Below are 497,709 nucleotides of genomic sequence, written 5' to 3'. Positions count from 1 at the left end.
GAATCCGAACGTAAAATAGTATTATTCATATTCTAAAGTGTGCATTGCTGTTTTTAATTGTAATTTACTTTTATTCCTACCTAGTTCCGTATTATGGATCCCTGAACTTGAATAAAATGATTTTCATTTATATTTAAATTACCTCCCTGCGCTCAGGGAGACCAAACTATTGCACCGATCTGCCTGACAATTAAAAAAATAAACATTCACAGATAAAATCTCACATCGTTTCCAAATGAAATATATTATACACCTATCATATTAAAATTATAACCTATAATTTAATTTTCATAACGGCATACAAAAAACACTGGAGGTTGGGCGCTGGCGGGTGAAAAAAAAAACATGAAAAAAAGTCTGGTCGCACATCCATTTGTTTTTTTTTAATTCGTGAAGTTAACCCACGTTATAGTTTAGTGGTTCGGAATAGATAAATGAATCGTGTTCCGAGAAACTATGTCATATTTTATAGGTTCTACTACAGTTATAGAAGTAGCAACGTCAAGCAACTTTAATATATTCCCATAGTTAATGTAATGTATTAATTTATGGTTACATCAATGTCATATTGAATGTGTCATATCGTGTATGTTTATTGCTTTTATAAATAAGGCTTCATTAGTGTCAAATGTAAGTTTATCTATGATTGTCGTTGATTGGACCATCGACATTCTTGGTAGACATTACTGCCTTACTGTCCTGTAGTTAGGCTATGTGGCTTCGTATCATGAGGTCCTGAGTTAGGCTGCCAGTCCACCGAAGCGAGGCGAGGCAGCGGAGCAGAGAAACGGAGCAATATTAACCAATAGGAATGCACAAAATCTCTGCTCATCTTAAGCGGACAGGGGCTTGCGAGCTAGTTTAAAAAATCATATATTACCGCTAAGCGGAGCGGGGAAACGGAAACGAGGTTAATTAAATTTAATCTAACATTTATTAATTTAACATAGTCTGCACCTCCACTCCGCTCCGGTGGACAGGCATCGTACGCTACTCCGCTTCGCTTTTGTCCGTTTTTCCGCTACGCTTCCTCGCTTTGCTCTGGACGGGCAGCCTAATAGTACCTTAAAACGAACTACTAGCTGACGTCGCGCGGTTTCGCCCGCGTGATTCCCGTTCCAGAAGAAATACGGGGATAGTATATAGCCTATAGCCTTCCTCGACAAATGGGCTATCCAACACTGAAAGAGTTTTTCAAATCGGACGGAATTCTTGAGATTAGCGCGTTCAACCAAACAAACAAACTCTTCAGCTTTAAAATATTAGTATAGATGTATTATTGAGATATTTCTTCCGAGTAATTTTCAGTAAAAATTCGCAACCCGGAGTTGTGGAGTTGATTGCGTTACACCTCCGTGATACGCTGAGCACATTGAGCTTCAGGTTCCAGTCATTATGATTTAAATCGATTCATTCATAGTGATCGTTACAAAGTGTTTGACGGCCTCCGTGGCGCAGTGGTATACGGGGTGGATTTACAAGTCGGAGTTCCTGGGTTCGATCCGCGCCTGGGTCTTAAATGGTCCAGGTCTGGCTGGTGGGATGCTTCGGCTGTGGCTAGTTACCACCCTACCGGCAAAGACGTACCGCCAAGCAATTTAGCGTTCCGGTACAATGCCGTGTAGAAACCGAAAGGAGTGTGGAATATCATCCTCCTCCTAACAAGTTAGCAAGCTTCCATCTTAGATTGCATCATCACTTACCATCAGGTGAGATTGTAGTCAAGGGCTAACTTGTAAAGAATAAAAAAAAGACAAACAGCCAGCCAACTATGCTTTGAAGTAGCGTACTTGTTTATACTGCTGATGAAACCTACGTCCTAAACTATTCACATTTTTTTCAACGTGCTATATAATTTATGCATGTGTTGTTCAAGGATACTTTGGCTATATTCCCACGAGCTGCTATGACGGATGACTGGTATGACAGGCCGGTACGCACGGATTGATCCTAGCTCGTCGGCTCGCAGGTAAATCGAAGGAAATATCAATAACCTTACAATGTGTCCAATAACACATAACTAAGTCTTGCTAGTGAATAATCATGCCCACAGAACAGAAAAACGCAATTACTATACAGCCCGCCAAATATTTTGCTACTTAAACCGCCTTGTGGCTATGTATTATGTGCTTGTGGTAAGTTGAATTAACTATTTTGTTCCGATAGTCGCTTCAATCAATGGCAATGAAGACAAAAGCTTCAACCAACACCCATGCATGTCAGACATAGAAAGAATCCTTGAAATATTAGCTTCCTCACCGGAGAAACGAATTCTTTTAAATAAAGGTATTGTAATTTTTAATAAACATTGATAAAAATTCAATTTACACTAACGAGATAAATTGTTAATACTATAAAGTTATTAAATAATTTGATTGTTCACTGTTCACTGTTAAGTATATCCTTTATGTTCAGTGGTTAGGAACGATTTAGTAAGTACTTGTCGAACATAATGTAGATTATTTTTTATGCTTGCTTTCTGTAAAAAAAATGTAAGACTATCTAGATCTGTAACATATTAGGTTAGGAAAAGCTAGAATTTGTGAAGATAGAAACAAATCACGTGGTCTACACTAGCATCAAATCAATCTCGTAACCTTTATTGGATAATCTTAACAAATATAGGCATATCAATGCCGACTGATACTGAAATTTTAGCTGAAATTATTAATTTGAATGTGTCGGCATCTAGAGAGGCCATTTGATCTTCTTCGTCAATTAAAAAGCAGTCATTGGGATATATATTCGTAATCTATTTCGTCGCTCTATTAAATTCAATCAAAACCGTTATTTCCATTAACAGGTGGTGAAGTTTTTGAACTCAACAAAAGCATAGAGGTCCATCTTCAACAATAGCGAGATCGATCCACAAGTCGGCGCAACAGATGCAACAATAAGGCCTGGGATGATTAATTGTATGAAACTACAAACGTTTTACATTGAAAAAAAAAACTATACATATAGCTACATAGCATTACAAAATGAAACAAAACATTTTTGCCCTTTGTTTATTACGACGACGCGCCAACTTGTCTGCACCGGAGCGATTCGAATTTCGAACGAATCATTAATTATATTTTGTCTTACTCACGCATTCCATTTTCAAAGTCGATATGATCTATAGATCCGATCTATGGGTCTATCGATCACGTGCTTTGGAATCTAAATTTTATTCATTTAGTCGCATGTTTTTGCGGGCCATCTTTGTTGGTGCCTAGGGACTTTATAATTAATGACTTACTTTTGTATTGTACCATTGGTTATTATTGTTTTGTGTATTTTAATTGATTATATTAATTGCACAAAATCTTTAGTATCTACTGCGTTATAATATCGATTAAAACAACATACATAAATTTGTTATAAAAATATTAGAATCCACATCTGTCATACGTCTGTCGAGTATACTAGACGTTAAAAAGTTGCTTAGCTCAAATCTAGTTCTTGGTTTATTTAGGTTGGAAGAGTCGTCGAACTAGAAAATTAAGAAGATGAAAGTTTTCCGTGTCAAGCATCAGTTACATAGCAGGTAAGTAAATAAGGCGTAAATCTAAGCAAAGTTATAGAAAAGTCTTTATCAAAGGTAAGTAATTATCTGTAAACAATATTTCATCTTCCAAGAGACGGCGCGAGACAAAAAACGAACGCAGGGTCGAAATGACCGCGCCAAAACCAAAACGCTCTGTCCAAAACAAATAAAAGCTAAACAAAAAATGAAGTCTGTTAATAAGCTGGATGACATTTGGGAATTTAAAAAATGTACCCTAAGCATTATTAATAGCGCTCTCGGAATGGGCTTATTAAAATGAGAAGACAATTACTTACCTACCCTAAGACTAAAATCCATCAATTAACCCTACGACCTGTTTGGGGTATCTACCTACGTGTATGTTTTATTGTTTTATTGCTCGGACATGACGTTTTATAAACGTTATTCGTCGAGTGGGTCTTGTTTCGTTCCAAAGATTGCTTCTTCGTAACAAGGCCCGGATGGCGTGATAGCAAATAATTTTATAAGGCCCTTTAACAATATGTCAAGTCCGTTCGTATCCACTTTTTTCTCGCTTACAATAAATAATACGTTCGGTCATAAGTTTACATTGTTCGATTTCAAGCCAGTCGCAGCTCTGAGACGATATTTTTCAAAAACTTTATTTTCGTACAAAAAAAAGTTACAAAGCGGATTCTTTATGCATTTCGTGGATGCATTTGTTATTATGGGAGAATGATAATGTGATTATTGTTTTGCGAGCTTTAGAATGATTGATAGCCGATTGTCACGGATAATGAAGTATTTTGAGGTCTTTAAATTTTATGCCTTTGAGTTCTACAAAATGAGGGATCGATTAGTTTATATTTTATTGATTGATTGTATACTTGGCAATCTAATACGATTTTGTACATTTGATGCTAAAATTTATAATATACATGCCTAATAGTTTTTAGATGCGATGTTTTCTCAACTTATCTAGAACTTTTTTTGATTCGTCCATAGACTTTTGGTAGTACTTGGTAATAACTTGGCTAGATGTCACTATTCCTTAGATCTGAAAGTAATTATGTTCCCTAGTAGTTAGTAAGGAAAACGAGGGTTTCTTCTATGAACTGATTTTATTCCCAAACATAAAATGGTACACAAAACAACAGTGTTAGTCTTAGTAAACCTTGTGTGGCTGGTCCACCACAGACTATAGGTACAGCATGGGTACCTGACAAGGATACAGTGAAACCGATCCTTACCTTACCCTTACCTTATCAGCCGATAGACGTCCACTGCTGGACATAGGCCTCTTACATGGACCTCCAAGCACAACGATCTCGAGCCGCCAGCATCCAGCGGCTGCCTGCAACCCGCTTGATATCCTCGGTCAATCTAGTAGGGGGTCGACCAACACTGCCCTTTCCGGTGCGGGGTAGGACCCCAACGTCCATCGGCTCTTTGAACTATGTGGCCTGCCCGTTGCCACTTCAGCTTCGCGACTCGCTGAGTTATATCAGTGACTTTGGAAACTGATCACCGCACTCAATAATTTAATAGCCAAAGAATGCAGAGTCTCTTCACTTGCAAGAGGAAACAAAAGAAATGCAGTAGATCTTTCTTTTTTCGGTCCTTTATGACTGAAAACGGTGGTCACACCCTTAGCCAGTACCTAATCTTTCAATACCCACTGTTCTTCCAATGTATGTTCCCTGGCCATTTGGACGTCACTGTAAAACACCACCTGTTCCTATAAATCATCGCGATGGAAAAAAATGAGTTTTAATTTGAAGTTTTAAAATAATTGTTGCATTTGTGCGTAATTAGTCACTTTCAGCACTTCTCGAACGCATCAAAGTACTTCGTCTCTACCTACACAGTAAATACATGGAGGACCTGATTCGCAATTAGGTAGATAATTAATAGTGAGAAATCAAACTGCTAAATCATGGATTAAAACGTATGATGTCATAACATGTCACAAACAACGTAACAATCCACAAAGCGGTACCGCTACGTAACCTTTAGATGACCACACAGCTATTAACCCGATAACATCTATTCCATTCTGTACATAGCTATCGGACAATGCCGGACAAATTAATAATCCACGCCTATAAAGCTACACGTAATTTTAATTTGGTCTATTGGTGCGTTCGACACGCTCTCTCATCAGAATGCCGATTTTTTTCTGTTTATAATATCATTGTTGTTGCTCGTGTCGATCTTTCCGATTGTGGCCAGCGGCGATCGCGCGATATAGAACGAAGGTCTGCGATACCCAGACCTTTTCGACGACTGCTCTGGCGCAGTTGGTAGTGTTGTGGTAATCAACAAAAAGGTTCTAGGTTCGATTACCAGCTCGGGTCAGTTTAGGATTTATAATTTCTAAATTATATCAAGTCTGGTAGCCAATCTTCGCTACCCTTAAAGTTTGATCTATAGGTAATAGAGGTTTTTCGAAGGATCGCCGTTGGGATGGCGACTGTTTACGTGATTCCTCATATTAAAAAAAATACGCTTTGAAAAATAATAATACTTGATCTGATGAGGGTCTGGAAACCTATTACCTTCCAAAACCACCAACATGGAATGTACATAATGTTGGTTACGGCTATTTTACGCATTATTAAAATTATCGTTACATTTTTTTTATTTTTGTAGAAGAGAAAGATTTTTTAGTCAAAATTGCCGCCACCTAAAATCTGCCGCCCTAAGCTCCTACTTAGGCTACTGGTTAATTCACCACTGGCCTCACGAAAAATAAAGAAGAATTTACGAGGCTGGTCGGAGAGGCACTCGAAGAAGACATCACGCATGTCTAGCTATCACAGGCTCCAATAGGTAAACTTGATTACTCGTTCCAATAACATTTATGTATGCGGAACTTCCTATACGCAATACAAATTCGAATTTTGCATTTTAAACTCTAAGTACGTTGTTTTAAGATCTAATACGTCAAATTTATGTTAACCATGTAATTTTGAATCTGATCTGACATAGTATTTGGGCTAATTTTTGATAAGGTTGCGACCTTCGACCCCGTTCACTTTATCACATTGTCTTCGCGTGTAATGAAAATGTTACAAAATGTCTTTTATTTACATGTATTTGTTTCAGGAGATTACGACTAACAAACTATCACAGAAAATAGTATTTTCGCTTCTCAATCTTGAAAATTTATTGCACGGAGGTAAAAGTGCGAAATTTAGATGTTATCATTTAGCCTATAAAAATTGAATAGTTTATTCATAAATTGAATAATTCAATTTAATTTTTAAATAAATAAACTATTCATTATTACTATTATATTTATGTATTTAAATGTAATCGTATAGGTTTAGTTAATGGTTTATTTTAGCACATTTTACAACCTACTACCATTAGATAGGCACAACAACTAATGTTCTATGTATGAACTAGTAAAACTTTATTAATTTCTTATGAACGGGAAAAAATCATGTAAGTATTTGTTATTCTGTAGCTCAGGTTTAACATGTTCGTAGAAATTGGGACTGAAAAATATTATAGAAAAGAAATTCCTTTTTTTGCCATCATTCTTTGGAGAAAAAATGTTTATTTATTTTAGAAATTGCATAAATTCTTCATAAATAATAATTAGCAGTTGGAATGTTTGTTCAGACTAATAAAAAGCGATCCTTTTTTGGAAAAAATAAAAGGACTCCAATATTGGTAGGCGTGCCAGCCCCTCCCTGGTCGACCAACCCGCCTATTATCCACTTAACCGAATCACTTCTGTATCAGAAGTATAATTTATTTGAAATGGCCTCAAGTGTATATATTATTTTTAGAAACCCCTGTTTAATTAAATTAACAAACATTAATTAACTGTGAAGAATTTATTGCCGACATTGTTTATTTACCAGGATTTTCTATCTATTACCAAAAATTAACATTATTTTTAGGGATAATCACCATCATCATTAACAACCCATATTCAGCTCACTGTTGAGCACGAGTCTCCTTTCAGAATAATAGAGGTTAATAGTCCTGTGTCCACCACGCTGGCCCAATGCGGGTTGGTAGGGATAATATTGAATCAAAATATAACGAATGCAAACTACTCGTAGTTGATGTCAGAGAGAAGTAAAAGAAATAAGTATATGGATCTTTATATTAAACTATAAAACGCCTGCGACTTAGTCAATACTGACTATTTAACAGTTTCATACAAAGTTCTCCCTCCCATTTCCCTTATAGTAAGACTTTCTAGAAATCCTTTATCAATAAGTCTATACGTCTACAAAAGGAAACTTTTTACGCTACAATTTTCAGATTGCCTATTGTCTCTAGCTACACAGAGTCTACACATTTTTTCCGTTGGGACATTGATATGTTATGGTTTCATGACACGTCCAATATAGACGTGTCATGAATTACGGCCAGTTTCTTCATCGTAAGTAACAGTCAAAGTAAGTCATAAAGCAAATGTGACGGTCTTAACCACGGAAAAATAAAGTCTTCTTTACTACTTATACTACTTTTACTGTTACTTTAGCTTTACATGAAGAAACTGGCTGTAATGTATTACATACGTCATTGATTATGAAGGAGTATATTAAATAAGGTAAATAATTAAATTGAATTAATAATGAATAACCTATTAACCACAGTCAAATATTTAACTATATTATTTATTATCAAATAAAATTACTTATTCCTACAACAAAATATCAACTTATCTAAATTCTCATTCAATTTATTATGTTTTATGTCTGGTTAGGGACAATGAAATTAGAGCCCTATAGAAGGGTACGCGTTAAGAGACTCCTCAGGGAGATATTCGTACAATTTCATTAGGGGATGTTATTGAATATCCGCAACCACTTTAATACTGCGGCTGTGGGAACTAGGTATATGTAAGAGTTAAACACAACATTAGGTGAAGTACAACACAACTGTTGTGTGTGGGTATCACTTTAAACTCATTACGAAAATGGAGAAATCCCAACACCATAACTACATCATCACTTATTATACCAACAACCATATAGCAACACAAAAAAAAATCTGTTTATTTCAGGCCATTGACCCATATACTGTTAGTAATTATTAGCTTATTATCTGTGTTAGTGCGAAATACAAAATACTTAATAGGTACTTTACTAAATACTGATACTAAAGCTAAAATTAAAATTAACACAACAGCAGTTGAAAACACGAACAATATGACCTCTTAACTTTTAAATATATAGTTGCCTTAATACTTTTTAATAATTGCCTGGTTTAGTTCATATTCACAAGTTTCGAAAAATCTCCTTTTTCTTAAATTCTATGGCATCTAAAGTAGCCTCAATGACTTCATATCGAGGGATTGGTGCTCTTCAGTGAGCCTATTAAGGGTGGTTGATGATGATGATGATGAATATATATTAGGTACTAGCGGACGTCCGCGACTTCGTTCTCGTGAAATTTAGTTTTTCACAAATCCCGCGGGCACCATAGAGTTTTCTAGAATGAAAAGTAACCTAGTATGTGTTAATCCAGAAAAAAATCTATTTCTATTCCAAATTTCAGCCAAATCGCTTCATTTACACACAAACTTTCTAATATTAGTGTAATAATATTTAAACCCGTCAAAATGCTTTGAGTTTTAGCAATACTGACGATCAACAACTCATTTTTAACCGACTTCCAAAAAGGAGGAGGTTTTTAACATAATAATCATGTAAGTATCTATAAACTCCAACTTTATATTAAAATTTATTCTTTTTTTATATTAAAATAATAATAATATTCCTTCCAAAATGAATTTAATTATTTCTAAAATGACGCATTGTTTACCGAGCATTACTGACTGGGGTCACGTTATTGGTTTCCACAGGCGCTCCTAAGCAGAAAATAATCAACTTTTTTATTCAACAGTAAATCTTCCAGCTAATAAAGTCACCCATTCACCCTTGCTGTAATCAATGTCTAATTCCGTATTCGCAGCTTACGATAATGATAAACGACAAACTTTATTAATTCGATCTGCTCGGATTAGACAATGCCGCGGAGGGTAGGTGGAAAAAACAAACGAATTTTGCAAGGGATCCAGCGGCGGGGGATCTTTTAAAGCCCTCTAGGGTTTTCAGTTGTGAGAATACGTGATTTATAAATACCAACGATCAACTTTAATTGTTTATTTAGTATTTTATGAATATTTCCAGGTTAGTACACCAACGATTATAATTAGTAACGACTCAACGATTTAGAAAGTATTTTTAGAGTCGTTGTTGTCCAGGATGCTTACCAGGATCCACGATTATTAAAACTAAAACACTCGAGGAACCTAGTCAACGTGCTCAGATGAAAAAATAATAAGTAAAAAAAGTAAAATAGTTTAATTTCGATATTAAGAAATATAATCTAGCAAGTTCGCTGATAACACTCCCATGATATGCGGGCTACAGGGGGAAAGACTGCGCGGGTATGAAATCGTGCGTGCCGGGAAGTGACGTGCATCAGTCGTGGGTTTTTAATCATCATCATCGTTACACGCCCCCCGGCCCGCGCGGAACATCGGGAGTGTTATGAACTCAGTTGCCAAGCTATAATGATGACGATGACAATTTAGCGTTTTCTTTGTCATTCTATTGTGTTGGAAAAAGTTTCCATAATTAAATAAAATTAAAAATGTTTTTACATAAAATTAAATAATATACATATAGGTAAGTTCCCAGGTAATTTATTAATAGTAACCAAAGTAAAATAACGAATAGAATAAACATGGTAGGTAATTAAAAAAAAAATCAACCATAAAGAGACAACCCTAGCATATCAAATCTCTATGTCAACACACAGGGGCTTTGTTGTGCATCTAGGGAAGTAAGCACTCGTTTTCAATAAACGTAAGCAGGAGTAGATACCTACCTACTAGTCACTACGTAAATTTCAGTTTATGTACATAAACACTCTTCTATGTCTACGTATAGATGTATACGATCTGAGATCCGGCATTAGAAATATATACCCTCATCTGATATTCATTAGTGCTATAAAATAAATGACAGTTAAAATAAAATTGATAATTTTTAAGGTCATGAAATTATAAATTACACTCTCGTTATTGTCACCAATATTATCTCTCAGTCGCATTCATATCAGAATATTTGCACTCGAGTGCACCCCCACAAGAGTAGGTATATTTGCAGATATTCGGTTATTCTTCGCACTTTCACCCCCCAAAACTTTTAAACGGCTCAAACGATTTTCATCAAACATATTTAAGAACACTCGCACATAAGTCACCTTTCATACAAAACAAATTAAATTTAAATAGCTTCATCCTTTCGGAAGTTATAGTGCCTTTAACCACAGATAGACTGACAGATAGACTAACAGACAGGCAAACAGACACGACAAACTTATAACACCCCTATTTTTGCGTCGAGGATAAATAATGTTCACAGTGAATTGCAAATAGGTTGCCTAGTTAAATTGCGGCAAACACATTTTTCATACAAAATCTTCGGTCAAAACGATCGGCATGTCATGCACATCGCGATCAACACATCAGTTTTATTGCATGTCAAACCGATAGCGCTGCACGCATGTAGGCTTATTGATAGTGGCTAGCATAATCGAGTTGCAATCTAAACTGCTATTTATTAATCTCTTACCTAAACCTCAAGGCTTACAGCGACGCTAGAGTATTCATCGATACAGTCGAGTAAGTAGGTACAGACATGTTTTCTGTGATACAGATAAATATATGAAGTATAACAAGTCGTATGATTATCACGATACACGTGCTTTTGATTTTTGTATCTTATCCGTTGCCTAAACACGTCACACGGGAATCACACGTTTCATTGCTGATTATGTATACCTATCTATGTAGATCCATCCTATATCAATTTCTGAAGATCTTCGTCTTCTTTTCTTATACGCACGGCTAGAGTTTGGAATAGTGGCGTAGCATGCTATAGAGGGGCATTGTATTAAGATTAGTTAGGGGAAAATTTAGAGTAAATATTTCTCACTTATGAAACACAAATGCTAGCTAGTTATTACTTTCTTCTTGATACGTATATTCAGTTAGTAGCAGATCAAAATAAATATACCCTATCTTGACTTTATTTTCAACAAATTAAATCATCTAAAGTTGTGAAAAGAAGGCGATTAAAATTTTTCTAAAACTTCTTATAGGCAATAATGACAAGTCTGATATCCGTACCTGTACTGTCGAAATCCTTAGGGCCTCTGTATTCCGGGAGCCCCGTATCATTGACACAGTTGATACGCCGGTAGCTAAGCCCCTGGTATACCCAAGTCTCTGTTTCCTGAGTCTTATAACTTGGGTATCTTTAAAATAAGAGTGAATAGGCAACTTCTAGGCAAGCGTTTCCCATCTTAGACTGTATCTACATCTATGATGTTAGATCATGGTCAAACGCGAGCTTATTTGCATAAAAAAACTTTCCCAAGGGACTAGCTTGACCATGGTAAGGTGGCATGGTAAAGTTATACAGCCTACAGTTAACTGTAGGCTGTATTGAAGAAATAATTCACAAGACGGAGGTCCTGGGGTCGAACCCCGGCTGAGCCGATTGAGGTTTTCATTGGCAGAAAATTGAGAAAATTCTTAGATATGCAGGTTTCCTTACGAAGTGTTTCCTTCACAGTTTGAGACACGTGATATTCAATTTCTTAAAATGCACATAACTGAAAAGTTATCAGCCATTTTAAGATGAGGGGCATGTCCTGGACCGGTTTCGAACCTACACTCTCAGAATCGACGGCAGAGGTCATATCCACTGGGCTATCACGGCTTTCATACTCGTATTTATATGGTTTTTTTTTTATTCTTTACTCTCTCTCTAGTCAAGGGCTAACTTCCCTTGACTACAATTACGCCTGATGGTAAGTGATGATCCAGTCTAAGATGGAAGCGGGCTAACTTGTTAGGAGGAGGATGACAATCCACACCCTTTCCGGTTTCTTCGCGGCATCGTACCGGAACGCTTAATCGCTTGGCGGTACGTTTTTGTCGGTAGGGTGGTAACTAGCCACGGCCAGAGCCTCCCACCAGCCAGACCTGGACCAATTAAGAAAACCTCAATCGGCCCAGCCGGGGATCGAACCCAGGACCTCCGTCTTGTAAATCCACCGCGCATACCACTGCGCCACGGAGGCCGTCAAAATATGGTATAGAATGGTACTCGTATAACGTACTACTAGTAGCTAATATTTTCTAATCAAAAACTCGGTACTCTAGTTGATACCTACGTGAGAATACTTCGATACTTATCTGTCATGCACCACTCAACTATCCATCCTTATCAGTATGCTGTAAGTACAGTCAATAAAGAAATTACAATTTAAATAAAAATGTCATTGAACTCTTTGTAACAAAAAAAAGTAAAAGATAATTAATTAAACAAAACAACGACATGTACTCGTACCTACAAACTAACAATAATAAATAAAACTAATTATAGTTAACTGTATAAAAAATAGTTTTTATCCAATTTCTTTCCATTCTTACCTTTTTAGTGTTTTCTATTTCCGTAATTGCCTAATCAAGTTACAGGTTTTCAAATTTTTTACTTACTGTTAAAATGTTAACTAGGTTTAAAGATAGCCGTTGTTGATCACGATCAGTGTAGGTGTAAAATGAATTATTAGAATACCAGTAAAATGAGGCCATGGAATTTTTCAAAATGTCTAATAGTTTCGACCTAAAATACTACCTCGTGGCACACTAAGCTGAGATGTCAAGTTTAATGCGAGAGTAAGAGATAATAATTAGATTTGACAACATTATATTTTATTATACCTACTTCAAAATGAGATTTGTTCCAAAAAAAGTTAAACCTAATATAATTTTAGCCTTAATAGAATTAAATAACCATATAACCTACTATATTCAAAAAAGATGTAATTTATGGATAAACTAGATGCCTAATTACCTGCTTCATACGATAAAAATATTCAATGTTAAGAACCGGAAAATATCGACGTAAGTATTGCAGTGATTTCCTCGTGCCTCTTGATAGTTACTTCCTTTTCATTTGGACATAAGTATTGTTGTCTATCAGAGGGTTTTATTCACGTCAAAGTAGTAAAGATTGAAATAATTTCATTAACAATTTACTTCTTGGCTGTAACTGTTACATGTGGACAGGTTTTTAAATGTCAAGAGTTCGTGAATCTTTATTTCTCTAAAGTTACGATACACAGTGCTTGTGTTCAAATCGGTAAGTTATTATTTACTTAGTTTATATTCGTTTTTTTTTATTGGATTTCAAGTAAGTTACTAGACTTAAATAATCGCATTAACACCGCTGTATTGAATAGTAATGACGTACTAAAATCATTAAACATGAATTAAAGAGAAAGTGTTTTACATAGATATGTAGGTAGCACATCATTTATGCTAAGTTTTATGTAATTATCTGTTAACTTACGATCTCTTTGTTATCATTACGTTATCCGTTTGTTAGTACTTTACTTAATATAATAAACATATTATTGTGTCAGCTTAAATACTAAGTGTTACAGTTTTGTTCACTCAGATAATATTCTTTGACTACATAATTACAAAGTACTTCATGCAATTACCTACTTTAAAGTTACTAGACGGCTAGAAAACGTGATCGTAACATCTTCAAGGATTTCTATTTAAATAAAAATAGTTTTTAAGCATACCTAATGCTTTACATAAAATCATTTATTGTTTCGAGTGAGTAGAGCGTAAAATAATTCTAGTTATGAATATTCAGGTACGTTCTATTTTACACAGAAACCGATTTATGTTATTTAAGTTAAGCAAATAATCATTTTCCTATTTTAAATTGCAGATCAACACAAAAATGTTGAGTTTTGCTGGTGTTTTGGCGCTTCTGGCAATTGGAATATTGGCAATAGTGGTTGCAACTCCGGCAAAATCGACAACTGGAAAGTCTCAATCAAACGACCGTGGTCCTGATTCGTGTTCCCCTGTCATTATAGCGCACCGAGGCGCAAGCGGCTATGCACCGGAACACACACTTGGTTCTTACGCATTAGCAATCACGATGGGCGCTGATTACGTTGAACCTGACCTTGTGATGACTAAGGACGGACAGCTGATATCAAGACACGACAATGAATTGGGATTGACAACAGACGTCGCTAATCGCACAGAGTTTGCAGACCGTTACCGGACACAAACAATTGACAGTAACGCAGTGAGTGGTTGGTTTACTGAAGATTTTACCTTAGCGGAAATCAAATCTTTGAGAGCAATCGAACGGATCCCAGATACAAGACCAGGTAATGCACGAATGGACGGTGCGTTTCAAGTGTTAACATTTCAGGAAATCATTGATCTGGTAAAAAGTTTACAAATCAGCCAACGGAGAACTATCGGTATTTATCCCGAGATCAAACATAGTAGCCATTTCAAAACGTTAGGATTACCAATGGAAGAGCTAGTTGTTAACACTTTTCATCAGAATGGATACCGTGATTCTGATGCTCCAGTTTATATTCAATCATTTGAAATAAATAATTTAAAAGAACTTAAGAGAATTACAAATCTCAGACTGTTGCAGCTATATGACAGCAAATCTCTACAACCTGCTGACCAAGTTTTGCTTGGCGCTGATATTACTTATGGCAACATGTCCACACCAGAAGGACTAGCAGAAGTTGCAAAATACGCATCTGCAGTAGGACCTGACAAAAGCTATATTATTCCCCGCAATGAAGATAACAGCTTAGGAGACCCAACAAGCTTTGTCGCTGATGCTCATGCCGTTGGGCTAAAAGTGCACCCTTATACATTTCGTGCTGAAAACACGTTCCTTCCTAAAGAATTCCAAAGCGACAACCCTTTGAAAGAAGCCAGAGGAGATTTGACAGGGGAGCTGCAAAAGTTTGTTGAAGCTGGAATCGATGGTCTTTTTTCAGATCAACCTGATATAGCATTGCGTTTTCGCGGACCTTGTTTGTGATAATGATAAATGATAAGAGCTAGTGGTATTGCAGATGTAGTATAATACAGATAAAAGTCCACCTATTGAAATATAAGAGAATATAAACCACCTAATGAAATTAAAAATTTGTTACAAAATATTTGAAACTTTAACATTGGAACAAACTTTTATCAATGAATAATTATTTATAACCTATTTTCAACTACAGAATAGTGTAATCAGACATTCAGTAAGTTGTGAGATAAGAACTAAGATAAAAATAACAAATCATGTTTTTAGGAAATTTTGTAATTAGGATTTGAAAGTTATAATTAATTATTTATAATAAGATAACATAGCTTATTTGATAGCAAATATTTTTCATAATTAATAACTAAAAATGATGGACGGACGCTTGTTTGTAATATGTGTGTGTTTTATTTTAAATGTGTCAAATGTGTATGCTACCAAACAAACCACAAAATCAAACAGACGCGGAGCTGATGACTGCAATCCAACCGTAGTTGCTCATCGAGGAGCTAGCGGCTATGTGTCCGAACACACCCTCGGCTCTTACGCTTTAGCCATAGATATGGGAGCAGATTACGTTGAGCCAGACCTAGTTGTAACACGTGATGGATATATAATCGCAAGGCATGAAAACCAACTAGGAGTCTCGACTGATGTAGCTCAACGTCCAGAATTTGCGTCACGACGACGAACACAAAGAGTTAGCGGAAATCTTGTGAATGGATGGTTTTCAGAAGACTTTACACTTGCAGAAATAAAATCTCTGAGAAGCACAGAGCCTATACCACATATACGAAAGCATAACGCTCGAATGGATGGATCCCTAGATATACCAACTTTTCAAGAAATTATTGATTTGGTCAAAGCTCTGGAAACAGTTAAGAATCGCACTATCGGTATTTACCCCGAATTGAAATATAGTAGTCATTTTCAACGCCTGGGACTGCCGATGGAAAGGAAAGTGGTTGACATATTTCATAAAAACGGTTACATCGGAAAGGGAGCACCAGCATTCATTCAGTCTTTTGAAGTAGATAATTTGAAGATGTTGAAAAAAATTACTGATCTAAGATTAGTTCAATTATTTGACGAAAGATCTAAAATACCATACGATCAGTCGTTACTAGGTAATAATATAACTTATGGACAAATGGCAACTCCGAATGGGCTTGCAAATGTAGCCAAGTATGCGTCTGCTGTAGGACCTTCCAAAAGTTACATCATTCCTCGGGATCTCTTTAACAATTTAGGGCAACCAACAAGTTTCGTTCGTGATGCGCACGCAGTAGGTTTGCTAGTGACACCGTGGACATTCCGAGCTGAGAATTTGTATTTGCCCAGAAGATTTCAGAGAGGTAATAACCCTAATGATTTTGGAAATCTGGAAGGCGAAATTAGGGCTTTCATCAACGCCGGTATTGACGGTTTTTTTATCGATCACCCTGAAGTATTAGTTCGCATTAGAGGACCCTGTTGAGTTCTTGTGCACATTGCCAAGTGTTAACTTATTAACTTAAGTAATTCTGTACAATAAACTGTTTTGTGTATCGAATTATTATTATCTACCTACTACTGGACACCCGCACCTTTGTCTGGGTGGATTTTCATCCACGTTTATCCAGAAATATTTAGTAAATATTCCGTTACTGTTTTTTTTAATTTCCTTGTAACCTATTATTTATAGACTTACCTGACTACATTTTTGAATACTTTCTTTTCTCTTAAATCAATGAAGCAATAATACTTTTATAAAAAACTGGTACATCCTACAAATATAGTATCTATCTCCTTCCTATCGTCATGGGACTGAGAGAAATAAAACAATTGTTCCTATTCATATCAAAGCTTAAAAAATGTTACTTAATTTAAAATATCACTCAATTTATTACTATTACTATTGATTATTATTATCTAATTGAGTGACAACTATTTAGTATCACTCAATTAGATAATGATTAAATTTTTGATGACTCTTTCTTCTTTTAAATTAGTTTTTAATATATTTAACTACCTCTGTAATAGACTATTGGACGCCCGCAATTCCGTTTGATTGAAATTCTATTTTTCATAAATCACGCGGGTTTAATTATTTTATTAATTTATTTAATTTTTTACCATGGATTTAAAAGTAAAACTTTTTCCACATGCTTGACTTGAGAAGTAAGCTAATTAATGCGTTACGAAAAGTGTTCGGCGAGGCGAACGAACGTTGAGAGGGAGAGCTAAAGAAGTTTTACTTCAGTCGTGTCGTCCGTAAAACTCACACTCGTCTATGTCCATTCCAAACTTTAGTCGGTTCAGCAGTTGCGAAGGAGTACCAGTACATAAACACACAAGCGTTTACACACAAACTTTGGCCTTTAAAATAATAATTATTATTATCTGACCATTAGTGTGATGTTTTTTTTATTATTTTTATGGTAGGTAGGTGATGATGCAATCTTAGATGGAAGCAGGCTAACTTGTTAGGAGGAGGATGAAAATCTGCACCTCTTTCTGTTTCTACACATCGTACTTACCGGAACGCTAAATCGCTTGGCGGTACGTATTTGTCGGTAGGGTGGTAACTAGCTACGGCCAAAGCCTCCCACCAGCCACCAGCCAGACCTGGACCAATTAAGAAAATCTCATTCGGCCCAGTCGAGGATCGAACCCAGTAAGTACCTCTGTATTCAATGTTAAATTCTTTTTGCAGACGCAGCTCGCAACTCAATAAAAATCAAATTAAAAAAATACGCATTTCACAGACAAGAACGCTGCATTTCGATTCAATTTCAAATTTTTATCAAACATGGGCCTTAATGTACTCGTAAGACCAATAATGATTCTATTTATGAATAAAACCTTCTTTGTTTTAGAGACTTTTTAGAGATAATTATTTTTATATGTGACACTGTTACATGTGCATATATTTACCCAAGATTTACCCACTTTTGTCTTCATTTGTCGTCTGTGCTTTTTTTTTTTTTATTGAGAAAGAATACAATATGGAACTTAAGCTAACTTATCCTAATAACTATACAAATCATGCCCACGTGGAATGGTGGCAAGAATACTGGCTGCATTTCCGCGCTGGACAGCCAGGCTGATCCTTTGCGCAAAAAATTACTAACCTCTTTCCCACATGGACATTTGTGCTCTAAGCACAATGGTGTACCCAATCTGAGTCCTAGAGCCACACGAAAACTTTCATTGTCTAATAAAGTGCCAAGATTTTTCGATGGCAAGGCATGGAGCCAATACCCAGATTCCTTTTCGGATAATGCTAGAAGCCTGGCTCTATCTACAGCACTTGTAAGATTTTAAACTAAATTTTCATGTGTCAGCTGAACCAATGGAACATCCCAAAGTTTTTGTGTAGTACGTTCCTTTGGGATGTCAACGTTGGGACATCTGACCTTCCAACTCTCTAGAGCCTCTGTGGCATAGGTTATGCAAACTGAATTGGAATTAAGAATACGAGAACTTAGCTCTTTTATACTATGCACAGAAGAAAGAAAAGCCGGAAGAGCAACACTAGAAATTTTTCGCACGCCGATGCCACCGTATTTGACCGGTAAAGTAGCTTGGTTCCAAGACTGATCATCAAAATGCAAATTTAGAATTTTTCATTTTTTTTTTCTGTGCTAGAATAAATATTTTTTTTGGAGCTGGTTGTCAATTGTCATAATCTGTGACAAGGCCCCTATTGGCGTAGCCGTAGCATAGACAACCAAATGGGCGCTATTGGTGAACAAGCTGTCATTGTCAAAGTCAATGTCGCTATGACTTTGGATTATTATATATTTGTCAAAATTTAAGATCAATCAAAACCAAAAGTCGAAACGAAAATTGAGAAAATTTTACGAAAATTTATTCTTGTGACAATATTTCGAAAATCTATTTTATTTTTATTAATATATCTGCCTATAATAAAATTATAGTTTGCTCGAGTGATAGGCAATAAATTCAATTATATTAACTGTCTATGACCTGAAATATGAGCCAGCACAATACATAAATTATCCTTTTCAGAGATGATAAGGCAATCATTAAAATTCCGTAAAACAGTTACTATAGTTTGTGTTTTATCATTAAGTAAGTGCTTAAAATAACTTGTTCAAGTGCCTTCGAGCTGTTAAACCATGAATACAATTACACAGATGTTTACTAAACTACTTGCTTAGTGGCTACATATTGCAAAAAAATCCCCAAGTGCAGGTACATAATATTGTTGTTATTTTGCAGTTATCTTTATATTTCTTATTCTTAGGCGAGACAAATTGAATAATATTGATATTGAGGGACACCAAAGACTAGATAATACACAGAACATCGGGTATCGAGATTTTAATAGAATGCCAAAGAAAGACGACAACAGACAAGAAGCCGCCGAAATGGAAATAAATAATGATGAAGCTAAACAAGAGCTGCAAGAAGCCAAGGCTCGACTGGCACAATTAGAGAAAAAAATAGCCATATTAGAGGGTAGAATACCTCAGAAGTATCCTGATGTGAAATATCTTGGGTACAAGGAAAGAAAAAGAATATTGGTAAGAGATGTTTTTATTAAATATCTTATAAATCTTAGGTCCATAAATTATTTGTTACTTGTTGAGCTATGTCAGTGACTTTGGTTCTTCTGCGGATCTCCTCATTTCTGATTTGATCGCCCGCTGTGTGACTCTGAGCCTTCTTTTGAGGCCCATAGTTAGCGATCAAGTCTCGGAACTCTGCGTTAAACTTGATGTAAACTTTCAAGTCTAGGTCAAGTTAGTGATTGAGTCAACTATAAATAGACAGTCATAGGTCAAGAGTCTATTGGCCAAGATATTAGGGTGAATAAGAAGTTGCTTCTTCTATTTTTTGGCTAGACCCCTAACTTCATCCTTTGTTTGTGCATTGGAAGAGTAGTTCCTCATTCGTGATAATCCACAGCGAGTTGGAAATAGTACACAGGATTTTATTTTGCAAGTCTTATCTTTTGGTACATTTTTTTTTTGTAAGTGTAAGTGTAAGTTTAACCATGTCATGGAATAGTTGTTACAAATTATAATACAAATGTATCTATTCGATCTACTACTTATAGTGCTTCAAAATATCATAAAAATCCTTTTGCAGGTAACAGGGGGCGCAGGATTTGTTGGTTCTCACCTTGTAGATGTTCTGATGACCCAAGGCCATGAAGTGATTGTGGTTGACAACTTCTTTACTGGCAGGAAAAGAAATGTTGAACATTGGTTTGGGCACAGGAATTTTGAAATGATACACCATGATATTGTAAACCCATTATATGTAGAGGTAATTAATAATTAAGTTCTCTATATATATAAAATATGTTTCTAATTTAATGATATAAAAATGTTTAGGTTTATATTTAGTAGTATATACACATACCATTCTTATAGTGGCTTGACCAATAATTAGGATATTTGATTTGTATTGTTGCACTAATTCTTGCAAGGCTGTTATAAAAAAGTAAATAGAAAATACCCCAAAACACTAATTCTTGGAAGGCTGATATAAAAAAGTAAATAGAGAAAACAAAAAAAAAAAAACAGTTTAAAAAATTTAAATCAGCTTTTTAAATCTTATAAACTGAAGATTGTGTGTGGAAACCTCTGCCTCAGAGTTCTGTTTTGTCTACTAAGTAATATATTATATGCTGGCTCATATAATATAGCATATATGGCTGGCCCACAGTTTCACCTACAATTACATAAATCCGAAAAGTAGCCTTATCATCATCAGTTAACTGTCTCTTTTTGAAGTCCCAACTAATTGGGTCAGCTGTTTCAGAGATTAGCCAGAAGAGTTAGACAAAATAATTGACTTTTTAAATGTATAGATACTTTCATACAAGTTGAGGGAAATGTTAATTTTACTCTCAGTTTTTGCTGAATTAATACAACCAAATCATCAATTATTATCTATAAATCACCTCCCTCCCAAATTTTTGTACATCAAGATGTTATTATATGTTGTGATAAGTGATGATCTTTCACTTTTATATAAATATAGGTAGATAGTCATCAATTGATTATATTTATATGATTAAAAGCAATTAAAACTACAAACTGTTTAGACCTATATCAGTATATTGTATCAGACATTGATTTACTATCTTAAGTAAACACGTAACAAAGCTTCTACTGCTGTAATTACAGCAGTGTTGTGACAATTAAAATTAATGCATTGTCATATTATAAGTATCTTGTAATGTAACTGTCCAAAACGCAGTTAATATTTATAATAATGTTTTGATTTTATTTATATTTGCACCAAGTTATGCTTCCTGTATGCAAATCAACGAGTAATTGCCGTTAGCAAGATGAGAACACCCAGACACAATATGATTGAATTCCCAGGGTGATGACACTCTCAACAAATGTCTAGAATGCCATCATTTATTATATGTTTCCTGTATTCCTGTTTTCCTTCTTCTATATTGTTGTGTTTTCTAATCATTGCTATTGTTTAATTTTCAGGCAGATGAAATATACCACTTAGCTAGTCCGGCAAGCCCACCTCACTACATGCAGAATCCTGTTAAAACAATCAAAACAAACACATTGGGGACAATCAATATGCTTGGTAAATATGATTTTTTAAAGGGACACACTTTAATTACTTGAGGTTTGCAGGATGGCATCACTGAGCAGAAACTCACCAATTCTCATGAGAACAACTTGAAATTGGGAGCTCGATAAATGTCACACAATGTTTTCACTAACTGCCTTGTTAACTGCTACTCAGGCTATAGAATATTAAGATTTTTTTTCTTGGTGGTGAATATTTTCCTCCCAAAAACAGTTTAAAATGGCAAAAACTAATATAAAAATGTCTCGCAAGTAAGTAGTTAATGGGTGCCCCCTTATGGCAGGAGTCCACAGATCCGCATGGTACGTATCCGGCGAATAAAATCAAATGGATTTTAGTATTCTATTTATAGAAAGTCATACAAGTGCGTCCACTGATCCGCATCGAATGGATTTTATCTACCTTAAAATTAAAAATGCTTTTGATGCGATACGTCCGATACGTACGATGCGGATGTGTGGGCGCCTGCCATTAACAGATTACGATTTTAATGATTTACGAGATCAACAACATCGATGTTTATCACAAATGGAATGCTGATTAATCGATTTTTAAACCTAGTAACCAATCCATTAGGTATAAAATTGATTAAAATTGTATGACTCATTAGAAATTTATAAAACACGGTTCATTGTAGTAATACATGACATTCCGTTCACATTATACGCGTGTATCGTTAAGTGGACGACGATAAAATCAGCAGTAGTTTGGCAAACGTTAATGTTTTAATGGTTCTTCTCTTTGATTACAAGATTACACATTTATAATATCACTAGCTGACGCCACGCGGTTTCATTCAAGTGGTTCCCGTTCCTGTAGGAATACGGGGATAATATATAGCCTATAGAATTCTTCGATAAATGGGCTATCTAACTTTGAAAGAATTTTTCTAATCGGACCACTTGTTCCTGAGATTAGCGCGTTCAAGCAAACAAACAAACAAACAAACCAACAAATAAACTATTATAATTTTAGGAAAGATTATTGATTATATTAATTCTGTCTGTCAGTAAATCTAACAGACAGACTTAATATCCTTAACTTTTTGAAGGCTATACTGCTGAACCAATTTTGATGAGTTTTGGGAGATAAGGAAGACATTGAAAACAATATAGGCTCTTACTTGTAGCAAAAACTAAAATAGAAGGGGTGCAATAGCGGTTGAAAGTCCTTCATTTTCAAGTTATATTTATGACATTCATCAATAATAAAAATGTTTTTATTTATAAATCGGCTGTCTTCTACTCCAATTTTAACAATATGACATTGTATCTTGAAAATTGATAAATTTAGGTCTGGCGAGAAGAGTTGGAGCCAAGATTTTAATAGCAAGCACTTCAGAAGTGTATGGAGACCCTATGGTGCACCCACAGCCTGAATCCTATTGGGGACACGTGAATCCTATAGGTAAAGTAGAAAAAATTATGTTATTAAAAATGTTATATATATTGCACCAACACTAACATCACTTAAAGGTTGATATGGTCCATGACGAAATCCAAAAAACAGGGGAGAATAGAGAAGCACCCTAATGATCTGGCTATAGCACTTAAAACAATATCCTACAAGAGACGCCTAAAAAGAAATGATATACTTTAATAGCGTCGCCGAAAAAACCTTCCGGGTTAACTAAAATATATAAAAAGAAAGGAGTAGATGGTTTGCTGGAATCACGCTCCAACTGCCAACATCACGTGTGATTCAAGTTGCAAAACTGATTGCAGATTAAACTGGAACAAAAAAAAATGTTGCATCAACATAATATAGTTTTAATATAGTTTTTAGCTGTATGTTGACAATAGAGGGTTCAAAAACCCATGAAACAAGTAAAAGTTTCATTTAGAATTACTACATAAATAGATGAAATGCAACAAGAAATATTATCTATCAGAATATTTCTGCTAAACTAACGTGTATTCCGCGATTTCACCTGCGTATTTTCCATTTCCATGGGAAAATGCGCGTAACTTATAGTCATGACACTCATAAATGGGTTTCTATTGGTAAAATCGGTTTAGTAAATGCAGAGATTATACCCTACAACATCACAAATCTACTTTATCTCTTTATAATATTAGTGTAGAATATTGATCATAAATACGTCAAAGTAAGATCAGACATTCTCTATTGTTATTTTTATAAAAAAAAAACAATAATTCGTTTATTAATTCCAGGGCCAAGAGCGTGTTACGATGAAGGCAAGAGAGTGGCAGAGACTCTAGCGTACTCCTACGCTAAACAGGAGAAGGTAGATGTGAGGGTAGCTAGAATATTCAACACATACGGACCAAGAATGCACGTCTCAGATGGACGAGTTGTATCCAACTTCATTATGCAAGCGATACAAAATCTAACTATAACCGTAAGTTACAACTTGTATTTTCTAATAATTACTGTGAGTTAGCATAATTACACATAAATTTGTATAAACTGTATGTTTGCATAAATTCTAATTTAACTACAGATACAAATTACAACTTCTTTTCTTTAAACAAAAATCCCTGGCCTTTTTACTAATCCCGATATTTTAAGATCAGAGACGAAATATTATTAGCATTCCATGGATTCACCGTCCAGATGCCGGGTCCATCGCGTGGTAGAGAGAAAAACTCCGACGGCCGCGTGGCGCAGTGGGTAGTGACCCTGCTTTCTGCATCCACGGCCGTGGGTTCGATTCCCACAACTGGAAAATATTCGTGTGATGAACATGGGTTTTTCCAGTGTCTGTGTGTATTTATACATTATATAAGTATTTATATGTGGTATATAAATATTATATTATATGAATATTATAATATCAACTATCTTAGTACCCATAACACAAGCTACTCTGTATGCTTACTTTGGGGCTAGATAGTGATGTGTATTGTTTAAGTATATTTATTTATTTATTATTATTATTATTTATTATTAACTCTGAACAAAGTCCAGGACTTGTGACTACTGGATGTAGGGTTTAGGAATTCCTTGACAATCAATAACAATCTCCTCCTTCGCTTCTTTCTCATTCCTTCCCTTAGATTCTAATATAGAACTTGCTGCAGTTCTAGAGAAGCCAAGGTCTTTAAACAAGCTATAGAGATTTTGCTGGTAATCCTCCCGCACCTACTTCGACGGGGTACAGACCAACTACATAGCATATATATTTTTTGATTTAAATAATCCTTTCTTTAAAAATTCTTTTGAAAACAACATAATGCAGCTTTATTTTGTACGGTTTGCATCTTATAATTTGAATATCAGTACCTTAACAATTTTTGTATGAAAAAATATTCCTTTAATTTTTTTTTAATATAACTTTACTTACTACTACTTTACTAGTAATCTTATGTTTTGCAGGTGTATGGCAACGGGAAACAGACCCGATCATTTTGCTATGTATCAGATCTGGTGGACGGCCTCCTAGCTTTGATGGCGTCCAGTTATATATTACCTGTCAATATTGGAAATCCTGTAGAACATACGATAGAAGGTAATATCTTTATACAACTACATTACTATTTGAGATTGTCATGCCTCCCTACTTTTTTTATTCTTTACAACCCTTGATCACAATTTTATCAGATGGTAAGTGATGATGCAATCTTAGATGGAAGCCGATTGTTAGAACAGTAGCATACGTCAAAGTTAGTGAATTGGTCATCAGTAGGTGAATATGCCTGTAATATACCTAATATAAACTGCCTCATTGGTCCCGTAGTTAGCTAGTTCGGCTATGGACATTGACATTCAGGGTTGGAGTCCTGGGTCAGGCCAACAAAAAAAAAATGTTATTGGGATTTTTTTTACCAGAAATATCTTAATAGCAGCCTGTAGTTGGGAAGTTAGCGGTGTGGGTACATCCCCGTGCCTCGCAGAGCACGTAAAGTCGTCGGTCCTGCGCCTGATCTTTCAACGGTTGTGTCGGTCTGTCCCATCAGACTATGAGAGTGAGGGAATAGAGAGTGCACCTGTGCTTGTGCACACACTTGTTCATTATAATATCTCCGGCGTACATGGTTAATTTCAACATGCGAAATCGGACGCCGTGGCTGAATAAAGAAATTCGGTTGGGAACATATTTTCAAAATCAAAAAATCAAAATCAAAAATCATTTATTTCAAGTAGGCTCAGTTTACAAGCACTTTTGACACGTCAGTTGACTATTTGTAAAGATTCTACCACCGGTTCGGAAGGCAGGTTCTGCTGAGAAGATACCGGCAACAAACTCAACAGTTGCTCTTTTGAAAAAGTCATACAGTATTATAATTTACAATTAATAACAATTACTGTTTACATTTTTTATAGTTTAACTTTCTGTGTGAAGGTGGAAGCTGATCCAACGGCCTCCAAGCATCTTTATCATTAAGGAACTCATCAATGTTGTAGTACCCTCGACTAAGTAAATGTTTTTTAACACATTGCTTAAAGCTATGCATTGGCAGGTCCATCACAGTCTTGGGGATCTTATTATAGAAGAGTACACCCAAACCTACAAAAGATTTTTTTACTCTTTGGAGACGATATGCAGAAATAACTAACTTATGCCCGTGTCTAGTGTTTTATCATCATTATCAACCCATATTCGGCTTACTGTTGAGCTTGATTCTCCTCTCAGAATGAGAGTGGTTAGGCCAATAGTCCACCACGCTGGCCCAATGCGGATTGGCAGACTTCACACACGCAGAGAATTAAGAAAATTCTCTGGTATACAGGTTTCCTCACGATGTTTTTCCTTCATCGTTTAAGATAAGTGATATTTAATTTCTTAGAATGCACACAACTGAAAAGTTGGAAGTGCATGCCCCGGATCCGAGCTATCGGCGCACCTACTCACACAAAACAAAGGGATTTTATTTGAAGCTTAGACCATCTACACTTCTTCTTTCTCCTGGGCCGTTTCCGCACTTGGCCGTTTGATTGGCCGTTGTGCGTGGGTCCCTCGGTGTAGGTTCCCGTTGGATTTCACTCCATCCACCCGAGCTCGCTCCAGAAGCTTAGCAGGCTGTCCAGGTTGCCACCATCTACACTTTTTGTGTGCCATTATGCTGCTGATAAACCTAATAAATGTTTGTTTACTTTCCAGAGTTCGCAGTAATAATAAAGAACCTAGTCCCGGGCTGCCGCAGCACGGTGTCGACGGGCGCGGCGGTGGAGGACGACCCGCAGCGGCGCCGCCCCGACATCACGCTCGCGCACACGCATCTGCACTGGAAGCCTAAAGTGAGCTTTAACCTTTTATTTCAAACAGCCTTTGGTATACATAATAGTTGGGGAACTGAAGAGAGGATTTTTGCAGTTACTCGAGCGCGGCAGATGAACAAGGGAGTATACCTTGCACGTTGTTTAGTACCTTCACCAGGTATGAACCATTAATATTGGTCTGTACGTTTAGGGCAACCAAAAAAAATCCAAGTTCAGAAATACTCAACCAGCATGTCAGATTAAGATAACTAAAAAGTGTGCATTACGAAAATCTGACGAATCAAGCTTAACATACATAACCAAAGTTATAAAATAAAACCCTTATATTTCTGTTATCGAGCCACGAGTGCGGTTAATTTTTTACTTATTTTTAATAAAATAATCTCATGTTTTCTGATTATTTCAGTAAGCCAAAGTAATAAAAAAGTCTGTAGCTTTTTTCCTCACCGCTGAAAGCGAAAAAAGTATATAACCATTTATTCTTTCTATCATCTAATCTACCAAATGTAATCGATTCCCATGACGCTTTACTAACTGCATATTTTAGCATCCCGGGCTCCCCTAGTATAAGTAGCAAGTTTGATAAGTTTATAGTATGTCTCCATCTTTGTAGTGACCTGACATAGGGCTCCTCCCACCACTTCCATTGCATCCTCTCGGCCGCAACTCTGGTCCAGCAAGGCCCTAGGTTTAGTCGAATGTCGTCTTCCCACCTTCTTGTTGGACGTCCACGTTGTCTGGTACCATCTCTTGGGTACCAGAGTGTTTACTTGCTTGCTCCATTTATCGGTTGCAGCGTTAACGTGTGACCCGTCCAAGTTTAAAGTGAGCTTTAAACATTTTAAAATCATAGTCAACGACCAAGTCTCGAATCCGTAGGTCATCACTGGCAACACGCACTATTCGAAGACTTTCGTCTTCATTCTCTGAGGAATTTCGTAAAATAAGAATTTTCGAGAATTATTTCTCGCGGGATTTGTGATAAACTGAAATTGCAAACAAAGTCGCGGGCATCCGCTAGTTATAAGTATTACCTATAGATATTTGTGGATATTTATATTTACATCTGACGTGACGTGATAACCTCTGCTTTCGATTCGGAGGGCGTAGGTTAGAATACGATCTGGAGACCTGTACCTCCAACTTATCAGTTAAGCGCATTTTAAGAAAAAAAAATATCCCGTGTCTCCAACGGTGTAGCAAAAACATCGTGAGGAAACCTGCATACCTGAGAATTTTCTTAATTCTCTACGTGTGTGAAGTCTGCCAATCCATTACACATTTGGCTAACTTGGTGGACTAAGGCCCAACCCCCTCTCATTCTGAGAGGAGATTCGTTCTCAGCAGTTGATGATGATGATGCTCCGTCTCTTTCAACCGCAGGTATCCTTACAAGACGGATTACAGAGAACAATCGACTACTTCAAAGAAGAGCTATCAAGAACAACGTTCTACAACAACCAGACGTACATGGATGTGAAAGTGAAAGCGCCTCACTGAGTGCGGCACGCAAGTAATGTGAATCCTCTATCATTGTGATATTAGCATTAGGACGCTAAATGACTGTTTGAAATGTTGTGACTGACAGATGTATTTGTGTATTTTAGTACAGTATAGTAGTAGGCTGACAAGGTGAGACAAAACACATAAACAAATTTACTCTTATAAACATGTAGAAAATTTCACTTAAAAAGTGTCCAATTTTGCTTTGACAGTTTTAGAATTATTGGTAAAGAAAAAAATATACCAAAACGCCTTTAAATATAGTTCAATATTCAATAAAATCCCAAATACAGAGCAAATTCATCCTTAAGTATTTAGTTTAAGGTTAAATTTGCAAATGCGATTACTTGAATTGAGTGCCAAGAATTTGTGTTTGGGACTCATTGAGTGAGGACGTTTTTTGGTCACTGATTGTGCATCCACTTTTTAATAGGAGATCGATGACCCCAATACACCGAATCAAAAGCCTCAAATATACTACTCGTTATGTATGTCTTTTGCCCGAATCAAAAGCCTCAAATATACTACTCGTTTTTTGTTAGTGTGTACATTATCTTATTTGTTTAACTTCAATCAACTTCGCGTGTACTGTATGGGGGTTGAAAGGACTTGAAGCGATCCGAGGTTCAAACACTAAAGGTACTCTACTAGCTTCAGGACTTTGTCAAAGCGAGTACTGTATTTGAGGCTTGATTTGATTGTGAAAGCGTATTATCTGTCCTTGTCCATTGTATAGGCCATGTTTATGTTTTGATTGCTGTAAGTTGTAACAAAACTCTGACTTCCTCTGATTAAGGATGGATAAGTAGGATTAGATTCACGTCACGGCATATCTCTTGAAGACAAAATAGCGTATTGTCGACCAATAGCGCCGAAACGGAAATATCGCTATCTCTTTCGTTGCGATAGGATGAAAGAGAGCGATATTTTCGTATCAGCCGCTATTTTTGACTGTGTTTTCCCTTCACGATATATATCGTGGCGCGCATCGTACACAAGGCACTATTACAGCTACACACATCTTTGGGTATACAGTTCGTAATACAGGAAAGCTGCCAATGCAGAAGATATCAACTTTCGTTGATTGAACAAATATAACGAATATTGTTTACATTTTTTATCTCGCCTTGTTAGCCTTATCATAGTTTACAAAAACACCACGCATAACTAGTTGCCCCCATCCAATGAATTCATTGACTTCGGATGGTATAGTTACGTCACTGTCTCGGTGTCATACCAAAACTCCTCTCGCCTCGCACAAATTCCAGAAGCCAACAAGTTACGCGCGGTCTATAGACGATGGCCCACCTACAAGTGCCAGAACGAAACTTAAGTCGCGCAGAAGTCAAAAGTAAGGTATCATATATATCAAGGGGGTAGAGTCTCTAGAGCAGCGTTTCCTAACCTTTTTCAGCCACGGACCCCTAGGAAATCAAGCACAGTTTTGCACGAGCCCGAGCACTGTAGGTAGTAACTGCCACAAACTTCTTACAAGTAATATCATGAGTGGAATAAAGTTGTAGAATACTTCAAATATTGCTTCACCTGTAGTGTGCGAAGGCAGAGGTAAACAAAATAAATGAAAAAACATATGCAAGCTAGTTTGGATAATTTTTAATATCTGTGTTAGTCTCCCATCTGAAAAGAAAAAAATCTGCTCGCTTTAAATAAAAGAGTAGCGATTACGAGATATTAACATTTATGTAATGGTCCAGAGACGACACCGCGGACCCCCATACACATACTCGCGGACCCCTAGGGGTCCACGGACCACACTTTGGGAAACGATGCTCTAGAGACTCCAGTCTTATTCCGTACCCCGCATTGATACACGCCGCGCACTTTCAGTGTATTGCGTGTGGACAATACCGATGCAGAAAGCCCCTCGTGCGTTTCGTTCAGCGTTAGATTAGCCCTCATTCACACGACAGTTTTTTTAACGGACGTTAAAAAGGCGTTCAAGTATAGTGTCAAGTTAAATGAAGGTCTATTTCCAATGCCCAAAATTGAAAATGCAACACTACTCGAAAAAAAGCATCGTGTGAACAAATACTTGGGAATGCATTTGTTGTATTTAAATGCATTTTGGCATCCGTTAAAAAAGCTCTCGTGCGAAAGTTTTTATGTTCAGCAAGTATACAGTCTTTTAAAAACCTGACTCTTTTTTCCGAGGGAGTGTTGCATTTTCAATTTTGAGCGTTGAAAATGGACCTTCATTTAACTTCATACAATATCAGAACGCTTTTTAACGTCCGTTGAAAAAGCTCTCATGCGAATAAGGGCTTAAACTTACACGCCGGTAGCTGTCATTTGAGCGAAGCAACCTTCGCTTATAGTCCTCACTGTTTATGCACAATAGGAACTTTCCATGTGGCATAGGTTGTCCGCAAAACCTTTAAAACAGCACATCAATGTTATTTGTCACCTTGTAGTAGACTATATAGTGAATTCTGAATCCTAAAGCATTAAACAGTGGAGATGTTCATTAAATGGGTAAATAGAATAATAAGGGTTTACTTGGTTATAGTTTTTCCATTGCACAACATGTGAACTGAAAAATAAAATAGGTATATTTGCAGAATGTTTTAACTTGGCACATAAACACACACACCGTGTTTATGTGTGTCTATAAATTAACGCAAGATGTAATTTACAGAGTGGCATGTGTTTAATGTGCCTTGTCAAAATAATCTGGACAAAATAATGTGTTTTTTTATTTATTTAGTTAGGTGTTAAAGTTATTGTTATATGCTATTGTAACGAATTGAATAACTTAATTTCGATTATATTTTTCACAAAGAAAGTAACTTTTGCCACTAAGTTGTATTTTGGAACTTGATTTATTGTAACTTGTGCAACACATTAAACAGATTTGCACCATATTTAATACCCTGAAATACTTACTATCTCTATACTTCTGATTCTGTACAAAATGTTTAATTATTTAAATGCAGGTGGTGTCCCTAACTAATTGATTAATCAAATCTGTAGTTATAAGTTAAGAGCAAAATGAATCAAACATTACGAATAAAAATACAAATGAGTAATATACATTGACCTCTTATAATAAAAGGACGCACAATCATGTAGAAAAATTCACGCAAAAACTGGCCTATTTTGCTTTGACAGTTTTAAAATTATTGGTAAAGAAAATTATACCTAAAGACTTTTTAAATATAGCCCAAATTTCAATAAAATTTTAAATTCAGAGCAAATTCAACCTTAAGTATTAATTTAAGGTTGAATTTGCAAATGCGACTACTCGAATTGAGTGCTAAAAAGTTGTGTTTGGCACTCATTGAGTGGGAACGTTTATTAGTCGCTGATTGTGCTTCCACTTTTTAATAGGAGATCGATGGTAATATATGATTAAATTTGGTATGATTAATAAACTAGACACAATATTTTAAAAATTTGTGGAAAGAGACTTCCTTTGTAAAAAGTATTGCTTTTATAGTCGTGTAATTTTTAGTTGACATTTTTTTGTTTATGTATGTTTTGACTTATAAAAATTCATGATCTTTTTTGCTCGTTTATAGGATTAGATAGTAATTTTTTTGCAGGTTGCAAGGGTTTTTAAAAACATTATTTTTTTTGAAAGCGAAAGAATTGTTAAATTTGAGTGTTTAAAATAATAAAGCCCTGCGTTAATATTTTCAATTATTAAACACGGTACAAACTTTTAACTACATACTTAGTTTGTTTTTTCATTTGTTGTTAGTTTGACTGTATATTTATATTAATACATTTATTTATTAATTCAACTGAAAAATGACTCAGAGAATCATTTTTATACAGTAAAAAAACTTGTATCTGTCGATGAACCTATACTTAAAAGCGTGTAGTGTGGTTCTATTGGATAACACATATCTACACGTTTAATATCCGAATCACTGAGGATATACAACGCAAGTTTTGTATTGCAAATTCAGACATGAAAATTTTAAATTTCAATGTTTTCTATCAATTTATAATCTTTGTGATTTTGTCCTTTTAGAACTAACTTACGACTTCAATGTAACTTACGACATGGTTAAACTTTGTTTTGTGACTGTTTACACTGGAAAATAATAAGTCAATTTCTGTTATTAAATTGTTTTATTAATTTTCTTCTATCCTCAACATGATAAATAAATTAAATACAGTATATTGGAAATTATGACATAAAAATATCAACACATTCCAAGCATGAATGAGGAACTCATAATAATGATATGTTGTAAAAAATAGGGCCAACAAGGCTCTAAAGCCCTTTTTTAAATATAAAACAATACCGATTTGTAGTTCAGACATGTAATCTCAGCCACTGATAATCAAGTATCGTGTGTTGGTCGCGATGTGCATGACATCATACTCATTGCGACCAACACACAATCAGTTTTATCGGACATCAAGTCGTTAGCGCTGCAGGCATGTGAGATTAGTTGATCCTCAGTGGCTGTCATAATAGACAATCCGCTGCAAAGTGCAAGCCCTTAAGTTTCAACTGGTCATTCCTTAGATTAGCACTAGAAGTTTCGAACAAACACTTAAGCTTGCTTCACACTACAGGCTCAGATTTCTTTTTACAGCACGCACTCGGCAAGACATTCCAGTTGTAGTTATAAAATTTTCTTAAAACATAATCAGTCTTACACAGTTTAGTTCCGTGCGAACTAACCAACGTTGTGTACATGTGGAACATGTCGCTGGGCGTCTGTTTATGTCGCACCAGCATACTGTCGTCGCAGCCGCGCGATACCCACTCTGTGTCGAATCTTGTGTCGTGAACTCTATTGATGGCGTCGAGAGCAGCGGTCCATACACCCATTGACACATCTTCAGAGTTGTAGACACTAAAATTTTAAACAATGATATAAATGAGAGAGATGACACAAAAGATCCTCAATAGCTTAACGGTAGGAGCGGTCGGACTCGTCACCGATACAGTCTTTCGCAAGTAGTTGAAGGGGAAGGTTAGGTTAGGTTACGCGCGCCACGGAGGCCGTCAAAATATCCGATAGTCCGAATATTAGTGGCGCAGTGGTATGCGCGGTGGATTTACAAGACGGAGGTCCTGGGTTCGATGCCCAGCTGGGCCGATTGAGATTTTCTTAATTGGGCCAGGTCTGGCTGGTGGAAGGCTTCGGCTGTGGCAAGTCACTACCCTACCGACAAAGACGTATCGCCAAGCGTTTTAGCGTTCCGGTACGATGCCGTGTAGAAACCGAAAGGAATGTGGATTTTCATCACATCCTAACAAGTTAGTCCGCTTCCATCTTAGACTGCATCATCACTTACCATCAGGTGAGATTGTAGTCAAGGGCTAACTTGTCATGAATAAAAAAAAAGAATAAAAAACTTTGTACAATAGAACATACCGCATACTTTGGGGCAAGATATCAATGTGTGTATTGTCCAAATATAATTATTTATTAAACACCAATTAAGTACTATAATATAGATAGTATATTTAAAAAATATAGTTAAGGCCAGAACTAATATATTTCAAACCTTTGATTCTAGAGAAGACAAATAATTATTTAATTTACATACCTTAAGAAATCAGAGTTTCTAGCAACATAGTCAACAATGCTGCGGGAGATCACATATCCACCACCCAGTGCATATGGTAGGTAAGTGTCACAAAGAAACCAGGCTGCCTCCTGCCATTTGCCTGACTTAAATACTGGCGCTCGTCCATTGAAATATCCCCAATACAGTCCTTTATATTGGGGCAGACTTTCCTACAACAACCAATTCATTTAGTATTTAAACTTTTTTTTTTTATTGAGAAAGAATACAATAAGGAACTTAAGCTAACTTATCCTAATAACTATACAAATCATGCCCGCATGGAATGGTAGCAAGAATACTGGCTGGATTTCCGCACTGGACAGCCAGGCTGATCCTTTGCGCAAAAAATGAGCCAGCCCTTCTGTCACCAGTTGAGGCAACTAGCCGCAGTGAAATGTTTCGGTATTTAAACTTATAAATAATCATTTGACTTGAGAGATATTATTTGTTTTTAATAATTTTACCCTCTTTCAAACCATCCCAAGACTAATGGAACACTAAACTAAGGCGGCCCTGCGACACAGTCCCATGATTTGTTTTTAAATCAAATCAAATCAAAAATCATTTATTTCAAGTAGGCTCAGTTTACAAGCACTTTTGACACGTCAGTTGACTATTTGTAAAGATTCTACCACCGGTTCGGAAGACAGGTTCTGCTGAGAAGATACCGGCAAGAAACTCAACAGTTGCTCTCTTGAAAGTCATACAGTATTATAATTTACAATTGATAACAATTACTGTTTACATTTCTTATAGTTTTACTTCCTGTGTGAAGGTGGAAGCTGATCCAACGGCCTCCAAGCATCTTTATCATTAAGGAACTCATCAATGTTGTAGTACTCTCGACTAAGTAAATGTTTTTTAACACATTGCTTACTGCTGTTTAGTGCTCATTATAAATTCATATTAAGCATTGTGTTGTGTGACCCGGTTGCGGTTCCTAAGAACAGAATGCTACCTTTACTCTTACACAAAAATAGTCTTTTACTTTTCATATAAGTCAATCCAGAAGTTTGCTGACAAATACACATACTGATGAATTAAGGTAAGTACAGTAGGCAACTATAGTTTGGGTCATATTAGTTTTAGGAGGCAGCAGGTAACAAAGTTAAAGTAAAATTTTTAAATTTCTTACTCTTAATCATATAGAATGGTCGAGACCAAGTTTAATATGTGTATAGTGAGTCTTAAACACAAGTTATTAACCTAAATAATGATTTTCAAAAGAAAGTTCTCAAGACTAAAATTTTAGGGGTTCTATCAATGACAATTTTATACAATTGATTGGTTATGCCACTACAAAAATCACCACTGAGCACACACATGCACAATTTCATCTTTAATTCCATCATATTTTATGTATATATATAGTTTTTACACTTCCTGAACACACAACTTGAAATTGTACAACTTGACTATATTTAGGTATTATTTGTTTAATTAACGTTCATTGTTTAATAAGCGACTAAATAAAATCAGGTCAACTTTCCACATTTCTTTGCCTCAGTTTTGATGCGCCAGTTCCCCATCTCTAGTGTAATATCATTGAGTTCTATTTAATGAAATATACCTTACGGGTGATAAAATTGTTGATAGCTTTCCCACTCATATCTGGAGCATAGGCTTCAAGATCTCTAACAATTAGATCAATTCTCACAAACGAGTCATCATCACATTTTATTACATACTTCATATTCTTTAAATTCTTACTTAGCCACTCCAAAGAATGGATCATCTTGGAAGACAACTTTTTATATCCATCTTCAAAATTATCTAAAAGTAACATGTCTTTGCTCCTACTGTCCTCTAAATGTAGTTTCATTAGCTTCTTCTTGTCTAGATTTTTAGTTCCTATAGCAAAGTAAGGTTGTATAATGCCAAGTTTTAAACTTTTTCCTGCCCAAGTGTAGTTCCATCTGTACAACTTTTCACCGTTCTCAACAAATATATTGTTTATAAAACTAGCCCATGTTGTGCGTATAGCATCTCTCTTCATCTCATTATCAGGACTGCTTAGTATGAGCACTGCATATTCAATTTTGTCCAAAGAGTCATCAGATCTTTTCTCAAAAGTAACAGGATTTGTTGCACAATCTATTTTGACCAAACTCAAGGTAATTCCACAACCAATATAGAAGAATAATATACTGAATAGTATCATGCCTTGGTACCGTCTCAGGTAATCAAAATTCATTTTAAAAGTATTGTATAGTGCATTTTTACATTAGAACTTTTAGACTTCATCATTTCATAGAATCATCACTTTAAATGATTTTAATAAAGTACTGAGTATGAATTTACGGTACAATGCTTATTATACTTCTAATATTAATTTGAAATTATCTATCCTAATTAATTAATTTATTTTTTGTAAATAATACAATTTTAGTTTTTTTATTTTTTAGCGATACATTTAATAAGACGTTGACACGACATTGACATTTGACAGCTAACTGCATAGAGTACATTGAATATAGGGTAACTGCTAAGCAATTAACAAATATGCCACAGATTACATTTTATTTACAACAAACAAACATTAGTCTAAGTGGTCTAAACCTAAAGTCCGCTTCAGATTCTTGTGCGTATTCACCTCACGGTACGCATCACGCTGCGAATCCCGTGTCGTTACTTGCTACATGAGATTCACGGCGTGATGCGTAATGCGCTTAGACTAATTAACTTGGACTCGCACTATCACATGGATTTGCTGGTTGCAGTTGGCTCAGTATCGTGATGTTTGGAAGTCCCTACAAAAGGCCTATGTCCTGCAGTGGACGTCCATCGGCTGATATGATGATAATGATGATGTGTCGCACTCAAACTCACCAACAAAATTGTCTGTCGTTTTTTGAGAGGGACGACACAAAGTAACACATCGACACACCACCAGTAAAATATCCTGTGTCCTTAAACTGCACACAACTATAAATTTTAAATCGTTATACACACACATGTAATTTTAATACAATGAAACATACAGAAATTTTACAATGTTGAGAAAACTCGTGGGGTCAGTTCAGTCAGTTCGGCCGTGACTAGTTACCACCCTACCGGCAAAGACGTATCGCCTAGCGACTTAGAGTTCCGGCACGATGTCGTGTAGAAACCGAAAGGGGTATGGATTTTCATCCAACTCCTAACAACTTAGCCCGCTTCCATCTCAGATTGCATCGTCACTTACTCATCAGATGAGATTGTAGTCAAGGGCTAATTTGTAAATAAAAAAAAATAAAAAAATTAGCATATTTGGTTTTGAATCACGAGATCGTAAGTTCGAGTCAGTATGAGATAGGTACTAATAGATATTTTCTTTCTTCTAGAAAATTAGGTCAATGAAGTTTTCAAGCTGAAGTTGAGAAGTTTGTGGTGTTACACCTCCGTGCATCGGAAATGACGATAAGCCGTCGATCCCGGTTGAAAAATTGCCCACCAACTCGTATTGGAGTAGCGTGGTGGGTCTATGCTCCATATACCCTCTCCTTTAAGGAGATAAGCCTGCTTCTGTGGTGGGTCTTTAAAATAATGGGCTTACATTAATAATGTATGTATTGCCGAAATAAATTAAATTCTTTTTCTTCATCTTTATTGCGAGCAATAAACTTGGCACAGCTAACGCATCAACATCCGACTGGTGCCATGGCATCGTATCGACTGAGGTGGAGTAGGCACTAGGCGGGGCTCATATAAACTGATGCAAAACTTAATAACATAACTTATACTGTGACGTCTGCCGTTTGCGTGGCAAGATATGAAGATAGTGAGATTACTTGATGGTCAATAGCTGACAATAGACGCAGTTTGTATGAACACGTTTGATCATGATCAAATAGTTTTGACAGAGGAGTAACCTCTAGCAAGGCAAGTCCTATTGAAGGTAATTGCTAATTGGTCTGAGGTAAAGCGACAAAAACTGTAGTTTTTTCTTTCCATATTTTCCAATTTTTGTGGGTTCAAAGTTGTTGGGAAAAAAGCGCAAACTCAACGTCAACCTGTGAAGTCCAACGTATACGTAAAACGTTATGTATTCTAAACTCATGCGTGTTCTCGAAGTCGCGCACAATTCGCACGAGATTGTGGAGCGAGTATTTAAGAATACCAGATGTCAAAATCTGACAAAGACAATTTGTCTAATTGTCTTTGATATGTCAAGTGTATGTCAATTGTCAAGTCAAGTCAAGTCAAGTGTTAAATTAAAATTTGTCAGTAAAAATTTTGCAAAGAGAGGTTAAACACGAATAGACAATAATTTTATTAATTTTAAAAGTAATTGTTTAAATTATAATGTATGAATCAATTTATTAAAATTGGATGTATAGAGAAATTCGTGTGTTTTCGTTTTTATTGAAACGCCAAAAATACTGTATCCTTCGTGATTTATCGTTACAAGAAAGGTAGAAATAAAATAAATTGGCACGGAATTGTTCTCTACCTCAAGCAATTTGTGTGAAGTAATGCCATGCATTTTCTGTGTTATTCCTAAATTACAAGTGATTTAGACATAAAAATAAGTAGGTACTTAATAGGTGAGTTGCTGTTATTTTTAAATTCTTTTTTGACTGCTGGACTGGACTTTTCAAAATGATGTATCAGTTTCTAAAAAGTAGGTAGTTGGTGATCGAAAAGTTCGAAAATGCCTCTTCATACTTTTTTTGTGGCATGGTTTTTTCGATATATTAAGTGTATTCCATTGGGTGGCTATACATTTCCTTCGCCTATCTATTTGAGAACATATAAAACTGCATATTATTTGAGAAGATGTAAAGTTTATTACACAAAAATAAACTTAAAATAAAACAATTACGAAGAAAATTCTTACCTTCACCTACAACCAAAAAAACTACCTTCAACTACATTTTTAATTTACATAAAAGTGATTTCAGTTTTCTACTTGTATGTATACACATACAAGTATGTATGTGTGTATGTTTTTTCAAAAACTACTAAGTAATCGTTTTTTGATGTGACTGTTTATTTATCAGGAGAAGCTCTTACATACTTGAATTAAATGCAGTCTTTTTATATAATCATTATTTTAAGTACTAAATCACAGTCAGATGTAAATATCTCTAATTTCCATTGATAGTGATGAAGGTTTCTTTTTTAGTTATAATTCATAATGGAGGCGACAAAAAGAAGACGTCAGCCGGAACACCCACGAGCTAAAGCTAACCCTCTATCAGCACTAACATTTGGGTAAGTAATTAAGTATTTTGGTAAAGTATGCACCCAACTTCTAATCCACTCTGACACACAAACAACACACTAAACTTCAACACACCAAACTTCAACTTTTAGATCCCAGCTGGGACATATTTGTGTGACTTGAAGTTTGGCACATTTTATCTCTTTCATGTAATACTAGCAGACGCCCACAACTTCTTCCATGTGGAATTCAGTTTTTCACAATTCCTGCGGAAACCATAGATTTTTCTGGGATGAAAAGTAGCCTATGTGTTAATCCAGAGTAAAATCTATTTACATTCCAAATTTCAGCCAAATCACTTCAGTAGCCGCAGAGTAAAGGAGAAACAAACATACTTACACACTTTCACACACACAAACTTTTGTCTTTATAATATTAGTGTGATGTGAAGTGAAGATATATAAAATAAACAGACAGAAAGAGATTAAATTAGTTTAGGCCAGGTGATGGGAAAAGAAAATGTGATTATATGTATATTTTAAACTTTCATAACAACTTGTAACTTTTTGCTGAAGAAAAAGGATATTTCTAAAATATTTATAATTTATAATTTGTATAGAATATTATTATTATTATTTTAGTAATGTTTCCTGTATTTTTAATACTTACTTGAGGTCAGTATTGATGTTAAATATAATAAATACATTTCAAAATAAATAACATTACAAGGATATAAGGACATTTAATTGAAATAGTCAAATATTTTATAGGATTTAGAAATAATCACATGTTATTTATTAAGTTCATAATATTTGATTGCATACAATACATTTTTAATATTTTTTATTGTCTAGATAAGAAATGCAAGATGCTTAGGCTATAGTTTGGCAACGTCTTTCGTAACACTTCCGATGGCCCGCGCGGCCCGAGATACGTGTAGCGATGAATGAAAACCCGACCACTGATGCACCTCACTTCCCCACTCGCACGATTTCCCACCCGCGCAGTCTTTCCCCTCGTCGCCCGCATATCATGGAAGTGTCATCAACGAACTTGCCAGACTATAATATGCAGCTGGGTGTTTGTTGCTCAAGACAGTAATGTATGGAAGTTCTTACTGGCATATGTCCAGCAGTGGACAGCATCAGCCATCAGTTTTACTGCCTCGTAGCACAGTGGTATGCACTGATTTACAAGATGGATGACCTGGGTTCAATCTTTGGCTGGTCCGATTGAGGTTTCCTTAATTGGCCCAGGTCTGGTAGGTGGTACCTACCTGGACCTGGTAATCTAACGTGGATTAGATTTAGCGTTTCTGTATGTCATGTAGAAACCGAAAGGGGTATGGATTTCATCCCCCTCCTAACAAATTAGCCCGCTTTCATCTTTGGTTGCATCATCACTTATCATTAGATGAGATTGTAGTCAAGGGCTAACTTGTAAAGAATAAAAAAAGCTATTAATGTTTTATTTATGTTGCAATTAGTCTACCAATGAACTTTTTTCAGATGGACCTTGCCAATATTTTGGGGTGGCTTACAAAAAGAAATGGAAGAGGAGGATTTGTTTGAGCCACTTGAAGAACACGCTTCAGGTAACTTGTTATATTATTTGAGTTTTTATACAGTTCTAGCAGATCTTCACGGTTTCACCCTATGAGTTCACTAAATATAAGATTATCGGGATAAAATATAGCCTATGTTATTCCACAATATTGTAGCTTTTTGGTGGAAGAATTTTAAAATTGGTCTATTTGTTTTGGAAACTAATTGTAACAAACAAACAAACAAAAAATCTCCATTTTTATAATATTCCTCCTCAGCATTGCGTCATATTCTTCAATATTAAAAAGGGTTGTGACCCCTTATAATATATTACACATATTCCGATTACAATTCAATATTTGTAGTTCAGTTTTCTATAGTGCACTTTATATAAAAATTTTATAGTACTTGTTTTATACATAAGAATATGTACCTAATATTCTATTTTTTACATAAAACTTGAAGATGAATGTATGATGAGCTGTGCTTTGTTACGCTACACTGACCCATGGTTGCCTTTGTACTAATATGTTCTTTTGGGTTTCTGCATGATAATTTTATTGTATCGTTTTTCCTATATGCTAAGGTTATTTTCATGTCTCTAATAAACATGGTATATTGGGATATTTTATTGAAATAATGTATGTAGTAGCAACTCGTTGTTAGTTCAGTAGTTAGCTTAAGTGTTAGCTCAAGGGTTGGTCTATTTGAGATATTGAGTAATTGTTTCTTCTAAGAAATTTTCAGTTAAAATTCTCAGCTTGGAGTTGGGAAGTACAAGTGGGGTGTTACACCCGTGTGCCGGAGAGCATGTTAACCCATCGGTCATTATCAAAACGCATTGGAGCAGTGTAGTGGGTCTAAGCTCCATATCATAAAGAGGAAGAAGGCCTGGCTCTCTACTGAGCCGTTAAAATAGGCTGATAATTAAATGGTTTAGTAAAATTTTTTCTTGTATGAATTATTAATATGATTAGGTATATTAAAAATAGGTATAGTAAGAAGAACTACCATTTAATTGTGCGTTAGGTTTAAATTCAAAGCTAACCTCGACCTAAAATATGATGATGGTTTATGTAGGAGATACGTAAATAAATATTTAATTAGTGGAGGCATTGTATTTATATTACACAAAGGTACATTAATCAGAAAAATAGTTTTAACCTAACTATAAATATTTAATAATATTGCTTGATTTTTTTTTAAATTCTGCCTACCTAAATTTGTGGCCTTGAATCTGGGTCGGCCTATGATCAACTGAGCATTTCTGTCTTTCTTTCTATCTTTATTCTAACTTCCAGTAAAATTCTCAGCCCGAAGTAGGGAACTTGGTGGTTAACCTATATTACCTAACACCTTGCCTCGGAGGGCACTTTGCCGTCGGTAGGTTTAACTCTGTTAACATCTGATAATGAGCGTTAAAGAGTTAAAAAATGGATACCTTCTAGCCACGAGGACGTACAACTGACTGACTGGCCACGGGTTTTTTTTCTTATGAACAGGGGCGTAGCTACCGCCGTATCAGTCGTATCAATGATAAGGGGCCACTTAAGTGTGAAAGCAAAAATTAGTAAAATTCAATCCACAATCTCTCTTAATTTGGAGCTTCCCGGAGAAAAAAACATAAAAAACTGCTAAGAGATTTTCAGGATTTGTCACATCTATTGGGCTTCCAACTAATTTTGATATAGGGCCCCTCCAAGGCAAGTTCCGCCACTGCTTAACCAAGCCTTGACTTAGTCAAGATTCGAACACATGATGTCATTATTACATCCAAGCGTAGGTAACCTACTCGTATAACTGCGCTACATGACTAATATATTATCACCCTTTGTTTTTGTGGGGAAATCGTCATGGATACTTTCTCGGCGCGGAGAGACATGAAGATTATGTCGGACTTCAACCGACTAAAACCCCTCGGTGTTTCGACTCGTCCTGAGGACTGAGCCACGGGAACATATCGTAAACTACCGCAACCCAGACAGCATATACTATCCAAAGCCAATCCGCATTGGACCAGTTTGATGGTTGTAAACTCCGTGAGAGCCGTGATATGACCTCTGCCTCCGATTCCGGAAGGCTTAGGTTCGAATACGGTACGGGGCATGCACCACCAACTTTTCAGTTGTGTGCATTTTAAGAAATTAAATATCACGTGTCTCAAACGGTGAAAAAACATCGTGAGGACACCTGCACACCGGAGAATTTTCTTAGTTCTCTGCGTGTGTGAAGTCTGCCAATCCGCATTGGGCCAGCGTGGTGGAGTAGTGGCCTAACCCCTCTCATTCAGAGAGGAGACTCGAGCTCAGCAATGAGCCGAATATGGGTTGAAATGATGAAACTCCGTAACCCTTCTCTTATATAGAGGGAGGTCTTGCCCTTTATTGGGCCGTTAAATTAACCCGTTAATGATAATGATAATGTTCGAATTTATTCCCATGGTAATGAATTTGATCTGTGACAATGATCCCATAAATCAACTACGAGGTACCTATATTGTATACCTAGGTATACAAATGATTGATTTCTCGTGTTGTGACGTATCTATAGGACTGAGCACGTTTTAAATTGGATTGAATCCAATGTTGATGACGTAGGCACTTCCGTAGATATTATCTCCACAACGCGATTCGTGTAGAATGGCAAAGAGTAAATATCGGTCATGTAAACATCGTCTTTAAAGATATCCATGCTAATATTATAAATTACAAAGATGTTATCTTAATAATCTTAAAAATATTAGATATCCAAAAGTCTGTCTGTCTGTAACCTTTTCACGTCTAAACTGCAGATCCGATTTTAATGAATTTACGTACTGTGATAAATGGAACCTGGGAGCAGCACTAAGGTTTACTCTCTACTGCTTATCTCGTAAACATCCCTGATGCCTGCGGAATTTGTGAAAAATAGAATTTCACGCGAACGCATCCGCTATAGCTTGGAAAATTCGTTCGTAAACTCCCGATGGTCCACGCGGGCCGGGAGGGGGGTAGCGATGCCCCGCGCGCTACATTTCATACCCGCGCAGTCCTTCCTTCTGCCCCGCTCGCCAGACATCACACCCGTGCAGTCCTTTCCCCCCGACGCCCGCATATCATGGGAGTGTCATCAACGAACTGGTCTAGCTGTAGTAACTGTCAGCATTTATATAATTACGATAGTCTGGCCATACAGGACTTTTATTTTCGATTTTCTACTAAAATTACCACAAAATTTAAAGAAGACTCAAAAATCCACAGTCTATTAAATATGTGTAAAATATGCAAATAATTTAAATAATGCATGGACTAAAAAAATAATTAAATGCTAGACTCGTAACTACTTACCTAAAATGTGTGTATTTTTTTCTTCAATCCTTTATAATAACGTATTCAAATTAGTTCAGATAAAATATTATTGGAATGACTGAGTTTTGCTGATTATTCAGTAATTTTACGTAATTGTAATACATATTTTACAATTTACATATTTACCTATTACCTACCCAGATATCTAAATCATGGTAATTCCAACAGAACGAATTACATTATACGGAAGAGACAAAATCTTCAGTCCATGGATTAACTTGAACAATACGTTTAAACTTTAAAATTTTATTCATTAGCTATTGCGACGTCTCTGACTTACTTGTCTTGTAATCTATCTATCCTTGCATTTTAAAATACGTTAAACTTGGCTACATCGTAATTATAAGGATGCGTATTATGGGACACATTTCAAGATGTATTTACAAAAGAAATATTATTTACTCCTAAAAGATTAATGTTCACATGTTCTTTAAACATATTTAATTAATTTTCGGTAAAGAAAGATAACCCCTGAGTTATGGGAAATACGCGCAGTGTTAGCCGACACTCCGCCCCCCCCCCCCCCCCCCCCTCGCCTTAAGCATACATAGTAAAGTTATAACTTACTTATTTTCAAACACCACAGGTCCATTGGGCGACAAGTTTGCCCGTCTATGGGAAGAGGAGGTTGCGCGCGCGGGCAGCAAACGCTCCCCGAGCCTCCTTCGAGTCATCCTTAGAGCGTACGCCGCACGATGCATGCTCTATGGATTTGTTTTGTTTTTTATGGAATGCATAATTCGGTAAGTACTCTGAACTTGTATAAAAATAAAAAATATTTATTTTAGCAGATTTACATTTTTATGTAGGTACAACTAGCTGACTCGGCAAAGGTTGATAGCCCTTAGAATTTTGGGTTCACCCATATCATTTAAGGATATGAATAATAGATGTTAGCCGATTGTCAGACCTACCTGAACACAAAATTTTATAAAAAAAGGTCCAGCAGTTTCGAAAGAGTTTGGTAACAAACACGAGAGTTTTATTTATTATCAGACTAGCTGACGCCGCGCGGTTTCACCCGCTTGGTTCCCGTTCCCGTAGAAATGCTGGAATAATATATAGCCTATAGCCTTTCTCGATAAATGGGGTATCTAACACTGAAAAAAAATTTCAAATCGGACCAGTAGTTCCCGAGATTAGCGCGTTCAAACAAACAAACTCTTCAGCTTTATAATATTAGTATAGATGACAAATTATCACGTTCAAAACTTATAAAGCGCACTCTACACTATGGTTCCATTTCAGGCCGTTGCGCCTAGCATCTCACGTAATCACAATGAAAATTAATAGCCACATTGCCTACAATTTTCGTTGTGAGTGTAAAAGTATTTAGGTTTGCACATCACATCTGACATTTTTTTAGGTCCCTATAAGATCACTTTATATGTACATCTGTATTTGTGTCAAGACCATTCCGGGTATGCGACGAGGTGTCAAGTTGAAATTGAAACCGTATACTGAGCGTCATGTTTTCATGTGAAGTTCATGGGAACGTCTACGGTCTTAAATCTTACAAAAAAGGGGTTTGAAATTAGGTAAAAGCTCGGCAAAAACTGCGCAATTCGATTACTGAACCTCCTTCATGATTCCACGTACGGAATCCTCGGTGGGCGAATCCGACTCGCACTTTTCCGGTTTTTTAATTTCCGAACAAAAATAAAAAAAATGTGATTGACAAATCTAAATGCAATAAATAAGAGCTTTCATAATCACACGACGTTACGATAAGGTGCGACACACAACAAGTGTATTTATCTGTTAAAGTGCCTGGAAAAATTATTTATGTAATTTAAAATAGTTATTTATGCCACTTGAGTGTTTTTGGTGCAATGAGGCGAAGCGGAATAAACAGTACGAGTGCTACAATCGCTAATTGCGTGCAGTGGCATACAATACTTTTTCGACGTTGATAAAAAATAGAAGAAAAAAGATGCAAATAGCATGTCATACTATGTAATACCTTAACTATATAATGTACGTGCTAAGAAAGCCTTGAGTATTGAGATACGATGACGCGGGATGACACTGAGGCGTATCCTCGGTTATTCTACTAGACAAATGTATCGTTTAGACTTACAAAGTACCATACATTGAGTGCCAACATTTGCCATTGATTTGTTCGTTGATGATTTTCTCTCAGTTACAATATAAGGGACCTTGACGTATCTATTTTCGTGGGCAAAACAACTCGCATTCCATGTAAACTTTATGAAAAACTAGCAGAACTTCGCGGTTTCGAGCGCATAGTTTCCGTTCCCGTAGGAATAAGGTGATAAAATATAGCCTATAGCACTCTGGGATAGTGTAGCTTCCATACAGTGAAAGAGTTTTTCAAATCGGTTTAGTAGTTTTGGACCCTATTCAGTGCAAACAAACAACCAAATCTTTCCATTAGTATAGATAGGATACTTGAACTTTTTGACGGCCTCCGTAGACCAGTGGTATGCGCAGTGGATTTACAACACGGAGGTCCTGGGTTCTTTGAGGCCGATTGAGGTTTCTTAATTGGTCCAGATATGTCTGGTGCGGCTGTTGCTAGTTACCACCCAACCGGCAAAGACGTACCGCCAAGCGATTTAGCGTTCCGTTACGATTTTAGGAAACCGAAAGGTGTGTGGATTATCATCCTTCCTCCTAAGTTTGGCCGCTTCCATCTTAGATTGCATCATCACTTACCATCAGTTGCCCTATTGGCATATATGGCACACCGAGATACATTCTCGGTGTGCCATTCAAATAATAAGTCACTACATCGTTTTTCGTCGTATTTTCTTTTTTGTGCCTAATCTAACATACTTATTTCAACGAAATGACCTAGACACGCCGCACACACGTGGCAGTGATCTTTTGTTTTTACGATCATCTAACATGATTAATTCAACGAAATTACGTTTCTTTAATATAATTAATTACGTAATTATTTTTTTGTTGTAATAATCTTACTACTTGCTACTAACATTACTACTAATGCCACTTTACGTTAAATCACAATATTAGATGATAGTAGTGACTGATTATTTCTAATGGTACACCGAGATACATAATAACTGTGCAGGTGAGATTGTAGTCCATGGCTTTCTTGTAAAGAAAACTGTAGAAACTGATATGATATAGTATAAATTATTCAATTTACATAACATCTGTAGTCGTAGAATATAATCTCAATGAATAATGTTTTTCCTTGCCATTAGGTTGTACCTATTGTTATCAGTTATTAATATAAAACAATCACTTGATGTTAGAAAACACTCGAGGGTTGAAAATCGATACATTTATCTAATCTCTGCTTTGTTTAATCAGTTCGATCCAAAAATCTGTCTCCCACCAAAATATTACATTTGGTACATATTTGGTCAAAGCCTTTCTCACGCAACAATTCATTCATTCATAATCAGGGGTGCGATTCTACTATTTAAGATTCGTCAACGAATTTTTCGCCTATGACACGTCTTATTCGAATTTGAGCTGCCAAAACTAAAATGTCACTAACAACGACGTTGACATGGAAATGAACGATATCACAAGCACTGTAATTTTACATAATGCAGGGGCAGCTTATTTTAACGGCCTACTTATGGGCCAGGCCTACCTGCTTATAACTAGGAGAGTATATGGAGCTTAGACACACCACGCACCTCCAATGCGGGTTGGCGAACTTAATACGATAATTAATTCTAAAGATTATCGGATGTTATTTATAATGACCGGGATCGACGGCTTGACTTTCTGATGCACAAGGTTTGTAACATCACCTACTACCTAACTCCGGGCTGAGAATATTTTTACTGAAAACTATCAGTATTCGAAGTCAGTTGAATTTGTAGGAGTTGTATTTGCATAGTTCAACTGCGTATTAAATTAAACTACTGAGAGTAAGGTTGAATGGCGCTAACATGCGACCAACGAGATATTCTGGCAAAGAGAATAGACAAAATTCAACCAATGGCGGAGCAACCGGAAATCTTTTTCATTGCGTTGGTACAAAAGAGACTGGGACAACTCCGCCGCCATTGGACTAACTATTTTGTCTATTTCTTTTCACTTGGTCACATGTTAGCATCACTCTAATACCATCTCTGTCGTACCAACGCACACAACTTGGTCAAATATCAATTAAATAATACATTTACTTGAAAACTATGTGACCCGCGAATGCCTCTTAGACTTAAGGGTAAAATACACAAAACGGTTGTAAGACCTGTCGTGCTGTATGGATCAGAATGTTGGGCGGTGAAAGGGACGGATAGTAAACGAATGCATGTGAACGAAATGCGTGTGTTGAGATGGATGTGTGGTATGACAAGAATATATAAAATAAGTAATGAGTATATAAGAGATAGTCTGAAGGTGGCGCCAGTGACAGAAAAATTGAGGAGTAGAAGGTTAGCTTGGTATGGACATGTAATGCGTAGGGAGGAAAGTCATATTACTAGAAAAATGTTGAATGTGCAAATGGAAGGACATAAGAGGAGAAGAAGGCCAAAGAAGAGATGGTTGGATTGTGTGAAAGAGGACATGAGTGTAAAAGAAGTGGATGATGAGTTGACGAGTAATAGAGACGAATGGAAAAGATTGACATATTTTTCCGACCCCACTTTAGTGGTATAAGGGTAAGGAGATGATGAAGATTTACTTGAAAACTTATTATTGTTGCATCTCAAGTGATTCGTTACAAAAGTTTCATTGGTTCTTTCGTTTTGCAGGGTTATTGGCATATATGCTCGTCGAACGCAAAGGTGACTGTGAGCACGTTGTAGATATTATTTTATATTACCCTACTTTAGGTAACTAATTGCAAACGTTTTGTGATATTACTCAATTTGACTCAAAACAAATCAATTACGAAGTTCGTTAGCTTGACGCTTCGACTGACCTTTACAATCTTTCTTGTCACTGCTATTACATTTTAATACTTTATATTATTGATTTAGGGGTTTTAATTTGTAGTGGTCCACTTACAGAGTCTTATTAGAGAAAATCTGTGATATCCGGACATAAACATACCTACATCTTAATCTTAATGTATAAAGGCGAAAGGTCATTCATCACGAGATTTAAAAAAACCGCTTCACGTACAAACGTGAAATTTGGCATGGAGGTAGTCTATAGTTAGGTAGGTATCCGCTAAGAACGGATTTTGCGATAGGGCCGGATTAAGGAGGTCTAAGGGCGGGCGAAGTCGCGGGTGTCCGCTAGTACACAATAACCCCCATTACAGACGTTCACTGCACGGGCACAGAAAACATATGTACAAGGCACGGGTAACAAATACTAATATTATAAGGAGTAAAGATTTGTTTGTCTGTGTGTAGTTGATAGGCTCCGAATATTCGATTGATTTTAAAAATTCTTTCACATATATAATGTTATTTATTCCCACGGGAACGACTACTAAATGAGAGGAACCGCGTATTTTTAAAACGCGTAAAGGCAATTGCTCCTGCCATACATACATACATAGAGATACTCGTACGTTACGAAAGTTTGAACCATGATGGCTTGCATGTAGCATGCTTCATAGGGCCAAGAATAATCTTCTATGTATAGTGTATTTGTTTTACATTTTCTTCGAGATAATGTGAGAAATCATGCCCTCTTTCACCAAACACTTTGGCAACTTTTCCCCAAACAGGTGAAGGTTGCCACGACAACAGACACCTTTAAATCTTGGACAAGAATTTTAAATGTATCTCAAATATCAAGGCGAAACACTTTTCCTTAAAAAAAACATTTTTCACTACATTGGAGTGATTTTAAATTTCCTACATTTATTAGCAACATCGTGTATGCATTTAGTATTGGTATATAGTAGTCTCAAATGAGTCGGAACAATAAAGATTGTTTTTTCTTCATAATAAAGTCAACAGGATATTCATCTGATTGTCTCACCGCAGACAATTAACAACTGTACTCCAGATAATACGTAACTGCGAGCGCCTTTGAGTGGGTATACATATAACAGAAAACCACAAACCGTAGATCGATTACCCCTAACTTGAAAAAAATAGAAAATGAAGAACCATGTTGCGGGAAAAAAAAAGAAACTAATTTTACCCGTTGTTCCTACTGTGTCGTTGATCCAGTTATTGGTTGTTTTTTCCGTCGAGGAAGAAAAAAACACCTCTTTTTCCCTCGATAGGCAGAAGAGACTCTAATGGTGTCTCCTCTATGCCTATTGGCATAGAGGAGACACCATTAGAGAGTCGTTCCGCCCATCTACTCTGCACTTGCCTTCGGACCCCATCATACGATGCTTCTATGCTCGTCTAAACCCCCCGGTGACGCCCCTGAGGTCAAATTAAGGAGCCTACGGCACTTACACAATCAAAAAATCAACTAACCACGGCGAAGCCTCCCACCAGCCAAAATGTAATGCTGATATTTTCTTTATTCTAAGACATTTTCAATAAAAAATCTCAGCCCAGAGTTTGGGAGTTGGTGTTACACCCCGTGCCTAGGAGAGCACGTTTAGCCGCCGGCACCGTCATAGTCGGGAGAGATCTTTTTACGTTTCCGAACATCGTACGTTAAGCTCTGCAATACAAGATTTTAGGTGTCCCCCGATACGCAGAGGCGCGGTGGCAGGGCATCACTCCCTCCTTGATTTGTGTATGACCTGCAGGCTAATTCACTATCTTTGACATACCTATGCTAGTTAACATATACGAAAAAGAGATTTTATGTGACAAATGTCATCCGGTGCCAAATGGTGGATATCATGCGGTAGCTCAATTAATTTGATGTTTATTTCAATAGGTTGATAATAACCATTCGCTGCCCGCGAGTATTTTATCAGCGCGTGCGTTGAAGAAGCCGACAGTTAGGGAATGTGGTTTTAATCTACCATTGTGAGCCATTTAAAAAATCTTTATATTCCTCTATCGCGCGGAGCATGATACTGTGCTCGCCTATTGCCCTTAGTGGTAGTTATATTTTTTTACATGTCACTTAACGGATACGATGGACGACCGGTCGTCCATTTAGGAGTCAAAAGTGAATAGGCCGCGTTGGCTCATCCGCGCCTTATTTCCGAGACGTCATTAAGATTGCATCCGACTATAGTTATAGTTAAAGTGTCCAATTACAGATTATTATCCGATTTTCGTCTTCCTAGGTGTCTTCGACTTTCATTATCGGGTCTAAACCAAATCGCCAGCTCAATATTTGGTACTTTTCGAATTACTGTCAACCAGTTGAACAGTTGATAAATTCTGACTTAAAAATAAGCATAAAATTACAGTTCAGGACAGTCTTTATCCAAATAACCGGCATAAATTGCTTATCTGACCATGTTATGAATAACACAAAGAGATGCATTACAACAGGAGTAATGTAAAGACCATAAAAGAAAAGTAAATATCTATTTAAATATTAGCCATAAGATTATGTCTGTTCTCATATTTTGTTTAGATAACACAGTTTTGCATAGATAACAAAACTATAATGTGTCAGTTTGCTTAAAGTATGCATGACCTTGACATAGAAATAGTTTTTGGCATAAATTATTATTATTATTATCTATACTTTGTAATAATATGTATTTATATTTAAACGTAAAGCAAAAACTTAATAAGTAATCCTTAATAAAACACTTAATAATACAATAAGCAAAAACTTAATAAGTACGTAGTAATATGAGGTACGTAAGCGGCAGCGCGTCGCGCAGCCGCTTCGCAGTTTGGATCGTGCCGCGATGCAAGAACCAGCTCATGACTAAGGGCCCCGTATGGGTTCGAAACTAGTCGGGCATACTCATACGTAATATCACGTGAGTTTTAGCCGTGTTTCATAATCAATTAATATGAATAACACTCACGATAGTTTAAATTCTAAAATATATGGTACAATTACATTTTATATAGAGAAGTTTATTTACTTACTTTCGCATTTAATAATTTAAGTATGGATATATTTGTGATGTTTAGTGTCTAGTGTTACTTTATGTTAATGGACGATATTCTTTTTGGGCATTTTAAACAAATGTATTGTTGGCATTAATTGTTACGACAAATCATTATCATCATAAAACTTAATCAATAGTAAACAAAAACATACATACAGCCGAACGTAGAACCTCCTCCTTTTTGGAAGTCGGTTAAAAAATAACCGAAGTGTATCAGTGACAAATTAGGAAGCCAAGGTCGTGCTAACATTGTTACCTTATCCCCTGACGTGCGAAAGAGATTAAAATAAATCCAAATGTCGTCGTCTGTACTTACATTACCTACTCATGTGTCATTTTGTTGTCGAAAATACTCACGAGTTATACGTGTTATGCTCTGACACTCTCTGTGGCTGGTGGGAGGCTTCGGCCGTGGCTAGTTACCACCCAGAGGGATTTACATCCTCCTCCTAACAGGTTAGACCGCTTCCAACTTAGACAGCATCATCACTTACCATCAGGTGAGATTGTAGTCAAAAGCTAACTTGTAAACAATAAAAAAAAATGCCCGAGACTTCGTCAGCGAGTATCTGGGATATTTACTGTACCTACCTCTGGAACTAAAAATTATGAAAAATCTAAATTTTTGAAATTGTATGGTAAACAGTACACATCGTGTGAGACGCGGCGCTAATGTCTTAATGACGCTCATTGTCATTTGGTAATGGCGGTCTTATTGTCATTTGTGTAAGGCGCTGTCAATTTTAGTTCAGGTTCAGGTTATGGTTATGGTTCAGGTCAGGTTCAGGTTATTATAGTTAGCCGTGGGACTTCTTTCGTGGCGCGGAGTCTAGTTTTCATACTTTGGTGCTCGTTGTCCTTTCAGCGCAAATATGTAGTTTATTCTTTACAAGGTATTCTTTAAAATTAACATAATCTCTTCAAGCTGTATATTTCTTTTATCGTGGATATTACATGTACAAATGGGAAAAAGCATATTAAAGTGTTGTTTCTATGATGAAGTTTGTGATGTAATGTTACGTCACAGGATGCGATGCGATGTTTTTACGTTGGAAATTTTTGCTTAACACTATGTTTTTTATAGGATAAATTAAATGAAATATCTATATAATCTTGCAATCGTTTTAAAGAGCCAGTTATTAAGTCCGATCGTTAAGTAATACGTTTCTAATCCGATAAATTGTGGACTGATCTTCCGCCATCTATATTTCCACTTTTCTATAAATTAAACACCTTCAAGGCTCTTGCCTATATATATAAGTAAATCTATGCATAGTATATAGACATCACAGAAGCAAGAGCTTCATGGACTATCTAAAGTTATATCTATTTAAAGTTATATTATAAACAAAGATTTGATTGTTTGCGCAATTTGACTCAAAAACTACTGGACCGATTAAAAAAATCGTTTGAGTGAGAGTGGCCACCGAGGGGGTTTTAGTGGTAAGTCCCACATAACCCGTCTTCTCCCCGTGACAAAAAAATCAAAGTTACATTATCAGCGAGTAACATAATTTGTATCGTATTTCCATGGGAACGGGTACTACGCAGGTGAAAGGGCGTGGCGTAGCTAGTCTAGAAAACAAATATCATACTGTATTTGGTTTCTTATGCCATATAGATTTAAATTCCTCTTTCCTAGCATCCAACAGCCACGTATGCTTGGTATATTCATCGGCTACTTCAGACAAGAAGACCAACTGTTCTTGCACGATAGGATCCTGGACCTGCGTGATAAAGTTATTCAAGCATCACGAAACGATTCACTAGACAAGTGAGCGAATGTTATCGAAACAGTGTACTGTTATAGAATTGTATAATAAATTGTTTAGTATCTTAGTTACCTACTGTCAAAATACCTGGGTCTGTAGCCACGTGGCACGTCAATTCTCTATCTACAAATGCTAACGCTTCGACAACTAGAAAGTGTATGGGAATGATCCAATCTTTCGTTACCGTACATTTTTGTAGTTTTAGTAAGAGAATCGACGTGCGATATGGCCCTGGCCAGGAATTGCATATTCATCATCATCATTATTGTCAGTCAATGGACGTCCACTGCTGGACGATGTTTTTTAAGCATTTCCAAACACCACGGTTTTAAGCCCCAGCATCCAGCGAATCCCTGTAACCTGCGTGATGTGGTTTGTCCAATGAAAATAATTATTCTATTGCGTTTAAAGTATCTCTACGTCTGTTTTCATTCAGAAAGTTATAGATTCAAATAATTTCATAAGGTTCATCTCGATACATCTAATCAATACTCACTTATAGTATGTATCATTGTATTTGTACATATTTTTTCTGGGAGATATTTTGACGCGATCATATGATCAATAAGAATTCGATTTCATTGTAAATAAATTCATTCGACTCCTGAATAAGTTTAAGAAACGTATCAATAGTTAAACGCATTTGTTGATGTGTTAGTTGTACCCGTATTGTAAGTGGTTAAGCTTAACCCACATCTGTGTGCGGTTGGCATGCGACGTTCTAGTAAATCTCAGTAAGCCAATAGTTTCGTTCTTAACGCATGTATGGTTGTATGTTACTCGTAAATAGTAAAAATAAAAAAGTATGTTAATATTATCTAAGTATTCATTATGCTAGGTAACAGTTGTAAACATCCATTTCAGCAATTTCCAAGCCCCGAGATCTTACCGGGATTTCAATACAAAAAATGATCTGGGATCTCGGGAAGATTATTCCTAATAACTTGAAACCCTAGATGTAATCCGCATGCGTTATTTTCTTTTCTTTTGGTCCGATCCAAAGATCCAATTTGGTCCGAATCCAAGGGTCCAATATTAATAGTTTATCAATTGAATTTTTAATTCTGAATAACTGAGCCGTGATTAACAAGTCCTGGAACGGCGACCCCGCACCGGAAAACGCAGTATTGGTCGACCCTCCACTAGGTGGACCGAAGACATCAAGCAGGTTGCAGTGAGCCGCTGGATGCTAGCGGCTCGATACCGATTTTGGAAGTCCATGCAAGAGCCCTATGTCCAGCAGTGGACGTCCATCGGCTGATAATGATGATGCCGCCGTGATCCCATAAATGTCATAGACAGAGAAAGGTTTCATAGCCCGGCGACTCATTTGATAACGAACGTGCTAATAATCTTATAGCATGACGACCTCTCTGGCGCAGTTTATAGTGCTGTGGTTCTCAACATAGAAGTACTGGGTTCGATTCCTAGGTCGGATCTGTTTAGGATTTTATATTATCTATAGTGGCTCAGGTCTGGTTTGTTAGGCGCGTGCAAACGATTTAGCGTACCGGTACGATGCCACAAAGGTTCGAGTAGAACATATTATCCCTTTCGCCCGCTTCCTGGACTGCATCTTCACCTAACATCAGGTGAGATCGCATCCAAGGGCTAACTTATCATATTGGTCTAATTGAAACTTCCTCTGTTTAGTATAGCGCAACCGGTATTCCTGGGGAAACTGGTGGAATTCTACAGCCCCAACCAGAAAACAGTGAAGCCGAGCGAGGCGTACCTGTACGCGGGGGCGGTGGTCCTTTGCTCCGCGCTCAATGTCTTCTTCGTGCATCCGTACATGATGGCCATTTTACACATGGGAATGAAGTTCAGGGTCGCTTGCTGCTCGCTTATATATCGAAAGGTAAGGCGGAGTTCTGCAGCCCCAACCAGAAAACAGTGAAGCCGAGCGAGGCGTACCTGTACGCCAGGGCAGTGATTCTTTGCTCCGCGCTCAATGTCTACGATCGCTAACGCTTCGAAAACTAGAATGACAGATCTTGATCACGTGAACTGTCGATAGCAAATGTCACTCCCTTACATCTTTCTAGTTTTCGAAGCGTTAGCGATCGTAGAAAGAGAATCGACGTGCCACTTGGCTAGGAGGGCAGGGTCGCTAGCTGCTCGCTTATATATCGAAAGGTAAGGCGGAGTTCTACAGCCCCAACTAGAACACAGTAACGCCGAGCGAGGTGTACCGGAAAATCAACAAAATATTGTACCATACTAATGGTAGAATAATACTGTTATCAGTTATTCATTTGTCGCGCCTTCTTCCGTGTGGAATATTGTTGTTAATTCAAAGCAATACAAACTATTTAACACACTACACTTCATAGAAATGTGTATCATTATGGCTATTCCATTGGGGTTTTCACCATTTTTGTTTGCTTTAAACCACAACCTGAGGACAAAGACTCGTATATATCAATTGATTTTTATATACTTAATGTGAAACCTAACTTATAATATAAATGGGAATGTGAATTGTTTGTTACGCTTTAACTAACCGATTTTAAAAGTTCTTTCACTATTAAAATCTACATTATCAGCAGGCTTTGTTGTATCTTCATATTCCAAGGGGAATGCAAGTATAATACGAGTATAAAGCATAGCTAAGCGCTAACTACTTGTTATGCAACAGCAATCTAAGTTATTTAAATAAAGCAAAAAATCATTGAAAAATCTGTTTCAAACACTGTAGATGTTAATTGGTAGATAAACAATGGAAAACGGCACGTTCTCGGTGACCAGATATATTAGCACAGCAAATTCCGTTGCTAGGTAGGTACGTACCTAAATACAACCACAATTCTATCCTATTCGTATTTTACTAATATTATAAACGCGAAAGTTTGTATGGTTGTTACTTTTTAAAGCCGCGACCACTGAACTGATTTGACTGAAATTCAAAACATACCTAAGGAGGTACATTATAAATTTCACCAAAAAAATATACGTCTACTTAGGTATATTATATCCTGAATGAATACAAACGGTTAACGGTTTCACTTCGATAGATAACATACCGGAAAATAACACGTTAAATTGTAATCAGCGTGTTCAGTTCACAATATATCGACAGATTATAATATCGCGAGTGAGATTATAAACTAACGTAATTTACGATTTAACGGTGACATTTATAAATGTGAAAGTACATCTGTCTTGTCATCTTTTCACAGTTAAACCGATTATGGTGAATTTTTGGTAGATAATTAGGACGACCTGGAAGTAGAAATAGGCTACTTTTAATCCCGGATAAATCCATAGTTCCTGTGGCATTTGTGAAAAACAGCGTTTTACACGCGCGAAGTCGTGGGTTTCCGTTATATTGTATTGACCTTACAACGTAATAATCTATATCTATACTAATACTAGCGGACGCCCGCGACTTCGTCCGCTTGAAACTCGATGTAAACTTTTAACTACCCCAACCCTACCCTACCCAACCCCTACCCTACCTCTAACCTACCCTACCCCTACCCTAATTTTTGTAATAATAACAGTTGTGGGATTCGATTTCATGAAAATAATCCGATAATACTAATCGTTTTATTTTAATTATGCATGTCTTTTATCCACTTGCTCATTATTTCTTTTTCCCCTGTAACTAAGCTTGTGCTAGGAGGTTGCAGAAAAAACACCAACGGTTAGATATCGAACCTTGGACATCTGTCTTGACTCCGAACTTGACGGAGGAAAATATGAAGGCTTTATTCTTTACAATTTTCACTTATCTTTTACTGATCTTCAATGGCACAACTGATGAACGTAAGCCGTGTGACCTAAATTTGGGTAAGGTTAAATGGATTTTGTTGGTATAGGATTTATCTTAATACTCATATGTATTATACGCCTATAGTGTATGACATACTCCACTCGACGCGAGTGTGTCAGCTTGAAAAATGTGTGTAACCACGTGTGACGTCACAGACATCTGGTACTATGCGATCGTCGGTCGATTATGTAACTCTAGGTTTACCTACTCGATCAATTGTACTAGTCTGATGATGCCATGTTCAAAGCCACATACATACATACATAAGAATTGGAATTTTAACTGCATTTTGCAGTGTAAGAAAATCAATTTAAGTAAAAATTTACGGCCTCCGTGGAGCAGTGGATTGGATGGATGCGCGGTGGATTTACAAGCCGGAGGTTCTGGGTTCGATCCCCAGCTGGGCCGATTGAGGTTTTTTGATTGGTCCAGGACTGACTGGTGGGAAGCTTCGGCCGTGGCTGGTTACCACCCTGCCGACAAAGACGTACCGCCAAGTGATTTAACGTTCCGGTACGATGTCGTGTAGAAACCGATAGGAGTGTGGATTTTATCCTACTTCTAGCGAGTAAGCCCGCTTCCATTTCGGATAGCATCATCACTTACCATCAGGTGAGATCGTAGTTCAAAGTTCAGTAGAAGAGTGCTCAACAGGTATCCCGAAATATTAGAGGGAGAGAGTATAACCTGCGAAGGCGGGAGATACAGCATTATAGAGCAAACGGTAACCGTCCTGGCCTCCGAGCAGAAAGTAACCAAAACAAATAAAGTCGTTGTTTTTTTCTACGACTCTACCAAACAAGATGGAAGGACACAACGTGACTTTTATAAGCTATGCGAAGAAATGAAAAACATTGGAACGAAGTATGACATGAAGGAAATCTCAGTTGTCAAACCGCAGGGAGTGACAACGGATGCAATGAAAAAAATTCTGCAAACTATATTTCATAATACAGAGACCACGATATTTATGAGAACACAAAAGAATAAAACTTTAAAAGAAAGTAGTAAACATACTAACAAGAAAAAAGAAGAAATAATAGTTATTAAAGGAGATTCAGACTCATATGCCAATGTGTTAAAGAAATTAAAACTTGGTTTAAAAGGGAGCGAGGTTTTAGATCAAATAAAAGGGGTTAGAAAAACAAATAAAGGTGACATTATAGTAAAAGTAGATGAAAATGCAGAGGAAGTGTCTAAAACTATTAAAGATATAGTACAAGATACAAAAATAAAGGCATTCTCTAGCACCAAGAAATATGTACTACATGTCAAGGATATCGATAGCATCGCAGACAAAGAAGAAATAAAAATAGCAATTCAAAATACGAATCTGGTTCTGTCACCAGAAAAAATGGAAATTAAATCTTTAAGACCAATGAAGAACGGCAACCAAATTGCTACAATAGTGCTTGATAAAAAAGACGCAGAAAGAATTATGGAAGCTAACAAAATTAGGATAGGATTAAGCATATGCTACATCCAACAAAGAATTGAAGTTCCAAAGTGTTACCGCTGCTGGGCTCATGATCACATAGCACCGAAATGCAAGAATGTCGACAGAAGTAAAAAATGCCACTCCTGTGCTCAAGATGGACATCTAGCTAAGGACTGCACTAATGAAGCTTACTGCCCTTTATGTAAAACAGAAGGCCACTCATCGGGCAGTGGTAGATGTAAGTACTTCCAACAAGCTCTGGCCACTGCCAGAAACAATATTAAGAGACAAAAAGACATGATGTTAAATAAACAATCACATTCAGAGTCCTACAGTTAAACGCGAACAGGAGTTTAAGTGCCCACGATATGGCCTTAGTAGTAGCCTCAGAGAAGAAATGTGATTTTATAGCTCTAAGTGAACCTAACCTTTCGAAGTGCAAAACCAATAATAAACACTATTATGTCAGTGAAGACCAAAGTGCCATGATAATTAACTACAGCAAAGTATACGACGTAATAAAATACCGCTCAGTGGGCTGCTTTATCTGCGTTGAGACGGAAGATGTTTCATTATACAGTACATATATAAGTCCCAACAAATGCACTCCTGAATAGTTCCGCAATATCCTAGGAAACATACAACAAGATCTAAAAACATCACCCTCAAACAAACTTATCGTAACGGGAGACTTTAATTCTAAGCATGTATGCTGGGGTGGAAATACAACAACGAGAAAGGGCATTGAATTACTCGAATGGGTACAGTCTCTAGAACTGAACATACTTAACGATGGTAAGGTGCCTACTTGTGTTCGTCATAACGGGAAATCCTATATCGATATGACCTTTGTAAGTGATAACGTGCTTACAAAAACAGTTGAATGGAGAGTTCTAGAAGAAGATGTCTCTATGAGTGACCACAGGATCATATTAACAAATATTTTAAATAAGGTAAAAGACAGGCCAAAGTATACTTATGGACAAACTGACAGTGATTTATTTATTTTGACATTTAAAGAAATAGTAAAGGGCAAAGAAATTAACCAAGAAGAATGTGACAAAGCACTAATAGCGGCTTATAAGAAAAGTACACCACGAATAAGATGCGATGACAACTTCAAGTTACCCTATTGGTGGACACAAAATATACAAAAGAAAATAAGGGATGTCAGAACTATGAGGCGAAAATTTCAAAGGTGCAAAAACAAGGAGAGAAAGGAAGAACTAATACTTGAATACAAGACACTTAAAAACGAACTCAAGAGAGAAATTATATCGGCAAAGGCATCTATGTGGAGAAATCTTTGCAACAACCTAGAGATTGATGTCTTTGGGGATGCTTACAAAATAGTCAAAAATCAACTGCAGCTCCCTAACCCCAAAAGAACTTTACCCCTGGACGAAAAACTTAAAGTCTCTAAGGAGTTATTTATAACGTCTGAACCCAAAGAACTGAAGAGAGTGGTCCGCAACAAAGAAACGAACGATCTAGATGAGCAAAAGATAACTGTAGATGAAATTAGAAAAGTCGCGAAGACAATTAAAAAAGGGAAAGCCCCAGGCCCAGACTCATTACCATCGGAAGTCGTGCAACACGCCATATTAGGATATCCACTGTATTTTGTAGAGCTTTTCAACGGGCTGCTAGAAATGGAAAAATTCCCAGAGCAGTGGAAAGTGTCGAAGCTAATCCTACTTGATAAGCCCAAAAAGTGCCCAAACGAACCAAGTAAATATAGACCGATCTGCCTGATCAACATCCTAGCCAAAGTATATGAGACACTTTTGAACACTAGGCTCATACATGAGGTCGAAAAAAATGGAGGTCTACATGAAAACCAATACGGCTTCAGAAAAGGAAGGACTACGATTGACGCATTAAAGGAAGTGATAAGATTAGCAAGACAGGCACAAAAGAATAATCATTGGAACAGCCTAGTACTGGTAGATGTTCGTAACGCATTTAACACGGCATCCTGGCCGAAAATAGTATATAAACTTAAAAAACGGCAAATTAGTAGTTACATAACAAACACCATAATGGACTATCTAGAGCATAGATATATACAAATTAAAAAGGGAGTCCAAGTCAAGATCGGTGGGGGCGTACCGCAAGGGTCCGTACTCGGTCCAACTCTCTGGAACATAATGTACAATGACGTAATGTCAGTGGAAGTGCCGGAGGGTGTCAAGTTAATATGCTATGCGGATGACTTAGCAATTTCAGTGACTGCTAAAAATGCTGAAGACCTAATTAGAAAAGGTAACGAGACCCTTTACAACATAATGCTCTGGATGGAGTACAATGAGTTAGAGATAGCACCCGAAAAGACCGTGGCTATTATTTTTAATAGAAGGCTGAATAGGGACAACGTCTTTAAATGTGGAACTACAGAGGTAATACCAGCCCCTAACATCACTTACCTGGGAGTGATTCTTGACACAAGTCTTAACTTTGGTAAACACATAAATAAAGCGTGTAAGAAAGCCCAAAAAACCACAAGGGCCCTCAGCACGATTTTACCAAACACTCGCGGGCCCAGCTCAGGGAAACGAAGGACACTGGCTCTGGCAATGCAGTCTACAATAATGTATGCAGCACCAGTATGGGCAACAGCATTGGATAAAGAAATCTATAAAAGGACAGTGCTGAGTGCCCAAAGAATAATGGCTTTAAGAACGTGTTGTGCATACAAAACCATCGCCACCGATGCTGCCCTCGTTTTAGCGAATCTCATACCAGCTCACCTGCTGGCTCACGAACGGACATCCACGTACGGACAACTGCCAGAGGAAAGAAATAAAGCTAGGGACACTACACTACAGAAGTGGCAAAATGAGTGGGACCAGTCAACAAGTGGGCGCTGGACTCACAGACTGATTTACGACATACAGGGGTGGGTGAATAGAAAGCATGGACACCTAACATTCTGGATGACACAGTGCTTCACAGGGCACGGAGTCTTTATGCAGTACCTGAAACGCATAAAAAAAAGAGATTCCGCTGAATGCATGTACTGCCCAGGGGAAGATGATGCGGAACACGCTATATTTCACTGCCCAAATTTTGAACAACAGAGAGAAATAGTAAAACGTCAAGTTGGGAGCAAAATAGAAGTTGGAAATCTAACCAGCATAATGCTGGAGACGAAGGAGAAATGGGAAGCTATAAGTTTTTATCTGGAAGGAATTATAAAGTGTAAAGAGAAGGACGAAAGAGAAAGAAATAGAGCTCGGTGATACATAGACAGGGGTGTTGGTGGTAGGTCGAATTGGCAGGAACACCAACGCCTTGGGGTCAGGAGGGGCTTTTTTAGCCGGTAGGAGTCCGGCACTATCCGGTTCAGGATGTCCATGAGGATTTTTTTCCTCCTGAAAAAAAAAAAAAAAAGGTGAGATCGTAGTAGTTTTATTTGTTCAAATACTCATGGTTGTAGTTTATAGGTATGTATTTTAGAGAATGCCCGCTATTTCGTCCACGTGTCAGTTCTTCACAAATCCCGCCGGAACCATGAATTTTACAGGGGTAAAAGTGTTCTATACAGGGTGCTCAGGAGTATTTCCCGTAACTGTAGGGTTAAACTTATATTCTTTAACAATAATGAATTCAAAATGTTCAAGGAACATGTGTCATAAAATGAATATTTTTTCTAATAATATATGTATTTTCTTTTGTATACTATACGCATCCTTATATGACGTATTTATAAAATACGACCCCCCCCCCCCCCCTCCAGCCCGCGCGGACCATCGGGAGTGTTACGAATGAATTTGCCAATCTATAGTAGGAATAGGTACGATTATTATTTATCCCAAATTGGCTTGCTGGATAGGAAAATAACAATTATTTGCTAATTGGCAGTAAAAAACGATAGCATTTTCCCGGATGAGTTCGTTACGTCATAACTTACCACCATAACAGTAGTAAATAACAGTGATCAACTGTTCACGCACATTAAGAGGAAACCTGCGTGCAAGTCATCATTACGTATGTCATTGTTTGCATTACTCAATAGGCAGTGCCTTGAGAAAACCCGTGTCGAGACGACTTTACACTAAATAACCGTGAATTAAATTTCAATGCTGCTTCCTAATTAATAAATTGGTATATTGTAACGTTATCTTAACATTGAAATTGTGACAATTGTTTTACATCTGTGACATCTGTTGTTACAGTTAATTTCATTTATCAACCCATATTCGGCTCACTGCTTAGCTCGAGCCTCCTCTCAGGATGATGCGGATTGGCAAACTTCACACGCAGAGAATTAAGAAAATTCTCTGGTATGCAGGTTTACTCACGATGTTTTTCCTTCTCCGTTTGAAACACGTGATATTTAATTTTTTCAAATGTAGGTAGGTACATAACTGAAAAGTTGGAGGTGCATGCTCCGGACCGGATTCGAACCCACACCCTCCGTAATCGGAGGCAGAAGTCATATCTACTGGGCTATTATTAGTGTTATCAGATAGCATGGGTGATGCTGACAGTCGCCTGTATGACGTTCATAATACGCACTATTTCTTCAAGAGTGAAACGAACGCAAACTTTCAAGAGTGAAACGAACTGTAGAATTTCAACTATTTGTATGGGATGCCAACAATAAAATGTCACTAACAACGAAGTTGCCCTGGAAATGAGCGATGTCACATCGCTGTAACTTAACAAAATGCTGGGGGTAATCTCTTTACTAGATGTGCCATGGTTTCACCTTAAAATGAATGATGTATTTCTATTTTTACGTGCGAGAATTCGAGGATTTGGAAGAAAACACCTGATGATTCTTATGAAACTTTAATCTTCAACTTTAAACTGGATCTTAATGTTCACTTTCAAACGCAAGTAAAATGTTTTCGGAAATGGTAGCCGAAATAACTAATATAACTTAACTAGCGGACGCCCGCGACTTTGTTTATGTGCAATTTAGTTTTTCACAAATCACTCGGCTACTACAGAGTTGTTAGAGACTTTTTAATGTTGGCATCCTATATAAAAAAAGTTCAAGTTCAGAATAAGACGTGTTATAGTGAAAACATCGTCGACGACTGTAAAATAACGGAATCGCACCCCTAAGAGCCAAACCTGTGACCTCGTGAATGGAAATACACTAATGCCAACAAAAAACAAAGCAGCGCAACCGAAAATGTCGCTATCTCTTTCGATGGTTTCAGACGAAAGAGATGGGACTATTTATCATTATGTCGATGGTCGAATGCTAGGAGCACTGATGGTAACATGCAAATATCGTTTTTTTTTTCTTTGTTTTGTTCAGTCTCTGCGGCTATCAAAGACAGCCCTGGGCGAGACCACGGTGGGGCAGGTTGTCAACCTCCTCTCGAACGACGTCAACCGCTTCGATGTGGCGATCATCTTCTTGCACTACCTGTGGATCGGCCCGTTGGCTACGGTCATCGTCACGTACCTCATGTGGCTGGAGATCAGCTGGGCGGCCGTCGTGGGTGTGGGGTTCATGTTGGCGTTTATACCCTTACAAGGTATGACTAAATATTATTTTTATTTTCTTTTAGTAGCTGACGTCGCGTTTCGCCAGAGCGGTTCCCGTTCCCGTAGGAATACGGGGATAAAACATAGCCTTTAGCGCTCGGGGATAAAATATAGCCTATAGCACTCGGGAATAGTGTAGCTTCCCAACAGTGTAGTTTCAGAGCCTATTCATTGCAAACAAACAAACGAATTTTCAGTTGAATTTTGGAGTTGGTGTTGTTAAGGCGACAGTCCCGATCATTATCATTACCATCTGATAGAGGTTGTTAATTAATTTAATATTACCTAAACCTAAGCCCGCCAGGGTTGGCGATGGCAGGCTTGGCACGCACTGGAGCAGCGTGGTGGGTCTAAGTTCTGATTGTGTAAGTGCCATAGGCTCCTCAGCGGCGTCACCGGGGGGTTTGGGTGAGAGCAGAAGCATTGCCTGATGGGGCCCGAAGGCAGAAGCAGAGTAGATGGGCGGAACGACTCTCTAAGGGCGTCTCCTCTGAGACTCGGACCTCGGCTTAGAGGGCCGTTCGGGAAGGGTGTATCAGTCCAGACGCCCCCGAGATCGTGTGTTAAAAAGCCCACGTCTGGGTGACGTCAGATATCGGGGACCTCGTCTTCGCCGGCGAAGACGCTGTGTAGCTTGTGGTTTGTGTTGCCTGGGAAGTATTGTCGTTCGTTATGTCATCGTCAGGATCGTAAAGGACTAGTTGGTTGGGGTGGGTGGCGGCTCTCTCAAAATAAGAAGAAGGATGTATGGCCCTAGATTTCTTCCTGTAATATCGGTATATAGCAGTACCATATCCATATGTAAACAAATTAAAATAAATAAAAAAATTAAAATACCTGTAGCTACAAATTCTTTAAACTGGGTTAAAACAAAATACTTAGCACTTAAGATAAAAATTGGTTATTTTTGTATCGTTAGTGGATCCATTTCCTATACTATCACCATGAAAAGCGACATTCATTCTTTTGAATAAATAAATTGTAAAATGAATGGGCAATACCTTCGTGTCAGTAAACGCCTAACGGTTTCACTCGCGTAGTTCCCATTCCTCTGAGAATACTGGGATAAAATATGTTCAGTAGATCAAAAGATTACCCCCCCACAAAATCAAAGTCAAAATTCATATATTTCAATTAGGCTTAGTTTAAAAGCACTTTCGAAACGTCAGGTAATAATATTATTAGATAATGGTGATAATAAAAGATAATAGTTATGGTGAGCTGCGAAAGCCCAGTGGATACGACCTTCCGGAGGGTGTGGGTTCGAATCCGGTCGGGGGCATGCACCTCCAACTTTTTCAGTTGCGTGCATTTTAAGAAATTAAATATCACGTGTCTCAAAACGGTGAAGGAAAAACATCGTGAGGAAATCTGCATACCAGAGAGTTTTCATAATTCTCTGCGTTTGTGAAGTCTGCCAAGCCGCATTGGGCCAGCGTGGTGGACTATTGGCCTAACCCCTCTCATTCTGAGAGGAGACTCGAGGTCAGCAGCACTTAAAATTAAAATTACGATGGTGTCATACGTGCCTTGGTCCGAGAAGAACCTAAAACACAAACACACACTACCTCTTTATATTATTAGTATAGAGAAGCATGACGGTAGTACTACCCCAGGCGGGCTTTATCAAAAGCAAGCTCAACTACTATTCAAAACGTTGTCTCTATCGAATAACATAGGCCAATAACCGACAACAATAACTACGCATCAATTGATATTTGTTAAAAGGGCGACCTTGTTTATTTTCAATATAGATCAATGCTCCGTTCGACCGGCCCTTATCGCAGTTGCAATAATTAAGCTATAAAGTTTTACTTATTTTTGTTATATCCAATAATCCAGTTGCGTAAATAAATAATAAGTAGACAGAATGTTGTACGCTGTTGTTGGCGTATGTTGACGCCCGCGACTTCGTCGGCGTGGAATTCAGTTATCACAAATCCCACGGGAACCATAGATTTTTCCGGGATGAAAAGTACCAAGTATAGTACTTAATAAATCTATTTCCATTCCAAACTTCTGCCGAATCGGTTCAGTAGTAGCGGCGTTATAGAGTAACAAACATCCAATCAAACATCCATACAAACTTTCGCGTTTATAATATTAGTAGGAAGTAGGACATTTTACCATTTTACATTATCAGGAGGAAATATAGGCTACATTTTTCCCAGTATTCTCACTGGAACGAGAACTACGCGGATGAAACCGCAGGGCGTCCGCAACTTTATTGATAAATGCCTCTTTAATTAATTAATGATTCAGTATAAGGTGTTTCTATTGAAACAGCAAATCTGACCTTTGCGACTCACTTAAGGTAAACTACATAAGCAGGTCAGATAAATGTGGAGTAATTAACAGTGTAATAGTAGTGCAGAACAAGAAAATGCATTTGTAACGATCATCGCTAACAGCCCCTGCATCTTTGACACCTATATATATATGTATCTAAGCCCTGCATTCTGTATAGTTACAGCGATGGGACATCGTTCGTTTCCATGGCAACGTCATTGATATTGACATTTTATTTTTGGCATCCATCGACGAGTATAAAGAAGAAGAATCGATCTCCAGGATGTCAATAATCATGACAGAAACCAACCGCTTAATGTGTTTTTTGGGCACGGGGTGGACACCCTACCAAAATTTGGTATAAGTAGATTACGGAGAATATTGAAAATCAATTGTACTGATGTGTGCCAAAAACGTTGGCGCATTCGCCTAATGTGACCCGTATTTTCAAAATCTTCACACATGCGTATAAAACAACCAGAAATAAAAACTCTAGTAAAGGCTACATACAGTAACATTAAGGAAATAGGCCTGGGCCTGTAGCTATGTGGCACGTCTATTCTCTTTCTACAAACGCTAACGCTTCTAAAAGTAAAAAATGCATGGGAATGACAGATCCGATCGATCACCTGTCGATTAGCAAATGTTAGTCCAATAAATTATCGAAGCGTTTGCGATTGTAAAAAGAGAATGGATGTGCCACATGGCTATAGGCCCTGAACAGAGAATTGTAGAGACCCACTTGGCGAATATTGGTAGATGGCGACCATCATAGGACGGAAAACCGAATATTGTTAATTTTTCGTAAACACATCTGAAGTTCACATCATTATTTTAGTGTGCTCCGCCAATCTCAATATTACACATTGGCCTTAATAATTATAGAATCTCAATGTAAGAGGTTCCTCACACATTTTTACTAATGCAGAATATATTTTTCTCAACACGCTGGGTTAGCATTTTAACTCTATACAAATAATCAATCCTGACGTTTAAAAATTGCTGTAAACTAGGCCTACTTCAAACGAACGAATTTTGATTTGAGTAATTAGCTCAACTTTTCTCAGCAACATTTAATTGTTAGATTTTTGCCTTCCGAACCGGCGGTAGAGTCAAAAGTTTACATGAAAAAAAATTTTGATTCTTGATTTTGCTTTCATAGCATATCTTGGCAAGCGAACGTCAGTGCTGCGGTTGAAGACGGCGCTGCGGACAGACGAGCGAGTTCGGCTGATGAACGAGATCCTGTCAGGCATTCAGGTCATCAAGATGTACACCTGGGAGAAACCCTTCGCGGACCTGGTCGCTAAGGCGAGGAAGTGAGTGCACATATTCCCTTCTTAATAAGGGCGTCAGCGTAGTCATTCATTGTTCACGTTAAGCTAGTAGTACAATCTTTTTTTTATTAGAACTTAGCCTTTGACTACAATCTCACCTGATGGTATGTGATGATGCAACCTAAGATGGAAGCGGGCTAACTTGTTAGGAGGAGGATGAAAAATCCACACCCCATTTGGTTTCTACACGACATTGTACCGGAACGCTAAATTGGTTGGCGGTACGTCTGTCGGTAGGGTGGTAACTAGCCACAGCCGAAAGCCTCCCACCAACCAGACCTGGACTAATTAAGATAATCTCAATCGGCCCAGGCGGGGATCGAACCCAGGACCTCCGTCTTGTAAATCCACCGCGCATACCACTGCGCCCCGGAGGCCGTCAAGGAAAAAATCATTTGGTAGTAACCAAATTTTTTAGCACCAAATGACTGTACTATAGATTTTATATGTTTTTTAAACACGTTTTTACAATACTTAATACGTTCTATGCGGTGGAAGCATTGAAACTGTTTAGTGTGGCTATCGGTTGCATTAGAATTATCTCATCTTTGAAAAATCATTGTTTTCGATGTCTTTTATGTAAATACAAAATACATGATCGCTTGGCGGCTTGCTTGACGGCCTCTATGGCGCAGTGGTATGCGCGGTGGATTTAAAAATGGTGGTCCTGGGTTCGATCCCCGGCTGGGCAGCTGGGCAGATTGAGATTTTCTTAATTTGTCCAGGTCTGGCTGGTGGGAGGCTTCAGCTGTGGCTAGTTACCACCCTTCTGGCAAAGACGTACCGCCAAGCGATTTAGCGTTCCGGTACGATGCCGTGTAGAAAACGAAAGGGGTGTGGATTTTCATCCTCCTCCTAACAAGTTAGCCCGCTTCCATGTTAGACTGCATCATCACTTACCATCAGGTGAGATTGTAGCCAAGGGCTAACTTGAAAAAAAAAAACATGATCTTGTGTCTGTATGTATGTATATGTAGAATGCAGGCAGAATAAAGAAAACACTCTCGTAGAACATGGACACAGAAAATTAATTATTTACTTTTCCTTGTCAATCAGCAGATTTTTATGTTTTTTGTCGAGCAATCTACATTAATTAACTGTAAAGATACCTACTGTAAATTTCCCCAACCAACCAACCAACGAAGGTCGTTTCTTGAACAAATTACAATAGGGTTAATAAAAACTGATCATCAACAACGATTGTCTACTTAGTGAACTGGTTCAGTGGTTAGCGTAGGTGGCTTCGGATCATGAGGAACTGGGTTCCAGTCCTGGATCAGGATAAAAAACCAACATTTCCTTTCATCTAAAAAAAATGGGAATTTGGGTCCGGGTCTTTTTAACATGTGATAATGATCGTTAATAAAATTTAACAGGAATTTGACTGATGATGACTGTATACTTAGTCCATTTCAATTTAACAATAGATTTACGAGGCTATTTGAGGTACAAGTAGGTATTAATATGTTCCCTGTCCAATGACTCCAAAGGAAGTCACGTTTGTACCAAGGTCATCAGTCCATGGCTCTGGTTGCAGTCATAGTTCACAAGTAAATTTGATGTTTTTCATTTCACTGGACTACTACTTCTATGAATAGAAGTAGAAAAATTATCATGGACTTATGGTTAAATATCAAGCCTACTTAATTAAAAATAAAATTTAAATAAATGGAAACACTTATATAATCACTAGCGGACGCTCGCGACTTCGTCCGCGTGGAATTTAGTTTTTCACAAATCCCGCGGGAACCATGGATTTTTCCTGGATGAAAAGTAGCCTATGTATTAATCCAGAGTATAATCTATTTCATTCCAAATTTCACCCAAATCGCTTCAGTAGCCGCAGCGTAAAAGAGGAACAAACATACACACTTACACACAAACTTTCGCCTTTATTATATTAGTGTGATAGTATCACAAAATTGTAGATGGACGTACGAATACATTTTTACCTTTTTTTCTGGGACAGGGACCATAAACTGAGGTCTCAATAGCTCAACAGTAAATAGACTCATCACCGAGAAGTCTTCGACTAGTTGGAAGGGAATGAAAATAATGGTCTCAATTTAAAGATATTGCAAATATTAAAAAAAAACATTTGTTTTTTATTCTAGGCAAGAAATCAAGCAAATTCGTGCCACTTCCTACATTCGCGGTGTGCTGACATCGTTCATAATGTTCACTACACGTATATGTCTGTTCTTCTCCATCCTCGCCTTCGTGTTGGAGAACAATGTGATAAGCGCCAAACAAGTGTTCGTAGTCACCAGCTTCTATAACATCTTGAGGCAGACTATGACAGTTTTCTTCCCACAAGGTATGATGATTTTTTTATTAAATTAGTTTTCCACAAATACCGTAGAAATCCTTGATTTTTCCGGAATAAAAAATAGTCTATATGTAGCTCGATAACCTTCTCTATCTTCTAGTGAAAGTCCCATTCAAATTGGTCCAGCCATTCCAAAGATGAATTGCCATTTAATATATAAAAATCCCGTGTCATGATCACACTGCTCCGATTTTATTGTATGCATTGTATGTTTTCGCAACATTGACAAAATTAAAATAATTATCGTGTGGTATACGGTACGGTACGGTATAAATGACTTGTTGTTTGGTTTATTTACCGGCTCTAGTATTAAAATCGGAAAAAGAAAAACGTAATTTGCACCATTCTATATTAAACAAACTGTAATAGGGTAGTTAACGCATAACAATATTAATATTAATTACTAAAACTTAAGGATTTCTTAATTTAAAAATCATGTATTTTTCAAATTTTCGAAAAAATGTCAAAAACTATGTCGTCAATTTTGTGACGTCATTATGTTACTAACTGATGTACTAAACGTCAAACTAATTGTTAACTAATATTTTTGTCAAACGCTCCGTTTCGTATAGGATTTGTTAACGTGACGTCACGAGACAGTTAAAATATAGACCACCATGGCCGATCGCGTTTTGGCTAGTATTGCCAAAACAATATTTAAAAATTAACATTTTCATGTAATCAATATTATTTTCAATCTAGTTGAATGATAAAAAACAATATAGGACCATTTAAAAAAGTGGCAACTATAGTGTTTTTCAGATAGCATGGGTACGGTGACAGTCTGTTTTACTCTTGAAAATTTGCTGCTATTCACGATATTAGTACGTATTATGAACCTCATAAGGCAACTGTTACTCTACCCATGCTATCTGAAAAACACTTTAGTCTTGTATTAAAATTGTCTAAACTAAGAAGGAAAACCTTTTAAAAAAGTCGTTTACTTTGAGTTAACCCGTAACACACAAACAAAACAAATCTTTCTTCTTAATATAATATTTATTCTACTGTTTTATTAATATTGCTCATGTATTCACAGGTATAGCGCAAGTGGCCGAGGCGACAATATCAATAAAACGCCTACAAAGCTTCATGCTTTACGAGGACACCAGCAAGCCAGTGCCAGGTCTAGCAGAGATACAGACGTCTACCAAAAAGGCAAAGGAAGCCAAAGAAGCAGCGAGACAGTCTGTTGCTTCGAAAGAAACGCCTGATGCTGAAGCAACAAAACCTATCCTGGAACCTGAAACTATCTTGAAGACGGAGGATAATGCTAAAGGAAATGGTAAAAAGATTAATTTACTAGTTGTGCCCTAGGGTTTTACTCGCGTTGTTCTTTGTCTTAAAAATATAGGGGATAAAAAGATGCAAAAAAGCATGCTATTCCAGATTATAAAATTTTATCGAGACGAATTTCTTAGCATTCCATGGATTGTAAACCATAATATAATAAAGTTTAGCTTACAGCAGTGATTTGATAATAAACCAAACTAATGAAGAAATATTGAGTTCTCTACAAGTAATTCTCTTTAGTCCGAATATAGAAAATCGGTGGAGGTAGTATAGCAGAACATGATAACCTATCAGTATTCAGTTCTTGTTGTAAATAAAGACCAAATTGGTGAATAAGTTCACTAAATTGGTCTTTATTAACAACCTATTAAAATAAACATCAAATCAACTGATAAATGTCATTTACTTATTGTATGATATCCACGACGGGTTGTCAGTAGGCACTGGATGACATTTATTACAAGGAATCTCAATTTCGTATATGTCAACAAATATACGTCAAAGTTACTGAATAGCCTGTTGTTTTTTTATATACATCAGATAGTGACAGTTACAGAATTAAATATTATCACCAAATTCATATTTAATTAGGTAAAGCCAGTGCACCACTCGAGTCAGGGGAAGAAGATGACGAGGAGTTGGCGACGAAAGTGGAGGAGGACGCTCGCGGAGTGCGGCTCAAACACGCCACAGCCAAGTGGATCGTGTCGCACTCGGAGAACACGCTCACCGATATGTCACTCACTATCAAACCTGGAAAGTAAGTTGTTGATCGAAGAACCGATGGACGTTGGGATCCCAAAGTGCTGGAATGGCTACCCTGCACTAGAAAGCGTAGCGTTGGTCAACCACCTACCAGATGGACTGACGACATTAAGCGAGTCGCAGGGATGCGCTAAATGGAGGCTCAGGATCGTGATGTTTGGAAGTCCCTACAAAAGGCCTATGACTTGCATGGACGCCCATCGGCTGATATGATGATGATGATGATGAAGTTGATCTAATAGAACAAATATTAACTTCCCGTCTGACATGGGAAAACGAATTTATGGGTTGTGAATAACACTCCATAAATTTGTTATAACATTTATTAATACTCGTATTATGAAGTTGAAAAGTTTGTTAGTTTGTATGGTTAAACGCGCTAATTTTAGGAACTACTGGTTCGAATGAAAAAAATATTCGATAGTCCATTTATCGCAATAGGCTTCATACAACAACTAACTCAATACGAGCGACCCATCAGCTAAAAACGGGAAAAATTGTCCTCATGAGAGCTTTTGTTCTGTGTGCTGTGATTAAAGTTACGCAAAATGATGTAAGACTAAATTGTTCCTAGCATTAGCACTCAGCCCCTTTCTCTATATAACAGTTGTTTACTTAAACAATTGTATAAAATTAAAAAAAAAAGCGTTTTCCAGATTAATAGCAGTAATAGGACCAGTCGGCGCGGGCAAGTCATCGCTACTGCACGTGCTGTTGAGGGAGCTGCCGCTGCAGTCGGGCAGCGTGCACATCGGCGGCACCGTGTCGTACGCGAGCCAGGAGCCGTGGCTCTTTGCAGGTTATTTTTTTTTAAATACTAACGGATTATTAGTAGTCCTGGTTTAGAATACAGACTATTGAGTTTTCCTTTCTTCCAGTGAATTCTTCAGTAGAAGTCCAATGACATTTTGCTAATAGACACTTAATACACTAACATTATTGCACTGAGAAAGGAAGATTGCCATGCCTGCGTAAAATATATCTAGACAAACATGTTAGATAGAGAGAAAGAAATTACAAAATGAAAGTTGCCATATGCCTTTTACTAGAAAGAAATGAATATAGATTACTTAACTGGCACATAACCAAGTAAAAATAGTAATAACCAATTGCCCTTTTTTAATGCCAAAAAGAAGTGCTAGTAAGTACGTAAGTACCCGCAAAAACATCATGATCTCAACAACAATGTATGACAACAACACTTATCGAGAAGCTTGTCATGATGTAAAGCAAAGTTGTTAAAATCACGGTACAGTTTCGTTTCTTGCAAGATTATTATCCCGTTATCATTTTATTTAATAACCCACAAGTTTCTTTTCGTAGGAAGCGTCCGACAAAACATCCTATTCGGCCAACCGATGGATCGGCCGCGATACAACGCGGTGGTGAGAAGATGTGCTCTCGACCGCGACTTCACCCTGCTGCCGCACGGAGACAAGACTGTCGTCGGAGAGAGAGGAGTCAGTCTCAGTGGAGGTGTGATACTTTTATTTTTATTATGGTTACTTAAGAACGATCTTATTTGACACTAGCGGACATTTTTCCTCCTTTACCTCTTTAATCCAGGAGTATCGCTGTAAAAATGGAGTAACTTCTCCCGTTTTCCCAATATTTCCCTTCACTGCTCTGCTCTATTGATCGTAGCGCGATGAAAAGTATACTATAACCTGCGCAGGAGTATGAAGAACAATTGTACCAAGTTTCGTTAAAATCCGTCGTGTTGTTTTTGTTTCTATAACAAACAAACAGACAGACAGACAAAAATTTTACTATTTGCATTTTTGGCATCAGTATCGTTCACTAATCACCCCATGATTTTGGAAATAAATGTTCATGTTCAGAATTGACCTCTTAACAGATTTATTAGTATAGATATAGGTGTAGTCTTAGATGGTAGCGCGCTCCTTTGCACAATGTATGTGAAATTAAAACGGAATTTTTCAATTTGACATTTTGAGAATCTTCTTTTGTTTGCCGAAATACGCAAGTTTCAGACCCTTCGAGTTAGTTTCTCTCGATGCGAAGCGAAGTAAGATCGGTGTGAAATGTGCGATTAAATGTGATAACTAATGACCGTGACCTCAGGCCTCAACTACCATTTTAGAGTACGGTTATTATCTAAGCACAGAAAGTGTACATTTTGAACTTGTGGCCAAAGGTTTATTATTTATTTATCTTTTGAAGGGGGAATACTGTGGCCATATAACTCGTATTATGGAGTACATTAAAGTCTATCGTGTGTACAGGTCAACGCGCACGCATCTCGCTCGCGCGCGCGGTGTACAAACGCGCCGACATCTACCTGCTGGACGACCCGCTGTCGGCCGTTGACGCGCACGTGGGCCGCCACCTGTTCGAGTCGTGCGTGGTGGGCTACCTGCGCAACACCACGCGCGTGCTCGTCACCCACCAGCTGCAGTTCTTGAGGGACGTCGAGCAGGTCGGTGTTACACTGAGTATGCACAGGGCCATTATTGCTAAGTTCACAAAACACTACACTTTTTCAAGGTTACAAATAACACTACACATTGTCAAAGGTACAAAACTACGATTTGACAATCTTAGCAAACACTACATTTTGTCAAGGTTACATAACAATACTATTTGTCAAGGTTACAAAACACTACATTTTGTCAATATCACAAAACACTAGACTTTGTCAAGGTTAAAAAACAACTACATTTTGTCAAGGTTACAAAACACTACGCTTTGTCAATCTTATCAAACACTACATTTTGTCAAGGTTACATAACACTACACTTTATCAAGGTAAGGTCACAAAACAGGAAATACTACACTTCTTCTTTACAAAACACTACATTTTGTCAATGTTGGATAACACTACACTTTGTCAAGGTTACAAAACACTACATTTTGTCAAGGTTACAAAGCACTACACTTTGTCATGGCTATAAAACAGGAAACACTAGAGTATTTCAAGGTTACTAAACACTAAACGTTGTCAATGTTACAAAACACTACTTTTTGTCAAGGTCACAAAACACTACCCTTTGTCACGGCTAGTTTTTTGTTTCCGAGATACTTATTATAGGAACTTCTATACTCGATCAATAACTAGCTAGCATTAGCTTCTATATTATAGTAATGCAAAAACAAATATGTTAGCAATTCTTTTTATACCACAGATAATCATATTAAAGAACGGCACAATAGCCGCAGCGGGTGACTTTGAAACCCTCAGCGCGTCTGGTCTTGACTTCGCGACTTTGCTGGCGAGGGACGAGGCAGAAGAGGAGAAGCCGGCTACCGAGGACAAGGCAAATTTGGACAACGAGGAGTCAGTACTCCAGGGGAGCTTTAGGAAAAGGCAGATGAGTATACACTCTGTAAGTGGCATTTTGTATTTTGTCCCCATTACGTAATTGTCAGTACAAATCCAAGACATGATTGTTCAAGTTGTTCGGTATTTAGCTATATGTAACATGAGTTATTTACTAAAGTATACTCGTTTTTTTATTATTATTTGGTAATTAACATCGATCTTATTAAAAAGTGGATGCGCAATCAGCGACCAAAAAACTTCCCTATTCAATGATGGAAAAACACAACTTAGCACTCAATTCAAGTAATCGCATTTGCAAATACCTTGCAACCTTAATCTCAATCCTTAAGGTGAGAAAGAATACAATAAGGAACTTAAGCTAACTCATCCTAATAACTATACAAATCATGCCCTTGTGGAATGGTGGCAGGAATCCTTAAGGTTGAATTTTCTCTGATTTTATTGAATATTGGACCATATTAAAAGGTCTTTAAGTATAATTTTCTTTACCAATAATTCTAAAAATGTCAAAGCAAAATTGGGCAGTTTTTTACTACATGATTGTGCGTCCTTTTATTATAAGAGGTCATAAATAATAAAAAAGGGTATGCTTTCCACGCACCACCCCACTGAAGTAAAACTTATTTCAAAAATAATAAAAACAAAGCGCCATCAGTGAGCCTCAGGTATAACTGCATCGCAACAGAATTTTGAAGTGTACAAAATGGGAGTGTTTCCAGGTTTTCTACGAACGCCATCTACTGGAAAAATCACAACACTTTTCCTTATTACATAATTATTGCATTGTAGGTGAGTTCAGTGGACAATCTAACAGCAACAGCGCCCCCTGAAGGTGGTAGGGAGGAAGCGGAGATGCGCTCGGCGGGCGCTGTGTCGGGCAAGGTGTACGGAGCATATCTGGGGGCGAGTGGTCACCCCCTCGTGGTAGCACTGATGGTTATGGTGGCTGTGCTGGCGCAGCTGCTGGGATCTGGCTCAGATTGGTGGACCAGCTTTTGGTGAGATTATTTGCAATGTTTTCTTAATTAATGAAGAAGTAATTGCTCATCATCACTTGAGCACGAGTCTCCCATCAAAATGAAAACACTTAGGCTAATAGTCCACTACGCTGGCCCAATTTGGAACATAGAGAATTAAGAAAATTCTCAGGTTTCCTCACGATGTTTTTCCTTCAAACGGTGAAGTATCGTGAGTATGTTTGTGACTTCTGCCTCTAATTCCGGAAGGTGCGGGTTCGAATCCGGTCAGGGGTATACACCACCAACTTTTCAGTTGTGTGCATTTTAAGAAATTAAATATCACATGTCTCAAACGGTGAAGGAAAACATCGTGAGTAAACCTGCATAACAGAGAATTTTCTTAATTCTCTGTGTGTGTGAAGTCTGCCAATCCGCATTGGGCCAGCGTGGTGTACTACTGGCCCAAACCCTCTCATTCTGAGAGGAGGTTCGTGCTCAGCAGTGAACTTCAATTTAATTTATATGTACCTATTGATTAATAGGGTAAACGAGGAGGAAGACCTTCCCCGCTCGACAATGCTGAACCTGGATAAACAGAATGTGTCAAATACGCTGATGTACTCGTCTAACTTGACGCAAGCTCTTCTAGAAAATGCACAATTCAAATCTGGATTGACTCGATACCAGTGCATCTACATTTACACTGGTGAGTTTTTTTATTATTCTACTAGCAGATAACAAATTTGGCTTTTTCAGATGTTTTTTTTTCTATATGATAGATCTTATTAATAAGAAACTGGAGGGATAGTTTATGCGACAACCTGTATAGCATCGCAGCAAATTACATAATTAATCACACATTAATTATGTAATTTGTTTTACTACCCGCTAATGATTTTTTTTCTCTTTTGTTTGTTTTTTAGTTTTTAATATTGTATAAACGGAGACGCGTGACGATTGTTGTTCCCTGTGTATGCTTAAATCTTTAAAACTGCTCAGCGGATTTTCATGCGGTTTTAATAGATAGACTGATTGAAGAGGAAGGTTTATATTATGTATAATAACATCCATTCTTTGACAGCTGTAGGTATGTATAATAACATCCGTTCTGACAGCTGCAGGTCATTTAATAGTTGTTATTGACAGTGACTGCCCACGACTGATGCACTTAACTTCTGCCCCCTAACCCGCGCGCACAATTTCCCACCCCCGCAGTCATACCTTAGGAGTCATCATTGTCAACCCATATTCGGCTTACTGCTGAGCTCGAGTCTCCTCTCAAAATGAGAGGGGTTAGGCCAATAGTCCACCACGCTAGCCCAATGCGGGTTGACAGAATTAAGAAAAAAATCTTGTATGCAGGTTTCCTCACGATGTTTTCCTTCACCGTTTGAGACACGTGATATTTAATTTCTTGAAATGCACACAACTGAAAAGTTGGAGCTTTCCAGAATCGGAGGCAGAGGTCACATCAACTGGTTTATCACGGTTTTGTTGACACCTTAGGAGTGTCATGAACGAACTTGTCAAGCTGTAGCTGATAATGCTGAATTACCTGTCAGGTATGGTGGTGGCGCTAGTAGTGGTGTCCCTGCTCCGTTCGTTCATGTTCTTCTCGATGGCGATGCGCGCGTCGACCCGCCTGCACAACAACATGTTCGCGTCCATCACGCGCGCGCCCATGCGCTTCTTCCACACCAACCCGTCCGGCAGGATACTGAACCGGTTCTCCAAGGACATGGGCGCTGTTGATGAAGTGCTGCCCTCTGCCCTGCTGGATGTGCTGCAGGTTAGTTTTGTCCTTTGAAGCCGCAGTATGGTAAGGTGTATTTATGTATGTACATAGCTGGGCATTAACTCGTTATTCTGTTAATCGTTAATTAACGAAGTTAAAGTTTTGATTAACGGATTAACTTTTAAAAATGTTAACGGACACGTTAACTTCGTTATATATTAATAGTTAGTTGTAACGCAGGGTATAGCAGTAGTCGAAATGTTTTTTTTTTTTTTTCAATTGTTAAAAGAAAAATAACGAGTGCGTGTGACACCACACCACACACCACATAACGGAAGTAAAACTTCTTTCCAAAAAAAAACCGCCATCTATGAGCCTCAGACATAACTGCATCGCAACAGCTTCAAAAGTATACAAGATGGGTTTATTTCAAAGTTCTCTAAGAATGCCATCTACTGGTAGATTAAAATAACAAACACTGTATCACTATTGTAGATGTCAACATGATTACACTTTTTGTAACGCATTCACCAACTTACTCGCCCAAGCCAAGCGTGACAAAAATTAAAGCACAGCTCAGTCGCATATTAGAACTTTTATTAATCATAATTCCAGATCGGACTATCACTGATCGGTATCGTGGTGGTGGTGGCAATGGTGAACTACTGGCTGCTGGTGCCGACGGTCGCCATCGGGCTGGTGTTCTACGGGCTGCGCATCTTCTACCTGGCGACCAGCCGCAGCATCAAGCGCCTCGAGGGTGTGAGTGAGTCATCTCTGAGGCTGACTGCCTTTTAGTGCCCCTTGCTATTTACAACCCTATTTAAAAAAAATATAATGTTGGAACAACTAATCCAATGAAGCCTCAATAAGTTCACAGCTAGGCTCAAAACTCATAATAACGCCTCGGACATGAACCGACTCCTCGACATATCGCCTCTAGACGTTCAACCACCTTATGGCCAACCCGACTTGGCAGTCATAAGGCCTGAATCAGTAGGAGGGCTGGTACTTGCTATTCGCGTGTTCCTGGGCCGCCTTCTTGACTACAATCAAATTCTTTACTCTTTGTCATTGTCCCTATTTATGCTTTCTCCTCCTTCTGAGGCAGTAACACCATCTAACGTAAGTATTCCATCCTCTCCCATCGTCTCCCGTGGACCCGTCACTGGCACCAATTCGATGAACGTTTGTCTCTGAGGAAACGAGGTTCATGTAGTAAACAGGCCCCGTCTCCGCGCGCTCGATTCCGTCCAGAGATCTGTCTGGAGAGTAGTGGGGATATTTCTTTTTATAAAAAATAATCTTTGATGCAATATGTTTAAAGCCGGCCGGAGCCATCATGATGGAGAGGAAACATCATGATGGCGAACCCTACCTGACTGATACCTAAGTGAGCGCCGATGTCCTTGCACAGAAAACTTTTTAATAGCTCAAAATATCCTCATACTGACTACAACAAAAAAAATCCATTGGTGAGGGTGCCTTTTGTACCTTTAAAAAGTTACCTACAAAAGTACATAGGCGAAGCTTATACAAGTGAATAATGACTTAACTCACGTAATTTTTTTCGGAGTATACTCATTTTGAACTTAACTATCGTAGCCATGTGTATTGGTAGTTGTTCAATGTTCATGATTAAGAACTCAGAAAACTAGTTCCTCTAGAAAACTAGAGTGCGCACACGATAACTTTGCGCGTGGCCAAAATCAAAAACTAATCAAATGCCGCCATCTGGTCGTCTATCTCTATCTATCTCTAGGCGGCTAAAAGAGAGCGCAATAAAGCTGGCATCAAGAGCGCCACTAATCGCGTGCAGACTTATCTTGCGCGCACTCTAGTAGGCTCCTATGCACGCAAGTGTGATCGCGCTCGCACCTCAGTACACGTAATTACGACGACTTAGTATGATGAGTAGTATAGTATAGCTATAAATATGCATTTTGATGCAATGGAATTTTTATTAAATATTTTTTTTTATTCTAATAGAAGCATGTCAATCATGCATGCATGTAATTTTTTATGAGTTTTCACTCAAAATAAATAAGTTTAAATTTTTCCAACCTCATCTCCTTTTCTCATCTTATAAACAAATTATTCGCCAGAAAAAACTGGTTATATTCTGATGTCATGGGTGTCCTTTTATTTTTAGTTATTTGAATGGGATTTTTTTCTTGATTATGCAAAAGTATGTTATAATATAAAATTTTAGATTTCTATACAAAAGTATTAGTTTATTTACGACTGAGTGAAGCAATGCTGGAAATAAACAAATCAATGCGGCCGAGTGGGACGCCCATACAAATCTAACGATATCTTCAAGCGATGACGTCATTCCTCCGTGCAATTTATAATTGAATTAATATAAATATAAATTATCTATCATATATTATGTATGGAGCGTTTTTTGAGTAGCAGATTCCGTGGCTTTACCGCAAATATGACTCTTTAAATTCCTGTAGCTCCAAAGGTAATGATCGCAGATACTCTGTTATTTCTACAAAATTCCTTTAATATTAGCATACTTTCAATTTTTGTACAATAAAAAAAAACTGTCATTATTTAATCGCAATATAAAGGTACAAGTTATAAGGGTGTCTTTGTCGGCAGCACGTAGTCCCGTATTCTCTCATCTCAACGCGTCTCTGCAAGGAATCACCACTATACGAGCTTTCGGTGCTCAGGAGGCTCTCATAAGGGAATTCGATAACCATCAGGATCTACACAGCTCTGCTTGGTAAGTAGACATTTGCATTTCAATTTATTGGTATTTAAGTTGTGATAGACGTACAATCATATTTTTCTATAGTATTTGTTACTGTATTTTTTATTTCAAATAAGCCAATGGTATTACGGCCTTTTAGAGTTATTGTCTGCATAAATGCTATAATAAATCTTTAACAGATAAGGAATCCGAAATCCGAATCCTTAATCCTGTAAAATATATTGAAATTCTCAGTTCCATTTACAAGTATCTATTTTTATATTATTGTATATAAAGTAATAACTTCTTATGGAAGTGTAAACTGCTTCGTAACGTAACGCGTTACGGCGCCACTCTGTCTGGCTTTCTCTCACGTATATAGGCAGCAGGTTTAAGTTATAACTTATGTCGAGTGTCCCAAGACGTACACGTTTCCTTATTTTTTTGTTGTAGGTACTTATTCATTGCGAGTTCCCGAGCTTTCGGGTTTTGGTTGGACCTGGTATGCGTTATCTACATCGCCGTGGTAACGCTGAGTTTCCTCGTCTTCAAAAGCGGTATGATACAAAAATATTTAAAACTATACATGATCAGTACAATCAACGATATTTTATACTATAGACAACAAAATCACCACAAAAAGTTATCCGAATTTAGCTACTCCACTGAGCGCGCATATGCGCAATTTTCCTGAACACACAACTTGACAGTGTAGACAATTTGTTCAAATAACTTTTGTTGTTTACTATGCGCCAAAATGAAATTAAGACAAATAGACACCTCTGTTCGTGACACATCTAATAGTATAATAATAGTTAAAAAAACACGGTTTTAGCACACACTTAAAATTAATCCTGACAGCAAAATCTTTCATTTGATATCCATATCATGGAGGTGGATTTCAAACAACCAGGCCGCCGCCATATTTGATTTGTAATGACGTTTCTTAGCTAGTCATGTATTGTCATCGAAACTCAGAGCGTGTGCAAAATTTCATCCTAATCGAAGACCGGAAAGTGGATCAAATTAAGATTCCAAGATTTTCTTACATAGTTAAAAGTGAAGCAAGCTAATAAAATCGTGTTAAAAAGGAGTACACTGAATTAATATAAACAAGTGTGTGTAACTTGTATTTGGGTTTTACTTGTAATCAGAAACCATGACATCTCCAGAAGCCACTTATATGTCTTAAGTATGTCCATGTCTATTATGTCTATAGTACATAATATAGTGTGTTTAATGAGTTATGCGGGCTATCATCAACCATTGACCGTCTTTGGCTAAAATTCACTGGCGTAGCGTGTCTTGAAAGGGCCCTGTATTTATCTATCTGGGGGCCCAAATGAAGGGTAGAAATTTCCCATAAAAGACAAAAAGGCTTGCTTAAAATAAATAGGACAGTGACTAACCTATACCAAAAATTTTCTTAGAAGTCTTATCACCAAAACAAACCCGTCTTGTCACTAAAATCACATATTTCACTTACGTTATACGTAATTTCTAAAGAACAAAGTGTCTTAATCCTTTATTATACGCATACAGTACGAATTACACCAAAAACTACACCGAATTTACGATTTATTCACATTTATTTTCTGAAAAACAAAATCACAACAAGATTAATTTGCACAGCTTAACTACGATTACGGCAATTTGACATTTCGTAACGCTAGATTGTCTATGAAAAGCAAGGATGGGTAAATAACATCGAGTGTTAACTTATCGATAAATGATAATGAATGATTCTTTAATAATTGATATGTTGTTAGTTTAAAGATGGGAAAATGAAATATTTTATAATCATTTTATTTTAAAAAATAGTTTTTTAATAAAAATGTTATACAATACATATGCTCACGTTATTCTATAGCGTAAAAGATATCTTACGAATAGTAGCATTATTCAAACACTGGTATGGATAACATTATCTCAATACGATTTTTAATAAAAATCGTCAAATCAAGATTTTAACAAAAACTAGCAATGTAAATTTAATTTGCAAAATGCGCGCGATCAGCTGTTTTCCAAGAGGTCAAATAGGCAGGTCACGACTAATAGGTGTCTATCTATACAAAGTCACAAACAAACTGCGCGACGTTGTATTGCCGACCGCCGCCGGTGCCGAGGAAAATAATTGCTATCTCTCTCTAACCTAAGCCGCGCGGCGCGGTTAATAGGTATTTTCAAAATATTGAAACTTTAGGTCCTTTCGCTAGACGCTACGCTATTTTTTCTTTAGTTCGTGTTCGGCGGTCTGTTGACAAACAAACCAAAATTCAAAAACCTTTGTGTATGTTCTATGTTATGTTAGTAGTGATTTTCTGTAACGAATACTCATACAATTGTGTCGTTTGTATTGTGTGTGTTTGTGTGTGTTGACTGAGAAGTCTTGAAATGCTTAGATCAAATCAATTCAGTACTCATGAATATTGTACCTACTATGACGACAGAACGTCTCGTAAACGAGAAACAACCTGAAGTAAGTTAATTACCTGTACCTAGTTAAAAACTTGTAAAGTGTAAAAAATAGGTATTAGATAGGTAAGTGTAGCCAGCCGATTTGCTGTCGATGCGTACGTACCTACTCGTACGTACACAGTAGATTGCGGAGCGTTGTTATCGCATTGTTAGCTGTACATTGCGTGCTCAAAATTTTCAAAATCTGAATTTTCTCATTTCCCACGTAATTGTTATTTAAAATATCGTTGTGGAAACTAAATTTAACCTCTTCACGCAGTTTTCGGTATCATGTCCCTTACACCCAGTATGTACGTGGATACGTGCACACTTTTTTGAAGTATAAGCAAATCTTGGACGTTAGTACGTCCCCAAAAGATTAAAGAAAGAGACGGCCGCGTGGCGCAGTGGGTAGTGACCCTGCTTTTTGCATCCACGGCTGTGGGTTCGATTCCCACAACTGGAAAATATTTGTGTGATGAGCATGAGTGTATATAAGTGTTTATATGTAGTATATAATTGTATATTAATACTATAATATCAACTATCTTAGCACCCATAACACAAGCTACTCTGTATGCTTACTTTGGTGCTAGATAGTGATGTGTATTGTTTAAGTATATTTATAATAATAATAAAAAAAGATTACCCCATTTCTTAACCACGCGTACCCATAGGCATAAACCGTGCACCGTTCACCGTTTGTGACACGTGATATTTAATTTCTTAAAATGCACACAACCGACAAACGTTACTATACGTTCCCTTTTAAGATAACGTAGTATAGTAACGGATGTTTTAGTTTAGGTATTTCAGTTATAACGATACCTACTTGATATCGTTCCGATGCCCGCCGTTAACTTCTCAACCCTACTGATTGTCTTTGATTCATAGTCGGCCATTATTGTTGTGTAAAAAAGTCATCTAAGTAAATTTCGAGTATATGTAGGATGTTTACAACTTTTGGGCGCACGTTTCTTAAAGGAAACTCTATGAACAGTTTTTGTGCTTTTTTCCGGTAATCACCAGATTCAGTGAGATTGTGGATGACACTTTGATAATTTTTGCTTTTACACGTAAGGGGCTCCTGCAATCCGGGGGTCCCTTACCATTGATATGGCTGATAACCCGGTAGGCCCCTGCTAAAATTCTTATACATTTTCAGAGGAATACGGCGGCAACGTGGGTTTGGCCATAACACAAGCGATGGGATTAACTGGCATGTTCCAGTGGGGAATGAGACAGTCCACTGAGTTAGAGAATCAGATGACGAGTGTTGAGAGGTAACATTCAATATATTTCTTAAAACACACAAAGAATTCGTGATAGCCCAGTGGATATAACCTTTACCGTAGATATACTATGATCGAGGGCGTGCATCTCCAGCTTTTAAGTTACGTGTATTAAAAAAAAATAATTATCACGTGTCTCAACGGTGAAAGAAAACATCGTGAGAAAACCTGCATACCAGAGAATTTTCTTAATTCTCTGCGTGCGTGAAGTCTGCTAATCCGCATTGGCGGCAAGATCGACCTTAGCTTCGGCTTCGTTAGACTTGTTTTCTTACGATGTAATCACGTAAAATGATCATCCTTAAACCGTCTTTACATGCAACCATCTTTTTTATTTCAAATAAACCATTATTTTATAGAATACAGGAGTATTCGACCATAGAATCCGAACCTCCGTTGGAGTCGGAACCGAAGAAGAAACCGCCACCCTCGTGGCCCGAGACCGGCAAGCTGGCATTCAACCACGTGTTCCTGTACTACGCGCCCGGCGAGCCGCCTGTGCTCAAGGACCTCACTCTGGAGATACTGCCCAAGGAGAAGGTTGGCATTGTGGGCAGAACTGGCGCTGGCAAATCTTCACTTATAAACGCACTGTTCAGGTAAAGTTAAGTTTCTACTACATTTTATATGTCCATTTGTTACTATCAGGCGCCTACTACTTACTTTTGGGGGCAGCTAGGGGGTTGAAGAATGCAAACGCGTGTGATTTGTTACGAAATTGGGCACTAAGATTAAAAGATATATACCTAAGGTATGAATCAAAATCGGCGGTTGATCTGAATTGACAAATTACACCTAACCTATACTAAATGACTACCGATCGACTATGGACCAAGTAATGATCATCGCTAGGTCCTAACTTAAGAGGAAACCGTGGTTGACATCAGTCAATGTAGGCCGATGTTGATTTTGCGCCTCGAACTATGTGCGAGATTTGTAGACCAGTCTTATCCGGCAGTTAGTTCTAGACTTAACATGCTGGTTCACATTTGTTTATTTATTTAAAAAAAAAGTCCTATATCAATGCTAAATGTAGGCTTGAACAATTATCACAATTCCACTACGTTGACACTGCTGTGACTGAGAGCCACAAATAGGGGCACTTTTTATACAATAATTTGATTTTTTTTTTCAAATGACATTTGTTTTTCTAGTAGACCTAAGATGCATGTCAAGAGAAAATGTACATATCGCTTTCTTCTACGTCCCATTGTAAAGAAAAAGTGAATGATATTTATGCTATATATTTTGTTGTAATGAGGCGAATGAAAGATATATAAGCAAAACGCGATAAGATAAGCTAACCTTGATCTCTTGATGCCCATATTGGGCCTTCTCCAATCAGGATGAATGGCGAAGCCAATGCCTTTTCTTCTACTTTTTATTCAGGGACATAATATTTATTTCAGATTAGCAACAATCGAGGGGGAGATCATAATAGACGGTCGCGAGACGTCGACGCTGGGGCTGCACGAGCTGCGCAGCCAGATCTCCATCATCCCGCAGGAGCCGGTGCTGTTCTCCGGCACCATGCGCCACAACCTCGACCCCTTCGACGAGTACCCCGACCAGGTGCTGTGGAGAGCGCTTGAAGAGGTACCCACATACATAATATTATAAACGTCTATATATTATAGTATAAGGATAAAACAAGGCCTCCGTATACAGTGTTAATATTAGTCTTTCCGATGCGGAGTTACCATACCTTGGGACCCTAACTTCCATCGGCTCCTAGAACTATGTGACCTGCTCATTGTCACTTCAGCTTTGCAACTTGTTGAGCTATGTTTTTGACTTTGGTTCTTCCGCGGATCTCCTCATTTCTGATTCGATCACGCAGCAAACTCCAAGCATAACTCGCTTCATCGCCTGCTGAGTGCCTTTGATCTATCTAATGAGGCTCATAGTTAGCGACCATGTTTGATTCTATTATGAAATAAATGAGTTTTAGCAGACTCAAAAATGATGATTCACAACATTTGTCAGGACAACTTAATTAACAAATGTACAAACTGTAACCAAAATAAGACCCTAGAATGGCAGAGAATGACCTTGAGTGGAGTCACGCACTTGTGAATGATGTGTGTAGGGTTAAAGGATCCTTTGACTGTTAACAAACACTCCCTTTTCCCACTCAAGCCACTCTCCCCGCCTATCCCAAGTAGACTACAAAAAGAATTACACAACAAGAAATGTGGACGGCTCGAACGCCACGAGCTGTCCGTACCGCAAGTCGTTGCAACTCGGCGATAACATGAGTTATTTTGATCATGTAGTTGAAGTGATGTAACATAGATGGTCTTATACCAGGTGGAGCTGAAGGAAGCGGTGATGGAGCTTCCGGCGGGGCTGAGCTCCCGCATGTCGGAGGGCGGCGGCAACTTCAGCGTGGGGCAGCGGCAGCTGGTGTGCCTGGCGCGCGCCATCGTGCGCCGCAACCGCCTGCTGGTGCTGGACGAGGCCACCGCCAACGTCGACCCGCAGTGAGTGAGCTGGAGGGAGCAGCAAGTCCAGACCTCCTTAATCTGGCCCTCACGCAAAATTTTAACGGACGTCTACCAGATATGAACTACCTCCCTGCCGAATTTCATCTTTGTATGCCAATTGGTTTTCGAGATATCATAATGAGTGATTCTTCGTTTGTATATGTTTAGGTCAGTGGTCCCTAAACTTGATTGATTGACACCTAACATAAACGGACTATGTAGGGAACGACCTCTAAGCAATCCTAATAAAGCATTGAAATATTCTTAACGCTCAGATTACCTATTCTTTTTGGCCAGGGAAATATTATTTGCCTACGTGAATTCTCACGACGTGGTCCGACTGGGAGTTTTCATAGTTCCTATGTTTTTTCATTTGTCATCATCATAGATAACCATTTATTGTTGTTTGTTAACTTTAGGTATAGTCAATCTGTGGCTGTCTAACTGTTAGCCTGATCGGTCTGGTTACCTTATGTTTCAAAGCCCACTCATTATTTATTCGCAACCCAATGGTGGGTCGCGACCCTTACTTTGAGCTATTTTGATTGATTTGTCTTCGAGATATCTTAATGAGTGTCTCTTCGCTTTTATATATTTAGATCAACTAGATCTGAACAACTCACTCATTTATTGTTGTTTTTTGCAGAACTGATGCCTTGATCCAAACTACGATAAGAAACAAATTCGCCGACTGCACCGTCCTCACTATAGCGCACAGACTACACACTGTCATGGACTCCGATAAGGTAACCTATTCGTATCATTAATCGTTGCGTTGAATATTCACGACAGCAGTTGTATATGCGTTGCTTTATTTGTGTGATATCCTTGGTCATCATCATCATCATTATCAACCCATATTCGGCTCACTGCTGAGCTCGAGTCTCTTCTCAGAATGAAAGGGGTTAGGCAAATAGTCCACCACGCTGGCCTCACCCAATGTGGATTGCCAGACTTTCCGTTCCGTTCCGTTTTCCATTACCGTGTGAGACACGTGGTATTTAATTTCATTTCATTTCCCTCTAAAACTGAAGCTGAAGAACAGGACTTTCCACATCCCACACATTCCACTCACCAACTATTCACAATGTAAACTCATTTGCTGCAGGTGTTGGTGATGGACGCCGGTCAGATGGTGGAGTTCGAGCACCCGCACATCCTGCTGAAGAAGGAAGGTGGTATACTGCGCGGCATGGTGGACCAGACCGGCCGCGCCATGGCGGAAACCTTGGCCAGAGTCGCCTTGCAGGTTAGTTTATCTTTTTTTTTTTATTCTTCTTTACAACAATCTCACCTGACAGATGGTAAGTGATGATGCAATCTAAGATGGAAGCGGGCTAACTTGTTAGGAGGAGGATGAAAATCCACACTCATTTCGGTTTCTACTCGGCATCGTACCGGAACGCTAAATCGCTTGGCGGTACGTCTTTGCCGGTAGGGTGGTAACTAGCCACGGCCAAAGCCGTCTCAATCTCAATCGGCCCAGCCGGTAATCGAACCCAGGACCTCCGTCTTGTAAATTTACCGCGCATACCACTGCGCCACAGAGGCCGTCAAACAGATAACTATCTCTAAACAGATAACTTAAAATTACTAACTACTACTAATGGCTATTATGAGAACATCCAAGTTTTTACAACTGTTACATCACAGAATTATTATTTATGACTAACTATAATAATAATAATAATAATAATAATAATCGTTTATTCTCTATAAAACCGTAACATAAAAGGTAAAAATAGCTTAACACTATAATTAATGGATGAGTAACAGGTATCTAAACTAAGAAAGAACTTGTATTATAGACACCTGTTCTCTTCCCTGCTTAGATGTAACAATCTTATGTCACGTACAAAACATAGCACACGTATTGCAACCATAAGTCCTGGTACGTAACTGTTTTTCTATCTACAATGTTTTTTTGTATCGAATTAGTAATTTATGATTGTACATCTTTCATTTATTATTTCGTTTCTGTTATTCACAATAGGCTTGAAGATTACCTCGCAGAGAGAGTTGAAACGTTGCCATAAAAAACCATTTATAATTATGTATATTTAATTTTCCTTGCAAACAAAATCTCAACACACACGTTCCAATTGGTTAAAAATCTTTTGAAGTTAGATACAATTAATTTAGTATTGTGGAACGCAACGCTTGGATATTCTTTCTATATATTGTTAGTAATTGTAGCGAATGTAACTTTTATGGATGTATATTTTTTTCTTTTCAGGCATATAACAAAAAGTACTCTCAAAATGGAGAAGAATCAGAGAATACAGATCTGTAATACGTATTTCGACATTTCGAATATAGTGATCTAACATGGAATCTGTGAGATTATTTCCTCAGACAAAGTATGTTTTATATTTTACACAACTAGCTAAGTCCATCCACAAACAAGATTAACTTACATTTAATTATGATTTAAAAAGAAAATAGATCTAATTGACTAGGAGTTACTTGTTATTTATTGTTGTTTCGTTTGATATAAAATGTTACTATTACTTTATCTATAAAATCTCCTGAATTATGATAAGGTATTGGATCTTTTATTGTTAAGAATAGTTTTAATTTGTAACGAAACACGCGTAGATATGATTTTTACATGGACATGGACAAGTGATGATAGTGTACTAGAAGGATATGGTGTGATTGTTGTTATTGAAAATTACGTACGCTGGCACTTTTGGCATTTGTTTATTCATAGACTAGAGACGAGAAATTATACACTGCCATCTATCTTAAATTGAGGTCCTTTAGACATTATTTTTTATTATAAATTACTTATGTATTATGGATATTACCAGGTTTTTTCACCAAATCCATGTTCTTCATCAAAGGATGGTTTCCATATTTATACAGATAATAATCATAAGAGGTTCCTTGTCTTGTCTATTCTTCTTCATTGTCTTTTATCTATGGTAAGAAATTTTTAAAAACCTGTATTACATAAGACGCACACGTTGTGTTCTCACCTGATTGCTGTATCAATCGGCTCGACATTAACTTAGTGATTAGCATTTATATAGGACAATAATCGTGTAATCGCTGAAACTAGAAAAGCTGAAGAAAACCATTTTGTAAGGAGTCTCAAAAGTATTAACATAAATATTTTTTATATTCTAATTATTAATTACAAGAACATTGACTAATAACATTTGACAATAATTTTTTCTAACTAATTAATAAGCAGCGCTAATGAAGTGTCTAAAAGTGCTACCGTACGGTGTTGCCAGCGTAGGTGACAAGTTATTTTAATTAGATGTTTGTGCCGTTCCACACAATTTGCTATGATTTTGAGGCTATACCGCTCAAAAGTCCGAAAAAAATGTTCCTAAAAATTAACGAATACATAACATGTTTGTAAGAGTCTAAATGAAGGCTGATTTGGCGTTAATGATTATATGTGAATCTCGAACTATATTTATATTTCAAAAATAATATGAATATAATTAATAATTATTATACTATCTATTAATCACAAAGTATTTTTAACAATAGACCAAAATTGTTTTAATAATTTCGTATTAAAACTGTTTAAAATCGTTTATCCTTGATATAGCACAATGAATGTTCCTAGAAATAGCTGATTTTTTGGGTTAGGGAACTTCCTTGTTTAACAATCTATCAGAGTATGGAATAAGAACTAAATACAATTTGTGGGACCAGTGAACTTTTCGAATGAGACTTCTTAAATGCATTGCTTCTTGCTAGCGCCAAGTGAGCATTCATTTTAAATCTTAAGGTGCTAGTACCAAGTACTTAATTTTAAGTAGAAAAATTCAATTTTTGATTTTAATTGATAATACTTTCGATTTAAACACTCAATCATAGTTATTTTTACTTGTATGATAATACTTAGTGTTAAATGAAATGTGAAATTTTTTTGTGATCTTATTGGTTACCTATTTATGTATGAATTGATTGTAAATTTGATAAGACTTTACATTGATGGTAAAGTGATTGAATATTGATGATGCGGAGGCGTGGTATAGTGAATTTAATGTACTTAGTGCCTGAATGCTTATTTAGTGAGAATTTGTTACTTATTACAATATTAAATACAATTTTTATATTTGCAATGAGTTTGGTTTTATTTTATTTCAGGGAAAAATGTATTTATGAGGCTCTGCCTATAATAATAATAATATGCTCCCGACCGACTTTCCGGTCACGGCGGCTTATCTCATGGTAAGATTAACCATGTACGCAGGAGATATTATAGTGCACAAGTGTATGCGCAGGACCGACGGCTTTACGTGCTCTTCGAGGCACGGGGTGTGCTAACACCGCCAACTTCCCAACTCCAGGCTGTTATTAAGATTTTTCTTGTATGAAAAATCACAATAACCTATTTTTTTTATTGGCCTGATGATTTAGTGGGCAAGGGACTTACTCCGCTATGCCTTTGCGAAGAGAATAGGCTAGTTGACACTTTTTTAAATAGGTCTTAAATAATTGTTCATTAGCGTTCTACTAGATTGAAAAAAAAACTTTTTTTTAGGCATGAATACACAAACAATTCAATTTTAAGTAGTTTTTTTAATTTGGCAATACAAGCCAAAACTCTGTCGGCCATGATGGTTTTTATTTGAACTTTTTCTTTACATCACGTTAACACTAAACCTTAAACAAACTGAGTTTGACAAAATATTAATTAATAATTTATTAGTTTGTCATTTATTCCTTTAGTGCCAGTAACATCGTGACGTCACAAAATGTACGACAGCGTCTTTGACGTGTGGAAAAATTGATTAATACATAATTTTTTAACTAAGTTTTCTATGAAATCCTCACCTTTTATTAATTAATATCGATATATATACACGAAATTAATATTGTTTATATTAAATTTGATATGAGTCAATTACCCGATTGGTGCAATCCTATAGTAATTGATTGGTAAAAAAAACTAAGATCGTTGGCGAGATTTTTTTTATTCTTTACAACTTAGCCCTTGACTACAATCTCAGCTGATGGTAAGTGATGATGCAGTCTAAGATGGAAGCGGGCTAATTTGTAAGGAGGATGAAAATCCACACCCCTTTATGGTTTCTAAACGGCATCGTAGCGGAACGCTAAATCGCTTGGCGGTACGTCTTTGCCGGTAGGGTGGTAACTAACCACGGCCGAAGCCTCCCACCAGCCAGACCTGGACTAATTAAGAAAATCTCAATCTGCCCAGCCGGGGATCGAACCCAGGACCTCTGTTTTGTAAATCCACCGCGCATACCACTTCGCCACGGAGGACGTCAAAATATATAAGGAGTTGCATGGAAGACTATAAGGCACCCGATGTAGATAAAATAACATTTGTATCCTAGTCTTATCGATTTTGAGATGTTTTATTTTTTATATTCTGTACAAGCCTGGCCCTTGAGCACAATCACGGTGGTGAGTGATGATGAATCTGAGATGGAAACGAGCTAACTTGTTAGGAGTAGGATGAAAATCCACACCCCTTTCCGTCTCTACACTTCTTGGGAACACTAAATCGCTTGGCGGTACGTCTTTGTACGTACGGCAAAGACGTATTACCATTATATACCAATTGCGAAAACAATCGGCAGGGCCTCTGTCTTGCGCCACGGTAGCCGTCAAATGTTGCAGCAATAGACTTGGCTGGAGAATACATTAATTACGAAAAAAATAAACAGCAGTACATCTTTTAACTGATTTATTTTTCTGTATTATACTTCTTTTTACAATAACTTCAACTTAATGCTAACATCGTACAGAAAAAATTTGGAATGTAATGAGTAATATCATATACACATGATCAAAAGTATACTTCTTCATTTATTTATATATGTGTCTATACTATAGTTACAAAGTACAATACAGTGAAGAGGCATGTAACAATTGGATATTGTCATAGAAATTTCAATAACAAGGCAATATAAATGGAGTCACTTTATAGAGTTGTTATCACCCCTGACGAGAGACATAGTCGAAGATACTAGACTCTATACTACAGCCTTTCTTGATGAATACTGTTTACCAACAAACAAATTAAAAATGAGGGTATAAATCACAAATCATTTCACACCTAATAATAATTTTAATTAACTTGTTCTTAAATAAATGAAAATAAGTTTGATTAATAAGCTTAGAACAATTAGATATGGTTAATCTATTTTATATAACATTCTATAAACAAACAATACATAATTTAAAATAAAAAAGTTATGAAATGTCAATTTCTAATTTCTTTGTTGGTAAACAGTACTTCAGTATAGAGTGTGGTGTAGAACTAATAAGTGTGAGACATATGTTGCTGTTTAAACAACAGCATACTCCTGTTGGCCTATTCACTAATTTGGTCTATATTAACAACCTACTGTGAGATATCCACGAAGGGTTGTCAGTAGGCACCGGAAGACATTAGTTACATAGAATCTCAATTTCGTATATGTCAACTAACAATGTCGAAGTATGAGACATAAGACGCAATGTAGAATAGAAACAAAATAAGTCTTTTGGTATGTTCCCTTCGTGGCGACTTCGATTGCCTTGTTATTATTTCTATTCATATTAAAGTCTGACCAGAACAATAAAAACCCTCACCATGCTGCGGAAAAAAAATAAACTATTTTTTTTTGTTGAATTGGTTTTACAGTTCTGAGTTCTAAACATTTTGAGCCTTAATTTTGTCTATTAGCAATTAGCATACAACTGCTCCGTACTGGCGGTGCTATCAAAATAGGTATTTTTGTTTTTCTGGTCAGGCTGTACAATTCTTTTAACATTAAGCTAAAAATTAACAATTATTATAAGTTATAAAAACATTTTACACAGATAACTTTATTAGTATTGTGACGTAACGCCACTTGCCTTGTATATTTACAGTGTTGTCAGAATACAGGAATAGAGATTCCCTTGCAAAACAAACTTAACTCATACATTTTTTGCAATTTTAAATTAACCTTAACATTTTTGTAATAGCTACAAGATTTAGGATAAGATGTGAAAATAAATCAAAATTATATATCTTCTTATATAATATTTATTTATGGTAGAATACTAATCACATACCTACATGAACAACAGTTGGTATAACCATTTATCAAAAAAGGAATAATAAGTTCAAATCTGACCACTAGTTTTTATATTAGTACTAGTAAATACAAAACTATTAACTCTATTTTAGTTACAATTTAGTTTACATAATGAAGTATATATTTCAGTTTTTTTAAATAACAGTCTGATTTACTAGTGTAATACTTTATTTACATCACTATTTTCTTCTTATAAGTTATTTATTTATTCATACACTTAATAAAAAATTAAATAGCCAAGATGCAATAGTGTGCATGTTAATTCGGTATTATTTGCTCATAATGCACTTTACACACTGGTGTCAATTATTCCCAACACACATTACAGCTTTATCACAGACCTGTAAACCTTCTCGTTTGTTGTAATTCAGTTTATAAAGTAAGAAAATAAAGATAGGACTAACAGAAAAGGACAGAGAAAACTTAAGAATAATACTTTTAATACTCATTTATTACCATAGCTCACATTTTTTTTTTTAATATAAATAAAATAAATACAACCAAACCAAACATTTTAAATATTAATTGTCATGTTCGCAAATTTCCCTTTGGCACAAGAAAGAGAAACAGAAAGAGGACGCATTTACGTAAGTAGCTTCAGAATGCCAAAATACTGAAATATTCAGAAGACTGTATACAGAATTCGGGTTTACTTACGTCTGTCTTTTCAAACATGAAGCCTCCTTTGGGAGATTGGTTACTTAATAACACAATACAACATACATTCAAAATTGATTAACACAATTCGAATATGCCATGTAAAACAATCAAATCTAACAAATCATATTTTGGTATTGTTTTAAAGTTATTCATATGTTATTTATCGCCTGAACAGAAAAATAAAAAAAAAAACTCGCCATAAAAAATCCTATTTTTTTTTATTAGCAAACTAAGCACGGACGGTTAAATAATACATATGGCGCATCCAATTTAGAATTTTATCTATTCAGACTATATAACTTCCATTTAATTTTGAAAGAAAAAACATAGTTAATCAACACTCAATTTCTGTCCATAATCGTCTATAACTCATATTTGGAAAAGACAAATGCGTTTTTGACCAAAACATTTTTTTTAAACAATGAAATATTTACACACTAAATCTCACGTGATTATTTTTTAATCCAACTAGTTTCATGCCATAAAAAGATATGTCCTTGTTCATGCTCGTCGTAGCTACTCATAGATATTCAGATGAATAACCACATGAGTTTCAGTCGGTTATATTTCGTCGAATAACACTCATTCACAGATTCTAATACACTTTTTGTAATATCTAGTCAGTGTTCACACGCGGGGTGGGGGAGGGTCACTGTCCGTACACTCACCGGTCGCCGCACAGCTGCGCAAATGTCAGTGTTGCCAGAGCTCAGGCGCCGTGTCTCACACGAGCGCTGTCATACTCCCCGAGCGGGAGCTTTTGTTCTCTTCCGTCTCGACTGTGCTTAATTTATCCTGTAACAGAAGTATAATATATAGTTATTTTTAAGCTATTGATCTCATCCCTTCCCCGTCATTAAGATGTAAATACAGTGTATCCAAATTACTTCACACGAATTCCGTGATTTTATATTTGTTACATTCTGTCATTTTTGAGTGACTACCCCGCCTTACCGTGTGACGTAATTAGTAGATGGCCCCAAAATAGTTTTCAGTTCAAATTAAAAAAGAATATCAGCGTAAGAGTTTCTGTCTTCTCCTGATCATATTCTAATTTATTAACATTTCACAAAAAAAATTATTTCCCAAGTTTCGTTTAAAAATGCCACACAACTAGGGTAAACTATATTTATAAAAATAAAATTATACTTGAATGAGAAACTTAAAAATCAATAACGATAAGTAGCGCCATCTCTCGTGTTAGACTTGCTTTACTTCACAAGCTTCTACTAGTTAGTTGACAATTATGCCGCTAAAAGACTAAATGGAATGGCTTGCTTGTGTTGTGTTGTAGTTTAGCACTCTTATTACAGATGGCGCTTTTAAAACTTAACGGTATGTCATTTCGATTGCACTTTTCGTAGCAGCTTACTCCACAAGTCAAGCGTGCGTAAAGTAGTTTTACTTCAAATTTTTTTTTCTTCTAATTGTGTAAATGCCGTAGGCTTCTTAATGGGACCTCAGCGGTGTCGCTGGGAGTTTCGGGCGAGCACAGAAGCATCGCCGGAGACCGAAGTCACTAAGCAGATTATGTAATCTGAATTACTCTCTAAGGGCGACTCCTCTGAGACTAGGATCTCGGCTTAGAAGACCATTCTGAAGGGGTGTTTTGCCCTGACTGAAAAGAGAGCACAGTCCAGGTGCCCCCGAGATCGTGGATAAAAAAAAATCCACATCCGTGTGATTGATTCAGATATTCCCCGATATGTGAATCACACGGACGTGGAATTTTTTTTGGAGCCTCACAGCGTCCTCGCCAGCCAAGCCAAGGCTAGTGTTTGTGTAGCCTGGGTCGCGGTCTGGGAAGCATTGCTGGTCGTTATGTCATCGTAGATGTACAATCGGCGTTGTGATGGGGGGTGCGTACCTGTTTGGGCGCGTGGTGCGGCGGCGGCGGCGGCAGCGGCAGCGCGAGGCGCAGCGCGGTCCAGAAGGCGCGCTCGTGCACGTGGCGCCACGCCACCAGCCGCGTGCGCCGCAGCAGCCCCAGCAGCCGCCCGCCCGCGTCCTTCGCCTCGCGCTTCAGCTTCGGCAGGTCCTGCGCGTCACATCACACATTACATATAATTCTACACCATTTCTATGTCGCTGATTATGAGCCGCAAGGCGTGTCACTCAGAGGACAATAGTGCGAGCTAAGCTTGAATCCGAAGTAGGATCGTATCAGCGTGTCGTAACTATTAGGCGAATTGATGATGAACTTAACAGTAGAAAAAGTGAATAGTAGTAAAACTTGACGATAAAGAGCAAATTAGTCTGATGAGTTTCAAATTGTAGGTAGAATTTCATGCTAACAACAATTTTAACATCTTTGCGTCCCATATTAGACCGCATTGTTTTTAATGCGTTGTTGCACGCAAGCGTAGTCTACTAGCTGACGCCGCGCAGTTTTACCCGCGTGGTTCCCGTTCCAGTAGGAATACGAGGATAATATATAGCCTATAGCCTTCCTCGATAAAGGGGCTATCTAACACTGAAAGAATTTTTCAAATCGGACCAGTAGTTACTGAAATTAGCGCGTTCAAACAAACAAACTCTTCAGCATTATAATATTAGTATAGACATAATTATTCTGCTTCCACACAGCATTAACGTGTTCTCCTCTAAGGATGGTTGGTTGGGAAAACGATGCTAAATAAAAATTAGCATCATAGCAGTATTTGTATGTCATATCTGCATAGGTCATAGGGCCAAGCTTGATGTGGCAACACATTGATCTTGGTCTATAACCGGTGGCATTCTGGTTGTCAAAGCACAACAGTCTCAAAGTTGCTTCATTAATACCCATCGGAAGCACTTGTTCCACTTGCCTGCAGTGAGACCTTAACGGAAACAGTTATTCTACTTGCCTGCAGTAAGACGACGACGGGCGGCACGGAGAGCGCGCCGAGCTGGCGCAGCGCGGTGAGCAGCTGCGGCGGCGAGTACTGCGCCGGCGACAGCACCGCTACCACCGAGCGGCAGCGCGACACCTCGCCCACCAGCTCGCCGTACCCTGCGCAATACATACACCCTCCTCATTAACTGTACACCAACAAACTCTTAGGAGTGCGCACATTTTTATACTTTGTCATCACATCATCATATTGGGCTGCTGAGCTCGAGTCTCCTCTAAGAATGAGAGGGGTAAGGCCAATAGTCCACCACGCTATCCCAATGCGGATTGGCAGACTTCACGCAGAGAATTAAGATAATTCTCCGTATGCAGGTTTCCTCACGATATTTTTTCTTCACCGTTGGAGACATGTGATATTTATTTTTTTAAATGCAGGTGCATTCCCCGGACAGGATTCAAACCCACACCCTCCGAAATCGGAGGCAGTCATACATACTTACTTTTATACTTTATACTTTATACTTAAAACGAAATTTAACTAAGTATTTTTTCTTTTTTTGTCATTAACAAAAAATACTAATGTTCATCGGAGAAAAGTTTTGTTAAACGGATTTTAGGGTCACTTGTAGATACATAGAAAGACACACTGTAAGGTCAACGTGTCCATTATTTTGTTATTTACGGATTACAAAAAAATACATTTCATAAAAAGCACACACTGTTACTGAAAATACATTCTATTAACCATTCAAAAGCACCAAAAGAAATGTTTGCGCACTTCAAAAAGTATATCACTGTATACTAAGTGTCGCCGGACACGGGCCACATGCGATAGTCAAAAACGCTGCCACAAGAAGCAAGAAGGGGCCACAAAAGTAGATGAAGCGCGCGACAGTCACTTGTGGCCGGTGGTCGACATTTGCGGTCGGTGGCTGCTACTTTTTGAATCCCAAATTGCAGGACGGGATTTAAATAATTCTTTACCTAACCACATTTATTTAAAGGAACCTAGACTACGTGCGTCGTTGCCGTTGAATCTAACAGGTTTACTGAGGTAGAGGAGAGAGGGGTGCAGAATCGCGCGACTGGCGTGTGGCAGCATTTTGTGCCAGCGTTTAGTGGCCAGTGCGGGCCACAAGAAGCGATCAACGACGATTGTAGCGTGTGGCGGCCACCGGCGCCAGCCGTGTGCGGCGAGTCCATATGTATGGAATGTCCAGGAAGTATTCCGGTAGCTGAGTTTTGTGGTTGTGGCCGGTGACCCGTGTGCGGGAGTCCTCATCAAGCACAACCAAATACAATACACGTAGCGAAGCTTACAGTTGTCGGGCTGCGTGGAGAGCGCGACGGAGTGCACGCGGTACTTGTACTTGAGCGCGAGCGTGGGCAGCAGCGCGCCGCGCACCAGCTCGCCGTCCACCGCCGTCCAGCACACCAGCACGTCGAACTCCTTCTCCAGCACTGGAACGATAACACATACTTTAGTTTCATCATCATTCATCATTATCAACCCATATTCGGCTCATTGCTGAGCTCGAGTCTCCTCTCAGAATGAGAGGGGTTAGGCCAATAGTCCACAATGCTGGTCCAATGCGGATTGGCAAACTTCACACACGCAGAGAATTAAGAAAATTCTCTGGTATGCAGGTTTTCTCACTATGTTTTTCCAGCACCGTTTGAGACACGTGATATTTAATTTCTTAAAATGCACACAACTGTAAAGTTGGAGGTGCATGATGTCCCAGACCGGATTTGAACCCATGCACTACGGGATCGGAGGCAGAGGACATATCCACTGGGCTATCACTGCTCAGTTTAGTTTACATCTTTAGTTATTAACAAATCATCATCATCATTAACAGCCGAAGACGATTATTAACACTGCTGGACATAGGCCTTTTGCATGGACTACCAAACAAAATGGTCTCGAGCCGCCAGCATCCAGCAGCTCCCTGCAACCCGCTTATGTCATCAGTCCACCTAGTGGAGGGTCTACCAACAATGCGCTTTCCGGTGCGAGGTCTTCGACTCTTCGAACTATCTATGTGCCCTGCCCATTGGCACTCACTGAGCTATGTCAGTGACTTTGGTTCTTCTGCTTCTGTTCATTTCAGATTTGATCACACAGAGAAACTCCAAGCATCGCTTGCTGAGTGACTTTGAGTTTTTTTACGAGGACCACCGATAGCGACAAATTGTTCAGAAATTAGTAAGAAATAATTATATTAGTTTAATATGTAAAACTTCTTTACGCACTCTTAACTTGCAAGAGCAAGTTAAGATTCGTGCTGCCATCTACGGGCACAGTGAAACAGTGTTTGTTAATTTAAACTACCAGTAGATGGCGTTTGGCTACAACTTTGAAACAATCCCATTTTGGATTGTTCAAGAACCAGTTGCAATGCAGTTATGCCGGAGGCTCATAGACAGCGCTTTAATATTTATTTTTGATAGGAGCATCAGTTGTTTTTTTATTAATTTATTACTTTAAAGCATCCAAAACACCAACATTTTAGCACGATGTTAACAGACGATATACGTCTGTTAACTTTTCACGGCCAAGCCGCTGGGCTAATTTAGATGAATTTAGGTACTAATTTTGATAAATGAGCTACTTTTATTAAAATCCATGATTTCTACGGTATTTGTGAAAAACTGAATTAATAAAGTCACAGTACCTCTCGCTCTGTGAGCGGCGGTGGCGGCGCGCGCGCGCGCGTGTCGTGCGGCCAGCAGCAGGCGAGGCGTGCACTGGCGGTGCAGCACCACCAGCGACAGCAGCAGCAGCGCGCCCGCCGCGCCGCCCAGCGCCAGCGCGCGCCACGGCACCGCGCCGCCCGCGCACCACGCGCCCGCACCCGCGCCGTCGTTCGCTGTAACAAGCAATACACGAATAAAGTGGAATCACACACTTGTGAACGTTGTGTGTAGGGTTAAATTCTCCTTTGATAGTCGACTAACACTCCCCTTTTCCACTGAAGTCACTCTCCCCGCCTATCCCAAGTAACCCATAAAGAATTACACAACAAGGAATGTGCACGGCTCGAACACCACGAGCACACTGAAGCCGATCGTACGACGAGCGCCATATATCGCTAGACGTTCCCGCCAACCGATCTATACCCATCTCTAACTCTCTATTCTTTACGGAAACAAGTCGAGCTACCTAGCGAGCCAACACGAGATCGAGCGACGTCATATCCGTCTCAGACTACTATATCCCACACTAATTAATTTACATAATGTCATTTGGTTATTGTTTATCTATTATATATGTGTGAGACACTTACACTTGTAGTGCACGGTGACGTAGTTGCGCAACACGACGTCGTTGCTGTGCACGACGCACACGTACGTGCTGTAGTCCTGCGCCGACACGCTCTTTATGCTCAGGTACGAACCTATTATGTCCTTGATGTCGTCCCTGCGAAATCGTTATTCTAATAAAGCATGCAATTTATACTATATTTTTATTTTTCCTATTACAATCCTTCTTTGTCTTTACGCATTGGACTTGGATTGAAAATTGTAATTGGGCGCTTTTAAGATGAGTGCTGACAGGCAAAGTGAAACATTTTTTATTATTTTAAACTACCAATAGATGGCGCGCTTAGAGAACTTTGAAACAAACTCTTTTATAAGCTTCAAGAACCTGTTGCGATGCCTGAGTCTCATAGATGGCGCTGTTTTAATATTTTTTTTCGAAATAAGTTTTACTTCAGTCGTGTGGTCTAAAGCACACTCGTTTTTCATCTTTGGACCTTTTAGATAATATACAAATTCATATCTCGGTTTATCTCCATATAGTAATCCAGATAATTAGAAGTAACAGAACCCAGGAAACTAGTATCGGTAACGTCTGCTGCCAAGCAACATTGATGTGTTCCGATATGGCTTGCGATTCCGCTGTTTTACACTCGTCGATGAACTTTTCGTCTATAACACGTCTTAATCGAATTTGAACTTCGTTCAATGGTTATTCACTAGCTTAGGTAACATCCACATCAACCGAAAAAAGTAGGTATTATTAGCTGTTGTCATTATAACCTTTTACTTTTTTCCTTCCTCTTACCTTAGGAAAGCTACACCTACGAACAAAACCTTGAGCGTCCGCTAGTGTATTAATACAGTAAAGATCAACTGAGCCAGTAAGCCGTAATTCAACCCGACCATTTGCCCACAACTCTAATACGCGGAAAACCTATTTTCGACTTAGCAGAAGCGAATTGAAGCGGGGGCAATTTGGTTAATGGATACAAGGCATAATAACCTTTAATCAAGATGACATTATACACGAACTTCGCCGGAAATTTCATGCGATCCATTACGACAAAAGCGATTTAATTGCTCGTTTCCTGATGGAACTGATTATTAACTGACATTCTGTCTATACTAATATTATAGAGGTAACGTTAGGTATTGTACGAGGTAATCTCTGGATCTACTGAACCGATTTAGAAAATTCTTTTACCACTAGAAAGCCACGTTATTCTGTGAGTGTAATAGGCTATATTTTATATCTGTATTCTCACGGAAACAGGAACTACGAGGGTGAAACTGTGGGGTGTCTGCTAGTACATAATATTTGCAAGAAATTCCTAGTGGCAGTTTGTAGTTGAATTATTCCTGTGCCTTGTAGTGGTTGCCTTCAATGTATAAAATATGACAGCCCGAGATTGCCTTCCTTCCCTTATGGCCACATCTCCAGAAATTAAGGTTATTTTTATGATTGTGGTGGAGAGCCAAATAGAAGGGACGTTAGACCAATTTAGTCAAGGCAGCAACACTCATCCATGATAGAGTTCCAAAAATGCAGCCAATCGGCAAAAGCATTGTACAGAAAGCATGCAAACCACGATCACTCTAAGAAGAGCGCAGATTAAGAAGTCTGTTGGCTGGATCACTCTTTGACTACAATATAAATTCTGAAACTGAGCCGAAAAACAAACTGATGAGCTCTTGGTTTATAATAAACTACGCCAAAGACATCGTCGAAACATACGAGTTATTCGCGCTACTCGTAAATTGCTTCGCTACTATTCTCATAATGGACGTATAATATGAAATTATTGGAATAGAGGATGGAACGTAATTATTATTGGAACGTGAATAGGAAATGTACATCGGAATCATGGAAATAGCTATAATATTGGCAAGAATTACTTAATATTAGGTATTATTAGCGGATGCCCGTGATTTCGTATGTTTGAAATTCGGGTTTGTTTTAAGTTATTTTTTTTACGAGTAATTGCAATGAATCGAAAATCGTGTCGCTTTAAACTTATGAAAAATTAAATTTAGTTATTTTGGAGATTAATGAGAACAAACAGACCTGATCCTTTAGTTATCTATTAAATTTTGGATGTTAATAATAATTACAAAAAAGCGAAAGGTATTCGAATACTCATCTCGAAAAGAACGGATTTTGTGAGGGGCGACTAATGGAGGTACAGTATAGGTATATAAGCACCAAACTCGGTTTTTTCATCCATAATTTTCCTCAAATGCCTGCCGCTATGGAAAATAAAGTCCATAGTTGGGAAGTTGTTGGTGTTACAACTTACACCACCTCTTCATAGAGCACGTTAAGATCTGAGATTCAAACATCCCAAACCACCTCTGAGCAGTATGGCAGTTTACTCTCCTACATAAGGAGAGGAGGCCATGAGCTTGCAGTGGGTCATTGAAAATAGATTGCTTTCACCAAAGAAAACAAAAGATGTCAAAACTCACCTAGTTTTTAAGGAAAAGATCTTGTTTGTCTACAGCTCAAAAACAACATATTCACGCTATCTAAAAGTACCTATGAAATTACTTAAACTGGCATATACTCTGACCTGTACTTCAACTAACATTTATATGCAACAAGGTAAGACTCACCTTATAGTTTTAGTCTCGATCAACAAGATAAGACTCACCTTATAGTTTTAGTCTCGATCAACAAGGTAAGACTCACCTTATAGTTTTAGTCTCGATCTGTGTCGGCAATAGGTCACCGTCGGTACCGTTGGGCCACACCCTCCACCAGCGCAGATCACTTCTAGCGTCCGCTAAGTACAATCGACCTGATGAACAAAAAATAAATTAAGGCCATAGACATTTCTCAACGTGTGAGCCTAAAAATGAACATGAGTAAGACGAAGATCATGTCTAATGCTCATGTACCGCTCCACCCCGCTGTTGTTGAGGACTCGAAATTGTAGACAGTTAGAAACACTGACGGGAAACTGCGACGTCTTTACGTCCAAAATTCCTCAGTGCCTGAAGACGAAAGTCTTCGAACGGTGCCTCTTGCTAGTGATGACCTATGGATCAAAGTCACCTAGCGGGATGGATGGAGCGAGTTATGTTTGGGGTTTCTCTACGTGATCATATCAGAATGAGGAGATCCGCAGATTAACCAAAGTCACTGACGTAGCTCAGCGACTCGCGAAACTGAAGCTGGCAATGGGCAGGCCACATAGTTCAAAGACCCAATGGACGTTGGGGTCGCAAGGTGCTGGAATGGCGACCACGCACTGGTAAGCGCAGTGTTGGTCGATCGAGGACATCAAGAGGGTTGCAGGGAGCCGCTGGATGATGGTGGCTCGAGACTGTTTTGTTTTAAAGTCCATGCAAGAAGCCCATCTCCAGCGGTAAACGTCCATCGGCTGATGATGATAATGATTATGATTATGATGATTATGATGATGAAATAGTTAAACTTGACTTTTCAAAAGTGCTTGTATAAGTTTGTTTGAAAGTAACTAACAGACATAAGCGTATTATAGGGGGGGCCGGGTAGGGCGTGCCCACCCTAGAATGGACCCTAGGATTCTGGCCTACCGATATGGAATTCTATTATGATACTAATAACAGAAATGTGGGGGCCAGGCCCACCCTAGGAAATAATCCTAGAGACGCTAATGTTTACAGATATTTGCAGGTAAAAGTAATTACTTAACATGAACGAATTTTGAAGTTGTAAGAAGGTGCAAATATGTGTGAAACTGAAAAAATGTCAGGAAAGCAGAGTCATACTTAAAAACTATCATATCATGTCTGTGAGTGGATATGCAAAATTTATTAAATTAATAACATAAATTAAATAAAGCTGCAATACAAAAGATAATATTAATAAAGCTAATTGTTCAGAAACCACAGTTACAAATTACAATACAACATTCGAGTAAGTTTCATCAACAATGGTCACCATACAATGTTGCGGGAGAACATTGATATTTAATTTCGGTAATTGCAGTTATTCGTATGAAAGCACCACTCACCAATTAGCGCTTCGCAGAACAGTCGCAGCTCGCTTCCCTCCTCAACCCACTGATCCTTCGAAATGAACATTGTTTTCGGTGCATCCGTTGGCTTTTCTGTGAAACAATTTTATATCTATGTTTATAAAAGCCAAAGGTCAATCATCCCGAAATACCGAAAACCGTTTGGTCGTACAAAAATGAAATTTGACAGAGATCGTTACTAAAAATAGATTTTGCGAAAAGGTCGGATTAAGGGGGTTTAAGGGCGGATGAAGTTTACTCCATACTAACCTATTATAAAGAGGTAAAGTTTGTGGTGAGGTTAATCTCTGGACCTACTGAACCGATTTTGAAAATTCTTTTACCACTAGGAAGCCACGGTAATTGTGAGTGACATAGTCTATATTTATCCCCGTATTCTCATGGGTACGGGAACTACGCGGGTAAAACCGCGGGGCCCTTATAGTGTCTAAATTACTCAAGAAATATGTATTCGATTTATTTGGGAAATTGATTTATCTACGCTTCAAAGTTACATAGATCAATTTCCTTAGAAATTAATTTATGCAATACATTTTTGTTGTACCTATCTACTCGTGTCAGCTTCGCGCTTAGCTGAGGAATAGGTATTAATGAAATGGTATAAAACACTTGGAAAAAAATCTTAAGAAACCCAAACCGCAAGTGGACATTTTGTGAATAACGAATAAAACAACATCTTAGTCACAAAAAGTAGGTACATCTTCTACATTCAAGAAAAGCTCATTATGTAAAAAAAAATAACGACTGAAAGGGGAATGTCCACCAGCCCATACAACTTTGGCCCAAGAAACCCAGTTACGCCCCCCCATAAAAGTATATGGAGATGATAATATGATGTATAAATAAGGATTTGGTTAAATAATTTTTTTAATAAAAGTTTGCTAGACATAAAAAAAAAATATTTTATTTTATCACTCTCACTGCTCAAAAAGTACACCGGAGATGAAGTAACATTAAAGCTGTACATGAATAGATTTATTGTTTTATGTAACCAACAAGCTTAACAAATAAATCAATAAATGAAACAACCAACCAACCAGGCAGTGGCGTGCATATGGTTGTCGGTCAGGGTATGCACTAGTAATAAAATTAAGCAAAGTGGAAAAATCTGTATTTACTAATGAAGACAACTCTTAGGATATGCAGTACTTTAATGCATGTATGAAGTGCACACCACTACTTGGAGGCCATTGGATCAGCTTCTACTAGAAGAAATTATTGTAATGATGTTAACAATTGTAAATTATAATATTGTACTACTTTTCTAAAAAAGAGTGACTGTTGAGTTTCTTGCTGACACTCCTCAGCAGAACTTGTCTTCCTATCTGATGATGAGGTCTGTCTGTCTGTCTGGAGATGGACAAATAGTCAACCTTATTATTTCAAAAGTGCTTGTTTGCAAAACCAAGGCTTAGTTTACAAGCACTGTAAATAAATGAATTTACAAATGTATTACAGCGAGGAAAACAATATTGATTTGGAGTGTTTGTTGCTATTACATAATTATTTTCCGTTCTTCAGTTGAGCAAGATGCTGCTTTATCAGTCGTTTTCCAGCAATTTTGACAAACTTGGGATGACTCTGGATAACTGAAATAGTAACAAAATATGAAAATCCAGCAAATAATTTAATCAGAGTTTTAAAATTGGTTTACTTAGTGGATTTAATAATGTTATGTTATTCCACAATTTATTCGTCGTCATCATCAACCCATATTCGGCTCACTACTGAGCTTGAGTCTCCTCTCAGAATGATAGGGGTTAGGCCAATAGTCCACCACACTGGCCCAATGCGGATTGGCAGACTTCACACACGCAGAGAATTAAGATAATTCTCTAGTATGCACAATTTATTACTGTTTTAAAATTGGTTTAGGGTGTGAAAATGTAGCAAACTGACATACAAACTCACAGTTCACATTTAATATTAATCAGGAAAGTAGGATAAATATACTATAATACTTCTATGCACTAAATATTGCTTGAACAAACCATCAACAATGCAAGAAAACCTATGTGCTGTCCTACATCTGACTAGATGTTATGCCTTCTACGCCAGTAATTACACAGTAAATGTACTTTTTAATACAGCAATATTGGTTAGTCATAAAAATACACTGAGCGACACTTCAACACTTATATGGGAAACTACACTCTGTTGTGACTTGACACAATAACATGACAAAAATTATTAAAGTTATACATATTATTTCTTATGAATAATAATCGTTTTTCACATTAAAAATGGATCAAACATTATTTATGCTGCCTGCACCTGCTGTGTACTTGTTTACGAGCATGTTTCAAACAGAATGTATTCGTATTTTCGTGACATTTTATTGACAATTGATGCCAACTATAATAATTTTAATATTGATATTAACATTGATTAATGCAGCGTAAATGTCCTCTTGTATTTACATCTGAGAGCTGAAATAAACTTGTAATTTTTCCGGTTCAGGGTCAACATTATTCGAATTTCGAATTTAACTTCGTGCAAGTTTTATTTATATTATAGCTGTGGTTTGAAAAATTATAATTCGGTTCAAAAAATACTGAAGGTAAACAGAAAACAGACAAAATCAGTAAATTAATTCAATGACATTATCTAATTATTAAAATGAGAATGACATTGACAATTATTGACATCAACAGATTATCTGTCCAAATCCAAAAGTCAAATTGATGTTGCCATACGAAACACGAAAAATCGAATAACTTCGTATCGATTTCTAATTGAATAATTTTATTACTAGAATAACACGTCATTGTTTTCACCATCTTTTACACGACGCAATGGTTTTTATTGGTTTTCAGTAATAAATAAAGTGATTCAAGAAGAAGGTTTATACAAGTAGTTTGTCATGATATTGCGTTTTCACCCGGACAAAATTGCAATTTTATGTCAATGTATTATGTAAACATAATATATTATCTACAATATGTATACTATGTATACATCCATAGAAATATATAGAATTCGATTTAGTTAGATCGGATGAAAGGATAAAGTTATCGGAAGAAAGGGATTGAATATCAACTATTAAGACCACTTTGACCACTTATTTATATCAGCTTAGTATAGCTGTAGCTTGCGCGTTGGCCGATCGTGTAGCTAGCTTATATAGAGTATGGAAAAATTGTATAAAAAGAACCGCCGCGCCGAAGTTACGGGCTTGCGCTACTACTCATATTATATATTATACTAGCTGACGCCGCGCGGTTTACCCGCGTGGTTCCCGTTCCCGTAGGAATGCGGAGATAATATATAGCTTATAGCCTTCCTCGATAAATGGGTTATCTAACACTGAAAGAATTTTTCAAATCGGACCAGTAGTGCCTGAGATTAAAAAACAAACAAACAAACTCTCCAGCTTTATAATATTAGTATAGATAGTATTTAAATGGCGTAGTTGGTAATGTTTCTACGCAGTGATCCTAGGTTCTTAATGTTATGCTCGATTATTATTATTATCCATTTAAATATCGATTAAACTAAAAAAATCAGATGAGTTCTTAGTGGTTGATTATTGCGAAAAATATAATAGGTACTTTGATATCAAGAAACGTTTTATAATGTCGACTATGCAATGGTTTTTAAAGAGTGAGGCAGATATTATAATCAAAAACATTATAATCTATTACAACTTTTGCTTTTCCAGGTGATTTTGTTGTAGAAAAAGATCGATTATTATTATTCGGTTAAAATATTGATTAAACCAAATAAATCACTTAGCTGGCAACACTGTTCATGTTCGTGTCTTCAAAAATGTCATACAACAACTATCATATTGTCAAATATCGTTGTGAAACTTATTTTTTGGGGAAAGTTATAGCAAACCGCTATGGATAAAGTAATTTATTCATTATTAAACAAAAAATATCAAGTATTTTTTAGTTTTATGTAAAGTGGGGGGCGGGGACGAAAGGTCTGGGCCGGGAATGGACATTCCCCTCTAGAAGAATTAAAGTTTGTGGTATCGTAAGGGGTAATCTTTAAATCTACTGAATCGATTTTGAAAATTCTTTTACCACTCAAAAGCCAAGTTATTTGTGAATTTAATAGGCTATATTTTATCCCCGTATCACCAATGAATGATAAATAATATAACATGAAATATGAGTAAAACGGTACCTTAAAAGCTTAATTACATTTTCCTCTCTAATTAACTGTAATATTCGAGAACTGTAAATTTCATCATCGAAAATGTCCACGACCGACAGGTAACATCCCGGTAAATTCACAATTTACCTGTCAGACGTCTGCCAGTTCCGTTTGCCATATGTTGTTACAAAATACATGAAAATCGTCACTCCGTTCATTTCTTCGAAGAGAAAGTTGCAATTTAAAACGAAACTTTCTTTTGTAATTTTATATCGGACCGCGGATAATAGACACGTCTCGAGACGCGACTGAAGCTAAAATGAAAGACGTGACCGCTTTGACTCCAAGCCATGATCCCTTGAAAGAGACAAATAATGTTTTTTTATTATAATAAACTTAACGTTATAGGAAAATATACCAACTCGTACAAGATACTCGAATATAATTTAGATATAATATGACGAAAGTATTGTGAAATTCTAAACCTATATTTAATTTCAATTTATTAATTTATACTGAGAGTGTTCAATATACATTGATGATGGTGGAGAATACATTAAGCAGTATTTAACAACCGTCTCGTTGGCTCCAGTGTCGAATCGAGAGGTTCACGAAGTTCGAGTCCTGTTATATTGAGAATTCTCAAGCTTTACACCCCCGTGCCTCATAGAGCACATTAAGCTGTCAGTCCCAATAATTATCTGGCAGTGTCACATTAAGGGACACAACCCGTCTGGTACATACCTAGTATGTCGAGCTTGACAGTGCGCGTCTCGTTGCTGAGTCGGCACGTATGTATAGTTGCCGTAATGGATGTGCGCCGCCCGCCGCGTGTACAGCGTCTGGTTGAAGATGAACATACCTAATATGTCGAGCCTGACAGTGTGCGTCTCGCTGTGCGTCTCGTTGCTGAGCCGAGACGTGTAGTTGCCGGAGTCGCTGTGCGCCGCGCGCCGCGTGTACAGCGTCTGGTTGAAGATGAACATACCTAATATGTCGAGCCTGACAGTGTGCGTCTCGCTGTGCGTCTCGTTGCTGAGCCGAGACGTGTAGTTGCCGGAGTCGCTGTGCGCCGCGCGCCGCGTGTACAGCGTCTGGTTGAAGATGAACATACCTAATATGTCGAGCCTGACAGTGTGCGTCTCGCTGTGCGTCTCGTTGCTGAGCCGACACGTGTAGTTGCCGGAGTCGCTGTGCGCCGCGCGCCGCGTGTACAGCGTCTGGTTGAAGATGAACATACCTAATATGTCGAGCCTGACAGTGTGCGTCTCGCTGTGCGTCTCGTTGCTGAGCCGGCACGTGTAGTTGCCGGAGTCGCTGTGCGCCGCGCGCCGCGTGTACAGCGTCTGGTTGGCCGCCTCTGGGTACAGGATCAGGTTGGACACGCCCGCTGACCACGGATACGCGATGCCTTCCTTGAACCTGAAATATATTGACTGTTAAGCGTGGACATCAAATACTTAACACGTTCGCTGCGGCACGAGGTCAATTGACCTCGTACACCTAGCGTCTTCAAGAGTTACGAGATCGATCGACCTCGTACCCTACCTCGTACCACACTACAAAGTTTTAATATGAGATCAAAAAACCTCGTACCGCACTAGAGGAAAGTACTGAAAAATCAGTGCCGCAGCGAACGTGTTAAGTCGAAAAATTGGATTTTAGATATGGGCTTGCTTGCGCATAACAATCACGTCTTCACACGAATTTTCAGCTTTTATGACTTCAGGAAGACACTTTATGACATTCTAGCTATAGCGTACTGAAGTAACCGTTTTGATGATCATCAGTCAGCAAACAAATCAGTCGAAAAATGTTAAATGCCAGTCAAAATTTCGATCATTAGTCAGCCAGTGACGGAAACAGTGATTTTAGTCCAAGTCAAAATTGAAACATTTTCCCCTACAGTCATGGATTTATCTAGAATACCGACATTTACCCGTGTCATAACTTCTTTGCATTATACTTAATAAAAAAAAACGTTGATATCTTCGGGTTAGTTTGTCGATCTTCATCGTACCTATATACGAACCATCCCAATCAAGTCAACTTTCAAACAAAAACATAAGAGTACAAATATACTACGGTCCTAACGGACTTACTAAATAGAGTACAGTTAAGTTCAATAAATGTCATGAAAAACTAATTTATGAAGTTTCGTTCCTGAAAAGGAATAAACGGAATCCTTATAAGATTACTTATCTGTAGACTACATGTCTGACTGTCTATCTGTCTGTCGAGACCGTTTTTTCTCAAGTTCAAACTGAAATCAATATTACACACTCGAGGTCTACAAATCTTCTATATCAAACAACCAACAGATAAAGCCAATTATGCCGCATATTTTACATATACATACATGCAAGTAAATCGCGACTTAAATGAATACCTACTAATTTTATGTATATTAAGCAGCGGTATCTGCTAATAGATTAGTTTTAAGAACTGATTCACAATGAAACAGATAATTATCGCGGAGATTACAGATAACAATATGCAATGCAATAATAATGATTCACCGAAATGAGATAGCGTGCGTACTTAGATGTTTGCAATTGCGATAAGTACTGTTATTCAAAGGCGGTGAAAACAAGTTAGCGACGAAGTAATGGAGCCCGAGGTTAGTTTAGTGCGAATTATAAAGTTCGATGTCACTAACGGCCTTTGTAACCAAAGACTGCGCGGGTGTGAAATCGTGCGTGCGGGGAAGTGACGTGCATTAGTCGTTGGTTTTTCATTCATCGCTACACGCCCCCCGGCCCGCGGACCTTCGGAAGTGTGGAACGAACTTGTCAAGCAATAAAGCTAACGCTTTTGTAACCCATCAAAATATCAGTAGGTATCTATGATTATGGTTTCTATTAGTAGCAGAACTTTGTAACAGAGATATGGATTAGATAGGTTGTTCATTTAGGTTCAATTACAAACACGACCAATAGGCTAGTTGACACTTTTTAAAGGGTTATCCCTTAATTCCTCAATGCTACCCAAAGCTATCTAGGTCTGGGTAATAATCTCACCCGGACCTAGATTCGAAAAAAACTCCATTTTCACTCTGAATCCTATAAATCGTGTTTACTGACCTAACTCCATCTAAAGATAGGGCAGTAAGAGATTGAAAAAATATTTGGAACAGATTGAAGTCGAATAGGAAGCGTTTAATATTTTAACGAATTGGAGTCTAGGTTAGGTTGCCATGCAACAGTAATAATGGTGTCTCTAAAATGTTTTTTGAATTGTCCCTTTCAATACGTGTACCTTTCATGCCACCTCTCCCCTAATTAGATAGATTTTAATTTTTAATCTTGTCAACATAACATTGTTTTTCGTGTAATATTATTCGTCACAGCTAACAATAAAGAAAGTCAAATAAATTAAACACAATTCAACATAACAACAACATGTAGTAAAAGCTAACCTATCAAATCAAACTTAAACAGTATTAACTTGTTGATACTCAGTCTATTACGACTTCCTACTTAATGATGCAGAGTTTGAATGCAACTTAATGGTGCATTATTCTTGGAGTCGTCAGCCCACCGGTGCTAGTGGCGTAACACATTCGCAGCTGCCAATGACAAAAGTTCCACGAAACGGGGATTACATTATTAATCTCTGGCGAGCTAAGACCAATTATAGAAGGACCTGTATCGCACCCATAGTCACGAACAAAATTGTCTGTCAATTTCTGAAGAAAACGAGCTTAGATTTGGTATATATCTTATACTAAAGTAGAAGTTTTTGCCCGTTTTTTACACAATTCAATTACACAAAAAGGTATTTTTACGGAGCTCTATAACCGACGAACACGATTAGAACTATTTAACATCGATACTATAGAGACAGTTTCTATAATCGCATTAGATCGTTGATCATATACTTTGACAGAAAAGGAACGTCTAGCGAGGCAGGTCCTATACAATAATTGGTCTGAGCTGGCGAGGAAATAGTAACAATTGTTAATGGAATTACGGAGAGAATCACTCTGTGATAAAGCTTAAAATATTGAAACCCACCCATCCACCTGGTACGTGATATTTTGTTATTACATTTATTTCCTATTGGCTATAATGCATACTTAGCAGAAGTAAAAAGAATTCAACAACCATTGGCCATCATTGTTACGAGATAAATCACCAATCGCAATTAACAGATGATATTCGACGATATCATTCATTCATAAATAATATTATATACCTAGTAGGTACACTAATATTATAAAGATGAAAGATTTGTATGTAACAATTAAACTATACTATATTAACTGAAGAGATTTGAAAAATTATATCAATAAAAAGGTACATTATCAGAGAGTAACATGGGCTATACATTATTTCCGTATTTCCACATGGAATGGAAATTATACGCGGGAAAAATCGCGAGAGAATTCTGCTAGTCATAAATAATGTTGCGCCCATAGTACGGTTTTGTGGTTTAGGAACAAATAACTATTAACGTATCGTCATTGTATAATGAATTGAAAGGACGAATTAATGAGTCTCCGAGACTGTCGAAAGAAAAACGCCAAATTTGGACGTAAAACTCGACTGTCTCAACCATCCCGTTATTTAAATGGGTCTGTCGCCGCCACCCTCTGACGTCACAGATGACCCTCTGACGCCATGACGTCCCATTAGGGTATTAACCTATCAACGGCTCCAATAAAAACTAGTACTTGGCTAAATATTTAGATTCCCATAATTCGGTGAGAGGCCGCACCACTCCCGGCAGCTGTAAATCGTTCAGGGAACGAAGCTTGCGCAAACAAATCGTGACGTGATGGCAACGATTCCCGGGAACAGTAAAGTTTTGCGGTAGCCGTTTTTGAATCGTTTGAAAGTTAAACAAACTTCGCACGATGTTTCATCGCAAGGCCGCGCGGGGATTGTTTCCGAGAAACTTCGGCCAACCGCGACCTGGTGAGTATCCATTCGGCAGATACACCGGCAATAGTCGCTCACTTGCAGATATATGCTTATAACTGTACTCGATATTGTGTTGCTCTTCCGAGCTAATGGAACTTTCGAATCGCGCACATCGTTACGTTCCTACGTACCGTAGTTCAATATTAAATTCTCGGAAAGAATATTTCAAAAGTATTTCGTATGTTTACGGTATTCGCGTCCCTGGGAGAGCGTTGCTAATGCTTCTATATGTGTTATGAAGCAGTGACTCACGCTGTATGGATGCTCGGATTCAATATACATTTTTATATTTCAATCGCAACAGGTTTTGTGAACATAGCGGTAGATGAGAAAAAGTCCCGCAAAAACTGAAAAGAATCAAATTCGTTTTACAATCCTTCAATTATTAATAGTTTCCGCGACTTTAACCAACCGCATTGAATTCACGTTGCCTGCACAAAAGGTATATAAAAAGTAGGTATTCTTTGTGTAGATCTAGGACGTGGTCTGTGCTAAATTTCGCTGAAATTCGATATTAAGGTGTAAACTTTCACACTTAGGTACTATACTAGTGCAAGATGTATAATATATTTCATCACAAAATGTATAGGTAAACTATACTTTTATATAATTGCGTTTTTACTTTTTACTTTTATATAATTTTAAGAAATTAAAAATCACGTGTCTCAAACCGTGAAGGAAAACATAGTGAGGAAACCTGCATACCAGAGAATTTTCATAATTCTCTTCGTGTGTAAAGTCTGCCAATCTGCATTGGGCCAGCGTGGTGGACTATTGGCCTAACCCCTCTCATTCTAAGAGGAGGCTCGAGCTCAGCAGAGAGCCGAATATGGGTTGATAATGATATAATTGCGTAAGTACTGTATTTTCCTACGACTTTCAACGTCTTCATAAACACACTCTTAAGTCGTAAAGATGTATCTAAGAATACCACATTATGACTCGGTTTCGCTTGGTATTCGCGTTTGACGAATACATATTTTCCTCTGACCGATTTTATTATATTACGCGAAATCGAGGCACTGTAAGTCCTATTCAGACTCAACAGTGTGTCATTGTTCGTTATTTTTCCGCAACAATGAAGATTCGAAGAAAAATTATTGAAACGAGTTGCGGTACACGCACGCGGTTTTGCCGACGGAAATCCACAACAACGTGGACGATAAAACGAAAGCCTGCGACAGCCAGACATACCACTTTTTATAAAAACTTAATGTTTGTTAACCCATTCTCCTACCATAGGTCTCAGACCAATTACGAGTACCTACCTTCTATTCGACTTGTATCGCATCCAAATTCACCAACAAAATTGTCTGTCGTTTTTGAAGGAGACGAGGTAAACTCACACATTGAAAATATTTAACATCAATAAATATATCCTGTACACTACACACAACCATAAATTTTAAATCGTAATAGACACTCGTATAATTTTAACACAATGTAACATCGATTCTATAGACGCAATTTGTATGACACGTTTGATCATGATCATATATTTTTGACAGGGGGTAATCTCTAGCGAGGCAACGCGAGGCGAGGATCCATAGAAGGTAGGATTGGTCTGAGACCATAGGTAAATACCATACCAGACCATAGGTAGCCATTTGGACCGTCGTGGCTTTGAAAAGGTGGAAAACCTCTTTGTCCAAGTATTAAACTAAAATGTTTGATATTTTCTAGGGAATATCATGAGGAATCATGTATTCAGTCGCCAGCTTACTTACAACCTTTCTATAGAGACTTAAAGTTTCACCTTTAACTATGCCATCGAAGGGTTGCCGCGACGCTGAGTGGCAGGCGACTGGGGACATGATTCTCATATTATGCCGAGAAAAATAAAGAAATACGATTTCTGCCTACTTGGTAGGTTGTGGGTCTGGATAGCACTCGCTTTCTTTCACTTTCTTTCTTAATAAAATGTAGTACGTGTGGCTGTCACAGGCGCAAACGACTGCACGAGTAAATGGAAAAAGGTATAAAAAAAGCCGAATGCAGACAGAGTGCGGTGCACTTTGTAGTCTCCGCTCGGAAGTTTTTTGCTCCTCGGTGCAAAACTGCAAATGTTCATGACGTGAGACGACTCCAGCGACTTGAGGGCAATTATTTTGAGATTAGTCTGTCTCTGACAGTATATTATTTTCTTTCAACGATTCTTGTGCGAAAGGAAGTTTATTATGTGAGAGCTTTACGAAATTACAATGCAAAGGCTTACATACATACGAGTCGACGCCCGCGGCGGTGGACGACTGTATCATCATCATTGACAGCCAAAACGCAACCGCGATATGTGGTTACACGTTGTATTGTAAAAAGAACTAATTGTGACGTGAAGGGTAGCAACGACAATGATTGTACCATTATTTTGTGGCAGAGGAAGCACCTCGAGCAGGTCCCAGGACTTGTGACCTTGGGAGTAGATTTAAGGGATACCTTTAGAATGCATCACCTTCCCTGCTCGACATGTTCTCCATGCCCACACTAAACAGTTTATGATAAACAATAATTACAACACAAAACATTATTGCACAAAGTTAACGCGACTGGCAGCGTAACGGTGTCTACGCTGCCTAACAAACAACTGAGCTCAAGTCATCAAATATTCTTTTATTTATACCTAAACTGATACCTCCCCTCCACAATAATATAAATAATGAATGTTAATACCACCTGTAGGTAATCGAGGAGCTTGTAACATAATTCAGTTTGGTTCCCAAATGGAATTATGCAAGACAAAGCAACTTAGCTAGCAAAATGAAAGGTGTGTGGATTTTCATCCTACTCCTAACAAGTTAGCCCGATTTCATCCTAGATTGCATCATCACACACCTACAGGTGAGATTGTAGGTAAGGGGTAACGTGTAAAAAAAATACATGGCTACAGCCCGTGTGCTTTATCTTCACTTCGCCGGCAACGATATAAATTAGATCAAAACATTAATGCTAGTTAGCAGCAGCATCTCACTACCCGTACCCTCTTTACAAAGAGTCTTACTAAATGAAATTATAACAACTATACTGAAGCAAATCAGCCTCTTAGGAAACATAAAAGTTTTGATAAACGAAACAAAAGTTAAAGACGGGACTATAACAAAAAGACTACCACGATGAGGTCATTCTGCCCGTCCGCAGTCCGCCGGCCCCACCGGCCGTGCATCTTGCGAATTTCCGAAAGGCGAACCGGTCTTTGACCCGACCGCTGCAGCCAGGATCCAGCCACAAATCACTGGCGTGCATCCGACACCGCAATCTGCTCGACTTACACATACATAACTTACATTATGGCCAAATAACCTTTGTTTAAAAAAAAAACTTCAACCCTTGTATTTGATCTCAATAAGTGTTTACAGCGGATAGTCATTGGTCATGCGATTTTGAAGTATTATTATCTCTGGCGTGCATTCGACAGCTTATTTCATTATGGCTAAATAACCTTTGATTCTAGAAAAAAAAACTTCGTAGTAAATCTGAAATATCAGATGTAACCCTTGTATTACTTATTAGTGACTGGCAACTTTAACAAAAATTGTTTCTTACTTTCCAGTTTTGATCTCAATAAGTGTTTAACGGATAGTCCTTGGCCCTGCGAATTTCACCATTAAGTTTAATTATGGCTAAAGAACCTTTGTTTTTTTTTAATACTTCAACCCTAGTGACGGGTAACATAAACAAAAAAAAAATCTTACTTCCCACGTTTTGATTTCAATAAGTATTTAATGGATAGTCATTCCAATTTCATAATTAAGTTAGGTTAAAGCTTTATTACTGGCGTGCATTCGACACCGCAATGTGCTCAACTTGCACACACATAGCTTATTTCATTATGGCCAAATAACCTTTGTTTAAAAAAAAAAAATTCAACCCTTGTATTTGATCTCAATAAGTGTTTACAGCGGATAGTCATTGGTCATGCGATTTTGAAGTATTATTATCTCTGGCGTGCATTCGACAGCTTATTTCATTATGGCTAAATAATCTTTGTTTCTTAAAAAAAAACTTCGTAGTAAATCTGAAATATCAGATGTAACCCTTGTATTACTTATTAGTGAGTTGCAACTTTAACAAAAACTGTTTCCTACTTTCCAGTTTTGATCTCAAGTGTTTAACGGATAGTCCTTGGCCATGCGAATTTCATCAATAAGTTTAATTATGGCTAAAGAACCTTTGATTTTTTTTTCAACCCTTGTATTAGCAACTTAACCTAAATTGTTTTCTACTTCCCACGTTTTGATTTCAATAAGTATTTAACGGATAGTCATTCGAATTTCACAATTAAGTTTAAGTTAAAGCTTTATTACTGGCATGCATTCGACACCGCAATGTGCTCGAATTACACATACATAGCTTACTTAAGTAATTATGGCTAAATAACTTTAGTTTCTTAAAAAAAAAAGAAATCTACAATATCATGTAAGTGTAACCCAATGTAGTGACAGAAAACTTGAAACAAAAATTATTTCTTATTTTCCCGTTATGATCACAAAAAACATTTAATGCATTTTTTTTAAGTTGGCAGAAAATACTATTAGGAAATTTTGGTCGAAAATTTGAAATTAACCTTTTTTAGGCTCCCACGTCATATTCAAAATTCAGCTTGTTCCATTAATTTGCAAATTTTCCTACCTATCGACTGTGGTACCTAGCTTTTATGCGAAAAATGCTAAATCACTAAAAACTGCAGCACGTACGTCTACGAGTACTTCAGTAAGCCTAACATGTGACCACACGACATTTTTTATATCTTGTTTATCTCTCTTCACGAGATATTATGTCGTTGGGCGCATGCTAGGCGTACAGGTGTTACTGATAATGACCGCTATGTTATTACTTGATGATGTAAGCGTCGGAATAAAGCGATACACGATTACACAGACGCATGTCTCCCGCGAAACATGACACCTACACATGAGGACAAGCGTCATTCACTGACTTCCCCAGCGTTGACCCGTGCCCAAGGTCGACCGCTTCTATCAGCCCAGATCTTGTAACAAGGTAGAGATCGACTGACAAAGTAGATCCACTGTACCATGCCTACACTACATTAAACTGTGTTGAGAATATCATATTTTTCTTGGAATTATTTCTTCCTACACATTGTAATAGTCCGTGCTCATAACTATTGAGAGTGTCTTTTCCTTAATGTCTATTTATCAATTCATCATTATCAACCCATACTGCATCGGCTTACTGCTGAGCTCGAGTCTCCTCTCAGAATGAGAGGGGTTAGGGTAAGGCCAATAGTCCACCACGCTGGCCCAATGCAGATTGGCAGACTTCACAAATTTGGTTTTGTGAAAAACTAAATTTCAAGCGAACGAAGTCGCGGGCGTCCGCTAGTAAAGTACACTAACGTAAGTAATTATAAATCGTTTAGAATTTGAAATGCTCCCTTAAGCTACTAAACTTTCACTTAATGTCAGTTATCTATTACCTACTTATACGATTTCATTTTTGAGGTTTATCTCAAAAATGAAATCGTATAATCGTCACCTATAAAAATTGAGATTTCAAAAAAAAACTTGCATGAACTGGTAAATAATAAAGTACGTAATTCTTTTAATTGAAGCGTCACCGTCATTTGTTACGCAACTGGTTTCAAACGCCGATAATAATTATCCTATGAACCGGATTTGGAAAATCCCAAGGAAAGAGCCAATGGTTTTACTACAACATAGTGTAGAAACCAAATTTAGTTTAATTTATGAGGATAAGGTAAAAAATATTGCATAATAATTTAACATATAGTTTTTGGTTTTGTTGTTACTAAATTTCATGTAACAATGCCGACGATACGAAATAAATATCGTACTTATGAACCATGCATAAGCAGAAAAACATTAAAATTCCGATAAATAGTTTAGGGACACATAGTAGAGAAGCATACAAAACATTTTTTTCTTTAGAACACTTTGTTTAGATTAATGTAAGTAATTTTACTAAATTGTGCTATAATCCCTCATTCGAGAGTTTTTTTAACGGACGTTCAAATATAGTGTGAAGATGAATGGAGGTCTATTTCCAACGCCCAAAATTGAAAATGCAACACTAATTTCAAATAATAAAAATGTATTCACAAGACAGCGTTTTTAAAACATGACGCCTTTTTAAAACTTCATACTATTTATTTAAACGCTTTTTTAACGTCCTTTAAAAAAGCTCTCGTGCGAATGAGGCCTAAGACTTAAGTAATATGAAGCCTTATGAATATGAAGATTAATAGCTTCATCCATAACCAGACTCAAAGTCTAGAGCTCTACTTGAGTTCGATCTCCGGCACTCAAGACGTTTGTAGTAACCGGGCTTTTTTCCTATTTGGTGTGAAAATTCCTATTAAAGCTAGATGATCTCTTTTTACAGACCATCGTAATAATATGTAATGTGTCTGCTGTGATATGCTGAGTTGGATATTCATTAATTTTCGTAAATGAAATGGTTGAGTAAATACAATGGAGTTGGATTTATATTCATTAATTTACGTAAATGAAATAGTTGAGTAAATACAATCTGATGGTTGAGTATTTACTCAACTATCTGATGGTTGAGTAAATACTCAACCATCAGAGAGACTGGTGAATATGTAACAAAATATCGATATCGGAACTCTACATCGCTTGGCAATACGTTTTGCCGCTAGGATGACCATAACCGATGCCAAATCAGCAAGCCTACTCGCTAATTTGGTCTTCATTAACAACCTATAACAACTAACCTAAGAGCCGTAGTAGCCCAGTGGATATTACTTCTGCCTCCGATTCCGAAGGGTGTGGGTTCGAATCCGGTCTGGGGCATCATGCACCTCCAACTTTTCAGTTTTGTGCATTTCAGAAATTAAATATCACGTGTCTCAAACGGTGAAAAACATCGTGATGAAACATGTACACCTGAGAATTTTCTTAATTCTCTACGTGTGTGAAATCTGCCAATCCGCATTGGGCCAGCGTGGTGGACTAAGGCCTAACCCCTTTTATTCTGAGAGGAGCTCAATAGTGAGCCGAATATGAGTTGATAATGACAACCTATAAAATAATATGTTGAGATTTTAACATGTTTCGTTTCGTTTACTGCCAGTTGACATTGTGATTTTTGTTAGCAATGGGCTTGTTAACAAAAATCACAATGTCAACTGATTAATGTCATCTACCTACTCTATGATATCCACGAAGGGTTGTCAGTAGGCACCGGAGGATTTTTTACCTGTAGTCCCAATCTTTATTATTTAGCATCAAATAAATGAATACGAAATCACGTGACTTTAACTAGTTGGTAAATTTCGTCCATGTCCACTATAGTGTTTGCACACAGTCTCTGGATGATTGGTTGATCGCTCGGCTTATCACATCCAGTTGGATGAACTGTATCTACTTAGTACCTCATGGTACGTACTGCTGTAGCACCAAAGTGCAACTGCCCCCTCTTGTCCGAGGCTTGTATTTATAGACTATAGACTCATCTATTGACAGTGTAGGCTGTTGACATATACTACATCCACTATCATACGAGTACGTCAATGTTAGTGAATTGGCCTGCTGGGCAACTCAATTAGAACAGGAAATTGTGAATTATTAAACTGACCACATCAAGGAACAGAGACGAAGCAACAAGTACACAAATGCAGTAGAGATTGTAAAACTGGCCACTCAACCGTTGACGCAAACCGCAACTTCCCCTCGTATTCATACGTTGATGGCTTCTCCGAAACTGAGGCAATTAGGTGCTTCTTGCGAGCGATTGTCACACGCGGCCAATCGTGGCACATCGCCCTTCCATTACCCGTAATCACATGTTGGTCCGTCACGCACTGATGACACTACAAATACCATCTCTACGTTTTATATAACAGGATATTTAAATTTTAAAAAAAATGTAGGTCGGTGAAAGCTTTCTACATCTGCAATAAAAACAAATGAAACCATCTTGAAAGTTGAAACTGATTGTGCAAAAACCAAACTCGTAAAAGAAGGCATGCAATTCTCGGTCGAGAATTTATCTGTGTCTAGGTTTTTAGCTTTTTAATGAGATCCATGACTTTATAGCGAGATCCATGAGTATCTGTATATCAAAATGGTGAAAGAGGAAATCCAACAGCGTAGCAGGAGCTTATAAACAGCGATTGGAACACCATCCCAATCCACTGGCAGCTCAGCTCACTATACCAGACTATCTTAAACGCCTGAAAAGAAAAAGAATCTTGGAGCTGGGTGTGTGAATAGTCCAGTTTTAACAACATTATGAATGTCTCCAGTGGGGGATACTCATGTCACTACTAACATTCAACCTAAAAATTACCTGCTCATAGTCTTTTTGACTGATTGCACGGAACAAAAAAAGGATATTAACTCGGAAAACTTAAAGTTACAAAAACATACATGTGTATGTCTAAGTATATCCTACGAAAATGCAATTGTTGGTGACCTCAGACGACAATAAAGCCACAATAAACAGAACAGTGGGAAATTGAAAATAAACAACGAGCCCCAATCGTTACCATAACAATGTTGGATATTGCGATTGTTAGCGGTTCTATATGAAAGCTGGTGAATGGTTAGAAATATAAACTGATGTTTCAATTTATCATAGAATTCAATTTAATTGAAATTTATCATATAGAGATATCTATTTTATTCAATAAATAGTCAGATTGTGATGCATTGAATAGGGATGATGACAGTTTTTTAAATTGTATATAAATTAAGAGTACGCTAATAGTAAAGCAATTTTGTAAAAGTAACAGAGTATCTGCGATCATTACTTTCGGAGCTACAGGGATTTAAAGGGTCAGATCGCGGTGGTCGCGGCGGTCGCGGCGCTGCCGCGGATCCATGAAAAACGCCCCATACAAAATGGTACGAGCTTATGACGTCCTAGGGAATTAATGATCGTTAGATCTGTATGGGCGTTTAAACAAAATTACTAATATCTTTGTTATTTCTGCGTTTATGTTTATAGTTCGAATATTAAAAAATGTCACATTTAATGTAAGGAAACTAAAACTGAAATAAGAAATTTGATACAATAAGTGTTCTTTTCGAAGAACTGAATAAAAGGCTAAATATAGAAAAACACAATTCATACACCCACGTGCCAACAAAAGGAACTAGAAACCGATTGCGTAAAGTGTCCAATTCCTAGAAAGCTTATTCGTTATCAAGGTAAAATATAAACAGTGCAATACGAAACACGTAGATACAGATGTGCGCTAAATAGGCAAACTTATAATTACATGTTTTTTAGCGATACGATTTCGAGAAATACGAAACGGTCGGCGATTCCTCACTTTCTGTAACGGTGTCATCGCTACCAAGCAACGGTAGGTGTCCACTGATCCGCATCGTACGTATCGGACGCATCGCATCAAAAGGGATTTTTAATTTTGCGGTTGACAAAATCCGTTCGATGCGATTCGCACGATGGGGATCAGTGGACGCATTTGTATGACTTTCTATAAAAAAAAACACTAAAATCCGTTTGATGCGATGCGTCCGATGCGGATCTGTGGACGCCTGCCGTTAACAAGCAGAAAAATAACGCGTCAATGAGCGGATATATACGGATATTTGCGGACGCCTCACGCAACGCTTCTCACCGCGCCATATACAATTCACGATAACTTTTTGATTTATAGAGTTCTCTTATTTAATTTATACACGCTGAGGTCTGAGCATTACTACTAGCGGACGACCACGATTTCGTCCGCGTGGAATTCAGTTTTTCACAAATCCAGCGGGAACCATGGATTTTTCCGGGATGAAAAGTAGCCTATGTGTTAATCCAGAGTAAAACCTATTTCCGTTCCAAATTTCAAAACGTTCCAAAGTTCGTCCCACGCATCTCTTCTGCTCCTGCCTTAAGACTAGATCAGGCGATGCTTCTGCGTTCGCCCAACACCCCGATGATGCTCCGGACCTCTTAAGAAGTCTACGGCACTTACACAATCAGAATAAAAATATTAGCGTGATTTGCAAATCGATGTCCTATTTGCAACACATAAACAAGTAAGTCATCAAAATGAAACTACAACATGTTTTTATAGGAAGACTCCAGGAATTAAAACACACTTGAAAGTAGCCGACGAGCTGCCACTGACAACAAAGGCGGCGAGAGTAATTATCAAGAAGCAAAGAATGTCCAACTACATGAAGGCATTTCAATTAATAACTGAGAAACAGAAATAATATGGACAGTGCACGGGTAAGAGCGGTCTTACAGTAACGAGTATAGCAATTTCTTACAGTTAGCGGGAGAGATGTGCGTCGGCAATGGGAAGAGCAGAAAAACACCTAACGACTGGGTGTAGAGCAAAAACATATGATACAGGCGAATGAGCAACTGAGCCGTACAATACACACTTTTTATATTAGCCAATAACCCTACGCACATTATACGTTGTGCGTAACACTTGGAAAATGGAAATATCAAGACAGTAAAAATGTTAATATGAATGCCCTATTAAAAGCGTAATTTAAATTAGTCCTAATTATTAATGGTATGTTTGAAAAATGAGCAAATTAGCAATATGCTGTTATAAAGTAAAAATTTAACAAAACCTTGTAAACATAACTGCTTCGACCCGAATCGCTCCAATGTCCTTTAGGAAACGCATCGAATTCCTAAATGTGTCATACTCTGACTATCACGTAGTATTACGTGAAGGATTTGCAAGAATCCGCAAAATAGAGGTCACGGTTTGAACTACCAAAACTTTCCTCAACTCACTTTGATTGCAAACGTTCTACAACTACTCTGCTTGCTTGTAAAAGCTAATTTAACATTTATCTTATAGTTTTCTAGCCAGTCGATCCTTATACGAGTTTTGTAATGTGTCTATACTAAACAAAAAGGTAAAGGCAGGTTACATAAGCTGATCCGACGTAAACGTGAGCCGTGTTCAGCGGACGGAACCTCGCAGGAAACGCGATGAAAAACTGCCAAGAGGAAGAGGACACTTTGTGATTACTGCGTTGGTGTCCAGGGAATGTATTCTAGAGGTACGTAATGACACGTCCCGGAACAGACAGGTGGCTCGCGCCTGCGTATGGGCAAGGAATGCCGCTGGGCCCCGCCTGGGAACACGACGCCGGGCAGCTCGCACTGATCGCTAATCTATAGATACATCTGTAAAACTCGATTCATGTACGTGATAACGGCTTTCTTCGTTTTATTAGTGTCATTGTTCAGATTGTGATTTGTCTTTCACAAACTGTAGATTTTTTTAATTCTATGACATGTTAACTCTCAACTGCGATCTCACGTTGTAGTCTAAGATGGAAGCGGCCTTACTTGAAAGTACGTTTATTCTACCAATACCTCTGATGATTTCTACGCGGCATCGCACCGGAGCGCTAAATCGTATGGTGGTATGTCTTTGTCCATACAATCAAAGTCTAACACCAGACCAGATCTAAGATAATTTAAAGAATATTAAATCATAAACTGACCGTTGCTGGGAATCGAACCTTTCAAGGCAGAGGGACCTTTCTGTAGAACAGGACCTATCTGTCTGTCCTTTCTTTCCTATCACAACGCCAATTCTAGAGAGGTCGTCAAAACCGGCCAGGTACCAGAAAAGTTATATCTAAGTAATTGAGGCATCTGATTGATTAAGTTTTCACTTTATTGAACAGAACACATTTGAACGGACGTAGCCATAAGTGCGCTGGAGCGCTACCGGTATTGAAACAAAGCCTTTGTATTTAAATGAAGTGAATGTAGTCGGAAACAGGAACCATTCACCTATCAAGTTTTTGGTGATAAACATGGCATAATAAATAAAGGATGTACATCATATCAAGCACTGGTGGCATAAAATTTTGCATTGGAACACAAGTTTAAAAAAGGCGAATAGGTAACTCAAGATTGATGATAAACATCGAACAATGGGCGTTTAACATTCGGTAGCCGATCGCGGTTTCTTGGCACTACGTGAAACTGCAAGTGCACAGGAATTTATTATTGCTATAAGTCACGCGACGAATGCTAAATAGGCGGGCACCCGCAGTGTCGTCCGCGCCTGGTCGCTGCTCCGGCGTCAGGCGCTCGGTTGTGCAAATTATAAAATATTAAATTCCGCGAAATGGCCGGAAATGGTTGTTTCATTATGCGCGGCCAATGCTTTAAATTATCGATTTGGATGACGAGGACACCGGCGCCGACGATCTTCTTCAAATTCATTGATAACATCGTTCTTAGAGGCGCTACATGGGACCATCGGTTTTATGTGATCGTAAAATGGTTTATTTTAGGTTTACACAGTTTAGGAAATATGCGTGACTGAGTTCGTTTAAACGCGTAGAATTTATTGACCACGTCCAAAATATAGATCTACAATAGAAGAGCCACAAATGCGACGAGGCAATGTATACGGACTTAAAATCGAGAAGTCTTAGATGCTTATCCCTGTCCCCCTTCGGACTATAATCACAAACACATTCTTCAGAAATAATTGTGGAGAAATGGGAATATTGGCAATGTTTACAAAAATATGACTAATATTGTATATGTGAAAAAATTGTGTACCAGAACTTTGCAAATGAGCGCGGTGTAGACACATGTTAATAGATCTACTATTAGAAATCTGAAGAAATATCTCAATTTTGAAAATCGTGGATCACGTTAACGTTATTACTTAAGAGGAGTTACATAAATTACTATTCCTGTGTGTACGTGCGGCGTAATGTATGGCGGCCACCGCAGTAGATGGGGACGGCTCGCGGTACACGGTGACAGCATAATAAAGGCTCCATGAAAGCTCCAAGGCAAGATGCGCGTGCGATAAAGAGGGATTCATTAGAATTTTTGATTCACATTCACATGGCTGTTTGACGACGTTATATTGAAATAATGGACGTTCTTCTGAACATATCGACGACTGAAATTATAATAGTTCAATAAATTACAACGAATGCACATTTAATAATGCACTCTGTTCTACTTGGCGCAATGCCATTTATTTGGGAAATGGGGTTGTAAAGTTTCTCCTAAACCTATCTTTGATGTACCTATTGCGTCGCCATAAATAATACCTATTTGTAAGTGTCCTGCATTGTTAAATAATTATTATTAGTGTTCAAATTACCTATAATACCTACGAAATGTATTTTGAGTTGTAAATTTTATAACATTATCCGAATTTCTAGTAACTATACCATTCTCTCCTTTTATTTCGGTTCATTGTAATAATAATTATTCTATTCGTACTTATACGATATGGCTATATTTAAGTTACTTGATATTTTGATTTGTATATTTTGACCAAATTCTTAATGTTCATTTGAACTGGAACTAAACCATTTTTTTAGGAAATAATGTTTTATTCAATCAAAACTGTTTGTGGAAACGGAGTTACCCCACACTCTATCAAATAAACAATCATTTATACATAAAAAGATGTATTCAACTACTAAGTTCATAAAACAATAACCTTGTATTTTTTTGGAATCGGATCATTAAAACAGAAAAAAAAAACATACATACAGCCGAACGTAGAACCTCCTCCTTTTTAAAAGTCGGTTAAAAATTCAAGCCTGTCTTAAATACATATTAGAAAATTGCATCCGCACTAGTTACCTTATCTAATCTAATGCGTAAAATGTATCATAAGTAATAAGCAATTGTAAAGATTCAGCCCGCCTAAAACACAAAGACCTAAGTTACGCTGCGGGCCATATGTTTGCATAGAAATTGACAAGTGCTAGAATTCTTCAGTTTACACGTGATCGCGTGTTGGGGTCACAGCCGTAGGGCCTATGGGCGGCGGATCTTAGGAACACGCAAAGATCTTCCAGCTAATCGCTCGACGTATCGCCGGACTCAAGCAATTAGTCTTCTCGGTAGCAAACCGTACTAATGTATTGAAAGATGCTAATTGCATCGTTATTAGAGACATTCATCCGATTAGAATTACTTTTTGGTGAGTTACGCTAAGATGGAATCCTTATGAAGACATTGGTATGTAATTGCAGGCAAATCGGTATGTGAAAGTTTTCTTCGAACATTTTAATTTAAGAATACTTAACACTAAATTCAATTTAACAAGTGCTTAATCAACTATGTTACATGACTATATTAATAAAGTGTAGCAGTAGTAGTAAGCATTAATATATGCTCTAGACATGGAATGTTGATGAAGCCTGAAAGGGGAATTCAGAACAACACAACATTATAACTACAGATTTACTAGCATTGAGAATTTAATAAATGGCCGAAGAAAATTTTAATGCATTTGGCTACTGGCTATAAAACATCGTCTGTAATAAAATACATTTAGTTCATTTTACACTGTTCAGAAGATAAGATCGGTGAAAATTAGGTCGTGAATGGAAGAAGATCGTAGTGTATATGGAATTTTCTATACAAAATTAAAAGTTACAAAAGGACTTTTCAACACAATCTGTTGTTAAGTGCTATATTACAGATAGAGAAAAGAACATTGCATGTGGCCTTGAATTAGGATATTTCCCACGTAATGGTGGACTGGTTTATGTAGACTTACAACTCATTGCCAGCAAAAAGTGTAAGTATGCAAATCGCTAGTAGGTAAGACTGAGACGTAATTACTAAGAGGTAGACTCTGAGGTTGAAGATTTGTTATACCTACATAAGAATTGAGGTTAAGACATCAATAAAAGCTTCATTTTAATATCGTGGAGACCAGAATTTAAAGGTACAAGCATTACAAAATACTTGAAGAATTATTGACAGCTTCGTACCAGATTTTGAAAAGAAAACATTTAAGTTAAACTAAAATGCACTCAGCTTAACTAAAATAAGTATGAGAAAAGGAAAAGGTCGAAATGAGACGGCACTTTTAAACAGACCGCTACTTGGAAGCAGGGCGGGGTCAACCTTGTAGTGTCATTAAATTATTTAACACACTTACTCGTAGCATGTAATAACTAAAGAATAAAAAAACCAAAGAAATAACAAGTGCAAGATCCCAAATACTAGTACTTAAATTTGTCATTGCCAAATAAGTAAATACGTAAATTTTCAAGATGTGCGAAAAGGAATGTATGTACCTTATTCGTACATTTTTACTGTCCATCAAAATAAAGCTAAATATTTTTACTCGGGTGTCTTTTTCCTTTAGTCTTAGTATTGTACTTAGACAAAACCCCCTCGATGTGGTATTTTTAGCAACTAAGTCCTAAAGGAACTGCCACAGCCAGTAGGTATCATGAATAAATTTGCGAATTTAGTCAGATTATATATTACTACCCATTCTTTAACCTATTGTTAATCAAACACACCCACGTCTATACCTTTAGTTAAAACGTCAATACTACGTACATATTCGTATATACATACCTAATATGTATTTGTTTTAGAAATATCTGCTCGAATGTCGTCGCAATTCCTGGAATTGTGATAATTGAATTTAATGTTGCACCAAGGTAATCGTCACTACATCGCATTAGCTCACCAGTTTCTGCTTACTGCATAGCTAGAAACTCCATACACTGTAAGTAATGCTTAAATACAAACTTTGTTCTTCAAAGTACGGAATCAGTAACAAGAAAATCCAGTAATATTAATTCTGAAAATTTATGGCGCGATTTTTAATCTCGGTTATCTATTCAAAGTGATGCAGATATTGCTAAACTGCTCTCATATTTTGCACAAAAATCTTCTTGAAAAAGTTCTAACTTTTCTCAACTTCTTTCAAGTTTTTAATGAAGAAATGTTAATATAGTTGTAACGATGCTTGGTGAAATAAAGTACAAAGTATCTGCTTTCATCTTCTAACGAACAAAGTTATAGGAAAACATGTACGGGACAAAGATCTAAAGAACAAGAAGCAAATGCAAAGCATCGCGTCACAATTGCTAGTGTTTAAATAAAATTGGACAAAATCAATTGACCCATGACGACACCTCAACTTTTTTTGATAAACTACAAATATAATTACCTACCAATACTGAGAATACAAACTTTGGCGGAGGTCTAGAGTAAAGTTCAATATTTACACAAGAGGTGGGCTGAAGCGAACACGACAAGGGTGAGGGGGCAGTGTCGCCCCGACGAGATGCAGACCGAATGTTAATTTTCACCATGAAGCCATTTGTCGGACGTGAACGGACAGCTAACGAGCTGGCAGTACATTTCTCAAAACCGATACTATACGAGTATGCAATGCCTATTGTTGCATGAATTATTATTCGAAAATTAGTATTTCAGATATCGTGCTCCGCTTCGAAGGGTACGCTATTGATGAGTTCACCGTGTAGGCAGACATCAGTGGGAGTTTCCAGTACGTGCCTAAGTTTGTATTGTTCATCTGACAGCGCGGAATACAAATAACTCAACGAGCTTTTAGTGGCAAAGTTTCTTGCTTTATAATACTCGTGCACGCTACAACCCATTATGCTGATATCCAATATCATAAAGGGTGAGATAAAATATTAGAAAATGAAATATAATTATGTAGATAGATAGATATACTTTATTTGCACACCACAAAGACAAATACAAGTGAAATAAAAACAAATTAGGAAGAGATCAGCATACAAAATAAATATAATTATGTAAATAATAGGCCAACTTCAAAAAAAGAGGTTTCATTATTTGACCAGTATTTAAGTATCCACTAGCGACTTTGCCCGACCTTAGACCTCCTTAATCCGACCGTGTCGCAAAATTCGTTCTTAGCGGTTCTAACTATTAAATATTTAATTCAGGTTATTCTCGTAGCATTTATGTTTAGATGAAACTCAATCTCTCAAACCAAACAGTTACCGACACTACATGACCACAGCATAGCTTAAAATCCAAGCTTTGTGGTTATTCGGCGCACGTCGATCAGAATTAATTAATATCTAATTACGTGTTACGATATCTTATATGAGTATTACCTGATAACGTGGGTATAAGATGACATGCGTGATGCCATTCATGGTTGTTTCGAGCGGTGTCGAGTTTCCCATACATTCCTCGCTGGCGAACACGGTGGTCCGGACAATACTTATCATTACGGATTTATGACAATGCAATTTACATGTCTACAATAAGAGACGTGATTGTACTTTTTGTTATTTATTTTTTTTTGTGACGAAGATTTGAAAAGTAATCGCATTTAGACAACGGATATCCTATTATTATAATAGCATTTTTTTTTAATCGCAGACTAAAAACATTTGCATATATCCTCGTGTTAAGAAAATAACAATGTAAAATTACATAAAACACGTCTAAGGTCAAATTTCCCATAGCCGTCCATGGCCTACCACCCAGCAATTTACTTAAAATACCTATCTAAAAATAACTTCTTTCTACTTTAACAATGAAAAAATTACTTTATGAAAAAAGTTTTAATTCATATTTAATTTGTCTCCCACGGGCAAAGATCGTTAACCATACAGCCTGAGTTTTACAATATTTTTTGAAGACTTACGAGTATGGTAGGTTTGCTTGTTCGCTTGTGCTTGTTATAAATAAATAATGTAGCCATTGCCCTTTGAAACTATGAAACATTCCTTCCTTATATCGTGTTTATACTAAGTATACGTATATTTTTGACCACTGGGTTATAACAAGAAATAATAAAATGCTCTATTTACTATCATTGGTCTATTAGAAGAGCGGTCCGCTAGGTGAACGGTCACTATGTCAACATTGGCTTGTTTGTAAAGTTATGTACACTACAGTCTACAATAGAATCACCACGCTGCTTTCAAAATGTCCCAGTTTCCAAGCGCAATCATCTTTATTATAAAACTGATGGAAGGCTTTTGAACTTCGGTCGTGGCTAGTTACCACCCACCGATAAAGACGTACCGCCAAGCGATTTAGCGTTCCGGTACGATATCGTGTAGAAACAGAAAGGTGTATGGATTTTCATCCTTCTCCTAACAAGTTAACCCGCTTCCATCTTAGATTGCATCATCACTTACCATGAGGTGAGATTGTAGTCAAGGGCTAACTTGTAAAAAAAAAGCCGCATGTGAAATAGAATCAATGTAGGATAATATCGAAGTATCAAATAACATAACGTTGTCATCCTACTCTAGTGCATGGTAGCGAAAGGCAATCGTGTGAACTGGGGAGGCTGAGGTGCAGCGCATCCGTCTGCAAACTGACATTTCCGTTTGAAATCGTCGCCTCACTCGCTAGACCAGGCGCTGTGAGGAATTGAGTGTACATAACATGAGGGCCGCATTCAATTAACAGTTTTGATCTCACGAAAGCGTGCAGATTATGAAAGGAGATTTGTTGCTCCGTTATTTATATACTATCAATATCAAATAAATGGACTGAACATAATATGCTTTGCAACAATTACTTTGCTTGTTTTATTAACATTATCCTAGTCTTTTGATTAAATACACTAATAGCTAATCAATTAGAAAAACACAAAAAAGTTAATAACTCTAAACTGTAAACAGAAAGCATCCTATTACGCACACTCAGCACCTCACAGTGCCTGGTCTACAACTCTCATCAACTTGCGCAACGTTTACTTTGAATGAAAAACACTAGCCGTCTGTATGCAGTGCACTCATTTAATTTGAAAGAGACGTACAGACATTAAATAGTTGGAAACTCTAACAACTAACAAGAATGGCTGTTATTAAATGTTTATTAGCAAATTAAAAACGTACTTTTAACTCGGAATATGTTCGTATTTACAAAGTAAGACAATATGACAGGCTGAAGATACTTCGTGGAAGTTTAAAATTGAAACTTTTCATAGCAAAGTTATAAATTTTAATAATGTAGATTTATTTTTTTCAGTGTGTTTCTATTATGTTTTGTGTGTATGTACCTAATATGTTTTTCAGGGGTATCGCCTGATGGGGCGCGTAGGACTGAAGCCGATGTGATAAGCGGTACAACACTCTTCGGAGATTAGCTTTTGCGAAGGATGTTTGTCCTTCTTCTTCTATTATTGATGTGTCAGTCTTTCCCAGTGACAGTGGATGGAGCCTAAATCCGGATGATGTTAAAATCAGGGATACTATTAATCATGCTGGCGAGCTACGAATAAACCCCGATGTCGTCCTAAAGCGCTGACGTTGTAAAGAGGCCCCTTAACCCTACTGGAATAAGTTGCAAGTCCGAGATCCGCTTGTGGCTGACCCCTTGCAACATTGTGATCGCAGACGTGAGAACCAACCATATCAAAAAATGCCCAAGATTGGGCAAAATGGGCCAGCACATACCGGAAAGCGGACCATACCTAAGAAAACAAACAAATATAACAAAATCGACCGACATAAATTCGATCTAGAAAAGTGTAAATATATAAATATTGCGGGTAAAATAAAACATTACGCCATCATAGTACCAGTAACAAAAACTTGCTCAAGTCCTTTGTTTCACAATTCCCGCCCAATATTATCAGCAATATTTATAAAACACTCGAGTGTGTCTATTTGTTCCGAGAATATAATACCGGAGATCAGATTACACACTTTAATAAGGGTCATCGTTCTATTAAAATAAAAACCGATGATTTAATCGGATACACATTGCGAAATATGATGATATGGTTTAGATAAGGCATCGACTCCTCAGAAAAGGTCACAATGGGTGCTAGCAATCGATCCTTAACTGACTAGATGAGTCATTTTTGATTATTTTTTACGATAATTAGAATATATTTCGGGTTTGCTAAAGTCGATTCGCGAAATAAATTTCAGACTAATTCTCAGAATTGAATATTTTGAAATAAACAAAAGAATATGTGACACAATAGGTGTTAGCAATACATCGTTATCTGACTATATAAAATGACATTTATGATTACTTTATGCGGTAATTAGAATATTTTTCGGGTTTACTAAAGTTGATTCGCTAAAATATCCAAAATCTTAATATACATATAAATGCGAAAGGTCATTTATCACGATATATCGAAAACCGTTTGACGTATAAAGTTGAAATTTTGCAGGGAGATAGTTATTAGTACACGTCCACTAAGAACAGATTTTGCGAAAGGGCCGGATTAAGGATGTCTGAGCGCGGACGAAGTCGCGAGTGTTCGCTAGTATTTAAAAAAAATTATAGACTAGTTTGTCTGAACAGAATAATTTGAAATAAATATACCATATCTTGATGCGTTCATTTTATGTTTTTGGACATTGGGAGGAAAACGAATGATGAACTTATCTTGTATTAGGGATTGCAATTGCTGGATCCAGCATACAGCAGTCCAGCTGGATCCAGCGCCTTTTTAAACATGCTGGATCCAGCATACATCTTGATCCAGCGATGCGGATCCGCAAACGTATCAATTTCTATTGTTTAGTTTTGAATTAACTGCCGACACAACCCTGAAATTTGTCTTAGACAAGCTAAATAACCAGGGCACTTCCCTAAGCGCCTAGCTAGCTGAAGCACTACGCAACAGAATCGCAGAACTACGCCTCTCCGAAGTTACTGGTACGTTAGTGTACTTGAAAAATCCAAAAAAGTATGAAGAAGCAGTAAAAAAACCTGGCTATTTTCCATTGCCAAAAAAGAATGCGATGCGGCAGGAGATAAAAACACTGTTAAAACGAGTAAATAAACAATATATTGTAGAGCCGGTGCAAGAAGATACCATGGAGATAGAAGAAGATCGTGTAGATGATGACGCAGAACCCGTTAAAATGACTTTAGAGCTAGAGCTTGAGATAGAACTTAAAAGAGAGAAGGAGAACTTTAGACAACAAAAGCCAAGTGGTCAATTAGATTACGAAAAGATCCTGAAAAAAGAAATGAGCGTTTATGAGAGCGAAGGAGTGCGAGGTGAACATTTATCAATGGTTTATGAGTATTTAATGACCTTAAAACCGACCAGTATAGAGGCCGAAAGGGCATTCTCAGCAGCCGGGTACATATGCAGTTCTGTGCGAAGCAGGTTGGGAGTTAAGACTATAGATAAAATTTGTTTTCTAAGATCTTACTTTCAGAGAATTCAAAAAAAGAAGTAGTCTCTTATCGTCAGACTTTAAACTGCTTAATTATTAAGGATTAACGAGAGGAGAGAAGATTATTTTAAAGCTTTTTTTGTTTGATACAAAAATACTATTGAAAGTTAATTTTAAAAGAATTTGTGAGACTGATTGCTACTGATTAGCCGTAAACATAAGCGTAATTAATAAGATAGTGCTTACTTAGAAACATTATCTTAAATGTTATATGAATATAAAGTTATATGTTTGTTATTTAATTTTATGTTGATTATTTTGATCTCAAATTATTAAAAAACCAAAGCAAATTAATATAAGATATCACCAAATGAGTGGAAGATTTCAAAGATTATCGTAAGAAGTGCAAATTAATAAAAAAAGTCTTAAAAATGTCGTCTTTTTATTTTCGTTCCATGTTTTGCTGGATCCGCGCTGGATCCAGCTGGATTCAGGTCAATCCAGCAAAAATTCCGCTGGATTGAAAACGCCGCTGGATTGCAATCCCTATCTTGTATTAATTAGTTTATGTTATTAACACCAAATAAATTACTATTACCTGCGATTTCGTTCGCGTAAAGAAGAGAAAAATACTTTTTTCTGTACAAAAGTTTTTATGTGTCCACTATAAACATGTTTTTGTATATTAGGAGGAAAACGAATGATACTCTTATCTTGTACCTACAGTTTTAATTAGTTAATGTTATTACCACCAAATAAAATAAAAATTAGTAAATTAATCCGGTTTCGCACGCGTATACAAGTTTTTATTTCCAATCGACTGGGAAGAACACTTTTATCTGTACGAAATGTAGATACATGTATGTATCTTTAACCTAATCACAACTTAATGATGCAAGCGTGAAAGCCTCGCATCAAACAAACTCACATACATTTTTTTTTATTCTCTACAAGTTAGCCCTTGACTACAATCTCACCTTATGGTAAGTGATGGTGCAATCTAAGATGGAAGCGGGCTTGTTAGGAGTAGGATGAAATCCACACTCTTTTCGGTTTCTACACGACATCGTGCCGGAATGCTAAATCGCTTGGCGGTACGTCTTTGTCGGTAGGGTGGTAACTAGCCACGGCCGAGGCCTCCCACCAGCCAGACCTGGACCAATTAAGAAAACCTCAATCGGCCCAGCCGGGGATCGAACCCAGGACCTCCGTCTTGTAAAACCACAGCGCACACCACTGCGCCACGGAGGCCGTCAAAATACATTTATATTATCAGTATGAATTCGTAGGTTCGATCAGGCAGGTAGACGGACATGTGATCCAATTTGTAAGATATTCAGAAGGCGTCCCGGAATCCGAATAGATACCTACAAGTCTACAACCTCGGGCTATATTTGACGAGCCGGCCGCCATGAATGGAAATAATACTGCTATTCGTATGTGTTCGCACGAAAGGTCCGAACGACATAGACTCCAGAGCCTAGAGTAACTGGCATACACAGTCTCAATGGATTCGCTGACGCCAAAGTTTGGTATTTGGTGCTTGCATACAAATAGGCAACGCGAAAATGTATTATACAAAGTACACTCTTTCGTCTCTATAAATACGTATACCACTTGCTTTGGTTAGTTTCTTTTTTTTATTTGGAGAATCTTATTTTACAAGCTAGAGGTTCATAATTTGAAACACAATTTTGTAATGTGTTTTTGTCCATGTACAACTATTTTCTTTCTTTTTAATTTTATTTTCAGTTTAACACATTTTTCTTTATTAACGACCATGAGGTTTAAAACAGTAGGTATCATCTCTTTTTACAACTGTTTCCTGCGAGTTTCTTTTTTTCGTGGACGTTTTATACAAGCCAGTCTTTTAAACTACATTGATTAATTGGTCACGTGTAATTTTTACAATAAGATGCATTCGAAGGTGAATTTAAATGAAAATTTAAAAAAACATTTTCATTTAAATTCATAATGACTTATTTTATTTATAACAATGAACAACTAGATATTATATCACCAACCTTGTGTTAGAAAAACGAAAGCAGTAGCTGGAAATTTATGTTGCTGACTCAATTCAACAGAACGCGCGAAATATGATTCAGACTTGAATGACATTTAAAATTAAACAGATAAATGGAATGTGCCTCCATTATGTTGTTATATAACTAATACAATCCAGGTATATATTATATATATATTATTATTTTATACCTACATAGGCAAAGATTTTATAATAGAGATATGTCACTAGCGCGTCAAAACTGAAGCAAACAAAAGCGGCTAATTGTCTTAACTTCATTGAGTCGCATAGTAAACAACGAAAGAGAGAGTAGAGAGTTATAAACTACTAGACACGGGCATAAATTAGTTATTTCTGCGTATCGTCTCCAAAGAGTTAAAAAATCTTTTGTAGGTTTAGGTGTACTCTTCTATAACAAGATCCCCAAGACTGTGATGGACTTGCCAATGCACAACTTTAAGCAATGTGTTAAAAAACATTTACTTAGTCGAGGTAACTACACTATTGTTGAGTTCCTTAACGATAAAGGTGCTTGGAGGCCATTGGATAAGCTTCCACCTTCGCACAGGAAGTAAAACTATAAGAAATTGTAATTGTTATCAATTGCAAAACTGTATGCCTTTTTCATTTGAAAAGAGCAACTGTTGAGTTTCTTGCCGGTATCTTCTCAGCAGAACCTGCCTTCCGAACCGGTGGTAGAATCTTTACAAATAGTCAACTGACGTGTCAAAAGTGCTTACAAGCACTTTGAGCCTACTTGAAATAAATGAATTTTTGATTTGATTTTGATTTAAAAACATCGTTACAGAATAGCCCAGCTGTAGTGAACCGATAAAATAAATAGATAATGATGATTAATAAAAATAATTAAAATTTCATGTATATATTATAGGTCATATTATTTACTAGCAGACGCCGCTCGGTTTTACCCGTATGGTTCCCGTTCCCATAGGAAAACAAGAAACAATTTTTCAAATCGGGTCAGTAGTTTCAGAGCTCATTCAATGCAAACAAACAAACAATCAAATCTACAGATAACCTATAATAATAATAATGTCTTATATTGAACTATACGAGTCCATACATATGGACTTTATAATAAAGCTTTTATAATTGAGTGCTTTTCAGACACTAAACAACCTTTTGTCCCGCGGCAACAATATTGAATTTATGGACAAAAAATATTGGATGCCATTGTATTCACAGTTCAAATCGAGAAAAGAATAGTAAGCTGCCAAAGATTATACGGGAGATATGGGGAGCTATTGTGAAAGCTGCATCTGTAGATGTCAACCGTTTTCGACCCCACTTAAAAAGTATTATAGAATAATGTAAAAATTAAAAAAAAAAATGGATACACCAAGTAACCGTTACTTTTCATAGTAGACTTGTCAAATTCTTTCCTTGGTAAAATAAACTATATTTTTGTTAAGCACAGAGTGTGTGATTATTTTTGTTTAAAAAAAAAAACTGTTAAACTTCTCCATACTATTCTCGTGGTCGGGGGGCCTTTTGGGGCCAGGGGGCCTTTTGGAGTCAGGCCTGTGTGTCTGTGGCCTGTGTGTGTGTGTGTGTGGCCTTGTGTCCCTGGAGCTCACCAGCCGTCTTCAGGTCACGTTTTACAACTAATGCAAAAACATTACCCTCCTTCTTACGCAGTCGGGAAAAAAGTGTCGTTACAACTTTTTGGTCTTAATTTTCCCGTCTAGCCTCCTTTCGCAACGCGCTTTAAGGAACTTCGTTCCAAAAAAAAAGCAACAAATCAATGAACATGTAAAATAATGTGACCCTACTTGTAACACAAACGGTAAGCGGTCGCTTGTAAAAGCGGGCTTTAAAAATAATCGGTCCAACAAATCCGACTCGTTTTAACATGTCAGGACAAGCGCTCGTTTTTTTGTTTGCGCGTTAGAGGACTCCGTGGGACGCCTATTGGATGTTTTGTATATTTTATGGCCACTTCATTAGGCGCATTGAATTTAAAACGACCACTTGAAACACCTTTATTGACACGTCAGAGATTAGCGAGAACGGGCAGTGTTACTGATAAAATATCATTGTTTCTTTTAATCAACGCAACAAAACGAACATGTCCAAACATTGTCAATTATATTGTATCGCCATATGTTTTCTGTGGTATCGCCCAAAGCTGTAATAAACTACGGATGTCATCGACTAACGGCAGGCATCCACAGATCCGCGTCGTACGCATCGCATCAAACGTATCTTATAGTAGGGGAGCCCGGGATGCTAAATTTCCAGTTACTACAATTTGCAGTTACGTCATTGGAATCGGTTAGATTTGGTAGATTAGATGATAGAAAGAATAAATAGGTTATATACTTTTTTCGCTTTCAGCGGTGGGGAAAAAAACTACAGACTTTAAAGACAATTTTTTTTTAGTTGCTCTAATCGCACTCACCAATATTAAGGCCTCATATTTGGTGAAGGTACTCAACAACGTGCAAGGTATAGTCCCTTATATAAGTATTCTTTGTATAGAAAATCATACAAGTGCGTCCACTGATACGCATCGTACGGATCGCATCGAACGCATTTTATGTATAAATAAAATTAAAAGTTAAAAATCCGTTTGATGCGGTGCGTCCGATACGTACGATGTTTTATTTGAAACTAATTTACGCCAGTGACTTCATCTGCATCGAAACTATAAATCACGACATTTTATATAATACGATAAGAAGTAACACAAAGATTAGCCAGAACAGACAAACAGATGGACAGACAAAAGTCTTCAAAAACTTTCTTCAATCTCACTTCATTTGTATTTATACGGATTGATGTATGTCAGTTATATTCCATCAAAAACAGTCACGCAAGTTTTTAGATGCTTTAATAATAATAACATTATCGACTTCCATTACCCAGCCGTTACTAACATTACGATAACAGGTGTGCGATTAATAACGATTTCTATTGAGGTGTAATTTAATACGTGAGAATAAATAGCATTGGGCGCTTAATAACAGTGTAGAAAGCAGTGTGGTGGAAGGTTCACAGGAAAGTCGGAACAGGTTGGAAAGTTCAACATGTCCTTTTTATTGTAATAATTAATAATAATAATAATTGGCGGGAAACAAAAGCATTGGACCCACTTGATGTTGGGTGTGGAAATCTTCGCCTATAACAGATCATTAATTCACAATGCATTCCAGGAACGCGTCGTCACGTACTAGGTAGATATGTGCTGTTCTGCCTCCGTCAACGTGAGTCATAAGTGTCGCCGCACACGGGCCACACGACAGTCACAAACGCCGCTACAAGAAGCAAGAAGGAGCCACAAAAGTAGCTGAAGCGCGCGACAGCCACTTGGGGTCGGTGCCTGCTACTTTTTAAATCAATGAAGTATCCAAATTGCGCGAGTGGCATGTTGCGGCGTTATGTGTCGGCGTTTAGTGGCCGGTGCGGGCCACAAGAAGCGAGCAGCGACGATTGTAGCGTGTGGCGGCCACCGGCGTCAACCGTGTGCGGCGTTTTGTGGTTGTGGCCGGTGGCCCGTGTGTGGGCCTCCTAAGAGTTAAGCTTAATATCTGCCTATCTAACCGAATCACAGTATTGCTCTCTGGATACTGAAAGAAATATGTTCCTACTGCCACATGGTGGTTTTTACCAAGGTCGTCAAGGAAACGCTTCCTTGACTATCTCTTGCACAAACAACTGCATTGCTACTAAAACTATATCAAAGTGAAAGTAATCAAAATGTAAGCTTAGCAATAAGCTTTTTTTTAATTCTGATACAGGTCAAGTAGGTATCTACTTAATAAGGTCATTTCATTTTATCTCATTTAAAAAATCATGTAAGTGTCATGAATCAAGATTTTGAGAAAGTGATGACCTACGAATAAAGCCTCATGTCAGGGGTATTCAATTTAACACCTGGTAACCCTAGCAGCCAGGCCGATGCAGACCAACACGGCGAAAAAGGGAGCGAGGACTGAGGGCAGAGCGGGCGGGGGACGCGGCTCTCAACAAAGAGCCTTCCCGGAACCGCCACAATACAGGTTTGCGGCGACGTGCGATACCTTCGCAGATACGAGCGACCGGCCAGGTAGGTACTCGACTACTCGCCGAGCCCTTTTGTCAACCAAATAACGACACAACGGTACACGACAAACGAGTTCCATACTTATTGGGAATTCAGTGAGCCAATCGTCCGCCGCGTACGTGCAAAAACCATTTTGATAGATTAGAAAATTGATAACACCGCGCAAAAAGTGTTTTGAATTTTAACACGGAACGTGATGGCATCATCGACTGAATTCGACGAAGCTTCATTCAAATTAGAAGTCAAGGGTCACAGAAAAGGAATGGACATGACATGTTTAAATAATTTTAATGTAATTAACACTCCTTTAAATAAAATCCGACCGTTATCAACTTTGTTTGTTGTATGTGTAACTTTACTGACACCTTTAATGAAAAGCGTTCAGAAATAATTTTGGAGCATTATTTGAACTAAAACCACAGCTAAAACTAACTTTTATTTTGTTATAGCGATGTAATTTACGTTTGAAATTTTGATAAACTCTCTAATTTGCAATTTTAATACGTTTGCAATTTTATTACTCTTCATCTAAGATAAAAATATCGGACCTCCGCACGATGTTATTGTATTTATTTTATTTATTAATTATCTAAAATAGTACTTTTTATATCAATAGCGTTCAAAAACCATTCACGCCCTCTAGTAGGTTTTGAGGTACATATTCTACGAAATCCCTAATCTATGCCTTCTTGTAGTACCTCTATGATTTAAGAATTAACATTTATTGTACACACAATAAATATTAATATATTTTCTTCTTAGTCTTAGTTATTTGAAGACAAAATCTTATAAGCGTATTTAAAAAGCAAACTTTTAAGTTTTAATCAACAATTCCTTTAATTGATCAAAAAATATCAGTATCCAAGAATTGTGCATTTCTATATGAACAAACACACAGTAAATGTTAAGTAACTGATTTTTAATTTTATTCAACACGCTACACCATGTCAAAACTATTAAAACTCAAACAGAAATAAGCTTTAACTTTAAAACCTGTCACGAAGCTTTACGTGAATTTAAGTAACATTATGATTAACTTTAATGATTAAAAAAAAATCTAAAACATAGCAGGACCTATATAATTTAGTAAGGTTGGTCCAAGAAAGTAAGAGTGGGTAATAAAACGAATTCCTGGGTGAAGCGACGTCAGCAACCCGTTCAAGCGGCTCAGAGAAACGCAGGCCTTTAGATTTATGAGGACTCAGATTATTTGGAATCTCACTACTCAGTACTCACTTGTTTTTAACCGCATTAAAAAAGGAGGAGGTTCTCAATTCTAGTCTATCAATTAAGGCGGTGCTATACCGGTGTCGTGTTTATTCAAGCCGTTTCTGAAAGAACACTATCTGAAAACCTAAATCTTTATGTGATACTTTACATGGCTTGAATTAATACATTGGGTTAGCCTTCAAATTGATCAGCAGGTAATCAACAGTAAAGCAGCGTGAACATAATATGATGTTATTTTTCGATTTTTAGTTTAGTCGGTATATTTTATGTTTATGAAGTCGATTGATTTTTTTCATTATAGTATTCATTTGACGTACATGGAATAGTCCGACTTATTGAATTAAAATTTTTAAAACTTTAAGAATTTGTATCAACAAACCTGCTATATTCTATTTAAACGACTTCAAAACAAGGAGCATCTGGCTTGGCACCACCTTCAAAATGCTCAGAAGGTAGCACGTACGATGTTATTTTTCGCTTTTTAGTTTATTTTCTAATTTTGAAGTCGGTTCAATTTTTTATGATTTTTTTTTATTTAATATGCAAAATTTCATGTTGTGCACACTAATCCTCTTATTCATATAACAATAAGTATAGTATCTTATGATGAAGGTTTACAAACAGGTGCATTTGTTTTTCATCATTAAATCATCATTAAGTTACCATCTGCCATTGAGAGGTTACTAAGCACAAAAAAAAAATTGTAAACAAAATTCAGATGTCATATGCCTTGTATTATTCTAATCATTTATATACGTTTTTGCTTCGCTGGCGCTCCTTCAGTTAAACACCTGTCACCTTATTAGTACAATCCTGTGATTGGCATTCCAAACCTTCATAATAAAATCGAATATCTTCGCCATATTTTATTAGAAAAACAAAACGACAAACCGCGAGCGCGGTTCAGTTGGTTACGAGATCTACGATGCCTTTGTCTATACAATTATATATTTATTTGTCTATTGATATATTATGAACTTGATTGTACAAACAAAAGGAACTACCTAGTGTGCAGTTGCAACAATGCTGCGTATAAATCATTGTGAAGCATACTCGTACATAACTCATACGTACTCATCGATGTAGGCTACGGTCATTACCATTTTAACCGACTTCTAAAAAAAGGAGGAGGTTCTCATTTCGACGCGTATGTGTTTTTATTTAATATCATAACTTCGTCATTTATAAACCAGTTTTGAAAATTCTTTTTTGTTTGAAAGAAATTCCAGATTCGTCCCATTTCATTTTCATGAAAATCGGTTTAGTAATTTTGTGTTAAAATCCAAATAACTGAAATAGGTCTTTGAAGTCGGTTAAATTTTTCTGTTTTCACAAATCCCTCAGGAACCATGGATTTTTTCAGGATGAAAAGTAGCCTATGTGTTAATCCAAAGTAAAATCTATTTCCATTCCAAATTTCAGCCACATCGGTTCAGTAGTTGCGGCATTACAGAGTAATAAACATTCAAACATCCATACAAAATTTCGCGTTTATAATTAGTAGGATAGTAGGATTAACTCCAAATGTATACAACCTACTCGAAGTCGTGGGCGTCCACTAGTCATTAATAAAAAATAATCGGTATTCCCATTTAAACCAGATCTAAGTTATCCAAGTTTTCCTCCTTAACAGCAAAAGAAACTGCGCGACAGTTGAACGCGACATCACGATAAAAAAAAATTGGACAAATTGACGGATTAGATAAGGGATTCGATTAGACAGAAACGTTTAACAAGACATAGCCGGCGATTCTGGGAACTGCTGCCGGTAAATAAGCGAACACGTGTGTTTTAGCGTGATACTAGTCATGTGTATAGTGGATAATGACGTTATGCGACACTGTAGAGCTGGCCTATTCATTATTTTGCTACTAGCTGACGTCACGCGGTTTCACTCGTGTGGTTCCCGTCCCCGTAGAAATACAGGAATAATATGTAGCCTATAGCCTTTCTCGATAAATGGGCTATCTAACACTAACAGAATTTTTCAAATCGGACCAGTAGTTCCTGAGATTAGTGCGTTCAAACAGACAAACTCTTCAGCTTTATAATATTAATATAGATTTATTATCAACCTATTAAAATAAACATCAAATGATTAGGGTAGTTGACTGAGATCAAATTTAAGATATCTAAACAATAATTAAATTCGTGTTTTTTTTTTTTATTTTCTAGCTTTTTTTTTTTTTGCTTTTAATACATACTTATTTATACTTTTTAATCTTATTGTTGTTTTTTTATTTAGTACATGGAATATGGGTCCGAAATATAATATATTAACTAATAATAGATAGGGATTTCTATACAAGTTAATTTAAAAATCATGTGTTTTTAAAATTTTCAACCGTCATTTTGTGTCGACCATTTTATGACGTCACCCAAACACACGTTAGTTATATCGATATTAACGAATAACAGATAGGGATTTCTATACAAATTGATTTAAAAATCATGTATTTTTAAAATTTTCCAAACGTCATTTTGTGTCGACCATTTTATGACGTCACACAAACACACGTTAGTACTTGATGTACTAAACGTCAAAGTAATTTCATTGTATTGTGCATTTTTACCAACATTTATATACAAAAGGCTTATTACTTGATAGCCTTGTAATGATAAAAACCTGGTTCTGAATTACGGTCGGTCCATTTAACCTACGAAAACGCAATGTAAACTATATAATTAGACAGTTTTTAAGAAAATCGCGAACATATAGACATGTCTATAGAACCTCCTTTTTGAAAGTCGGTAAAATAGGGAACAACAACAAACAGATATTCTTATCTATGAGTAAATTTACATAGAAATACAAGAACCCAATATACGTTAACCTTCCTGAGTCGAGTTTTTTGATGAAATTGATATCATAATGGTCACTGTATACATATACCTATAAAAAAACACACACGTACATATATTTTGGTTTCTGTTTGTTTATAAATTAGAAGCTATTTAAATTTAACATTTTTAAACAATACACCAAATTATAATGGTATAAATAATCAGGGTCTAACTATATTTTAAGCTACAACCTTAAATCATATACATAAAAATATACGTTACGTTATCAACCCATACTTGGCTCACTGCTGAGCTCGAGTCTCCTCTGAGAATGAGAGGGGTTAGGCCTTAGTGCACCACGCTAGCCCAATGCGGATTGGCAGACTGCACACACGCAGAGAATTAAGAAAATTCTCTGGTATGTAGGTTTCCTCACGATGTTTTCCTTCACCGTTTGAGACACGTGATAGTTAATTTCTTAAAATGCACACAACTGAAAAGTTACACAATACATCAAAATATACTTATTAAAAAAAAAAAAAACAAGAAATTAAAGAACTTCGAAACGAGTAAATAAACGTAAAACTACTCGTGAAACCATAAAGTTTTGTTTACAAAACTGAAACATATTATTTGATAAATATATGTGTACTTGATAAAACTTCCACTGTAGAAATAAACCAACTATTTCTACGAGCCATCGACTTGTGTGCTGACGACCCCGGAACCAAATTTAAATAAAAAACTCCCGGTCCGCAGAACACTTGGTTCCAAGAAGTTTCTATTGTGCATGATGATTTTATATCTTGCAATTTACTAGTGATGTGGTGTGTTTTCTTGATTCAAAAACTAGACTAGACAAAGGTCTATGATAAGTTTCAAAATAGATTATAAAAATATGTTTATTTTCAATAATATAATTAACTAGCTGATGCCGCGCGGTTTCACCCGCGTGGTTCCCGTTCCAGTAGAAATATGGGGATAATATATAGCCTATAGCCTTCGTCGATAAATGAACTATCTAACACTGAAATAATTTTTCAAATCGGACCAGTAGTTTCTGAGATTAGCGCGTTCAATCAAACAAACAAACTCTTCAGCTTTATAATATTAGTATAGATTTTTCAAATAATTAATTCATCGCATTACAGGGTAAACAAAGAAAATTTTGAAAAAGAACCTGAATATGTTTTATATCAAATGTAAGCTAAACTAATAGAAACTAAGCGAATTTTACGATATCGTTTATTCAAAATATGTATTTAAATATTTCAAATAATAGAATTGAATACTGACGTGTTATTACATTACAGAACTATCGAGTATTTGTTTAGAATCAATACTCAAATGTACTCGCAAGTGTTTCGTCCAACGTGATTCCCTATTAAATCAAGTACTTGTCCATCACTTTAATTCAGCTGGTTCAAGCAAGTGGATAATGACATAATACATTGGCCCGCCGGCCTAGAGTTTCATATACCAAGTGTTATGAGTCACGCAAATAAATTTATTACATTGGAATTATTACTTATACAGATAAATTTGATGACTTTTATCTTGAGGAAGATGAATTCTCTAAAATTCAGCTATCGTTATAAAGTACCTACGGGAGATTTCCTCATCGAAAAAGGAAACAACACTAGTTTCAGTTTACTATCTCGACCCAGTTTTAATTATATTTTTTAATTCAATAAAGACTACTTGCATCACTAGTCATTTCGCACCTAATAACAATTATAATTAACTTGTTCTTAAATAAATGAAAATAAATTTGATTAATAAGCTTATAACAATTAGATATTGTTAATATATTTTATATAACATTTTATAAACAAACCATACATAATTGAATATAAATAAGTTATGAAATGTCATACATTTTCTAACTTCATTTCTAATTTATTTAAAAGTAAACATAAACAGTACTCATCAAAAAAAGGCTGTAGTATTGAGAATACATTCAAGCGTTGTCGAAGTAGCCGGCTTTTAAAAAGCTTTAAAATGTTTAATTTCTCTATTCCTACCTTTTTTCTTTTCTTTCAGAAAAGTAGATTTATGCTCAGTATTGGAAAACACATTGGTAGAAATTAAAACATTTATAAAAAAGGTTTGTTAAATATGAACAACTTTACTTTGGTCGCACCCTTTTTTTTTTAATTAAATGTATTAGAGATCGTCCATAGTGGTGCAATTAAAAGAGGCGCTATTTCACATAAATCATTGAAATTATCAGCTCTTAATTTATTGTCTGCAACTGAAAAATTTACACTTCTTTCAAAAATGAGATGCGTTAAGTAAGTAACCTTCTTCGTTTGACTAGGACAGTTCCGATTTACATAACAATTCTTTAACCAGTAACGTATTCTTTTGTACCTCATGCAGTAACATTACCAGAGATCATTTAGTAGATGTATATTGTATACATAGAAAAAGGTGTGGGCGAGGATTCGAGCTCTGTCGAGTGGAGCAGTAATCAGTGCTTCTGGGAATCTCGCTTGTTTTTGCACAGGTGCATTCAAATCATGTTTTATAATAACCCTGCGATGACAAAGCGACGCAATTTTAAAAGTTTTCTATACCAGTGAGACATTAACGTAATATGTTTTATAATAGACTTGCCGACGCCCAGCGGTTTCACCTGCTTATAGTTTCTGTTCCCGTGAGAATAGAATAAAATATAACCTATGACACTCACAAATAACGTGGCTTTCTAGATCCAGAGATTACCCCCTACAATACCACAAACTTTCCCAGTTTAAAATATTAGTACGGTTCGTCAAACGTCGAAAAGTATTAAATACTACAATTTTACGAAGGTAAAAATAAACAGTACAGTAATGTATAAATTTGCAGTAAATATTCAATGTAAGTATACAGTTTAAAGGAAGAAAATGCCTGCAATATACTCAACTATGTGTTGTCAAGTTTTATTTTCTTTTATCTTCAAAAATCAGCCTCAATAATTTCGCTGATTAACTAAATGGGAAATTTTGAACCCTGAAAATACAGTGCCGATTGACTAATACAAAATAAACAAAGTAGTTTAAAGGATTTACGCACGTATATCGTCAGGGTCAAAAGTAAATGGAACCTAAGTGGGTATATTATCTAGTGCATTCCACATGGTGTCGACGGGTGGGCATAAGAAAATATATGTTAATATTGACAATAAATTAACTCTGAATATTAATTAAGACTTTACTACTACGTACCTACTCGTATTTGCTATATTATACTGGCACTATACATACATAATTGCTATTTAAAAACTGGTTGCAGTTACATGACTATTTGTAGACTTATTCCAGGAAACAATTGCCTGCTGAATAGGAAAAGTATTATACATCGCGTATTACGAAATATTGTCTTTTGAGGTGGAATTCAATTACCTACATTTCGTAATTTTAGCAATCGAATGGCATTAACCTAAAATTAAAAATCGCTCGTTTGAATTTTATAAGAAAACGCAGAAAATTTTTAAATTAATATTAGTATTCGTTCACTGTTATGAAAATAGAAGAAGTAGCTATTGTGATTATATATTACAAGATAAAAATAATTACATATATTGATATACTCGTATTATAACAACAACATTAACTAAGCCGTTTTAAAAATACGCTTACCAAAAATATCCTAATATAATCTCTTTGAGTTTTGCACATTCTACATTCACACAATTTATACGACTAAGTTTGGTTTATTTAATGAAACTAAAAAAAAAGTGCTTTTTAGAGCCGATTTATGCAAAATATATAAAATTGATATTTAAGATCAAGTGGTATACTTGTTGGACTGGCTACTTGGTTGATTGGAGAAGGCAAATTTCTTCACTGCACTGAAATCTGAAAGATGACCATCCAGCATGGATCACAATTTTATCAGAATAGCTGTGAATATAATAAAGTTGTGCAACATAGTCATGAAATATATGAAATAACTAGCGGACGCCCGCGATTTTGTCCACGTGAAATTTAGTTTTCACAAATCCCTCGGGAACCATGAATTTTTCCGGAATGAAAAGTAGCCTATGTGTTAATCCAGAGTAAAATCTATTTCCATTCCAAAATTCAGTCAAGGTTCAGTAGTTGCGGCGTTAAAGAGTAACCAACATACAAACTTTCGCGTTTATAATATTAGTAACATATATTTCATTTTGGGGCCCATGGATTTTAAATTTTATTTAAATAATAATTGAATAAATATCAATATAAGTAATTCTAGATTAGCATTGTTTGTAGAAAATGTAAATCAAATACAGACGTAGGCATCTAACGATTTCTCTATCCTCGAAAAGCGAAAGAGCTGTATTAAGTCTGAAGCCTTAAAGGAATTACGTAATATTTAAAAGATCAATGAAGAAAATTATTGTAATCTAGGCATTACAGAGGTCAGACAGCAAATCGCCGCTTAAAAACTGGTAGCCTGTACAATCTAGGTTGCCATAATAAACGGACCGTAGTTAAATATAGAGAAAACGTTAGATGATTAGGCTAATAAACAACCGCAATGCTGTTCCCAGAACTTGCGAGTTAATTGAAAAACAATAAGTGAAGGAAATAATTTTCTTTCTTGATGGTATCGCGGAAGTGGGAGGGCCAGCGGTCGTGCGGAATTGCAGTTTTAATGAAAAAAAAAAAATTAAACGTTACACATTAATTACAATAAATAATTCAAAACCTTTTTACTTGCAATTCCGACTGAAAAACATTTAGTAATCAATGTATAAACTCCGGCACATTATCTAATTACCATCCTACTAATATTATAAACGCGAAAGTTTGTATGTATGTTTGGATGTTTGTTACTCTATAACGCCGCTACTACTGAAGCGATTTAGCTAAAATTTAGAATGGAAATAGATTTTACTCCGGATTAAAATTTAGAATGGAAATAGATTTTACTCCGGTTTCCCGAGATTTGCGAAAACTGATGATTTTAATGATATGAATGTTTTTTACTCTTTCACGCCTCAAGTACTGAACCGAATTAGGTGAAAATTAGTATTTTTTTTAAAGCCTGGATTAACACATAGACTACTTTTTATCCCATAAAAATCCATGGTTCCCGAGGGATTTGTGAAAAACTAAATTCCACGCGGACCAAGTCGCGAACGTCCGCTAGTTTATTCATATATTTTATTCATAGCTAGCCAAAAGTGCTAGATTTCAAGTAAAGCATTATTTTGTCAAGATACCACTAATTGCCTTTTCCGTCATACGCTTGATTTCATCCCCTCCAATATTGGGAGAGAAATCGTAAAGCAAACCTACCTAATAGCAAATAGTTTAGACATTTGCGTAAGACACGACTAAATCTGGTCTTATTTTTTGCGACTGTGCAGATTAAGTGAACAAAAAATTAGCACAACCGTTTCTTATGTAATTACTTGGAAGCGTTTCCACATCAGGACATAGTCGAGGCATATAGAAAGGAATTTGAATAATCATAGTATAAGTACTCGCAAAGCTTAACTGGCGACGCGACGTTGACTCAGTGAAGGCAATTATAATTTTATTCTCGAATACAATGGACAAAAATTTCCAGGAGATTTTTTTATGCTGGACGGGCAACGCACCTGTGCATTGTTCATCGAAGATTATTACCATGGCAATCACATTCGCCGTGAGCGAAATTACGATGAGGAGTAAGTATGGCGTGTATTGGAAGATACTCGACAAAAGTACGTAGACTAAAGTTATGATAGTAATCTATACTTCTATAATAATACTAGCTGTCTAACTAGTTTCACCTGCGTGGTTCTCGTTCCCGTATGAATGCGGGAATAATATATTGCCTTCCTCGATAAATGGGCTATCTAACACAGAAATCGGACCAGTAGTTCCTGAGATTAGCGCGTTCAACCAAACAAACTCTTCAGCGTTATAATCTACTATATGTATATAAAATAAGTCGGGTTTTCCTTCCTGACGCTATAACTCCAGAACGCACGCACCGATTTCCACGGTTTTGCATTCGTTGGAAAGGTCTCGGGCTCCGTTTATAGCAAAGAAAATTCAGAAAAAATTTCAACAGAAAAGCGGGAAAATCTTTTTTCACATACAGTGCCATCTCTGATACATAGCATGTACTACAAACCAATATTGTAGGGGTAGTTGAAAGTTTACATCGAGTATAAGTTATAATAAGTTTACATCTAGTATTAGTATAGATTATAAAGAAAAAATATTTGATTGTTTGTTTGCATTGATAGGCTCCGAAACTACTAAACCGATTAGACAGATTCTTTCACTGTTGGGAAGCTACACTAACCCCAGGCGCTATTGGCTTTATTTTTTACCCTATTCCTACGGGAACGGACAGTACGTGGGTGAAACCGCGTGGTGTCTGCTTAGTGTAATAATGTCATACGAATTTGGACAATCGCGGTCAATCTCATGTTGATTTTAGCCATTTTGAAGAAGCTATAGTGCACAAGAGTGTGCACAAAAAACGGTGCTCTCTGTATTATCTCACTATCATAGATTTGTGGGATGGCAGAGCGTTACGATCGACAGGTGTAGAGCCCACTATATTACATGCTCGTCGAGACACAGGAATGTACCAACTCCAGGCTTTGTGTGCTATGAGATTTTACTTGAAAGAGGAAACTTATTAATATATTTTTTGTTCACCCGAACCCATGACCTTATTTCTTATTTGTAGTTCAAATAGTATAATCTACCGAAAGAATGAAGAAATTAGAAAAAAAATAAAGTGCACACACTTGGCTATAAATATAATAACGTGGTGCGCCATACTCTTTGCCGTAAGCCCCTCTACTGATATTACTTAATATCGTCTCTTTCAACCTCTTTATGAACGAAGTTTCTGCCTCTTAAAAAGCTTCTACTGTAGTTCATTTTACCTACCTAATATATTTTAATTCCTTTCCTGCCATGTATATTTATTGTAAGTTGAATTTTCTTGATATCTAAAAGGTGAAGTGTCGTAAGCCGATTTGTCTGGCGCAGCATTGCTACTTTTGATCTAAAGTAATATTGATAACATACAGAACCCCGCGGTTTCACCCGCGGAATTCCAAGTCATTTTCACGCAGCATTGCTACTTTTGATCTAAAGTAATATTGATAACATACAGAACCCCGCGGTTTCACCCGCGGAATTCCAAGTCCGTAGGAATACAGGGATACATTCACATATAAAGTGACTTTATATTGATGAAAAAAAATTAAATCTGTCGAGTAGTTTCTCAGCCTACTCAATGCAAACAGAGAAACAAGCAATCTTACCTCTTTATCTACACTATTAATATAATAAAAGAGGAAAGTTTGTTTTTTGTATATAACGAATAAACTCAAAAACTACTTGACCGATTTGAAAATTTCTTTCGCCAATGGAAAGCCACATTATCAAAGAATAACGTAGACTATAGTTTATCCAACAAGTGAAACTGCGGAGTTCTGCAAATTATATTATAAACATAGATAGGTACTCACCATTCTATACTCCTGTATCCTCTGACGCAGCAGTGAATGCTCTTGAACTTGTCCTGAAACCCGTATTCGTATGAGATCGGCTCCTTGCTGAAGTGCATCCAGGAGGTGTTGGTGGGGAACAGGTTGGTGGAGCAGTAGCTGGCGGTGAGCGCCCGGGAGGCGCTCGACACCACGCCCAACGCCACTAGCAACCACATGGCGTCACATCCTAGAAAAATATATCAGTTAAATTCCCACCATGGAGTTTGGGAAGTTGGTGGTGTTATACCCACGTGGCTCGCAGAGCACGTTGTGCTGTCGGTCCCAGTCACTATTATTAACATCTGATCATCATTAACAACTCATATTGGGCTCACTGTTGAGCATGAGTTTCCTCTCAAAATAAGAAGGGTTAGACTAATAGTCCACATCACTGGCCTAAAACGGTTTGGCATACTTCACACAGGTAGTGAATTTAGGGTAAGAAAATACTCAGGTATTCAGATTTTTCCATGACTTTTTTCCTTCAGTGTTTGAGACAAGCGATATTTAATTTCTTAATACGCACATAATTGAAAAGTTAGAGGTCCATTTCCCAGATTCGAACCTACACCCTCCGAATCGAATATCCACTGGGCTATGACGGCTTCATGTACGATGTATGTACTACTTTGTAGCGTCATATACGATGCAAAAAGTCCACCCCTACAGCCCTATCTAACAGTTATTAATAACCAACAAAAACAAAATCTATTGTCAGTCTGTCTATATTCTAATAGGACAATAGAACAATTGATACGCTATTGATATCTAAGCTATTTTGTAGGCATTGTAAAGTGACGAACGACCTATCGTGACTAGTCTAGCTCAAGCAGTAAGGTAGGCGCAGTCTTTGGCTCCTTAAACCTGGGGCCCTACCACAAACCCTTGGATCCATAGCGATTCCATAATGTTTCGATATTTCGTACCCTGTGAGCCATTAAGCTTGTCGTAGAATTCTTTCGTATAGCGATTTTGGACGTCATTGACCATTTCAATCAATCTCTATAATTCGTTTTCGTACCACTTACAGAAGTAACATTACTTATGACTTTAAATAAGATGGACGGATATCATAACGGTATTACAAAAGATTATGGTGAACACGCTGACATAAAATATCACACAACAATCCACAAATTGTGGCTATAGCGCTAAATTTTGAAACATTTAAGGACATTTTTTGTAAGACTGTTTGGCTTTGGTTATAACAGTAATGTAATAGTGGTGCGTTCGTGTGTGGAACTAACCAGCTAAAGAAGCGTTAGCAAGATAGAACAACATATTTTACAAATTGTAATGTCTGTAAGTGGTTGCTAAGCAGGTTCTTTAGCTAAATAGCTGCCTAAAACTATAGAATTAATAGTACTTGTACCGACTCGTAAATCTATGCCTAAAACACACAAACTGATACGAGTACCCGTACCATTGACGTGGCAAAGAAAACTAACCAAACCAAAAGGTTAGTATTTTTGCTCGAATACAGTATAAATAAATATTATTCCACGAAAAATAGAGAACCACGGTAGAACTGAATGTTTACTGTGTGCAAGACCTAAATTCAATTCCCGCAGATCGCATTTAGTCATTTGTTTATGATGTTTGCTAGGGACATTACCTTTTAGCCAAGCGCCTTGATAGGTTTAGCGCTAGAGCATTGCGGGATTCTCGGGTGAATAATGCAAAGCAAGTGCTTTTAATGATCGATCTTTGCCGAAAGATTACTAACCTATAAATATGGTAGATAACTATGAAAATTGGCTTTGATAGGTAGCAGGTAACAAAGATCTAAACATTAAATCGTCCACATAATGTGGCAACTCTTCGTTAGAAAGAAAGACATGATCTCTCAGCTCTTACAAAATCAAAAAGGTCTAGCTATCATGGACATTTAGAGCATTGTTTTAAAATTCGAACAGTGAAGTGTGCACGGTCAGTTACACAAGGGACAATCATTTGTTTCACTTTTACCTAGAATCCCAAACAGGTTGTCAGACAAGGGGAAAACAATTGTGATGACGAATAACAAAGCTACTGTATTGTAGGATTATGATAATAGGTAAGAAGTTACCGGCTGTGTAATAATGACAGTTCCTAGAACAACACAGTAGTGATGAGACGATTATCACTATTACGATTATTTCGATTTATAAACTACGATTAAAATTACTATTACTTACTTATTTCTGTTTGATAAACTGAATATTAATAAAGCCTTTATTAACAATCTTACAATTTACATTTTATCTTAATCTAACATCTAACACGTGAAATATATAAACAGGTTTATGTAAGTTAATGCAATTTTTTTTAGACACCGGTTTTTGGATTGTCTTGCTTTCCAGCATAGACCTCCCCAAGTATTCTCCACAAATATCTGTCCCGTGCTTTCCGCGTCCAAGTTATTCCTGCTATCTTTTCGATGTCGTCTTCCAAACGACGATGCGGCCTTCCTTTACTTCTTTTTTTGTATCTAGGACACCATTCTGTCACTTCTTTAAATAATACTTAATTTTTAATAAACTGAATACTTAATTAATTCTTAATTAATTAATACTTAATTAATACTTAATTAAATAGTATAAAATATATCAGAGAATTTAAAGTATTTGCGCAAAAATCATTTCCGGCTCCCCAGTTATCTAGGACCAAAGTGGACGGGGATAGTTTTATTAATTATTAGTATTGTTATATTACGTAAGTAGTTGTGTTTTATTTTGCTTAATTAAGTAAGTATATTTACAAATTAGAATTCATATGAAAATTAGGATTCTAAACTATCGGTATATTCATATAACATAGGTAAGTACTTACAATTATAATAATCGTACTATTAATTGTTTCGTCACTTCACTACAATAGCGACCGGTTCATTAAGTAATTTTAATTTATGATCCGTGTATTAAGCTTGTATTAGGTATGAAACTTCTTGTATAGGGACTTGTGGCTGGCTATACAAGTTTTATCTTTGCTTCTAGCCACCTTCTGTGCAATTAAAAGTACCGGATTTCCTTGTATTGGTTAATTAATTTATTATTGGTTGGTAAGTTTATTTCTTATCGATAACAAGATACATAGATAATTAATATGATAAAAGATTAGAGAGCTATTACAAATTATATTTATGTTATTCGGACACACCTTTAGTTTACACTCATGCGTTAATGCGGTAATTTTACTCTACCTTCATCAGCACAACCCATATTCGGATTACTGCTGAGCTCGAGTCTCCTCTTACAATTAGAAGGGTTAGACCCAATACGGATTGGCAGACTTCACACACGCATATAATTAAGAAAATTCTCAGCTTTCCTCACGACGTTTTTCCTTAACCGTTTGAGATACCCGATTATTTAATGTCTTAAAATGAACATAACTGAAAAGTTGAAAGTGCATCTCCCGGACCGGATTCGAACCTTCACCCTCCGGAATCGCAGGCAGGAGTCATATCCTCTGGGCTATCACGTATTTCACTACCTTACTACAACTAAAGCGAAAACGGAATAAGTATAAATTAAGCCCTATTGTATCTCTGCGTGATCGAATCAGAAATGAAGAGATCCGCAGAAGAACCAAAGTCACCGACATAACTCAACGAGTCGCGAAGCTGAAGTGGCAATGGGCGGGGCAGTTCGAAGAGTCGATGGACGTTGGGGTGCCAAAGTGCTGGAATGGCAACCCCGCACTAGTAAGCGCAGTGTTGGTCGACCTCCCACCAGGAGGACTGACGACATCGAGTCGCAGGGATTCGCTGGATGCAGGTGGCTCAGTATCGTGATATTTGGAGGTCCCTACAAAAGGCCTATGTCCTGCAGTGGACGTCCATCGGCTGACATGATTGTGATGATGATGATGAAGCCCTATTGTTAGTCGCAGCCAAAGTTACTTCCATCCAGATATAAATACAAAGACAAATGTCAGGCTCAATGAAATTACATTAAATTATCATATTCGATGAACATAATTTTGTGATTGAATAAAGGCAACAAAAGTGAAAAAGCTACAATGCTGGAAAAAAACGTCGTTTTAAAAACGCTGTCGTGTGAACATATACTTGAGAATGCGTTTGTTGCATTTGAACTCTTTTTTTATGTCCGTTAAAAAAACTCTCGTGCGAATAAGGGCTGAAAGAGTATATAGTACCATGTTTACATGAAGTAGAAGGTATTAATTGACATATTATACCTATGAAGTCCAACAAGCGAAGAAGAATGTGCATATAGCAGATAGCATGGGTACGTTCAGAATACGTACTATTATCGTGAAACTTGCAAGAGTAAAACGAAATGTCACCCGCACCATCCTACATGAAACGAACTGTAGTCCACCCTTTAACCATGTAGCTCACAGATAAAAAAATAGAGCACAGCTTAAGCGCTTTAAGTTCTGTGGTGTAGCTATTGACATTTAAATTGGCACCTACTGAAAAAGGTTTCAAAATTCTCTTTCACCATTAAGACTGGTTAGTGGTTACTAAATAGGGTACTTAGTATTTATTACACTTAATAATAATTTAAATAAAAACCAAATTGTCCATTTTATAGTACTGTGTTATTTAAATAGTAACACAGTTAAAATATTTATAGCCATAAATGGAAACGAGTATTTCCTACCGCGGGCAAGAAATGCGATGAATTTTAAATCGTATTTGGCACTTACCCAAGGAATTGTAAAAACGCATTCAATTCGTTTTGCATGCCTTTTATGTCAGTATTGATTTAATCTATTCCTAGTAGGAATGACTATAAGCTGAAGAGGTTTTTTATCAAGCTAATCTCTGGAACTACAAGTCAGATAAGAAAATTATTTTTAACAGATTAATCATTTAAGCTGTGATAGCCCAGTGGATATGACCTCTGCCTTCGATTCCGAAGGGTGTGGGTTCGGAACCGGTGTGGCGTGCACCTCCAACTTTTCAGTTGTGTGCATTTTTAGAAATTAAATATCACGTGTCTCAAACGGTGAAGGAAAACATCGAGAGGAAACCTACATACCTGAGATTTTTCTTAATTCTCTGCGTGTGTGAAGTCTGCCAATCCACATTGGGCCAGCGTAGTAGACCATTGGCCTAACCCCTTTCATTATGAGAGGAGACTCGAGCTTAGCAGTGAGCCGAATATGGGTTGATGATGATGATGATGAATTATTTAAAACTATTCATTAAGTAATAACACTACATATAAATGGGAGTATAATGATTTACGTCTAAGGCTAGGATTGCCAGTTCATAAAACCGAATAAAAGCCATTATTTATTATTGAAGGTTTTCTGTTTTATAGTATTAGAAAGTAAGATATTTTGGTCAGATAAAACTTAAAGCTAAAACAACAACTAATAACTGAAAAAAGCACTGCCCTAATAAAATTCTCTTAATTATCATAAAGTCACAGCTAGCTGCAGCGCAGATTTTCAGTAAGGGCAACAAAAAATAATATCTACACAAATTACTGATTAATTAGAAATACTTTCGAGAGACGTTCTTTTATTCGACTTAAATGTAAAAAGCTCAACTGCATTAACCTTTATCTGGACGCCTTTTCTAAGAATATTTTCTGCCGAGTACTTAATAGTTTCCATGAGTCTATTTTATTTATTTCATTTATTTTTATGAAAAAAATAAAATAGACTATATTATTATATTAGGGCCATGACAAACATAAATAATAGACTATAGAATATATTATTATTTATGTTTGTCATGGCCCTAACAATTTTATTGCAGACTAAATGACGCCGCGCGGTTTTACCCGCGTGGTTCCGGTTCGTTCAGGAATACAGGGATAATATATAGCCTATAGATTTCCTCGATAAATGGGCTATCTAACACAGAAATAATTTTTCAAATCGGACCAGTAGTAACTGAGATTAGCGCGTTCAAACAATCAAACAAGCAAACTCTTCAGCTTTATAATATTAGTATAGATACAAAATACGAAAAGAATATCTAACTTCACACGCATAGTGAAAGGTTTAGTACTTACCTAAACCACCATATTATTAGGTAATTTACGTAAAACCTAGTAGGTATACTAGGTTTTATGCAAGACCCTAAGAATTCTAAAACTCACCGACCGCAATACTTTAGCTCCACTAACGCCCGGCGCACAAAAAAGTGTAACGCAAAAACGGGCACTGTAAAAGGCTTTAATGAACAGGATATAATAACCTAGATGCTTGGACAAAATACTTTTCTCGCCGAATCGAATGGGCCGACAGCCTGCAATAGTCAGATATTCCTTATTTTAGAAAGGCTGCACGTAAGCCTGGGCTGCTACCAAAGATAAGCTCACTAATGATCACGAGTCTCCTCTCAGAATGAGAGGCTGGTTGACAGTATATTTAATTATCATTCTATTAGATCGTAAAAAAATTTTGCGACTTAAGTAAACACTCTCAAATTTTAATTTTAAATTATACACTTTTGATTAAACATCTGAAAACGCAGTCCGCCATGATGATCTATCAATTATGAGCGTTTTGTTTACTATTTTTCGCCATTCAGTGTTTTTTATTAAAAAACTATTACTTTTAACATTTACATCGAGAGTTATTACCATTATTGTATTTAACGAGATTCCAGGAAAACTGCAAATTAAAGCATTTATATCGGTTTATATCAAAATATCGGACATCCTTCAGTTTGACGTGTACATGTTTGTGTAACACTATGACGTCATGAAATGGCCGACATTGTTTTTGAAGTTTGGAAAAATAGATAAAATACGTAATTTTCAACTTAAATTACTATTAATCTTATACTGTTTACTCTTTTAATAAAACTGGTATATTTCGAACCCTTATTACAAGTAGTACGTAGGTACTATACGAAATGAATATTGTTTATATCCGATATAGTCAATCCGATATGAGTCAAGTACCCTAATATGAAGTTTGTGCTGTGGCGCCTTTGGAAGATTTCAAGGGATTTCTTTAGGAGTTTTTTTTTATTCTCTACAAGTTAGCCCTTGACTACAATCTCACCTGATGGTAAGTGATGATGCAATCTAAGATGGAAGCTGGCTAACTTGTTAGGAGTAGGATGAAATCCACACTCCTTTCGGTTTCTACACGACATCGTGCCGGAAGGGGGGTGCTAACTAGCCACGGCCAAAGCCTCCCACCAGAACAATTAAAAAATAATAAAACTTTAATCGGCCCACCCAGGGATATAACCCAGGACCTCTGTCTTGTAAATCCACCTGCGCCACGGAGGCCGTCAAAAGTTAGTCTGACTACCGCAGGCTCACGGTTTAGAATAACTGTAGTCATTCGTGGAACGGTTCATTTTAACCAATGAGTTAATAGCCAAAGATATTTTATACTAGAGATAGAGCAATAGAGCATCAAAACTGAGGCAAACAAATGTGCATAATTGTCTTGATTTCATTTAGTCGCTTAGGAAACAACGAAAGTACATACTTATACATGTACATACACATAATACCTACCTAAATATTGTCTACAATATAGAGTTGTGTGTTCAGGAAGTGTAAAAACTATATAATATACTTACTTAAATATATAATGTAAGTAAACACACAATTTGTGCATGTGTGCGCTCAGTGGAGTAGCTAAATTAGGATCACTTTTTGCGGTGAGTTTGTACGGATATCTATAATATAAAATATCGTTGTCAGTAGCTGGAAACACTAATGGTTGCTTGTATCACAAGAACACGGCACTTTTTTAGCCAAGCCAAATTAGAATTGTAACAAATTACATTTTTTACTTGTAAGCTACCCCACATCCGGTTTTGCTATTAATAATAGTTTTTATAACGGGTTTTATTTCAATTTCAAAATTTAATTGTAACGTAAGTACTCACTTACCTACTTGGGTTTAAAAGGAAAACATACAAAACGGTTTTATGGAATACACTAACACAATTTTTTTGACATAAAGTTATAAGGAACCTTACCCAATCATTTACAAGCTATTACTGTAATCGTAATAAAGAGCAAGCTATCCCAACCAAATACCGAAATATTTGTATGATAGCGGTACACATAGAAGCAGATTAACCATGAAAAACGCAGGGAACATTTCAATCTGTACTTCTATACTAATACCAGCTGACGCCGCGCGGTATCAACCGCGTGGTTCCCGTTCCCGTAGGAATACGGGGATAACATATAGCCTTCCTCGATAAATATGCTACCTACTCGTAACACTGAAAGAATTTTTCTAATCGGATCAGTAGTTCCTGAGATTAGCGCGTTCAAGCAAACAAACTCTTTGGGCTTTATAACATTTGTATAGATAATAAAAAAGAGGAAAGAATTTGATTGTTTGTTTGTATGTTTAATATGCTCTGGAACTACTGAGCCGATTTGAAAAACGCGTTAATTGATTTCACCGGCTTTAGTATGTTGCTTGTTACTCACTCTGGTTACTCTGTGGCTTGAAATGAATGAAGTATCTACTTAAAATTACCTACCTACCTACTTAAAGTTACTCGTCACTAAACTTATTCGCAAACTTACCGTGACCTATTGATCAGTGTATGGTAAAAACCGTTTTCCACCAAGAAAATTTGGCCCTCAATCCATATTTATCTTTCTATTAAATTTTTGGTGCACTGTCACAGTTTACGTAACTCGGTACTTGTTTGTTTCTTTACACGGAACCCTTAAAGAGCGTCGCAACACGCGCTTGTTTTTTTTTTTTTATTTAAAAATTAACTTTCCATTAAGTAGTAGAGTTGTATCAACAATGTCGGCGGTCGACTCACGACTTGTAAATCTTGTAATACAAGGAGGAGCACAAGCTTGGAGCTCGTGATTTGTGCAATTACCGACGGGCGGCACATATCTGTCGGCAATTTGCCCCCTCCGCAAGCTCTGCTGATCGCCTTCTCGGAAACGCAGTTGCAGCGAGCGCTAGGGCGATTAACGCACTAATTACCACGCACATTGTCGTTGCCGCTGTATATCACGGATCGCAAAAACACTGCTAGTTTCTCTACGTAAGTAAATATGGGAGCCCGGCGCGGACTTGTTTCTTTGGTTTGATGTACTACAACCTGATTACAACTTAATACGTGAAGTCGATTTATGTTGAAATTTAAAATTACGCACTGGTTTTGTTTCGCCAGTATTATTTATAGGAAAAATGACGAATAACTACTATTGATAAACAATGAAAATTTATTTGCCGCTAGGCACTTTATAGGTCTGAGTGGTTCAGATTCTTTGTTGGTTTTTAGAGAGTTTTTTTATGCAATATAGGTTCGCGCCAATTAGCGCCGGCCCGAAGCAAATTTTGAACTGGAGCGAGATCCAATTATGGCGCCTCTCCTGTTTGCTCCTAATAGTCGATATGAGACATATACCTGTCATCATCATCATCATCATCATGTCAGCCGATGGACGTCCACTGCAGGACATAGGCCTTTTGTAGGGACTTCCAAACATCACGATAGATAAAAATGAAACGCGAAGATCTCAATCATACTCTGGGGTGACCAATCTCGAACCTACTCTGGGGTGACCAATTAAAAAACAGTCGCAGCATCGTCTACGGTTGACTAGGATTTCATCTATCTTTAGGATCATTTAGATGCTCTCTAGGATTTGGCGCTTTGAAAACTACAAAAGTAATGTAATGAAATTCATTTCTATTCATTATTCTATGAAATAGGCTTTTGTTTAACCACCATCTCACCTTATAGTAAGTATAATGGTGTGCACTTCATAGATGCAAAAATAGACTGCCTACCCTGAGGATGAGGACTCATTATTATACCTGAATTGGAGAAAGAATTTCCCAAGTTTTGCATGCTACTGTAGTGTAGGCAATCATAATTCATTGTATGACTAATTGCAATTGAAATCAATTAAGCTTAGTTTACAAGCACTTCTGAACCGTCAAGTTATGTCATGATTTAATGGTGATAAATTAAAGTCGAAAACTTAAAATTAAAGTTACGAACGTGCCTTGGTCTGACAAGAACATAGTGGTTAGCATCTCAATAGATTTCAAAAAAAATAATAATATTTGTATTTATTTTCCTAATTTACAAATAAAAACCAAAGCTTCTATGCATTCTTAAACCATTTCATATCATTTCATTTCATATTACCAATCCAATTAGGATAGAACTTTTTACACAATATAGTATGCAATATGTTGTTCACTTAACATGTGCTTCACATCTTTGTTTTTTTTTTCATAGGTTTTTGTAAGTAAATCTTTGATTAGATCCAGGGCTATAAACAAATATGTTGTGCTTATCATAGTCTTGTTGATCCTCATTAGGAGTTGGTGCACATTTGGTTGTCTTGGCTTCAAACGTTCAGGTTGCATAAGCCGTCATTCGTATGAGCGTTTTTTTAATGAAGTTTTTGCGAGCAGTGTTGCATTTTCAATTTTGGGCGTTGGAAATAGATTTTCATTTAACTTCATACTATATTTGAATGTCACTTTAACGTCTTTCTACTTTACTATGTACATTTGTAAACTGTGGTGGAGTTCTCTGTTGTAATAAAGTAATTCAATTCTATAAATGAGCGATCAACATTTAAAAGTCATTTTTTTATTGATCATAAGCACTTATTAAGTATATTATAATAATAATAACAGCCATTATTTAGAACTTGCCTGATTGTCTTTTACAACAAAGGAAACTCCTCCAAGCCTTTCCACAATTCTCAATCCCTTGCAGATTTTGCCTTGCCATCTGTCTTATTTTACCCGGCCTTCCTCTTCTCCTTTGCATAGATGACTTGTATCGCATATACGTGACGGCCTTTGTGGTGCAGCGAAGTGGATTTACAAGACGAATGTCCTGGATTTGATCCCCGGCTGGGCCGATTGAGATTTTCTTAATCGGCCCAGATCTAGCTGGTGGGAGGCTTCGGCTAGTTACTACCCTAATGACAGAGACGAACTATATTGTGTAGAATCCGAAAGGAGTGTGGATTTCATCCAACTCCTAACAAGTTAGCTTCCATCTTGGACTGCATCATCACTTATCATCAGGTGAGATTGTAGTCAGGAGCTAACTTGTAAAGAATAAAAAAAAAACATGCACCAATGTTTTTTTTTTATTCTTTACTGCCTACTTCCACTTGAGTTTTAAAGTGGAGCTTGTAACACCATTTGAACTTCATAAGGGGTAAGTAAATGGATCTGGACAAAGGTGGGCACAGAGACATATAATAGAGGCACATCTAGAAATATCTAGTAGTGGGATCTACACTGATATACACAGCACAGAACACCTTTATTTAAGTTAAGCTATCTCTAGTATTTTAAAAATGAGTACCAGGGTGCAAAATTTAAGTGAGTAAGTACCTACCTGAGTAAATGGTTATTTAACAAATGTCAAAATAAGTTAGGTTTAAATACCTTAATTTTAGGTCGTAAACAAAACAGTTATCTAAACATATACTTAAAAACACTTTGCTGCCTAAACATTAAAAAATAGTTAATTTTAATTCTATTTATTTACTTGTATTACAAGAATTATTACACAATAAATAAAAAAATATAATAATGCCTCAACATTGGTTCTATATGGATGTTCTACAAACAACAGGCATTTTTTTAACATACTTCAATCTCTCGTTACTTGAATTTTTTAAAGTAGGTAGTAGATACTTACTATAACAAATGTTAAGTGTATAACTTGGTCTTGTTTTATGTCCTAAATTTCTAGTCATTTCAACAGTCTACCTACTAAAAGTAAAGTACTTCCGATCTCTTAGTAATTAAGGTTACAAAAAAGACACTCGAAGCATATAAAAAGATTAGTTACTCACCAATTCTAAAGATGATAAATCCAAAATTCCCAGAACTTGTGCAAAACTTTCTTCTAAAAACTATTACGACACAGTTTACCCACAACACATTTTATTAGTAATTATTAAATTAAAAGTGTTTATAAATAATGAATGTTTTCTGTAATAAACAAAACTATCGACTATATTTATTTTAAATTACAGTCTTAACGTTACGACCACATGTCACCGGTATCGGGGCTAATTTTCAACTGGTTCTGAATCTGACATGACATCCGTTAGTCAGTCCGTCAAATTCAATTGACAGTTATTTGACAAGCACGTTGCTTTTGACATTGACAGCAGGGTTTTTTTTTTAAATTGGCTTTATGACTTCAGAATATGACATTTTTAAGCACCGTCTTTTCATCCACTACCACTCAGACGAATTATTGATCTGACTTTAATATGCCGTAGCCTTAGATTCAAAGGCCGTAGCAAAAAAGATCTTGACATGTGAGAGTGACGCCTTTCGTAAAGACTACGTTCCACTTAAGGATCCTAACGATCACCCTCACCACAGTAGTTAACATTTCACCCATTTCATTTGCTTGCAAGCAAGTCAAGTGGAATGAAATATGGAATAAGGAGCGTTTTGTGCTTTGGGCGTTAAGTCGTTAACCCTATTATTTTCACTGAGTATAATACCGGTAGTCGCCATAGTGTTTAAATTAACAGTAGATATATTTAAAGATTGCTTGCTTTTGCATTTAAAATATTGCTGGAAATTAAAATTTTAGTAAGGAATGCAGAGGTCGTATTATTGTTATTATAATCGTCCTATTTGCGTTGATTTAGCAGATATGATAAGATACAACTCTACAGGTTTCAAGTCTCAAAGATGGTACACGAACATCTTTGTTTTACAATAAATTCCATTTTCTCGAAGCGAGGTTCAGTGTATTTTTAATTACCTACTTAGTATGATCGATAAGATCCACAAATGAAACGCATTCTCTACAGTCTTTCTACGATGGGTAAGAGAATATTATTACACCATTGCAAAACTCCACCAATCACAAACTGTGACACAATGACGTCACTGCTTGTGATTGGTGTTTGCGGTGACGTAATTTATAGGTTTAAAAAAATTGTTTCATGAAAATATTAAAATGAGGTGATTTTATAAATAAAAATGTGATTTGATTTTTAGGCAACGAAACTGCCTTTAGGCAAAAAAATCTTCATGTTTTATTGCTGCATGTGTAACTCGTGTGCATTAACTTGGCACCTGGCTCGAATGATGTTTGTACAGTGTTTGTTTTGTAGCCAAGTTACTCAGCACGAACTGTAAATATTATAATAAAAATTTATAATATAATAAAAATTGCGCCGCCCAGCCGGTGGGTCCCTGCAATTACCCTTATTAAAATATAATATTGTAACTGCTGTTTGGAGTCACTTTTGGATTTGTAAGTGAGTAAAAGAGAATTTTGAGATGATCAAGAATATTATTATAATTATATAAGTAGGTGAAAACATTATTTTAAGTATTATTTAGGGCTTTATTTCTTCTTTGTCTTCGCTCCAGGCTTCTTAATGTTCCGCAGATGGCGGTAAACTCCCAGTCCCCGTCGCACCATCACGCCTCTCCACCACGCTTGTATGCGCGTGGCCGCCGTACGCAGCTTTGCTTCACGAGCGAGGCGTGCCGCGCGTTCTTTCTTGAACGTCAACCAGGCGCGCATCTCGCCTTCGTGTGCATTGTACTGTAATTAAACGTTTAAATAAAATATTAAAGTTAATAGACGTCCGCTAAGAACGGATTTCGCAAGAGGTGTAAAGGCGGACGAAGGCGCGGGCGTCCGCTAGTTATGTAAAATGGTAGACACGATTTTGTGTTACGCACTGAAGACCTTTACATTTTTATGTTCTGTATTTATGGTGATATTATAATTATATATTTGTTGTTTAGGAGGAAGAATACAATAAGAAACTTAAGCTAACTTATCCTAATAACTATACAAATCACCTACGTGGAATGGTAGCAAGAATACTGGCTGCATTTCCGCGCTGGACAGCCAGGCTGATCCTTTGCGCAAAAAATGAGCTAGCCCTTCTGTCACCAGACGAGGCAACTAGCCGCGGTGAAATCATTCGGTAAAATTTTTTGGCACTGCGACTCCATGGCCCAAGGGATCGGTCTTGCTCTGTTGTATATTTAACTGTTGTTTTCACGGGTTTCACAGGCAGAATTTCGAATTTTTAACATTTTCTTATTGTTAGTTTATTAAACCAAATTTAACCATCGACGTTTAATAAAGGGTATATAATTATGAGTTTCGCATGCCTAATTGCCTACATACAGATTTACAGAGATGCACATATTTTGTGTATCTCTGTATGTATGTCTATCTGTGAAATCGTTGTTTCTATACGAATGAACCGATTATTTTTAAATTCAAGACTCAAGTTTTGAATAATAATGAAAGCAGATTCATTATCAATCCATATTCGGCACACTGCTGATCTCTAGTCTCCTCTCAGGACGAGAAGGGTTAGGCCAATAGTCCACGCTGGCCCAATGCGGTTTCAATTAAGAAAATGCAGGTATGCCGGTTTCCTCACGATGTTTTCCTTCACCGTTTGAGACACGTGATATTCAATTTCTTAAAATGCACACAACTGAAACCTTGAAGGGAGGCAGAGGTCATATCCACTGGCCTGGGACTTTCATTTAATATAAAAAATATCTATTAAAATCGGTCTTTGAAAATCACTGTAAAATGAACCGAAATGAAATTTACTACGTACGGATTTGGCCCCCAGATTTTATAGTTACGCTACTGTATCGCCTTTTTCAGTGTAAACGGCGGGACAGGACATTTTGGGATTTGTAGTCGTTTCCAGGCCGATGAGTTGATCTGGCATAAGTACGGTACAAAAAGCCAAAAGGTGTAAATAGTTACCAATTTTTCCATTTCTTCGCGACGAGCCACAGTGACGCGTACTTTCTCATATTTATCCCTCAATTTGACGTCGATGTCGGCCGTGTCAGTCGCGTAGCGCGTTTTCCAGTACTGAAGCAGGTCTTCTCTTTCCTGGAATATTATCAACTGTTACAGATTTTTTTTATTCCTAGTAGTCACATGTCGGTTACGTGCGAAGGCTTTCACAGTCTCTAAGCAATGAATCAGAATATTGCGAGGTTTTGGTCAATATTAGTCCGACACAATTTACGGCAAGGTTTTACCATCAGGTAAAAAGGTAAAGGAAGCGTGCACATCATACAACTATGGAATGGCTGGCGTAATTAGTGGCGTAACTACATTATCCATTGTAATTAAGCTATGGGTACGCAGGTTTATGAATAGCGCCCAAAAGTGCTTATGTATAAAGCAAGATATCCCTAACCAAATGTTTATTAGCAGTAGGTACTGGATGCTCGTGCGTGTTGTGACCGCTTAAACAATTATGCATGACCAACAGAGGATGTCCATTGGCCGACATTATGGTTATGATGATCGGATAAAGTTTGAATTACACATTTGGCCAAGATCGAGCTTATGGCTACCACACTGCAATGGCAGTGAAGTAGTTCTTGATTGGATACCTAAATGGTTTTCCTCTTCTACATCTACATCATCAACATCTACGTCGCTAAAAAACGTGGACGATACCGATGGCATAATGTGTACATTAATCTATAATAATATCCTATTTTTAAATGCCAATTCTTTTTTTTAAATGTTCGTTGAAATTCTAGGATGGTTTTTACGGCGAGAAAATTTTAAAAAGACTAAAAAAAAATTTATACTCCCATACAAACGATTCGTAATAATTTGAATTTTAATATGTATAGGGTAGGGGTAAGGTAGGGGTAGGGTAGTAGTAATGTAGGAGTAGGGTAGGGGTAGGGTAGGTAAGGGTATGGAAGAAGTGCACAAAAGTCAAAGTGAAGCATGACCGCTAGTTTATAATAATTATGTATGTAGTGAAACTTTATTAATAACCTTAATTTGCAAGTTATAAGCACGCAACAGCTCATTATGCACGCAGTGCTCGTGGTCGGGCTGCGGCGCCGGCGCGACAGGTCGCACTTGATACTGCAGGTCCACTGACTCGGCGCGCGCGCAGAGCCATCTCTCGGCGTAGTCGAACTGAATGCGCGCGTTGAATAGCGTGTCCTTTTTCGGTAACGTATAAAAATATATTAAATAAAATTCATTTACAGCACGTGCGGATTAACTTGACACCTGGCTCGAATGATGTTTGTATAGATGTGTTTGACAGCCAGGTGTTAAGTTAATACGCACGGGTTATAAGTACTTCTTTCAAGTATCCTTAGTCTATTAACACTTTGGAAACGTCAGATAAGTATGTCCGTTTATACTGACTCTACTACCTCCAGTTCAGAAAGGAGGATTTGCTGGGAAGAGCCGGCAATAAACTCAACAGTTGGTATTTTGAAAAAAACTTACATACCTAATTTACTATTATTAAAATCATTACAATTTCTTTTACTTCTACTTTCTGTGTGAAGGTGGAAGCTGATCTAATGGTCAAGCATCTTTATTATTAAGCAATTAGGTATTATTGATATTAATATCTGGTAATGACATAATATTTATTATTATACCTGTAGGTAGATAATACGAAAGATCTAATTCAGAAGGGAAAAGCTTAAGTACTTACCTTTATACTATCGCGAAGAGAAGCTACTTTTAGATCACAACTGCGTAGTTCTAGTGCTCGTTTTTGGCAAGTCTGTTGTAATTCCTTTTTATTGGTATCCAATGACCTAAAAAATTTTCAAATAAATAATATTCTGTTATCGCCGCGTTTTCGCTTTTAAATTTACATGTTTTTAATAAATAGTGTAGGAAATAGTAGTCTGTGACGGATATGACGTCGCTCGATCTCGTGTTGGCTTCAGTGTGCTGGTGGCGTTTGAGCCGTCCACATCTCTTGTTGTGTAATTCTTTATGGATTACTTGGGATAGGCGGGGAGAGTAACTTGAGTGGAAAAGGGGAGTGTTTGATATCAGTCGAAGGATCCTTTAACCCACACACATCGTTCACAAGTGCGTGACTCCACTCAAGGTCATTCTCTGCCATTCTAGGGTCTTATTTTGGTTACAGTTTGATTTGTTAATTAGGTTGTCCTGACAAATGTTGTAAATCATAACCTTTGTTCTACATTGGTTTTCTTATTTTTGTAATCACTTTTGAGTCCTATAATAATTCTATGTAGGTACGTGACTGAAATGGCACTGGGAGCCAGTGAATAGATTATTTTAACTTTTATTACGTAGGTATCTATAGCAGACGGCCCATGATAGTAACCGTTCCCGTAGGATTACGGCCTACAGGGGATAAAATGTAGCTTAAAATAAATGGTGAATTTACGGTGCAAATGGATCTTTCTAGTTATGAAGGAATTTTTAAAATCGATCGAGTAGTTTGTGATTTAAATCGTAACAAACAACAAATACACAAAAATAAAATGTAATCTCTTTATATTCATAAGTTTAGACTTTAGGGTTAGGTGTATAATCGAAGGTACAGACGAACTATTAGGTACCAGTATGTGTATGTATGCCTATTACTAAATTGTAAGCTACAAATTATAAACTAAACGGAAATATGTACTACAACCCTAAATAATTATATCTAAAATCTGTTCGATGAAAATTTTAGCACAGTATGTAAATACGTAGTGCTCAAGGTAAGTACCGGGTGGTACCGGCCTAATTCCTCTATGGTACCGGCAGCTTATCAGTAGGTATAGTTTTTAGAAGACTTACATTTTTAGTTTTTGATTTTGTGTTGTGAGTGATATCACCGAGGCAGCATTATTTTCCAGCATGGCAACTACTTGCTTCAGAGTATACCACTCCCCGCCTTCAGCTAACTCTACCAGAGTTCTTGTCATGACTTCCTTTAAAAAAATCCTGAAAATAGGTAGGCATTAGGTATACCTAGGCTATGCGCCGCAACGAGTAGGTATTATCTGCATAATACATATTGGATAGGTATAATATAAGATACTTAAATATAAATTGGTTATCAGTAGATATTAACTAAAAATTACCAAGAGCTGATACGTAATTTTTGTTAACACATTGAAACTGTAATTAATACATTTAGCGCCATCTCTGAAAACTACTGTACAACTCACCGGTCCTTAGAAAGCTTTTCCCGTACTTGCTTTTCCCGTTTGCTTTCCTGTTTGCTTTCAGAAATCCTCCGCTCAGCGCTTGTTTCTACAGATGTTTCAAGCAGACACAAGATGGCGTTAGTATAGTATAGCTTTGGTATAGTTCAATTTATGAATGTTCAAGAAATGGTTCAAAACGTTAAACAATATACCTATTTTTTTAAAGAAGAATTGGTTGGATGACCCTCAATCCAGACCTATCTCTACTCTCAGTCTCGAGTCTTTTTACTTATCTGTCTAGTCCGATAAATATTGTATATGTAGGTACTGTGGTAGGTACAGATATTAGTGTACTACTTAGACCATTAATAAGTTATTAATGGTCTAAGGTGTACTATTGCATTATGTAGAAGTAGCAAGTTATGAAGTTTCATACTTACCTATAATTTTCATTTGTAGCAACATGACTTCTAAAATGATGGCCAATAGGAGAGCATCCGGAGCACCAATACTGTAGGAATCAAATTAAAAAATCGACAGTCTAGCTTAGTTCAGAAACTGCTTAGTGTTTAATAAAAATATTCTTCTATTTTAATTCTTTTCCTTTACAGGTGGTTCGTGGACTTTGCTAGCTAGCTACCCCCTACTAGCATGAAACTCGGCCAAGTGATTTAGCTACCATTACCGTACGATACTGCGTAGAGACCAGTCATGGGTTATTGGCTGGCCTTGACTGGTTTGGTTTTTTTTTTGTTCCTGGGAAATCTATGGTGCTTTTATTGGACACGCTAGCTGAGAAGCAGCCAGAATACTCTCCAAAGCGACGTAGGTGTGGTTACCGTACCTATAATATCCATACTATACTAGGTAATATTATAAATGTGTTAGAGTGTGTGTCTGTCTGTTTGTTAGTTGTGCCGTCATTCACGGCAAAACGGAGCGACGGATTGACGTGATTTTTAAGTGAAGATGGTTGAAAGAATGGAGAGTCACATAGGCTACTTTTTGTGTCCTTCTAACTCCCCCACTTCTCTAAAATGGGAGGAGGAAGTTTCTATGGAGCATTCCGCAATTTTCAAAGTAGAAAGCTAAAAATTGGGTACTCGTATGCAGACTATTTGTGATTAAAAAAAGCCGTGCATCATTTGTTTTTGAATATCCGCCCCCAACACCTTAAAAGAATAAGTGAAAATTTACATGGGAATTTTCTCAATTTTCAAGGTATGATTAAGGGTAGGGTAAGACTGTAGGAGAAGGGTAGGGTAGGAGTAGGGTAGGGATAGGTAGTGCACATAATTAAGTCAAAGTGAAGCTTGACCCGGTCCACTAGTGTTTATATAGTTATACATAATTAATATCTACAGAGAAATAACACAAATAACACCAATTTATGCACCTACCTAATTAAAATTACATAATAAGGTCAAAAATACAATTTAATTTAATAATATTATATATATTTTTTAACCGACTTCCAAAAAGGAGGAGGTTCTACGTTCGGCTGTATGTATGTTTTTTTTTTTTTTTTATGTATGTCCAGCGATAATTCCGTCAATTATGGACCGATTTTGAAAATTCTTTGTTTGTTTTGAAGGGTTTACTTCCAGGGTGGTCCCATTTTTTTCATGTCAGGATCTGATGATGGCATCCTGGAGAAATTGAGGGGAACTTTCGAAAGTTGTAGAGACGGCTAGTGCGTTTGTTAGTGTTTCCATAAGGTATTTTAAACCACTACAACTTTATGAAGGTTTGGAGTTGGTCTGATGATGGAGCCGAAACAGACGATGGAACTCGTCAAGGATTTACAGCAGTCACCTTTTGTTTGGGCTTGATTAATTTGTATTGATGAGTACTTTGCACCTATATGTGTTGTGACTGTATTAAGGGTCTGGTGATGAAGACGAGGGACAGTGAAGAGAACTCCTCGACGGTTCACAGTAGCTACCTTGTGTTTGGACTTGATAAATTTGTATTGATGAAAACTTTCCACCTAGATGGATTGTGACTGTATTAAGGGTCTGGTGATGAAGACGAGGGACAGTGAAGAGAACTCCTCGACGGTTCACAGTAACTACCTTCTGTTTGGACTTGATAAATTTGTATTGATGAGAACTTTGCACCTATATGTGTTGTGACTGTATTAAGGGTCTGGTGATGAAGACGAGGGACAGTGAAGAGAACTCCTCGACGGTTCACAGTAGCTACCTTGTGTTTGGACTTGATAAATTTGTATTGATGAGAACTTTCCACTTAGACAGGTTGTGACTGTACACACGCAGTAGGTATGCTAACACTAAAAATAAAAAAATAAAAATTTTAATAAAAAAAATTCAACCGACTTCCAACTCTAAAAATAACTTTAACTAAAAAGCAAAAAGTAACATCCTATGTGCTACCTTCTGATCAGTTTGAAGGCGGTGCCAAGCCAGTGTCGTGTTTTAATTAAAGCTGTTTCTTAAAGAACCACATAAATTTTGTAGTTTAAACGTGTTTAATTAAAACATCACTGGCTTGGCACCGGGTTCAAACTGATCAGAAGGTAGCACATAGGATGTTACTTTTTGCTTTTTAGTTAAAGTTATTTTTAGAGTTGGAAGTCGGTTGAATTTTTTTTATTAAAATTTTTATTTAAGGTTTGGATAGGAGTGATGTACCCATGATTGACTCTAAGATACTTTACCAAACATTTTATCTTCAACTGTCTCGCCTACCCCAATCACAATAAACCGATTGATACAACGTGTCGAAGTGAACTAGTGAAGGTAGATATTTGTTTAGATTACCATACAGCCAATTGAGAAAAAGGAAAAAAGGTTTTCTAAAATTCGTTTTTCCCATTCCAATCCTGTTTGATAATAGCAGAGTCTTTGCTCGCTTTATTAACACAAAATAATAAAATTCTATGACCACTTGGTTTTTAGGAACATGATAACAGAGGTTAAAAAAGTTTCTATGATAGTATTTCCACAGTTTTACATTATACTTAAATGCAAAATATAAATTTTTTTAAAAGAATATTTTTAAATATAACTGATATGCCGATTCTTTCATTTTATGCCCATATCGTAAATTCGTGTTTCAAAGTCACACACACTAACTAATATGTACGCATATGTACTTTTAGTCCATATATTTATTTATAACAGAAACAAACATAGCATTCTTTTGAGCTACCGTTGAGTTTCTTGTGGCTCTTCTGAGCAAACCCTACCTACCCAACTAGTCACTACACACACCTGACGTTTCAAAATAGTAAACTAAGCCAAGTGATTTGAATTTACTCACCTCTTATTTGCTTCCATGATGTTGTTTCAAAAGCCGGTGACTTGTAAATTGGGTACGATTTTGTTGTTTCCATATAGATCGACCACATCAGATGTAGTCAGATGATGAAGCCATCGCTAAGCAACGTAACTATTTGATCAATCATCTGCTGAATTTCGTTTAACGATGCGTAAAGTGTAACAATCTATCCACTCCTTATCTCTGGGTTAATTGTGATTTTCAGCGGAATCAACGATAATGAGCCGAACTTTTGTAAAGCACAACTTGACAGTTGTGAAAAACCCTTCCGATACTGAGCCACCTGCATCCAACGAATCCCTGCGATTCGCTAGATGCAGGTGGCTCAGTATCGTGATGTTTGGAAGTCTCTACAACCTATGTCCTGCAGTGGACTATGATGATTATCAACCCATATTCAGCCCACTGCTGAGCTCGAGTCTCCTCTCAAAATGAGAGAGGTTAGGCCAATAGTCCACCACGCTGGCCCAATGCGGATTGGCAGACTTGAGAAAATTCTCTGGTATTCTTATTTATTATGAGTAACTCTGTTCAGTGATATGCAGGTCCGCCCGAGGCCCACCATAGGAAATAATCCTAGCTAGATACGCCAATGGCTGTAGTGTAGGTAGTTAATATACAATAACAATTTCAATATTATATGTAAATTTAAACAAATAAAACTTTTAACGTCTAAAATCTTTATAGGTAGGTATTAAAACAAATAACATTCACTTATTTACCCAAATAGAACTTAAAAAGCGCTAAGAATTCCTTATTACTTTCCCAGTCTCTATTAAACTGTAATTACAAATGGAAGTAAATAAATAAAAACTCATAATACGCCGGTATCAGCGCAACGCAAAGATAATAATGAAACTTCCCGATGTAAGAAATTCAGTTGTACAAAGTCGCCCTTTCACATCAATGAGAAAAGTTTCATAAAGCGAGCTGGAGCTTATAAAAAAAGGTTCAACGCAATGTTTTTAAATGTTCATGTTTTTTGATTAATTTTGTTACCATTGCATAATCAAGAAACATAGATAATACCTGTGTCTTTGTCCGCGTGGAATTCATGGAAACCTATGTGAGGCTATGTGTTAATGCAGAGAAAATCTATTACCATTCCAAATTTCAGCCAAATCGCTTCAGTAGCCGAAGCGCAAAGTAGGAACTAAAATACACTAACACATACACACAAACTTTCGCCTTTATAATATTAGTGTCATTATACTTATGTTTCAATTTGTGTTTCCTCTAAATTCATCATAATAATCACCAACTTTTACGGCGCCCTTCCAGGCCAGTCCTACTTTCATATATGGAGCTTAAACTCACCACACCCAATAGGTACGTGCCAACGACAATAGACAATATTGTTTGTATAGACACCCCGAGGTTTCACTCACGTAGTAGATACTCTGGGTAACGTAGTACTTAGGTATACATAACCTAAATACTACGTTACTTGTGGATAATGCAACTTTGCAGTAGTGAGACTTTAAAATCGGATTAGTAGTGTAGGCAATGATAATTTTACACTATACGGTTACGTCAGAGCATGAGCAGTGATAGCCCAGTGGATATGACCTCTGCCTCCGATTCCGGAGGGTGTGGGTTCGAATCCGGTTCGGGGCATGCACCTCCAACTTTTCAGTTGTGTGCATTTTAAGAAATTAAATATCACGTGTCTCAATCGGTGAAGGAAAACATCGTGAGGAAACCTGCATACCAGAGAATTATCTTCATTCTCTGCGTGTGTGAAGTCTGCCAATCCGCATTGGGCCAGCGTGGTGTACTATTGGCCTAACCCCTCTCATTCTGAGGTCAGCAGTGAGCCGAATATGGGTTGATGACGACGACGACGATAGGTTACGTCCCCACAAAATCACCGCAAAAAGTGATCCGAATTTAGCTACATCACTGAACGTAAATATATTAAATTTTTAAATTTTGTCTCTAATTCCATTATTTAATTATGTATGTATAGTTTTTGCACTTCCTAAACACAACTTGACATTATAGACGATATCTAAGAATTATTAGTTTAAATAACGTTCGTTGTTTAATAAGCGACTAAATGAAATTAAGTCAATTTTCCACATTCGTCCACCTCAGTTTTGACGCGCTAGTGTCCCATCTTTAGTATAAAATATCATTGAGTGTAGGCTTGAAAGCGTAACAAATAAACAAACTGACATTTGCGTTCATTATTGTGTATCAGTTAAGATAGTAAAGTTAAGGTAATAAAGATGTAGAGTTGGAAACAATATTGCAATAACAATTGCCGATTTGTATTGAAATTGCTCCATGTTGCTAAGCAATTTATAGCCGTGTATAGTTAGTACTTCGTTGACAATTATACAGGTATCCTGGCTAAATGTTCGGACAACTGAAGTATCGTCCACAATAAAACCTACCTACGAGTATATTACTTACGTGTTCAAATTAAATGGGGTCGAGTAAATGGGTCGGGTCAGCTTTGTCACAAGATGTGATGTAGTGGGGATCTCTTCATTTTCATATTTCGGCGGTCACCTATGACGTATTTAGATTTGCTAATTGTTTGAGTTATGTCTTACTTGTTGTTGCTTAGGATTTCATTGATCTTAGTTTTCTTTTACGTCATACTTTATCTAATGAAGCAAAAATTAGGTATCATCATCTTTATCAACGGGTCACTGCTGAGCTCGAGTCTTCTCTCAGTACGAGAGGGGTTAGGCCAATAGTCCACCACGCTGGCCCAATGCGGATTGGCAGACTTCACACGCGCAGAGAATTAAGAAAATTCTCTGGTATGCAGGTTTCCTCACGATGTTTTTCCTTCACCGTTTGAGACACATGTTATTTAATTTCTTAAAATGTACACAACTGAAAAGTTGGAGGTGCATGCCCCAGACCGGATTCGAACCCACACCCTCCGGAATCGGAGGTCGTATCCACTGGGCTCAAAGCTTAGGTATACCTAGATATGTTGTACCAAATATTAAATTATACATAAAATACCTGTGAAAACCATGTGAAAATTTTGGATTTTCGGAGATTAAGGTGAACAGGCAGACAGAAAGGTGAGATTGTAGTCAACGGCTAAATGTAAAGAATTAAAAATAGACCAAATAAATAAGCTAAGTACCTACTAATAATAACATGAATAGTTTAACAAACTAAAAACCATGCTTGATACCCTATTATAGTGGTGTATTTCAAATAGCCTGACCGCCAGCTTGAACGTCCGCCATATTGAATTTGTAATGATTTTTCTTAGCTAGTCATCTATTGTCATCAGAACTCAGAGCGTGTGCAAGATTTCATCCTAATCGAAGACTGAAAAGTGGGTCAAATTAAGATTCCAAGAGTTTCTAACATACATATGCGAAGCAAATATACGCGTGTTAAAAAAGTAACGGTCAACACATCAGGTGTCAATAGTTATCACTCGCTTTATGTAAAGGACGCTTAATTGTCGAAAACGTGTCGAGAAGATGTTAATGAAATCATGTGGCTCCCGAAGCGCCGCGCCAAATTAAATCACCTTTAATTATTGCCCCTACAGGTAAAACGAGCCTTCTAACGGAGCATTAGCTTATGCCTTGTGATACTATGTCGCAATGTATTTAACTTGTACGCTTTAATATTCATGTACTTCAATACTTACGTTATAATGTCACATCAATTTCAGTTAAGCGTCTCATAGACCATTCAATATAATAGCGCATTATTGAAGATTGCACAATACAATTTGATGTGTGGATCCACTTAAGAGTGTGCAACATGTAATTTGGTGCTTACAAATGGTTCTGGATCTCAGATTCTGGAAAAGTTAGGAGCCTGATATTAGGGTAAATGATATTTCAAAGTGTTAGCTTCGTTATGACTATACAAAATACATAATTTGTAAAACTTTTTTGCTTTCAATCTCAGGAAAAACAAACTTATTTTCTTAAATTTTTGTTTTGTATAGAAATTTAGGTATATATCTTGAACATGACCATTTTGTTTTTCGTTATGTTGTTTAATTTACTTGCAATTAGGTAAAAATGGTTTTGGCGCTCACGTCATAAAATTTGCGTCGCGCGTCAATCGCTCCGTGCTTTTCACTCACGTGAAAGTCATAATTCGGCGTCTCGTTTGCGCTTCGAATTTTATCCATATCGTTCCGACGCGCTGCGCGCTCTTAAATACTCGTATATTAACCCCTGTACGTTTTTATAAGCGAGGCATTCTTCGAAACCAAGTTTGTATTTTGAATTGCAGGGACAGCACGTCGCTCCATTAGAAAGAAAGATCTTAATTTTTATGTTGTGTTTGATGGCATTACCCATGAAACACATCACATTATCCATTGAATTATAAAATAAGTATATGGCGTCCTCATTTACACGAGAGCACACGAAAAGCGCTCGTGCGAGAATGGGGACGCCATATATTTTGCTCACATTTAACGCTTTTTTAACGTATGTCAAATATAATATGAAGTTAAATGAAGGTCTATTTCCAACGCCCAAAATTGAAAATGCAACAATGCTCGAAAAAAGCGTAGTGTTTTAAAAACGCTGTAGTGTGAGCATAGACTTGAGAATGCATTTGTTGTATTTGAACGATTTTTTATCGTCCATTAAAAAACTCTCGTGCGTATTAGGGTTAACTGTCCACTCAAACAGTAGAGCAGCAGAAGAATGACCTGCGATGTGTGGCATAACTTACACAAAGCTCAGCATTTTGCTACATACCTACTTCCTTTAAAAATGTATGTAGGACCCAATTCGATAGGATTTCCCCACGATAAAATGGCAGGTTAGGCTTAGCAGGTTTTAATCAAAAATCCACCATACCGATCAAAAATACTGCCTAGGGAATTAACCAGATAAATTGAATACCCTGATATTCCTCCTAAATCAGGTCTTTATATTTTACCGGATATTAAACAACCAAGATATGTAAACAAGACGGGCTTTATTTATTTTCTGTACAAAACAAACGTCAAAAATTCTATATATAACAATTTGAATAGGCCTAAATCCCTTATCAAAAAGATTTGCCCAATTGGCGTTACTCAAGATTACACGAACATACATTCGTGAAAATTCCGCTCATGAAAATTGCTTTTCCACTCACAGCCATTTCACTTTTATCACACAAATGACCGAAAGGCGAAATAAATTACGCGTTCAATGAAAATACCGAAAATACTCCAAATTGAGCATCCTTTAATTGGAAGTAACTTACTTAGTAACCCTTTAGGTAAACACAAAATTTAAACATTAAATTGAGTAATGAACTTTACTGTCGATACTTAAGATTTAAGCATCGAGCTTCACGTAAAGTTTAAACACAAGAAAATATAGGTAGCTGTTCCAATGTACGAATTGGTTCGATTTATGTTCGAATTGGTTCGACTATAACATAACTGGAAAACCCATCTCTGTACCTAGTTCAATTTTCCTTTACAAACGAGTTAATAAAACCCGTCACTTCGAATTTTACCGGATGAAGTGTAGGCGAGCGGGTCCTGGGTCGCTTCAGTGTGCAGGAGCTCCGAAAAAGCTAATTACATACCGACAAAGAGAATACTCGATTCGAAAGTTGATTGAGTTCTTTATTACAGCATCCCAATTTGGTGATGACGTCAGGGAACATTGTAGAGCCTCTGTTTAATCGACGACTTGAGCTCGGCGAGTGATAGCGATTGCAAATGACAGCAATTGTAGATTTTATTAACATTCTTCTCCGTTTTCCGTTCTGACGAGTATATCGTTGCGTTGGCTTGAAATTTAAATGTCGCATTTCAATAAACGGTGATTTATGATTGTTAAATTACTGTACGAATGAGGTGTACTTTATCGACTTTATATTCAAATTTTACTTGATATTAACAGCCGCGAGGCGCATTGGGTACTGGGTAGTGACCCTGCTCTCGACATCGACATTCCTCGGCTGTGGTCTCTATCCCACAACTAGAAAATATTTATGTGATAAGCAGTGTTTTCCTGTGTCTGTCTGTCTGTATGATAAAAGTATGTAGGTACCTGCCCATAATGCTGTACGGTTACTTTGGTGTAAGATAATATATAGTGATGTGTGTATTGTATATGTATATTTATTTATTACAAATTCTGGGGAACAGTATGTACCGAAGCCACTTTATGACTCAAATCCTAAGCTTCAAGGTTCGATATCGCCCGTTTGTCTATTGCATACAAACTCATAGCACAATCTTTTCGCTTAGTATACTGGTAATGTCTAAAATAATGGTAAATATTTTTTTTAAAAAAGCTTTATAATACTAGACGAATCCTACTTTTGTTCTCCAGATTCGCCACTGCATTTTGGGTGTTTTTATTGCGTTTGTGGCATGTGGACGTGGATTAGCGTAGGATTAGGTGTGACGGTGTGTACATACGAGTACAAGCTATTGTATTGTTTGATAATTCTGCATGTGAAAATTTAAAAAATATACCACAAGTACAATTGTACAACATACTGGAATTTAGAACAGTGTGTGAAACTTGAGCCGTGATAGCCCAGTGGATATGACCTCTGCCTCCGATTTTGGAGGGTGTGGGTTCGAATCCGATCTGGGGCATGCACCTCCAACTTTTCAGTTGTGTGCATTTTAAGAAATTAAATATCACGTGTCTAAATCGGTGAAGGAAAACATCGTGAGGAAACCTGCATATCAGAGAATTTCTTAATTCTCTGCGTGTGTGAAGTCTGCCAATCCGCATTGGGCCAGTGTGGTGGACTATTGGCCTAACCCCTCTCATTCTGACTGAGGAGACTCGAGCTCAGCAGTGAGTGATATTAAAAGGTTGATTGTTCTTGAAATACGTATATACGAGTGTATCGTAGTTCTCAGAGTAAATAGGTATTCTACTACATAAAGTAATTTCTACATCAGAAATTAATTTGATTTACAGAGACACTTGCTCTTTGTCGCGAACTGAAATAGAGCAAACTTAGTTATTTGTGTTAAAGAGAACCAGTAGGTAGTACCTACATTATCAAAGATACATAAGATCACATAGGCCTCCGTCATTTATGCTAACACAATGGTATACCTACGTCATGAATATTCGTCATGGCATTGTTTGATTAAAGGTTAAAGCTCATATTTATTTAGAGTATTAACATGGAACGGTAAAAAGTTCTTAATATCAAAAAAATAACAGAGGTTAATTTAGAAACCGTAAGTTGACAAATTATTTGTAAATAGCTTAACAAAATTACTGATTTTCAAACCAAATTTTCAAATTGCGTTACATAAGTTACCTTTTTTAAACTTTCAGATGATTTTCACAGATAGGTATATATATGTACGTAGCTTTAAGGCCAATTAAAAACTTCACAGTCACAAATTCATCATACTTTTTTCCAATGACCTATATTGTCCTTTTCTACGTTAATATTATAAAGAGGAAAAGCTCGTGAGGTTGTAAGGGGTAATCTTTGGATTTACTAATTTTTTTCAATAATTCTTTTACCAATTTAAAACCACGTTATTTGTAAGTGTCATATGCTATTTTATTCTTCTCGGACCAAGAAGCGTTTGTAACCCTCGTAACTTTAATTTTAAGTTTTCGACTATTATTACCACCATTGGATTAAATGAATCCTGACCTTTCTTATGTGCTTGTAAACTAAGCCTAATTGAAATAAATGAATTTTGAATTTTATCTTTGTATTCCCACACAGAGTCAGGAACTACGTGGGTGAAACCGCGGGGCATCTGTTAGCATTAAATACATTCTGTATTGCCACTAAATATTGGTGATATGTTGGTACCTTTTGGTAGGTAAGTATATACTCGTAATGTGTCTCGTGTTTAGGGTTGCCAACATTTTTCCAGAAAAATGTAGAATTTTTCAGATTTAGTTTAAAAAAAATATAGTACGCTCAAATAAAATATAGTATTTTATGGAATAAGTTAAAAATCAACATTCATTTTTATAAAACTATGTTTGTAAATAAACATAGTTTTATAAAAATGAATGTTGATTTTCTCGTTGCATTTTCAAGATTTATATTGTTCCTTACCCATTAATCAGTGTTAAAAATATAGTATTTTTGCGTAGTATAATACTTCAACCGTACGTAGACCCGAAATATAGTACAATACTTTATATTATAGTACGGTTGGCAACCCTACTCGTTTTGAACTTTCCTGAAAGGACTCAAAATAAAAATGCTATATAATAATTTAACGTTTTTATTGAACGTAATTCATATTTTAATAATATAGACTATTACAGTTGCCTACTTTAAAAGCTAATAGAGATCATTATATTAACACAATAGTTTACATGTATCAGCTATTCTGTACATATCTATAAGTAACACATAACTGAACATTGTAGGAAGAGCATAGTGAATTTCTTTAGACATATAGGTTAAGTATTTAAAATACAATAGAACTTCTTAACGGTATTAGTTACATTACTTTAGTCATTTGGCACAAATAATATACATTTAACTACTTTAACATTGACCACTCTGAAAAAAATGTATATAGGCCTTTATAAGTGAATACTGAGCTGGTAGTATTCACTTTTTTTTTAATATGGAATTCAAAATGATCATAATTTATGGCAAGTAAGAGGCACAAACTTTAATAAATAAGGTAAATTATAGTCAACCTAAAATATTAACTAATGAAAATGCTATTAATTTACGTACTGAAAGAAGTTTCATCAAATCCTACGATAGTTCCAATTGTTTTATATAGTTAATAGTTTCCAATTGTTTTGTCAAAATTTAAAATTAAAAAAGTATTAAAAATTTTATATTACGAGAAAATAATACTTAAGTGAGCTGGTACCTACATAGTATTATTTTCTTCCAATATAATGTTAAAACTGATTATATTCTGTGACAAGTAAAAGACACAGACCATAAATGAATACTGAGCTGGAAGTATTCACTACTTTTTTTTTAATTAAAATTAAAAAAGATCATGGTGGTACTAGATTTTTAATGAGTAAAAAGGAGGACGGCGAATTTAATTTAATTTATTTAGTACATATTTGAAAAGGTGTCTTGTGGTAAAAATGTAAAGAAAACGTAGTTTTCGCCGATTCTTCCTGCATTCTAGATACTACGAAGTTCATTAAAATTTAGCTAAGCGACAAATTTTGACTACTTGTGTGTTCATGACTGTAAATTAGGGGAGCAAATTATACTGAAATTGGGTACAATGGCGCAATTTTTTGCTGTTTATTTTTTTTTAATTTTGGTTTGGTTTGGTTGTCGCTACGTCTTGCGGTTGATGTCGAGACGAGTTGCGGAGATACAAAACAAAACTTTCTCTTCACTCCTTAGTTGTCGTAGCGGGATGAGACTGGGTTTTCCCAAAAACCTGCACGAACGAATTGGTGATTAATACTAAAGTATTCTGCGTGAATAGAAAAATAAATATAATCCTACTAGTGAGACAGAAAAATGAATTCAACTCAATGATTAAATTAAAAAAAAAACGGAGTGTTCTCCCTTATGAAAATTGTTTTAGCTCTAATGTTTGTACTCGTAACGTAAGGTACCTACAGTACCTCCTACCAAGAATGTTAGTCCTATTTACCTTAACATCTCATCTGAATTAATATTTAAGCCTGGAGGTTTAAATGTTAATTTTAAAAGTACCTTTTATTATTCAATATTAAAGTATCTCGATGACCAAGCTTTGCTCAGTATTTTTTTTGATAAAATTCCCGAAAGTGAAACCTAGTTAATAATACCTAGTAATTCCCAGCTTATTAAATTTCATGCGAGTCGCAAAGCTGAAGTGGCAATGGGCAGGCCACGTAGTTCGAAGAGCCGATGGACGTTGGGGTCCCAAGGTGCTGGAATGGCGACCCCGCACCGGAAAGCGGAGTGTTGGTCGACCCTCCACTAGGTGGGCCGAGGACATCAAGCGGATTGCAAGAAGCTGCTGGATGCTGGCGGCTCGAGACCGTTGTGCTTGGAGGTCCATGCAAGAGGCCTATGTCCAGCAGTATACGTCCATCGGCTGATGAATGATGATGATGTTCATAAAAATCGATTATTCTTCCGAGATTCAGTATTAAATACGTATAAAGAATTGCTCGACTAAAGATATAGGACACGAGTATTTATAAAATAAATAAACAAATTTAAAAAAAAAAAACAAACGCACAAAGCCGAATACTTCACAAACCTCGTTTGCCAACGTTCTGCAAGAAGACCCTGTTGGCGACAGCCTGCCGCTGGCTCGCCTCGCGCATTTGCTTGCGGGCCACCTCCAGCAGCAGTCGTTGGCGGAGCACCTCCATCGGGTTGTTGATGGACAGCGATGGCATCTTGCGCTTCGGTCTCGCGCGCCCTTCGTGGATTTCTCCGTATCTCTGCAATATAATATCATCATCATCATCCATCATTATCATCAACATCATCAGACTATTTTAACAGCTCACTACTAAACTTCGCCTCCTTCTTTATAGAAAAGAGCTTAGACACGGTGCTCTAATGATTGGTGAGCTCAGGGTGATAATTTAAAACCCTACGACCACTGATATTGACCAGGGAAAGCTTAACGTGGGAGAACACTCCCCACCTCCAGGGTGAGAATTTTTACTGAAAAATTCTTGAAAGAATTTAAAGCTCAGTATACACAGCCTGAATCTAAAGTCACATAGGCGGATCACTAGACCAATTAGGCAGTTGGTTAGACTGTCGCTATAATACGGAATTCAGAAATCATCTTCCAATAACGATAATGTTTCTATAATGGCCATCTTCTAACGTCTAACGTTGCAACTGTTACTAAAACCAAAAGGAAGAGATAATTCAAACTAAATCAAAGTTTGTTATTTGTAAACTAATTACCAAGGCTTAGTTTACAAACACTTAAAAAACTATATTTGTCTGTTCACTATCACGAAAAGTAGATAGATGATGTTAATGGATGATATTTATATTTTGGAACTATGAATGTTAAGTTCGATCGACCGTACAGCGCGAAACAGTATGTTTACTTTAATATAGAAAAATAAAACTATAAGTGTGTAACTAGAATAGTAAAAAAAATGCGTTGCATACGTTTCAAATATATCTGTATTCCCTTCTATACTTCTGTATTCTTGTTGAGCACGTCCCATCTTTTATTACACCAATAGGTATTAGATAACGTAAGCATGGAAAATAATACTATTGCAAAATATATTAGCAGGTTTACTTTAGTTATTATTGGATAGACCATTTAAATTATTCTACAGCACGTAGCCAGGTTCATTAACTGGTTGCTAACAAAACGCAAATCTTTGTCTGTCTCACTATACAATGTTTGCTTAGTTACAGTATTCCACCGTGCATGATATTTGCACTGTCCCAGTGTATCTAACCAATTTCAAATTCCTCTTTTACCACCGACATAAAAACACTTCGCTAAACTCAAATATGTTAATGCGATTCATATATAACTAGAATGTTAATTTTATTTGGTGTAAACCGCATATTAGAGGTTTGAGAGCGTCCGTATAATTGGCTTTTGGAATCGATATAGCTAATTAAGTGAAGATTGTGGAGTGGGTGTGTTTTATATTACGTATAAGGGTTACCGTTTGGAAGCCTAACAGGAGCAAAACGGTATTTCGGAAAATTAATCACGCAAAATAATCCCGTCAGAAATAGTATGTCCCGAAAAAATAATCTTATATTTTCTCTTGTTATTTCACACACATTTTATAAAGTGTATAATTTTTTTTAATATTGTAAAATTGGCTTATCGATGGCAACATTTCATGGAAATAGTAGATCCGTTAATTAGTAAATATTATGATGATTGTTTATTAAATTACGTTGACTTTCACGCTAAACACCTCGAGCTAATTAATTGAAAACGGTTTGTTTGTTCTTCACAAAGTTGTACGTATTCAAATATGCTACGTATGAATATAATACCACATTCAAATATATTTTAATACTAACATATATTTTGTTTAATATAACTCGATATACATCGTAAAGTATGATTCTTTAGAATTTTTGCATTAAGAATATTGAATGGGTATAATCAAAATTTTCATAATTCAATTTGTCAACATCAAACAGAAATATATCACTGATAAGTCATTCATTCAAACTTCAGGAGATAAAACATTCAATACTGGGATTAAACTTATTAATTTATTTTATTCAGTTTAAATGAGAGTTTTATTCATTAATTAATATTGATAGGATAATGGGAACTTACGTAAATGAAACTAAATTTAAATTTAAAACATTTATTGAGATATCGAAAAGCTTATAATGACTTATAATTTGGTAAATAAAAAAATAATAACAATGAAATAGTAAAACCTGATTCTACATTATAAGTAACAATAATAACTATACTACGATCAACTAGTCTACATCTTATACTAGATTAAAGTTAGACTACAAGAAAACATCGAAAAATATTGAGTTGCTCTTGAGTTTAAAGGGCCACTTGACAACGATAAGAGGCAAAAATAAATTGGGTATACAAGTACAAAATAACATAACAAGTTTTCGAATTATTATACATATCGACGATCTACATTCGCTTGAAGAATATTAGCATTTAGAAGACATACTCGTATCAGAGGATAACGAAATATTGGTTTCAGTACCTAACCACGTCGACGCTCGGACTCCAGGCAGAACCTGCAATTTATTGAAAATGTGTTATTTGTCATATTCGTAATTTTGACTGTTGATTAAGAGACTGCATATCAAAAAAGTACATTTAATGTCGCCGCACACGGGCCACACACGACAGCCAATAACGCCGCTACAAGAAGCAAGAATGGGCCACAAAAATATCTGAAGCGCGCGACAGCCACTAGTGGTCGGTTGTCGACACTTGTGGTCGGTGGCTGCTACTTTTTGTGTCAGCGTTTAGTGGCCGGTGCAGGCCACAAGAACCGAGTAGCGACGATTATAGCGTGTGGCGGCCACCGGCGTCAACCATGTGCGGCGAGTCTGTATAAAATGTATGAAAACTACAGAAAATATGCCGATAGCGGCGTTTTGTGGCTTAGGCCGGTGGCCCGTGCGCGGGAGCCCTAAGGCCCGGCCGCTCAGAGATTGCGTTTCTTACCACTAGCGTTATGTATTTTAAAATGCAAGGATAGATAAACGCGTGTGTTACATGGATAGTCGGAATTATTTGAATTATATAATAAGTTTTTTTAGTTAAAAAAATTAGTTATGCAGTTCGGCTCCTTAAAGTGGACTTGTCAACACCTTGAAGTTATGGGAGCAGCCTGTATTCACTGATGGTTGGGACGGAGTGGTTACATATCAAAAAGTATTTGATACAGCTAGAGACATGTACTGTGTCGTTGGTCATAGTAACATGTTTCGGATCACCGGGTCCTGGGCTCAACTCCTGGGTCACAATTTTGAGAATTACTTTTGAAATCTAAGCTCTGTTTAATGTATAAGTATTTTATTATAATTTTGATGCAAAATTCATATAATTAAATTGATTATGAGTGACGGCCCGCATTCCCTTTGAATAAAGGTCAGGCCCATCAAGATTAACATATTATATGATATATATACACAATTGTGACAATATTCAGCGATAAAACTTTCTATTAAGTCTTCAAACATTTGTATATTTCAGTGTTTGTCTTTGTACATTTTTATTTTAATCATTATCTCTTCACTTGATTTACATTTTACAATTTATTGAAATTCAAGATTAATCGATCGTGCAAACCCTTTAAATCACCAAATTTGAAGAGCTTTGAAGAGGCATATTTTGGTGCTTAATTCTATGTACCTAATGAATTTAATGAGGCTTTCACATTTGGATTTGCCAGATATTTTAATATTGAAAGTGTGTCTCTATATGAGTTTGTTTGTTGATAAACATTCCACATCGAGCTTAGATTCATTAAAGCTAGTTTTAAATACGTGCGTCATGCAATTTTTAAACGACTTCAAAATAGGAGGAGGTTCTCAATTCCAGGCGTTTTTTTTATGTTTGTTACCTCATAACTTCGTCCTATATTAAACCAATTTTAAAAATTCTTTTTTTGTGTGTAAGAGTATACTTCCATGTAGGTCCTATCTAATTTTCGAACGAAAATCGGTTGAGTAATATTGTATTAAAATCAAAATAACTGAAATACATCTCTGAAGTCGGTTCCATTTTTAACTTCAAAAAAGGAGGAGGTTCTCAATTCGAGTCTAGGTTTTTTTTAATGTTAAATTCTTATGTACGCACCTCTTTTACCAATGTCGTTCAGGTAGTTTCTGTTAGCCGCCGCGCGGAAGGCCTGCATCTTTCGCTCGTTCTCTAGACTCAGCTTCTGTCGCAGCACAGACATCGGCATGTCGATGGACAGGGAGGGCATGCGCCGCTTGAAGCGCTCATCCTTCGTCCCATACATTCACCGGTTAGTTATGTATACACGTATGTTAGCAATGGCGTAGCTATCCAGGGCCCTCAAGCTCAGGTGCCCCTCGAATCAATACCAATACACGTATGTTAGCAATGGCGTAGCTATCCAGGGGCTAGGCGGTGCAAGGCCCAAAACCCTCAAGCTCAGGGTTCCCTTGAATCCCTACCAGAAGATCGCGATCGAACTGTACTTCGAAAACGAAAAAGAGCTGATGATAAAGTAACTTAGCATTTATATGTATTTGTATATATTTAATATTTTTACTTGATAAGAACCTAACCTAACCTAACCAATGTAGATAGTGTGGGTTTTTCATTTGCACCATGGCCCTTGGTTACCTAGGTACGCCTATGTATGTTAGCCACAAGTTTAATTACAAAAAACGTGAGTGTCTCGGGACGCTTGACAGAAGTGATAACTTAAACCTGCTGCCGTATGCATGAGAGAAAAGGAAGCTAGACAGAGTAACGCCGTTACGTTACGAAAAGGTTTACCGTTACATAATTTGTTCCCAAACAATGTTTGCCATATCGGTTTTTTAATATGAAATGCAAATGCAATTAACCTTTTTATATTTGCTATACATCTTAAATTTGCTATATATTCCCGTTCCTTTCCAATTAGTCGGAAAGACTGTGTCAGGAGTCAGGAGTGGTTATCAGGCTACCAGTGGCGAAGGATGGAATTTAAATGAAGGTAAGCCATCCCATAGAAAAGGCGTTCACATTGCGTGATACAAACTTTGGTTTATCATATATTTAGATACAGTACAACAATGAATATGCATGAATTTTTTAAAGGTATCGTCCCCGTCGGGCATCGGCTTGCATGAACTCTTCGCCGCTGGTATCGACAGCAATAGCTCAGCGAGAATCACCCTTCCGCTTTACACCAAAGCTTATAAGAGGTTTTATAATAATGATATTTATTTCCAGGTAAAAAAAAGTATAAAACATACAAAAAAATATTCGAAACAAGTTATCTCGATTATTTCATATTGCAATTAAGATATCATCTGTTTTGGTGAAAACAAATAATGTTTTATCTTTCTTTGTTAACTATATTTTTGAACATACAATATTTGTATTTTCCTTCAACTAAGCGGATAGCTGGACGACAGTAATCCGACAAGCAAGGGAATGGAACTTACTCTTTTGAGTTTATCGTTAAATCATTATTTGTATTATATACTTGATAAATATTACATAAATTTATTTAATGAATATGTGATGAAATCTCTTGTTAAAAATTTAGTTGTAGAAGAATTTGATTGGTAAGATACTATTGCAAAAATGAAATTAATAAAACAATGTCATTTAATTTTAAATGGTTTTATTTTAAATATTCAAAACTTTGTTTCGTACAAGATTAAATACAATTAATATAACATGATAATTAGTCAATAATTAACAATAACAATATTAATAGATTTACTAAAATAATTATAATTTATTAATCAATTGCAGGACGGTAAAGATTGGTTCATTTCAACGTTAAAGATTAGTTCTTGAATATGCATTGTTCACTGCTCCAAGGATCTACGAAAAGAAACATTACATTAATCTCTAACTCCATATATGGCGTTTTATAAAACAATAAGTACGGATCTTGAATGAAACTATCTACTGTTTATTATTGTCCATAATTGCAACCCTCACAGCGTATGGTTTTTAAACTAGAGAAAATGCAAGATGTAAGTATATAATGTAGAAAGGATCACACTTTCACACAAGCGCATATTTTTTATTTAATGGCAAATTAGCCATTGACTGCGATCACACCTGCCATTTGATGAATGTCAATTAACGAGATGTTTACATGTTTGTTTACAAGTTTATTATAACCATAGGTATCTATATACTACCTATGACGGTTTCTATAATGGTTCGAAGAGTCCTGGGAGAATTGCAATCATGTATTCGATTTAAGAAACTTATTTAAATAGCAATATGACATTCTCAGCTCTATTAGGTATAGAGAACCCGCAAGAGCCAGACATACTTCATATTTTTATAAACGCTGTGAGATTTACAGCGCGTCATCATTAACAAACAATATTCGGCTCATTATTGAGCACGAGTCTCTCAGAATGCGAGGGGTTAGGCCTTTGTCCACCACGCTAGCCAAAAGCGGATTGGCAGACTTCAAACACGTAGAGAATTTTAAAATTCTCAGGTATGCAGGTTTCCTCACGATGTTTTTCCTTCACCGTTTGAAACATTAATATTTAATTAATTAATTAATTTAATTAATATTTAATTTCTTAAAATGCACAAAACTAAAAAGTCGCCGGTGGATGCCCCGGACCGGATTCGAACCTACGCCCTCCGAATCGAAGGCAGAGGCTATCACGTCTGACGTTACAGCGCATGCTACCTTCCAAGGCCACCACAGTTCAAACATATGGAAGAGGCAAAGCTCGAAAATTTTCAGCCTTCATTAAAATTAAAAATTTTGAAAACCCCCGATGGCTATATAATGAACTACAATAACGACTATAAGCCAGAATTATGAAAACTGGATCAAAAAAAAATTATTTACTAACTATAATATCGTTTTTAAGTTAAGTTGTTGCAATAGATGTTTTTTTCGCACTGTATTTTAAAGACATTCGGGTACTCGTCCCTCTTTCACACCCCCCATAACTTTTTAACGGCTCAACCGATTTTCATCAAATATGTCTAAGATCACTTGCACATAAGTCACCCTTAATGCAAAAAAATACTAGATTAAAATTGCTTCACCCGTTCGTGAGTTATGATGCCACAGATAGACACGTCAAACTTATAACACCCCTCTTTTTGCGTCGGTTAATAAAATGAAGTATGTCTGACTATTACGGGCCTCCTCCTCCTCCTAGTCTCCTAGTCCATAATGTTAAAAGTACGATATAATAGCATAATGCTCCAGAGACACGTATTTGTTAATAGAAAAAGTTATATAATGTTCGTTCACGTTTTATGCATATTGTATTCAACAACAAAATGTATTCAGATAAGTTGCATCTACCACGTGAAATATTGAGATAAAGTTTGTCCAACTTTGTCAGACAGAGAGAGTGCGACAGAGTTTAAAATGAGCTCGCAATGTAGATGCATATTAGGTAAAACCAGTGGCGGATTTACCCAAAGGCCCAGGCCCGGGCTTAGGGCGACCGGATGTTAGGTCATTCGTGACAAAAAAGTGGGAATAAGTAATGAAAATAACCAAATTTCACCAATTACAATAATTTTAAATGTTTTATTCAAATGAGCAATTATCCCCAAAATCTCGGAAAACATTATATAATCGGATAATTTTGATAAAAATCATAAAATAAAATCTTTGACTAGTCATTGCGTGTGCAACACAATTGTATTATATATGATAGATGCTGAAAGAGCTGGTATTTTGAGGCCTAGGGCAGCCAAGTTCACAAACCCGCCGCTGGGTAAAACAAAACTATCTTGTTAATTGTAAAATATATTCTCAATACGCACCGATTAAGTAAATATACTAACTATTTTGTAACTATCTTAAAAGAACTAACTAAATATGCTGTGTAACTTATGGTCCTCGAGCCAGGAACAGTCGGATCACCGACTGTTACTAAGATTTGACTCGGAAGGGAATGATCCATTCCGAGTCAAACCTTGTGAAATGCTTTAAAAACAGTTCACATCTTCGTGTGACTAGCTGACGGTCGCGCCCACCATTCTACAATCAGCTGACAATTGATTTTTAGTGGTGGTGGGTAAACAGATTTTAATTGTTATAACATAAAAGATTTATGACAGCTTTTCTATCAAGAAGAAATCATTTTATGTATTTTTTACATCATCGTGTGTTCCACCATTCTACAGTCAGCTGATTTAACAGATTTTCAATTAGGCGCAAATTGCGGAAAAAAAATTAATATCGAAATTGCAGCTAAATATTATCTATACTAATATTATAAAGAGGAAAGATTTGATTGTATGTTTCTTTGCATTAAATAGGCTTCGAAGCTATTGAAACTATTTGAAATATTATTTCACTGTTGAGGAGCTACACTATCCCCGGATTCTATAGGCGATATTTTATCCTCGTATCCCTAGGGAAACGGAAACTACGTGGGTGAAACCACGCGGCGTCTGCTAGTAGCTAAAGATAAAAATAGCTTTTAGACTGTATTGTCATTGAACAACTTTTGAAAATCTCTTTGTGGCTCGGGGACCATTTACTAACTAACTTTAACTAAACTTTAACTAACGTTAACTAGCTTAAATCTAACAATTGAAGTTCGCTACTAATAACATATTCAAACCTCGTTTTCCAATGCAGTTGAGGAAATCCCGATTGGCGTGGGCAACTCTTTCTAGGAAGTGATTGTATGCGTCACGCTGAAGAACTTCCACGGCGGGGTTCACAGTTAAAGACATGGTGCGCCGAGATCGAACCATTTTCTTGTTGGTCGCAACCTTTGTACATATTATACGACATGTTAAGTGGCGCGCACTTTACACATACTAAATTGCATTGCCTACCTTTCCCTTTGCACAGCACTGACATGATGAAGAAAGAAAAAAAAGCAGATCACACGAACCCGCAATAGAAAGCGCAGTGTTGGTCTATCCCTAACCAGGTGGACGGACGACATCAAGCGAGTCGCAGGATTCATGTGCCTGCGTAATTATACCGGCAACCATATCCTTCAGATTGTAACAGCAATGCTGTTTGGTGGTAGCCCCGGATGAGCTCAGTCACAGGCTAGCTATGCTAGGCTATGGTCCAACTGCAGGGCTATTTGGTAACGATGTTCTATTCGATGATGTATGACTCGCAAATGCGAGTTTTGAATTCATCTATTACTCTCTCTGTCGAACACGATTGTATAGAAAGAGAATGAGATGAATTCGAAACTTGTAGTAGCGAGTTATTTAAATACAGTCATACAGAATAGCCCTCCTGGTAGTAAATGGAAAACCATCGCGTGCATTTATTAAAATGTATATCAAAATGTTGTATTTTGCAAGTATTAGTAGTATGATTAAAATACAAAAAGGTACACGTCCAAGTGTAAATTGCACATGCAGCATCCAGGAAATGTAAGCTTTTCAAAAGGATTTGAAATGTGATTTCTCATTTTGTGTTAGAGATTTTCAGTTAAAATGAAGCGTCCAGTACGTAATTTATAATTTATGTGTGACAAAATTTTGGCATGATATTCATACTAATTTTAACACAGAAAATAGACAAAGTGCTCTTATTTCTGTATATTTAAATGTGAAACCCACAGAGATTATTCAGTTCTTAGAAATGACTTCGCCACAAAATAAAAATATAAATATTAAAAAGTGATTTCTACGGACCATTTCCTACTTCGTCATGAGTCGTCATCATGTTTGATTTTACATACTTGTTTAAAACCATGCTTATACTAAAATGATAAATTCGTTATTAATTTCACAAAATTAGCATACCAATTTTATGAAATGTATAACGAATTTATTTGATATTTTCTCGGAAACGAATAAGTTTTTCTCAAATCGTCGAGTTTAAAACGCTCTAAAATCATAATGAAACGATATTCGAGAGTTGAAAAAAAATCTTATTATCTACTATCTATGTTAACAAATAAGTATATACTATAATTAAGTTTATAATACTTACCTATGATAAAATATAATCCAACCGATTTTTGTAAGAACTTTTATAGGATAATCTCGTTTAGATTTCTTAAGACGGTTTGTCTTGTCATGTACAGTTGGTTGGTTGTAATTGCAACGTGGATAAAACGTTAATTTATAAAAAGGAGGGTCAGCAAAGCAGAAATATATTCATAAATTTTCTGTGAGGGGTTGCTAAACAACGTTTTATTTTGATTAACGAGTTTCGCTGTAACAAGGCCTGACTTAAAAAAATAACAATAAGTTTCTGCTGTACTGTCGTTACTTTTGTTTATAACACACAAAAGCGCACGTACCATCTTTTGCCAAACAGTTTTTACAACTTAAACGGTTGTAAGATACTATAATGTTGAAGTTCTGGGAAATATCTGCCGAATTTAAACCGCAAATCTGACAATGTGAATACAGCAGCAGCTGTCCAATCATTGGTGTAATGGACTTAATTAAGACATCCTTTTTACGTTGACAACGTTAATTGCAAAAATACAAAGAGTTGGACCTGTACATTTTAATAAGAAGAAGCCAAGCCCGGTCGGTTGAATAATATTAAACTTGAATAATGCAGCGAATTAGTACTTATAGTACATAATTATTATTTTTATCATAGCAATTTGGATATTTCAAGTGAAGTAATTGCCGGAAATAGTTTACTTATCGACTACATATTTGTGCTAATCCATACGACAATGGCTAGATATTTAAATGACACAAATACTTACTCGTACCCAGGAAAAGATTCAGGTGAAAAGGCAAACACAGACAAGGTTACATACATACATATATGTATATATGCAGGTGGAAATACTTATTCATTATACAGAAATTAATAATTATTTATTAATGAACTATTAAATTAACTTTATCGCCCTTTTATATTTACAAAAACACAACTGCCTAAATGTGGGATCCTTTATGTTTTAACGTAAAGAAATGCCTAAATAAATCAACCCAATAGCCTGTTTACATTACCTGGGAATCACGAGGAACTTCGGTGAGGAGATATAGCCAAGGCGAGCTGCCTGCGTAGTTCCTGCCTGCCATGGACGATGCAGCATATCCAAGACTTTCCTGGAAATTATACCGTATTTAGTACCTGCTAAGCTATTCTGTAACGATAATGCTATATATAACTCGCAAGTGCGAGTTTTGAATTCACCTTTATCTCTCTCTGTTTAACACGATACTTTAGAATGACACAGATAGTTATACAAAACATCGTTAGAGAATAGCCGTGCTGTAAAGTTACGAAAAGAGTCTGAAAAATATCGAATAGGTTAAAACCTGTATTACTAGGTGGGTATGGATACAGAACACTTTTTATGACGCTGGGAAATGCATTTACGTATTCAGGTCGAAAGCAACGCACACTAATTTAATACTATCAATTACAGAGACTCTATAGCTCAACGGTAAAGCGGTCGGGCTCATCACTGAGGGGTGCTTGTTTCTCAGCCCCGTTGGTTTATTATCGTACACACCTTGGTGTTTTCGTGAGAATTTCTCGACTTAAAATTTTCAGTACAATGTAAGGATTTATGTTTTCTAAAAGAGCTGCTGTTAATTTTATTGCCGGCTTTTCATACCAGTATCTGCTTTTCTAGCTGATGGTAGAGTCTCCACAAATAGTCAAACTTGACGTTTCAAAAGTGCTTGTAAACTAAGCCTACTTGTAATGAAAGAATTTCGATTCTTACTTTATAAATTAAATAAATAATTACTAAATGTAGTTACCAAATGAAAATAACTTAAAAAATTAAAACTCTACCTTACGTGTAAGGGAGACCGCAACGTGTCACAAACGTGTGGGTCTTTATAACATGAAAAAAGTTTTAAAAGAATCTAGAAACTATGACTGTAATTATGTGAGTAACCTCCAAAACTCTGAAGTCGCCCAAGTTGTTCGGTATTAGGCCAATCTGAACTTTCAACTTTGGCGTAGAAGTTTTAAACACTTATAAAGATACTTCATACTTTCTACTTTTCTGAACATTTTTCCCTTGAAACTTTTATATCTAAACTACATTTAGTGTTGTTCCAGTTAAAATACGGTTATCACAAGCTCGAGAAACCTAAACCGGAGCTTGAAGTGTTTTATCAGTTGTTGTGAACTAAAATAATGTGTTTTTCTTACTTCATGTTGCAACATTGATCGTAAAAGTACAAATAATCTTTTAAATACAATAAAAAAAAAATACAAAAGAATCAATAATATCAACAAAATGTAAGTAGAAAAATAATGTGAAATTTTAGCAATTTTACCATTACGTACTACATACCTACTCGTAGGTACTTAAGAGAAGACAAAAGAAGAGCAACAAAACAGGAAAATTTTGAATATTTTTATTATTTTAATTGAATATTTTGCCTTTTTGATGTCCTGACGTTTTATAAATGGTTGTAAACAGAGTTTACTTGAAATAAATATTTTTGTACAAATTTTCATGTGGTTTCCTAAGTTTAAGTAAGGAACTTTCTTCTTACGTATGAAATTCAGTTATTATCAAAACCCGCGGGAAACTATGGATTTTTCCGAGATAAAAAGAAGCCTATATGTCGTTGCTCAATAGCGTCCTCTATCTTTTAGTGAAAGTCTCATTAAAATCTATCTAACCATTTCAAAGATTACTAAAATTATTTATTAGATTTTTTTAAAATATTTGTTTGTGTTTTAGTACCATATAATCACTTGAGAAATAATAGATATTTTCAAATCACGGACACTTTAAGTTTTATTTATATATAGGTATCTATGTATGTGTATATTATAATGACAACGTTCCGTTTAGCAGTAACAGGTATGAGGTAGTTCACCTTATAACCTGTCAGGAATTTAATGAATCTATATTACAGCATGCCCCTTGTTATACGACCGCGAACTTTCGTCGCTGGCAAACACTTTGACACGTGATTACGGTACATAGGTGAGCTACTACGAAGCGCTGTTCGTATGTAGAACCACGTTCTAACTTCTGCAATTTAGATCCCAATATGAAGAAACGTATTAATAAGCACTACTAGATTTTCTCGCGGACGAATACGCGGGCATACCCGCGAATTCGTCCGCGAGAAAATCAAAGTTAATTTTAATTTCGTTTTGAATACTGTAATATTAGAAAATTTTTATGTCAGAAAAAACAATGTATTTTTTTATTATTCTTTACGAGTTAGCTCTTCACTGCAACATCACCTGACGGTAAGTGATGACGCAGTTTACATGTTATCATCTCAAGAAGAGCGTAAATACTTATAGTTAAGAATACTTAACAACTATAACTATAAGTACAACTATAAGTAATAACTTATAGTTGTGTTACGGCATAGGTATATCAATATTAACCATGAACGTTTAACTAATATAACTATTATATTGTGGCGGCGTTTTAATTAATGTGGGTAGATAGGATAGTTAAGTGATACTTATAGGAGGAAGACTTACGAAAAATCCTCCTAAAAATCATAGACATTGACAATATACAGAAGTATGTACTCTGTATTAATCGCTTCAAAGGCCATTTAATATTAGAGATTCTGAAAGAACTGCTTAAAAAGTATTAATATTAATAAAATAATAATACAAAAGACTTTAATTACAGCACTACATTTATCTTTAAGCTGAACACCACTTCGATGAATTAAGTAGATACAGAGCACATACATGTAATTTTTCGCTTGTTAATGTATCACATTTATGTGTTTCTGAAGTCAGTTTTATATTTAACATTATTGTAATATAACTGTGATAATATAAAAGTAGTAGACAACAAATCAAAGCTACGTAGGTTACAAACGTGTCCAGTTTATAATAAAATAGCGATTAAGTAAGATTTGTCAATGAAGTAAAAAATGAAAATCTCTTTCAGTTGCTTATTTACCTATTGCCTATCACGATGGTGTGGTGAGCAGTCAGGTGACCCAATAACATTAAATATCGAACACCTACTGCCACAGTCAATTGACACTTAGCGGAGGTCAACTTAATTTGAACCACCTGCACCATAAGGTTCATATAATACATATTTCGACTACAAGCAGATATGATATTTTTATGAGCAATCAATTTATTTTGTAGACACAATAAAATTACCTACCCACGCCTATTACATGAACTTACCTACATAAATAGGCATATATGACTGCTGTTTAACTAAATTGTTAAACAGATTGTCGAAAACTGCAGACTGAAAAAAGTGTTTGTCTTTCTTTTTTTTGACGACCACAAGTGAAAATAAATAAGACACCAAGTCATTAAATAAAATTGAATTAGGGCGGTTAAGTTGATATGTTAATAAAAAGTAGTCACACTTTATTATAAAAAAGCAAAATAATAAAATAAATAATTATTATACCTACTCGTAATGTTGTCAGCTTGAACGACAGTTGACTATCAAATATATGATTTTTCATACATGCAGAAACTAAAAGTAAACTCCATGAAGACGAAGTCACGGGCGTTAAGTAGTTAAGAATAAAGATTATTATAAAATCGTCCCGTGTGGCAAACTGTTTGTGTCTTAAACAAAGTGGCAATTTCACCTTAATCCGTAAAGAAATTTACCGTGATGGAAGTAGGAGCGATAATCATGAAATTTGCACGTGACCTTACAAATTAGGCTCTTGAAACAATTTCTATGCGAAGTTACCGGGAGATTGTACTGCTGTACCAGGTTGGTAAAGTTCAGAAAATCTCAATTTTGGAATTATGGGAGTATACTGTGGCTTTGTCAATGCATATTAAAATCAAAAATCAAAAATTCATTTATTTCAAGTAGGCTGAGTATACAAGCAATTTTGATACGTCAGTTGACTATTTGTAAAGATTCTACCACCGGTTCGGAAGGTAGATTCTGCTGAGAAGAAACCGGCAAGAAACTCAACAGTTGCTCTTTTAAAAAAAACATACAATAATATTATAATTACAATTGATGACAACATTACAATTTCTTATAGTTTTACTTCCTGTGTGAACTTTGAAACATAAGTAAGTACAATGTCCTAAAATAATTGTGTTTTTATTTAATATAATGAGGATTCTCTTTAAAAAAATATCAAGGATATATGTATAATCTAAATTATATCTGCAGTTTTTGGAAAATAAAAAATAATTAACAAAAACATACATACATACTCGTAATATAAAATACGAGAGTAGAATAAAGAATATTTTGTTAAAGTTTCCTCAAAACAACAAAGCATCCTAATAAAGCTTCTATCTACTATCGTCAGTAAAATCATGTTTGTCTCTTCAGCAACGCTATCGGCGTAGCACGTTGTAACGGTGTAGCGCTACGCCATGCTACGCCGGTAGCTTTGTGATTATTCAGTCACAGTGTGTTGTAAGTCAATTTGTATGATAGGTAGTCTAATGATTTATTATCAGGTTTAATGATCACAGCTAAACTTTTTAACTTATTGTTCGCAGCATGAGGAATTCACTTCACTAATTTGACAATTTCTAAACTCTGATTATTACAGAGTTTCTTGGTAGTACTTCCTTCACCTAGAATCTAAATATTTTAGGACTCAAACTCTGGACCTTAAGACCCTTTAGAACTCGTTCTAAAAAAGAAAAAAACCTGTAAATAGTTGTAAGACTTGAAACTAGAGATGTGATCTTACATTAGACCGAAAGGAGTGATCACTGAATAAGTGGAAGGAAAGAGACCTCGAGAACGTAGCCCGATGCGTTGGTCAGAACAAATTCGCACCATTCTCGACACCAAGACACACGACGCTCAGCAAGTCGAGAAGCCGTGCCACATGGCGCGACATCGTTAAGAAGCTAGCTAGAGTTAGGGTTCACGACCCTCAGTAATGAGAAATACGACGCAAGGAAGGGGAGGATCTTACATCGTCGGGTGAGGATGAGTCGAGCTGCTCCCAATCGATGGCTGACGCGAGTGCGTTGGACGCTGGCGCCGCCTCAACCAGCGCGCTCGCCACCACCGCTGCACAGCAGACCGCCCACCACATCTACGACAAAGAAACTTATTATTAGTCGTCATCGTCATTATTATAGCTTGGCAACTTCGTTCGTAACACTCCCGATGGTCTGCGCGGGCTGGGGGGCTTGTAACGATGAATGGAAAACCCACGACTGATGCACCTCACTTCCCCGCACGCACGTTTTCACACCCGCGCAGACTTTCCCTCCGTCGCCCGTAATAATGGGGGTGTCATCAACAAACTTGCCAGACTATAACAACACATATTCGGCTCACTGTTCAGCACAAGACTCCTCTCAGAATGAGAGAGAGCAAAATGCAAGTGTTTTCCTTATTATTACTTCTAGGATATACAAAAATTCAAAAGGTTTACATTTAATTTAATTTAAGTCGCTGCCCATTGGTTAAAGCTGAAAAGGAAAAAGTATCAAAATACTTGGACCTTGCTAACGAGATTACCTCCATGTGGAATGTTGAGTCAACTATTATTGTTCCGGTAGTTGTTTCAGTCAATGGTCTTATACCGAAAAGCTTCGACCAACACCTTAAGAAGCTTTCGCTTGACTGTTGGATCAAGAGTCGGATACAGAAGGCAGTGATTCTTGAGACGGCGCGTATTGTGAGGAGGTTCCTCACTCAGGCGCCCTGACCACCGGTTGTTTTGGTCACTCAAATGTCCCGCAACGGGAGGGTTAATTTTTTTTTATAAGTTTTTAATAGTGCTGCCTATTGTATTATTATCATATGCATAACAACATGTAGGTATAACAATATTTTTGCAATTGAGTATGTTGGCTTCTGTAAGGAATCAATAAAATATACCTGTACTTCTGTATTTCTGTATTTGTACGCCGACATTAATTAGACATTTGTCAAATACGTCAAAAACGTTAACAATGGAAAAGTTATGACCCGAATAAAGTTTACAACTCATAAATGTTAAAAAACAATTTGGCCTAAAATTAACATAGTTACCCTCAGTATGAATTCACGTGTTTAATTCTTTGTCTACGTACGTAGGTATGAGTATTAGCATAAGGACAAAGAGGCAACTCATAAACAGTGAAACTGTGTTGAGTGTCGTGAGTAAATAGGATGGTGAAACAACTGAGTGAAGCACCGCCGCGTTTACACTTGCCCCCAATGGGAGAGTCATGGGAACAAGACATGTGGCTTTCTGATTTAATTATTTACTCTTTGTACCCATACGGGCCTTCAAACAGAAGGACTTTGCCGATGCTTTTTGGCAATTGTTGTCTACTGACGGACAAAAAGTGCTTAGGCCTTTGTCATGCCTGTCTGTAGGTACTTAGTCGTACCTTGCTAGGCTATGTAATTTATTTATTTATTTGTTTAAGGTAGTTTACTCAAATCAACTTGTATATGTATTTTTATAAACAATATTGATTTTTTTCAAGTAACCCTTATTTAATAAGGGTCCGAAATATATCGATCTGTTTGGTAAAGGATTAGTTAACGTGACGTCATGAAACAGTTGAAATACAGACCATCATGGCCGACAGTGTTTTAGTTCGTATTGTCAAATAAATATTTAAAAATTAAAATTTTAAATGGTCTTAAATTGATCATAACCGCTAAAAAAATTTTTGAGACGTGATTGTCTCAAAAAAGACACTGAAAAAAAAATTTTTTCAATGTCAAGCACATTTTAATCGACAGTGTAACAGTACATGATTAATAGAATACATTAAGACCACAAAGATTACAGTATTGATTATATTGTAAGGTTACAATCTTTTTAATAGGAGATTGATGGTTACAATACAATTAATAATAATTAGCTAGTTTCTATATAAATTTCACTACAATTGATAAATACCGAACTGTTACGTATTTTATTACGTATAACCATAGAATACATAATAGTTGATATAACTGTAGTATTGCATTTGTACTGGCTTAGTATTTCAGAAATAAAATAAGCCATTTATCTTCTACGTCTGTTGCGCGTCAAATTAACCTTAAACAGGTTGTCTCGAGTTGTCTGCTGTCTCTTTGCCATTATATATTTTACTGTTTACCACGCGATATGACGTGTCTACAACTAACAAGTAATAATATACAGATTATAATTTGAAATATTATGTCCATCTATACAATAATTGTAAACTTTTAGTACAATACATGGACGAGTACAGTATGACAATACATGAACTGTTGTACTTGAAAGACCACTATAGTCTATCAGCTGACCTATTTGCCCTGTTTGCTAAATTTACTTAGTCAATGATCTTAAATAATTCATTATCGTTCTACTAGATTGATTTTTTTTTCATATTAAAGACAGCGTTTTTGACGTTTGGAAAATTTAAAAAAATACATGATTTTTAAATTAATGTTTATAAGAAATACCTTTTTTTATTGTTGATCTATTTCGAAACAAATAATATTCGATTTTTATCCGATTTGGGCAGTAATTTTTGCCTGATTAAATTTCGAATTTTATCCGATTTGGGCAGTAATTTTTGCCTGATTAAATAACGAACATCCAAATTAATCATATCAACTTTAAACTACAATCTGAAATACTTATAACATAAAACCATAGATTTACGATTCGGTACAAGTACCTAATAATTCTATGCATAAAACGAACTTATTACAAAGTATATGATGAAAGACATCTAAAATTTTAGAATTCCATTCATGCTGCTATACCTACATTTATCTCATATCAAAGCATATCTGGCAGCAATATACAACAGAAAATAGCTCTTTAAAACTGGTACATTCCACGATCGGTATGTCACATCACAAAGCGAGGTATAAACACGTACCTACGTAGGTACTGAACATGCTTGGAAGAAGAAACGAAACAAGATTACTATCTGTATTAGGGGTACACGGATTTAAGATAGTTGCATACTGAAATCTTATTCAGGTAACGTTCTTTTCGAAAAACGTCGTCGCTCCTAAATGAGATCGTTTGAGGGCAAACGGCTTAGCGTAAGCGCGGGGATAATTTGTGGGAACAATGGGAAAATCTTGCGTCATTTCGGACGTCTCGCGAACCCAGTGTACTGTGTAAAAACCAAGCTTTTTCGTGAGCAAGGGAGATATGATTAGGCTTTACAGGTTATATAATATTTGGTTATGTCGTAAATGAAATGTATGACGTACTGCACACATCTATATATATAAAAGAAAGTCGGGTTTGTTACAACACTTATAACTCGAGATAGGCTGGACCGATTTTCAATATTATATGTTATTATATGTTATGTAATTTTAGAACTCAATAACGAACTCACCTATCCAAACCAAATGTTTATTAAAATCCGGCTTTGTTCGGACTATTTAGTACATGGCTTATGTAAAGTCTGCACAATATCGGTTGTCATTTATAACATTTTGGTAGGGGTAGGGTAGGGTAGGGTAGAGTAAGGTAAGGGTAGTGTAGGGGTACGGTAGGGGTACGGTAGGGGTACGGTAGGGGTACGGTAGGGGTAGGGTAGTGTAGGGTAGGGATAGGGAAAGAGTGCACATAAGTCAAAGCGAAGCTTGACCGGATCCGCTAGTTACAAATATAATGGACCCGTCTAACTAAACATAGGAAGCGTATATGTTTAACTTATTAGACGGTTCCAAAAGTGTTACGTCCAGTTATTTGTGTAGTGCTTCCAGATAAAAAAAAAAATTTAAATATATCAAAACGTATTGATTTTTATAAAACACAGCTAAACACACCCTCGTGATACAACGTCGGAGTATGCCCAACTAGTTTAGTTAGTCAGTTTGGATCGTGCCGCGTTGCATGAACCGGCTCATGACTAAGGGTACCGCAGATAGTTTCGAACCCAAATGGGGTCCTTAGTCATGAGCTGGCTCTTGTAACGCGGCACGATCCAAACTGCGACGCGGCATGAGTTTTAGCCGTGTTAAATAATAAATTAATACGAATAACACACACGATAGTTAAAAAACAACTAAACGCGTTTCAGACATCAAAACTTCCTTCAGACTTGTGTGGTTATTTCGTAAATTTTGGGTAACATTAAAAATAAATAAGCAAGATATTTTAAGGATTTGTTAATGGTGACCTAAAAATTATAAAATAAACTATAATAACAGCAGCTCAATATTTATATAAGTGTTTGTTTATATTTAGTAAACATCATCTATTGTACGGTTTATTATTTATTAATTCCCCGACAAGTGTGAATAGCTTTTATCCGAAAAATCCTATTCTTAGCTCATTATTTATAGTACAATATCTTATATTACGAGACAATAAAATGGGGTTCGGCTACTCAAGCCTTTGTCGGTATTCTTAGAAAATTATACGGAGTAGGGTCTTATCGATCATGTGTTGTTACTTTGATGATAACATTTTTATTGATTGGTTATTACCCTACTATCTATGTTCCTGTTTGAATAACAAAACATTCGTAAACAGACTGGCTTAGTCCGCTTATAAAATGCCACATTAGTAAGTACTAGCAAAACCTCGCGGTTTCACCTGCGTTGTTCCCTTTCCCGTAGGAATACGGGAATAAAATATAACCTATGCTACTCCCTGTTAATGTGGCTTTTTATTGGTGAAAGTATTTTTCAAATCGATCCAGTAGTTTTTAGTAATTTCGTTACATACGAAAATACAAATCATCCCTTTTTATAATAGCAGACGCCGAGGGGTTTCACCCGCGTGGTTCCCGTTCCCGTAGGAATACGGGAATAAAATATAGCGTATAACACTCGGGGATAGTGTAGCTTCCCAACAGTGCAAGAATTTTCCAAATTGGTTCAGTAGTTTCAGAGCCTATTCAATGCATACCAATAACGCGAAAGTTTGTATGGATGTTTAGATGTTTGTTACTCTTTAACGCCGCTACTACTGAAGCGATTTGGCTGAAATTTGGAATGGAAATAGATTTTACTCTGGATTAACACATATGCTATTTTTTATCTCTACAAAATTCATGGTTTCCCGAGATTTGCGAAAACTGATGATTTTGATGATATGAATGTTGGTTACTCTTTCACGCCTCGACTACTGAACCGATTTAGCTGAAATTTTGTATTGAGATATATTATTATTTAATTATTATACATATTTAATTAAATAATCTTACGTATAGCCTATGTGTCATGGACAAGGGAATGTTTGTTAAGATTTTCATACAAAAATTACTGACATGACTGAAATAATTTAACCTTTACAGCACAAGTAGAACACAGTAAGGATTAATGGCTTAATGGCTCATCATATTCATTTTGACTTCAAGCTCATAATATGAACTAAAAAATATATTATATATTTCACAGTCATAGAGTCTAGTATCTGCTAAGCTATTTTAATTAACATTTTTATAAGGGGACCAGTCCTCCGCCATTCCATACGTTTCTAGGCCGCATGTTATCTGTACTTTTGAATCTTGTAAGGTTGCGAGTACAATCGTAAATTGGCTACACTATTACATTTGTACTTTTAAAAGCCCCGTATCACTACTACATTTCGATAAAAAAGAACGCTTAGTGAAATCCATCTAAAAGTTTCGCAATAAATCTATACTAAAGTTGCCCTACAAGTAGCACTTGGGTCCGCGAGTTCGCAGGTTAAATAGCTACAATAAATTGTACCAGATAAGCCTGCTAAAGCGAATAAAGTTTGCCTCCGCGGGTCAGTTGAGAGCATCGAAACGAACAACGATGAAAATTGATGAGTTGAATCCTTCAAGATTTATGATATGCTATTATAATTTTCTATTACTGGCTATGATAGATAGTGCAAGGCATGGTAACGGCCATTTGCATAAGAGTACCCTAACAAATAGATTTATTTGTTACTCTATCGAGCCGTGATAGCCCAGTGGATATACCTCTGCCTTTGATCCGGAAGGCATAAGATCGAAACCGTCCCGGGTATCACTTTTCAAATATCTTCTTCAAATATCACGTGTCTCAAATGGTGAAGGAAATACATCGCGAGGAAACCTGCACATTCGAGAATTTTCTTAATTCTCTACGTGTGTTAAGTCTGCCAATCAGCATTGGGCCAGCGTGGTGGACTATTAGCCTAACCCCTTTCATTCTGCGAGACGACTGGTGCTCAGCAGGGATTCAAATATGGATTGTTGAATGATTTTTTAAGATTTTTTTTCTCCCTTGCAGTTTGGTAATACTATTACATAATAGTTGTCCTCAAAGAAGTCTCCGATTCTCAACTCGGGCTCTTTTGAAACTTTATATTTTCAAAATTGGCTGATGTCTGCACGGCTATTCTATAACGATGTTTTGTATAACTCGCAAGTGCGTGTTTCGAATTCACCACTGTCTTTCTCATTCAAAAGTATTGTGTTAAACAAAGTGAGAATAGAGAGTAAATTCGAAACTCGCACGAGTTATAAGAATATCGTTACAGAATAGCTTAGCTGAGCTGGCAATATAGTATTAAACTATAAAGATGTACCGCCAAGCGATTTAGCATTCCGGTATGACGCCGCGTAGAAACCGTCCGAACTTCCAAGTATCATCACCTCTTACAATCAAGTAAAATGGCAGCCGATATTGAATAAAAAAAAAACCGTGTTAGATATTTCATCCGGTGGTAGGCTTCGGTCAAACACATTACCATTTAACGGTAAAAGATGTACGTACCTACCACGGAATACATAATAGTAAGTAATTTCAGGTTCCACCACATAGAATATTAAATTAGCCATCTAAAATAAGAAGATACTCGTATAGTAAAACAGTAATATCAGCATAATATTACAGTGAACATTTCTCCCTCACTATGATACTCTTAATTTCACGCACCGTAACATTGCTGATAGAACCACATCAGCTCAATGTTTTTTTGAGTTTAAAATACATAAATTGTAGCTACTTGATCTACTTGATCAAAAGTCACCGACATAGCTCGACGTGTCGCGAAGCTGAAGTGGCAATGGGCGGTGCACATATTTCGAAGAGCCGGTGTTGGTCCCAAGGTGCTGGAATAAACGAACGCGACTACGCGATCGTTTATTCCAGTACCAGCGCCAGGTCACTGACAACTTGTCAGGGTGTGAGCTACAAGCATATTGCCATGATAAAAATTTTCAATTAATGTTGTCAGCTAATGAAAAAATACATTTTCGGGTGTAATACATGCGGGTTCCAACTTTCGTTTGGGTTTTATGCCCTATATTTTATTTTCTTTTAAGATACAAATAATTTGTTCTGCTTAGTTGACACTTGGAATAAAGGTCCAGCCTCTATATAAATTTGGGACGTTTAATATTTATTAACATAGTCCTAGCTGTTCAATATGTCAGTATTGCCTCACATACAAAGCAACAAGTAGGCCTAAACGTTAGTCCTTCACAACGATTGATAGTCTTCGGAAATTGGCAAACACTGACATCGCTTTAGTACAGGAAGTCTGGCGCTTCGCACTTCCGTCGGTCTTTGTATAAAGCGTTTATCACTTTCCCCATGTGTCAATAGTTTCGATCGGCTGTAAATAATACTATATGAATGGTAGGCATATAACTCTATAAGGTTAAATTCGTTAACGTAGATATCTTTTTATATTTTTTTTATTCAATGACAAGATAGCCCTCGACTGCTATTACCTGCCCCTCTAACCAAGTGGCATTTCGATTCTCTTTCTACGATCGCTAACGCTTCAAAAACTAGAAAGATGTTAAGTGACGATGCTGTCTAAGTTGAAAGCAGGCTACGTGTATTCTAACCATACATATGACGGTTTCTACACGGCATCGTCCCAAAAAGCTAAATCGCTTGGCGGCAAGTACTTATGCGGTAACTACCGACACATACCGGTGGTGGCCGATACCTACCACCAGACAATATAGCCCCCCTACCCAAGTTCGCTTCGGAAACTAGAAAGATGTATGGGAATGACATTTGCTATCGACGGGTCACGTGATCAAGATCTATCATTCCCATACATTTTTCTAGTCTTCGAAGCGAATTTGGGTTAGCGTTAGCGATTGTAGAAAGAGAATTGATATGCCACTTGGCTAGGGGGGCAGAAGTCTTTGGTTGAGAAAGTTGCGTTATCCCAAATTATTCTTAAATAATCTGTGAAAAATCATATAGGTTCTACTAAATATATCTTATCTATGTACTCGTTTTGGATATTAGCGTAAATAGACAAACTAAATTCAAAAGTTTAGTTTAGTAATCTATACAGTGTACAATATGATTGCTTTATAAAGTGATCAAAACGTGTAGAGCACCTCGTTACTATGAAGGAAACAAATATCGCGGAACGTGAAAATAATATCAGAAAACGCGGTCAATTACTTTCGGAGAGTTTCATGTATAGTTTTACTTATATTTCAGATATAGAGTTTCACGAATTGGATACCAGGTGTCTGCGGCCAAATCGAACTATATCGATACTAGCGAACGCCCACGACTTCGTCCACCCTTAGACCTCGTTAATCCGGCCCTATCGCAAAATCGCAAAATCCGCTTCCTGCCAAATATCAGCGTTGCACATCAAAAGTTTTCGAGATTTTGTGACGTGACCTTTCTAAAACTTTACAAGAAAGTCCAGTTTTTCTGAGAGGAGACTCGTGCTTAACAGTGGGCCGAATATGGGTTATTATTGATGGATAATGATGTATGAATGCATCTTGGGCAAGTTTTAGGCTTAGTTTAACTAACAATTCAACGAAACTAAAATATTAATTAAATCTTTATTTATTCCTTTAATAAGAACTTACCATTTTAATTAATTTCCACACAACGATTTTCGAGTTCCGGTAAAAATTGTTCTGAAACAACACAAACAGTATGTTAATTTTTACAAAGTTTTAACACCAACGCGTTTATTATATTCATTTATTAGATTTCCAGCTAGAACATGCAAAAAGTATTTATTCGAATGTATTCTTCCACGTCATTTGAAAACTAAGCTTTTCTATCTTTTTCACTACAAATTTGGAAAGGTGGCGATGTGCCCCGTGATTTATCGTTACGGTTATTTTTTTATATTCTTTTACAAGTTAGTAAGTACGGTACAAGAATCAAACAAAATGCAATGTCATACCACAGAAAGCTAATGTATCTGTACTGCCCCTCTAGCCAAGTCGCACGTCAATTCTCTTTCTACGATCGTTTCGAAAACTAGACTTCCATAAAAATGTAGTAAGTATACCTATACCTACACAACACAGTGGATACAATAAATACACGGTTGGTTTTATTTTGTCAATTTTTTTCATTTTTTTTTAGTTCACCATGAAGCGTATTAGTTATATAATGTCGATTCATAAACGAAAAGATGGGGAGAAATATAATATAATTTTAAATAAAAGCTTTTGTAATATTAAAATTTATCAGTCACATCCTGCACTTAAATAAAAAATAATTGAATTATCAGGGTAACTTTGCCGGTTTGTAACCTTTGGTTTTCAGCTAGCAAACCATATCATATTAACGTATTATATTTATACCAGCGCCCTCAACTTCGTTCGCGTGAAATTTAGTTTTTCATAAATTCCGCGGGAACCATGAATTAAAAATGGATATAAAAAAGCTCAATAATCGCCCCTATCTGCCAGTGAAAGTCTCGCTTAAATCGGTTTAGCTGTTTCAGAGATTAGCCCGGACAGACAGACAGACAAAAATTAAAAAAATGCTTTATTATGTTTTCGTCGTTATAAACCCATATTCGACTTAGTGCTGAGCTCGAGTCTCCTCTCAGCATGAGAGGGGTTAGGCCAAAGGTCCACCACGCTGGCCCAATGCTGATTAGCAGAATTCACACCCTCAGAGTATTAAAAAAATTCTCTGGTATGCAGGTTTCCTCACGATGTTTTTCCTTCACCGTTTGAGACACTTGATATTTATTTTTTTAAAATGCACACAACTGAAAATTTGGAGGTGCATGCCCCAAACCGGATTCAAACCTCCGGAATCGGAGGCAGAGGTAAAATCCACTGGGCTATCACGGCTCTCATTCTGTTTTAGTATAGTTTGAAAAAATAAAAGCACTTGAGAAAACACAGTTATCTTGATATCACAGACAGACACTTCAATTATATTTATAGATAATTATAATGATTATTTATCTTAGGTATAAGGAACGACCCTATCCATTTAAAATAAACGACTAAAGTGCTTGTAAACTAAGCCTGATTGAAATAAATGAAAATTGAATTAAAATTTTAAATTTTGACAGATTAATAACAATTTTACAAAAACAAAATGTCAAAAACGTATTCAAGCGTATCTAAACCCACCTGGTGTTTTCTATTCCCTGTAGTTTCAGATTCAATCAACCAACACTTGAAACGTAACTAACCTAAAGTCCCTCGGTGTAATTTAAACTGTCTCTAATAAAAATTGGACCCACAATTGAAACAAATGTTCTCAGTTACAATTTTTATTTAATTTAGCTTTTTTTGTCTATCTATTAAAAATAAGCAGTGAATTGTAAAATTTTAATAATAATGAAAACCATGCTTAGGCACAACTCAAAGTAGAAGAAACAAAAATATGACATCAAAATATAATTCACTTAATAATTGTTTACAATTTTGTAAGTATTTATTATAGTAAAATTATTAGATACATTATGAGCAACATTTTTACATACTACTTACATAACATTTCTTAATTAAAAATATAAATTTTATACATAAAAAGGATATAAATAAAAATAAATAAAATACAAAATGGTCAGTAGTCAGTAATGTAAATTATCTATGTCAAACAACGATCCGAAGAATAAGATTGTAAGTCAAAATTGCCTAAGCTACTGAGTAGAATTGTTATTCATCGCAGGTATTGATTCCATCCATAAAAATATTTGTTATCAAGTTAACTCTTATGTGGAAAAATAAATAAAATTTTCTATCATACCGCAATCTATTCAATTTGGATGCAAGTGATTTAAGCTGGTAATTCACAATCAAATACTTAGCTAAGCTTTCAATGAGGCTCATCTCTATTCATGATTGACGTTCAATAGCCATGGTCGAACGCCCAGTGTAGTGGCTTAGCAGGTAGATGATCGAATCGAATCTGCCACGGCCATCGCGCCCCAATCACTTTATCAACTAATTGAACCTGTCCAAAGTCCAATAACTTATTCAATACGTAATATCTAGTAGCTATATGAGTTAGCTCGTTACCGAAACGGTTACAAAGTTTTATTGTATGTAAATTGTATTTCTTAACAGTTATAGAGCGGATCAAACTTCCTACTACTCGCTCACTTCGTAACCGAAGTTGCGGAACGAAATTGATTTGTTATTTAACTTTGTATGGAAGTTATTAATGTCAAAGGTTTACTGTATGTTTAACTTAGTAAGTCGTTGCCGTACCATAACAAAACACTGTATCTAAAAAAACAGCTGTACTATTGAGAAATTGTAATTTTTTTTTATATATTCTTTACAAGTTAGCCCATGACTGCAATCTCACCTGATGGTAAGTGACGATGCAATCTAAGATGGAAGCGGGCTAAATCTCCGTCTTGTAAATCCACCGCTCTATATAATAATAGAGTATACTATTAATGCATTTTTCCAGGATATTTTAAGTCTTTTATTTGCGTGGCCAGTGAACGTACCTCCTACATGTTACATGTATAAGTTACATTAATTTTAAGTTTCCAACTTAAATTATTACCAATTAATTATGACATAACTTGACGTTTGAAACGTCAATTTATGTTGTGCGACAATTCTGACTTACAATCTCGATCGTTGGTCGAAATGACTCGATTCCAAAAAGCATAATATCATAATCAAAACATTAACGTAACCACCACCGTGCCGTGTGCAAACTAAGCCAAATTTAAATAAATAAAATTTGATGTGATTTGATTACTATAAAACACTGTATCTGTAGATACAATGTAAAGGTCATAGAACGACATCGTAGCTTTCTGCAAATTACTATTCCCATCACGCAGCGATGTCCACATTACAAGGTATTGTTGACGATTGTTTGCAGATTATAGGCAAAATCACATTATATCTGATAATGACTCTATCACATCGTGGTGATTAATAACATTACAGAGACTGAATGCGTTACGCGTAGGTTTACGTATATCGTAATGAATAATGATTGATGAATGATGTCATAGCTTACTAGAGGTGGTATAATCAAGAACTTGATGCTTAATATAGTTTTTTAACCAACTTCCATAAAGGAGGAGGTTTTATTTTTATAATATTTCCAGCGATAGCTCCGTCATTTGTACTCTGATTTTGAAAATTATTTTCCACCTAGATGGGTTGTGACTGCATTAGGGGTCTAGTGATGAAGACGATGGACATTTAAGGAAACTCCTCATTGGTTATGATACATTTCACGTTGTTTCGTGTGGGATAAAGGGGGAGTGAAATTTTATAACGTAATATTTTCAAAATTGGGATTTTAGGACCTAGGTATTCATAAGAAAAAAACGTTTGTTTACACTCAGTAGGTATGCTAATACTAAAAATGGAAACATGAAAAAAAAATTCAACCGACTTCCAACACAGTAGCGTTATTTTACGACGTTTGATCACAAGTCATTTGTCTTGAAACATAACCGACGATTACAATCATTATGATTCGAAGTGGATTCAAAGTAAAGTACTAATCGAAAACAAATCACAAATTCGTTTTGCGTTGTGGTATTCAAAAAAGTAAGAAATATATTTTTATATATTGTAATACGCTGACGCCAATAATTTGTAAGTGTCTTTCTATTTAACACATAATTAATACAACACAAAAATGTTTGATAAAGTTTGCTCTTACTTTTCTCTTGTGTAAAAGAAATATAAGTCTTGAGACACAAAACTTTTTTCCAAAAAGTTTCCTACGCTTTTTGTATACATTAATTATCAGAACCTTATTGTTCTCTTTACCACCTACACATTTTAGTGCCTAGGTAGATACTAAAGTTAGGCACTTGGACATTTTATATTCAAAGCTTTTGTCAAGTGGCAACCAACGGGCAATTTTTTTGTCATATATCACTTTATATTCAACGTTCACGTCGGCGAAACGTCGCGTTCGTGTTTTGTTATATTCATAAACATGCAAATGTTGAGAAGGTAGGTTTGTATAAGTTTAATACTGGTCAGTTTTAGCATTGTATATAATGAACTTTACGTATCATACATTTTAAGGCCCAGCAGTTAGCTTTTTAACCCCCGTTTTAACCCCTGTATAAGTAAGACTAGCTGACCGACAAACGTTCTTTTCCCTTATAAATATTGGGGTAGACCACTTATCACTTAGGCTAAAATTTTAATTGAAGAATAAAATAGGCTTTATTTTACACATGAAACATTCATGGTTTCTGCAGGTTGACATGCAGACACTAGTTATCAAATAAAATATTTATGTATGTATAATATTATATCTACCTGTATCAGTTATTTATAAAAAAGACACAAAATCTGAATTGCTGACCTTCCAGTATTCCCCAAAATATCGCAATAGTTATGAATAATTCAGATATCAGGTAATGAGCCATTATGATATGTAAATTCAGATAAGATCACACTACTACATAATCGATTATGAATTCATGAATTATTAACATTGGTAATAGACAATACGAGAATTTTTTAACCATTTCATTATGATGCAATGAATTTATTATGCACTAGGGTGTTGGTCTACAATAATTCCGTATATAAAACAACATTTAGGTACTTTCCCGACCTGTTTACTGGAGGAAACAGTTATTATATCAAATAAAATATATCGATAAATAAAACAAAAGATAGACGCTATAGAAATGTGGTGCTGGAGAAGAATGCTTGGCATATGCTGGACACAGTTCCGATCCAACATTTCAATCCTCCAAGAACTGGGCATCAAACAGCGTCTTTCTTCCATAGTCCACTGTCGCATACTGACTTTCTTTGGTCATATCACACGAAGAGATGACACGTTCATAGAGAGACTTGTGGTGCAAGGAAAGGTGGAGGGCACTAGAGCGCGTGGCAGTTCACCAATCCGCTGGATTGACCAAGTGAAAACCGCTCTCCATGGATCGCTCCACGAATGTGCTAGGAGATCCACACTACGGGAGAAATGGCGACGGATAGTGAGGCTTGGTCACCCGAATGACAGCCACGACCACGAGCAAGAGTGTAACGACAAAGAAGAATATCGATAAATATATAACGAATGGGTTGCCTAAAAAAAAATAGTCTAAAATATGATTATGATTAAGAACCCAGGACTGATTTTTCGCAGACGTTTATTTTTTTGTATGGATGGCATGTAGTGACTGACTGAATTCTTGGTACGTTTATTGTATACCTACTGATGAACGTGAGAAGAAGGCAAGTATTTATCGTCGTCATCAACCCATATTCGGCTCACTGCTGAGCTCGAGTCTCCTCTCAGAATGAGAGGGGTTAGGCCAATAGTCCACCACGCTGGCCCAATGCGGATTGGCAGACTTCACACACGCAGAGAATTAAGATAATTCTCTGGTATGCAGGTTTCCTCACGATGTTTTCCTTCACCGATTGGGACACATGATATTTAATTTCTTAAAATGCACACAACTGAAAAGTTGGAGGTGCATGCCCCGGACCGGATTCGAACCCACACCCTCCGGAATCGGAGGCAGAGGTCATATCCACTGGGCTAACACGGCTTAAGTATTTATGTGGGTTGTAAAATATGACGTTAACGAATTAACGAAAAATTTAATATTATGCATCTTACATCACATCATCATCTTACTGTTATGATCTAGATCCTAAGGTCTGAATTAGGTCATACCTATCATCTTCCGTTTGATAGAGGTAACCTCATCGAAATTACGTTAAATATGCGACCGATGCATATTAATCAAGCACATTATAATATTAGGTACTAGTTGTGGCTTGCGGTTTCACCTCCGTAGATCCTTTTCCTGTATGAATGTCCAATCAGGTATGCTTTTTTATTTTTACGTAAACGTATTTAAGTTATTTTTTTACGCTAGAACGAATAACAAATAAACCGCCCACCACGCGAGGCCGTCGCTGCATGGTGGGTACCAGCGCAGCCGCCAAGAGATCAACTCTCGACCTTTTGGCCGTAAGTCTTTCATTGCCTACCGATCTGACCAATACTTGAAGGCTCTCGATTCGCGGTGCAATTCGCCGTATTTCGATTTCCCGGACACCCACTTTGGTCAGCTGATGGGCCCCTGATCAAATTCTCAAGGCGGTGCCGGAGGTTTGCCCACACAGTTGTTTTATTTTTTTTAAACCCAAAGAAGTGTTTAAAGGGTTAAACAGGAATAGAGAGAGCTGAAATGTATTTAACCATATTAAATTCAAAACAAAATAGAGCCTACCTCATTTATTACCAGAAATCTCCACAACTATCACTTCATATTTAATAGTTCCAGTAGAATTTTGACCACTGTACAGCCATCTAGCTGTTATTTATTGGCTCTTAACTCTAACACATTGGCGCTCCCATGTTTGTAAGCGCTCTCACTATTATAATAAATTATTTAAAGTTGTTAAAATTATATACATTTACTAGCGGACGTCTGCGACTGCGTCCGCGTGGAAATCAATGTAAATTTTCATGCATTATTTCACTTCTTTAGGGATTGAATTTTAAAAATTTTTGAATTACATTATATTTCGTATTTTATATGATATATGAACAAAATTTTTAAAACTGTACACAGTGTACAAAATGTACAGAATTCGTATTATAAGTATAAATTCTAGATGGCGCTAGTAGTACTCTATGCCACGCTAACGTTTGTTGTAATGCGAATAAATGTATATAATTCGACCAGTTTATAATATAAGTATAGATATAGATAGATAGATATATATATATATATATATATATATATATATATATATATATATATAGATTGCTACGGTTTCACCAGCGTAGTTCCCGCTTCCGTGAGAGAACGGGAATAAAATATAGCCACTCACAAATAACATGGCCCTCTACCGATAATAGAATTTTAACAATCGGATTAGTAGATCCAGAGATTACCCCCTGCAATATCACAAACTTTACCTCTTTGTAATATTAGTTTAGATTTTTGAAGCTACTATTAGTTTATTTTTCAAGTAGGCTCAGTTTACAAGCAATTTTGAAAGGTCAGTTGACTATTTGTAAAGATTCTACCATTAATTTTTATTTATTACCTAGCAGACGCCCGCATACTTTTCAGTTTTTCATAAATCACGCGGGAACCATGGCTCTTTCTGGGATAAAAGTAGTCTTTATGTTGGTCTTTGATCTTCCTGAGAAAGTCCCATTATAATCCGTTGAGGCGATCTAGAAATTATGCCGGCAAACAGACAGGCAGAGAGAATTTTAAAAAGTTTGTTTGAGTTTTAATATCGTGTAAATACTTGGTAATAACATTAAAGCGTAAGTATCTACTAAATATTTGTAACGTCTTCGTCTTTATGTAGATATCTTTATGTAGATAGTTTATATAAGGGCCTAATATAAAGGCATTGTTCAAATCAAAGGATCTAAACAGCTATTTAAAGTTATTTCCAAACCACGCAACCTTGGTCTGTGTATCAGAGCAATTTAGTTGGCAAGTTTTATCCATTCTCTAACTGATAAGATAGACAATTTACATATATTTCCACTACGTGTCTAAAGTTTCAAGTTTCAATGTTCCTTGTGAATTATTTTACAAGCTTTTATCCTATTAAAAACTTTCTATGCAAAAAAAGTGACCAAATCTGACTTATTTACTCATTTGGTGTCAAAAGATCTTATCTAATGTAGAGCCGTGATAGCCCAGTGGATACGACCTCTGCCTCCGATTCCGGAGGGTGTGGGTTCGAATCCGGTCCGGGGCATGCACCTCCAATTTTACAGTTGTGTGCATTTTTAAGAAATTAAATATCACATGTCTCAAACGGTAAAGGAAAAACATCGTGAGGAAACCTGCACTCCAGAGAATTTTCCTAATTCTCTGCGTGTGTGAAATCTGCCAATCCGCATTGGGTCAGCGTGGTGGACTATTGGCCTAACCCCCTCTAATTCTGAGAGGACTCGAGCTCAACAGTGAGCCGAATATGGGTTGATGATGATGAATGTAGAATCACAAGTATTTTATATACCTTTCACCAATGATAATTATATACTATAGATCATTTACGTTCCTACAAAATTACAGCAAAAAGTGATCCGAATAATAGGCTGCAATACTGAGCGCACACAAGCACAATTACAGTACTTAATATCATTGAATTTCACTATCATAAATATTATTACCTATTATAAAATAAAAAAAAACATCCAATAAGTTCTAGTTCTTCTTTGAATATCAGTATTTTTTAACGCAATTTAATGATTTACGAGTATAAATGCGAATGCGTTCTTTGGTATTTTTTCTTACACCTACCAGCCTATTCGCCTAGCGGACTAGTTTTTTATAGATCCAGGTCACCCTCCCTATAGGAGAGGGGATATGGAACTTAGACCCACCACGCAGCCCAAAGTTGGCGAGCTTGAACACTTTACTTAACAGATAATGACGAAAGATTGCATACGCGTACGTTTTCAGGAATACAAAAAAAAATTAAAAGTAAAGGCGCCTTTTTTCCCCGAACCTAATTTCGTCTTCATCGGATTTTCTTTTACTAAAGAATGCTTATTAACAGTATACAGCCCAAACCTCAGTAGGTACCTACTACGAATTCTTTAAAAGATAAACTCATTAAGTAACGTAAGCATACTCCAAGAATGGATTTTGAAAATTCCACCCCTAACAAAGTTAAATTGTTAAGCCTGTCTAAATATAACGGTTTAATCACGCACGCAATGCTACGCAAATAATAATCCAAAGCTTTGCTCTCAGCTATGTCGGCAGATTCAAAAATAACTCCTAGGTTTAGAGTTAGAATCGAATTTGCCACTAATATCTTAAAAATATAAAAAATACTATGTCTTTTTGTTCATACCTAACACTCTTATTTCCCCTCTAAATAAGTATAAAGCTTGTGTTAAAAAACATTTACTTAGTCGAGGTTACTACAACATTGATAATTTCTTTAAAGATAAAAGCGCTTGGAGGCCATTGGATCAGCTTCCACCTTCACACAAATAGTAAAACTATAAGAAATTGTAATGTTATCATCAATTGTAAATTATAATACTGTATGATTTTTTTAAAAGAGCAACTGTTGAGTTTCTTGCTTGCCGGTTTCTTCTCAGCAGAACCTGCCTTCCGAACCGGTGGTAGAATCTTTACAAATAGTCAACTGACGTGTCAAAAGTGCTTGTAAACTGAGCCTACTTGAAATAAATTAATTTTGATTTGATTTTGATTAGTCCAGTCGCTGAGGCTCGTGATCCTTCAGATTTCCCTTTAAAATTGAGGAAGCTATTTATATAGTTACAGTTCGAAGAGTCGATAGACGTTGGGATCCCAAGGTGCTAGAATGGCGACCACGCACCGGAGAACGCAGTGTTGGTCGAACCCCACCAGGTGGACCGAAGACATCAAGCATGTTGCAGGAACCGCTCGAAACCTTGGTGTCAAAAGGCCTATGTCCATCAGCTGTTAATGATGAAGATGCTACTGGGGCACCATGAAAATTTATATGCGGGCTCGGAGTACGGGTTCATCGTAGATAAGTATGGTGGAAGAATTTTGAAAATTTACCCTCAAGAAATTAGGTGATTAGCTCACAAACACGCATGAAAAAGTTACGTCGTATAGAATGATATAAAGTAATCTAACTTTATTCCAACCCCACTCAATCAAATAGATCTTACAGAATGACAACAATGTATCCTATCTACGAGTATATAGAGATTTGTGGTATCAAATTTCTTATCACGCAATCACGGTCTCAATATCCGTATTAGTATGCGATTGTCCTCACAATGTAGGCAATATGCCATTATCTATGGTGAATAATTTCCCGTATGACGTGTAATATTACATCTATGACGTATTTATAAAATTAAACAATGCTGTTTGGTAATCCAAATAATTAGGAATGTATTTCAACTTATTTTGTGTTTTTTTATTGCGAAATATCTATATGTATTAATATTATCCGTATAGTATATGCTTGTTCAAACGCACTATGGTCTGATAGTAAAACGAGAAAGACTTAAGAGGAGTGTTTGAAATACTGTTATTTAAAATTCGAAGAATGAGGATTTTTCACGCGAACGAATTCGCTTGTGTCTGCTACAGTGTCTAAATAATGTATAATGCGAGGACAGCGAAAAAAAATTGTTCTTTCCTAAAAATTAAAATTTAACAATTATTCTAATTTTTAATGCTAAATAGCTTATATCAAAGTTAAATAGTTTATATGTAAGTTTGACAAATGTATTTTCAAGGAATATTTAGCAGATTTCTTCCAAAAATGTTGCTACAATTCCCTACTAGATGCAACTTAAAACACATCTAAACCTCGCATCTAGCATTGGAAAATAAACCAACTTACTCGTAGTATCAACAGTCAAAGGTCACGAGTACTTTTAAAATCCCTTTTCATGAGATAAACTTGTAACGTTAGAGCAACCAGCGACTTCAAAACCAATACATTTTGCTTAATACCCGCGATGTCCACGTGTTAGTGCTGTTTCTCGGATAATCCACAGCTTAACACGTGTTCACCTCGTTCTTATGTCAGTCGCTACTTTCTCGTGTTGAAAAATTTCATTTTATACGTGTTAAATCTATAATAATATTACAATGCTGAAGAGATTGTTTGATGCCTTGAACGCGCCAATCTCAAGAACTACTGGTCAATTTTGAAAAATTCTTCCACTGTTGGGAAGCTACACTATCCCCGAGTGCTATATAGGCTTTTATCCCCGTATTCCTACGGGAACGGGATCCACGCAGGTGAAACCTGCTAGTCATATAAATAAATAAAATTGAAGTGTCTGTCTGGGATTTTGAAGATAACTGTTCTTAAGTGGTTTTGTTTATTTACACGATAACAAAACACAAAAGAGATTCTTTAATATTTTTGTTAATCTAATCGTTGAACGGTTTTACATGGGGAAAAAAACGATGGTTACCAAGTGATTGGTGAAAAACTGACTTCCACGTGGACGAAGTCGAGGGCGTCCGCTAGTATCTTACTATAAAGATAGGACAATAAGTTGTGAGACTGTCAAACTGAAGAGAACTGAAACTTTAGGATTCCTAAGGTTGGAATGGCATCTGCGCAATCAAAGTGTGTGAAGTAAAGGAATTCCTGCATCTACTTATGAAATAAAACCGAGGATGTATTTAGTACGTTTTTTAAAAATTTTGATTACGTAGAGTGAAAGAGTTTTTGCCGATATAACACACATATCAAATTTTCCTTTTTCGATGTTTCAGTGATGAAAACACTGAACGGAATCGAATTTAGCTTAGTTATGCTAGATACTCAGAAATAATATACGATACTTTTTATTTCAATTTATGTTTGGATTGTAATGGGGAATGGCGTCGGTCGTCCTTTGGAAAATCATGGACTTTGTTTATTATTAACTAGCGGACGCCCGCGACTTCGTCCTCGTGGAATTTAGTTTTTAACAAATCACTCAGGAACCAAGGATTTTTCCGGGATAAAAAGTAGCCTATGTGTTAATCCAGGCTATAATATACCTTAATACCAAATTTCAGTTATTTTGGTTCAGTATTGGAGTCGTGAACGAGTAACAAATATTCATATAATCAAAATCATCAGTTTTCGCAAATCTCGGGAAACCGTGGTTTTTTTCGTGATAAAAAGTAAAATTTCAGCCAAATCGCTTTAGCGCCGCTACTAGCATTAAAGAGTAACAAACATCCAAACATCCATACAAACTTTCGCGTTTATAATATTAGTACTACTCGTAGGATATAAAAGTAAAATCACGTTTGCATTACTTAAAAGGTAAAATTATCCTCCAGTTTCGTTTTATAAACAGAATACAACATACTATGGGATCTTGATATAGTTCTAGTTCTTGCCTAACAAATAGGTAGCTATATATATGAAATCTGAACACGAGGCACTTGGCTGCATAGTGTACAAAAACATTTATTATCTCAGCGGGGCTATATGTCTTCGCAGTCCGTCCGTTGCAACTTCAGAGAAGAGTTTTGGCGAGGACTAGGTAATGTACACCTGTATTCAAACGAAGTAATAAATCTTTTTAATACAGGATGTTGGATATTTCATTCAACAAAGCAATGGTTACAATAAAGTTGAAATAAACCCCGCCTAGACCCACAATAGCTTAACGGTAAATCAGTCGGTCTCATCATCGACAGTAGTTCGATCCCCACGATATCGATATAGATAAAAGAAAAAAAACAATTGTGCACATTTCACCTTTTTTCTTCAAAATGTATTAGGTATACGTATGTCGATGGAATGTGCACACTTTAATTTTTTTTTTATTTAGGTCCTCACATAAATTTTTACCAAACACTTTTTAATTAAATAAAAAATGCAAACCTCGCTAAGTGTACAAGTTTTTAAAATTATGGTACACTTAAGTTCCATACATTGACTTACAGGACACTATTTTTAAATCTTAATGATGATGAAAGAAAAATAATTATTGCACTCAAAGATTCTTCTACAAAACAAAATAAAACATTATTTTTTAAAGATTTGTAATTTATTCCGTAATGTTTAAAAAAAGTCAGATTTATTAAATCTTAACTCCAGCAGCATTGAAAAAACTGATTCAAGTAAGAAAAAATTTGAATAATCCGTAAAACATATATAACTTGGTCACCTTACGGAATTTTTCAAAACTATTCAAAGAAGTTTTAGATAATTAGGTGGTGTATCTACCAGTTGCGTTTTAACCATTAATTACGGGATACCATATAAAAAGAAATGTAGACTACATTGAATAGTTGAAATTATACTACATATAATGTTTCAAACATTTGTCATATCAAACACATGCAGTGTTTACCGCAAATTGGGATTGTAAATTTACTTAATAGTAGGCATGTCTTAATTAGCAACATATAAACTTGAGAGATGTTGCTCTGAACATCCTCGTATACTATAGTATTTACGAGTACTATAGTAACTATAGTATAGTAGTCAAACAACATAGTCATACCAGTTTTATTAAACTTTGTGAAGCTATGTGTAAATTATTGTAACACAGCAATATTTGTAAATATATATTTTTTTAATAATATTTCCCATGGCTTTTCCACCCCTCCAACAAAACGCATATTTTTGTGTTAAATAAAATAACTTACAAGAAATTAAAACAGAAAAACATGCAAATAACGGTTCCCTATCTTTTGTGCTATTAAAGTAAAGGTTTCGAGGCATAATTAATTTCACCATGAGATAAAAGCAATGCGGTCGGGAGCATATTATTATTAATATATAATTATGTGTTTTTGTACAGTACCATTTTTTTTCTCTCATTTATTTATTAGTATTTTTTTTAATTTTTAACAATGTTAATTTATATATAAAATACAAAACACTATTATAAATTTATAAAAAAAAAATCAATCTCCCGCTGCGGAACATTTAAGTGCCCAAGTAATCAGTTGTCAGGGCTCCAGAGTGAGGAACCTCCTCACAATACGCGCCGTCTCAAGAATCACTGCCTTCTGTATCTGACCCTAAATCCAACAGTTAAGTGAAAGCAATTAGTTACAATTAGTTACAATATAGATAACATATATTATTATTAATAACCTTAAGCCCACCTACCCACATTTGAGCATCGCAGCTCCATATAGATATGGAGATTATAGATTAAGTACATGTCGGCGAGTGAGTTATTTGATCGGATAACAAAATTTACGTTATTTAATGTGATAATATTAGCCCGGCCATTGCATTGTTAGTTACTTGGCTGGAAGGCAACACAAGCGGAGAAGAAGAGTATAGCTGTAAAAGACGTCTTTAATCCTTCTACTAGCGGTTGCCAGTCCGTAATCTCGCTCGTGCTTGACTACTTGCCCTATGATAGATAACCCTGGTTTATATGTGATAGTATCAGCGCTGTACTTGATCAATATTGTAGTTAGAGAGTAGAACTGTAGTAGTAAGTTAAATGATCGATTCGGTGATGATTGATAGTGTCACTTTGTGTATCTGCCATCCTTGACACATAAAACTTAGAACCTGCTCTTAGACTACGGCTTTTCCGTTATAGTTATGAATTTTAGTCGATGCCCCGTTATCAGAAGTGGAATTTAGTCTGCTCCGCCGATATACATATCTTTTTGTTTTTATTCAGAAAGAAAACAAAGAATACAATTCGTGGGAATGATTTATAGAGTTATTAGAATAAGTTAGCTTATGTTTCTTCTAGTGAAATGTATTAAATTGGGAGACAAAACTTTAAAATTTGTCAAAGTCGTTGTTGTGTCGTTCAATAGGTAAGCATCAACAACAATTTTAATATCCCAACGTTCAAAGACGTGCTATGTTCTAATACAAGTACAATCTACCCGTCTACTCGAAAATTTTCATTGTCATTTTCGTTTAATTGAAAATTATATCGCCGAGCATGTAAAGAGATTGTTCAAAGTAACGATGGATCTTAAAAGTTATTTAATCAACATTCTCATCAATTGATTTTATAATAAGTAGATATAATATATACTCGTAGGTACGATTACTATTGAGTGGCAAGAATTAGTGGTTTTGGACCGCGAGGTCCTGAATTCGAGTTCTGAGTCAGGTAATAAAATTTAATATTATCCAGTACCTGGAAAAAAACTACTAACTTTTTGTTAAATACTCTTTGTTAAAAAAAACAAATAGTTTTTCGCGATTACAAGAAAACGGTAGGTTTTTTTTATAAAATTAGCAAAGACAAAATTATAATTACCTATCTATAAAAAGTTCTCAATACTTTTTCCTAAAAGCCACCGTTTCTGAGAGTTTTGGATCGTGAAGTCCTGGCTTCGAGTTCTGGGTCTGGTTATAATTTTTTTTTTATTATGAGTTAGGCAGAAGTTATGAAGATGGTAGATACATCCCATGCTTCGGAGAGCACTTTCAACCATCGATACCAGTAATTATCGTAGCGATAGTTATAGAATCAAATAATTTCACCTTAAGCCCGCTAACCCCCATCGAAGCAGCGTGATGGGTCTTAGCTCCAAATCCCCTTTATTTTAAGGAGAGAGGCCTGTCCTTGCTGTAGACCTTTATAAATAAGCTGATGGTATTGGATAATCTGGTGAAAGCCGAAAAAGAAAAAGTATCAAAATACTTGGACATTGCTTACGAGATTACCGCCATGTGGAATGTTGAGTCAACTAATAGTGTTCCGATAGTTGTTTCAGTCAATGGTCTTATAGCGAAAAGCTTCGACCAACATCTAAAGAAGCTTTCACTTAACTGTTGGATCTAGGGTCAGATACAGAAGGCAGTGATTCTTGAGACGGCGCGTATTGTGAGGAGGTTCCTCACTCTGGAGCCCTGACCACCGATTACTTGGGCACTCAAATGTACCGCAGCGGGAGATTGATTTTTTTTTATAAATTTTTAAAAGTGTTTTGTATTTTATATTTCTGTTAACATTGTTAAAAATTAAAAAAAATGACTAATAAATAAATGAGAGAAAAAAAAATGGTACTGTACAGAAACACATAATTATATATTTCACCTCGACAGCCTAGGATGGCGACGCAAAAAGGCAATTCATTTGAACTGTAGTTATATTGCGAGGCATATTGTCTTGTTTTTGCGGAGCGAAGGCTTTTTATTTAGCCTGTTGAGCACGACAGCTTAGTGGCAGTGGAAATGACGTCAGAAACAAGCGTTTTTCTTATAAAATAAAATATAATTTAAGAATACGTAAATACTGAGTCTACACTAATTCCTTAGATATTTTACTTGAATTTTTATCTGCTTCTCTCAATATTGAAATACGTACTCTAATTCAGATTCGTTTATTTCGGTTTGTATGCTTACTTTAGAAAAGTTACTTTTTAAAAGTCAAGTTTGACTTGTAGACTACTTACCACTTTGAATCCCAATTATTACACAAAGAGAAAAGCTACAAAATCTTAAAAAAAGTCGTTATTCAATAATAATATTTCATTCACAAAACAATTTGTATGCAAATTAAGTTAAATTGTATTTTTCTTTCGCCATTACAATGTAAATGGGCGTCTATTGGAAAATAATCTTAATTTTACTATCACGACAGAAGCGGGCAGTCAAATTTTATTACCTAATTTTGCTACATTTCAAAGTTCGTCTTGATCGCTGAAAATCAATGGTATCTTGATATTGGTCACGGCCACTTGAGAATATATTAAATCAACGATTCTAGAAAAAGATATAGACGAACAAATCTTTAAAAAAATTCAACCGTCTTCAAAACCACAAAAATAAACTAAAAAGCGAAAAATAACATCTATTAAAAAAGACCGCATAAAAAACCATTTGCATAGTCTATAAGCATATGGAATAGGCATGTAGGGACAGAGAAAGCGACTTTTTATACTATGTAGTGTACCAGGGGCGTAGATACCGCTGTATCAGCTGTATCAATGACACGGGGCCCCCGGACTATGCCCCTTACGTGTGATAACAAATATTGGTAAAATCTCACTTAATCCTGTGCTGTCTGTGTGCAGAGTTTTCACTTCAGAAATGACAAAAGTCAAAAAGTAATCCTCTGTTAAAGTGTGCACCCAAAAGTTGGAAACACAGTCATTGTTATATTTATTTTAAGTAAGCATTTTTGTTTCTTTGGTAAGAAATCTATACCCTAAATTTGGGCCCCCCAAGTAATGTTGATACAGGGCCCCTGCAAGGCACGCTACGCCACTGGATTATATTATACGTAAGTGGTATTGAACAACATATAAATAGTTGTTGAGTTGTTAATTACCAGATGTATATAATTATTATGATATCTTGGTTAATAGAGGTCTATCATAATATCAACTATACCTATTAGAATGTGACTAAATTAATGAATAGAACGCAGGTGCTAAACGATCAAGTAATTAATACTCAATTAATCACTCAGCCTGTTTTAATTTATTCCATAACTCTTAACGAGTTATGTTCGACCGACTCTTTGGGTTTGCTTTATAACTGTAGATAAAAATAGCTAAGTGGCAGATTAATCTATATCAATATTATAAAGCTGAAAAGTTTGTTTGTTTGAACGCGCTAATCTCAGGAGCTACTGGTCCGAATGAAAAATTATTTCAGTGTTAGAGAGCCCATTTATCGAGGAAGGAATATATTATCGCCGTATTCCTATAGGAACGAAACGCGGGTGAAACCGCGCAGCGTCAGCTAGTTGACTAAATATGACGTGACGGGTAGAAGCGACAATGATTGCACCATTATTTTGTGGTAGAGGAAACACCTTGAACAAGTCCCAGGACTTGGATGTAGGTTTGAGGGATCCCATTCTCCATGCCCAAATTAAACAATTTTTTGATCAATAATTACAACATAAAACATTATCAAAAATTACAACACAAAATATTACTACACAAAATTACTAACGCGACTGATAATAATAATCGTTAATATTGTTAATATTTAAACAAAAAGTAAAAAAAAAATATTATATAATATTCATAGATACTTCGTCCGTACCTTAGCGTACTATAGCTGTTATTCGCGAAAAATTGTTTAAATATTTATTTTTATTAAAGCAATTTTTTTCCCTGTAAATTCTGCAATGTTATTCTGCAATGTTATACTTAAAAAGGCCACATATAGCGCGAGATTTTCAGTGAGAATTTTAAATTACCTCGCTACAACTAACACTAAAAGAGAGTGAGAATTTTCTGATGTCAATATTTTAAGCTAAATATTTTCGCTTTCTAACAAACATTTTGGTAGGTAACAGAAGCGTAAAAGTAATATCCTAACAAGTTCGTATATATCTTTTAGAAGATTTTTGACCGTGTCCGGAAGATCGTTAAAAATAGTTGGAACAATAAATTCCAGCCTTCTCTTACCATACCCATTTATGAAGTTAAGTACTTGCATTTTAAAATTTTTGGAACTTCTTTACTGTTTATTGTATTCAACTTCCTTGGGCCATGGAGTCACATTGGCAAAAACTTTCACCGAATCATTTCGCCGCGGTGGCAGAAGCGTTGACTCATTTTTTACGAAAAGGATCAGCCTGGCTGTCCAGCACGGAAATGCCGCCACCATATTCTCGCCAACATTCATGGTCAGGATTTGTATAATTATTAGGATAAATTAGCTTAAATTCCTCATTGTATTCTTTCTATATAAAAAAATAACAAATAAAGCTTCCTGAAATAAATCAGAATAACTAAGCAAGATTATTTTTGTTATTGGAAACTGGACTATGAAGTCAGTACCATTAAGCAATAGTTAATTAAGCAAAGCAAAGGCCTAAATTATAATCAGCCTGGATTATTCCGGTAATTACTCAAACCGTGACCCTGTGCTAACTCTGTAATAGGACTGTACATTCTAAATAGTATCTAAATTATAGAATTAATACAAAACAGATGCTATAAACTACAATGAAGTGTCAATTTAAACGCCTTCCAACCATACCATTAAGCTGGGCTGTTCATCAGACTTGAGCGGAGGCCTAAATATTCACTGCTTAAGTATTCGGCTCATTGCGATAAATCAGTAGCCGACTGGGATTGATCGGAAAGAGATGACTCTGCAGGCTCTAGATTGATGTCGATGTTCAGCACGTAAAAAAAGTTTATTCAATTGTTTTAGATTTTAATAAATTTATCGGTATATAAAAATTTATTGTTTTGCTATTATCTACGAAAAACCGAAGAACCCATGCGACAACGTCTCCCAACAACGACTCTACAACTTAGAGAGAGAGACTCTACAATTGCACGTTGTAGAGTCAACATCTTCTGAGGATATTGGATAGAAGCAGGCGTTACTTTGCGGAAGTTCATCATGATTATATAATGATTTATTTATTTTGCTATCATCCGCGAAAATTCGGCGAACCCATGCGACAACGTCACCCAGGTCCGACAAAATACTCTCTACGTACGTTTCACCCCGAAACCGGAGCATCCTCAGGAGATGTTGACTCTACGACGTGCAATTGCAAAGAATTCTTTGCAATTGCACGTTGTACCTGGGTGACGTTGTCGCATGGGATGATAGCAAAATAAATAAATCATTATATAATCTTCTGAGGATGCTTCGGTTACGGGGTGAAACTTACGTAGAGTATTTTGTCGAACCTGGGTGACGTTGTCGCATGGGTTCGTCGGCTTTTCGCGGATAATAGCAAAATATGTGTGGTCTAGGGAATTATCTACTTGTTATTACGGTATACACAAAAATGTGTGTAACCATCAACGCTTATGTCGAAGTGAAATGCATTGTAAGTTTTTAGCATAGATCTGTTAAAATCTTAGAGGGAGAAATACACCAACAAGCTTTAAGCCACACACATTTGTAAGATAATTTCCGAGATACCTATATCCAGATATAAGCAAAATTGTTAAATGTAAACAAAAATTTTGTAATTGTGCCTAAACTCTAACCTTTATTCACCTATTGGTAACAGAGTAACTAACAGCAAGCTAGTTGCATAGCATTGTTGCGTTCGCTAGAAGAACTGTCATGAAGATTTTTACTATTTCAAAGTCTTTAGGCCTTTAACCGAATTAAACACAATAACTGTGCTAAACAACTCAAAACAGATCAAATTAAAGTGTCTACAACTGGAAAATTTCTTCTGAGTTTCCCTGGAAGGCAGCTAAACTGAGAGAAAACTCTAAACTTCGAGAAATAATCCCCTAAATCATGCTCATTTAATAAGTAGCCAATGCATTTTTCAATTTCTATGCATAAGTAGACAAACATTTCTTGTTATTATTTTCATAAATGCGAAAAGGAAATAATCTAAAGAAAAAAGGAAACGCAATATCAACAAAAATAAGAAGATCTACAAAATTATTTTTATATACCAACTGACACATTTCCCTTATGCCATTTGTTTTGTCGGTGTCGCATTCTCGAGTGGATCCAGCTCATATAGAAAAACGGTTCATAGAAAATTGTCCGACTATCACTCCACGGAACTCGTACCTATATCAACTATGCGGTAATAAAAATATTACAAGACAAAGTTAATAACACCAAAAGCTTTTATCAAAATACCAGTACCATGGACATACGGTTCATTTGTAAACTTTCTCGTTTTAGGATTTTACCAAATTCGACAAAGACGAGGCCATTTTTATATTCGATATTTAGGTTCGATATTTGACTGAAAACATTATTCTCATAGGATTTATATAATAGGACCAGCGACTTCGTCCGCGTGGATTTCAGCTTTTCACAAATCACGCAGGAACCATGGATGGTATAATAAATATAAACCTTCCTCTTCAATCACTCTATCTATTATAAAAACCTCATCAAAATTCGTTGCGTAGTTTTAAAGATTTAAGCATAAATAGGGACAGAGAAAGCGACTTTGTTTTATACTAGGTAGTGATTAAGATATGATTATTATATTTAATTTGTTATCAAATTATATCCTAAATATTTTGTGGTAATACTTATTTTATTAATGTCATCATCATCATCATAATTATCTGCCGATGGACGTCCACTGCTGGGCATAGGCCTCTTGCATGGACTTCCAAACAAAACGGTCTCGAGCCGCCAGCATCCAGCGGCTCCCTGCAACCCGCTTAATGTATTCTGTCCACCTAGTGGGGGGTCGACACTGCGCTTTCTGGTGCGGGGTCGCAATTCCAGCACCTTGGGACCCCAATGTCCATCGGCTCTTCGAACTATGTGGCCTGCCCACTGCCACTTTAGCTTCGCGACTCGCTGAGCTATGTCAGTGACTTTGGTTCGTCTGCGGGTCTAGTAACTCCAAGCATAGCTCGCTCCATCACCCGCTGAGTAAATCTGAGCCTTCTAATAAGGCCCATTGTTAGCGAACAAGTTTTTTATTAATGCATTCTGAGCTAATGTGTACAAAGATCCTTTAAAAGAGTCACTAACATTAAAAAATACAATTTTAATTTATCACTCACGCTTACTTCATTTTCGCCCCAATAAACGCAACCCCACTCCAATCGTAACACGTAATAACGCCGAAACCTTTTGTCACCAACAACATCATTCGTATGATAATTTTATCGTGATTCCTATGAAAAGAGGGTATAAGTTCAAATTATCGGCACTAGGGACGCAAACATTCTAACAGTATGTGTGATAATGCCGTAACCCAATTCATTTGTATAATTTTTCCATTTGTGAAGATCAAACATGCTCGTTACCATAATCATTATGCGGAAACTAATACGCGAACAACTTGTTGGATACTCCATATGCATTTATTTTAATAGTATTAGTGTTGCCAGATTTTATTTGCCTTAAACGTATTATAGAGAATAATAATAGAATATTTCAAATGGCAGTATTTCAAATGAATTCGAATCCGGCGCACCTCCAACTTTTCAGTTATATGCATTTTAAGAAATTAAATATCACGTGTCTCTAACGGTGAAGAAAAACATCGTGAGGAAATCTACATACCAGAGAATTATCTTAATTCTCTGCGTGAGTGCAGTCTGCCAATCCGCATTGGGCCAGCGTGGTGGAATATTCGCCTCACCCCTCTCATTCTGAGAGGAGACTTGAGGTCAGCAGCGGATTGATAACGACGATTTCAAATGAATTTTTCTTTAACGAAACAAAAGAATTGCCTAAAATTCGTTTTTCAAAAAGTGGGTCATTGTTGAATATTAAATGTCGAACCCATTTACTCTTTGGATGAATCCTGGTTATGTCGCAGCTATACGTACTTACTCTCTCTGTTACACTAAATTTCCGCATAAAAAAATATTTTTCTAACAATCCCAAGTTCATCTTTCAAGTCTTTTACAAAGAATGTTCAAAGCGATTTAAAATTTTTATTGCTCTTTTTATACTTTTATTAAAAAGGCTTCACAGCTTTTTTATCCCAACTCTATAACAAAGCCTTTTATGTCTAAAGTTGGTCAATTTAGATTTATTAAAAAGGAACACTATTTATATAAATAGACGATATATAGACTTCAGTTGGTAGTGGAAGGATATTTCTTTTGCATAATGATAATTATGTTTAATCCTTTTATTTTATTTAATTTTTAAAAATGCATATAAAACATAATATTTATAGAAAAAATCAACCCTAAAGGTTATTCTGAATCTATCAGTGACTTCAATGGAATATAGGTAGGTACGTGAGTTCTACTTTCAGAAAAGACTATTTCATTTGTTCAGTCATATAATCAAGTGATTAATAGATTGCAATGCCTTATCATCATTAACAACCCATATTCGGCTCACTGTTGAGCACGAGTCTCCTCTCAGGATGAGAAGAATAAGACCTTAGTCCACTACGCTGGCAGACTTTACACACCAAGAGAATTAATAAAATCCTCAGATATGCAGGTTTCCTCACGATGTTTTCCTTCACCGTTTGAGATAAGTGGTATTTAATTTCTTAAAATGCACACAACTGAAGATTTGGACACATGCCCCGGACCCGATTCAAACGCCCTCCGAATCGAAGGCAGAGGTCATATCCACTGGGCTATCACGTCTCTAATACGTGTCTTATAATACTACTAAAATTTCATTGAAACTATTATCTAATCTATTTCAGAAACCTATGGGTCGCCAGAGAAGCATTCGTCCTTTTGACGGAATGTGAGGGTCACCATTTCTCTCATCGTAAAGTTTTCCCGCTGTTCCTGTAATTGGGGTCTCATAAATAGTTTTCGTCGAGCTTTCCCACATAACATGGTTAACGTGTTCGATATAATTATTGTGTGTGTGCCATTACATCGATGTGCCTTTGCTTTAATCTGATAAACGCCTTTATTATATGTTCAGACAGAAAGTTACACAAACCTGAATTACTGGAAAGGAATTCGCGATCATTTTTAAAATCGGTCCTTAAATGACGGAAATATCGCTGGACTTACATTAAAAAAAACATACAAACAGCAGAATGTAGAACCTCCTTTTTTTGGAAGTCGGTTAAAAAGTGAGTCCTAAAACAATAATTGGAGACAATCGCCGATTGTTAGAACCTTCGATTCGATCGCAGACTCATTATTGCTTGATTTGATCGGTTTATCTTAGTATGAAATTATATCCACGTATGATATTATTTGTTATGCCGTATTGCCCAGTGGATATGACCTCTGCCTTCGATTCGGGGGATGTAGGTTCGAGCCCAGTCCGGGGCATGCACCTCCAACTTTTCAGTTATGCATTTTAAGAAATTAAATATCTCGTGTCTCAAATGGTGAAAGAAAAACATCGTGAGGATACCTGCATACCTGAGAATTTTCTTAATTCTTTACGTGTGTGAAGTTTGCCAATCCGCAAACGTGTTGGACTATTAGCCTAAACCTTAGTAAGCCGAAAATGAGGTGTATCATTATCACATCATTTTCGGCTTACTAAGGTAACACATGTTATCTATACTAATATTATAAAGCTGAAGAGTATGTTTGTTTGTTTGAACGCGCTGATCTCAGGAACTACTGGTCTGATTTGAAAAATTCTTTTAGTGTTGGATAGCCCATTTATCGACGAAGGCTATATTTTCCCCTATTCCTACGGTAAGGGGAACCACGCAGGTGAAACTGCGCGGCGTCCACTAGTGATGATGATATATAATATATAAGCTACACTAAACTATCAACCTATTGGCTATTGCCTATTGTAAAAACTTACGCGCACACTTGCCGACTTTTGAGTCAATCAGTTCTAGAAAGAAAGTTAGTTGAGATTATTCGGTCTTTAGATGGCTGTAATGGAGTACAGTACGCAGACCAGCCAGTACATTAACCATATGTCAGTTATAAAAAAAACTGTCGGGTATTTTATCACGAGAGCAGATATCACAAATCAAGTTTATGTCCTGCATGCTTTGTTGAACAGTCGAGACTTACTTTTCCATTCAAATGTTTACTTAACTATTACTAAAATAGGTAAGGTTACGGTATTGTTGTCTTGAGTTCTTTTATTGACACTGTGACGTCAACAGCTAGTTCCTGTATTTGAAAAGAAATTTCTTAACAAATATTTACCGATGGAAATAGCTTATCTACCCTAAACAAACGGATTTATTTATCAACTAGCTGACGCCCATGACTTCGTCCGCGTGGAATTCAGTTTTTCACAAATCCCGCGGAAACTATATTTTTTTCCGGGATAAAAAGTAGCATATGTGTTAATCCCGAGTAAAATCTATTTCTATTCCAAATTTCAGCCAAATCGCTTCAGTAGCCGCAGAACAAAGGAGGAACAAACATACACACTTATATACACGCACACACTTACACACAAACTTTCTCCTTTATAATATTAGTGTGATAAATTGACAGTTATTTTTTGTACTTACGAGTAGTACGTTACTAACAAAGGACTGTGCAACTAAGTACTACTCGTAAACAATAAGTATTACAAAAAATAAGTAAAGGAAAGCAAACAAAAGAAAAAATCAACCCTAAAGGTTATTCTGAATCTTGAATTGAATGAATACTTAGTAGTAGGTACGTGAGTTCTACTTTCAGAAAAGACTGTTTCAGAAAAGACTGATGTGTTTTAAATGAAGTCAGTTTTTAAGTAACAATTAAATCCGTGGTAAAATTGGACTACTTCCTTATTTCCATTAAAATGCTTTAACGGATTAATAACAGGAAATATTTATTCAAGAACAACTTTTACATTATAAATATTTACCTAAAACAAGAAAACGAAAAGCAAACAAAACAATTTGAATGAAGTCAGTTTTTAAATAACAACTAAAAAATTTGAGCTAATTCCTTATTTTCATTTAGAACAAAAAAAGTTCTACTGCTTGTGCTCCTAATATTGAAATTTCCAAATAATCGAAGCCTCATACAACAACAAAAAAAACATAGATTCGAATTGAGAACCTCCTTCATTTTTTTAAGTCGGTTAAAAATAGTACTTCATGAAAGAATAGTAGGAATGCATTGAATGCGTTCAAAATAAAATTTAAAAAATCTCTTTAAATCAAATTCCTAAAAGTTTCAGTTTCTAAAAATAGAACCAGAAAATGGAACTCCCTTGAAACTGAATACGGAAAGAACACTAGTTTTATATTATAGTCGCTCTCACAAAGAGAGCTCCGATAATATATCCAGAAGGTGTAAACCTAGGAAACACTCTCTACAATTCAAATCAAACGCAACTTGAATTTTCAATTCAGGCAACTTAGGAAACCCGTAGTTTTCAGAATGTAGGATCGTCATAGAATTGACTCACAACTTCTGCATTGGTTAAAGTTTAGTCTCGCAATTGGAAAGGTTAAACTTTAATGAAGGTTTCCTGTGATTGAAACTTGGAAGCGTCGTTGCAACGGTATAAATTGTACTTAAAATTAAATGCGATGAAAGTTTAGAAACAGTTTGTGACTCTTTGATTGTTGACTTGATTGTTTATTTTTATATTTACGAGTTTTTGCTAAAGAAAGTGTTCTAAGCTACAATCAATAACTATAAATAAATTGAAGTGCCTATTTATCATGTCAAAACTGTATTTTTTCGTGTGCTTACATGACACTAAAATACCCTTTTTTAAATTTTGTTTAACTCTCTGTTAGTCTTAGTCTAGTCGGGTTAATCTCTGAAACGTCTGGACTGATTAAGGAACTTTTACTAGAAAATAGAGGAGGAGATATATACATATATTTTTATAATTAATGCCCGCGATATTTATAAAAAGCTGAGTATTACGTCGACGAAGTCACGGACGTCTTCCAGACGGACGGAAGTACGAGTATGTATTTAAATAAAATGTAATTAATGAAAATTACACTTCCGTCCTAAAACTTTCTTAACGAGCCTTGTTCTTTTGGCAGACTGTTTTCTTAACTATATTCAAGTTAGTAAAGATTTTTAACGACTTCCAAAAAAATCAATGGCTTTTCTTGTTTTACATTGCTCGTGCCGCATAGTACGACAATTTTGGTTCTAAATATTAAAGCTGGCACTGGTATCAAGAAAAATCAAACTTTTTTTCATTTAATTACGTTTATTAGGTTTTTAAGATATAAAACTTTCATTATCACCTATTTTAGACATTAATTAAATAACTTTTTTTTGTTTGAAGTCTGTTTGATTCGTATAATTTGAATGCTTTCCTAGTTTCGATCCCCGGCTGAGGTTTTCTTAATTGGTCCAGGTCTTGCTGGTGGTAGACTTCGGCCGTGACCACCCTACCTGCGAAGACGCCAAGCGATTTAGCGTTCCGGTACGATATCGTGTTGACACCGAAAGGATTGTGAATTTTCATACTCCCCCTAACAAGTTTGCCAGCTTCCACCTTAAATCGAACATCACTCATTAGGTGAAATTGTAGTCAAGGGCTAACATGTAAAGAATAAAAAAAAAACCTACCTAGAATTTAGTATCCTCGTAATCTGAAGCCACTTAACCAACTGGACCTACGAGGTACATTTTCTTTACCCATATTATATTTGTTTACGCAATATTAGTTTCATCGTTAATGAGAATAACAAAGGACTGTTTTATCAGTTCTTTGAATGGAATTTCTTTTCAGAAAAAGAAAAAGGCTATTGTAAATAAGATAATAAAATGAACAGGCTCTAATAACGCCGCTTAAGATTTGACGACGTTTCTTTGTCACTGAATTTACTCACTGTTCTATCATTGTACTAAGCCAGTAAATATCTATATATATAAAAATGAATTGCTGTTCGTTAGTCTCGCTAAAACTCGAGAACGGCTAAACGGATTTATCTCATCTTGGTCTTGAAATGTTCGTGGAGGTTTAGGGAAGGTTTAAAAGGTGAGAAAATTGAATTAGAATAATAGCTGGGAAAACCATAAAATCAACCCTTTTCTATTTCCCTTATAAGTTCGTTTGAGTTTTAAGTAGGGGTAGGAGTAGGGTAGGGGTAGAATAGAGGGTAATAGAGGGTAGGGGTAAGGGTAGGGGAAGGGTAGGGGTAGGGTAGGGGTAGAGTAATATAGAGTAGGGATAGGGAAGAAGTGCACATAAGTCAAAGCGAAGCTAGACCGGGTCCACTAGTAAAGAATAAAGTAGATATAGAAATATGGAATCATTGTTTATGATTATATATCTGTATCGAAAGAGTTCATCATCATTAACAACCCATATTCGGGTCACTGATGAGCTCGAGTTAGGACAATAGTCCACCACGCTGCGCCGCCCAATGCGGCTTGGCAGACTTTACAGGAAGCAGAGAGTTGAGAAAATTGTCACGTATGCAGGTTTCCTCACGATGTTATTCCTTCACTGTTTGAATAATTTCTTAAAATGCACACAACTAAAAAGTTGGAGATGCATGCCCCGGGCCGGATTCGGTCCCGCACATTCCATAAAACAAATTAATTTATTTCAGATTAAAAAAAAACAAGAATTTTTAAAGTTACGTAGTTCCAGTTAGAGAAGCAGGTCTCACATAGAACGGCATGCCAATTAAGATGGCAAGAAACTTACCAACTGGTCTTCAATAAGTTTAAAAAAAATAAAGTTTAAAATTTACTGTTGCGAGCGTGGTTATTGTTGAGTAGGTACTGACAAACTTTGTAATTTATTTTAATTGTGTACCACCTATTAACCAAATAGCTTTTAGAAATTACCGAAAACTAAAATTATTTTAGAGATTATGTGTCTTCAAGCGGATGAGCATCGTTAATCCATTTTGTGTACAGAATAAAGCATATTATTATGTAATATTGTGGTTAGTGGGTTAAATAGGAGAAATAGTAGAGAAGTATATACTATACTTACATTATAAAGGAGTAATGTTTGTGGTATTGTAGGAATAATGTCCGGATCAACTGAAACGATTTTGAAAATTCTTTTACCACAAAACAGCCACGTTATTTGCGAATGTCATAGCCTATACTTTATCCCCGTATTCTCACGGAAACGGGAACTACGCGGGTGAAACCGTAGGATGTGAATTTTAAGGCAAATGAGGCTATGCCGCAGTTTGGGGACACAATGTACAGGGCGTGTTTTTCGCAAGTGTATCACAAAATGTTCCTTAGTTATTAATTAATTTTCACTTAACATCTAGTATGCCAAATGCTTCTACTTATTAAAAATATATTACAATATTTATCTAATTCGTAATTGTCTCTCCAAATTTATTCATTGGCTATTCAATCAAGCATTAAAAATTTAAGTAAAGCGATTAATTAAAAATAATGAAATTTATTCAAAGTGGTAATAATTGTAATAAAATAACCGTTCCTAAGTGCCTCAAATATCAAAGATGAGAAATTGTCCTTTTAAATATGAATTATATTACGTATATTGACTAACGATGATGAACTGAAAACAGGATTATTGAAATTATTTATCATTTCGTTTTACTACATACTACTACTCAAATATGTCGGTGTCGTAAGAAAACACAGATAACAAAATATCGTTTATGTGTATTGTTATGTTATAACTTAGTAGCTTTACTTTTTTTACTTTCAGTAGTGCATAGAACAGAAGAGAGAAGAGAGTGGAAAGAGCAAGAATTTTCCTCCGGCTAAATTTTATCTTCATTTAGGTACTTCCTGGATGTGTTCTAATCAAAAGGTAACACGTTAGTAGCGAACGCGTTACAAATACGTACTCTACGGTTCCTCTCGTCCTTGCGATCAAGTAGGATTTTAGGAATTCGAAAACTACATGACACGTATAACTTGGCCCAAAGATTAAAAGCCATGTCTTCTAGAGGGGTAGCCCGAGCGTATTGGGTAACTTGCATAAGGGTGAACAATTAGATGGTGTAGGTATATTTCTTATAATTATTTTATTTATTATAAAATTAAACTTAATATACTGTTAATTCTAAATTTTAAGTTAATTATTTATATGTATTTTTTGTTGGCTGAATAAAAAATTTTAGGTACTCAACTAAAGTTTTATGGTAATACTTTGGAGACCAGTAGCCAGAAATCCTGCGTATAAGCTCTACTATCTATACCGCTAACTTCAACGTTTTATTAATCAGTAATGTTTCTTAAAATAATGAAACGTATTCATAAAATTAAAAATCATTTATTTCGCTTTTGAAAAATAAATGTCATAAAACAGATTTAGAGTTACTAAACCATTTAATTACAAATAAGATATTCATTTCTGCAAATACACACGTGTCCCGTACAAACATTCAAGTCAAATGATACGTGTCCCGTTTTATGGGCATTCGAAAAATCCATTAACAAATAAGATCCAAAAGTTTGACAGCAAATAAAATTCACCTGCCGTTCAACAAGTGGCGATCCCCAAGCGTTGATAGCTGATGTTTTATTGAATCACCAAACTTTCTTTTCGCAAGAGCCTAAACAAATAACGAGACGAATTGATACGGTGTTGTGTTCCACGCCAAGTTATATAAAGTGCCCAAAATGGCTAACGTTCAGAGAGATAGGGGTGAGCCAAATAAAATAGGACCGGCTTGAATTTGACTGCGCCCACACAAAGGTTAAATAAAACTCCAATAAAACCCCCGAATTTATGGATTCGATATGAAAACGACACACTGACCAAGATTATGAATTTTATTTTGCAGGTAACAACGTCTGCTTTGGAAATGTACGAGTTACATAAAAATGGTAAATTGAACTACTTGGTTTGGTACATCATTACGTAAGGGCCTATTAGGTTAGCTCTTTAATGTATAAAGTAAGATTTGAAGTAGAATATAGAAATCTAAATATTTTTTACCTAAATCAAATGTGTATCATAAGATTTAGTTTTCACTTGATGCAGTTAATTTATTTTTACAGAAACATACCTAAACTAACTATTAATGCTTCTACGTCTAAGTACTAATAGTAGTAATGAACTACGTCTTCGCTTTATTACGTGTTTTCCCTATATCCATTCTTGATGAAAAAAGTGTGTGTCTCCGGAGAAAGGGAAGCCAGACAAAATGGCGTTACGTTACGAAGCTGTTTACCCTCCCATAAGAAGTTATCACTTCATAAATACCTGTTAAAACTACACCCTTCGTTAAAAAAAATATTAAAATTTTTATGACGTCACATCGGCAACTTACTTGCCAGTGATAGAAATCACGTGACACGAATATTCCAGATTTGATACGAAAACTCAATAAAAACGTTATTTATAAAGATGTCTTTGAGCTCCCCTCTCTGTAACAATAAGCCCACAGCTGTCAGGGAGGAGGGCGCTGGGCGGTCTGCAGGAAACAGTTTTTTCTGCCTCAGTTGAATACACCTGAAATGTTTTATAGCTACACGGCATTGTTTCACTGGATTCAATTTGTTGTGAATTGTTGCATTTTTTGATAATAATTTGGGCAAAAAAATTAAATGTTTTTCGGGAATTATACTTTAAAATATTGGAGGTTTATTTCAAAAATATTACGATAATTTACGCTGTATTTTGTGAGAATAGAAAAGACGGCCTCTGTGGCGCAGTCTGCACGGTGGATTTATAAGACGGAGGTCCATGATTCGATTTTCGACTGAGCCGATTGAGGTTTTATTAGTTGGTCAAGGTCTGGCTGAGGGAGGCTTCGGCCGTGGCTAGTTACCACCCTACCGACAAAGACTTACCGTCAAACGATTTAGCGTTCCTATGTGATATCGAGTAAAAACCTCAAAGGGGTGTGGATATTCATCCGCTTCCTAACAAGTTAGCCCGCTTCCATCTTAGATTGCATCATCAACTACCACAGCTGAGATTGTTGTCAAGGGCCAACGTGTAAAGAATAAAAAGAAACTAACTCAACTAACTTACTAACTCTTTGTCCGAAAACCTATGCATGTAATGAAAAAGTGCCCAAATGCCCACTCTCTCACAGGAGAGTAGGTACTTCTGTGTCCTGTGATATGTGTGGACATTCTTAATAGGCTATTGATAATATTTAATATTTATGAATAAGTACGTGAAAGATGGGTAGGTACATTGTAGACAAGTAAAAAGCTGTTATAAGACTTTGATTCGGAGGGTGTAGGTACGAATCCGGAGCATGCACCTCTAACTTTTCAGTTATGTGCGTATACTTACCTAAAGAAATTTAATATCACGTGCTTCAAACGGTGAAGAAAAAACATCATGATGAAACTTGCATACTTTAGAATTGTCTTTGTATGTGAAATCTGCCAATCTGCATTGGGCTTGCGTGATGAATTAGTATTGCCTAACCGCTCTCATTCATAATAAGCTAACACCACAAAACAAAAGCGAGTAATAATTTTCAACGATTATTTTAAAGGCTTGAAGCGATTAAATATTTCATTATATTATTAAACATAGCCGACTGAACACAAAGCTAAACTTGTGGCCGCGTATCTAATGCGTAAATAGAGAATTCGACAATTCCGTATCTCACGCGTTCCAAATCAAACTTTCGGATTAGTTCAGAAATTCCATCTCGACTTTGTTCAGCAAATAAATATTTACTCTCTCTAACAAGCAAACGGTAAATAAATAAAGTCAACAGCTTTGTCAGTATTAAAATGTTTGGCGAATCTCAACTATATCTATAGAGCCGAGCGATCTACTACAGCAAATCGGAGCGTTTATCGGTATACTCTAATGCATGGAATTCGTCAACAGCACCTACGCTAAAATCTCAGACCAATTATTGTATAGGACCTGCCTCGCTAGACGTTACTTTTCTGTCAAAGTATATGATCAACGATCTAATGCGATTATAAAAACTGTCTCTAATAGTATCTATGTTAAATAGTTGTAATCGTGTTCGTCGATTAAAGAGTTCCGTAAAAATTCCTTTTAGTGTAATTCAATTGTGTTAAAAACGGGCAAAAACTTCCATTTTAGTATAAGATATATAATCTAAGCTCGTTTTCTTCAGAAAATGACAGACAATTTTGTTCGTGACTATGAGTACGATACAGGTCCTTCTATAATTGGTCTGAGGCTAAAATACGTTCCCCTGGAATTGTTTTTTTTACCTAGCTTCTTGTACTTTCGATCACAATCTAAGAAAGCCTGTAAAATATGTTTAATGTATCTGTGGGAGAAAAACGGGTTTGACATCAGAAGCGGTTCTAAAAAGCAAAACACAATTATTAAATGAAAATCTGTCATGTCTAACAATTCCAACTAAGATTGTTACCAATAAACCCTGAGTGGCAGAGAATTACCTTGAGCGGAGTCACGCACTCGTGAACGTTGTGTATAGGATTAAAGGACCCCTTAACAGTTAACAAACACTCCCCTTTACCACTAAAGTCACTATCCCCGCCTATCCCATAACAGCCCATAAAGGATTATTAACCAACAAAGGCGTGGATGGATCGAACGCCACGATAAGAATAAGCTAGACCGCCCGAGCGGTCGCTCAAATCGCCAGTACTTGGTCTCCCACTACTCCCCACCTAGCTTTGTACTATCTCGACTCATGACGACACGAGCCTACCGATTAAATAACTCACTCTCGCCGACATATCTATAAAACTGCCGGAAAATTCGTCATCAGTTCCGGACTTCGTCTAAACGGACAACCAAAAATTAATAAAATTTGTTTTAGTGTTCTGCCAAGTGCCAACACTAGCTACAAGATTCAAAGCTATTCTTCCTTCACTCGTTTTCTATTATAGAAGTAAAGATAATATAGATAGACCAACACCGTCTACGTCTGTAGTAATAGGGTTCTCCGTAACAATACTTTCGTTTTCTTTGGTCATCCCAACTAGGACGCAAGCGGTTACGTCAAGTTTGAGAAGGTATTCTGGCTGGTCCAACTCAAAGCTAGTCGCATACGACAACGAAACTAAAATTCTGCATAAATGGCCTCCATCTGGGTGTGGGCTTCAGTTATGAGAGGGCTTGTATTTAGAATTAAGGCAACGCGCCTCTGCTCTGACTAGGTGGTCCAATGATTAGCATTAATCACGAGGTTTTGGCTCGGGATTTGGTTAGTGATATAACTTCCCCGTATTTCGAAGGACTTCTCAATTCCGAGAGTGAGAAGTTCTTGGAAGGAAAAAAAACAACACCTTATAACTACGACCTCATGATCAGTGGCCGTGCAAGTCAATTAATGGACAAAGTTTAATGAAAATAATCGAATCGATTAATCAAAATTTATGACAGAAAATATGTTTAAATGTAAATATTCAGTACTTAAAAGAAAAAGCCTACTTTTAGTCATTTGCAATTAATGCTTCTTGTATTATTTTAAATATATCAGAATTTAAACACGCATAGTTGTTACGACCTAAATCTACATATTTAATTAAAAATTTGTCAAAAATGTGTAACACAGCGCAGAATATTGCTTTGCATAAATTATAATTCAAAATTATAAGGTTAAATATTCACCTATAAAGGCTATAGTTACGTAACTAAAGCTAAACATTCAAAATATGCCTTTACAGCGCAAACCGCAATAAAGCTCGGTGTAGATATAGTTTAAAGTTTAAAGCTATTCGTACACTAAAAGGTTCCCGGATAACTCGAACAAGAGCTAGATTCAGTCAATAAAACTGATTTATTATGGCCAGGCAAACAGCTATAAATCAACCTCGGGCGTTCGACTGTAGCCCTGCACTTGCCTATGATATTGCAAATAAACTTGCAATCGACGTCAATACTTGACTAATTACAAAAACTTGTCAAGTGCTGCTGCTATCTCAATAAATATTATTTTTAATTACGCTTTTATATTTGTTGCCTTCCCGTCAACTACGAGTATTTACGATTCATTTCATTACTAAAGCCTGACTTGGTCAATTCTTGTTGATTTAAGAACATCGATGATACAGTTAGATACTTGCTGATTTGAATTTTATTTTAAAAGTTTTTGTAGAGTTATTCGTGGAAGTATTAGAACCTGGAACCGATGGATTACAGGCACAAGACACCAACAAGATATCATATTATAAAAGAACATTATGTTCCTTCATGCTCTAAAAAGTATAGTTACATACAATGATTTACTTCTTAACATCAGATGACTCATCTGCTTGTTTCCTTAAACTATTGCAATAATTAAAAAAAAGTCGAAAAGCTATGAAAAAAAAGTAAACCCGATAATTGAGAATCGGCTTACTTCGTCAAATATCTACATTCTACACCTTGAAATATAACATTTACGTAGGTACGAAGTATGACGTAAGATATAAGAAAGAGATATTACAAGGGGATAAAAAAATATGTTGTTCCTTCCATGTGTGGTCTAAAAAGAAAATAACAAAAGAAAAACTGAGATGAATGGCAACGATTAATTTCGACCCTTTCTATTGCATAAAGGTAGGCTTACATTGCGAAACATTAATTTGTTACAATTGATATACAACCATAGGCATTTATTTCGTGTTCAATAGAGGTTTAATATTGTACACGGAACAATAATACGTAGTACTAATAAAATATCATTATTTAAAAGGTAAAGGTTAAGATTAATCAAGTATTAAATAATATCTCATCTCTGCGTGATCGAATCAGAAATGAGGAGATCCGCAGAAGAACCAAAGTCACCGACATAGCTCAACGAGTTGCGAAGCTGAAGTGGCAATGGGCGGGGCACATAGTGCGAAGAGCCGATGGACGTTGGGGTCCCAAAGTGCTGGAATGGCGACCCCGCACTAGTAAGCGCAGTGTTGGCCGACCCCCCACCAGGTGGACTGACGACATCAAGCGAGTCGCAGGGATTCGCTGGATGCAGATGGCTCAGTATCGTGATGTTTGGAAGTCCCTACAAAAGGCCTATGTCCTGCAGTGGACGTCCATCGGCTGATATGATGATGATGATGAAATAATATCATTTAATATAGTTTTTAAAATACACAATATTATTAATGTATTTCTACAAATCCGAGGAACATTCTTAATGCGTGGTACATTATCTCGTTCCGACGCTCAGAAACTTTTATTACTTGGTAACCCAGTTAGTTACCAGAATCAAGATTGTATATAAATAAAAAAGTTGAGCGCCTCATCAAGATGAAGCTACTCACGGAAAATTAACTTGATAGTAATCAATTGTAAAAATGTTTCACGGATTCTGGGCTCTGGTGGTTCTGGACACGATAGTAATTATGCTTTTTTTTTTGTACCTAACATCCCAAAATGTAGAAAAGTATCCTGTGACCGACATTGGAACATTTGCTCAATATTAATTATTGGTCAGTTACTTTATTAACGATCAGACCGCAGTGTCCAGAAATATGTGTTTAAAATAGGTGTCCAACTATATTTTTTTAAAAGGGCAACTGTAAAGTTTCTTGCCGGTTCTTCTCAGCAGAACCTGCCGGTGGTTAAATCTTTACAAATAGTCAACAGACATTTTAAAAGTCCTTGTAAACTGAGCCTATTTGAAATAAATGAATTTTCAATTTTGAATAATTTCACTATGGTTTATTAAACAGAAATTTTAATTGTTTCGTATTTCATTTTCAGATGGAAATGTAAACCAAGCCTAAGTTAAGAAGCTTAGGTAGGCATCTTTTTATTTTAGCCTTTTCCCAAACTTACTTTTAAGAGGCAAAACGTATTTTTAATCTCGCCTTGCTACTGTAAGTGTTAGCTCAAGGTCAAGTACCGTAACGTACTGAGGAAATTCGTTCACGCTGGATGCGTCGGATGGGCTTTATTTTAGCTTCTTTTTTTTCTGTTTGTGTAAGTGGCAAAGGCTCCATATATGGGACCACAGCGGCGTCACCGGCGGTATTTTGCTTCTTGCAGCGACATAATATCTATGTCACCGGTGTCTGCTGTAAGGCCGACCAATCAGGGTTTACAATAAACCGAAAAATAACACTTTAAATTGTAATCAGTATTTTCAGTTCACAATATGACGATAGATTACAATATCACGAGTGAGATTATAAACTAACGTATTTTACAATTTAACGGACATCTATACTAATATTATAAAGCTGAATAGTTTGTTTGTTTTTTTGCTAGAACGCGCTAATCTCAGGAACTATTGACCAGATTTGAAAAATTATTTCACTGTTGGGAAGCTACAGTATCTCCGAATGCTATAGATTACAATATTAATCCCCGTATTCTTACGGGAACGGAATCCACGCGGATGAAATCGCGCGGGTTCTGCTAGTACATGTATAAACTGTGTTTAAGTTTCATAAAGACGGCGCACAATTTTTCCAAATGCTGAGCGTAAGTAGCAATATATTTGACAAAATTTTAATCTTCCGTGAGCCGAGCGAATGGCAGTGATCGTCGAGTCTATGGACGTTAGGTACAAATATCTCGTTAGCAGTCCTTTAAAAAAACACCAGTAAAGATAAAATGTAAAGGGTCGCTGCCGAATGTTCGCCACGCATTCACGATCGCAGGCTCTCACACTAATGGCGATGCTTGACTGAATTGTATTAGGAGGCCGATGAATCGATAGTCATTACGCCAGCCACATAGAATCAAGTTCACAGGGTCCTTAGGGTTGAACAGCGAAAAAAATATCGAAATATGGCTATGAGTATGGTTTCGATATTTTTTCAATGCCCACAACGCTCAGCGTCCTGTAAATTTGACGCTAACTTGATCGTATGTGGATGGCGTTAGGCAGTCTCGCTGAAAGCCCGCGCGGGTGACAATCGACTCTCGTTTAAACGCGATGATAACCCCGCGCGAAACGCGACGGCCGTCAGCTCAGGTGTGAAACGATAGGAACTTGAAGCTCACTGATAGTCACTAGACTATGATCCCAAGGTATGGTAGTTGGTGATTATTTAACGCTTAAAATAGCTTCGGTAGCTCAAGACTGTAAAGGACGTCTGGTTGGATTTAACAGGATAAGACAGGAATTGACTCAGATTCTCCTGCTTCCAGCGGTCACTACTTTAAAGAGCGTTTTAGCGGGCGATAATGGTCCAAAGAGCACTGAATTTAATATATCACTCACTAGACACAATAATATTACTTGATAATTAACAGTCTCAAGGATTCATGTCCTTTTGCGGTTTGTAGCGATTATTACTCGCTGCGTTTTCGTCCGAAATTCCTCAGTGCTTGAAGACGAAAGTCTTCGAACAGTGCGTGTTGCCAGTGATGACATACGGATCCGAGACTTGGTCGCTAACTATGGGCCTTATTAGAAGGCTCAAAGTCGATAGCGGAAGGATAGGTACCTATACATATTGAGGATTTCAGGAAGGTGAAAGAGATAGGTAGTCGTGTAGTATAATTCAAGATGATTCTGAACACATGTCGCAGACGGTGCCCGCAGGTTCAGGTAATGGTATTATGCCAACTAAGTTAGCCAGTTTCGGAAATAGGCATTTTCATTCCAAAAGATATCCATTTTAAACGGATTATGAAACATTTCACTTTCACACACATTTCACAGACTGACTTTCAACAAGTTACGTTCGTTATCAACCCATATACGGCTCACTGCTGAGCTCGAGTCTCCTCTCAGAATGAGAGGGGTTAGGCCAATAGTCCACCACGCTGGCCCAATGCGGATTGGCAGACTTCACACACGCAGAGAATAACGAAATTGTTCACCGTTTGAGACACGTGATATTTAATTTCCTAAAATAGACGCAACTGAAGAGCTGGAGGTGCATGCCCCGGACCGGATTCGAACCCACACAAGTTACGTATGTGAATTATATCAGATTCGAGTAGGTATCAATATGAATCAATACTTCTGTACTATTATAACGAAGAGGAACGATATAATTGTTTATTTCCTTTTGAGGCTCTGAAACTACTGGACCGATTTAAAAATAGTTTTACCAATGAAAAGCTACATCATCAGGGTGTAACATAGGCTATATTTTATTTCCGTATTTTCACAAGAATGGGATCTACAGGGATAAAACCGTGGGGTTCTGCTCTTTTTGTAATATTTATCTTGGTCTAACATTCCGTAACACGCACTCACTGTAAGTGATAAAATTGTTGTAAATAATATCCAGTGAATGCACGAATAAGTTGTGATGACAGATTTACGCGCTGTAGGTAATCGCTTGCAACAGCTGCGTTTTGCATCGTGCATTTTATATAAGCAATTTCATCAGAGAACAATTATAATTGTACTGAAATATCTGAAATGTAATTAAACATTCATCAATTGTTTGCACGTCATTTACTGATCCTAGATTCCATTCCCTGATTACTTGTTCAAGTGATAACTTCTAATGGACGGGTAAACCGCTTCGTAACGTAACGCGTTACCATGCCACTCTGTCTGACTTCCCTTTCTCTCACGCATACGTTTTTCAGCAGGTTTAAGTTGTCACTTCTGTCGTGCGTCCCGAAAAACACTTTTTTTTAAGAAAAGCCGTGATAACCCAGTGGATATTCCCTCTGCCTTCGATTCGGAGAGCATAGGTTCGAATCCGGTCCGTGCATGCACCTCCCTCTTTATTATGAGATATTATTATTATTATTTAAGATTTTAAATATCACGGGTCTCGAAAATTTTAAAGAAATATCTATATATAATGTATATTATAATATAAGATATCGTTAGGAAACCTTCATACCTGAGATTTTTCTTAATTCTCTACATGCCTGAGCCCGAACTCTGCCAATCCGCATTGGATCAGCGTGATCGTAACCCTCTTATTCTGAGAAAACACTCGTACTCAACAGTGAGCCGAATGGGTTGTTTAATAATATAAAATTTAGAAATACAAAATGAGTGATTATTTTCAGGAAATCTTCCAATAAATCAATACTATTGCTATACATTTTGTACTCTAAAGTATACAAAACTGTACCATATGCTAAATTCTAAAGGTATACGGATATGAAAACATGCTACGAGAAATAAGATCAGGAAAATCTACCGCCATTCCGGAAAAGGTCGTAATATTAAGTTTATACCGCCCGCGTTCTTCACGATGCCGCAGAAGCGATACACGGGTAGGTTTAGTGAGCTGCCACTCGTATCTTCCATGTGACTGCACCATCACATTTGATAACATCACACTCTACCGTTTACTTGTCACCGAATAACAAGAGTATATAAATAAAACTGAAGTCTGTCTGTTATCTATACTAATATTATAAAGCTGGAGAGTTTGTTTGAACACGGTAATCTCAGGAACTACTAGTCCGATTTGAAAAAATTCTTTCAGTGTTAGATAGCCCATTTATCGAGGAAGGCTATAGGTTATTTTATCCCCGTATTCCTACGGGAACATGAACCAAACGAAACCGCGCGGCGTCAGCTAGTTTCATAATAACTGTTTTCAAATTGGCAGACTTGACACAGTGTAGAGAATTAATTGAAGTTTCTTAATTATGCACGCACGCACGCTGCACCGCCGCACGATGTTTTTCCTTCACCGTTTGAGACACGTGATCACGTGAATTTATTAAAATGCACATATCCGAAAAGTTTGAGGTGCATGCCCCGGACCGAATTCGAACCTACGCCCTCCGGACCAAAGGCAGAGGTAATATCCACTGGGCTATCATGGCTCATATACATCAAGTGCTTTTATACTCGTAGCTATTTACACGAAACTAAAACGTAATCGAGCTTTTTTAAAATTTTTGTCTGTCTGTCTCTCTGTTTGTCCGGGCTAACCTCTGGAACGGGTGAACCGATTTTAAAGGGACTTTCACTCGAAGATAGAGGAGATTATGGAGCAACATATAGACTATACTTAATGTCCCGAACAATACATAGTTCTCGCGGGATTTGTGAAAACGCAGAATTACAAAGTCTTCAATGAAAGTGATCAGAAGGTAGCACATACGATGTTATATTTAGCTTTTTAGTTTATTTTTGTGATTTGAAAATCGGTTAATTTTTTTGTTACAAAATATTATTCTGTAAAATTAACGGTTTTCGGCTTAAAGCGCTGACACAGTAATAAAGGTGAATACAAAAATTCAGCTCACTAGGAATTTTTCCCCATTTTTTTAGAATGCCTAAAATTACTAGACTAGTTGGTCTATACTAGTATTATAAATAGTTAAAAGTTTATGGTGTTGTAGGGGGGTAATCTCTGGATCTACTGAACTGATCATGAACATTCTTTTACCTTTAGGAAGCCACGTTATTTGTGAGTATAATATATAAACAAAAGCTATATTTTATACCCGTATTCTCACGGACACAGGATCTACAATTGAATCCGGCTAGTCTAAAATAAGCACGACAGCAGTACATCCCCCGGACAAGCTTCGTCATAAAAGACTAATACACAAACTACAAACTAATACAAAAGACTGATACACTCAGGCCAAAACATCGTCCGGCCTTTAAGCTGAGATCTGAGTCTCAGAGGATACGCCCTTAGAGAGTAGTTCCGCACATCTAATCTGCCTTCGGGTCCCATCAGGTGATGTTTCTGCGCTCACTCGAAACCCCCGGTGACCGGCACTTACACAATCAGAAAAAAAAACTTGAAAGTTCCAGAGTCTCATTCTGAACCCTATTTTTAGGCTAATAAAATCTAACTAACTAAATAGCTAACTAGACTAAATAAAATCTAGATTCAGAAATAGGATCGCTCGGTATTATAAATTTGTTATCAAAATGCTTATCACAACAGCCCAATCCAACGGATAATAGTCTTAAAACATGTTTTTGACATGCGGTTTGCGTTTGGCGACTTATCTTAATTAGAAAGCTGTCTTATTCGTGTTATGCCTTCCTTCTGTTTCTCGAATTGCGTTTTACAACTACTATTGAGTTATCAATTTTAGTTATTAAAGTATAAATAGTTGATTCTTAAGACAGTTTAGGACAAGTTTACTATTAATATCATCATCATCATCATCATCATCATTATCAGCCAATTTTAACAGCGCACTTCAGGATCAGTACTGGATCTTTATAGGAGAAGCAAGGGCGTGCACAAATTTATTGATTAGGATAGGCACTATACGGTCAAATTCCATGAAATGGAAAACTTTTTCCCCAATACATGTTTGTAATGATATCTCAGGCAATGTATTTATGCATCTATGAAGTGCCTCTTTATTTACTAGTATACTAATATTATAAAGGAGGTAACGTTTGTGAGATTGTAATCTCTGAATCTACTAAAACCGATTTTGAAAATTCTTTTACCTATAGAATGCCACGTTATTTTTGAGTGTCATAGGCTATATTTTATCCCCGTAGTCTCACGGACCGAAAATTGAACGAGTGAAATCGCGGGACATCATCTAGTAATATCATAAACAAACAATCAACAAAAAACTTAAATAGAATATATTTAGTCATCATCATCATCATCATCATCATCATCATCATCATCATCATCATCATCATCATCATCATCATCATCATCATCATCATCATCATCATCATCATCATCATCATCATCATCATCATCATCATCATCAACATCATCATATCAGCCGATGGGCGTCTACTGCAGGGCATAGGCCTTTTGTAGGGACTTCCAAAGATCACGATCCTGAGCCGCCTGCATCCAGCGAATTCCTGCGACTCGCTTGATGTCTTCAGTCCATCTGTTGGTGGGTCGATCAACACCGTGCTTTGTAGTGCCATTTCAGCACCTTGGGATCCCCAACATCCATCGGCTCTTCGAATAATGTGCTCCGCTCATTGCCACTTCAGGTTCGCGACACATCACAACGAGTACCGAAATATTTAGAAAGGAAAAATATCATACCTACCCCAAAACATTAACAAGACACATAATGGTCATAAGTCATGTAACATGAGGTTACATGAAATACCATCCAATTAAGCTTGTTATTGTAGGTACACAATATTTTCTAAAATTAAATTAATAACACCATTTAAATGTCTGATCATTTTTAGAGTTCCGTACCTCGAAAGAAAAAACGGCACCCTTATCTTTACTCAATTTATTGCCAGTCTGTCTGTCAAGACCCTTTATTTCCGAGATGCGTGGAAATATTTTATTGAAATTTGGACCGTATACTCAAACATTCGGTCCTATGAAGTTGTAAAAAATGTAACTTCGAAGTTTACGTAAAAAAAGAAATGGCCTTTTATATAACAAATTTCGACACTCTCAACAGATCTAGAACATTTAACAAATAACGTACTTTTATAGACTAAAAATACAAGAAAAAATCTCAAAACTATACATTTGTAATTAAATCGTAAAGGACAGGAGACCTGAAATTCAGGAAATGCTTCGCAAAAAGTGCGCAGTTCGAATCCTGAACAAATTATAAACGTACGGAACCGAGCGAGTCCGCCTCGCACTTATCTGGTTTTTACTTCCCGTAACGAAATGAAAGAAAATATAAATAAAGGAAAATATATAATTGAAAAGTCTTTTCCAGGTTAACATTTACATACAGGATTATGCCAATTTTTGTTTCCGGCGAAATTAATTAAATTGGTCTTGATACTCGCTAAATGGCGGTACACGATTTATTTTTATGCTGTACCCTGTCCTCCGGTTTTACCCGCGTAGTCCCCATCAGAATACGGGACTAAAATATAGCCTATGAGACTTACAAATAACGAGGCTTTTTAGTGGTAAAAGAATTTTCAAAATCGGTTGTAGCGATACCCCAAACTTTACCTCGTTATAATAGTAGTGCGTTCTGCAGGATATAAAAATTTAAAATAATTACCGGAATATTTAAATTTATGTCTTTTTTTAAAGGCGTTGTAATTTTCCATTTTTAGCATATAAAAAAACAAACACTATGTTTTGTGGGAATAAACAAAATTCAAAATTAATCTTTTCACCGATTAGTTTTATGAAATGTTCTTTCCGTTTCCTGCCAAATAAAACAATACGTATAGTGTAGAAATACAAACAAGACTTATCACCAGCTAAATCTCTCCCTGTCTCCTACATTCGGCATTTCCGCACTATACCACATTATTTTTGTTAGGCCGTTACGAGCATTCTTATAGCCAACACAACTATAATAAAAATCTTGACTAGCGTTTCATAATAATTCAGAAGCTATCTATCTGTAATCTCTTTCCTTTATTGGTATTATATCTGAACTCCTGAAAAGATCCTCTAGAGAAAACCCCGAGGTTGATTTTTTTTTTAATATTTAGGCACCAAATAATGCAATGCGAAAGTGAGTTTGTTTGTTTGTTACAATTTCACGCTAAAATTACATGACCGATTAACCTGAAATTTTGCATATACCTTTACATGTTATATGTTGTCAGGGAATAATAGATCATAGAGTAACCTCTATACTAAATATGACGGCCTCCGCGCAGTAGTATGCGCGGTGGATTTACAAAACGGAGGTCCATGGTTCGATCCCCGGCTAGGCCGAAATATTCTTAATTGGTCCAGGTCTGGCTGGTGGGAGGCTTCAGCCGTGGCTAGTTAGTTAGTTAGGATTACAGTCAAAGGCTAAGTTGTAGAAAATAAAATAAAAATAAATATACTAAATGTTTGCTGACTTACCTACCAATTTATTGTAATTTGTAGCAAAACTAAGTATCTTTCAAACTCCTTAAAGTGGTTAGGTAAATAACTTATTATTAATGTAAGGAAACAAATATAAAGCTTTATATACAATATAAAGCGTTTGACCATAAGCTATTTAATCAGTTAAAGGAATTTGAAAGAAAGAAGAAGAATAAATTATTTTATTCTAGGTAGGTATAATTCAAGAGTTGCGATAGTAAAATTATAAAAACTATGACCATATAAGTATGTATTATAAAAACATTAGACATTTTGAACACACAGTTTTGAAACTAAAATCCTCAAAAAAATCCAAAGTCGATTCGAAAAAGAAAAAAAAACAATAAAGGAAGTAAAAAAAGAGACTTACTAACTTTACTAAAAAAGAAACCCTTACTTTTCGTTAAAAAATGCCAACTTTTCTAATAGCCTCATTAAAAAGTTGAAATGAACAAATAAGAGAAGAATGTAGCCCAGGGGGACTATTCAGGTAATCATCGCTAAACTTAGCCGACGACAACTATTAGTATTACTGTGAGGCGACTAAGAGCGCCGATTAAAAACTTAAGTAATTTTCTCGTTCCGAGCAAGGTGCAAGTATCTACTTAAAACTTGGTTGAATTTCTTTCTCTTTGCAACGATGGCCTTGCAATATTTTATGTTTATTTATAGCTGAAGACTTCTCAGTAAGTACAGTAGGTATTGCTTTGGTGTATAACAGATTCAGTTCCCCTTTCAGGTATCGTAATAATCGTAATGTATTAAATAAAGTCAAATGCAAATAGTTATGGCAATGGAATGAGCTATGCTCGGAGTATCTCTGCATGATCGAATCAGAAATAATGAGATCCGCAGAAGAATCAAAGTCACCGACAGAGCTCAAGTTCAAGACCAAGACAGAGCTGTCGCGAAGTTGAATTGGCAATGGGCGGGGCATATAGTTCGATGACCCGATGGACGTTGGGGTCCCAAGGTGCTAGAGCCTGAAATGGCGACCCTGCACTAGAAAGCGCAGTGTTAGTCGACCTCCCACCAGGTGGACTGACGACATTAAGCGAGTCGCAGGGATTCGCTGAATGCAGGCGGCTCAGGATCGTGATGTTTGAAAGTCGCTACAAAAGGCCTATACGTATATGTCCTGCAGTGGACGTCCATCGGCTGAATGATGAAAATATTAAAAAAGGAGACGAGAAAATAATGTAAATTCAATGAACTCAATATAAAATGGTGACTTCAACATTCAGGGATTCAAATCAATTCAAGGGACAATTTGTTATTGATATAAAAAATGTTATCTGTTAGATAAAACTCTTCTTAAGTAGAAATCAAATCATTTACGAGTAAATATTTTATTTTACATAATTTTATTTATATTATATTATATACCATACCACATTCCAGGAATTTTCCCTTTCAGAATTCCCTTTTTCACGGAATTTCGGAAACTTTAAAGCCCTGTTTCTAGGGAGAAAGGTCGCTACAAACTATAAATCAATTATAATTGTTTTAACATAATTATGGATTATTTTCAAACAAATTGTGCGCGTATACTTTATTGAAAATATTTACTTCAAAGTCAATAGGATATTTACTACGAGTAAATATCCTATTGACTTTGCGGTCACTTTTAAAATAAGTTTTCCGTTTTATATCAGCAAATAGGTTTTCTAACGGCTTGAAATTGGTTTTGAAATACTACTTGATTTAAACCTTATAAACCACATATAAACTGCTGGCAGCAGCTTTTCTGATCTATGTTGGAAATAGTACTTAGAATATATTTAGATGTTGTATAATCTACACCTATAATAAATCTGTTGAGAGGTCGATTCTGTACATGAAATATATTTCCAAAATAACTATCAGGTGGTGATTAGTGATCGATACTGATGCCAAAAATGCAATCAGTAAAATTTTCTCTATCTGTCTGTATGTTCGTTATAGAAACAAAAACTACTCGACAGATTTTAACGAAACTTGGTACAATTATTCTTCATACTCCTGGGCAGGTTATAGTACACTTTTCATCACGCTAAGATCAATAGGAGCAGAGCAGTGAAGGGAAATGTTGGGAAAACGGGTTGAAGTTACTCCATTTTTTCAACGATACTACTGTATGGGCTGGATTAAAGAGGCCTAAGGGCGGGCGAAGTCGCGGGTGTCCGCTAGTAAAATAATATAATTTATTATTACTAAGACAAAAAGTTATAGGTACCAGAACTTCATTATATTATTTTTTTACAAAGATGGCAATAATAATATGACTTATACAAAATAACTTTTGAAGTAAAAATAGTTACCATGCGGCCAACAGATTGTACGAAAAGAACGAGTTTTTGATTGGTAGTATATACTCGCAAGTATTCATATGGAAATAAAATAAGACCTCTTCTTTCATTTCCCTATCTTCGGAAAACGTATGTACGATCTCTCGTCAATAATATACGTTGTAATAATTAAGAACAAATCAAATTCTCATAGAAAAGTGAATTAATGAAAAAACATCAGTGAATGTTATCACAACACAGCACCGTACATTGCAAATTGTGATTTGAATTTAATTTGCAAGCATAATTACGAAAATCTAAAAATCACATTGGGATGAAAAGCGTCTTTTTATACACAATCATGCAAAAGCTCTCAAAATTCCCAAACCTAATTAAAAAATATGATTTTAAATCATAGCGGAGTTTTTGCTACTTAATTTATAGCTGCATTTAATCCCATGTATTTAATTATATATTTACGTAATTACGTCACTTGCAAATTTATACATTTGACAACATAATTATTATCTAATCATAATTATCGTCATAATCATAATCATAATATAATCATAATTATACCCGATAGAAAATTATCCTTTTTAGGGACGTGCTTTCTGAAGCAAGAGGCTAAGTAATTATTCTCTATCTTATTGACTTGTTCCGCAAACTCAATTGTTTTACGCTACGCCATCATGACCGAGCCAAGCAAATGGAAAGTAATAAATGTTCAATTCCAATTTATTTTCAATAAAATTCTTGAGTAGATATGATCTAATAATAATTCAGAATCTATCTCCGTCGACAGGGATCCCTTTAGATTCGGGATGCAGCCTCCTGGGATGAGGTAAAGGCAAAGCTGAGTATACATCAAATGTTGAACTTACATAAAGATTAGGTACTCTAAGATTCACTCAATTGGTTTTCACGGACAGGTCAAGTTCAATGTACCATAAGTATTGTGTCAGTGATGAATTAACTTAAGCTTTACATCATAAAGTTATAGTTTTTAGGATTCCAGACGGTTCTTTTCCGTGGTTCTTCCAGAACCGGTTTTCATTAATACGTCACTGGCTTGGCACCGCCTTCAAAGTGATCAGAAGGTAGCACATTCGATACTATTTTTCGGTTTTTAGTTTAATTTTGTGATTTTGAAGTCGGTTTAATTTTTTTTTATATAAAAGGATTTTTTTACATAAATTAAAACAAGTTTATTTTAAAATAATACTACTTATAATTATAATTACTTATAAACTTTGGATTACATTGACAAATATTTATTTTAAAATAATAAAAAAAGTTGTTTTTGTTATGAATATATCTCGTTTTTGGGACCATTTTCTAAAACAAACACTTGTCACAAAATATCCGAAGTATTTTGGTAAACCTAAATGGATCTAGTAACCGTAGGCAAAACAAAATAGAAAGTGATGATGCAATTGAATCAACACACTGGCCTAGAAAACTCTTATCACACGCTCGGGACGTGAGTACTTGCTTTTGTTTAAATAGCAAATCCTTTTATCTTTGGTAAAATTGAAAAAGGACAGACATTTACATTCTTCAATAATAAATTATTCTAACTAACAGATAGTTACACACGTTTAATATATTACATACCACGTTTGACGTTGTATGAAAGGAAACAAATAGATTTTCTCCTAATAATATTATGTACTTAATTTAATACTCGACTGAACGCGAAATTATAGAGTTTTGCCTATACTAATATTATAAAGCGTTTGTTTGTTTGATTGATTGTACGCACTAATCTCAGGAACTACTGGACCGATTTAAAAAATTCTTTCAGTGTTAGATAGCCCATTTATCGAGGAAGGCTATAGGTTATATATTATCCTCGTATTCCTACGGGAACGGGAACCACGCGGGTGAAACCGCGCGGTGTCAGCTAGTTAGTTAATAAAATTTAAATATTGATTTTTTTTAATAAGCACGTATGCAAATAGTGTGATTCTAGAACGTTTGAAACTTACATTCAAAATAATTGATCTTGCCTGGATAAAGACTTAACCTTAATATATGGTTTGAAAAAGTAAAACATTTGAACCACTCCATTCTTCAATCAATCTTTGAAGATAAAAGAGATTTGAAATGTATAGGAATCCAATATATACCTACTGAGAGATCCATTATAGAGATAACCGTTAGGATTTGCCCATCAACCCCAAGGGAGCCACGAAATACTCAGCAAAGGGATGGTTATTATTCAAGCTCACCAAACATTTGTGTAACATAATTAATTATTGTTATTTGGAATAGGTAAGTATTTCCTCGAAAATTTCTTGGACGAGTTCCCACTAGATTGAACTCTGAAGAAGAATGTACGTACACGTAATTTAATTTTTTTCGGGATTAAAAGTTATACAGGTTATAATCTGTCTCTATTCCAAATTTCAGCTAATTCGGTTCAGTAGGTAACAAACATTCATACCATCATAACCAACAGTTTTCGCCAATCTCGAGAAACTATAGATTTTTCGGGACAATGTGTTAATCCAGGGTATAACCTATTTTCATTTTAAATTTTATCCGAATCGGTAAAGTAGGTAGTTGTGGTAAAAAACAGTAGTGTAGGTAGGTAGTGTAGGTAAAAATTTTGAAATATTCCCGACACTCGAAACTTTCATTATTATTAAAAAACATCGGAGTATTTGATTGGCTTATCGAATCTTCATTGTATATAGGTATGAACCGTCTCTATAACTTTCGGCTTTAAAAAAAAACCGCATCATAATCAGTTTAGAAGCAATGTACGGAACTACAAACTTATATAACATCCCTAAAATAATTAGCTAACAAAAATTGACGCTTCAAATAATTTACACCAATTAATCTGAACGTGAAAATATTTCGTAGAGCAATGCTGGGAAGCTTTGATATTAATTATTCACTTGTTGGCAAACTCGATCTATTGTCCCTCCGAGTCTCATTCACTCATTGGTGAAACTTCATACGAGTTTGAAATGATGAAATTCTATGAGCATTTTCACTAAAATGAAAATGGTCACCGAATTTCCAGTTCATCGCGATCTCATGCGTGTCATTCAGATTTAGGAAGTGCCCTATATCCCGTGCAAATGGACAGACGGCAATTTTAAAAAGCTTATTATATATTATTTATTTTGGCATCGTCTAAGTTTGCTAAAGTGTAAAGCTCAAGTGGTCACAGCTGAAGCTGTAGGTCTGTATGTTCTGTGACCACTTAAGCAAAGCTCTTGAAAAAACTCGATTATTTTGAAATCACATACAGATATTTTATTTGTTGATGTACAGGATACTCCTCTATACAAATGAAAAAAAATAAACAAAAACCCAAATGCATAAAATATAAAAAATTTAAAGAAAAAACCAAGTTCTAACGAGAAGTGTAGAAAGATTTTAGATTTTTTTTCACTTTAAGTCGCCGTTAAAAGTTTTTTAATTTCATCTACGAATACGAATATACAGAAATAAATTACCAACGTACTATAATACTATTTTTATTATAAATAATGTTTTATTTGTTCTGTAGAAGAAGCTTTGAACGCAATAAAAAAAATTCTTTTGCGTTTAATCCATTAATTACGGGACACCTGTATAAGAACACTTGGGTTATCAAGACGCATCCAACGATATCTAAAATACGTAAACCTGTTCGGTGGTTTGGAAGTTAAGAGGTAATAAAAAGTATTACATAAATACAAACTTGCATACATTCAATATATGCTCGAAAAACATAACCCAGCCAGGCAGGCAGTCAGGTAAAAATACTGCACGTCAGGAAGTTTTAGAAAATAAACTAAATATTACGTCATACTCATGACGTGAATACATAACCCCATTTATTAAATTCCTTGCAATCAAAGCAATGTCTTTGATCACAACGCTAAAGTGTATAATTTACATATTTCCTGCTCTGCTCTGCGGCATGTATTTTTAAAAAAGCGTTAAATAAAAGGAAGTTCATTCATAACGAAGCGATTGTTAGAGGAATCTAGGGAGCGAAGAATTTTGCAACGACGTCACATTAGCTTGTAAAGATTTGTCTGGGTAATATATGTAACATAGTACCTGCTTTTCTAAAAAAAGATTTTTCTTTAGTTCTATATTTTGTCTTTGTAATTTTCGTGTGTATTATTTTCAAGCGGTATTTTTTTTTAATTACAGTTAAATAATTATACATATTTTAAATACGAATAATATACGTTTACATTTTGTAGATGCATTATTTAGAACCTCCTCAATAGTTTTGCTTTACATTGGTTGGTTTTTATATATTCCAACGAGGATCTATTCGGTAGAGTCGGTATAATATAACCCATGGGCTAGGCGGTGCAATAGCCCGGGGCCCTTAAGTTCAGGGGGCCTTCACATTCTTACCGAAAAATCTCGATTGAACTTATCTTTCGAAAATTTCTCCTATTTTCAAAATAAATATGACAGGTTGCAAACAGACTTTAATCATAGCAATGAAAATATACCCTTTAATATTTCGCTTTTTTTCCTAATAATTTCCTACTTACATCAAGTATTAACTGTAATTTATGTCGTTACTGTTTAATATTTTTATTACCTGCACGCAAAAGGGTTGATTATAAAGTAGCTTAGCATTTTAAAAGTAATATTTGTATATCTAATATTTTTACTTGATAAAAACTGGTTTGGATAGTAATGCGGTCCCATTTTTTTATTTGCATTAGGGCTTGGCTACCTAGCTATGCCACTGGATTAACGTATTCTCTGAGGGACGGAGTGTAAAGATAGTTCATAGTGGTTCCCAACTCCGGGTTGCTATTGAAAATTCTTTAGATGAAAAAAGAGTTCAATAATTTCATGCCATAACCCCTTATGATGTTGAGCAATATAGGCTAACCACTAGATCAACGTAATTTATTGTTCCAACTATTTATAAAAGGTACGAGTATATTTACTAACGTGCATAGGCGGAAATTTAAGGAATACTTTTTGGGACAGCCTGTGTAGCGTCGCAAAGCGGAACACTCACACTATAATTATTATGTTTATTTTAGTACCCGCTAATGATTGATTTAGATTTTGATTTTTAAATGTCTTTATTATATAATATATTGTAACAGTGTTGTTAGAACAATAGACTTATAAATATTTCTTATTGCTAACATGCTATGGTCATTTGTTTGTACAGGCTTACACACCTTTATAAACATTTAGAATAATGGCAGGAAAAACAATTAGGACATAATTTACAGAGTAACAAACTATTATTAACTTGAGACATGTAGGTACCAACCTACCACTGTTAAGCGCCCGTTTGTTGCAAGCACTTATGATAATACATGTACATTTCTATTTATTATATTAGCACACAGAAGTAATTTTACAGATGGTGACTTATTCTACTATGGTATTTATTGTATATTATTGAAATGAAATGATTGCTTTTTTCATTTTTGTTTGTTTTTAGCTTTTAATGTTGTATAAGTTTTATAATAGCCAGTACACAGTAAAACCAACTGTGGTTTGTGTTGCATTATGGTTAGGCTTAAAATTACAAGAAACCTGAAGAATAAACCACAGTAATATTGATTTTGATTTCCAAACCTCATTAAACAGGGTTATCCTATATTTCCAGGTTAAGCTAAATAAAGAAGTACCTATAGCTAGGTAAGTATGTGAAAATCTTTTTGCCCACTAAAGATCATCGTTTTGCTAAAATTATTTAGTCATACATAATTTTGTCGGAAATCCTATTTGGTACTTTATAAAAGCTTTATTTTTCCACATGTTTAATAAATTAAATATAAGCAAAACTACTTTTCACCCTACGAAAGACTTTTTAGAAATTACGCAGTTAAGAAAGGTAAATATGGGGAACTTTGTATGGAAGTCTTTGTTCTTTCACGGTGGCCTGAAAATGTGAATTACAATGTCAAATAAGGTATGTCTCTGTTGATATAAAATTTTAAGGTTTCGGACGAAGGGTTGCCATGAAACTAAAGTGTCTAAAGGAAACGACTGTGGGCAAGAACATAATTAATTCATCATTAGCAACCCATATTCAGCTCACTATTGAGCGTGAGTCTCCTCATTAGAGGGATTAGGCCAATCGTCCACCACACTGGCCGAATGCTTCACACATGTAGAGAACTAAGAAAATTCTCAGGTATCCAAGTTTCCTCACGATGTTTTTCCCTCGCTGTTTGAGACACGTGATATTTAATTTCTTAAAATGCACATAACTGAAAAGTTGGAGGTGCATGCCCCGAACCGGATTCGAACATGCGCCCTCCGAATCGAATAGCCACTGGGCCACTATACTATCAAGGGCAAGATATCTAACAAAAGCCCCATACCTACTGTATTTATCATTGGTTACTATTACGAGTAACTGCCTGCCTCGTTAGTACAGTTAGTCTATGTAGTTTCGCATCACGAGGTTTTGGGTTTGAACCCTGAGTCGGGCTATGAATACTGAGTTTTTTCATCCTAGAAATTTTCAGTTAAAATCCTCAGCCCGGAGTTAGGAGTTAGGTGGAGTTACATGCCCGTGCCTCGGAGAGCACGTTAAGCGGACGGTCCAACTATCAATTACCATCTAATAGTGATCGGTAATGAATTTAGCACTATCGCCCTAAGCTCGCCAACCCGTATTGAAACAGCTTGGTGGGTTTAAACTTCATTTTCCTGAAAGGAGACCTATGCCATTAAAATGTTGATTAATGATGACTATTAAGAGAGAGCCGTGATAGCCCAGTGGATATTACTTCTGCCTCCGATTCCGGAGGATGTGGGTTCGAATCCGGTCCGGGGCATGCACCTCCAACTTTTCAATTGTGTGCATTTTAAGAAATTAAATATCACTTATCTCAAACGGTGAAGGAAAAACATTGTGAGGAAACCTGCATACCAGAGCACTTTCTTAATTCTCTGGTATGGCGTGTGTGAAGTCTGCCAATCCGCATTTGGCCAACGTAGTGGACTATTGGCCATCTCATTCTGAAAGAAGACTCGAGCTCAGCAGTGAGCCGAATATGGGTTAATAATGATGATGATTAGGAGTATATCGATACATTGGAACTTTTATGAACTAAAGTAGGTCGGGATACACAACTCTTAGTTCATAAGTTTTCTAAACTACTAGTAATATTTATAAGAGGTAAGATTAAATAATTTTATTTTTTGATTTTTGTTACAGACAGACGCCGAAACTACTGGACCCTTTAAAAAGATATTTCAACAATGAAATGTTACATTATCAACAACTAATATGAACTATATTTTACCCCGGGAATGAGTTTACGCGGGTGAAACCGCGGGGTATGTATACAGGTGTAAGGGAGGTTTTGATTAACCTGTAAGATAAATATGTACGACTGTAGTACGTCATTAGCGTTCTACCTAATATTTCTGACGCCATTCCGTTGGAAACAGCGCATCTATCACGAAGCTACGCTCTAAATCATTGCTCGAGGTAATGATATTTTATGTCTTCGCCATTATAGGTACCTTCTTGGCTTCATAGAGATTATTACCGTTATTCTTTTAAAATTTAGCTATTTGTAGCTACTTACTTATCATCATCATTATCAACCCATATTCGGCTGACTGCTGAGCTCGAGTCTCATCTCAGAATGAGAGGGGTTAGGCCAATAGTCCACCACGCTGGCCCAATGCGGATTGGCAGACTTCACACACGCAGAGAATTAAGAAATTTCTCTAGTATGCAGGTTTCCTCACGATGTTTTTCCTTCACCGTTTGAGACACGTGATATTTAATTTCTTAAAATGCACACAACTTAAAAGTTTACTTACTTAACTTAGTATTACCAAACAAATTGCTGATCCCTTGTGGATTGTTTGGTCGTGTTTTAAATCCTAGCTATGAACGTATATAGAATGATGTTCTAAAATCCACACTCATTAGCGGTAGCGGCGTTTGTGGTGCAGTGGTAAGCGCGATGGATATATAAGACGGAGGTCCTGGATTCGATCCCTGGCTGGAAGTATCCTTAATTGGTCCAAGACTGGCTGGTGGGAGGCTTCGGCTAGTTACTACTCTACCGGCAAAGACGTACCACCAAGCAGTCCGGTACGATATCGTGTGTAAACCGAAAGGGGTCTGGATTTTACAACTTAGTACGCTTTTAGCTCAGATTGCATCATCACTTACCATCAGATGAGATTGAAGTCAAGAGCTAAAGAATAAAATAAAAAAAAAACATTGCAAGATACAAGTGCTCATCCGGCCATGTTCAAAAATGATCATCAAAGGAAAACGGACACCAAAATATAAAAACTATAACAAAGTTGTACATCTGATATGAAATGGAATGGAATAGACAGAATTAAGGATTCTAGTTTACGAAAATCAGGGTCGCATTGTGTGGGTTTTCATATTTTCCAGTTGTGTGAATCGAATCCACAGCCTTGGAGGCAGAAAACGGGGTCACTACCCACTGCGCCACTTGGTCATCGACTAAAGGTTCATTTATTTATCTTTAAATAGTTTCAATAAATAAAATAATTCAATTCATGACAATTAAAGCTATTACATTACGTTATCTCGCTTATTGATTGATTGATGTGAAAAAGAATTAAAAACGTAAAATCAAAAGCAAATGTGGACATACCAGTATCCTTTCTTACTGTGATGGGTACATTGGTGAATTAGACATAGTTTAAGGTTATACAGCGTGTAAAATAATAGTTAACCTTACAGGAAGACTAACCAAATGCAGTTGTATCTCGCGGAGATTTGACGTGCTTATTAATGATATCGAAAGGTGGAGGACCAATTTCTTCCGGCAATATACAATGCGGTGTCATGAGTTATGAAGAAGCTACAAGGAAACATCTGAATTGTTTCATAAAAAAAATTATAAATATAAAGAATATCTATAAGATATTGAGTTTTTAGGTAAGAAACGTAGCAGTTGCTCTTTCTGTCATAATATTGTATATCTATGTATTTAAATGTTTAATTTTACAACCCAATATTTCTTAATTACGTTTTCAAGAAAGCTAAAATATAAACAAAATTGTCAACAACAAAAATACCCAAAAAGGAAAATAACTCATTACACGAGTATCTTCCCGAGATTAAATTACCTAGCTACTTTTAAATCACAGTCATTTCTGTGAAGGAGAGTATAAACGAATTTAGAAACAATTTGGGAACCCACAAGATATCCTAAATTAAAGTCTACTGAACTGAAATATACGTCGTAGAACGATAAAAGAATTAAATCTACTAATGAAAACATGAATAAGTATATATTATATTATATACAGATAAGTTTAATATTTGCATTTTTGTGTTTTCCGGTTTGCATTTGCGTTTTCATTATTATCAGTCTATTTTACAATGCCTTCTATAAGTAAAGGGAGGTCAGGGTCTACCCATGCGGCACGTCGGCGTCGATTCTCCTTCTACAAACGCTAACACTTCGAAAACAGTAAAGAATATGGAAATGACAGATCCGATCGATAACTTGATCACGTGACCTGTCGATAACAAATTCGAAGCGTTTGCGAATGTAGCAAGAGAATCGGCGTGCCAAATGGCTACAGGCCATGGAGTAGCCACTACAAGGTGGCCAGTTGACAGTAAGTTGACACACACCATACTGCTTACACCATGCGGGTTGGTGATACTGTTTAACTCTACATGATATCCATCGAACTTAACTAACTATCCAATGCTAATGATATTGCCAGCTTGCCGTGCTCTCTAAGGCATTTTCCCAGCATTTTAATTGCAAATTATGTATGGGAAGGTCCAGTAAGTCAGAAGGCCGAAAAATTAGATTTGTTATTGGTTATTAATCTTCTTCTGAAGCGGCAATTTCTATAAATTCATCAAACATAAAGCATAGAACTACATTTCTGTGTGTTAAAAGACCTACTAGCTATTATTACAAACCAGAAACTGTTTAGACATATCTGAGTGGGTAAGTTGAACATATACGTCTTTTGTGAAGTTTACGCAAAATCTGTGGCATTGAAAAGAGAAAAATTTACATGACCACTGTCCTGTTGTATGGATCAAAATGTTAGGCACTAAAAGGAACGGATTGTTGAGAATGCGTGCGAACAAATGCACGTGTGAGTGTGTTGTTACTAGGATAGACAAAATAAGGAATAAGTATATAAGAGGAAGTCTGAAATGGCGCCAGTGACAGAATAAAAATAAGATATTTTGATAAGCTCCAGAGAAGATGATGATGGAAAAAGATATAAATAATATATTGCATATTATTTATATCTTTTTTATTTCACGGGAACACCGAATTTTACAGTTACGTCTTATAATTGCTGTATCGAATGTAATTATTATATTTTTTAAATGGAAAAAGATATAAATAATATGCAATATATAAAGATATAAATAATAAAAATATATAAAGATATAAATAAAATGCAATATATTATTTATATCTTTTTCCATTTAAAAAATATAATAATTACATTCGATACAGCAATTATAAGACGTAACTGTAAAATCCGGTGTTCCCTCGAAATCCTTTAACGAACGTAACGAGAAAAGTTAATGGAATATTCGTCCCGAGCCTAGTAATTAGAGATCCGTGGGCAAATTGATGCTACATACCTAGTCAGGAAGCCGTTTTTGCTCTTTGAGATATTACTACCACGTACAACGTACCTTGACCTTTTAGTGTTCCGTGCTTGCAAGTGAAAGTGCTAGAGAGAAAAACTCAACTCTTTTATGATTGCTCATGTATGATGTCGGGATTCAGCGTTTGTAAGCTCCTATTTTTAGACTACAAAATTTTTATAGGTGTGTGAAAATAATAAAATTTCCACGATACGGTTTTCCTAATGCTTCCTAATGTACAGATCAGAAGGAAAATAATTCTTATAACCAACTATTTTTGAAAATCAATATTTTTGCTATTTGTTTTTTGATAATATTGATTTTTAGAAGACTGTCAAAATTAGGATGTTAATGCCTACGTGACTATACTTTATGTAAGTAAGTACATGATGCAAATTCTTTCAGTATGATTTATACAAATGTGGTCAGATTTTAAAGAAAGATTCAGAAGAGTTATTATTATATTTTTAAAAAAAAACCATGTAACACTCGTAAAAAATATAAACAGTTTGCCAAAATAAGAAATTTAGTTAGGTTTTACAAAATGCCAAAAAAGTAACTGATATATTTTTATTTCTTTATTAAGAAAAGATGATTTTTTAAAATAAATTAAACGGCCGAAAACGGTACTTTGTTTTGCAGGGAAACAAAGAGAGCCTACTTCGGCTATATTAATCATTTTCAAGTGTAAAAATTTGGTATGAAAAAAATCAAACATTAACTTCGCTTTTACTATTCTCGATTATTGTTCGCTTATATACGATTGTTCGATTCAAGGTATATAAGCGAAAAATAATAATCCACCAGCAAAGAATTAGATTAACAATTTGGAACTTGATTTTATTTTTCAGAAATCAAAGGAAAAACACTTTTCTTATATTCTTCTAGGACTTACGAAAAAAGAACTTATTGACGCTTTTGAAAGAACGATTGATTAGTCGGGTAAAAACAAAAGTGAAATTTCATTTGTACATTATAGGTAAACCAAATTGTTGCTATTAATTTTACTATTAATTCAATATCTTATTAATTTCATAGTTATGTCAAGTATAATTCAACTCTGTAGTATTCATTAGCTATATCTATCTCCTGAGAATATACAGATACTGTTGGTAATTAGATTAGGACATAGACTTTAATCAAGTGAGATGCCTCTAGGAATCCGCACGAGTCTACAAAAGGGTGAACTGATCTCAATGAACTAGCATCACAAACCTCTTTATTTAATTTAAGTTAAGTTAATCTTAAGTTAATCAATATTTCTTTCAGCATTTTTTTTACTCAATTGTTAAAGATTAAAGGACATAAGCGTCGTAACAATATTTTAACGAAGCAATCAAAGCAAAGGTATTTATCATACTTATGGACTTTTAATGAACTTTTTCTGTTTGAAAATATATGATAATTTTTGAAATATACAATATAATATTATTTAATTGTATATTTTTTTTTAATTTTAACTATTTTGGAATAATTTAATTTAATAAAAAAAATACGATGATATATTGTGATTATTGATACGAGTAAAAATATTTTTTAAACTATAACGACGTGTACCTGCATAATATGCAACAATTCAATTTAATTCTGTTATATAACTTTTATTTAAAATAGTACTGAAGTTTTTTAATTATAAACTATTTAATCATTGTTTCTAAAAAAAATATTCTTGAAAAATATTTTAATTTTAGACTGAAAATCTGGTATTGCCGAATTTTAATAATTTTCAAAATTTTAATTTTAATATTAAAATTCTAAAAAAAGTAGTTAAAAAAATCAAAGAATATGAAATTAAACTCTCACTTACCCTGACTGAAGCGTAGAAGCGACACAGCAAACGAAAAGTTCCAGCTAAACACTACGCGACTTAAACACTTTTAAAATTTGGAAAGTAACCGTGCGTAGCGTTTTCCAAATTCGCGGAACGTTTGGGCGCGCCAAAGTTCTGAGGGCATGACTCCGGGCGGCGGGCTTATATCGCAAACGGCGGACACAGGACGCATGCGCGGCAACCATTCATCGCACGATCTCAATGACCGCCTCCGCTGCTGTCATCGTCATCAAGTCATCTATACTTAGGTATAAAAATCTGTAGAGAGGTCAATTAAGTACGTGAGAGATTTCCAAAATAACTATCAGCAGGTTATTAGTGATCGATACTGATGCCAAAAATGCAATCAGTAAAATTTTTGTCTGTTTGTCTTTTCGATATAGAAACAAAAACAACTCGACGGATTTTAACGATACTTGGTACAATTATTCTTCATACTCCTGGGCAGGTTATAGTATACTTTCATCACGCTACAATCAATAGGAGCAGAGCAGTGAAGGAAAATGTTGGGAAAACGGGAGAAGTTACTCCATTTTTACAGCGATACTACTGTAAGGGCTCGATTAAAGAGGTCTAAGGGCGGACGAAGTCGCGGGCGTCCGCTAGTCTTTCATCATCAATTATACTTGAAATTTTCTTAGATGACAATTTTAAACAACAATAATGGCTGACTATGAACCAAAGACAATCAGTAGGGTTGAGAAGTTAACCGCGGGCATCGTAACGATATCAAGTAGGTATCGTTATATCTGAAATAACTAAACTAAAATATCCGTTACTATACGTCATCTTAAAAAACGAATACGTTCCATATTCGTTTCGTTTTCCAACTTTTCAGTTGTGTGCATTTTAGGAAATTAAATATCATTTTAAGAATATATACACCAAGGAGAAGAAGTGAATCATGAAATACATGAAAATGTTGGATATAGTAATAATAATAATAATAATAATAATATAGCCTTTATTTCCAAGTACATAAATTACAAAAATTTTACAGTTTACATTTTTAAAAATTACAAAAGATACAAAAGTTAAAAAACATTAACATTTCATTTCATTTTGTTGGATATAGTAGCGACATTATTTCCGCATACGAATATTTTTGAAATAAAGTCAGTGGCAATTTATAATGGAAATTTTTAATTTTTAAATTGTTGAAGAAAACAATTGAGAAAAACAAAAAAACGACAAAAATATTTTTCTATTGAATTAAAGATTATTATTTCTTTCTTTTTTTACCTTGGTTATACACCACTAGTCCAAATGACTATGTAGAACATAATTGGAATTAATGTACACTTACTGTCTGTCTCTAATTATAATTCGTAACATTTTTCTAGCTCTAGAACCTACTAAATTTATTACCGCATAATGTCATATATTCAAAAACCTTTGTACTAAAGTTTCGGCCCCTTGTACATCACTATCTCTCAAACTTCTTTATATAATATCCTAATAACTCTGACTATCACGATTTACGTATACCAGAAAAATAAAAATCTCACCATGTTGCGAAACAAAAGTAATAATTTTTTTTCCATTAGTATTTCAAATCTTTTATTTATTTTTCTGATCCAGCAATCATAATATTCAAGTCGTATTTGTGTATTGTTTTCTTTATTCTTAATTTAAAAATTTTGCAAGTGGTTGAAGAATCGGTTTATCGGTTTTTTAATAATTTTTGATCGTGCTATATAATTACAAACATTCGGGAGCACTCGTGCCGCGATTGGTTAAGCTCGGTTTAGGATGAGTTTACTGCGAGCAAAAAGTGCCACATTGTCGCTTCCATGCTCACAGTGAGGTCGTGTCAATGTTTGTTCCATATCATCATTACTTATTTGTTTCGTTTGCAATTGTTAGTCTTGTTATTTATTTGTTGTTTGGTTGTTATATTATTGCTGATTGCTGAGTAGTGTATGACTAACAATAATATAACTAACCGAAAATTCCGACTTTCAGATGGGTGGATTTTAGGTTGAATTTCATATGGATTGATTTATTTATTAGGTATATTAAAAATATAAAAAAAAAAATATTATGAAAAAATACAACCGACTTCAAAATGTTAACGTACCCACGAAACTAAAAAGGGAAAGATAACATTATTATATTTTCTACTTATTGATCATTTTGAAGTCGCTGCCAAGCCCGTCTGATGTTGACTTAAGTCGTTACTGAAAAAAACACATGACAGACAAAAATAATGTCTGAGAAACAAAAATCTTTACGATAGGGTACACCTTAAATTAATAGATTGAATACACTGGCTTGGCAGAAAATATAATGATATTATTTTTCCCTTTTTTAATTTCGTGGGTACGTTAATATTTTGAAGTCGGTTGTTTATATTTTTTTAAATTATTATTTGTTTTTTCTCAATTAGGTCCTTCAACTATTTTAAAATCAAAAATCTCCATTTAAAATTGCCACTGACTTTGTGAAAAAATGTATGCGGAAATAATGTCGCTGCTATGTCCAACGTTTTCATGTATGTAGATTTACTTCTTCTCCATGGAGTATAATATATTCTTTGGTGCTGTGTTAATAAAGATACACATTTATTTTATTTATAAGCCATAAAGGACACAAATATTAAAATTAAAAAATATGTACATAATTATCGACAAGTTATAATTTCATGTATCTTTCCCGTCTCTTCAATTCATAGACAATCTAGCATTACGAAATGTCAAATTCGCAACATTTTCGTTAATCTGTAGAAATAAAACTTGTTGTGATTTTGTTTTTAGTGAAATAAATGTGATATAATAGTTAATTACAAGCAGTTTTTATGTAATTCGCGGTGTGCGCGTTAAATGAAGTGATGTGTATATAAATGATTTAGTTTAAGCAGACGGTTTGTGAGAAATATGTGAATGTCGTGACGACGGATCTTTGTTTACCTTTTTTGCCATGTAAGGAAAAAAATACTATAGCTTATTTGGCCCAAAGGATAAATCTTGCCATCCAGAGGGGTAACAGCGCCATCGTATTGGGTACCTTGTCTATGGGTCAATGATTAGGTCAGATTTGCGGCGCTGCCGCGGATCCCTGAAAAACGCCCCATACAAAATGGTACGAACTAATGACGTCGTAGGTACATAATGATCGTTAGATTTGTATGGGCGTTCAAACAAAATTACTAATATATTTGTTATTTGTGCGTTAAAGTTTATAGTTCATATATTTAAAAATGTCACAAGCTTAAGCTGTATGAATTTTCATTTAATTACGATAAAAGATTTAATAGATTTTGAAATTTTATAATCTTATTTATTTTGCAAATATCCAGACAATTTATTCTTTTTATGTTTAAATTAGTTAACCTTGATCTTATTACCCGAATGTATCATAAAAATCAATATTGAATATATTGATTTTTATCTGACCTAACCTAGTCATCATCCCCATTGTGAAACTCTACACTACACGGAGCCATTGGTTTTTTTTTATTTTGATCATGTTTCTTTCTTTCATCGTGATCAAGTTTATGTAAAACGAAATAGAAACGAGTATAAATAAGTTAATTAGCAAACGCTATAGGTGCTATAGACATAATAACAAACATACGTTATAATAAATTCCTATTCCGTGATCTTTCATGTAAAGCTTTTCGCTTATAACTACTAGATCGTCGTAACTACTGGAATCCCTGTAACCGTGATATAGTGTAGAACTTAAACTTCAGAGCATAAAAATGCAGTTTAGGTCATTCATTTTTCTGAACACTTGCAATAAATTTTACTATCGGAACTATTAAGTATCTTATGTCGTAACATAAATTGTCACGTGACGTACTGAGATTTTTTTCTGAGTATTCTACCATTTTTTACAGTTTAAAACTTTAATTTATATCGCAAATGCAAGTGCAAGCTTAATTGTACTTTGTGTGTAATGACATCACAAAAAACACTTGCATTGGTTACCTGATTCATATATTTCGAAAAATCGATAATGAGGCTCATTTTTTCATTGTGTTATGACGAAAGAGAGCAATATTTTCGATTCTGCCGCCATCAATGGCGTAAAATTGGTTAATAAATTGATCCGCCATTCATTTAAGCATCAATTTATTATTTTTAAAGATTAAAAAAAAACGTTTATTTAAAAATCGTGCCTCGATACATGAAAATGCCTTAGTAAGCACACTATCATAGTTTCTGATGCCTCAACCACCTGGACAATTGAATATCAAAACTCAATAGAAGCTTCAAATATCACTCTGTTATGTTTGGCACAAGTTTGAAAAAGGTAGCAGCTCAGCATTCTATCCCGTAAACCAAGCAAAATGTTGGATGCGGCACTCAGCTGTTACTTAGAACTATTGGTCAACATTATGAGGTCTTCCTTTCCTCACAACGTATGTCGTTCGCGCATCTTATGCGACCCATATTATCGACCCATATTCGGCTCACTGCTGAGCTCGAGTCTCCTCTCAGAATGAGAGGGGATAGGTTAGGTTAGTCCACCACGCTGGCCCAATGCGGATTGGCAGACTTCACACACGCAGAGAATTAAGAAAATTCTCTGATATGCAGGCCTAACGATGTTTTCCTTCACTGTTATCCTATGCCTACAGTTATTAAATCCTATCGTCACTGCATAAGAAGGTATTTTAATAATAAATCGGGAAAACTAGGACATCTTTAGACCCGTCAATTAAGTTTAAAGAAAGTTAGTATGGAACCAAATTAGCACCGTTATTATGCTTCATTATATCATGTACTTAATTGTATCTTATATTGTAAAGATCGTGAAAACAATAAAATGTTTAACACTTTACTGACAGCGCAATCACCACTCGCGCAAATGAAAATGTTCGTAAAATTAACACAGAAATGACATGAGATTTATTTAGCTAATTAAGCTTTATTGCATTTGTATTCTCCTTTACGTACCTGTGTCTATAAAATTAACAGTACCATTTACTCTAAACTGCTCTTTCTGTATAGGTACCTATAGTAGGTACGAGTATAGTAATGATCATTACGTAGGTATGAATACCTTGCAATTTTCTTCTTTTATCTGATCTCATATCATGAACCTTAAGTATTGTGAATTACAAACAAATATTATTGTTTCATTTATTTATTTATTTACCTTACTAGCAGATGCCGCGTAGTTCCCGTTCCCGTAAGAATATGGGGATAAAATATAGCCTATAGCATCTGAGGATAGTGTAGCTTCCCGACCTGTGAAAGAACATTTCAAATCGGTTCATTAGTTTTGAAGCCTGTTCAATGCAAAGAAACATACAAACAAACAATCAAATCTTTTCGCTTTAAAATACTATATGTAACGCGGCGAAGAGTTAATGAAACCCGATTCCTTCGGGTTACCTTTAAAATTCCATGCATATTCATTGTATACTATATTTAGATATATATGAGAAACCGGAGTTTGTATATAGTATGAATGTTATTTTATCTTAATTACATCCTTCGCCACTGCTCGCTCTGCTTGCGGATCTTTTGAATGTTGATGCAACCGGTGGTCAGGGCTCCAGAGAAAATAACCTCCTCACAATACAAGCTGTCTCAAGGCTAACTTGCTTTCTGTATCCTTGATCCAAGGGTCAAGCGAAAGCTTCTTACTAGGTGTTGTTCGAAGCTTTTCGCCACAAAATCACTGACTGGAAAGACTATCTGAACAATAACGGTTGACTCAACATTCCACATGGCGGTAATCTCGTGAGCAAGGTCCAAGTATTTTGATACTTTTTCCTTTTAAATTGTCACCAGATTATTCTCATGTGAAATATAAAATCTACGTTCTATGACAGAATTAGATTTATTCCATTACGAGAGTGCAAATGCAATAATTGACCTATTGTTAATATTTTTCGAAATCTTTATCTTCTCTTTGCAACATAATAAGGGCACCTTGCCCTTGGATGATCAATTAGATGGTGGTATTTCTTATAAAATGTTTTATTTATTATAAACTTAAGTTTAAAATATGTACTGTTTATTCTTAGTTTTAATTTATTTTAATTTAATTATTAATGTGTATTTGTTGACTGAATAAATAATTAACCCTGCCCTGCAAAAAAGAAAGTAGCGAATTTTTCCACATATATTTAATATCTTTTTAAATATACCGTCCCCTCCAATTAGATTGGATACAACGTTAGTCTCTCAGCGTTGCTGTTGAGCCATTAACGTGGTTTGGTGGTGGTTGCAATTTTAAATTACCAAATAAGGTAGACAGGAGGTCGCTTTCCTTACGAGTATATAATATAGGAAAGTTCAAAAGAATACAACTCAACATCAGAAAAAGTTGCGGTCCACAATATTGTCCTTAGGAAATGTTTGTATCCTTGAGACCGGAAATCCATTTTTACTTTACGAAGTTTTAATGGCTGATTGATTTTTATTCAGAATCTTCTTGTGCGAAGGGAGCGAAAGATTTTAAAGATTGAACCATGAGCGAAGCGAGACAGAGTACCGGCGGTATAGTGTTTGTATGTCTTTAAAAGATTCCGGGATATAAGTAGGTCGTAGGTAAATGTTGCTCGAGCTTAATTTATTAATTAATTAGCTCCGACAAACAGACAGACAAACATTTAAAAAAAGTTCGTTTGTGTTTTATTATCATGTAAATTACTACTATGATCTCGATAAACAGAGTTATTTTGAAATTAAAGATAAACACTTCAATTTTTTTATTAGTATTGATTAACAACTAGCTAAAATATCGATTACTAATTTAGTCGTTGAACTTTCAAGGTCTTTAATGTTTGCGCCGTGAGCTAATGAGTATTTAACCGATTTCATAAAAAGGAAAAGGTTCTCGAGTCAACACGTGTTTATGAATCTTTTAAAATATTTAAAAGATTAAAAATAACGTGTTTTGTTTTGTTTTGTGACTCGAGAAATTAGTAATTTAACTAATTTTTATTTTTTTGTTAGGACAGGTTAATATTTCAGATTCATCCAATTTCACTTAAATTGGATCACTAGTTAGGTTATGTACGAAAATACCTGAAAGTACATATTTTGACACATCTTTCGAATTTGGCCAACTTTTCCCCTCCAATTCTCAGAAAGACAGTGTTAGTATAACAGAGAATTTTCTTAATTCTCTGCGTATGTGAAGTCTGTCAACCCGCATTGGGCCAGCGTGGTGGATTATTAGCCTAACCCCACTCATTCTGAGAGGAGACCTCAGCAGTATGTCGAATATGGGCTAATAATGATGATCATCAGAGTATATATTTTCACAGCCTCTCTCAATACTAATTTCCATGTTTCTATATTTAAGTGTTGTTTGGTGGATGTCTGGCGATATAAAAAAATACTTACATTTCTTTAAATCTCCAGACATTCTAATCTGAATTTCAATCATCTGAGTACCCTAATATAACGAAGACTTTTCATTTGAAAACTGAATATTTCCGAACGATAATAATTATCCCGAGAAAAAAAATGTATTCAGAATGTAAAAAATGTATAAAGTGTTTAATTATTTTTTGAAAAATATTTTCTTTGTAAACGCTGTAATTATTCGTCGAATGAAAATCTTCATCTGAATCACATAGATAATAAAACACATTTTAGTGATAAAACCACAGAAAAAAATATTTCATCCAAATACTTTTGGGTAAATAATGGCACAAGTAGAAAGACATCGGTTCCAAATTACTTACGTCTCATTGAATATTACGATTGAAAGAAAAAAACAGCAATTAATATTTTTATCGAGTCGTTCGGCTATAACAGATGTTCCCAAACTTTATTTTGTCATAGACCACTTTTTATTTTATCTGGTTCCGATGGATTCCCTGTTAATATCCAAAACTCGACAAAAAGTGTGATTAGATTTTGGAAATTTTTGTTGGAACTAAATAAACAGCCACCACGAAGAATCAATTGAGAATTGATTACTTAGTTTATTATTGATTGTGATTGTTGTGAGTGGATGACAAAAAGTAAAATTGTCCAGGCAAAAACTTATTTCAGCCAACTTTAACTTTTTATATCTAGTGCCCAGCTGCACAAGGAAGCAAATTTTTGTAGACCCCTGCTTACGAATCGTGAACCCCCATTTTTTATAACCTCAACGTAGACCCCCGCCGAGTCTTCTGTAGACCAATGGGGATCCACCTGGGCCACTTTGGGAACCGATGGGCTATAACGTGAAACTCGTAGAATTTATTTATTTTATGACTTATCTACTTATCGTAACCTACTTGATGGAATTTTTTCGTGATAAAAATACAATTTTCGCGTGATTTTTCCATTTCAGTGCAATAAAATTATCAACACGACAGGTGTTCCGGATCTTTTCGAAACAAAATTATATATATAGAGAAAACATTGGTAATTTTGGTGTATATATGTATGCCAGTGCTAAGAGTAAGTACCGCAGGATTCTTTCTGAATCCCTCGTTTATTTAACACGTAATTCAATAACAGTAATTTTCCAACGTTACGAGTACATAAGAAGTAGGTAAGTAGGTTGACAATACAACCGGTTTTAAAAAGGAAATTATCAGTTCGAGGTTCGACCCGACTTTAACCAATATTGTCCGATTTGTTTTTATTATTATTTTAGGCTATAGTTACTTGCATGCCAGCTATGTTAGTTAGGTAAGGTATACCAGGTTTCTATTAAAGGTAGGTTTCTATTAAACCTTTGTTCAGTTTTATAAGAGTACATAATATGTATGTATAAATTTATTATATCAGTATGTTTATCCGCATAATTTTCTTAGCGCTAATTTTGGCTTAGCGTATGTATCATCAAAATGGCTTTAGTAGCTATTGATATTAAGTTAAGTTAAGTTATCAGTCACCAGAAAAACGTGTAATTACAGCATGTGCAATTAAAGTTTTAATAAAATTAAGCTGAAAATTTCCTGAAACAAAACTGTAACCTCTTGAAGAGGGAAAAAACTGTAAAATCTATAATCGGAATAAATCATTGTACTTACCGACTCTTAAATCTATGAAATCAATACATATTTTCAAATTGGTAGAACTGCGGGGCATTGGCTAGTAAATTTTTATTTCTATATTTATGGAAGTCGGCTTAATTTTTTTAAATTACTTTTTATTTGTGTCAAAACTTTACTTCTTCTGTATGATTAGGTATATCATGATTGATGATTTTAACTATGACCACCCTATGACATTGTCAATTTTTGTGTCACAACCTCTAAGAAAATATAGGTACATTTCAATAAATTAAATTAATGAAATAAACGATTAAATTAATTATGCAATGTAAAGTGAGTGAACTTTGATAACTATGTAAAATCATAAAATAAAAATAACAATAAGTATTTGCTATACCTACAAATGTAGCAAGTATGTTCTTCTGCTCAGAATTTATAATTCTGTATTCTGATATCTTCTGTTTTCTATTCAGTAGAAATCGTTCACATTACGTCGGCAAACTGCAAGGGATCAAAAGTTCAAATAATGTAGTAGCAATTTCTACCTGTAAAGTAGTAAAAACGATGATAAGCAATTATTATAATACCTACGCTTAATACTGTAAGTATACATTCATTTGTATATGACTAATCAATAACCATTGACTGAATCAAAACAGAGACCAAAGTACCTACTTTGACTAACACCATGAAAATTGCAGTAGGATTTTTTTTTGCAAGGTAGGTAGGATAGGATATGGATAGGATAAGACGATTTTCCTTTTTTTACCATAATACAATCGTAGCAGCGTCATATTACGTGATAGCCCAGTGGATATGACCTCTGCCTCCGATTCCGGCGGGCGTAGGTTCGAATCCGGTCCGGGGCATGCACCTCCATCTTTTCAGTTGTGTGCATTTTAAGAAATTAAATATCACGTGTCTCAATTGGTGAAGGAAAACATCGTGAGGAAACCTGCACATCGGATAATTTTCTTAATTCTATGCGTGTGTGAAGTCTGCCAAACCGCATTGGGCCAGCGTGGTGGACTATTAGCCTAACCCCTCTCATTCTGAGAGAAGACTCGAGCTCAACAGTGAGCCGAATATAGGTTGATAATGAGCGTCATCCGGCAGCTTTGTCAGAGAGGGCATCGAGGGTCACCATCACCTCATCGAACCGGTCATAAGTACTATTCATGTAGGAAAACTTGTAGGCATAAAAACACGCGAGCAAAACCTCAGACAATAGTTAGTATTTTAATTATTGCAAAATGCAGTAAAAAACGCGGAACGCCAGTCAACTTTGACGAGCTTTTAAAAATTTTAATAGAGTTTCGTACAGTAACTGACGTAACTACTATATTTCGATTATTCCCGTCCATCAACAGGGCGGCGACAAAAATGCCATGACAGGAGGTCGCGGCACATTAACATTTTAATTGTATATGCCAGATCGTGTGAGCACTTTCAGGGGCTAACGACGACACATACTCACTGGAAAATCACCGTCGATGCTGACATCCAATAGCGAGTGTGACGAGCGCTTAATAGGTTATTATAATTTCGCCACTAACGAATCCATAATATTGGGTGAGTGATGCAATGAACATCAATTTTATTTAAAGCGTCAATGTACTGCCCACACGTGGTAAAATTTGACCCCCGCAAAGTTTATTCATGCTTCGTAGCTGCAAATGCATTGAACTTTTGTCGGTTTTGCCACATTTCAGAATTTCAAAGTTATTAACAAAATGTGATCATTATTATATGCTTATTTCAGTAGAATTTAAACCTGTGCGAGTTGGGTGGTATAGGATGATAATGTTTTGACTCTATAACACTATCGTTATCAGACTAGACCGACGACTTCACGAACTCTTTAAGGTATGGAAAACGTAACATTCCATCTTTCCAACTCCAAGATGCAAAGAAATCTGCTGAGAAATTCTAGGAAGAAAGAAAGCCCAATATACCTATTTTAATACCCACGTCTTTAACTAAGAACCTCATAATTCGAAGCGACATAAGCTAATCAATAATCACTAAACCTACGTTAACTACATCAGAATGTATAGAATCGACTTCCGGCTATTTAGCTATGTAAGCTAAAAAGATTTGACAACCTTTCTGGCGCAGTTGGTAATGCTGTATAACTCAACAGAGAGGTCCTGGGTTCGATTTCTAGTTTGGGTCAGTTTAGGATATTTCCTAAATTGGCTCAGGAGCAGTGGCGTAGCGTGCCTTGGAGAGGGGGGGGCGCCTTCTATATTAGACTGCATAGTCACTTAACATCAGGGCCTATAGTCATGTGGCACGTCGATTCTCTTTTTACAAACTTTAAAGCTTCGACAAATTTAAAAATGTATGGGAATGACATTCACTATCGACAGGTCATTCGATAAGTTGTCGATCGGATCTGTCATTCCCATACATTTTGTTTTTTTTCAAAGCGTTAACGTTTGTAGATAAACTAGGTGCCACGTGGCTAAGGTTAGATCGCAGTCAAGGGCTAACTTGTAAATGAATAAAAAAAACCACTACTTTTAATCAACCACTGGACCAACGGATAATTTACTATACCTATACTAGCTGACGCCGCGCGGTTTTACCCGCGTGGTTCCCGTTTCCGTAGGAATACGGGGATAATATATAGCCCATTATAGCCTTCCTCAATAAATGGGCTATCTAACACAGAAATAATTTTTCAAATCAGACCAGTAGTTCCTGAGATTAGCGCGTTCAATCAAACAAACAAACTTTTCAGCTTTATAGTATTAGTATAGATTACTTGGCATTTTGTTTTCTTAATTGGGCCAGGTCTGGCTGGTGGGAGGCTTCGGCCGTGGCTAGTTACCACCCTACCGGCGATTTGGCGTTCCGGTACGATGTCGTGTAGAAAAATAAAGGGGTGCGGATTTTCATCCTTCTCCTAACAAGTTAGTCCGCTTCCATATTCGAAAAAAATATTTCCTTTTCAGAACATGACCTCAAAACTACGCAATCCGAAATCAAACTTCAAAGTCATTCTGGACACACAACCAAAAACACCGGCTCAGACAAATTTGCTAGCGTACACATTACTGACTTTCGTAGTGATGGTTGGATTATACTTGTTGACCCACAACTGGAAAGGTTTTACTGCACCCGAAGAAGTTGATCTTGGTTCCGTCAGAGTTATACGTCGGGGTAGAAATCGACGTATACATAATCGTGAAATGCCCTGTTAAATTAAATGAATTCCATTAAATGAAACATTCCATGTCAATATTTTGGTTTTATTAAATAAAGTTAATTTAAATAATTATTATTTGATTTTGTGTTTCTATATTTTTATGGCCCAGTGGCGAATCTGAGGCTCGAGGCCAGTTCATTGGATTTTTTTTTAGATTAAGTACTTTTGATCTCACGGTCTCGTGGGCTGTGGCTCCATTAGAGTCATGGGCTCGTGGTTTTGCATTTTCCAGGCCTGCCTCCCTAGAACACAGGATACAGGACACAGGACTCATGACACAAAACACAGGACACAGGACACAGGAAATAGGACACAGAACACAGGTCACCTTTTCACGGCTAAGCCACTGAAGCTATTTAGTTGGATTAATTAGACTTTTGAGCAGAACAAAGGCTACCTCAAAGATTTAAGAGCTTGGTACTTTTTATCCAGGATGATTCATTGCTCCAGCGGTCAACAACAGAGTCCGTTAGTAGGTATAGAATTTATGTACATAGGTATTATACAATAAATTATAGGTAATTAGTAATTATAATAAAGATACTTACTGTATTTCAATTCTATGATTCGATTGTTAATAATAATTAGACTAAACATTTCTTTTTAACTAAACCGCACTTCAGCGTCTAACAGATTTAAATATTTTCGAGCAGTGCTCAGGTTTGCGAAATAGACTGTTTTAGAAGTTTCTCTCTTGTGTACACTAGTAGACGCCAAGCCTAACAACAGACCCCTTTGTACAAGTAAATCTCCAGCCCGTACGGGACACTTTCCAAAAGTTGTCACAGCAATTGTTTCGTTTTTACTCAAATTACGCAATTCCACGGAAGTGACGTCCTCTTTAACATATTTTGCCATTTGAATCGATAAAACTCGTCCACCTCGAAAGGACCTTCCAATAATAAACAAATTTTTTTGTGGATTCAAATGCAAGCCAATTTTGATTGACTTCATACAGCCAGTCATGTTCTCGAGAATTGATAGCAGCACCAAATGTTTTGTAATAACGCCATTGTGTGGTATGGTTTCCATAAAATTAACGCTGAAGCCTTTCTTACATCGCGGACTAAAAATGAAAACAATAAAGTCTTATGATAATTAAATAGGAAGATAGATTTAGTTCTAGGTCTAAATTTTATTAGTGGTCTAAGATCCGGCATTCCTGAGATCCCTCATCTGATTAGTGCTTAGTCATTCTGCATCCTTACTATAGCTCTCGCCTTCGGCTCGAGCTGCAATATCGCTTCGGCTGTAATTTTCAAGTTGCCGCACTTATATCATTATCTACTATTGTAAAGTAAACGTAGGTAGTGACAAACATTGCGGACTATTAACGACAATCTGAAAAGCTTTGACAGTTTTAGAATTATTGGTAAAGAAAATTATACCTAAAGGCCTTTTAATATAGTATATTCAATAAAATCCCAAATTTAGAGAAAATTCAACCTCAAGGATTGAGTTTAAGGTTGAATTTGCAAATGCGACTACTTGAATTGAGTGCCCAGAAGTTGTTTTTGGCACTCATTGAGTGGGGACGTTTTTTGGTTGCTGATTGTGCATACACTTTTTAATAGGAGATCAATACTTTCAATAAATAAATCTTTCAATTTATTAATGTAAGTAAATACAAAATTGTGCATGTGTGCGCTGTGTGGAGTAGCTGAATTCGGATCACTTTTTGCGGTGATTTTGTTGGCACGTAACATATCTTTGGTATAAAATATCGTTGGTTATGTACCTATAATAAAGAAAAAATAATGGTGTGTAAATGACTCACTCGGTAGGGCTCCCAATACGCAGTCGAATTGGACCTGATTTCAAACATAACTCATTCGCCAACACTGAATGTTTCGATATCATAGCACCTACGCACACAAGTTCGTTAGATGATATCAAATGTATGCGCGCTATGTAAGGATAATCCTCCAATTTAACCACGTTACAGTCAATATCAGTATTATTGAGGAACGACTCGTAATGAAAATCTTTATAATGTATAACTAAATTGTTGATCACTAGAGCAGCTGTAGCAACGATTATAGCCACAAGCAATGCAATAGCAGTTATTCTACTCCTGTCTGTACGATCGTCCCATGGTGTATTAATGAAGTTATAGTTGAATTTATTTTCTTCTGTATCAGAAACCTCTTCAATATTTTTATTGTTCTCTGAATTTTCATTATCCATTTTTAACACTTTAATGAAATTTACGTATAAATAAATATGTATTGTCTCTATTGTACCTACATAATATTAAATCTAGTAGGTTTCCTAAAATATTTTTGTACGTTTCTGCGAGTTTTTATAAAATATGTGTGGAGTGGCGTAGCGAGCCTTGTAGGGATCAAAATTAGTTGGGGGTCCAATTAATTAAGATTTCTCATAAAATAAAAAAAAATGGTTGCTTTAAATAAATATTACAATGATTTAACCTCACGCACGCACGCTTAAACAATGATTTTGTGAGATTCTGGATTAAATTTTACTATTTTTTCCTTTACTAATAAGGGGCCCCCGTAGTCCGGGGGCCCCGTACCATTGATACGGCTGATACAGCGGTAGCTACGCCCCTGGGGGTACCATTAGCGTTCGACGGGTAGTGGGTACCCCATATTATCTGAATCCCATAGAGCCGCATAGATTTGAAAACTGCTCTAACTACTTACTTATCCATAGATTTAAGAGTCGGTACAAGTACCTAATACAATAACATAATTAATTATAAGGTACTCCGTACCAACTCTTAAATCTATGGCGCTAACACTATTTTGTTTTATTTCAATTTAAAATTATTTTTTTTATATTATTAATATCAAAGCGCAAAACGAACCTTTAACTCATTCTACATAACTCAGTAAGTACTTTAGATTATAATTTGCAACCGTCGCAGCAAGTGTATCACTTGCTATGGAAAAACCTTGGTCGTGAACTTGGTAGTTAGGTTCGCTAAGTGGAACGTAGCCATTAATTGAGTAGAGTCACAGAAAACATACTTTAGAGTTTAGCTAATGAAAATAGAGACTGATATCGACCGGCAAATTTTAAAACAAAATGGAAAGCATTCGCAAAAAAATATTGCAAATATTTAGTAACTCAAGTTTGATAATTCCAATTTATTTATTTTTTCAATATGTAGCCTAATGTTTTTACACATAAACGTTTTCTAATAAAGATTAGTAGATATTTTTTGAATTTACCGGGCCATATCAGTCTACTCTCATTAGCCAAACTCTAATGATCATTAATGGAAACGTCAATAACAGACTATAGTCTTATTAGTCTGTGGTAAAAATATCAAAAAGGAGGCTAGAAGTCACAGCCGTATTTGCTTGGAAATGTCAACAATGTCACTGTCAACCGCTTCATTTGACGTTTGTGGTCAACAACATTGAGATTTGAGGGCAGGGTTCCCAACTTAGGGGTTTTCCCCCCAGATTTAGGGGGTAAATAAGTGAGAAGGGATTTTTTTAGGGGTATGAAATTTTTAGGGGTATTTTTAGGGATTTTTTTACTCTTTAATATTTTTAAATTGATGATAATTTTAATATTTCTTTCTTGACCGAGCGACTTATAACGACAAATAATACGTTATTCTACAACCACTCTGAGGCAATTGGCGGCAAAATCTGAATGATTAGATGAAGACGTAATATTTTGTCTGTATTAAATATACTTTTGAAATAAATTACAGCATATTATTTCTATCATTTATTTATTTCTTCTTTTTTTTTTAACTTTTTAACAATATAAGTATAAAATTATGAATTTATATTTTTTAGGGGGACAACTGAATAAATAATGTGATTTTAGGGGTTTTTGACATAAACTTTAGGGATAAATATTTTCGAGAGTTGGTAACACTGTTTGAGGGTCATGTCATTGTCAACAAATCGAAAATTTTGTTGAAGTAGAGTGTATAAACATAAAATAATTCTTACTTAATACTTACTATATTCTTAGCCTATTTAGGCCATAATATGTATTCGCAAGTATTGTAATTAATGTGTCGGTAAATCAGAAAGAATGCCTGCAGTTATTTTATTAGACGTTTCATTGTCGATGTCAAGACCAGTGGTAACAACTGATACAACGGAAAGCCACACACGATTTACAATAGCTACAGCGGCTATAAACACATTTCTGGACTACCTATGCGTCCATGCAAAATTGGAATATGTTGCATTAGTTACTTTTTCTTCATCATACGAAGGTAAACAGTTTATAACCTAACTTTCACAAAACATAAATTGTTCTTCATTATAGTATCGAATAATGTTTGTTTTCTTTTCATCGAGTAGATGGAAAAAATTTGAAGAAAAAAAAATTTACTATACTCAGAGGCACAATTATCCGCCCACTTTAAAATACCCCCCGCGGCATATTAAAGTGGGCGGATAATTGTGCCTTTGAGTATATATTATTAATTTGACTTGTAGTATATTGTATTTATTTCCTCCACTCCTATGGGTTGTACCTTGATAGTTTATAGCCTAACTTGATTAATAGACTATCATCTACAATCCTGAGATTAGTGTTCAACCAAATAATTAAACTTTAGCTAAACTTTATATTTAATATTTTAGTTGCTGTTCCTTTCACTCGAGAATTTGACAATATCCGTGTGAAGTTGCCACAATTAGAAGAAGGAGACAAAACATGTATTGAGACAGCTCTGCATGGAGTAAACCAACTGGTGTTAAATGAATGGGGCTATCAAACTCCAGTTCAAATTATCCTGGTAATATTTTCTGAGCTTAGACAAAATGGTAGAGTTTGTTTAGATTTCAATTATAACTTTGATGTATGAAGAAAGTATCAAAATTGAACCAAAAACAAAACATTATTCAAATTCATAAACTACAAATTGATATATATTCATTGTTGGTGTAAGTGATGGCATTGATGGATCTTAATTCTCAATATCCTGCAAATTATGGCAAAAATTCTATTTTATTCAACAACTAGTTAGCCCTTGACTGCTATCTCATTTGCTCTCTCTCGCTCTCACTTGGGCCTCTAGTCAGGTTATATCCTATATCTTAAAACGCTAATGCTTTGAAAACTAAAAAATGTATGGGAATAACATATTATATTGTGAGATATAGGTTGATCACTGAGGTAATCTTTCACTGACAAATGTTAAGTATAAATAAATACTTTACAGATTACTGATGGCAGTTGTGGTGTAGGTGCCATCGGAAGGAACCGTATCATTCAAGCACTGCCACTACCACCTACTTTCCCAGCAAAACTACATATTATACCAGTAGTGTCGCCGCATGAAACCTGCTTGCTACATGGTAAACATGAAAGTCTTTTAATTTTGATAGATTTTGTCCTTTCTGTAATGAAAGACTTCATAGACCTTTGTGAAACTAGATCTGTGATTTGATCTTTAGGGTGATGCTATTTTGTGGTAGTAATAGATAACATACAGTAGTAGTTGTTGCATGTTCAGAAGATACTTGTATCTAGTCATGAGAAAGCAGTGTCCATCACAGTGAATATGAGGGCAATACTACAATAATATTCCCCTAATATTCATTGTGATGGATTGAACAATAAAGCAATATATTTTGATTCTGCGGCTATTGGTTCACTAAATTGTCAACACTTTTTCTCATGAGATATGCTAGGCCTACTGAGAACACTAGTATGTTAAAATTTTGCATTCACTATTTTAAATATTTACACCCCTGACTACCCAATCAACATAAATTATTAAGTAAATTAACTAAATCTTAAGAAAGCGAACATGAGTAAGTCGAAGATGTATCAATTTTATTGTTGTACCTTTTGTCTTTGTAGGTTTTACCTAGTTGGTTAATTTATATGAATAAATAGTAAGTTATATTAATAAGTAATATTGTTTCTATTATTCTATATATTTCTTCTAGCTATGCCATTGTATCAGAAGATTGTGGACCTTGCTAGCAACACAACAAATAATTCAAATGCCAGTCTAATGAGAGGTGCTATTTACTGTCCTGATCAACTGACTGTACCTGGTGTAAGTAGTTTACAATATTATATTATACTAGCGGACGCCCGCGACTTCGTCCGCGTGAAACTCGATGTAAACTTTCAACTATACCTGGTGTAAGTAGTTTACAATATTATATTATATTTTATAAAAATATACACCAATAAATAAATACATTGATTTACTACTCTGCAATCAGCATTGATATGACCAGGCCATGATAATTGAAAAATAATATTTAACTTTTTTTTCTCTTGAGGTAATGCAACTTGGTAATCTGTCAATTCTGTCATACAACATGGGGTCCAACATAGTAAAAGTATGCCCATTCATGGATGTCCTTTCATGAAATTCATGGATCCATGGATCTAAGATTTTCCTCTTTTTCAACTGCAATCTCATTCAAGATTGTTTTTTAAATCATTAACAAGCTAATTAACAAGTTTTTATATGAGCTACTCGTACTCCTATAAAAACTTGTATGTATAAGTCATTTATTTCAATTAGACTAAGTTTTTTTGCTCTTCACAATTTAACAATATTTAACAATATTTAAGTAGCCAGTGCACTAATTTCTCAGCATTTTTGTTGTTATTGGTGTTGTGTGTGTGTGTGTTCATTAAGTTTTTCTGTCAGGTAGTAGCGGCAATGACCCGTCTCTGTGAGCAGCACTACCAGGAGTTTTGGTGTACGCTCAAGTGCGGGCAGCTCGAGTCCAGAGTGCAGATATTCCCCGCGCCGCAGCCCGCCTCGCACGACGGTGTGGTAGCGAGCCACACTCTGTCCAACCAGCTGCATGTCATTGGATTCCTGCAACAGCAGGATTTAGGTATTCACTTTTTTTTTTTTTTTAATAAATATACTTAAACAATACACATCACTATCTAGCCCCAAAGTAAGCATACAGAGTAGCTTGTGTTATGGGTACTAAGATAGTTGATATTATAATATTCATATACATCTATATACTACATATAAATACTTATATAATGTATAAATACACACAGACACTGGAAAACACCCATGCTTATCACACAAATATTTTCCAGTTGTGGGAATCGAACCCACGACCGTGGATGCAGACAACTTTAACAGTTGAGTTTTTTTTTTATACTTGCATACCTGAGAACTTTCTTAATTCTTTATGTGTGAAATCTGGTAATATGCATTGGGCATTTATTGCACGTTGGGCTGTTAGCCTAACCCCTCCCTAATTATGATGATGACTTGAGTTTTTTATTTTGAATTTATGTTCCGCAAATTAGTGCTAACATACATATAAATCTTGCATCATAAGATAAATATTTGGTTTTTTTTTATAAGAAATAAGCTTGCGCTTGACCACAATGTCACCTGATGGTAAGTGTAGATGTGGCCTAACGTGGAACGGCATTGGGCATTTATTGCACGTTGGGCTAATAGATTAAGCCCTTCCTAATTATGATGGGTTGTTAGTGATGATGACTTGAGTTTTCGTTTTGAATTTATGTTCCGCAAATTAGTGCTAACATACATATAAATCTCGCATCATAAGATAAATATTTCGTTTTTTTTTATGAGAAATAAGCTCGCGCTTGACTACAACTCACCTGATGGTAAGTGTGGATGTGGCCTAACGTGGAACGTGCTTGCCTAGAAGATGCCTATTCACTCTCATTTTAAAGATGCCCAGGTTGTAAGAATTAGGAAATACTGACTTCTGGCGAGATTTCCGTTTTAGAGTTCATCATTGGTTGTGCCTGTAATAAGACATAGAAGTCTGAATTCAGCCCTGGCCTTGTTGAAAATGTGAATAATACCCCTAATGGTGGGCAATCTCTTACTGGAAGAAATACAGCGCACTAACTAAATAATACATAGGCTATTGCCTATTTACACATAGACACGCACATAAAGTTATCAATATTTCAATTTAGAATTCTCCGGGTCAAGACGCTAAAACTGAAATACACTCAGAGGCACAATTATCCGCCCATTTTATACGTGCATATTAAAGTGGGTGGATAATTGTGCCTCTGAGTAACATAGTGAAGCATATAAAAATCAAATAAGCTATATTGTTTGTTACCAGGCACGCCAATAGCTATAAGCAAGCACTTGGTGATACCGCAAGCGCAGGCCTGCAGCAATTCCGCTACACGTGAAAATTACGACCCCAAGACTCCTACTAAGGTACAGGATTTAACTTGTTCTAAGAATAGGGAATATGGATTTGAATTTAATTAAGATTTTTTTTATTGGTATATATTCTTATTATGCTCGCCACGGATTAATACACGGATATGTTTGTGAAGTTAGCTGCGGAAAAAGTATGTATGCTCCCTGCCCGCGCCGTTTTGTACCGTTATTGATTCATTGCACAGTCATTTGTTGCTAACTTCACAAACACAATATCTCGTGGCGTGGTACTCACATATTTTTTTTTCATTAAACTATGAACTTTAGTTAAAATGTGTGTAAAATCCCTGGCAAATTCAATAATTGTGAGTAGCTCGCTATTGGTCCGTTAAAAAGTTACGTAATATTCCACGATAAATCGTTCAAGCAACCAATAGAAATATCTTTAGACATTCATGACTACATAGGTAGTACACCTTCGCATAGCGTGCTAAAATAGCAAGATTTTTGAATGCTTAAAATATTATGTAAAACATTTTAAGAGTTAATTTTGTAGAAATTATCTTTTTATCTTGAGTATCGAGTTTTTTTTAGGTATGACAGAAATCGATTGAAAATTTTGAAAAAAAATACATACCTATTGTAGGCTCAAAAACATCTATGTCACATGATGGAGGGCATAGGATTTTATAGTTTATTAGCGATTTGTTGAATTTTTTATGATCTGGTTTCTATTAAGTCTTTAATGTTTAATATTAACTAGCGGACTCTGTCAAGCTTCGCTTTGACTTACGCCTACCCCTACCCTACCCCTACTTCTACTTCTACCCCTACCCTACCGCTACCTTTCCCCTACCCCTACCCCTACCCCTTTTTCTTTGCTATAAACCTCACGGAGCCCAAGACCTTTCCAACAAATGCAAAACCGTGGAAATCGGTTTGTGCGTTCTGGAATCAGGAAGGAAAACCCGACTTATTTTTATATAGTAGATTAATTGAAAGTTATATTGGGTGTTACAGGAAGGAAGTAGCGCTGAAGGAACATCAACAGATGAAGATAACATATCGGATCCAAGCAAAGTGCCTAACTTCTGTGTTCTATTACATGGAGCACTAAAGGTATAGACTTAAGATGTATTTTTTACACAATAGACTCATATCAAATTTAATATAAACAATATTAATTTCGTATAGCTTATGAATGGAATAAGGGTCTGAAATATATCGATATGAATTAAGTTATGGATTTCAAAAGAAAATGTTCATTTTTCTAAAATACTGTTTAATGATCTTCATAGACCAGAATATACTTTATTTCTAATAAAAATAGTTGGCAACCCTAGAGCGAGGGAACGACGCATGACGTCACCTTTTTCGAGTGTGCAGAATCCATCCATCCATCGAATTATAAGACGTTGTCACGTCAAAAAAAAGATAATTCCATTAATAGTCATTGGAAATCTTCCCCAGGTGGAAGGCATGGCGGCTATAGTCCAGCTGGGCTCGGAGTGGTGGGGCACGGTATCGGCGTGGTGCGAGGTGTCGCGCGCGCGCCGCTCGTGTTTGCTGCTTAGCGTGCTGCGCCCGGGGTCTTCGGCCGCGCCCTGGCTGGGGGCTCTGGACCAACTGGGCCCGGCTGACGAGAGCGGCACTACGAGTGAGTAAACAAACCTTCATCAATATCAACTCACATTCGGCTCACTGTTGAGATTGAGTCTCCTCTCAGAATGAGAGGGGTTTAGGCTAATAGTCCACCACGCGGGCCCAAGAATTATCGAGAAAATTCTCAGGTATGCGGCTCCAACCCCCGTTAATTCTTTTAACGGTGTAATTATGAACTAACTAGCAGGAGCTTGTGAAGTAAAGCAAGACCGACACGAGAGATGGTGCTACTAACTGCTACTAATTTTTAAGTTTCTCTTTCATGTATTATTTTATAGCACCGCATTACGTTTTTTTTTTCAATAAGTGGAATTACTGTTAATGTACTGCATTTATCATAACGCGCAGTTCTAGTTTTCAGCGGAGACATTCCCTGTAGTTCGAGTTCTCCGTAGCACCTCTTTGCTTGCAGTGCCTCTCGAAAGCGGTTTATATTTAAAAAAAAAATTGTGTTGTATGTATCAGTGGAGACGTTCCCCGTACGCTCGTGGCGCTCGTATCTCTTATTGCGTAGTTCCAGTTCTCCGTAGCACCTCTTTGCTAGCAGTGCCTCTCGAAAGCGGTTTATATTTAAAAAAAAAATGTGTTTTATGTACCAGCGGAGACGTTCCCCGTACGCTCGTGGCGCTCGTATCTCTTCTTGCGCAGTTCGAGTTCTCCGTAGCACCTCTTTGCTTGCAGTGCCTCTCGAAAGCGGTTTATATTTAAAAAAAAATAATTGTGTTGTATGTACCAGCGGAGACATTCCCTGTACGCTCGTGGCGCTCGTATCTCTTATTGTGCAGTTCGAGTTCTCCGTAGCACCTCTTTGCTTGCAGTGCCTCTCGAAAGCGGTTTATATTTAAAAAAAAAATTGTGTTGTATGTATCAGTGGAGACGTTCCCCGTACGCTCGTGGCGCTCGTATCTCTTATTGCGTAGTTCCAGTTCTCCGTAGCACCTCTTTGCTAGCAGTGCCTCTCGAAAGCGGTTTATATTTTAAAAAAAAATGTGTTTTATGTACCAGCGGAGACGTTCCCCGTACGCTCGTGGCGCTCGTATCTCTTCTTGCGCAGTTCGAGTTCTCCGTAGCACCTCTTTGCTAGCAGTGCCTCTCGAAAGCGGTTTATATTTAAAAAAAAAAATGTGTTTTATGTACCAGCGGAGACGTTCCCCGTACGCTCGTGGCGCTCGTATCTCTTCTTGCGCAGTTCGAGTTCTCCGTAGCACCTCTTTGCTTGCAGTGCCTCTCGAAAGCGGTTTATATTTAAAAAAAAAAATTGTGTTGTATGTATCAGCGGAGACGTTCCCCGTACGCTCGTGGCGCTCGTACAGCGGCGGCGGCTCGGGCTGCGCGTGGGCGCGCCCGCACGCGCTGCTCGCCGATGTGCAGAAGGTGCTGCGCCACGCCAGGAAACTGCCCGACAAGACGCAACATCTCTACAAGGTATTTTACAGCGGCGAAACTGAAAATATCGCTCTATATTTCGTCGTTTTGCAACGTAATCAACATTTAACACTACTAGTAGTACTATTTTAATATGACGGCTAAATATATTTTTGAAGTAAACATTCATAACGCACACTTTACTTGGGGAGTAAGAGCGGGGGCACACGGCGCCGAAGCGATGTCGCTGCGTTGTCTTACATAGAAATATCTGTGGCATGTCACACGATGCGCTCCGACGCCGCACTGGACTTGCAACCACCGAGACGAGGCGGGGAGGGATGAATGCGTTGCGAAGTCGGAGCGGCACCTCCGCGCTTGCGCTCAGTTGTCTATGCGTCACAACTTCACAAAGATTAACAGCAAAGCTGTCAGCGTTACGTTTTTGTGCGCAACCTATTCTGCGCACCTTTCACCACACGCTGTTGGCGAGCGCGCACGCCGCGGCCTGCTGCTCCTCGGTCGGACCTTTCACTTTTCAGGCGTAGGTATTGAAACGTACATAGTGTATGCTGCGGGGCAACATACACTTATTAAGACAGTCGATCTAAACGAGTAAACTCCATTTGGAGCCTCAGACCAATTATAGAAGGACCTGTATCGCACTTATAGTCTCGAACAAAATTGTCTGTCATTTTCTGAACAAAACGAGCTTAGATTTGGTATATATCTTATACTAAACTAGAAGTTTTTGCCCGTTTTTTACACAATTCAATTACACAAAAAGGTATTTTTACGGAGGTCTTTAACCGACGAACACGATTACAACTATTTAACATTGATAGTATAGAGACAGTTTTTATAATCGCATTTGATCGTTGATCATATACTTTGACAGAAAAGTAACGTCTAGCGAGGCAGGTCCTATACAATAATTGGTCTGAGTTTGGAGCTGACACACTTTTTTTTAACTAGGAGTTGAACCGTCTACGACGTGCGGCCATCTCGCTCGGTTTCTCGGAGCTGCTGACTTGCGTGGGCAGCGCTCTAGAGCGCGAGTGCACCGTGTTGCCGTCGTCCGCGCCGCCCGAGTGCGCGCTGCAGCTGGCGCACGCCGCCGCCGCGCTGCGCGACCCCCGGACGGCGCTCGACATCAAACACACGCTGCAGCCGCTCGCCACCAACTTCACTGTCACTTCCATGTCTCATTAAATGTTTATTTATAATTTATGACTATTGTTTTATTGATTCAACGTTGATAAACGCGCGCGGTTACCTTTACTGAATGACCTAAAGTCAAACTGCTAGAGACAGTATAATGTATTGATAGTAATTTAATGTGTTTTACTAATTCTAATGTAGAATTTAAGATTATTTTTTTATGACATTCAACTACACAAACCGGCATTTTTCGGGAGCTCTTTACACGACGAAAACGATTACAACAATGAAACATCGATTCTATAGCAACAGTTTTTATAAACGCGTTAAATCATTAATTCTTGATCTTTGACAGAGGGGTAACGGTTTACGAGGCAGGTCCTTTCTTTTTAATGGTCTAAGGTGGTCATGGGCGTGATCGTTATTATCGTTAGACCGTTTCTTGGAATAATATTAATCTATAATTTATTTACAACTATCTGTCACAACAATTTTCTGTCAAAAATGACATGTGTCATTTGTCAATGGAAAGAAATTCGAAAATGTTGAAATTGAATTGAAAGTTTTCACTTTTCTCACTCATTTTAAATTTAATTAATTACTGAATGAAATGTAAAAAAGTACTATGAATTTTAAAATATCACAAAATACACTTTACTGTGAATTTCTGTCTAACTAGGTATCAGTCGAAATTATCCTGAGATGTATTTTAAACTGTTCATCATATTTACTGTGTCGGCTGCACCTTTCTTATTCAGTTTACACGGAGATTTTGTTTTTGACGACTCTGAAGCTATAGTGAAAAATAAGGACGTCACTTCCAAATCGTGGTTAGATAGTTTCAGCAACGATTTTTGGGGTACAAACATTAAAAGTAACCACAGTCACAAATCGTATCGGCCTTTGACGATTCTGACTTATAGGTGGGTAAAATTTCAATAATAATTAATTGTGTTAGAGAGTTTTCGTGTTTCCTACAAATAACTAGACATTAGCGATTGCTTTGAGCTAGTTGCCACAGAAAAATGTAAATAATATAAGGAAAAGATTTAGGTTTACCATCATAAGACTTATGTTTACTTGTAATTCACATCTAGCTTTAGTTTTCATAATGATTTTATGCCAAATAATATGTTACTCTTTATGATTATATAAAGGATAAAATATAAAGATTGGCAGATACTATTAGGCTTAAATTTAGGTTGAAAATTGTCTGTCTTTTCTTGTGATCATGTGTTAGTGCCACTAGAAATTTATCTTTACTTTTCTTATCTTTTACATTAAAGAAATATTACTATAAATACTCTTTTATGTATATCTGGCCATATAAATGTTCTAAGTAACTATAAACATACACACTACACTGTTAGTCACTAATAAATTATTACTAATACCTTTTTTTTCAGGTTAAACTATATTATAAATAACAGGCAATTATCAGCAACTCAGTTTAAAGTCATAAACTTAATTTGCCACATAATATGCTGTGTATTAGTATGGAAAACTTACAGCTGTATATGGGCAAGAGTGAAATGGAAAAATGAAGAGAAATATGCAATAGATGTCCCATTTCTGGCATCTCTGCTGTTTAGTGTACATCCCATACATGTTGAGGCCATTTCTGGCATTGTTGGAAGAGCAGATTTGCTAGCAGCTATGACATTCCTTTTATCATTCCTTATTTATGATGTTTCAATGAAGAAAAAGAGTATATTTAATATTTATTTATGTATAAGCATAACACTAGCAGGATTATCAATGCTGTTCAAAGAAAATGGTATTACAGTGATGGTAAGTACTTTATTTTTAAATGAAAACAAAGTATAATTATCATCAAGAGTCCATTTTAGTAGCTGCAGGACTCTAATCTGTCATATGAAAGAGGTTGATGTTTAACTTAGAACCACCGCTCTGCTTTGCATTTATTGACATAACAATGTTTGTAGGACACCACTTTATTCACAGCTTCAGCAAACTAAATCCAATATGTTTGTAGCCCAACACAGGTTCAAAACCCAAGACCTCATGATCAATATCTGAAAAGGTTAACCACTAAACCAACAAGGGAACCACAACCTTAATAGCCTGAATCTCAATATCCATGTATATTATGTATGTCAGAAAACAGGTTGACATCAGAAGTGGAGTTAAAGGTCAAAACACTATTTTTGAATGAAAGTCTGTCAGGTCTAACAATTCCCACCAAAAATATTAAAAATAAACCGAATGGCAGAGAATAACCTTGAGTGAAGTCCCAGACTTGTGACTAAAGGATGTAGGGTTAAAGACGACTTTTAAAATTAGTTAACCCTCTCCTTCTCCACTCAAGTCTTTCACCCGCCTATACCAAAATAATCCAATCAAAGGTGTTGACGGATCGAACGTCACAACAAGAATGAGCTAGGCTGCTTGAGCGGCTTACCGCTACTCCCCACCTAACTCATGGAACATTTTGTACTATCTACAACCTATTGAATGACTGACGCGCGCTGACATGTATTTATGCCTCAATAACTCAATTGTTGTTATTACCATTATAATTTTACTATAATTTCTTGTGTCTATTGTTTTTATGGATTTTGTGTGACACCTATTTAAAATATTTAAACTGATAATGTAATATATAGTCCAAATGTCTTTTTTCAGGGTGTATGTTGCTTATATGACATCATCCTAAGCATTAGAATAAAGGCACTAGATAAACTAAAATATAAAACAACAAATCTATTGAAATGTATTCATATAGATGTCAAATGTGTATATAGAACAGTTATTCTAATAACATTTGCAATATTATTTCTTTATGCAAGATGGATTGTAATGGGTACCGCCAAGCCAGAATTCAAAGCTATTGATAACCCTGCAGCATTTAGTAACAATTTATTTACTAAGGTAAGGTATAAGGGTCAGTTTCACCACCTTTGATGTCAAAGTCTACATTTTTTTTTTACTTTTATACTTTATGTGAAATTACAAAAAACTAGTGATCAAGCAGAACACTTATCAGAAGGTGGTGAAACTGGCCCTTAGTGTTCTAAAATATTAAGTTACTTTATTGAAATCATTAATTATACATGTTAACTGTACCAACAGGCAGAAGGGCAATTTGGCCTGATGTTTAGTGTAGAACTGTTTCCTGTAAAACAGTAAGTAACACAAGGCTGCAACCTGACAACCTGCAGTAAAGGTGTAAAGCCTTATGTGCATCCAGTGGCGGATTAACCCTAAGGCCCAGTAGGCCAGGGCCTAGTGCAGCCAGATGAACCAGAGAAAACATGTGGGAAAAAGCAATGAAAATATCTAAATTCATACATAATTTTGTTGTTGAATGTTTTATATGATTTATTAATTTGAAGACTTAGGGAAATATTACAAAAACAATTGATAAAAGGCAATATAATATCTATTTTATGTTGGGTGCTGATAAATGAGCGGCTGGTACTTTTGGGCCTAGGGTGGCCAAGACAAATCCGCCACTGTATATGTCTGAATATATTTACACGTAATTTGGCTCACATATGTCAAGGATTAACACATTAGATATTCTATAGTTCTGTTAAACTCTGAAATACAACTAAACTATTGTTTTTATTTCAGACTGCAACTTACAATTATATTTATTTTTTAAACATTATGCTACTTATCTGGCCACAGTGGCTATGTTACGACTGGTCAATGGGATGTGTACCTCTCATAAACAATGTTTTAGACTTTAGAATATTATTTATATCCATCATGTACCTGTATTTATTTTTATTCATAAAAGCAGTGTGTAGTAGAAATTATAGGAAAACAAGTAAAAGGTAAATTCTACTTATATTATTTTCAGTAATCATTATATAGATAAAAACAGAGCTAAATCTAAAAATAACTACCCTGCTAAGAATTCTTAAGCTTTATTGCTTTTTCTTTTTTTTTATCTCTCGCAAAAGTGATTTTGATTTTGTGAGAAAAGGTTTTATGTCACTGTCTTTTTTCAGAATTTTATTCCTGGCAACATTGTTCATACTGATACCATTCCTACCAGCGTCCAATATCATTTTTCCTGTGGGTTTTGTGATTGCTGAAAGAATTTTATACATTCCGTCTATAGGATATTGCTTATTTGTTGTTATTGGATTACGAAATATTTTACAAAATACCCGAAATAATCAGAAGGTTCGTCACTATATTCTAATATGATAAAAATAACATATAATATTATTAAAAAAAAAAAATTCTTTACATCGAATATTTTTATCTTTTAATCAGGTATTTTTAGGTATTTTCCTTGGCCTAATATTAATATACGGAATGAAAAGCTGGCAAAGAGCACATGATTGGCAAAATGAGTACAAGCTCTTTACAAACGCCCTGTCTGTGTGTCCACTGAATGCCAAAGTTCACTACAATATTGCAAAAGTTGCGGATGCCAAAGAAAATTCAAGTTGGGCTATAGATGAATATACAGCAGCTATCAGGTATATTTATCTATATTTTTAATTCAATATATAACTGTAATCATCATTATCAACCCATATCACTGCTGAGCTCGAGATTGAGATGGGTTAGGCCAATAATCCACCACGCTGGCCCAATACCGATTGGCAGACTTCACATATATGCAGATAATAAAGAAATTTCTCTGGTTTCCTGACAATGTTTTTCACCGTTTGAGACACGTGATATTTAATTTGTTCAAAGCGTGGTGAACAATGGTGTATTTGTGTCTTATAATTGAACATTTTAAATAATTTCAGGCTATATCCAGAATACTATCAAGCAATGAACAATTTGGCAAATTTATTAAAAAATAAAAAAGAATTCTCTGCAGCTGAGGCGTATTTGAGAAAAGCAATCAATCACAAGTAAGTCTTTAGGACTGTTAAAAAAGAAAATAAAACAAAAATACGAGTAGCTTTATAACTATAATTAAAAATAATAATCTACTAAGAGTTTATGTTATTTAGAAAACCGCCTTTACTTTTTTTTTTTTTAGTAAATGAATATTCTGAAATGTGAAATAAATAAATAAAACTACAAATTATAAATTTTCCCTTTTTCAGAAAAGACTTCCCAGCAGCTTGGATGAATCTTGGAATAGTGTTAGCGAATACTAAACGTTACATCGAATCTCAAAAAGCTTACAAAACAGCATTACTGTACAGGAAAAACTATCCTGATTGTTTTTACAATTTAGGAAACTTGGTAATTATTCCTCTACAAATTACCTACATATTTCTGAGCGAATCTCAATAATTTGTGTATTTTTAAAAATTTCTTTTTTAAATTTTCTTTTTACCTCTTTAAAGTCGTAATAAATATACATACCCTTACCAAATCTCATCTTTCTAGTTTTAACAGACTGAGTTATCGTACCTTTGAACTTTATCTTTTTAATTATTTACGGAATTAGTATGCAATTTTCGATTTCCAATTACGATTTTGAAGTTGGTCGACTATTGCTCTTTAAATAGCAATTGTTTATCAGCCAGTATAGTTTCCTTTGTAATTTCATTTTAAATCGTGCTTTCGTAAATTTTTTCACTTATCCATAAACAACCGTTTAATGGGGACACTTGACTCTGACAAAGAATAGCTCTTAAAAACTTAATATTTTACAAACCGATACCTAAATCGAAATAAATTGGTAGAAGACCCCTTACAACTTTTAAAGACCTATCCAACAATAACCACACACTATGAAATTACGACCAAAAAAAAATTCATCCCAACTTTACATGTAGGAGAGGGGTACCCTTTATCTAAATTTTATTGTACGCCTTTGTTCACATTTAATTATTCATGCTAGTTTACAACTTTCTAGTAGTAATAGTATCTGCGCTAAACCGCGGACGGACGGACAGACAGACGGACATGACGAAACTATAAGGGTTGCTTGTGGACTACGGAACCCTAAAAATTATGTGTTGTGATGTGTAAATCACATCAAAATCGAATGGCACGCTGGACATCGTCCGTTCTTTACATGCATAACATTAGTATAGAAGAAATTTAAAATACCATTTTAGAGAGTTATCTATACTAATATTATAAAGCTGAAGAGTTTGTTTGTTTGTTTGATTGAACGCGCTAATCTCAGGAACTACTGGTCCGATTTGAAAAATGCTTTCAGTGTTAGATAGCCTATTTATCGAGGAAGGCTATAGGCTATATATTATCCCTATATTCCTACGGGAACGGGAACCACGCGGGTAAAACCGCGCGGCGTCAGCTAGTATAATATATTTGCTACTTTATCAGCACTTTGGTACACCTAAAAAACTGACTTTTAGGCAAGGGAATGGAAATAAAATATTATTATTATGTTTTGTGTTCCAGTACTTGGAGATGAATAAGACTGATGATGCAATGGAGAGCTGGTATCAAGCAATCAATTTAAACCCCAAACATGTCTCCGCTTGGACCAACTTATTAGCACTATTGGATAATACAAGCAAGTATCACATTTGCTTCAATGCGTCAAGATAATATAAGTAAAGTCAAAATGCTCTATGTCTTGTCTTGAGATTTTTTTAATAGGAAACCACAGATTAATTAATAATATACAGATGGAGCGTACGAAACACGACGTTGTCGTAGCCGCTCCAAATACGAAATTCAGAAACGAATACATTCTCGAGTCAGTACGATACGAAGTGTCGCATCAGTAATTTTCAATATTATTAAAAAAAAAATGGCGTCGTATGTTTTTGAATATTTTAATAACTGTTTACAACAACTACTCGTAAAGAAATTAGATGAAGTATTTTTATTGGTAATTATTGATTATTATATTAATTTACGTAATTGTTGTTAGTGTTAAATTTTGAAATACAAACTATGAAAAAAGTTTTTATACGCGGTTGTCAAGGAGACGCGTGATATTTGTTTTTTTTAAATGAATTTCGCCGGCTTTATTTCTTTTATTAAAAAAGTTAATACCCACTAATTCGTGATTTAAGGTTTTCCGTAATAATATTTGTAGATCAAATTAAGAAGGCTCTACAAATAATACCTAAGGCCCTCATAGAGCTGCCGGACAGTCCATCGATCCACTTCGCGATTGCCAATATTTATGGCAAACACGAGCAATACGCAACAGCGGAATCGCATTTTCACCAGGCTATCAATTTGTTTAAAGAACGTGTCCAAGCCATCCATTACGCAAATCTTGGTAAGATTGAAAAAAATGTTTTGTAAAAATATAATACATAGCAGACGCCACGAGGTTTTACCCGCGTATACTGGAATAAAATATAATGCTCCATACAAACTTCCACGTCAATTCGTCGCTCTGTTTTGTCGTGAAAGACGGACACACACACTTTCACATTGACAATTTTAAAATTATGTATGTATAGTATAATACATTACGTAGCAATAGGTTTAATTAGGGAATGATTGAATAATAGGAGTACAAACAAATGAAGTGAGTAAGCCACCATAGCTCCACGGTAAAGCTAAGCGGTAAAAAGACCAGACTCAACACTGAAAGGTCATGGGTTCAATCCCCGCCCACAATTTACTTTAAGAATATAGTTTTTGACAGCTTTTTACCTTGTATACAGTTATTTTTTAGAGCCGTGATAGCTCAGTGGGTTCGATTTCGGTCCGGGGCATGCAACTCCAACTTTTTAGTTGTATGCATTTAAAAAAAATCAATATCACGTGTTTCAAACGGTAAAGGAAAAACATCGTGAGGAAACCTGCATAACAGAGAATTTTCTTGTTTCTCTGCATGTGTAAAGTTTTGCTATTGGCCTAACAGCTCTCACTCGGCGAGAGGCGATTCGAGCTCAGCAGTGAGCCGAATATGGGTTGATAATGATGATACCGTTTTTGAGTCTTATTAAAAATACAGGCACTATTTTGTTTTTACGAATTTATCAAAAATCGTATCGTGGAATCATAATAATTATATCATTTCGATGCACACCCTATCCTAAGTCTAGGTCAATCTCTAATATTACGAATCCCGTGCCTGTTAAAAACATTTGTATCGTATTTTATTTATACTAGATGATTAGATATCTATATTTATTTAAGTTACACTATTTTATGTTACAGGAGTTTTATACCACCGGTGGCAAAAGTATGATTTAGCAAAGCGGATGTACAAAAAGGCTCTTACAATTGACCCAAATTTTCCAAGTGCTAACAAAAATCTTTACAACTTGGAAAAATTCAAAATGAAAAAATAAATATGATCGCAGCATCTAATTTTGTTTCATTACGAAAATATTGCTTCTCTCAAAGACAAAAGTCTTTTGGGTCGGGGTCGTCGTTTTTAGATATATTTTACAAGTCCGGTTATTATAAGTCCGGCCTAATGAGAAAATTAATATATATCCGACCGCTCAGAGATTGTGTTTCTGACAGGTGGGCGATGTAACATGAGAGAGAGAAAGAGACAGAAATATGTTTGTCCTTGTACCGACTCGTAAATCTATGGTTTGTCCCATTCGCCCAATCAGTCAGAAATAAAATTTCTGAGCGGCCGGACTTAAATCTTTACCACAAGTAAATGCGATTAACTCAATTTTGGTGGTTAATGATAAAAAAATTTCATTATTTTGTTAAGACTATTTTTGCTATTTCTTTATATATTCAATTTTTTATAAATCACATAGCAAGTATATCATCATCATCGGAAAGAGAGGAAGAGATACGGGCAAAAACATTCCTCGAACTGGTAACGTCACTCTTTCAAGATTTCGTCTAAGTATTATTTCTCCATGTCACATCTATTAACAATAGAGATTAATAAATAAACCTACAATCTTGGGCGCTGACTCACTTCTTGAAATGAGAATTGAGATCTCAGAGACTCAGACCCTTTGAGAAGGGTTGTTGTGACTGTGAGCCAAGCCAGCCAAGTAATATATTCTTTGCTGTGACCCTTTCTTCTTTCTTTCTTGACTTGAGCGAATTAATACCATCATCGACCCGACCATGACCCGACTAAAACTACCGGTGGAAACTCAGATGAATTATTTAAGGTCGCAAAGTGGAGCGTACCTTATGCAAGGCCTATAAGAAGCCTTTAAGAAGCCGTAATATAAATTAAAAAATATGCTATCTTCTTGGAACCATGGTCCTAAGCAAGGAACATATTTACTCAGGAGGTCCTAAGTGTCATGAATCATATGAACTGTGACTATATTGGTCTGAGTCTGTGACGAATAGACAATATTGTCTTATTAAGCTGTGGATTAGAATTAATAATCTGTGTCACGGCACGGACGTCAATGTCAAAATAAAAATAATCAAATTTTTTGACGTTTTTGATTAATACAATTAATCAATTATTTATTTTTGCCCATGCGAATTGCGATTTTGATTTTTTACTAAAGTAATTAAATTATTAATCAATTTGGAATCGCACAGAATCGAGTTTGTTTTAGACAAAATTATTAGAGGAACTACATATTATGGAGTTCACTCCAGTATTGTCCGCTTTCCAAGGAATTATTATAACAACAGACAGTGTGCATTCTTTTTCTAAATTAAAGGCAAGAGGAGGTAACAATTATTTATTATCTTGTAATAGTTTGTCTTTAATATAGCCTTGTTTTCACCGTTTTAACTGTTTATGATTTTCAATGGCAGGCAATGAAGAGAAAATTGAGTATGTGGTGGGCTGTTTGAAAAATTTTCTACAAAAGAAAGGGTACTTGACAAAAGATTGTGATTCAATTGAAAATATTAAAATCATGCGCAAGTTTGCTTTTTACATTTGTTTAAATGCAGATTTACTAATTCTGGAAGATCTCGTTAGTATGGATGGTATTGCTTTCCTTATTTGGACAGTACCCACTATATCAAAATGCCTCATGTGCGAAATGTACTGGAATCTTGACATGGAAAAATTTATCTATGAAATATTGGCGTTCACAAGCCCTCTGTTATCTATAGAAGTAGCAGAAGCTTTATTAGACCATTTCAAGTATTTCAACCCAACAGAATGCATGGGTAGATTGAAAATGTTAAGTTTAGGATGTTATAGATTGATATGCAGATTAATATATTTTAATTTAAAAGGAGATGAAATAATACGCAGTTACAATAATTTCCTAAAATGTCTTAAGTATTTTGTAGAGCCACCCAATGCGAGTAAATTAGAAAGGTTGAGTACAGATGAAGAGTTCAAGTTTATTGGTAGCCGTCTGTGTGAAATGCTGTCAGTGGTGTCAGGATGTTTCTCACATTACACTGCTCCACAAAAATTTAAACCATCTGATTATGAAGATCTCTATGAATTAAGTTATAGAGATGGTATTACCATTAACAAGCAATTCTCAGCTCCTATAAGTCAATGTAAAAACAGTGATGTAATAGCAAACATAGACAATTGTCATGTGGCTCTACTAGATAAATTCCAGACACTGTTAATGGAAATTAGTGTGGAGATATTCTGTGCTTGGAGTGAATTTGAAGAGAATGGGAAAAGCATGCAACAAAGCATCGGGGAATCATGTTACAAAGTACTGAAGGAGCTGAGCGACATCAGCTGTGTTTCAGACCATGCTGTTATTGCCATGTTGCAACAGATATCCTGTAAACCTATGAACATGGTTCAAGTTGTCAATAAATCTGACACAGCTGTCATTATAGAAAACATAAATAAAGAGGATGATGATAGTAATCAATGGATTAAAGCGTTAATATTTAAGGATAAACTGTGTGAGGATGTAAATTTGTTGGAACAAGTCACTTCACATTTAGACATTCTCAATGAACTGGAGTGCTACAATTTATTTAAAATCTTATATAAATACATTAAGGAGAACAGTTTTAATAAAGAAATGCAACTAGCACTGGCGATCAAAGTGTTTGAACGATGTTCTACTGGTACCAAGTATGACATACTGGATGAACATTTCAGTGATGCATGTTTTAACGATAATTTGCAAGTTCCAGAATTCAAAAGTATGATGACAGAGATATTTAACAAATTGATATCCTCTCAGAAGGCAGATATGTCTGATGTTTTGACTGTATTCCTGCAGAACCCTAGGGAAGTGTATGGTACAATATTTAATCTGGCTAATGTAAATATGCATCAAGCTGATATCATGATTAAAGTTATGAAATGTGTAGAAATGTACTCCCAGCATTACTATAACAAAGAGACAGAACCTTGTATGATACTAGCGATTAAAGAAGCAATTGGCAACTGCGTAAATGAAGAAAACAATCATAAGAATTTCATACATTTGTTGAAAAACTTAAAATCATCAAACACAATACCAGGGGCAAAATTACTATTGTTAATCATCATGCCCTATTTGCACAGTGGCCTCTTGCAGAAGAACATGAATCAAATATGTTTTCAATGTAAGCTCTTACAGGCAGCATACAGAACCGAGGATTTACAGGAATACAGAGCTCCGACGTTAGCCATGCTAGCTCAAGTGCTTGACACGGTTCGATGGAAGATGAATACATATGCTGTGCAAGCACCATTAACTCTAGACATTGTTTTGCAGCTTCAATCAGATTTAAATACCCAGGACTTAACAGGTAACTTATGCAAAACAAAATGGAACTTACTAAAATACTGTCATATCTTTTCACCAAAAAATGCTAAATTCATTAAGTTAACAGTAATTTTTGTCAACAGAATTTAGCACAAGATAAAATTTGATAAATCTAACCTTTTTCAGCAAAGAATGTTAAAAAAAAACATTTGTATTTTTAGTTGATAACATTGTGGGAAAGTTTGTTAATGTTTTGGGTTTTATGGAATTTCATGTATATATAATAATGAAAATTAAATAATGAGTATTATGTGTTAATAACAAATCAATAGTCAATACAATGTTAAAGTAATTAAAAAAAATTACTTCATTGATTAAAATACTTAATTTTATTTACAGAGAAAGAAAGTGTATGGCTGAAAAGTAAGTTAAGGAATATAAATCCTTTGAACATGTATTACTTCAGACATCTCTGGAATCCACCCGGAAACACATTTGTTGAGGTTGTTAGTGGAATGCACATACACAAAGAAATGGATTTAGAGCATTTGTCATTATGGCTGTCAAAGGTAAATAAATAATACTATAATAAATCTATACAAGGTGTGTCCCGATGTCACTGTGCAAATCAAAGGAATAGAAGAAAACTGTAATTTCCAAACAAAGCTATTGTCTAGTACTAAAAACTAAAGTCTATTTTGCTTGAGCCAAATGTGACAGACTAAGCTAATTTGCGTGTTACCTAAAGGAGCATTATCACTGCACACACACTGCTAGGATAGGTCTTTAAAAAATATATTGTGTCTTTCGGAGACAATTTTCAATTCAGAGATCTTTTTGTAAAATATTAAGCTTTAAAATGATATTTTTTTGTTGGTGTGACCCCCCTTTGTTTGTTAAATGGTTGTTTATCAATACATGAAAAAATTCACAGAAATAGTATAAAATTATTACAAGAAAAACTAACAGGTAAATGCAAATTACACATTTATAGTCGACCAATTAATTAAATGTATTTGGAGCTACAGTTTGTGTGCTATAGCATGGTGTGGTTGACAGTTTGTTTCACTCTTGAAAGTTTGTCGCAATTCACGATAATAGTATGTATTAATCATAAGGCAACTCGCACCCGCACCATGCTTCAGCCCACTTAAGTAAATTTTATACAAATTAATCTAATAAAGTTTTAGATAACATTAAATCAGTCCCTTAAAATCAGAAAACTGCAATTTTCTTCACTTCATGTTTGAGAAAATAAATCTGTATCCCCATAGTGTGGGAACCCAAAAATATTTGGGGTTGTGATGGCACTATTTTTAATTTCATGGATTCATTTATGCATTTTTGTTTTAAAGTGCTAAGTTAATCTAAATCAAAAAATAAATTTTTTGCTGTTTTTATATTATATCTTTCCTTTTCAGGCTTTAAGTTCCACAATCCTACAAGAATGGTACCAAATATGGGACAGTTTGAGCACAGTGTTTGGAAATGTAAAAATATTTGATATCTTCCATAATGCATTACTTTTATTGTGTGTAGCAGAAAAATCTAACCACACAGAATCTACAAAATCATGTCTGATGTACTGTATGCAAAGCTTTGTGGCCACCACTAGGGTAAGTTCAAAACTTTTAATGAATATTGTTAATTTATTTATAACCTAGCGGATGCCTGCGACTTCGTCCGCCCTTAGACCTCTTTAATCCAGCCCTTACAGCAGTATCACTGTAAAAATGGAGTAACTTTTGCCATTTTCCCAACATTTCCCTTCACTGCTCTGCTCCTATTGATCGTAGCGTGATGAAAACTACACTGTAACCTGCCCAGGAGTATGAGGAATAATTGTAGCAACTTTTGTTCCGGCGAGTAGTTTTTGTTTTTATAAAATCCGGCGAGTAGTTTTTGTTTCTATAACGAACATATAGACAGACAGACATTTTTGGCATCCGGTATTGATCACTTATCGCCTTATTTTGGAAATATATCTTGTGTACAGAATTGACCTCTACAGATTTATTATAAGTATAGATTAAAGTAATACTGGAAATATGCCCAATGTTATGACATAGTCTTAATGATAATCCAAAACTGAGAGATTACTCCTGCTCTCCAAATACAGTTCCTTAAATCTAAACTGCAATATCTTTCCCATTGTGGAGCATGTGATATATACATATTTTAAAAATGAAAGGCAATTTTTATTGTAATGATACAAGATACAAGAATATATCATATCTTTTCTTGTTTCCATTAATTTCCATTTATTTGAAAATTATATCTTATCCTATTTATATACTACAAAATCAATATTCATCAATATATTGAAATGAGTAACTTAAACTTATTTTTATTTGATATTCCTGCAGAAATATACAAGATTTTATACTTGGTTGAAACCCGCAGGCACAGTTTGGCCAAAATATGATTTAAAATTAAATAAGATTTCTCTAGGTAGGTGTAATAAATAATAATTTATATTTTATTTTCAGTACAAATTTTTCAAACTGCCACTAAATGATAGTCAAGTAACTACGGTGTTCATTAAATTTGCAGCAATTGCAAATTTAGCAAATGACAATGATATTGAAGAACTAGCAGTTATATTTCTGGCACTTTTTGCTTACATGGCAGCTAACAAAGAAAACTTTTCTGAAGATCTACCGCTGACTTTATTGAGGAAATTTAAGCATAAAAAATTTATTGAGACAATAGGAAACCTGTTTCAACCAAAATTACATTTCTCAAAATAAAAAATTAAGTAACTCAAATACATCATTTTATTTTCCATATAAAATATAAAATAAATTCATACAAAATATTTTGAATATTACTATACTTAATATAGTTAAGGTTGAGATTTATATAATTCTAAAACATCACCATTTTTTTGTGTGTCTTATTTTTGATGCTCAGGTCTTTGACTTGCGGGTAGTTTGAGGTTTCTTTTTTTTACCAAAATTCTTGCAGGAGTACCCCAGTTGTTGACACATTTGACAGAGATTTTTCTCATGTTCTTGCCTCTCACTGTCACTAGAGTCTGCTGTATCAGAAAAGTTCAAGTCTCTCTGAAATCAGTAAAATTTTCATGGACAAAAATTAAACTTTATATATTGTTCTTTTGAGTCAATAAAATGTTATCTTATCTTTATAATAATAAATTCAATTTAGAGCCGTGATAGCCCAGTCAATATGACCTCTGCCTCAGATTCCGGAGGGTGTGGGTTTCTAATCCGGTTCGGGGTATGCACCTCCAACTTTTCAGTTGTTTGCATTTTAAGAAATTAAATACCACTTGTCTCGTGAGAAAACCTGCATACCAGAGAATTTTCTTAATTCTCTGAGTGTGTGAAGTCTGCCAATCCGCATTGGGCCAGTGTGGTGACTAGTGGACTACTGACCCTATCTCATTCTGAGAGGAGACTCGAGCTCAGCAGTGAGCCAAATAGTGAGCCGATTATATAATATGGGTTGATTTTGAATAAATTCAAACCTGATACTTTTAGTACAAAATTATAGGTTTGTACAATTGATCATGATTTATGAAAACCAATACTTTATACAACATACATAATATATATTGCATGTTCTTCTATGTTCTTATAAAATACATAATATCAATAATAGTTTAAAACTTACATATTGATAAGGCAGTGTGGGTTTTTTACAATATTTACACATCTGATATTTATCTGGCCAGCACAGACGACTAGTCCAGTAACGGCTACAAGAGTTGCAGCGGTATTCTCCAAATTTTGGGCCAGCCGATGACTGTAACCCAAAGTTCAGAATTAAAAACCAATATAATTAGCAGTATTACTATTGGAATAATTTATTAATGTTCAATTAAAGAATAATACATATTTACTCTAACATGATGAGTTCTAGTAGCTGTTGCTCTACTGATACAAATCTCACAAACATGATCGATGATCACTAAATTATTTACTGCTTTGCGGTCACAGTGCACACAACGCTCACAACCCTGAAAAATTTAAGTTTTTATTTAGGTACATTTAAGAAAAAATTTTAATAAAAAAAATACAACCGACTTCAAAACCTAACAACGTACCCACTAAACTAAAAAGTGAAAAATAATTTCATAATATGTTCTACCTGCTGATCAGTATGAAGGCGGTGCTAAGCCGGTGATGTATTAATTCAAGCCATGTGAGAATATCTTATAGATTTAGATTTTGCAGACAGTGTTGTTTCATGTGGTCCTGTCAGAAATGGCTTAAATTAAGACAACACCGGCTAAGCACCGCCTTCATACTGATCAGCAGGTAGAACATATTATGAAGTTATTTTTCACTTTTTAGTTTAGTGGGTACGTTGTTAGGTTTTGAAGTCGGTTGTATTTTTTTTTATTAAAATTTTCATTATTTTTCCATTTTTAGTGTAAAATTTCATTTCAAACGAATACATCAGACCCCTAATGACAGTCACAACCCATCTTGGTACAGAATTCTCAGCAATACAAATTAATCAAGCCCAAGCACATGGTAGCTACCGTAAACCGTTAAGGGGTTCCCTTAATTGACCTTGGTCTTCATCATCAGACCCCTAATAACAGACAGAACTCATCTAGGTAGAAAGTTCTCAGCAATACGAACTAATCAAGGCCAAACACAAGGTAGTTACTGTAAACTGTTAAGGAGTTCCCTTAATTGTCCTGGGTCTTCATCACCAAACCCCTAAATGACAGTCACAATCTATCTATGTGGAAAGTTCTCATTAATACAAATTAATCAAGCCCAAACACAAGGTAACTGCTGTAAATCGCTGAGGAGTTCCCTCGTCTGTTTTATGCCTCCATCATCAGATCGATTTTAAACCTTCATGAAATTGTAGTGCTTAAAAGTACTAAATGGAAAAGTTTACGAACACACTAGACACCCATATAATTTTTGAAAGTTCCCCTCAATTTCTCCAGGATTCCATCATCAGATCTTGACATGATGTCAATGGGACTAAATGGGGACTATACCGTTTCAAACAAAAAAAGAATCTTTGAAATCGGTCCAGGTGTCTTTGAGTAATCGGTGTACATACATAAAAAAAAAAAAATACCGACTGAATTGAGAACCTCCTCCTTTTTGAAGTCGGTTAAAAAAAACCATCTTTATTGCATTACAATTTTGAAGTTCCCTAAATTTATGTATTAATAGCGGACGCCCGCGACTTCGTCCGCGTGGAATTCAGTTTTTCACAAATCCCGCGGGAACCATGGATTTTACCGGGATGAAAAGTAGCCTATGTGTTAATCCAGAGTAAAATTTCAGCAAAATCGCTTCAGTATCCGCAGCGTAAAAGAGAAACAAACATACCTTAGACCAATAATAACTGGACGCGGTTCGCTAACCGTTACCCCTCTGGCAAAGATCAAAAATCTATGATCTAATGCGTTTATAAAAACTGTTGCTATCGAATCGATGTTTCATTGTTGTAATCGTTTTCCTCGTGTAAGGGGCTCCCTAAAAAAGCCGGTTTGTGTAGTTAAATGGCATAAAAAACGGCCAAAACCTTATAGTTTAGTAAAAGATGGAGTAACGTTTCATTTGAAAGTATTTAAACCTTAATTTTATCAAATTTTTAATAAAAACAATTTATAAAAAGAATCGATTATTTTGACGAAACAGCCAAACATCGATCAGTAATCGAATATTCTATGTATTTAATCTGTGGTAAGTCTAAGCAATGTCACAGTAAATATGCAAGCAGTAGTTTGACTTCATACTAGAGGTCGAAACGCGAGCTATACCTCAATTTCAATTTCAACTTACTAGTTAAATAGATTTTATTAATTAGAAATAAGACTAACTCACTAACATACTAAACTTAAAACAGATACACTAACAATATACTAACATAGAAAAAAAAAATTAAAACTGTTACTCTTATTAATTGAAAAACTTGTTTTATGTAATAATGTAAGGAATAATAAAGGCTTTGAAATTGAGAAAAACATAAGGGATTAAAAGGCTAACATAATCTACGGAACCCTACACTGCGCGTGGCCCGTTTAATATTTGGTCACGTAGTGTGGAGGTAATACCTAGATGGCATCACCAAAATAAACATATGAATACGACCTATCCTTCAAGGTCATTGATTAGTATCAGCCTTATTTAAATCTACCAATCAAAAAACAACACGCATTTTATTGATCACTTCCTATTTTACTACAATTTACAAAATATTTTATTTGTTTACATAAAAAAAGTATATTTACAATCACAAAACTAAATGGAAATACAAATTTGGCAAATGTAATTAAAATGCTGGAGGCAGGCAGCCCTAGCACATGTTTACGTACCGCGCGCTGTAAGTATTTATTTCAAAAATACGGCCGAGTATACTGCTTGTATTTATTTTTACTGTGCACAATGTGTTTGTTAGTGTGTGTAAAAATTACGCGTGTGTGTATTGCGAGTCAAATTTATAGTTGTGTGTAGTGTATGGACACAGAATATACTTAATGGTGTTAAATGTTTTCGATGTGTGAGTTTACCTCGTCCCCCTCGTCGTCTCTTTTTTGTTGGTGAATTTGGGTGCGAACCGCGTCCGCGAGTTATTAATGGTCTAAGAAACACACTTACACACAAACTTTCGCCTTTATAATATTAAAGAATTACGTATCCAAATAGGTCACGGCAAATAATCAGGGAATTAATTGAGGGAAATAAAAGATTCTAGAGAATTGAGTAATGAGTACGTTTGACATTATTTGACGACAGTTAATTTTAGTTGACTTTAATTTATTTAGCCTTTCTGTCTACAGTAGGTACTCTCCGAAACTAGTAAGTAAACGGATTTTTATTACTTCAGAGCTTTCAGCAAAGATTTTCATAATAAAGTTGGAGTTATGGAAGGAATTATATTGAAAATAAATAGGTAAACGCACCTAAGCGGATGTGCGGAAAAACTCGGGTTTTTGTCACACCTTATAGATCGTACAGAAATGTTTTTAATTAAAATTAAAAATAAATAGGTTAATAAATACTACACCTACCTGTCTAGACCAAAAGCAGCCCATAATTACTAAGCAACTAAGAAATATTCCTCAAAAGAATACCTATGCAATAATAACAACGCTAGAAATATGTAATTGTTAATAATTAAATCGTTTACATTTCACAGTTTATTATTGATTAAATTTACGCGTTTATTAAACTTTATGATGTACGTACTCACACAAGTCTTAAAACTTTGTCAGGAGATGAGAAGACTGACAATGAATTATGAATTTGACATTTCAAAGGGGATTTACCGTTCTACCTACATGTGTATTTTTTTTATTTTACGGCCTTGGATTCATGTGTATGTGTCGGTAGGTATGTAAATATAGTAATGTCTTGATTTGAATGAGCCTTTTTCCTCGAAAGGTTTTAAATAAATCCGCTAAGGAGGCAAAAGTTCTATGTATTATAGTAGGTAGGTATAGTTATGAGATATTAATGGAAAAATTATAATTTATGTAACTATGTTGTGTGGGTCTTTAGTACCTACGTAAGCAGTATAAATTATTAAATTGCGTTGCTCGACAGGAGGATTGCCGAGAAGAGCTGATAAAGGAAGCCCACATGAACAGCAATTTTTATTTATTAAATAATACACGAGTGAAACAATGGGGCGCAGTTATTTGTTTAGTTTAACAAGTATACTTGCCACAATTAAGTATATAGGTATTTTTTTAATACGACCGACTGTTGGGAGTTGCTACGACAAGTCCAGGGAATCGCCCTGTCGTACCTATTCAAAAAATAACCTATGACCACTCGGTGTGAGTCCGGCACATTAAGCTATTAAGGCATAGGCATATATTAGGTAGTCAATGCATGTTCATCATCATAATCATGCCGATGGACGTCCAATGCTGGACATGAGCCTCTTCACGGTCGCGAGTCGCCAGCATCCAGCGGCTCCCTGCAACCCGCTTGATATCTTCGTGTTCGGTACCACCTAGTGGGGAGTTGACAAACACTGCTCTTTCCGTTCAATTATAGTATGAAGTTAAAGCTTTATTCATATTATTATTGTTCGAGTGCAACATGAACCATCAATAGGTAGGTGAAAACTATTACCGGTTCGAGACACAGAGGATGCAGTACATATCTACTTGATAAAAAATAGGTAAGTACCTATCAGTAAAAGAAAAATAAAACCTCCCAATTCTCTATGCTCTCAAATAGGAACACTGTTGTCTTTTTAATTTTCCCGTCAAAGAATACTTTTAGTGCCAAAAAATATCTAAATTATTTGTGAAATCAAAATTATGATATTTATGATATTATCATTTTGTACTTGTGAAGAATCAGACCGAAGGCCTAATTCTGCTTTTCCAAACTCTGGACAGATATGGGGAATAGTTGGCACTATCGTAACAACCCTTGTTGTTGTTGCAGCCACATGTTGGGTTTTCTACACAAAGGTATAGTATACGCCAAATTTCGAGGCCGTTCTGAGATTCCAATACGGCAAACAGCACAGCTATAAGGCCGGCTGCATACACTCGTTGCCCGTGTTCGGAAAACAAATTGCATGAAATCAATATAGAATACGCTACGCAGCGTGTGTTTTTCGTATGGAACACATTCTGCGCGTACGTAACGATACGAATGCGAGCCCTTGCAACAAATATACAATCCGAATAAAGAAAAACGTAAAGTCTGCAATAGTCTCACGGAATTCCAAATTTAAATTACGCATTAGGGTTCATTTACACGAGCAGCACGTTACCAACGGCAGCAGTGCTACCGACGACTGCAGTCAGCGGCATTCGACGGTAGTCAACTGTCAACGGTTGGTGACCACCGTCGACTGCCGCCGAGACGTCGGCGACTGCAGTCGTCGGTAGCAGTTAGTGCTCGTGTAAATGCATCCTTAGGAAAACGAGTGTATGCGGCCGACCTAACACAGATATATAAGTATTTTCATATACTGCGCAGCCATCATACGCCTAGTGTTCAGGGCGGACACGAAGTTTGGTGCATATGTTACGCTACGGAAAAATAGCTCACAACTCGTTACGGTTACAGTAAAATATCCACATGGCTAAATCCGTGTTATGGCTCTAATGAAAACACGCACGACGCGTTGTGGCCATCAGAGAAAGACCAAATAGCGAAATTGGCGTCGTGACTGACATGCTATTCGATCTCAACGCGTTGTGGCAATGTAGAATAATTTGGTGTCTGTGATTGCCACAAGGCGTCGTGCGCGTTTTCATTAGAGCCATAATACGAATTTCGCCATGTGGATGTTTTACTGTGACCACAACGCGTTGTGAGTTATTTTTCCGCTCACTGAGCGTTTTCGATCTTTGAGCGTAACACATACAATGCAATAGATTCCTTCTTTACTTGTGTATTTACCCGTGTGTCATCATAACATATTTCATATTAAGGGTTAGTAGATTATACCTACCTGAATAGAATTAATTAGGTATGTATGTCTCTGTAATAGACACGAGACCAACCTTCTCTTCTTCAGAGATTCTTCGAACCCCTGAATCTTTATCTATTTATCAATTCAATATCTATTGAATATTTGTTACAGTTAAAAAATAGAAACAGGCTACAAGAGGTTCAGAATACTAAACAGTCGCGTCTTAGTACTCGAACAGTGACGACACCGAGAGAACGTTATTAATTTTAAATAAATAAAACTATGTAATAATTGTATATTCAATTTTTATTGTAAATATATGTATTTGATTTAGAATATATTTATTATAATAATCCCTTACAAGCCCAATTTTTATTAACATTAAAAATTCATCATAAAAATGTTAAAATTACTAATTAAATCTAATATGTAGGTATTTACTTAATAAAGTCTAATATTTTTTTTAAATGATTTAATATTTTCTAACCAGATTTTTTTAGTAAGTGATTGCAATTCAGTGTGGTGATGTAGTTAAAAAAACCGGCCAAGTTCGAGTCGGAATGCCGCCGTTCCTTACCATCTATACTAATATTTTGAAAAATACTTTCAATGTTAGATAGCCCATTTATCGAGGAAGGGTATAGGCTATATATTATACCCGTATTTATACAAGAACGGAAATCACGCAGGTGAAACCGCGCGGCGTCAGCTAGTTATCTATATACATGGTAAAAATAAAGTTTGTTGTATGGGAGCCTCATATTTTTTTAAATTCTATTTTTTAGTGTTTGTTGTTATAGCGGCAACTTAAATACCTATAGGGTCCCGTTTTACGCTTAGGATACGGAACCCTAAAAAATGAAATCTGCAATATTCGTACATATGGCACATAACGATTAACACTCATTCTGTGGTATCAGCTGGGTTATTCCCTAACTTTTGTCGTTTATAAAGTTAATAATTAATATTAAACAGTCTTGAACCTGACAGACATGTCTTAATTGATATAAAATTAACTTTTGTATTTTAGCTTTCTACCTTTAAAAATAAACAACGACATCTCATCACAAAGAATATACAATCACATACACACAAATCTGTGTAACAATAAATTTAATTTAATAAGTGTTATTTAAGAAAAAATTCTTATCATTAACTTTAGTACAGTCTTGTAGCAAATATTTGTGTTCGTCTTCAACATGTCCTCGTTTGAGCAGATACACTAATATGTATTGGTAGGGGAACACTGGCACATTGTGGTGGAAGAAGAACCTCAGCTTCACTCTCTCTATTATCTTCATGTCAACGAAACAGTAGTCTGCGGAACAGCAGCTTCCGGGAGTTCTAAGAAAAAAAAATAATAAGAAATATTTATTTGATAAAAAAAAAAGTTTGTTATCTCCCACTCACGAATGCAGTTTACTCTTTCAGATCGTAAGCTTATTAGCGTATATATATAAACAACAAAATTGCTTGGAAATAAAATGTATTACATGACAGGCTACTTATATACCTATTGTTAAATGGTGATAAACTAAAAAAGGATAAACCTGGCTTTGTTGTAGGCTCTTCTCGGACCAAGGCGCGTATGGAACCCTCGTAACTTAATATTAAGTTTTCGAATAATTATTATCACCATTATCTTAAGTTTTATATTATTACCTGACGTTTCGAAAGAGCTTGTAAACTAAGCCCATTTGAAATAAATGATTTTTGACTTTTACTTTTTGATCGACTAAATAGGTGTCTTAGTAGGTGTATGTTGCCCCGCAGCATAGCACTATGTACGTTTCAATACTAACGCCTGAAAAGTGAAAGGTGCGCAACCGAGAAGCACCAGGCTGCGGCGTGCGCGCCCGCACGGATGTTTACACTGTTGGCGGCAGCGCACGGTGAAAGGTGCGCCGAATAGGTTGCGCACAAAAAACGTAACGCTGTAATTCGTTCATTGAATTTTACTGCCCACATTTTTTTCATACCGGTGGCTATATATGAAAAATCGATTCATATGGAGTAGACTCCAAAAATAAACATGTTGGTTTTACAATGGTATCGTGACCTTTAAACTACGAGTAGGTAAGGCAGTATATTGCAGACACACACTGCACGAGTGGCGTGGGAAATAGGCAGAGACGTCGTGTGCGAACCGCAAATTGAACCTGCGTCTTGTAATTCCACCGCGCCACGGAGGCCGTCAAAATGACAGCCTATACCGAAACAATTTATTACACACTAGGTATATTTATTTAAATATTGCCAGATGAAAAAAAATACTGCGTTACCTGGGGTCATATGTAACAGGCTTCGCTTTGAGCGTCTTGAAAATCATTTGGTAGTACTGCCTGTATTTCTTCTTCATAATCAACACGATCTGTTTCCCTTCGAAGGGATACTTGGCGCCTTGCTCGTGCAGCTGCATGTGCCAGTACACGGCCGCCTTCGTCACCTCTACACTCGTGTTGTCGATCTCCACTATTTTGGGGTTCCTCATCCATTCGTACATGTTTTCCTTAAAATTGAGATTATATTACTCAGAGGCTCTTTTGTCCCCTCGAAAGAAATAGCAATATTTTGATTTAGGCGATTGGTCGTGTTGTAAGCGCTCGCGTTCGAGAGTGCGTGCGATCGAGAGTGTGTGTGTGCACACAACTAAAAAGTTGGAGGTGCATGCCCTCGGATTCGAACCCACACTCTCCGGAATCGGAGGCAGAGGTCATATCCACTGGGCTATCACGACTCATCATTATATGTAATTGTAATTCATGGCGAGTGGCTAGTGCCATATCTAATAGTATAAAATATCGTTAGTCTAAGCTGCATATAGTTATTGATATAGCTCAGCGAGTCGCGAAGCTGAAGTGGCAATGGGCAGGCCACATAGTTCAAAGAGCCGATGGACGTTGGGGTCCCAAGGTGCTGGAATGGCGACCACGCACCGGAAAGCGCAGTGTTGGTCGACCCCCCACCAGGTGGACCGAGGACATCAAGCGGGTTGCAGGGAGCCGCTGGATGCTGGCGGCTCGAGACCGTTTTGTTTGGAAGTCCATGCAAGAGACCTATGTCCAGCAGTGGACGTCCATCGGCTGTTAACTCAGACCAATTATAGAAGGACCTGTATCGCACTCATAGTCACGAACAAAACTGTCTTTCATTTTCTGAAAAAAAACGAGCTTAGACTTCGTATATATCTTTTACCAAACTAGAGGTTTTTGGCCGTATTTTACACAACTCAATTACACAAAAAGGTATTTTTACGGAGCTCTTTAACCGACGAACACGATTACAACTTTTTAACATCGATTCTATAGAGACAGTTTTTATGATCGCACTAGCGGACACCCGCGACTTCGTCCGCGTGAAACTCGATGTACACTTTCAACTACCCCTACCCTACCCCTAACCTACCCTACCCCTACCTTTTCCTGATTTTTTTTTGCTATAAACCTCACGGAGCCCGAGACCTTTCCAACGAATGCAAAATCGTGGAAATCGGTTTGTGCGTTCTGGAGTTATAGCGTCAGGAAGGAAAACCCGACTTATTTTTATATATTAGATTAGATCGTTGTACTTTGACAGAAAAGTAACGTCTAGCAAGGCTGGTCCTATACAATAATTGGTCTGAGGCTGTTAATGATGATGATGATGATTAATCTGCATATCTGATGATTAAATACATACCTGTAGGAACTTCTTGCATCGAAAGCTGTCGTACACAAAGCTGATGTGCAGCAGCCACTTGCCGGTCGCCAGCGCACACACCATCATGCCGGAGAAGGTGTCGCTCGGCAACACAGACACAAAGTGTGTCGCCAACATTTCCATTTTCGTGTTCTCCGCAACCACTCCGCCCAACTCGTTGATCATTGCCACTATTCTATCCCGGTCCTATAAAATTATACCAACTTACGTCCGTTTTCAATGACCCACAGGGACCATTTCAGGGAGGGCAGTCTGAATTCTGAACTGAGACAGTGTCGATTACTAACTCAATGTTTACCCGTGCATAACACGAAATTTTATAAACATTCTTTCGTTGTGCAAGCCGTTAAGTTATGGAATGCTCTCCCTTTGAACATACGGCAATCAAAGACACTGGACATTTTTAAAAATGCCGTAAAGACTCATTATCTGGTGCAGTAAAGACGATCTGTATCTATTATTTCTCTTCAATATAATATATTTATTAGTATATTTTGATATGTATTTTATTCATTATTGTAGGTATTTGTGTTATGTTTTTTATGTATTAGGATGTAAATTATTTGTATGTATGTGTATTACTAATACTATGGTTATTTTTGTTTTACGCCACCTGCTGATGTTCTTAAGTTTTCCTAAACCGAAGGTTGCCTGGAAGAAATAGCTACTTAGCGATAAGGCCGCCTTTTGTATGCTGATCTCTTCATAATTTGTTTTTATTTCACTTGTATTTGTCTTTGTGGTGTGCAAATAAAGTATATCTATCTATCTACCCAAGATTACGGATTATAATTTTTAGATAGCTATCCTCGATTAACAGGCATAAGTTAGACACGGGCATAAGTTAGTTATTTCTGCATATCGTCTCCAAAGAGTTAAAAAATCTTTTGTGGGTTTGGGTGTACTCTTCTATAACAAGATCCCCAAGACTGTGATGGACTTGCCAATGCACAACTTTAAGCAATGTGTTAAAAAACATTTACTTAGTCGAGGTTACTACACTATTGATGAGTTCCTTAACGACAAAGGTGCTTGGAGGCCATTGGATCAGCTTCCACCTTCACACAGGAAATAAAACTATAAGAAATTGTAATTTAATTGTTATCAAATGTAAATTGTAATACTGTATGACTTTTTTCAAAAGAGCAACTGTTGAGTTTCTTGCCGGTATCTTCTCAGCAGAACCTGCCTTCCGAACCGGTGGTAGAATCTTTACAAATAGTCAACTGACGTGTCAAAAGTGCTTGTAAACTGAGCCTACTTGAAATAAATGAATTTTGAATTTTGAATTTTAAAATTTTTTGACAGTAACAGTCCAACTATCTTTACATAGTCAAACTATCTGTCAGTAGGTTATTGAAAAGCAGAGAAGAACAGAAAGATACATTTTCTTAACTTTAGTAAGAGAAATGGCGGATAGATAGGTTATTGAAAACGGCCGCAAATTATTATGAGTATATTATCTATTATCTGTATATCCCACTAATATTATAAATATGAAAGTTGTACATATCCCGCACAACAGTTTCACATAATTAGCCTCAATAGCTCAACGGTAAGAGCGGCTGGACTCATCACCGAGGGGTGGTGGTTCGATCCTCGCCCCGTTAGTCGTACCCACTCCTAGCACAGTCTTTCCCGACGAGTTAGAGAAGAATGGGAATATTTGACATATTAGAAAAAAATATGGCAAATATTCTCTTAAAAATAATGATTATGAGTATATCTGTATATCCCACCAATATTCAATAGCTCAACGGTATGAGCGGTCGGAATCATCACCGAGGGGTGTTAGTTCGATCCCCGTCCCGTTGGTCTATTGACGTACCCACTCCACCAGTCTTTCCTGACTAGTCGGAGAGGAAAGGGAATATTGGTCATGTCTAAAATAAAAGATGTGGCAAAAATTCTTTAAAAAAAAAATAATTTATCCCATTCCTATTACAATAAAGGATATTTGTAAACAAATGTGTTAGGAGTCTCTTCAAGAGTTCATGTTACTCTAGAATTAATTTGATAGCTAATGTACTTCACTGATGTTCTATGGATTCTGAATTATCCTGGAAATCCAGGAACATATGCCAGAATCAACTAATATAAATGTTAATCAATACTAATATTAGAAAGCAAGTATGTGAGATTTTAGGAGGTAATCTCTGGACATACTGAGCAGATTTTGAAAATTCTTTTACCAATAGAAAGCCACGTTTTTTGATAGTGTCATAGACTATGTTTTATCCCTGTGTTCCCGCGGGAACGAGAACTACGCGGACAAAAAACCGCGAGGCGTCTGTTTGTTTAAAAATAAATACTTATGAGTCCTAATCTTACATGAATGTGCTCAGAGAGCATGAAAACTTTCTTGTCACAGGCACATATCAGATTCTGTTTCATTTTCCACGAGTCCTCTGAGGTACCACTTGGTGAAGCATAGTCGCTGTCTGTAAATGTTACATTTAATAAATTAAATCAACTCTACATGCAAGTCCACAGGTTACCATAGGTCACGTGCCTCAATTGTCCGGTGATTAACTGGTTGACCTACAGACAATGATGTCTATGGTACAAATCCTGGGAGGCCATCAAAAAATATAATCAAAATCTCAATAATCAGATAAACTTTTACAAAATTGCTCTTTTATTAGCATATAGTTAATAGGTATATTATATAAAATAAAATAAATGACAACTACCCTATTATACAGGATGCTTGGGAGTATTCCCCATAACTTCAAGGTATTAACGAGACCATTTATAGGAACCAAACTGCATATCTAATGTTTTATTAACTCTAAAAAAAAAGAATTATGTTTTCATAAAAAGTAATTCAAGTAATACCAACTATCCATGTAACACACGCCTTTAGATAACATTGACAATGTTGTATTTTGAAATATAATGCCATTATTATAAGGATTCGTCGTATAGGGACACATTTTAAGATCTGTTTACAAAAGAAATATTTTTTACTCATTTTAGAACACAAGTTCCTTGTACCTTTTGAATTAATTTTTGTTAAAGAATATAACCCTAGAGATATGGAAAATACTCCAGCATCCTGTATAGTGTTTAAGTTAAGATAATAAATAAATAAAAATAATAATGGATGTAATACATACCAGAAATTTCCTCTGGATATGTGGCTTGTATTCTGCTTATAACTTGAGTCTTTGTATTTATTGGACTGTAGTTGTTGGCCTTCTTCTTCAGTTTGTAGTTTTGTATGTATTTCTTGAATGGCAGGTACACTGATGTCTTAGCTTTGCCATTTTCAATGAATTTCCGAAAACTCACCTTCTTGGGGGTACTTTGTCTACTGGAGGACCTTTAAATTTTGAGTATGTATTATTTTAATTAATAAAAAGCACCATGAAATAAAATTTAATAAATTCATTTAGGTACCTACAAATTATGTAGAATATTGCAATTATTATTAAAAATAAAAAAATAGTCTACAATAATTTACTCATATGTGAAAAAGCAATACCTCACACAGAATATTTTTCATTATTCTGTGGAACAAGTATTTAAGATTTTTTATCCCAATGAATGCAACATTAATCGTAATCGCATATTTTAAGATAGGCATTATAAATACTTAGATATTATTTGTTTACTTACTACTGAAATAATATGTGTGAAGAAATATTTTATGTATGTACAAAATATTTTATTATATTTGAATGAGAAAAGAAATGAAAGGAAGGTCCCATGAAAGAAAATTAATATTGATATCCCATAATTGATAATAAGAAATAATAAGAAGTGTATTATGATATTTACTTAAGCAGCTTGTTAGTGTTCTTGCAAAGCGCTGATGCAGGTCCCAGGCATGCCAAAATAGCATGTGCAACTCACTCTGTTCCCAATTTCGAGAAGAAATTTTTTAACGGGCTTGACGCAGCAGTCGGTTGCGGTTCAATTTTCTGACATTCAATCTCTTGATAAATGTCTTCAATTGACCAACCTATCTGCCGTCTTACCGCTTTCGGCTTCCTAGTTTTAACAATCATGGGGGCAAAATCTACACAATCAGTGCCTGCGTCACTAAATGTTTCATCATGCATTTTAAAATGGAGTATCTTTAAATGTTCTAAATATGAAAACTTGTCAGTGAACATTTCATGACAGACTGGACACACAAAATGATGAAGTTTCACATTAGTCGTGCATTTATTAAGATGTGTCACATAATCATCATATCTGTCATACATTTGATCACATAGAACACAGGAAACGCTAACATATTCTGGAATGTCTGGGATCGGTGATAGAGGCTTGGATGCTTTTGTGGGTGTATAGTCTGTAGCTACGAGTGTCTCGTTGCTACTCGACCGTTGAAGCTCGTTATGCTCAATTGTGCAAGTGACATGGCAAGTGTGTGCTCCATAATTACTATATGATTGGTTACAATATACACATTTAATTGAGTCTATATCGCTATCAGTCTCATCGCTAGTTTCAAAGCAGGGGCTCAGTGGAGCCGCTACTCTCTCTACTTGGCCAGCTTTAACTAAATTGTCATCGTTCTCTTCTTTTATATACTCAGTATGCATGTGGAATTCCTGATTGTAAAGGTCATTATAATCTTGATTGACATCTGGTTTATCAATTTGTATGTCTGGAAAAGAAAATCATAAAAAATTATTATTATTTAATAAATTTGACAAATAACCTGTTTTTTCTAATAATATAATAAATGAATATAATAAAATAAATAAATATAATATAACAATATAATAATAAATAATATGAATTTCATTTGATGGAGCTTTTGCAATAATTAGAGAAGGGGTTGCAAAACAGAATATTCTTATCCACTATAAACTTATAAACTTTTTCAAAATTAATCAAACTTTTCTTACACAACACTAACATATTTATACACCAGATTAAAGTACACATTTTCTAGAACAAAAAAACCATAATACCAACTATAAGAACTTAGAAATTCATTAACAGAATCATTAAACTTCGATCAATAAATTATGCTATCTATTCTTAGGCTATGTAGTGCAGTGGGTAGTGACCCTGCTTTCTGCATCCTGGGTTTGATTCCCACAATTGGAAAATTCTTGTAGAATGAGCATGGCAGTTTTCCTGTGTCTGGGTGAATTTATCTTATTATACAAAAATTGTGTATCACATTGTTTGTCCTTGGAGGAACTCCCTAAAGTACTGAGCCAATTTTAAACACATTTGGATACTGTGCAGTTTGATCCAACTTGCTTAGGGCTAGGGTAGGTTTTAGGGTAGGCTTAGGGAAGCAGTAAGTGCAAAGTCAATGTGAAGCTTGACCTGATCCGCTAGTACATTATATATATCTAAATAGTGATGCTTGTATTGTTTAAGTATTTTTATATTTATATATGTGGGCTTGTATCTCTGCATTTTCCCTAACTGTGTTTGTTATTTGTGCTTAATTAATATTCACTTACCAGGAAATTTTCTCAAAAGACTATCAATTCTTTCACATTGTAGCTTGAACAGATAAGCTGTACTTAGGTTTTCAATACAAGAAGTGCATACACGGTCCGAAAGACCGTCATTTTCGTGAATCTGTAATATGGTTACAAACTTCAATATTATAACTATTAAGCTGATAATTACCATTAAAACATATCGTATGTTGAATTTGTTATCCAAACAACAATAAACTTACTTGAACATTCGCAAACGACATAACCATTTCAGACAACTTTGTTGTGTCATCTTTTTCGAAAATTGAACAGAAATCACCTATTTTTAAACAGAGTCTACATTTATGAAAACGATTATTTACTTCCATTATTTATCGGGACGTAGAAAATGCATTTAGCCGTAGCGTTGAATAATGAAATCAACAAACTAAAGCCACTAAAAACCAACAAAACTAGTTTTACAACATTTTTAAATTCAAAATCCAACGATGTTTGTGAATTGTGTATGTCATTGTCAATGATGTTTTACGTCACGATCACGGAATGGTCACGAACACAGATTATAAATTAGTAACATAAAAAAAAAACATACATACAGCCGAACGTAGAACCTCCTCCTTTTTGGAAGCCGTTTAAAAAGTCACGAACGTCAAACTTGGATTGGATGGCAGTAAAGGATTACTTTACTTGGATTTACCGCCCAAAAATCGTTTTTTTACAATAGAAAATGAAATTATTAACTGACAGATAAATAGTTTGTTTTTTTTTTCCACTTGCTTTATTTGTCGTCTGTGTTCACTAGGATCTGTGGCTAACTCCATTTGACGTTTGTGGTGGCTATCTTTTTAGCCGTTTGTGGTGGTGGCTAATATCTTTTTAGCCGTTTGTGGTGGCTAATCTCAACTGACAGTGACATTTAATTTGACGTTTGTGGTTGACATTAATCTACTAAATGAGACTGACACTGACGTCAACTTTTGTAATTTGTACACAAACACAAAAACAAACTTATTTATATTGAATTGAACTTTTGAATTAACATAAATCATAAAGAATGCTGCATGTAGATGCACGGGATTATTGTAAACCATTTCCAAATTTTGGGAAGCCAAAAATCATAGGATACATTGGTATAGAAAACCTTAAGTATGCTTGTCAAATAGCAGGTAAAAGAGTGAATTTCGATTTAAATTTACACCTAGATAGAGTTAAACGCAAACCACCAGACTTGGATGTAAAGTTGACTGAGCTACTAAAGTTTTTAATTGAGCATGAATCCAGATTGAAGTTTCCTTTAGAAAATCAGTTAGCCGCTGCTAAGTATTTTTGTTACCGCGGCTTGTTGACGTGCGTAGCTTGTACTCCATATGAAAACAGAGAACCATGGAAAATTGTGGCCATATTGTACAAAGGAAATATATACTTATGTGCGAGAGATACAGAAGAGAAAAGGAAACAAAAGTTGAATATGTCAGAGAAGGACAAGCAGTTCACCTCATGGGGATATAAATTTGAACAATATATGCTTTCTGGTAATAATTATATTTTTTACCAATATATGCTTTTGTAAATATATTAATGGAGTGGTCTGTATTTATAAACAACACTCAAGAGCACCAAGGGTACATTTCAGGCAAAAAAATATACTGCCTGTGATTGATAGATTAAATTCACATGGTGGCAATTGCTAGTTTTAAAAATGGAATTAGTGATGGTAGTATACACATTTTTAATTTAGAAATCTAAATTTCAGATAGACCAGACATAGAGCCTAACCCAAACTTACCAGTTGATGAGACTGAAGAGTTTTCATTAGTATTCACTACACACCTGAATAATCACAAAATTGTCTATGGCGCAGAGATGGATGGCATTAGATGCGACAAGAGTCCAGTCCCTCCTTTCCCAAATGCTGAAAGAAATCCTGATAAAATAATAGAATATTTATCATCCAATGAATTTATAGAACTCAAAACAAATAGGCACATTGAGTTTTCTAGACAGGAGATAAATTTTAAGTAAGTTTGCTGATTCAAATTAATATTAACTTTTAAATTTGAAGTTTCTAAAATGAATTGTAAGTTATCAGACTAGCTAGACAACTAAATTGCCTTTATTAATTTAGTTAGAAATCTTAATTGTATGTAATCAAAAATCAAGTCTGAATTCTGATACAATCAGTAGTAGATTAATTTTGTTAGAGATGTGTGGGTTATCTCTCATTAGTCATTATACTTATTAATACCCTTCAAATTAGTCAGTATGATTCTTGATGATACCTTGGAAGATATCAAGTTTTTTATTTGGACAATGAGGAATCTGGAGCTTTGATACCCGCTGCCTTTGAAAGACGGCCCAAACTCTTATAATAGGCTAGTTGATATTTTTTTTAAATGATCTTAAATTGATCATTATCTAGATTGAAAAAAAATCATCATATTTTTTCGAGATGTGATTACATGAAAATTTCATTTTTTAAATATTTATTTATCAATATGAGCCAAAATACTATCGGCCATGATGGTCTATATTTCAAGTTTTTTATGACGTCACGTTAACTAATCCTTTACCAAACTGAGTGTTCGACAAAAATATTAGTTAACGAAAAAAAAATAGTTTGACGTTTGGTACATCAAGTAACATTGTGACATCACAAAATGGACAACAGCGTTTTTGACGGTTGGAAAATACATGTTTTTTAAATTAAGTTTTATAAGAAATCCTTATCTTTTATTAATTGATATCAATATATTTCAGACCCTTATTCCATGTACTATGCAAAATTAATATTTTTTATATTAAATTTGATATGGGTCATCTACCATATTGGCTACCATACTTACTAACTATAACCTTTCATAAAACGGGGTGTCTGGCTATTCCAGGCTCTCATTCTATAATATTGATTGATTTATTTATTTATTTGAACCACCAACAAAATTATATGAACACAAACAAAATATTTTACAAATAAGGGTAGCATAACACATATAATTTTACTTATAGGTAGCCACAGCATGCAAAAAGTGTAGGTCGTACGAATAATAGGAATTAAAATTGACAAATAGAAAGAAAAAAACAAAATATAAATTTGAATTTACACATTTTGACAAAAACCAAAAGAAAAAATTTATATGAGAACTTTAAAATTTTAAAGATTATAATTGATTATAATATTTTCTGAAAAAGAAAATATTATAATTGATTTTATTTGAATATTTTCTTTTTCAGGAGGTTTAAAACTAAGAAGTGGTGGTGCCAGTCTTTCCTTGTAGGAATTGACACATTACTTTGTGGTTACAGAAATGATGATGGGATAGTTGAAGAATTGAAAGTTTATGATGTCAGAGATATAGCTAAAATGTCAGAGGTATGTTGGTATATAAACTACCGAAACGCCTAAGTTACTAGCTAATAATGAAAAAAATTAATAATTTATAAAAGTACTTTTAATTAGATCAAATATATTATTCGCCTATTTTAAGAGCCCAACACAAGGCCCTTGGGACTTGAGCCACCACACTGCTCTAATTTTACTGGTTGGCACTTGCCCAGTTCGGACTTCTTTAGTATTTATTCAAAATGTGTTTATTTTCAATTAGGTTTACAAGCACTTTTGAAATATTGAAGTGATAACTGCTCACTGGAGGGTAAGCCTTTTCGTAACATAATGCGTTACGGCACCATTCTTTCTAACTTGTTTTTATATCAAATCCGACGCCCGCGACTTCGTCCGAGTGAAACTCGATGTAAACTTTCAACTTTTGGCTGGTGGCAGGCTTCGGGCGTGGCTAGTTACCACCCTACCGCCAAGCGATTTAGCGTTCCGGTACGATGTCGTGTAGAAACCGAAAAGGTGTGTGGATTTTCATCCTCCTCCTAACAAGTTAGCCCGCTTCTATCTTAGACTTCATCATCACTCATCACTTACCATCAGGTGACCATTGTAGTCAAGGGCTAACTTGTAAAGAATAAAAAAAAATCTACCCCTTACCTACCCTACACCTACCCATAAATTTTTCATTTTTTTTTCTGTCATAAGAACCTTCTCCTGACAATAAAAAACACATCAAAATGAAGAATAGTGAAATTGATCAAGTCGTTCACGCGTGATGGCGTGACCAAGGGATATATAGATTCATTTTTATAATTATATAGATGACTAACTTCTGCTGTCTCTATTTATTTTCCTCCAAGAAAATGATCTGTACATATTATTGGAGTTTAACATGTAATTCTTTTTGCAGAAATATTGGAAACCAAATGTTTGCTTCAACTTTTTGGATGCATTCTTAACATTTGTGAAACGGAGTCTGGCAAAAAAAATCAAACATAAATTTGGACAAAAGGGATTGGACAAATTACAAGAAGTACCATTAACATGTTTACTGTTTGAATGGGCACCACACTCATCAGTCAGGGTATCAGACAATTACTGCCATGAAGATGATCCTATATTGTTGGAATGGTTCGTCCAAAACTTTGGAAAATCTAAGGCCTTGCAATTAAAATTTAAGGAAAAGTGCTAAAACTAATGAGGACCTTTTACATGTTTGTTGTAAAGTTACAAAAGTTAGAAATTACCTTTTAAGTTTTAATTTTAATTAATGTTGTTTATATTTTTACATTTTATATAAAAAAACAAATAATATAATAAATATACATTAAACATACATATTTTTTCTCCTATCTCTATTCGATCAAAATATAATAAAAACCTCTTCTTTGCAGACATAAATTACTATATATTTAGTATATATAGTAATTTAGCAGTAGCAAGGATAAAAAATAGATGAATATTAAAAATTAAAACAACTGAACATTCTATCATACCATTTATTATCACTGTAGCAAATGGTGTAAATCAACATCCATAATACTAATCAACAACATGGATATTTTTTACTTAAAAATATACATTTAAAACCCTATGCAATATCGTACATTTATAAAAAAATTTAAGAAATAAAAACAATAATATTAACGGAACAACATAATTGTAATAAAAATAAACAATGTCATGTTATATATGTCTACAAAAAAAATTTCATCTTTATAATATTTACAAAACAATCATTTTTAGTGGGTAACAAGTATCCATCATATGACTGATAATTGTGTCCTTTAATTTCTTTTGTAAAAGCTTTTAGTTTTTATACTGTACATATGTGAGAACAGAATTAAAATTCTAATTAATTATAGATAGACATTAACTGTTGTTATTGTCCTCAGCAAATATTTGACTCATAATATTAATTAATAAGTAATATGAATTATAGGTGAATATATATTATTTCATTAAAATCAAAAAATTACTTGCTCATAATATATATGTCACAATTGTTAAAACTTAAAAGTATCTTTTCATTATTGTTTTTTATTTTAAATAATATTTCGTTATTGTTCTCATTAATTTCCGGATGTTGTCACACAACAAAAAAAAATACTTATAGGCCGACGTTAAGAAAAATATTTATAGTATCTTTATAGTAAAATTTTTACAAATAATTTATTGTTAATACAGAAACCTATACTAAATGCAATTTTAATAAAACCACCGATTCAACATGTTACATGAATGCAGAGTCATAGAAATATACATAGTGAATGTTTAAGAAACATTTGAATTGCTTCTGGTGCATAAAAAAAGTAATTATGATAAACATCCACAATCCACATCTCCTTGTTATATAAGAACACAAATAAAACTTTTATAAAAATATATACTATTATACTATACACACAGTATATATTTACAAAAATATATCCTGTGTGTATAGTTCTAACGTCATATGATATATTTTTAAAATAATAACTAAAAAAACCATTCTTGAATGTGTATTGCGATCCACGCGTTATACATTTGTTGTTTTTACATTTTATGCCAGAATTGATATTTAATTAATAATGTATTCTATTGTGATTGTTTTGTTCCCTATACACACAGTATATATTTTTTACAAAAAAATATGCTGTGCGTATAATTCTATGGTCATATGATATTTTTAAAATAATAATTTAAAAAACATTTTTTAATGTGTATTGCGATCCACGCGTTATACATTTGTTGCCAGTTGTTTTTTTGCCAGTATTGATATTCATTTTAATAATCTAATCTATTGTGATTGTTCCAATGCGGCGTTTTACTTTTAATCATAATTCCTTAGTTGCTAACATCAGTACATCAAACATCAATATAGACACATAATTTAAATTTTTAAACAGTTATGTAAATAAATGTATTCTACTCGTTAACAAATCTCAACTACGCCAATTTTTTTGCATAGTTATCAATTCGTTATTTATATAATGCTAACGCTAACAAATAATGGAGACAAAATTAGACGTATGATGGATGTTACAATCGAGTAAATGATTTATGTAGTAATATAACTAAAACACTTAAAAAAATATCTTAATTAAATATTTACAAAAATGTCGGAAATATTGTCTCATTGAAGACATCGAAGTATAAATACAAACAAAACAGACATTCTATGATGCTTGCAAAATTTTTATTCAAATTGGAGGTATAAACAAAAAATAAAAAGTAGGTAGAAAAGCTCATCTTATTGAGGGCAAGGTAGACGGTGCTAAAATAATCTGCAAATGTATGCGCAGGCTCGTCTCTTTATTTATTAATTATTTTATAATTACTTTGAAGATATCAATATGGTTTTCCGCATTAGTAAAAGGTTTTCTGAACTACTTTAATTAGGCAGTTGGTTTATTTTAGTTCAAGTAGTCATTGCGCTAAATATGTGGCGATGCAGTAATTTTTAAGCAACATCCTCATAACATGATGATACAAGGTATAACATAACTCTATCAACATAAATGTCACTTTAAAAATGGACCTAATTTTTAAACCTTAGTCTGAATTATTTGAAATCTATTGATAGTAATATGTTTCTAATGGTTTTCTTTGATGCAGATTTTTGTATCTACACAATCTTCGATGTCATCAATGGGGTATTTCAGACTTGACTCGTGATATATAATATAAAACAATTTGACAATCACGAGTGTACACTTAAAGTAATAAGGTACAAGACTATTTTGGTAATTTGTACCAAATTGGAATACATTAACTGATGTTCGCTTAGTTCATTGTCACATTTCGAGACAACTACAAGTGGAAATGAATAACTTCACATTCAAAATATCTATAAACTTTTAACAGTCTTCGGTTTCACTTACATAAATGTATATCCCTGTCGAATCAGTGTGTTATTAGTTTGTACTAGCGTTTCCAACTACTAAGCTTGTTGCACATTATTTTGTATAATATTCATAATTTAGGCACAATCCAAGGAAATAAATAAATATAAATCAGCTACGGCATTTTGAATGCTAAACATTCTTTTAATTCGTCAACAGAATATATAAAATAATTATTTTCATTTCAAGAAGCTTTTAACAAAACAACAACAATTACATTGAAATCAACATTCCGATACTTTAGGGTCGACTCGAACGGAAACGACCGAGGCCAGCTAGCTTTTCACTTCAAGTGATAAAATAACCAAATCTAATATATTTAACAATGTTATATAATGGTTGCTGCAATATTTTCATGCTGACCTCTTCAGTGTAATATTAACAAGAAAGTCTTCCCGGCGATACATGTTGCCCGGCTATAGAAAAGACGACAATGATGTATTGTGTATTTCTTGGTACATCTACTATATTGTGCCGAAACCAAACAACTTGTATTTCTAATCAGAGCAATATCTGCCGACGGGAAACAAATGTTAATGTTGGTTTCTCACATAAGCTCTCTGCAGCCGTATAGGGCATGTTAAAATTCCTCGCCGCATCATATGCGATCTTGTAAATTTAGTGTATAAGAGAAAAACTCCTATGCGATAATAAAATATATTAAAATCTTTGTGCTGACTTATACGATAAATTCATTTTTATAAACTATATACTATTTATATATCTTCTTAAGAAACCAATCAATATATATATTATATATGTTCACTATGCACGCTTGGCGCGCCGCTTGGTCGCTTACTTACTAAGTAGGTGTAATGTGCGCCAAAATTTTAGTCCGCTTTGACATTGCAAAACACCGAACTCAGCAGCTATAACCTCGCTTGGCTTTTGTACACTGCGCAGCCATACGCTACGTATCAGCCGTAGCAATGATACGGGGCCTCTGGACTACAGGGGACCGTTAAGTTTGAAAGTAAAAGTAAGAAAAATGTAATTCACAATATAACTTGATCTGGCACTTCCCAAAAAAAAAACATATATAAAAGACACCTATAGTCTTCACTTCAAAAATGACAAAAAACATAGTCTCTTTTTTCCCGAATTAAGCGTGCTCCCAAAAGTTGGAAACATCCTTACATAAGAAAAATCACTTATATTTATTTTAAGCAAGTATCTTTGTTTTATTATTGAGAATTCTGAAAAAGACAATTTAAGTGAGAATTCTTTACTCTTTATTTGGGCCCCCTCGACTAATTTTGATATAGGGCCCAATTTTGATCCAAGGCATGCTACGCCACTGGCCTCTTGTTCAGAGCAGACTTAAAATTTGGCGCACACTTTAGCTAATTGTATTCTTGAGGAATTGATTAGCTAGCACGTTGTTTTAACCATGTCGTTACAGACTATGTATACTTGCGTGTATAAAAATTTCGATGTTTCTCAACATTTCACAATTAGCTTACATATTGTCATGAAGCAATATTATTTCAGAAATCAGATACTAATATTGGCCCCGAGAAATAAAAAATATCACGATATTGTTATTAAAATTCGAACTCCAATCTTGTCGACGTTCTCCTTTTGAACAATCATTAATTATATTATTAGGCCTCTTATTTACATATTGATAAAGCAAGAAAAAAATAAAGATTAAAATAATTGTATGATCAATTTAATATTTAAATGAAATAAATCTCATGGATTCATAGTTCTTACTCTAGTCAATTGAGAGATATTAATTCATTAAAATATTTTTATCACAATATTGTGGTGCAATGTATTGACTTGAGTTTTTGGGAGTGTGCGATTGATATTTTAAACTACTATGGTAATAATTGCCTTCACTGAAGGCATATAATATGTTGTACTCTAGAAGATATCTAATACTCGATATCCAACTGTACAAGTTCTTGACGCTAAATCTTATTTCTAATTAGTGATAATCATCTTGCCGACTAGAGGTCAACATATGGTGTTCCATCCATTTTATCGAGGTCTGCCAGTAAAGGGTCGATGGACGGGGTCAATGGATCTACCAATATGTCTTCACGTAACATGTCAAGCGGAGAGGTCAAGCCTTGGTCGTTCTCGACTGATCGCATTTGATTCGTGTTACATAAGTCGACGGAATTGCCATTAATAAGAAAATCTCTGTTACTGTAGCTGAAAACATTTCGATCTTCAGCCAACTGAGGAGTCGACGGGACCGACTTTGATGATATTCCATTGGAAATGCTGGAATAATTGTCAGCAGCGAACAGTTCTCTAGAAAGACGCGAGTCGATTTGTAGATTTGGCGCTGTGCGCTTATACGGTAAAGGTGTACTGGGGACTGACCGTGAGGTGTAATATTTATTTTTTTCAGTTACCAAATCTGATAAGTCATAATCGATATCGGCATTCGCCCCGTCGTTTGGGTATGATTCGTTGTACTGACCACTTCTATCCAGCAGTTCAGTGTTCGCCGGCATGAGAGAGTGCAAATGATCATCTGCAAGAATTTGCTGATTGGGCAATGGATCACAGCCATTGGTCAAAGAACCGGTAGTATTCATTATGTTTGTCGCTGCTCCTGTATTAAGTACACCGTTGCTGCTGTCGATCGCGTCATATATTTTGTCCAATGTTTCTGGGTTGAGACCGGCTTTGGATATGTCGCACGTGTCAGCGAGTGAGCCGAAGTCGCAAAACTCGTTCGGCACCGGCGTAGGCGGCACGGAGCCCACCGGAGTGTTGTTGTAGCTCAAGAGGCTCATGGACATCGGTGCTTGTTTGAGAGGCACCGACTGTGATCTAAACGACGTGTCATGGCCCAGTCTGTAATTGACCACTGGTTCTTGAAAAAATCGACTCACTTCGCTAGACAAGGGATCTGCCGACAACGGCTGCGCCAATTCACCGTTCATGTTCTCTCGGAATGCGTTCGGGATGAAGTTTAAACACATGTTGCTACCGCCGTTAGGAATGCCATGGTTGTGCAACATTTGTTGTTTATAATGCGACAGTATGTTCGGAGAGGGCGGGGCTGACATCGGTTGGCAATACTTAATGTTAGGGCCGCACAGAGAGGTTTTCGGCATAAATTTCTGATCATTGGGTATAGCGAACTGTTTATTACAAGCATCCGGCACACCTAAGGTGAGAAGGTTACGTCTTTTTCTGCCATTATGCTTTGGAATAGGTCGGGAGCAGTGACGTGACCTCGGCACTGGAGTGTTTCTCGGACTCACGAACGGGCTAGCTGCCGTGCTGTGCGAAATGGGAGACGTCTGTAAAGATCCTCCCATATTAACTGGTTTGTTAATTTTTGTAGGACTGTGTCCTCGTTGATTAAACCCTAATGGTGATTTCGAGTGGAAGTTTCCAGGTGACTGGCATCCATCAGATATAGGCACGAAATCGTACTGCTGCGTTCTCGTCGTAGGACTTTGAGGCTCGTTGTGGCTATTACCGTTATAAAGATGGGCGCCACCGACGGCGGCCATCAATTGTTTATGATTAGTTTCGGGGGTGCATGGCACTGAAATACCATTTTCGTTCGGAATTGTGTCCCCATTGTTACTCACGTTCACTTGACTATCTTTTAACACATTCGTTCCGTTTACAATATCTATGCTACCGTTACCCAAAGGTTTGAACGCTCCCTCAGCGATCACCGTTTTATTCGCATGCGGTTCGTTACAGTTGTCGATCGATTTTCCGGTATTCTGATTGACTATTACATTTTGAGCGTTGGACCCACTCTGATTTTTCAAATTCTTAGCTAGTAATTCTCGCAGCTGCGATATCTTTTCACTTTTGCCTTGACTGTGCTCGTCGTGTGGGTCCTGGCCTGTCTCTAAAAAAGAGACCGAACATTCGGCGGCGTTCGCGTCGGGCGGCGGCTCGTGGTCGGCGTCGCGCTGGTGGAAGTACTGCAGCAGCTCCTCCTCGTGCTCCTGGCTGTTGCCCTCGTTGAGGTAGTCGTCCAGGTCGTGCTTGTCGATGTTGCAGATGCTGATGACGCGCTCCCGGTTCAGTATCTCGGAGTGCTTCTCCTCGCATATCATGCCGGTCCTGACGTTGATGCCGTCCAGCCCGCAGCACGAGTCGGGCGACGCGCCGCCGGGCCGCTCGCTCGCGTCCGGCGACGGATCCTTCACGCGCGCGTACAGCTTGCGCATCCTGGCGCGGCCGCACTCAGGCGTCGCCGCCTTCCCCGAGCGTGTCGGACTCGCCGCCTCCTGTTCCTCCCGGGCCAGCGCCGCGGCGGTGCTTTTGGACCGGCTCGTTAAGTTTTTTGAATCCTCTAAAAAAGCGACCCCGGGACGTTCGGAGGACTCCGCGCCGGCGGAGGACGACGAGGGCGCGGGCTCGTGCCCGGCGAGCGCCTGCCGCGTGGCCGACAGCTTGCCGCCCAGGCTCTCCGCGGCGCGCATCTTCTTCGGCAGATACTCGCGCGGGAAGTCGTCGGGCGGCGGCGGCGGCGGCGCGCGCGTCTCGCTCTGGTACGTCTCCAGGATGAGCTTCTTGCCGGGCAGCGGCAGGCGCTGCGGCGCGGGCGGCGCGGGCGGGTCGGGCGGGCGGCGCCGCGGCCAGTCGCCGCGCTCCGTGGACAGGTCGAGCGACGCGTCGCTGCTCAGGTTGATGGGCAGGTTGTGCGCCGTGTCGGGCGGCACGGACAGGTCGCGCGCGTAGCTCGGCTCGAAGGGGTACGCGTCGGGCCGGTACTCGAGCACGGGCGGCGCGGGGTGCGGCGGGTGCGCGCGCGGCGGGGGCGCGTACGCGAAGGGCTGGCGCACGTCGTACACGGGCCCGTAGGCGGGCTGGTACGCGTAGGCCGGCTCGGGCTCGCTCTCGTGCTTCACCGCGGGGTACGAGCCCGCGTACGAAGCGGACGGCGGCGACTCGTCGGCGGCCTCTTGCCCCTTGTTTTTCTTGGGTCTGCCCGGCAGACCTTGCGTCTGGTGACCGATTGAATTCAAGTTTATATACCTAGTATATAAAATGTATGTTGCGAAAGATATATAAATTTAGAGATGTGACTTTGTAAATACATACATAAATAACTCAAAAATGTTATCGAAAAACTCACCTGTATCTTTCGCTTCAGTTGCTGCTTCATTATTTGAGCGCCGGATATCTCTTCCGGAGGACCTACACATTTTTCAAGATTATTTATATTTAAGTAATGACTTTGAACATATTGTAATTCTCACAGTAATATATATTTCTACAAGTTTTTTTTATCAAAGTTTTCAAAGTTTTGGGAAATACTCCCGAGCACCCTGTATAATGTAATACTAATATGTACATGGAACAGATCTGATGATGGTCGATATTGGGCAGTTATAAAAAGACTAATAACGAAGAATAAATAAAAAATAAATGTTACCATGTGTGGAGACGGGCGGCGAGGGGGCGCCGGCGCTGGCGGGGCCAAGAGGAGACACCAGGTGGCGCGACAGCTCCGTTATGTTCACAAACTTTATGCCTGCAACGATATACGTTATTATATGTTACATGTTTACATGTGGTTGAAAGCACCCACGAATAGTATAGTAAATAATATAATAGTTTAAAAACAAAAAAAACTTTAAAATCGGTCCATAAATGACGGAATTATCGCTGGACATACATAAAAAAAAACATACATACAGCCGAACGTAGAACCTCCTCCTTTTTGGAAGTCGGTTAAAAACTAAAAAACACACCTTTAGAAAGCACTAAAAATTACAAATGGATGGAATTTATCGTATTCCTGACAGAAAACTCTTTCATTTGATACCCATATCAGGGGGTGCATTTCAAATAGCCTGTCCGCCATATTGGATTTAAGTCACATGACTATTTTTTTCGTATTCCTGACAACAAACCCTTTCATTTGATACCCATATCATGGGGGTGCATTTCACACAGCCAGTCCGCCATCTCGGGGAGGCCACCATTAGATTTGTAATGACGATAATTTTCTTAGCTAGTCATGTGTTGACATCAGAACTCAAGAGTGTGTGCAAAATTTCATCCTAATCGAAGACCGCGAAGTGGGTCAAATTAAGATTCCAAGATTTTCTTACGTACATACTTACAAGTGAAGCTAATATAAAGCGCATCGATCGTAGATCGTTAGATGGGCCTCAAAGCGTCGCGGAATTGGTTCGCCATTGGTTCCGCACATTGAGTACGTCATCAATAATAACACATTTCTCTTTATTCATGTTGTGGCTTGTGTTTTTACACTTCCAAAATCAACACGAAGGCATAATTAAGAGATTAAAATAAAAAAAAAACAGTAAATATTCTTTTAGATCCACGTCCACTCACAGCATGCGCTTGTTACGTACTAAGATAAGATGTGCGTGCACTTCTTCGGATAATGACATAAAATTGTGCGTTCTTTAGTATGGAGGGCTAATCTAACGATTTATATCGATGATAAAGCGTGCATGCGATTTGAATTAAGGCCAGATATTTTTCTTTGTCTTTCTTATTTAATGAAATATTTCTTTTGTTTCCTCAGTTTAAATTATTATTCTAGTTATTGAAAACAGTTTTAAAACCCGCCCAGTTTAAAATTTAATAATAGTGAAACATTCGCTATTGGTCCGTTCAAAGTGATAACCAATTGCGTTTTTTGGCATTTGTGACGTCATAGTCCACGTTCGCATTGAGCGATCGACATAGATATTAAGAGTATATTTTGTATAAAATAATAATGTCTCGGGATTTTACTTTTATCATAGTTTTGATGCATTAAAAATATATAAACAATACAAACATATTCCCTATTCCCTGTCCTAAACATTTGCCTAAAATTATTGTAACAATAATTTTGTTACTTACCAAATTTACTTTCGGCCCATTCACAAACAATTCTTTCGCTTTCTTTCATTACAGTAGGTTCCTGAAAATAAAATAAAAACTAAATAAAAAAAGAGAACCATCGATTAAAAAATTTACTACTTACAGTAGACAACCCTTTAGCCTTGTATGTATGTGATAGTGTATGTGTGAGTTGAAATAAATTAAATTTGTGTTAAGAAATAAATACCTTGGAAGTTTCACCCAAATCAGGCAGCTGCGGTACTTCAAGTTTAACCTTCTTGCGGAGCCCTGCGTAACAATACCTGTTGAGGAAACGACAGTACTATTAAATGATTGTTTTTTTAAATCTACTAAATTGAAAGTTTCATGGTAAAAAAAAACAATAAGCCTGGAATGTACAAAATGTACAGAATTCGTACTATAAGTATAGTTTCTAGATGGCGCTGGCATCCGTTATGTTACGGTAACGTTTGGTGTTACAAATGGTATATTAAGTCTGGAATCTATTTTTACTGGCGAAAACAGCTCGACTCACAATCATGAAATTTTGCAGGGAGGTTATAATTAGCGCATGTCCGCTAAGACAGGATTTTGCGACAGGGTCGAATTAAGGAGATCTAAGGGCGGACGAGCCGTGATAGCCCAGTTGATATGACCTCTGCCTCCGATTCCGCAGGGTGTGAGTTCGAATCCGGTCCGGGGCATGCACCTCCAACTTTTCAGTTGTGTGCATTTTAAGAAATTAAATATCACGTGTCTCAAACGGTGAAGGAAAAACATCGTGTGAAAACCTCCATACCAGATAATTTTCTTAATTCTCTGGCATGCCGCATTGGGCCAGCGTGGTGGACTATTGGCCTAACTGTCATTCTGAGAGGAGACTCGTGCTCAGCAGTTAACTGAATGTGGGTTGATAATAATGAAGGGCGGACGAATAATATCATAAAGAGGTAAAGTTTGTGGTGTTGCAAGGAATAATCTCTGAAACTAAACTAATACTAAAGCCATACTCGAGATATACTGTTTACTAACAAACAAATTAGAAATGAGGGTAGAAAATTTGTTATTTTAAATTATGTATTGTTGTTTTATAAAATATTATTCAAAATATATTAACTATATCTCATTGTTTTAAGTTTACTAATCGAATTAATTTTCATTAATTTAATAACAAGTTAATTATAATAATTATTAGGTGTGAAATGACTATACGATTAATCCCCTTATTTTTAATTTATTTGTTGGTAAACAGTACTCCTTGAGTTTGGCTTTAGTATAGTGAAATGATTTTGAAAATTCTTTTAGCACTACAAAGGCACGTTAGTTGTGAGTGTTATAGGCTATATTTTATCCCCGTATTTTCTGAAACGGGAACTTCGCGGGTGGATGCTTGGTCAGAAGTTTTTATACAAAAAATAAATTACCTGGAATTCCCCCTCGTGCCAAGTCGCCGTGGGCGCACACTCGGGTAAACCTGTTTCATGACTTTGCCGAAGTCTGCCGTTGATAGAGGCTTCATATTGCTACTCATACAATGAGCTCTGAAAACAAAACATTCATCATCATTACTGTTAGCCCAGTATTTGACGGCCTCCGTGGCGCAATGGTATGCGCGGTGGATTTACAGGACGGAGGTCCTGGGTTCGATCCCCGGCTGGGCCGATTGAGGTTTTGGCTAGTTACGACCCTACCGGCAAAGACGTACCGCCAAGCGATTCGTTCTGAACCGATAGCGTTCCGGTACGATGACGTGTAGAAACCGAAAGGAGTGTGGATTTTCATCCTTCTCCTAACAAGTTGGCCCGCTTCTATCTTAGATTGCATCATCACTTACCATCAGGTATATCCATATTAGCTCAGTAAAGAGCATAGTCTCCGTCCTTAAAATTTTAAATTCATTAATTATTGAAACGTCAAGTTATGTCATGATTTAATGATATAGGGGGAGAGGGGATGATCATCTTCGCCGTTGAATATGCAGATGGCGTCGAGTATGTGGGAAGCAGGCTTTTGCATGGGCCTGGCTTAAGAATGGTAGACTAACTAACAAAATTACGTTGCAGGTCCATGGGCGTAGCGAGGTACGGGCACTGCAGCTCCCAGCCGAAACTGAAACTAAGGCTGAAGCTGAGATTCGGTTTCAGTTCCGTCCGTAAAAACTGGTTAGGTGGGACAGTGATTAGTAATGTGAGATATCCTGGCTACGCCCATGTGCAGGTCCCGTAAGGAATCGTTTGAGTAGAACAGAGTAGGTATATGGTGCGCTTATTTGCCTTATAAAAAAATGTAGCGATATACAACTCTTTATATCGACAAACTTATACAAATCTATACTTATAATAAATCTGTAAAGAGGTCAATTCTGTACATGAAATATATTTCCAAAATAACTATCAGGGGGTGATTAGTGATCGATACTGATGTCAAAAATACAATCAGTAAAATTTTTGTCTGTCTGTCTGTATGTTCGTTATAGAAACAAAAACTACTCTACGGATTTTAACGAAACTTGGTACAATTATTCTTCATACTCCTGGGGAGGTTATAGTATACTTATCATCACGCTACGATCAATAGGAGCAGAGCAGTGAAGGGAAATGTTGGTAAAACGGGAGAAATTACTCCATTTTTACAGCGATACTACTGTAAGGGCTGGATTAAAGAGGTCTAAGGGCGGACGAAGTCGCGGGCGTCCGCTAGTATACACTATTATTAAAACGAGGTAAGATTTGATTATTTGTCAAGAATTAACTCAAAAACTAAATAACCGATTAAAAAAATACCATTAGAAAGCTAATACACCTTCACCGAGTACCTAACAGGCTATATTTTATCACTGTATTCCCACGGGAGCGGTAACTACGCGGGCGAAACCGCGGTTCGTCTGCTAGTTTTGTATGAAACAATACAATTCAAACGAGCTTTACGCTACATGTGAGTCACCAGTTGGGACCGGTTTATTATCGATAAGATACCGCACGTGTACATAACTATGCAAAATTAAAGATATAACTTTACCCGCGGAGATATTGCTCAGAGGATAACCGCACGTATGCGTTTATAACACGTGCGCTGCACGTCTTTCTGTGCAAGGCCTAGTTCGGACAAGTTTAGTATTTTAGTCGAGTACGAACAATTTTTGGATTTACCGCCCAAAAATTGTTCTTACCCGACTAAATACTAATGTAGTCTGTACGGCCTCTAATACTCAATTGGGCAGAGCGTTTCGACCATAGCATAGGACTTTTTCAGCTGAGACTCTATGGTACTGTACATATTAGCCTAAATCATAGAGGAATTAGATAATATGGAGATGCATGTCACCCAAATTCACCAACAAAATTGTCTGTCGGTTTTTGAGGTGGACGAGGTAAACTCACACATATAAAACACAAATATTTAACACCAATAAATATTTCCTGTGTCCATAAACTTCACACAACTATAAATTTTAAATCGTAATATAGACACGTGTAATTACGCAATGAAACATCGCTTCTATACACGCAGATTGTATGAACATTGAACACGTTAGATCATGATCATATAGTTTTGACAGAGGGCTAACCTCTAGCGAGGCAGGTCCTATATGGAGGTACCTGATTTATCTCAGCCCCTCGTCTGTGGACCGCTGTCAACCGGGACGAAACGTACGGCTCGACAGATGTTGTGCCTCCGCTCTTTAACTTTATATAATATATATGTACTTTTTATACATATAAACCTTCCTCTTGAACCACTCTATATATTGCTGAAAACTGCATTAAAATCCGATATAAGGTTCAAAAGATCTTTAGCGAACATCCAGCGGAAGCGACTTCATTTTATTCTACGTAATGATAATAATGATTATATTATTGATGAACAGTTTGTTTGTTTGTTAAATCGTGCAGCATCCTAATATCTGGAACTACCATTTGGATGGTAAAAAATATTTTCGTATATCACATTTTCATGAGAAGTGGCATAGGCTTAGAAACTATAAAAGGGAAAGGTGGTAAAGTATAGAAGTCTGTTCTTTGAAGAATTTGAAGAACACTAAGTCACGGGTGACTGCTAGTAATTAGCAGTGGCGAAGGATGGAATTTAGATGAAGGTAAGCCGTCCCAAAGAAAAGGAAATTCATACAGCGTGATACGAACTCCGGTTTCTCATATACCTAGATACAGTACAACAATGAATATGCATAGATTTTTACAGGTAACCCGGCGGGAATCGGCTTGCATGAACTCTTCGCCGCTGGTAATTAGTATCTTAATATGAGTCGCGAGCATGTAAAATAAAAAGAACACTTAACAGGTAAACTCTTAATTATCCACATATATAACTGCAGCAGGTAGGTAGGTTGGGTGCAAAAACGTGTTACGTGACTAATTGTTGCAATAAGTACTTAATTGTTTTTGATTAGCGCTTCAAATTATTTATAATTGATCAACATAAATTGAAAGAAAAATAATCGTCATACGCTCTTCTGATCTTTCCTTTAAATATCAATAGAGATAATTAACAATCAATGTGAATGTTTTTTATCATTTATTTCTTATCCCAAATAAATAACAGATGAGGAGGATTATGATTATCGGTGAAGGAAAACATCGTGAGGAAACCTGCATACCAGAGAATTTTCTTAATTCTCTGAGTGTGTGAAGTCTGCCAATCCGCATTGGGCCAGCGTGGTGGACTATTGGCCTAACCCTCCTCATTCTGAGAAGAGACTCGTGCTCAGCAGTGAGCCGAATATGGGTTGATGACGACGACGACGTATATATTTTTATGCCGGATCTCATACAGTAGTAAAAAACAAACAATGAGTGCCAGAAACTTTACTGACCCGGTGGCCAAAACTGGAACTAATGTCACGGTCGCGATTTTGCAATTTTGCTGCGGAGGTCACTTTACCGGACTGGACACTTCCATATATACCATTAGGCCGAAAGGCCTGAGCCCCGAAAGTGGCTGGAAGAACATGACCGGAGGAACAAGATCCCCCGTGGCTTACCCAGGCAAGAAGGCATAGCGTCGAGATGACCTGCCTGCTCATTTTGCAAAACGTATAAACTTACATCACCGGGCCAAGTATGTATGTACTACTATAGGGGGAAGTTGGCCAATAAAGTTGGTAATTTAGGCTGTTAGTAAGAAGATTGACTTTCTGCCCAGTAACACTACTACGGTCCCATTAAAGAGCATTTGCAGCCAATGAGAATAAGCTCAAAACTGAATCTTAGCTCATCATCACCTTATATCAGGTGACATCGCAGTCAAATACAAAAAGGCTGGACAAGTTCAAGTAGGACTCTCCCACTGAGGGTTCTGTACAAATTTGTGTGTACCTGATTTTATACTTACTATCTATATTAATATAATAAAGCTGAAGAGTTTGTTTGTTTGTTTGATTGAACGCGCTAATCTCAGGAACTACTTGTCCGATTTGAAAAAATCTTTCAGTGATAGATAGCCCATTTATCGAGGAAGGCTATAGGCTATATATTATCCCCGGATTCCTACGGGAACGGAAACCACGCGGGTGAAACCGCGCGGCGTCAGCTAGTCATTAATATTATGATTTAATTACCTACAAATGTTTAGTGGTCAGATTTTTCCTTATATACTATCAGATGATATCACTTTCTATAATATATTATTTACATTGATCTACAGTTTTTTCACAGCTTCAAGGGACTGTTGACCTGTAGATCTTGTACCTACATGGTTTTAGTTTCAACTCATTACCTCCACACATTTACGAGATAACGGATCAGACAGACAGACAACCAAAAGATTACTTTAGGGTTGGTCTGTTGGGTTTTAAGATACGGAACCCTAAAAATGTAAGGTAGGTATAATAATTAGGATAACATGTCCGATTTCTGTAGGTATCGCTGATAGCTTAGCCCTTAATACGCGAGATAAAAATGACGATAAAGGCAGCGTGATGACATTGGGTTAAACGAGATTGCATACAATCATAAATTCGTTGATAAAAACGGCTACATAACAAAGATACCGATTTACTCCAACATTGATTATTATTATGTAACTTTTACGCTCTTTTCGGTCAATAAATAGGTATATAAGTCGTTAACATTGAACTTTGATTGTAAAATACAAAGACATCTAATAAAAAAAAAGTAAAGATAAGTTGTACGCAATGTACGAGTGCGAGCGAAACTGTGCGAAGTTACGCACTTTGCATATATTTGTCTGTTTATCCGACTGCCAAATGTTTGTTATGTTTTTCGCATGTATAGCTATTCTATTTTAGGAAGACTGGTTAGCCTATGTGGCTTTGGATGAGGTCTTTTGTTCAAGTATTATGTCGGGCTGTGAAATATTCAACTTGTTTTTCTTCTGAGAAATTTTCAGTAAAAATTGACAACCTGAAGTGGGGAAGTTGGTGACGTGGTACACCCCTGTGCCACGCCACCCATTAATAAAATCTCAACTGATTTTTAGGAGTACAATGGATATTCACAATAGTGATTGTAGAAGTGTTGAATATTATCATACTATGGCCAATCTGCATTGAAGCAGCGGGGTAAGGTTTAAGCTCCAAAGCAATGAAAGTAATTTTAAAACAGCCAAAAATATATTAAATTTTCGTTAACTATAAGCCTTCTTCTTTCTTATCAAATATCAATTTTGTAAGAGTTTCATAACTTTATTATAATATTTTTGTCTAATCAGAATAGACTGATAATATTGTTGATAATTTTTTTATAATGAGTTATTTTAAGAACACAAGTAGGCATATTAATATGTACTTATGGTACTACATATATATAATTAGTTATTATATCTTGAGCAGTGCATTGGCGGGGGCCTGTATCAAAATTAGTAGGGGGAAGGGTAAAGATTTCTCACAAAATAAACAAAACTGCTCGCTCAAAATAAATATGAGAAAACCTATGTATGATTATTCCAAGTTTTAGGCGCAAGGTTAACCAGGGAAAAAAAGAGATTTTACAAATTTTTGCTTTCATACGTAAGGGGCTCCTGTTGTCTGGGGACCCCGTATCATTGATATGGCGGTAGCTACGAATTATTTTGAGATCACTCAAATGGGTGAGACAATACTAATAAAATCTTGTAGATATGTTAATAAGAATTACTTTTACAACCAATTTTTTGAATTAATCTATGTAGATTGTAGATAGCTTTTTCAGAAAACGCGACAAAAAGGATATAAGACAATAATAACTTTTCAATTGTAACCTCATATTTGAGTTCTTGCTTTGATGTATAGATGGCGTTATGTGACATAAAATGTTAATAAAATAAAAGTGCGATTCAAACTCGCCCATCGACAGTTCCATACAAATTTGTAAGTACACTATAATATTTGTATGGTATAAAATCACAAATGTTTTCACATTTTCTCCTATCTTTTAATATGTCATTGTCTGTCCAAATTTCATAGCTCTAGGCCAACAGAAAATACCCTTGAGTGTAGAAATATATGTATTATTCATTGTATACAGCCAAATCTCTTTTTTACAAGACCTTAATATCCTGTGCAAATCTCATTTATGTTTTGATCATGCATACTTTAAACATAGCTTGGTCCATCACCCTTAGGATTTTAATTATATGAGCGTGAAACACAGTTAGTCAAAAGAAAATTCCTAAAATATGTACTCACATATATTCATCATATACATCTTGCTTAGGCAATGAAACATCTGGGTCGACTTCCAAATGTGTTTGTATCCATGTCACAGTCTGCTGTAGTTCAGCTCTGAAAATAGTAAATTATTTTGTAAAATAATCATGAAGCTGTGTTACAGTAAGTTTCATAGTTTATTTTTGCCATAAGTGAATTTTTAAACAGGTTTAGAGTAAATAAAGCACAAAGTTCCAAAATGGTGGAAATGCTTAAAGGAAAATGTGATTGTAATACAATATGAAAGTGTAAAAATCTGTAAATTTAATATTTTCTTTAAAAAAGCCCGTAATATATTTATAATATTATTAGGAAAATATCATACTAATAGTAACATTAGTATGGAAGTATTATTTTCATTTCTCAAAGCATATTTGCCTATTACTTATAAGCTGTGATTTTCTCAGGTAGATTGAACTAAATTCTATGTTCCATTAAAAATAAAATGGGTAAAAAAAAAATATTCTTTAAAAATGCAGCACTCTTTCTCTTTATCGACGCCCAAGACTCCATTCTGCTGTGATTTCTCAAATCCAGCAGTAACCATGGATTTTGTGGGATAAAAAGTAGCGTATGTTCTGCTTTAAGGTCCCATTTATTATTGTACATCATCTAAATCAGTTCTGCACCTTAGCCATGATAAGGTTACACAGGCAGCATTCCACTGGCCATATCTAAATATCTAGAAATATGTACTCAGTGTAAAAAACTACAATTGGGATTGCAAAAGTCATTCAATTGCTCAGCTGCACTATTCATTCCCTTCTTTCAGTAAAACAAAGCTACTGAAACTAATGGTTGGTTTAATGTGGAACCAAGCTGTCTATGTCTTTATTAGTACAATCAAGTCAGTAGCTGACTGCCATTTTGTCCAAATCCAAATATTGGCCCTTAATCTTTCCTCTGATTACTAATACTTATACACTATGCCTATTAACTTTTTTGAGCAGCAGCATTATATGAAAATATGTATAGATGTTTATTACTCTTTTTACTCAAAAACTACTCCTGGGAAAATCCATATATCCTGCAGGATATATGAAAAACTGAATTTCGCAGAAACCAAGTCACATTCACGTGCACACGTGCATCCTCTTATTAACTATACTTATTACATTTCATGTGCAGTAGACAGTACATTTTACTCTTGAAAGTTTGCAGAGATTCACAATAATAGTATGTATTATGAACATCATACAGCAGCTCTCACCCACACCAGATTACAGCGCACAAACTGTAATACATAATTGAAAACCTTCTAGGATTAATGCATTTATTTTTTTTAGGTTAATAAATTACTATAATTTTTTTGTAATAGTGATAAAAGTACCTGGACCCTAGAGGGTTAAGAGGTTGTTTGAGAGGGTCATGCGGAGGTACACCAGTTGGTAGTCGGAGATACAACAACAGTCTCTCTGCTCCACTCAGAGCCTCCACTGCCTCTAATATTTGTGATACTCTTTGACGTCCCTCTTGACTGAAATTTGTGCGAACACATAATTTATGGATAAAAGATTAAAAGTAATTATTTAATAACATCATTATTGCATACTGATTAATACTCTTTTAGACAGGACCTGTATAAAATTTGCCTGATGTCTTACTGTGTTGAACCCAAATATTTAAAAATGTGTTGCAAAAGAAAAGAAAATGTGTACAGCACATTGATAATATTAATTTATAGTGATCATAACTATAGCTAACCCAGAAAATATTTGTAGTTGTCATAAAAAAAAAAATTCTTACAAAAATTCTATTCTAAAATCATGATCATATTTTCATTCCTACCACAATTACGAAGAAAATTATTAAAATCAGACAAGCTGTTTCTCTTAGGAATTACTTAGGAACTCAGGCATTATTAATAATTTTGTTAAGGAAATTAAAGAAACAAGTTTTTATATGATGCATTTACTGTTTCACATAATGTCTTATGCTTTGAGCTTGATTTAAAATAAAATGAACAAACTTATAAACAGTAATCAAAACACTGCTTTGAATTGCAAATGTGTCATAAAGTGGTTGATCAAGATATACACTATTCACAATACACTTGTTTACTATAAAAATTAAGCTTTGTTTGGGTTTGTTTTTGCAATAATAATCACATATAAGGTAATGATTTTTTTAAAACAATATTACTGGTTGGCATATGGAGTAATAGTGATTTTTGATTGCATATATGAATTTACTTGAGAGAATTATGTTCTAAGAAAATTTTCAAGTTTTGATTCTGGTGTACTTCATCAAATACAAATGTTTAGATCATGGACTGTATCTGTAAATGTTAAAGGCAGGAGACATGAATGTTCCAATGGGAGATGGATATAAACATTTAGTACCTGAGAGTGTTCTCAACAATTTGTTGCATGGAAGCTACTTTGCTAGAGTCCATCTTGGGGTCTTTTCCCCCGCCGGGACTACCGCCGGAACCCGAGGCACTCGATGGTCCCGGAACAGCACTTGGAGCGTCGACGATTTCTTTATCGTAAGACGCAGTTTGCCTATGTTTTGGATGATTGACATTTTCCCGATGAAGTTTCGCGTCATCCACTAATTCTCGCTCAGTTTTAACATTTTTAGCTATATCATCAGCTGCCCAAGGTTGAAATGGAGTCGTATTGTCCATTCTAACCCCGGCAGATGGAAAAGTTCATTTTATTTGATTTCATATTGGAACTTTTATCTATAATTTATTATGCGTAACAAAACTCCATTTTCTTGACAATTGACATTTGATCAGCTGTGCGGTGAGGTAGAGTGAAGGGGGGTGATTATGGGGTTACTATTTAATAAAATATGGATAAGACACCCGTAGTAGGTAGACAGAGAAAATAATAAAACAATGCCATCATACTTAGACCAATAATATAAGACCTGCCTTGCTAGACGTTACCTTTCTATCAACTTATTTGACGTACGCGTTTAAAAAAACAAGGTTTCATTGTTGTAATTGTTTTCGTTGTGTAAAGAGCTGAAGAATCGATTCTTTTTAGTATTTTTTATATTACAATTTTGATATAATTAACATGGAAATACTTACAAATTAAATGTAACTTTATCTTTAGGTAAACTAGAAGTTGTTGACCGTTTTGTATGCCAATTAATTACGCAAACCGGCATTTTTATGGAGCTCTTTCCAAGACGAAAACTGAAACATCGATCCTCTATCAAAAGTTTTTTATATGCGCGTTAGATCGATCTTTGATTCCTGATATTTTGTGTATGGGGTAACGTCTAGTCTAGTGAGTCACGACATTTAGTAATTAGTCTGAGGATTTAGAATTTAGACTTTATAAGAATCTTAAGAATATCTATTATCTATGGTAAAAAATATCACATTTACTAATCTGTGTTCTGTGTAATAAATAAGTATTTAAAAAAAGCTGAGAAAATAATAATAATCTTTCGATTTGCAAAAATACATTTGTTTTAATATCTAAAGATGACATAAACTTTTGATGATCTACTCTGATTTCTAGAGTGAGTATAGAGAGCACAAGAGAGAGAGAGAGGGAGATTAGAGCTTGTACGTGTACTCATCATTTATTTAGGGTAAGCAAATCCTTATTTCATGTGTAATTAAGTTCAGAAACTCCAGAAAGCTCTCTGATTATCAGAGAGCTTTCTGGAGTATTTAAACGGATAAGCCTAGATACTAAGTAATCAGTAAAATACACTGTTTTCTATCAAAGCATGTTACACCCATTACACCTACCATATATTCTAAGGAATTTGTGTAGACGGTATAAACGCAGTGCGCGATCATTTTCCGATACCGAAGATGTAAAACTAACATTTTACCAGAGTTTCCACCATTTAAAATAATATGATGATGACTATGGTGTAGAAAATACAAATAACTAGAAGACCGGCAACAAATTAGCCGTGTATTCAGTCTGCAAATGCCATCTCCACTGTAATCACTTAACATGAAGTTATAGGGTAAGGTAGGGTAAAATTTTCATTATCTCTTTAAACTTTTATTTGGTAACATTTACAAAATTCAGGATTACCTACAAAATGTATACCTAATTAATAAGCTTATTTTTGAGCTAGATAATATTATCTGGTGTTTGTTTGTAGCCTCAAAATGGCTGAGGATATTGATATAGAAGAGCATGACCTATTTGAAAATCCAATCATAAAAAGAATGTTTCCAGATTTATCAGTTATTAAACAAGAAATTATGGATTTCGATGAAGGTAATTTACATTATACTATTTAATATGTGTATTCGTTTTTAAAACACAAAACCCAAATTTGGAATCCAAAGATTTAATATTTAATTTACTGTGTATTTCAGGTGTGCCTGTAAACACAAAAATCGATACAAATATTGTAACAGATGAAGCTTCTGGTGATGTAAATATCTTAAATAAAAGTATACATTCAGATGTGACAAATTGTTTTAACACTGAAATAGTACTTGGATCAAATCCAGCAAGAACAAAGAAATCAGAAGTTACATTAGAAAAAGAAGTAAAAGTCAAGTTACAGGATATGAAACCATATTTAAAAAGAACTATGAGATATTGTGACATATGTTTAATACTTTTCCCAAGCAATGTGTCTTTAAATATTCATCGAATGAGAGTTCACACTGCTTTGGACAATTGTGTTAATGAAGACTTTCCCAAATGCACAAATAAACGCAAGAGTAGCCTATGTCAGACAGAATTCAATACTAAAGATAATTTAAAACGAAACAAAAAGAATGTTCAAGGGATATATCCCATATATAGACAAAATATAATAGACCAGAATTATAAAGAAAAAGATGTTGTGCCCAACATGTACGAACTAAAAACAAATGTTGTTACTAATTTACATAAACCATGCTTTCATTGTCAAATGCTCTTTCCTAATCAACAAGATCTTATTGATCATTTATATTCCGTTCTATATGCTAAAAAAGCGCAGGTTTCGCAAGAAAATATAGAAAAAAATGCAATCAAACAAGACATGCAGACAGTTAGTAAAGCAGTTTTAACACACAACATTAATATCAGTACAAAAAAACAAATGGAAAAGAAAAGTAATGTTAGTGAATTAAACATCATTTATAGTTGTCCAATTTGTTCTCACTATTATGATAAAGAAACTTTTTGTAGAAGTCACTGTATAGTTAAACATAAAGCAAATAAGGACATCAAAATAAATACATCATCATTTAATCCCATGTGTAAATTTTGTAATTCAAAAAATGATAACATATTATCATATAATACTCATTTGCGCAAAAGTCATGAAGATGAAATGGTAAAACTTGTATCAGGATCTAACAATTTAGATACTAACTATTCCAAAAATGGAGATTTTACTACAATAGGTGATTTTAGGAGTCAAGATAATGCCAACCTTTTTCATGAAACTGTAGAGGTTGTAGTTTCAAAAATCATACTTTACAAATGTTCAGAATGTAATATTCACTTTATTACTTTTCGAGCTGCCATCAAACATTTTGAGCACATAAAGATTCAAGAAAAATGGAAATGTTCAATATGTCATAAAATTTTCAAGGATAATGATGCTCAACTTCATCAAAAGCAGCATACTTGCTCTAACTATTTTGAAATAGTACAAGTGTTTGCTGAAGTTAAGCCTAGAATTTTGTATAAATGTTCCACATGTGCTATGCATTTTAGTGATAAAATTTCTGAACACATTTGCAAATTAGGACAACCCAAATCATCTAAGTCAATATATTGCAAAATTTGTGATATTTTAATTGAACCTACTATTAAACCCAGTCACGATAATGATCATAAACTAAGGAATTTCACGCAAACTGACTTTGAAATAATAGGGACAGAATTACCTCTTATCAATGATAAGAAACATATCAAAGCTAATCCACACAACCTTCAAAATTATTCCAAAGCAAACATTAATAATAAACATAAGAATATTATTAAAATATCAAAAAGTCTTTTTGCAAAGAAACATCTCAGTTTTAATTATTGTAATGTATGCAAATGCTACATATATACACTTCATAGAGCAGATATTCATCTGAAATCGCTTTGTGTAAACATTGTAAAATATATTTGTAAATTCTGTGGACTAATGTTTTCCAATAAATCAATAATATCACATAAAAGATTGCATCGAAACTATAAGAATTTAAAACTGCAAGATTTTACATTTTATGACTTGCATACTAACAAGAAGATGAAACCTCTAATACCAGAATTTCCCAAATGTGAAATGTGTGATGAACATTTTATTTCAAAATTTGAGGTTAAAGGGCATCTTTGTGAGATACATGATTATTGCATTTGTTCTATTTGTAATACAAAATTTTCTGAAACTGCTTATAAATTACATATGCCCTTTCATTGTTATGAGAATTCGAAAATTGGAAATAAAAAATCAAAACATAGTTTTAACGCGGTTATAACCAATAATAATACAAGTACTAATGAAAATATTGTATCCAAGCAGGACACAATGTCAATTTATACATGTAAAAATTGCGATTTATCAATAACCACGTATGATGAAGTAATAGAACATTGTCATTTACATACAAATCTCAATAAAATAGAAGTGAATGCTGTCGCATGCTCAGAGTGCCAGTTAAAATTTGTCAACTCGTCCTATACTAAACACTTAGAATTACATACAGATTTGAAAAATGTAAAATTTTCGCATTATTCTTTTGATGTGATGTATTTCGGTTCTGATATTAATAACTGGCTAAAACATATTTACAAGTCTCTACCCAAACATAAAGTGGATATGCTAATAGGGGATTCAATTTACAAATACGAAACTAGATTAAAAATGGCAGTTATACAGGAAGGTCCATCTAACTTGATAATATATAAGTGTGAAAAATGTGAATGTGTTATAGATTCTGCTTCTATTTACAGTCATATAGTGACTTGTCCAAATTCTGAAATAAGCGCGTGTACTTTTTGCAATTTATCTTTTGAGTGTAGTACCGCAAGAAATAATCATGAAAAAATCCACACAATACCTGATATTACGATAAAATCATATAAAATAGTTATGTTCAATCGGGAACAAGATCGTAATACAAATTATAATATATCAAATTTAAAAAAGTGTTATGTTGTTTATGAATGTAGATGCTGCCACGTACTTGTAGATATTTACAATTACAACTTCCACAGATGTTTTCGTAATGATTGTAAAAAATGTTACGTTTGTGGTTTATTAATAAGTGCAGATAACTTTGATGATCACGTTTTAAAACATAAACTAGTTCCGAGTTTTAATGATTTCAAAATCAAAGTAGTTTTGCTTGGTAACCAACCTGAGGAGAACAGTATTTCGCAAAAAAATAATAATTTAGTACCAACTTTTAATGGCATTGTGTGTGATTATACATTTTATAAATGTATAGATTGTGAGGTATGCATCAGGGACATGCGTAATACGGTTCATCATTCTTGTCTTATTGATGCAGCTAAAGCTCGGTGTATCAAATGTGATTTAATTTTTGATGAAGGAAAACTAAAAGGTCATCTGAAATTACATGACACGGACCCTGATTTCACTAGCGAAACAATACAGGTGAAACCGTTTACTAATCGTAAACAAAATAAAACCGATTGCCTAAAGAATAATGAAACCATCGGTAATTTTAAAAATAGAATACTAAATAACCAGGAAGAAGTGAATTTCAAAATGGCAAAATTATATAAATGTCGCTGTGGTTTACATTATTTACAGCTACCAGCACTACGTGAACATATGAAAAAGTGCTCTGGTAAGAATAAAGGTATTCAGACCTGTTCCAAATGCTGTCTCAATTTCACGTCAGATGTATTATTTAAACACCTACTGGAGCATCATGGAGATAAAAATGCTATTTATAAATTTGAAATAGAAAGTTAACTCTTTAAAGTTAATATTTGTGGTAAACATTAACTCATTAAAATCGTTTAAAGAATATTGCAGCTCTTAATACCAGTAAGTTGAAAATGTTATTGTGTTGAAAGTTTGATTTTAAGTTTATTAATATCAGTGCACACTTATTAAACTTTTACTTAGATGTTATTAATAAGTGGAGTTATACGGTATTACAGTTGTTCATTGCAAAATTGACTATAATGTGTGTACCACACGAACTTTCTTTACCTATAGGTATAATATTTTACTAGCGTTTTTGAGCATTCTCATATTCTGCATATTCTTGGAACTTTATACTAACCTAAATAATGTTAGATAAGCTACTATCCTAATACTTAATAATAGGCTGGAAGTAAGTACTTGTCTAAGGTAAAAGATATTTCAGACCCATCACAACGTAATATGTTACTTGTACATAGTGGATGTTTATTCATAAAATAAAGTTTTGTGTGCTACTGCACTTACCTAAATTAAATGTAAGCGCGGCGCAGGCGACAGCATGTTTTATTCTGTTTAAAACTATAAAATAAAAATTACCAGAATATCGTGGACACTGCAACTACGCTACGCTTGCGCTGCGTTTTGAAGAAGGTACTTCACTGTTACGTATTTTTATGTTTTTCAGAGATGAATATTTAAAAGATAAATAAAAGAGTATTAGTTATATGAAAAATACCTTTTTTTACTAATAGCTTAGGTACTATCAAGACGCACGCAACTTCTTTTGGTAATTGTCCTTACGCCCTATTTAAATCTATTCATACTTCTATAGCTACTAATATTGTAAGATATGGAATGCTATCTACTAGCTTCCAGTTTCTATAAAACTTCTAAATTATGACGTGATTGCAATCAAGCGCAAGCTAAAAAGGATCAGTTAAGTAGTTATGTAAAATCATATAATTACTAGTATGCGACGAACTTTTTTGCATTCAACTTTGTGGATTTGTGATTTTCAATCGATCAAGTTATTCTAGTAGATAAAAAATTTTAATAAAAAAATTCAACCGACTTCCAAGTCAAAAAATAACTTTAACTAAAAAGCAAAAAATAACATATCAAAATTTTTATTTTTTTATTTTTAGTGTTAGCATACCTACTGTACAGTCACCACCTATCTAAGTGGAAAGTTCTTATCAATACAAAATTATCAAGTCCAAACACAAGGTAGCTACTGGGAGCCGTCGAAGAGTTCTCTTCACTATCCCTCGTCTTCATCATCAGACCCTTAATACAGTCACAATCCATCTAGGTGGAAAGTTCTCATCAACACAAATTTATCAAGTCCAAACACAAGGTAGCTACTGTGAACCGTCGAGGACTTCTCTTCACTGTCCCTCGTCTTCATCACCAGACCTTTAATACAGTCACAATCCATCTAGGTGGAAAGTTCTCATCAATACAAATTTATCAAGTCCAAACACGAGGTAGCTACTGTGAACCGTCGAGGAGTTCTCTTCACTGTCCCTCGTCTTCATCACCAGACCCTTAATACAGTCACAACCCATATAGGTGGAAAGTACTCATCAATACAAATTAATCAAGCCCAAACAAAAGGTGACTGCTGTAAATCGTTGACGAGTTCCATCGTCTGTGTTTCGGCTCCATCATCAGACCAACTCCAAACCTTCATAAAGTTGTAGTAGTTTAAAATACCTTATGGAAACACTAACAAACGCACTAGCCGTCTCTACAACTTTCGAAAGTTCCCCTCAATTTCTCCAGGATGCCATCATCAGATCCTGACATGAAAAAAATGGGACCACCCTGGAAGTAAACCCTTCAAAACAAAAAAAGAATTTTCAAAATCGGTCCATAATTGACGGAATTATCGCTGGACATACATAAAAAAAAAAACATACATACAGCCCAACGTAGAACCTCCTCCTTTTTGGAAATCGGTTAAAAAGGGGACGCTATTGTTAAGCAATGTTTTTTTTTATTTTTCAGTCTGATTAGTGTCTTTATACTAATAAAATGAATAATAACTAGATTATAAACATATAAAAAATAATATAGTTTTTTCAAGTAGGTTAGGTACTTAGATAAGTTACTACATAGCGCAGTTGTAAAGCACGGGTAATAAAAGTGATCCCTGGGGGACACCTGACTTGATTTCGTGAAACCTCCGTGCCGACTCTTAAATCTATGAAACAATAATCATCATCTTCCACGACTTGGGATATTTTATGCCCATGTCAGTGCTAAATCTCCCTCCTTAATTGATAGCTGATATGATTCTTAGATGGGTCTAAACAACTCGCGTTGGGGCAGTGTGGCCCACCACACTGCCCCAACGCGAGTTGGCAGACGGTGGGCTTAGGATAATGTTAAATTAATTCTTTAATGACTACTGGCAGATGTGAATAATAATGCCGGGACCAAAGGTATAACGTGCTCTCCGAGACACCAGGCGTATAACACCAGTACCAATTTTCTAACTCCGGGCTGAGAACTTTTACTGAAAATTCCTTAAAAGAAATAAAGCCTCAGTATTCTATAGCCCGAGCACTTAGACCATTAAAATTTAAATGGTCTAACTGTAAGCCCGAGCAAGACTCGCAAGAGCTAAGATTCTGACACAGAACACTAATAGTGTTCTGTGTCAGAATCTTACTCGTACCTAAGATTTCGCTGAAAAACAATAAAAAAAGTGAACCACAGGACTGAGGACCAACGAGACATGTTGTTATCGTTTAACTGGCATTACGTTACGAGAAGACTCAGAGTTCTAGCCATTTTGTGCCTACCAACAGAGTATTTTGAATATATAAATGCCATCAAAAACAACACATAAAATATTACTTTACGCTTTTTTTTGCTCGACTTGGCATTTTGGCAAGGGTACACGTAGCACATGCCCCCAGATAATGCGTGTGGTGTAATTATTGACAGTTTATCACGAATTATAATCTGTGATACACAGGTTCTATTTCGTGATAAAATTACGTCAATGTCAAAAAAATTTATTAATCTGTGATGTCAAGTGTCGTGTCACTGTCAGTAAAAAATTCATGTTTTTTTCGGTGTTTCACTTTCGTAGTACATAGTGATCTGTGCGTGTATCTTTTTAGCCGTTTGTGATTGTGCTTTCGTGGTTACGTTTGTGGTGGTTGTTTCTGATTCTGAAATCTAAATGTGATTAATAATAATCTATACATATTCTGAATATTACTAATTTCAAGTGATCTGTGATTCTGAAATTTGAATTCAGATTTCAGACTAACTACTGTATTCCTCTGCTGGCTAAAATTTATAAAAATCAATGGGAAAGAAAGAACTTCTCTTTTTAAAATTTGGTGTAACATAATATTTAATGGATAATTAAAGTTTTCAAGCAAAGTGAAAATGTTTCTGCACGAGCGTATTTGCCAATGGCTCGGTCATTTGAAGTTGTCCCGCGTTATCCTGATGGTATCCGTGATATTATTCGTGGTGCCGCTGGTTACTCATTATTATCTGTCAAAGGTAAGAAGCACAAATGTTTTATGGAATTTAATGTGGGATTGTGCATTCATACTAATATTGTTAGGGATATAATCAATGATATTAAATACTGTTAGATGTGTTAATAGCGCATGAAAAATGAGGCGCTCAAAAGAGGAAATTTATAGTCAACACAATGTTAGTTGTGGTCAACATGAACGTTCGTTAAACAAATAATACCTAAATATCATACAATGTCGAGTTGTGTGTTCAGGAACTCTAAAAACTATATATTCATAAACTTATATTAGAATTAAAGACAAAATTGTGCATGTGTGTGCTCAGTGTTGTAGCCTATTATTCAGATCACTTTTTGCGGTGATTTTGTAGGGACGTAACCGATGTATAATATAAAATTATCATTGGATATAATATACTTTTGGCACAGCTGTACAGTCAACAGCATTAACTTTCCTATCTACTGGTGGTGAAATAGACCTATCCCCAACCACCATCACTACTCTGGGAGAATAGGTGTGATACACCAAATTTAAATAGTTGCTAAGAAAAACCAAAGAGAAAATTTGAAAACCTAATAGATGCAACTGCAAGTTGTTTATACACTAGACATGCACAAGCATAGACATGCTTGTTTAGTATGCATTTATAATTATTGGAATGTTAGATTTTCATTTCAATTAGATTGCAAGTTGATTTCACCAGCAGGCAATATGCAGGTGAAATCAGGTCAGCGATTAAAACTTCTAGTACCAGTAAGATTCTTTCATCAGGCATACTGCTATAGTCTAGATATTGGAGTATATAATATTACCTATATATTGTTATAAAAGATATTTAATTTCTTAAAATGCACATAACTGAAAAGTTGGAAGTGCATGCTCCAGACTAAATTCAAACCTACACCCTCCAGAATCAGCAGCAGAGGTCATATTCACTGGGCTATCATGGCTCTAAGAAATTAAATATCACATGTCTCAAATGGTGAAGGAAAATCATGGTGAGGAAACCTGCATACCTGAGAATTTTCTCAATTTCCTGCATGTGTGAAATCTGGGCCAGAATGGTGAACTATTTGGCTTAATCCCTCTCATTCTTCACAGAATATAACCAATCATACCTATAGATAGAGTGATTAATGAGGATAGTTTATCTGAATATTTTGTTTAAATTGGTAAAAATATTATGATAGATAATTGTTGAGAGAAAATTAAGTCTGAAAAACTATAGATCTACTAAGTAAAACAATTTTGAAAATTCTTTTATCACTAGAAAGCTACATTATTTGTTTTTGAGTGTTATAGGCTATTTTATACCTTTGTATAAAATAGCCTAGCTCTGTTTCTATATTATATATATATATACACAACTAATACAAATATATATATATATATATATATATATATATATGTCGGAGATTAGATAATAATAGTGCCATCTTATGGCGGCAGTAGGAAACGTCAAGTACTGCACTTGGGTGAGGTTTATGCCATGAAGGCCTGTACATGTGTAACATGGCCAGTTGGAATGTCGTTGGACGTTTTTAAAAGAAGAAGAAAAAGAATATGGAATATGGAATGAAAAAGTAGAACTGTCATAAGAAAAATGGGACGAACGGCCTCATGGCATAAAACTTACCGCGTTTCCATTCAATTTATTATTGTTAATTAATTGTTATTGTTAAATAATTTTGTGATTACATTAAAGTGATTATTTTGCTATTTACTGGCAATATTATTTCCAAGATTCCATCATAGCTGACCCATACCTATTCAGTCCTCCGAAATCAGAAGTGGAAACGGATCGTGCGACCCACGTGAATCTGTCAGTAAAGCTGGTTGGCAGGCTATAGTCGGGGCACAGCAAAATACCAAATGACTCTTCGTAAAAACGCTTTACAATCCGCCGCCTACTAAGGACAAGACCAGTGTCCTACCCAACTGTCAGGCGAAAGATGCAGACACGGACTTGAGCTTGGCTAACGGAACAACGGATTTATTTTGCTTGTCGGATCGTGATGTACAGGGGAGTAAACTTATTCTTATGCTTAGTAAGGCTATGAAAGGCTCAGCCGCAACGTGGTTTTCACAGATTGCTTTTCCTAATATGTAGAGAGTAGAATTTGAGAAAATGTTTCTCTCTCGCTTTAATAACTTGTTCTTTTTCTTTCATGTGAACCACTGTAGTATAATAGGAGCTAAGTGTTGGATTGCCAATTTAATCAGACGTCCAGAGTCTGATAAAAAAGAAACAAAGCAACAACTTGAACTACGTGAGCGGGTTACCTGGTTTAGTAGCATCAGCTGACGCCGACTGGTAGCGAAGTAGTGACGGTCACAGCGGAGGTTCACATGTGTGAAGACAAGCTGCTGATCAAATTATTCGGTGATTTTGTTTTCTTACTTTTTGATAGTGCTTATCGGCTTTGCTGGTATCATGCGGGCAGATGTAGCGAGTTCTTTAATGAATAATGTAGATGAGGCCGAGAAAGTGCCAATTTTTAGTCAGCGCTGAGATTGAGATAGTATCTTAGGATGATGTTGGATGATGATTATGATGATATAGCAATATGGAGTTTGTATTGGATTATCGCATTATAACTGGAATTTCTGGAATTTCCCGAACATAATGAGTAAATTTTACATAATGGTTTGTTGTTTGACTGACAATACGAATAAATGGGGTTATGTAATTAATTGATCCGACCGAGTGGGCCGACATTCTTGTGCACATTGGAAGTCGACGATTGAAAGTCCGCGTTTCGTGGATCGACGCTCTCGTAACATTCTAAGCTTAGATGATGAGAAGGTATCGTCCGTATTTCGTATCGACTTGATATGCTTGAAACGATTGTCTTTATAGTTATGCCTCAGCCCTCATACCTATGAAATTCCATGTTTGTGTTAAATTTGGTTGTACCCAAATCTTTTGAATGTTACAGCCGTTCGTGCGACAATCAAAGGACAGTTCCGACTTCAGAACACAACACACTTAACACTCAAGAGTAGCACTCAACTTACTGCCAAATCTAGCAGAACGAAACGAGTGGACGTATGCGGTGTGATGAGGTCACTGAATTTGGTGGGCAGTTTTCATTTTGTTTGATTGGGGAGTTGATTGTAGTTAAAGACTGTATTTCTAGACTAACGTAGACTTGCTGGAAAATTACAACACGTAGTCGTTAAGTTTGTAGGTTCAAGTTTTATCTCAGATTACTATAATATCTGATACAGAGGCGTGAACAGAACTTTGCCTCAGGGTATGAATTTTTCTTTGAACGCAATTCACATACAAATAAGAGTGCCTCTTAAGATCAACGTTAGTCGTTGTTAAAGTGTAAAGGTACTAAAATACTGTACATTATTATCAGTGATATGAAATTTCAATTTGGTTATCGATTATACTTTTTATTAAGTTCTATTTTAGTAAGGCATTGAATATGTTTGTAACAGTATAAGTTTTAGGCACAGGGTATGGGTGTATGCATCTATGAAGTGCAAATCCCTGAAATGTAATCATGCAGTAGAAACCCTAGTTCACGGTATACTGGATGATTGATTTTGATTTAGATGATTTTCTGAATCGTCAACGTTACGGGCAAATTAAGCGGCAAGAACGAAACCGAACTAAGCTCGATCCTAAGTATAGAGGACATTTCAAAGTTGCAGAAGTATTACAATTCGAAACAATACATTTCCGTTACGATTTTAAAAGCCTTCAACTCTAACCATACTTAGAAATACGTACACCATCGCTTACGCAAAATGCCTGATTGTGACAATTTTGATGACAAAAACATCGACTTTTGAACAATGACGAGGGGGTGGTATGACGTAGTATGCAAGTCGCTCAGATAGCCTGCATGTTCAAGCTAAATAGCTTGGAAATGCAGGTAGTCGTTGTGGATATCTGGGTTACCGGATGGAGGTAGCCCAATGAGTTGCCTTATGGAGGCAACGCCGTGTGGATATCTGGGTACCAGGTGGAGGTAGCCCAATGAGTTGTCTGATGGAGGCAACGCCGTGTGGATATCTGGGTACCAGGTGGAGGTAGCCCAATGAGTTGTCTGATGGAGGCAACGCCGTGTAGATATCTGGGTACCAGGTGGAGGTAGCCCAATGAGTTGTCTGATGGAGGCAACGCCTTGTGGATATCTGGGTACCAGGTGGAGGTAGCCCAATGAGTTGTCTGATGGAGGCAACGCCTTGTGAGTTTCTGGGTACCGGATAGAGGTCACCCAATGAGTTGCCGGATGGAGGCAACGTTTTGTGAATTTTGGTTACCGGATTGAAATAACCATATTATTGTGAGTTAGAGTATTGCATACTAACATCAAACCTTGACTGTTGATTTTCTTTGAGATTAGAGATTTTGATAAGTGCGTAGCAAGGCTTACAGCTTTTCATATTTTATGCAAAATTAAACGTTAATTAGACAAATCATTAATCCTGCAAATTTTCTGACAGATGCTAATGTCACTTTGTAAAATAATAATGATACCATATTTATTGTCATAGTGATGTCCTGTTCTGTATTGGTAAATAATAGTGTCTCAGTTCTTTCGCTCTCAAAGAGGAATTTTGAACAGAATTATGAATTTATCATAACGCTTTGTGACAGACGGTTGAAAGAAAAATTGTGTAAAATATTTAATTGACCAATTCTTCCCTATTTGCTCTAGTCTCTAAGAGTACCACTACTTCCGCTTTGAAAAGGACATTGACCTCGATTATGAAGTGATCAGTATCGGTATCAACTTTATTGTGTCACAATGAAATAAAGCTTAATTGAATATTTGATTTAAAGACCTTTAAATATAATTTACCATCTAGTGATAATTCATCGCATTTCGCGGTAATCAGCGAGTGTCGAGTTACGCATCTTAATATGTTGACTTTACTTACTGATGTCCATGATGTATTTAAAACTTAAACTATATTAAGTACCCTACACTAATCCATAATGTTCATAAGGAGTCTTCTAATATTATTATGTAGTCTTATTTCTCTCACGATAGGAATAAACGTGGACAATAGCGGTATTAAATCGTCAAAATGATATAAATAATAAAATGAAAAAATAAAATAAGTGACATGTTACATGATTGACATGTAAGTAAAAATTACTATGACAACATTCCAAGAAAAATAATGGCGGTCTTATTAAAGACAAAATAGTATTTTATTTTTATTCATTTTTATTGACGGTTTTTCGTGATATCTTATAAATGAAAGTAACGTTTATAATTTAAAAAATGAATTATAATCATGAAAACCTTGTGATATAAATTCGATTTACTCAGTTCACCGATACAGCTTTTGCCCATTGTCCTTTAGAGTAATGAAATTTAAAATGAAATTCTAAGAAAGCATTGATTTAATTGTATTTGTCTCAGTTATTAGTCAGATTTAATAAGGTCTTAATAATTTTATTTTCATCACTGTGACTCAAAATAGGTTTTACGTTTATTAATAAGCCATAGACTGACAAATTTCTCAATAAATAACAGATGTAACTGTTATTTACTAATTTGGTTCAGAACATATTGAGTTAGTCATGTTCGTTCACTTTGTCACATCACTATTTTTTCAATAAAAAATGGTATCACAGGAAACTTAATTGGAGATCGTTTAATTTATTATTCGACTATAGTGAACAAGTGACATAGAATTTAGAGAGTAATGACAAAGCTATTTTAGTGTTTGCGTTTAGTTAGTTTTGATTTGAAAGGAAAATAAAACTAAATTAGATAGGAAATTTAGGGTCCTTAGTAATTACAGAAGTTTTAATTAATGATCGTTACGAGTTTAAAAGCATAGCAGGTAGTTTCAGCCGAATTCTCAAAGACTTCCATGAGAATTTTCGCGCATTGGGGGAAGATGCCAATAGGTCATGTACCACTTGAAGTAAGCGATGTTAATGATGTAAGTGATGATCATGATGTGAGATGATCAATAGCAACTCGAGTAGACTATCGGCTGTGAAATGCGTGTGATCTATGTGATGGATGAAGTCGCAATCCATGTGATGGATGTGCGTGAGCAATTGCGATTGCTTGTTCGGCTGTGAGAGCCGTGGTGAGAAGAGTGTTGTCTCGAGAAGCTGTAGAAAAATGTTCATGTTTTGTTAACTATTGAGTGTTGACGTATTCACGTTAAATGAAGTAGTACATGACTGTGGCGGATGACTCTAGAAGTCTAGAGATTTTAATTGAGTGAGAATCTGTTTTCTCGTTTTGTGGTTTATTAAAGACACTAGGTAAAGTGAAGTTTAATTCTAACATAAGAGGTGATGACGATTTACTTAGTAATGCGAAATCTGTCTATAATTGCCGTGAAAACCAAGAACGGTCTACGCTATTTCTGTTATACCAATTCAGTTTGTTTTACTTTGTAAACTTTTGTCTTTGACTAAAAATTTGTAAACAACAGTTTAGTTTTGGTCATTGAGAAATGAAAAATAATAATCATGATAATCATTGAATGCTATCTGTGCATAATTGTGAGTCTGCAATATGGGCTTGGAACTTAACTGACGAATCGCTATAGAGTAAAGTAGCTGCGATTATGAAGTGAGTACGCGGTGCGCAGACAACATTGGCGGAGGTCGGGTTTCAGTGGAAACCAGGGAGTCTATGGAGGCTCAGCGTTCCCGGTGGGGTTCGCGGGTTGTTGAGTAACTGGAGGTTACTAGGCTTTGTGTAGCCATGGATTACGTGTTGAATTGAATGTTTTGTTTTTGATTTACTTTCATGTGTTTGACATGCTGAAGCAAACTTGTGATAAAAGAGAAAAGTTAGTTCAGCTCTGAGTTTTATTAGTTGATTGATTTTGAATTTTGATTAGTACTAAAAATTTTTGAAAACAGAGTTTCCTTTGTTGGTAATTTTGTTTAACTCTGTTGTTTTGATCTGACCAAATAGTTAATGCGAATTTTTGTAGCGACTAATTTAATAGCTATTGGAAACATTTAGATACAAAAATCAGTAACTTTTAACTATGTTGAAGGTCAGGAATGACCGAGCGGTTTGATACTTTCCTCGTGAGTTTGTTACAGTAAAGTAACACACTGGGACGTGTGTAACGCAGGATGGCCGTGTCGGAGATTAGATAATAATAGTGCCATCTTATGGCGGCAGTAGGAAACGTCAAGTACTGCACTTGGGTGAGGTTTATGCCATGAAGGCCTGTACATGTGTAACATGGCCAGTTGGAATGTCGTTGGACGTTTTTAAAAGAAGAAGAAAAAGAATATGGAATATGGAATGAAAAAGTAGAACTGTCATAAGAAAAATGGGACGAACGGCCTCATGGCATAAAACTTACCGCGTTTCCATTCAATTTATTATTGTTAATTAATTGTTATTGTTAAATAATTTTGTGATTACATTAAAGTGATTATTTTGCTATTTACTGGCAATATTATTTCCAAGATTCCATCATAGCTGACCCATACCTATTCAGTCCTCCGAAATATATATATTTGTATTAGTTGTAATATATTATGTAATACATATGTAAATTTTAATATTATATTTATATATATATATATATTTTTTTTTTTAATTATTTATATATATAATTACATATAATGTATTGCACCTTCCCGCTCTTTCTTCGCAAGTTCTCTCGTCAGGGGTTGCCTGGTAGAGATTACTTATAGTAATAAGGCCTCCTTTGCATGCTAAGTTAATTAAATGTTTTTAATGTTTCAATTTATAATTGTATTTTTGTGTGCAATAAAGTATTTCTTCTTCTTCTTCTTCTTCTTCTCTATTCTCACTGGAATGGGAACTACACAGGTGAAAGTGCAAGTAAAAGTCTATAAACTACAATTGGGTTTCAATTCAACTCAATTTGTGTTCACAGTATGAGGCTACTTCAATGACACTGGGCGGCAGTAACATGCGCCACACTCTGGAAGCGTTGGGCGATCTGTCTACTATGAATGTGGTTGATCTGAAAATTAGAATTGAAGAGATGCTTCGCATTAAGGTTTTTATGTTTATTAAATTATGATATTATGTAAAACATAATATTTAGTTTACAATAAACTCTAACAAACTCCAACATATTCTCGAGAAGATTTATATCATTACCAAACAGTTAGTAGGTACTCCGAGGTGTGATTACAAATTATTGTGATGTATACTCCGCGCCACAAAACAAGTCTCGTATACGCGGTGCTAATGTCATACATGGCGCTCATTGTTATTTGATATTGGTGTTCTTATTGTCATTTGTGTAAGGCGCTGTCAATTTTAGTTCATGTTTTAGCAGCAGGACTTCTTTCGTGGCGCGTAGTCTACCTTTGACATTCTTACCCTTCTTTCTGTGGAATATAACTATGAAGATACTGCTTGCTGTTAACCCATATTGGAGCAGTGTGGTGGGTTTAAGTTCTAGATCCCTTTCGAATAAGGAGTGATTCCTGGCTCTGGAGAGCTTCTCTAAAAAATGATGATATGAACCCATAAATGGTCTTTGTTGTTTGCTTTAACAGACAAGCAGTTGGGAATGTTATTATTTATTTATTTTATTTAGTCTACTTGTAGTTAGTAGGCTATATTTAATAATAAGTTAAAACATGAAAAATGCATTACAATTTTTGCCACAATGTAAATGCAGCCATAACGTAAAACTCGCCATGTTACATAAAGTAAATTGAAAAGTGTATTAGAAAATGGCAACACTTATTAATCAGGCACGTCTTTTGTAATACACAATACGGCTGTGACATATACTGAAGTAGAATGTTTTGTTATCTCTCCCAGGCTTCAGTGTCAACTGAATTGCGCGAATTAGAAGAAAGGCGGGGCAAACTACAAAGAGAGGCAGCAGCGGCTAGTGCCAAGTCGGACAGTGTTAAAGCTGAATACGCTCGAGCGACAGCTGAACTGCAAAGGCTACGCGTGTCCGCCGACCAGGCTCGCCTTGCGCAACTCGAGGCTATCCGACGAGACTCCCCCGAGCTGGCGCCTCCCGCACAAATCCTTCCCTCACAGCCACCTCCCATCCTCTCGCCCATCAGCTCATCCTCCGAAGTCCATTGTCGTATGCATTCGTGCTTCGACCACTCCCGTTGCTCTCTCACCTCTGGTTTCCCAATTTATTTTTACGATCCCGAGAAATATTCCCCGCTCGCCGGCGCCGAAGTTGATGGCTTCCTCAAGACGACCTTGCGACAAACGCTGAGTTACAATTCCCATTTGACGCACAATCCTAATGAAGCGTGCGTTTATCTCATTCTGGTCGGCGAAGGATTCCCCCTGGATAAAAGCCCTTCGTAAGATTTTGTTTTATGTTATATTCATTGATCTTAAAGTCAGGAAATGTTATAGCTGCAAATGTGCATGAACCCATTGGCATAATTTCAAAATGAAAAATTGGCGGCTTACTAACGGTTTCCAGACAATAATGTTGAAAACAGCGTGAAATCACCTGTAGAAAGAGAAGAGGTACCTATCTAATAGTATTATATTTTTCAGTTCAACAACAGACACGTACAAGTTGTCGTTGAATGAGAGTGCTATAAAAAGTTTGCCGTACTGGGGTGGCGATGGACGAAACCACGTTCTGTTGAACTTGGCGAGACGCGAGCTGTCCGTTGGGTCTGGTGACGCCTTCCACACTGCGTCTACAGGCAGAGCAATGATCGCTCAGTCTACCTTCACCATGCAGCAGTTTCGGCCAGGCTTCGACCTCGTGACCCCGCCCGCGCTCGGACCCCCTGGGGGAGACGTGTGGGCTGACTGTGCTCCCATAGCACCCGCGAGACGGAAGTACATACTCAGGTAGGTATGCTGCTTCAAAACCGACCTTCGATTTAAATTTTAGTATGCATTTATAAGCAAAATTTAGTTTTCAGGGTTCGCAAACACCATTGCCGGCGGCATCGAGCGTAGACAACGATAAGTTCCTCATTGAGACGCTAAGAAAAGCTGCGAGCGCAGCTCCGCTGTCCGATGTGTTTTTCTTACAATTTGAGTGCGATCCGCCGATAGAGAGGCGAGCCGTCGTCCCGAACGGTGACTGGGCGCTGTGCGGCACCGATCGCTCGCGACGCTCTATTTTGCGAGATTCTACTTTTGTTTTAATATTAGCGCCAGCCGATAACAGTTACGCCACGACGGCCCTTTTACAAGCTCGATTGTACGAAGCGTTGCGGTCCGGTGCTATACCCATAATTTTAGGCGGCGATCGAATCCGCCTGCCCTTCGACGAAGTACTCGACTGGCGTCGAGCGACGCTGTCTCTCCCTAAGGCTCGGGTGACGGAGTTGCACTTCTTACTGCGAGCGTTGTCGGACGCCGACCTGCTCGCATTTCGGAGGCAAGGCCGCGTTTTGTGGGAGCGCTACTTGAGCTCGGTGCAGGCCAGCATGGACTCGTTGCTCGCGACCGTACGAACGCGGCTGAACATACCGGCGCAGCCCGCCGTCGCGACCCTCGGGGCGCCCGCTTTCAACGATTCCTACTATCCGCCCAAACTGGAGCCGCCGGCCGTCGACACGGAACCTGAGGAGACTCTCGGACCTTCGGAAGCTCCGTACCCCAGCCCGGCCTATCGTCGAAACTACTCTTTGGCCCTGCTCCACGGATACGAATTGTGGAACGAGTGGGGCGAACCCTTCGCTCTGTATCCGCAGCTGCCGTGGGACCCGCCGGTGACATCCGAGGCGCGGTTCATGGGTTCCACAGCTGGTTTCCGGCCCATCGGCGCGGGCGCGGGCGGCTCCGGGAAGGAGTTCAGCGAAGCGCTGGGCGGCGACCGGCCCAGGGAGCAGTTTACTATCGTCATACTGACATACGAAAGAGAAGCGGTGCTAGCGGCGGCATTAGCGCGACTACGAGGGTTGCCGTATTTAAACAAAGTAAGAAAATACTACTCAATATCTTTCATTTCATAAAATTTAATTTATATCATCACTGTCAACTGCTGGAGATAGGATCTCTTAAGGACTTTCGAATAACACGGTTTTGAACGGCTACCTGCAATTTCTTTAATATCGTCGGTCCACTTAATGAGGAGTAGCCAACACTGCGCTTTCCTTCGCGGGGTCGCCATTCGAGCATCTTGACACAACGTCCATCGGCTCTTCTAACTATATATATATATGTCCTGCTCATTGCCATTACATTGTGACATGTTGAATTCATATACCTAAGGATTTATTAAAGGTTGTTCATGTTGGTAACATCAATGTTTGCACCGCTCATGAGCTGCCGTCGTCCGCAGGTGGTGGTGGTGTGGAACGGCGTGTCGGCGCCCGCGGCGACGCAGGCGTGGCCGGAGTCGGGCGCGCCGGTGGCGGTGGTGCGCGCGGCGCGCAACTCGCTCAACAACCGCTTCCTGCCCTACAACGTGATCGACACCGAGGCGGTGCTGTGCGTCGACGACGACGCGCACTTGAGACACGACGAGATCGTGTTTGCGTTTAGGTGAGAAGATGTTGCAATCATTATCAATCAAAGTATATAGAGACGAAATATCGTGGCATTCCATGGATTCATCGTGTGGCAGAGAGAAAAACTCCGAGCAGATTCTCGGACTTGTGACCGATGGTGTAGGGTTAAGGATGTCCTTGACAGTTAACTAATACTCGTTTTCTCCGCTCGTGTTGTTCTCCCTGCCTAGTCAAATTTGGTAAGATCCTACTAGAGCAGCTTTGGATACCCTTTCTAATATAGATCTTGCTGCCGTTCTATTGAGGCGTTCTCAAGTTATACAGAAATTTTGCTGGTAATCCTCTCGTACCTACTTCTACGGCGTACAAACTAAGCCATTTTTAGTTAGTTCATTTGTTGGGTCATAATATTTATTCATTTTCACACTTGTCTTTCGAAATGTTATCCCACGGCACAGTAAGCTCTAATTAAACAGTAATTAATTTAATCACTAAAGTCGAAGAAACAAGAGCGCGTGGCATGTCACCAATGCGCTGAACTGACGCAAATGAAAACGGTTCTCCATGCTTCGCTCCACGGATGTGCTAGGAGAGTTATGGGAGAAATGGCGACAGGTCGAAAGCTTGCCACCACTCCTAAAATGACGACCACTCTGTCAAGTGTAACCTCTAGCTTTAGTAATTTACCTTCTTATGAAGAAGAAGGTGTATTACTTACAAGAAAGCGAGAGGCCGGCCGGTTGAAATGTGCAACTCGCTCAACAACCGCTTCTTGCCTGGCAACGTACGTACGACGCACGACGATCGGTGGTACTTTGGGTAGGTTGTTATAGCCGAAGTAGATGGGCCTAGGCCAATAGGCCGGGATATTGGTTACAAAACGCACCTCCGATAAGTTAGTCAGAATGTTAAGTAAACCTAAAAAAAATATAACTTTATTTCCAGAGTGTGGCGCGAACATCGCGATCGGATCGTTGGATTTCCTGGCAGGTACCACGCCTGGGACCTCAACTTTAACAATGGATTCCTTTATAATTCTAATTACAGGTAAATATAATCTATTTATTTATAATACTCATACCACACTGCTGAAGAATGCGCACTGATGAGAGATTTTTATCGACGTTTAACTCGCTTCGATACAAGTTCTCGTAATCGTAGATCAAACATCTTGAATTACAGTCGAGGTCACTAATGATCACACTTGAATCATCGGTTTCACTTTGATGTTTCTTGGCTTCACTTCGAATCTGTACTACAGCCTTTCTTGATGAGTACTGTTTACCAACAAACAATTTTAAAATGAGGATATAAATACTAGTCATTTCACACCTTATAATAAATATAATTAACTTGTTCTTGAATTAATGAAAATTAATTTGATTAATAAGTTTAGAACAAATAGATATGGTCAATATAATTTATATAACATTTTATAAACAACCCATATTTAATTTAAAATAAATAAGTTATGAAATGATGTGTGTTTTCTACCCTCATTTCTAATTTATTTGTTGGTAAACAGTATTTATCAAGAAAGGCTGTAGTATAGATTCGACGATTCGACTCCTAGCAGTCCAAAGATCGCTTTTTATGATAGCGAGTAAACAAAACAAAACTCACGAAGTTTTGTCTATTATTTGTTCAAAATGGCAAGCAATTGTGAACCTTATGTACCCAACAATAGGGTTCAAATAACAATTTTACAGCTGCGAGCTGAGCATGGTGCTGACGGGAGCCGCCTTCGTGCACCGCTACTACCTGTGGGCGTACTGGCGCGCGCTGCCGGCCGCCGTGCGCGACTACGTGGACGAGTACATGAACTGCGAGGACATCGCCATGAACTTCCTCGTCGCGCACATCACGCGCAAGCCGCCCGTCAAGGTGACGTGTGTTTGTACCGCTACTACCTGTGGGCGTACTGGCGCGCGCTGCCGGCCGCCGTGCGCGACCACGTGGACGAGTACATGAACTGCGAGGACATCGCCATGAACTTCCTCGTCGCGCACATCACGCGCAAGCCGCCCGTCAAGGTGACGTGTGTTTGTACCGCTACTACCTGTGGGCGTACTGGCGCGCGCTGCCGGCCGCCGTGCGCGACTACGTGGACGAGTACATGAACTGCGAGGACATCGCCATGAACTTCCTCGTCGCGCACATCACGCGCAAGCCGCCCGTCAAGGTGACGTGTGTTTGTACCGCTACTACTTGTGGAGTATACACAAATAGCAGTGGCGTGCATAAGGTTTTTAACAAGGGCACTGTATACTATAATTAAAAATCGGAAAATTCCTTGTCCAACTATGTATTTTGTCTGATAAGTTTGTTAGTGAGTCCTTAGGGTAGGCAGTGTTTTTTTGCGTCTATGAAGTGCTACGCCACTGACTAATAGTAGCTGTGAAGCGGGGCTTCATGATTATGACAATTTTTGTAGTAAAATCTCTTTACGCAAGCTTATCTTGGGGAGTAGCTTTTAAGATGCGTGCTGCCGTCTACAGGCATATGATGTGTGGGTCTTTTTCTTTCGAAAAACGGACGGGGGTACGGCTTTTGAAGCATTTGCTTCCTTGAGGGAATTTTCTCCTCCGATATGCTCTTCCAACTCCTTTCGGGGTTGAGGCCTTGCGGCCTGTGGGTTGTTCAGTGTGTCAATCCTGGGGCCTTTGAAATCCTATAACCTCATTTATTTTACAAACACCCCTACAATCTTTGTTTTTATATTAATTACTTAATATTGATTAAATTTTTCCGAAAGCCTCATAATGACACAATTTTTAGCAGACTCAGAGGTGGATTACAAAGTAAGAAAACCAATGTCGAACAAAGGTTATGATTCACAACATTTGTCAGGACTACTTAATTAACAAATCAAACTGTAAACCAAAATAAGACCCTAGAATGGCAGAGAATGATCTTGAGTGGAGTCACGCACTTGTGAACGTTGTGTGTAGGGTTAAAGGCGCCCTTGACAGTTAACAAACACTCCCCTTTTCCACTCTCACTCTCCCCGCCTATCCCATGTAACCTATAAAGAATGACACAACAAGAAATGTGTTCGGCTCGAACGCCACGAGCACACTGAAGCCGACCGGACGACGAGCGCCTTATATCCCAAGTCGTTTCTACCAACTGATCGCTACCCCTTTCTAAATCCCTACTGTCAATATTTTATCGATATGTCTAAAAATGCAACAATATGTGTATCGCCATGTTCCAGGTGACGTCACGGTGGACGTTCCGCTGTCCGGGCTGTCCGGTGACGCTGTCCGCTGACGAAACGCATTTCCACGAGAGACACAAGTGTATACAGTTCTTCTCTCAGGTAACAAACACTTGGTAACTGTCCTATAGCTTGGCAACTTCGTTGACACTCGCATGATATCGCAGGGGGGGAAGAACTGCACGAGTGTGAAGTCGTGCGCGCGGGGCATCGCTACCCCCTCCCGGTCCGCGCGGACCATCGGGAGTGTTATGAACGAATTTGCCAAGCTATAGTGCTGAATTCATTTTATCATACTGAATTATCCATGCAGTTCAATTGAATATGCAAATTCGAAAAGGTGCCCTTATGTCGTATATTCTATACATACATCTCACAAATATAAAATATCTATAGCTTTGGCAAGTTGATGACAGTCCCATGATATGCGGGCAAAGGGGGAGGGGGGAAGGAATGCGCGTGTGAAGGGTATGAAGTCGTGCGCGCGGGGCATCGTCACAGACAGACAAAAAATCGAAAAGAAATATTTTTGACTTCAGTATTGATTATGTAATGCCCTCCAACAAAAATTTTCAAAATATCTTCAATGTACATAATTTGACCTGTCACAGTTTTATTATAAGTATAGATTATCAAATTGTTAAGCTCTAAATGCCTATGTTTACAATAAGCTTGACGGCCTCCGTGGCGCAGTGGTATGCGTGGTAGATTTACAACACGGAGGTCCTGGGTTCGATCCCCGGCTGGGCCTATTGAGGTTTTCTTAATTGGTCCAGGTCTAGCTGGTGGGAGGCTTCGGCCGTGGTTAGTTACCACCCTACCGACAAAGACGTATCGCCTAGCGATTTAGCGTTTCGGTACGATGTCGTGTAGAAAGTGAAAGTGGATTTTCATCCTCCTCCTTACAAGTTAGCCCGCTTCCATCTAAGACTACATCATCACTTACCATCAGGTGAGATTGTAGTCAAGGGCTAACTTGCGCCCTAAACATTATAAAATTACACATATAACACATCTTTTTTCGCTACAGGTAATGGGTTATACACCCTTATTGTCTACGCAGTATCGCGCCGACTCGGTACTCTTCAAAACGAGAATACCTCACGACAAACAGAAATGTTTTAAGTTTATATAATAAGCTAACTAAACTAACTAACAAGAATAAGTTAAACTGTACATAGATAGTAAAGTACATGAAAATAATTGACGAGAAGATTGTTAGTAGATTTTAGAAATTAATTGCTAGGATTAACTACAAGATATAATAAAAAAATCAATTTATCAAGTTAAGTACATAAATATGACAACTTTTATAATAAAAGCACAAATAGGTACTTTAATTTAAAACGAAATTATGTATTAAAATTATTTACACCTGTAAGTAGACCTAACATGATTCGACGACATATATCGTGAAGAGAAAGACATATTGTCAACCAATAGCGGCGGAATCGCAAATATCGCTCTCTCTTTCGTATTATCGCAATGATAGAGAAAGCAATATGTTGTAGACCCATAGGATATAATAATACCTATAGGCTTAGCCTAGCCTATAGGTATTATTTTTTTTCAAGATTTAAAATGATTTTATAAGGGCTTTTTCATTCATCATTATCATCTTTTGCCCTTATTGTTTAAGGTTTTAATTTTTTTTATTTAGTGAATAAATTAATTTGAATAGATTACAAGACGATCAAAATGACACACAATTAAAATTAACCATAGACAGCTTTCGGCTTTACCTAATTCTAAGTATGTGGCGTGTAAAGCGTTAAGATATATATATATTTTCCATTTTCTGTTATAATATCAAGTTGAATCACTCTAGATGTATAAATACTGTAAATAAAGACATATTGGAAAACTGTACAGCTTCGTAGATAGTTGAATAAAATACTATGTTCTTAGGATAACGTAATCTCAGTATTGTCTCATTAATTGCTATGTATATCTTGAATGCATGTAATCGTATTGAAGAGTAATGTTTGAAACCTTTTTTAACACATTGCTCGAATGAGTGTTGAATCAATGTAGTAAGTCCATTGACCTCTTATAATAAAAGGACGCACAATCATATAGAAAATGTCACTTAAAAACTGGCCAATTTTGCTTTGGCATTTTTAGTATTATTGGTAAAGAAAATTATACCTAAAGGTCTTTAAATACAGTCCAATATAGAATAAAATCCCAAATTCGGAGCAAATTCAACCTTAGGGATTGAGTTTAAGGTAGAATTTGCAAATGCGACTACTTGAATTGAGTGCCAAGAAGTTGTGTTTGGCACTCATTGAGTGTCCCCACTTTTTTGGTCGCCGATTGTGCATCCACTTTTCAATAGGAGATCGATGAGTAAGCCAGGTTTTTTTGACGGATTTTTTTAACATATGAATTGTAAAATAGATAGTAGGAATATTTTTACTGTTTTGTTTATTTAATTATTTTTACGTGGTTGTATTTGTACTCGTATGTATAAGAAAATCACTGCCGTAGTATATACCTACTGTATACTAAATCTATAGTATAAGGATAAAAAACTATGTCCATCTGTACTTGGTTATCATAAATTTGTTTTTTTAATGAATTCCTTAACATAAAAGAAACTGACTTCATCTTCGTTACGTACCCAGTTGTTTTATAAACTTAATAATAGTGTTCATATAGACTTGGAAACATGGTTTTTAAAACTACAGTGGACTACGGTTTCAGCTAAATCGACCGAAGCGCGATTCTATAGTCTGGCAAGTTCGTTGATGACACTCCCATGATATGCGGGCGACGAGGGGAAAGACTGCGCGGGTGTGAAATCGTGCGTGCGCCCGCTCCCGCATCGGCAGTATTACGAACGAAGTTGTCAAGTTATAAACTGGCGCTTATTTATGTAACTTTTTTTTTCTGAACGTATTTTTTTTTACCATAAATTCAAAATTTCAGCATAAATTTATAGCAAAGATTTTTTTTTAATTGCACATACATTAAATAAATAACGCTAACGCTTCTAGAACTAGCAAAATGTATGTGAAAAATATACTCAAAGGCACAATTATCCGCCCACTTGTATTCAATCGCATCATATTAAAGTTGACGGACAATTGTGCCTCTGAGTATACATATAAAATAGACGAAAAATATTATTTCAAATATTTATTAATTATTTGAAAATTAAAATATAAATTAAAATTTTTCAACTAGATATATCTATAGTAGATAATACAGATACGTAGTTTCGTACATTGTTTTCTTCAATTAGTAAGTATCGTGTCTTAAACTAGGAATTCAGATTTTTTTTGTAGAATAAGTCTAGTGGTATCTAAGACTGACTAACAATTTTATTAAGCTCAGGTACTTTAATTTTTATATAAATATAATAATAACTATGTGCCCATAAGTTTCCAAAGATGATTTTGAACATTACTTGTCTTTTGACTTTGTGTGTCTTGTATATATTTTTATTATGTTGATTTATTGAAATATACCTATGTAGAATGAAATAGCAAATGTGGTTTTTTATTACTCAAATTCCAAAAAAAAAATATCAAGATTAAAAAATTCAAACACAATTACACCAATTGTCTCTTTCTCCCACGAGAATAAGGAATGTAGGGGAAAGGAGACAAATATATTTGTGTAATTGTGTTCGAATGAACGGCGTTTACACTCCTATTCCAAAAGAATATCTTGTATTAATGTTTAAGTTAAGGGTAGGGTAGGGGTAGGGTAAGGGTAGGGTAGGGGTATGGTAGGGGTAGGGTAGAGGTAGTTGAAAGTTTACATCGAGTTTCACGCGGACGAAGTCGCGGGCGTCCGCTAGTTTACCATAAAAAAGAGTTTTTAACCGACTTCCAAAAAGGCCTCCTCCTTTTTGGAAGTCGGTTAAACTCTTTTTTTTCTACGTTCGGCTGTATGAATGTTTTTTTTTTGTATGTCCAGCGATATTTTCGTCATTTGTGGACCGATTTTATACCACTACAATTTTATGAAGGTCTGAAGTTGATCTGATGATGGAGCCGAAACGCAGACGATGGAAGTCGTCAACGATTTACAGCAGTTACCTTTTGTTTGCGCTTGATTAATTTGTATTATAGATGAGAACTTTCCACCTAGATGAGTTGTAACTGTATTAGGGGTCTGGTGATGAAGACATAGGACAGTTAAGGGAACTCCACGACAGTTCACAGTAGCTAACTTGTGCTTGGACTTGATAAATTTGTATTGATGAGAACTTTCCACCTAGATGGGTTGGGACTGTATTAGGGGTCTGGTGATGAAGACGCAGGTCAGTTAAGGAACCTCCTCGACGGGTCACAGTAGCTAATTTATTTATGGAATTCATAAATTTGTATTGGTGAGAACTTTCCACCCATAATGTGTTGTGAATGCATTAGGGGTCTGGTGATGAAGACTGAGGACAGTTAAGAAAACTCCTCATTGGTTATTCCTTTCATGTTTTTTGTCTATTCATATTACGTGTGGAAGGGGCAGTAAAATTTTGTATGTGAGTTAAGGTAGTATGTTCAAAATTGGAATTTTTGGAATAGTGGTATGCTAACACTAAAAATGAAAAAATAAAAATTTTAATAAAAAAAAATTAACCAACCAACACAAAAATTAACCTTAACTAAAAAGCAAAAAAAAAACATCTTAACTATGTGCTACCTTCTGATCAGTTTGAATGCGGTACGAATCCAGTGTCGTGTTTTAATTAAAGCTTTCTGAAAGAACTATAGAAATTTTGTAATTTAAACGGCTTGGCCTTCAAACTGATCAGAAGGTAATACTGATCATAGGTAAGATGTTACTTTTTGCTTAATTTTAGGTTATTTTTTGTGTTGGAAGTCAGTTGAATTCTTTTTATTAAATTGTATTATTATATTCGACCAACACCGAAGCTTTCGCAAAACTGCTGGATCAAGGGTCCGATACAGAAACAATATTGAAACGGCGCATATTGTGAGGAGGTACCTCACTCTGGAGCTCTGACCACCTTTTTATATTATATTTTGTATTTTATTAAAATTGTTAATTTAAAAGAAAAAGGACAAATAAATAAACAAGAGAAAAAAAATCATAAGGTTTAAAAAAAATAAGCCATTGAGTAGTAAAATATATTTATTGAACTTAGTCTAGAACACAAACATTGACACATACAAGTTTATATATTTCCGTTTTCTCGTAAAGTATAAGTTACTAAAAATGTAATGTTTACATTAGAATTGAACAAAATATTGAACAATAAATCTTAATTCTTATGAAAATACAGATTACAAAATTGAAACCATCGAAGAATAACAGATTTTTTCAAAATAATTTCAACATTTTTGTTCTACACTTATCAGAACATACTCGCATAATTTGTTTTTCGCTAAGATAGCTAGTATAGCGTTCAAAATGTTCTAATCTTTTTTTAGATTTAAAAAAAATTCGTAGGTAGATTGTAAAAAGGTAAAATGGTCTTTATAAATTCCAAATTATGAACACATCCTTTGTATTTTTCATTTTATATTTAAAAAAAACAAACAATTTTTTGTGCTTAGAAAAGTAATTTACTAAATATTACCATTATTAATAATGACGTCATAATCTACATTCTATTTGTGTCAATAATAATAATAATTTAAATCCTTATTAAAATACCTACTTTGTAGTATTTATTTATTATTGTAGAAAAATCTTGAAATTTTATTTTATGCTATTTTATTAATTAAATGAAAAAGGAAGTATTTTCAAATGTGGTTATTTCGAATGGAGTTAAATAGGTGAGTATAGAAGAAATATGTAAGTATCTACAATATTTATATAATTATTATATTTCAATAACTTAATTAATAATAACAAATGGCAGTAAAGATCCAATTTTTTGAATACAACAGTAATAATTGGGTTACTAAAATATTCATTGTATAAAAATAAAAATATTAAGTAGTTATAAACAACTCCAATTGTGTATATTATATTGTTTACGAACAAGAGATTTTTTTTTACATCAACGATATTTTATAAATTATAATATCGTTGCCTTACATAGAAATTAATAAAATGTACGTATTATGCAGTAAATATTGTGTTTTTTCTTAACTTATTTCTTGTGTAAGTTACTTATAAATAGATATTTTTTTTTATTACTTGTATATAATAAAAATATTTGTTTAAATTTTTTTATAGGTAATATTTTTTTTTGTTTCATATGCATTTTGTGATATTTATGTTTGCACTAAAAGATTTACAACGAAATCGCTTATTTAGGTAGGTACATATAATGTTCAAATACCATCATAAAGCACAAAAAGGCACGTGTAGGACGGAAAAGAGAGGAATAATCTGCAATTGTTATTACCTAATTAACAAATTTTTATAGTGATGATAGCGCAACTTAAGAAAGATTGTATAATTGTGATCCTGCAACTTACAGGTAAGTTCTATACCTAATCATGATCATGCATTACACAGAAGTTAGTAAAATTAATGGTTGTATTATATCTTACAAGTAAGTTATGATTGCGTAAGTTACCGGTAAGTCCGTATACTTGTGATGGCGAAACTTCTAAGTAAGCTTGTAATAAATAATGATTGAACAACTTACAAGTAAGTTTGTATTGTAAGTATGATTAGGATCGCATAACTTACAGATAAGGTATGAATGCGCAAATGACAGGTAAATCTTAATTTCATTATTTTATTATTTCATTATTATTTTATTATTTCTTTTCAAATGATCGCAAACTTAGAGTGGTGATATAATTACTATCGCGGAACTTACAGGTAAGTTCGTGTAGGTAATAATCACACAACTTACAGGTAAGTGAATAATTTACAGGTAACGTTGGTAGGTGGCAGGGCGGGTGAGGTGCGGGCGGGTGTCGCTGGGGACGGAGATAGGGGAGGGGGGTCGCGGGGGGCCGCGCTGCAATCGCCTTCAGGCCATGTCTTCGCCTTTGCCGTCCAACCGTTTCAGCTGAAAGGTTATAAAAAGTGACTTTAGGTATAAGATTACTATAAAATGGTTATTGGAAAATACTCAGTATATAGAATTCTTAAAATGGCTTCATATAAGCCCGTGTCTAAAGGGCCAGTGCCTTCCCTTAGTTACATGGTCTATAAAAACAATAATAAATACAGTAGTGGTACTCATATAACCATACTATACCATATGAGTACCAGTACTTTACCAAATCTGCCCTGTGAGCGCCGATTGTTTTCATGATTTTTTGTACCGATAAGATATTGATCATCACTAATACTGTTCTGGTCTAAGAGTCTGCGATGGTCAGACCTTTGCCATTTTATTAAAGCTCAAGTTTTTCTACTTGTAACTGGTTGTTATCATTATTAATTATGATACTGTTGGATTTCATAAAGGTTCATAAAATATGATATCTAGAAGTAAAACGAGCTCACACTTTGTTCAACGGTCCACGCTGTGGGAGCCAGACGTCCAGAACGCTTGTAAAAATCACAATATAAACAATAAACAGGGATCTAGTTACTCAAATTATTTTGAATTATGTACCTTAATTCTAAAATTATTATTGATAATAATAAAAATTCAATTGAGTAGATCATCATCCGTGAGCTGTGATAGCCTAGTGGATATGACCTCTGCCTCCGATTCCGGAGAGCGTAGGTTCGAACCCGATCCGGGGCAAGCACCTCCAACTTTTCTGTTGTATGCGGGTTTCCTCACGATGTTTTCCTTCACCGTTTGAGACACGTCATATTTAATTTCTTAAAATGCACACAACTGAAAAGTTGGAGGTGCAGAGGTCATATCCACTGGGCTATCGCGGCTCACTCGTCGGATGAATAAACCGACTAAAACCCCACGGTGTTCCGTAAGCTACCGCAATCCAGTCAGGCATCAGTGACAGATTCCCCGTATCTATCACCTGGAGGTCCTCTTTTTTTTATTCTTTACAAGTTAGCCCTTGACAACAATCTCACCTGGTGGTAAGTGATGATGCAGTCTAAGATGATAGCGGGCTAACTTGTTAGGAGGAGGATGAAAATCCACACACCTAGCCATTCGCTGCTCGCGAGTATTTTATCGGTGAGCCCGTCTGCGTTGAAGAAGCCGACAGGGAATGCGGTTTTAATCTACCGTTGAGAGCTATTTAAAAAATCTTTATATTCTTCTATCGCGCGGAGCATGATACTGTGCTCGCCTATTGCCCTTAGTGGTAGTTATATTTTTTTACATGTCACGTAACGGATACGATGGACGACCGGTCGCCCATTTAGGAGTCAAATGGCTAGTAAAGGAGGCAGCCTAAGTCTACCCTGGTTGATCTTTATCCTGTGTCTGTATATCTTACCTCTTTCTCGTCGGCGGCGACGGGTCGGTACCGCGGGGACGGCACGTCGGGCGCGGGCGCGGAGAAGCCATGCACATATAAAAGTGCAGCCGCCACGCCGCCTGCCACCGGGCCCGCCCAGTACACCTGCGACAAATTTCACTACACTCAACCTGAGTTACTTACTAGTTAGTCAGTAATTTTAAGTTATAGTTAGTAAGATTGTTACGGATTAGTTAATCCCTAAAAATCATATGATCATCATAAGCAAAAAGTTGGAGGTGCATGTCCTGGTCCACATTCTAATGTACGCCCTCTGAAGGCAGAGGTCATATGACAAAAAGTCATATAAAATGTAAGTACCTACTGGTACCAACAAATTACTTTAAGGATTTCTAAGTGGAGGAGGTTCTATAGTAGGTATAGGGTTAGGACGAGGACGAGTGGTGACGGGACGTAGTGTTATGTAGGTAAACACCACTTCACTCTGTGCTTCCTTTCGTGTGCATTTAGTATAAAGCGATATTTCCAAAAAAATTAGGTTCCTGTTCGAAATAATACACATAATGTGTGCAGCGAGCTTTAAGCTCATGACATCTCACCAGACAGAGGTGGTTGGTGTCAGAAAATCAATGGACTCTCTAAGGAAGTACCTACTTTACTAAACATTACTAACTATTGCCCTCGTTCAGCTAATCCGGTAAAATTATCAGATAAACAAATACTAAGTGCTTAGGACTTATGCAGTTCAATAGATTTTATCTACAATGATATCGCCGACAAATTCTTAACAAAAAATAAGAATTGTTATTGATTTCGATATTATCGTTTATCATATCGATGTATTGGCAATTTAATAGTTCACTAGTCGTTCGCCGCGGCTTCTCTCTACGACCATATAGATCTCTAGTACACTCTAGTTGAAAATGTCTTGTTTTTTATTAATCAAATCTTTTCGCTGGTCAGATTCTGAGGTGGGCTTATATTTTATATATTTTTCTATTTAAATCTTAATACATTTAACCGATCTATTCTAAGCATACGAATAATCTTGGTTGTCTGTTAATATAATATTACGAGTATATTTAGGTACTTATATTTTGTATACTTATATGTACAACTAGCGGACGCCCGCTACTTCGTCAGCTTATACTCAAATTAGTGTAAGCTTTATGTTCAACCCCCGTTTGAACCCCAAACCAAGGTTTCGGGGTTGAATTTTCAAATTTTTTTACATTACATTTCGTAACTTTTCTGATGATTTTTGCACAAATTTTTATACTCCCTTCTCTTTTTATTGTAGGGATAAAAAGTAGCCTATGCTCTGCTCCAAGGTCCCATTTATCATAATACCAAAATTCATTCGGTTCAACGTGAAAAGGTAACAGACAGACAGATAGACAGACTTACTTTTACATTTATAATATTCGGTAGCGTTATCTGAATTAGGGGCTAGGGCATCTCAAAAAGCAGTATCTCATGGGGCCAAGGTCGATATCGATTTTATTAACTTAGATAAAATGCTAACAACAATGCAATATTGTTTTTACGTATCATACCTACCTAGGTAGGCAGGTGCCGTCTACCTCGTACATGCAAAAATATCCTATCCAGAGTACCTAATAAATTTATGAACTTGGAGGGCTATTCTATAAAGATGTTTTGTATATTAGCCGTCCTGTACCGGAGAAGGAATTTTGCATTTACAACCAAGTTTTTTTTATTATTAAAAAAAACTTAGGGCCTGCAAAATTCTATATATAATAGATCTTACAATATTATACGAGTAAAATCCTTAAAACAGTACGTGCATATTATAACATGAAAAATTTGGAAACGAATAAAAAATATGTTTTTATATAAATTAAGAAAGATACCTTTATGTAAAAAAATTTGCTAAATTTCATCTTGAGCTTTAATGTATTCTAAGTTCAAAATCTATACAATTTGGCACCCACTTAGATATCAGTTCTTTTGTCGGCAAAATCGACAACGACACACTCTTGTAATATTGAACTTGGCTCTCATCTTCACGTTTATGTTTTGATAGGATTAAATTAAACCAGTCCAAAGTTTACCTGACATGAGTTAGTGATGATTATTGAGAATAGCAGTATATATTATAAAATACCTAATGAATCTGATAGGTATTAATGTAAATCTGAGAAGCAACCTCTATTGAAAGAGATATTCAATAAAAACTAGGCAGCACTAAATACCATAATGGTGATTGGTCGAGGTAATTGACGTATTTAACAGGTGTTGTTTTGCACATAACTACATTTTTACCCAAGATGGATCTTCCATAGATATCATATGAAGCTAACTAGCTGACGCCCGCGACTCCGCGCGAAATACTGTCTTACAAAAGCCCGCGGGAACCTTGATGGATGTAATCTATAGAATTTAAACTATCGTGAGTATCAATTAGTAATTTATAGAATTTTGCATCCATTTAGATATCACTTATTTTGTCGGCAAAATCGATAACGAGATACATTTGTAATATTGAATTTGGCTCCCATTTTTACATTTATGTTTTAATAAAATTAAATTAAACCAGTCCAAAATCGGGATAAAACGCATATCTAAATGTTCTCCTCTAAGGAACAATTTACCTCTTTACCAAATTTCACTTAAATCGGTTCAGTTTTCACGGCCGTGAAAAGGTATCAGACAGACAGACTTACTTTAGTAGCATTTAGAATATTAGTATGGATTAGTTTTACGATTATACCTAAGTAACGTATTTAGCTACCTATATAGACTTGGATGTATCTATCTATAGTTTCGTGATCGTTGATGACCTCACGCCGTGTTCAATCTCATGTACAATCACAATTAATCATGACTATATTAGGGCCTATGGGATAATTTTAATAAATCATTCATGTTAATATAGCCTATATAAATGTCTAAATGCGTGTTTACCACTGAATTATAAATGCAAAACTATTTCTTTTTATTTATAATAATTTATATTGTTATTTTCAGTTGTGTAGTTTTTTATTCAGGTACAGCAGCGCAGCGAGCAGGAAAAATGGGTTATGTTGTGTTGATAAATTGTCTAAAACAGGTATCAAATGTAGAACTCTATTACGAGTACCTAAGTTGAACCAAAATGTCAGTTGCCTGCGTAAAGACTCACCCAATGATCACTCCACTCGCTAGCAACTAGAGCAGATCCGAACGCGCGCGGTGGTTCATGGCGGAGCCGGTGTAGTCCACCGCCAGCAGGTGGCCCAGCGTCACTGTCAGCCCGATGGCGAGAGGACAACAAAGACTCACCCAATGATCACTCCACTCGCTGGCAACTAGAACAGATCCGAACGAGCGCGCGGGGTTCATGGCGGAGCCGGTGTAGTCCACCGCCAGCAGATGCCCCAGCGTCACTGTCAGCCCGATGGCGAGGGAACAACAAAGACTCACCCAATGATCACTCCACTCGCTGGCAACTAGAACAGATCCGAACGAGCGCGCGGGGTTCATGGCGGAGCCGGTGTAGTCCACCGCCAGCAGGTGGCCCAGCGTCACTGTCAGCCCGATGGCGAGAGGACAACAAAGACTCACCCAATGATCACTCCACTCGCTGGCAACTAGAACAGATCCGAACGAGCGCGCGGGGTTCATGGCGGAGCCGGTGTAGTCCACCGCCAGCAGATGGCCCAGCGTCACTGTCAGCCCGATGGCGAGGGAACAACAAAGACTCACCCAATGATCACTCCACTCGCTGGCAACTAGAACAGATCCGAACGAGCGCGCGGGGTTCATGGCGGAGCCGGTGTAGTCCACCGCCAGCAGATGGCCCAGCGTCACTGTCAGCCCGATGGCGAGGGAACAACAAAGACTCACCCAATGATCACTCCACTCGCTGGCAACTAGAACAGATCCGAACGAGCGCGCGGGGTTCATGGCGGAGCCGGTGTAGTCCACCGCCAGCAGATGGCCCAGCGTCACTGTCAGCCCGATGGCGAGGGAACAACAAAGACTCACCCAATGATCACTCCACTCGCTGGCAACTAGAACAGATCCGAACGAGCGCGCGGGGTTCATGGCGGAGCCGGTGTAGTCCACCGCCAGCAGGTGGCCCAGCGTCACTGTCAGCCCGTTGGCGAGAGGACAACAAAGACTCACCCAATGATCACTCCACTCGCTGGCAACTAGAACAGATCCGAACGAGCGCGCGGGGTTCATGGCGGAGCCGGTGTAGTCCACCGCCAGCAGATGGCCCAGCGTCACTGTCAGCCCGATGGCGAGGGAATAACAAAGACTAACCCAATGATCACTCCACTCGCTGGCAACTAGAGCAGATCCGAAGGAGCGCGCGGGGTTCATGGCGGAGCCAGTGTAGTCCACCGCCAGCAGGTGTCCCAACGTCACTGTCAGCCCGATGACGAGGGAACAACAAACTCACCCAATGATCACTCCACTCGCTGGCAACTAAAGCAGATCCGAAGGAGCGCGCAGGGTTCATGGCGGAGCCGGTGTAGTCCACCGCCAGCAGGTGGCCCAGCGTCACTGTCAGCCCGATGGCGAGGGGCGCCGTTGACTTGCTGTCGGGTTTGTTCGGGTCGCACACCTGTGGAATTACCAGCGCAGTTAAATATAATTCTATAACTAAACCATAACTATCCTACTATGGGACGTAGTATAAAACGTAGTGACCGAATCACTATGGCGAATAATAAAAATTCATGTTAAAACATGAATTTTTTGGAGTTTTTGTTTGACCTGTAGTTACCTACTAATTCATAATTATACTTTGCATTGGCTTAACTTAAGTTATTGATTTAACGTCAGCGAAACTATTTCATCCCGCCTAGCAGTTCATGTCAAATGCTATTATATCGTCACGCAAGGCACAATGCGAATTTTAGGTGAAAGACCGTTGCTAGATAGTAAATAGGTACCTAGTACCTACAATTTTTGTCTATTAGACAGTGGAAAATTGTATTCATTTAAGTATTTGTTAGTATAGGTTTTTTTAACATCACGTCACCTTTGTGTTGTCACGTCACATTCGGTTTCGTTTTACGGTCAAGCTAAACGAATTAAATCCCTTTATAACACGTTTGCTCGAAAAGTATCGCTTATTTCACCAATTTCAATATTGTAATGTATCTCATTACGCACATGTGCCGTAAATTTAAAAGAAAATTATACGACTGGTTGATAAGTAAAACCTACTATAATGTCAAAGAACTATTAAATTAAAATGTAAAGTAAAATGCACGTGTGCCTTAATGTAATATAAAACCTTTAGCATCCGTGTAAAAACGAACGGTTCTTTATTAAATCTTGGCAAAGAGCTTTTATGTCAAAAAAGTGCTTAACATTTTATGAATAAAATTAACTTTGTGAGCTAAAATATAATAAAAAAACATTTCATTTTAATAATTTTGACAATAAATTACAACTACTTATAGTAGGTAGTTACCTGCAGTAAAATAAGTGTTAACTGCAGATGTGAATTTAATCTAAATATATAATTATTTCTGACCATTTAACTAATTTCTTAGAATTCATTCTTTAAAACAAATTGCTTTGTTTTTGTTGTTCACATTGGTAGGTACCTAAATGCCGTGAAGTGAAGGAAAAACCGCTTGCTTAACGAATACCTACCTAGCAACGATTTGAATATTTCAATGTGCACAAATTAGCGTGCCTGGATTAACTCGATTCACTTTAGTAATGACAGTCATCACGGAAGCTAATGTTTTATTACTATTCTACAGCAGGCGTAAATATGCGTTGTTTACGTATTAGGTTTAAATAAAGGTGGACACATACTTATAACCACCATAGAATTAGCACCTCATTCGATTAACCTAACCTCTGACAAAAAATAAATTATTGCTTAGGTCATTATCCCTAATGTCAGCTGACGATCAAGTAATCTCACATGCCCGCAGCGCTAACGGCTTGACATCCGATAAAACTGATCGTGTGTTGGTCGCGATGTGCATGCATCATGTCGATCGCGACAAAGTAATGTAGCTTCCTAACAGTGAAATAATTTTTACTAAAATCGGTTTATTAGTTTCGAATTCAGAGTTTCAGATGAGATTCTTGGATAAATAAGATTGCAGTAATGTTACAAGTATACGTCTACATTTAATTGCTTCACCTAACATAACGTAGGAGCCTATTTCTTGCCGCTTTAAATATGCAATGTTGTGTACTTTACTATGTGCATAATATGCTGATGGTTTAGAGCTCGTTAGTACTAATCCAAACAAAGCATTAAAATTTTAAATCGTAAATCGCCTGGAAATGTTGGCAAGATTCCATACTTGCCTCAAATTACAGCTACGATCGGCAATTTGAATTCAACAAGAAATTCATTAGAATATAATGCTTTTTACGAGAGTCCGTCAAGTTTATTCATCTAGAACATAGGTTCTCAACCTTACGGCTTTACGAGTATTTTGTCAACCGCCCTTTTCAGACATTTTTACAATACCTCAAGTTCTTACAAAAATTCGATTTAAAAATCAAGATTTAACCAATCCAGCCGCCCTAGCCAAGTGGCACGTCGATTCTCTTTCTACGATCGCTAACGCTTCGAAAACTAGAAAAATGTATGGGATTGACATTTGCTATAGACAGGTCACGTGATCAATGGCAGTTTCATGCACCTATGTACTCGTACATATACATGTAAAATCTTTTAGTTCAATTTTCATGTTCATCTAATTACTTGTGAATGTTCACGTACAAATAATTAAAGTATGGATTTTTCTTGTTTTACTCGCTATTTATTATTATAGACTATTATAATCTGGCTAAATTCCATCTTTGCTCACTAAATTTCTCTAGGCCCTCTATAGCCTAGCTGAGGAACTGAGGTCGCCCACATATGGGCCTTTGACTACACGTTGAGAAACTGTGATCTAGAATGACGTGGTAGGAACTCCATGGAACTGTGGCACAATGTAAACCGGTTTACTCAAAATCATGCCACAGTGATACATAACTATAAATACTTATCGTCAGATCTGTAAAAAATGAGAGCAAGTTCGAGGAAGTAATCGACACCGAAATCTTACAAGTTCAACTTTGCCGCAAACAAAAACTTAACTGGTCTGCTTTTCAGACGCGTAGGATACCTACTTATAATATAGGCTCGAGTTTTTAAAGTTCGGAATTGAACCAAAACTGAAAATGAAAAAATAATCAGTAAATTATTTTCTATATCCTATGCCTATGGGCAAAAACGCATAGGCATAGGATATAGAAAGGATATTATTCAGACTCTTTCTGAAGAATATTATAATACAATTAGTTATTGAGATATTTCCATAGAAAATTAAACCCCTTATTATTATTTTTTTTTTGGTAAATTGTTTATTACATTGCAATTTTTGGTAGCGGATTTTGATTTTTTTCAAAGCCAACATATTGTTCTGAATTCGAATGACTACTTGTTCATAATACTTTTCCGTGACTGCTATAAAACGACTTTATTAAATGTTTCTCTCAGATATTACATATATCTGTATAATAGTATATAGTATAGTATAGTACCTAAATTGCTTTCATCATGTATGAAATAATAAATACAATTATATAAATAATACTTCTCTCTCAGATCAAGGCGCGTTTAGAAACATCGTAACTTTAATTTTAAGTTTTCGTCTTCAATTATCATTAAATCATGTTATAACTTGACGTTTCAAAAGTGCTTGTAAACTAAGTTTAATTGAAATTAATGAATTTTTAGTTTGAGTTTGATGCACTTGATAAATACTACCTTAGACTGATAACCTGTAGACCCGCTACACCTAACAATTTTTGACTTCAAACGTAAGCCACTTCTGTGACTGTGTAGGAGCTAAGCTAACTTCGCCGACTCGCACTCAATCATACTTATCGAAGCGTAGCGATCCGTAAAGTGCCCCGATTTCGGGGCACTTAAAACTGCTTACGAATCCGGCGACTACACACTATCTATGTATTATAAATCTATGACTACTACCTACTTTATACTCTAGGCTTTACTCGACTTACCCCACAAACGACGAACACTAGCACGAATCCCAGGAAGAATTCGATACCGAAGCCTTGCAAAGCGGTCACATTCTTGCCCAGTCCCGTGACGCCGAGTTTCCCAGCCACTGTGTCGGGGGTGAAAGCCTTCAAGAGTCCGGAGCCAGCGGCTGCGCCCGCGCACTGAGCGATGACGTAGAGCACGGCTCTGGCTGGCTTCACTTTACCGGTCGCAGCCATACCAGCTGTGACCGCCGGGTTTACGTGACCTCCTGATACATGACCTATTGCCTGTAATATAAAAATACATATGTATAATTGACTGTTACAGGATATAAAAAAAACAGACTCGAATTGAGAACCTCCTCCTTTTTTTGAAGTCGGTTAGTAAAATGTTTATAAGAAATACACTATTACCCCTGGATGGCAAGGCTTATCCTTATCCTTTATCTCATTAAGCGCCAGCTCTTGGGTCACCTGACAAATGGATCAATTTGTCAGACATAGTATTGAAATTTTTTTTTCCGCCTATAAGAGCCATGATAGTCCAGTGGATGACCTCTGCCTTAAATTCGGAGGGAGTAGGTTCAAATCCGGTTCGGAGCATGCACCTCCTACTTTTCAGTTATTTGCATTTTGAGAAATTAAATATCACGTGTCTCAAACTGTGAAGGAAAACATCGTGAGGAAACCTGCCTATCAGAGAATTTTCTTAATTCTCTAGGTGTGTGTAGTTTGCACATAATATTGGGCCAGCGTGGTGGGCTACTGGCCTAACCCCTCTCATTCTGAGAGAAGACTCGTGCTTACTGGTGAGCTGTTGTTTGCTAATGATGAGTATTGAATTTTTTTTTGGTATCTGATGACCATGGGCCTAAAATCTCAAAGGCAAGCGCCACAAATACACAGTAGTTAGAAGTGACGATTATTTCAGATACTATTCTGTTAATTTTTATTACTTTTAATTTAATTACTACATTTACACAAAATTATACCTATACGTTTTCTGATAAGACGTGTTTTTTTTTTCTGCCACAGTTGGCTCAGCGGTATTTACGGTATCTACGGTTGTATCTATCTAGTTCTACTCTAGTAATTGTCTAGTTATTAATGAAAAATTAATTAAATAATTATTTATATTAATAATATGAACCATCACCACCAATGATTACTGTTTATCGTTGTTATTATTGCTTGAAACCGCATTTTCAGTTTCAGGGAAGTCAAATTTGCATAAGGAAAAAATAATAATTATAATACTTCTTGTAAGTAATATTATGAATATTAATTACTATCCTTGATTTAGTAAATTATTATTATAATTATTTTGAACAATGCAAAGGTATTTCACAAATTTTAATAACAAATAATATTATTGTGGTTTATGCGATAAAGGTTGTACCCGAGGTTATGTCCCGGATTTCACAAGAATTTGTTACTTATTTGTTTCTTATTAATTTAATTATTATTATTAATTCTGCAGCTTGGTTAAAGTTGTCTTAAGTTACGGTAGAATATTGGAACTGATATAAACAATTAACTAGACGTTGCTTGCGATTTTACCACGAGATAATCGATGTTAAAACTTTTTGTGTCAATTTTCTAGAAAATAGGTCGGTATAGTAAGATATCCCGTAATAAATAGATATAAGCCGTACTTTACTTTATTATATATACATCTTTTTCAAGAATTAGGTAACCCGACAGGAATCGCGTTGTTATTAACCAACGCCCTGTTAGGTACCTTTCTCTTCACAATATTCCTTTTTAGGGTTCCGTAGTCAACAAGGAACCATTAGGTATACGTAAGGTACCCACAAGCCACAAGGTACGTACCTAAAGCCCGGTCGATGTCATTAACACCTGATAACACTGTCAGTAATCATTATTAAAATGGCAGTAGCTCATCTAAAGTATGCTCATTACCAGTAATAAATTAACTCTGATAACAATATCATCTATTAAAGTAACGCCATTGCTACTTGTGTAAAGAGACAATAGCATATGGTGATATAGTTAATCTTCGTTATCCTGTCTTTTGATAACAATTATGTAATAAATTATTGCTGTATCTGAAATTGTAGTAAACTTGTGAGCAAAAATTTACAACAATGGAGGAGCAGGCTAGCTTAAACTATAATACCGGTGGTAGAATCTTTACAAATAGTCAACTGACGTGTCATAAGTGATTGTAAACTGAGCCTACTTGAAATAAATGATTTTTGATTTTGATACTTTCACGTCACACTCCAACTCCACATATATATATATATATTATTCTTTTACAAGTTTGCCCTTGACTACAATCTCACCTGATGGTAAGTGATGATGCAGTCTAAGATGGAAGCGGGCTAACTTGTTAGGAGGAGGATAAAAATCCACACCCCTTTTCGGTTTCTATACGACATCGTACCGGAACGCTAAATCGCTTTTCGGTACGTCTTTGTCGGTAGGGTGGTAACTAGCCACGGCCGTAGCCTCCCACCAGCCAGACCTGGACAAATTAAGAAAATCTCAATCGGCCCAGCCGGGGATCGAACCCAGGACCTCCGTTTTGTAAATCCACCGCGCTTACCACTGCGCCACGAAGGCCGTCAGAATATTATACTATAGGTAATGTGTGAAAATTATAATGGGGATGATGACTAGGTTTGAATATATTGATTTTTATGATACATTCGGGTAAATTAGGTCTTGTTAATTAATTTATACATAAAAAGATTGTCTGGACATTTGCAAAATAAACAAGATTATAAAATTTCAAAATTTATTAAAAATCTTTTATCGTAATTACTTGAAAATTCAGCTTTTTACTTGAAAATACAGTTTTAGCTTCCTTACATTAAATGTGACATTTTTTAATATATAAACTATAAACTACAAGCACAAATAATAAAGATATTGGTAATTTTGTTTGAACGCCCATACAAATTTAACGTCATTAACCTACCTACATCGTCATTAATTCGTACCATTTTGTATGGGGCGTTTTTCAGGGATCCGTGGCAGCGCTGCAAATCGGACCCTTTAAATCCCGAAAGTAACGATCGCAGATACCTTGTTACTTTTACAAAATTGCTTTATGAGTAGTTTTCGGAGCTCATTAGTACTTATATTGTTTCACCCTAAATCATAATTTATTGAACTTCCAGAGACATGAAAACCAAGGGTAGGCTTTGACAGTTTTGAACCTGGCACATTTATATTTTCATTCACTAGTCTTTTTTTTTGGATTTCGAACACAGAATTTAAAGAAACAAAAGACAATTTGAAGCCTGTTTGTTGATATCAAACAATCGAATACTAAGAAAACTTGATTTTATTGGTTTACTTGGATTTAATTCTTGAAAGTGTGATTGATCTCTTTGGTCTTGCAACATTACTTATTCTTAACACTAAGGTGAGGTTCTATCAATAATCTATGGATACTTCGCCTGAAGTCGCCGCCCAAGCTGTGGCGCTTATTCAAGCCGGACACTAATTTGCTTAGGCACGGCCTGTGCTTAATTTAAGTCGATCTGCGGTCCGAAATGTTTATATATTAAAATCAAAAGAGATTTATTCATTAGAAAAAATAACGTTTCGCACTTTCTCAGTACTGTACGCTCGGTCGAGTTATTCCCGAAAAGCCGGACTGAGACTGTCCCGCGCGGGACATTTCTTTTTTTTTATTTTTTTTATTTGTGTGTGCCATAGGCTATATGAACACCTTTAATTAATATATATTTTATTCCAAAGATGTAACATATTATTAGTACATTATAGTGATTGGAACCATTAAGTTTGCAATATTACTACTGTAACTTGTGACGGGCGGCCCCGCTCTTCCATATATAGTAGACTAATACATTTGATATAAATACTCATTAATACTAAATTACTAATAATATACAAGAGTGCATGTGTTTGTGATTGTGAGTGGTTTGTGTGTGTTGTGTTTGAGTGGTGTGTGTGAGTATGTGTTCATGAGCATGCGAGTTTGTGCAAGTTTTCGGCTTGATTATGATTTAAAAATAGGGACGTATGTAAGTATGTATGGATAAAGATAATACTTACAGACACGATAGCGAAGACAGAGAGGCCGAAAGCGAGCGCGATGAGTACAATGTCAGCCGGTGCGTCCAAGCCTTGCGAGATGTTGATGCAAGCGCCGCATCCGAACAGATTCAGCAGCAGGTTACCTGTTGGATTGTGTGCATATTAAATTTATTGGTCTAGTGGTTCGGATTACGAGGTCCTGGGTTCGGGCTGTGAAGTACTGAGCTTTTCTTTTTTTTTAATTTTTAGGAAGATCAGAGTCTCGCAAAAGTATGATCATCCAAATGTTCTGGCTTCAAAACTGATTCACAGGACATATCAGAGCAGGCTTAAAAGAAAGCACATTATTTAGACATATTATTATAAAAACAATAAGGGGATGTTCTCACTGGGGAAAACACTCGAAAAGCGAAGTTATCATAGAACATATCTGTATCATAGTTTATTGCCATAGACTATATATTTTGCTGTGAAATCGTCTCAGACCATAGATAATCCTTTGTCAAAGTCTCAGACTAATTACAATTCATTAGACAATCGTTTCCTCACTTTAGTTTGTAAGATTGTAGATATAGTTATTTGTAATACCTTAGTTTATTTTTCGTTTTAATTTTTGTAATTGTGGTTTGTGTTTCTCTTGTATTATTATTATTTTTTTTTTTTTATTATTTTGTTCTTTGTAAATCTGTGTAAATGTACTTCTTTTCTGTAAAACTTTAATCAGCTGGCGGCTTAGGATACCTATTGGGTGCATAACTTAGTATTTTAAGGCACAAAATTTATTATAGTATTATATTATATTTAATAATATTATATTGATTATCTTATATTATTTATTTATATTATATTAATCATTTATTTATTTATTTATTTTTTATATAATTTTATACAGTTATGAATATTAATAGTTTATTTACAGATAATGTATCTAATTGTGATAGTGATGGATCTGATGAAGACTCTTTCTTTTCTTTGATCGGATCTTCTAACGAAAGTTACCACAGTACTTCAATTCCTATAAATACGCAACTTGAATCCACTTTTGATGCGTTACATAAAAATTTTAATGTTGTACACATAAATGCACAAAGCATACCAGCGCATTTTCCAGATCTCTTAGCGTCATTTGACGTTAAGAATGTGCACGCCATTTTGGTATCTGAGACATTTTTAAAACCCTGCCTTCCTTCCACGTATTACTCGCTGCCAGGTTTCCATTTGATACGTAATGACCGTGTAGGGAAGGGCGGTGGTGGTGTTGCCATTTATTTACGTAGCCATATTCCCTTTTCTATCTTAAGCAAATCTTCGTTATCTCCTGTAGAATCCTCTGAACACTTATTTCTAGAATTATTATTTGGTAGTATTAAGGTGCTATTGGGCGTTTTTTATAGTCCATCATTGCGTGTTGATTATTTTAAACAGTTTGAGACATTGTTGGAGAGCTTTGTACCTAGTGTGAATCATACTATAATAATGGGTGATTTTAATACCTGTTTAATTAAAAATGATCATCGGGCACATAACCTAAAAAACATCGTTAATAGCTCCAACTTGTCATTGCTTAACACTGGTGCTACGCATTTCTTTCCTAACTGCACACCCTCACAGTTGGACCTTATGATTGTTTCAGACCAGAATTTTGTTTGCTGTCATGGACAGCTACCTGCGGAAGCATTTTCATACCACGATCTGGTGTACTTATCTTACAGAGTGCGTCCACCAAAAATTAAACCAACAATAGTCATGCGGCGGAGTTTTAAGAATTTAAACAATGATGATTTTTTACGTGATCTAAACGATGCTGACTGGAATGCAATCCTTAGTGCAGTGACTATAGATGATAAGGTTTCTATTTTTAATTCTATACTTACTGAAATTTTTGATGTTCATGCACCCTTACGACCTATTAAATTAAAACATCTACCTGCACCGTGGCTCACCCATGACATAAAGCAAATAATGTTAAAGCGTAATAAGGCTAAATCTAAATATAAAAGTCACCCAACTGTAACTAATTTGCTTAATTATAGGATGCTAAGGAATAAGTGTACCAAGATCTGTAGAGACGCTCAGCGCAATTATATTCATTCTTCGGTATCAGGGAAAAATACGTTAGATGTGTGGAAATTTTTGGGAACACTAGGTATTGGACGTCAGCGTAACAGTGTATCTGATAGTTTGGATATCAATGCGTTAAATTCTCATTTCTCTAATATTACAACAAACAGTAACTTAAAATCTGAAACTCTTAACTCCATTAATTCACGCGCTAAGCCTGGTTTTCCATTGTTTTCTTTCGATACCGTCAGTATAGTTGAAATAAAAAGACATGTGATTGCTATCAAATCTGATGCTGTTGGTAATGATGGAATTAGTCGCAGAATGATTTGTTTATGTTTAGATGTCATTGCGCCTGTCCTTTGTCATCTGTTTAATGAATCTCTGTCGTCCAATACCTTTCCTAGCGCTTGGCGAATAGCACATGTTATACCAGTTCCTAAAACTTCTAATCCAACTACGTTTTCCCATTTTCGTCCAATCTCCATCCTTCCCTTCCTATCTAAAGTCCTTGAACGCATAGTTCATTCTCAACTCCTAAGTTTTCTAACTAAAAATAATATCCTTAACCCTTTCCAGTCTGGTTTTCGTCGTGGGCACAGTACTGTGACGGCTCTAACGAAGGTCTGTGATGATGCGCGTAATGGAATTGATAAACAGCAAGTAACTATTTTAACGTTGCTTGATTTTTCTAACGCTTTTAATAATGTTGATTTTGAAATTCTTTTGGCTATTCTTGAATCTATTAACATTTCTTCCCCTGTACTTAGATGGTTCCACACCTATTTAAACGGTCGCACACAGTGCATCCGTGTAAAAGAGAAACAATCCTCTTTCTGTTCCATTAGTGCTGGGGTTCCTCAGGGTGGTGTGCTATCTCCTCTTCTTTTTTCCATCTTTATAAATACTCTCACTGAACATCTTTCTTTGCAATATCATCTTTATGCAGATGATTTCCAAGTTTATGCACTGACGTCTGTGGAAAGCATTGCTGAGGTTATTAACCATATCAATAATGATCTTAATGCAGTCTATGATTGGAGTGTAGCGTATGGGCTGTCAGTTAATACTGAGAAGTCTCAAGTAATTATATTAGGTAATTCCAGACAACTTTCCAAGATTAATTTTTCGACTTTACCACCAGTTATTTTTGATGGATCAGTATTGCCTTATAGTGAAACAGTAAAGAATCTTGGTATTATCATGGACAACAATCTTTCCTGGAGACCACAAGTTGCACAAATTAGTAAAAAGATTTTTCAAGCTGTTGGATCCTTAAGAAGATGGAAAAATTTCTTACCTGTTAAGACTAAAACTTTATTGGCCAATGCTCTCCTCCTTCCTATCATAGATTATGCCGATGTTTGTTATCTGGATTTGACTGAGGACCTTCTAAATAAACTCGAACGCTTGCAAAACTTGGCAATAAGATACATATTTGGTCTCAGGAAATTTGATCATATTACAGAATACCGTAGGAAGCTCAAGTGGTTACCTATAAGGCTTCGGCGTAATCTACATATTCTTTCTCTTCTTTACGCTATCCTTTTTCATTACTGGACACCATCCTACTTAAAAGAGCGTTTTAACTTCCTGGGCCCTCGCACTTCTAGGAACACACTACGATCTTGTAGGCAAAACGTTTTAGGTAAGATTAGGTGTAACACTCGAACATATTCAGAGTCTTTTACTATAAAAGCAGCTACACTTTGGAATGCACTCCCAGATCATATTAGACGGTCAAAATCCCTGACTATTTTTAAAAATCGTGTAAGGAAACACTATCTATCATTGTAATATATATGTGTTTATTATATGTATGTAGGTATATATGTATGCATGTATGTAGTTTGTTTGTATGTATGTATGTATGTATGTATATATGTATGTATGTATGTATGTATGTATGTATATTGTATGTATGCATGTATGTATCTATGTAGATGTAGGTGTATGTTATGTATATTTCATGTTTTGCTGTTTTTATCATTATTGTGTACAATTGTAAAAAGTATATATTTTTATGATATGGAAATATTTAATTATAGCGTTTTTATTTATTTATTATATTAGTTATTATTATTTAGTGAATATTACTTATAATTTATTGTATTGCCATTTCCCATCTGACAGGATGTTTAGATTATTTATGATTAGGTTGCCTGGAAGAGATCACTATTAGTGATAAGGTCGCCTTTTGCCCAAAAATGTATGTGTTCTATTGTTATTTTCTGTTTTGTGCAATAAAGTTGTTATAAAATAAATAAAAATAAATATCTGCTTATAGTTCTTACTGATCGCAGATAAACCCAGAGAAAAAAAAAACCTGGGGAGTACGTCGTATTATTTAGTTTATTTTTATAATAATAAAAATTAACTGATGAATCAAGCAGATAGTTCATCTGATGGTAAGTGGCAGAAACCAGATAAGCCGTAAGCTTGGTGGTAGTATTTTCTCGGAGTTCGGTCACATAAAGCTATACTACTTATTACTATATCGATAAGGGTATAAAGTCATTGTGGCACGTTGGTTCTCTTTCTAAAAAAGCTAACGCCTCGAAAACTAAAAAAAATTATATGGGTATGACAGATCCGATCGATGACTTGATCATGTGACCTGTCGATAATGAATGTCATTATCTTAAATTGTTTAAATTTAAAAGCGTTTACGATTGTAGAAAAAGAATCAACGTGGCTACAGACCAAGGTCTGATAAGACTCCTGTTGGTCCTGTGTTGAGTCATTGCAGCTTCGGATTATATGACCCTAAGTGCTAGTCCTGTATGGTGAGGAATACATTGTTCTTTCCTTTTTATTAATTCTCAGTAGACGGGAGTAATCACACTATCACACTAATAATTAATTTATAGGCGAAAGTTTGTGTGTAAGGGTGAAAGTGTGTAAGTATGTTTGTTCCTCTTTTACGCTGCGGCTACTGAAGCGATTTGGCTGAAATTTGAAATAAAAATAGATTTTACTCTGGATTAACGCATAGGCTACTTTTCATCCCGGAAAAAATTCATGGTTCCCGCGGGATTTGTGAAAAACTGAATTCCACGCGGACGAAGTCGCGGGCAACCGCTAGTATGTAATATGTGATGTTACATATCTTTTCGTCGTAGAAGACGTTAAGTAATCAGTTCCAGGCATTACGATTAACTAAATAGTAGCCGTTATAGAGTCAAACATCATCCGCACCAAAATGAAGAGGCGTGATGGGTCCGAACTCCAGAACCATTGTCCTATAAGCAGACAGGCTTGACCCAGTAGTAAGCTATTAAAGTATGGGCAGACAATGATGATGACTAAACAAATTCTTGGTACAGTCAAGGAAATAAATAATTAAATCGATCTAAGAGAATAAGCTGTAACTTCTAGTAAAATGACGAATCTCATCCTAGAATTAAAGATTAACAACATTATTAATTGTTTACAAGACTAGGTTTTACACAACACTTAGTATATACTTGAGGATAATTATTAATTAATATGGTCTTCTAGTAATATATTTTATGTTTATAGTGGTTAACTTTATTAAAATAAAATACATTCTGCTTTTAAGACTAAAATGACTAAGAAGTAGGCAAAGAGATAATGATTGATGTGATTCATCGTTAAATACAAACATTATTTTCATATTTTTTTTATTCAATGACATGACTATTAGAAAAATTACTAGATTTTTTTTTAACAAAGGCCTTTAAGCCAGACTCATTTATGTTAGGTGGGTTATATGTATACAGGGAGTATTTCCGATAACTTCAAGGTGTTGACGAGTCCACAACTGCATAACTAATGTTTTTTAACTACAATTTTTTCGTTTTCATACAAAGTAATTCGAATGTTTCCGATTATCTATGTAACACACGCCTTTATCTATCCTACTATATATATAGGATACTATATTTACGAGATTTCGGAACATCGTGCGTTAAGCTGCGCAATACAAGATTTTAGATGTCAGCGGTAACGTAGGGGGCGACGGCAGCACTACACACCGGGCGACTATCTATCTACCTATATCTTTATGTAGTACTTAATCTATCTATCCTTGCATTTACAAATACGTAAAGTTTGGCTACGTCATAATTATAAGGATGCGTTTAAGAAACACATGTTCCTTGAACATTTTTTATTAATTTTCGGTAAATTATAAGTATAATAAGAATAACCCCAGAGTTATGGAAAATACTCCCCCAGCACCCTGTAAGTTTGAACTGTATCCACATTTTCCATAAATAATTTAAATTCATATCTTATTTACCTACAAGGCAAATTATAATCTAATACTTTATTATACAACTAAAGGACTTCCGGGATATCAATCGAAATTTAGTTTCATACAAATCCCGTAATAATTATAAAATTTTCAATAACTGTGATATACTTTATCTCAATACCAAATTTAAACCAAATCCATTTAATAGTATTTCCGTGATAGAGAATGTACTATTATTTTTTATATATTTAGTTAGTTTACCTATAAATTCAGCAAGTAGTGCTTTGCTAATCCCTGCTGCTCCTCCAGACAGTTCGTTTAAGCCAAGTTTGTTACCCAGCTCACCCATGGTTCTGAAACAAAAAAATAATAATATTGTTTATTTTACGAGTTTAAATACATCTAGCAGTTGTCCTCGATTTCAACATGTTTTATGCGGAACTCTGAAAATGAATTTATAAGCTTTTAAAGAAATTTTTATTGGTCCACTTGTTTCGGAGCTTATTCGCTACAAGCAAAAAAACAAATCCCTCCTCTTTATATTGTTAGTGAAGATAGATGTAGGCATCCTAGCCACGTTTAGAGGTGGCACACTTTAGTTGCATGGCCGAGAAATAAATATAAAAATTGATAAAAGTATTGTGTCGCAATTAGAAGAAGTTTTTGAGCTTTTTAAGAAATGAAATGAATGAAATTGAAATGAAATTTTATTTATTTTCTCCACATTATGATATGTACAAGAATATAACTGTGTTAGGTTATAATTTGAATATGTGATAATGTGGGGACTGGTGCTCGCACTGGGTACAAAACCTGTGTTGCAAGACACCAGGCCAGTATCCCGGCGCCTAAGAGTACGACTATCTTTTTATACTCGCACAACTTCAACATACTACATACACATCTGAAATATTTTCCTGTAAAGTTAATTAACACTGTAAGTAACTAACTCTTTATTTCGATAGCTTTACGTTTCATGAAACCAATATTTCCTTATAGTAAACTAACGCTCGATTTCTTACAGTTGTGATACAAATATATTTTATAAACAACTATTTAGCAAGACATAAAAAAATGCGTTCCGACGTCTCCAGAATAATTAAAAAGCTTGCTTTTATTTTACGTGCCTTGACGTTTTTATTGCTTATCATCTACAAACAGCGATTTAAATCACACGAGACACACAGAATCCTTAAACTGCTTCAAAAATAACTGCGGCGTTAATGTAACTTTAGCGGTCAACTGTAAATAACCAGTTTAAAAACGTGCATTTTATGCGACATGACCAAAATTTTAAATAACTGTAAGTGTTATAAGAGTTGTTGTTGTCTGTAATACCTTCATTTCTCTATTTTTTTAGGTTGCTTTACTTCGTTGCTACTTTTCTTACCGCTTTAGATAAGCTATAAAAAAATTATCTGATAGCTGCTCTTCTACAACTAGCATCAGCAAGAAAATAATGTTTTTACTAAGTAAACGTTTTTAAGGGCTTATTCATTTGATAGAGTTCTTAAGCTGTTTATTTTTAAAAAGATCGAATAGTTTAATCATAGCATTTTTTCGATAGGCGACACTTTGCTACATAACTAGTTAAACAATAATAATAACTACGTTAATATTTGCATTATTAACAATTTTTTTAGGAGTGAAAAAAAAAATATAATCATAGGATGCTATTGACAATCGTCTCATCTTATTTTCAAGTTCTCTCTTAGACTATAATCCAACCATCTAACATGACGAAGCAGTCTTTCCTTAAATGCATCTACCCAAATTAAAAAGTGACTATTCTGTACGTGACACTTGAAAAGTGGTATAATACAATCTTAGATGGAATGCACTCTGGTTTGGAAAATGCCTATTCATCCTACGACTTTTATTAGTAGAAGGTTATCACTTATAAGTAGGAGGTACCTAGATACTTATTAGATACATATCATGAATAAATGCATTTCAGGTAAACTTTACTTTATTAACCGACTTCAAAAAGGAGGAGGTTCTCAATTCGGTCGGTATTTTTTTTTTTTTTTTTTTTTTTTTTTTTTATGTATGTACACCGATTACTCAAAGACGCCTGGACCGATTTCAAAAATTCTTTTTTTGTTTGGAACAGTATAGTCCCCATTTGGTCCCATTGCCATCATGTCCAGATCTGATGATGGAATCCTGGAGAAATTGAGAGGAACTTTTGAAAATTATATGGGTGTCTAGTGTGTTCGTATACTTTTCCATTTAGTACTTTTAAGCACTACAATTTCATGAAGGTTTAAAATCGATCTGATGATGAAGCCATAAAACAGACGAGGGAACTCCTCGGCGATGTACAGCAGTTACCTTGTGTTTGGGCTTGATTAATTTGTATTAATGAAAACTTTCCACATACGTAGGTTGTGACTGTCATTTAGGGGCTTGGTGATGAAGACCAAGGACAATTAAGGGAACTCCTTAACAGTTTACAGTAACTACCTTGTGTTTGGCCTTGATTAATTCGCATTGCTGAGAACTTTCGACCTAGATGAGTTGTGTCTGTTATTAGGGGTCTGATGATGAAGACCAAGGTCAATTAAGGGAACCCCTTAACGGTTTACGGTAGCTACCTTGTGCTTGGGCTTGATTAATTTGTATTGCTGATATGTAACGTGCTATATTTGTACCAAGATGGGTTTTGACTGTCATTAGGGGTCTGATGCATTCGTTTGAGATGAAATTGTACACTAAAAATGGAAAAATAATAAAAATTTTAATAAAAAAAATACAACCGACTTCAAAACCTAAAAACGTACCCACTAAACTAAAAAGTGAAAAATAACACCATAATATGTTCTACCTGCTGATCAGTATGAAGGCGGTGCTTAGCCGGTGTTGTCTTAATTTAAGCCATTTCTGACAGGACCACATGAAACAACACTGTCTGCAAAATCTAAATCTATAAGATATTCTCACATGGCTTGAATTAATACATCACCGGCTTAGCACCGCCTTCATACTGATCAGCAGGTAGAACATATTATGGTGTTATTTTTCACTTTTTAGTTTAGTGGGTACGTTTTTAGGTTTTGAAGTCGGTTGTATTTTTTTTATTAAAATTTTTTATTATGCCGACGTTAATTAGGTAGATAAGCTAGGTACAATACGTACATAAATACAAATTTAAATCAAGTGAATTAATGGTAGAAATTCTACCACTACTTTGGACATTTACTTCAAAACTGTTTAATTGCTGCAGTGTTGCTGAGGGTAGTCCTTAATTAACGCCATTTAATGACAGGTATTCAAATCTGGGCAACGATGCGGGTCGCTGGTTTGGTAAATCTGATAACATGGTTTCGCCTATTAACATTTTTTCACGGAACTACCGCTTTCACAATAATAGTCGACAGAAGGGCTGGATGTACCTATTGTATGGGAAAACGCTAATTTATTTAAGTACAGGCAGCCTAATGTTTAACAAAAATAAGTCAGTAATTTAATAATAAATTAGTAGTTGAAAGTAGTATGAGTTACCACAGAATTCAAGGTTCCTTGACTCACAGAATACGAATACTTAAAATAAATAAATAATTTACGAAAGTTTAATTTTATTTTCATTAACAAGTCACATGCATTGCATGCTGATAAGCACTATAATGTATGAGGATTAGGTTTTGTTATATTTCTATAAATAATAATTGTTTATTTGTGTACAACTAACGGATGCCCACAACTTCGTCCACGTCAAATTCAGTTTTCAATAAATCTCGCAAAAACCTTTCTTGGGACAAACAGTAAACTAATTTCCAGTGAAAGTACTATTAAAATCCCTGATCTGCTTGTCTTCCAGAACTGAAGAACAAATGCTTGTTTAACTATATCTAAATTAAAGATTTCCTTTTATTTCGATTATATGTATAGACAGTATATTTGGTTTAGGGTAGGTATCATATAGGTAGCTTTTATTCATACAAAATAAATAATTATGTAGGTAGTATAATGGTACAAACCTATTACCATTATGTAAATAGTACAACAAATATGGTTTATCTACAACCGACTGTATAATTATTTTGTGTAGGGAAATGAGCCAGCAATTTGAAGCGGATGTCAATTACACAAAATAGAAAGTAAAGCAAGGGAATAGTTGAAATATACCACTTAGTTCCCGCATCTGCATCCGCGTGACCCATCCGCCTATTTTAGTTTACTCAAAGCAAATATTCATTTAGCGTGATTCCGGATTTTATAATGGACTTGCGGACGCCCGCGACTCATCTGCGTGGAATTCAGTTTTTCACTAATCCCGCGGGAACCATGGACTTTTCGGGGATGAAAAGTAGCCTATGTGTTAATCCCGAGTAAAATCTATTTCCATTCCAAATTTCAGCCAAATCGCTTCAGTAGCTGCAGCGTAAAGGAGGAACAAACATACTACATACTTACACACTTTCACACTTAGACACAAACTTTTGCCTTTATAATATTAGTGTGACCAGCAGACGGCGCGCGGTTTCTCCCGCGTGGTTTTCATTCTCGTAGGAATACGGGGATAAAATATAGCCAATAGCACTCAGGAATAGTGTAGTTTCCTAACAGTGAAAGAATTTTTCAGACCGGTTCAGTAGTTTTTTTCTTTCCTCTTAATAGGTAATATTAGTATAGGCTAAGCGCCTGCGTAGCCAGACATAATCATTTTATAAATAACGGAGAGTCCGTAACTCCAGACCTTCGTCATTTTATAAAAGCTGAAAGTTTGTAAAGTTTAATTTTTTTATATTATTATCGGCATAATTACTATTTTACTTATACTTTACACTTAGAAGGTTGATGGTCTGGATCCTTAAATGCTACCTTCCAAAGCCACCACGGTCCAAATACCATAATTGGCTACTGTACTTACTTATAGTAGAAGCATGAGCTGACAAACTTTCAGCTTTAATAAAATGAAGAAGGTCTGGAATTTGTTACCGTACTTACCTACCATATAGGTAAATAAGTACGGTAACAAATTATGGAGACTGCGGTAGCTTTGGGAAGCAGGTTTCAACAAATCTGGTCATCATGGTCTCTAGCTAAGGCTCTGGCGATTGGAGACATGACTACTTATGATATCCATATAATGATAGAAATATTAATAAATTACGTTTTATACTTGGACATTTGAGGACTGACCATTGAAACTTGTTACCGTCCAAAGCACTCCACGATTCAAATTTCATAATTGGCTAAACTGTACTTCTTACCTATGGTTGCCATGGAGTATGGACTGACAAAGTTTCAGTCACCATAAAATTAACCAAGTTTAATTAAAAATCATTTGTCTGAAGTGGAGTGTAGAGCTTTTTGTTACATAGCTCGTACAGGAATTTCTAGTGCCGTGCTTATAATATTCAGACTGGAATACAGCATTATACCTTTATAGGCAGTATAATGGTATATCTAATACCATTATGTAAATACTCGTAGTACACCAAAAATGGTTTATCCACAACCGACTGTATAATTATTTTGTGAAGGGAAAATAATATTTTAAAAGCACGGTAATATTATAAGAATAGGTTATAAGAAAAGGTTTGCCTGTTTGCCTGTGTGTGTGTAGTTACAGGTACTTAAGACTTTACTACAATTCCTAAAGTTATTGGCATAAGGCAGGACTTTGTAGGACCTATTCCTGACATGCCCTGAAAAGTGCTGGATGCCCTATTATAGGTGATGGATTTCACTTACCTATACAGCTAACAGTGGAATTTATAGACCTCGAATTATCAAACGCATAGAGTTTAAATTCGACACTCTGCAGGTGAAAGATCCCTTGGGAGCACCCACACAACGTCTATGAATTCAACTGCAGGTAATTAATTGTAGGAGAATTCAGAAATTTCATATCAACGAAGTCGAGGTACAAATATAAACATCGATGTGCCTCAGTGCTCTGAATGTGAATGCAGGCGGGTATGTTGGCAGCGGTCCATATTTGACTGCATGCAGCGAGTGTATTCAGTAGGTATGCACATCGCAAGGCTTTCGTGGTTTACCCTGACCGGGCCTGGCCTGACCTACACCATTGACCATAAACGAACCTACAACACCTTTCCCGAGTGCTAATTATTATCAATGACCTTTCAGCATTTTTAAAAAGTTTTTTCCTCATGCATATTATTTGAAATGTGCATACATATGTACGATTTAATTCGGTTACATTTATAAAATTCCGGTTTCGTTAATTAGCCTTTGTCCTATCACTACAGGGTTTAACCGTTTTTATTAGAGACTTATGAAATGAAAATAATATTAATATGATGATTATGATAATAATTTCTGCTTTACCAAATTCCTCAAATATCAATGCAATGTTTAAGATATTTTTTTGGCAAATGTTATAAATGCACGACTCCTTTTCAAGGTTTTTGATTTGTTTTATAATATGAAAATTCATCAAAATCGATTTAGCTTCTTTGGCGTTTGCGGTACCTACAAAGTTTTTATACATTACATTAAATTTACAATGTAATGGATAAAAACTTTGTAGGTACTGCATCTAAGTTTACAGGTTTCATCGGAACCGCTTTAAAAAATAATTGGATGGAGTAGGTTAGGTACAATGTTAGACACTAAACTAAATAAAGAATGCTTATATAAATACATTTTAATGAGCACTCTAACTTACTCTATTCTAACTAACACTCTTTTTTACTGTTATTTTTCACTGAATTGATATTTACATAAAGCACAGGGGGTGTAGATAAGGGTCGACAAATAAGTGATTGCAGTCACTACGAGTACCTACGTAAATTATTTGTTTATTTATGTAAAATTTTCTAGTACCTATATTGATTAAGGTGCAATCAAATTAATGTCCTAATATAAGTTCCTAAGCCTTTTGTATTCTACTTCTTCTTATGTTTCTGTTTCGCTTATTTTTAATTATCGTGGTGTACCTACAAATAAATAGTAATAAATAAAATAAAAATAAAAAAAACATGACCAATATTCCCATTACCGTTCAACCAGTCGGGAAAGACTGTATAGGAGTAGTGAAGTACTGCCTTTCAACGTAACTTCATCCTCTCTGGCACTGCTAGTGTATAGTGTGGTAAGTTCGTTGACGACACTCCCATGATATGCAAGCGACGGGGGGAAAGATTGTGCGGGTGCGAAATCGTTCGTGAGTTTTTATTTATCGCTGCACGCCCCCCGCGGACCATCGACAGTGTTACGAACGAAGTTGCCAAGCCACAGCAATACATCAGCAGTGCCTCGCGGTTTCAATCGCGTAGATCCCGTTCTTACAGTATCAACATATAAAGTAGTCTGATTGTTGACAGAAGTGCAAACTAATTTCTCATCTATCTTTGTCTAAAATTTCTGAATCGTTCAGTTCGTGATGTAGGAGGCACGCATTGCTCTGTTCCGATCGGAAGGTAAAGTTACAGGCACGCCCTCGCCCATGTCTCAGGTTAATACGCCCAGGGCATTACCATGTGGGACATGTTTCTTGCACGCCCTGCAAAGTGTTGCTCTGTAGGTAATAGACAATTATTTTCCACTTAGCATCAACTATGCAATATGATTACGTAATGAATACACAGAAATAGTCATATTGCCACTATTTGCCTTTGATTTAGATGTAGTTAGACTTGTAAATGTTAATAACTTTGGACAACAATGGACGATACGTGCAGGCATTTCACGACAACGACTTGTGTGAAATATTGCGTATGAAATATTATAAAAAGGTTTTAACTTCTGCTTTTGAATGACTATACATAGGGAGGTTCAGAATTTGACCATATTTTGTGTGCGTATATTATGCAATATTTTGATGATTGCAAAGTGATTTTATTTAACTAATATTATAAATATGTAAGATTTGATTTTATGTTTGTTAAGCATAAGCTCCAAAACTACTCGACTTTAAAAATTCTTTCAGCAATGAAAAGCTATAGGCGTATATGCGAGTAACATAGGCTATATTTTATCCCCATGTTTCTACGGAAAAGGGAACTCTGCTAGTGAAACCAGTGAAACTGCGCAGCGATCGGTATTTATATCTTTATGGGTTATCTTGAAGTGAAACCACAATTTGATGAAAATTATTTATTTTCTGAAACTACTTGCATTGAATTTTTCAGTAACTTCGTCAAGACAATTACCGTTACTTCTGCCATAAAGGCTCTTTTGCACACACACACACACACGCATACTTGTCAGTTGTCACCTTAGACCATTAATAACTAATTATAACCATTATAATTATAATTATTAATGGTCTAAGGTTGTCACACAGTGCTGATTATTGATGATCAAGCAGATGCAGCAGCACAAAATGTCTGTATTGCATTAATACATGAAGGGTTGATTGAATTGATATGCCGGTGAAATTATAAGTTCCCTACTAATAATATAATTTAAGGTCAAAAAGCAAAATGATTCACGGCAAATCATTTAATAGTAAAGTAGTATGTAGGGGCAGCGCTAATGGATTATTCTTATAAAAAATTCAGAGCCTTTAGTAAAAAAGCATGTACCACCTGAAAAGTACCGAGTGAAAACTTGTTATTATAACGATGGTTTGACGTGTTAGTTGTGTCTATTTAGAGAGTGACCATCAATATGGAGAAAAAGAGGGACAAATCCTTATAGATCCTTTGGTTTGAAAATATGGTGACATTTTTTTGTCCTTTTAATTATTTTTCAAGTTATGATATTAGATACGTTTAATCTGAGCACAAGATAAGTAAGGATAAATTAACCAAAATTCACAAGGAAATCCTACTAAAAGCGATAGTTTATTTTGACATTTGTTACTCCTTCAAGCAAAAACTACTGATGGGATTTGGCTGAAATATCGAACGAAGATAGGTTATACTCTGGATTAACACAAACCGAATTTCACGCAGATGAAGTTATGGACATTCTATAGTATCTAAAATAAATAAACAATTTCAAAATCTGAATTAATTGATTTAAAAGTATTCTTAATTTTTTTTAATAAATTAATTGAAAATATTGATTTAAAAACTTAATAATTCAATGATCTATTTACCATTCTCAAAAATCATGGTGGCATTAAGTGATGATTATTTGTCATTAGACGAGTTCAAGGTAAGGGCAGCTGATAATGGTATTTAAATCAGGGTAAATAAACAAACCTATTAAATCTATAAAGACAGAAACATTACAACCTAATCATTAAAATGTACCCATGTATGTGTAAGCATAAACCAAAAAATGCCTCAATATTCCCACGGTAAAAGAGGCCTCATTACGGAGGGGTAATGGGTTGATCCCCGTCTGGACTAACGTAGCACCCACTCCTAATCCTATTTTTATATTAATCTTTTTGGACTAGTGGGAGGAGAACAGGAATTTTGGTGATAATTAAAAACATGGGCAATATTTATTAAATAAAAAAATGCTCACATTAACATGCAGCACTTTTTATGACAGTCGATAAGTGGAGTATCGGAAATGACATGTCAATCAAACATTAACTTTGAAGATAAAGATAAAACCATTCATGTAATAAAACCCAAGAGGCTTGCATTTTTAGTTACTTGGCAAGTTGCTGAGATTAGTTTTTGGAATCCCCTTGATATAAAGGAGAATCTTAGATCCAATATTGAACCTATCTATCCAGTAAATACCAATACAACAACGTACTAAAATCTTCTTGATATAAGAAAGGAGCATCTGAAATCTAACAATGTAAGTACACAATAAGCAAAAACTATCAACGCAATTCATTTAACATATTAAAGTTTGGATTTGGACGTTAAATAAAGTTACACACTTGTAAACAATACTTTCCTGCTGATATATGAGGCCATTGCTATAACAATATGAACAAAATTAAATTCACCTCACGGTTAAATGCGCATATAAAATACTCAAGGGATGTATTGAATGTAACACCCGTGATTACCAAATCGCTATTTACTAATGGAAACTTGATTGAAATTTTAATCAGTTGTCCTCTATAAGCCGATTGAAAACGAATAAACTGAATGGCACACTAATGATTTTAGTAAAGAATACCAGGAAAAAATTTAAAGCTTTTAAAATACTGGGAAGGCATAAAGTTTGAAAATCGAAGCCACTAGCTAAACTACTTTTCTAGAAAACAGGAATTATTACTTTGAATCTAGAAATTATTATTAGAGATATTTTCATTAAAGCGAGGATTGCGGCTAATTGTTTCTGGTGTCAGATCCGGTAGCTTAAGGTGTTGAGACAAGGTGGATGACATTTTAATTTATAAAAAAATAACAACAACTATAAATATTACAATGTAAGATACTAATATAGTTAAAACGTATAATATAATGAGAGTTAACTGTACGTAGTCCTGTAAAATATGATGAAGCATTCGATCTATAACAAAACCTGTCAACAGTAAGGTACATTTTAAATGCATCGAGCGTTATGGATATCCGGACTCTAATTTTACTAATGCGTTTTGAATAACATTGATTGGTTTTATATGGAAGTTATATTGCTTGGTAATGACGTAATTGTAGTTTTAAAAAAAAGTTCACGAACACCACGATAATACAGTTACTTCCGCAAAGTAAATACGAGTAGGTTTTTGGTAATAGCATTGAATGCATTCGTTTTTAATGAGAAAATTATTTTACACTAACAAACGCTCCGCGGTGTTACCTTTGTAGTTTTCTTTTTACCTTTGGAAAACAAAATAATGTAACTTTCTATTGGTAAAAGAATTTTCAAAATCGGTTCAATAGATCCAGATATATGAACAAAAGCATACGTACAATATATTCCAAAATTTTTAGCTATTTGCAAAACGACGGTGTGTCAAAATAATAGTGAGAAAAATTAAATAAATTTGCGTTTGTCCACTGTTTAAATTTTGTGGAAATTTGCGTCGGTATCATAAATGCTATAGTAATATCATGTTTGCACAATGTTGGACGTCAGCGATTAATGCACGCAAAGATAGTAATTTAGTTATATTGTATGGCATCTGCGTGTGTTAAGATAATGTCTGATGTAACGTTAGTGATGGAAAATAGACTATTGTCTTCGCTTAGTTCGATTCTTACAGCATTAGCATTAAGCAATGCTATTTCCACACGCGATGGATTCAGATAAGGACATTTTTAAACATATGTATATTCAGAGGAAGTAATAAATATCTAGACATCCCTTTATACTTTATACTTCAGTATGCTTACCAGGTTTGCTTAGGCTTACTTAATTTAAAGCTTATACAACGACTGCATTGCATTTGTTAGCAAGTCTGTTACACGCACCATGTTAGGATTACTTATATTTCTATTTAATAATTTATATCCAATGAAGCGTCAGCTTTAGCGTTTTCTATGTTCAGTACCTATTTATTATAAGCAACTCTCGGTCTTCGTTTTTAAAAATTACAATAAGATCACTTATATTGATAAGGTCGCCTTGTACCTTATCAATCTTCCATCTTTTTTTCATTTAATAGTCTTAACCTTATTTTACCTAAAAACTCAGCTGATCAGCTGGTGAGTAAGAGATTTCGACCTTTTCTATCGCTATTTTGCAATGATATTATATTGTACCTACGTCGTTGTTATTTTGATTGTGAGCGTAATTATTAGCTGGTATTTAAGTAAATCAATCATTTTTCGATCTCTATTTTAATTGTGATCATGATCTCTTTGGACAAATAACTAGCTCCTCACTCGTGCGTCCGTTTGTCGCAGTCCATTTTTTTGATGTAAGGATCCTGTCCCATCACTATAATGATGGCAGTGGCATCAAACGCGGGTTACGACCGCATTAGCGTGCATTTACGATCTGTGTACTGTTTGTGAGCTGCAGCGAGCCTTGGGCCGGTCGTAACCGTAACGTGGAAATATTTAGCTGTCGTGCCAACTCTATCGTTTACTATAACGTCATGTTTATTATAACCTATAGGGATAATAGCAAGTACTTGTGCTCGCGTTTTTGTACAGAAACAAAGTCAAGTCTGAATATCTATTTCTTTATTTGGCAAGAACTTATGTTCATTTGAATAATTGTGATACATTTGTTATTGTTTTTTATCGATTACTTTTATCAATTTAGGGGTACGCAATAGCGCCAGCGTATTGGGTTGGGTGGGACAATTAGATGGCGTGTATTTCTAATAAATATTTTATTTTTTAAATTTCAAATTAATATTATATTATATTATATTTTGTAAATTCTTCGTTTTAATTTAATTATATATTATGTATTAGATAATATTTTTTGTTGTTTACAGTATGGACCATGCAGATTGCAGATTTAGGCATTTAATATCACTGCTTCACAACATCACATCACATCGGCATGAAACTTTTTAGCCATGCTTTTATTCTTACACGCGTGACTTTAGTTTAAATTGCGGTTACAATATTAAATGTACGTAAGTAACTATTAAAAAATATGAAGTATTTTTCAAATGGATAGACTATTTTTAATATAAAAAAAATTAAAGACATCAACGATACGTAAACATAAGGAAAATATAACCATTGCACATTTTTTGTTTAAATAAGGTGCTATACTGTAATGATTTTGCAATCGTTTCTTATAATCCGTACTTGCAAATAAGGCCATCACGCTCATTATAGTCTGACGAAGGTTGATGTGGAAAATTTATATCTTCATAATGTCCCTAAGGGCTGATTTCATTCATTCATCATTGCTATCCTTTGGAGAATTGCGTAGACTTGCCTTATTAGTAAATACGGTTAGAGAATTAACAACCATTTTATGATACTGCTTAATTAGTCCAGTGGTTAGCTATGTGGTTTCGAATCACGGGGTTCTGGGTTCAAATCCTGGGTCAATATATGAGATGCTGAGTTCTTATTTACTTTTCATTTAAATATCTCGTTTTGGTTAGTCGGCAGTATCAAACCCACGTGCCTCGAAGAGAACTTAGTGTCGATTCCTGTCATAATCATTTGAGTAACTTTTTATGGTATTATATTTATACCCAAGTATCCTTGACCAATCCAAGACTTGGGTACAAAGATTTAATATTTATACCCAAGGTCTCTGGGTTCGTCCAAGAACCAAAGTTCAGTTCTTTGGTATTATTAATTTCATTACAACTTTCGGACCAATTTGACCGGTTTACGAACTCACCGATATTACTGTGATATTTCTGATCCTACTCTGAGTTTACAATAAGTTTCAGAACATTCGGTAGAGGTATATTTTTTTAAATATTGGTTTATCAGTACTAAGATAGAGTTCGCCTGGGTAAGTTTCTAGGGCCTATCTATTTGACCAGACCAGGTTGTAGCTCGGCTAGCTGAGTACGCGCACGAAGTCGCGGGCCAACGCAAGTTGTAAAATAAATCTTTATCAAAGTAATCCGCACATATTTGTGTAACGGCAAACGATGCCGTGACGCCACCGCGCACAACTTCAAAGAGATTATAAATTTAACTTTTCCCCAAACAATTTTCTTTGAGATAACAGTTCTTATCGTGATAAGAAAAGTTATTGATAATATAAATTACAGTGTGCGTCTAACTAAATTGGATGGCTCGCTCGATAGACCATAAGAAAATGGAATAGCTGGTGATTTTGATAATCTGTTTCATCATCATCAACTATTTAAGTACTTGTAATTTACCGGTGAGTTGTAGGTATAACGTTATTATTGGTCATAAAATTTAATATATACCTACAATACTAGTCAAATAATATTGATTGTATAGAATTTCATGGATTAATAATTATTTACGGAAAGTAGATACTTATTATAAGGGTAATATTATTATAGATAAACTTACATGCATACCAGAAAATTTTCTTAATTCTCTGCGTGTGTGAAGTCTGCTGATCCACATTTAGCCAGAGTATTGGCCTAATTCCTCTCATTCTGAGAAGAAACTCGAGCTCAGCAGTGAGCCGAATATGGGTTGACAATGATGATACTTATCGGTTGAAGGATATAGAATACAATCCGTTATTACATTAATAAGCCGACAAATAGGTAAAGCCGACAAACATGTAGTAAAATCACGTCACGTTTCCAGCTTAGTCGTTGGTATTATAATTACCCTACACCTATATTTGCATGGAGGCATGGCAAAGCCTCTAGAAACATTTTCCATTTATAATAAATAATTATCGCGTGCCGTTGTCGCCTGTCATTGTACGTTATTTTCCAGAAATATTGTGAAGGCTTTCGCATTTTTTGTTCTTTTTAAGGAAATAGCCAAGTTTTTATCTACTATTGACTTAATTATCAAATGGATACTAAGATAAACTATTCCGCTCTGGATCGCATGGCGGGTTTCAGCTCCATTTCTCCTCATCCTCTTCCTCCCATCCTCATCTCCTCTCCGTATAGTAAAGGAGATAGACGATAGTTCTGTAGTGTGCCGTTAAAATATGCTGATAATGATGAAGATGAAAATGATAAATAATTTAACAAGTAACATAACTTTATTAAAGTCGAAACCTTAAATCCGACAGATCTAAATTTTCGCCATATTGCTCCACATTAAATAGAAAATCGTGATAGCCCAGTGGATATGACCTCTGCCTCCGATTCTGGTGGGTGTGGGTTCGAATCCGGTCCGGGGCATGCACCTCAAACTTTTCAGCTGTGTGCTTTTTAAGAAATTAAATATCACGTGTTTCGAATGGTGATGGAAAATATCGTGAGAAAACCTGCATATCAGAGAATTTTCTAATTCTCCGCATGTGTGAAGTCTGCCAATCCGCATTGGGTCAGCAAGGTGGACTATTGGCCTAACCCCTTTCATTCTGAGAGGACACTCGAGCTCAGCAGTGAGCCGAATATGGGTTGACAACGAACGAAGTAACAATTACAATTGACTCAACTCAACTCAATGTTCTACTTACCCAAATGAGTAAAACCGATTATGATTGTATAATTATCTCCTTCTGTAAATTATAATACAATAACACATGCAACGCATTAGTAATTATGGTGTGTGTTCGTGGTAGACAATTACATGTCTACTATTGTAAGGTAATTGATTGAATTGTAATTAGACCTACCAACTACTTAAAGAGTCCTCCAATGTTTCACTACAAGTTCCCTCATAAAATTTACCTATAGATTAGGCCGGGTACTTTGGGTTGGCGAGTTATTTTTGTTACAGGTGCCATGCCCTTCCCGCTTCCGCTTTTCCTACCATCTACAACATGGGTATCAAGTCATGAGTGAATAGGCATCTTCCAGGCAAGCATGATTGCAGCCAAACGCTCGCCTATGTAATGTAAAAAAAAGGACAGGTAGGTGTGTATCTCCTATTCGCATCAGAGATATATTATTTCTGCACATAACGTAATATAGAAAACTGCCAAACGCTTTGTTTATTCGATAGGTTATTTAGGTATAACAACACATCATGGCTTTAATTTTCATCTACATTTGTTGGATTTTTTTTATGACAAAGATGCTCATAACAAGCGAATTCACCTTCACACAACGCAGGTAAATGAAATTATCGTAAATGATGAATACTTAATAAAAAGCGAATGCTAAGTTTCTTGCTCTCTTCTCAACAAATAGGTAATACGAGTACCTTCTAAACCGGAAGTAGAGTTGTGTATGTGTATTAACATAGCTGGGCATTAACTCGTTAATCGTTAATTAACGAAGTTAACATTTTGCTTAACGGATTAACTTTTAAGTTAACTTTAAAAAATGTTAACGGACCCGTTAACTTCCGTTAATTTGCTGAAGCCCGTTAATCGTTAATCCAATGCCTCCTATTTACCGCACGATGCGTTTAACAGGTTTAGACAAGTAAGAAGTAATGATTTTTTTTTTTCAAAGAAATTACTATATTTATGTTAAAATTATAGATAAAATCAACTAAAATCAATTTATGGCAGTTTTCCCCAATGCTCACCCTTATTTTTCCAATGGGGATCTCACACAATGATATAAAAATGCAATATTAACCAGTCATATTAACGGATTAACGATTAACGTTAACTTGCGTTAATTCTTCCGGAATGTAACGCTTTAACGTTTAACGAAGCTAACTTTTTTTGTAGCGGATTAGCGATTAACGAAGTTAACTATTTGATTAACGGTGCCCAGCTATGTGTATTAACAAAGAAAAACTTGACCTTGGAAAAGTGGTTGAAAAATGTTCAAGTAAAATAAAATTGAAATTGAATTTAAAATTTCAATGCATTTGCAAATATCTGAAAAGTAAATCATAGGGTGGGCTATATTCTAGGGTACGCAGAGATACAATACAAACATTGCAAGTCATAGCAAAATAGTGCGAGATCGCAACAGGATCACAAGTGTCAGCCATTTAGCAATTCGCTGTAATTTGCAAGTCTATTCGGGACAGTATGTAAGTGATGGACACAAATGGCAATGAGGTAATAGACGGCTTCCCTCGGAGAAGGTGCGCCCGACGAGTCGCGTCAACAAGTAGAATATTTCATTTCTAAAGTTCTCTTCGATTCCACGAAGATACTCGTAATAAATAGGAGTGGCCTTAATAGCTACTTCGACACACCTAGTTTTATAGACTTTTAATTAATTTGTAACGTAGGAATACTAATGGCATATCATCATCGTTAGTCCATTTTTAGTAGAGGGGATATAGAGCCTAGACCAAACACGCTACTCCGATGCTGGTTGGAGGACTAGGATTTGCTACAATAGAAAATGACCGTGATTGACGACCAGTCGACCAGCTACATAGGGTTTTAACTAGGGTAGGCATTTTACGCAAATAGAACAAAAAGTTCACGCCAATGTCCGAGGCACGATGGTAATACCCCATATCCCATAATATACTTAATACCGAGAGTTTCTTGGAGAAAGAGAACAATATTTCACAGCCTGACCAATGCTACATATACTTAACCACTGCACTAACGAGGCAGTTACATTATCCTTTAGCTGTAATCTAATAAACAATTAATATTAGGATAAGTTAGCTTAAGTATTCTTTCTCAATAATAATAAAAAAAAACAACAAAAACAAAAATCAAATAACAATATCAGGAATTTTTTGTAGTTTTTTTAAAGTATATCTAATATGTTAAGATTAGTTCAGCTATTTTATAAATGATTGTTTTACAAAAAATATTGTCAAACGATCAAAAAAATATTGTCAAACGGTTTGACAAAAATATTGTCAAACTATAAAAAATAAGACCGCCTTTGGCACATATTGTATACTACATTTTCTACTATTTTCTTTGTTATTGTTTGTTTTTTGTGCAATAAAGTAGTATAGGTATAAATAAATAAAAAAATTTCTGCATTGTTAAGTTGTTTTTTTTCGAATTTTATCGTTCATCTAGTTATGAATTCTTTTATAACTCAGTATAAATAAATACTGCTCATATCTACGACTTCCTTTATACGATTATTTCTTTATGAAATAGGTAGGTACGCCTTGTTTAGTCAAAGACTTCAATTTTCCCAGACCAAGGTTAGCAGTTAGCACCCTACATGAAATCTAATGAAATAACGATATGCAAAAATATGTAAGCTAAGTATTACGTTGTATAATTACATAAACATTAACGTATTTCATAACGTACGGACATTTCTTTACGGCTGACCAGTTTCACGGCTCATTATAATACTGCTAATTTTAAATAGTGAATAATTGGTTTTTCTTTAGATGTACGGGCATTTTCCTCCCGTAAAAGAAGGCCCGGGGGGGTCAGTTGAGGGATTCGCCTCCATGCCTGGGTACGACGCAGGGGAACTTTCTTCCCCGGTAAACTCTTTCAACCCCTTTCGGGGTTTGAAGGGTTGAGGTCCTGCGCTGGGGCGGTGTAAGATAGCGACTACATCGCAGTCCGGTCAGGGACCAGTTTCACGGCTCATTATAATACCGCCAATTTTAAATAGTGAATGATTGTTTTTTTCATTATTCTTCGCAAATAACCAATGAATAGTCATGCAGGAACCGACCTCGAATTCTCTACGTTACGTTTCAATACGCAACCTCACCGTTAACTTAATATTCAACTGCGAAGTTTTTGTCGGATCTGGGTAAAGTGTCGCTTGAAGTCATCGTTTTTTGTGGCGGATAGCAATGTACAGGCCCGAATCCAGGGGGGGGGGGGGGGCATTTGTCCAGATCGGCATTGATATGTGAATTGATATTGAATTGAAATGTGTACTCAATTTCACCTTAATTGGTCCAGTAGATTCGGAGAAAATTGACTGTGACAGACAGACATTCGGATGTGCGCGATTTTATAAGGATTCCGTTTTTGTACGTAACGTATACATTACGTACATACGTTCTCTCTAAAAATAGTAATCTTGATGTACGGAAAGGTGAGCGGTGAAATTGCTGGATCGGACCCTGGCAATGTAAAACAATATTCACTATACAGAATGAATTTCCGCAAAGTAACACCTGTTTCTTTCCAATACCGGCAGCTTTGCCAAAATGATCAATATCATCATTGCTTTATTAAGGTTCGTCTCCGTTGTACCGGGAACTGGTACGCGGTGATACGACTGTCAAACCTTCATCCGACACGCACATCCTACATCTGAGAAATGTTAGACTTGTCGTTAACAAAACTTTTTTATTGCCAGTAATTAAGTAGACACAGTAGATGTTCATGAGGCTCGAAACACTGAAGCTTTTGACCTTTTAATGTAACGTTAATATAATAAAATGTAGTCGGCATGCTAGGCATATGAAAAGTTTTCATTTAATTTCAATACTAGCGGACCCGGTCAAGCTTCGCTTTGACTTATGCGCACTTCTTCCCTACACTACCCTTCTATTTATTCGACAAGTTTTCATTGTTTTTAAGATGTAATCTGCTATTCTTGGCGGAGACAAATCCAACGAATCAAAAACCATGAAAATCGATCCAGTAGATCACGAGATATAAGATAATGTATATATATATATATTTGCAATTTTGGCTTGCAGAAGACAAAAAATGCGTTTCTATCAGAATTTTATTCCGCATCGGAAGGACTAGGTTGGTAACTATCGATTATATTTTTCCTTTCATTCGAAGGTATATCTGTTTTTGTTTGATTAATTGGGCACTTAGTAGGAATGCAAGGACAAAAAAATATATAATTTTTTTGATATTACAATTGATATTTTGTTCTTTTTTGAGAAGGCAATTATAATAAGACTACTGAAATATATTTAAGTAACAAAACTATCATGAAACTTGTAACAAATTTAATCATTTTAGTAAAATGGTTAGGTCGTTCGTCATGCATCATTTGTGTCCTCTACTTCGGTGAAGGTCAGGTCTTGATATAGGTATTACTTTCAAAAAAAGCTACTACCTAATATTGGTTCAATGGTCCAAGATCACATCAAATGTCATCATTATTATGTATACTATTATTATAAAGCTGAAGAGTTTGTTTTTTTGTTTGCTTGAACGCGCTAATCGAACTACTGGTGCAATTTGAAAAATTCTTTCAGTGTTAGATAGCCCAATTATCGAGGAAGGCTATATTCTATATATTATTCCCATATTCTTACGGGAATGGGGACCACGTGGGTGAAACCGCGCGGCGTCAGCTAGTAGTAAAATATGATAATAAAATATTACCTTTTTATCCTATCTGTTTATTTTTTATTTGATCCTACCTACCAAGTTTGCTGATATTTCACGTGATGGTAAAAATATTGTACTGTTTCTCAAAAAAGTATTTTAGTTATAGGCTTTGGAAGTGATTCCCCGTTGAAAATCGAACCTCGGACCACTCACATATGACCACTCGAATCGTAATTTAATAATGTGTATTTGCGTGTTTATAACAATAAAAATGATATAATAACTGATTACTAAATAAGTATTATGATACTCCGGTGGGAGTTAGGACTGTAAGCGAAACAATGGTCCACCAAGCGCCGAACGATGCTCGGGGGGAAAAAACCAAGGCACTGTGTAATTATCTCCATTTTTTGGTCGTAATTGTGGACCGAGCGGGTATTAGTCTGACGTGAAACATAATTGTCTACCGAGAATTGAGAAGGTACCTACAGATAGGGTTACGCGCGGGTCCGCATGACGAGGTGATTTGATGTAGAAAAAAACCTTTTACATCTCCTGCTCTAATAATAGAGGTTGGAAAGAGAAGGGCAATTGTACCTTTAATGGTTTTTTTTTGGTAAACGCGTTGCCGAATTGTGTTGTAGGCGTCAAGTAAATGGAGAACTGACTTTGTAAAGTCAGTTGATGCAAGAAACTTCATGTAGGACCTTTTTTATTCTTATGATACTTATGTTAAACATATGAATGTTTTCTAGATATCAAATAATTGAATTGATAGCAATTTTTCTTAGAAATAAGGTGCAATTTTATTCATATCTTAGGTACTGAAAGTGATACTTTTTGCGTAGGATTAAGTTGGAAAAAGAGCTTAAAACCACTATGGACAAAGATTTTATAGTACATAGTCGTTGACTACGGGTTGGTATAAACTCTTTCACTCTGCTAAGACGGGTTATGAAGAAATGAGCATAATAATATCATTTGGGCTGATTATAATAAACACGTAATTGTGTACTCGTTGTGTGATTACCATTTCTCTTTTATTGTGACACCTATTATAATACACTTCAATTACAGTCCTATCTAGTGGGCGCGTAAAAAATGAACCATTATTATGTAATTGGTTCAAGAGCGTAGCAACCTGGTATGTAGTAGATACATGCTGATGCTGGCTTTGTTTTGAAACCTACAGTAGGTATTCATACATATTACGTAACAGGAAAAAAGCTATTTAAAATTTGGGAGAATATAACATTGGACTATCAAAAATATGTAGTTTTACTTATATTTGTTTAGGATTCCACTATCAAATAAGGCATCTCAAATATTTGTTTTATTGCATGACTATAGTTACTGCTTGATTGTAATAACTTGATGCAAAAGTGACGAAGCTCATAGACGTTAAAAGGTAAATGCCCCTTCGAATGTGGATTTAACCCTACATTAATTCATTAATAGTATAAAACTGTAAGAAGAGGTAGTCCGGATAACCCTGACCTTGTTATTTCTGAACCGAACCTTACAGGTACTTAGATAGTATTCAGCCTTTGGATCTGTAGTTTTTATCTCTTTATGTGTATCTAATAAAGACAAATAATTGCACTAAGCGGGTTATCATGACATATTTGAGTGTTTGTCTGTGGCACACAGATAACATTCTTTTCAACATTATACCAGTAGTCACACGCATCGTTGGATTTGCTTCATTACTGTAGATAGATTTATGTATTTTACCCATTTTACTTTCAGTCATATACCTACTGTTTGTTATGCTGCTATCTTTAATATGACGTGATAACAGCAAAAGTGATGAATTTAACGATATTTTTTTTAATGCAATATAGGCTTACTCTTGACTACAATTAAGCATGACAAAAAGCATTAATGCGGTCTAAGTTGGAGCCCGCTTATCTAGAAGATGCCTATTTACTATTGCTTTGAAGGTGTTTTATAAGTGTCAGGAAACACAAACGCCGGAAGGGCATTCCAAATTTTTGCTGTGCAAATTAGAAATGTGGATGCAAATCGTTTTGCACGAGTTCCCTGGACATCCACAAAGTAAGGATCCACAAAGTAAGGTGGCGTGTCCTGTGGTAGAAAGGAGACGGAAGAACTACATGGTAAAGTTCCTGAGCACACTCATCTAAGTATATGCAGTAAAAAACCGACAGACAAGTTTAATTACAGTGTAAAAACTTCACCGTGGTCAAGGTTAAGTTTAATTTAAATAGCTTTATAACCTATGTAAGTAGGATATCAAAGATATAGCTTAGTTTACCTTAAAGGGCTTAATAGTAGCTTTGGAAAAGTCATCTTAAGTTTTAGAGATAGATTCCACCGGCTATTTAGACCTACCACACGAGTGCGGTGGTTAACCTTTGTGCCTTTCCAAGTATATGTTCACACGACAACTTTTTTTCGAGCATTGATGCATTTTCAATTCTGGGCGTTGGAAATTGACCTTCATTTAACTTCATACTATACTTGAACGCTTTGAATGAAACATTAGGCATTACAATAGGCTGATAATGATGAATATTGCGAAGAATACAATAAGGAACGTAAGCTAACTTATCCTAAAGGTCCAACATAGGTTTGTATTGAGTCCTTAGGGTAGGCATTGCATTTTTGCATCTATGAAATGCACGCCACTGCCTATACTATATGTCCAGGATTCTCTCATAGTCTTGGATTTATAGACATACACTTCTCCAATGCAGGTAGATCGAAGAGTTAAACTCATACGAAGTTATAGAGAGCTTAAAACCGGTAAGTACCAATTTAAAGATTTTTTATGTACCTACTAGATTCATTAGAACTGAGTGTAACAAAATCGTATCTGTACAAAAAACTGTGACAGATTGCCATGATGTAACTCTTGCTTGCAAAAAGTTGTCTTTAATGATTTCTAGCAAATGATTTGGAAGATAGGTACCTACCTATCTTCCAAATCATTTGCTAGACTTAAAACTTTTAACACCGTGTTAACGACACAGTAATTTATTTATTCGTTTGTTAGGTAACAAACGAATAAATAAATTACTGTGTCGTTAACACGGTGTTAAAAGTTTTAAGTCTTACCATAGAACAGATACAATTTAGAACAGTACTTTATGTAAGATTTTACCTAATAATATGGATACGAAAGGTAACGTACATTATTTTTTTACAAGTTAGCCCTTGACTACAATCTCATCTTATGGTAAGAGATGATGCAAGATTTAAGATGGAAGCGGGCTAACTTGAAAATAATAAAAAAATCGCATGGCGGTACGTCTTTGCCGATAGGGTGGTAACTAGCCTCGGCTGAAGCCTCCCACCAGCCAGACCTGGACCAATTAAGAAAACCACAATCGGGCCAGCCAGGATTCGAACCCAGGACCTCTGTCTTGTAAATCCACCGCGTATATACCATTGCGCCATGGAGGCCGTCAAACATTATCATCCTAGCCAATTAATTAACGTTGATAGACATATACCTATTTAAATAATTTTTTCAACGAAAAATAAACTTTACCTTGCTTTGAAATGCCTTACTAAAAACTTCCCTGAAAATATAAAGTCGTACAACGACTTCCATCTAAACAGAATCAGTAGTTTTTGAGAGGATCGCTGACACACAAACATACGTTCACACATCATCATCATCATTAACAGCCGATAGACGTCCACACATACATACTCGTAATATGAGTAGAATACACAACCATCGTTTGGAAGTCAGTTAAAGGCAGACGTCCACAGATCCGCTTTTTATCACAATAAACGGTAGTAGTCGGTAGGTAGTAAATTTACGGTAGATTCGTGCGATCCGTACGATGCAGATTAGTGGACGCACTTAACGATATACAAAGAATACTACAATCCGCTCAGAGTCACACAGCGGGCGATAGAACGAACTATGTTAGTAGTATCTCTGCGTGATCGAATCAGAAATGAGGAGATCCGCAGAAGAACCAAAGTCACAGACATAGCTCAACGAGTTGCGAAGCAGAAGTGGCAATGGACGGGGCACATAGTTCGAAGAGCCGATGGACGTTGGGGTCCCAAAGTGCTGAAATGGCAACCCCGCACTAGTAAGCGCAGTGTTGGCCGACTCCCCACCAGGTGGACTGACGACATCAAGCGAGGCGCAGGGATTCGCTGGATGCAGGTGGCTCAGTATCGTGATGTTTGAAAGTCCATACAAAAGACCTATGTCCTGCAGTGGACGTCCATCGGCTGATATGATGATGATGATGACTACAATCCGTATACGATACGTCCGTTACGTACGATACAGATCTATGGACCCCTAGCATTAAAAGGTTTAATTAAAAATATCTATTCTGATATTCTGATCAAATGCAAATTGAGGATACGATCACACTACATACATATGCATATTAAATTGATTCATGATTCAGACGTTAGTGTTACGTCTGTTTTTTGCAGCATATAGGTACAATGAGAACTGGTTCCTTTTCCTGTGTCAAGGATAACTGTAATACTAAAGGTTTTATGTTAATGCTATTGAAATAGTATGTCCTATCAGACTACGTAATAAATCTTCCACTATACGTAATTGAACTTGCCTAGTTAACATTAAACATATTGTCAGGTTAGTTAGTTAGTTGAGAATGTCTTTGGTCCGTAGATACTAGTAACTTTATAGAACAAGCTCTAGCTCTACTTATCTACTTTGATATTATTATTGAGAGGAAAAATTTGTATTTTTGACGGCTTTCGTGGCGCAGTGGTGTGTGCGGTGATTTCGATCCCCGGCTGGGCCGATTGAGGTTTTCTTAATTGGTCCAGGTCTGGCTGGTGGGAGACTTCGGCCGTGGCTAGTTACCACCCTACCGACAAAGCCGTACCGCCAAGCGATTTAGCGTTCCGGTACGATGTCGTGTAGAAACCGAAAGGGGTGTGGATTTTCATCCTCCTCCTAACAAGTTAGCCCGCTTCCATCTTAGATTGCATCATCATTTACCAACAGGTGAGATTGTAGTCATGGGCTAACTTGTAGAGAATAAAAAAAAATTGTAACGAATAAACTCAAAATCGACTTGTATAGTTATTGGTATAAGTTAGCTGTTCCTTTCTTTCACCAAAAGAAAGGCAAAGATTATTTTGTACTGGAGATCGCATCAAAACTGTGGTGGACAAATGTCAAGTTTCAAATATGAAGGAGTGACATAGGTTATATTTTACTACACTATATTAAACTGTACTGAGCTAGATTATTAGAACTAATTTAAGACGTTAGATCGTAGTTCGGACTAAACTTTTAATACACTTTTAAATTTCAGAACTAAATAACCTGCGCATTTATTTAAAAAAAAATAAGTAAGTAGGTATATACCCGTAAACGCCTACTCATTAATAACAAAGAAATACGTCACAATCTGCTACATAATTATATGCATATTTCTTTGAAAGCACGAACGATTTCCTCATAAAGTGCGGATAAAAAGCAGTGGAATATTTTCTGTTTCTTAAAATATTATAACGACTGTAGAATGTTGCAACTTCCGCGGCTGACTAAGGCAAAAATCCGTGATATTGATCACTTAATTGTGGTTTTAAGTATTAGATTTCAACGAGCTTTTCTCAAGTCCACGTGACGCATTAGATTGACAGGCTCATGCTATACTATGCTTTGTGTGTGAGATCGATTTACATGATGTAACGTATTAGACGTAGTACTTAGGTACTTCAATTTAATAGTAAATTACATACTCACAGGAAATCTTTGTACTAATTAATATAAAGCTGAACAATCTGTTTATTTGTTTGGTGGAACGCGCTAATCTCTAGAACTGCGAGTACTGATTCGATTTTTTTATGTATAGGATAAAGTCCGGCCGCTCAGAGATTGCGTTTCTGACAGATCGTGCGAATGGGATAAACATATTGAATTACAATTGCCTCGTTTTTGTGTCTCTCTCTCTCTCATGTTACATCGCCCATTGACAGAAACGCAATCTCTGAGCGGCCGGACTTTAGTTAATTTATCGAGAAAGACTACCTACAGACTACATTACGCTACGACCAATAGGAGCGGAGAATCAGTGGAAATGTGATTAAAACATGAAAAGATATTAAATTTTCCTATAATTACGCCCGGATAAAGTATGCTCCAAGTCACGTAGCCAAAGTCGAGGGCAAAAGACTGTTTATCCTCAGTCGTGATTGAACTATTGTTTCTTTTTTGTTGGTTTGACCACTTTGTTGCACTAAAAATACAAACACAGGACAATTATATCCCTTGAGATATTTTCTATTTTTATTAAGAAATATTGTATGTATTTAACATATTCTTAGCTACTATTACTATTATTTTATTTGAGTCATCGTTTTTAATCGGAAACAATTTCTTGAACGGAGTTTAATATCTAGGTAACGGAATTGTACAAGGATATAATTTAAATGTGATCTACAACAATCAGGGGCCTTCCCCATGTGGCACGTCGACTCTTTCTACTAACACGAACGCTTCGAAAACTAACAAAATGTATGCGAATGACACATTTGATCGACAACTTAATCACGTGATATGTCTATAGTTAATGTCATTCCCATACATTTTTTAATTTTCGAAGCCTTAGCGTTTGTAGAAAGAGAATCGACGTGCCACTTGGCTACAGGCCCTGATAGTTATCGTTAAATATATAAGGTCTGGCAGGCTTAGAGTGAGCACCTCCAGGGTCTAAACTCTGTATCCCCTATAAGAAGAGAGGCCTGGTCCTGTACAGTCCTAGATTAGCTTATAAGCTATATATGCAATTGTTTAGCGTCATATTAATGTAATAGTCTGGAGGGCGTTAATGACCACGATTCAGTTTTTATCTTTGCATCAACATCAAAAAGATGTTTATAAACAGGCAATATTTTATGTTTGTTTGTTACGTTTTAACTCAATAACCACTCGATTGATTTTAAAACTTTCACCATTAGAAAGCTTCTTCAAACATCTTCACAGTAACATAGGCTATATTTTATTCCCTTATTCCCACGGAAACGGAAACTACGTTGGTAAAACCACGGTGAGCCTGCTAGTAATGTAATTCTGCTTAGCGACAAAGACGTACCGCCAAGGGATTTAGCATTCCGGTACGATGTCGTGTAGAAACCGATAGGGGTGTGGATTTCATCCTACTCCTTACTTCCATCTTAGATTGCATCATCATTTACCATCAGGTGAGATTGTAGTCAAGATCTAACTTGTAGAGATTAAAAAAACATTCTACATGTGATTTAATAAACGAAAATAAATAAATCAAACCTCAGTAGGCTTTAGTCACGAGTGAACTATCTGACATAGTATAAATAAGTTTCCGTGGGACAAAATGGAATCACTTACGACTTACTAGTAAATGTAAACGGTCGCCTTAGCCGCTAACCGTGCAAATATTATAATAATTGGATAAGATCTTATTGTTATATGTAAGAGAGGTCGCATAAGATAATTTTATAATAATACACCACACTGGTTTCCGTGTAACGCCACGCAACTAAGGCAATTTGCTATGATCTTTGAATAGGAAGGTTCTTTATTACTGCTTAGTCATTTATTAAGGCATAGTGTATGCATTTTTGACGGCCTTCGTGGCGCAGTGGTATGGATTAACAAGTCGGTACTGGGTTCGATCCCCGGCTGGGCTGGTTGAGGTTCCCTTAATTGGTTCAGGTCTGGCTGGTGGGAGGCTTCGGCCCTCGCTTATTACCACCCTAGCGGTAAAGACGTAACGCCAAGCGATTTAGCGTTCCGCTACTATGCCGTGTAGAAAGGGGTGTGGATCATACTCCTCCTAACACGTTAGCCCGCTTCCATCTTAGATTGCATCACCACTTATCCTGTAGAGTGGGTAGGTGAGATTGCAAACAATACCAGCGCTGCAGCAAACACTGCAGCATTATGCTGAGGCATTAACCTTTTTAGCTAAAGTAACATATATAAGTCAAATTATGTGGCATGTACGAAGAGATCGCACACCAGCGGCTGCATTCTGTAAAGTTACAGTTTTGTGACATCACTCATATCCATGGCAACATCGTTGTTATGGACCTAATGTTATTGGAATTCCATAGAAATAAAGTTCAAATTGTAATAAAAATTATTATAGGCGTTTATTACATCGACGAGAATGAAATAGCGGAATCACACCCCAGGAAGCCACACTCTGCAGAGTCACTATCCAAGGTGTACAGTCCCTTTTTAATTTTTTTTACTTAATTTGTATTTGTTTTTTTGTTTTTTTTCTCAGTTGTATGTACTCAGCTAAATAAAGAATTTTATTATTATTATTATTTATTATTGTAGTCAAGGGCTAACTTGTAAGGAAAAAAATATAGACAATGGTACGGTACTTGGACAACATCCAAAAAAACTTGAAAATTTAAATTAACACTAGAAAAGCGGCGTCCAAAAGCTATTTTATATTGTTAAACTAGGTGTGTACTGTAACTATAAGAAATATTCAAATGTGACTTGGCTAATGAGGTCGATATTACGTGCCTGTTTGAAATTCATTTATGTACAAATAGGACGCATTTTTTCCCTTCGCCATTTTCCAGTGCATGCAGAAAGGTTCAAGGTGGCAGGGGTGGGTCGGCAGTAATGGCGGTAATATATCAGCGGAAATCCGACCCACATTTCCCTATCACGGCGCTTTGCCGTGCTCTAATGCCTTAATTTATTATAAGCCATTTATTCATTTAGCACGTCTTGTATTTTTCTTTTGTGTTACGTACAGCCAGTCAATTCACTAACTTTGACGTAAGTTCGCTACCCAATAGAATTAACATCAAATCAATAACAACCGCATTTTTTGTATTCCATAAAGCCTAAATTGACAAAAAATAACAATTCCAACTGGTAGATAAATGTCATCTCTTTGATATCAGGGAAAGGTTGCCAATGACCACCAGCACCAGCAAGCTTATTCACTATCTTTGACGTAAAAATGTCATCCGGTGTTTACTGGTGGATATCACACAGTAGGTAATTGTCATTTTGTTGATAGATTTGATGTTTATTTTAATAGGTTTATAATAAAGACTAAAACAGAGAATAGGCCAGCTGATGACATATTTTACCTGTAATCTGAATTTTAATAAGTTAACATTAATTAAATAATGAATACGAATGTGACTTAATAATTACTAACAAAACTGTAGATATATTTTCATTTATCACTTACGTACGTCAGAGTTAGTGGATTGGCCTGCTTCTTTTAATTTCTTCTTGAAATAATAGCAATGATTCCCTCAAAATGAGCGAAAAACCAAAAAGTCCAACGACCGAGGATGGAAATAAAAGAGATGATCAAACTACTTGCAAGATTTTCAGTACATGACAACGCTTTATCGACTAGATATATATTAACATGATGGTAATCGAAGCCTTCACCTGTATCAGTAGGTATAATACTGAAACAATCAATTCACAAATTATGAGTAATTTACTTTACTCATAATTTGTGTCTAATAAAATCAATATTTAAAGTTGATATTGACCCATTATAAAATTTGATAAAAAATTACGATAATTTTAATAATATCAAAATGTGATTCAAGCAATAGTAAAATTGTAAGAAATTTTTTACGGTTGTAGGTTGTTGGTTATAAAGATAATGTTATCATAAATTTTCATCATATAGGAATGTGTATATTGGTTGATATTTTAAATGACATACATATCGCGTGTTTATACATAACAACCTATGTAAATACATATGTACATAGTCCGTAATGTTGAACAAATATTTTAGCATGTCCAGTTTCAGTAACATGGTAAGAAACTGACATACTACGTTGTACAAACATATAGGGATTACATATTCAAGGAAAAAGCATTTCATAGTTAGTTGGGTAGGTAGGTACAGGCACAGAATACATATGTACAAGGTATATGTATATAGTAGGTATAAAGTGATTATATTTAAAAAAATATAGCCTTCAACTTCATACGGGTGAAATTCAGTTTTTCACGATTCAAATCACGCGGGAACCATGGATTTTCCGGGATAAAAAGTAGCTTATATGTTGCTCAATAAATTTTCTATCTGAAAGTTTTGTTAAAAACGGTTCTACTATTTTAGAGGTTAACCCGGACAGACAATTGAGTCGTTAACTACGTGTCTAATAAATAATCATTAATAGCCTGTTTTTAATACCCCTCTACGGATATCGGACCCCTCCCGTCTTTTAAAGTCTAAAGGAGAGCTGATATGGAGCTTAGACCTACCACGCTTCTCCAATGCAGGTTAGCGGGCTAAGAGTGGTGTATGATGATAATTGATACCTATTGATATTTTTAGAAGAAATAAAAACCAACCAACTCGAAGTTAGAACCCCGTGGATCGAAGCCACATCGATTAGCCACTGGACCAATCAGCAGGCCAATTCACGAGCTTTGACGTTTGTTAGTTGACATATTTATATACGAAATTGAGATTCTATAAAACAAATATCATCCGGTGCCTACTGACAACCTTTCGTGGATATCATACAGTAAGAAGTCCACTCTTGTACCCCGTATAATTAAAATTTAAAAAATACAAGGATTTTATAAAAATGTAAATAAGTGAATAAATCTAATTAAATAAAAAGAAATAAATAAAATTAAAACTCAAGTTTTTGAGATAAATGAAGATGGCGCCCATAGAGCAACTATGACATGACAATTGACAGCAAACGTCAAATCGTCTACTGCATTGAAAACGCCATCTATCCGCCATTATTACTCATATTAGTGTTACATTTCTTGGGCGAGAGTTAATATAATTTCGAAAGAAGTAAAGTGAATTCGTAGATTTGTATAATCAAAAATAGTTACAAAAATTATTTTCTTTTATTTCCGTCAGGGTACAATGACTGATCCTGAGCTCCATACAATTTTGGACCATCTCCTTTCTCAGTTGATTTGATGATTATTTTAATAGATTGTTAATAAAGATCAAATTAGTGAATAGGCCAGCAGGTCTGGTTACAACATGTCTAATTTGTATATAATAATCTTACTAAATAATAATAGGTCTAATCAGTGCGGACTGCGGTTATGGCGCGTGAGGCGATTCGTTCCGTCAGCAACTGTGACAATCAGCATTCAGCATTCATGCTCATGGTGCCAGCATTGTGCGCCAGACACACTTGTCACACCAGGGCCCTGATTCTCTATGACAATGGCGTCGTAGTTACGCAAGGAATATATTTTTTCTTACGCCATCAAGTTTAGCGTCAAATCTGCAGGACGCTTAGGGGCACCGGTAGAAAAAAAGGTATAGAAACACTAACCTAAAATATGCCTCTCTGGCAGAGAGTTACATATTTGTAGCTTTTGCCGTGGAGACCGTTGGGCCATAGAGTCGCAGTGCCAAAAAATTTTATCGAATCACTTCACCGCGGCTAGTTGCCTCGACTGGTGACAGAAGGGCTGGCTCATTTTTAACCGACTTCAAAAAGGAGGAGGTTCTCAATTCGGTCGGTATTTTTTTTTTTTTTTATGTATGTACACCGATTACTCAAAGACGCCTGGACCGATTTTAAAAATTCTTTTTTTGTTTAAAACGGTATAGTCCCCATTTGGTCCCATTGCCATCATGTCAAGATCTGATGATGGGATCCTGGAGAAATTGAGGGGAACTATCGAAGATTATATCGGTGTCTAGTGTGTTCGTATACTTTTCCATTTAGTACTTTTAAGCACTACAATTTCATGAAGGTTTAAAATTGATCTGATGATGGAGCCATAAAACAGACGAGGGAACTCCTCGGCGATTTACAGCAGTTACCTTGTGTTTGGGCTTGATTAATTTGTATTAATGAGAACTTTCCACATAGATAGGTTGTGACTGTCATTTAGGGGTTTGGTGATGAAGACCAAGGACAATTAAGAGAACTCCTTAACAGTTTACAGTAACTACCTTGTGTTTGGCCTTGATTAATTCGTATTGCTGAGAACTTTCTACCTAGATGAGTTGTGTCTGTTATTAGGGGTCTGATGATGAAGATCAAGGTCAATTAAGGGAACCCCTTAACGGTTTACGGTAGCTACCTTGTGCTTGGGCTTGATTAATTTGTATTGCTGAGAATTTTGTACCAAGATGGGTTGTGACTGTCATTAGGGGTCTGATGTATTCGTTTGAGATTAAATTTTACACTAAAAATGGAAAAATAAAAAAAATTTAATAAAAAAAATATAACCGACTTCAAAACCTAAAAACGTACTAAACTAAAAATTGAAAAATAACATATGTTCTACCTGCTGATCAGTTTGAAGGCGGTGCTTAGCCGGTGTTGTCTTAATTTAAGCCATTTCTGACAGGACCATATGAAACAACACTGTCTGCAAAATCTAAATCTATAAGATATCACATGGCTTGAATTAATACATCAGCGGCTTAGCACCGCCTTCATACTGATCAGCAGGTAGAACATATGTTATTTTTCAATTTTTAGTTTAGTGGGTACGTTTTTAGGTTTTGAAGTCGGTTGTATTTTTTTTATTAAAATTTTTATTATTGCGCAAAGGATCAGCCTGGCAGTATTCTTGCCACCATTCCACGTGGGTATGATTTGTATATTTATTAGTATAAGTTAGCTTAAGTTCCTTATTGTATTTTTTCCCAATAAAAAAAACCTAAAATATTTTGTATTTCGATATTTTTTCACTAACAAACATCATACTTGGTCATGTGTAGCTGGCGTTTAGTATTCAAGAATTATCATTTGTATGGGCCACATCGAATCCTATGGTGCGAGGGGCGGACAACTTTGCGAGTAAAATACAATCTAAATCTAGATAACAATCTCCTTATAATACCTACGAGCTTTGATTATTACGAGTAAACAATAATTGCCTTTCATTATTCTTTAAACACGAAAACGGCACACAACCACACTATCTTTTCGAAACCTATACAATTAAATCCCATTGTATAGGATACACGAGTAAAAAATTCATCCCAACTTTACAAATAAGCATTTTTTTTTATTCTTTACAAGTTAGCCCTTGACTACAATCTCACCTGATGGTAAGTGATGATGCAGTCTAAGATGGAAGCGGGCTAACTTCTTAGGAGGACGATGAAAATCCACACCCCTTTCGGTTTCTACACGGCATCGTACCGGAACGCTAAATCGCTTGTCGGTACGTCTATGCCGGTAGGGTGGTAACTAGCCACGGCCGAAGCCTCCCACCAGCCAAACCTGGACCAATTAAGAAAATCTCAATCGACCTAGCCGGGGATCGAACCCGATCGTTTTGAAAATCCACCGCGCACGGAGGATCTGAGGCCCAAGGCGAATTCATTGGAAGAATAATCGGCACGTAAAACTTTCATTATTATTAAATTACTTCTGAGCTTACGTCCCTGGCTTCGGGCCTCTTCAAGTCGTGTGCACGTGGCATTATGCTAGCCCTGTTACCATGTAGTTAGGCCACTGGACACAAATCTCAAGTATAATTACATGTTATGCAAATCTATACATTTTTTATCAAGTAAATTCAAATTACCAATGTTCCCCTCCTCCTTAAATTAGTCGTAAAAACTGTGGTAAGAGTGGTACGAGTTACGACAATAGTTCAATTTTTTATTATTCTATACAAGTTAGCCCTTGACTACAAGTGATGATGCAGTCTAAGACGGAAGCGGGCTAACTTGATGGGAGGATGATGAAAATCGACACATATTTTGGTTTTTACACGACATCGTACCGAAACGCTAAATCGCGTGTTGGTACGTCTTTGCCGGTAGGGTGGTAACTAGCCACGGCCGAAGCCTCCCACCAGCCAAACGGTCGGTCCAGCCGGGGATCGAACCCAGGATCTCCATCCACTTCCGCCACGGTTGCCTGCCATCGGGCAGGGATCTAACTATAAGTCATACCCACTCAGTGTTGAGTCCAGCACCTGCCTGGAATTATTTAAGGCACAGTAAACATAATATTATTAAGGCTAAAAGATGGGCGTGGCATTTTTATATTGTGATCTGTTCTTATCAAATAAGTAACAATAATAATATAGAAGTATCTACTTTACAAAAACTCTACGCAATATTTCTTAGCAAAATAGGTAAGTAGGTACTTGTTTAGATTTTAAGTGCCACTTAGAAAGACGAGCAAACCCGCACGCACGCTATATTTTTATCAGTACTTAATAATCAGTAATAATAAATAATCTATATTCTATACTAATATAAATACAAGGTAAAGTTTGTTAGGTTGTAGGGGTTTGATCTGGATTAGAGAGATTGTTTTAAGGGAGGCCAATCACACTCACAAATAACGTGACTTTATATTAGTAAAAGTATTTTTAAAGTCGGTCCAGTAGTTTCGGATTACATTCGTACTAAACAAACAGACAAAAATTGGAATCTTTCCTGTAAATATTTAATTAGAAGTGGCTAAATATATAAATTCTTACAGCTCTTAGGTATTATCAATGACCTAAAATAGAAACGAAATGTGTCGTTATCAGATTCACTGAGTGCATCAAAATGACGTCACATAATTAGGTATTAACTAATTCATTACCCTATGGAATGTACCTGCCTGCTAAGAGAAATGTGAAATTCGTGTTTGATAAGACATGAATTAATATTATAAGGTACGAAAATTTGTTTTAACGAGGTTCAATGAAATACTAAGGTAGAGTCGTATCGACCTTTCAGGCGCAGTTGATAATGAGGTGGTCTGAACAGAGAGGCGTTGTAAAACGTATTTTTGTTTTTTGTCTGTCAGTCTGTCCCTCTTTTTGTCGACCGAGCATAACGTCGAAACTACTGATTGAATTTAATTCAAACTGGGCCTGATTCGTGTTCATACTATGATGAAGTTTATAGAATACTTCAACGAAATAATCATGTAGGTACCTACTTAGTTATTTCCAGACGAGTTTTGTCACAAAAGCTCTACTACTTAAAGTGTAATGGCGTTAAATAGGGAATTAAACTTTACACCGATTTTCACGCGAACGAAGTCGCGAAATTTCGAATGGAAATAAATTTTGCTCTGTAAATTCTTGGTTCCCGCGGGATTTTTGAAAACCTGAATTCCACGCGGACGAAGTCGCGAGCGTATGCTAGTATATTATAATGTTGTATAAGGTCTAATAAAGTTTTTGTAACATTTAAAGGTAGGTGCCTCAAAAGGCGTGAAATTATTTCCGGTAATGGTTTGTCTTATTAGCGAGTTGGTTTGGGACATTTTGTGTTTATCACTCTTATGTGAATTGCTATTCAACAAATCCTATGACTTATATTTAATTTACTTTATATGTATTTGTGATTTACATGTCTCAATGTTAATATACGTTACAGCTTACTAGGCCTTAGTGCCTAAAATATCACGAATTTTTTTTTTTTTATTCTTTACAAGTTAGCCCTTGACTACTATCTCACCTGATGGTAAGTGATGATGCAATCTAAGATGGAAGCGGGCTAACTTGTTAGGAGGAGGATGAAATCCACACCCCTCTAAAAGCCTCCCATACCTGGACCAATTAAGAAAATCTCAATCGGTCCAGCCGCGGATCGAACCCAGGACTTCTGTCTTGTAAGTTTACTACTCACCACTGCGCCACGGAGACCGTCCAAATTATTTACTATAAACGTAGTAGGTAGTCGGACGCATCGCATCAAACGGATTTTAGTATTTTTTGTACTGAAAATTATGCAAGTGCGTCCACTGATCCGTATCGAACGGAACGCATCGAACCTTAGACCATTAAAAAGAATTTTTAATGGTCTAAGCATCGAACAGATTTTGTATACTATATAATCTGTGAACGCCTACCATTATACTGTACTGGCTGACGCCGCGCGGTTACACCCCAGTGGCACAGTATAACCAGTAGGATGACTTCATACTAGAGGTCGAAACGCGAGCTATACCTACGCACCCCGAACGTGGGGTGATCGTAGGGTGAAGACAGTCGCGACTGTGCCGCGGTGACGAACGCACAGTGTATTGGATTTTTAATGTCATAAAGAAGTTAAGTACAGAAGTTGTTTGAATTTAACAACATCATTGTGTTGCTCATACTTTAATGTATTTGAATAAAAAGAGTAAAGAGCCGGCTGATATTAATATACCTATCCAGATTTTTTTAGTAAACTAGCGATTTTTTTTTGTGGTTCCTTCCCTACATGCGAAGTCAGGATCAATTTTTTATCGTTTATTCTATAGTGTGGGGTATCGTTATCGGTATTTTTGTGCATTACATAAGGGATTAAAGTGCTAACATAATCTACGGAACCCTACACTGCGCGTGGCCCGACACGCATTTGACCGGTTTTTATTATTTGGTCACCTAGTGTGGTGGTAATACCTAGATGGCATCACCAAAATAAATATATTGGACGAAGGTCCTTCAATCATTGATCAGTATCAGCCTTATTTAAATCTACCAATCAAAAAACAACACGCATTTTATTGATCACATCCTATTTTACTACAATTTACAAAGTATTTTATTTGTTTATTTAAAAAAAAGTATATTTACAATCACATAACTAAATGGAAACACAAATTTGGCAAATGTAATTAAAATGCTGGAGGCGGACAGCCCTATCACATGTTTACGGAGCGCGCGGCTGTAGGTATTTATTTCAAAAATACGGCCGAGTTATTATACTGCTTGTTATATCTACTGTGCCAGTGGTTCCCGTCCAGGTAGGAATACGGGGATAATATATAGCAGATACCCTCGATAAATGGGTTATCTAACACGGAAAGAATTTTTCAAATCGCATCAGTAGTTCCTGAGATTAGCGTGATCAACCAAACAAACAAACTATTTAGCTTTATATCAGAAGATAGATACCTACTGTCAATTTCCATAATTTATGCCCCGATAATATGTTCTGTAAGTAATTATGAATATCATTATGTTACAATATTTATTGATTTTGAATCATCATGTATCTTTAAATCATGCAATGGCTGGGTCGAGATTGTATCAAGAAAGTTCGGTTAACTCTCCAGAGGACGAGCTGGTAGTTGGAACCCTCTGGAATTTTACATATTTATAGAATTTTACATATTGATACGCCAATGTACAAGTACATAGTCCGATTTACCTCGCCTCAATGTGGCACACAGTGGCGGATTTACCAGTAGGCTAATTAGGCTGCAGCCTAGGGTGAAAGATTTCAGAGGGCGGCAAATTTGGCCCAAATAGTTTTTATTACAGAAATAAAGAAATCGCAATTATACCAACAGATAAAATGTAATAAAAATGTCTGAGAACATAATGTTTCAGCAAATTGTAATTGTAATTTGTAAATCCGCCACTGTGGTGGCACATATTTATATTATATAATATTATAATCTTGAGGACTTCGCCACGGAAATAAAATTCGTTAAAAAAAAATTACCAAGGTAGAGTTATATTGGACTAAATTAGGAGTACTTATGCTAATAGTAAAGCAATTTTGTAAAAAAAAGTAACAGGATATCTGCGATCATTACTTTCGGAGCTACAGGGATTTAAAGGGTCAGATTTGCGGCACTGACACGGATTCCTGAAAAACGCCAATACAAATGGTACGATTTAATGACGTCGTAGGTCATAATCATCGTTAGATTTGTATGAGCGTTCAACAAAATTACTAGTATCTTAAGTTATTTGTGCGTTTTGTTTATAGTTCATGAAAAATGTCACATTTAATGTAGGGAAGCTGAAACTATGAATTTTCATCCAATTACGATAAAAGGTTTTAATAAATTTTGAAATTTTATAATCTTATTTACTTTGCAAATATCCAGACAATCTTTGCTTTTATGTACCAATTAATTAACATTGACCTTATTTACTTGAATGTATCATAATAATCAATATATTCAAACCTAGTCATCATCACCATCGCTTAAATAGGCTAATCGAGGACTCCAGTCTCTCACGGACTCGGAGATTGAGGACCCCTTCGTTCCGTGGGCCCGTGGCATTTTGCCAACCCTGCCAATAGCGCCACAGTTTATTATGTAAAGTGTCAAAATAGTCCACTAAACCCTTTGTGCTAGAAAGTCACCTTATAGTGTGCGGTTACATATTGTGGTAAGAGTTATCTTATCTTATCACTATCAATTGTTTTAGCGAATCTTATGACCCTAATGCAACTACTCGTAGCAAAGCAAACTATTGGTATTACTTTGAAATTCAACACTAATTACTAAGTTTTTGTTTATCCAAAAAAAACCTTTTACCTAGTAACTAAGCACGTATACCTACATTAATTTTATATGAATTTCATAGACCTATTTAAATTAGGTACCTTGAAAAATAAAAATTAAACGCTGCGGATAATTATTTTTTTTTTTTAATTAGCCAAATCCTACTATTATAAACGCGAAAGTTTGTATGGATGTTAGTATGGATGACTGAACCGATTTGACTGAAAATTGGAATGGAAATAGATTTTACTCTGGATTAACACATAGTTTTCATCCCGGAAAAATCCATGGTACCGGAGGGATTTGTGAAAAACTAAATTTAAGGCGGACGAAGTCGAATAAAATTGGTATAATATATTTTGCAACGATTTAAATATTTTATTAATATTGTTAATATTTTTCCAAAGGACAAATAAATAAATGTGAGAAAAAAATATATTATTTATTTAGATATATGTTAATTGTCTATTGAATAAGGCATAAATGGTTTCCTAAAATAATTTAATTTTATTAAAAACGGGATAAAAAAAATTAAACTATTCACTCACCCGAAAGAATGAAGATTAACTTAAGTAAAAATTATTAAGAAACTTTAGAAATATCACTTTTTACACTGAAAAAGTTTTAAAGTTCGTTCTATTTATTAGTTCGTTTTTGTTTCGGATTTATTCACTCACACCCGGCTGGTACGCGATTTTGATGTCGTTTGATTGTTTAATTTGAACACGCCGCGCCGCCCTTGTTATGAAGATTTGTTGGCGGGAAACATGGTAATTAATCCAGCATGACTTGTGGTGCCATCTGTCATAGATAAACAACAACATTAGCAGCAAATGAAAACCGCCATCTATTGTTGAATAGCGACATACTTAGAATTACCAACGCATCATAATTATAGCAGTGTTCCTTCAAACGAGGTTTATTAATTTAGCTCCCAGTTGTAGTAAATTGCTATAATAAATTTATAGAAAAAAAATGAAAAATAATAATAAAACTGATGAAAGTTTCAACAAAAAAAATGTGATAAGATATCGTTAAAAACAATTATTTTTATGGAAAAATAAAAAAAGTATTTCTCTTGTTTATATTATTTTATTATGTATTTAATTATCAATCTTCATAACTTAATTTCAAGACAAAAATATAAGTATTTAATATATTTTCTAACTATCAATACACTAACACTTTAAAAGCACAACTTATTATTATTTATTTTAGCTCATAATTAATTAACTCTATACAAAAACTAACATCTATTAGGTACCTATATCTAGTAATAAAAAACATGTTGTGTAAACATTACATTTTTCTTGTATTATATACTAAAGATTGACAATTACATAATTTATTATCATTATCAGTAATAAAGATCTATAGTGCTTACGTAAAGTAACACAAAAATACATTATATGGAATCCTCTAAACTTAAGTTATGTACTAAATATAATGTAAAACTATAGCTTGGCAACTTCGTTCGTAACACTCCCGATGGTCCGCGCGGGCCAGGGGGCGTGTAGCGATGAATGAAAAACCCACGACTGATGCACTCTCAATTTCACACTTCACTTCCCCGCACGCACAATTTCACACCTCTCCCCGCGTCGCCCGCATATCATGGGAGTGTCACCAACGAACTTGCCAGACTATAGAGGTGCGTTTCATTTCAATCAATGTGGCTGAATCAGAGTGGAAGATAAAGGTTTCCCCACTTCGGTTCCGCTAGCTTAACGTCAAACGTGCTAAATATTATATTTTACTTCATCTAACAATTTGTCTTTGATTCAAATTGATTTTATGATTTATGCTATTGTCTCTGAATCGATTTACTCGTCTCTGTATTAAAGCGTCCGCTAAAACTCGCATGGTTTACGTGGAGTCCATAGCTCATCCCTGGTTATGGTATGGAATCCTCAGGGTATGCATTGCGTTTATGCATCTATGAAGTGCACGCCACTGGTTACAACCCCGTGCCTCGGAGAGCACGTTAAATCGTCAGTCCCGGTCATTACCTACAACAAATATTATCACAACCCAAGCACGCCAATCCGTCATAGAGCAGTGTGGCAGAGTCCAAGCTTTATATCCCCTCTTTAACAGGATAAAGGCCCGGCCTTGTTGTAGGCCGTTTAAATAGAATGACTTTTACATGTTAGCCCTTGACTACCTGATGGTACCTAAGTGAAAAGTGATGATCCAATCTAAGATGGAAGCTGTAAGGAAGATAAAAAATCCACACTCCTTTCTGTTTCTATACGACATGGTACCGGAACGCTAATTCGCTTGGTAACTAGTAACGACCAGATCCAATCAAGAAAACCTCAATCGGCACAGCCGGGGATCAAACCCAGGCCATCCGTCTTGTAAATACACCGCGCATACCACTGCGCCACGGAGGCCGTTAAATAATGTTACACGAGTCAATAAACCCACACGCACTATTTAGTTCTACTCATACTATTCCTCAATACAGACAATAGTAATATTGGTCAAATTTATAAAATGTATGGCAAATATTCTTAAAAAAAAAAAAGACGAGAGTCCTACCTCGCGAGTTTTAGCGAGTGAGAGGTAAAGGCGTCCCATAGTTAAAATACAATCTTAGTGTTAATTCTCATATTTAACATTAGCGTAATTGATAAATATAATTAAATAATTAAAATTATATTACGATTCATCACCAATTTCACAGCGAGTCGGAACCGCTTTTTCTCTTCTGACCGGCTCTGAAAAAAATTTGTTAAGTAAATAAATAAAATTTATAGAGGTTGACCAGTTCATTAATCTATGTATTATATAAAAAATAATCCATATATCCCTTGGTCACGCCATCACACGTGAAAGGCTGGACCAATTTCACAATTTTTTTTGGGTGTGTTTGTTATTGTCAGGAGAAGGTTCCTATGACAGAAAAAAAATAAAAAATTAAGAGTAGTTGAGAGTTTACATGAAGTTTTACGCGGACGAAGTCGCGGGTTAAATAATAATTGAACATTTCGTACGTGTTGCCATGGTTACTTGTGACACCTGTCACAATATCACAATCAAAACCAGAATTCACAATTTATCGAAAATTTACAATCTCGCGAGACACATTACAAACAAACACAAGACAAAATAACGGTATTTACATTTTTACGGTGACATACACAACTGTGTGTAAAATTTATATTAATATTATAAAGCTGAAGAGTTAGTTTGTTTGTTTGAAAGCGCTATTCTCAGAAACTACTGGTCCGATTTGAAAAATTCTTTCAGTGCCCATATACCGAGGAAGGCTATAGGCTATATATTATCTCCGTATTCCTACGCTACGGAACCACTCTAGTGAAACCGCGCGGCGTCAGGTATTAACAAAATAAAACCAGCATTGGGCTATCTCAGAAATAAACAAAAGAGTTGAAACAGAACAACACCCACAAAGTCGGTTACCTCCATCGCCTGAGACAGACGATTTAACTGCAGACGCGTCGGAGAGTTTGATGCCTTGCTTCAACACCATTGTACCACCCTGAAACAAATACAATAACAAATATTCATATATTTGAAACTAGCGGACGCACGCGACTTAGACCTCTTTAATCCAGCCCTTACAGTAGTATGGCTGTAAAAATGGAGTATCTTCTCACGTTTTCCCAACATTTCCCTTCACTGCTCGGCTCTTATTGATTGTAGCGTGATGAAAAGTACACTGTAACCTGCCCAGGAGAATGAAGAATAGTTCAATCCGTCGAGTAGTTTTTGTTTTGATTTAATGTTAATTGTTTATGTGACGTCATGAAACAATAAAATATAGACCATCATGGCCGACAACGTTTTGACTCGTATTGTCAAAAAATATTGAAAATTTAAAATTTTCATGCATTCACATCTCAAAATATTATAATTTTTTTTTCAATCTAGCAGAACGATATTGTACAATTTAAAACCAAGTGTAAACTAGCCTATTTTGGTCGTATTTCTAAGATAAGGCAAATAAAATTCTTTGAATGAATAATTTAAGACTAAGTTACATACCTTCATTTCAACCAGGCCCTGCTTAGCCATCGCCTCAACTTCTGCTTTGGTCATAACTATTTTCTGCACCTTCACAACTTTTTTGCCTATTTGCATCTCACAGAGTTCTGCTGGCATCGCTACAAAATATAAAACAGTTTGTCAGTAAGGCAGATAAGTCACTATTCGAGATATATTATAATTACATATACAGGGTGCTCGGGAGTATTTCCCATAACTCTAGGGTTATATTCTTTAACAAAAATTAATTCAAAATGTTCAAGTAACATGTGTTCTAAAATTAATATTTTCGGGATAAATAATATTTCTTTAGTAAATACTAAATAGATCTTAAAGTGTGGGATACATTTTAAGATCTATTTAAGATCTATCTAATTTTAAGATCTATTAAACGCATCCTATAATTAAGATGTAGCCAAGTTTGACGTAATTTTAAATGCAAGGATAGATGAAGGCGTGTGTTACATGAAAAATCGGATTTATTTGAATTACTTTGTATGAAAAAATAAAAAGTATTTACTTTTCAGTTAAAAAATATTAGTTATAGAGTTCGGCTCCTTTATGTGGATTCGTCAACACCTTGAAGTTATGGGAGATACTCCCGATCACCCTGTATAGATATCGGAGATGTGATAGCCTAGTGGATATGACCTCTGCTTTTGATTTGGAGGGTGTAGGTTCAAATCAGGTCCAGGGCATGCATCTAACTTTTCAATTATGTTGCATTTTAAGAAATTAAATATCACATGTCTCAAATGGTGAAGGAAAAACATCGTGCGAAAACCTACATACCTGAGAATTTTTTTTATTCTCTACATGTGTGAAGTCTGCCAATCCGCATTTTGCCAGCGTGGTGTACTACGGCCTAGCCCCTCTCATTCTGAGAGGAGACTCGTACTCAGATCTAATCAAAAATGAGGAGATCCGCAGGCGAAGGCCACGTAGTTCGAAGAGCGAGATTAGGGTCCCAAGGTGCTGGAATGGCGACCCCGCACCGGAAAGCGCAGTCGGTCGACCCCCCACTAGGTGGACCAAATACATCAAGCGGGTTTCAGGGAGCCGCTGGATGGTGGCGGCTCGAGACCGTTTTATTTGAAAGTTTATGCAAGAGGCCTATGTCCAGCTGTGAATGTCCATCGGCTGATAATGACTGAGTAATAAAACAACTTAATTAGTAGAATAAATCTTACTTCTCGGCAGGGGCATCGCTTTCACTCCTGGTGGTAACGCTTTTACAGGAACCTATAAATAAAAATAAGCTTTGTAATAGAATCAGGAGATCCTCATCTATACTAGTGTATTCTAGAGTACTCTAGAGTGTCTCTAGAGTATAGAGAGGTAACAATCGTGGTATTGTAAGGGTAATCTCTGGATTAACTAAAGCGATTTCAAAATTGTTATACCATTAGAAAGGCACGTTGTTTGTGAGAATCATAGGCTATATTTTATCCCTGTACTCTCAAAGAAACGTGAACTACGTTCATTCGTTCAACATTAGTTTCCAATAGGTCACATAATCATTCAAATGTCATTCTCAAACATTTTTACATTTTTGAAGCATTCAGATGTGGGTGACGTCGCTTGGATTTGAATAAATATTTGAATAAATACTTTATATTTTATTCTAAATACAAACTTAATTAAAAATGTATTTTTTAAATATAAGGTAAGGAGGGCAAACATTTTAATAATTGAATTATTGAATGATTGCTGCATTGATATATTATGGTGGTGTTAAATGTTAAGCCATGATACCTCAGTGGATATGTCTCTGCCTTCGATTCAGAGGGCGTAGGTTGCAATCCAGTCCGGGTAACTTTTCAGTTATATGCATTTTTAAAAATTAAATATCACTTGTCTTAAACGGTGAAGGAAAAACATCGTAAGGAAACCTGCATACCTGAGAATTTTCTCAATTCTCTATGTGTGTGAAAGTCTGCCAATCTGTCTACATTAGGCCAGCATTGTGGACTATTAGCCCTTTCATCCTCAGAGGATCGTGCTCAACAGTGAGCCATTGAAGGGTTGTTAATGATGATGATGAAGAAATGTTATTTGTCTGAGATTTTAGCCTCTAACCTTTTTCAAAGTTTGTCCTGAAGGTGATACCATTACATTTGTGGATGTGTTGGTCGGCTCTGGAGTCTTAGACACACTCTGAAATTTATATTAAAAACAAAAAAATAGTTTATTTCCATTAGGCTTTAGTTTACAATCACTTTCGAAATGTTAAACGTTTAACCGTAACCTAGAACAGATTAAGGGTTAGATATATGCCATGGAGGATAGCTTTGCAAATCTACTCGTATTAGAGAGTAATAGCAATGTATTGTTACATCTCAAAGGAATTAGGCAGTGTTGTGTGCTCCAAGGAGGCTTGCTTTCTTCATATTATAAACAATTTTTACAAAACCTTGAAAAATTATACAATAGAAATTATAAACTTTCCTCATTAATCAATCTATCTATTGAAACACATTTTCGAAAACCACATGAAAATGCGTTCAGCAGTTTTGAGTTTATCGTCAATATGCTTTTATAGTATGTATAGATATCGCTCAAAAGATTTTTTTTTTCATATACAAGACCAATAAAACCATACCAAGTTTAACCCGTTTTAACCTCAACAGGGATCTTGTCAATGTACACCAACAAAGTTATTTGTAACTGACACAAAATTATCTTGACAAACGAAAATCTTTATTGAAAATATTTAAACAATGACTTAAGCCAATTTTAGTTTTCAATGTATAAGATTTATTTACCTGTTCAACATCAGTAACACTACTTGTGTCATTGCTGTCAATTTCTTCTTTTTCTGGACTTGTTACTTCTTCTTTCTTCACTACCAAAGTCTCTTCCTCTTTCTTAATTTTTGCAGGCCTATACAAAAGTGTAAAAAAGGCCAATTAAAAGTCATCATTAATCCATATTCGGCTCGTATGTTGAGCATGAGTCTCCTTTCAGGATGAGAGGGGTTTCAGAGGGGGAGGGATTGTCAGACTTCACACACCTAGAGAATTAAGAATATTCTCAGGTATGCAGGTTTCCTGTTTGAGACACGTGATATTTAATTTCTTAATGCACACAAAGTTGAAGGTGCATGCCCCGGACCGGACTCAAACCTACGCCCTCCGAATAGAAGTATGAGGTCATATCCACTGGGCTGTCATGTCACTTTTATTCTATTAAAAGTCATATAATTTGACAAAATTATCAACAATAATGTATCGCTCTATAATGACAGATCTTTGTGATAATGACAGTAAATGCAGTGTTGCCACACAGCAAGTTTATTAGTTCCATTTATTAACTTGAACTCTTATAATTATGTTGCACTATACATTATAACCCTGCTGGTGTATTGGGAGTCGAGGGTTAACTTGTCATTCAATAAATAAATAACAACTAAGAATTACTTCTGGACGGGAGATATGCTCCGATCCTCGAAAGAAAAATGGTCCAAAGAGGTCATGCAATGGTACCCCAGAGATGGAAAGAGGAGCCAAGGACGATCACATAAAAGATGGGAGGATGACCTGCCGAAAGGATGGCGAGGAAAGGCTAGAGGTCGAGTAGAGTGGCAAAGTCTGGAGGAGGTCTATGTCGAAGGACAATCTGACTGCTCTGGTGTATAAATTAAGTAATAGTATTAAGTACATCCTACATCCTCACAAACTTGGACAAAATATTGAAAAAACAATGTAATTAAAATTTTGTTACAATAATGCATGCTGTCTGCAAAAATGACGATATGTTAACTCTAAGTTAAGTGAACAGTACGTTCTTTTTTGGAGAAATAAATATCTTTAAACTGAAGTACGAGAGCCGTGATAGCCCAGTGGATATGACCTCTGCCTCCGATTTCGGAGGGGGTGGGTTCGAATCCGGTCCGGGGCATGCACCTCCAACTTTTCAGTTGTGTGCATTTAAAGAAATTAAATATCATGTGTCTCAATCGGTGAAGGAAAACATCGTGAGGAAACCTGCACACTAAAGAATTTCTTAATTCTCTGCGTGTGTGAAGTCTGCCAATCCGCATTCCGCAGTCCCCTCTCATTTTGAGAGGAGACTCGAGCTCAACAGTGAGCCGTATATGGGTTGATAATGATGATGATGATGATGATTAAGTATATCATATGTATTCAACAGTCAGAGAATAAAGGCTATTTTTATTTTATTTTATTTATTTTAAGGATTACTTACACCTGTTTGTTGTCTTTCCGCGGTCGGCCGCGTTTTCGTGGCGGGTTGGCTGGAGTCGCGGGCGGAGTTTTGGCCGGAGTCACTTTCACCACCTGACTTGGGCGACGTCCTCTGCGAATCTAAAAGCAATCTTTAATTTTTTTAACCGACTTCGAAAAGGAGGTTCTCAATTCGATGCGTATATTTTTTTATGTCTGTTACCAATTCATTCATTTATTAATCAATTTTGAAAATTCTTTTTGTTTGCAAGAGTATACTTTCAGATTGGTCCCATTTATTTTTTTCCATAGATTCCCATAGATTTTCATGAAAATCGATTTAGTAATTTTGTGTTTAAATCAAAATAACTGAAATACGTAAATGAAATTGCCCATACTGTGACGCTTTCGGTCACTATGCTCTATAGCTTGGCAACTTCGTTCGTAACATTTCCGATGTTACAAGGGGGGTTGGGGGGCGTCTAGCGATGAATGAAAAACCCGCGACTTCCACACGCACGATTTCATAGCCTCGCCGTCTTTTTCCCTGTCGCCCTCATATCATGGGAGTGTTAAAATTTTCGTTCAATTGAAAAATTAAACCGACTTCCAAAGATGCATTACTCTAAAAATCAAAAAATAGCATCATACCTATGTCCTTTATATTGATCGGTTTGAAGACGGTGCCAAATAACAAAATAAACTTTAAGAGCCTATTCGGCACAGAACCGCCTTCAAACCGATCAATAGAAAGTTTTTTTTTTAAGTCGTTAATAAACGAATTTTCATCTGACCTCAGTGCTTTTATCAGGTTCGCAATAGTCCTCATCGTCTTCAGTTGTTTCATCGTCATCCGACAACTCTTGCGTCACTTCCCGTATCATCTTCGCATAGTCTTTGATTTTAGATGGCCGAGTTGACCGACGGACTCCATCCTCTGTGTTGGCTTTTTCAGTGGCAGCGCCATTTTTCACTATACTCTACAATAATTTATTCATAATTAGCCTATAATTTTAACAGTGATGGTCACTTTTGTGAGATATAAGCCGACAATTTTGTTTCAATAGGAATCGTTTTATATAGCAAACTCGTGTAAGGATTACACTATTCTGTAACAATGTATTTATAATTCGCTAGTGCGATATTCGAAATCACCTCCATCTTTCTCTCTGTCTAACACGATACTACAGAATAAGGAAGATGTTACAGAATAGCACTACAGATGTTAATGACCTGGACCTGGATTTAATGTGATTATAAAAATTGTCTATAGTATTGATGTTTCATAGTTGTATAATAGTGTTTGTCAGTTAAAAAGTTCCGTAAAAATGTCTTTTTGTAGTTGAATGGCGTAAACACAAAAACTTCTAGTTTAGTTAAAGATATATATACCAAATCTAAGCATGTTTTCCTCAGAAAATTATATACAATTTTGTTTGTGAATTTGGGTTCAATACTGGTAATCCTACAATTGGTCCGAAAGCGGGATTGATGGCTTAATGTGTTGTCCCAACTCTAGGCTGAGAATTCTTAGTGACATTGTAATTGACAAGTAATAAGCCAATTACAATAAAATTGCCTGTAAACCGTAATACCTTTGCCCTTTCCCCATGGGAAAGAATAAAGAAAAAAAATCAATAAAATTGAGTTTCGTGCTACATGTTGTTCTATTTATAGGCCATGGTTTTACACTTAACACTAGGTTGGCTGTCTATTTGGTTTTTCAAATACAAATATAAAAAAAAAGTTTCAATAGTTGATTTTGAATTTTGAATTTAATGAGAATTAACCAACCTTTGGAGTTTCCTTTGCTTTATCCTTTTCACTAATTTTCTCCTTTTCCTTTTCTTTGAAATCTTTTTCGTTATTATCTTTATCCTTCTCTTTCTCCTTATCTTTTTCTTTATCTTTCTCCTCTTTAGAATTGCCGTTATTTTTGATTTCCTTAGTCTCTTTTGGCTCTTTGTTCTCTTTGGTTAGAACACGTTTTTCTAATTGCTTCTTCTCTAGAGGGAAAGATTTATTTAATATTTTCTTGTCCTCGGCGCTTCTGTAAAATTCAAATTTTACATTTCAATACAAACACAATTAACCTAAATAAGATTATTAATTTATTAGCAAGAATTAAAAAAAAAAAATGAGAAATTATAATGTACCTATAATTATTTGTTTCATAAAATATTTGTTATACTGTTAATAATAAATGAGTACCTGTTTACTAAAGGCAATAATTTCTAAAAGAAATCTCTGCATGACGTACTCCAATATTTAATTTAAAATCTTTGATTTTACCTAAACTATCACCATAAAAACACTGAATAGTGTAAACTGACGTTTCAAAAGTGCTTGTAAACTAAGCCTCATCATCATCATCATCATCATCATCATCATCATCATCATCATAATCATAATCATCATCATCAGTTGATAGACGTCCACTGCTGGATATAGGCCTCTTGCATGGACTGCCAAGCACAACAGTCTCGAGCCGCCAGTATCAAGCTCCCCTTGATATTCTCAGTCCACCTACTGGGGGGTCGACCAACACTGCGCTTTCCGATGCGGAGTCGCCATTCCAGCACCTTGGGACCCCATTGCCACTTCAGTTTCGTGATTGATTAATTATTAGCCTTACGCATAAACTAAGTCTATTTGTACAAAATAAATATTGACTTAATAAAATATATAACTGACCTTAATTTAGGTGTAGATGTTTGGAACTGTGGCCGTTTGCTTTTTGACGACTCCAAAACTTTGTTAGGCGTTTTATTTGTCTCTGTATTACGACTGTTCGTCTGAAAACATTTCATAAACAATAATTAGCTTGGAGTATTATGCTCTTAAGAAACAATCATCATCACTATCAGGCTATTTCATGGCCAGGCCCAGGTTTTTCTCTTTATAGTAGACTAGCGGACGCCCGCGACTTCGTTCGCGTGGAAATCAATGTTAATTTACAACCCCTATTTGACCACTTTAGGGGTTGAATTTTAAAAATTCATAAATCACATTACATTTCGTAATTTTTTTCATGATTAATACACAACATTTTATAACTTTAACTTTAAAAAAATAGAGTCGAATTGAGAACCTCCTCCTTTTTTTGAAGTCAGTTAAAAAATTACGACTTTCCATACAAACTTTCAACCCCTGTTTTGTTTCCCCTGTTCTCTTTTTATTTTAGGGATAAAAAGTAGCCTATGTTCGGCTCCAAGGTAATAGTACCTTGGAGTATCCTAATACCAAAATTCATCTCGATCAGTTCAGCCGTTTGGCCGAGAAAAGGTAACAGACATATAGACCGACAGACTTATTTTCGCATTTATAATATTAGTATAGATGGGATGTGGACTTACACCCAAGTAACTCTAACTCAAGTTGGCGAGCGGTTGGTAATATTTGAATCCATAAAAAACAATCAGATGTTATGACAATGGCTGGGACCTTACGTAAAACCTTACAAATATATTCCTTCTATTTCATGTATTCACTATGCGGATGTCAGGTACATTGAGTGAAAGAGAGAAAACCTCCGGAGCATTGTTTTTGAGTATTAAAACTAAAAAGTAATATTTCTTGATGATTTTTTTTGCAACTTGTCTTGTTAATTAAACTAAATATCAATATTATGAGTAAATCTATCAACAGACAATTAAATATCTTACTCTTTTAAGATCTTGCAGTTCCTTTTCTAGCAAGCGCAGGGACTTGTCGCTGGCTCCGCCACTGTTGCTGCTCTCCACTTTAGTGACGGGCTTAGCTTTTCTTATTATAACTGGAAAATATATATGTTTGATTATTTCAATGTTATTCAAGCAATACATCAGAGATTTTGGATAACACTAGCAGACCCGGTTAAGCTTAACTTTCCTACCCCTATAACCTACCTTACCCTTACCCAAACGTTAAAACCTATACCCCTAATCTACCCCATATCTTTCGAGTTGGGTCAAACTGTGCAAATTTGAATAAAATTGTTAAGGTACTTTAGAAGTCCAGTAAGGACAAACAACGTGACACATGAGTTATACATATTAAGATTATATTATTTATTTATTTATAATATATCAATTATAAATATTTACTAGTTGAAATTTTTCATTATTAATATGAAAAATAGATAATATATTCTCATCTACTGAATATACACATAAAACTTCATCAAAATTGGTCAAGCCCTTTCAGAGGATTATGGTAACTAACATTGCAGATACATGAATTATATATATATATGTGTGATTAAAGACTAGATTGTAGAACGAGACACTAAGTCATTTTATATAAAAACTTTTGAGAATTTCTTTAAATTCTCAAGAATTTTCCAAGATCAAATTGCAACAACATACAAAATTACCTGCATCACCCGCTGGAGATGGTGGTGCCTTGCGTTTTATTTCCTCGGCTTTCCGTAATATATTTGATGTCTGTTAACAGAGAATAAAGATTTAAAAATTATACTATTTAATATTTTGTAATACAAAAGTGTTTATAGTAGTAGAGAGAGTATAGAAGTACAACAAACATGCTTATTTCTGCATAGGGACGATGACAGTTTTTAAGTTGTATATAATTTAGGAGTATGCTAATATTAAAGCAATTTTCTAACAGTAACAGTGTATCTGCTATAGTTACTTTCAGAGCTAAGTGTCATATTTGCGGCGCTGCCACGGATCCCCGAAAAATGCCCATACAAAATGGCACGAATCATGACGTCGTTGATCATAATGATCGTTAGATTTGTATGTGTCGCGTTTAATGTAAAGAAAATGTATAAATTTTCATCTAATTACGATAATTTTTTTCTTAATTACCCGAATGTAATCAATGGTAAAAATCAATATATTCAAACCTAGTCATCATCCCCATTACATGCACATGTAACAAGCCTAACCCTTGAAAATCAGAGCGGGTCAAAATCCATAAGTAATTTTCAATATTATTTGAGAAAAATGGCGTCTTATGTTTTTAAATATTTTAAAAACTCTTTACAAAAACTAAAGAAATAAGATAAGTATTGTAAGTTTACGTAATTGTTGTTAGTGTTAAATTATAAAATACAAATAATGAAAAAAGTTTGTATATGCGGTTGTCAAGGGGACGCGTGATGTTAGTTTTTTATGGGTTGCACCGGCTTCACACGTCACTTGTAAAGACTCTGATTACTTAGTGTTAACATAAAATATGCTCACCTGATTATCGACGGGTTTGCTGACAATTTTGATGTTGTCAGTTGTTGTAGTGGTGACGGCAGGTTTTGACGGCACTTTTTCTTGAGGTTTGGGCACATTCTTCGATATGATCGCCAAAGTATCCACCGTCTGCAGCTCTGTGTATGTCGCTTCGCTCTCGCTTTCTAAAACACAAACAAATTGCATTCACATTACTAATTCGCACAGCAAACAAAATCTTTTGATGTGAAACATCTTTAGCCGCACGTAAAACCGATTTCTGGATTTCTGTACGCTATATGATGGTATATATATATGTAAAAAGAAAACCTCTTTAGTATTATTTCTTTTAGGTATTTTACTTTTTTTCATGACATTGTCACATTTAAAATATTCGACATATTATTGACAAAATATTGAAATTTTAATTAAAATATAAAGTATTAAAACCTAATGTAAGTAATGGGTTTGAATGTTGTTTTTATATTTTATTTATAGGTAAGATTTAGTTTAATTTAATTATTTAATGTAAACTTAATACTGTAAATAAAAATTATATTTTATTTATAGAAACGCAAGCAAGCCTTTTACTATCACATTCATGTGATATAATTATCATTATATATATACAGTCTATATGCATTAGTGTGTACGGTGTGGCAACGCGTCGCCATGCGCAATGGACTGTGCGATTCTCTCCCATTCGCTCCGGCGTTAAGCCATCCCTCTCGCTGTTGTTTTGTAAAGTGTTGTTTAACTTTTACAAAACAATGTCGATGTTTCACATCTGCCAGGCATCCCGTGACGACTAAAATTTTTTTTAATAAAAAAATTAAACTGACTTCAAAATCACAACAAACTAAAAAGTGAAAAATAACAACGTATGTGCTACTTTCTGACCACTTTGAAGACGGTGCCGAAGTTTGTTGCTGAAATCTCATTGGGTTGCACTAGCTAATGGGGTAAAGTTGCCACAGCATTTAAATAGTCAAATCTATATGCACTTTGAATACTTACAAATCTACCTTATACCTACTTAATTATTATATTGTTAACATACCTTCAGAGTTAGTGACATCCATTTTTTCCTCTGTATCATCTTTAACTTCAGTAACCTGAAAAATTTATTTTTAATATTTTAAAGTTAAGTACGGATATTTTTATAATTTGTACATAAACAAAGTTTCATGATCACGAATTTTTTCTTTTTTTTTTTAACTCAAAAATAACAAAGTTATCGTTGTCTAAAGTTATTTACTTTTAAACAGAATTTGAGGGTCACCCTATCGCCGTAATCAGCTGGTATATTAGCGGGCGGCCGCGCCGAGGGCCGTTGACCTTTGTGCATTTATTTCCTTTTCGTTTGATACCTATCTATTATTTTTTATAATTAAAGGACGTCAGGAAGTGCCGCCAGCAGTTGCGCAGTTTTTTTGGTAATAATGTGTCCATTATTTTGTTATTTGTGAGTCATAAATTGAAAAAAAAAAATTACATAAAATGTACCGAATTGTTTGTAGATTTATGTTCTATTAATTATACAGAACCACGAAAAAAAATATCCGCACTAAAAACCGAATCACCCTGTATAAATTTGTTTTTTTAACTAATTAAGTTTTAAACTTACGAGGTAATTATCTGGTTTCTTGATCTCTATTATCATATCATCGCCTTCTTCTTTAACTGCAAAAAATAAGTTATTGCATAAATTTTTTGAAGCACCCAGTGTATACAAATATTATATAAAGATTTAATGTTAGCGAGTATTTGAGGTTGTAAACGGTAATCTCTAGATTTACTAAGCCGATTTTGAGAAAGAAAGTCACGTTATTTACACATGTCATACACGGTATTATAGGCTAATTAGCGCAAGTGCTGTGTCAACCTATATTTGTATAAAAAATGTTTTAAGCTCAATAAAAGATCATCATCAGTGATTCCTTTTTTTTTTACTTAATGACATTTATTTACTTATTAATCGAATTAATAAGGGAGAGAGAGATATTTTAGAATTTCAACAAATTTATTAAATAAGTTATATATTACTGTTAATTCCAGTATCGTCGTCTTCATTTTCATCCATTTCCAATGAAGACTCATCATCTAATTCCTGCAATAAAAAAATAAGCGTGCTTTAGACCACACCACTGAAGAAAAACTCATTTTAAAAATCATAACATGAATAGTTTATAAAACTAATAAACACGCTTGGCACGCTTGATGGGGGTGCATTTCAAATAGCCTGTCCGCCATATTGAATTTAAGTCACGTGACTATTTTTTTCGTATTCCTGATAGCAAACCCTTTCGTTTGATATCCATATCATGGGGGTCGATGTCAAACAGCCAGTCCGCCATCTTGGGGAGGCCGCCGTTTTGGATTTGTAATGACGTTTCTTAGCTAGTCATGTATTGACATCAGAACTCGAAGAGCGTGTGCAAAATTTCATCCTAATAGAAGACCGGGAAGTGGGTCTAATTAAGATTCCAAGATTATCTTACATACATACTTAGGTTGTTGAAGTGTAGAAAAAGGATTGTTTCAGTTCTATAAGAACGTCATCTATTGGGGGTTTAAAATAATAAACACTGTTTCACTATGCATGTATTTCAGATAGCATGGGTGCGGTGACAGTCGCCTGTATGAAGTTCATAATACGTACTATTATCGTGAATCGCGACAAACTTTCAAGAGTGAAAGGAACTGTCACCCGCACCATTTTACATGAAACAAACTGTGGATGGTACGGTGACAGTCGCCTGTATGACGGTCAGAATACGTACTATTATCGTGAATCGCGGCAAACTTAAGAGTTAAAACATAGTAGTTTCAGACGGATATGACGGAAACAAGACGCGCCACCGCTTCTTGTTTCTTGACTCTGACTTGAGTGGAAAAGGGGAGTGTTTGTTAACAGTCAAATGATCCTTTAACCCTACACACATATTTAGGTCATTCTCTGCCATTCTAGGGTCTTATTTTGGTTACAGTTTGATTTGTTAATTTAGTTGTCCTGACAAATGTTGTGAGTGGAACCTTTGTTCGACATTGGTTTTCTTGTTTTTGTAATCCACTTCTGACTGCTAAAAATAATTAATTTATACTCACATTTTGCAGTTCATCATCATGTACTATCATCATATGGTTGTCGAGCTTTTCTTGTGTAGTAAAAATAAGCTCACAGTAATCGCACATGAACTCAACACCTGCAAATACAAAATATAACCAGATTACTTAAAAAATACTGGAAAAAATAATGTAATCATCAAAACTGCAAAGAATGTAGTCAAACTATCAAATGTCAATTTTTTTTTGCATTATAGCTTTGAAGTTTGTGTATATATCCAGTCCTGAACTAAATATTTTTTACTAAATAATTTATTTACTAAATAATTTGACCTATTAATGTATAAGCGGTATAATATAGTCCATCAACAATAATTGTCCATTAGTTGGTTATAAGTCAAATCATGGCATGCTTTAATAAAGCGAAGGCAACCTCACCAAAACTTTTGATAGAGTCCAGCAAAAAAATTGAATCAATCATTCAAAACATTTGTTTCTACTCCCATTTTTTAATCTACCTCAATATAAAAACCTAGATCCATATCACAAAGTTCTTAAAGCTTGTTTGGTAAATATTATTTATCATGTTTTGTATGCCACTACACCTAATTAGCGATTGTAGCACTCATGCTTAACCTCCAATTCACCGAGCGAGTAAAAATAAAGACGAGACCTACATGTAATTCCTACGATTTTCCTCGCAATGTTTACATACCATTGACATGCGACTTGATGTGAGTAGTGACTGCCTCGACATCTTCAAACTTCTCCTGGCAGAGCGGGCACGTGAGGTTCTGCGTGGCGTGTATCGCCGAGTGATATATGAGGTCGTCCTGCGAGTCGAACACGTCCTCGCACTGCTCGCAGCGGTACTGCTCTTGCTGGCCGTTCGCTCCCGACGTTCGGGCCTGCTCCCGATGCTTTAGACGGAAGTGTCTGTCAAAAAAATATTTCATTGTCAACTTTGTCACCAAAAGAATGATGTAAGTGCACCATACCTATTGCAGCCTATCAAAAAAAAAAGTAATAAAAGAGCCGTGATAGCCCAGTGCATATGATCTCTGCCTCTGATTCAGGAGAGTGTAAGTTAGAATTCAGTCCGGGACATGCACCGCAAATTTTTCAGTTATGAGCTTTTTAAGAAATTAAATAACACATGGCTCAAACAGGTAAAACATCGTGAAGAAACATGCACATCTAAGAATTTTCTTAATTATCTGCGTGTGTGAAGTCTGCCAATCCGCATTGGGCTAGCAAGGTGGCCTAACCCCTCTCATTCTGAGAGGAGACTCTACCTCAGCAGTAAACCAAAATATGGGTTAATAATAATGATCAAAAAAATTACAAATAATTCCCGCATAGAGTTTAGATGTGACCGTCACTCACCCAATCCAACCTTTTTAAAACTGAACTGTCTTTTAATTTGGTAGCTGAGTAAAAGAGTGTTTGTAAAGAAGTCACTATGACAGAAAATAACATTGAGCCAGGGCCTTCATTGGATCTAATGAGACATATCATATTGATACGACCCTACCAACCTATGGTCAGTCATGTGTAGTCACTAATACTACGTTTTATTGGCATGTAGGCCTGTCTAAGTGATTAGTTGACTATTACGAATCATATGAAGTACAATTCTATCACGCCTCAATAGCTTAACGGTAAGAGCGGTTGGACTCATCACTGAGGGGTGGTGGTTATGAATTGCCCCATTGGTCTATAATTATCGTACCCACTCCTAGCTAGCTATGGCAAATATTCTTTTATTTGCCATATCTTTTGTAATATGACCAATATTCCCATTCCCTTCCAACTAGTCAGGAAAGACTGGAGGCTAGCTAGGAGTGGGTACGATAATTACGAAAAAAAGAAAATTATGGTGAAACTCACCTGGTGTAATGATGAGATTTAGTGAAGCTCTTCTCACAATACTTGCACGGGTACGGTCTCTCACCCACGTGTGATCTCACATGTCGCGCTAACTTAGATATTGATCCAAAACCTACAAAATAAACATTATATCAGTATATAGTTTATTAAAATCACAGTACGTATTCACCCCATAATGCATTGTAGATTATGTGGTGAAATGTACTGTGAGAAGTATAATGTTAGTAATTTGCGCATGTTCATAGCTCGTTTTACATTGGAGGGGAGGGGGGCATTTGTGGACTCACGCTCGGGACAGTATTCACAGCACAGCGTTGCTTCCTTGTTGTGGACAACGTCTACATGCCTTTGCAGTGCTGATTTTTCGTGGAACCTGAAAAGAGTAATGTTTTCGTTACAACAGGTCGATCTACCCTCATGGAATTTTTTTTTAATTAAAAAATATCTTCTAATATCTACATTCTATACATTACAAGGTGGTCAGATGTGATGGCATTGCAATATATTTATAATCATAAATAATTTAGTCTCTGTTGTAGGACAGTGGGTCCTGGTGGAATGGCCGCAACAGCATAAAGAAACAGAGTTTGAATCCTACAAAATTTTTAATATTACTTAAATTTTCTAATATTTTTAAATTATAATTACACTGTTCAACAAATATAATATTACCTATTAAACAAAAAAAAAATAACATTTATTAATTATTAATAAATGTTATTTTTATCTTAAGGAGATTCTTCGCAAAAAACACCAATTCACAATAACCAAAACCTTGTCAACTAATTCTCACTTTTTGTCACACTGTGTGCAAGCATATGGCTTCTGGAGGCGAATGTGCTTCTTCTGATGCATATCCAGCTGTTCGTTAGAGAGGAATGTGGCCGGGCAGTTTGGACACAGCAGTTGAGGTATATCCGGATGTATCATCTGAAACATTATACAAGAATATATACAGCGTAAACTCCTTCTAACGAATCTTATGGGTCTGAGTATTTTATTTGCTTTGTTATATGGAGGGAATAAAGAAAAATAACCAAAGGAGATCGCGCACTAACCTATATATTGCTTACTAGTTAATTTCAATCATATATTATTTACCAAGTTTTGTTACAATGCTTTTGTCTTAGGACAAAAACCGACAACAATTGGTATTTGGTTAAGGTTGCACAAGGCAGATCCAAGTTTGTTAAGAGTTCCTTCTCCACCTTCTCAGAGGAGATGCCCTTAGAGAGTTGTTCCGCTCATCTCTTCTGTTTCTGCCTTCGGGCCCCATCAGGAGATTCTGCTGCGCTCGCCCAAAACCCCTGGTGACGTCTCTGAGGTATCATTAAGGATAAAAGAAACTCACCTTCTCGTGACGTTTCAGAAGAATCAATCGCTTGAACTTTTTACCGCACGCTACACATTCGAAAGGCATGTCCATAGAATGTCGTACCGCGTGCGCCGCTAAATCGTATTTTGTGAAGAATTTACTGAAAAGGAAAATATCGTTAGGATAGTTTTGATTTTTTAAATAAAATAAATAAACCTTTTATTTTAAATTTTGATTTTTTTGGTTGGATGTAATAAGACAGGCGTATGATAGGGGTGTTTATCATTTACTTTATTAATTACTAGCGGACGCCCGCGACTTCGTCCGCGTTCGCGTAATTTAGTTATTCACAAATCCTTCGTGAACCATGAATTTTCCGGGATAAAAAGTAGCCTATGTGTTAATTCAGACTATAATCTATCTCTACTTCAAATTTCAGGTGATTCGGTTCAGTAGCAGAGTCGTGAAAGAGTAGCAAACATTCATACCATTAAAATCATCAAAGGTTTTCGCAAATCTCGGGAATCCATGGATTATGGAAATCTATGTCCATTCCATATTTCAGCCAAATCGCTTCAGTAGTAATGGCGTTAAAGAGTAACAAACATCCAAACAAACTTTCGTGTTTATAATTTTTATTACTGTGTTTTAAGTTCTATCAGTTCTATCTATTTCAAAAATCAGTAGACAGTGCCTAGTTGGTGCAGTGAATAGCCTATGTGGCTTCCGATCACAAAGTCGAGTAGGTTCGAGTCCTAGGACGAGATTTCTTCTCAAAAATAATTAGCAAAAATTCTCAGCTTTTTGTTTGTGATGGGTTACATCCTTGTGTCTCACAAGATGTCTGTGCCAGTTATGATCATTAATAACTTATAGTGTGTTAAGAATTTAAAATTATCCCTAAGCTAAGCTGGCAGGGCTGAGTATTTGTTCTAAAATAATTTATTAAAAGATGCCATCTCGTAATGTATTCAATATAAAACCAAACCATATCACAAAGCTATTAATTCCTACAGGTTGTTTGGTAATGTTCATTACCACACAGGTAAACCGTGCTACATTACATTTTTTTCAATTAATAAATAGTTCCATGGCTAGAAAAATGAAATTTCCATTATAAGAGACAATGTACAAATGTATGCCACGGCACATAATTAGCAATTGTAGTACTCGTGCTACAACCTCCTTCATTACACAATAGTGGTATAAATAACTATTTATTACTCTCCTATAAGGAGATATAAGATCTTGTAGTGGGTCGTTAAAATAGGCTGATGATAAAAATATTTTAGAGTTTGAGTTACAAGTTTAAACTTACGCATCACACTGGCTACAAGCGACGTCCCTGGTCCTGTGCTTCTGCATTTTGTGCAAGTTGAGCAACTGCTGCAGTGGATACGTGCAGTTGCACTCGTCGCACGGGAAGCAGCCCTCTTCTATCTTCTCTGAATCCTTGTCCTCAACATTTGAGGCATCTAAACAGAATAATCTTTACGTATACGAGACACGTGATAGCCCAGTGGATATGACCTCTACCTCCGTTTCCGGAGGGTGTGGGTTTGAATCCAGTCTGGGGAATGCATCTCCAACTTTCCAGTTATGTGCATTTTAAGAAATATCATATTACGTGTCTCAAACGGTGAAGGAAAAACATCGTGAGGAAACCGGCATACCTGAGAATTAAGAAGCTGGTTGGTGGACTATTGGTCTAGCTCTCTCCATTCTGTGAAGAGACTCAAGCTCAGCAGTGAGACAAATATGGGTTGATAATGATGATACGAGACACTGCCGCATTCGAGACTGACATCCTATAAACTGGGGTAAGAGGTATATTCATCCATCTTCATAATCTTTTTGTCAGTCGCGTCCGTAGGTGGTACCAAAGTTTGTATACACATGATTCTTGGATAGAGTTAAATGAGTGTCATTTTTCTCCTAAATTGAATAGAAGCAGGCGTTACTTTAAGGAACTTTATTATGAATAGTGAATTATTCAATTTATTTTGCTATTCTCCGTTAAAAATCGACGAATTCAAGCGAAAATGTCGTCCGATAAATCAGTGTTAGCAGTAGGTTTTCATGTTACAGAAGTTTTTGTCTTTGTAGTGGTACATAATGTGTACAGACACAGACAGGCGCATTTGCGTTTGTGAGTGGTTGCTAAGCAACAATTTATGAGTAAACAGATTTCAATGAGACATGCAATCGCCTGTATCACTCTAAATTACATTATCTATACCAAATACTCGTAACATACACACATTGCAACAGCAAAATTGAAAATATTATAGTTTTAACAATTTTAAGCACTCTTTACTTCACAAGAAAGTAAAAGAATTGAATGTCGACAACGCCATCTATTGGTCTGAAACTTGAGTTATGAATTTTAACTTTTGTCTTACATGCTTACAATTTTATCCTAAGAACCTCAAGAGACAAAACTTTTCATCAAATCAAACAAATTTGTTTGTGGTTTTTGTCAAACATTGCCTAATTATGTAATATTACAAACAAGTCTGTCGAACACATTTTCATTTGCCTTAAAAAGCCTTAAACTATTTTATACTGATGCACACACATAAGCTGGGAGACATCTGTACAAATTATTTCATTGTATATAAAATACAGATTTTCACTTTATTATATATTTATTATACCTATTCATGCAAAATTACTTACTTATTATATGCACTGAAAATAAAAAAATATATTAGCATGCATAAAGACATGATCGATTGATTCAAATTATAGTAAAGTTATTTATAAATACAACTTCTATAAATATACAAACAAATTAGCACAAACACAGAGATATAATAAGCTTTTCCACACTATTATTTGAATCAAAAAAATAATATAATAACACTATTCTTACATATATAACATAAAATAAGGACATAGCTATGAACACACGCATCTTCTAAATACATTATTTGGAAATGCAACTTAGGAAAATAAAAATCCAACTAGTCACTGAGTTACCTTGACCTCTTGCGTTCTCTTTGGCTTTGGTGTCTTTGCTAGTTACTACTTTGATACATTTTGTATCTTCATCGTCACCAATCTAAAAAATATATGATTACATTTAAAACATCGGCAATATAAAACACACTTGAAATCTTTGTAATTCTACATGTAATTTACATATATATGTATACTAGCAAACATCAGCGACTTCGTCCGCCTTTAGAGCTCCATAATCCGGCCCTCTTCCAAATCCGTTCTTGGCAGAAGTCTACTAGCTGTAAACTACCTCCCTGCCAAGTCACACCTTTGTACGTTGAGTGGCTTTCGAGATTTTGTGATAAATAACCTTTCGCATTTATATATTAAGATGAAATCAATATATATAAAACAAAGTAGAATTAAATTAAACACCATTTATAACACTAAAATGGCTAAACCAATTTTTATAATCTTTAATTTGTTGGATTTATCTCTAGCTTAAAAAAATTATATAATATTAATAAAGCAAAATTGTTGTATATAAGTTATTCACTTCAAAGTACCCAAATAAAGTCATATTCTATATCTCTTATCTATAAATGTAATATACCCAGTAATACTTTATTAACATTAGTTTATATTGAACATGTTAAGGAGTGAATATTATGTGCATTTATATGTCATCAAAAAATTTGTTTTAAAGGAAATACAATCAAAATAATAATGAACAAGTCATAGTTTTATAACACATAGATAGTGTGTAGTTCCAGGATACATAAGCCATTTTATGTGCCCCAAAATTGAAGCCTTTGATGCATTGCTATGCTTCGAAAGGCACGCTTGTGTGTGTGTAGGCGAGTGAAATTAGCTTAGCTTACACTCAGATAGTCACAGAAGTGGCTTAGGATTTACGATTGGAGTGAAAAATAAAATTGATAGGTTTATTGCGGGTTTACTAGCTGACGCCGTGCGGTTTCAAACGCGGTTTCTGTTACTGCAAGAATACATATTGTACACATATTTTTTCATTAAAACTACCAAAATTGGAACTATATTACCTTCACATTATATACGTTTCCATCTTCTTCGTCACTGTCAGAGATGTCATGAGATGTGACTTGAATGGTGGCACCACCTTCGACTACTGTTTTAACAGTGTCCGGCTCACTTAGGGTACGGAATATCTAAAAATAAGCTTTCAATAACTAAATATATAGGTTGTCACTTTATTTAAAAACATCTTTACTGATTGTACAAAAATCAGAAGAGCAGATTTGTTTGATAAAACAATTTACAACTTAAAAGATGTAATGTAGGAGAATAGATATTAAATATGACACTTAAAATCAAGTGGTAACCTTATTGGACAATTATTATCAGGGGGTATATTTGTTATAGGACACACTGAAGTCGGGAACATGGCTAGAACAGAAAATTATGGAAAACATGGCTTGGTTCACTACCTTCAAAATTTTATCTGACTCGCCATGAATATCCCACACACAACATTTAAGCAGTATGTTTATGAATAAATATTTTAATCCTAGAATTAATAAACAATGCTTATAGGAAATAACAAACATAAGAAACTTACTTTTGATAGAGCAACTGGCCAAGAGACAGCCGCAAGAGGAGTTCCATTGTGCACATACTGATGGATAGATTCATCAGCTTGTCGGACTATGTGTTTATATTCATAGAACAAATTCATATAGAATTTGCAGCGGTCACATATGAAAGTTGGTTTTTTATCTGATGGAAGTACCTGTCAAAATAGAAAAGACAAAATATTGTTTCAATTTTCTTAACCACTAGGTGGCGCTGCATAAAATATGTCATCAAAACCAGCGGAATCAATAAGGTGGACATTTTTATTAGAATCGAATTGTATTGTTTCCTTGTTATTAATGGTAATAATGCATGTTATTTGCCACATACAGTTTTCGGCGCCATTACGTTTGTTGGACAGATCGCGATGGCAGAGATATAGGTGGCGTCCATTCTACATAATTTTATTTTAAGTAATAGGTACCTACAATAACGTAAAATAAACACATACCTCAATTGACACGTTTGTTAAGATTTTTAATGGAAGTGTAACTGTAGTTTTTGATTTGGCTTTATCATACAAAGTTCCCAAGGGTCTGTTTTGCACTAGGCAAAATCGACATATTTTCACAATACCCAAAGTCTCCTTTCTGCTTTCCATTTTTATGATTTGAAATCAAAACACTTTGCAAAAAACACTGCACAAAAAATTAAATTAATATTCAACATAACCTCTCATTATTCATTAGAAACACAACGAACGAAATGGGAAAAATGTATTTCACAAATTGGACGCCAGAGAGAAACTCGAAGTCAAAAGCGATAACAGCGCCACTACTCAAAAGAGCGCCATGGCGCCACCAAACGCCTGTGTTTGAGGATGCAAGCAACCGACGCTAGACTACTAGCGCGCATAGCGGAGAGTAGGCACAACAAAACGTCAATAAAGGCACAGAATATGAAATTGAAAAGTACTGTATAATTTATTTATTTCATTTCTAAGAAAATAGTTAAATGATTTTCAAGAGTTTAACTCAAATTAGGTATTTAAATAAATTACTAAAAAGATAAATAAAAATATTTCAATTTTAATTTCCGTTAATGAATGGCCGTCAATTATTTATCTAACAATAGATGGCGTAAGAAGATTTTTTAGAGTTGGTACATGGTGAAGTTTTAGTTCGTACCCAAAGGGTAAAATGGGGCTATTACTACTTCGCTGTTCGATTCTGTCTGTCTGTCTCATGAACAGTGGAAATTTTCACAGATACCTTTGTATTTTTATTGCCGCTCTAAAAACAAATGCTTATTAAAAAACACAGAATAAAGAATGATCCAGAATGAGTCTGTACAAGCAGCGTGATGAAAACGATGAAACCCTTAAAAAACAAATGCCATGCGTTCCCTTGACATATTTACCGCAACAAACTTTTTGTATATGCGGTAAATAATTAGTAGGTATTTCAAAATTTAACAATAACAACAATTACGTAAATTGATATAATAATCAATACTTAATTACCAATTAAAATACTCCATCTTTGTCTTGAATAATAAGTAAGTGTTAAAAATTACTGATGCGACGCTTCGTGTCGTACTGACTTGAGAATGTATTCGTTTTTGAATTTAGTATTTGGAACGGCTACGACACCGTCGTTTTCCGTGCTCTCTATCTGCCTATTATTCTTTAATCTGTCCTAAAAAAACAGAAAAATAAATATTTAGGGGCTCCCATACAATAAATACTAATAAAATTTCGTCCTTATAGAAAAATATCGCACTCGTTTCCGATATATCGATAATTCGAATACCTCCTTTACGCTGCGGCTACTGACGCGATTTTGCTGAAATTTGGAATGGAAATAGGTTTTACTCTGGATTAACACATAGGCTACTTTAATCCCGGAAAAATTCATAATTCTCGCGGGAATTGTGAAAAGCTGATTTCCACGGGACGAAGTCGCGGGCATACGCTAGTTAATAATAATGCAGAATGCTCACGCCTGTTTAGTTATTATAAGCAATGTCGTACATATTCAAGTAAAAGATTTTTTGTATTCATAGAAACGCCGCCCGAATATTGTTTTTAATGATACATGGTCGTAAATGTACCTATCCCAGTTATTTCTTTTCAACAGTTCCTTAATCTGGGTAGGTAGATTAATCACCAATTTGAGGGTATTTATGTAAATACACATAATCGGTCCGAACGCGAGCGGTCCGCCGCCACTACAGACTACCGCAAGGCAGATTAAGGTCGCCATTGACGGTCAATTATTCCCACGTTTCTGAAAAGCAAACGGCAGTACCTACACGGCATACTATACAAGTCATGTACGCAGTGGCTAACACACGATCAATTATAGTCGTGGGTGCTACAGAAACGTGAGGATAATTGACCGTTTGTGGCTAGCATTATAGGGTACAGACCGCAATATTTTGACTGGAAACCACGCGGTAGGTACCTACCATAGATTTATGCTTGATATAGTACCTACACGGCATATGCCGAGCTGAACACCCTTTTTTTTAAAGGTTACTGACAGACATGCTGTTTTTAGGGTACTGTTTGTAACTTTTCTAATAAAAATTTAAATCTGAATAAAATTTTCTTTCTTTATTTTTTTTATTTAAGAGTAGGTACAGATGTAGGTAGAGTGCGCGATAAGTTTGCGCGTGACCATAATCGGAAATAATAATAATTCAATCCAGAAGTTAGCTTCTGTGGTTTCGGACGACGTCCTGGCTTATGAAATACTAGCAGCTTCCCCGCGGTGCAGGCTCAACCGTGGAGTTCCCGTTCCTACAGAAGAGAATACAGAGAAAAATATAGCATAAGAAACTCACACATGTCATGGCTTTCTAGTGGCAAAAAAAAATCTAAATCGGTTCAGTTGACCTAGAGATTATCCCTTTAACCTTACAAGTCACTAACATTAGCGCTTTAAAAAATTAGCAAAGACTCTTCTTTTTTCAAAATACAACACACTATAAAAAAAAAAACATTTATTTCAAGGCTTAGTTTACAAGCACTTTTGAAAGAAATTCTCAGTAAAAATTCCAGACCCAGAGTTCAGGAGTTGAGAAATTGGTAACTGTTACTTGTACATAACATAAGTTTTTTGTGCTGTTGCCTAGTGTTGCCTTTGCCCCCGTGCCTTGGGGATCACGTAAAACAGTTGGTAAAAGGTGGTTAAAAACTGCATAGACATACCTCTTAATTCAACATTTTATTTTTTTAATCAAGCCTCAATAGCTCAACGCTATAGGGGCTGGACTCATCATTACAGGTTGTGGTTCATTCCCCGCCTGCTTTACAATTTGTTGTACCTACCCACTCCTTACACAGTCTTTTCCGACTAGTTGGAGGGGAACAGAAATATTTAAAATTATGGCCAATATTCTTTTTAAAAAATTATGATTTCGGGGTCACCTCTTGACCTGTTTCACCGTCTCAATACGGAGCTTGCCGGGGTGCTATTTACGCCACTGCACAAGTGAATGTCCTTAGCTTATCACTCATTGGGACAAATGTACCTACATCTCATCAATTAATTCTCGGATTAAACAATTTTATCAATAATTTATGTTGATAAGCTGATTACCTACTGTTTGTAAAGAAATTACAGAACACCTAATCACAGTGTCGATACTAGTTCACTTAGTAGATGTGATCAAATAAGTGCATAATATTTATGATAACAAATTACCTGTTAGTAGAAATAAGTGAATAGCATACTAAATGGACTCCTTGCTTACAAATACTGCAACGGAATGGCAATCACCGCGAAATGTTGGCTTGTAAGTAATTAGGATATTATATTTTATTGTTTATCATATAGGTACCTTCATCAAAAAACATTGTTCATAAAGTTTTCTTTACAATTATAAATATCTACATAGTAACGCTTATAACAAAGTAGGTATGCCGAATCTACGGGGTTTAAACTTACACTTATAACTAATTGTATTTATAATTTATATTAAAAATTAAATATTTATTATCAATATCAAGAAATTTCGCTTAAGGAAAAGAGAAGGTAGATAACAATAATCATTTTAACTTACGTTATATTTTCTTGTGTTTATAAATAGATGGCGCCCGAGTTCCATAATTAGTTTAGACAAAGGAAACGGAAGTACTCGTAGCAATTCTATAATCGATACAACTGTTTCCAAAATAAAAGACAAGGTAAGGAAGTTTTTTAATTTTGGGTTTTTGAATTTATATTATAGGTACAACAAATTCTCAAAATATTTATTATAGTTATTAAAGACTCATTTACGCAAACGATAATGATAAATACGTTCGGAACCCTAAAAGAAGGGAGAAACTCTTCGTTTTTATTTTAAAGAATTTAATCATAAGCGCCATCTGTGATCAATGATATTGTTTCTCAGCTTGATAAGTTCAATTTTAAAGTTCCATTTGAATTTTTATTTATAAACGAATAAAATTCAAGTAAGTGTTGTGTTAGTAAAATCCCTACGCTAACGACGTAATAACTTCATAGTTTTCAGTTTATTTTAACGGCCTACTACAGAGCGATGCCTCTCTCCTTGAGAAGGGATTCCCACCACGCTGCGCCAATGAAGGTGGGCGGGTCTATGTGTTTGTTTATGAACGGGACCCACGTCCTGAATACCTCTCCGAAAAGTGTGTAACTAACAATTCAGGCTGAGAATTTTTACTGAAAATTACTACGTAGAAGAAAAATCTCAATGGTAAAATTTGGATAACAATCCTCATAACCTATCAAATATATCTACATATAAAACCATCAAAATCGATCTAGTCGTTTCGGCAACTAACACTGTGGTCTAGACTGATTCGAGAATTTTATAGGTAGATATATTATATGATATTAATTTCGTTACAGGTTAAGAAACTTGATCGAAGATGGGATACCGTCGTAATTTTAGTATTAGTAGAAGCCAAATGTCTTCCGCCAGTTCCTAATGATGGATCGCATAACCTATACTGTAAATTTCGGTATGTATCGTATTCCTATTACTTGATTGATTAATCCAAGAACCTTCAGTCATGGCGACTGATGAGTTGATGACTAATTTATTCTCGTAACATGAAGTAGACGTAACTTCTACTAAAACCATGTAGGTATTTCGTTATCATAAAAACATCTGTGTAGAGTCGTAGTATTCGCTCACCAAGGGTTCCGTCTAAAAATAGTCTAGACACAAAAAATAGAAATGACAAAGGACCCGAATTTTTAGGTGATCCGTTTTGTTTTTTGAAGGAGGAACCCTAAAACTGAAGTAAGCTTTCCAATTTGATTTTTTATTATTTCTTTTTTGCCTTATTTCAGGCTTGGATCCGAAACTTTTAGATCCAAAACAGTACCGAGCAATCAAAATCCAAAATGGAACCAAAGATTTCGATTTCATCTCTACCAAAATAGTGTATTAAAAATATCTTTAACCGATAAAGGAAAAATGAAAAACTTTATGGGCAGGTACGAGTACCTATTAAAAGTTATAAATCCTTAACTAGAGACGACCGCGACCTTATCAACGTGGCAAATGATTTCTCTCGTCACTAAAGGCCCAGCCCCCTTAGCCCAGTACCCAAGTGGGTAAAACTAGAAAACTAGAGAAATGTATGGGAATGACAGATCTTGATCACGTGACCTATCGATAGCAAATGTCATTCCCATACATCTTTCTAGTTTACGAAGCGTTAGCGATCGTAGAAAGAGAATCGACGTGCAACTTGGCTAGAGGAACAGTTTTAGAACTAGTTTAATTTAAAACATTTTTATGTAGTTGTGTATAGAAAAGAAGTAGAGGGACGTACGGGCATGGCGAAATTGTAAGTGTAAAAAGGGGATAAACAAAATTCAGCGGTGATAATGTCGTTGGCGTTTTCTAATTATGACATTTAATGATGTATAAATTAATTATAATGTAATTAATAATTCCTCTACCAAAGTTGTATTTTAGATCTGTCTGAGTACGAGAAAGAGCGAACTCACGAGATTTGGCAGCCACTGGACGACGGATACGGTACTATCCATATTTCAGTTACCATGTGTGCTATTCGATCTATGGAGACTTCTAATAATTGTTTGATGGATTTACGTGATTGTGTTAAGAGTCATGTAAGTATCCACTATCCAGTGAAGGCATAGAATACACACGTACATACGTAAACGTAGTAGAGGTAGGTATAACTTCACGCCTTAAATATTATTGTTATCGAGGAGATGGAGGAGAATTGCTATAACTCCAACACAAACTATACTATGTTATATACAATACTGTAGGAAATTGTAGTCTGAGACGGATATGACGTCGTTCGATCTCGTGTTGGCTCGTGCCGTCTCTAGGTGGCGCGACATGTTTTCGTAAAGAGCAGGGAGTTAGAGAGGGGTAGCGATCGGTTGGCGGGAACGACTTGCGATATAAGGCGCTCGTCGTAAGGTCGGCTTCAGTATGCTTGTGGCGTTCGAGCCGTCCACATTTCTTGTTGTGCGATTCTTAATGGGTTACTTTGGATAGGCGGAGAGAGTGACTGTCGCCCCCTCAACCCTACATAAAACGGTCACAAGTCCGCCACTCCACTCAAGATCATTCTCTTCCATTGTAGGGTTTTTTTTGGTTACAGTTTGATTTGTTAATTAAGTCGTCCTGACAAATATTGTGAATCATAACCTTTGTTCGACATTGGTTTTCTTATTTTTGTAATCCACTTCTGAGTCTGCTAGAGTAAAAAAATACTGTATAACATAGTATGTATATATTTAACATTGTGTTAAGCTCCAGCGCTTCTTTATCTCGGTTTCGCCTTTAAAAGTTAAAGTTTGGCCAACTAGTTGCGCATTTCCATCAACTTGTTTTTATTTTGATTATTACTACAAATTTATAGAACGCGTGTATGTAGATGAACATTAATTGGGTATCAGACTAAATTACCCCATAGAATTAGTCAATTTTCTAAACAAAATAACAGAATATTATGTCTTAAACTGAAAGAAGAATGAACCTTGTTTATTATGCAAACAGACATGTATTAAGATTTTTAAATTTCAGAAGATCTTAAACAATCCATGTGAATGGACTGTAGTTGGAATCTTAAACGTAAAAGTTATTGGAGCCAAAGGTTTAACCAGCAAACCAAATGCATACTGTACCTTAGAAATCGATAACGAGAGAGTTGAGACTAATCGAGCGGGCACAAGTGCAGAACCTGTGTGGAACAAATACTATGATTTGTAAGTAAATAATAAATCAGTAAGACTATCACAAGACAATAATCATAATATAATACAAAATAAGTACCTATTAGCACAGAAAACATATTATGTGCATGTAATTAGGTACTATTCGAACGGAAATTAAAAATAACTGGGGAGGCTTACTATCGATTTCTTCTCAGGATAGAAAATGTGTGGAACAAATACTATGATTTCTAAGTAAATAATAACTAAGTAAGACTATCACAAGCCAATAATCATAATATAATACAAAATATGTATTAGGCACTATTCGATCGGAAACTAAATACAACTGGGGAGGTTTACTGTCGATTTCTTACTGTCTCGGGATAAAACCTGTGTGGAACAAATACCTACTTTAATTTTTAATTTAATAAGTAAATAATAAATCAGTAAGACTATCACTAGACAATAATCATAACATAATACAAAATAAAAGACAGTAATCAGTAAGTATTAGGCACTATTCGAACGCAAACAAAAATAACTGGGGAGGTATACCTACTGTCGAATTTTTCGCAGGACGTTTTAACCTTTCTAAGTTTAAGGTTTTTTCATTAATAACGTTTCTGTATTGTATTTTTAACCGACTTCAAAAAGAGGAGGAGGTTCTTAATTCAACGCGTATGTTTTTTTATTTTTTTTCCTATTTAGCCGACTAAATCGTAAAGTTTTAGAATTTAAAGACAGTTTTCCGCGTGGTTCTTTTAGAAACGACTTTAATTATTACGTCACTGGCTTGGCACCGCCTTCAAAGTGATCAGAAGGTAGCACTAAAGATCTTATTTTTCACTTTTCAGTTTTGTAATTGTTTTGTGAAGTCGGTTTAATTTTTTTGTCAAAAAGATTTGAAAAATAAATGTACCTAATAATGACGTTTCAAAAGCGCCACGTTTACTACTACTAGTCTTACGTTATACAAAGATTGGAATTTGAAACAACTGGCATAAAATAAACTTTGGGTACATTTGTGAATTGAGGCAGACCTACGGAGGATGGATAATCTCCATAAAAGTATTATCTTCAGTTTTCTATTAGGTATACTCCGGGATAAGAGATTTTATAAGCAGTATACATATTTTAGCTATATGCCTTAACAGCTGCCAAATATTTTTCTTGCTATACAAATTTCTACTTTTCCAGTAAAATATACGACATAACATCAACCCTTGATATAAAAATCTACGATAGCTCACTAAAGAATGCCTTTCTAAACGAATCTATAGGAAAGGTGTCGATACCACTTCTGAGAATAAACAACGGAATGATTCGATCGTATGCCTTGAAAGATAAAAAGAAACGGAACAATGCGGAGGGAAACTGCCCGAGGATACAAGTCCAAATGTCTTTAGCTTGGAATCCAGTAAGTAAACATGTCTAAATTCTAGAATTTAAAATTCAGTTTCCGGTTTTAATAAATCCTACGGGAGCTATCGATTTTTCCGGAATAAAACAGTGAGTTTTGCATGAAAGAGAAAAAAAAACATACATATTGGGATATTGGGATGTAATAGTAGGATCATTTATAATCAGAACTGCCCCCCTAGCCAAGTGGCACGTCGATTCTCTTTCTACGATCGCTAGCGCTTCGAAAACTAGAAAGATGTACCTATGGGAATGACATTTGCTATCGACAGGTCACGTGATCAAGATCTGTCATTCCCATACATCTTTCTAGTTTTCGAAGCGTTAGCGATCGTAAAAAGAGAATCGACGGGCTCATTAAAAATATGCTGAAAATTAGCAGATACCTATAATTATCAAAAATATTACTTAAAATAAAAGAATTATACACAGCTATAAAATAAAATAAAACATTTTTATTTTAGGTAAAAGCAACCGTGAAACTATTTCAAGCCAAAGAGTTAAAACATATTAAGAAACCACCCAAAGTTGACCTTGCACTAATCTATAACAATACTAAAGTTATAGCAGATCTTTTGACTCTAACCGTCGAGTTAAATGAATATTATAAGTAAGTACGTTATACATACTAGAATACTTATGTCTAATACCTACCAATGTGGATACTACCGGTCCAATGTGGATTGGCAGACTTCACATAGAGAATTAAGAAAATTCTCAGGTATGAAGGTTTCCTCACGAAGTTTTTCCTTCATCGTTTGAGACACGTGATATTTAATTTCTTAAAATGTTCGGTTATGAACATTTTAAGAAATTAAAATGTAAGTTTGAGGTGCATGACCTGGACCGGATTCAAACCTATGCCCTAATATTTACACATCTACTGGGCTATCACGGCTATCACGGCTAAATTATTACCTACTTTTACTATCCATAAAGTATGATTTGACCCACGATTTCACTGTTATTTACATTATATTTACGTATATCTATACTTCTATACTAATATTAGAAAGAGGTAAAGTTTGTGGTGTTGTAGGTGGTAATTTCTGAATCGATTTAGAAAATTCTTTCACCAAAAAGCCATATTATTTGTAAGTGTCATTGGTTATACTTTTCCCCGTATTAGCACGACATAATTATCAGCCGACGGACGTCACAGCTGGGCAAAGGCCTCTTATAAGGATTTCAAAACACCAAGGTAGTGAGCTGCCAACATCCAACGGCTCCCTGTAACCTGACATCCATTTTCTTATCGAACTATGTGTTATATAGTCTATTGCCACTTTAGCTTCATCGTTCGTTGAGATGTAGGTGACTTTAGTTCTAGTGCGGATCTCCTCATTTCTGATTCAATCATGCACAAATTCTGATAGCTCGCACCATTTTACTTAAGAACCTATACTTATCTCTGTGTATTCCTTGATTAACAGGCAAGTATTTGAATGGGACGATAGAGAGTATTCATTTGGTACACTAGTGGGATGGCTGGTATTCTGTTATTACCTCAGGCTATGGAATATTCCACTGCTACTCTTGCTGCCTTTCCTTTACCAAATGATTTTTTGTAGACATAGAGGTAATGTACTACTCGTATATAATAATGTAAAGTCCATATCATCATCATATCAGCCGATGGACGTCCACTGTAGAACATAGGCCTTTTGTAGGGACTTCCAAACGTCAAGACCCTGAGCCGCCTGCATCCAGTGAATCCCTGCGACTCGCTTGATGTCGTCAGTCCACCTGGTGGAGGAACAACACTGCGCTTTGTAGTGCAGGGTCGCCAGCAATGGGACCCCAACATCCATCGGCTCTTCGAACTATGTGCCCCGCCCATTGCCACTTCAGCTTTGCGGCTCGTTGAGCTATGTCGGTGACTTTAGTTCTTCTGTGGAATTGTTAATAATTTAAAACAATAAAAATCATTGATGTCACGAATACTTAATTAGTTTTATAATTTTACTTAATAATTAATAAAAAATCCTTTTAATACGCATTACTTTTATCAACTTGTAATCGAGTAGTATAATAGTAAGTAGGTACTTTGTTAATGACTTATTTTTTTTCAGATAACGTGCGTATTGTACAAGATTGCGCAAACTATGATGAAAACAAGGTAGGTAGGTCAAGTCCGTAACTTAGTTTTATCAATAACGAACGTATTATGAATTGTATGATGAATCAATACATCTATAAATAAAATTGAAATGTGAAATCTGTGATTTCAAAAATCTGTGTTTTCTCAAGTGCTTACTTATTACTACAAAATACTAAAAAATAAACAACTATTCTTGAAAATTTTGTCCGTCTTTCCGTTTGTCCGAAGCAATCTCTGGAACGGCGGATCTGATTTCAATGGGACTTTCACTGGAAAATAAATTTAAAAAAAACAATTGTTTTGTGCAAACCGACGCTCGCAACTTAGTTGCGTAGTAACCCTGAATCACGTAAATCTTTATTGGACTAAACGTATTATATCTATACTTAATATTATAAAGCTGAAGAGGTTGTTTGTTTGATTGAACACGCTAATCTCGGCAACTACTGGTCCGATTTGAAAAATTCTTTCTGTGTTAGATAGCCTATTTATTGAGGAAGGCTATAAGCTATATATATTATCCCCGTATTCCTACAGGAACGCTAGCCACGCTGGTAAAACCGCGCAGCGTCAGCTAGTTATAATATACATATAGATACACCTTCCTTTTAATTGACTCTATTTATTGATGAAAACTGTATTAAAATCTGATGCGTAGTTTAAAATATCTAATTGATAGTATACAGACTGTGGAAAGAGTCTTTGTTTTATAGGTAGGTACTATAATAAAAAATTAAAACAAACATAACTTAGCACCTACTCGTATATAGAGGCAGAAAACAAACCCGATTTGGTTGGATACGAAAACAGTATTACCGTATCCCAAGCGCCTAATTACGTTACTTCCCCCGTCCATCGAAGTCCAATAATTGAATTTTACTCGTGCGCGTTCTACTGGAAACATTGAGCTTGAAAAATCGTTGTAAAACTTTTATTTCATTTTGTGAACAAGGTCGACAATGATTTTGGTTGGATTTATTACTCGTAGATAATCACTCGCGGATGCTCGCGACTTCATCCACCCTTAAACCTCCATACATAGACATAATCCGGCCCTATCGCAAAATCTGTTCTTAGTGGATACATTCTAACTATAAACTACCTCCCTGCCAAATTTCGGCATTTACATATTAGGATTGTCAGCTTATTTTAACGCCCCACTGTTCTAACCAGGAGACAGTGCCGGATTAAGGTAACTCGATGCTCTAAACAGTTTTCCCCTATGGGTCTTCCTATCCATATGTGAAGTAGGTACAATATAATAAAGAAGATAATTAACGTAAATTTAAAACGTGTGAGTTATGATCGCTATGAGAACCAGCATCGTCTTTTATAGCCAGACTCTGTGTAACTCCAATGTGGCGTTTGCCGCTATATTGGCGGAAGTCATTGTTCAACTGTGTTCATTACATTCAGTCGCCATATTGGCGGAAGTCATTGTTCTACCATGCTCATTACATTCATTTAATAAAAATAGGTAAACAGGAATGATATTGATATTGAAACTATTATTAACAATTGCTGGCCAACAGCTAACAGATAATCAAATTTTTCATTTATGTTTTTATTATTTTATTAAATATTTATTTCAGGATGAGAAGACCGTCGGTGGAAGAATACAGGAAATACAAAAAATGACAATAATTATCACTGATGGAATCGATTTTATCAGATCTTATGTAGAAAGGCTTTTTAAGTAAGTATTTTATACAATAAAATCTTTAAATCATAACTAATTTCGTTAATTTGTCTAATCTATTGGTTTGTTTTAAGGCTTTGCCAAATAGGTAGTGCTCTATAGATTCATTTTGTTTTTTGGCACCGACTTTAAACCGATCAGTAGATACATAGTGCATACGTACGAGGTTTTAGTGACAGACTCATTGACAAGAAACCTCTAAATATTTTTACGAAATATCTTTTCACACCTTTAAGCTTTGCATCAGACGATGATGAAAAAGAACCTCTCCTTTTTTCAAGTCAGCTAAAAATTTTCTTTTTTGTTTTAGTTTGGTCACCTTCAAAGTACCTTTTTTAAGTATCGTTGCAATGGTATTACTGCTAGCTGCATCAGCCGGATTGTATTTCGTTCCATTTAATTACTTCCTTATGAGTTTAGGTACGTACTGCAATACTTACCGTGTAGCCTTTATAAAATCACTGGTCGAGATCATTGCCTTTGATAATGGTGCCTTTGAAACCATCGTAATATTTTTTTATAAAAGCAAGTGTGAGGTATTTTTCCGGATTGGATTGGAAATCCAACAAATTATAATACCTATGCTAATGAACGGTTCAAAATCAAACAGAGGATATCTAAACAATTTTTAAAGTTATAAGAAACGATACCAAACCTTTATCTGAATCGATCGATCGATCGATCGATCGATCAGTGATTCCTCGGTGATCTAAAAAAATCATGATGTATGGTCATATTCAAGGTGCTCGATTAACTTTTTTACTATTTAGGTATTTTAACAAATTATATTAAATGTTTTTGAATTTGATTCATAATTTCATTTCAACTTTTACAGGGATATACAAATTCGGGAGGAAATATTTAAATCCAGACAGAGTTTTAAATAATGGTTTAATAGATTTCCTTTCAAGAGTACCGGACAATGATATATTGGTAACTTCAGTCTATTTATACACATCCGCTTGACAATAACTTAGTTATAAATATTCTAAATTAATTAATAATTATAATTTATAATTACTTAGTATACTTATTATTTGTATCTGAATGCAAGATAAATCACAGTTTAAGTAACGCTATAACAAAATATTTCTTAAAATTACTTTATCAATTACAACACAAAAGAGACACGAGTCTCAATGAATCATTCCATTTTGCATTCATGTCTTTAATAGTATTTATCTATGTGAGATTACGCCATTTATAGCTGCTAATACATGGTGTCCAAAAACTGATACAAGATGGAAAAAATTGGAAACTCCGAATAAAAATATAACTTGGTCACTCTAAGATTTTTTTTAAGACTATTCAAATTAGTTTTCCCGTGCCTCAAAGAAATCTTTAATGGGTCTAATCTTCACATGCCATCTCCTATAATAACCTAAGATCCGTATTAGAAACGACCTTCACCCATCTGTTTAATGCATGAAACATATTTTATATAAAAGTTAGTATGTTAAAAAATATGTTGCCAGTATGTTGCCTCAAAAACTCCTGGTCAAACTATTATTAACGATAGGTAGTTAATACTGGTTAATAATGCCTTGGTCGGGAGATTAAGGGCAACCTACTTGCAATTTAAATTTAATGTGCTAAATTTGATGTAAAACACTTTTTATCCATTAAACAGATGGGTGAAGGTCGTTTCTAATTCGAATTTTCTACAAGGCCAATTGCCTGCCAATGCCAGTGGGCCATTCAAAAGGCTGTTGATGATATCTATAGTTTAATATAATTATTGGTTAATGGTTAAAATACTTGGTTTTTTTGCAGAAAGATTGGAAAGAGTTGGGTGTCCCAGAACCCAATCAGGACTACCGACGTGAAACGATGAAAATACCAAGATCTATTAGTACCCCTAACTTGAGGTTGTTTTAAATAGCCATATTGTATAGGTAATAAATAATAAAGTTCTAAAATGATCTATCATTTCATACCTAATTCAAACTGCTCAACATAATAGTTATTATAATCCTAATTAGATTCTAATATTCCAATATAAGATAAGGTACTTGTAAGGACTGTACGAAATAGTTCATTATGGTTGTTGTACTTTATAAATACCGTTGTTAGAGTATAAATACAGGTCTCACTAGTACAAGGCTTACCTAACTAACTTATAGACAGTGGCTTGCACAAAGTTTTAAATAAGGTAGGCACTATACACACAAACTGTAAAATCGGAACAATTCCTTCTCCGATACATTTACGAAATGAGTTCTCAGGATAGGTGTACGTATTCGTATACATAGCACTCTATAGCACTCTATGTTGTGTGACTAATATTATGTTCCTAAACTTAAGGTTGCTTGGAAAAGATCGCTATGAAGCGACAACACCTTTTTATATCATATTTATTTAAAGATAATAATTTATTTATTTTGCTATCATCCGCGAGAAGCCGACGAACCCATGCGACAACGTCACCCCGGTTCGACAAAATATTGCCTGCTTCTATCCAATATTTCTTTCTTTCTTTCTTATTTGTTTGTTTTCTTTCTTTTGTGTGTGTTTTGTTTTTATAAATAAATAAAATAAATAAATAAATGCACGTATTAAGTGCATTCCACTACTATTAGATTCACAATCTTTTGAGCAAATATTCTGACAATAAAAATAACTTAATAGCCTAACTTAACAGCAATTCTTATGGATTACAGAACATTAAGTTATTGCACGCTAAAACTCGTCCCATTACTATTTTTCATCGTCTGGCTCGATCTGCTTCGCTCGATATGGCACTCCATCTGAAGTATAATAATGTTTCCCCAAGGGAAGTCACACACACTACCCTTCCCAGATAGTGAAGGGTTCTTCGTTTCCCCCAAGGGATTTTTTCTTCACTATCTGCTTTTTGCTGGATCTGACGAATTGCAGTTCGGTTCAGGAACTTTTAATTCACGCCATTGTTTCTGTAACAAAAAAGGTTTTACTTATATTTATATTGCAAAATCTCGGTTAAGGGCGCAGTCGATTTGGATAAAGTTTAGTTTTTATTAGCCAATTTTTGGTTCTTAAATATATTTATGAATAATAGGAATGGAATGAACCTTTCAATAAACCTCATTCAGATTTAAAGTACTACTTCAAAACTTTCACAGTAAACTATTCAATACAAGATGGCGTTAGATGCTTTAAGCATTAATTGATTTCCTTTCTTTTAACTGGTAGTTAATTAAATATAATAATTCCGTTTTCTTTAATATATTAGTTTAATTTAGAGATGAAAAATGTAAATACGTTCACTTACCATCTTCTCGTCATCAGGGACACGCGATATAAAATCAAGCAGATCGTTGTTGGGCACTCGGGTCGGGTTCAAGAACTTACGAGTAAACTTATAAGTACCTGTAACAAACAAAACTGTTCACTAAGTGCATCACATTTCTATATACTGCTAGACTGTACTTATCTCATCAATAACAACCCATATTCGGCTTACTATTAAGCACGAGTCTCTTAGGCTAATATTCCACCACCCCAATGTTCCAAAAAAATTCTCAGATATGCATGTTACATCAGTGTTTTTCCTTCAAAATTTCAGTGAAATTAGTTTTAATTAATAAAAGTAATTGACCCATGAAGGAGGAACAAACACACACACACTGCTCGCCTATATAATGTTAGTGTTCTAAACGGATAGATGAATGCTGGCTGAAATATTACCCAGAAAAAAGTACTTAAATTTATGAAGAAACCTAAAAAACAATATAGTATTTCAGAAACTTTAACATTAATGGGAGGAGCAACTTTGAATTTCAGACAATAACGCAAGTGCCTCTTAATTAAATCAAAATATGTGAAGCAAGACGAATGAAGCTTCGATCGATCGTTTTCAAAAAGTCATCGTGGATCAGTTCCATAAATCAATCGATCGATTTTAAAAAGTCATCGTTAAAATTGATAACAGATTTACTTACCAAGAGCCATAAATAAGTAATTGACTGGAATCAAATAGAGAGCTATCGTTAAACCAATCAGAGTTATGATGACCAGGTAGCTCAAGTAAGGCACGCTAAAGTTTACCAAGCTGAAACAAAATAAAATAAGTTTAATATTCTAAATATAACATTGATTCATGAGGATTCGATTCTATGATATGTACATAACAGTACACTCCAGGGTGATTCAATTTTTTTTAATAAATCATTTTAAAAAAATACAAATCCAGCCCATGCCTATAATATATATATAGCCTATAATTCTGCAACTAAGTGGTTTGAACTCGACAGTGTGAGAGCTATGAATTACTTCCTATATCTCTCTAACATAGTACCATAGAGAGAGATAATAATCAAAGCTGATTGCTCACCGGCCAATACAACGTCGGCCCCGATATCTCTCTAACATAGTACCATAGAGAGAGATAATAATCAAAGCTGATTGCTCACCGGCCAATACAACGTCGGCCCCGGGAACCCAGGTATACCCCCTTATAAAAGTACTAGCGGACGCCCGCGACTTCGTCCGCGTAAAAATTTATGTAAACTTCTCTACCTCTACCTTACCCTGCTCGTGAACCTACCCAACCTTACCCTACCCTACCCCTACCTTACTCCTACCGTACCGCTAACGCTAACCCTTCCCTACCCCTACCTACCCCTACCCTAACCCTACCCTACCCCTACCCTACCTTACCCTACCCTACCCCTATCCTACTCATCCCCTACCCTATACGTTGCATATGCTTAAGTTTTCCTAAACTGAAGGTTGCCTGGAAGAAATCGCTACTTAGCGATAAGGCCGCCTTTTGTATGCTGATCTCTTCCTAATTTGTTTTTTATTTCACTTGTTTTTGTCTTTGTGGTGTGCAAATAAAGTATATTTATCTTATCTTATCTTATGCTTCCCCTACCTCTACCTTGCCCCTACCCTACCCTACCCCTACCCTACCTTACCCTACCCTACCCCTATTCTACTCCTCCCCTACTCTATACGTTCCATATCCTTCCCCTACCTCTACCTTGCCCCTACCCTACACTACCCCCACCTTATCCGTACCCTACCCTTCACTTTCCCTAAATTACCCCTACCCTTCTATCCTACCCCTTCCCTACCCCTATCCTATCCCTACCCTCAGCAAAATTGGTCTAGCCTTTTGTGCGTGGTGCAATGACCAAAAGACTATAATTTCCCAACTTCTTGCTACTACTATAAAGAGGTAAAGTTTGTGTGGTTGTCGGGGGTAATCTCTGGATCTACTGGACCGATTTGGAAAATTCTTTTACCAATAGAAAGCAAGCAATACATTATTTGCGAGTGTCATAGGCTATGTTTGGTTCTCATATTCACACGGGAACGGGAACCACGTAATTGAAACCGCGGGGCGTCATATAGCGGCATTTCTGCGACTTTCAGAAATTTTGTATTATCTCCGAAACTATATAACTAATTAACATACTGTATAGGGCAAATTTAATCTCTATAATATCCTTGTGATTATTAAATAATTTATTTTGATAAGGATTTAAGTTTAGTTGTGTAAATAATGACGTAAACCTTAGTTTAAAATTTAAATAATTTATTAGAGTACTAAAGGTACTATATCTGCTAAAATATAAAAGATAGACATGTCGCGGACTTTTTTGTAGAACTTTTAAAGGTTCAAAAAGCCTCCATACATTTATTTCAGTTATACGCAATGGTTGAGGCAGCGCATGCGAATAAGTAAGTTTTTCGGTCCGACCTGTAAGAGAAAACCCGCTATAACTCAATAGTTATATATGATAGAAATATAAAATATAGCCTATAGCACTCCCCGATAACGTAGAATTCTACTGGTGAAAGAATTTTTAAAATCGGACCAGTAGTTCCGAAGATTACCCCATTTCAAAGAATTGTTACAAACTTACAAACTTTACCTCTTTATAATATTAGTATAGATAAGGAGATCATAATAATATGATGTTTATTTATGGATCTGGTTAAATAATTGTATTAATAAAAGTATGTTTCTTGGAGAAAAAAAAAAATTTGTTTTCACTGTTATTGTTCAAAAAGTTCGTCGGTGGACCAAAGCTCGCCGCTTGCGACCCTTGATACCAATGCCAAGCGAAAGTGTTAGTTGCACAGAATAGAAAAAGCTACGGTGGTTAAACTTAGTTGTTTCTAGAATAGGTACAATGAATCATCATTATCAACCCATATTCGGCTAACTGCTGAGCTCGAGTCTCCTCTCAGAATAAGCGGGGTTAGGCCAATAGTACACCACGCTGGCCCAATGCGGATTGGCAGACTTCACACACGCAGAGAAATTAAAAAATCTCTGATATTCAGGTTTCCTCACGATGTTTTCCTTCACCGTTTGAGACACGTGATATTTAATTTCTTAAAATGCTCACAACTGAAAAGTTGGAGGTGCATGCCCCGGACTGGATTCGAACCCACACCCGGCTAACCACTATATACTACTGTAGGTACTATGAATAGGTACTATACTTAGATTTCACTGGGTAGTTTATTAAATTACTATAATTTTATGAATTCCTTACTTCTTTATCCTTTCAAGAAGTGACACTACATAGTCGATTGCAGTCTTGATTGTTATTGTGAGATCTTGAAGTTCATTGATTCTTGATTTAATCGTCTTATCGTCCTGTAACAAAACCATAAATAAATATAAATGTATTTTCATTAATATTGATAGAAGAAAAAACATTGATGAATTTTAGGTAAGTCTTTAACATTATCTTTCTGCTGTCTGTCTGTCTTTTTAAATCTCACTCAGATATCTACTTCACCTACCTATATTTATTAAAAATTTTCAAATAAGCTTTTTTGGAAAAGTATTAATTCTGACAACTAGTGTGGAGACCACAGGCAATTAAATACTTGGTTTTGTATCTAATTTTTGGTTAATTAAGATTTCATTTTGTGTGTTTGATTTTCATTGATTTACATATTATGTAAGTATACCTATTTATGCATAATAGCGACTTATGTTTAGCTTTGTAGACCTGAGGGGATCTTTGAGCTTCAGGAGTTGAGTGCACGTCACCATCTAGCCTCATAGAAGCTACGTCACAGCTTCGAAATGTTTGTACTATCTAACAGCCAGTTTCTAACAGTAAAAGTATTAAGTAGTAAAGAAGACTTTATTTTTCAGTGAATAAGACCGTCACTTTTGATTTATGACGTTACTTTGACTGTTACTTGCGATGAAGAAACTGGCCGTTAGACAGTATTTTACATTCTGTATCGTGGATACCAATTGAATAACTTGTATTTTGTGATGAAGACTGGGTTTTTTGGCCAATGCGCACTATGTTATGAGATGACGTCAATGGCTATTTCATAAACAATGATTGCTAAAACTACGTACATAATTTAATGTTTCTATATTTTTCGGTGGTATTTCTTATTCATTCCATTCAACACATCAATTATCTTCTATTGTATGATGATGACTAGGGTAAAAACTGGCTAATGTTATTTTGATTGTCGATTCCTTTTTTACAAGGTTTTTATCGACGTTTAATAGGTATTTGTGTACCTATATATTATCGTCTGTTCGAGTCCAATAAAGTTGATATTTGGATTATTTATTTAGCATAACGATGGCGCCTCAGACCAATTATTGAATAGGACCTGCCTCGCTAGACGTTACTTTTCTGTCAAAGTATATGATCAACGATCTAATGCGATTATAAAAACTGTCTCTATAGAATCGATGTTAAATAGTTGTAATCGTGTCCGTCCGTAAAAATACCTTTTTGTGTAATTGAATTGTATAAAAAACGGGCAAAAACTTCTAGTTTAGTATAAGATATATACAAAATCTAAGCTCGTTTTCGTCAGAAAATGACAGATAATTTTGTTCTTGACTATGAGTGCGATACAGGTTCTTCTATAATTGGCCTGAGTATGGCGCCAATTAAATGTTATAAATTAGTCTATTTTTAAAACAAATTTCTCTAATAACAAAACTATAGTGTTAGGAAGTGTTAGGATACACGTAAAACTAATATTTTACTTTCTATACGTAGAGAATAACTACGTATAGTAACAACTTTATCATTAATGTAAAACTATCTACTTATTAATTACACTAGTCGACCTTCCCATTACTTAATTTTAACATTGCTTAATTACTTAAATTATATACATAAATGTTCACATAAACATAATCATGTACCTACTCGTTTAAATAAACTAAGGACTCGTGTAGCAGTCGGTAAATGAGCGTACCTACGACTGCAAGTGTAGTTATTCTATTTCAGGAATGTTTGACTTTGGCAGTGTTGCCAGTTGGATCTTATGAGAAGTTACCCGAAATGTTAAAAAAAGTAACCTTTTTGTGTAAAAAGTAACCTTTTGACTACTACTACTCTTGCTTTTTGCGTTCCACAGCATGGCTAAACCACCATTTCAGCCTCTGGGGGCTAAAGTAATTTTGTTTTTTTTTTTTAATATCTGTCTGTTACGAATACTAGCCAAGTACTAAATTACTACAAACCGAAGGAGATTTTACTCGTAAATAGAATCATCTTAAGTAAGGCCCTGATTGTTTGCCTTTTACTTATGGGATAAGAAAAATACAATTAAAGAGCAAGGATTTAAAAAACAATAGACGTTAATTTCTTAAATTCATACTTGATTTTTTTATGAAATTCAATGTGACTGCAACTTGCTTATTTCGCAACGTCAATTGTAACGTCTTCATTTATAGTGAGATTGACACAGAAACATCGATGAGTTCTTGAGCATTTGTCCGCATTTCTTGATTTAACGACCGTTCTGTTTTAGATATACGAAATTGTAAGTTAATTCTAAAAATTCCGAAATATCACGTAAAAGTAACCTTTTTATTAATGTAACCTAAAAGTTACCAATGCAGTCAAAAAATCACCTAAAAGGTTACAAAAGTAACCTTCTGGCAACACTGGACTTTGACACTGAATCCGATCCTACCTACTAATATTACAAACGCGAAAGTTTGTATGGATGTTTGTTTGGATACTTGGATGTTTGTTCCTCTATAACGCCGCAACTACTGAACCGATTTGGCTGAAATTTTAATGGAAATAGATTTTAGTCTGGATGAACACATAGACTAGTTCATCCCGAGGGATTTGTGAAAAACTAAGTTCCACGCGATTCTATTTATGAAAACCTCATTAAAAATCTAAGCGTAAATAATACCTACATAAACCTTGAGGAACGATGGGAAGTGACTTTGTTTTGTACTGTTTTCTAAAAAGTGTCAGGTGTAAATTTAAGTAACGTTACAAAGCCATTTTAGTTAACAAGTACGTAATGTTGTTATATCGTTTATCACTTCACAAAAACCCGATCATGTTTGATATTCAAAGGTGCCCATTTGAATAAAAAGAGTTTGAGATTGGGTAAATATATAAAGTATGCGCGAAGTCAATAAGAAACTTAGCTAACTTATCCTAATAGCTATACAAATCACACCCACGTGGAATGGTGACAAGAATACTGGATGCATATCGGCGTCTAGTCGCAGTGAAATTTTTTGGCTCGGCGACTCCATGGCGCAAAGAAAGTCAAATTAATTGTATTATTTGTGATATACCCAAATAGGATCAGACTTAATATTTTTTTCTAAGATTCTCGATAAAAAAGGCTGACGTAAAAGCAATGAGTCATTCGGAAAAAACCAGGCCGAAGCGTAAACCTAACGGCAGGTTAGACGAGTCGTTTAAAATGAATCATTAGTAGCAACGTATTGTACCTATGTATACGTCGTTGATTACTAGTGAAAGACTGAATGTTGTACAGTCCGGGTCAACACTAATTAACTACATTAACAACAACAAAGCAGTTTTAAGCAGATGCACTTACGACCTTCTTTTATAAACAAATCACACACACACATGGTTACAATAGTTGTTTAGTGTATATCACACTATCATCTTATAGTAATCAGTAACATCCCTCGGTGAACCTACATTAAGTATATTTCTATCAAGACTAACTTATGCAAACAATAGCCTTATGTTTAGGTTGCTTCAATTTGAAGTAAAAAAAGCTTTCTTCGTATTAATACGTGATGAATTTATTTTGTTTTTGATGACTAATTCCAACTCGCTTGCTTGCGAAAGAAATAAACTTTATGGGGATTTTTTTAATCAACTTCCGTGAGTCGACGCTCCGGTAAAACTGGTTTATATAACAGGTATGAGAAACATACTTTTCATATTGGTAATTACTGTCATATGGATAATTGGACAGCGAGATTGAACTTTAAACAATAAGTAACACACGTGGGTATCAAATCATGCACATTAAAATACATAGCTGTAACCTTCCATGCATTAAATATAGACTGGAAAGGAAATGCCGCCATTGATATTGTGAGTTGTCTTAAGAAGCTGTAAGTACACATACTACATTTTACGTTACTCATTTGAATACCTACGAATGGCACGGATATGTAAAATTGCACCCAATTAAATAAGCAAATATCAAGGATATTCGTAGTAAACAACATACTTAAGTAATACGATAAAATTTATATATTATTTATACTAACATTCTTATTACTTACTCATATAGACTTAATGTTTTCAGCTGCTTGGTATTTATGGTAAACGAATGGTATTTTTATGATATTTAGTTGGGATGGGAGACGATGGCTCAGTAAATATGTTTTTGATAGTAGATTTCGGTCATGTGCTTTATATTTAAAATTAAGCATTTAAAACTACATAACATATTTTATGGAGTTAGGTATTACCTTGGTTTCCTGTTCTTCCTCTTGATATTCTTCATCAGCGATCTGGTATAACGGGACGGGAACATTATTATCTGAAAATCAATTCGTTATTATTATTTTTTTAAATTTAAACTTACTGCTACTCTGTTTGGAACCCTCGTAACTTTAATTTTAACTTGTCGAATTTAATTACCACCTACCACTAAACCATGACATAACTTGACGTTTAAATAAATGAATTTTGAATTTTTTTATTAAAGTTCTGTTCTCCATACCTACGTTTCGGGATCTAAAAACAACAAAATGATCATAATATTGAAATTTTGTTTTTTGCATATACGTTGGTAGCAGTATCTTTTGAAAAGCACTTAAGGTATCTTTCATTTAGAAAAAAAGTACTGTGCCTCAGGAATAGAAAAACAATCTATAGGTAGGGGATTTAAAAAATATCTCATTAAGATATATGCTATGATAAAAAAAGTATTATTGTCTTAAAATATTTGATTTACAAATATTCAAAGTTGCATAAAACGCTTAAACGTTCTACTTTTGGTGCCACTACCCTTTGCGAGTGAAGCAAGCTAAATATGAGATTGATTAATTTATTATTTATGTCCTATTTGAACACAAAGTGCGACGATTATTTTCTCAGCGTTTTCAATAAGGGTTTTTAGACCAATTGTTTGTCATAGTTTTTTTGTCCGAATGCTTGATGAACAAGGTTTTTCAGTACGAATGTACCACCACTATTATCTACTCTTATTCTCTTATTCATATTTCAAAATTAGAAAGTTTGGCTCTAATGCTTTAATTTTCTTATTTTCTTCATTCTTTCTTTTTTATTCAAAGTATTTATAATACCTATAAGCCTTTTCCTAACTCTATACTGTTCTATTTTATTATTTTAAAATTACGCAAGTCGAATATTTTTTAAAAGTAGGTAAGTAAGGTAGGTACTTACTTCTTTGGGTAAGCCAGTAGTGGGCAAAAGGTAACGTCAACAAAAGTGGCGTCATCCACATTCTAAAGAAGTACCAAAATATCAGCCATCCGAGTAATGCACAGATTGATTTTTCTTGATTTTCCCATTCAAACACTCGCCTGAAAATAAACGACGTTTTAACATTAATTATATTTTTTTTTGAAACGATTATACTTAGCATTGACCCACCTGATGCTAAGTGGAAAACCATTATCCATAAACAGTGTTGCCTACAAAAGACTGCCATCCATTTTGTCCATCTCCCTGAGGAGTAGGTGCCCGTTATTACATCGGCAACCATTATCTTCGAACACAGCACTCATACACACACTCACACATAACACACACACACACACACACGCACATACACACCCGAAATACATTGCAAACACTTTAAGAAGTTGATACACCTAGTATTCTATTTGTAAATAAAATCTAACTCAATTTAAAGAGAGTCTCTATGTTGAGAGAATACTCTCTCATTTTTTTAATGTTGGGTCGTCTCAAGGTTAACAATATACAAAAAAACTTGCATTTATATTATAACATTATACATTGGGATATTTAATAAATAGAAGAATTTCATTAAAGTCAAAATTACGACTTGAAAGAAAAAGAGTTCAACGAAGGCAGAGCGCTACATTTTAACCACCCAACTAAAAATGTCTGTTTAATTTTGAAGCCTTTTTATAATTCTTATGTTTAAATTTAGTACAATAATATTATAATCATTGCATTTATTTTCGATTGTACAAATCAATTATTTTTTAAACACAGTCTACTATGTACGTAGTATATGTATGTAGGCAGTAAGTAAATAGTAAGTTAATAGTTAATAACCGTCTTTTATAACGATTTATCATTAATGAGGTAAGTTCAATAATCTTTGTAAATATAGAATGTACTCTAATAAATATTCATAAGTACGTATTTGACATACAAACAATAGAATAATGAATTTCAACTTACTTGTAGTGTTCATTTCCATTTTGGAAGAATTTGAAAATGTTTTTGATAAATATTAAATTACTATAAATAAGTGGGATATCGAATTTAGGTGGTTTCTGAATGTATCTGGTTTCCTTTGGGCTTAGCACGCGCATCGATGCCTTTACCTGCAAAGTAATATTGAGTTCATCATTCATCATTAGCAACCCATATTCTCACTCACTGTTGAGCACAAGTCTCCTCTCAGAATGAGAGGGGTTAGGCCAATAGTCCACCACGCAGGCCCAATGCAGACTTTACATACCTAGTCATAACACGCTGGCCCAATGCATTGGCAGACTTCACACACCTAGAAATCTAAGAAAATTCTCAGGTATGCAGATATTTGCTCACGATGTTTTCCTTCACCGTTTGAGACAAATGTTATTATATGAATAACGTTTCTAAAAATGCTCAAAACTGAAAAGTTGGAAGTGGCATGCCCCGGACTGGATTCGAACCTACGCTCTCCGAATCAAAGGCAGACGTACATAATTATGTATTCTGTGGCAGAGGAAATTTCCACTGGGCTATAATTACTATAACAAGACTTTCACAATTGTTTTGGTTTGAAAATAAAGGTACGTAGTTATTTTTAATCAGAAAATATTTTGAAATCTTACCGGATTCCAGACGAGTGACATTTCCAACAATATCCTCGGACAGTTTCCTCTTGCGCTGTGTTTTTTCGATCTGTCTTTTAGCGCGTACCACCGTTTCTCGTTGTTCATTATCCTCAACAAAGGTATCGACACTTTGCCTATAGTTTCACCTTTCATTGACTGTATTATTGACTCGTCGTACAGTGTGATGTCTAGCGCTGATGTGATATCGTTTACAGAACTGCAAAATAAATGATTATAATGGATTTTTTAAAATCCTTTACAAGTTAGCCCTTGACTACAATCTCACTTGATAGCAAGTGATGATGCATTCTAAGATGGAAGCGGGCTAACATATTAGGAGGAGGATAAAAATCCACATCACGGTTTCTACACGGCATCGTACCGGAGAGCTAAATCGCTTGGCGGTACGTCTTTTCCAGTCTGGTGGTAACTAACCACGGCTGAAGTCTCCCAGCCAGACGTGGACCAATTAAGAAAACTTCAATCGGTTCAGCCGGGGCTCTAGCCCAGGACCTACGTCTTGTAAGTCCACCGCGCATACCACTGCACCGCGAAGGCCGTCAATTTTACAGATAGGTAATTCAAAGTTAGTAGACGTTCGCTAAAAACGCATAATGCGACAGGGTCGATTTAAGGAGATCTACGAACGTACAAAGTCGCGGGCTTTAATAAAATTAGAAGGCTACATTATCATCGAGTAACGTAGGCTATTATACTATATCTCCATATTTCCGCATATTACCGTGAGAACGGGGAAAGTCCATAAATAAAAGGAAAATTCTAAACAAAGTTATTGTCTTGTTTGTCAACCATTTTTGTCCGTTAGAGTTTTTACTTGTACTCGTAATGACGAACTTAGAGTCATCATTTAAAATTTTAGAGTAGTAGACCATAATACGAAGAAGATTACAGGATACTTTTTGTAGTGAATTAAATCAGAAGCGGATGAAACAGTTGTAAATAAATGTTGGAATTACTTACAAGTTAAAATTCTTATTCCAATTGTGTTCGGAGGTACCGCGGACAGTGTGTGTTTGTATCCTAGAGTTGTCCAGCTCCAGCACGCAGTAGGCGTTGACGTTTCCACTGATGTTGAGCGCGGTCAGGCCTCGCGCGCCGTGCACTGTGACCGTCAACTGGCCGACTTCGCTCCAGTTGTCCAGTCTGTACCATTGCTGGAAGCAATTGACCGGTCAATTGGAAATATTTTTTTTATTTATACTAATACTAGCGGAGGCCCGCGACTTCGTCCGCGTGGAATTCAGTTTTTCACAAATCCCGCGAGAACCGTGGATTTTTCCGGGAGGAAAAGTAGCCTATGTGTTCATCCAGAGTAAAATCTATTTCCATTCCAAATTTTAGCCAAATCGCTTTAGTAGCTGCAGCGTAAAAGAGGAACAAACATACTTACACACAAATTTTCGCCTTTATAATATTAGTATGAAGTATGATTATGAATAATTATGAATGCGAAAGAAAGTTTGTCTATCTGTTACCTTTTTACGGTTATCCGATTTGGATGAAATTTGATATAAAGATAAACTGGATCTTGGAGCTAAACGACTTAACAGCCACAATGTCCTAAAAATTGCGGGGTACTATCTTGTTCTGACGCTCAGAATTTTTATTGCCTGGAAACCCAGTTAGCTACCACAATCAAGAATTTTCGTCCATAAAATTGAGCGTCTCATCAAGATGAAGCAATTACTTGAAAATTGATAAAAATTAACTTTATAGTAATTTATTGTAAAATGTAATCCTGGGCTAACATTGTTGTTAGTAAACTAACTCTTACACGTGGACATTTCAAGAAAGTCGGAAATAATTAGTTTACCTTGGCATAACAAAGCCTACGCGTTCGGCATAACACGATTCAGTGTTCAATGTTACAGCAAGTCCCAAATATCTACAACTTAGTCTTTATCTATTTTTAAACGTTTAAAATATGCGTAGGTACTGACCTTATTGGTGGTCATTAGAAAAGACAAACCTTGGTCAGTTTTAAGCGGTTTCAACACACTCAATTGTGGCTGTTCTTCATTTAAATAAATAAACACAACTAAAAGTTTACTTGTGACTTCGTATAAATACTAGATATCTATATTGTGATTCAATCATTCTTGTTAATTTATTATGATTAGCTTGGAGGTGTTTGCGTCATATCCACTTAACATTTAAAGTTAAGATGGATACTTGTCTATCACATCTTATTTTTATGTTGACCTTTAATCTTAGCTTGAAACAATAGGTTGGTTTAACATTAAATATGGAAGACCCGCGACTGTCAGTCTTGAAGATTATTGTTTAAAACGAGATGAAAATCCCCGTGATGTTAAAGAAACAAAGTCTGTATAAATTCTAATCTAAATGAAAAAAACTCAAAGGTTGATTGACTGACATAGTGATCTATCAACGCACAACCAAAACCAATGGACGGATCGGAATGAAATTTGGCAAACAGGTAGATGTTATAGTATATGGTAGAGGCATCCCCTAAAGGATTCTACCCCCAAGGGGATAAAATAGGAGATAAAAGTTTGTATGAAACTTTGTCAATTTTTGCGGCGATTTGGAATGAAAATAGATTTTACTCAGGATTAACAAACACATAGGCTACTTTTCATTCCGGAAAAATTCATTGTTCCCCCGGGATTTGTGAAAAACTGAATTCCACGCGGAAGAAGTCGTGGGCGCACTAGTCTACGTATAAAACTCATAAAATCTACTCTTATTTTCAGCTCAGTTTACATGAAAAATCGTAAAGTTCAGTTTTCCTTGATTTTTCTTGATATAAAAGATTTTTTAGCTTGTTATCGTGTACTTATGAAAATTTTACGTAAAAGGTAGGTATTTGGTAGGTTAAGTGTTTCTTGTTCGGCTTCACCGTGGTTACATATTTATTATTTAAGGTAAATATTTACGAAAATACTTAAGAAATTAAATATCACGTGTATCAAACGGCGAAGGAAAAGCATCGAGGATACCTGCACATTTGAGAATTTTCTTAATTCTCTGTGTGTGAACTCTGCCCCACTGGGTCAACGTGGTGGACAATTAGCCTAACCCCTCTCATTCTGAGATGAGACTCGTGCTCAACAGTGGGCCGAATATGGATAAATACTTACGAACTTTTCTTCTTGAGGCGGTTCATGGTGTAAGCCGTTAGTGAGAGTGAGCACGTTGTCGACAGGCAAGCACCTCTCCGAGCCACTGAGAGTGACCAGCAGGTGCACTGAACCGAAACCGCACTCCAGCTCTTGCCACAGGTCGTGAGTCTTCTCCTTCTCGAGCTGAGACAGATCGATGACACACCTGTAGGACACATATACGTTATGCAACGTAATACGAAATACAGTTACATGATTTCGGAGCATTGTTCATCTAACCATGTTCGTAACTTTCCACCATACAAACAGATACTATATATTAAACTAGCCTTATTACCTGTGACCGTGACAGATGCAGCATAGCAGCGTGATGAGCCTAAGCTGACTAAGAGACCTGGGCCTGTAGCCGTATGGCACTTTGATTCTCTTTCTATACAATCGCAAATGCTTCGAAAATTATAAATGTATGGGAATGACATTCGATCTGTCATTCTCATACATATTTTTAGTTAGGATATAGAATTTAGGTTCACCACGCTGCTATATGCTGCTGCTGCCATGGGACTGTAACACTAACTTCCGGGCTGAGAATTGCATGTGCCCCATGGCAACGACAAGAGACAGCGAAGTTTTTGATCCGCCGCTATTGGTCAACAATGTCTTCTTGTCTTCACGAGATATATCATAGCGCGCATCTTAGTCTTACTGACATTACCTACTGATATTAAAATAGGCGGATAATGATTATGATGAAATCTATACTAATATTATAACGAGGAGGAGTTTGCTTGCATCGAAAAGGCTCAAAAACTACAGAACCGATTTGAAAATGTATGTCCAGCGATATTTTCTAACAACCCGAAGTGGCGAATACATCACAGGTATACGGAAGTAAAGACACGTTATACACAATAGGTATCGATGAAAAACAAAAACAAAATTATGTTCATATGGCTCTACGTCATGTCTATTATTATTTAATCATATCTTTACGCGTAGGTAATTCTATAATACGACGTCATTGTCACGATGTATTGTTTATGGCACTAAGAACTATAATGCCTAATCGCCTATGTTAAATTACTTCAGAGACCTTTAAACTTAAAGTACGCTATTATCACAATTTAAATGGAGTCTCTCTTAGCTGATTGTTTATATACACGTGGAAGAATTACATATATGATATAGCAAACTGCGTTGGTCATATGCAGGGGCGTAGCTACCGCCACTGGTCATATGTATTTTGAATATTGAAATCTAATTTAGTGTTGGAGGTTCAACTTTCATCACTATGGTGGTATTCCATTAAAAGAGTTGCCATGTGTCCATCACCCTGAGTTTTCTTTTTTTAATATTTGCCATATTTTTAAATATGATCAGTATTCCCATTCTCCTCCAATTAGTCGGGATAGACTGTATTAGGAGTGGGTACGACAATAGACCAACGGGGCGGGGATCGAATCACCGCTGCTTACCGTTGAGCTATTGAGGCTCTATGTATGAGTTGTATGTGTACCTGGCTTGTAATTACACCGTAAACCACGACTTTCAAACCATAAAACAGCAGTAGGAACTGCTCGGAGATAGAAATAATCATGATGGTATGGTAATTCTTTTCACGATCTTTGTCACAAAAATCTCTACCACAAATGTAAAGTGACGGAAAGAATGACAATTTACATCGATTTTTACGCGAACGAAGTCACAGGTGTCCGTTTATTAGTCGATAACAGACAAAGTAAACCTCACCGTAGTATTCTAACGGCGAAAATCACAATAGGATTCATGGTATAGGAACAAAGATTTTTTTTATACTATCGACAAACAACAAAAAAACAAATATAAAAAACACAAAAGTTTATCCTTGACGCCGTAAATTACTATGATTAAGATGCTATTCATTACGAGTAAATACGAGTATGTATGTAGGTTGTAGTAAAAAATCTTTAAAAATAAATGACAAAAACACCCATTTGCATTAAAATATTTACTTAACCTTGTCACTTACCTTCCCATAAAATTTTTCTGCTTCGTTTTGTGCCATACGTTGACCTCTAGAGAGCTATCGTCATAAAGATGTATGTTGAACCTCTCACGCCATATTGGTTTTGCTTTATGGACCTGTTTTGACTTATGGGATTCCCCACCTAACCTAAAAACAAAAGCCATACTTATAAATATGACATAATAAATTGTTGAGAACAAAAGAAAATAAGTTTTATTCTACAATGGTTTTAAATTCAAGATTCCTTGGGACGTTGTGAACGGAGAGCCTGCGATAAACAGGTGTTTTTTTCTTTTTTTTTATTCTTTATAAGTTAGCCCTTGACTACAATCTTACCTGATGGTAAGTGATGATGTGATCTAAGATGGAAACAAGCTAACTTGTTAGGAGGAGGATGAAAATCTATACCCCTTTCGGTTCCTACACGGCACTGTACCGGAACGCTAAATAGCTTGGCGATACGTTTTTGCTTTTGTGGTAACTAGCCACTGGGGATCGAACCCAGGACCTCCGTCTTGTAAATCCACCGCGCATACCACTGCGCCTCGGAGGCCGTCGAAACCACCACGTTTTAGGAAGGCTATAGTTTTCAGTATAGTGCTCCTACCATACTTGTAGGTACCTACCTAAGTAGGGAAGGTAGTTATGGAGTTTCGAAGATAGCAGGTTTCTAGGGTTTACCTTCAACCGTTTAAGTATATAACGTATTTTTTTTATTTTCCTTATGAGAAATCATGTTACTAATTTCTAGATACTTGGCTTCGCGGCAACCCATTGAAAAACACCGTTAAGATTGATTAACAAGTTAACAAGATTACTCTTGATCATCATCATCACTGGATGCCTTCTTCCAATTGAAGTTTGGCGGTCATGTGTAGAAACCTCCACTGGTTTTTTGCTAATTTTTTAAGCTCTGTGTAGGTTAACTTGACATCATCTATCCATATCCTTCCCTGTCTTCCTGAAACATGTTTCCCAGGTATCTGGCCAACTAACCTAGGAAACTCATAGACATAGAGGTATCCCCTCTGCAGATGCCCGAAAAGTTCCCGTAGAAAATATAAAAAAATATGTTTTATATTTGGCTAATTGAGGATCCGGAAAGAAGCCTTGAAAACCACGGTCCAAACTCCATAATTGGTAGGTAAGTAACTTACTTATGGTAGGAGCACAGATTGACAGACAGATAGACTTTCAAAATTCCTAAAATCGCTTGGTCTATGGATCCAAAAGTATTAATTCAGCTGCAAAACTCCAAGGTTTAAAGTGGTTGATATTAATGGCTTATTCAATTAATTTGGCTGGAAGTTACTAATAAATAAATAAATGAAATTGATTACCTTACATTTGCTATTGTAAATATTGTGTTTTATATGAAATCTTAATGAGGATTGACATAAATAATTAATCATGTTTAAAATCATGACAATATTCATATGTACTTATGTATGTATTTATGTATTTTACGCGCTTAATTGCTTTATTTTACAAAAAATAAATTATTCGTTTTTACATCTAAAATTGCAATTACTTGAGAAGTGTTTTTAAGTAGGTATATTAGAAATCGCGAGGTCAAACCAAGTTATATATAAAAAAAAACCCTTAATAATTATTATTTACTGAGTATTTATGACAAGCACAAATGCACGGTGAAGCATGAGAGACTATAGAATTTGGTTTTTAACCAAAAGGATTGTGTCTATCTCCGCCTATTGGAATATGTCGTATGTTTTTTTTATTCAACGAAATATTAACCCTTGATTGCGATCTACCTGATGTTAAGAGACGAAGCAGTCTAAGATGGAGCGAGCATACTTGGAATAACCGTGTCTATACGTAGCTTCATACTGGAAGGCTAAATCGCTTACATCTTCCCGGTTGGGTAGTAATTAGTTAGTAGCTACAGCCGATTTCTGAGTTTCGTATTTATTAACAAACTATTAAAATAAACATCAAATCAACTGAGAAATGTCATCTACTTACTGATAACCACGAAGTGTTGTCAGTTGGCACCGGATGATATTTGTTACATAGAATCTCAATTACGTCAAAGTTAGTGAATTAGCCTGATATGCGTTAATTTAGGAAATATTAAATTCTACATTGATCCGAGCTTTTAATCCAATCCAATCCAGGTATACCAACTGCGCTAGAGAAGTCGTCAAAAATATTGACACTTAGCACTGGGTTATCGTTTAGATAAAGATTAGTCAATTGTCAAGTGAATGACAGCCTCCGTGGTGCAGTAGTATGCGCGGGTAATTTACAAGATGGAGGTCCTAGGTTCGAATAATCGGTCCAGGTCTGGCTGCTGCGAGGCTTCAGCCGTGGATAGTTACCACCCTACAGGCAAAGACGTACCGTCCAGCGATTTAGCGCTCCGGTACGATTGCGGTAACAAGTTAGCCAACCTTCATCTTAGACTGTCCATCAGGTGAGATTGTAGTCAAGGGCTAACTTGTAAAAAATAAAAAAAAAAGAATGCTTACTTGAATTTGCAATAGAGACCACTGTTTCCATTTGCAGGCGCGTCTGGCAGGTCTTTAGCTTCGATCAAAACAATGTTCACAATAGATGTCAATGACTTCTTGGCAACTTCAAACTTTCTATTCTTCAGAAGATACTGTAACAAACACAAATCATGGAAAAACATATGCAAAAGAACATCAATAGTAGGTATACTTTTTAAGAATACTTGAATGTCGATTCATTTAAAATGTACTGTAGTCTGCGCAAATAGAAAGATAATACAAATAAAGACCGATTTTAAAGATCATTTTTCCTTCTCTCTTTCCGCACAGTTTCTCCGTTTGTACTGTGAGTGCAGTACCTATTTATTTAATAACTAGAGGACGCCCGCGAATCATCCCGCTTGGAAACTATATTGACAAAAGTCAACCGTAAAAGATGCAAATGTAAGTTTGGGTACAAAATACAAAGTACAAATACAAAGTTCTAAAAAAGGGTGCACTATTACCTATGCTCTGAATGAATAACGTAATCTACTCTGCCCCTGCTAAAACTAGAAAAAATTATGGGAATGACAGATCTTGATCACGTGACCTGTCGATAGCAAATGTCATTCCCATACATCTTTCTAGTTTTCGAAGCGTTAGTGATCGTAGAAAGAGAATCACTTGGCTAGGGGGGCAGAAATGAGGAACTAAAGTATAGCTGTCAAGCAGAAGTGGTTCGAACGATTGATGTCAGGGACCCAAGGTGCTTGAATGGCGACCAAGTACCGGATCTTTAGTAGGTAATAAACTATTCCGCACTAGGTGACTGATAAATTAAAACACATTGCGAGACACCTCTGGATGATGGCGGCTCAATTCAAGACCGTGTTGCGTGAAAGTTTTTACAAGAGCAGGGCTTTCGGCTGATAATAATCAAAATGCAGTAGGTACTACACTTTTTTACCTACCTACTAAAGCTAGTTCATCATTAACAATCCATATTCGGCTCACTGTTAAGCACGTGTCTCCTCTCAGAATGAGAGAGGTTAGGCTTAGTCCATCACGCTGGCCAAATGCGGATTGACCAGACCCGAGAATTTTCTTAAACGTGAATGAACGTAGAGGATAAAGAAAATTCTCAGGTATGCAGGTTTCCTTACGATGCTTTTCCTTTACCATTTGAGACACGTGATAATTTAATTTCGTGAAATGCACATAGCTGAAAGTTGGAGGTGCATGCCCAGACCGGATTCGAACTTACGCCCTCCGAAGGCAGAGGTTATATACTCTGGGCTATCACGTTTCCTAATGCTAGTTACGAATAGGTATTACCATAAAATACTTCAATTTTTTCAATTTACAATGCTTCAATTTTTTAGTTGTCTGTCGTAATTGTTGTCTCGTACGTAAGTAGATGTTGAAAAAGCTTTTTGCTCGTGCACAAAAACCTACACGCTGTACAGTATATAATTGAGCTAAACTGAAGGAAATACTTTGTTAAATGCAATTCGTTTAATATTCAATGTCTACTGAAAGATGTCTGATGGAAAAATTTACAAAAATCTGAGCCAATAGAAACGACTAAAGACAGACAAATACTAAAGACAACTTTGACGAAATGTCCTGGGATACATGCCCGCTACAAAACATTTATTATAGGTAAACAAAAGCAAGAGCCGTGATAGTCCAGTGAGTGGATATGACCTCTGCCTCTGATACCGGAGGGTGTGGGTTCAAATCCGGTCTGGGGCATGCACCTCCAACTTCTCAGTTGTGTGCATTTTATGAAATTAAATATCATTGTCTCGAACGGTGAAGGAAAAACATCGTGAGGAAACCTGGATACCAGAGAATTTTCTTAATTCTCTGCGTGTGAGTCTGCCAATCCGCATTGGGCCAGCGTGGTGGACTATTGGTCTAACCGCCCTGATCGATCAAGGAGACTTGAGCTCAGCAGTTAGCCGAATATAGGTTTATAAGGATGAAACAAAAGCTTTAAAGTTATCTTGTTAAGTGCACTTATTCACTTGTCCATTAAGTACGCAAGAAGGATAATCTGATTACTCTGAACAAATTAACCAAAGTTCAAAAAATTCTAACTTAAAATTAAGGTTAAAAATTATTAAATTATGAAAACAAACACTTCTGCTTTTTTTTAACCCAACGTAACTCAGTTTTAGCGTTGTAATGTGGTTGTATCTATTTATAACAGTAGGTAACAACGTGTACAAAAAAAAAAAACTGTAAGCGGACACATTAATTTTTTTGTATATTACTCGGAAATATTATTACAATTAGTATACAGAAAGCACTATTATTTGCAAGGTTTCGTACCGAAAAGCTAACACTTTTATATTATGCTTTTCAAGACTAAAAAAGAAAAAAAAGAACATCTAGCTATCTATATTATATCTATATATCTATACTTATAACAAAACTGTAACAGGTCAAATTCTGTACATTGAAGATAATTTGATGATTTTTGTTGGAGGACATTATACAATCGATACTAAAGTCAAAAATATTTTTTTCGTATTTTTGTCTGTCTGTCTGTCCGTATTTTTTGTTATCCGGGCATCACGCTAAAACTACTGAATGAATTAAAATGAAACTTGGCACGGTGTGAGACCATAGTACGGAGATGGTAATAGGATATTTTTAATTGCGAAAAGAAATAAAAAGAGGGTGAAATAGGGGTTGAAAGTTTGTACGGAAAGTCCTTCATTTTTAGAATTACAGTTAATTTTTTTTTTTATAAATCATAAAAAAAACACCAAATATAATGTAATTCAAGAATTCAATAGAAAAAGTCTATAGAGAACTGAGATCGGGACATTGTGCCGGTGGTCCGATGGTTAGCCTACTTGGTTTCAGATTACTAGAACCTGGATTCGAGTCCTGGGTCGAGCTATGATTTCTTCTTTCTTCCAATAAATTCTTTCTTTTTTTCTTTCAAGAAAGCTAATCATCTTAAATTCTCCACGTTATGTAGATGTACTTACAGTGACAATAGCCGCAAAATCTTCATGCATATCAGCACCAAAACTGGAATCGCACATTTTAATATATACCTAACACTGTATATTTAAGCACTATACTCCACTTCCTTCACCACTGCGTGTAAACAACTAAATGAGGTACAAAATGAGGTAGTAATCATTAAATGTACCTATTTCCGTAAAAAAATGTTTTCTCAATGAATAAAAACTTATTTTTAATTAATCTTTAAATACATACTAAATTTTAATTTAAAAAGTTTGTCACAAATTATAAAAGGATTAAGGCGCGAGCGTTGATTACGATAAAGTGAACCTGCTGAAGGAGATCACTTAAGCACTGTAGCACTTTGTTTTTTCAATAAAATGTGACATGTGGTTTGATGCTACCGGTTGTTTAATTAGCAACAAATCGCTAACTAGTATACCAAACGCGTATGAGACAAAGTATCGGACACACATTGATTGCGGCAAAAATACGCGGCTCGAGACAAACCTACACCAACGCAACACTTCTAACATAGTGTATGCTAAAAAACCAGATCAGTAGATACGTTTTATCTTCCAAAAACTTCGAAGGTAGACCGGTCGTTCGCAAAATACTCATGTGAATAATTTAAAATCTCGAAAACGTATCAAATCTAAGCGTTATATATGTTTAGCTATTATGCTAGTCACTGACTATACGATAGGCCCACTCCCACATGCCTGCAGCGTGTGAAAACTGATCGTGTGTTGGTCGCTATCGGGATCATGCCTCATCGGGACCACAACACGATCAGTTTTATCGGCTGTTAGTTCGGACTACTTTAGTATTTCAGTCGAGTAGCATACTAAACTATTTGCTATCGCCCAAAAATCGTTCGTACTCGACTAAAATACTAGAGTAGTCCGAACTAGGCATTAGCGCTGCAGCTATGTGAGCTTACTTGATCGTCAGTGGCCGACGTGTCAGAAAAATACAAGTAACTAGCCCTGCGGTTTCACCGGCGTATGACAAGTAAGCCTATATACACTCACAAATAACTTTTCTAGAGGTAAAATAATTTTCAAAACCGGCTCAGTAGATCCAGAGATTACCCCCTACAATACCACATTTATCTCTAAATATAATATAGCTAAATACCTATGTTATAGAAGTTATTATAAATAAAATAACGAGCAAGTAGCTTAGTAACTTACTTTATAAGTAGCTGTTAAAATTGTAATTGCTTTAAATGTAACCAAATATGTACCTACTGGAGGCAAGATGTTCATGAGCTAACACTCTACCAGACAGCCAACTGTCAGCGTAACTATTAAAAAATGTCTGGTAGCATTAAGGCTCAAAACTATAACTATAGACTTAATATAGTATAGTAGTTGTTATTTATTGATTTCATCTTGCATTTAATTTACAACTGTATTGGAATTGAATGTGGACGATTGATGGATTGATTTGCGGTATTCAATTATTTAAACATGCATTAAGACTGGCCCGCTCAGTTGGCGGTGACCCTAATATGTGAACAATTGTTCACCGCTGTAATTACCTTTTGTAGTATAACGACTGATAATAATTAGTTAACTGATAAATAGTAAACCGGTCGAGTGACATAAGTGTCACGAACCTGACAAGGAAGTGTAGTGAATATCGATCCTATATTTTTAATAACTTGATTTTATAGTCAACGTCATCGAAGAAATAAAACTTGATTACATTTTAAACTAACACAGAGAAGTAAATAGGTGGATGTATCCATCGCATTCTATTTATGCTTATGGGAGGCTTAGGCCTTGTCTAGTTACCACCCTAACGACAAAGATGTACCGCCAAGCGATTTAGCGTTCCGGTACGATGTCGTGTCGTTTTTTTTCAGACACAAACAAGTTTGACATTAGTGCGAGCATTGACGTACATCAATGAGTGTGAGCCCAAAATTACAGACTTGTTGCAAAATATAAAGCGTATGCGGCCTATATGATGGCCTCTGTACAATACCAAGTAAGATGTTTTGACAAAAGAAATTTGACAATTAGTGCGTTGATGTGTAAAACTGAAGTAGAATTAGCAATACGTACAATACATAGCATAAATTATTATCCTCTCTGTGAGTGGTCGCAAAACAACGTTATCACTCTAAAGTCTAAACACAACACTTTCGCAAAACCCTTTCTTGCTGCGTTGATGTAGCTTTATGTTATGGAAAACTAGTTTTCTATAAAAATAAACGAATCGGGTCCTATCTGATCATCGGTGTCCAACTCGGTTCCATCCATTTGAGTTCCAGAACAAGGTTGATTTATATTTATAAGATTTGTGATTTTGATAACATCTATACTATCTATACTAATATTATAAAGCGGAAGAGTTAGTTTGTTTGTTTGTTTGAACGCGCTAATCTCAGGAACTACTAGTTCGATTTGAAAAATTATTTCAGTGTTAGATAGCACATTTATCGAGGAAGGCTGTAATATTATCCCCATATTCTTACGGGAACGGGAACCGCAGGTGAAACCGCGCGGCGTCAGCTAATACACAGATACACGTGGGAGTTAGTTATGAAAATGGGCACAAACCTTTTGAACTTTCTTGCCGTGGTCCCTAAGTATATTCAGCCCACTGCCAATGCGGTCCATGAGTTCGTTGGGCACCACAAGCGCTGTGGGCGACATCGGGTCCATAACCAGGCCGTCCGGGATCGGGATGGACCTGTTCAGAAATAAATTCAAACTCAAAATATGCCACAAGATATCTGTAATTCGTTAATGCCACTTCAAATTTATTTACATTGTCAGGGCCCTCATTAATTTTAGTAGAGGCTCTAACTAAATGGTGCTATGACTTTGCCAGAACGTTTGGTTTTTCAAATACCTACCTACTTTTAATAAACAAAACACTCGAGGGGCCTCGAAAGAGAGAGTGCCCTCCTTCGAAAGGGCTCAATTGATTTTAATGATTTTTTTTATATTTAGTAGGTTTCAACCCATATGCGGCTCACTGCTGAGATCGAGTCTCCTCTCAGAATGAGAGGGGTTAGGCCAATAGTCCACCACGCTGGTCCAATGCGGATGAGCAGACTTCACACACGCAGAGAATCAAGAAAATTCTCTGGTATGCAGTTTTCCTCACGATGTTTTTCCTTCACCGTTTGAGACATGTGATTTTTAATTCTATGAAATATTCTATGGCAGAACGTTTGCCGGGTCATCTAGTATATACCTAGTTCTCGTTGGTAAATAAATATTGGTTTATTGGATTGGTGAACTGACCGTACCTAGAAGGGCCCCCATTACTTGGGGGCCTGGGCTATATTTATTGATGGGCATTTGCTTAAAGGCTTAGAGTGCCCAACGGGATAGAGACCTTTTGTAACTTGTTATAAGGCGACGGTTATAATATTGCACGGTAACGGTAAAGTACAGTACGGGAAAAGAGTACAGAGTTAACACGGTAAGAGGTCTTAGATCTGTGAAGTAAACGTAGAGCATTTCCACTCGACCCTGGGTGATGCTATCGTAAATAACCACATTAAAATTGAATTTAAATTAAGGCTATTCTGCCTCTAATTCTGGCTAAAATATTATGCAGATAGATTACATATGCATATAAGAATGATTGGGTGAAACTGAAATTTACTAAATCCAAATGGACTTAGATATCTATACTAATATTAAAAGGTAAAGTTTGTGGTGTTGTAGGGGGTAATCTCTGGATCTACTGAACCGATGTTAACAATTCTTTCACCACTAAAAAGCTACGTTATTTGCTAATGTCGTAGGCTATGTTGTAGAACTACGCAAGTGAAGCTGCAGGGTGGCGGCTAGTGTATGTATAAATGTATAAAATATTTCTTACATCTCGGAAAAGTCTAACTACATCAAATTTTGCATATATGCAAGGCTAGGTCTTTAGCTCTATGTGTATCTAGATACATTAGATAAGGAAAGGCCAAAAATAATTAGCTTTATTAACAAGATATCGGTAACGCTATCTCAGTTTTTTGGGTTATTAATCTTGTAATTATTTTAACTGATCTTAATTCAATGAGGTAGTCCTACAAGATTGAATTTATGATGAATAATATAAAAAAGG

At 35.9% G+C, this 497,709-nt stretch overlaps 22 protein-coding genes and 1 long non-coding RNA gene across 39 annotated transcripts in view; 12 read left to right on the top strand and 11 right to left on the bottom strand.

Annotated features, from left to right (window-relative positions):
• The first annotated feature begins 13,508 nt into the window (after nucleotides 1–13,508).
• Nucleotides 13,509–15,805, top strand: LOC128199924 (uncharacterized). The gene is made up of 2 exons (XM_052891550.1): nucleotides 13,509–13,683; nucleotides 14,287–15,805. The coding sequence occupies exon 2, from the start codon at nucleotides 14,299–14,301 to the stop codon at nucleotides 15,421–15,423; it is 1,125 nt and encodes a 374-aa protein (XP_052747510.1). The 5' UTR covers nucleotides 13,509–13,683; nucleotides 14,287–14,298; the 3' UTR covers nucleotides 15,424–15,805.
• Nucleotides 15,785–17,000, top strand: LOC112045653 (uncharacterized). The gene has a single exon (XM_024081924.2). It carries the CDS (start codon nucleotides 15,785–15,787, stop codon nucleotides 16,889–16,891), a length of 1,107 nt encoding a protein of 368 aa, XP_023937692.2. The 3' UTR covers nucleotides 16,892–17,000.
• Nucleotides 17,001–19,220: 2,220 nt separating this feature from the next.
• Nucleotides 19,221–32,773, top strand: LOC128199923 (UDP-glucuronic acid decarboxylase 1-like). 2 transcript variants are annotated; one of them, XM_052891549.1, is made up of 9 exons: nucleotides 19,221–19,491; nucleotides 19,667–19,946; nucleotides 20,515–20,694; nucleotides 21,882–21,987; nucleotides 23,287–23,400; nucleotides 24,168–24,355; nucleotides 25,333–25,465; nucleotides 27,059–27,195; nucleotides 28,561–32,773. In XM_052891549.1, exons 2-9 carry the CDS (start codon nucleotides 19,752–19,754, stop codon nucleotides 28,675–28,677), a joined length of 1,170 nt encoding a protein of 389 aa, XP_052747509.1. In that variant the 5' UTR covers nucleotides 19,221–19,491; nucleotides 19,667–19,751; the 3' UTR covers nucleotides 28,678–32,773. The 2 variants fall into 2 exon arrangements, with proteins under 2 accessions (XP_052747509.1, XP_052747508.1); XM_052891548.1 differs by having other exon boundaries at nucleotides 19,642–19,946.
• On the bottom strand, nucleotides 32,019–36,655 carry LOC112045668 (beta-1,3-galactosyltransferase 6). Its single transcript, XM_024081946.2, has 3 exons — nucleotides 35,807–36,655; nucleotides 34,216–34,406; nucleotides 32,019–33,515 (listed from the first exon to the last, which is right to left on the bottom strand). Exons 1-3 carry the CDS (start codon nucleotides 36,428–36,430, stop codon nucleotides 33,221–33,223), a joined length of 1,110 nt encoding a protein of 369 aa, XP_023937714.2. The 5' UTR covers nucleotides 36,431–36,655; the 3' UTR covers nucleotides 32,019–33,220.
• A 1,762-nt stretch (nucleotides 36,656–38,417) lies between these two features.
• LOC112045634 (ATP-binding cassette sub-family C member 4) lies at nucleotides 38,418–91,713 on the top strand. Its single transcript, XM_024081903.2, has 27 exons — nucleotides 38,418–38,762; nucleotides 39,344–39,432; nucleotides 40,891–40,976; nucleotides 44,860–45,016; nucleotides 55,605–55,812; nucleotides 64,443–64,665; nucleotides 68,127–68,283; nucleotides 70,416–70,618; nucleotides 71,670–71,915; nucleotides 72,515–72,683; nucleotides 73,345–73,487; nucleotides 74,012–74,164; nucleotides 74,935–75,128; nucleotides 75,835–76,035; nucleotides 76,782–76,990; nucleotides 77,494–77,657; nucleotides 78,514–78,740; nucleotides 79,302–79,452; nucleotides 81,297–81,423; nucleotides 81,844–81,947; nucleotides 85,013–85,130; nucleotides 85,499–85,738; nucleotides 86,549–86,735; nucleotides 87,450–87,622; nucleotides 88,272–88,371; nucleotides 88,734–88,874; nucleotides 89,862–91,713. The coding sequence occupies exons 2-27, from the start codon at nucleotides 39,356–39,358 to the stop codon at nucleotides 89,916–89,918; spliced, it is 4,215 nt and encodes a 1,404-aa protein (XP_023937671.2). The 5' UTR covers nucleotides 38,418–38,762; nucleotides 39,344–39,355; the 3' UTR covers nucleotides 89,919–91,713.
• A 1,578-nt stretch (nucleotides 91,714–93,291) lies between these two features.
• LOC112045643 (uncharacterized) lies at nucleotides 93,292–164,934 on the bottom strand. Of its 2 annotated transcripts, none has more exons than XM_052881419.1 (11): nucleotides 164,692–164,934; nucleotides 152,912–153,119; nucleotides 110,819–111,000; nucleotides 105,451–105,546; nucleotides 104,142–104,250; nucleotides 101,476–101,609; nucleotides 100,864–101,058; nucleotides 99,506–99,646; nucleotides 98,199–98,344; nucleotides 97,217–97,387; nucleotides 93,292–96,144 (listed from the first exon to the last, which is right to left on the bottom strand). In XM_052881419.1, exons 2-11 carry the CDS (start codon nucleotides 153,106–153,108, stop codon nucleotides 96,073–96,075), a joined length of 1,443 nt encoding a protein of 480 aa, XP_052737379.1. In that variant the 5' UTR covers nucleotides 153,109–153,119; nucleotides 164,692–164,934; the 3' UTR covers nucleotides 93,292–96,072. The 2 variants fall into 2 exon arrangements, with proteins under 2 accessions (XP_052737379.1, XP_052737380.1); XM_052881420.1 differs by lacking the exon at nucleotides 164,692–164,934 and adding an exon at nucleotides 161,413–161,737.
• Nucleotides 164,935–166,214: 1,280 nt separating this feature from the next.
• LOC112045650 (dynein regulatory complex protein 9-like) lies at nucleotides 166,215–170,574 on the bottom strand. Its single transcript, XM_052881221.1, has 5 exons — nucleotides 170,457–170,574; nucleotides 169,345–169,450; nucleotides 168,663–168,836; nucleotides 167,619–167,750; nucleotides 166,215–166,418 (listed from the first exon to the last, which is right to left on the bottom strand). Exons 1-5 carry the CDS (start codon nucleotides 170,516–170,518, stop codon nucleotides 166,215–166,217), a joined length of 678 nt encoding a protein of 225 aa, XP_052737181.1. The 5' UTR covers nucleotides 170,519–170,574.
• Nucleotides 170,575–182,301: 11,727 nt separating this feature from the next.
• Nucleotides 182,302–267,130, bottom strand: LOC112045676 (diuretic hormone 45). Of its 3 annotated transcripts, none has more exons than XM_024081960.2 (6): nucleotides 266,995–267,130; nucleotides 208,771–208,821; nucleotides 199,974–200,096; nucleotides 195,096–195,194; nucleotides 184,260–184,446; nucleotides 182,302–183,443 (listed from the first exon to the last, which is right to left on the bottom strand). In XM_024081960.2, exons 2-6 carry the CDS (start codon nucleotides 208,771–208,773, stop codon nucleotides 183,403–183,405), a joined length of 453 nt encoding a protein of 150 aa, XP_023937728.1. In that variant the 5' UTR covers nucleotides 208,774–208,821; nucleotides 266,995–267,130; the 3' UTR covers nucleotides 182,302–183,402. The 3 variants fall into 3 exon arrangements, with proteins under 3 accessions (XP_023937728.1, XP_052737235.1, XP_052737234.1); XM_052881275.1 differs by lacking the exons at nucleotides 182,302–183,443; nucleotides 184,260–184,446 and adding exons at nucleotides 186,341–186,727; nucleotides 188,301–188,451; XM_052881274.1 differs by lacking the exons at nucleotides 182,302–183,443; nucleotides 184,260–184,446 and adding exons at nucleotides 189,865–190,016; nucleotides 192,764–192,917.
• Nucleotides 267,131–279,740: 12,610 nt separating this feature from the next.
• LOC128199933 (uncharacterized) lies at nucleotides 279,741–281,324 on the bottom strand. The gene is made up of 2 exons (XM_052891586.1): nucleotides 280,915–281,324; nucleotides 279,741–280,203 (listed from the first exon to the last, which is right to left on the bottom strand). Exons 1-2 carry the CDS (start codon nucleotides 281,322–281,324, stop codon nucleotides 279,741–279,743), a joined length of 873 nt encoding a protein of 290 aa, XP_052747546.1.
• Nucleotides 281,325–283,000: 1,676 nt separating this feature from the next.
• On the top strand, nucleotides 283,001–291,495 carry LOC112045651 (integrator complex subunit 14). The gene is made up of 10 exons (XM_052881356.1): nucleotides 283,001–283,347; nucleotides 283,721–283,875; nucleotides 284,302–284,437; nucleotides 285,035–285,147; nucleotides 285,757–285,949; nucleotides 287,192–287,292; nucleotides 288,259–288,357; nucleotides 288,709–288,895; nucleotides 290,177–290,325; nucleotides 291,241–291,495. The coding sequence occupies exons 1-10, from the start codon at nucleotides 283,161–283,163 to the stop codon at nucleotides 291,475–291,477; spliced, it is 1,557 nt and encodes a 518-aa protein (XP_052737316.1). The 5' UTR covers nucleotides 283,001–283,160; the 3' UTR covers nucleotides 291,478–291,495.
• Nucleotides 291,496–291,940: 445 nt separating this feature from the next.
• Nucleotides 291,941–299,623, top strand: LOC112045667 (protein O-mannosyl-transferase TMTC4). Of its 4 annotated transcripts, XM_024081945.2 has the most exons (11): nucleotides 291,941–292,349; nucleotides 292,833–293,217; nucleotides 294,073–294,318; nucleotides 295,024–295,229; nucleotides 295,407–295,584; nucleotides 295,678–295,886; nucleotides 296,166–296,273; nucleotides 296,472–296,613; nucleotides 297,748–297,862; nucleotides 298,394–298,582; nucleotides 299,476–299,623. In XM_024081945.2, the coding sequence occupies exons 1-11, from the start codon at nucleotides 292,129–292,131 to the stop codon at nucleotides 299,607–299,609; spliced, it is 2,133 nt and encodes a 710-aa protein (XP_023937713.2). In that variant the 5' UTR covers nucleotides 291,941–292,128; the 3' UTR covers nucleotides 299,610–299,623. The 4 variants fall into 4 exon arrangements, with proteins under 4 accessions (XP_023937713.2, XP_052737312.1, XP_052737313.1 ...); XM_052881352.1 differs by lacking the exon at nucleotides 298,394–298,582; XM_052881353.1 differs by lacking the exon at nucleotides 299,476–299,623 and having other exon boundaries at nucleotides 297,748–297,866; nucleotides 298,394–298,536.
• A 1,061-nt stretch (nucleotides 299,624–300,684) lies between these two features.
• Nucleotides 300,685–305,656, top strand: LOC112045636 (uncharacterized). Its single transcript, XM_024081905.2, has 5 exons — nucleotides 300,685–300,930; nucleotides 301,018–302,931; nucleotides 303,288–303,457; nucleotides 304,310–304,504; nucleotides 305,378–305,656. Exons 1-5 carry the CDS (start codon nucleotides 300,840–300,842, stop codon nucleotides 305,636–305,638), a joined length of 2,631 nt encoding a protein of 876 aa, XP_023937673.2. The 5' UTR covers nucleotides 300,685–300,839; the 3' UTR covers nucleotides 305,639–305,656.
• Nucleotides 305,648–310,126, bottom strand: LOC112045637 (zinc finger CCHC domain-containing protein 24). Of its 2 annotated transcripts, none has more exons than XM_024081906.2 (4): nucleotides 309,901–310,126; nucleotides 306,754–306,870; nucleotides 306,525–306,656; nucleotides 305,648–305,953 (listed from the first exon to the last, which is right to left on the bottom strand). In XM_024081906.2, the coding sequence occupies exons 1-4, from the start codon at nucleotides 309,922–309,924 to the stop codon at nucleotides 305,798–305,800; spliced, it is 429 nt and encodes a 142-aa protein (XP_023937674.2). In that variant the 5' UTR covers nucleotides 309,925–310,126; the 3' UTR covers nucleotides 305,648–305,797. The 2 variants fall into 2 exon arrangements, with proteins under 2 accessions (XP_023937674.2, XP_052737318.1); XM_052881358.1 differs by having other exon boundaries at nucleotides 306,760–306,870; nucleotides 309,901–310,076.
• A 2,437-nt stretch (nucleotides 310,127–312,563) lies between these two features.
• Nucleotides 312,564–321,906, bottom strand: LOC112045665 (uncharacterized). Its single transcript, XM_052881355.1, has 8 exons — nucleotides 321,637–321,906; nucleotides 321,413–321,533; nucleotides 319,833–320,595; nucleotides 319,094–319,299; nucleotides 318,306–318,415; nucleotides 315,954–316,160; nucleotides 314,558–314,784; nucleotides 312,564–313,619 (listed from the first exon to the last, which is right to left on the bottom strand). The coding sequence occupies exons 1-8, from the start codon at nucleotides 321,760–321,762 to the stop codon at nucleotides 313,394–313,396; spliced, it is 1,986 nt and encodes a 661-aa protein (XP_052737315.1). The 5' UTR covers nucleotides 321,763–321,906; the 3' UTR covers nucleotides 312,564–313,393.
• Nucleotides 321,907–322,359: 453 nt separating this feature from the next.
• On the top strand, nucleotides 322,360–326,067 carry LOC112045640 (decapping nuclease DXO homolog). The gene is made up of 4 exons (XM_052881357.1): nucleotides 322,360–322,926; nucleotides 323,148–323,412; nucleotides 324,626–324,764; nucleotides 325,642–326,067. The coding sequence occupies exons 1-4, from the start codon at nucleotides 322,449–322,451 to the stop codon at nucleotides 325,921–325,923; spliced, it is 1,164 nt and encodes a 387-aa protein (XP_052737317.1). The 5' UTR covers nucleotides 322,360–322,448; the 3' UTR covers nucleotides 325,924–326,067.
• Nucleotides 326,068–326,214: 147 nt separating this feature from the next.
• LOC112045630 (uncharacterized) lies at nucleotides 326,215–345,843 on the bottom strand. Its single transcript, XM_024081897.2, has 9 exons — nucleotides 345,425–345,843; nucleotides 344,413–344,559; nucleotides 343,062–343,157; nucleotides 336,844–336,960; nucleotides 335,646–335,721; nucleotides 335,438–335,498; nucleotides 333,990–334,088; nucleotides 333,690–333,751; nucleotides 326,215–333,558 (listed from the first exon to the last, which is right to left on the bottom strand). Exons 1-9 carry the CDS (start codon nucleotides 345,709–345,711, stop codon nucleotides 330,571–330,573), a joined length of 3,933 nt encoding a protein of 1,310 aa, XP_023937665.2. The 5' UTR covers nucleotides 345,712–345,843; the 3' UTR covers nucleotides 326,215–330,570.
• A 572-nt stretch (nucleotides 345,844–346,415) lies between these two features.
• Nucleotides 346,416–352,794, top strand: LOC112045654 (zinc finger protein 91). The gene is made up of 3 exons (XM_024081925.2): nucleotides 346,416–346,637; nucleotides 347,169–347,287; nucleotides 347,389–352,794. The coding sequence occupies exons 2-3, from the start codon at nucleotides 347,176–347,178 to the stop codon at nucleotides 350,949–350,951; spliced, it is 3,675 nt and encodes a 1,224-aa protein (XP_023937693.2). The 5' UTR covers nucleotides 346,416–346,637; nucleotides 347,169–347,175; the 3' UTR covers nucleotides 350,952–352,794.
• Nucleotides 352,795–354,005: 1,211 nt separating this feature from the next.
• LOC112045658 (exostosin-3) lies at nucleotides 354,006–372,531 on the top strand. 3 transcript variants are annotated; one of them, XR_008252446.1, is made up of 10 exons: nucleotides 354,006–354,434; nucleotides 362,279–362,404; nucleotides 363,184–363,695; nucleotides 363,898–364,203; nucleotides 364,271–365,282; nucleotides 365,648–365,850; nucleotides 366,762–366,863; nucleotides 367,526–367,998; nucleotides 369,034–369,138; nucleotides 370,067–372,531. XR_008252446.1 is itself a non-coding variant. In XM_052891507.1 (10 exons), exons 1-10 carry the CDS (start codon nucleotides 354,315–354,317, stop codon nucleotides 370,169–370,171), a joined length of 2,766 nt encoding a protein of 921 aa, XP_052747467.1. In that variant the 5' UTR covers nucleotides 354,006–354,314; the 3' UTR covers nucleotides 370,172–372,531. The 3 variants fall into 3 exon arrangements, 1 of the variants encoding a protein (XP_052747467.1); XM_052891507.1 differs by having other exon boundaries at nucleotides 367,526–367,700; XR_008252447.1 differs by lacking the exon at nucleotides 354,006–354,434 and adding an exon at nucleotides 359,694–360,334.
• Nucleotides 372,532–374,124: 1,593 nt separating this feature from the next.
• Nucleotides 374,125–433,985, bottom strand: LOC112045659 (aquaporin AQPAe.a). Of its 2 annotated transcripts, none has more exons than XM_052891604.1 (7): nucleotides 433,812–433,985; nucleotides 395,890–395,981; nucleotides 389,367–389,491; nucleotides 385,332–385,601; nucleotides 381,736–381,900; nucleotides 377,343–377,468; nucleotides 374,125–375,985 (listed from the first exon to the last, which is right to left on the bottom strand). In XM_052891604.1, exons 2-7 carry the CDS (start codon nucleotides 395,975–395,977, stop codon nucleotides 375,947–375,949), a joined length of 813 nt encoding a protein of 270 aa, XP_052747564.1. In that variant the 5' UTR covers nucleotides 395,978–395,981; nucleotides 433,812–433,985; the 3' UTR covers nucleotides 374,125–375,946. The 2 variants fall into 2 exon arrangements, with proteins under 2 accessions (XP_052747564.1, XP_052747565.1); XM_052891605.1 differs by lacking the exon at nucleotides 433,812–433,985 and adding an exon at nucleotides 396,756–396,776.
• A 1,417-nt stretch (nucleotides 433,986–435,402) lies between these two features.
• Nucleotides 435,403–458,239, bottom strand: LOC112053764 (zinc finger protein 717). Of its 3 annotated transcripts, none has more exons than XM_024093314.2 (27): nucleotides 457,906–458,239; nucleotides 457,441–457,611; nucleotides 456,905–457,030; nucleotides 455,883–455,964; nucleotides 454,219–454,375; nucleotides 452,937–453,060; nucleotides 452,379–452,515; nucleotides 451,873–451,958; nucleotides 451,586–451,697; nucleotides 450,411–450,631; nucleotides 449,738–449,835; nucleotides 448,676–448,739; nucleotides 448,257–448,312; nucleotides 447,690–447,744; nucleotides 446,651–446,814; nucleotides 445,816–445,885; nucleotides 445,127–445,236; nucleotides 444,156–444,256; nucleotides 443,256–443,511; nucleotides 442,256–442,441; nucleotides 441,484–441,602; nucleotides 440,043–440,160; nucleotides 439,357–439,434; nucleotides 438,468–438,519; nucleotides 437,278–437,396; nucleotides 436,681–436,771; nucleotides 435,403–435,986 (listed from the first exon to the last, which is right to left on the bottom strand). In XM_024093314.2, coding segments are annotated over exons 1-27 (3,105 nt in total). In that variant the 5' UTR covers nucleotides 458,056–458,239; the 3' UTR covers nucleotides 435,403–435,984. The 3 variants fall into 3 exon arrangements, with proteins under 3 accessions (XP_023949082.2, XP_023949081.2, XP_023949083.2); XM_024093313.2 differs by having other exon boundaries at nucleotides 436,693–436,771; nucleotides 457,906–458,238; XM_024093315.2 differs by lacking the exons at nucleotides 451,873–451,958; nucleotides 452,379–452,515; nucleotides 452,937–453,060; nucleotides 454,219–454,375 and having other exon boundaries at nucleotides 436,693–436,771; nucleotides 457,906–458,236.
• A 2,946-nt stretch (nucleotides 458,240–461,185) lies between these two features.
• On the top strand, nucleotides 461,186–470,812 carry LOC112053767 (multiple C2 and transmembrane domain-containing protein). The gene is made up of 11 exons (XM_052891585.1): nucleotides 461,186–461,195; nucleotides 463,356–463,478; nucleotides 463,742–463,773; nucleotides 464,448–464,626; nucleotides 465,773–465,992; nucleotides 466,459–466,604; nucleotides 467,428–467,573; nucleotides 468,067–468,113; nucleotides 469,688–469,791; nucleotides 470,105–470,214; nucleotides 470,630–470,812. The coding sequence occupies exons 1-11, from the start codon at nucleotides 461,186–461,188 to the stop codon at nucleotides 470,758–470,760; spliced, it is 1,248 nt and encodes a 415-aa protein (XP_052747545.1). The 3' UTR covers nucleotides 470,761–470,812.
• Nucleotides 470,669–497,709, bottom strand: part of LOC112053766 (multiple C2 and transmembrane domain-containing protein) — a 58,261-nt gene continuing 31,220 nt past the window's right edge. For 3 of the 4 annotated variants that reach the window (XM_024093318.2, XM_024093319.2, XM_052881371.1), the window contains exons 2-14: nucleotides 496,194–496,326; nucleotides 490,672–490,805; nucleotides 488,186–488,329; nucleotides 486,196–486,382; nucleotides 484,052–484,245; nucleotides 483,068–483,287; nucleotides 482,427–482,572; nucleotides 481,437–481,576; nucleotides 480,497–480,567; nucleotides 476,286–476,389; nucleotides 473,715–473,824; nucleotides 473,045–473,142; nucleotides 470,669–472,706 (exon numbers count right to left, since the gene is read on the bottom strand). In XM_024093318.2, the coding sequence (XP_023949086.2) occupies nucleotides 472,638–472,706; nucleotides 473,045–473,142; nucleotides 473,715–473,824; nucleotides 476,286–476,389; nucleotides 480,497–480,567; nucleotides 481,437–481,576; nucleotides 482,427–482,572; nucleotides 483,068–483,287; nucleotides 484,052–484,245; nucleotides 486,196–486,382; nucleotides 488,186–488,329; nucleotides 490,672–490,805; nucleotides 496,194–496,326 (1,750 nt within the window). In that variant the 3' untranslated portion in view covers nucleotides 470,669–472,637. Of the gene's footprint in view, nucleotides 472,707–473,044; nucleotides 473,143–473,714; nucleotides 473,825–476,285; nucleotides 476,390–480,496; nucleotides 480,568–481,436; nucleotides 481,577–482,426; nucleotides 482,573–483,067; nucleotides 483,288–484,051; nucleotides 484,246–486,195; nucleotides 486,383–488,185; nucleotides 488,330–490,671; nucleotides 490,806–493,640; nucleotides 493,775–496,193; nucleotides 496,327–497,709 lie in introns of those variants that run through there. The other variant, XM_024093320.2, reaches the window with a different exon arrangement.
• LOC128198074 (uncharacterized) lies at nucleotides 477,831–478,396 on the top strand. The gene is made up of 2 exons (XR_008250816.1): nucleotides 477,831–478,180; nucleotides 478,232–478,396. It is a non-coding gene; the product is annotated as an uncharacterized LOC128198074 (long non-coding RNA).

Source organism: Bicyclus anynana, chromosome 4, assembly GCF_947172395.1.
Source record: "Bicyclus anynana chromosome 4, ilBicAnyn1.1, whole genome shotgun sequence".
Taxonomy (NCBI): domain Eukaryota; kingdom Metazoa; phylum Arthropoda; class Insecta; order Lepidoptera; family Nymphalidae; genus Bicyclus; species Bicyclus anynana.
This window is presented reverse-complemented; position numbering and strand designations above follow the sequence as displayed.

What these genes read in the sequence shown, in the direction of transcription:
- LOC112053767 (XM_052891585.1), top strand. An exon ending in TGGAACAAATACTATGATTT is followed by an intron (nt 464,627 to 465,772) that starts GTAAGTAAATAA and finishes CTACTTTTCCAG; the next exon opens with TAAAATATACGACATAACAT. An exon ending in GATTTTTTGTAGACATAGAG is followed by an intron (nt 467,574 to 468,066) that starts GTAATGTACTAC and finishes ATTTTTTTTCAG; the next exon opens with ATAACGTGCGTATTGTACAA.
- LOC112045636 (XM_024081905.2), top strand. Translation starts at nt 300,840, where the DNA reads ATGGAGTTCACTCCAGTATTGTCCGCTTTCCAAGGAATTATTATAACA. An exon ending in TAAATTAAAGGCAAGAGGAG is followed by an intron (nt 300,931 to 301,017) that starts GTAACAATTATT and finishes TTTCAATGGCAG; the next exon opens with GCAATGAAGAGAAAATTGAG. An exon ending in TGTCATTATGGCTGTCAAAG is followed by an intron (nt 303,458 to 304,309) that starts GTAAATAAATAA and finishes TTTCCTTTTCAG; the next exon opens with GCTTTAAGTTCCACAATCCT.
- LOC112045665 (XM_052881355.1), bottom strand. Translation starts at nt 321,762, where the DNA reads ATGGAAGTAAATAATCGTTTTCATAAATGTAGACTCTGTTTAAAAATA. An exon ending in TGTCGTTTGCGAATGTTCAA is followed by an intron (nt 321,534 to 321,636) that starts GTAAGTTTATTG and finishes ACCATATTACAG; the next exon opens with ATTCACGAAAATGACGGTCT. An exon ending in TTCTCGAAATTGGGAACAGA is followed by an intron (nt 319,300 to 319,832) that starts GTGAGTTGCACA and finishes CAAAATTTAAAG; the next exon opens with GTCCTCCAGTAGACAAAGTA.
- LOC112045658 (XM_052891507.1), top strand. Translation starts at nt 354,315, where the DNA reads ATGTTTCTGCACGAGCGTATTTGCCAATGGCTCGGTCATTTGAAGTTG. An exon ending in AGACGGAAGTACATACTCAG is followed by an intron (nt 364,204 to 364,270) that starts GTAGGTATGCTG and finishes AGCAAAATTTAG; the next exon opens with TTTTCAGGGTTCGCAAACAC. An exon ending in GTATACAGTTCTTCTCTCAG is followed by an intron (nt 369,139 to 370,066) that starts GTAACAAACACT and finishes TTTTCGCTACAG; the next exon opens with GTAATGGGTTATACACCCTT.
- LOC112045667 (XM_024081945.2), top strand. Translation starts at nt 292,129, where the DNA reads ATGTATTTTAAACTGTTCATCATATTTACTGTGTCGGCTGCACCTTTC. An exon ending in AGAAAAGCAATCAATCACAA is followed by an intron (nt 296,274 to 296,471) that starts GTAAGTCTTTAG and finishes TCCCTTTTTCAG; the next exon opens with AAAAGACTTCCCAGCAGCTT. An exon ending in AGCACTATTGGATAATACAA is followed by an intron (nt 297,863 to 298,393) that starts GCAAGTATCACA and finishes TAATATTTGTAG; the next exon opens with ATCAAATTAAGAAGGCTCTA.
- LOC128199923 (XM_052891548.1), top strand. Translation starts at nt 19,431, where the DNA reads ATGATAAGGCAATCATTAAAATTCCGTAAAACAGTTACTATAGTTTGT. An exon ending in GGGGACAATCAATATGCTTG is followed by an intron (nt 21,988 to 23,286) that starts GTAAATATGATT and finishes TGATAAATTTAG; the next exon opens with GTCTGGCGAGAAGAGTTGGA. An exon ending in TACAAAATCTAACTATAACC is followed by an intron (nt 24,356 to 25,332) that starts GTAAGTTACAAC and finishes TATGTTTTGCAG; the next exon opens with GTGTATGGCAACGGGAAACA.
- LOC112045637 (XM_024081906.2), bottom strand. Translation starts at nt 309,924, where the DNA reads ATGGGCTGCTTTTGGTCTAGACAG. An exon ending in CTAGAACTCATCATGTTAGA is followed by an intron (nt 306,657 to 306,753) that starts GTAAATATGTAT and finishes TTTGGGTTACAG; the next exon opens with TCATCGGCTGGCCCAAAATT. An exon ending in CCACACTGCCTTATCAATAT is followed by an intron (nt 305,954 to 306,524) that starts GTAAGTTTTAAA and finishes TACTGATTTCAG; the next exon opens with AGAGACTTGAACTTTTCTGA.
- LOC112045676 (XM_024081960.2), bottom strand. An exon ending in ACTCATCCTCACCCGACGAT is followed by an intron (nt 195,195 to 199,973) that starts GTAAGATCCTCC and finishes TATAATTTCCAG; the next exon opens with GAAAGTCTTGGATATGCTGC. An exon ending in AAGTTCCTCGTGATTCCCAG is followed by an intron (nt 184,447 to 195,095) that starts GTAATGTAAACA and finishes ATTATATTGCAG; the next exon opens with AGATACGGAGAAATCCACGA.
- LOC112045653 (XM_024081924.2), top strand. Translation starts at nt 15,785, where the DNA reads ATGATGGACGGACGCTTGTTTGTAATATGTGTGTGTTTTATTTTAAAT.
- LOC112045630 (XM_024081897.2), bottom strand. Translation starts at nt 345,711, where the DNA reads ATGGACAATACGACTCCATTTCAACCTTGGGCAGCTGATGATATAGCT. An exon ending in CTTAACCCTCTAGGGTCCAG is followed by an intron (nt 343,158 to 344,412) that starts GTACTTTTATCA and finishes TACTATTTTCAG; the next exon opens with AGCTGAACTACAGCAGACTG. An exon ending in AACTGAAGCGAAAGATACAG is followed by an intron (nt 333,559 to 333,689) that starts GTGAGTTTTTCG and finishes ATCGGTCACCAG; the next exon opens with ACGCAAGGTCTGCCGGGCAG.
- LOC112045668 (XM_024081946.2), bottom strand. Translation starts at nt 36,430, where the DNA reads ATGAATTTTGATTACCTGAGACGGTACCAAGGCATGATACTATTCAGT. An exon ending in ACAATTTTATCACCCGTAAG is followed by an intron (nt 34,407 to 35,806) that starts GTATATTTCATT and finishes TGGTTGTTGTAG; the next exon opens with GAAAGTCTGCCCCAATATAA. An exon ending in AGAAACTCTGATTTCTTAAG is followed by an intron (nt 33,516 to 34,215) that starts GTATGTAAATTA and finishes TTAAAATTTTAG; the next exon opens with TGTCTACAACTCTGAAGATG.
- LOC112045634 (XM_024081903.2), top strand. Translation starts at nt 39,356, where the DNA reads ATGGAGGCGACAAAAAGAAGACGTCAGCCGGAACACCCACGAGCTAAA. An exon ending in CTGGTCGCTAAGGCGAGGAA is followed by an intron (nt 68,284 to 70,415) that starts GTGAGTGCACAT and finishes TTTTTATTCTAG; the next exon opens with GCAAGAAATCAAGCAAATTC. An exon ending in TTTCCTCGTCTTCAAAAGCG is followed by an intron (nt 81,948 to 85,012) that starts GTATGATACAAA and finishes ATACATTTTCAG; the next exon opens with AGGAATACGGCGGCAACGTG.
- LOC112045643 (XM_052881419.1), bottom strand. Translation starts at nt 153,108, where the DNA reads ATGTGGTTGCTAGTGGCGTTGGGCGTGGTGTCGAGCGCCTCCCGGGCG. An exon ending in CGTCACCGTGCACTACAAGT is followed by an intron (nt 101,059 to 101,475) that starts GTAAGTGTCTCA and finishes TGCTTGTTACAG; the next exon opens with CGAACGACGGCGCGGGTGCG. An exon ending in CTCCACGCAGCCCGACAACT is followed by an intron (nt 98,345 to 99,505) that starts GTAAGCTTCGCT and finishes TGTATTGCGCAG; the next exon opens with GGTACGGCGAGCTGGTGGGC.
- LOC128199924 (XM_052891550.1), top strand. Translation starts at nt 14,299, where the DNA reads ATGTTGAGTTTTGCTGGTGTTTTGGCGCTTCTGGCAATTGGAATATTG.
- LOC112045640 (XM_052881357.1), top strand. Translation starts at nt 322,449, where the DNA reads ATGCTGCATGTAGATGCACGGGATTATTGTAAACCATTTCCAAATTTT. An exon ending in TGAACAATATATGCTTTCTG is followed by an intron (nt 322,927 to 323,147) that starts GTAATAATTATA and finishes TCTAAATTTCAG; the next exon opens with ATAGACCAGACATAGAGCCT. An exon ending in AGACAGGAGATAAATTTTAA is followed by an intron (nt 323,413 to 324,625) that starts GTAAGTTTGCTG and finishes TTTCTTTTTCAG; the next exon opens with GAGGTTTAAAACTAAGAAGT.
- LOC112053764 (XM_024093313.2), bottom strand. Translation starts at nt 458,055, where the DNA reads ATGGAAAGCAGAAAGGAGACTTTGGGTATTGTGAAAATATGTCGATTT. An exon ending in CAGGACAAACTTTGAAAAAG is followed by an intron (nt 438,520 to 439,356) that starts GTTAGAGGCTAA and finishes TTTTATTTATAG; the next exon opens with GTTCCTGTAAAAGCGTTACC. An exon ending in AGGGCCTGGTTGAAATGAAG is followed by an intron (nt 436,772 to 437,277) that starts GTATGTAACTTA and finishes TATTTGTTTCAG; the next exon opens with GGTGGTACAATGGTGTTGAA.
- LOC112045659 (XM_052891604.1), bottom strand. Translation starts at nt 395,977, where the DNA reads ATGGGTGAGCTGGGTAACAAACTTGGCTTAAACGAACTGTCTGGAGGA. An exon ending in ACTACTTGCTGAATTTATAG is followed by an intron (nt 389,492 to 395,889) that starts GTAAACTAACTA and finishes ACAATCCAACAG; the next exon opens with GTAACCTGCTGCTGAATCTG. An exon ending in TCGCCGCCGACGAGAAAGAG is followed by an intron (nt 375,986 to 377,342) that starts GTAAGATATACA and finishes ATAACCTTTCAG; the next exon opens with CTGAAACGGTTGGACGGCAA.
- LOC112045654 (XM_024081925.2), top strand. Translation starts at nt 347,176, where the DNA reads ATGGCTGAGGATATTGATATAGAAGAGCATGACCTATTTGAAAATCCA. An exon ending in AATTATGGATTTCGATGAAG is followed by an intron (nt 347,288 to 347,388) that starts GTAATTTACATT and finishes TGTGTATTTCAG; the next exon opens with GTGTGCCTGTAAACACAAAA.
- LOC112045651 (XM_052881356.1), top strand. Translation starts at nt 283,161, where the DNA reads ATGCCTGCAGTTATTTTATTAGACGTTTCATTGTCGATGTCAAGACCA. An exon ending in TGACGAGAGCGGCACTACGA is followed by an intron (nt 288,896 to 290,176) that starts GTGAGTAAACAA and finishes TGTATGTATCAG; the next exon opens with CGGAGACGTTCCCCGTACGC. An exon ending in AGACGCAACATCTCTACAAG is followed by an intron (nt 290,326 to 291,240) that starts GTATTTTACAGC and finishes TTTTTTAACTAG; the next exon opens with GAGTTGAACCGTCTACGACG.
- LOC128199933 (XM_052891586.1), bottom strand. Translation starts at nt 281,324, where the DNA reads ATGGATAATGAAAATTCAGAGAACAATAAAAATATTGAAGAGGTTTCT. An exon ending in CGTATTGGGAGCCCTACCGA is followed by an intron (nt 280,204 to 280,914) that starts GTGAGTCATTTA and finishes TTTCATTTTTAG; the next exon opens with TCCGCGATGTAAGAAAGGCT.
- LOC112045650 (XM_052881221.1), bottom strand. Translation starts at nt 170,518, where the DNA reads ATGCTGGAAAATAATGCTGCCTCGGTGATATCACTCACAACACAAAAT. An exon ending in CTTATAACTTGCAAATTAAG is followed by an intron (nt 167,751 to 168,662) that starts GTTATTAATAAA and finishes ATAATATTCCAG; the next exon opens with GAAAGAGAAGACCTGCTTCA. An exon ending in GCGAAGAAATGGAAAAATTG is followed by an intron (nt 166,419 to 167,618) that starts GTAACTATTTAC and finishes GTTTAATTACAG; the next exon opens with TACAATGCACACGAAGGCGA.